Source organism: Oncorhynchus keta, chromosome 7 (genome assembly GCF_023373465.1).
Source record: "Oncorhynchus keta strain PuntledgeMale-10-30-2019 chromosome 7, Oket_V2, whole genome shotgun sequence".
NCBI lineage: Eukaryota > Metazoa > Chordata > Actinopteri > Salmoniformes > Salmonidae > Oncorhynchus > Oncorhynchus keta.
In genome coordinates this window covers 3,530,993-3,974,218 of record NC_068427.1, presented here as the reverse complement: position 1 = coordinate 3,974,218, position 443,226 = coordinate 3,530,993, and the positions used below count along the sequence as shown (strand labels likewise).

Genomic DNA, 443,226 nt, shown 5'->3' with positions numbered 1-443,226 from the left:
GGGGACCATGACACAATGTCCCAATAACCTCCTAAAAGCATCCTTGGGGACGTATCCAGAACCAACCGAGAAGTAGACTAAATCTCTGGCCAACCATGACTCAACCTCCTGGCAACCATTTCGTGACATGCCAGGGATGTCCTAACGACTGTTGTTGTTTGCAGGGATAGCGTTTTAGGTTTAAAATAATATTCCATTCATGCTCATGCAATACACATTTGACCTTCTCTTAAAGGTCCTCAGAACATGCCAAGAACATTTAGAAAATAGATTTAAGTTTTACCTAATATTATTAAAAAATTCTCAGCAAGCCAATTTGTAGCTCCTTAATAAAGCAGATTGGAATACATCCCCATTATGTTTCTCTAGATTTAATGGGAATTTGCTTTTGAGGACCTTATTGTAGGCCCGGTACAAGGTGATATTTGAACAGCATTTAGTCATACAACATTTTTTTACACTTTATATGTTGACAGTCTGCACATGTCAGGTTTGAACCTGCAACAGTTTAGTTCCCAAGCCAAGTCTATAATCCTCTGCCTTCTAGACTAACCCCGGAAAATACTGGTAACTGGCTGATTCACCATCATTTCACCCATCCTCTTTATATGCTGTGTACTGTACTTATTGGCCCATATTAACAAGGTATTGATGCCCATGAGTACAAAGAAAATAAAAGAAGACAGGAGGAAGGGACCATATCAAGTATCGCAAAGAAGGAATTATATATATTTTTAAAGCTGAACAGTACATTTTTCCACAATGTTTTATTTAAAAAATATTACCCCTTTTTCATGATATCCAATTGGTAGTTATAGTCTTGTCCTATCAGTGCAACTACCGTACAGACTCAGGAGAGGCGAAGGTCAAGAGCCATGCATCCTTTCGAAACACGACCCAACCAAGCCGCACTGCTGACACAATTCTTTCTTAACCTAGAAGCACCAATGTGTTGGAGGAAACACTGTACACATTTCTTGGTGGTGCATAGGATAAAGGACCTGGCTTGGGAATCCAAACATTGCAGGTTCCAACCCCACATGTACAGATTGCCAATATCTGAAGTGTAAAAACAGTATGGATGTGTATGTATGATTAAATACTGTTCATATGTCATTAATTTAATTCAAATGTGGTGTGCCTATATCACCTTGTAGTGGGCCTACAATACAGTCCTCAAATGGGAATTTCCATTCAATCTGGAGAGAAACATAATGGGTATGTATTCCAATCTGCCCTAAGGAGCCACATATTTGCATGCTAAGAATGTTGTGTTACTGTTAGGTCAAACTAAAATATTACATTGTCTAAATGTTCTAGGACCTGCAAGACAAGGTAAAATGTATGTATATTGCGTAAACATAAATGTAATATTATGTTAAATCTAAAACAAATATGCAATGAACGTCATAAAAACTGACTTATTTGGAAACTGTTGAACATTGTGCAACATTGTGGGAATGCTCTGTGCATTCACAATAATATTCTTGCAACATCCCAGACAACTCCCATACCTACATTTAATGTTCTGGGAACCTTTAAAGAACTTAGACCAGGTGTTCTGTCAACATTATTACATCAAGGGAATGTCCTGTGCAACCTAACTTAAACACTGTATGAATGTCATCACAACTGAGTGTATTTCGTGTTTTGGGAACATATCTCTTGTAATTTACCCACTATGTTCCCACAACCTATTTAAATGTTCTAGGAACCACCATTAAATAACTCAGAAAGGCTGTTCTGTCAACATCTTTGCAACATCAAAGGAATGTTTTATCAGCACCACTGGACAGTTTTAGTGTTTTGGGAACCCATCTCTTGTCATATTCTCACAATGTTCCCTAAAAAAATGTTTTAGGAACATTTAAAGAACCTAAAAATGTGCTCTGAGAATGTTCTTGTAACATCAGGAAATGTTTTTTGCACCCTAAAAGAAACATTGTATTAATCATCAGCAGAACAGTTTTTGTGTTTTGGCAACATATGTTTTATGATGTCCCCACAATGTTTCCACCAGACTGTTCCCATAACCTCATGAAACATTCTGGCTACCTTTAGGGAACAGACAGTGTGCTTTGGGAATGTTATTGTAACATCAGGTGAAAGTTTTTTGCACCCTAAAATAAACATTGTAGAATCATCCGCACAACTGGACAGTTTTTTGTGTTTTGGGAACATATATTTTGTGATGCATATTGTTCCCACAACCTAATGAAACATTCTGGGAACATTTAAAGAACATATTAAATGTATTCTAGCAACGTTCCTCCAACATCAGATGAATGTTTTATACGAACATTCTATAATCATTAGCACGACTGGACAGTTTTTGTGTTATGAGAACATTTGATGCGAGCAGAAGAATGTTCTGGGATTTTTTTTCTGAACCAATTTCGGTTTGCTAGGGTTCATTGAAGTTGTGTAGCCGATCTTTGTACACTTGGTAGCGATAGTTTAAACCACACTCACTGCACTGCTTGCAGAATGCATAGAACATCTCGTTGGGAATTAGAAGTTTGGGAAATGCATTCTCATGCTCTGACACCAAAGATCCCGCTTCTTCTGGTGATACAGGTACTGTATGCTACCATGCTTTTCAGCATCTCTCCTTTTGGATTGAATGTGTGTCACTGCTATGTCCTGTTAGATCATCATCGCGGTCTGCGACAGACCCCTAATCTATGAAAATATCTGTGGTCTTCCCGGCTTTTGAACATTTCATGGTATTTCTGGAAGAAGTGAAACTTGGCAACATACTGCCATTAAGGAATACACAGGCAATGCCAAGAGTTTGTTTTAGTGTTGCATGTAAACATTATTTAAACATTATTAAGTGATTAGTGTTCCATTATTAAAGTGGTCAATGATTCCAAGTCTATGTATATAGGGCATCAGCGTCTTGGGTGCAGGGTTGCATAACCGGGTGGAAGCCGGCTAGTGATGGCTATTTAACAGTCTGATGGCCTTGAGAGAGAAGATGTTTTTCAGTCTCTCGGTCCCAGCTTTGATGCACCTGTACTGACCTCACCTTCTGGATGATAACGGGTTGAACAGACCGTGGCTCAGGTAGTTGATGCCCTAAATTATATTTTTGGCCTTCTTGTGACACCAGGTGCTGTAGGTGTCTTGGAGGGCAGGTAGTTTGCCCCTGGTGAAGCATTGGGCAAACTGCACCACCCTCTGCGGTTGCGGGCAGTGCAGATGCCGTACCTGGCATTGATACAGCCCGACAGTATGCTCTCAATTGTGCATCTGTAAAAGTTTGTGAGGGTTTTTGGGGCCAAACCAAATTTCTTCAGCCTCCTGAGGTTGAAGAGGCACTGCTGCGCCTTCTTCACCACGCTGGTGGAACATTTCAGATCGTCAGTGATGTGTACGCCGAGGAACTTGAAACTTTCCACCTTCTCCACTGCGGTCCCGTCGATGTGGATAGAAGTGTACTCCCTCTGCTGTTTCCTGAAGTCCACGATCATCTCCTTTGTTTTTTTGACGTGGAGTGAGAGGTTATTTTCCCGGCACCACTCTTCCAGGGCCCTCACCTCCTCCCTGTAGGCTGTCTTATCATTACTACTGTTGTGTTATCTGCAAACTTGATGATTGAGTTGGAGGCCATGCAGTTTTTGGTGAACAGGGAGTACAGAAGGGGCTGAACACACACCCTTGTGGTGTTGATTCCTACCTTCACCACCTGGGGGTGGCCTATCACGAAATCCAGCACCCAGTTGCACAGTGTGGGGTTCAGACCCTGGTCCACGAGCCTAAAGACGAGCTTGTAGGGTTCTATGGTGTTGAATGCTGAGCTATAGTCATTGAAAAGCATTCTTACATAGGTATTCCTCTTGTCCAGATGTGATAGGGCAGTGTGCAGTGTGATGGCGATTGCATTGTCTGTGGGTCTATTTGGGCGGTAAGCGAATTGAAGTGGGTCTAGGGTGTCAGTTAAGGTAGAGGTGATATGACCCTAGCCTCTCAAAGCACTTCATGATGACAGAAGTGAGAGCTAGGGGGCAATAGTAATTTAGTTCATTTACCTTTGCTTTCTTGGTTACAGGAACAAGGGTGGACATCTTGGAGCAAGTGGGGACAGCAGACTGGGATAGAGAGAGATTGAATATGCCTTGAATATGCCTGTAGACACTCCAGCTTGCTGTCCTGCGCATACTCTAAGGAAGCAGCTAGGGATGCCGTCTGGGCCGGCAGCATTGTGAGAGTTAACACGCTGAAATGTCTTACTCAAGTCGGCCACAGAGAAGGAGAGCCAACAGTCCTTGGTAGCGGACCACATCGTTGGCACTGTGTTATCCTCAAAGCGGGCGAAGGTGTTTAGCTTGTCTGGAAGCAAGACGTCGGGATCCACGATGTGGCTGGTTTTCTGTTTGTAGTCCATGATTTTCTATTGACCCTGGCACATATAGTACCAGACAAAACTTTGGAAACACCTACTCATTCCAGGATTTGTATTTATTTTTTACTATTTTCTACATTGTAGAATAATAGTGAAGACATCAAAACTATGAAATAAAACATATGGAATTATGTAGTAACCAAAAAATCTAAACATATTTAATATTTGAGATTCTTCAAAGTAGCCACCCTTTGCCTTGATGACATTTTTGCACACTCTTGGCATTCTCTCAACCAGCTTCATGAGGTTGTCACCTCAACCATATTTCAATTAACAGGTGTGCCGAGTCCATATTTTGGCAAGAACAGCTCAAATAAGCAAAAGGAAACAAATGTCAATCATTACTTTAAGACATGAAGGTCAGTGAATCCGGAAATTGTCAAGAACTTTTAAAGTTTCTTCAAGTGCAATGCTCAAACCATCATGCGCCACATGAAAGGAAGACCCAGAGTTACTTCTGCTGCAGAGGATAAGTTCATTAGAGTTACCAGCCCCAGAAATTGCAGCCCAAATAAATGCTTGACAGAGTTCAAGAAACAGACACATCTCGACGTCAATTGTTCAGAAGAGACTGCATGAATCAGGCCTTCATGGTCGAATTGCTGCAAAGAAACCACTACTAAAGGACACCAATAAGAAGAAGATAATTGCTTGGGCCAAGAAACAAGAGCAATGGAGTGGTGGAAATCTGTCCTTTGGTCTGATGAGTCCCATTTAGACATTTTTGGTTCCAACCGCCGTGTTTTTATGAGACGCAGAGTAGGTGAATAGATGATCTCCACATGTGTGGATCCCACATTGACGCATGGAGGAGGAGGTGTAACGGTGTGGGGGTGCTTTCCAGGTGACACTGTCTGTGATTTATTTTGAATTCAAGGCACACTTAACCAGCATGGCTACCACAGCATTCTGCAGCGATTTGCCATTCTATCTGGTTTGGGCGTAGTGGGACTATAATTTGTTTTTCAACAGGACAATGACCAAACACAACTCCAGGCTGTGTAAGGGCTATTTGAACAAGAAGGAGAGTGATGGAGTGCTGATTCAGATGACCTAGCCTCCACAATCACCCGATCACAACCCAATTGACATGGTTTGGGATGAGTTGGACCACAGAGTGAAGGATAAGCAGCCAACATGTGCTCAGTATATCTGGGAACTCCTCTAAGACTATTGGAAAAGCATTCCAGGTGAAGCTGGTTGAGAGAATGCCAAGAGTGTGCAAAGCTGTCACAAAGGCAAAAAGTGGCTACTTTGAAGAATCTAAAATATAAAATATATTTTGGTTTGTTTAGCACTTTTTTGGTTACTACATGATTCCATATGTGTCATTTCATATTTCACTATTATTCACCAATGTAGAAAATAATAAAAAATAAAGAAAAGCCCTTGAATGAGTAGGTGTGTCCAAACTTTTGACTGGTACTGTATGTCTCGTGTCTAAGCCGTTGAAGGGTGACTCCACTTTGTCTCTACTGACGTTTTGCAATGTTTATTGTGTTACTGAGGGAATTACTACACTATTTGTATTTGGTCATATTCCCAGTCACCTTGTCATGGTGAAATGCAGTGGTTCGCGCTTTCAGTTTTGCACGAATGCTGCCATCTACCCACGGTTTCTGGTTTGGGTAGGTTTAAATAGCTACAGTGGGTACAACATCTCCTATACACTTCCTGTTGAACTCAGTCACCTTATCCATGTATTCGTCGATGTTATTCTCAGATGCTACCCAGAACATATCCCAGTCGGCAAGATCAAACAATCTTGAAGCATGGATTCCAATTGGTCAGACCAGCTTTGAATAGACCTTAGCATGGGTACTTCCTTTTTGAGTTCCGGCCTTTAGGAAGGGGGGAGCAAAATGGAGTCATGATCAGATTTGCCGAAGGGAGAGCGTGGGAAGGCCTTTGTAGGCATTTCGAAAAGTTGAGTAGCAGCGAAGTGTTTCTAGCGTGAGTACTACAGTCCATGTGTTGGTAGAACTTCGATAGTATTTTCCTCAAATTTGCTTTGTTAAAATCCCCAGCAACAATAAATGCTGGTTTCCAGTTTGCATAAAGTCCGGTGTAGTTCTTTGAGCGCGTCGTTGTATCGGCTTGAGGGGGAATATACACGTCTGTGACTATAACCGAAGATAATTATCTTGGGAGGTAATCCTCTCAGCATTTGATGGTGAGGTATTCTAGGTTGGGTGAACAAAGCGACTTGAGTTCTGTATGTTATCACAATTACACCATGAGTAGTTAATCATGAAACATACATTCCGGCCTTTCTTCTTCCCGGACAGTTCTTTATTCCTGTCTGTGCAATGTACTCAGAATCAAATTGGCTGTATTGATGGGGACAGTATATCCCGAGAGAATCATGTTTCCGTGAAACAGAAAATGTTACAATCCCTGATGTCTCTCTAGAAGGAGATTCTCGCTCTGAGCTCGTCAGGGGGTACCGCTACCAAGTCAATGAGCGGGGGTACAGGTTAGTCGAGGTAATTGAGGTAATATGTCCATGAAGGTGGGGGTAAGTGACTATGCTTAAATAATAAACAGTGAGTAGCAGCAGCGTAAAAAAAGGGGAGGGGGGGGACAATGCAAATAGTCCAGGTAGCCATTCGATGAGCTGTGCATCAGTCTTATGGCTTGGGGGTAGAAGTTGTTGAGAAGCCTTTTGGACCTAGACTTGGCGCTCCAATACTGCTTACCTTGCGGAAGCAGAGAGAATAGTCTTTGACTAGGGTGGCTGGAGTTTTTTGGTAATTTTTAGGGCCTTCCTCAGACACTGCCTGGTATAAAGGTCCTGGATGGCAGGAAGTTTGGCCCCAGTGATATACTGTGCTGTATGCACAACCCTCTGTAGCGCCTTGCGGTCGGAGACTGAGCAATTGCCATACCAGGAGGTGATACAAACAGTCAAGATGCTCTCGATGGTGCAGCTGTAGAACTTTTAGAAGATCTGAGAACCGATGCCAAATCTTTTCAGTATCCTGAGGGGGAATAGGTATAGTTGAGCCCTCTTCAGGACTGTCTTGGTGTTTTTGACCATGATAGTTTGTTGGTGATGTGGACACCAAGGAACTTGAAGCTCTCAACCTGCTCCACTACAGCCCTGTCGATGAGAATTGGTGTGTGGTCGGCCCTTCATTTCCTGCAATCCACAATCATCTCCTTTTTCTTGATCATGTTGAGGGAGAGGTTGTTGTCCTGCCACCACACTGCCAGGTCTCTGACCTCCTCCCTATAGGCTGTCTCATCGTCATCTGTGATCAGGCCTACCACCATTGTGTCGTCAGGAAACTTAATGATGGTGTTGGAATCGTGGTGGGCCATGCAGTCATGGGTGAATAGGGAGTACAGGATTTTGACTATGCAGACACCCCTTAGGGGCCCTCGTGTTGAGGATCGGCGTGGCACCTGAGGTGGCCCGTCAGCAAGTGCAGGATCCAGTTGTAGAGGGAGGTGTTTAGTCCCTAGTCCTTAGCTTAGTGATGAGCTTTGAGGGCACTATGGTGTTGAATGCTGAGCTGTAGTCATTGAACAGCATTCCCACATAGGTGTTCCTTTTGTCCAGGGGGGAGAGGGCAGTGTTGAGTTCAAGAGAGAGAGATTGCGTCATCTGTGGATCTATTGAGGCAGTGTGCAAATTGGAGTGGGTCTGTGGTTTCTGGGATGATGGTGTGGATGTGAGCCATGACCAGCCTTTCAAAGCACTTCATGGCTACAGACGTGAGGACTACGGGTCTGTAGTCACTAAAGCAGGTTACCTTGGTGTTCTTGGGTATAGGAACTATGGTGGTCTGCTTGAAACATGCAGGTATTACAGACTCGGCCAAGGACAGGTTGAATATGTCAGTGACGACACTTGCCAGTAGGTCAGAGCATGCTCGGAGTACACATCCTGGTAATCTGTGTGTTCCCTGCAGCCTTGTGAATGTTGTCCTGTTGAACCTTTTCACACAGTGATCCCTGTAGCGTACCATCAAACTGGTGTGATTAGAACGCTTAATTAAAACACTTGTTTAGAATGGCCAGTTTCGAATGAATCAGCATTTGAGCCACACTGTCTTTGTTCAGAAACATTTTACTCGACTCATTTTGTTGTAACATCTTTGGTCCGACAGACGATTACGTGACACCCAGAATGCATTGTATGTCAGCAAACATGGCTCCACACATAGCTGGAATTAGCTTAGCTCATCATAGTCAGTACAACCTTCAAAAAAAGTATTTTACACACGTAATATGTGCCCATTACAATCTATACAATAATCGGAATGCATGATTTGTCAATAGAACTTGAAAATGTGAATAAAACAGTATAAATATATAAATAATTACCACACAAAACATTTTCTGATCGTGATTTATTGATACATGTGGTGCATGCCAGCAGTCAATTACATAACCTCTCACTCCCACTCTGAGCAATTCAGTGTTGTTGTTTATGTATGTAGCTAGTGAGCTAAGCTGTAGCATTAGCAAGGTCTTTCAAAAGGAGACAACTCACAAATGCGGAAATTCTGGAGATTTAAAAACAATGAGTCTGAAAGTCCGGAATCAGATTCTGACAGTGACAGTGAGGAGCTGCCCCCAGCCCGTGGGAACCCTGAATCTGAGGACCCCTTGTCCACTGACAAAGTCCTAGTCCTCTTTGAAGATGCTGGTGGTGATGGAGGCAGACCGACAGTGGATGAAGTACAGGAGTTCTGTGGTAGCTGGAAGGCTGCCAGCCAATTCACCCCTCCTGGGCCCTTGCATTTTCCATCTGAGGCAGAGTCCTTCTAGTTGTTTCTGACAGAGGATCTGGTGGGAGACGTAGTGGAGACCATTCGCTATGCCTTGGAGCTACAGGAGAAGAGAGAGCCAGGAGTGAGGGGTAAACAAGCTAAATGGGGGACAACCACATTTAGTGACATGTTGAGAGCTGTCTTTTGTTGTCTCTGATTGAGAACCATACTTAGGTAGTCTGTTTTCCCACTGTTAGTTGTGGGTGATTATTTTCTGTTTAGTGTTTGTTGCACCTGTCAGAACTGTTTCGGCTATTCTTTTTGTTATTTTGTATTCGGTGTTCGGTCAGAATATATAATATGAACTCGTACCACGCTGCACCTTGGTCTTCACCTTCTTCTAATGAAAGTCATTACACTTACTTTGATAGAAACGCACACATTTCCAAAGTTATTATTGGTAACGAAAACAACAATGACTATGATGCAGGCAACAGACAGAAAATGTGAACACGTGTGCAGATTCTGTTCTGACGGGAGATGCTCAAATGTCTGCAGACTTGAACTGCACAAACAATTGGGAAGTGCTTGGGAATTTTGTCCGGGTCAGAAATGTCTAACAAATGTATTGTCCACAAAAGTAAAAAATAACTACTTTTATGTGATTGAATGAGGAGGCGGAACACACCTCAAGTCCAACTGTTCTTAGAAAATAAAAAAACTTGTTCGAAAATAATTTGAAATTGACAAGTTGAATACAGCCTATAAATAAAAATATGCTGCGTGCCTTGGTTTGAGGGCAGCGCGGATTAAATGTACTGTTGTGTAACAATCACATTCTGGAATGAAGAGAACATTCTAACATCACGTGCGTAAAAAAACTCACGCTGGGGTGACCAATAGAGATATTTGGAACTCAACGCATGAAAAGGTTAAAGGTCTTACTCACATCGGCTACGGCAAGCGTTATCACACAGCTGTCCGGAACAGCTGGTGATCTCATGCATGCTTCAATGTTGCTTGTCTCGAAGCACGTATAGAAGTTGTTTAGCTTGTCTGGTAGGCTTGTGTCACTGGGCACCTCGTGGCTGGGCTTCCCTTTGTAGTCCGTAATGGTTTGCAAGTCCTGCCAAATCCAACGAGTGTTGGAGCTGATGTAGTAGGATTCAATCTTAGTCTTCTATTTAAGCTTTTCCTGCGTAATGGTTTGTCTGAGGGCATAACGAGATTTTTTTATAAGCGTCCAGGTTAGAGTCCCTCTCCTTGAAAACGTCAGCTCTACCCTTTAGCTCATTGTGGATGTTGCCTGTAATCCATGGCTTCTGGTTGGGGTATGTACGTACGGTCACTGTGGGGACAATGTCATCGACGCACTTATTGATGTAGCCGGTGACTGATGTGATATACTCCTCAATACCATCAGATGAGTTCCGGAACATATTCCAGTCTGTGCTAGCAAAACAGTCCTGTAACTTAGCATCTGTGTCATCTGACCACTTCCGTACTGAGCGAGTCACTGGTACTTCCTGCTTTAGTTTTTGCTTTTAAGCAGGAATCAGGAGGATAGAAATGGAGGGCGAGAGATTGCTTTGTACGCATCTCTGTGTGTGGAGTAAAGATAGTCTAGAGTTTTTTTTCCTCTGGTTGCACTTGTAACATGCTGGTAGAAATGAGGTAAAACAGATTTGTTTCCTTACATTAAAGTCCCAGGCCACTAGGAGTGCTGCTTCTGGATGAGCATTTTCTTGTTTGCTTATGGCCGTATACAGCTCGTTGAGTGTGGTCTTAGTGCCATTATCAGTTTGTGGTGGTAAATAGAGGGCTCCGAATATTATAGTTTAAAACTCTGGTAAATAGTGTGGTCTACAGCTTATCATGAGATACTCTACCTCAGGCAAGCAAAACTTTGAGACTTCCTTAGGTATTTGATTTCGCACACCAGCTGTTATTGACAAAGATACAGGCCGCCACCCCTTGTCTTACTGGAGGCAGCTGTTCTGTCTTGAAGATTCATGGGACAAACCAAGCAACTGTATATTATCCATGTTGCCGTTCAGCCACGACTCAGTGAAACATAAGATATATTACAGTTTTTAATGTCACAATGGTAGGATAGTCTTGAATGGAGCTCATCCAGTTTATTCTCCAATGATTGCACATTGGCCAATCGGACAGATGGTAGAGGCGGGTTACCCACAAGGCACCCGGACCTGTATCGGCATCTTCTCTTCATGCGAATGACGGGGATTTGGGCCCGGTCTGGTATCTGGAGTAAATCCTTTGTGTCCGACTCGTTAAAGAAAAAAACTTTGTACAGTTTAAGGTGAGTAATTGCTTTTCTGATATCCAGAAGTTATTTTCGGTCATAAGAGACAGTGGCAGAAACATTACGTACAAAATAAGTTACAAACAACACAAAAAAATACACAAAATAGTTAATGGCAGCTATCCTCCAGCGCCATTATCTGCTCCATTACCTGCTCCAGCAGCTAAGGTAGTGTGTGTGAGCAGCAGCTATGTTAGAAAAACGAATCTGTGCTTAAAAAACACATCCGCAGAATGTTATCCGGATCTTTAGCTTTAAGAACAAGGTTTCTGGAGGGGCGGGCAAGAGCAGGGCCTGGGTGAAAACTCCTTATCTGTAGCCCAGGCCTTATATTTAACTTCTCTGCCAAGGTGAGCATTTAAATGTCAGTTTAGTTTGCTTCTGTAGATGGGCTTAAGATTGTAGAGGTCCATAGTTGGCAGTGATGCAGCTTGCAGCAGTGTGCATTTCTGCACATGGGGTAGCTGCATCCCTTCCCGCACACTAATGTGATTTGACAACAAAAAAAGAGAGTGGTGTAGAGAATATTATTAGTGTTAGCTATAACGACAAAAATTATGAAGCAGTACTTTCTGAGGTCTAAGGATACAATAGTAATAATGGAGTTTGGAATGAAAATAAACTCCATAACTTTCCAAGTGACCTAGTGGTAAATTAGACCTGTTGATGAGTGGGTTGTGTCGCTGGAGCCAGGAGAATCCCAACACACGGGGATCTGGGGGGACTTGATGAGCAGGTAAGGTAAGTTGTATTCGGCGCATGTGACAAATAACATTTTATTTGATTTGACCAATATTCAAATATTAAATGTTGTATATGATGTATTTCCTATTCAACAAAACTGTATGAATATGGCTGGAAATGAATTACAGTGGCTTGCGAAAGTATTCTCATCCCTTGGAATTTTTCCTATTTAGTTGCCTTACAACCTGGAATTACAACAGGTTTTTGGGGGTTTTGTGTCATTGGATTTACACAAAATGCCTACCACTTTGAAGATGCAAAATATGTTTTATTGTGAAACAAATAAGAAATAAGATAGGAATACAGAAAACTTGAGCATGCATAACTATTCACCCCTCAAACTTTTGACTGGTACTCTATGTGATAAGTCAATATAGTTACTGCAAAAAGGGTCAATGTGTCACAGCCGTTAAAAGAAGAGGACCAAGGTACAGCGTTGTCAGCGTACATTGTCCTAAGTGCCCAAAAATCAACTGCCCACAAAGACAGGTGGGAAAAAGGGCTACCTAAGTATGGTTCTCAATCAGAGACAACGATAGACAGCTGCCTCTGATTGAGAACCACACCCGGCCAAACACAAAGAAATAGAAAACATAGAAATAAAGAAACTAGAATGCCCACCCTAGTCACACCCTGGCATAACGAAAATAGAGAATAAAAGCCTATCTATGGCCAGGGCGTGACACAATGCCAATACTCAGGTAGCTATTGGGTATGTAATTAACTATTTAGCTGGCTTATGGTTTGGGGGTAGAAGCTGTTCAGAGTCCTGTTGATTCCAGACTTGGTACATCGGTATCACTTGCCGTGCAGTTTTCTGTCTGTAGCGCCTTGAGGTGGCATACCAAGCAGTTGCCATACCAAGCTGTGATGCAGTCAGCCAAGATTTCTTCAATGGTGCAGCTGTAGAAGTTATTGAGGAACTGAGGGCCCATCAAATCCCGTCAAATCCTTTCAGCCTCCTGAGGTGGAAAAGGCATTCTCGTGCATTTTTCACGACTGTGTTGGTGTGTGTGGACCATGTTAATTCCTTTGTGATGTGGACACCAAGGAACTTGAAGCTCTCGACCCACTCCACTACAGCTATTTGATATGGATGGGCTCTGTTTTCTGTAGTCCATGATCAGCTCCTTTGTCTTGTTAAATTTGAGGGAGAGGTTGTTGTGCTGGCACCACACTGCCAGGTCACTGACCTCCTCTCTATAGGCTGTCTCATCATCGGTGATCAGGCCAACCACTGTTTGCTGTTGTCAGCAAACGTAATGATGGTGTTGGAGTCGTGCGAGGCCACGCAGTCGTGAGTGAACAGGGAGTACAGGAGGGGACTAAGCACTGGAGAGGGGCCCCTGGGTTGACGGCCAATCAGGAAGTCCAGGATCCAGTTGCACAGGATGGTGTTCAGTTCCAGTTCCGGAGCTTAGTGATGAGCCTGGAGGGCACTATGGTGTTGAATGCTGAGCTAGAGTCAATGAACAGCATTCTTACGTAGGTGTTCCTCTTGTCTAGGTGGAAGAGGGAAATGTGGAGTGCAATAGCATTTAACATTTACATTTACATTTAAGTCATTTAGCAGACGCTCTTATCCAGAGCGACTTACAAATTGGTGCATTCACCTTATGACATCCAGTAGAACAGTCACTTTACAATAGTGCATCTAAATCTTAAAGGGGGGGGGGGTGAGAAGGATTACTTATCCTATCCTAGGTATTCCTTAAAGAGGTGGGGTTTCAGGTGTCTCCGGAAGGTGGTGATTGACTCCGCTGTCCTGGCGTCGTGAGGGAGTTTGTTCCACCATTGGGGGGCCAGAGCAGCGAACAGTTTTGACTGGGCTGAGCGGGAACTGTACTTCCTCAGTGGTAGGGAGGCGAGCAGGCCAGAGGTGGATGAACGCAGTGCCCTTGTTTGGGTGTAGGGCCTGATCAGAGCCTGGAGGTACTGAGGTGCCGTTCCCCTCACAGCTCCGTAGGCAAGCACCATGGTCTTGTAGCGGATGCGAGCTTCAACTGGAAGCCAGTGGAGAGAGCGGAGGAGCGGGGTGACGTGAGAGAACTTGGGAAGGTTGAACACCAGACGGGCTGCGGCGTTCTGGATGAGTTGTAGGGGTTTAATGGCACAGGCAGGGAGCCCAGCCAACAGCGAGTTGCAGTAATCCAGACGGGAGATGACAAGTGCCTGGATTAGGACCTGCGCCGCTTCCTGTGTGAGGCAGGGTCGTACTCTGCGGATGTTGTAGAGCATGAACCTACAGGAACGGGCCACCGCCTTGATGTTAGTTGAGAACGACAGGGTGTTGTCCAGGATCACGCCAAGGTTCTTAGCGCTCTGGGAGGAGGACACAATGGAGTTGTCAACCGTGATGGCGAGATCATGGAACGGGCAGTCCTTCCCCGGGAGGAAGAGCAGCTCCGTCTTGCCGAGGTTCAGCTTGAGGTGGTGATCCGTCATCCACACTGATATGTCTGCCAGACATGCAGAGATGCAATTCGCCACCTGGTCATCAGAAGGGGGAAAGGAGAAGATTAATTGTGTGTCGTCTGCATAGCAATGATAGGAGAGACCATGTGAGGTTATGACAGAGCCAAGTGACTTGGTGTATAGCGAGAATAGGAGAGGGCCTAGAACAGAGCCCTGGGGGACACCAGTGGTGAGAGCGCGTGGTGAGGAGACAGATTCTCGCCACGCCGCCTGGTAGGAGCGACCTGTCAGGTAGGACGCAATCCAAGCGTGGGCCACGCCGGAGATGCCCAACTCGGAGAGGGTGGAGAGGAGGATCTGATGGTTCACAGTATCGAAGGCAGCCGATAGGTCGAGAAGGATGAGAGCAGAGGAGAGAGAGTTAGCTTTAGCGGTGCGGAGCGCCTCCGTGATACAGAGAAGAGCAGTCTCAGTTGAATGACTAGTCTTGAAACCTGACTGATTAGGATCAAGAAGGTCATTCAGAGAGAGATAGCGGGAGAGCTGGCCAATGACGGCACGTTCAAGAGTTTTGGAGAGAAAAGAAAGAAGGGATACTGGTCTGTAGTTGTTGACATCGGAGGGATCGAGTGTAGGTTTTTTCAGAAGGGGTGCAACTCTCGCTCTCTTGAAGACGGAAGGGACGTAGCCAGCGGTCAGGGATGAGTTGATGAGCGAGGTGAGGTAAGGGAGAAGGTCTCCGGAAATGGTCTGGAGAAGAGAGGAGGGGATAGGGTCAAGCGGGCAGGTTGTTGGGCGGCCGGCCGTCACAAGATGCAAGATTTCATCTGGAGAGAGAGAGGAGAAAGAGGTCAGAGCACAGGGTAGGGCAGTGTGAGCAGAACCAGCGGTGCCGTTTGACTTAGCAAACGAGGATCGGATGTCGTCGACCTTCTTTTCAAAATGGTTGACGAAGTCATCTGCAGCGAGGGAGGAGGGGGGGGGATTCAGGAGGGAGGAGAAGGTGGCAAAGAGCTTCCTAGGGTTAGAGGCAGATGCTTGGAATTTAGAGTGGTAGAAAATGGCTTTAGCAGCAGAGACAGAGGAGGAAAATGTAGAGAGGAGGGAGTGAAAGGATGCCAGGTCCGCAGGGAGGCGAGTTTTCCTCCATTTCCGCTCGGCTGCCCGGAGCCCTGTTCTGTGAGCTCGCAATGAGTCGTCGAGCCACGGGGCAGGAGGGGAGGACCGAGCCGGCCTGGAGGATAGGGGACATAGGAGAGGAGGGTTGAGGAGGCAGAATCAGGAGATAGGTTGGAGAAGGTTTGAGCAGAGGGAAGAGATGATAGGATAGAAGAGGAGAGAGTAGCGGGGGAGAGAGAGCGAAGGTTGGGACGGCGCGATACCATCCGAGTAGGGGCAGGTGTTAGATGAGAGCGAGAGGGAAAAGGATACAAGGTAGTGGTCGGAGACTTGGAGGGGAGTTGCAATGAGGTTAGTGGAAGAACAGCATCTAGTAAAGATGAGGTCGAGCGTATTGCCTGCCTTGTGAGTAGGGGGGGAAGGTGAGAGGGTGAGGTCAAAAGAGGAGAGGAGTGGAAAGAAGGAGGCAGAGAGGAATGAGTCAAAGGTAGACGTGGGGAGGTTAAAGTCGCCCAGCACTGTGAGAGGTGAGCCGTCCTCAGGAAAGGAGCTTATCAAGGTATCAAGCTCATTGATGAACTCTCCGAGGGAACCTGGAGGGCGATAAATTATAAGGATGTTAAGCTTGAAAGGGCTGGTAACTGTGACAGCATGGAATTCAAAGGAGGCGATAGACAGATGGGTAAGGGGAGAAAGAGAGAATGACCACTTGGGAGAGATGAGGATCCCGGTGCCACCACCCCGCTGACCAGAAGCTCTCGGTGTGTGCGAGAACACGTGGGCGGACGAAGAGAGAGCAGTAGGAGTAGCAGTGTTGTCTGTGGTGATCCATGTTTCCGTCAGTGCCAAGAAGTCGAGGGACTGGAGGGAGGCATAGGCTGAGATGAACTCTGCCTTGTTGGCCGCAGATCGGCAGTTCCAGAGGCTACCAGAGACCTGGAACTCCACGTGGGTCGTGCGCGCTGGGACCACCAGATTAGGGTGGCCGCGGCCACGCGGTGTGGAGCGTTTGTATGGTCTGTGCAGAGAGGAGAGAACAGGGATAGACAGACACATAGTTGACAGGCTACAGAAGAGGCTACGCTAATGCAAAGGAGATTGGAATGACAAGTGGACTACACGTCTCGAATGTTCAGAAAGTTAAGCTTACGTAGCAAGAATCTTATTGACTAAAATGATTAAAATGATACAGTACTGCTGAAGTAGTACTGCATCATTGCATCATCTGTGGATCTGTTGGGGCTGTGCACGAATTGGAGTGGGTCCAGGGTGTCTGGGATGGTGGTGTTGATGTGTGCCATGACCAGCCTTTCAAAGCATTTTATGACTACAGATGTGAGTGCTACGGGGGAATGGCCATTTAGACAGGTTACCTTGACGTTCTTGGGCACAGGGACTATGGTGGTCTGTTTGAAACGTAGGTATGCTCTGAGTACGTGTCCTGTTAACCTGTTTCAAGGTTGGCTTCGGAGAGCACAGTTGGTGTTCTCATGCATTGTTCAGTGTTGCTTGCCAGGAAGCGAGCATAGAATGAATTTAGCTTGTCTGGTAGGCTCGCGTCACTGGACAGCTGGCGTATAGGTTCCCCTTTTTAATCTGTGATAGTTTGTAAGACCTGCCACATCCGACGAACATCAGAGCCTGCATAGTAGGGTTCAATCTTAGTCCTGTATTGACATTTTGACTGTTTGATGGCTCGTCAGAGTTTGTAGCGGGATTTCTTACAAGCGTCCAGATTAGTGTCCCACTCCTTGAAAGTGGCAGATTTAGCCTTAAGCTCAGTGCGGATGTTCCCTGATTTTTGGTTGTGGTATGTACGTCTGGTTGCTGTGGGGATGATGTCCTCAATGCACTTACTAATGAAGCCGGTAACTGATGTGGTAAACTCTTCAATGTTTTCGGATGAATCCCAGAACATATTCCAGTCTGTGCTAGTAAAACAGCCCCATAGCTTCCACTTCATCGTACCACTTCCGTATTGAGCATGTCACTGGTACTTCCTATTTGAGTTGTTGCTTGTAAGCAGCAGTCAGAGGGATAGAGTTATGGTCAGATATGCCAAATGAAGGGCGAGGTAGAGCTTTTGTATGCTTTTCTGTGATTGGAGTAAAAGTGATCTCGAGTTTTTTCCTCTCCAGTTGCACAGGTGACCTGCTGGTCAGTTTCCCTGCATTAAAATCACCAGCCACTAGGTGTGCCGCCTCTGTATATGCATTTTCTTGTTTGCTTATGGCCCTATACAGCTCGTTAAGTGCGGTCTTAGTGCCAGCATCGGTTTGTGGCGCTAAATAGCTACGAAAATATAGATGAAAACTATTTTGAGAAATAGTGTGGTCTGCAGCTTATCATAAAGGTATTCTAACTCAAAACGTTGCCACTTCCTTTAGAAGTGAGATTAGAGATTGTGCACCAGCTGTTGTTAACAAACAGACAGTCCTCCACCCTTAACCTTACCCAAAGCTGCTGTTCGGACTTGACGAGGCATAGAAAAAACAGTTAGTTGTACTATATATTATACATGTCCTTTTTCATCCACGACACTGAGAAACTTTTACTTCAGGTCCTGTTGATAGGAAAGTCTCGAAAAGTGCTTGTCCAGTCTGTCCATCATAAAGCACTGCTCTACCTTCTTAACAACACAAGGCAGGTCCTACGGGCCCTAGTTTTGTCACACCTGGACTACTGTTCAGTCATGGGTTCAGGTTCCATACAAATTGTAATTGGCTCAGAACAGGGCAGCACTGCTGGCCCTTGGATGTACACAGAAAGCTAATATTAATAATATGCATGTCAATCTCTCCTGGCTGAAAGTGGAGAAGAGATGGACTTCATAACTACTTGTATTTGTGAGAGGTATTGACATGTTAAATGCACCAAGGTGTCTGTTTGAACTACTGGCACGCAGCTCGGACAACCATGTATACTCCACAAGGCATGCCACAAGAGGTCTCTTCACAGTCCAGAACATACTATGTGAGGTGCTTAGTACTACATAGAGCCATGACTACATGGAACTCTATTCCACATTAAGTAACTGATGCAAGCAGTAAAATGATATGTAAATAACTGATAAAAATACACCTTATGGAACAGCGGGGACTGTGAAGCAAAACAAACATAGGCACAGACACATGCATACACACACATAATAACATACGCACTATACACACACGTACACATGGATTTTGTACTGTAGATATATTGTAGTGGTGGAATAGGGCCCTGAGGGCACACAGTGTGTCTGAGCAGGAAGAGCTAATGGGGATCCATAATAAGTACAAATAGTACTGGTTGCGTGCTGGGTAAAAAAACAAACAATGAAATGACAAAAGTTATTTAGCCAGAGACTAGTTTTAGCGACCCTGCAGCTCATGCCTCTCATCACATCAGCAGCAGACGGCTGCAGCTGCGGCAGTGTTTGCGCAAATTCATCCCCCCAGCAACAGTAGGTAGGCTACTGGGGCAAGCTGAAACAGGCACTGGCAGACCACAGGCCTCAAATGGAAATCCTAAATAGTGAAAATATACCACCAAAATGAGGATTTTCCTGGCAATAGCATACAGCGTCAGTTGGTTGGCAGTGCCTGCGTGGCTTAAATCAGTGTATATTATTGGTTTAGACAAGTCCATAATCCTTAAAAAACCAACAGTCAGTGCAATCATGACATGGAAATTCAATATATGACAATTATTTAGGTAAATGTATTGCAACGGTAAAAATAAATTGCCCCCACAATTAATGATTGTGGGAATCAGTCATTTGTCAGGTGTCTTCCAATAATCACAAAATAAAAAAATCTAAATAGGCCTATAATTATTAACATTTTTTTACACAATTGAAAAATGCTAATAAAATATTTAAATGTTCAATGAATACTGCTTTGCAAAATGTGTTCATTAGTTTGACCATGGTCAGGTATAGTACCTATTAGGGTACTATTGATTCAAAACTTGTCTTTGATCAAGAAACTCAGGACTCAGGAAAGAAAGAGAAAAAAACAACGATAAATCATATGTATGAAAGACTGTTTCTAATTACATAACTGTGACTGAACTTTTCTTTTCTTTTTTGGCAGGTTCCTCCTCTCCAACTCCTGCCCAGGACTCAGCCTGAGAGAGTCACAACTAATCAAAGGCACTTGTATGGAGAGAGAGAGAGAGCTATTGGCCTCTGAAGGGTTGACCAGTTCTGTCCAACCCATTGCTCTCTCTCCCTCTCTCTCTCCTTCTCTTCCCCACTCCTCCTCTTCCTCGCTCCCTCTAGCTCTCCCTCTGTTTGGGAAAAAAGGGGGTAAATTCTTGTAGGCGACTTCACTCCAGGTTTCTGTGGGATTTAAACATGCGTGCGGAGGCTTTGGTGAACTGTATGTTAGTTCCCTTGCTTCTTATTCTGCTCACGGCTGTCGAGCAAAGTTTGTTACAATCGCTGGGGTGAGTTTTGGAGTTTCACCATGGCTTTCTTTTTCAGTTAGTTTGGGGGTTTCAAAGAGAGAGAGAGAGAGCGAGAGAGAGAGAGAGAGAGAGAGAGAGAGAGAGAGAGAGAGAGAGAGAGAGAGAGAGAGAGAGAGAGAGAGAGAGAGAGAGAGAGAGAGAGAGAGAGAGAGAGAGAGAGAGGGAGAGAGAGAGAGAGAGAGCAGAGAGAGAGAGAGAGCAGAGAGAGCAGAGAGAGGTGAGATCTGCTGACTGGGTGAACCTTTAGAAGTAGAAAAAGGTGCCGTTACAGTAGTGTACGTAAATGTGGTTGGTTAAGTTTGTACTGTCAGATTCTCTGTTATGGAGTACAAGCTTTTTATTTTATTGACACGTAAGAAAGTTGCTACCTCTGCACTGGGTAGGTGTTTTCAAAGGACATTATGTGATACTGAAAAGTTATTGAACAAACGTTACATCAATAGTGGAAAAGAATGTCTATGTCATATGAACAGTATCTGTACAAAGTGTTGATGACAATATTTTTTTTACACATTCAAAGATCAAGCTGCATTTGCAGGATATGAAACCATTCCCTTGAAATGTCATGAGTGCTTCTGTGTTGTGTTGTGTTGTGTTGTGTTGTGTTGTGTTGTGTTGTATCATGCATCTGCATTTCTTTTGATACTACACAAAACTAAACAAAAATAGACAGTGAAATAGTTGTCTGATGTGAATGTGGGAAACCACATCTTCCTTTGCCTTGGCCTTGAAGGGGAGCCTGCAGTAAGTATTGCCACATGACATTGCAGAGCATAGTCTGTAAACTTGACTCAGCTGAGGAGAGAAGGAGGTATTTACTCAAAATAGGTGCACCAGGGGGCTGTGTGTATGTGTGTGTGTGTGTGTGTGTGTGCGCGAGTGCGTGTGAATGTGGCCAATGTTGAGGCTGTGTAGGGTGTTTGTTGTTGTGTTATGTGGTTGGGTGGTAGGCCCCAAAATCCACAGCACACGTTAATTGGGAAATATAGAGGCTTTCTGTACCATTACTGTACATGTGACAGCTACGGTGAAGTCAAGGATTAATAACAGTATGTTGTTGTAGCCCATAGCTCAAATGCAGGGTTGAGTTTTTTCTCCCTGGTTGGTTTGTGTTTGTTAATGTGCCACCATTTCTTTTAGATAAGGTATGCATGCATTATTCCATAAATAAGCTGTTCCTTTATAAAATTGGGAGTGGCAGGAATATTTGATATTTGTGTTTTACTCACCCCTTGGAATATTTCTGCTGTTCCTGAACAGGAAAGGCCTTAGCATGTGAGGCCAGGAATAGAAAAGAATGTCAGAAACCTAGACCAAAAGAGTGAGTGGGACAGCAAAACAAAAGCTTTGAAAGATCGCCCATCTGGAGTTGCAGTCCAAGTGGAATGACTGTACAGCCAGTTTGCTCCAGCAGGAAAATAGTTCTGCAACAAGAGGAAATGTGAATTATTATGTGGATTATAATTAAGGGACATTTTTGTAGGGGGTGATACATTTTTTGTACGGGCAAATCAAGTCTGAAATTTCAAAGTGGAAATGGCTAACTTTGGAATCCTTTGAAAAACTCATATACACTACAAGTCTTGCATTTCCTGCTTTGCTGGAATATTCTCAGCAACAAGAGAGTGATCAAATTGAGATCCTATATCTGTATCTGTACAGTATGTTCTTTTCTTGGTTCTCAATTCTCCATTCCCACCTGGGTTCAATGTGGAAGACACATTTTAGTTGACTGCATTCAGTTGTACAACTGAGTAGGTATCCCCATTTTCCTTTCCCTTTAACCTATTTGAAATGACTCGGGACTCTGTCTCTCTTTCCTGAACATTGAACATTGACATACTTGTGTCTGTAGACTGTAGGTTTCTACCCCAGCTCTAACCTCGGCCATTATCAGTTGAATTACATAACACAGAGAAACATTATAGCTATTGTCAAATGACCATTTTCTTATATTGCACTGGTTAGCTGTTGTCATACAGTAGTAGCTCACCAGCCATAGGAGGTATTGCTGCCTTTAGAGTACACTAGGTATTAGTTAGTTCATAGGTATTGGTTAGTTCACATTATGCTTAAAATAGGACGTGAATAGTAATAGAAATGACATTACAATGAGATAATCCATTCATTTGTGAGATACTCCGACAGCATTTGCAGAGCTGAACGTTCAGGAGCCACAAAAGATTTACAGTCAGAGAGAGAGGGAGAAGGTGGGAGAGAGAGAGGGGGAAAGAGAGGAAAAACAAGAGAGAGGAAGTGGCATGGGGAGAGAGGAGAGGAAGACAGAGAGAGTGAGAGAAACAGTCAGAAAGAAAGGGAAAGTGAGTACGACTACAATTAAAGCTGTAAAACTTCACACAGTCACCTTGCACCTATAGACAAATTACTTTTTCACAGGAAATAAAATGAGGGAAGAAAGTGAGGGAAGAGAGAACAGAGGGATTCTTGACTCGTGAGATGGGGATTGTTACCAGAGACCAGCACTGTTTACAAAAGGAAACGCACATTACTATTCCCCAAAAGAAAATGGAAAAAGTTAAAAGAAGGGATGAGGAAAGGTATAGCATAGATATAGAATGTAGAGTGCGATCAGAAAAAAAAAATCACACCCCTTGACTTTTTACGGATTTTGTTGTGTTACATGCTGAATTTTAAATGGATTAAATTGAGATGTTTTGGCACTGGCCTGCACACAACACCCCATAATGTCACAGTGGAATGTTTTTCTATATTTTGTATTAAAAATGAAAAGCTGAAATGTTTTGAGTCAATAAGTATTGAAACTCTTTGTTATGGAAACGCCTAAATAAGAGCAAGAGTAAAAATGAACTTAACAAGACACAGAATACGTTGCATGGACTCACTCTGTGTGAAATAAGTGTTAAACATCATTTTGTTATGACTACCTCATCTCTGTACCCCACATATACAATTATCTGAAAGGTGGATTTCTGTAAAGTGGATCTGTAATTATCTGTAAAGTGGATTTCAAACACAGATTCAACCATGAAGACCATAGACTTTTTCCAATGCCTCGCAAAGAAGGAAGGGAACCTATTAGTAGATAGGTCTTTTTTTTTTAAAAAGCAGACATATCCCTTTGAGCCTGGTGAAGTTATTAATTGTACTTTCACTGCAAAGATACAGGCATGCTTCCTAACTCAGTTGCCGGAGAGGAAGGAAACCGCTGAGGGATTTCACCATGAGGCCAGTGGTGACTTTAAAACAGTCACAGAATTTAATGGTAGGATGGATCAACAACGCTGATGACACAATACTAACCTAATTGACAGAGTGAAAAGAAGGAAGCCTGTACAGAATACAAATTATTCCCAAACATGCATCCTGTTTGCAATGTTTGGGGCAAGTCTAATACAACACATTACTGAGTACCACTCTCCATATTTTCCAGCATAGTGGTGGCTGCATCAAGTTATGGGTACCTAGCCGTGGGAAGATGCTTTGGAATATGTTAAAACATGCATCCGGTTTTCAACAAGGCACTAAAGTAATACTGCAAAACAATTGGCAAAACAATTAACTTTTTGTCCTGGATACAAAGTTGTATGTTTGGGGCAAATCCAATACAAGTACCAGCCTCCAAATTTTCAAGCAAAGTGGTGGCTGCATCGTGTTATGGGTATGCTTGTAATCGTTAAGGACTGGATAGTTAATAAAAAAATTAACGAAATGGAGCTAAACACAGGCAAAATCCTAGAGGAAAACCTGTTTCAGTCTGCTTTCCACAAGACACTGGGAGATGAATTCACCTTTCAGCAGGACAATAACCTATAACACAAGGCCAAATCTACACTGGAGTTGCTTACCAAGAAGACAGTGAATCTTCCTGAGTGGCCAAGTTACAGTTAAATCTAGTTGAAAATCTAAAGCAAGACCTGAAAATGGTTGTCTAGGAATGATCAGCAGCATATTTAACAGAGCTTGAAGATTTTTTAAAATAATAATGTTGCTCAATCCAGGTGCGGAAAGTTCTTAGAGACTTACCCTGATAGACTCACAGCTGTAATCGCTGCAAAACTTGCTTCTACAATGTATTGACAGAGGGGTGTGAATACTTATGTAAATGAGATCTTTTTGGATTTCATTTTCGATAAATTAGCAACAATGTCTAAAAACATGTTTTTCCGTTGTCATTATGGGGTAGGTATTGTGTGTCGATGTTTGTGAAAAGATCAATCAGGCTGTAACACAACAAAATGTGGAACAAGTCAAGAGGTATGAATACTTTCTGAAGGCACTGTACCTGTAACACATAAGAATAAAGGCCAAGATGAGAAATCTAATTGACATATACACAACAAATGCATTATAGACACACTGTATGCAGAGAGGTCCACCTCTCCTCCTCCCTTATTTTCCATTTGCTGAGTTGTTCCATCCCCAGTACATACAGTGCCTTCGGAAAGTATTCAAACCCCTTGACATTTTGCACATTTTGTAAGGATACAGCCTTATTTCACAGTTGATGAAATCGTTTTTTTCCCTCAACAATCTACACATAATACCCCATAATGACAAAGCAAAAAATGTTTTTTAGAAATGTTTGCAAATGTAATAGAAATTTAAAAAAGAAACATCTCATTTACATAAGTATTCAAACCCTTTACTCAGTACTTTGTTGAAGAAAGTTTGGCAGCCTCGAGTCTCCTTGGGCATAACACTACTAGCATGGCACACCTGTATTTGTGGAGTTTTTTCCATTCTTCTCTGCAGATCCTCTCAAGCTCTGTCAGGTTGGATGGAGAGCGTTGCTGCACAGCTATTTTCAGGTCTCTCCAGAGATGATCGATCGGGTTCAAGTCCGTCTCTGGCTGGGCCACTCAAGGACATTCAGAGACTTGTCCCAATGCCACTCCTGTATTCTCTTGGCTGTGTGCTTAGGGTTGTTGTCCTGTTGGAAAGTGAACCTTTGTCCCACTCTGAGGTCTTAAGCACTCTGGTGCAGGTTTTCATCAAGGATCCCTCTGTACTTCACTCTGCTCATCTTTCCCTCGATCCTGACTAGTCTCCCAGTCCCTGTCGCAGAAAAACATTCCCAGAGCATAATGCTGCTTCCACCACCATGCTTCACCTTAGGGATGGTACTGGGTTTCCTCCAGACGCTTGGCATTCAGGCCAAATAGTTCAATCTTCTTTTCATCAGAACAGAGAATCTTGTTTCTCATCATTAGTCATTTGGGTGCCTTTTGGCAAACCCCAAGAGGGCCGTCATGTTCCTTTTACTGAGGAGTTGCTTCCGTCTGGCCACTCTGCCATAAAGGCCTGATCGGTGGAGTGCTGCAGCGATCGTTGTCCTTCTGGAAGTTTGTCCCATCAATAGCTCAGCATATGTGGGAACTCCTTTAAGACTTTTGGAAAAGCATTCCAGGTGAAGCTGGTTGGGAGAATGCAAAGAGTGTTCAAAGCTGTCATCAAAGCAAAGGGTGGCTAAAAAAAATATCAAATATAAAATATACAACATTTTTGATTGCTACATGATTCCATATGTGTTATTTCATAGTATTGATGTCTTCAATATTATTCTATAATATAGAAAATAGTAAAAGTAAAGACAAAACCCCTGAATGTGTAGGTGTGTCCAAACCTTTGACTGGTACTGTATGTATATATAACATAGGGAAATCAAGTTTTTGACTGCACTGGGCCTTTAAGCCTTTTTTGGCATTCAGAAGATTCAAGCCAAGAAGTATAGGCTATGACTTTTAAAAGTCAAAGAAGTACACTATATGCCATGATGTTTTGTAGATTTAATGTTTGTAAAATAGTTGTACAGCCTGGGGACATTTAGTAAGATGGCATTCATGGCACTCGGACCAAATATGTGGTGGCTCTATATCTAAAAATGTTAGGGTACCTACATCTACCTCTAAATCTACCTCTGTGCCAAATGTGGTGATTGTCTCAAAATAGGCCTTGTGAAATGTAAAATTGCATTACCATCTATGGCCATTTTTTAAGATGACTACCAAGGTCTCCAGTGGCCAAATCTGTGGTGGCTCCATATCTAAATCTATTCAGGGTAAATGAATCTACCTCAAAGCAAATTTGGTGCGTTTGTCTTGAAAAAGTCCAGATAACTAGTGCTAACGACAGCAGCCATTTTGTAAGATGGTCGCCACGGACGCCAGGGGTCAAATTTGGGGTGGCTTCAATCTAAATATTTTCAGGGTACATGAATCTACATCTTTTCCAAATTTGGTGCTTTTATCAAAGAAGTGAACGATTTATCTGCTTAACTGCCCCACTATAGGACATTGGGGATTAAGAATGGTCTCCCAGGTTCAATCCCAGTTGTAGGCAATAATTTTGTACTTTTATTTTTTCTGTTTCTAACCCTATCCCAAACCTAAACCCTAACCTTAATGTCAACACATTCCACAATCAATGGACGGCTCCACAGACTGCCCCATACGCCATAATTAAAAGGGCCAGCCATGCCATCTCTCTGTTGCTGCAGTTATGGCCAGTTATGGAGATTGTGTTGATAATAATATACTTAATACATACATCAAATATGTGATCTATAGGCTATAGCGATATAAAAAGCTAATCCTCTTGTTTTCCCAGGCAGGTATGTACGCTGTCTGCTGAGTCGTCCCAACGGCGGTGCAAGACCCCTGAAGGCCTTATCTGCAGTGGTAGGGGAGAGTGTGACTGTGGGGCTTGCATATGCCAGGTCGCAGAGCCAGGGTACTACTATGGACCACGCTGTGAATGCCATGACTGGGTCTGTGCTACATATGACGGGAAGACTTGTGGAGGTAAGGGATAGAGCGATACAGAAACACTCACTAAGTTAGCAGTAGGGTTCCTCTCGAGGGTTCTCTCCTCTGCACTTTGTCTTGTGACTGTTGCTCCCTCTTTTGCTTGATTGATTGAATTGTAAAGCATTTTATGTCATTAAAAAAATACTGTAGGTAACCATAGTACAAGGAAGGACATGTAGTCTCACGGTTTGAAAAAGTGCAGCAGACCAGGAACGGTTTTAACATGTCAGTGGGTGTATGGTGCAACACGTTTTGACCCAGCTCGGTCTTCCAAAGATAAGTTATAAAGCAGACATCTTCTCTCTCAGATTGCAAACGTTCTGGAAAGCTCTTTGGTTTGACTCAACCAGACTGAAGTCACCCCCGGGTTAGTGTGTGAGAAGAACAGCTCGGCCTCATCCTGGAGTCACACTAAAAATCCTCCTCCAGGTTTTATTAGGGCCTTTGATGTTCCCACAGTCTTTCATTGTAGGGGAGATTTTGGACATTTTTTGCATTCAGCATCACTCTGTCAAGGGAGTTATTTCAGGATGTTGAGAATCCCAGGGAATAATCAGAATTAATACATCTCATTCCATTCAGCCACAAGAGCATTAGTGAGGTGATACTGATATTGGGCGATTAGGCCTGGCTCGCAGTCGGCGTTCCAATTCATCCCAAAGGTGTTCAATGGGGTTGAGGTCAGGGCTCTGTGCAGGCCAGTCAAGTTCTTCTACACCTATCTCGGCAAACCATTTCTGTACGGACCTCGCTTTGTGCACAGGGGCATTGTCATACTGAAACAGGAAAGGGCCTTCCCCAAACTGTTGCCACAAAGTTGGAAGCACAGAATCGTCTAGAATCTCATTGTATGCCTTAGCATTAGGATTTCCATTCACTGGAACTAAGGGGCCTTGCCCAAACAATGAAAAACAGCCCAGACCATTATTCCTCCTCCACCAAACTTTACAGTTGGCACTATGCATTGGGGCAGGTAGTATTATTCTGGCATCCGCCAAACCCAGATTCGGCCAGATGGTGAAGCGTGATTCATCACTCCAGAGAACGCGTTTCCAGGCCTACCACTGTTGTCTTCTGCAAACTTAATGATGGTGTTAGAGTCATGCCTGGCCATGCAGTCGTGGGTGAACAGGGAGTGCAGGAGGGGACTGAGCACTCCTGGGGAGCTCCAGTGTTGAGGATCAGCGTGGCAGATGTGTTGCTCCCTACCCTCACCACCTGGGGGCAGCCCGTCAGGAAGTCCAGGATCCAGTTGCAGAGGGAGGTGTTTAGTCCCAGGATCCTTAGCTTAGTGATGAGCTTTGAAGGTACTATGGTGTTGAACGCTGAGCTGTAGTCAATGAATAGCATTCTCACATAGGTGTTCCTTTTGTCCAAGTGGGAAAGGGCAGTGTGGAGTGCAATAGAGATTGCATCATCTGTGGATCTGTTTGGGCGGTATGCAAATTGGAGTGGGTCTAGGGTTTCTGGGATAATGGTGTTGATGTGAGCCATTACCAACCTTTCAAAGCACTTCATGCGGTATTTGGACCAAATTATACATTTTGTGTATGGTTTCTTAGAAACAAGGGTAGCTCATACTACCCATTTGGCTCAACTTACCCCACTCTCCCCTTTCATCAGCATCTGGAAGGTCATTTAAATTTGACAGCCATTCATGTTAATAGAGATCGAAAAGTACATTTTGAAAGTGTAGTCAGTTGGTCTGACCGGTCGCTGCTTTATAGGTACAGAATAAGAATGCTCTGGCTTTATTAGTTCTAGAACACACATCAGAGAAATCATACATTTTGGAATAGACAGCTTGCCATCCACATACGCCATGGTGTCATTAGCTTCTGTTAGATAGCCAGTCTATTTTTTAAGTTGGGCGGCCGTTCAGTTGACATTTCGGTAATTGTTCTCAGTAAGGAGATGTGCGTCCACACAAATCCATGTAGCTGGTTTGAGCTTGAGTGCACACCTCTCGAGCATCAAATATGTCCACTCTTTCCCTCATCCTCTTCAGTCTCTTGTGGTTATTGGCATTGTTCCTTGAAATACTAAAGAGTGCTGACATCCAGTCAGGGACTACAGGGATTATGGCTCTGGGTGTAATGAAATAAATGGATTTGGAAAAATAAAACATCTCAAGTTCGAGATTCTGTCTTGTACATTTAAAAAAAAAAAATAGTTTTGTCTTTTCAAGGGGAATTGATGTTAAGCTACTGTCAATCAAATGTGATTTTTTTTAGCTGTATTGGGGTTCATATTTATTCCTGTTTCTTCTTATTAAGTGGAAGGGAAGCACTTTATGCATTGTTTATTAACATTTCTACAGGCACTACAAGCACCTGAACATTTAACTGCAGTGCAGTTGCCAAACATTCCATATCCTGAACACCTGATACAAATGATCCTGAAACATGCTGCAGTCTTTCTTCTTTGAAACCAGTGGAACTAAAGCAAAGCATTCACACTGATGAATACCATCGTAACAGCTACTTTACTATCCAATTTCATGAACTTGAAAGTAATAAATATTTTTTTTTTGGTGAAGATCTACGATCTTGAACAGGCCTAAAGGCATGTGTGTGTGTGTGTGTGTGTGCATACATGTGGGTGTGCAATTGAGCTCCTTCAGGAGAGTGTGTGTTAGTATGTGTGTACGTGTGCACCAATGGAGGCTCCTCAGAGGAGGAAGGGGAGGACCATCCTCTTCAGTGAATTAAAAACAAATCGAAATAGTAAACCTTCAAAAAAGTATGCTCTTTAAATAAAACTATACTAAATATATTCACCAGTGGAGGCTGCCGAGGGGAGGACGGCTCATAGTAATGGCTGGAACCGAGCTAATGGAATGGCATCAAACACGTTTGATGTATTTGATACCATTCCACTTATACCACTCCAGCCATTACCACGAGCCCGTCCTTCCCAATCAAGGTGTCACCAACCTCCTGTGAACTTCACGTCACCAAATAATTGATTCAAACACACTGCTTTGCAATTAAGGTCTACAGTAGCCTCAACAACACTTTCTTGGGTAATGCTATGGTGTAGCCAGAGGACAGCTATGGGTACATTGATTTCAATACGAAACCTAGAATGCTCATGGTTCTCACCCTCTTCCATAGACTTACACAGTAATTATGACATCTTCCGGAGGACATCCTCCAACCTATCTAAGCTCTTGCAGCATGAACTGACATGTTGTCCAGCCAATCAAAGGATCAGAGAATTAATCTTATATTAATCTTATATAGCTAGCACTGCAGTGCATGACATGTGGTGAGTAGCTGACTTAAAGAGAGGAAAAGACAATTGTTTAACAGTTTTGAACACATACATTGAATCAAAAATGAGAGTGAGAGAGTATTTTTTTCACTTTCACTTACTTAGCTAGCGGATGCAGCTAGCTAGTTTAGCCTACTCAAACACCCAGCTTAAACAGAGAGGGATTCTATGCTAGCTAGCTGGGTAAGGCTATCCAACACTGGAACTCATGGTAAACTTTTATTGTAACTGATAAACCGCTTGCTGTACACTGTACTGCATGATTGTTGTGGGTTTACTAACTCTTTAGTTCTAGTAGATATGTAGACTAAGATGTTAGCTAATATGGTGACAATGATGTAGGTTGTGTGTATCATTTAGCGGTTTTGTTGTGTTGTGTTGTGCAATGAAGTCCACAAGTGAAGGGAAAATGTGAGAGGAGGAGGGTGTGTAGATGTGAGAAGGAATTATACAACGAGCAAAGTGATCAGGCTGTTTGTATGTGGCTGCTATGAAAGTGAACTGTGTGCAGGTGATCAGGGGTTTATTCATTCTGCTGATTCTGTTGAAAAACATTTCTTAAATGGAAGCAAACAAAACTAATTGGGAAAATAAAAATAAGGTCATGCTCCTAAAAACAAAAACGTGTCCTCCCTAATCTTAAATGGCACCGACCGCCACTGCTGTGCACCTGCATGCTTGCCTGTGTGTGAGGGAGAGAGTGATTTATTTGGGCAGACAGGTTGGGAGCTGGTAAGGAGCTCATTATGGTTCACGGGTCCGGAGAGTGAAGGTTCTGCCTCAGCCTGTTAATGGGGTTTCACTCACCCATACACACTGCAAAATGGGCCAATGTCTGCAGTTAGACTTTCACACACACACACACACACACACAAACACACGTACTTGCATATTCATCTACGTGTGTGTAACTGCCGATAACCACACTCCTCACATGTCAATGTTATTCAAAACAGTAAGAAGACGACCAAATGGAGCATTTCTCTCTCTCACTGCATTTGCCAAGTTCTCTCTCCGCTGTACTGTGCCCAGCATCCATGTTCTTCCTGTGACTCACTTATCTCTGCCTCTCCCAATGGCCCCCAGATAGGATTCTATGGGTTTTCCTCCTGAGGGCTAAACTATGGGTTTTCCTCCTTAGGGCTAAACTATGGGTTTTCCTCCTGAGGGCTAAACTATGGGTTTTCCTCCTTAGGGCTAAACTATGGGTTTTCCTCCTTAGGGCTAAACTATGGGTTTTCCTCCTTAGGGCTAAACTATGGGTTTTCCTCCTTAGGGCTAAACTATGGGTTTTCCTCCTTAGGGCTAAACTATGGGTTTTCCTCCTTAGGGCTAAACTATGGGTTTTCCTCCTTAGGGCTAAACTATGGGTTTTCCTCCTTAGGGCTAAACTATGGGTTTTCCTCCTTAGGGCTAAACTATGGGTTTTCCTCCTTAGGGCTAAACTATGGGTTTTCCTCCTTAGGGCTAAACTATGGGTTTTCCTCCTTAGGGCTAAACTATGGGTTTTCCTCCTTAGGGCTAAACTATGGGTTTTCCTCCTTAGGGCTAAACTATGGGTTTTCCTCCTGAGGGCTAAACTATGGGTTTTCCTCCTTAGGGCTAAACTATGGGTTTTCCTACTTAGGGCTAAACTATGGGTTTTCCTCCTTAGGGCTAAACTATGGGTTTTCCTCCTTAGGGCTAAACTATGGGTTTTCCTCCTTAGGGATAAACTATGGGTTTTCCTCCTTAGGGCTAAACTATGGGTTTTCCTCCTTAGGGCTAAACTATGGGTTTTCCTCCTTAGGGCTAAACTATGGGTTTTCCTCCTTAGGGCTAAACTATGGGTTTTCCTCCTCCAAACACATTAGCTGGGCTGACATTGAACTCGAGCTTTTCCTTTGGATGCTATTCATCAGTGACACATGGCCTAGATGTACCGCTAGCCGAAGCAACAGGTAGCGACTGTAGCGACTCGCTGTTGAAGTGACCTGAGAATGAACTGGCATTAAATCTGCAAGAGATGTTCAGCAGCAAGATACATGTATGTTTTGCATGTTGAATGAGCTGTTTGTCACTGCAAAATGTCTGATCATGTGACATTTCTTAAAAGTTTGAGAGACAATATACTATTGTATCCGGTTTGCGATCTCAATCCGCCTGGAGGTTTGATTCGCATGAAGTCCTTGTTCCTTCTGTCCATCTGCTGTGCAGTTAGAAAACACAATGTGCATAGTTTTTGTTGATAACAGTAAGGCATGGCATGCTTTTGAATAGTATGACGGTAGTCTAATTTGATATCAACATAACAAAGAGGTAACAGAGTTCACTCAGAGGTTGCAGATTCCTAATTTTCCCTGAAAACCCCCGGCGACATAATTCTGTATGCAAAAAGGGGCACTCTGCCGAGCGCTCCCAGGATCATGTGAGTCCTAAACATACCCTTTAAATGTCCATTACTGGGGGGGAAATATGCTACTTGCAATCCTGTGCAGGACTTACCTGTTATGTGTTTGGTTTTTGTCTTGGTTTGTCCCTGATCAACCTTGGATATTTCTGTCTATTGGCTTAATATAATCAGGAAAGAAAAACAACAGTAAAATAGGAGAGGATCCCAGGAATAAAGTCATATTTAGTGATGTATTGTATGTAAACAGCCACAACTTGGTTGAACTTTCCCCATTGTTGGTGTAGTAACCTTTAATTGGTGCACAATTAAAACATTTTATTCCTTTGGTATAATGTGTTTTTGTTCTGAACGTGGTCCTCTCAGACTCATGGCGACTCGACGTGGCAATGTTTTCATCCCTTTCACCGTGTTTCATTTTTTCTTTTATAGGTTTATTCTGTTTTTTTTATGAGCCATGTGAAAACTCTCTCTCTCTCTCTCTCTCTCTAATTCTCTCTCTCTCTCTCTCTCTCTCTCTCTCTCTCTCTCTCATCTCTCCTCTCTCTCTCTAAATCTCCTCTCTCTCTCTCCTCTCTCTCTGTTATCTGTTTGGTTTTGTCTCTTTGTCCCTGATCAACCTTGGATATTTCTCTCTCTCTAATATAATCAGGAAAAAAACTCTAAAATCTCTCAGGAATCTCTCTTTAGTGATGTCTCTCTGTAAACTCACAACTTCTGAACTTTCCCCATTGTTGGTCTCTCTCTCTCTCTCAATTGATTGATTCTTTTCTCTAATGTGTTTTGGTCCTCTCTCTCTCTCTCTGGCTCTCTCATCTCTCTCTCTCTCTCTCTCTCTGTAAGTAAGTAAGACCTGGGGCACAACAGGTTACCAGCAGCCTGTTCAAGGTGATCCGAATGGGAATTATGTGCAAAGCTCATTCTTGAAGTAATCATCAGATGAGGCTACCGAGTGAATGTTGTTTAAAGATGTTAAAAACGTTGCAAATTGTTCTAGGTAGGTCAACCTTCCATCCAGATCAAGGTGTTCTGCAATACTGCATAAACGGATGCAGTGAGTGAACTCCATGTCTTCCGTACTGAAGAAAAGTATTCACCTTTGCAGATGATAATGATAATGCAAAATGGGTTATAATGACACTTTTATTTGCTTTATTCATTGAGGATGAATTAAAGGCCCAGTGCAGTCAAAAATGTGATTGCTTGTGTTGTATATACATTTCCACACTGTGAGGTTGGAATAATACTGTGAAATGTAAAAACATTTGGAAAATTGACTTTTAGTGTAAGAGCTGTTTGAAAAGACCGCCTGAAATTTCAGCCTGTTTTGCTGGAATGGAGTTTTGGCCTGCCTGGTCAATTAGTTTATACACCAATAAGAGAGTTCCAAACCTCTGCCTATAACAGCTAGTTTTCCCCTCCCCACTCCTAATAAAATTATTGCTTGAGAAATTGCTCTTGCAAAGAAGCAATTTTTTGTTATTTTTGACTGTTTTAAATGAAACAAATCCCAGTAAGGTAATTAGCCAGTCATTTTTACCCAGAAATGATATGATATTGAGATAAAAACGTCTTCATTGGGCCTTTGAGCAACTCATTTTGCATGGGTCAGATGCTCTCAACCCTTTTGGTACGCCAACTCTCCTTCTCTTCCCCCAGAGGACTTCCAGCAAAAAGCTAAATGTCTCTCCAATCTGAAAGAATCTGTAACTTTATGATTTGTGTGGATTTGATCATCTCTCTGTGTCCTCCTCTCTCCTCTATCTGTGAGGGGCGGTTGGTTGAAAGGGGATAGTGAGAAAATGGGCAAGAGAAAATCCCTTTTCTGCTGATTGACTGCCCTAGCTGTGCTCTGTCAGAAAGGTCTTTAGATGTGTGTTCAGTTCTCTCTCCCTCCCTCCCTCCCCTCCCTCCCTCCCTCCCTCCCTCCCTCCCTCCCTACTGAAGGCTTTGGGGTTTCAGAGTCTCCTTCACTGTTCTGTTCCAGTCAGCCCTGCCACGGCACAAGGCGATCCCACCCCAGGGGAGTTTACGTAATTCTGGGCTTGGCTTAATCTGAAATCCACCCTGCCTGCCTCTGAGTAGTTCCGACTTCTTTGGACACAACAGTTGTGGGTGTCTGGCAGATGCATCATCTTCGTCAAGTTGAGCACACGTCAGTGTGCTGTAAGAAAAAGGTTTCCCTACATTCCCCGAATGCAGGAAAGAGAGAGTTTCCATGGCACACTTGAGCATGAATCTTATATCCTCCAAACTTCAGGCAAGCTATTGTAGAAGATATTTTGGCATTATGATCCACAACCCAGACGTCACAGGAAAGACGTAATATTCTGGTTGTTGTCTGGTTAGAATACAACCACATAAAGACTTCTCTTATTTGTTGCGGGAAAAAAAAAACATTTTTTCAGCCAGTATACAACCTGACCGAGATAAGATTGCCATTGCAACCAGTTTTCCCCCTGGGAAAGCTCTCCTCTGACATTTGACGTCCTCATTGCAATTGTTGAAGTTATTGAAAATGTCCAGCCTCCAATAGAACAACACCCTTTGTCAACTACGGATTTACTGGTCTCTGAATTTTCATCAAGGATTCTACAGTACTCTGCTGTACTTGTTATTATACCTCATTTACCCTGTCCCTCATTCTCCATTTCTTTCCTTCATGGCGTATGTTTTGATGTGCTCTAATACAGATGTGATGCACTGTGTGCTTGTATGATGACTCACCTAATGGGTCCAGTGCGGCTATGAAGGAGGGGTTGAGAGCTGCTCTCTGATGTGTGTTCAGGTTCCTCAGGGAGTTACATTAGGCCGCTTCATGCTTGGAACACTGGAGCCAGGTGCCAGCACAATGATCATGAATAATACTGTGGTGCTGTGGTGGTGGACACTATTTTTGGGGGATCCTTTTAGCTTTTTAGCACTACTGCCAGAATTACTGGCTGAATATATATATATATATTTTTACTCTTCATAATCTCTTTAACTGTACCTGGCTGTTATCCTTCCATGATATACTTTCCAGCAGTTTAGAGTTCTGGACAATCAGTGGACAGTTATTGCCCATCGCTTCTATGAAGAAGAAACAAACATCACAATGCGTTTTGGACGTATAGAATGAAAATGACTGATTTACTGTTACTTATCACTCTATTTCGTGGTCTATCTATGACTCTGGTCTCTTTCTCAGTCTTCTGCGGCTCTATGAGGATAAATAATTACTTGAAACAGGTGACTCCTTCCTCTCTCGCTTAAGACGTGACCTGACGTCTAGCCATTTCACGCTCCACATCACAGAAGAAAAGAGAGCAAGGATGGAATAATTACTTACCAAAATGTTTCTTTGTTTAATAGAGACAGTGGATGAAAAAAATGCCATCAGACTATAAAACCCGGGAACCAAGCAGTAAATGAACACGGAAGACAATCAAACATTTTTCCTAATTTGCTCATTACAGAACCAGGTTTTCAACTTGGGGTCCTCATCGTTTTTGTATAATAGTCTTGAATTAAATCCAATTGTATTTGCCACATGCTTCGTAAACAACAGGTGTAGACGAACAGTGAAAAGCCGACTTGTGGAGGTTGTATTAACTTAACTAGTTAACTAGTTTGAGATTCTTAATGACAGTCCTGTTCTCCCTTTTCAGCTAATTTCACGAGTACTTTAAATGTTACATATCCCTGTGTTTATATATTGTTGAAATCCACTCCACTCACTCTGGATGTGTCATGGTAAAGTCTAATGAGTAGCTCATAACAAGAATGACACATCACCATCTTTGTCCATTTTTAGCTGAACAGCCAGGGTAGGTTATATCACTCAAGATTGCTTCATTATTATCTTAAACTGTGTTTCAAACAAGCCCACTTTGTTGTTCACCTCTATCTAAATGATATATCCCCCATTTATCAGCGGACAGGAAAGACGTGACTGGAATAAAAACACTCAAATTAGCCTCCTGAATGAGTCATTGCTTCTCTCCCCATCAACAGTTTATCTGACGGTGACGGTGCATCACCTATCTTTAACTCGCACAGCTGCTGGGCTTGATAAAGTCTTTCCCAAGGCCTTATTGGCTGAATCTGTCTGTCTGCCTCATTATCATTGGCTGGGTCTATCTGTCAGAGCGTGTCATTGGCTAAATATGTCTGTCAATCAGTAAAGAAGGATCTGGGCACCCTATGGTTGAGGGAGTTTGCTACCAAGGAGACAGGTCTTAAACTGAGGAGGGACAGCAAAGCCCTGCTATCTCCTAGGCACGTGCCACACAGAGACTGATGAAATGCACAAAGACCTCACCCTGCATCTGTTTCGAGTTTTGACACTTCAAGTTTCCTCTGTCCTCCATCAACATATGGGCCTCGCGGAGTTGGCAAGAGCACAAAAAGATGTGGGAGCGGGCGAATAGTCATTAAGTTGTTCAAACACTTCAATATACTATAGTAACATGTACAGCTGTGATGGAGGAACCCTCAGCCTGCCTGGGCTTGGCTATGTGTCTTTCAGTTGAAGGTTATTCAGATGGACGCCATATTCTGGGGTTGGGTTTGGTCTGTGATGTGCTGACAGCTTTGATGATAGCTTTAACACTCGGAGAAGCTAGTGTTGTTGAGAATACAGCTGCTCGGAAGCTACCCACAGGACACATTCTGTCCACAGCTAGCCCCCATTGTTGTACTTCATAGTAATGCTAATAATATAGATCTATTTTACATCTAGATGACAAACATTTCTCCATACTTTTGGGTTGTTTTTGATTGCTACATTGGCAAAATACGTAGCGTGAAAGATTAATCCTGCATTTTTTCCCCCCTTTCTTCTAAGAAGGATATAATAAAATACATGAGCATCAAATCAGTAAATACTTGAGATTGAAACCTTCACTTGAGTTATGTACTTAAACAACAGCAACAAGGGGATAGAATGGAGACATTTGATTGTGGACAGTTCCACGTTCTGCATGGCATTTTTAAGATAAGTGTTTTGGATAGAACAAAACCACATGATATGAAATAACCTGGGCATAAATACTCCTCTGCAGTCTGGTGGGAAAGATCAGTAATGAGAGGAGCGTGATTGAGGACAAGGCCTATTTGTAATGGCCTGATGTATAGCCCTTGAAGAGGACATCATATTTCCATGATGGACGAGGCAGACCAATGATGGAGTATGACATGCAAGGCCCCAGCAAAACGCGACAAGAGCAACATTTATAATAACTTGTCAACAGACCTCATTTTCATTGTATGAATTCCCCTGTGTTCAACATTGCACACTTCAGCTATTAGAATTGTGAGTAATGGTACACAGACAAAGCAGTTTCACAAACCCTCCCGAATACCTAAACGTGTTTTTGGCCCTCAATTTCATAGACGGAAAACAGATATACTTGATTACAGTAAACAACCGCTAATCTTCACCACTGAAATGTTTATATACAGAAGATTAAAGTGATTCGAACAAATATGGCTGTGAAACCACGCAACAAATATGGTTTCTTACACATTTATTGGAAAATGTGTTTTAACATAATGTACCCAGCTAGCACATTTAGCTCCTTGGAAGTTATGGAAACATATTTTTTGGGTTTCCCATTGGTTCTGGGAATGAAGCTGACCGGTAAAACCGAGTGTTTTTTTTTTAAAGTTCTGAGAACTGAAGTGGAGATTTTGCCTGTTTTGGGAATGTATATTTTCAGGGTAAAGGGAGGTTCTGAGACCTTTTTACTATGGTTCCCTGGAGGTTTTATTCATGTTCTGAGAACGGAAATTAGAGGTTATTTGAAGGTATTTAAATTACTTTCCGAGAACATGTTGCAATAAGACTTTTAAGGCTAACATACCATTTTTTTTTACTCATACAAAGCTGTTTGTTTTAGTCTATTCAAATAGACCCCGTTTCAAAGGAAACAAGCACTCGTTAAAATCAGGTGTGGCCAATACACCTGACACACTTAATTAACAAAATAGAGCAGGGATCTCCAACTCTGTTGCTGGAGACCTACCGTCCTATAGGTTTTCACTCCAACCCTAATTTAGACCACCTGGTTTTAACTATTAGCTGGTTGATAAGCAGAATCAGGTTAGTTACACCTGGGGTTGGAGCGAAAACTTACAAGAGGGTAGCTCTCCAAGAACAGGGTTGGAGAGCCCTGAGATAGAGGAAATAGAGAGTTTGCTTGATGCTGAGAACGGAATGTATATGTTTATAAATAACATTCCTACAATGTTCTCTGAATGTTACTCAAGTTTTTACGGAAAGCTTTCTTAACGTTCTCTGAAAACAATTAGAGAAAATGACTTTAAATAGAACCACAAGAAAACCTGTAGGAAACCTTATGCTGAAGTACTGAAATTCCCACAGAAGAATGTTGTTTCTTAACGTTCTCTGAACTATTTCAGAACATTCCCAAAGTCAAACCAGTTGGAGAATGTTGCTACTACAACACCACCAAAATTGACATTAAATGTAATTATGTTTGAACTTTTGGAAAACATTCTGTTAACTTCAAGTAATGAAATACCAAGAAAATAAAACATTTGGTCAAGTTCCTTAAATGTGCATAGAATGTTCCAAAGTCAACTATCCTGCACCATTCCCAGAAAGTTGTGCCAAGGTTGTATACAAAATACACCAAGCTCGCCAAACTCTTAGTTTTCAGAACGTTAGGTGCTACCTGGGTATTTTCTTCCATTTTCAAAGTCGTCATGTTTCATCCACTGAAACAGGGAGAGAGAGAGAGAGGATGGGGAAAAGAGAGGGAAAGAGTGTGAGAGAGAAACGCAATGAGAGAGAGAGAGAGAGAGAGAGAGAGAGAGAGAGAGAGAGAGAGAGAGAGAGAGGAGAGAGAGAGAGAGAGAGAGATTGAAACTCAAAGACAAGTGTACATTGTGGTAGGTGCAACAGAGATCAATGAGAGGGAGAAATTATGTGAGAGAGAGACGACCTTTAAGGCAGCAGAACCCTTTTTGATTAGGAAGAATTAAAATCCTTATTTTTGTCTATCAATCATGTCTGTAATGGTGTCAGAAGCAGTTAAGCCTATTATCCTGCTGGCCTTATTACAACAGTTACGCAATCTAATGTAGGTCTGCCTTTAGAGCAAGACGGCGTAGACCCTTTTCTATTCTACCTAAACCCTCTTCTCTCTCAACACTTTGTTTTAAGATGTGATATTTGAATAATATTACAACAGGAATAAATACTCTATAGTATAAATCCTAATCATCATGGCTTACCTGGGTAATGTAAGGGGTGACAGGTAGCCTAGTGGTTAGGGCCAGTAACCGAAAGGTTGCTCAATCGAATCCCCGAGCTGGGGGTTTTTGCAAGGTAAAGATCTGTCGTTCTGCCCCTGAACAAGGCAGTTTACTCACTGTTCCTTGGCCGTCATTGTAAATAAGAATTTGTCCTTAACTGACATCCCTAGTTAAATAAAGATGTAGGGGTTAGATTGGAGGACTATTGCATCATCTGGTTAGACTGAAGAGCTTTAGCGTCTCAGCAGAACTGAGGGGATGCCAAGTGTCTCCCTTTCAGTTAACTGGCTAATGCAAGGCTGTGTGTGTGCAGGTGAGTGCCTGTGTATTAGCAATACATTGTGTGTCTGCATGTGAGAACTTCAACGTGTACACTATGTACTGTGCCTTCAACATCAGCTGATCAAAATACTCCATTGTCTCTAAATGCTATAACTTAGGTCTACACCTCTCACAACGTGACTCTGCCATCTCCCTTCCCCTGTAGGCCACGGTGTGTGTCACTGTGGGAAGTGTGAGTGTGATGAGGACTGGTTCGGGGAGGCCTGCCAGTACCAGGAAGACTGTAACCTGACCAACAAGAAGAGCAAGGAGCTGTGCAGAAACCCACAGGGAGTAGTGTGCTCCAACGCAGGTATACCGTACAATGCCGTCGCTCCTCAACCTCTTTCATGTTGACACAGGTATCTCACCTCACTCTTTCTTGCTAACAAAGTTATGACACATGCTTGATTATCCTTGTGTTGTCTCTATTATTCTCTCTCTCTCTCTCTTATGTGAGCACAGGTACACAACTAAAATTACACAGACACAGGAAAAGTAGCTGTGGCTTCGTCCCTAATTGCACCCTATTCGCTATATAGTGCACTACTTTTGAGCAGAGCCCTATGGGCGTGCTTGCGCATCTGAAGGCACAAGCTTATTACTTCAGACTCACCATACCCACCTGTGGATAACCCTAACGATCTTGCCTCTGACCGTGTGTGTGTGTGTCTGTGTGTCTGTGTTTTTGTGAGTACGTGTGTGGCCTGATTGCAAGACCAATCAGCATGTGTGAATGCAAATCCATTCACAGCATGCTGTCACCCTGCCTTACGGACCTAAAGCAGATGCACACTCAAACACTGCACAGGCTTCACAGCCTGAGCCCCAACACACACGTGGAGACACACAACCCCTCGCAAAGCACATCTGCAAACCAGCTGTGTCCTCACCCCTTAATGTGCATCACATCAAGACAGACAGACAGATGAGACACACACACACACACTCACACCACAGACATACACACAGACGTTTGTGTCTCTGACAGGCTCCTGTCACTGCGGCAGCTGCATGTGTCACAACCCCGATGGCAAGAGTCTGGTAACAGGACGTTTCTGTGAGTGTGACGACAGCGAATGTCTGGACGAGGACAACGGAGAGGTGTGTGGAGGTACGCCCCTGAGCCTGTGTGTGGTGTGTGTGGAGGTAGCCACTAGAATATGTCCTCCACATCAAACAGACCATTGTTTCCACTGAGACAGACTGTGTTATCATCAAATTGTTTTCTCTGACCTCATGTTGAATATCATTTAAACAAATAGCTGTACTGTTATAGATGCAGGATTTGATGGAAACTGTCTCCAATATTGGCAGTGGTATGCTCTCTTACTCCCACCCTGGTCGTGTTACTCTAGCTGGGATTCAGTAAACTGCAGCTAGTGAACATTGCATGTTCAGAAGAAGCAGCATCTCCCCTATATAGAGGGAGTTGACACTAGATTAAGGAACTGGCAGTCCTGTGGCATCAACCGTTTAGTTCTGACAGCAAACCTGGCTGAAATGTAATCCAATGTACGCAACCAGTAGCAAGTGTCAAACTCCCTCTATCTGGGACATGCTGTGCCTGAGCAAATCAAACGCACTTCTTTTTTCCAAAGATAGGGGAATGCCATATTCCTTTCAGACAGGTTAGAAATAGAGTGGGAGACACGGGGATGGACACGGGGATAGAGATGGGGATAGACACGGGGATTGACACGGGGATAGACACAAGTATAGACATGGGGATTGACACGGGGATTGAAAAGGGGATAGACACGGGGATAGACACGGGGATTGACACAGGGATTGACACAGGGATTGACAAGGGGATTGAGACGGGGATAGACACGGGGATAGACACGGGGATAGACACGGGGATAGACACGGGGATTGAGACAGAGATAGACACGGGGATTGAAACGGGGATTGAGGCAGGGATAGACATGGGGATAGAGACGGGGATAGACACGGGGATTGACACGGGGATAGACACAGGGATTGAGACGGGGATAGACACGGGGATTGAAACGGGGAATGAGGCGGGATAGACACGGGGATTGACACGGGGATAGACACGGGGATAGACACAGGGATAGACACAGGGATAGACACGGGGATTGACACGGGGATTGAAACGGGGATTGAAATGGGGATAGACACAGGGATTGAAACGGGGATAGAGATGGGGATAGACACGGGGATAGACTCGGGGATAGACACGGGGATAGACACGGGGATAGACACGGGGATAGACACGGGGATAGACACGGGGATTGACACAGGGATTGAAAAGGGGATTGACACGGGGATTGAAAAGGGGATAGACACGGGGATAGACACGGGGATAGACACAGGGATGGACATGGGGATAGACATGGGGATAGACACAGGGATAGACACAGGGATAGACACAGGGATAGACACAGGGATAGACACAGGGATAGACACGGGGATAGACACGGGGATAGACACGGGGATAGACACGGGGATTGACACAGGGATTGAAAAGGGGATTGACACGGGGATTGAAAAGGGGATAGACACGGGGATAGACACGGGGATAGACACAGGGATGGACATGGGGATAGACATGGGGATAGACACAGGGATAGACACAGGGATAGACACAGGGATTGAAACAGGGATAGAAATGGGGATAGACACGGGGATAGTCACGGGGATTGACACGGGGATTATAACGGGTATAGACACGGGATTGAAACGGGTTTAGACACGGGGATTGAAACGGGTTTAGACACTGGGATAGACACGGGGATAGACACGGGGATTGAACAACAGTGGGGCGGCATACGTACAGTATGTTCAAGCAGCCGGGTAACTTACCACAAGACCACAGGCTTTGCACAATCAAATGCACTTCTGACAGTGCAATCTGTAAAGCTTCTGTGAATAGGAAAAACATTCCACAGTTTAATTTGAGAAAAGGTTAATAGGAAGTTAATTAAAGATTGACCTAATGTTTTGTGAATCACTTAGTGGTGTTATTATACTTATCCATAGGTTCCTGAAGGTTTGGGATCCCCTGGTTGTGAACTTTAATTAACCATTCGCTAATTTAATTTGAAATACAACACATTATGTTCTCTCCATTGTGAGAGAAAGGCACAACATTTTTTCCAGGAGATTCAAAGCACAGAGATTGACAGTGCCTGCGTCCCAAACGGCACCCTATTCATTATTTATTTATGTATGTATAGGTGATATGGTGCCATTTGGGACACAGTCGGTGTCTGTAATAACTGTAATTAAAGGTGAACCTAATTACCAGGATATACAGTGCCTTCAGAAAGTACTTGACTTTTTTTTGAACATTTTGTTGTTTTAGTCTGAATTTAAAATGGATTCAATTGACATTTTTGTTACTGGCCTACACACAATACCCCATAATGTCAAAACGGAATTCAGTTTCTCAAAAATGTTCAAAAGTTAATTAAAAATGAAAAGCTGAAATGTCTTGAGTCAATTAGTATTCAACCTCTTTCTTATGGCAAGCCTAAATAAGTTCAGGAGTAAACATGTGCGTAACAAGTCACATAGTAAGTTGCATGGACTCACTGTGTGCAATAATAGTGATTTTTGAATGACTACGTCATCTCGTTACCCCACACATACAATTATCTCTAAGGTCTCTCAGTCAAGCAGTGAATTTAAATCACACATTCAACCACAAAGACCAGGGAGGTTTTCCAATTGCCTCGCAAAGAAGATCACCTATTGGTAGATGGGTAAAAAAAAAAGAAGACACTGAATATCCCTTTGATCATGGTGAAGTTATTCATTACACTTTGGATGGTGTATCAATGCACCCATTCATTTGATAATGGTAAACAAAGATACAGGCGTCCTTCCTAACTCAGCTGCCGGAGAGGAAGGAAACCTCTCAGGAATTTCACCACGAGGCCAGTGGTGACTTTAAAACAGTTACAGAGTTTAATGGCAGTGATAGGAGAAAACTGAGGCTGGATCAACAACACTGTAGTTACTCCACAATACTAACCTAATTGACAGAGTGAAAAGACACATCCTGTTTGCAATGTTAGGGTCAAATGACTGAGTACCACTCTCCATATTTTCAAGAATAGTGGTGGCTGCATCATGTTATGGGTACATAGCCGTGGGAAGATGTTTGGGGGCGGGGTGCTGAGAATGTTTTTTTTTGCCTGCACTAAAGAGGGCTATATCGGTCCGCTAATACCGGGACTGTTAAAAGCCCAGTGCGCTGACAGAGCGTTAAGCATTTTGAAAACAATAACAGGCAAATGTTGCACAATCTAGGTGTGGAAATCTCTTAGAGTTACCCAGAAAGACTCACAGCTGTAATCACTGCCAAAGGTGCTTTTAAAAAGTGGACACAGGGGTGGGAATACTTATGTAAGTGGGATAGAATATATCTGTATTTCATTTTCAATACATTAGCAAACATATCAAAACACGTTTTCGCTTTGTGTAGATGGGTGAGGAAAAACATGTATTTAATCCATTTTGAATTTATGAATGCTTTCTTAAGGCACTGTAAAAGGGGACTACTTTCCTTAATTTATGTGGCTATAAAAGTACCTTGGGTAATTATCCTCTGGGATAAACCTACATTGACAGAAATATTCCAAAAGGCAGAAAATGTTTACCCAAAGTGACACCCAACGATTCAACAATGATAACAGATTTCTTGTTGTATGCTATGTAAAGATGAAGGCGTTTGTTCGTCTCCGTGTGACTGTTGCATTCTGTTCTGCTTCCAGGCCACGGTCAGTGTTACTGTGGCAACTGTTACTGCGCGGCCGGTTGGCATGGAGACAAATGTGAATTACAGTGTGACATCAGCCCGTGGGAGAGCAAGCGGAGATGTACGTCTCCGGATGGCAAGATCTGCAGCAACAGAGGTCTGTCCCACTGAGTCTCTGAGTGAGTGAGTGAGTGAGTGAGTGAGTGAGTGAGTGAGGTAGAAAAGGAGAGAGAGAGAGAGAGAGAGAGAGAGAGAGAGAGAGAGAGAGAGAGAGAGAGAGAGAGAGAGAGAGAGAGAGAGAGAGAGAGAGAGAGAGAGAGAGAGAGAGGTAGAGGTAGAAAAGGAGAGAGAGAGAGAGAGAGAGAGAGGTAGAGGTAGAGGTAGAAAAGGAGAGAGAGAGAGAGAGAGAGAGAGAGAGAGGTAGAGGTAGAGGTAGAAAAGGAGAGAGAGAGAGAGAGAGAGAGGGGAGAGAGAGAGAGAGAGAGAGAGAGAGAGAGGTATAAAAGGAGAGAGGTAGAGAGGTATAAAAGGAGAGAGGTAGAGAGGTATAACAGGAGAGAGGTAGAGAGGTATAAAATGAGAGAGGTAGAGAGGTAGAAAAGGAGAGAGGTAGAAAAGGAGAGAGGTAGAAAAGGAGAGAGGTAGAAAAGGAGAGAGGTAGAAAAGGAGAGAGGTAGAAAAGGAGAGAGAGAGAAGTAGAAAATGAGAGAGAGGGAGAGTGAGAGGTAGAAAAGGAGAGAGAGAGAGAGAGGTAGAAAAGGAGAGAGAGAGGTAGAAAAGGAGAGAGGTAGAAAATGAGAGAGGTAGAAAAGGAGAGATGTAGAGAGGTAGAGAGGTAGAGAGGTAGAGAGGTAGAGAGGTAGAGAGGTAGAAAATGAGAGAGGTAGAGAGGTAGAAAATGAGAGAGGTAGAAAAGTAGAAAAGGAGAGAGGTAGAAAAGGAGAGAGGTGGAGAAGGAGAGGTAGAAAAAGAGAGAGAGGTAGAAAAGGAGAGAGAGGTAGAAAAGGAGAGAGAGGGAGAGAGAGAGGTAGAAAAGGAGAGAGGTAGAAAGGAGAGAGAGAGAGAGAGAGAGAGAGAGAGAGAGAGAGAGAGAGAGAGAGAGAGGGGTAGAAAAGGAGAGAGAGAGAGGTAGAAAATGAGAGGTAGAAAAGGAGAGAGAGAGAGGTAGAAACGGAGAGAGGTAGAAAAGGAGAGGTAGAAATGATAGGTAGAAACTGAGAGAGAGGTAGAAAAGGATAGAGAGAGAGAGAGGTAGAAAAGGAGAGAGAGAGCGGTAGAAAAGGAGAGAGAGAAAGATTTTTTAAAAATCCTTCATTTTGTATATTCCACTAAAATTCTCATCTGAGCTTGGACAGGCATGAGAAAAAGTCCACTGCAGAAATTGTCCCCGTGAACTTTTCAGCAAAAAAATTAAGTGTAAGTGGTACATGGACTGAACTCGACCACAGAGCTGAATTTCTCAATTGTGGTCAAGTGGACTTCTGACACGGAGTGAATACAACCTTTACCATTCTACTTACATATCCTGCAGAATGAGGAGAGAGAGAGAGAGAGAGAGAGAGATTGAAACTCAAAGAGAAGTGTACATTGTGGTAGGTGCAACCAATAGAGCAATGCAGAGATAAAACCTACAGTTGGGTTACCCTACTAGAAACCTACAGTTGGGTTACCCTACTAGAAACCTACAGTTGGGTTACCCTACTAGAAACCTACAGTTGGGTTACCCTACTAGAAACCTACAGTTGGGTTACCCTACTAGAAACCTACAGTTGGGTTACCCTACTAGAAACCTACAGTTGGGTTACCCTACTAGAAACCTACAGTTGGGTTACCCTACTAGAAACCTACAGTTGGGTTACCCTACTAGAAACCCACAGTTGGGTTACCCTACTAGAAACCTACAGTTGGGTTACCCTACTAGAAACCTACAGTTCTGTTAACCTACTAGAAACCTACAGTTGCGTTACCCTACTAGAAAGCTACAGTTGGGTTACCCTACTAGAAACCTACAGTTGGGTTACCCTACTAGAAACCTACAGTTGGGTTACCCTACTAGAAACTTACAGTTGGGTTACCCTACTAGAAACCTACAGTTGGGTTACCCTACTAGAAACCTACAGTTGGGTTACCCTACTAGAAACCTACAGTTGGGTTACCCTACTAGAAACCTACAGTTGGGTTACCCTACTAGAAACCTACCGTTGGGTTACCCTACTAGAAACTTACAGTTGGGTTACGCTACTAGAAACCTACAGTTGGGTTACCCTACTAGAAACCTACAGTTGGGTTACCCTACTAGAAACCTACAGTTGGGTTACCCTACTAGAAACCTACAGTTGGGTTACCCTACTAGAAACCTACAGTTGGGTTACCCTACTAGAAACCTACAGTTGGGTTACCCTACTAGAAACCTACAGTTGGGTTACCCTACCAGAAACCTACAGTTGGGTTACCCTACTAGAAACCTACAGTTTCCCTCAGTCCAAAATCAGGCGTTGTGTTTGGTTCACACAGTTCCTGTGGTGCCTGACTAATCAGTGAGATTGTGTTCAACTGGAGGAAGAAGAGCTGCAGGTGTCCCAGACTGCAGTAGTCACTCTGTGAAAGGAAATAGACACACCCAGTGTGTGTGTGTGTGTGTGTGTGAGACTCTCCACGTACCATTTAATTTACTTCAGCATAAAACTTCATTCTAAACTGACATAGAAACAAGCCATTAGTAATAGGAATTGATTTTGAACATTCTTTGGATACAATGTAAAAAAAGGCAAACACTTCAAATCTTTGCTGGAGAACTATGTACTGTATAAGCCTATAATAATAATATATATATATATATATATATATATTATTATTTTTTTTTTTTTATGAACTTCCTCAATTCTTCTGGGTATGGACTACAAGGTGTCGAAAGCGTTCCACGGGGATGCTGGCCCATGTTGACTCCAATGCTTTTCAGAGTTGTGTAAAGTTGGCTGGATGTCTTTAGTGTGGTGGACTATTCTTGATACACACAGGAAACTGTTGAGTGTAATAAAAAAAAACAGCAGCATTGTAGTTCTTGACACACTCAACCGGTGCGCCTGGTACCTACTACCATACCACGTTAAAAGGCCCTTTTTGTCTTGCCCATTCACCCTCTGAATGGGACACATATACAACCCATGTCTCGATTGTCTCAAGGCTTAACAATCCTTCTTTAACCTGTCTCCTACCATTCATCTACACTGATTTAAGTGGATTCAACAAGTGACATCAATAAGGGATCATAGCTTTCACCTGGATTCACCTGGTCAGTCTATGTCATGGAAAGAGCAGGTGTTCTTAATTTTTGGTAGACTCGGTGTCTATCTCAGAGATACAGTATACAGGTTCAGGTGTAAAAGTCAGGACTCGTGGGTTTGTATTCATGTTTTTAGGACAGTGATATTGTTAGTGGCATGAAACTGCATGGCTCTATAGCCAGGGATGCCTGAGCTCCAGGGTTCCCAGTAGGGGTAGGAGATCCAGGGCCAGAGGCCAAGTCTGCCATGTGTCTGCCCTAGTCAAGAGGCCTGCCAACTGACCTGGCTCCCCCAGGGCTCCCCTGTCCTGCCCTGTCCTGTTGCACCTGATAAGAGAAAATGGGATTTCCACTGGCAACTGCTCAACCGGCACCCTGGCTTAGACTCATCAGAGGGAAAAGAATGAGAGAGAGAGTTGGAGGTACGTGAGCTAGGAAATTAGAGGAGAGTGGGAAGGAGGATAGAGAAAGGGCATGGGAGCCACGGTTGTTCCACTATCACAGATTACCTCCAGACCTGACCGTGCTTGACGATGCATCTGCCTATACTATACTTAATCTTATTCTCCTCCCCCTGCCTGAAATCCTGCTTTCTGACTTTCTGCTCATTGTCGTGCCCCTACCTTGGCTCCTGCCTTTGCTTCTGCCATTGCCCAGTGCCCCACCCCTAGGCTCCTGCCATTGCCCAGTGCCCCACCCCTAGGCTCCTGCCATTGGCTTTTGCTATGCCCACTAAGGCTACTGCCATACTCCCGCCCAAACCCAGTCCCTCCAATCTTACAGCAGTGGTCTTTTCTTGTCAACAGTCTGCACTCTGGGGTCACTACCAAGGATTTGAGACTCAGGGGGAATCAGTCTGCCTTCCCTCTCAGCCAGACCTTGATTGTGTTACTGTCACTAACTGAAAATGTCTCAGCAAACCTCCTAATCCTTAAACTCAAGAGGCAATAGGCAGGAAGGCTCTTGTGTGTTCAATAAGGTTCCCTTGCCTAAAATATTCCATACAACAGAATAATGTTTGTAACCTCTCTGACTTTCTTTGAGTTCCCATAGGTCCTCTGTCGTTTGATCTCTATGGTGCATAAACATTCACTTAGTTAGAAAAGGATTAGACTGGATTTTCTTTGGGAATGTGTTGAAAGCAGAATCAACTCCAAATTGGGAAAATATTGTTTGCATGTTTGTGTATGTGTGCATTCTTTTCTGTGTGCATAGGTACCTGCATATGTGGGGAGTGTACATGCTATGATGTGGATCCATCAGGGGACTGGGGTGACATTCACGGGGACACCTGCGAGTGTGATGAGAGGAGCTGTCACGCAACCTACGACAGATACTCTGACGACTTCTGTTCAGGTGAGACAGGATGGCAACCGGCTGCGTTCGCTTCGGTCTGAAACACTCAAATGTAATGCATTCTATATGTCACTTTAATACAATGTTAATGCAATGTTAACATGTACTGACATAGGACAACTGTAAGGGCAAGCTAATCTCGGTTACCTATCTTGTGAAAGTTTTACATTTTCTGTTTTACTTCTGTGGGGAATGCCTAAGACACCTAGTCTTTTATACAGGTAACATGTTCAAACAGGTGGAATTAATACAGGTAATGAGTGGAGAACAGGAGGGCTTCTTAAAGAAAAACTAACAGGTCTGTGAGAGCCGGAATTCTTACTGGTTAGTAGGTGATCAAATACTTATGTCATGCAATAAAATGCAAATGAATTACTTAAAAATCATACCATGTGATTTTCTGGATTTTTGTTTTAGATTCCGTCTCTCACAGTTGAAGTGTACCTATGATAAAAATTACAGACCTCTACATGCTTTGTAAGTGGGGAAATACTGCCAAATCGGCAGTGTGTCAAATACTTGTTCTCCCCACTGTATATATCACAGAAGAGTGTAATTGTTTTTAGGCCAGCTGTTTTTAGTCAAGACGTTTGTGTTTTTAATGTACAATGTTTTTGTTGTACTGCATGTGTGTTTATAGTTTTGTTTAATGTTGTGTAAATTGTTTTTTGTCTGAAACGTTGTTCCCCCTGCTGCTATTGGACCAGGTCTCTCTTGGAAAAGAGGTTATCTCAATGAGAAAAACCTGTATAAATAAAGATCAAATCAAATAAAAATCACTGGGGCTAAGCTGCCTGCCATCCAGGACCTCTATACCAGGCGGTGTGTCAGAGGAAGGCCCTAAAAATAGTCAACAACTCCAGCCACCCTCGTCTTAGACTGTTCTCTCTGCTACCGGAGCACCAAGTCTAGGTCCAAGAGGCTTTTAAACAGCATCTACCCCCAAGCCATAAGAATCCTGAACATTTAATCAAGTGGCCACCCAAACTATTTGCACCCCCCTACTACGCTGCTGCTACTCTCTGTTATTATCTATGCATAGTCACTTTAATAACTCCACCTACACGTACATGAAACCTCAATTTCTTCGACACCGGTGCCCTGCACATTGACTCTGTACCGGTACCCCCTGTATATAGCCTCCACATTGACTCTGTACCGGTACCCCCTGTATATAGCCTCCACATTGACTCTGTACCGGTACCCCCTGTATATAGCATCCACATTGACTCTGTACCGGTACCCCCTGTATATAGCCTCCACATTGACTCTGTACCGGTACCCCCTGTATATAGCCTCCACATTGACTCTGTACCGGTACCCCCTGTATATAGCCTCCACATTGACTCTGTACCGGTACCCCCTGTATATAGCCTCCACATTGACTCTGTACCGGTACCCCCTGTATATAGCCTCCACATTGACTACGTACCGGTACCCCCTGTATATAGCCTCCACATTGACTACGTACCGGTACCCCCTGTATATAGCCTCCACATTGACTCTGTACCGGTACCCCCTGTATATAGCCCCGCTATTGTTATTTACTAAGGCTCATTAATTATTTGTTATTCTTATCTCTTACTTTTTTAAGGTATTTTCTTAAAACTGCACTGTTGGTTAAGAGCTTGTTACTAAGCGTTTCACTGTAAGGTGAAATTTGATTTGATTGAATTTGAAAAAACAAGGGAGAAGAGAATTGCAAACAATAGAATCATAGCAATGTTTAGAATGTAATGTTATTGAAAGGTGATTATGAACAAAATGTAACATCAACTAACAACATGGACACAAACCAGACCATTATATCACACAGTCTTTGTCCAAGTAACCCAGAGATCTTTGTGAGGGTTACATGAACTTCACAAAGCGGATACATTCTGTTCTTGATTAAAGTCCAGCTGATTCAGCAATAGAATTTGGGCGTTGGGTGGAATAATACAGTTTGAGAAAAAAACAACAGTCCACCCACTTCTATTTTTCAGGATTACCCTGAGATCACAGACACAGGGCCAACACCAAAAACACTCTTCCATCTGGTTCTAATACAACAGTAAAACTTTATAGCCATACAATGTTGTGCTGTTTCATATGTAACTTTCCAACTATATTTTTGGTAAGGAGGTTTTAGTAACTTATTGGGCAAATGTAATGGATGCTCTCACTGTGCCTTCTATTGGTGATGATAAAGTATATTCCTTTGATTTGTTTCAAAAACATATATTTGCATTGGAACAGCTTTCTATGTTCACGGTGTTTTGTTTGTCAAAACACAGTAAACTTTTCCCTAAATTCTACTACAATAAAATGAGGGAGAATTCTACTGAATTCTCCCTCATCCTTTCCAGTCCCTTTTCCTCCATCCCTGTCCCACTCGCTCCCCTCTTTCTCTTCCCCCAACCCCAAATCACCCCATCTACTCACACTTTCTTCTACCTCATCTTTACAATATTTTCCCTTTCTCCTCCCCAACCCCTTCATCTTTACACTCTCCCTCCTCGTCCCCAGGACATGGCCAGTGTAACTGTGGAAGGTGTGACTGTAAGGAAGGCTGGATGGGGAAGAAATGTGAGCACCCACTGTCCTGCTCCTTGTCTCTGGAGAGCAGCCTGAAGAAGTGCAAGGGAACGTCTAACATGCCCTGCTTCGGACGAGGTACAGAAAACGACATTACAGCACAGTACAGTATACTTCCAATCATTTCTCGTCACCACGGTTTCAATGGGTTTTTTAAGAAATTGTGTTTGTAGTTTCAAATGTTGGTGCACAATACTCAAACTAACTGACCAAACCAGTCCAACTATACACCGGTCCGAATGGGATCCCTTTGCGCCTAGTGTTGGGATCTTAGCAGAACTGAGGGGATGCCAAGTGTCTCCCTTTCAGTTTACTGACTAATGCAAGGCTGTGTGTGTGTGTGTGTGTGTGTGTGTGTGTGTGTGTGTGTGTGTGTGTGTGTGTGTGTGTGTGTGTGTGTGTGTGTGTGTGTGTGTGTGTGTGTGTGTGTGTGTGTGTGTGTGTGTGTGTGTGTGTGTTTGTCAGTGGAGGCACCTCACACTAAATATATTCACGTCACCAAATAATTTATTAAAACAAACTGTTTTACAATGAAGGTCTATCGTAGCCTCAGCAGCACACTGTAGGGCAGCACCATGGTGTAGCAGGAGGACAGCTAGCTTCTCTCCTCCTCTGGGTACATTGACTTCAATACGAAACCTAGAATGCTCATGTTTCTCACCCCCTTCCATAGGCTTACACAGTACTTATGACAGCTTCCAGAGGACATCCTCCAACCTATGAGAGCTCTTGCGGCATGAACTGAAATGTTGTCCACCCAATCAAAGGATCTGAGAATGAATCGAGTACTGAAAGCATAAGCTACAGCTAACTAGCACTGCAGTGGATAAAATGTGATGAGTAGTTGACTCAAAGAGAAAGGCAATAGTTGAACCGTTTTGTACAACTTAACTTCTTCCAAAATTAAGGAGAAGGAAGAAAGCGAGAAAGCGAGAGCTAGCTATATTTGGTTGTATTTTTTTTTTTAACTTTAATTTTCACTTAGATAGCGAAAGAAGATAGCTCGTGCAATGCAGTATTGAATGTGTCCGTCACCTTGATTACTCAAAATTCTCTCGACCTGTACACCTACTTTGTAAACTTTCATTCATAGGCTAGGATATAGCAACCTCATGATGGATACAAGGACCATTTGAGTATCATGTAGCAGCCTAAACCGACCAATGTTACATTGAGCTGGGTGGGTGGTTGGAATGTGAATGACAGTCATCCAATATAATGTAATAGAAATAATGCCATGCTCATAAAAAAATATTTAATTCTCCCTCATCTTAAACAGCACCCACTGCCCTTGGTGTGTGTGTGTGCGCGTTTGTGCGTGTGTGTCTAATGAGCATGGCTGGCCAGCTACATTGTGAGTCAGGGTAGGGGCTGCTCTCAACAGCAAGGGCCTGGGTCGATGTGTCTAGATTTATTACATTATACGCCTCATTAACTGTCCCTTTGGACTGAGGAAGCATGTTTTCCTGGGACCTCCTCATCCTCTGTGTGATTCTTATACCTGACTCTCACTGAAATAGTAAAGGAAACCAATGTCCAATATTGCTGATAGCAGTGGGTTTTAAAGGGACTAATACGATGCGCTTCGATACCAAACAGATCTAATGAGATCCAAACATTGGTGGGGATGTTGTATTTGAATCGCGGTTGATTGTTTGTGTGTTGCAAGTGCCTTGTACAGTAGCCTACACTGTAATGGAAAACTGTCAGTTATTGTGGTCATTTTTTGTATTATCAACGGTAAAATGCTCTGAAACATTTTACTGCAGCATACTGTAAATCATGATGCATTATGGGAAGTAATTAGGGAAATAATTGCTGTATTTCGAATGGTACTGTAATTCCACCCTGTATAATACAGTACCGTATCTTTGGTGCGCCAAATACCTTTTGACCACTAGTAGGTGCATGGTATTGTTGTTTCTGGCTAATTAACAGATGAACATATTTTGTGGTGTGACGCTATATTTCTTGCGCCCATTATTGAGAATGCTGTAGCAATTGAACTCCTATATGGTTATAGTGCCCCATCAATTTAAAATGTATAGGGGACGGATTAGAGTGGCAGGAAGTATTAAACCTTAATGCACCTGATGCACGTGCACCCAGTTACATATTTGTAGAATATTCCAACTCCGCAAAGGGTATGTGTTAACATGCTGACATATCTAAGCCTTTCTTTACACTTAGGCATATTTTCAGAAATGTTTCATATCTTTAATCGTTAACTGACCATTTATGTATCTGTATTTTTTTTTTATAATCGTAATTTCACTAGATAGCGTTACATATGTAGTATTCATCCTCCTATATCTGATCGAAAATGTGCTAAATCGGACTCATGAAATGTCTCGCTCCAAAATGATCTTATGTGTTCAGGTGCTGAAAATCATACTGTTTCTTCACAAGGTGACATACAATATCTGAGCATACATTTGCACCATATTCAGTAGTAGGTTATAAAAGGGACGGAAAGGCAAACATTATCATATTTAATCCAAGTTTCCAAAAAATGCAGCAAAGCAAATCCAACCCTCCAATCACAACACATTTTCTGTGAAGATTCAAAGGTAGGCCAATCGTTGCTAAATATATATTCAGTTGATGTCGAAAGTTTACATACACCTTAGCCAAATACATTTAAACTCTGTTTTTCACAATTCACCCAACTTATCGTGGGGAGCTTGTGGAGGGCTACCTGAAATGTTTGACCCAAGTTAAACAATTTCAAGGCAATGCTGCCAAATACTAATTGATTGTATGTAAACTTCTGACTAACTGGGAATGTGATGAAAGAAATAAAAGCTGAAATAAATCATTCTCTACATTCTAACATTTCACATTCTTAAAATTAAGTGGTGATCCTAACTGACCTAAACAGGGAATTTTTACTTGGATTAAATGTCAGGAATTGTGAAAAACAGAGTTTAAATGTATTTGGCTAAGGCGTATGTAAACTTCTGACTTCAACTGTAGAGAGTAATCCCAATATGGATTCAGAATTTGTCAGGATATAGTGCATATCCACAAAACTCAAAATACGCATTGGAAATGGTCTGTATTCTGTAGAATCTCTTTTCGGACAGTGTTTGTTAAGGCCTCTGGAAGTACAAATGGTATAAAACACCAAATATTGATTAATATGCTGTAATGTTTGTAAACACTTTCCCTATCAGCCAACCTGCTTGCACCAATCCCTTGTAATTATAGTAAAATATTATGAAATACAAACCCCTCTGTCAACTAATTTAATTTGTTCATCCAGTCATTCATTCCGATTTACAGTAGCATTTACTTTTAACAGCGTAATACAGTCAGTGTTACAGTATTGTACTGTGTGTCATTACACAGTACTTCCTTTGATGCCGTATTCATATTACAGTAGGCTACTGTCAAATTCACGGTAACGCCATGACATTGTATGTGATTTGTATGGGCGTGCGTTGTGGTGGTGTTGTATGTACAGTGCGTTGTATTGTGTTGTATGGGCGTCTGATGCATGTAATGTACTGTATGTTACAGGAAACATGCATTTCGCTGACACTGGCATTTCCAGTAGATCTTTCTGGGACACTGTGGTCTGTGATGTTCAAGCAGACGTTAATTTAACTGGCCGTGTTAAATTCCCCCACCTGGTCCATCCGGGTGGTCAGTCAGGGTGATCCAACTGCATTGTAAAAAGACAACCCATTTGATACACTGTATTTTGTCATTGCTCTATTCACATGAACCCACCTGTCCATCTTGATCAAAGACCATGATCAAAGACCGTAGTCATGATCAAAGACCGTAGCGAGAGAGCGAGAGAGAACGTTTGAGTAACATCTTATAGAAGGGGTTGGCCAGGTTCACCACAAAGGAAGTAGATTCAGGTTGAGCTCTTTATGTAACACAGTAGATCCCCATCCCTGTCCCTCAATGGAATCAAATATAATCACATATTATTTTTCACCTGCGCCGAATACAATGTCTTTAAGTAAGCATTTCACGGTCGGTTTACACCTGTTGTGTTCGGTGAATGTGACAAATAACATTTGATTTGAACACTTCACACACATGAAGCGGCATTTTGTCGCTCCTCAAAAGCCATGAAGTCTCAAAGGGAAGGATGTCACTTGGTCACAACCAGTGACTTGGTTGCAACCAACGCACTAACTAGCTAGTAATTCCAGATCGGTTACACTTACCCCATTTGGCGTCCTCCCCTTCTCTGCAGCAACCCCCAGCAACTTGGAACAGGGTCACGTAGTGACACTGTAACATGTTAGGTCATGTCCTTGTCTCTCACTCACCTTTCCCTCACAGGGGACCTTCTACACAACAACACTTTGCACTTTATTAGCAGCATTATCTGTTGCTCCACAAAAGCCATGGGCCTTGAAAGAGCACTTGCACAATATACACTAACTAGAGCTAGAACTACATAAAACTGCTGCACACATAAACTTACATTCATAGCAATTGGCCAACATTTGGGAACAATGCTGCCTGTCAGATTTTGGCCTCCGTTCATAGAGGCAGTTCCCGATGCCGAATTGTAGTTCATTTCTTTAGGATAGCACTTATTATCCGGAGTCTTGTCAATTGTGCATGCTTTACAAACGTACAGTACGATTACTCATCGTTTATAATTGATCTTTTCATGTGATCACGCTCTCCGTAGCCGACGTGAGTAAGATCTTTAAACAGGTCAACATACACACGGCTGCGGGGCCAGACGGATTACCAGGATGTGTGCTGGCAGGTGTCTTCACTAACCTTTTCAACATGTCCCTGATTGAGTCTGTAATAGCACGACTGCATGGCCAGGCACGACTTCAACACCATCATTAAGTTTTCAGACGACACAAGAGGCCAGATCACCAACAACGGCGAGCCTATAGGGAGGAGATCAGAGACCTTGCCACGTGGTGCCAGAATAACAACCTAACCCTCAACGCAACCTCAACTAAGGAGATTATTGTGGACTACAGGAAAAGGAGGACCGAGCACGCCCCCATTCTCATCGACGGGGCTGTAGTAGAGCATGTTGAGAGCTTCAAGTTCCTTGGTGTCCACATCACCAACAAACTAGAATGGTCCAAACACACAAAGACAGTCGTGAAGAGGGCCCGACAACGCCTATTCCCCCTCAGGAAACTAAAAGGTTTTCTACAGCTGCAACATCGAGAGCATGCCGTATTGGTCACATCACTGCCTGGTATGGCAATTGCTCGGCCTCTGACCGCAAGGCACTACAGAGGGTAGTGTGTACGGCCCAGTACATCACTGGGGCTAAGCCGCCTGCCATCCAAGACCTCTACACCAGGCGGTGTCAGAGGAAGGCCCTAATAATTGTCAAATACCCCAGCCACCCTAGTCATATACTGTTCTCTCTACAACCACACGGCAAGTGGTACCAGAGTGCCAAGTCTAGGACATAAAGGCTTCTCAACAGTTTTTCCCCCAAGCCATAAGACTCTTGAACAAGTAATCAAATGGCTACCCAGACTATTTGCATTGTGTGCCACCCCCAAACCCTATTTTTACACTGCTGCTACACTCTGTTTATCATGTATATGCATAGTCACTTTAACTATACATTCATGTACATACTAGCTCAATTGGGCCGAGCAACCAGTGCTCCCGCACATTGGCTTACTGGGCTATCTGCATTGTGTCCAACCCACCGCCCGCCAATCCCTCTTTTTACGCTAATGCTACTCTCTGTTCATCATATATGCATAGCCACTTTAACCATATTTAATGTACAGTGGGGCAAAAAAAGTATTTAGTCAGCCACCAATTGTGCAAGTTCTCCCACTTAAAAAGATGAGGCCTGTAATTTTCATCATAGGTACACTTCAACTATGACAGACAAAATGAGAAAAAAAATCCAGAAAATCACATTGTAGGATTTTTAATGAATTTTATTTGCAAATTATGGTGCAAAATAAGTATTTGCTCAATAACAAAAGTTGATCTCAATACTTTGTTATATACCCTTTGTTGGCAATGACAGAGGTCATATGTTTTCTGAAAGTCTTCACAAGGTTTTCACACACTGTTGCTGGTATTTTGGCCCATTCCTCCATGCAGATCTCCTCTAGAGCAGTGATGTTTTGGAGCTGTTGCTAGGCAACACAGACTTTCAACTCCCTCCATTTTTTATGGGTTGAGATCTGGAAACTGGCTAGGCCACTCCAGGACCTTGAAATGCTTCTTACGAAACCACTCCTTCATTGCCCAGGCGGTGTGTTTGGGATCATTGTCATGATGAAAGACCCAGCCACATTTCATCTTCAATGCCCTTGCTGATGGAAGGAGGTTTTCACTCAAAATCTCACGATACATGGCCCCATTCATTCTTTCCTTTACACGGATCAGTCGTCCTGGTCCCTTTGCAGAAAAACAGCCCCAAAGCATGATGTTTCCACCCCCATGCTTCACCGTAGGTATGGTGTTCTTTGGATGCAACTCAGCATTCTTTGTCCTCCAAACACGACGAGTTGAGTTTTTACCAAAAAGTTATATTTTGGTTTCATCTGACCATATGACATTCTCCTTCTGGATCATCCAAATGCTCTCCAGCAAACTTCAGACGGGCCTGGAAATGTACTGGCTTAAGCAGGGGGACACGTCTGGCACTGCAGGATTTGAGTCCCTGGCGGCGTAGTGTGTTACTTTGTTACTTTGGTCCCAGCTCTCTGCAGGTCATTCACTAGGTCCTCCCGTGTGGTTTTGGGATTTTTGCTCACCTTTCTTGTGATCATTTTGACCCCACGGGGTGAGATCTTGCATGGAGCTCCAGATCGAGGGAGATTATCAGTGGTCTTGTATGTCTTTCATTTCCTAATAATTGCTCCCACAGTTGATTTCTTCAAACCAAGCTGCTTACCTATTGCAGATTCAGTCTTCCCAGCCTGGTGCAGGGCTACAATGTAGGTTCTGGTGTCCTTTGACAGCTCTTTCGTCTTGGCCATAGTGGAGTTTGGAGTATGACTGTGAGGTTGTGGACAGGTTTCTTTTATACTGATAACAAGTTCAAACAGGTGCCATTAATACAGGTAACGAGGGGAGGACAGAGGAGCCTCTTAAAGAAGAAGTTACAGGTCTGTGAGAGCCAGAAATCTTGCTTGTTTGTAGGTGACTAAATACTTATTTTCCACCATAATTTGCAAATAAATTAATAAAAAATCCTACAATGTGATTTTTCTGGATTCTTTTCTCTCATTTTGTCTGTCATAGTTGAAGTGTACCTATGATGAAAATTACAGGCCTCTCATCTTTTTAAGTGGGAGAACTTGCACAATTTGTGGCTGACTAAATACTTTTTTTGCCCCACTGTACATACTATCTCAATCAGCCTGAATAACCGGTGTCTGTATGTAGCCTCGCTACTTTTATAGCATCCCTACTGTATATAGCCTATATTTTTACTGTTGTTTTATTTCTTTATTTACCTATTGTTCAACTAATACCTCTTTTTGCACCATTGGTTAGAGCCTGTAAGTAAACATTTTGTATGTTGTATTCGGTGCACGTGACAGGTAAACTTTGATTTAATGTGTAGGGCCTTTTTCAATGTATCCTGCCATATTGCATTGTTCTTCCTTTTGTCGTTACCTTGTCTTTAAAACCCTGAAGGATACTGACACCTAGGCAATGACCGGTGTCAGAAAAACAACTAACATAGCACTTGGCACTATAACATGAACGTAATTCAGGTTGACCTTATAGAATTTAACTGTTAAACGGTGGAGAGTTTCCTGATTATGTCGCTGCCGGATGTCTTCATTAAGAGGAACATAACCCTGCATGGTCTCAAAGCTCCCTATTATTTAACGTGGGTTAATGTAGCCATTGATTTTGTGTTACTCAAAGAGGAGATGACGTCTGTGGGGGATTGCTTGGCTTGGTCACTGCTGCCAGGTCCCAAATAAACAAACTGAACAGACTGGTGTTTGTGGGTGTTGCAGGGCTGGTCCGGGTTGGGTCTCTAAGGCCCCATGGTTGGCCCTGCCTCTGCTGTATAACCCAGCACCTGAAATGACACTACAGGGTCCAGTCAGCTGATTAAGCATTTTGTTCAGGATTTTGATAGTTTGACCAGAACGTCACATTTTCCTACAATGATGCACACCATTCTACAACAGTCTTCAAGGTATGTTTGCTCCTGTTTGGTGAGTGTGGCAGCTAATTCTAGACAGCTATTTCTAGACAGCTAATTCTGACCCACACTTTAACCCTATTTGCTGAGAAGAGATTGACCATACCAACATTTTTTTTTTTAGATTAGATGTTGAATAGTGAAAGTAAATTTCAGGGCACAGTGAAAATCTTAAACTCTAAGCATGCAGGTACATTTGAGTAATTTAGCAGATCCAGAGCGACTTACAGTAGTGTACATGTGTATACTTTTTTCCAGACTGGTCCTCCATGGGATACAAACCCACAATCCTGGCATTGCAAGTGCCATGCTCTACCAACTGAGCCACACGGGGCTAAAGTGAACTAAAGATCAAAGTGAAATAAAAACACATTTAATAATAAGAACTATAAAACAAATATGTATTTAAATGAATATACATAAATACTGTATATTAACACTATATTAACAATGGTAAATCTCCTTTGGTGTGGGGTCAGGGTAAGGGGCAGGAAGGGAACAGGGGAGCAGTGATCTTTGTGGTGAGCTTAGAGGTCACTATGGTATCGATGCCAAGCTGTAGTCGATGAACAGCAACCTCACATGTGCACTCTTTTTTTGTCCAGATGGGTGAGGGCAGTGTGCAATTCAATGACGATTGCAGCGTCAGTGGATCTGTCAGGGCGGTAGGAGAATTGGAGAGGGTCGAGTGTGTCAGGGAGGGAGGAGGTGATGTGGTCTTTGACTAGCATCTCGAAAAACTACACGGTGACAGAGGTGAGTGCTATGGGTCAGTAATCATTCAGATCCGTTACTTTCCCTTTCTTGGGCACTGGGATGATTGTGGATTTCTTGAAGCAGGTGGAGATAGTGGTCTAAGCTAAAGAGAGATTAAAGATATCAGAAAACACAACTGCAAGCTGGTCTGCACATGCTCTGAGGGCACGGCTAGGGATGCTGTTTGTGAGGGTTAACACATTTGACTGACATATACTGTACATCCTTTGTGGAGACCGTAAGTACATAGCCCTTATTGTCCTCAGGATCTTTTTTTTTATTAAAAAAAAATATATATTATTTTTTTTTCTCCCCGTGGTATCCATTTGTTTAGTAGCTACTATCTTGTCTCATCGCTACAACTCCCGTACGGGCTCGGGAGAGACGAAGGTTGAAAGTCATGCGTCCTCCGATACACAACCCAATCAAGCCGCACTGCTTGTTAACACAGCGCGCATCCAACCCGGAAGCCAGCCGCACCAATGTGTCGGAGGAAACACCGTGCAACTGGCAACCTTGGTTAGTGCGCACTGCGCGCGATGAGACAAGGATATCCCTCCCGGCCAACCCTTCCCTAACTCGGGCGTCGCTAGGCGAATTGTGCGTCACCCCACGGACCTCCCGGTCGCGGCCGGTTACAACAGAGCCTGGGCGCGAACCCAGGGTCTCTCATCTGCAGCTCAGAGTCGTTCGAGCACAACGACGACTCGGCAGCTCAGAGTCGTCGTTGTGCTCGAAGCGTGAGAGAAAGGTGTTTAGCTCTTCCGGTAGGGCGGTGTTGGTGTCTGCAAAGTGACTGGCTTTCGGTGATCATTAGGAGCCCCTGCCACATATGCCTTGTGTCCGACCAGCTAAATTGTTCCTCCACTTTGTTCCTATACCTGTGTTTTGCCATCTTGAATGATCTGAGTAGGTCGTATTTGTGCTGTTTCAATCAAATTGATTTATAAAGCCCTTTTTACAAAGTGCTATACAGAAACCCAGCCTAAAACCTCAAACAGCAAGCAAAGCAGATGCAGAAGCATGGTGGCTAGGAAAAATTCCCTAGAAATCAGGAACTTAGGAAGTAACCTAGAGAGGAACCAGGCTCTGAGGGATGGCCAGTCCTTTTCTGGCTGTGATGGGTGGAGATTATAAGAGTAAATGGTAATTTAAGGCCAGATTGTTCTTCAAGATGTTCATAGATGACCAGCAGGGTCAAATAATAATAATAGTGGTTGTAGCGGGTGCAACAGGTCAGTACCTCAGAAGTAAATGTCAGCTGGCTTTTCATAGCCGAGCATTCAGAGGTTGAGACAGCAGATGCGGTAAAGAGAGAGAGAGAGAGAGAGATGAAAACAGTAGGTCCGGGTAGGTCCGGGACAAGGTAGCACGTCCAGTGAACAGGTCAGGGTTCCCTAGACGCAGGCAGAACAGTTGAAACTGGAGCAGCAGCACAACCAGTTGGACTGGGGATAGCCAGGAGTCATCAGGCCAGGTAATCCCGAGGCATGGCCCTAGAGCTCATGTCCTCCGGGAGTGCAGGGAGAGAATTAGAGGGAGCATACTTAAATTCCCTTAAATTTCCACAGGACCCCAGATAAGGCAGGAGAATTACACCAGATATAAGAGATTGACCCTATAACAGGCTGGCCATATATAACAGACTTACCTATACTATTGTCCCTGGTCACCTTGTATCACATCATCTATTCATTTTTTGATGATTCCGGTAGCTGAGTCAGTAAATTCATTGATGTAAACCCCTAGAGGCAACCCGGAACATATTCCAGTCCAAGTGATCAAAACAGTCTTGGTGTCACGAATCTCGCCGAAGATGGTGCCTCTTCCTGTTCGGCCTATTAGCTGCCATCGATTCCCTTTCCGTTTGTTTCTGTTTATTTGGTAATTGGGTACACCTGTTTTGAGTTAGTGTTTGTTTGTAGGCTATTTAAGGGCACTAGGCCCGCTGGGTATTTGTGCGGGCTTGTTTTCTGTTATCTGGTGTATGAGTGTAATCAGTATTTTTTCCGGACAGTTTAGTCCGTTGTATTTTGGGACGGGTTTCATGCGCCCTGGTGTTTTGCATGTCGTGGCTCCACAGTCTATGGAATAAAATATCCACGAACTGAATTACCTGCTCTCTGCGCTTGACTCCTCCACTCACCATTGTTAGAAGTTGTAACACTTGGAGCGTGAATTCCCTCTTGAGACTTTGTTTTTAGGTCGGGAGAAGCAAAATGGAGTTGTGGTCAGTTTTGCTGAAAGGAGGGCGGGAGAGGGCCTTATACAGTACCTGTGTTGAAAAGGCATGTAGACTACGGGTTGCAACTGCACATGGGGACAAAGATCATACTTTTTGGAGAAATGTCCTCTGGTCTGATGAAACAAAAATAGAACTGTTTGGCCATAATGACCATCGTTATGTTTGTAGGAAAAAGTGGATGGCTTGCAAGCCGAAGAACATCATCCCAACTGTGAAGCAGGGGGTGGCTGTATCATGTTGTGGGGGTGCTTTGCTGCAGGAGGGACTGGTGCACTTCACAAAATAGATGGCAACATGAGGTAGGGAAATTATTTGTATATATTGAAGCAATATCTCAAGACATCAGTCAAGAAGTTAAAGTTTGGTGCAAATGGGTCTTCCAAATGAACAATGACCCCAAGCATACTTCCAAAGTTGTGGAAAATGGCTTAAGGACAACAAAATCAAGGTATTGGAGTGGCCATCACAAAGCCCTGACCTCAATCCTATAGAAAAAGCATGTGCGAGCAAGGAGGCCTACAAACCTGTCTCAGTTACACCAGCTCTGTCAGGGGGAATGGGCCAAAATTCACCCAACTTATTGTGGGAAGCTTGTGGAGGCTACCGAAAACGTTTGACCCAAATGAAACAATTTAAAAGCAATGCTACCAAATACTAATTGAGTGTCAGAAAACTTCTGACCCACTGGGAATGTGATGAAAGAAATAAAAGCTGAAAGAAATCATTCTCTCTACTATTATTCTGACATTTCAGATTCTTAAAATAAAGTGATGATCCTAACTGACCTAAAACAGGGATTTTCTACTAGGATTAAATGTCAGGAATTGTGAAAAACTGAGTTTAAATGTAGTTGGCGAAGGCTTATGTAAACTTCCGACTTCAACTGTACATGTTAGAAAGGTGCAAGTATTTCTGAGATTGTCAATTTGCATAATTCCTTTTAATAATTAAGTTTGATGCTGAAAGCTATCCTTTTCCATATTTTCCAGGAATTGAAATCTCCCCCCACCGTAGTCAGCACGGAGGGAGGGGAGGCCACAGTCGCATCCAGGAAGTGGTATGATAATCATCTCCTCATCCAAGGTGCAGCTGTGGGCTCCTCTCCCTCCCAGAAGGGTCCAGATGTGAAGTGCCAGGGAGGCACACCTTATCGACCATTTTAAACCATCTACTAAACATAACTGACCATCAATAATGATAATTTATTAAATTTCTGTAGTGCTTTACATAACGATCTCAAAGCGCATTAAAAGCAAAAAAACAAACAAGCAATACAACATAATGAGTAGCCTAGCTATAGTTGGCCAGGTCAACCAATAAAGACCAAGTCTTTGCATCCTCCAAAGATGGAGAGGAACAGTTCATGGCTTGATCAGAGGAAGGTGGTCAGGAAGATGATTGATGAAGATGGGAGTCTGGTGACGATTTCCACCTTCACAATGTTTGGCACCCACTTGGGTGGTGCCTCTGCAGCTCTGGGCGCCAGAAAGCTCACCACACATAGTTCAGAGTAGTAACCAGTCATCCTCATTACGAGTCGTCTGCCTCAGCACTGCATTTCTTTAATGCATCTCCCATTCCTTTCCAGCTTCAGGAGACTCTTTAATTGATACATGCATATTTCTATGGGAACTCAAGTTTACTCCAAATACGTCATTCCAAATACTAGCTACTTAACTGACGTTAACCCAAAACAACAACACTCTAGTAGTGAAAGGTCACTGGATGGGGCTACAGACGATCCTTTGCGGTTCATATGTGAAGCCGTAACTGATGGTGCGTTCAACACAACAGGGAACGTGCTCCGACTGGAAATAATCATTTTGAACGGTCGTCCAACTCGGAATTACGTCAGGAACTCGGGCATCATCCTCGAGCTCCAACTTCTCTGACCTTAAGATCACCGACGTCACGATTTCTCCTTTTTGTCTGAGCTGTTATCTTGAAAGCACCAAAAGTAATGTGTTTAGACCGTGTGCATACTTTTTACTAAACAGCACGTGCTAAATAGTACATCGTACGATTAGTACACAGTATGAACTTTAAATAAGTAATAGGAAGGTTAGCCAGGTTTTGGACACAGCCAGTAGCTCAGATAGTAGGCTCAATTACATAACTTCCCTATATATTGCTCAGTATTTCACTCCTTCAATTGGCAATGTATGTATGTATGTATGTATGTATGTATGTATGTATGTATGTATGTATGTATGTATGTGTGTATGTGTGTGTGTGTGTGTGTGTGTGTGTGTGTGTGTATACATTTGCAGGCATATGCATGTGTACTTTTTCATCTGGTAAAAAGGATAGATGCTGCGCACAACCCATTCCTGTCTTAGTCCTGTGGTTGGGAGAAGCGGATTGGTTATACTGTATAACAAATGATTGTAGACCAGTGTGTGAAGGCCTGGAGAACAAGAGAAAGAGAATAATGGGAACAAAAGGGAGGTATGGAGACGTGATCAATAAAATGGGAGACGGAATGGTTGGAATAGAGAAACAGAGAGAAACAGAAGGAGAGAAAGAGAAAGAAAGGCTCAGGGAGACACGTATGAGTCCAGCTGGAACAATCCAGGACTTGAGTGGAAACAGCAGCGTCTGAGTTTCTTCCTGAATGGCAGAAGTCAAATGCTTGCAGATATTACATTATTTCTACTGTGGTATTTCCTCAAGGAAACACCTGCTTCGATCATTTTTCTGCCGATTCCTTTATGCGCCCTCTGAAGTATGTAGTAGATGAACTGTAGCCATATCCTCTCTCAAATATTGAAACTGAACACCTTCAAACAAACGTTCATGTTTCATACTTTGAAAGAAAACCTAGTACAGCTTTGCAGATGTGATTGGCAGACATATGCTACATTTGAGTCTGCAGTCATTTCAAATGTCGCATGACATTAAAGATGAGATGCTGGGCTGTTTAGGTGTCTCACGAGGACATGTTTGGCCTTGTATTCTGAAAAGGTCTGTGAGAACAATACTGTGCTAAGGAAAACAGCTACATGTATGAACTGAGAATGGAATGAATCATCTCTAAAAAGCATTAGAGGGAAGTGTCTACATGTGGGTCTATGCTGCCTGATTAGTCCACTGATGCTTTCTAATTCCATATGTTTCCTGTTAGGCGGCAAGTCATGAATGCATCCTGATTAATAGTTTGCTGTAGTAAATCACAGAGGGGGATGGATCCACCCACCAGCCTGGTGTGATGAAAGGAAAGTGGGAAACCTAGTCAGCTGTACAACTCAATGCATTGATCAGTCATTTATGAACAAGTCATATGCATTACAATGGTAGCAAATTTGCAATCATTTGTACAATGTTCCAGAACACGGCACTGAGAACGCTCTAGAATCTCCTCTCCGTGTTCTGGATTATTTTCTCGAATAATATCTCTTGACAGTCTCACCTTCCTTTCAATGTTCTAGAATGACATCTTTCTCTCATTGTTCTAGAGCGGGGGTTATTCAAATCTTAGCCTATCAGGTCCGGAGTACTGCTGGTTTTCTGTTCTAGCTGATAATTCATTGCACACTCCTGGTGTTCCAGGTCTAAATCAGTCCCTGCACTATTAAAATTAAGTGCTTTGTAACAATAAAACTAGCGGTAACTGAGCCGCCATCACATTAATGGAGCCGAAACGTATCTTTTCTGGAGTATTTAAACACAGTGTTGTAAGGGTTTTGGGACAGATTTGTCTAAGGGTCCCGGGATGGGTTTATACTAAGCTAACCTATGGAATTGTTTTAAGATGGTCATACCAAGGATCATTTAGCTATTTTATTTTGAATTTTAGGACATGTAAGTATGAAAAAAAATACTAATATTTGATGAAACACTGAATTTGGCCTTACTGCTATTAGCAGCCAGGTCACCCTTGATACAAGTCAGTATAGGGGCAACAGTAGCCGCTCTTACCTTCAAGAAGGTTTCGGTTTGCTAGGGCATTGTGGATGGAAATGGGGGATGGGTGTAAGCATCTGCATTTGGTGACAAAGCTTGGAGGTTCAAATCTAGCAATGGAAAGTTGTTTTTGTTTTAAGCCTATCCCAAACCTTAACCCTACCCTTAAACATTCGGAGTTCAAGCCTAACCTTAAAAATATGGAGTTAATGCCTAAACTTAAACTCTTCGAAATTTGACGTTTGGAAGAACTTCAAAATTTGGATGAACGTCTAATTCTGATGTGAGCCTATGAGAGCTAGTTGGCTATTAGCCCGTAGAAACCCATTAAATTACACGTGGCAAAACAGATAGTCAAAAAATACATCAAATGGAAGTATGTTTTGAAGTGTTGGTTCTATATCTAAGAGATATAAGAAAGTTCAGGAAAGTACTTGTATTTATTTTTACCCTACAAGGTGTTGAAAGCGTTCCACAGGGATGTTGGCCCATGTTGACTCCAATGCTTCCTACAGTTGCGTCAAGTTGGCTTTGAGTGATGGACCATTTGTGATACACACAGGAAACTGTTGAGTGTTAAAAATCTAGCAGTTTTGCAGTTCTCGACACACTCAAACCAGTGCGCCTGGCACCTACTACCATACCCCATTCAAAGACACATAGATATCATTCAACCTCTGAATGGCACAGACACACAATCCATGTCTCAATTGTCACCAAGGATGAACTATCCTTCTTTAACCTGTCTCCTCCCCTTCATCTACAATGATTGAAGTGGATTTAACAATTGATACCAATAATGGATCATAGATTTCCCCTGGATTCACCTGGTCAGTCTATGTCATGCAAATAGGTGTTCCTGATGTTTTGCACACTCGGTGTACACTTTTATCAGATCAAATATTTTTCATCACAGGCTTTGTAAACAACAGGTGTGGACTAACAGTGAAATGCTTACTACGGGCCCTTCCCAACAATGCAGATAGAAAGAAAATAAATAATAAAAACATGTCATAATTTTTTTAAATAATAGATACACAATGAGTAACAACTTGGCTATATACAAGGGGTACCAGTACCGAGTCGAAGTGCAGGGTTACGAGGAAATTGAGGTAGATATGTACATATCGCTAGGAATAAAGTGACAGATATTAAACACGAGCAGCAGCGTATGTGATGAGTCAAAAGAAAGTTAGTGCAAAAAGGGTCAGTGCAGATAGTTAAATAGTTAAATAGCTAAATGTGGAGTGCAATAGAGATGGTTTCATCTGTGGATCTGTTGGGGCAGTATGCAAATTGGAGTGGGTCCAGCGTGTCTGAAATGATGGTGATGATGTGAGCCTTTCAAAGCATTTCATGGCTACAGATGTGAGTGCTACGGGGCAATAGCCATTCAGACAGGTTACGTTGGCGCTCTTGAGAACAGGGACGATAGTGGTCTGCTTAAAGCTTTTAGGTGTTACAAACTAGGTATTACAAACTGGACCAGAGAGAGGTTGAAAATGCCAGTGAAGACACTAGCCAGCTGGTCAGCACATGCTCTGAGTACGCTTCCTGGTAATTCATCTGGCCCTGCAGCCTTGTGAATGTTAACCTGTTTAACCTGTTGCGACGAGCCATCCCGGATCCGGGATCGTGAATACAGCCTCAAGCTCATTACCATAACGCAACGTTAACTATTCATGAAAATCGCAAATGAAATGAAATCAATATGCTAGCTCTCAAGCTTATATTTTTGTTAACTACACTGTCATCTCAGATTTTCAAAATATGCTTCTCAACCATTGCAAAACAAGCATTTGTGTAACACTATTGATAGCTAGCGTAGCATTTAGCATTAGCATTCAGCAGGCAACATTTTCACAAAAACCAGAAAAACATTCAAATAAAATCATTTACCTTTGAAGAACAGATGTTTTCAATGAGGAGACTCTCAGATAGCAAATGTTCAGTTTTTACAAAAATATTATTTGTTTAGGACAAATCGCTCCGTTTTCTGCGTCACGTTTAGCTACGAAAGAAACCTGTATCCAGGATTGTGTAAATCTATCCGCAAGCTCATTAGCATAACGCAACGTTAACTATTCATGAAAATCGCAAATGAAATTAAATAAATCTATTTGCTCTCAAGCTTAGCCTTTTGTTAACACTGTCATCTCAGATTTTCAAAAATATGCTTCTCACACCATTGCAAAACAAGCATTTGTGTAACACTATTGATAGCCTAGCATAGTATTATGCCTGACATTCAGCAAGCAACATTTTCACAAAAACCAGAAAAACATTCAAATAAAATAATTTACCTTTGAAGAACTTCAGATGTTTTCAATGAGGAGACTCTCAGTTAGATAGCAAATGTTCAGTTTTACAAAAATATTATTTGTGTTGACAAATCGCTCTGTTTTCTTCATCACGTTTGGGTAACAACAAAAAAAATATATATATATATAAGTCATTAAAATGCAAACTTTTTTCCAAATTAACTCCATAATATCGACAGAAACATGGCAAACTACGTTTAGAATAAATCCTCAAGGTGTTTTTCACATATCTATCGATGATAAATCCTTCGTGGCAGGTGACTTTCTCTTCTGAAGAAATGGAACGCACATGGACCTAGGGATTACGCAATAATTTCGACACAGGACACCGGGCGAACACCTGGCAAATGTAGTCTCTTATGGCCAATCTTCCAATGATATGCCTACAAATACGTCACAATGCTGCAGACATCTTGGACGAACGGCAGAGAGCATAAGCTCGTTCACGGCACATTCACAGCCATATAAGGAGACGATAGTAAAACAGAGCTTCAAAAATTCAGCTCATTTCCTGTTTGAGGTTTCATCTTGGTTTCGCCTGAAGCATCAGTTCTGGGGCACTCACAGATAATATATTTGCAGTTTTGAAAACGTCAGAGTGTTTTCTTTCCAAAGCTGCCAATTATATGCAAAGTCGAGCATCTTTTCGTGACAAAATATTGCGCTTAAAACGGGCATGTTTTTTTATCCAACAATGACATTAGCGCCCCCATAGGTTGAAGAGGTTAAAGGTCTTACTCACATTGGCCATGGAGAGCTGGATCACAGTCGTCCGGAACAGCTGGTGCTCTCATGCATGATTCAGTGTTACTTGCCTCGAAGTGAGCATGTCTGGTAGGCTCGCGTCACTGGGCAGCTTGCGGGTGGGTTTCCCTTTGTATGCGATAGTTTGCAAGCCCTGCCACATCCGACGAGCGTCAGAGCTGGTGTAGTAGGATTTGTTCTTAGTCCTGTATTGGTACTTTGCCTGTTTGATGGTTCGTCGGAGGGCGTAGCGGGATTCTTATAAGCGTCCGGGTTTAATGTCCATCTCCTTGAAAGTGGCAGCTCTAGCTCAGTGTGAATGTTACCTGCAAGCCATGGCTTCTGGTTGGGATAGGCACGTCCGGTCACTTTGGGGATGATGTTGTCGATGCACTTATTAATGAAGCTGGTGAGAGTCACATCTTTCTATAGAGGGGTCATAGTCTGTAGCCCAAACCGTTGGGATGCTACAGACGGTATCATGAGAAGACATGGGGCGCAGATATCAACTCTACTGAAACATTTATCCTAAGGTATTTTAAAACATAACATGGTGTGTTATAACACCACATAAGAGTTGTGCAACACATTGCCTGACTGAGAGCACTAACTATTATGGTGTTTCGAGTCCTGTGTAAATGCAGAATTAGACCCCTTCTCTTTTGGACAATATAATGTAAATAGGGTCCTTCCTCTTATTGTATATTCCATGCTCTTCAATGTTGTGTTAATAAAATCCTCATTGGTAATTCAAAATGGTTAAATATACAGTATTATGCTCAAACAAAGGACACAAGAAAATATAGTTTTGTAAAAACTATTAATTATAATAATAATTACTTTTTCTATGACGTAATTTTGTAACGGCGGGTGGGGTGTCAGATGCAGAGAGCGAAATGAACGGGTCCAAAACATTGGTGAATTCCCAAAACACTGGCGCTAAAACCAACCCAAAACCTAGACACACACTGGACAGCGAAAAACCCAAAACCAAAACACGATACATCACCAAACGTAACAACCAACAAGCCTGCCCAAACACCAGCGGGCAAAACAAACTTACATAACACCCATCCCAAAACCACAACAAGAAACAGGTGAAAACAATTAGACAAAAACAAACGAAAAGGAAAAAGGGATCGGTGGCAGCTAATAGACTGGCGACGACGACCGCCGAGCGCCACCCGAACAGGAAGGGGAGCCAGCCACCTTCGGTGGTATTCGTGACAGATTTTAAAGCTTCTGATGCTTTAGCTTGTCTTTGCAAATTTTCAAATGACAAAATATTAACAGGTCTTTCACATTTGTATATTGATAAAGTAAGACAGTTCAAAGATCTGCACTGTCAAAATGATAATAAGAAAAATAATTGTTGTTTCAACTACTATAAATATGGATAACCCCCTTTTTTAAAATTTTCGCCCCAAAATTACATGCCAAATCTAACTGCCTGGAGCTCAGGCCCTGAAGCAAGGATATGCATGTTCTTGGTACCATTTGAAAGAAAACGCTCTGAAGTTTGTGGAAATGTTAATTGCATGTAGGAGAATATAACACAAAAGATCTGGTAGAAGAAAATACAAAGAAAAGAACAAAAAAATTTTTTCTACCACTGTCTTTGAAATGCAAGAGAAAGGTCCCAGTTCATTCCATCACTCTGGTTTGTAATCCTGATGGTGTCCACAAGATGGCAGCAATGTATGTGTAAGGTTTCAGACGGATAACTTGAAGTTTGAGCGAACTACACGACATTTAGTGTGAAGTCACCCAGGTACATTTGGGCAAATCATGAAGGAGACATTTGCATTCATATGACATTTATCTGCAAGAATATCATCAGATCTGTATACTTGGACTTTGATTTAGCTTTTCCAGTATTAGTAGACATATTAGAAGTTCAACATATGTAAAACAATCAGTTCTTAACTTCAGTAACTTCATAAATAAAAATTGTCAAAAAAGAAAGGTCCTGCTGTCACACAAGGTTAGTAGCTCCATTTTACGACAGATACAGAGTTTCCTTTGTTCCCGTAAAGCCCAGCTCATTGGCTATCTAGCTATTCTTTGTTTGACCCCGATTGGTGCTTATTTGACAAAGTTAGAGTCGTTCAAGTAAAGACTGCCTGCGTCATAGGAGTGCCATGAAGGCGTCGCTCTCTGGCCAAACATGTTGTCCTATAGGATATACTACACCCCTAATGATATAGTGAAGTCTAGTTACGTTCTAAGATCTTTGAGGAATACATACGAATGTGATTTTCACAGATTCCTTTCTTTGCAAATTGAACGAGTGGAAATACAAAATCGATCTTGCATGCTTTATGGACCTTTTTAGGATATCTAACAAAACGACACTTCATGTCATCTCTGGGACCCTTTGGATGATAAACCAGAGCAAGATTTCAGAATGTAAGTACACATTTCACCTTCAGAGGGGAATTTATCAAACCTATCACGGTGAAAAAAGTGTTTTGTTGTTAGCAGCTCTCCTCAAACAAAAGCATGACATTTCTTCTCAGCAATAGCTCCTGTTAATTGGACAGTGCAGTTATATTAACAAGAATTTAAGCTTTCAGCCGATATAAGACACTTATATGTACCGACATTTGTTGTTTCTCTAAAATCTGCGATTGTGACACAAGGTACTACATGATTTACATGTCCCGTTGATGGGACGCCGATCCCAAAGAAGTAACTGGTTCCACAGCCTTTTTTTTGATCCAAGTGTTACCATAACTAAAAGGAATTAGTTGGTCCAAACGTACCTCCTACTTGAGGAAACTTTGGCAAAAATGTAAGTAATATGTTCATTCAACTATGAATTATTATTTGAGATTAAAAAGGATGTGCAACTGGTTACACAAACACACACTCACAGTGCTTTCAACATACAATGTTTTCAACTTACATATTTGACACAGGTTAACTCCTTGACTTTTTCCCCATTTTGTTACGTTACAGCCTTGGATTAAATGAAATGTTTTCCTCATAAATCTACACACAATAACCTATAATGACGATGTGAAAACATATTTTTCAGTGGCAGGGACTGGGAGACTAGTCAGGATCAAGGGAAATCAAAGTACAGAGAGATCCTTGATGAAAACCTGCTCCAGAGCACTCAGGACCTCCGACTAGGACGAAGGTTCACCTTCCAACAGGACAACAACCCTAAGCACACAGCCAAGAGAACGAAGGAGTGGCTTCGGGAAAAGTCTCCGAATGTCCTTGAGTGGCCCAGGCAGAGCCCGGATTTGAACATCTCTGGAGAGACCTGAAAATAGCTGTTCAGCGACGCTCCCCATCCAACCGGACAGAGCTTGAGAGGGTCTTCACAGAAGAATGGGAGAAACTCCCCAAATACAGGTGTGGCAAGCTTGTAGCGTCATACCCAAGAAGACTCGAGGCTATAATTGTAAAGTACAGAGTCAAGGGTCTGATTACTCATGTAAACGTGATATTTCTGTTTCTTTAAAAATATATACACTGCTCAAAAAAATAAAGGGAACACTAAAATAACACATCCTAGATCTGAATGAATGAAATTTTCTGATTAAATACTTTTTCTTTACATAGTTGAATGTGCTGACAACCAAATCACACAAAAATGATCAATGGAAATCAAATCGATCAACCCATGGAGTTCTGGATTTGGAGTCACACTCAAAATGAAAGTGGAAAACCACACTACAGGCTGATCCAACTTTGATGTAATGTCCTTAAAACAAGTCAAAATGAGGCTCAGTAGTGTGTGTGGCCTCCACGTGCCTGTATGACCTCTCTACAACGCATGGGCATGCTCCTGATGAGGTGGCGGATGGTCTCCTGAGGGATCTCCTCCCAGACCTGGACTAAAGCATCCGCCCACTCCTGGACAGTCTGTGGTGCAACGTCGCATTGGTGGATGGAGCGAGACATGATGTCCCAGATGTGCTCAATTGGATTCAGGTCTGGGGAACGGGCGGGCCAGTCCATAGCATCAATGCCTTCCTCTTGCAGGAACTGCTGACACACTCCAGCCACATGAGGTCTAGCATTGTCTTGCATTAGGAGGAACCCAGGGCCAACCGCACCAGCATATGGTCTCACAAGGGGTGTGAGGATCTCATCTCGGTACCTAATTGGCAGTCAGGCTACCTCTGGCGAGCACATGGAGGGCTGTGCGGCCCCCCAAAGAAATGCCACCCCACACCATGACTGACCCACTGCCAAACCGGTCATGCTGGAACATGTTGCAGGAAGCAGAACATTCTCCACGGCGTCTCCAGACTCTGTCACGTCTGTCACGTGCTCAGTGTGAACCTGCTTTCATCTGTGAAGAGCACAGTGCGCCTGTGGCGAATTTGCCAATCTTGGTGTTCTCTGGCAAATGCCTAACGTCCTGCACGGTGTTGGGCTGTAAGCACAACCCGCACCTGTGGACGTCGGGCCCTCATACCACCCTCATGGAGTCTGTTTCTGACCGTTTCAGCAGACACATGCACATTTGTAGCCTACTGGAGGTCATTTTGGCCCAAACAACTACCTCTTTCCTAACTGTATTTAATTAATTTATTTTGCTCCTTTGCACCCCATTATTTTTATTTCTACTTTGCACATTCTTCCATTGCAAAACTACCATTCCAGTGTTTTACTTGCTATATTGTATTTACTTTGCCACCATGGCCTTTTTTGCCTTTACCTCCCTTCTCACCTCATTTGCTCACATTGTATATAGACTTGTTTATACTGTATTATTGACTGGATGTTTGTTTTACTCCATGTGTAACTCTTTGTCTTGGCCAGGTCGCAATTGTAAATGAGAACTTGTTCTCAACTTGCCTACCTGGTTTATAAAGGTAAAATAAATAAATAAATAAAAATGTTGCAGAGCTCTGGCAGTGCTCCTCCTGCTCCTCCTTGCACAAAGGCGGAGGTAGCGGTCCTGCTGCTGGGTTGTTGCCCTCCTACGGCCTCCTCCACGTCTCCTGATGTACTGGCCTGTCTCCTGGTAGCGCCTCCATGTTCTGGACACTACGCTGACAGACACAGCAAACCTTCTTGCCACAGCTCGCATTGATGTGCCATCCTGGATGAGCTGCACTACCTGAGCCACTTGTGTGGGTTGTAGACTCCGTCTCATGCTACTACTCGAGTGAAAGCACCGCCAGCATTCAATAGTGACTAAAACATCAGTCAGGAAGCATAGGAACTGAGAAGTGGTCTGTGGTCACCACCTGCAGAACCACTCCTTTATTGGGGGTGTCTTGCTAATTGTCTATAATTTCCACCTGTTGTCTATTCCATTTGCACAACAGCATGTGGAATTTATTGTCAATCAGTGTTGCTTCCTAAGTGGGCAGTTTGATTTCACAGAAGTGTGATTGACTTGGAGTTACATTGTGTTGTTTAAGTGTTCCCTTTATTTGTTTGAGCAGTGTATTTTTTACTTTGTCAATATGAGGTATTGTGTGTAGATTCATGAGGGGGGAAAATGATTTAAGACATTTTAGAATAAGTCTGTAATGTAACAAAATGTGGAAAAAGTCATGGGATCTGAATACTTTAGAAATGGACTGTACATGTTTACATTGTGCATATTTGTTAATACAGTAACTATTATTCAAACATGTCCTCACTTGGGATTTGAACTCACAACCTCTTGGTTTATGGCACGCCGACCTTCAATCTATGCCACCATGTCTGTGTCACTGATCAGTTAATCATACTGTTATTTCATCATTGATTTGATTTAGATATATAAGTAATTTTTTGTCTAATGTTGTTGGGGCTGTTTTAATGTCACCCCTTAATCACTATAGTTTTTCTTGAGTGTATTGTTTACAGAGCTGAGATGTGAAGTGAGTGTATTGTTAACAGAGCTGAGATGTGAAGTGAGTGTATTGTTAACAGAGCTGAGATGTGAAGTGAGTGTATTGTTAACAGAGCTGAGATGTGAAGTGAGTGTATTGTTAACAGAGCTGAGATGTGAAGTGAGTGTATTGTTAACAGAGCTGAGATGTGAAGTGAGTGTATTGTTAACAGAGCTGAGATGTGAAGTGAGTGTATTGTTAACAGAGCTGAGATGTGAAGTGAGTGTATTGTTAACAGAGCTGAGATGTGAAGTGAGTGTATTGTTAACAGAGCTGAGATGTGAAGTGAGTGTATTGTTAACAGAGCTGAGATGTGAAGTGAGTGTATTGTTAACAGAGCTGAGATGTGAAGTGAGTGTATTGTTAACAGAGCTGAGATGTGAAGTAAGTGCATTGTTAACAGAGCTGAGATGTGAAGTGAGTGTATTGTTAACAGAGCTGAGATGTGAAGTGAGTGTATTGTTAACAGAGCTGAGATGTGAAGTGAGTGCATTGTTAACAGAGCTGAGATGTGAAGTGAGTGTATTGTTAACAGAGCTGAGATGTGAAGTGAGTGTATTGTTAACAGAGCTGAGATGTGAAGTGAGTGTATTGTTAACAGAGCTGAGATGTGAAGTGAGTGTATTGTTAACAGAGCTGAGATGTGAAGTGAGTGTATTGTTTACAGAGCTGAGATGTGAAGTGAGTGTATTGTTAACAGAGCTGAGATGTGAAGTGAGTGTATTGTTAACAGAGCTGAGATGTGAAGTGAGTGTATTGTTAACAGAGCTGAGATGTGAAGTGAGTGCATTGTTTACAGAGCTGAGATGTGAAGTGAGTGTATTGTTAACAGAGCTGAGATGTAAAGTGAGTGTATTGTTAACAGAGCTGAGATGTGAAGTGAGTGCATTGTTAACAGAGCTGAGATGTGAAGTGAGTGTATTGTTAACAGAGCTGAGATGTGAAGTAAGTGCATTGTTAACAGAGCTGAGATGTGAAGTGAGTGTATTGTTAACAGAGCTGAGATGTAAAGTGAGTGTATTGTTAACAGAGCTGAGATGTGAAGTGAGTGCATTGTTAACAGAGCTGAGATGTGAAGTGAGTGTATTGTTAACAGAGCTGAGATGTGAAGTGAGTGTATTGTTAACAGAGCTGAGATGTGAAGTGAGTGTATTGTTAACAGAGCTGAGATGTAAAGTGAGTGTATTGTTAACAGAGCTGAGATGTGAAGTGCAGAGTGTAGCAATACATGGACATTAGTTATTGGTACAGACAGCAGGAAGATTGGAATGTCATGAACCAAGAGGTTGTGAGTTCAAATCCTGAGTGATATATTGAAAAATATACGAATAATATACATATTGAATAATAATGACTGTGTGAATGAACATGTACATGTGTAAGAAAAAAACATAGTTTGTTAGAAGTGCTGTTTGTAGGTAATCATTTCTAGTTGAATGAACATATGATACAATTTGAGCAAACACATTTTAAGTTGACTGAATTTTTGCCTATTTTTTCCAATGTTGGAGTTCAGTTTGGACTGACAAAAAATGTTAGGTTCAGGCAACACTTTGACCAAAAGTTGAGCAAACAAAATCAATGGAAATATGGAACTATATTTGACATTTATGGAAAAGAAATAGAGGCAGTAGCTATGTTTCCGCAAACTTGTTTAGTGATATTTTTTGTTGACGTTTAGAACGTTCGCATAGAAAATAGATTCTACAATTGTGCGCTTCCATTGAGTGGCCCAGCCAGAGCCCGGACTGTCTTGTGTCGATAAAAACATCTGGAGGAAATGATGTCACACCAAAAAAACAAAAAAAACAAACATAGAATACACCTAATGTCGAAGTGGTTGAAGTGTCTCCATTATCCATTTAGGCAAATTGGTGAATAAATCAGTGACGTTTTGTATGCCCAAACTATCTGTTTCATGTCTCAGGTAGCCCGCAAAAGCCTGAAAATAAAAGAGAGCCGCACACTCTAGGAGCTCAGATGCAAAAATGTAATACCAACGTTTCGACAGCCAAGCTGTCTTCATCAGGGTATGATCACAAACACTGCGGGATGACTCGTTTATATAGTGTCAAAAGACACAGGTGTCTGTAATCATGGCCAAGAGTGGCCTAATATCATTGGTTAATAATCAAATATTAAAATGTCATACAAAGAACAGCATACAAACAAATGGATAGCATACGATCATAGATTAATTTGACTACACAAGTTTACAAACAATTACAATGGCAAAGTCACAATAATCACAAGAATGGCTTCAGATCAAAGTCTACGTTGAGACCGAAGGGCGCACGGGTCTTTAAATTAAAGATCCAGGCAGCCTCTCGTTTTAACAATAAATTATCAAGGTCACCCCCTCTCCTAGGGAGGGTGACATGTTCGATGCCAAGATAACGCAGAGACTAAATCCATGCCCGCAAAAGCCAGCATGGATAGAATGCAAGAATGGACTCATATTTGCCATTTCTAATAATTATCATGTGCCAACGTATTGCCACATACCGTTCCATGGTGAAACTTGCAATCCTGTAGTTCTGAAATTATTGGGATGGTGAAATTTGCAACTATAAAAGATAAGTGAAGCAATTTAGGCATTCTTGAAAGTCAAGACAATCCTTGTCCTGCAAAGATACATTATTTTCATAGTTAAATGTGGGGTGGACTTTTACAGTTTCGTTATGACATCACGTGCCCTGCATACATTCAAAAGTATTCAGCAATTATCATTTACTTGAAAAAATATCAGAATTCCATCCTAATTTGTTGCAATAAAGAAAGTTAGACAAAATTAAAATCCACCCCTGTTGAACGGTTAAAATGTAGATTCTTAGAACATTTGTCCTATAGCTGCCGTTTCTATTACACGTTGCAATGGTTTTTTTTTTGGGACATCGCTTTTGTCGAATAAACCTGAGTCAATGGAAACCTGTCTAATAACTGCCAATGTTAGCAGTAGCAGTTATACAAAACTTGATCGCAGTAGCACTTATTCAAACTTTTAGTCCAGGGCTCAATACAATCTACCAGTCATCCCCATTATGCTAATGACAGGATGCAATAACATAGGATAGGATGCAATAACATAGGATAGGATGCAATAACATAGGATAGGATGCAATAACATAGGATAGGATGCAATAACATAGGATAACGATGCAATAGCATAGGATAGGATGCAATAACATAGGATAGGATGCAATAACATAGGATAGGATGCAATAACATAGGATAGGATGCAATAACATAGGATAGGATGCAATAACATAGGATAGGATGCAATAACATAGGATGCAATAGCATAGGATAGGATGCAATAACATAAGATAGGATGCAATAACATAGGATAGGATGCAATAACATAGGATAGGATGCAATAACATAGGATAACGATGCAATAGCATAGGATAGGATGCAATAACATAGGATAGGATGCAATAACATAGGATAGGATGCAATAACATAGGATAGGATGCAATAACATAGGATAGGATGCAATAACATAGGATAGGATGCAATAACATAGGATAGGATGCAATAACATAGGATAACGATGCAATAGCATAGGATAGGATGCAATAACATAGGTTAACGATGCAATAGCATAGGATAGGATGCAATAACATAGGATAGGATGCAATAACATAGGATAGGATGCAATAACATAGGATAGGATGCAATAACATAGGATAGGATGCAATAACATAGGATAGGATGCAATAACATAGGATAGGATGCAATAACATAGGATAACGATGCAATAGCATAGGATAGGATGCAATAACATAGGATAACGATGCAATAACATAGGATAGGAAGCGAATAACATAGGATAGGATGCAATAACATAGGATAGGATGCAATAACATAGGATAACGATGCAATAGCATAGGATAGGATGCAATAACATAGGATAGGATGCAATAACATAGGATAGGATGCAATAACATAGGATAGGATGCAATAACATAGGATAGGATGCAATAACATAGGATAGGATGCAATAACATAGGATAGGATGCAATAACATAGGATAGGATGCAATAACATAGGATAGGATGCAATAACATAGGATAACGATGCAATAACATAGGATAGGATGCAATAACATAGGATAGGATGCAATAACATAGGATAGGATGCAATAACATAGGATAGGATGCAATAACATAGGATAGGATGCAATAACATAGGATAACGATGCAATAACATAGGATAGGATGCAATAGCATAGGATAGGATGCAATAACATAGGATAGGAAGCGAATAACATAGGATAGGATGCAATAGCATAGGATAGGATGCAATAACATAGGATAGGATGCAATAACATAGGATAGGAAGCGAATAACATAGGATAGGATGCAATAACATAGGATAGGATGCAATAATGTGGTTAAATGGGCAGTGGCCATTGAATGTAGTATATCACATGTGGGTCATACATGACACAATAGAAGAAGCTCATAAAGCTAGTAGTCAAACAAGTCAGCAGTTGTTAACTAAAAAGCAGGCCTTAAATTTGCACAACTGTACGAAAGGTGCAAACAATAACATGTGCCAATAAACAACTACATGTAGCATCAAGAAAACTGATCAATGAATCAAAATGGCTGTTTGACTCAGACTATTAGCATTGGTGGCTGAAATGTTACACGAAACAAGTGTTCTTATTGAGTGAATTCCATTTATGTTTCCTTCAATGTGATAAAATGTTTTACTCATTGACACATACCTTCTTAGATTGTTTTGGAGCATTTCATATGTGCGTTTGGTGTGCTCTTACCTGTCTGAGTTTGCGAAGGACCCGAATAGAGGGGAGGCGCCCGCATGTTTTTATGCTTGACCATTGAGCTTCCTAGAGGGCACACCTGCCACGTATGCCCTCCCTCCACCTCCATGCCTCAGATTGGGTGAATTCTGAACAGTGCACCAGTACAATGTTTGGAGTTCACCTTTTGCCTATGATATTGGGGCCAAAGCTCCTCACACAGTATGTGGCTTTGTGGTTGAGGCGGTAAAATTCCAATCTTACTGCTCCAGCAGTCTGCGGTTAATTTCCCATTTCCGCCTGTCCAATTTGGACTTTTTCCTCTGTCTCTCTGTTTCTAATCTGTTTAAACAAAGCACAAACAATAAAAATGTGGCATTTCACATTTCTCTATAGCAGGACTAGCAGGAGACCCAGGTCCACATTCACTTTCTCACATGAATACCAGTTATGAAAGCCCATTTTACACATGTGACGTCATGTTACCTCTGCTATACAGTCCTAAACATTTTGATTATAATCTCACAATGGTCCTGGCTATTGTAAGTGCCAAAGTCTACCCTAGGAAAAGTATTGATTTCCCAGTGTCTTTTAAAATGTCCATCTAAAATATAGACAAAAAAAATCATCAAACAATATTTGTGCAAAAAAAAATAATTTGAAATGCAAAACCATTTGATTGAATGAGAGACATAGTCTGCCAAAACATTCTGTTTCCATTCTGATGCCTTTACATGCACTGAAACACCCAAACAAATTTCACAGCGCGCTCTAAAATAACACAATTATTCAGATTGAAGAAACACTTTGGGTGTTTCAGGGCGCTTCCATTCTGTTTTTGAAATGATTTCAGTGTATCATAACACTTACATTGGGTTTACATTCAAACACCCTCCAAACACCAGATCTCATCTTAGTTGCACCAGTTCGTGGTTTGTGGTTTTATCACACAATTATGGTGCTTTGAGTCTTTCTGTTTTAAGGGTGTGATTAAAAGGGAAAAATTCATTTTAAAAAAGCAGTAGAACTGGCCTTGAGTTCCTGATTTGAATGTGAGGGTTCTAGAGTATTGTTTTCTCACAATGCTCTACAATCTCATGTCCTGTCAATGCTCTATAATCTTTTTTTTTTTTTTTCAGGATTCGTTCCTAAATTCCCTCTGGCTATCTACTCCGATTTAAGAGCACGCTTGTCTGAGTGTAACAGAGCGTAGAATAAGGGATGAATTTACAAACGCTCAACACCCGTTCAATATGGTCGGTGTCAGTAAAAGTGGAATTAAATTGTTAAAAGGTGACTGCCAGCAGCAACGCAGCAACGCTCCAACGCTCACCAACGCACTGGATAACACGAAAACAGCCTAATCAGCTCTGCTATGGTGAGAACAATGGTCAGAGTGAGGTACAGTTGAAGTCGGAAGTTTACATACACTTAGGTTGGAGTCATTAAAAGTATTTTTTTAACCACTCCACACATTTCTTGTTAACAAACTATAGTTTTGGCAAGTCTGTTAGGACATCTAGTTTGTGCATTCCGACTTCAACTGTATTTCCTCATTTAGAGTTGAAGTCAGAAGTTTACATGCACCTTAGCCAAGTACATTTAAACTCAGTTTTACACAATTCCTGACATTTAATCCTAGTAAAAATAGGTCAGTTAGGATCACCACTTTATTTTAAGAATGTGAAATGTCAGAATAATATTGGAGAGAATTATTTATTTCAGGTTTTATTTCTTTCATCACATTCCAAGTGGGTCAGAAGTTTACATACACTCAATTAGCATTTGGTAGCATTGCCTTTCAATTGTTTAACATCTCGGGTAGCCTTCCACAAGGTTCCCACAATAAGTTCGGTGAATTATGGCCCATTCCTCCTGACAGAGCTGGTGTAACGGAGTCAGGTTTGTAGGCCTCCTGGCTCACACACACTTTTTCAGTTCTGCCCACAAATTTTCTAGGTCAGGGCTTTGTCGTCCTTAATTTGCCACAACTTTAGAAGTATGCTTGGGGTCATTTGGAAGACCCATTTGCGAACAAGCTTTAACTTCCTGACTGATGTCTTGAGATGTTGCTTCAAAATATCCACATAAGTTTCCTACCTGATGTTGCCATCTATTTTGTGAAGTGCACCAGTCTCTCCTACAGCAAATCACCCCCACAACATGATGCTACCACCCCCATGCTTCACGGTTGTGATTGTGTTCTTGCAAGCCTCCCCCTTTTTCCTCCAAACATAAATATGGTCATTATGGCCAAACAGTTCTATTTTTGTTTCATTAGATTGGAGGACATTTCTCCAAAAAGTATGATCTTTGTCCCCATGCGCAGTTGCAAACCGTAGTCTTTTTTTATGGCGGTTTTGGAGCAGTGGCTTCTTCCTTGCTGAGCGGCCTTTCAGGTTATGTTGATATAGCCAGCTAGCAAACGTCCACCGTCTACCGAATAGCAGCACTGTAGAAACTATTACACTCAACTGAACGACTTGATTAGTGTAGTGTTAGCTAGCTACATAGTTGTCTTTGCTGTCTTCGTATCCAAGATAATTGTGTAGTTTAGAGCGTGTAGTCTTAGAGTGATTATCTTAATTTACCGAGGTTAGCTAGCCAGCTATTTGTCATCCTTAACGTAGGAGACACTGCTAGCTAGCCAACAGCTAGCCAACGTCTACTGAATAGAACTTCCGCACTCAACAACCCGGTCGCATTCCGCTTCGCTCCTCAGGTAGTATCACATTTTCATTTCATTTCATTACAGCACAACGGTTTGATTTGTTTGATTGTAGCTAGCTACATAGCTAGCTACATAGCCGTCTGTGTATCAAAGATAATTGTGTAGTCTAGAGCGATTTTCTAGGTTAGCTAGCCAGCTATTGTCGTTATTTTAACGCAACGTAACGTAATCAATACTGCTAGCTAGCCAGCTAGCCCCCGAATAGCAGCACTGTAGAAACTATTACACTAAACGGAATGACTTGATTAGTGTAGTGTCAACAACGCAGCCACTGCCAGCTAGCCTACAAAGTCAACAACGCAGCCACTGCCAGCTAGCCTACTTCAGCAGTACTGTATCATTTTAATCATTTTAGTCAATAAGATTCTTGCTACGTAAGTTTTTTAACTTTCTGAACATTCGAGACGTGTAGTCCACTTGTCATTCCAATCTCCTTGCATTAGCGTAGCCTCTTCTGTAGCCTGTCAACTATGTGTCTGTCTATCCCTGTTATCTCCTCTCTGCACAGACCATACAAACGCTCCACACCGCGTGGCCGCGGCCACCTAATCTGGTGGTCCCAGCGCGCACGACCCACGTGGAGTTCCAGGTCTCCGGTAGCCTCTGGAACTGCCGATCTGCGGCCAACAAGGCAGAGTTCATCTCAGCCTATGCCTCCCTCCAGTCCCTCGACTTCTTGGCACTGACGGAAACATGGATCACCACAGATAACACTGCTACTCCTACTGCTCTCTCTTCGTCCGCCCACGTGTTCTCGCACACCCGAGAGCTTCTGGTCAGCGGGGTGGTGGCACCGGGATCCTCATCTCTCCCAAGTGGTCATTCTCTCTTTCTCCCCTTACCCATCTGTCTATCGCCTCCTTTGAATTTCATGCTGTCACAGTTACCAGCCCTTTCAAGCTTAACATCCTTATCATTTATCGCCCTCCAGGTCCCCTCGGAGAGTTCATCAATGAGCTTGATGTCTTGATAAGCTCCTTTCCTGAGGACGGCTCACCTCTCACAGTTCTGGGCGACTTTAACCTCCCCACGTCTACCTTTGACTCATTCCTCTCTGCCTCCTTCTTTCCACTCCTTTCCTCTTTTGACCTCACCCTCTCACCATCCCCCTACTCACAAGGCAGGCAATACGCTCGACCTCATCTTTACTAGATGCTGTTCTTCCACTAACCTCATTGCAACTCCCCTCCAAGTCTCCGACCACTACCTTGTATCCTTTTCCCTCTCGCTCTCATCCAACACTTCCCACACTGCCCCTACTCGGATGGTATCGCGCCGTCCCAACCTTCGCTCTCTCTCCCCGCTACTCTCTCCTCTTCCATCCTATCATCTCTTCCCTCTGCTCAAACCTTCTCCAACCTATCTCCTGATTCTGCCTCCTCAACCCTCCTCTCCTCCCTTTCTGCATCCTTTGACTCTCTATGTCCCCTATCTTCCAGGCCGGCTCGGTCCTCCCCTCCCGCTCCGTGGCTCGACGACTCATTGCGAGCTCACAGAACAGGGCTCCGGGCAGCCGAGTGGAAATGGAGGAAAACTCGCCTCCCTGCGGACCTGGCATCCTTTCGCTCCCTCCTCTCTACATTTTCCTCTTCTGTCTCTGCTGCTAAAGCCACTTTCTACCACTCTAAATTCCAAGCATCTGCCTCTAACCCTAGGAAGCTCTTTGCCACCTTCTCCTCCCTCCTGAATCCCCCCCCCCTCCCTCTCTGCAGATGACCTCGTCAACCATTTTGAAAAGAAGGTCGACGACATCCGATCCTCGTTTGCTAAGTCAAACGACACCGCTGGTTCTGCTCACACTGCCCTACCCTGTGCTCTGACCTCTTTCTCCCCTCTCTCTCCAGATGAAATCTCGCGTCTTGTGACGGCCGGCCGCCCAACAACCTGCCCGCTCGACCCTATCCCCTCCTCTCTTCTCCAGACCATTTCCGGAGACCTTCTCCCTTACCTCACCTCGCTCATCAACTCATCCCTGACCGCTGGCTACGTCCCTTCCGTCTTCAAGAGAGCGAGAGTTGCACCCCTTCTGAAAAAACCTACACTCGATCCCTCCGATGTCAACAACTACAGACCAGTATCCCTTCTTTCTTTTCTCTCCAAAACTCTTGAACGTGCCGTCCTTGGCCAGCTCTCCCGCTATCTCTCAGAATGACCTTCTTGATCCAAATCAGTCAGGTTTCAAGACTAGTCATTCAACTGAGACTGCTCTTCTCTGTATCACGGAGGCGCTCCGCACTGCTAAAGCTAACTCTCTCTCCTCTGCTCTCATCCTTCTAGACCTATCGGCTGCCTTCGATACTGTGAACCATCAGATCCTCCTCTCCACCCTCTCCGAGTTGGGCATCTCTCGGCGCGGCCCACGCTTGATTGCGTCCTACCTGACAGGTCGCTCCTACCAGGTGGCGTGGCGAGAATCTGTCTCCTCACCACGCGCTCTCACCACTGGTGTCCCCAGGGCTCTGTTCTAGGCCCTCTCCTATTCTCGCTATACACCAAGTCACTTGGCTCTGTCATAACCTCACATGGTCTCTCCTATCATTGCTATGCAGACGACACACAATTAATCTTCTCCTTTCCCCCTTCTGATGACCAGGTGGCGAATCGCATCTCTGCATGTCTGGCAGACATATCAGTGTGGATGACGGATCACCACCTCAAGCTGAACCTCGGCAAGACGGAGCTGCTCTTCCTCCCGGGAAGGATTGCCCGTTCCATGATCTCGCCATCACGGTTGACAACTCCATTGTGTCCTCCTCCCAGAGCGCTAAGAACCTTGGCGTGATCCTGGACAACACCCTGTCGTTCTCAACTAACATCAAGGCGGTGGCCCGTTCCTGTAGGTTCATGCTCTACAACATCCGCAGAGTACGACCCTGCCTCACACAGGAAGCGGCGCAGGTCCTAATCCAGGCATTTGTCATCTCCCGTCTGGATTACTGCAACTCGCTGTTGGCTGGGCTCCCTGCCTGTGCCATTAAACCCCTACAACTTATCCAGAACGCCGCAGCCCGTCTGGTGTTCAACCTTCCCAAGTTCTCTCACGTCACCCCGCTCCTCCGCTCTCTCCACTGGCTTCCAGTTGAAGCTCGCATCCGCTACAAGACCATGGTGCTTGCCTACGGAGCTGTGAGGGGAACGGCACCTCAGTACCTCCAGGCTCTGATCAGGCCCTACACCCAAACAAGGGCGCTGCGTTCATCCACCTCTGGCTTGCTCGCCTCCCTACCACTGAGGAAGTACAGTTCCCGCTCAGCCCAGTCAAAACTGTTCGCTGCTCTGGCTTCCCAATGGTGGAACACACTCCCTCACGACGCCAGGACAGCGGAGTCAATCACCACCTTCCGGAGACACCTGAAACCCCACCTCTTTAAGGAATACCTAGGATAGGATAAAGTAATCCTTCTCACCCCCCCCCCCCCTTAAAAGATTTAGATGCACTATTGTAAAGTGGCTGTTCCACTGGATGTCATAAGGTGAATGCACCAATTTGTAAGTCGCTCTGGATAAGAGCGTCTGCTAAATGACTTAAATGTAAATGTAAATATAGGACTCGTTTTACTGTGGATATAGATACTTTTGTACCTGTTTCCTCCAGCATCTTCACAAGGTCCTTTGCTGTTCTTCTGGGATTGATTTGCACTTTTCGCACCAAAGTACGTTCATCTCCAGGAGACAGAACGCGTCTCCTTCCTGAGCGGTATGACGGCTGCATGGTCCCATGGTGTTTATACTTGCATACTATTGTTTGTACAGATGAACGTGGTACCTTCAGGCATTTGGAAATTGCTCCCAAGGATGAACCAGACTTGTGGAGGTCTACAATTTTTTTCTTGAAGTCTTGGCTGATTTCTATTGATTATCCCATGATGTCAAGCAAAGAAGCGCTGAGTTTGAAGGTAAGCCTTGAAATACATCCACAGGTACACTTCCAATTGACTTAGGCTAATTGACATAATTTATCAGACTTTTCTAAAGCCATGACATAATTTTCTGGACTTTTCCAAGCTGTTTAATGGCACAGTCAACTTAGTGTATGTAAACTTCTGACCCACTGAAATTGTGATACAGTGAAATAATCTGTCTGTAAACAATTGTTGGAAAAATTACTTGTGTCATGCACAAAGTAGATGTCCTAACCGACTTTCCAAAACTATAGTTTGTAAACAAGAAATTTGTGGAGTGGTTGAAAAAAATTAGTTTTAATGACTCCAACCTACGTGTATGTAAACTTCCGACTTCAACTGTATGTCTGGAAATAGCTAGCAAGTTAGCTAACTTTAGCCAGTTAGCTTAGGGCTTGACTGCTGTTGTGAGGTCAGAACGCTCGGATCAACTCTACTTCTCGGCCAGAGCGTCCAGTGTGCGCTCTGAACCCTCAGAGAGCGGAATGCTCTCAAAAGGACAATCTGAGAATGCTCTGAATTTACTCACACCCAGAGCACCCTCTGATCGCTCTCTGGCACCCCAGAGGTAATTTACGAATGTTGAGTTCTAGAATCTCATCTCAGTGTTCTAAAATCTCATCTCCTCTCTGTGTTCTGGAAGCTACACAGCTTTTCTGTGTTTTAGAATGGTGTCTTTCTCTCAGTGTTCTGGAAGCTTTCTGACTGACAGTCTCTTTCAACCCCGATACCGTACCATACTTTTCCAGGTCTCCAATATCTACTAATATCTATCTTTTCCTGCACCAAAATATTCAGAATATTTATACAGACAACAATTGCTTTATGTACAGTACCAGTCAAAAGTTTGGACAAACCTACTCATTCAAGGGTTTTCTTTATTTTTTATACTATTTTCTACTTTCTAGAATAATAGTGAAGCCACACACGTGGAAATAACACATATGGAATCATGTAGTAACCAAAAAAGTGTTAAATCAAAATATATTTTATACTTGAGATTATGAAAAATAGCCACCCTTTGCCTTGACAGCTTTTCACACTCTTGGCATTCTCTCAATAAACTTCATGAGGTAATCACCTGGAATGCATTTCAATTAACAGGTGTGCCTTGCAGAATTTCAACAATTTCAACTTATTTGAGACAATCAGTTGTGTTGTGACAAGGTAGGCGTGATGTATATTATGGCAAGTATAGCTCAAATAAGCAAATACAAATGACAGTCCATCCTTACATTAAGACATGAAGGTAAGTCAATCCCGAAAATGTCAAGAACTTTGAAGGTTTCTTCAAGTGCAGTTCCAAAAAACATCACACGCTATGATTAAACTGTCTCTCAAGAGAACCGCCACAGGAAAGGAAGACCCAGAGTTACCTTTGCTGCAGAGGAAAGGGTTCATTAGAGTTACCAGCCTCAAAAATTGCAGCTCAAAGAAATGCTTCATGGAGTTTAAGTAAGAGACACATCTCAACATAAACTGTTCAGAGGAGACTGCGTGAATCAGGCCTTCGTGGTTGAATTTCTGCAATGAAACCACTACTAAAGGACACCAATTAGAAGAAGAGACTTGCTTGGGCCAAGAAACACAAGCAATGGACATTAGACCAGTGGAAATCTGTCCCTTGGTCTAATGAGCCCAAATGTTATGTTTTGGTTTCTACCACTGTTTCTTTGTGAGATGCAGAGTAGGTGAACGGAGGATCTCCACATGTCTGATTCCCATTGTGAAGCATGGTGGAGGAGGTGTGATGGTGTGGGGGTGCTTTGCTGGTGACACTGTCTGGGATTTATTGAGAATTCAAGGCACACTTAACCAGCATGGCTACCACAGTATTCTGCAGCAACATGCCATCCCATCTGGTTTGTGCTTGGTGGGACTATCATTTGTTTTTCAACAGGACAATGACCCAACACACCTCCAGGCTGTGTAAGGGCTATTTCACCAAGAATGACTGTCATGGAGTGCTGCATCACATGACCTGACCTCAACAATCATTCCACCTCAACCCAATTGAAATAATTTGAGATGAGCTGGACCGCTGAGTGAAGGAAAAGCAGCCAACAAGTGCTCAGCACATGTGGGAACTCCTTCAAGACTGTTGGAAAAGCATTCCAGGTGAAGCTGGTTGAGAAAATGCCAATAGTTGTCAAAGCTGTCATCACGACAAAAGGTGGCTACTAAAATCTAAAATACATTTGGATTTGTTTAACACTTTTTGGGTTACCACATGATTCCATATGTGTTATTTCATAGTGTTGATGTCTTCTCTATTATTCTACAAAGTAGAAAATAATTTTAAAAAATAAAGAAAAACCCTTGAATGAGTAGGTGTGTCCAAACTTTTGACTGGTAATGTATCTGTAAATCAGCTTCCTGTATGCATAATTCAATTTTATACACTGTAGAATTAATCATAATAACGTTCAGTTGCTTTCAAAAAACATAATTTTTCACACATCTGCTGTTGTTTAATACATAGTAATGATTGCTTAATTATGTGTGGGATTGTGTCGAGCTGGGTTGATTGATAGAAAGAAGAAAGTCAATTGTTTAAAAAAATGTGCATTTATCAAACATCTTAGTTTTTACCAACAGCTTAGTTTTTACCACGTTCAACTTTTTTCATTCATCTTTTTCACTCCGGACGCTTTATCTGGACATGGTTATACAGGACCTCCACCAGCCGGAAAAGCTAAGTAGTAACATTAACATTATGCCATCTAATTGCAGTCGCTGTACTAATAATATACAGGAGAACTATCACCTTATGGTCACCTTATAGTGAGGACAGCCGTGTTGCAAGCCAAGCTTCAGATGCAATCGTTAGGGAAGGTCAAAGGATGAAACAGTGTCTGTGCCACCAGTAAGTACAAATAGTAGTATACATCTCCCTGCACAGGCCCCACAGCCAGACAATTTTCTCAAGGCAGAAATACCTTCGGCATGCTCAACCGGTGTCGTTCATTCAGCCAACAAAATACAGTTCTCCCCATTAAGCAACGAGTGGAGTCAGAGGCCAATCCTTCTCAGATCGCTCCTCCATCCATTACGGGATCTGACTCGCCGAAGCCTCCCACCGTTAGCTCTGACAAATTGAAAACCCATTGGTGACTCCATTACCCGCAATATTAGACTTAAAAAGAATCATCCAGCGATCATACACTGTTTACCAGGGGGCAGGGCTACCGACATAAAGGCTTATCTGAAGAGGGTGCTGGCTAAGGATAAAACTGGTGAGCATAAAGAGTATAGGGATATTGTTATCCACGTCGGCACCAACGATGTTTAGATGAAACAGTCAGAGGTCACCAAGCGCAACATAGCTTCAGCATGTAATATTGGCTAGACAGATGTGTCAGCATCGGGTAATCGTCTCTGGCCCCCTTCCAGTTAAGGGGAGTGATGAGCTCTATAGCAGAGTCTCACAACTCAGTCGCTGGTTGAAAACTTTTTGAAAACTCTCAATATGAAACTTGTAGATAATTGGCCCTCTTTCTGGGACTCACCCACAAACAGTACCAAGCCTGGCCTGCTGAGTAAATGACTAGCTGGAGGGGTGCTCTCATCTTATCTATCAACATAGACAAGGCTCTAACTCCTCTCCGCAATGAGATAGGGTGCAGGCCAGGCAGCAGGCTGTTAGCCAGCCTGCCAGCTTAGTGGTGACTGCAACTAACACTGTCAGTGTAGTCAGCTCAGCTATCCCCATTGAGACAGTGTCTGTGCCTCGATCGAGGTTGGGCAGAACTAAACATGGTGGTGTTCTCCTTAGAAATCTCACTGGAATAAAGACCTCCTCCATTCCTGTCAATATTAAAAGAGATTATGATATCTCACATCTCAAAATAGGGCTACTTAATGTTAGATCCCTCACTTCCAAGGAAGTCAATGAACTATTCACTGATCATAATCTTGATCTGGTTGGCCTGACTGAAATTTGGCTCAAGCCTGATGAATTGACAATGTTAAATGAGGCCTCTCCTCCTGGTTACACTATTGACCATATCTTCCGTGTATCCTGCAAACGTGGAGGTGTTGCTGACATTTACAACAGCAAATTTAAATGTTCCTCCCAATTTTCCTTCCTCATTGTTTGAGCTTCTAGCCATGAATTCTATGCAGCCTACTCAATCACTTTTCATAGCTACTGTTTACAGGCCTCCTAGGCCTTATACAGCATTCCTCACGGAGTTTCCTGAATTCCTATCGGACCTTGTAGAAATATTCACATTTTTAGTGACTTCAATATACTCATGGAAGTCCACAGACCCACTCCAAAAGGGGGTGTTGTCCAATATGTCTCCGGACCTACTCATTGCCACAGTCATACCCTGGATATAGTTTTGTCCTGTGGAATAAACATTGTGGATCTAAATGTTTTTCCTCATAATCCTAGACTACGATTTATTATGTTTGCAATCACAACAAATCATCTGCTCAGACCCCAACCAAGGATCATTGAAAGCTGTGCTATAAAATCTTGGATTCCTAGATGCTCTTTCACGCTCCCTCCACCTGCCCAAGGACATACAAAAACCGGTTAATCACCTAACTGAGGATCTCAATGTAACCTTGCGTAATACTCTAGATGCAGTCGCACCCCTTAAACAAAACAAAACAAAAAAAAGACAGTCTGTCACTCACCTGGCCTTTCCAAGCCTAGCATGGACAGAGAGGGAGGAGCCAGTGTGTGTGCGTGTGTGTGTGCGTGCAAACATGTATGCCTATATGTATGTGTATGGAGTTTGTGTTTCATTGGCAATTTGGGTATAGCATTAGAAGTTGCATGTGTGTGTTTGTCTTGAATGGCTGAGTGATTAACCAAAAATGTCTCTCTCTCTCCTCACTGACCTTTTCCCTCCTCTGTGTTGATTGAAGGGTTGTGAGTGATCGGCGTGGAAATGCCAGGTGAGAGACAGACCGTCTGTGTGTTTAACGCCACCAGCTTCCCTACTAGGGAAGAGCGGAGGGGGGGCACTGATTGTGTGAATTTAAAGTTGAGGAGAAGAGGATGCCATGTAAAAGTGTCAGGATTGGGGTAAATGTATAGTGAAAAAAAATACAAACGCAATTTCAACAGTTAATTTCAGGAAATTAGTCCATTTAAATAAATAAATTAGGCCCTAATCCATGGATTTCACATCACTGGGCAGTGGTGCAGCCATGGGTCATAGGAGTGCATAGGCCCACCCACTGGGGAGCCAAGCCCGGCCAATCAGAATTAGTTTTTGACCTCCTGAAAGGCCATTAAAGGGTGTGTGGCTGAAAATCAAGTTAAGGGCGAACTACAGTATGTTATGATGTACTTATACAGAAAATAGAGCAGGTTCTGTATGGCTTTTAGCAGTGCATAAATACAATAGCAGGTCCTCACATCATAGGTCTACGGATTTGGCGTCTGGCAAATGGCAGATGGGCTGCATCATTGTTTTTGTTGGGTGAGCTGGTCAAAATTAACGCACACATCACAATAAAACAATGAAAAAGGTGACATAGGCCTTTGGCTGATCAGTGTGCAGCGGCCGTTTGAGCTGAGCAGAGGACACGCAAACTCACATTCAAAGTCAAACATCGGTAAAGATACCTGCTCCGACTCTCAGTTAGTCAGCCAAGATCATGGATGGTAAAAAATAAAAAGGGTTTATACATTAGCTTGGAGCGGCAGGGTAGCCTAGTGGTTAGAGTGTAGAGGCAGCAGGGTAGCCTTGTGGTTAGAGCATTAGACTAGTAACTGAAAGGTTGCAAGTTCAAATCCCTGAGCTGACAAGGTACAAATCTGTCGTTCTGCCCCTGAACAGGCAGTTAACTCACTGTTCCTAGGCCGTCATTGAAAATAAGAATTTGTTCTTAACTGACTTGCCTAGTAAAATAAAAAACTGATAATGGCTTAACACTAGAACCGCCTGGTCTTTCAGCATATAAGAACCCTCTAAAGAACGTGGCCCGGGCGTCTCCTTTAGCATCTGCATCAGATGCATATCAACCTGCAAGGTGCACAAACATGCTTGATAAATAAAATGCTTGATAGTGCATGAACTATTATTGTAAAGGATTAATCGCATGAAGAAATATTCATGGGAATATATCAATTTAAATAAATAACAACAATAGTTATTTGTTTAGATAGAGTCAAGGATATGTTTTGAATCATATATTTTTGTTGCCCTTTTACAATAAAAACATTACAGTGTAATCCATTTTATCAACTTTTATTTCTAGATTTGATTAGTAATAGAGTTATAGTAATTTATTTTGACAAAGTAGACAAAAAAGATGAGAATAATAATAATAATAATAATAATATAACCAGCCAGGTGCGTAGTTTAAATTATTTGAAGTATTCCTAAACAAAAGCACCAGTGCTTGAACAATTGTAAAGTAATAATTGCATAAAGAAATATTTGTGGACATTTATTCAAGATATAAAAACAGTCATTTGTTGATTGAATCAGACACTGTATTGTGCCCTTTATACCCGTGCCTTTACTCATGAGTCAATTGTGTCTTCTCTTTATGCTTAGGGTCCACAATCAGCAGATAGCTTCTGGGCTTTGTGTGAGCATCCCCACAAACAAATCGGTTGCAATGCACTTAGTTGTCATGGATCTTGTTTCGTGTGCACCTGCCAAATTGACATTGTGTCTTATTTTTCCCGAGTGGGAGCTGTGGTGCTTGGGGAATACGGAGAGCAGGACCTGTTGCCTTGGCAGCCTGCTTGGCGGCTGTAGCTTCTTTCTTGGCGTTCATGTGGTCCTCACGAAACTCAGATCCAGTGGGATGCATGGTGCTGAGGATGCAAACACTCTTGTTTTGAATTTCTCCACTGGTACAGTATGTTGTTTAGCGCAGAGGGCAGCAGTTGTTTGTTCACTGTTCCGAGCAGGCTAGTCTTCTTCACAATCAACTTGTCTGGCAGGGAAATTGATGTGAAAAAGTTGTCCATGGTCACATTTCTGCATTTGTATTTGCCCATGTAAGGCTCCACAAGTCTCAAAACCACAGCCTCAGAAAGTCTCTCACCTGCTGGCCTGGTTTCATCTTTACCCCGGATGCGGAAAGCCACTGAGCAAGTACTTGGTTTTGACATTGGTGGCTAACCAAAACTTAACTGAAGTCACATGCACTATTATCAGTTTCTATCTATTGCCCATTTATCCTTTGAACGACAGAATAGCATATTTTCATTTTAAGTTTATTATGTTACTAGTTTTTGCTTAGTAGCCAGAGGAATGCTGCAGCATGAGTGGTCATGTGCTGAATGCAAGGACAGCACAGATAATTTGGAGAAAAAAATGACATTTGGAAAAAGAGCTACACTTCTTGAATTTTGAGCGTTATTTGACAAAGTTAAGTGTCATCGAAACTGCAGAATATGCTCTTTCAGATACTACATAGAAATCACAGAGCCTCCCGAGTGGTACAGTGGTCTAAGGCACTCCATCACGGTGCTAGCTGTGCCACTAGAGATCCTGGTTTGAGTCCATGCTCTGTCGCAGCTGGCCGGGGCAGCACACCATTGGCCCAGCGTCATCTGGATTAGGGGAGGGTTTGGCTGGCAGGAATGTCCTTGTCCCATCGTGCTCTAGCAACTCCTGTGGCGGGCCAGGCACCTACACGGTCGCCAGGTGTAAAGTGTTTCTTCTGACACAAAGGTATGGCTGGCTTCTGGGTTAAGCAGGCATTGTGTCAAGAAGCAATGTGGCTCGGTTGGGTTGTGTTTTGGCGGACCTTCGCCTCTCCCGAGTCCAGTTGCAGCGATGACACAAGATTGTAACTACCAATTGGATACCACGGAATTGGCTCTGAATGAGGATGCGCCCACCTCTTCATGTACAATTTGAGAACTGATAGGCCTAAGATTGTCACACATTTCATTATTGTCAATTTAATCTTGTTTATATTATGTGTGAAATTAGTTTTGTTATAGTTTAGGTGTAAGTTTGATGGGCCGGCTGTGCAGGCTGACTGGCATCCTTTGTTTCCTGCTCATCATCTTTGATAGAGTCAAGGATATATTTAGCATTATTTTAAAGGCCCACTGCAACACGTAGCATGTTTGCCTTTCCTTTACAATACGTTTGATTAGTAATGGAGTTACAGTAAATAAAACAGTCCTGTAACAGCTTCTTTTTACAAAGTAACACAAACTCATCATTACACTATTGTTGTTCTAAATTAAATCAACCTCTTCATCATTCAGTTAGGACTAATTTAAATTGTATTTTGAAGTAATTTACACAATTATTGCCCATCCATTTGTCATTCATTCAGTGGGCTGGTATCATTTGCTATGCTGGATAGAATCAAGGATATTGTCCTGACGTGACTTGCATTAATGTGATCACTGTTATTTATCTTATCAACTAACTATGTTTAATTGTTACTCCATTAAATGAATCATGTAACAATTAACTCATTAGGAATTTGGGGCACCACGGGAAAAGTTGTTTAACGAATTACTATCTCCTGAATTAAACTCCAAAGATATATAGATATTTCTTATTTCAATAACAGTCACTTATTAATTATTACCTCATATCAGTCTCATTCTGAACTTCGTAGAACTCTTGAAACCTAAACAACCCCAGCTTTTCAGATTATTTGGTTTTTCACAAATTGATTTAATTATTTAGTTACTAACATACACACTTACATGAGATAAAAGTCCCTAGTGGACTGACAAGATATGACCGCTTGTTACACACATGGAGAATGAGGGGTAGGTAAAGAGAGGGAGAGACAAAGAGAGACAACACTTGGATACATTTGGAAGGTACCTTCAAAATAATAATAATACTTTGCTCAAGAACCACCTCTCATTTTGGTAATAAATGCAATGTATTTACATGTAGATGTCTTTGTCCGTCGTCCCTCTGAAACCAATCGATCCTGCTATGAGGAAGGGGCTGGATGGGTGTAAGGCTCTGGTTGTCCACCAGAGGTCACAATGTTCTTCTTCTTTGTAGAGCTTCTCTGGTAGTGAAGTGTTTGTCAGAACAGATACTTCAGATGCACCAATGGTTGTCTGAGAAGGGATTCCACCTAATGTCTTTAGTCAAAGTTCAAGACTACTTTACATGCCAGCTGCAGACTGGTAATGCTAAGGTCGAATGAGTTTATCTTCTCGTGTAGAGATTGAGAGTTTCAGAGTTTCAACCATTTGTAACGTTCAGCTCGCACTTCACATCAGCTGGTTTGGTAGTTTCAACCATTTCAACGCGTGAACCACGGTCTCACGTCTTTTGGTCTCAATGGTTGATTATTCAGGGTTCAGCTCCCGAGCACTTTACACGCCAGTAGTAACCCGGCAATGTACTGTTCTCACCATTTTCAGCCGTGTAGCCACCACTCCAAGCTATTTGCTGCTGATAAGTAGGCATAACATAAACGTATCACTACGCTATTGTCGTTCTATATTAAATCAACATCTCCACCATCCTTATAATTCAGTTAGGCCTAACAAGAAGAAGCACAGAGTGACATCAGAGAATATGCTGAGACAGGTAGACAGCACAACTGCGAGGCACACAAAAAAGTGAGTTGGCGATGAGCGCAGTGATATGGTTTGGTGTGGATAAAATGCCAGGACCTAACTCTTGTCTGCAGTATTTATTCTGTTTTTGACTCAGATCTTGACAAACAAGGAGTTTCTCTTCAGGGTCCCTGGGATCCCATTGTTAACATCTGGACTCATTCTCTATTTTTTATGTATTTTTTATTGTTGTGTTTTTCATAGTGGCTTTATGCTTCACCACACACACCAGGGGTAAAAAAAAAAAGATCCGGCTCACACAAACACACACAGCGAGAGAGCGGGCCTCTGTTTCTGCTTGGCGAGCAGAGAGAGCGAGAGATGCCCCCCCCACCCCTCCTCCCGCCAAGTAGGCCTATTTACAAGTCAGATTTCCCTAGCATTGCAAAGTTCGGGAAGACAGGAGAGTGAGAAAAGTTTTCAAGCTGTCTGAAGAAAGCTTGAAGTTTGAGGCTTGATGTGAGGAAGGTCCTACGTGGCAGATAGGAGGTTGGGGGCGTTAATGGAATACTTTAGCCCGACTTGTTTCCCATTCGCACCACAGGACCACTGTGATGTGGCACCGAGGACGATTTCACAGGATTTGTCATGTTTTGTGTGAAGTCGGCTATAGGCCTGTCACAATACGGCATGAAAGAAAGATTTAAGAGAATTTTTAAATCGTTGGAGATTTGGAGGCAGCTAACCTGGCTTTAACCTATTTCAGCTCTGAAGTCGGAAGATAGTTGATGCTGTGACTGTGACAAGATAATGAGCCTCTCAGTAGGTGAAACTGGCTGCTGTCATTACGACATCATCATAACATCATTAGAATGTCATTGAAACCAGGAATGGGTTGATATGACGTTATTACAACTGGTTTTGCCAGCTGGGTATTTCTATTGTTGTTGTTTGTTATTTGTGGTTATTTTGAATAGTTTTCTGTGTTTAAGTCCACTGACAAACCATGGAGCTGGTTTGCACTTGGGTCCACTCTGGCTCCTTAGTGTCACAGTTGATATCTGTGTTGTGTGATGTAGAGTGCCTGTGGGCGATTGACTATGTTTAGGCCTCACTGGTCTGTCCACTGCATCTTCAAACAGGGACAAACCGAGTTCGACTGCCCCCCATTCACTTGTTGCTGTAGTGAAGGTGTTATGTACACACACACACATAAACACACACAAACTCAGGAAGACAACAAACACTTGGAAAGTTGGTTAGTGTAGAGGGTAAACAATTGACACACACAAACCAGACACACCCCTCTCAGGCGCAGGTAACCATGACGACCACAGACATAATTGATAAGACAGGGGTGTATGAGGCCAGTGAGGATGACTGGGGAGGTTGTCAGAGCCACTGCCTGCAGGTTACTCTGTCTAATTACAGAGTGGTGTGTGTGTGTGCCAAATGACACCTGTTGGTCATTTCAAGACAGGACTGATTCTATGTCAAATAATACAGTACATATTAAACTGCCAATTCAAAGCAAGTTCATTGACTATTTTCAAACCTATTCACACTTCACCTACCAATTTCTAACGGTATTTGTTACGATAGTTGCTTTAAAGGAGAAACATGTAGCATTTCATCCATACATGTGATTTTTTTTCATGGTTTTTTGAAGGACACTGCTTAGAATTGGCTAAAATGGCTTTCTCCTGCTTCTTACCTTATTTAGAATCCAAAAAACAGTTGCAACGACGTGAAGAAGTTTTGTATTGCTAATATGTTTGTTATTGTTGTCAACTTTGCAAAAGAGAACCAATCATAATTCAGGAAGTTGTCCACACAACAACAGCCGGATAGGCTGGTAAAAATGCTAATTGGCAGTGAAAATATGTCACGCTTTGTTCATAAATGTAATTTTTACTCTCGTGGATTTTAATTTTTTTTTGCTACTGTGATAACATGCGTCTTGGTGAGAGGTGTAGGAGTCAGGCGCAGGAGAGCAGGGATGTCTGAGAAGCGTGTTTAATAATATAGTCCACCAATACGAAACGGCACAGACAAAAATCCCAAAATTACGCTCTCGAATACTCAGAAACTCGTGCAAACACACGGAGGAACAAACACAGTTCCGACACTTTACATACACGTGCGTAATAGCGAAAAAACAACAAACATCAAACACAATCGAGCGCAATACACACAAGTCTAATCCTGCACGAATTACAGCAGGTAACAGGTGCCCAATATACCCACAGAAATCAAAGCAATTGAAAACCAGGTGTGAAAAGGAACACAGACTGTTCGAGCGCCGAGCGCCGCCCGAACAGGGAGAGTTCGAGTTACCTTCGGTAGAAGTCGTGACAGCTACAGATCTTAATTTGATCACCCTGACGCAGAAAAACTTTCCTGCAAAGCAGAAAACGACAAAACTTAAGTGTATTTAAGGTTTAAAAAGGCTTGTAAATGTTTGTAATTTCCACGTTGAAAATGTAGACTTGATTTTCGTAAAATGTAAAAAAAACAAAAAAAATAACTTAAAAAAAAACTATAATCCACATTTCCTGTTGCTGCAGGATTCTTTTTCATGTGGTAGGAAACTCAGGAAACTGGCTCAAATTACGATTCTACAGTACTACTGGTATGTAATTGACATTTGGCACTAGCTGGAAGTGGAATTGTCACTTCTAGCTTCTCTTTACCTGCAAGTAAGCCTTGCCCATGCACCTAACAGCATGTCTATTTTGAAGAATGGAACTTGGATGCATACACATGCCTCTCCTGCATACACTATTCATTTTATTGGTAACAGAGAGATGGACACATCCCAAACTCTAGTGGAACACATTTTGGTCATTTAGCAGATGCTCTTATACAGGTTAAGTGCCTTGCACAATGGCACATCAACATATTTTTCACCTTTGGGATTAAGACCTACAACCTTTCTGCTTCTGGTCCAATGCTCTTAACAGCTAGGCTACCTGTCACCCTTAACCACTAGGCTAACCGAACACACATAGTCATTTAGCAGAAAATCTTATCCAGAGAAGATTTTCAGGAGCAATTAGTGTTACGTGCCTTGTTTTATATAGACTTTATCAGTTTATTAGGTCCACAATTCTAGGAGCAGGTCGAGGCCACCTTTACCTCTAGAACAGCCTGAATTCTTCAGGCCTGGTTACAAGGTGTCAGAAACGTTCCACAGGGATGTTGGTCCATGCTGATGCAATGGCATCAAGCAGTAGCTGCAGATTGGACTGCGACACATTAATGCTGCAAACAGCCGGTTCCATCTCATCCAAAAGAGGCTCTATTGGGTCGAGGTCTGGGGACTGCACATTCCACTCAAATATACTGAACTCGCTGTCATGTTCCAGGCAATGTTTTTCCACTTCACAATTGTCCAGTGCTGGTGATCGGGTGCCCACTGGAGCCGATTCTTCGTCTTTTTAGCTAATAGGAGTGGAAACCGGTTTAGTCGTCTGCTGCAATAGTCCATCCGTGACAAGGATCAACGAGTTGTGAGTTCCGAGATGCCCGTTACTTGTCTGTTTGCCTTCCGCCTGTTAGCTTGCACAATTCTTGCCATTCTCCCTTGACCTCTCCCCTCAACGAGCTGTTTTCGCCCACAAGACAGCCACTGGATCCAACGCACCTGGCACCGAAGATCATACCAAGCTCTAAGTCGCTTGTTTGGCCCATTCTAATTTTAAATCGAACAGTAACTGAATGCCACGATGCCTGTCTGCCTGCTTTATATAGGGCCACTTGACTCACTGTCTGTAGGAACAATCCATTTTCGTGAACGGGGTGGTGTACCTAATTTCACAACATGTGGCTGGAACAATACTGTGAAATTGTACAAATTATGATAATGCCCTTTTAGTGTAATAAGAGCTATTTGAAAAGATCGCCTGAAATTTCAGCCTGTTTTGTTGGGATAGAATTTTGGCCTGCCTGGTGCCATCAAATTAAATTAAATTAAATTAAACTTCTCAAGACTACGGTGGGCACTGTATTAACTGGTAATTACTTATTTTAGGTGTGTAGGTCACAGTCTTTCTCGTGTATCTATGGAAGTTATACATTTTGAACCGCCTGCTCAATAGGAATCCAATAGCAGTAGCGAGTCGACTAGACAAGCAGCTTGCTAAGGACCACACTTTGACATGACGTGGCAAAGAGGAGACAAAATGGATTGTAATGACGCAGCTGACCACTCGATTGAGCCAGAGACACGTTTATTCGACAGATAAGCCTGAGTGTCCTAGGAATATCTAGTCTTTTGTGTTCTGACCAATAAAACAGTGGGACATAAACATATTATCAGTAAAGAACTCATTTTGTGTGGAAGTCCCCCCCAAAAAATGTTCTTCGGAGACAGACATTAAAAGCACAGTGAAATCAATCGCATCTCCCCTTGTTCTATACACTGAGTATACCAAGCATTAGGAACACCTTCCTAATATTGAGACACAGTCCATCATTAATTTAAGACATGAAGGTCAGTCATTACGTAACATTTCAAGAACTTTTCAAGTTTATTCAAGTGCAGTCGCAAAAACCGTCAAGTGCTATGATGAAACTGGCTCTCATGAGGACAGCCACAGGAAAGGAAGACCCAAAGAGATACCTCTGCTGCAGAGGAAAAGTTCATTAGAGTTACCAGCCTCAGAAATTGCAGCCCAAAGAAATGCTTCACTTCTCAACTTTAACTGTTCAGAGGACACTGCCTAAATCTGGCCATCATGGTCGAAATGCTGCAAAGAAACCACTACTAAAGGACACCAATAAGAATATAAAGACTTGCTTGGGCCAAAAAACACAAGCAATGAACATTACACTCATGGAAATCTGTCCTTTGGTGAGATGAGTCTAAATTCGAGATATTTGTTTCCAACCACCGTGTCTTTGTGAGACTCAGATTAGGTGAATGGATGATCTCTGCCCGTGAAGCATGGAGAAGGAGGTGTGATGGTGTGGGGGTGCTTTGCTGGTGACACTGCCAGTGATTTATTTAGAATTCAAGGCACACTTAACCAGCATGGCTACCACAGCATTCGGAAGCAATACGCCACACCATACCATCTGGTTTGCACTTAGTTCCACTATCATTTGTTTTTCATCAGGACAATGACCCAACACATCTCCAGGCTGTGTAAGGGCTATTTGACCATGAAGGAGAGTGATGGAGTGCTGTGTCAGATGAGCCTCCACAATCACCTGACCTCAACCCAATTGAGATGGTTTGGGATGAGTTTTACTGCAGAAAAAGCTGTAACAACATTTATTTTGGTGGATGGGCCAATAAATATACATATATATTATTAAAAATATTGCTTTCTTGCTGGATTGATGAATATAGCCATAGCAAACCAGTGCAAAACTGCTGTCAACTCTATATTAATAGACCAATAAGAAAGAGATTTTTCAACTCTGCCAATAACAGCGAGTTTTTAGTTACCCCCTGCCCACTCAGACCAGCAAAACAATCACAGTAAGGTACTCAGTTGTTACCCAGATATTATTTGACATCGAGATAAAAACGGCTGCATTGGCCCTTCAAGCGCTAATGCTTACATTTTTAGCAAAATCTACGAATGAATGTCTAAATTTAACCGTTGAGGATAGTTTTGGTTTCACTTTTGCGCAGTTTGACTGACAGCTGGCGGATGGCGACACACTCCGTAATTAAAAGGGCAATGCACTCCGCAATCTCTGAAACCTGCAGTTATGACAACTCTCCGTTTGCTTTGGCAGTTGCTTTGGTTAGACAGCACTTTGTACTGGGATTGTCTCTGTTGCCGTTTTCACTCTCCTCCTTTTAAACACCTCGTGTGTGTATTTATTAATGCACATGATAGTATACCGAAGTCAAATGTTTTGAAAAGGAAAACGTTGTGCCACGAAAATGATCGTTTCCTATTGTGCAAGTAGTCCCTCCCCGTTTCGTTATGTGATAGAAACTGTAAAACAGATTATTTCCATTTACCCTCAAAATGTTGTCATATTATGTTTCAGTGTAAAATGTAATTGTTGTTACGTGAATGATTCAATGGTCATTAAAAAGGCAATTGAAAGCAGACTAGAATTCAAATCTCCTAAAACTGACCAATTTACAACCTAATTTGGAAGAATATATTGCTCCCTTAGGTACAGTATGCACATACTTTAAGAACCAATATTAGGTGCATTTGGCTGCCGAAACCTGAAGATTCCCTTCTGTCAGCAGGATCTCACCCTTCTGTATTTGAGGATGTCACTTCACTGAATCTACCTTTAACAATACAACATGCGGTGGCAAATAAACATTTTCTGATAATTGTTGTTGAAAAACTGTATTTTACAAGTCATAATGTTGTTACATGAGAATAACACTGCCACCTTTACACCTGCATTCTTACCTGTGTGCACCTGTGTACTACCTGTGTTCCAGGTCTGTGTCAATGTGGCCAGTGTACCTGCCATCCCCCAGGGGACACTCGTGTGCATGGGAGGAACTGTGAGTGTGATGACCGCCAGTGTGAGGACATCAGCGGGGAGATATGTGGAGGTGAGGGTACACACACACACACACACACACACACACACACACACACACACACACACACACACACACACACACACACACACACACACACACACACACACACACACACACACACACACACACACCCTCCCAGGCGCAGGCAGCCATGACAACCACAGAGATTATCTCGATAAGGCAGGGGTGTTATACACGTACTGTATGTGTAATTGTGTATGGTCCATTGTACTTAGTCGTGGAAGTTGCATGTGTGTGCCTCTTGAATGGCTGAGTGATTAGCTGATACTTCCTGATACCACATGCAAACCTCTCTCTCTTTCTCTCAATGAGAAATGTCAACCGCCAATGAAACATTAGAACAGGACCTTTGAGCCAGTCATATCTGCTAAAGCTACCATGAGGAGTGTTTAACTAAGGTGGTCTATGCGCTCGCAGGAGGAGGGAGCGAGGCGATCGATTCAACATGGCATTAGCCTGATGTCAACAACGTCGCTAAGCGGATGCAATCATGCTGTCCTTCTTAACATTAGAAAAGCCATTCTAACAGTCAAATAAATATGTTTTATATATGTTATCGGAAAGATAATAATTTGTTTGTGTTTATGAAGGTAACATTATAATATAAACATATACAGTGGCAAGAAAAAGTATGTGAACCCTTTGGAATGACCTGGATTTCAGCATAAATTGGTCATCAAATTTGTTCTGATCTTCGTCTAAGTCACAGCAATAGACAAACATAGTGTGCTTAAACTAAAAACGCACACATTATTGTATTTTTCTTGTCTACATTCACAGTGTAGGTTGGAAAATGCATGTGAACCCCTAGGCTAATGACTTCTCCAAAAGCTAATTGGAGTCAGGAGTCAGCTAACCTGGAGTCCAATCAATGAGATGAGATTGGAGATGTTGGTTAGAGCTGCCTTGCCCTATTAAAAACACTCAGAAAATCAGTTTGCTTTTCACAAGAATCATTGGCTAATGTGAACCATGCCTCGAACAAAAAAGATCTCAGAAGACCAAAGATTAAGAATTGTTTACTTGCATAAAGCTGAAAGGGGTTACAAAAGTATCTCTAAAAGCCTTGATGTTCATCAGTCCATGGTAAGACAAATTGTCTATATATGTATAAATTTCAGCACTGTTGCTACTCTCCCTTGGAGTAGCCTTCCTGCAAAGATGACTGCAAGAGCACAGCACAGAATGCTCAATGAGGTTGAGAAGAATCCTAGCGTCAGCTAAAGGCTTACAGAAATCTCTGGAACGTGCTAACATCTCTGACTAGTCTACGATACGTAAAACACTAATCAAGAATGGTGTTCATGGTAGCACACCATGGAAGAAGCCACTGCTGTGCAAAAAAAACATGGCTACACGTCAGAAGTTTGCATAAGTGCACTTGGATGTTCCACAGCCTACTGGTAAAATATTCTGTGGACAAATGAAACTACAGTTCGGTTTTTTCAAAAGAACACACAACACTTAGTGTGGAGAAAAAGAGGCACAGCACACCAACATCAAAACCTCATCCCAACTGTATAGTATGGTGGAGGGAGCATCATGGTTTGGGTCTGCTTTGCTGCCTCGGGGCCTGGACAGCTTACTATCATCGACAGAAAAATGAATTCCCAAGTTCATCAAGACATTTTGCAGGAGAATGTTAGGCTATCTGTCCGCCAATTGAAGCATAACAGAAGTTGGGTGATGCAACAGGACAATGACCAAAAACACAGAAGTAAACCAACAACAGAATGACTTCAACAGAAGAAAATACGCCTTCTGGAGTGGCCCAGTCAGAATCCTGACCTCAACCCCATTGAGATGCTGTGTCATGACCTCAAGAGAGCAGTTGACACCAGACATCCCAAGAATATTGCTGAACTGAAACAGTTTTGCAAAGAGGAATGGTCCAAAATTCATCCCGACTGTTGTGCAGGTCTGATCCGCAACTCCAGAAAATGTTTGGTTGAGGTTATTGCTGCTGAAGGAGGGTCAACTTGTTATTAAATCCAATGCTTACACGGTGTGTTCAATAACGACATGAAAACGTATCATTGTCTGTGTGTTATTAGTTTAAGCAGACTGTGTTTTGTCTATTGTTGTGAGCTAGACAAAGATCAGATCCAATTTTATGACCAATTTATGCAAAAAATCCAAGTAATTCCAAAGGGTTCACATACTTTTTCTTGCCACTGTATATTTTTGAAAGAACATAACATTTTTATTAGTTCATGATATGTAAAGACGAATAACCACTAAAAACCACAGAATTTGAAGTGTAAAATCTATTTCATTGGTGGAGTGCCTTTGTTACGACTATGACACAAAAAACATGTGCCTTGGAACACTGGAACACGACAAAACAAGTAAAAATACCCACCAAGATACATGGTCAGTAAGATGCGGTAAAATGTAGAAGATATCAGTTGCCTAAACATCAGTATCAGCACCAAGTGTACTTGTGAATAGTGAAAATCAGCCAGCCCAAAAGCAATAATCGCATTATAATGAATGTATCGATATGACTGCAGTAAAAAAGTAGTCCACCGTTGTCAGTTATTGGACACTTTATTTGTGGCCTCGCTCTTGCTTACAGTAAATCAAATCAAATCAAATTTTATTTGTCACATACACATGGTTAGCAGATGTTAATGCGAGTGTAGCGAAATGCTTGTGCTTCTAGTTCCGACAATGCAGTGATAACCAACAAGTAATCTAACTAACAATTCCAAAACTACTGTCTTATACACAGTGTAAGGGGATAAGGAATATGTACATAAGGATATATGAATGAGTGATGGTAAAGAGCAGCATACAGTAGATGGTATCGAGTACAGTATATACATATGAGATGAGTGTGTAGACAAAGTAAACAAAGTGGCATAGTTAAAGTGGCTAGTGATACATGTATTACATAAGGATGCAGTCGATGATGTAGAGTACAGTATATACATATGCATATGAGATGAATAATGTAGGGTAAGTAACATTATATAAGGTAGCATTGTTTAAAGTGGCTAGTGATATATTTACATCATTTCCCATTATTAAAATGGCTGGAGTTGGGTCAGTGTCAATGACAGTGTGTTGGCAGCAGCCGCTCAATGTTAGTGGTGGCTGTTTAACAGTCTGATGGCCTTGAGATAGAAGCTGTTTTTCAGTCTCTCGGTCCCAGCTTTGATGCACCTGTACTGTACTGACCTCGCCTTCTGGATGATAGCGGGGTGAACAGGCAGTGGTTCGGGTGGTTGATGTCCTTGATGATCTTTATGGCCTTCCTGTAACAACGGGTGGTGTAGGTGTCCTGGAGGGCAGGTAGTTTGCCCCCGGTGATGCGTTGTGCAGTCCTCACTACCCTCTGGAGAGCCTTACGGTTGAGGGCGGAGCAGTTGCCGTACCAGGCGGTGATACAGCCCGCCAGAATGCTCTCGATTGTGCATCTGTAGAAGTTTGTGAGTGCTTATGGTGACAAGCCGAATTTCTTCAGCCTCCTGAGGTTGAATAGGCGCTGCTGCGCCTTCTTCACGACGCTGTCAGTGTGAGTGGACCAATTCAGTTTGTCTGTGATGTGTATGCCGAGGAACTTAAAACTAGCTACCCGCTCCACTACTGTTCCATCGATGTGGATAGGGGGTGTTCCCTCTGCTGTTTCCTGAAGTCCACAATCATCTCCTTAGTTTTGTTGACGTTGAGTGTGAGGTTATTTTCCTGACACCACACTCCGAGGGCCCTCACCTCCTCCCTGTAGGCCGTCTCGTCGTTGTTGGTAATCAAGCCTACCACTGTTGTGTCGTCCGCAAACTTGATGATTGAGTTGGAGGCGTGCGTGGCCACGCAGTCGTGGGTGAACAGGGAGTACAGGAGAGGGCTCAGAACGCACCCTTGTGGGGCCCCGTGTTGAGGATCAGCGGGGAGGAGATGTTGTTGCCTACCCTCACCACCTGGGGGCGGCCCGTCAGGAAGTCCAGTACCCAGTTGCACAGGGCGGGGTCGAGACCCAGGGTCTCGAGCTTGATGACGAGCTTGGAGGGTACTATGGTGTTGAATGCCGAGCTGTAGTCGATGAACAGCATTCTCACATAGGTATTCCTCTTGTCCAGGTGGGTTAGGGCAGTGTGCAGTGTGGTTGAGATTGCATCGTCTGTGGACCTATTTGGGCGGTAAGCAAATTGGAGTGGGTCTAGGGTGTCAGGTAGGGTGGAGGTGATATGGTCCTTGACTAGTCTCTCAAAGCACTTCATGATGACGGAAGTGAGTGCTACGGGGCGGTAGTCGTTTAGCTCAGTTACCTTAGCTTTCTTGGGAACAGGAACAATGGTGGCCCTCTTGAAGCATGTGGGAACAGCAGACTGGTATAGGGATTGATTGAATATGTCCGTAAACACACCGGCCAGCTGGTCTGCGCATGCTCTGAGGGCGCGGCTGGGGATGCCGTCTGGGCCTGCAGCCTTGCGAGGGTTAACACGTTTAAATGTCTTACTCACCTCGGCTGCAGTGAAGGAGAGACCGCATGTTTTCATTGTAGGCCGTGTCAGTGGCACTGTATTGTCCTCAAAGCGGGCAAAAAAGTTATTTAGTCTGCCTGGGAGCAAGACATCCTGGTCCGTGACTGGGCTGGGTTTCTTCTTGTAGTCCGTGATTGACTGTAGACCCTGCCACATGCCTCTTGTGTCTGAGCCATTGAATTGAGATTCCACTTTGTCTCTGTACTGACGCTTAGCTTGTTTAATAGCCTTGCGGAGGGAATAGCTGCATTGTTTATATTCGGACATGTTACCAGACACCTTGCCCTGATTAAAAGCAGTGGTTCGCGCTTTCAGTTTCACGTGAATGCTGCCATCAATCCACGGTTTCTGGTTTGGGAATGTTTTTATCGTTGCTATGGGAACGACATCTTCGACGCACGTTCTAATGAACTCGCACACCGAATCAGCGTATTCGTCAATATTTCCATCTGACGCAATACGAAACATGTCCCAGTCCACGTGATGGAAGCAGTCTTGGAGTGTAGAGTCAGCTTGGTCTGACCAGCATTGGACAGACCTCAGCGTGGGAGCCTCTTGTTTTAATTTCTGCCTGTAGGCAGGGATCAGCAAAATGGAGTCGTGGTCAGCTTTCCCGAAAGGGGGCGGGGCGGGGCAGGGCCTTATATGCGTCGCGGAAGTTAGAGTAACAATGATCCAAGGTTTTACCACCCCTGGTTGCGCAATCGATATGCTGATAAAATTTAGGGAGTCTTGTTTTCAGATTAGCTTTGTTAAAATCCCCAGCTACAATGAATGCAGCCTCCGGATAAATGGTTTCCAGTTTGCAAAGAGTTAAATAAAGTTTGTTCAGAGCCATCGATGTGTCTGCTTGGGGGATATATACGGCTGTGATTATAATCGAAGAGAATTCTCTTGGAAGATAATGCGGTCTACATTTGATTGTGAGGAATTCTAAATCAGGTGAACAGAAGGATTTGAGTTCCTGTATGTTTCCTTCATCACACCATGTCCCGTTAGTCATGAGGCATACGCCCCCGCCACTCTTCTTACCAGAGAGATGTATGTTTCTGTCGGCGCGATGCGTGGAGAAACCCGTTGGCTGCACCGCCCTGGATAGCGTCTTCCCAGTAAGCCATGTTTCCGTGAAGCAGAGAACGTTGCAGTCTCTGATGTCCCTCTGGAATGCCACCCTTGCTCGGATTTCATCAACCTTGTTGTCGAGAGACTGGACATTGGCAAGAAGAATTCTGGGAAGTGGTGCGCGATGTGCCCTTTTTCGGAGTCTGACCAGAACACCGCCGCGTTTCCCTCTTTTTCGGAGTCATTTCCTTGGGCCGCTGCATGCGATCCATTCCGTTGTCCTGAAAACATATTCTTGGTCGTACTGATGGTGAGTTGACGCTGATCTTATATTCAGTAGTTCTTCTCGACTGTATGTAATGACACCTAAGATGACCTGGGGTACTAATGTAAGAAATAACACGTAAAAAAACAAAAAACTGCATAGTTTCCTAGGAACGCGAAGCGAGGCGGCCATCTCAGTCGGCGCCGGAAGTCAGTATGGTGTGCATCTTCACGCAATGGCATCAGTTGGATCCCATTTAGCTGTTATCCCTTGTCCTAACAGTCAACAAAAATCTTTGTCACTTGCAATTGCTTGCAACGCTTCCCACAAACAAGTTGTTTTGCAGCTGAAGCAGGTGTTGTAGGTTTTGTTGTGAGTTCATCTGCCCGCCTGGCAGTTTCTCCTCGCTGGGAGCTGTGCACAATTTTGCTCGAGCAATGGCTGGTGTGGAATCTTTGATGCTGCCTTGGCCCTCATATGTCTCTCAGGTAGCCCGTGTGCCAGACTCATGATGAAGTGTCTTCGGGCTAATGGTGTTGTCCATGCACGGCTTGAACAACAAGTGTCCATTGATAGCAGCCAAGTCAGGCATGTTGTAGAACACAGCGATAGGCCAGCGGCCACCTGATCCAAAAACATCCACACTGACCTATGGAATAGAAGAAAGTAGAAAATGTTAGGATTCTTTTCCCATTCAGAAGAGCATAATGCATTGCATAAGTTTATATATGGTAATACATATATGGCAATACATATTATGTAATGTTGACATACCTTGTTCAGTTGTAGTAAGTAATAGTCTCTGGTTTTCTCTTTGTTGTGTTCCTGTAAACGTCAACTGTCGGATGCATGATGCACATGACGCAAACCTTTGCCTCGCATTGGTAAAGTGCAGTACTGGGGAAGCTACAGTACTCTGAACGAATAGTTGACCAAGCTACTACCAATTACTTCACAATGGAAGAAGTTAAGCTACGCTAAAGCTAACCTTCAGAAAAATACAGTTTATTAACAATAGTTACTTTGAAAAAGTAGTTCACTACATCCAAACTACTTTTGTGAAATATTGTCAACTGAAATGTCACAGACTACAAATTGAAATAACAAATCACTTTGGGGTCATATGTTAACAGAATGAGTTATTTAGCCTATTAAACACAAAAATAATGTTTCAAGTTCAGAATTAGGCAGGTCTGATTATTGCCCATATATTATTTTATTTAAAAAAAAAGTAGTGTGTAGTTCCAGTAGTTAACATGACAGAAAAATAATGAACTACTGAAAACACTACATAGATCTGAATGTCGTTCAACTACCACCAAACTAGTGCAAAATGTAGTTAAATGAATAGTTCCCAACACTGGTATCATGTGAGTGTTGTCTTGTCATTCTTCAGCACGTTATGGAGTACAGCTGCTGTGCAGTTGCCTTCTTTTGCGCAGATGGATGGAGCTCCCGTCTTGCTCTGTTCATTGTGCCGACCAGGCTTGTTTAATATGCATCGTCTGCTTTCCCTTGTTCATCAACTCACCCATTCTCCTTTTCTCCGCTACCATATTTTACTCCATTTATTTAATCTGTTGTTATATGTGTGATATATCAGTATGGTTTTTACGTTCGGTTTCGAGGTAATTATCAGGGTGATTATCAACTGGGCACGAGAAGGAGGGGCAATCGGGGAAAACCATTCAAAAAAGAACATCTTTAAACAGGTTATAACGCTAGTTCTGTTTTATGATATTAAGTGTTTTATACAGACTTATGCATAAAAAGAAAGGCGCTCGCGGACTGATTGCAGACTGATCATAGCCACTCACGATCACAAACACAAACACATGCATGCACCCATAGGGCTGTGGCGGTCATGAAATGTTGTCAGCTGGTGATTGTCAAGCAAATAACTGCCAGTCTCACGGTGATTCACCGTTGATTAACATAAACATGTTTAGCATTTGCTGCAATGGGGGCGAGTGAAAAAGTTTGGTTAAGCCCTGCTCGAGTGCACTACAATTCCCATTGTGTTTAATCCCGACACTCTGTCTAAACTGTCTTACACTGGTTTAGACACACAGCCTACGAGCAACTGATGCAGGCCTTTGGAACGTGTACATTTAAAAAAAAGTCTAATTAATCCATTCAATATAGCCTACACCATTATTTATTTTAGACAGGTATAAAGCAACATGATGTGAATAAAATGTAGTCTATTTAAGATGAACAGAATTGTTGTCCTTATGTTAGGCCCTGACATGGCTATGTTATATGGCTGTGGAGTACACTAATTCCTTTCGACAAGATTTGCTTAGAATTCCGTGGCATTATTTTAAATGATTTTATAGTATGAGGAATACAATTGAACATAGCTGAATAAAATAGAAAGGATACTTTCTCCAAACAATTTCCAATGATTTGCGCACATGCGGCTATTCTGTGTTGAGGGATTAACAAAGAAACATGTCTTGCCACATGCTTAATTTAGAGTTTTTTATGCCACTTTAGTTGTGAGCCAAAGTTAGATGATATGTTTAGATTTTTAATATATTCTAAGGCTGCATGATGAAACTCCAACGATGATTTGAAAAAAGTTGCATGAAAGGCATGAGCTCTGATTTGTTTCTTGTGCAAGCTCCACACACTTCATCAGTCTCTCATTCACAATTTGACAAGCACTTGATAATATTCTCATCAGGCTTCAACTAAAAAGTCCATGCCTTTTGAAGCTAAAGTAGCCAATGTGCCCTTGGGAGGAAATATAATAATAATTCCCTTCTCCCGGCTGCCGTACTCCGAAGCACCTCTCACTCCCATGGCTCTCACAGATATCTACATTCTTATTAGCCAATGCCGTCACATGATCCGGTCCTTCTCACAGTCATTTCAGCTAACAAGTAGGCTATAAGTGAAGACCGACTCATTGGGGACACAACTGTGCGCGTCCCTTTTATTGAATTCCGAGACGCACATTCATCAGCCAACAAGATGAGTAGGCCTAACGAACAGCAAAAGCTGTTACAGTTCGTATGAGGAAATCAATTGAAATAAATTCATTAGGCCCTAATCTATGGATTTCATATGACTGGGAATACAGAAATGCATGTTAGTCAGAGATACCTTAAAAGAAATGGGCCTCACAATGGGCCTCAGGCTTTCACCACTGTATTTCTGTGCATTCAAATTGCCATGGATAAAATGTAATTGTGTTTATTGTCCGTAGCTTAAACCTGCCCATACCATAACCCAAACGCAACCATGGGGCACTCTGGTCACAACGTTGACATCAGCAAACCGTTCACTCACATGACGCCATACATGACGCCATGGTCTGCGGTTGTGGGACCGGTTGAACGTACTGCCACATACTCTAAAACAACGTCGGAGGTGACTTATAGTAGAGAAATTAACATTCAATTATCTGGCAACAGCTCTGGTGGACATTCCTCCAGCCAGCATGCTAATTGCACACTTCCTCAAAATGTTAGACATCTGTGGCATTGTGTTGTGTGACAAAACTGCACATTTTAGCGTGTCCTTTAATGATCCCCAGCAAAAGGTTCTGATATGCCACAACTGTCAGGTGGATGGATTACCTTGGCAAAGGAGAAACGCTCACTAGCAGGGATGTAAACAAATTTGTTCCCAACATTTGAGAAATAAACTGTTGGAACAATATCTGGGATCTTTTATTTCAGCTCATGAAACATGGGACCAACACTTTACGTGTTGCGTTCATATTTGTGTTCAGTGTACTATCCCCCATAGTGCAAAAGTTGACCTATTTTATAGGTGCAAGAAATACATGTTCCAAACATACTCGGGGACAGTTGTGGGATGTGATAGATCCCTAATTAATACAACCACTCGCATCAAAATAACGTTTAAAAGCAATGAGGCTGATGCAACAGATCGGGAACATTTAGCTTAAAATGTTAATAAATGCAGCAATGACCATACCAAAATGTCATCAATTAGTGGGAACACACTGTTCTCAATAGTGACTGGGAATGTGATTATGCATGTAATGCTTTATTACAAAGGTGCATTTTTATGGTGAATATTACCTTCCCCAAACTTGAAACTCACACGCCTCCTATGTATGCCAATTAGACTCTACACCGGTTGTAAAGCGGATTCATGTGCTTAATTTTAAGAAGTTATTTGGACACTTTACTTGTGATACAAACCTTATTAAAACATATAGGACTATGGGCTAGACTACATGAGGTGTGATACTAACCTTATTAAAACATATAGGACTATGGGCAAGGATACATGAGGTGTGATACTACCCTAATAGGACTATGGGCTAGACTACATGAGGTGTGATACTAACCTTATTAAAACATATAGGACTATGGACTAGACTACATGAGGTGTGATACTAACCTTATTAAAACATATAGGACTATGGACTAGACTACATGAGGTGTGATACTAACCTTATTAAAACATATAGGACTATGGACTAGACTACATGAAGTGTGATACTAACCTTATTAAAACATATAGGACTATGGACTAGACTACATGAGGTGTGATACTAACCTTATTAAAACATATAGGACTATGGACTAGACTACATGAAGTGTGATACTAACCTTATTAAAACATATAGGACTATGGACTAGACTACATGAGGTGTGATACTAACCTTATAGGACTATGGGCTAGACTGCATGATGTGTGATATTAACCTTATTAAAACATATAGGCCTATGGGCTAGACTACATGAGGTGTGATACTAACCATATTGGACTATGGACTAGGCTACATGAGGTGTGATACTAACCATATAGGACTATGGGCTAGGCTACATGAGGTGTGATACTAACCTTATTAAAACATATAGGACTATGGGCTAGGCTACATGAGGTGTTATACTAACCTTATTAAAACATATAGGACTATGGACTAGGATACATGAGGTGTGATACTAACCATATTGGACTATGGGCTAGGCTACATGAGGTGTGATACTAACCTTATTAAAACATATAGGACTATGGGCTAGGCTACATGAGGTGTGATACTAACCTTATTAAAACATATAGGACTATGGGCTAGGCTACATGAGGTGTGCGATTCTGATTTTAAAAAGTCCTCCTTTGTTTCTTGCATTACTGCAGACAAGCCGGGCATCATTCAGAAGTGATAATACATCATTCACAAGTGATAGGCTAATATTGTCACCAATTTGACTATTCTTAATTGAATGTTAACTTTACATATACTAAATAATATTTGTGTGAAATAAGTTTTGATTTAGAATGGACTGCCTGGGGAAAAAATACATGTCATCTGAGCACTTAAATAGTAAATGGAGGACACTTTTCTCGTGGTTCATTTTCTTGCCAGCCAGGTAGGCTATACAGTCCTGTTTAATGTTGTAAAGAGATGCAATGTGCTTAATATTAGGAAAGTTGATAAATAAATGTAGTAGGCCTAGACTATAAAAAGCTGATGGACATCCTCTTTTTATTAGAGGCCATCAAAACTCTGTTTTCTCATGCAATTGCATAGGCAACAGTAATGTTGTGCAACATGAGCTAATGGGCTCTCATGAAGTGTTTGCTTTGATTTTTAATGTTTTTTTTTATATTTATGTCAGAGTGATTAGAGGGACAAGAGAGTGCTGAGTGCCAGGCAGTTAGCATGTTTGGTAGGCTACTAATGACCATCAGCAGCATTAGAGCTTGGAGAAGTGGAATTTGACTGCGGTCATGAATCGTGACCGCTGGTGGGGGGGTAATACAAATCAAATCAAATGTTATTGGTCACATACACAGGGTTAGCAGATGTTAATGCAAGTGTAGCGAAAATACAAAAATTCTAAGGACCTGAAGCGAGGTGACCATCTCTGTCGGCTCCATATTGTCTACGGTTACCATAACAACCTTATGCACACACACACACACACACACATGCATGCTTACACACACACACATACCTACAGGCATACACACTCACACATAAACAAACAGTGTCATATACACACATTTGCACGCACACACGCAAGCATGCACACACACTCACACAGACTAAATAAACAGCCAGGTCAAGAGGACTGATTATAAAGCAATGCAATTTTATCATTCCTATCTCCTTTGATTTCCCAGAAAAAAAACACTCTGAATATCTGAATTGTTCTGGAAGCCTTTGAAGTTTCTACATTCTACTCTTGGGAAGTTTTTGCTCATAATTTGTGCGTTTAGACACGCCACCGTAAATGGCAGTGTGATGCTTAACTGGAGTCTTCTCGGAATTAGAAGCTGGATTGGAATTGACATTTCCTGTTGCTGCTGCCATGGAACAGAGGTAGGGGGAGAGATAATGGGATAGAGAGGATGGGGAAGAGAAAGAGGGAGGGAGATGGAGAAGGAAAGGGAAAGAGTGAGGGAGAAAGAGCGGGTGAGAGGGAAGGACAGAGGGATGGGGGGGTGAGGTCTGAGTAGCGGTATATTACTGGTAACTTTGGACGAAAAAAAGAATGACAAAGCTGTGAAACATCATCTTAAATATAAACCATCAACTTAGTGAGAACCAGTGGTGTTAAATATAAGGGTTTCAGCATGAAATATCCTTTATATTTTTTTTACACACTTTTATTTATTTTACAATGTCAATAAGTATTTGTTGTTAAGTTTCTATCACCAAACTGGTGGCAGTTGTGAAAATAATGACATTTTTGGTTAGATGCTTTTTTATAAGGATATTTTCTGTTGAAACATATTGTCTATCCACTAGAAACTCATGGACAATATGGACACAGATAAATAAAACAAATGGTTACTTTATATGAATGCTTTAAAAAAAATAGTTATTTAAGTATAAATTACCAAGTGTGACAATATAATGCCATACTGTAGATTACATGTTAATTACAAAAATTACTGAATATTCTGGTAACTTACCGGTAGCTTTGCATCCCTAGGTTTGTGTCAGGAATTGTGTGTGCAGCTTAGGCTAGTGGAATTTTTGAGTGCTTTGGTAAAATGGTTGGAAGCAGAAGAATTAACATAGAATGTGCCTCTGTAATTGTGACATTTTCCAGAGGTGGGCAATCTTGCCCTGCGAGTGCTATTGTGGATGCAGGGTTTCGCTCAAGCCAAACCCTACCAGACCTGATTTGAATTACCAACTAATCATAGCTTTCAGTCAAGGTTTGAACAGTAGACTGAAGTGTGTATGGAAAAACATGCTTAAAGGTAACAGCGCTCAATGTTGTTTCGAGAGGCCGATTGCATATAGTCATATCGTCCTATGGGCTAGGCTACATGAGGTGTGATACTAACCTTATTAAAACATATAGGACTATGGGCTAGGATACATGAGGTGTGATACTACCCTTATAGGACTATGGGCTAGGCTACATGAGGTGTGATACTAACCTTATTAAAACATATAGGACTATGGGCTAGGCTACATGAGGTGTGATACTAACCATATTAAAACATATAGGACTATGGGCTAGGATACATGAGGTGTGATACTACCCTTATAGGACTATGGGCTAGGCTACATGAGGTGTGATACTAACCTTATAGGACTATGGGCTAGGCTACATGAGGTGTGATACTACCCTTATAGGACTATGGGCTAGGCTACATGAGGTGTGATACTAACCATATTAAAACATATAGGACTATGGGCTAGGATACATGAGGTGTGATACTACCCTTATAGGACTATGGGCTAGGCTACATGAGGTGTGATACTAACCATATTAAAACATATAGGACTATTGGCTAGGCTACATGAGGTGTGATACTACCCTTATAGGACTATGGGCTAGGCTACATGAGGTGTGATACTACCCTTATAGGACTATGGGCTAGGCTACATGAGGTGTGATACTACCCTTATAGGACTATGGGCTAGGCTACATGAGGTGTGATACTAACCTTATAGGACTATGGGCTAGGCTACATGATTTGTGATACTACCCTTATAGGACTATGGGCTAGGCTACATGAGGTGTGATACTAACCATATTAAAACATATAGGACTATGGGCTAGGATACATGAGGTGTGATACTACCCTTATAGGACTATGGGCTAGGCTACATGAGGTGTGATACTAACCATATTAAAACATATAGGACTATTGGCTAGGCTACATGAGGTGTGATACTACCCTTATAGGACTATGGGCTAGGCTACATGAGGTGTGATACTAACCTTATAGGACTATGGGCTAGGCTCCATGAGGTGTGATACTAACCTTATAGGAGGACTATGGGATAGGCAACATGAGGTGTGTGACTAAACTTATTAAAACATATAGGACTATGGGCTAGGCTACATGAGGTGTGATACTAACCGTATTAAAACATATAGGACTGTGGGCTAGGCTACATGAGGTGTGATACTAACCTTATAGGACTATGGGCTAGACTACATGAGGTGTGATACTAACCTCATTAAAATATATAGGACTATGGGCTAGGCTACATGAGGTGTGCGATTCTGATTTTAAAAAGTCCTCCTTTGTTTCTTGCATTACTGCAGACAAGCCGGGCATCATTCAGAAGTGATAATACATCATTCACAAGTGATAGGCTAATATTGTCACCAATTTGACTATTCTTAATTGAATGTTAACTTTACATATACTAAATAATATTTGTGTGAAATAAGTTTTGATTTAGAATGGACTGCCTGGGGAAAAAATACATGTCATCTGAGCACTTAAATAGTAAATGGAGGACACTTTTCTCGTGGTTCATTTTCTTGCCAGCCAGGTAGGCTATACAGTCCTGTTTAATGTTGTAAAGAGATGCAATGTGCTTAATATTAGGAAAGTTGATAAATAAATGTAGTAGGCCTAGAATATAAAAAGCTGATGGACCTCCTCTTTCTATTAGAGGCCATCAAAACTCTGTTTTCTCATGCAATTGCATAGGCAACAGTAATGTTGTGCAACATGAGCTAATGGGCTCTCATGAAGTGTTTGCTTTGATTTTTAATGTTTTTTTTATTTATGTCAGAGTGATTAGAGGGACAAGAGAGTGCTGAGTGCCAGGCAGTTAGCATGTTTGGTAGGCTACTAATGACCATCAGCAGCATTAGAGCTTGGAGAAGTGGAATTTGACTGCGGTCATGAATCGTGACCGCTGGTGGGGGGGTAATACAAATCAAATCAAATGTTATTGGTCACATACACAGGGTTAGCAGATGTTAATGCAAGTGTAGCGAAAATAAAAAAATTCTAAGGACCTGAAGCGAGGTGACCATCTCTGTCGGCTCCATATTGTCTACGGTTACCATAACAACCTTATGCACACACACACACACACACACATGCATGCTTACACACACACACATACCTACAGGCATACACACTCACACATAAACAGACAGTGTCATATACACACATTTGCACGCACACACGCAAGCATGCACACACACTCACACAGACTAAATAAACAGCCAGGTCAAGAGGACTGATTATAAAGCAATGCAATTTTATCATTCCTATCTCCTTTGATTTCCCAGAAAAAAACACTCTGAATATCTGAATTGTTCTGGAAGCCTTTGAAGTTTCTACATTCTACTCTTGGGAAGTTTTTGCTCATAATTTGTGCGTTTAGACACGCCACCGTAAATGGCAGTGTGATGCTTAACTGGAGTCGTCTCGGAATTAGAAGCTGGATTGGAATTGACATTTCCTGTTGCTGCTGCCATGGAACAGAGGTAGGGGGAGAGATAATGGGATAGAGAGGATGGGGAAGAGAAAGAGGGAGGGAGATGGAGAAGGAAAGGGAAAGAGTGAGGGAGAAAGAGCGGGTGAGAGGGAAGGACAGAGGGATGGGGGGGTGAGGTCTGAGTAGCGGTATATTACTGGTAACTTTGGACGAAAAAAAGAATGACAAAGCTGTGAAACATCATCTTAAATATAAACCATCAACTTAGTGAGAACCAGTGGTGTTAAATATAAGGGTTTCAGCATGAAATATCCTTGATATTTTTTTTACACACTTATTTATTTTACAATGTCAATAAGTATTTGTTGTTAAGTTTCTATCACCAAACTGGTGGCAGTTGTGAAAATAATGACATTTTTGGTTAGAAGCTTTTTTTATAAGGCTATTTTCTGTTGAAACATATTGTCTATCCACTAGAAACTCATGGACAATATGGACACAGATATATAAAAACAAATGAATACTTTATATGAATACATTTTTTTGAAGTTATTCAAGTATAAATGACCAGTGTGACAATATATTGCCATAGTGTAGATTACATGTTTTGCTCAAGCCAAACCCTACCAGACCTGATTTGAATTAGCAACTAATCATAGCCTTCAGTCAAGGCTTTGAAGAGTAGACTCAAGTGTATAAGTGAAAACCTGCTTAAAGGCGACAGCGCTCACTGTTGCTTCGAGAGGCCGGTTTCCATGTCATCTCCTGATGTTCTAAGATATGTATGGACGTCAAATACTGACTTGTATCACGTGTGACCTGGCTGGCCATGTCAACATACACCTTAAAGTACATGGATATAGAATAACTAAGATTTAAACTTATGCACGTATATTCCCATCCCAACTTTTTACTTTTTGATGTCAACACAGACATAAGTGTAGTTTAGATTTTTTTTTAAATTCTCCCCAATTTAATTTATCCAATTGGTAGTTAGAGTCTTGTCTCATCGCAGCAACTCCGGTAGGGACTCGGGAGAGGTGAAGGTTGTGAACCGTGCATCCTCTGAAACACAACCCAACCAAGCCGCAATGCTTCTTGACACAATGTCCACTTAACCCAGAAGCACTAATGTGTCAGAGGAAACACCATACATCTGGCGACCATGTCAGTGTGCCCTGCACCACAGGAGTCACTAGTGCACAATGGGTCAAGGACATCCCTGCCAGCCAAACCCTCCCCTAACCCGGACGACACTGGGCCAATTGTGCACCACCCCATGGGTCTCCCGGTCGCAGCCAGCAGCGACAGAGCCTGGACTCTAACCTACAATCTCTAGTGGTCGCAGCCAGCAGCGACAGAGCCTGGACTCTAACCTACAATCTCTAGTGGTCGCAGCCAGCAGCGACAGAGCCTGGACTCTAACCTACAATCTCTAGTGGTCGCAGCCAGCTGCGACAGAGCCTGGACTCTAACCTACAATCTCTAGTGGTCGCAGCCAGCTGCGACAGAGCCTGGACTCTAACCTACAATCTCTAGTGGTCGCAGCCAGCTGCGACAGAGCCTGGACTCTAACCTACAATCTCTAGTGGTCGCAGCCAGCAGCGACAGAGCCTGGACTCTAACCTACAATCTCTAGTGGTCGCAGCCAGCTGCGACAGAGCCTGGACTCTAACCTACAATCTCTAGTGGTTGCAGCCAGCTGCGACAGAGCCTGGACTCTAACCTACAATCTCTAGTGGTCGCAGCCAGCTGCGACAGAGCCTGGACTCTAACCTACAATCTCTAGTGGTCGCAGCCAGCTGCGACAGAGCCTGGACTCTAACCTACAATCTCTAGTGGTCGCAGCCAGCAGCGACAGAGCCTGGACTCTAACCTACAATCTCTAGTGGTCGCAGCCAGCAGCGACAGAGCCTGGACTCTAACCTACAATCTCTAGTGGTCGCAGCCAGCTGCGACAGAGCCTGGACTCTAACCTACAATCTCTAGTGGTCGCAGCCAGCTGCGACAGAGCCTGGACTGAAACCCAGAATCTCTAGTGGCACAGATAGCACTGCGATGCAGTGCCTTGGATCACTGCGCCACTCGGTCGGCCTAGAGTAGCATTTCCAAGGTGTCTCTGTCCCCAACTGGCAGTCCACAGATTTTATTTGCTTAGCAGTTAATTTAGAGTGTTGGGCCAGTAGCCGAAAGGTCACTGGTTCGAATCCTCGAACCGGCAAGCTGCAAAAATCAGCCGTTCTGCCCTTGAGCAAGGCAACAACTGCTCCCCAGGCGCCGTGGGCGTCGATTAAGGCAGCCCCCCACACCTCTCTGATTCAGTGGGGTTGGGTTAAATGAGGAAGATACATTTAGGCCAAATGCATTTAGTTGTGCAACTGACTTGGTCTTCCCTTCCCCAAGTTTTCTGAGGAAATAAAAATAAATTAGCGTGTTTTTAATTTTTTATGTTTATGGTTGGACATAAAAAGTCTGTAAAAACACCAGCAAATCAGCTCTGAGTGATTAAAATGTAGGAAATATGTTCCAAAGTATTCACACACATAATAGAGAGATTTACTGTATTTGAATGTATTCAAATGCAAGCAGGTTTTGAAATTATGATATTTTTGTCAAATATTACATCTGTTTGGCCTTCTTCTGGTAAATTTGCAGCCTACAAATGATTTGCAATGATGTTCCTGCCCCCTGACCATCCGCTCCAGAAAAAATGTCCTGCGGCTGTATCTAGTTGATGATCCCTGCTGTAGAAGACAATGAAACATACATAATAGTGACACACACAGACGGTCGCTCATACACAGACACAGACACACACACACACACACACACACACACACACACACACACACACACACACACACACACACACACACACACACACACACACACACACACACACACACACACACACACACACACACACACAGACGGTCGCTCATACACACACACACACACACACACACACACACACACACACACACACACACACACACACACACACACACACACACACACACACACACACACACACACACACACACACACACACACACACACACACACACACACAGACGGTCGCTCATACACAGACACACACACACACACAGACGGTCGCTCATACACAGACACACACACACACAGACGGTCGCTCATACACAGACACACACACACACACAGAAGCATGCACCCACATCAAATCAAATGAAATTGTATTTGCCACATGTGCCAAATACAACAGTGAAATGCTTACTTACAAGCCCCCAACAATGCAGTTTTAAGAAAAATAAGTGTTAAGTAAAACTTTGAAATAACAAATAACAAATAATTAAAGAGCAGCAGTAAAATATACAGGGGGTTCAGGATCCAGTTGCAGAGGGAGGTGTTTAGTCCCAGGATCCTTAGCTTAGTGATGAGCTTTGAGGGTACTATGGTGTTGAACTCTGAGCTGTAGTCAATGAACAGCATTCTCACATAGGTGTTTATTTTGTCCAGGTGGGAAAGGGCAGTGTGGAGTGCAATAGAGATTGCATCATCTGTGAATCTGTTGTGGCAGTATGCAAATTGGAGTGGGTCTAGGGTTTCTGGGATAATGGTGTTGATGTGAGCCATGACCAGCCTTTCAAAGCACTTTATGGCTACAGACGTGAGTGCTACGGGTCAGTAGTCATTTAGGCAGGCTACCTTAGTGTTCCCACACACACACACAGACAAAGAGTAAATTCTCCAGAGCACAATAACATCAGCCAACACAGAGAGCAGAAGTGACACTCTCCCTCTTGGTCTTATTAATGATGGAAGTGGATTGTTCACATCACTTGAACTCTTCTGAGTACTGTCTCTATTATCCACTCTGAAACCGTACCCAGACAGACAGACAGACAGACAGACAGACAGACAGACAGACAGACAGACAGACAGACAGACAGACAGACAGACAGACAGACACACACAAACACACACACTACCGCACTCAAACACACACACACACACATAAACACACATCTGAAAGATATGTTTTGGTGAGCTGTGCCTCCCTTCCAAACAGTGGTGCATTGCAGCATCTGAGGGCAACTCTCTCTTTTAGGGAGAATGCAAAAGGAATGCCAGTGCATTACTGGGGCTCATTGTGCTGCCTTGCAAAGTGACAATGCCATAGAGGTTTTTTTAGGACACTCAGGGCTCTAGGAAGAATAGTGGAGGCCATCACGTACACACACACGCATGCACACACACACACACACACACGGAAACACACACACACACACACACACACGGACACACACACACACGGGCGGACGGACGGACGGACACACGGACGGACGGACACACGGACGGACGGACCCACACACACAGATGGATGGACACACAAATGCACACACACATGCTTTCCATCTTCACAGGACTGCTGTCAGCGTAACACCGTTTACATTGTTAACTTTGGAGCCTGAGAAAATCTGTGTGTGTGTTTGTCAAGTGCTGAGTCAGGCAGCCCACTCCTTTCCCACTATTATTTCACTCTCTCTCCCTTCTTCCCTCCTGTCTACCCCTCCCTCTCTTTTCACCCCGCCTTAATCTCAGATTTATCTCTGAACTTCATTCTGATTCACACAGTGGTGGAGCCAGGTACCACAGCCAGGTACCACAGCCAGGTACCACAGCCAGGTACCACAGCCAGGTACCACAGCCAGGTACCACAGCCAGGTACCACAGCCAGGTACCACAGCCAGGTACCACAGCCAGGTACCACAGCCAGGTACCACAGCCAGGTACCACAGCCAGGTACCACAGCCAGGTACCACAGCCAGGTACCACACAGTAAAACATCCATTGTTGCCACATATGTTCCTATCAGTTACCAGGTAAACGCCCGTGGAAATAGTACCAGAACATAGAATGCTACCTGAGAAGGTATTAGGGTTTAGGATGCACGGTTGAGGCTGGACCAGTTACCGTGGAAAAGAGTTAGTATTGATATAGCCAAGCGTCTGCGTTACCCACAGCCACACAATTTCGAGAAGAGATTCTAACTCAGTCTCACGAATAGAAATGATTAGGAGATAGTAGAATAGCTTTTTGTAAGGCCCTGGAGAATAAAAATGTAATATTTGTTTGCAAACCAAGTCGACAAACGCAATGGGTCTTGATAGGTGGAAAATATTAATCTTACAACTGCCTCGTGATAAATAAATAAAAAACATCCATCCCTCCCTCCTGATTCACACACACACACACACACACGCACACGCACACGCACACGCACACGCACACGCACACGCACACGCACACGCACACGCACACGCACACACACACACACACACACACACACACACACACACACACACACACACACACACACACACCTTACTTATAAATCTCCAGTACCAGTCTAATTGTAAGGACTGGGAGACTGCTGCTCCCTCCAAAGCAATTAACCCCTCTCCCAGGCCGGTTGATTGGAGCATTGAGTTGACTCGCTCCCAACCGATTGTGCCAAACTCTTCCCCATCCACTGTTTAATCCACAGGCCCCCTCCCTCCTTACAAGACCACAGTAACTGATGTGTCAATTTCCATATGATAAAAAGCACAACAGATACGGAGGGAAGGCGGGAGAGAGGGACCTTTCAACTAATTCCCTGGTTTTCCAAAAATCCTGGCTGAAGAATCTGGATTTACTGCTAGGAATCTTCCAATTAGAATATCAGGAAAACCAGGGAATTTAGTGAAAGTTCACGGAATTTTCCAACCCTAGTCACCATTCCTTTGATGGAGTCAAGTAACTAACTTCTTGAAAGTCAGAGGATATAACTGATGTTACGCTTGCTTCGACATGATGTGCCACATGAGGTGTGATTCAAACAGAGACAGAGCTAGAAGGAGAGAGAGAGAGAGAGAGAGGGAGAGAGAGAGAGAGAGAGTGTGTGTGCATGTGCATGTGCGTGTGCGTAAGTATGTGTGGATGGGCTCAGAGGAAGGGGTTGCCAGAGAATGGCATTTCATTGTTGGAAGGTTTTCTCTTCCACTGGGCTTTGGCAGGCGTGATAAAAGCCATGATTGTGTTTGTGTGTCTACATGCGTATGTGTGTATGTGTGTGCAAAGTTTGCGTAAGTGTATGTGTAAGTGTGTGAAGGTGCGCGTGTCACACCAGACCTGGGTTAAAATATTATTTAGGGTATTTCAAATAATGTATTTAGAAATGTTTTTTAAAATAGTTGAAATCACTTCAAATTAAGGTAGCAGTTTTGGCCACATTATTTGAAAATACTCAGATACACAGAACCAATATACAGTGCCTTGCGAAAGTATTCGGCCCCCTTGAACTTTGCGACCTTTTGCCACATTTCAGGCTTCTTATCGCAAGAAAATTCTCTGCGATAAGAAAGAAAGTGAAGAGAAAGTGATCAAATTAATATTGTACATCTGTGAGGGGTTCCTGAGTCGCGCAGCAGTCTAAGGCACAGCATCTCAGTGCTAGAGGCGTCACTACAGGCCCTGGTTCAATTCCAGGCTGTATCACAACCGGCTGTGATTGGGAGTCCCATAGGGCGGCATACAACTGGCCCAGCATGATTAGGGTTTGGTCAGGGTAGGCCGTAATTGTAAATAAGAATTTGTTCTGAACTGACTTGCCTAGTTAAATAAAAGAAAAACGTAACCCAGGTTTGTAGCCTCGTAGTGTACCACACTCTTATTACCATGGCTCACAATTTTATATTACGTTGAGAAAATGATTGATTGAATATACAAAAAACAAACTGTGTAAATCATGAAACATTGATCTGACAAAGGAGTACATCTCTGAAACTCATCAGAAAACCAATCTATATTTTTCTATGGTATAGGACAAGCCAGTTGCATCAAATGAATGTACTGTGTCTGGTCACACACAGTTGCGTATATACACTGAACAAAACTATAAACTCAACATAAACTTTTGGCTCCATGTTTAATAAGCTAAAATAAAAGATCCCCAAAATATTCCATACACACAAAAAACTGATTTCTCCCTGTTTGTGAGCATTTCACCTTTTCCAAGATAATCCATCCACCTGACAGGTGTGGCATATTAAGAAGCTGATTAACCAGCATGACCATTACACAGGTGCACCTTGTGCAGGGGACAATAAAAGGCCACTCTCAAATGTGCAGTTCTGTCACACAACACAATGCCACAGATGTATCAAGTTTTGATGGAGCATGCTGACTGCAGGAATGTCCACCAGAGCTTTTGGCAGAGAATTGAATGTTAATTTTTCTACCATAAGCCGCCTCCAACGTTGTTTTATAGAATTTGTCAGTATGTTTAATCTGCCTCACAACTGCAACACAACACAACCATGTGTATGGCGTCATGTGGGCGAGCGGTTTGCCGATGTCAACGTTGTGAACAGAGTGCCACATGGTGGCGGTGGGGTTATGGTATGGGCAGGTATAAGCTACAGACAATGAACACAATTCCATTTTATCGATGGCAATTTGAATTCACTGAGATACCGTCATGAGATCCTGAGGCCCATTGTTGTGCCATTCATCCACCGCTATCGCCTCATGTTTAAGCATGATAATGCACCTATGCCCCATGCTGCAAGGATCTGTACACAATTCCCGGAAGCTGACCTGCATACAAACCAGACATGTCACCCATTGAGCATGTTTGGGATGCTCTGAATTGACATGTACAACAGTGTGTTCCAGTTCCAGCCAATATCCAACTACTTCGCACAGACATTGAAGAGGATTGGGACAACATTCCACAGGCCACAATCAACAGCCTCAACAACTCTAAGGGAAGAAGCTGTGTAGTGATGAGGCAAATGGTGGTCACACCAGATACTGACTGTTTTTTTTTATCCACTTCCTTACTTTTTTTAAAGGTATCTGTGACCAACAGATGCATATCTGTATTCCCAGTTGTGTTAAATCACTAGATTAGGTCCAAATTCATTTTTTAAATTGATGGATTTCCTTATATGAACTGTAACTCAGTAAAATCTTTGCAATTGTTGCATGTTGCATTTATATTTTTGTTCAGTTTTTTGTTCATGTACACTACATGAACAAAAGTATGTAGACACCTGCTCATCGAATATTTCATTCAGAAATCATGGGCATTAAAATGGAGTTTGCTGCTATAACAGCCTCCACTCCTCTGGGAAGGCTTTGCACTAGATGTTGGATAATTACTGCGGGGACTTGCTTCCGTTCAGCCACGAGCATTAGTGAGGTCGGGCACTGATGTTGGGCGATTAGGCCTGGCTCGCAGTCAGCGTTCCAATTCATCCCAAAGGTGTTCGATGCGGTTGAGGTCAGGGCTCTGTGCAGGCCAGTCAAGTCCTTCCACACCGATCTTGACAAACCATTTCTGTATGTACTTTGCTTTGTGCGTTTCCACTGCTCCAGAGTCCAATGGTGGAGAGAATTACACCACTACGCTTGGCATTGCGCGTGGTAATCTTACACTTGTGTGTGTGCTTGCTCGGCCATGGAATCTCATTTCATGAATCTGCCGACAAACAGTTGTGGTGCTGACATTGCTTCCAAGGGCAGTTTGGAACTTGGTAGTGAGTGTTGCAACCGAGGACAGAAGATTTTTTACGCTCTACGGGCTTCAGCACTCAGCGGTCCCATTTTGTGAGGTTATGTGGCCTACCACTTCGCGGCTGAGCCGTTGTTGCTCCTACACATTTCTACTTCACAATAATAGCACTTACAGTTGACCAGGGCAGCTCTAACAGGGCATAAATTTGACAAACTGACTAGTTGGGAAAGTGGCATCCTATGACGGTTCCACATTGAAAGTCACTGAGCTCTTCAGGAAGGCCATTCTACTGCCAATGTTGGACTATGGAGATTGCATGGCGGTGTGCTCAATTGTATACACCACTCAGCAAGGGTGTGGCTGAAATAGCCAGATCCACTAATTTGAAAGGTTGTCCACGTAGTTTTGTATATACTGTATAGTGCATGTACATTTTAAAAAAACATTTAAAGATTTGAAACAATATTAGGTCAGGGCTCGATTCAATCCGTATCGCAGAAGTACAGTGTTATAGCGCAATTGAAATTTAAAGGTAATTCCCGATTGAGCCGACATACTCTGTATGCCGCATTTACCATGAATGCAGTCTCCACTAACATGGGACATTGCCTTTAAATTTATATTGCGGTGTAATGCAGATCTTCAGCGCTTACGGATGGATTTGAGCCCTTCGTGTGTGAATCAGATGCATTTTTATTGAGCTACATTTTCAAATCCAATCGCAATCAATTATAATCAAGGACACTGAGCCACAATGACAATTTAGATTGCAGGTGTACTACATTTTATTAAGTGAATATGATGATAATAGACCAAAAAATGTAATGGTAACACATTTGGTCAATACAATCACATGCAATGAAACGGTACTCGCCCACCATGACTACCTGAAAAGTTCAGGGAGATTGGTTGATGTCAGTTGAGTTGAGTCCCTATCCTCATTAGACCATCTGTCTCTTCCGATTGGTTTCCTCAGACTCAGGGCAAGGAGCTGATTCCCATGTCCTCTTTCGGGCAAACCTTTTTCACACTGTCCTCATCTGACCTGACAATAATACAAATAACAATACATGTACTTTTAAAGTCACCCAAGGCCCCTGTAACCTACAAAAAGGAAACAACTAAAAGCAGAAAACCAACGTGGAAATGCATTATTAAAAACAGAGCCAAAGATAGAATAACTCCACAGTTTCATCCAAGATGTGCAACTCGAAGGGTCACTCTCCCTCATCCTCTTACAGGGGACCCATGGTAAACATAGGGACAAGGAAACTGTCCTCTGATTCTGTCTTCATCTTGGAGGACAGGCCTTCTGTCTGAAAGCCTCCTGGGAAACCAGAAGTGGATGATTATGTGTCTCTCTTTCGGGAGACCCTTGGCATCATAGAGGTGTCCTCCTCTGATCTCCCTCTCCTGGAGGATGAGTTCTCTGGCTGGGTGCTGTCTGCTTGACTCCCTGCTGTGGCTGAACCCATGCTCCTGAACCAGGTGACCCATGCTGGCACCACAACGGGGGCAAGGACACTGTCAGACCCTCTGGTGCCCTCAAGGCTGGAGATCTGGGGCTCTTCATGGTGCTCGCGCATCCTGGCCTCCATGATCTTGGCCTCCACTGACCAACCAGATCTTTCGAGATTGATGTCGATATTGGAATATCCATGTCCTGAGGACGTCATGAAGTGCCTTCAAAACAGGCCAGTAGGGGCAACAGTGAGTGCTACTACCATCAAGTAGGCTTGGATTTTGCTCAGGCATTGTGGATGTGGGTGGTGGATATCCTGTGACTCTGAATCAGAAGGTTATGTGTTTGATCCCAGTCGTGGACACTGGATTTACATTTTTATTTTAGTCCCATCCAAAATCTTAACCCTTACCGTAACCATTTGAATGAGTGCCTAAACTTAACCCTTCTCAATTTTACATTTAGAGAAATGGAACGATACACAGTATCAGGAATCTTCTGATCCCATGACTCTGGATCAGAAGATTGTGTGTTTGATCCCATTCGTGGACAGTTTTTTTTTCTTTTAACCACTTTTTATTTATTTACCTTTATTTTAACAAGGAAGTCATTTGGAGACTATTGTCTCTTTTACAAATGAGCCCTGCACAATACAAAAATAAGCACATACAACAGGCAAGTATATAGACACACATAAAGATAGACAATATACACATTAAATACACATTAAAATACAAAACACAGTCAATTAAAACAAACACATTCTTCAACGCATCCAATCGAAACATCTTTAATATTGTTATTCCAAACATAGTGTGGAAGGAAATTAAAGGCTGATTTACTTAAATCTTTAGACACCAAAGAAGTCTCCAAAGTTAACCAACCCTCGAAACGGGTTTGATAACCTGTCATTTTAAAGCTTAACAGGGATGTCGGGTAAATCGGAAGCTTATGGAGCAGAGCTTTGTAAACAAAAAGAGAGTAAAGATGTGATCTATGTGACTTTAAAGAAGTTCAGCCAGCCTTGTTACAGCCAGGTCAGCAGTAGGCGCAATTGCGTACATAATAGTATCATCCGCATATGGATGAAATGTAAACACTTTTTTTTACAGATTGACCAATAACATTTATATAAAAAGTGAACGGGTCCTAGTATCGACCCCTGCAGAACACCCTTTATGTACTCTATCTCAAGAAATTCAAACCCATCAATCATGATGGCCTGAGATCTGTCACTAAGATAACCATGAAACCATCAACAGACGTTAGATCATAGTCAAGGACAACTTGTTCAATACATAGCATGATCAACAGCTTTTGACAGGTCCACAATCAAGGCAGCACAATTCATTTTAGCATCTAAAGAATTGACAATATCATTAACAACTAATGTGGTGCTGTGATAGTGCTGTGCCCTGGCCTAAACCATGTTGTGAAAGTTGTGAATCTTAGCTAGACATGGAAACCTGCAGTTGGTACAACAATTATCTAGATCACTACTCTTCCCGCCCTTATGGAGTGGTAGCACATGAGCTGTGTTCCATACTTTAGGGATATATCCTGATAATAATGTTAGATTTAAGATATAAGATATGGGTTACAATGAGGTGGGAAGCACACTTGAGCACACTTGAGCATTCCCAGCTGAAGTTGATCAGCCTCTGTGGATTTCTTGGTATCTAAAGCAAGTAAGTAATCAAGGATTTATTTTCTGTGAATTGCCAAAATGCAAAAACTTGACTTCTGTTTTCCAAATAAATCTGTAAAAGTTCCAAATCAGTATTTAGCCCACTCTTAAAGGCACTGCATTGTCAATCCGATGTTGGCATTGGCAGTGCAGTATTTACGGTGCTACGGCCTCTGCAGAAGTCAGAGCATTCATACTTCTTCCGCGTCGCAGAGCAGCCCAGAGCTGCTGTGAAGGAAGTTGTCAAGAAAGTGAGTTTGTGTTTTTCATGACCTCCCGCCCTTACCTACTGTCAACCAATCATGTCAATGTGGAGCCCTCCAATCATGTCAGTACGGAGCCCTCTGAATTGTTTGAAAATTTGAGAGATACGAATCCTCTGACCACATTTCGGATCAAGCATAAATTGGCTTTTAGATATTGTAGGGCTAGACGTTTAAAAAAATAATAGCTTGCTGAAATAAAATGACGATTAAATGCATAAATTATGACATTTTTGTCTAATATAATAATAATAATATATGCCATTTAGCAGACGCTTTTATCCAAAGCGACTTACAGTCATGTGTGCATACATTCTACGTATGGGTGGTCCCGGGGATCGAACCCACTACCCTGGCATTACAAGCGCCATGCTCTACCAACTGAGCTACAGAAGGACCTTGTCTGTAATGGGGGAAGTCCAAATGAATTTGTGGGGGCAGTTCTCCATTTTTCCATATTTCTCTTACTATCAGAATGAGTGGTTACATAATAATCAAATCTAGCCTTTATACTTAGTCTCAGACATTGATTCCTTAGTTGCCTTGAGGTTTGCCAATCCGGGTCTAAGCCTATGTTTCTGGACTTGACCCAGGCTACATTTATCTTACAAATGACTTCAGATAATTCAGAACTGAATCAGGCATTCCATCTACCTTTAACTCTCAGAGTTTTAAAGAGAGCATGATTATCTACAATAGTGTCGAAGACATTTACAAAAAAAGCTTGAAGCTAAATCAGGTTCAGAAATAGCTGAGATACAACCAAGGTCACTAAAATAAACATAATGTCAAAAAGTGTGTTCAAGTTCCTCTTAGTGACGACAGGAGGCTTAGATTTATGCATTCTCACATCTCTGACACAGACAACTGGGCAATGGTCACTAAAATCCAGTGAGAAAACTCCATTAGCGGCATATTTATCTGGAGTATTAGTCAAAATAAGATCAATCAAGGTAGATTTCGATGGATCTTTAGGATTCGGCTGTGTAGGCTCAGTTATCAGCTGAGAGGTTTAGCTCAGAGCAAATATCCTTCAGCATATCTGACTCGGGCTGTTATAGTGACTAGTTGGGGGGACCATATTACTGCCACACTAGCAGTCATGAGTCATGACCGCAGTAAACTTCCATGTGACTGTTGAATCTCCTCTTATGCACTCTGGACATGGTTTGGTAGTACCTAACTCACTAACAACCAGCAGGTTGCTAATGTCCTGGTAAACAGGGCTCCATTGTCCCTCTAACCACTCTGACATCAATGCAAATGCAATCTAAAAATCACATCCAACACGTCATCAAAACGGCAGGCGTATCGTACTTTTAAAACTCACCTCACTGTGATGATCAATTTGAAGAAAGAAGTTCAACGGCAGGTTGAAACTGTTTAAAGCGTGGTGTTTGTGGATGTTGTTTCAAGTCCTAACACAACGAAACGGACAGCGCTTTCTAAAGTGATGATTCATTCAAAACACCCATACACATTTTAGAGCTTATGCATGGCAACCCAAGCCAGAAAAAAAACAGAATAAAAATGATTACACACATTACATAGCCTACCGCATATTACACATTGCAGAATTACATAAAACAAAACTGATTTAAGATGTCTTTGGTACATAATTGGTCTAGCCTATACTCCAAAATTAAACACATTTGAGTAATTGCTTTTTGAGTGTGGACTTTATGTATTATTATGCCCAAGGCAATGCTGTTGGTTCATTGATTTACAGGCCAGTTGACAGCCAGCCTAAATTAGTGAATTTGTATTTGATTTTTCATATTTTTTTTTTATAATGAATTGGGCGACACGCTAACTTTAGCCATGCGTTTTATCTCCTCTTCTCTCCTTGATTATTTTTCTTGAGCACACAGCACAACGGTTTAGTGAAATATGTTTTGTTTGTGAAAACATGTCACTATCGATGTTCCAGAACCGATTTCACTTGTTTCCCCCCCAAATGAAGCACGTAGTATCTGCAGGAACAAGGTTGGAGAGGTGGAATTTGGTAGAGTTTGGGCGGAATATGTTGAACCTGTTGAGCAGCGAGAACCTTCTCCTCACACAGTGGTGGATGTGTGGAGTGAAAATAGTGTTCTTCTATTTATTTCTCAGCTGCTCATATTAAGCACATACTCTGCTTTATAACCGAATAAGCCGACAAAACCGACCAGAGAGGAAGGGCACGGCTACAATTCACTATCAATTCTTTATTCGAGTGCCCCTGTTCCCGCCCATTTCATAATAGGCCATTCTAAATTGAAATGTAATTGTACATATTAGTAAAGACAAGATTAAATTGAGAATAATCTGATGGGTGAAAATATGATCTCTTGATTTTTCAAATCCTCAATAGCCTGTCCTCGCACCATGCAGACCATGTATGTTGATTTCGAAGAAAGTCTCATGTTTTGTGTCATTCACAACTAATGTTACCCAATAACTCTGTCAGTCGAACAGGACCTGTTTCAAATGATCACTTGTACGCTCAACATATCCGCTTCATGCGCGCACTCACTCTGTAATTGGAAAAATAACCTTTTTGATTGTAATTCTGCTATAAAATCATGTAAAATAAAACAATGGCACGGGACTTATAAGCATATCTTGTCAGCTAAATGAACAAGCCTACAGCCTATGGCATGGAGCATAGACAGATAACATAGGCCTACACAAGGCCAACTCATATTCTTTCACCTGAAATACATTTTCATATATAGTGTTTGTTATTATTCTTTTTATACTTTTTGAAATGTATCAGTGGCTTGTATGGGTGGAGGCCTGGAGAGGCTAAACGTGGTTGTGTTAATTAACAGTAAATTACCGTGAGACCGGCAGTCTTTTGCATGACAATAACCGGCTGACAAAATGTCATGATCGCCACTTCCCTATTTTAATATTCATCTGACACTGGTGTCCTCCAATCAATATTAAAATCACTCGTTATTAATAGTTCAGATTTACCATACTGACTGTAGATAGTAATTCAGATAAACTGTTAAGAGCACATGAAGGAGCCGAGGGAGGGCAATACACTCTTACTAGCGTCAGCTGGTTATTAGCCCACCTCAAGAACAGACAATACGTTAACCATTTGGAATGAGAGCCTAAACGGAATGTTTTAACCCTATCCCAAACCTTAACACATACCGTAACCATTCAGAATGAGTGGCTAAACTTAACCCTTAACTTCTACATTTGACATTTGGAGAAGTTGAACGACACAGGAGCAGGAGTAACGAAAACACTTCAAAATTTGATGTTTGGAACAACTTTGAAATTTGATGTTTGGAAACGTGGATGAAGTCTAATTCTGCAATGAGATTGTGAGAGCTGGTTGCACTGACACTGCCTGTTCCACCTCAGCCTCATTCAGGGCATCATTCCTAGTCACTGCACACTACTGGCATTAGCCAGCGGGACCGGCACACACGAAAAAAGGTGTTACCTCCAACCTAAAAGGGTTCTTTGGCTGTTCCACTAGGATAACCCTTTTTTTTTTGTTCAAGGTAGAACCCTTTTGGTTCCAGGTAGAACCCTTTTCGGTTCTATGTAGAACCTGCTCTACACCTCGTTTTAAATGGATTCCAAAAGGGTTCTACCTGGAACCAAAAAAGGTTCTACCTGGAACCAAAAAGGGTTCTCCTATGGGGACAGCTGAAGAACCCTTTTTTGAAAAATACAATTCTAAGAGTGCAGAGGATGACTGGGAGGGTGTGGGCTCTATGAAGAGGTAGAGACCCAGCTCTCTGGACTCTTCAGACTCAGAGTCACAGCCAGACACATAGGCTCCTCCTTATCAGATTGAGAGTCGGGGTCAGACTTGTAGCCAAAGTCATAGTGACATTTAAAAGATTCAAAGTTCGACGTGTCTTCTCAGAAGGTTTGGTTGTTGATGAGGAGAGTTTTGAATTTGTCTCTAGAATGTTGTGAATGTAGAATGTTATTGATGGTTTCCATGGCAAACCAAGCTTATTTTTTTGTGATGCACTAGGTCCATTCAAGTGATGTCATAAAGGTGGTAACGTGGCCAGAGAGGAGTGGAGATTCAAAACCAAACAACTTCAAATTTAAGTTCCAATTTTTTCCTGTCAGGGGTATTGTGTGCAGTGGTTCAAACAACCACTGCACACAACTGTATGTCTACCCTGTCCCCCACCAGGTCATGGTTTCTACTGGTTTCTATTGTATAACATACTGTATGTCTACCCTGTCCCCCACCAGGTCATGGTTTCTACTGGTTTCTATTGTATAACATACTGTATGTCTACCCTGTCCCCCACCAGGTCATGGTTTCTACTGGTTTCTATTGTATAACATACTGTATGTCTACCCTGTCCCCCACCAGGTCATGGTTTCTACTGGTTTCTATTGTATAACATACTGTATGTCTACTCTGTCCCCCACCAGGTCATGGTTTCTGTTCATGCGGCCGGTGTATCTGTGGTGACGGCTGGTTTGGGAAGTTGTGCTCGTTCCCTCGGACATGCAAAATGACTGACGCTCAGAGCAAAGAGCTGTGTGAGACCGCCGATGGAGTCATGTGCAATGGAAAAGGTTCCTTTGTTTTTTACTGTGTTATTCTATTACATTTATTTCATTTCTATCTCCATCTATTGGCTTCTTTTGTGTCTATTCTCTGCACTATTTCATTCCATTCCATTCAATTATTTTCTACTCCACTGATTTGTGTAGACCACTTGAGTAGAGCTTTCCATGAGATCTGATCACACAGATTAGGGTAGTAGCAGGCATAAGGAAACAGCACCCTCATACCTGCAGTCTTCTGGCTTCAGGTATAAGAGACATAAGTGGTTTCTTAGGGCCCGGCTGCTTGGCAGGGCCAGCGCCAGAACAAATCTGTTGGATGGGAATTTGATTTCCATAGGGGGGGTTCTTTTTTTCCATGGGACCTCCTATGTCTGCATGCGCTGCACATTATTGTTATTTTTACTAGAGACGTTGGGCCTGGAGGGATCCCCCTTCAAGCTAATGTGCAGTCATTCTTACAGTGTAATTAATAGATTGTATGGATGTGCAAAAATGATCATTTGGTTGTGTTTGTGAAGGTCTTAACTAACTTTGGAATACAAAGAAAGCTTTTTCTTTAGTTTATGTTAATGTAAGATATATGTAAAAAAATTAATAATAATAATAATAATAAAATAAGGTCAAGCATTCTATCAATGAAACAGGAACTATATGTGTTGGCACGTGGTAACAACTTTTTGTTCTTGATAAATAGTGAAAATCAGCACAAAACCAAAAATGGTATTATAATGAAGTGTCAATATGAGAGCAGTCAAAAATAGTCAATTAACGTCCACTCGCGCTTACATTATGTGCGTCTTCACGCAACGGCATCAGTTGGAGCATGTCCATGTCACATAAACAAGGAAAGTTAGTGAGTGTGATGCGGATCTTGTTTTTTGCTTGAGATGTAGGATGTACTCTCTCAGTGGCTCCGGACACATGATCAGTGCGCACCGTTCTGTCTTTTTTTGCGCTTAGGCCTCGGAGTTGTTGGCTCAGGCTTAGGCTCAGAATCAGAAGAATTATCATCAGAGATGTCATGATTCTTATCTTCCCTGCCATCTGAGTCGTTTTCATTTCGATTTTGTAGCAGCGCGAATGCAGCATGTGCATCCATTCCTCTTGGTCTTCTTGCCATTGTAGATTACGCACGCTCTCACTGTGTAGCCTACTCCCAAGTATGCCAGAGTAGACTGATAAGAGTGCTTGGATTCGATGGACTGATATAGGGTATATAATTAGACACAATAGGATGGCCCTCCCTGTTCTTCATTCACAATTGGTGATTACATAATTATGCATTGTCTGCCTTCTCTCACTCATCAACTTACCCATTCTCTCCCATTCTCCCCCATTATACTTAACTTCATTTATTTAACCTTTTATTATATGTGAGATTTGTTTCAATATAGTTTAGGTGCAGTTTTGAGGCAATTATCGGGATGATTATCAACTGGGCAAGACAGCTTCAATGATCGGGAGAAGGAGAGGATCAGGCTCTACTGTTGGGAGAAGAAACTACTATCTCACCAGAGAAAGCATGCAATCGAGCAAAACAGCACCCCTCTGTCTCAGTATATGTAGCCCATGTATCTGATGCTGTCTGGACAAAAAAGTATGACATGTCATACTCTTTTTGTCCAGACAGCATCAGATACATGGGCTACATATACTGAGACAGAGGGGCGCTGTTTTGCCCGCTAAAATGATTTATCTGAGATTGATGTGTCTTTCTGTCGGCACACGTCTCAGTCTAATAATTTATCAATATTTAAATATTTTATTTGGACAGGAAAGGAGGTCCTGCTGCCTAAGGGGGCCGATCCCGCTTAGGGCCCTGAAAAGGCTCGAGCCGGTCCTGAGTGTACCCAATATCCAGGGTATATCGACAGTGCCTTCGCAAAGTATTCAGACCCCGTTACTTTTTTCACATTTTGTTACGTTACAGCTTTATTATAATATGGATTAAACTTTTTTTTTTAAATCCTCAAAAATCTACACACAATATCCCATAATAACAAAGCAAAAATAGGTTGGTAGACATTTTTGCAAATTGATAAAAAATTTAAAACGGAAATACCATATTTACATAAGTATTCTGACTGTTTGCTATGAGACTCGGAGTTCAGGTGCATCCTGTTTCCATTGATCATCCTTGAGATGTTTCTACAACTTGATTGGAGTCCACCTGTGGTAATTTCAATTGATTGAACATGATTTGGAAAGGCACACAGCTGTCTTTATATGGTCCCACTGTCGACAGTGCATGTCAGAGCAGAAAAAAAGCCATGGGGTTGAATAAATTGTCCATAGAGCTCACAGAGCTTCAGTAAAAGGCACATGACAGCCCACTTGGAGTTTGCCAAAAGGCACCTGAAGACTCTCAGACCATGAGAAACAAGATTTTCTGGTCTGATGAAACCAAGACTGAACTTCTTAGCCTGAACGCCAAGTGTCACGTCTGAAGGAAACCTGGCACCATATCATAGCCCGGACCCAAACCCGATCGAACATCTCTGTAGAGACCTGAAAATAGCTGTGCAGCGGTGCTCTCCATTCAACCTGACAGAGCTTGAGAGGATCTGCAGAAAATAATGGAAGAATCTCCCCAAATTCAGGTGTGCCAAGCTTGTAGCCAAGAAGAATCAAGGCTGTAATCGCTGCCAAAAGTGCTTCAACAAAGTACTGAGTAAAGGGTCTGAATACTTGTGTAAATGTCATATTTCAGTTTTTCAGTTTTTATAAATTAACAAACATTTCTAAAAACCTGTTTATGCTTTGTCATTATGGGGTATTGTGTGTAGATTGATGAGGGGGGAAAAAAACAATCAATTTTAGAATAAGGCTGGAAAAAGTCAAGGGGTCTGAATACTTTCCGGAGGCACTGTGCATCATCATGTGTTGGAGGCCGTATACTCTATTCAGCTATGTAACCAAAGAACAACTTGCATGTCACACTGACATTTCAGCCAAATGTCAGGTGCATGGAGATTACTGGAGTATGGAGTACTGTCATTGATCTACTAAACCAAAGGTGTGTTGTCCATCTTAGGACATCTTCACCCTCTGGTCTCACACCATCTTAGGCTGCACAATGGAGATGGGCATGTTTCAACATGCTCCTCTGCACTCAGACACAATCATAAGACTATCCTCTCCCCTTCAGTTGGGGTAAAGGTTAGAGTTAGGTTTCAGATTTGATGACTTTGTGGCTGTGCCAGCTGGTGACCACTCTGCCTCCAGAACAAGATTCATGACAACAAGCGGTAACCTATGAGTCAAGTGGAGTCAACCCTTCAACTCTCACACTGCAATCCTTCAGGCACACACTAACCACTGGGCAAAAACCGGTTGAATCAATGTTGTTTCAACGTCATTTCAACCAAAAACATCTATGTGATGATGTTGAATAAACACGGAAAACTAATATGATTTGCAGAAAGTCATCAACGTAAGGGTATTTCGTCTTTTTTTCACCCAACTTCGAACTTAAATCCAATGATATGGTGAAATGCTTTGTTGATTTCACATTGAATTCATGTTAGTTGACAACTCAACCAAATGCAAAACCAAACTAGACGTTGAACTGACGTCTGTGCCCAGTGGGTAGTCTATGGGGATAAATAGTGGAGACTGAAAAGACTTCTCCCGGGTTACAGCCATGAGAGATTCGTTCCCCTCTCATCCGTCTGCCTGCTTGCGTGCCTTGTCCAAGCATTTAACCCCTTACTATCCAGCCCGTCGCTCACTGCCCTCGATGTGCACTGGAGCACACAGTAGAAATATCTGATGGGGGAAATGCAAGGACAGTGCTTTTGTTGTTCAGGAGAGGAAGTACTGGGGGAGCCAAAGGAGGACAGACTTTTACAGTGAAGGCTTGCTGGGGGCGATTCCAGGGTAAAAGTATAGCTGATGTGATATACTAAAGGGGTGGACATGCATGGGAAAACTATGTCCCACTGGTTGGAACCAGCAGGCCTTATATTTTAATCCAGTCACAATTTAAAAAGGGTCAGGACGACAATACACTATGATTGTGAGCACGTTACCTTGTCCTCACAAATCTATCCTTATATTTTTACAACTGTGACTATTTTGTTGATTGCTTGAACGTCCGTTGTTGTTGTGTGTGTGTGTGTGTGTGTTCTGGCAGGGTCGTGTCACTGTGGCCGGTGTATCTGTTCTGGATCTCCTCAGGATTGGTGGGTCTCTGGGGAGTATTGTGAGTGTGACGATAGAGAGTGTGATAAACACGACGGACTCATCTGCACAGGTACAGTATAGACCACACACACACACACACACACACACACACACACACACACACACACACACACACACACACACACACACACACACACACACACACACACACACACACACACACACACACACACACACACACACACACACACACTCTGTCCAAGGCCCAATTCTACCGCCGATAATGGCCTTGGCTCGGTGTCAACGAGCAGGAGAGAAAGACAGAGACAAAGAAAAGAGAGGGAGAATGAGTGAGCGGAAAGACAGAAGAGAGAGCAGAAAGAGACTTTCCTCTTAACAGCCCAGATCTCATCCAGAAGTGCTATCTTCTCTCCACTGATGCTGAAAACCACAATAAGTTTAGTTTATGGGCACACTTTAAATTACATTTAGCTTCTAAAGGTTTCATAAGCACTTCATAAGTGTGTTGCAAATATTCTATAACCATATGTCATGCTTTATAAAAGGTTCATAAATGTAGCATAACTATGTGACATAATTACCAGCGTCAAATGTGATATGATATAAACTTTTGCTTTGTGAAGGGTGACAGTGTGCTGAAAGATGTCATACGCTCTAAAGTGATGTCATGTTAGTCACATTACACCTAATCTCGTTCCCAGACACATCCACCCAAATGTGCGGAAGTTCTGGTGGACCAACGCATCAAACATGGCCTTCATTAGTTGGGTTTAGGTTTATCATAACATTTTAGGAAGATAAATTGTGGAAATGGGTAGGGCTTAGCCATAATTATTACTTTTTGACTGTGTTAACTAGTGACGATGAGCTATACAAATAGAGTCGCACACCCAACTAGTGACAATGAAAAACACTTGACTCAGGTCAATCCTATAGTGTTCTATGGTCACTCCCACTATAAGGCCAACTTTGAATGGTTGGTATCCCAGGCTTATAGACTACAAGACCAAAAGTATGTGGACACCTGATTGTCAAACATCTCCTTCCAAAATCATGCGCATAACTATGGAGTTGCTCCACCCTTTGCTGCTATAACAGCTTCCACTCTTCTGGGAAGGCTTTCCACTAGATGTTGGAACCTTACTGCAGGGACTTGCTTCCATTCAGCCATGAGCATTAGTGAGGTTGGGCACTCATGTTGGCGATTAGGCCTGGCTCGCAATCGCTGTTCCAATTCATCGCAAAGGCGTTTGATGCGGTTGAGGTCAGGGCTCTGTGCAGGCCAGTCAAGTTCTTCCACACCAATCTTGACAAACCATTTCTGTATGGACCTTCCTTTGTGCACAAGGGCATTGTCATGCTGAAACAGAAACAGTTCTTCCCCAAACTGTTGCCTCATAGATGGAAGCACAGAATCATCTAGAATGTCATTGTATGCTGTAGCGTTAAGATTTCCCTTCACTGGAACCATAAAAAACAGCCCCAGACCATTATTCCTCCTCCACCAAACCTTACAGTAGGCACTATGCATTGGCATTGCACATGGTGATCTTAGGCTTGTGTGCGGCTGCTCTGCTATGGAGACCCCATTTCATGAAGCTCCTGATGAACAGTTATTGTGCTGACATTGATTCCAGAGGCAGTTTGTCACTCGGTAGTGAGTGTTACAACCGAGGACGGACGATTTTTACGCGCTACGCACTTCAACACTCGGCTGTCTCATTCTGTGAGCTTGTGTGGCCTACCACTTCGCAGCTGAGCTGTTGTTGGTGAACTTCACAATAACAGCACTTATAGTTGACAGGAGCAGCTCTAGCAGGGCAGAAATTTGTCAAACTGACTTTTGGGAAAGGTGGCATCCTATGACTGCACCACGTTGAAAGTCTCAGAGTTCTTCAGTAAGGCCATTCTACTGCCAATGTTTGTGTATGGAGATTGCATGGCTGTGTGCTCAATTTTATACACCTGCCAGCAACGGTTGTGGATGAAATAGCCAAATCCACTAATTTGAGGGAGTGTCCACATACATATCCTTCTGTAGCTCAGTCGGTAGAGCATGGCGCTTGTAACGCCAGGGTAGTGGGTTTGATTCCCGGGACCACCCATACGTAGAATGTATGCACACATGACTGTAAGTCGCTTTGGATAAAAGCGTCTGCTAAATGGCATATATTATTATACAGTATAGTGTATGTGCTGTGTGGGCAATAGCCTGGGGACGATGTTACACCAAGAAACGCCTACCTTGATGAAAGCAGCACCAGTGGCGATTTGAGCATGTACATCTTGTTGGGGCAAAAAAATAATAATGTGGGATGCATGCCAGCAAAGCCACTAAACAATACATTACTTGCACTGTAAAGGTGACTAACAGTGCACACAAACTGTTAGGGCCTACATAAACTGTCCCAACAGCAGAATCTCAACAGCCGGTCCCAATACCTTAACACTGCTACACCTGGCTATCAGTAGAGCCTTGTCTGGCAGCGAAACAGTTCATTCAGCCTCATTTGCTGCCTTTTAAAAAACATGGCTTATATGTCTGACTTGACCACAAATGTGGTTTCTACTGACAATTGAGATGTACAAGCTATGGCATAAGGGGACGATGAGCGGATAAGAGACTATCCGTAATTACAGAGGTAGTCAATATAGCTATTTGTTCAGCACTTTTTAAATGTACAGCCACAAAATTCAGAACATGGGCCGTTCTTACAGTGTCCTCCCTGTACACCAAATCAGAACGGTAGGATAAATAAAGGGGGCATATAAGCACACAATGAAAGCTCTTACAATATTCAATGATTACATTTCTCAAAAACAGTTTATAGTCTACACGTGCACCACAAAGTCAGAATAGTAGGCGGAATTAAGAGGTTAAAATATACAAAATTATTAGGGTGAGGCACATGGGCTACTAACAGCTTACTACACTTAGTATTACTTTCTTAGCTACAGTATACATCTCTCCCTGGCATCTAAACATAATTTATGCAGCAGCCTACAAGACATTTTTGGACTCAACTTGTTGTGCTGTGTTCACTTGGTCCTTCGTGGTCAAATTGTGTCATTAAACTTTGTCTTCAAAGTCTGACATTCTCTGGATTTATGGTGCTTTCAAGACAACTTGGAACACACCAAAAAGTTGAAATCATCATGGCATCAGTGATCTCCCGAGTTGGATGAAAGTTCAAAAATTATTTTCCCAGTTGTAGCTCGTTTTTCCAGAATTCCCAGTTGTCTTGAACTGACGAAAGTCAGATTTTGCAGTTCTGAGTTAACAGTTGTTTTCAGCACGGCACAAATCATGCTTCATTGACAACAATGATGAATGCTTATAATTTTAAACTTGGAAAAAAGACCCTTAATCTTAGACTTGGGACTAACACAGCCACTCCACTGAATAGCAGGCTTTGCAACACTTGCAGTTATCACTGATTCCTTCCAAACCAGTCATTGTTGAATTTGCCATTTCCAACTTGTTGTGTAATGTTTATATCCAATGGCTGATGAGCACCAATAGGTTTTATTTATACTTTCTCTTCATTATTTCTCTTCATATGACAAGGATTAAAGAGGATTTGCCAGTAGATTGTCGACTTTATTCATGATGATGACTGCTAGCTAAGATTTTGAAAGTATGATGTTGACGTGTCCAATCAAAACTACTATAGATATGTGATTTGACGTAATTTTATCTGTGTCCAATGGCCTTGAGTCTTCTTGGCTGGGCACTTCTATCAAATCAAATCAAATCACATTTTATTGTCACATACACATGGTTAGCAGATGTTAATCCGAGTGTAGCGAAATGCTTGTGCTTCTAGTTCCGACAATGCAGTAATAACCAACGAGTAATCTAATCTAACAATTCCACAACTACTACCTTATACACACAAGTGCAAAGGGATAAAGAATATGTATATAAAGATATATGAATGAGTAATGGTACAGAACGGCATAGGCAAGATGCAGTAGATGGTATAGAGTACAGTATATAAACATAAAGTGGCATAGTTTAAAGTGGCTAGTGATACCTGTATTACATAAGGATGGCAAGATGCAGTAGATGATTGTAATGGTTTTCGTCCTCCTCTTCTGAGGAGGAGTAGAGAGAAGGATCGGAGGACCAATTTGCAGCGTGGTAAGTGTCCATAATGTTTATTTTAATACATAAACTGAACACTACGTAATACAAAACAAAAACCTGAAATGAACGAAACAGTCCCGTGTGGTACGAACATTAACACGGAAGACAAACACCCACAACTCAACAGTGAAACCCAGGCTACCTAAGTATGAATCTCAATCAGGGACAACGATTGACAGCTGCCTCTGATTTAGAACCATACTAGGCCGAACACAGAAATCCCAAATTATAGAAAAACTAACATAGACAACCCACCCAACTCACGCCCTGACCATACTAAAACAAAGATATAATAACAGAACTAAGGTCAGAACGTGACAATGATATAGAGTACAGTATATACATATACATATGAGATGAGTAATGTGGGGTATGTAAACATTATATTAAGTGGCATTGTTTAAAGTGGCTAGTGATACATTTTTTACATCAATTTCCATTATTAAATTGGCTGGAGTTGACTCAGTATGTTGGCAGCAGCCACTCAATGGTAGTGGTGGCTGTTTAACAGTCTGATGGCCTTGAGATAGAAGCTGTTTTTCAGTCTCTCGGTCCCAGCTTTGATGCACCTGTACTGACCTCGCCATCTGGATGATAGCGGGGTGAACAGGCAGTGGCTCGGGTGGTTGTTGACCTTGATGATCTTTATGGCCTTCCTGTGACATTGGGTGGTGTAGGTGTCCTGGAGGGCAGGTAGTTTGTCCCCGGTGATGCATTGTGCAGACCTCACTACCCTCTGGAGAGCCTTACGGTTGTGGGCGGAGCAGTTGCCGTACCAGGCGGTGATACAGCACGACAGGATGCTCTCGATTGTGCATCTGTAGAAGTTTGTGAGTGCTTTTGGTGACAAGCCAAATTTCTTCAGCTGCGCCTTCTTCACAACGCTGTCTGTGTGGGTGGACCAATTCAGTTTGTCCGTGATGTGTACGCCGAGGAACTTAAAACTTACTTCCCTCTCCACTACTGTCCCATCGATGTGGATAGGGGTGCTCTGCAATCTCAACCACACTGCACACTGCCCTAACACACCTGGACAAGAGGAATACCTATGTGAGAATGCTGTTCATCGACTACAGCTCGGCATTCAACACCATAGTACCCTCCAAGCTCGTCATCAAGCTCGAGACCCTGGGTCTCGACCCCGCCCTGTGCAACTGGGTACTGGACTTCCTGACGGGCCGCCCCCAGGTGGTGAGGGTAGGCAACAACATCTCCTCCCCGCTGATCCTCAACACGGGGGCCCCACAAGGGTGCGTTCTGAGTCCTCTCCTGTACTCCCTGTTCACCCACGACTGCGTGGCCACGCACGCCTCCAACTCAATCATCAAGTTTGCGGACGACACAACAGTGGTAGGCTTGATTACCAACAACGACGAGACGGCCTACAGGGAGGAGGTGAGGGCCCTCGGAGTGTGGTGTCAGGAAAATAACCTCAAACTCAACGTCAACAAAACTAAGGAGATGATTGTGGACTTCAGGAAACAGCAGAGGGAACACCCCCTATCCACATCGATGGAACAGTAGTGGAGAGGGTAGCAAGTTTTAAGTTCCTTGGCATACACATCACAGACAAACTGAATTGGTCCACTCACACTGACAGCGTCGTGAAGAAGGCGCAGGAGGCTGAAGAAATTCGGCTTGTCACCAAAAGCACTCACAAACTTCTACAGATGCACAATCGAGAGCATCCTGGCGGGCTGTATCACCGCTTGGTACGGCAACTGCTCCGCCCTCAACCGTAAGGCTCTCCAGAGGGTAGTGAGGTCTGCACAACGCATCACCGGGGGCAAACTACCTGCCCTCCAGGCTGCTGCCAACACACTGACATTGACACTGACCCAACTCCAGCAACTTTAATAAATGGAATTGATGGGAAATTATGTAAATATATCACTAGCCACTTTAAACAATGTTACCTTATATAATGTTACTTACCCTACATTATTCATCTCATATGCATACGTATATACTGTACTCTATATCATCGACTGCATCCTTATGTAATATATGTATCACTAGCCACTTTAACTATGCCACTTTGTTTACTTTGTCTACATACTCATCTCATATGTATATACTGTACTCGATACCATCTACTGTATGCTGCCCTGTACCATCACTCATTCATATATCCGTATGTACATATTCTTTATCCCCTTACACTGTGTATAAGACAGTAGTTTTGGAATTGTTAGTTAGATTACTTGTTGGTTATCACTGCATTGTCGGAACTAGAAGCACAATCATTTCGCTACACTCGCATTAACATCTGCTAACCATGTGTATGTGACAAATAAAATTTGATTTGATTTGATGATGACGGAAGTGAGTGCTACGGGCGGTAGTCATTCAGCTCAGTTACCTTAGCTTTCTTGGGAACAGGAACAATGGTGGCCCTCTTGAAGCATGTGGGAACAGCAGACTGGGATAAGGATTGATTGAATATGTCCGTAAACACACCAGCCAGCTGGTCTGCGCATGCTCTGAGGACGCGGCTTGAGATGCCGTCTGGGCCTGCAGCCTTGCGAGGGTTAACACTTTTAAATGTTTTACTCACGTCGGGTGGAGTGAAGGAGAGCCCACAGGTTTTGGTAGTGGGCCGTGTCAGTGGCACTGTGTTGTCCTCAAAGCGAGCAAAAAGTTATTTGGTCTGTCTGGGAGCAAGACATCCTGGTCCGCTACGGGGCTGGTTTTCTTTTTGTAATCCGTGATTGACTGTAGACCCTGCCACATGCCTCTTGTGTCTGAGCCATTGAATTGAGATTCCACTTTGTCTCTGTACTGTATTCGGTTTCAGTTTCGAGCGAATGCTGCCATCAATCCGCGGTTTCTGGTTTGGGAATGTTTTAATCGTTGTTGTGGGTATAACATCGCCGATGCACTTCCTAAGGAACTCGCTCACCGAATCAGCGTATTCGTCAATGTTGTTGTTAGACGCAATGCGGAACATATCCTAATCCACGTGATCGAAGCAGTCTTGAAGTGTGGAATCAGATTGGTCAGACCAGCGTTGAACAGACCTGAGCGCAGGAGCTTCTTGTTTTAGTTTCTGTCTGAAGGCTGGAAGCAACAAAATGGAGTCGTGGTCAGCTTTTCCGAAAGGAGGGCAGGGGAGGGCCTTATATGCGTTGCGGAAGTTAGAATAACAACGATCCAGGGTTTTACCAGCCCTGGTAGCACAATCGATATGCTGATAGAATTTAGGGAGTCTTATTTTCAGACTAGCCTTGTTAAAATCCCCAGCTACAATGAATGCAGCCACAGGATATGTGGTTTCCAGTTTACATAGAGTCAAATAAAGTTCATTCAAGGCCATAGATGTGTCTGCTTGGAGTGGAATATATATACGGCTGTGATTATAATCGAAGATAATTCCCTTGGTAGATAATGCAATCGACATTTGATTGTGAGGAATTCTAAATCAGGTGAACAGAAGGACTTGAGTTCCTGTATGTTGTTATGACCACACCACGTCTCGTTAATCATAAGGCATACCCCCCCGCTCCTCTTTTTACCAGAAAGATGCTTGTTTCTGTTGGCGTTAAGAAAACAGCTGGCTGCACCGACTCCGTTAGCGTCTCTCGGGTGAGCCATGTTTCTGTGAAGCAAAGAACGTTACAGTCTCTGATGTCTCTCTGGAATGCTACCCTTGCTCGGATTTCATCAACCTTGTTGTCAAGAGACTGGACATTGGTGAGAAGTATGCTAGGGAGTGATGCGCGATGTGCCCGTCTCCGGAGCCTGACCAGAAGACCGCTTCGTTTGCCCCTTTTACGGCGTTGTTGTTTTGGGTCGCCGGCTGGGATCCGATCCATTGACTTGGGTGGAAGGCAAAACACAGGATCCGCTTCGGGAGAGTTATATTCCTGGTCGTAATGATGGTGAGTTGACGTTGCTCTTATATTCAGTAGTTCCTCCCGACTGTATGTAATGAAACCTAAGATTACCTGGGGTACCAATGTAAGAAATAACATGTAAAAAAACAAAATTATTCATAGTTTCCTAGGAACGCGAAGCGAGGCGGCCATCTCTGTCGGCGCCGGAAGGACAGATTGGCAACACCCATGGACTTAAATTTTCTAGCTCTACCCTTAGGTGACGTAGTGTCCCCATGAGTGACAGAGCACTGAGCCAATCACGGCGCAACGCTTCATATATTCTGCTGGCTTGCCCCATCACCACAGAAAGCACTGAGCTAGGCTGAAACACCTTTTGGAGCTGCCTTACTTTTGCATTGTTTGCAAACTGATACGTGACACGTATTAATGCCAAAATAACATGAAAAACAGGAAACGCCTGCCCTGAACGACGAGTCGCCACTGATTAGCACTAAGGGAATTATCACGAACAGCTAAAACAACTAAACATTAAAGACATGTTGAAACCATACATTTCCTTTTATTTGTACATTTTTCAAACGATACAAATACATGAAGTTTCAAAAAAGTCCAGCAATGCAATTACGTTGAACATTACACATGGTTGTGAATAGTGTAGCTTGACCCTGCACTGGCGGGCAGAATGCCTCTTGCCTCTCTGCCTGCTGGAGGTACTGCATGATGGTTCCATCTGGATAAGGCATTTCTGTGCTGCGCCAGAAACTCTAAACGGGGAGGTGGTAAACTCCATTTGATTCGTATTATTATATTCCTCTTTCATTTACAAATCTCATGACATGAGTATGAGATGTGACTGTATCTAGGGGGATTTTTAGGGACAGATCGAATTTACTACAGGGGAGGAGATGGTCCAATTCAAGGTATCATAAGAAAATGCAAAAGCGTTTCTAAACTTTATTAGGGTAATATCAACATCAATAGACAAGCCAATGTTTATAGGGAAAACACGAGCAGAAGAGCAAATGTAAACCAGGAAAAAACGCACCACTCTCCCCTGTGCCCAATAAAACCCTCCCCAAATCAAAACAAAGTTTGACAACCACTATTTTGTACCATCCCTCCCCCAATGGTGGTCAAAGGTGTTTGCCACAGCTGCCAAACGTTGCTTCTTGTTGAACGTGGAACGAGGAAGAGCTCGGTTTTATTTGTTTGAAAAGTCTGTTGTTTGAAAATATATTGGAAAGTTCTTGGTAGCTAGCTTCTTAGTTTTGATCCCACAACGCAGTTGGCATCAGTTGCTGGGACTGCTTATCTCTTTCCCGTGATCCTGCCGACCAAGAATGGGTCTGAGGAGCTATTTGGTGTCGCAGCTAGCCTAGCTGCTAACTAGCTGCATATCAAGCTAGCAAGGTTTTCTTGAACACAGCCCGCGACACGGTTAGCCATTGTTGCTGGGACCGCCGATTGTCCCGGGTTTGTAGCTGTCTAGATCCCTGCTGATTGTTGTTTTCAATCTTCCCTGTGAACTGCTCTGTCTGGAACTGTGAGGAGTAACAGATCACCTACGTTGATAGCTGCCATGACAAAGACCAAAGCCGGCGGGAGTACCGTTGAGGACAGTGGTGTCTCTCTATCACACGTGAAGGATCTTTTAACCTCTCTAGGGCAGTGAATCACTGCATATGTAATACATAATCATCATTAGCTAACCAAACAACATTGCAGGAAATGCTGACTGAATTAAAGGTCAACTACACTCCAAAATGTAAATTTCTAAGATTTTTCCAAGACTGCAAAAGTCATCCCCTCATGTGGATTAAGCATTGTTGTAAACACAGAAAATCTTTTTTTTTTTTCGTTTTTAAATTAAAAAGTGTGAAGAAAATGGTAAAACCAGAAAAAATTGGGAAATAAGAAACCTGAAAAAACTCAAATGAGAGAACGGAATTTGGGAAAGAAACAGAAGTAGGCAAAAATAAAAATGGATTTTAAAAGGCCTTATCAAAGTTTTGAGGAAGGTTGAGGTCAGGTCCAATATTGACTATGGGGCGTCAGCGTAGCCTAGTGGTTAGAGCGTTGGACTAGTAACCGGAAGGTTGCGAGTTCAAACCCCCGAGCTGACAAGGTACAAAAATGTCGTTCTGCCCCTGAACAGGCAGTTAACCCACTGTTCCCAGGCCGTCATTGAAAATAAGAATGTGTTTTTAACTGACTTGCCTGGTTAAATGAAGGTAAAATAAAAAATGATCCCAAGAGGGAAAGAGGTTGGGCCATCCTATACTTTTTTTGAGTAATATAATATATACAATTTAGCAGATAGTTTTATGCAAAGCGACTTACAGTCATGCGTGAATACATTTTTACATATGGGTGATCCCAGGAATCAAACCCACTATCCTGGCATTGCAATGCATGACATGGTTATAAATGCTTTGTTAAGCCTCAATTTAATGTTATTTCTAAGGTCTTTATTAAGAGGTGCTTATGCCACCTATATTTGTCTTAGTGGGATATGTCACATTTGACATTGGTGGTTATGTCACATTTGACATTGGTGGTTATGTCACAGTTCTGAACCCTTTACAGAGCATGACTTACGTTTAAAGATGACTTGTAACACATTTATGTAGTGTTTTATGAAGGCTTTATGAATCCTTTATAAGCTGCACTTCATTTAAAGTTGGTCTCCCATTAATATTTCCTCAGGGCAGCAGGCAATTGGACAGCTGTTTAGAAGTACTTCTCTTATTGGACGCATGACTCCTGTGTCAGTCATAGTGTCACTCGAAGCAATGCTTTAACCACAGAATTCACGCAAACATTCATTAACAATGAGTGAGAAAAATTTGAGTGGACAAAGGGAATTCATAAATATGTTGGTTAAATGTCGCTGTTTAGCATATTAATGATTAGGGCATATGTCACAATTACCATATACATGAGGATGATTGAAACAGTGTTTTTTTTTTCATGTTTCACTGGGAAAAGTGACTTCTCAAAAAGGGGGGAAGGGGGGTTATGCAAATCAAAACAAACACTAGTAATTATTTGATTACTCCCCCCCTTCCCAAGGTGGCAGTACAGTGCACTCAATATTTTAGCATTAGAACCACGCAAACATCTGTCTGCTAATGTGGATGAGTTATTCCACATGTGGGAATTGTATGGATTGCTCAAAGCAGGAGATTCTCATTATGCATACAATTCATGAGCGATGTGGAGCATTCAATGTATTAGGAATGCCTGCTGGTTCATTTCATGCACCAAGGATGATAGTGCTGGCACCCTTTGAGCCTAGAGAGAAACGAGGGTGCAAACCTGTGACACAAATTAGAACCTTCAGTCATCATTAGAAACATCTAATTGTCTTTGAAAATAACTTCAATGTTTGGTTGTGTTTTGGAATATTCATTCCAGTGAATCACTTTAAGGGAATACAGCACAATACAGTGGACACAGTTTACATTGCTTACACCTCTTGGTGGTTCAGGGGTGGGACTGACAGTTGCAGGGACTTGGGCTCTGACATGGGTTCGAGTCTTGGCCGGGGCTATCCCCCAGACCTGTCACTAGACAGAACATCCAGAACCACGTGTACCTGTGGTTTTAAGATGTGGGAATTCCCAATGTGTGAATGGTTTTTTAATGATACAATGTAAAATACAGCACAACACAAATATGTTGGTTTCTCCATTCAGTATAACACCATCCCCATCTATCCCTGCTTTAATGCCCAACTCGGAGGCATGACACACAACACTACTCCACTTCTGAGAGTCTAGATGAGGGGATTTCTCCTGCCCTGATCTGCCCTGCCCATAGCCCAGTGAAATCGCTCACTGCATGACCAGACTTGCTCAAAAGAACACTCATTTCCCCTGTGTTCTCTTGTCGACACAGCAAAACTCCCTCAGCTATAGGCCTCAATATTAAGGCCAGAAATATAATGATTTCCTATGACCATTTCACAGTGTTGATCTGTCAGGCCGGCTCAGTATTTTACACCATACACACACACATTGTCTTTTTACTTCAGTACTTTTGTCTTTGACTTAGATTGAGCCTTATGTAATGGCATCATATAATACATTCACACCAAGAATGTAATCCCACTCTAGAGCATAACCCATAGCAACCTAAGAGAGCTCAGCCGAGCTCGAGCCCCCATCGTGGAACTCTGTCAGGGGGTTCAGGAACCTAGTTAAGAAAGCTAAGGCAGGCATGATTGGTCAGGTGGCTCTGTCACGTTACAGTTTCTCCTCTTACCTCTTATTGCAGGGAATGGGATGTGCAACTGCGGCAACTGTGACTGCTGGGATGGCTGGACGGGGAACGCCTGTGAGATCTGGGTGGGAACTGAATACTAACACCACAGAACATTTCAGTAGCTACACAAAGAGACTGCGCTGTCAGAGAAGGTGTGAAACACCAAAGGAAGGGGAGGAATGGAGAGCGCGATGGAGAGGAGGATAAAAAAAAAAGAAGTCAACCAAACTGGGATGTTATTCTTCATTCAGATTTCTGCATATCACTTGTATAACATTATTCATTGTACTGGTTACAAATCATCTTTATTTTTAACGATGTTCTTTTTTTTTTGTATGCAAGAAAAAAACTTTTGTAGCAAAAATATGTTTTTTTTTTCTCTTTAGAAGACCTTACCATGTAACCCTTTATATGCTTCCAATATAACTATATGTATGGCAAATGCTTCTGTAAGAATCATTACATATTCCAGAACGCTACACATAATAGGATGCAGGTACATGAACAGAATCCAAACATTGAAAACAAAAGGATAAATGTTTAACACATTGTGTGTGTGTGTGTGTGTGTGTGTGTGTGTGTGTGTGTGTGTGTGTGTGTGTGTGTGTGTGTGTGTGTGTGTGTGTGTGTGTGTGTGTGTGTGTGTGTGTGTGTGTGATTCTCACCAGTGGTGTGTTTTTTTGGGGGGGGTTAAAAGTGCTTGCTGACAAATTGGTCTCAAAGAACACCCTGCACTCAAGTCAAGAGTATCGTTTGAGCGTTTTATTTATTTTGTAATAATGAAACATTGAATGTGCCGCGTGACACAACATTTCTGCATGGAAAACAATGAAAATACCATAATCATACGTGGGTATAAATCTGTATTAACATGACATACATTTCTCCAAGTGGCACACTTGCAATTGTATATGTTTAAATATAAATGGTTTTAACAGTGCCTATTATCGCTGAAAACTATCACAACCATCATAATCTTCTACAACCGGTCAATCAATGCATGGCAATTCCCCCTTACTCGTGAACACCATGTCATGAACATGTTCAAGTGTGGTGGCTGAGAAAAGAACAGAAAACACACATAGCTCTATAGTGCCATGCTAGGTATTCATGTAACTTCAGAAGGTGGTTTCAGGGGATGTGAGTTTCTTTGACTCGAGAGCCCAACCTCTACCTGAAAACATGATTGATAGGATGTAGTAAAGAAAAACTGTAATGTAAATAATTCTACTTTGGCCTTTTCATGCTTTTTAGTACTAGCCAACCTTTCGTTTGATTTATCCCATCAAAATGACAGGTGCAATAATATACTGCACACTATATTGCATTAATGTTACTGACATTACAGTCACACCTTTATATAAATATTTGATTCAATATGTTGTATATAGGTATACAACAAACAAACTGTACAGTGCAGACAAACTTGTAGCATATATGTATGTAAAATTAGAAGTACATACCAACAGTTCTTGATACACATAGCCTACTACATGCAGCCCATCAATGCCATCCTCTCCCCATGCAAAAGATGAGAAAAAGGACAAAATCAAAAACTAAAACCTCTCCAACTACTTTTTGACAAATTAGTTGACAGAGGGAGAAAACTGAAAATAAACTGTTCGGGAATGATCAGGAAAACAACATCACGCACGACCCATATACAGTAGGAACAAAACAAAACAAACAAACAAACAAGATGGCGGCTAGAGAGATAAACAGACGCACATTTACACAGTCATTTACAAAAATAAAGTTCAGCTTTCGAAGAACCAGTCAACTGGTCTGCAGGGGCTTGGGTAGCCCAGCATGTAGAGTTCATTATGATGAAGGGAAATTACTGGACATGCATCCCAAATTGCACCATATTCCCTATTTAGTGCACTTCTTTTGACCAGGACCCATAGTGCAGTATGTAAGGAATAGGGTGCCATTTGGGATGCATCCTGGGTGTAATGTGGAGGGGACACCCGCCCTAAAGAAAAAAAGTATTATTTCAGCTCCATTGTGTATATTACGGCATTGTTATAATAGCATCCATGTAGCTTTGTACAGACAAGTGTTTTTAAGTCTAACTAGTAAATGTGCTTCAACATCCTCTAGAAAATAGGGGCTTAAAATCCCAATAAACTGGAAAATTATATCAGCAAATAAATCTCTTAATATATTTCCAATTTTAGCAGCATACAGTAGCTTCAGTCTACTTATCAACATTCTAAATCTTAGCTATCAATAGAATCCAGTAAATCAAGTTCAGAATTAAATCAGCAGATAGATTCAGATAATGGTTGATACATTGCTAACAGTCGTGATCAGATCAGGACTCCGAACAGAAAGTGCGGTGAAGTAGCTCCAGTGGAAGTAGGAGTGTGCCTAACAACATGCTAATTCGAGTCCCAAACAATTTCCAAACAACTCCTCACTAGCATTGGTCTGAACAGTACCTTTCCCTTATCCCATTGTCCAGGGATCATCAACTGGATTCAGCCGCGGGGCCGGAACTTAATGACAAATCATTTGTCAATTCCAAATAGACTGCAAGAAGCCCAAACAGATAACATTTAAACCTTGCTTACATGTGTATGCGATCACGTGTCTATCTTTTATGCGGGTGAATACTTAATAACAGATTTCCCAAATTAAAATCACTGATTTCCTGGTGTTTTTACAGTCTTTTATGTCCAACAACAACAATGACATTTTTTTTTGCTCAGTAAACTCGGGGGCCAAATAAAACCACAATTTGGCCCGCGGGCCGCCAGTTGGGGAACTCTGCCATAGTCCTATGTGGAAAAACATGCATGTAAATGTTTCTAGGTATCCCAAAACCTTGATTCATATGAACGCAAGATCCAAAATGACATCAATCAAGACCTTTCAAAGCTTCAGCAAGAAGGCCAGCAGAGAATCGATTCGTCAAATGGGATTATTTTTGTGAAAATGAACCATATGGTAAATCACAGTGGGAAAAAAGCAAAACCGGAGAAAGGAAAATCGAATCAGAATGCAGTCGGCTGCTGTTGCCATTGTACCACACAGCAACAACTGTGGTATCGTTCTGGCTTCTTGGATACTTTGGTCATTTTATGAATCAGTCTCTGTCATCTGTAAAGGTTGTTGAGAGAATATTCTGCTAGGTCTTTATTGGATGTGTTTGGTGGGTGAGACACCTTAGGCCCAGTTGTGACTGGATATATGTACTGGCATGCTGGGGATCAAGGTCTAAACAGGCACGTAATAGGCCAAGATGAGCGATACTGGACTCTTCATGCTGAGCTAGGAGAAAATCTTCTCGTAACATCTCAGAATATGTAGTATAATCTTTTGTTTTTTACAGTGAAAATGTTATAATATAAGCCATCTCTTGCATTGATTCTGCAAGAAAAATAGAACACAATACTAACCTTGCCCATGCTTTAGTTTCCTGAACAAAATGGGGATGCAGCCAAACCTTGAGTAAATGTGAATGTAAAATGGCTGCTGCCGTTGGGCTTGAACCATTTAGTCTAAGCCACTAGCCTAGACCGTTATTCAGAGAAGTCAGCGAGTGAGGGACTGTGGCCTACAAGGCCTATAGATATTCCTAGAGCCCTTGCTCAGAAATAAGAATTTAAGAAAAATAGATTTCAGGTTCCTATTTCCCGACCGGATGAGGCAGAGCTCACCGCTGGTAGGATCAGATTGTGATATGTTTACACCTATACACCACTTGTTAAAGCATTCTCCAACACACACGCACATCTGGGTCTGTATGTGTGTGTGGGCTCCTCGCATTGATTGCAGTGGGGGTAATTAGCACTTCATCAGCTATGATTGTGTGAGCTGTCCTCCAGTCTTTCTTTATTGAGCTCTAAAAAAGCAACACGCAGCCTGAGACTCTGACTCTCCCCTCGACGTAGATGCTGTGTGTGTGTGTGTGTGTGTGTGTGTGTGTGTGTGTGTGTGTGTGTGTGTGTGTGTGTGTGTGTGTGTGTGTGTGTGTGTGTGTGTGTGTGTGTGTGTGCGTGCGTGCGTGCGTGCATGCGTGCGTATCTGTAGTGCTTCCCTAACACCAGACTTCCTAAATGAGTCCCTGGAACCACGCCACCGGTGGCATCTTATTTATTGTGTGTGTATTTCAGTGTCAATGTGTCTGTGTGTGTTGAGTATACATCGGCATGAATGCGTGTATTACAAAACCACACACTGCCCCTGCAAAATGTACTTTTTTTCTAAGTTACTCAACAAAGAGAAAAATGTGAGAATAGAAAGAGAAAGAGACGGGAATATACTTGTAAAAAGTAGAAGATAGCAGTCCATTTTCTTTTTTACTATGTGTGTAAAGCATCTACCCCAGAACATAGCTGGTGCACTGTGGTATAGAAAATAGATCTTAATCACACACACTGTTGCAACAGGGCATATATGTAGAGGGGGTGGTCTTGGGTTGCCGTCAGCAAGCAAGGTATCACATGTGGCCGTGAAACACACATCATTTTTACGGATTCCATTGTCAGAGTCACTCTTCCTTCTGTTTTGGGGGGTGGGGGCGGAGGCGACCACCCTTCTGCATCGATCCCCCATTGATGAGTTAAAGAGAAAGAAAGAAAGAGAGAGAGGAGAAGAAAGGAAGGAAGGAAGGACCGAGAGATTGCCTGGAACTAATCCACAGAAGAAAGAGGGTGCAGGTTTGGAGTCTGGTAGGGAAAATCCCTGACTCCATCATGTACGTCCCTCCCTCCCTCCCTCCCTCCCTCCAGCCACACACACACACACACACACACACACACACACACACACACACACACACACACACACACACACACACACACACACACACACACACACACACACACACACACACACACACACACACACACACACACACACACACACACACACACACACACGGTGACTTGTGGCTATGTGGGGGGCTTAGCAGCAGTAGCAGTAGTAGTAGTAGTAGTAGGCTTGCTGACTGGTTTGCCTCCATTCATCACTGGGGGGTCGGTTGTGCTTTTACTGGGAGGGACGGCTGTTTTGGGCGCTTTGGTCTCTCCTACATCATGCAACGATGGCTCTCTGTACATAGCAACTGTGAGGGAGAGAGATAATAAAGAGAAGGGAGGAGATAAGGAGGCAAGGAAGGGTGAGAGGGAAAAAGAGGAAGCGGGTAGAGAGAGAGATAGAGAGGGTAAGAAAATAGAGAGAAAAGAAGAAAGGGAGAGAATGGAGGAGAGGGGGAAGATTTAGTCAAATCCAGAGCAAAATAAGTCTTATTTCTCCTCTTTTCAGTCCAATACCTTGTAAAACTAACCACGTGGCTCCTTTTTCACCAATGACTGCTAGCATGAATGATATAATCAGTTTTAAGTTTTGTTGATGCAGAGGCTTCTATTTGTTTTTGGAAATCATTCCAGACCACACCAAAAGGGGCAAAAAGGGGGCGAAAAAAAAGACCAAAAAAGTGTCTAACACATTATTTAACCTGTGACTGCTGCCGTAGTTAAGTAAAGGTTCAATTTTAAAAAATGTATATATCTTCCTCTCCTTTCTACAGACCCCAGTCTGAATGTGGCCAAAAAGCCTTTATGCAAAATGAGCAGTGGGAACCTCCCAAATTATCCTGCACTTTACGCTCCCTGCACTGCAGCTGTGTCACTGTCACGACAGTGCAGCACAGGTTCCTGGAGGCTTCCATGTTTAAATAATGGACACAAATCTGCCAGGGAGGGGAGGAGAGTGTAGACGCACCATAAAGCATCAACATTTCATGGCCGCAAAGACAGGGCTTGTCCCTTCCCCTCTGTGCTGTATGCCAACCTGTGAATTATGGATGGGAATGACAAATATAAATGATACGTCAAGGGGAAGATAACCATCCTTCAGTGTAGCCGTGGGCGGTTACTCGATAGACTTGTTCCCTCGAAAGACACTACCGTGACAGGGTCTAGGTGTGGGATGGTCATTCCGAGGGGTGTGGAGGATGCAATTGTGCTATTGTGAACCTGCAGGCATGTGATGGCTTTACATGTGAATGTCTTGTGTAAGATTCTGGTGATATATACATCAACCCTGCCTCATCGGTAGCCCATACATTTAATACGTTTGACACCTCTGACATGAGGCATAAACTTGGTACCAACAATAAGTAGTAGGGTAGCAAAGGGAGGGTATATTACTGGAAACTTTTGAAGTTTACCAGCAAACTACCAGAATGTTTGTAACTTTCGCCTTTTGGGGTACTTCGGATTATCACAGGTGTCTGTAATTATCTCTGGTCCTCTGTGTGACCTCATCACGTGTAAAATACACTGAGTGTGCGAAGCATTATGGACATGACATGCCATATAGGCATAGACTGACCAGGTAAATCCAGGTGAAAGCTATGATCCCTCTTATTTGATGTCACTTGTTAAATCCATTTCAATCAGTGTAGATGAAGTTGAGGAGGTTAAAGACGTTCTTTGTTGTTTTTTTGAGACAATTGAGACACGGATTGTGTATGTGTGCCATTTAGAGTGTGAATGGGCAAAACAAAAGATGGAAGTGCCTTTGAACGGGCCTGGCGCACCGGTTTGTGTCAAGAACTGCAACGCTGCTGGGTTTTTCACGCTCGTCAGTTTCCAGCGTATATCAAGAACGGTCCTCCACTAAAAGGATATCTAGCCAACCTGACACAACATAACAGTTTATATAAGAAAAATCGAATAAGATGATTTTAAAATAAGAAATAGAATGACAAAGCTATAAAACGTTATCCTAAATAAAAATCCATTAACTTAGTGAATATCATTGTTGTTTAATATGAGGGTTTCAGCATGAAATACTATTTATATGTAATAATTCTATATATGAATGCATTTTTTGAAAATTCAAATATAAATGACCAAAGTTACCATAGATTGCCATAGATTACCTGTTAGTTACCAACATTACAGAAGTTAAACTTTGGTAAATTACTAGCTTTCAGCCAGGAGAAAAGGTTCATATACAGTAGAAGGTACAAACATGTTTTGCAAAGGTTATCCTTGAAAGAAGTCTAGCAGATATAAATGCCCTACTTTTAAGTTCAATATATTGCCACTCATCACAAAACAACAAAAAATATATTTGCTGCTCTCTTGCTTATACTGCTCCAACGCCCCTGAAACAGTTATTTTCTAACGAAAAGAAAAAATCAAACTCAGAATGTGGTGTTGGCATACCTTCTAATGGCTTGGGCAGGAAGTGAGCAGCTGGTTTTGTTTTCTTCACTCGATTCCCCTTCATGGCTTGGCCCTCTTTGTTGAGCCCCAGGAACCAAGCTCTCCCTGACTCCTGTTGCCTGTACAGCATCGACGAGTAGATCACATAATAGTTCTCAAACACAGACTCTTTGAACTTGCATTCCGCCGTAAAGAGTTCCTGCAAAGACAGAAGACAGGTTAAGTATCATGTCTACGTGGCAGAGCCATGGCTAAGTGGTAATGGTCCCCGCTCTCAATACATGTATAACTCCCCATCGGTGACCCGGTTCAATCCCATAGTTTACCCAGTAAACCAAAATGGGTTCTGTGAAAGTTGCCAGAACATTCGTTACATTGTTCTCATAACGCAAAAACTGTCCAGTTGTGTTTATCATTACACAAAGTTTGTCTTGCAAGAACATTCCCAGAACACATGTAGTCTGTTCCTTACCTGGAAACCTCATGAGAATGTTTGGGGAATGTTCTGCGGTGGTTGTTACAGCTGTGCACAACATTTTAGTGAATGTTTGGAGAACATTCCAAGGATATTTAATTTAAAACATTTTCCGAAAAGAAAAACATTTTCATCAAAAACATTATTTGAATGCTTTTGGGATGTTGTCCTAATGTTCGATAAAACAGTAACTAGAACTTAATGGGAATCTTAGCAAATTTGATGGGATTTTCCCCAGTTTGCTGGGTACCCTTCCAACGCTCTCTCCTCTCCACACCTGTATCCCCAATTGTAATTTATAATTTGTACAATAAATCTTTAAAAAGTCAAGTTCTTAAAAACATGACGTATCTTGTTCTTATAAGAAATATAATTTATGTTCCATTTGGGTCTTGAAGCATACTACTTCACTACTATGTGGTTCACTATCACATATGGCTCTGGCAAGAGAAGTGTACTATATATTAAGATGTCATTTGAAACACAAAGCCTTTGTCCAAAAAACAATGAACATAATTCATGTTTGAACATCTAGCCATATCCAGAGGTCACAAAGACTAATTTTATGCAGCTCCACTACACAATACGTAAAAAAAAAAAGAAGCCACGTTCGGCAGGATTACCAACACAGACTGACGAGCTGAAATACTCAGACGCCCTGAATGTGGCAGACCAATCCGAACTCCTCTTTCGGCATGTCCAGCCCTCTCATTATCTCAGCCAATCATGGCTAGTGGGAAGGTTGCCACTTTTTCTGTGGTTTAACCAACAAGGCTAGTAATTGAACAATTTGATTCGTATTTACAGATGGCATACAAGTTTGTTATTAAGGCACATGAAAGTTCACATGTTCCAGAAGGCATTTCTGCCAAAAACGCATTTTGTTTAAATTTTTTTTTTTTTACATTCAAACGGCTCTCCTATGAAGTCGTGACTTTCGACATACGACTAGTTTCCTGAATTGTGTAACAATTGTTTAGGAGCCCGTAAAACGGCAGCCATCTCCTCCGGTGCCATTCTACATTATATGCCTAGATGCCTCAATTTGTTACACTAGCTGGATTATATCTGTGTGTATGCTGTGCTAGCAAACACCCAAGAAAGTGTCATGAAAATACACTCGTTACATCTGTAACACTTTGTGCAAACAACCTTGTAGCTAGTCCAAAGACCTCATCATCTTTCACACACCCCTTTTTGTCAATGACAAATGAACACCACATCTCCCTCCGCTTTACCCCCATTCATCTCATTAAACTGAAGAGAACATGAGGGTAATGAAGAGCTTTCCACATTATCTGCCCCACATCAGGGTTTTCATTTGGGGTGTATTAATAAACGCCTGGTAATGCTTCAAGGAGTTCTGGTTGGAGAAGTTAACTTTAAAGCCTATTCAGCACACCCCCACAAATGCCCTGTTTGAATAATTACAAAATGTACCCTCCCTCCCTCCCTCCCTCCCTCCCTCCCTCCATTCCTTAGAGTTTATTTATCGCTGACATGATTGGTCAATGTGAGAGACCCCACTACTAGCTTACACCTATCCAGCCAGAGCAGCAAATTATTTGAACGGGTCTGAGCCACAAAAAGAGACGCTCAAATCCCAATTTCTTTCCGACGTTTAATCTTCTTCCATGCTGTTTCCCCTTGCTAGGCATTTATGAGTGGGACTTGATGTAGTTAATAAATATTAGGTGGTCTTTCCACCGTTTAGGTGTTTGCTCATAACTCTCACAGCTTCACCCTGGGGATTATTTATGGGGTGAGTGTGTAGTTCCGACGACGCATCCCATCACCGAGTAATAGCAGGTTATTAGCACTGTGTTAAATTGCTCTTGTCAGGGCTTAACAACCAGTCGGGGCCGATGACGACGACTAAGTGACACTTTGGGGGACTTATTAATGACTGGCTCAATCAGAGGAAATTGCATTAGGTAAGGCAGGCACAGGCTGGTAGCTGTATTCGGAGAGCTTCCAGTCTCCTTAATTGCTCCTTAACTCCTTAACACTCAGAGGGATTCCATTGACTGCATACAGACCCGAGGAACTTAACCGGCTCAGTTGGTCAGCGAGAGCTGCTAGTACCGCTAATGCTGTATATCCCTTGTGTCATGATTGTAACACTGAGGAATGGACAAAAGACTCATAGGCTGTGTTTACACTTCCATCCGACACTGTAAAAACCTATTTAGTTGTTTCAGCTAATTTTCCAAAGTCAATTCAACTGAAAAATAGTCGTTTCAACTCAAAATGTTGACATAACATGATTTAGTCAACTAAGTCAGAAAATGTTGAGAAGTTGACTCAATGAGTCATGTTGACCAGTGAATTATACAATACACGTTGACTTAAACTATAATGAAATCTCTGAATGTCTCACGAGTGAATGCTAGAAACTACCAGTATGTGGGCTTCAGTTTTGAAACAAACATCTTAGTTTCTCGAGTTCTCTGTGGTTCGATTCGGCGTTCATCTAAGCATTAATGTCAGCATCGGTATTGGAAACAGTTCGAATCAATATATGATTTTAATAGCCCTAGCTATCTAGCTAACTGTGTATTTTGAATTGCTAAGGCCGGCCAACTACCTAATGAACACAAACTGCTTTTGTAATACAGTAAATAGCCTAAAGTTAAGGCTATGTTACAAACTAATGTAACATTCAACCGTAAAATTAGTAACACATTTCGGGGTAACTGTAACCATAAATGTCTTCTTATGTGATCATATATACAAGATAACATGCAAAGGTCGTCACACCTATGCTGTAATAATCTGTTAAGATTCTCGAACGGCATTGAAAACTTAACGAACTTAACGAACGAAGATAGTTAAAACATGGGTCGGGACCGAACAATGTTCGCAGCCAGTAGCTTTTGAATGGATTTTGGCGTTTGATTTGGCATTGAAAGTTTGTGCTGCCGCACTGAATTCAGCACAGCATTGTGTGCCACACAAGAGTTTCTGCAGCCCAAACTATCTTGCCAATCATATTGACACAAATGGAATCACACAGTGGGTGCAATAACAGAGAGTGAAGTGCTTTTTCTCTGGATGGGCTTTCCACTGGTACTTATGTTCGTTAGACAACCTGAAAACGCATAGCCCAAGCAAGAGACTTCAGCTCCATCTTAACTCCTCCTCCACATTCACTGGATTGGTGGTTGAAAAGTGAAAAAGAGAACCTCCCCCAACAGTTTTTTTCCTTCTCGTCGCTCATTTCCTGTCACTTTTCCTTTACATTTTTGGGTGGTTATTGTGGCAATGGCAGGTCATGTGAAAAAAAATACACTTTATGATGCCTGACAAATGCTAATATCAGTACTATGACTTGAATGGGATTCGTGCCACAAATGCTAAAACAGTATTTGGAAACAGTGCAAAGAAAATAAACCCAAATCATGGATTGCTTTCATACCTTGTCCATAGACTGCTGACCAATGTGTCATGTTGTAATTTGGGTGAACTATCCCTCCAAGAGATTATGATCTAAGCAATCGGGGCTCGGAGGCATGTTTAATATGAAATAAATACTCTCTGAATTACACGAGGCAAAATTCCATCCTCATTTGGCGACGTGCGTCCTCAGATTCATGGCGTGTCAGCAGTCTCCTTCCAAAAGGACCGCTTATCACGTGCAAGATGTCAGAGAGGCAGTTACCTGCATCTTCCCGTTTCCAGGGGTATCAGGGGGAAAGCACAGTCTTTAACATGCTGTACTGTACTGACAGGGCAGATCAGCTACACAGCTTTTCAAAAATATAATGGATTGAGGTAGAAGTTAATTGGAGTGAGTATTGATTTAGGCCTAGATTCATTCCATATCTCTGAAGATCAGCACTATTTAGCACGATTTACATTTAAAGGCAATGTGGCCCCATTTGTGGAGACTGCATTTATGGTAGACGCTGCATTTGTTTGCTCAATCTGTAATTAGCTTTGAATTTCAATCACGCAATAGGGCTTATCTTCCGCAATACGGATTGAATCAGCCCTTCATTTTGTTTAGTCAGGTAAATTGTTGAGAATGAACAGTCTTTTACAATACTGACCACTTTGCAATAAGTGTGAGTAAAAGCTCCATGGCTTCATCCTATGCAGCCAAAGGATGAATCCACAGTGTCAAATAATATTTATCCTATAAGAGGTGGGATACCAATCGGAAGGAGCATAACAGTATGTATCTATATTAGTACGACAATATGAGAGTACCGTACCACACAACAAAACAACAGATCTGAATGCAAAGAGGAAGCAGTGACTTTTGACTGTGCCATTCAACCAATAAGCACATTTGCAACAGGTGTTTCACATGCTCAACTGGCTCCAAGTGTCTCTTTTTTTGGACCAGATCCCATACACTCCTCAAAACATGTCTTTTAAAAAACGGTGTTGACGCGTTGCTTACAGAACCAAACTAATGTCTCGGAGCCGATTACAAAGCCAAATCGTTTTTTACCTTCACGGTTCCCAGAGTCACTTCAATTAGGTTATTAATTACACATCTTCCTCGTCAGGTAAGGCTCGTTGTTGGTTGACTGGTCACTGTAATCAACGAGATCGCTTGTGAGGCCATGTTGAGCCGAGCGCTGATGACTTACACCGTACGATTCTTCAACCACCCGAGAGCGGCTGAACAAAGTCAGTGAGAAGGTTTCTTGGATGCAAATACTTTCATATAACTTGGTTCCCAGATTTTCGAGTGACTTGGGAAGAGTGGGGGGAAAGAAGTTGTCTTGGGTACAAACACTGTCAGTCACCGATAATCATAGTGGTTTGAAGATGACTCCGAGGCAGTCAAACGACTCCTCTTCGGGGCGCTGATTGCATCTCAATCTCCAGCTTCAATAGAGCTTTTTAATGCTTCTCTGTTGTCTTCCGTTCATCACAGTCAGTTTTCTTTCAGATGATTGTATTGGGAAAGTGAACAAAGCCAAACAGACATACGTCCTCTTTTCTGTTTTTAAAACATGTTCATTAAATTCACGAGGGGATGCTTAAAAATCACAGTCTGAAACTAAGCCATCGTCACTCTCCTCATTTCTGATGCCTTCTTTGAATCTTGGATAGAAAATATTGATGCCCACTTCAGCTGGCCATAATAACATTGTGTTCATAAATATGAAACGTCGGTGCCAAATTGCTTCGGAGAAGACCGACAAATTCACAAATTAAGTTGAGGATAGAGACATAGAAATACAGCAATATATCATTTCATTGTTGTGGTATTTAATACACCCGTCAAGGTGTTGGCATGCACATCCATCTTGTTTTTCAGGTGAAGAGGTGTAAAACGGCACGCCCTCCCAGTTTATTGCTTGCAGTGTGTGTGGTTGTGTCTGGTGAGTTGGGTCGATATCTGAGGGTGTAATAGAAAGCTCTACTAAATGTCACCTACGCTAACCTGTAAATGAGCCATGAGGTGATGAGTCTGTGTCAGGGGCTGTCTTGACTTTAAGCTGCAGCGTACAAACTTTATTAAGGAGAGACAACCTCTGGTCCACACTGTCAGCTACTGGCTCCGTGCTTTCCTTGACAGGCCCTTCTCCTCTTCTCTCTTTTTTTCTTCTGTTTTCTATTTTTTTTTTGTGGTGGGGGGCAGAACATGGCACATACCTTTGCACTCTGTTGCTATGGCAACAGAGAAGGGGTTTCTCCAGAATAGTGATATGCTCTTAAAGAAAAGGACCGGTGGTGGTCATTCCCTATAACAACATAAATAGGAACATGATGGACCCACACTGGAGGCAAGTGAAACAGATTCGTTTTTTGGGGGTAAATGCATTAAATGTCTCCTGTGATCAACATATGACATATTCCCTTTCAAAACGTTAAAGATACAGATTATGGTTTGATACATTTAAAAATGTATTTCAAGGCAGGTGGGCTGTGGCAGTTGTTTTTTAGGGGCAGCCAATGATGGCACAGATGAAACATTTGCTATTAATTATCTAAGGCCAATTAACAGCTCAAATACTGTTTGGCTAGTATTCTACAACTTCAGCAGGGAAAATATATGTACTCGATGGGGTACTCTGTATGATGTTAGCTGAGATCCACCTGAAATTGAGATCATGTTTAGAAAGAGAAGGGTGACATTGGCAGAGAGTTATGAGGTCGGGGCACACCCATCTATACCCGCGGCAAATCGAATCATTTCAGAGGCACACAACAGTTGATTTTTCTCCCCTCTCAATCCTCCTGCCTGCCTCTCCACATCAGTGACTCCCCGGCACCCTGATTCGCAGCGCTCTAAATGGGCAGCCATAATTGACCTTGGCCACAGACAGAGGGCCAGCACCGCTCAGACCAACATAATCACTCCACTCACCACAGAATGAATGAGAGAGAGAGAGAGAGAGGGGGGAGTCATATATATAGAGAGAGAGAGTGAGAGAGAAAAATAGAGAGTTGGGAGAAAGAGTGAAAGAGAAAATGGGGAGATATAGGGAGGGAAAGAGAGAAACAGAAAGATAAATAAGCACGAAGAAAAAGGCTGTCCCCATACAGTTGGAGAACCAAATCAAATTGCATTTGTCACATCCTTCGTATGCAACTGGTGCAGACTAACAGTCAAATGCTAATTTACGGTTCCTTCCCAACAATGCAGAGAGAAAAATAGAAAGGTAATACAAAAAATAATAACTCAAGGAATAAATACACAATGAGTAACGATAACTTAGCTACAGTGACTTCAGAAAGTATTCACACCCCCCCTCCTACATTTTGGTATGTTACAAAGTGGGATTAAAATGGATTTGATTATTATTTTTTCTACACAAAATACTTTGTCATGTCAAAGTGTGAGAAACATTTGAACAGTTTTATAATATATATATATATATATACAGTATATAAAACGAAGGATGTTGGCAGAAAAAAATCTTTGACACTTCTCAGTTTTCTTAATGACATTCAAATCAGCATTGAAAACAAGGAGCAAGTTTACATATAGTTGAAGTCGGAAGTTTACATACACCTGAGCCAAATACACTCAGTTTTTCATAATTTATGACATTTAATCCTAGTAAAAATTCCCTGTCTTAGGTCAGTTAGGATCACCACTTTATTTTAAGAATGTGAAATGTCAGAATAATAGTAGAGAGAATGATTTATTTCAGCTTTTATTTCTTTCATCACATTCCCAGTGGGTCAGAAGTTTACATACACTCAATTAGTATTTGGTAGCATTGGTTTTAAATTGGCCTTGAAATACATCCACAGGTACACCTCCAATTGACTTGAATATTGTCAATTAGCCTATCAAAAGCTTCTACAGTCGTGGCATCATTTTCTGGAATTTTTTAACTTCTGACCCATTGGATTTGTGATAAAGTGAATTATAAGTGAAATAATCTGTGTGTAAACAATTGTTGGAAAATGTACTTGTGTCATGCACAAAGTAGAAGTCCTAACCGACTTGCCAAAACTGTAGTTTGTTAACAACAAATATTATGGCTGAACTCAAATGTGCTGGTTGATAAAATACCTGTATTTATGGGAAATATGTTTTAAAGGTATTTTGTTCTTAAATTATATTGTAAATTGGAATGGTAGAGCTATGTCCTTCATGGAGTTATCAGAATTGTACGGAAAGGTCTGCTCAATCCAGGAGTTCAACCAGTTGATTACAGCATTACCCCAAAAAATGGAGGAGGCAGGTGGCAGCGGGAGGAGGTAGGGAACTGGTCTGTCTGCCCAATATTAAAGATCAAAACTGGCAGAGGAATAAAAATAGCATAAATAAGACCGTATACAAGTTTCATTTGAGGACCAGGATGTTGACAACTGTGCCATACAGATTGTGAAATAGTTGGGAATAGATTTTTAATGTACCGATTCCATGGTACATGGTGTATGAGTTGATATATTAAACAACGCAAGATTCAAGACTTCGTGCTTTTCAGCTAAAATTATTATATAGAATTCTTGCCACCAACAAAATGGTGAATATTTGGGACATAAAATCATCAAAGCTTTGCATATTTTGTTGTGAAGATACAGAATCAATAGAGCATTTATTTTGGTATTGTCTTCAGGTAGCCTGTTTCTGGTCTCAGGTTCTGGAATGGCTGAAAATGCATAGCATTGATCGAAAATTGACCCTAGAAATAGTACTGTTAGGAATTCTGGAGAGAACGGGTCAGTCAATAACTAATATAATAATACTCTTAGTAAAATGATTTATCTTCAACTCACAATCTGTGGATTTGTACACATGCATACACACACACTCATTCAAATAAACGCATACAAGAACACACAGATACATGTAATAGTGCCAGACATGCACACAAATATATACAGTTGGCATTGCTGTTGTGATTTTAGTTGTCCTTGATGTCCTTTGTTTAATTTAATGTATTTTTTTGTTGCATTGTTTGCTGTTTTCTCCTGTCTTTTTCCTTTTTTCTCTTTAGTTCTTTTTTCTTGGTTGTTGGTGCATTGGGGGGATTCTTGGGGTGGGGAATGGAATGAATTGTATTTTTTTATTTTAAAAATTATTCTTGGGGAGGGGGGGTTGTGGAAGGGGTCTCAAATGGTTGAGGGACAACTATTGGGGAACTGTGGGGCGATCTTGGAGGGTTCGGGTTCACGTTTTTTGGCCTGGTGGTAGATCTGTCAACGTGCCCTTGAGCAGGGCATTGACCCTGGATGCTCTGAATGGGAGTCTGTTGGATGACTGGTATGATGTAGTTGTTGAGCGGCTTCACTGCAAGTATGTTGTACGTTTCGGATATTAAAGAAATAAAGGGTTGAATACTTATTGGCTCAAGACAATTTCATTTGTAAAAAAAATTCTAAGAACATAATTCCACTTTGACATTATGGAGTATTGTGTGTAAGCCGGTGACACAAAATCTAATTTTGAATAATCAATTTTAAATTCTGGTTATAAACACAACAAAATGTGGAAAAAGTCAAGGGGTGTGAATACTTTCTGAAGGCACTGTATATACATAGAGTACCAGTACTGAGTTGATGGGCAGGGGTACAAGGTAATTGTGGTAGATACTGTATGTACATGTAGGTAGGGGTAAAGTGACTAGGCAAAAGGATAGATAACAAACAGTAGCAGCAGCTATGTAAGTCAAAAAAGTTTGTGCAAAAAGGGTCAAATCAAAGATGTGCTGAATACAACAGGTGTAGGCCTTACAGTGAAATGCTTACTTACAGGTTCCAACCAATAGTGCAAAAAAGGTATTAGGTGAACAATAGGTAGGAAAAGAAATAAAACAACAGTAAAAAGACAGGCTATATACAGTAGCTAGCCTATAAAAGCGCCGGTTAGTCAGGCTGATTGAGGTAGTATGTACATGTAGATATGGTTAAAGCGAAGCTCTTTTTTTGCCGTAAGATACGGTTGCAGAAACATTATGTACAAATTAAGTTAAAAATAACGCAAAAAAAACCCACATAATAGCACAAAACTGCTGCCATTTCTTCCGGGGCCATTTTAGAAAACTATGCAGATAGTCCATGCAGCTACTTGGTTAACTCTTTAGCTGCCTTATGGCTTGGGGGTAGAAGATGTTCAGGGTCTTTTTGGTTCCAGACTTGGTGCATTGGTACCACTTGCCAAGCGGTAGCAGAGAGAACAGTCCATGACTGTTTTGGTTCCTGGTAAAAACCCTTTATAGGTTCCATGTAGAACCCTCTGTAGAAAGGGTTCTACATAGAAACCAAAAGGGTTCTACCAGGAACCAAAAAGGGTTCTCTTATGGGGACAGCTGGTGTAGAGTAAGTGTAGGGGAGAGGGGACCGGTAGAAGGAATGGACCAGCATTAATATGCAGAGCGTTCGCTCACTACCACAGAGAGAGAGGAAACGAAGAAATGGTTTATTAATGCTGCCAGCATAAAGCCTATTAATCCATGGAAAAAGGTCATCTTCCAAAACGCCGGGCTGCATTTGCAACGCCAACCTGTTCTCATACGTTTAAAAGTCGTGTCAATGGTGGGTGCAGATAAAGGGGCTTCACTGAACCTGACTGATTACCGAGGAGAGGAGAGGAGACGGGGCATAAACGTAAAGAGACACCAGAGAATGAGTTGAAATGAGGGCAAGGAAATGTGAAGACTGCATGAAAATGGTATGTATTAATGAAATGTATACTGTATGTATAGTGAGAGTGTGTGTGTGTGTGTGTGTGCGTGCGTGCGTGCGTGTGTGTGTGTGTGCGTGCGTATATGATTGTGTGTGCTAGTTCCAGAGCATGTGAGCTGAGTTGAGCTCTTGGAACAGTGTACAAGCTCCGGTGCTCCATGTCCTTTCCAACTGCTCCGCTAAAACCCCACTGCACTCACAGGAAAAATAAACTTCAAATTAGCTCCACATCTTAACCAACACCCATCTATTGTTGTGAATACCTGGACCTCCCATTTGGTTTTGAAGTATTGAAACCAAACCATATGGATTTTAACACCATTTCAAATAGGCTACATGTCATATTAAACAGAATTTAACACTCTATTTTTTTTCACCTTTATTTAACCAGGTAGGCTAGTTGAGAACAAGTTCTCATTTGCAACTGCGACCTGGCCAAGATAAAGCATAGCAGTGTGAGAACAGACAACACAGAGTTACACATGGAGTAAACAATTAACAAGTCAATAACACAGTAGGAAAAAAAAGGGGAGTCTATATACATTGTGTGCAAAAGGCATGAGGAGGTAGGCGAATAATTACACTTTTGCAGATTAACACTGGAGTGATAAATGATCAGATGGTCATGTACAGGTAGAGATATTGGTGTGCAAATGAGCGGAAAAGTAAATAAATAAAAACAGTATGGGGATGAGGTAGGTAAAAATGGGTGGGCTATTTACCGATAGACTATGTACAGCTGCAGCGATCGGTTAGCTGTTCAGATAGCAGATGTTTGAAGTTGGTGAGGGAGATAAAAGTCTCCAACTTCAGCAATTTTTGCAATTCGTTCCAGTCACAGGCAGCAGAGAACTGGAACGAAAGGCGGCCAAATGAGGTGTTGGCTTTAGGGATGATCAGTGAGATACACCTGCTGGAGTGCGTTCTACGGATGCGTGTTGCCATCGTGACCAGTGAACTGAGATAAGGCGGAGCTTTACCTAGCATGGACTTGTAGATGACCTGGAGCCAGTGGGTCTGGCGACGAATATGTAGCGAGGGCCAGCCGACTAGAGCATACAAGTCGCAGTGGTGGGTGGTATAAGGTGCTTTAGTGACAAAACGGATGGCACTGTGATAAACTGCATCCAGTTTGCTGAGTAGAGTGTTGGAAGCAATTTTGTAGATGACATCGCCGAAGTCAAGGATCGGTAGGATAGTCAGTTTTACTAGGGTAAGTTTGGCGGTGTGAGTGAAGGATGCTTTGTTGCGGAATAGAAAGCCGACTCTTGATTTGATTTTCGATTGGAGATGTTTGATATGAGTCTGGAAGGAGAGTTTACAGTCTAGCCAGACACCTAGGTACTTATAGATGTCCACATATTCAAGGTCGGAACCATCCAGGGTGGTGATGCTGGTCAGGCGTGCGGGTGCAGGCAGCGAACGGTTGAAAAGCATGCATTTGGTTTTACTAGCGTTTAAGAGCAGTTGGACGCCACGGAAGGAGTGTTGTATGGCATTGAAGCTCGTTTGGAGGTTAGATAGCACAGTGTCCAAGGACGGGTCGGAAGTATATAGAATGGTGTCGTCTGCGTAGAGGTGGATCAGGGAATCGCCCGCAGCAAGAGCAACATCATTGATATATACAGAGAAAAGAGTCGGCCCGAGGATTGAACCCTGTTGCACCCCCATAGAGACTGCCAGAGGACCGGACAGCATGCCCTCCGATTTGACACACTGAACTCTGTCTGCAAAGTAATTGGTGAACCAGGCAAGGCAGTCATCCGAAAAACCGAGGCTACTGAGTCTGCCGATAAGAATATGGTGATTGACAGAGTCGAAAGCCTTGGCAAGGTCGATGAAGACGGCTGCACAGTACTGTCTTTTATCGATGGCGGTTATGATATCGTTTAGTACCTTGAGCGTGGCTGAGGTGCACCCGTGACCGGCTCGGAAACCAGATTGCACAGTGGAGAAGGTACGGTGGGATTCGAGATGGTCAGTGACCTGTTTGTTGACTTGGCTTTTGAAGACCTTAGATAGGCAGGGCAGGATGGATATAGGTCTGTAACAGTTTGGGTCCAGGGTGTCTCCCCCTTTGAAGAGGGGGATGACTGCGGCAGCTTTCCAATCCTTGGGGATCTCAGACGATATGAAAGAGGTTGAACAGGCTGGTAATAGGGGTTGCGACAATGGCGGCGGATAGTTTCAGAAATAGAGGGTCCAGATTGTCAAGCCCAGCTGATTTGTACGGGTCCAGGTTTTTTTTGCAGCTCTAAATAGGTCAGGAGCCAGACAGGGAGCCTAAGAAGGAACGAATATGAATGATTTAGGCTGTATTAATTATGTTACTTCAAGGCTATAGCCAACAAATCAATACATTGTGAAGCATTTCGGAGTGCGACACAATAAGCAGGTAGGGATAGAATGCGCATAGCATTTAAACAACATTGTTTCAATAATTATAGCCTTTAAATTGCACATATAGGCTGTGACTTACTTAGAATTAAATACAAATTAAATTAAATGAAAATGTCTTATTAGTGACTGAATTTTTAGAATTCATTTTTAGAAATCCGAGTTTGGCCAGTCTGCGGCTTCATGGTGCCTGCAGAGCAGGTCAGCAGCAGAGAACATCCTCTCCACACTTGCAGAGCCACTGTGGATGACACTAAACACCCTTGTGGATGACGATAAACACCCTTGTGGATGACGCTAAACACCCTTGTGGCTGATGCTAAACACCCTTGTGGATGACACTAAACACCCTTGTGGATGACACTAAACACCCTTGTGGATGACGCTAAACACCCTTGTGGATGACACTAAACACCCTTGTGGCTGACGTTAAACACCCTTGTAGATGACACTAAACACCCTTGTGGCTGACGCTAATCACCATTGTGGATGACGCTAAACACCCTTGTGGCTGACGCTAAACACCCTTGTGGTGGCTGATGCTAAACACCCTTGTGGATGACGCTAAACACGCTTGTGGATGACGCTAAACACCCTTGTGGATGACGCTAAAAACCCTTGTGGATGACGCTAAACACCCTTGTGGATGACGCTAAACACCCTTGTGGCTGACGCTAAACACCCTTGTGGTGGCTGATGCTAAACACCCTTGTGGATGACGCTAAACACGCTTGTGGATGATGCTCAAACACCCGTGTGGATGACGCTAAACACCCTTGTGGATGACGCTAAACCCCCTTGTGGTGGATGATGCTAAACACCCTTGTGGATGATGCTAAACACGCTTGTGGATGATGCTAAACACCCTTGTGGATGATGCTAAACACCCTTGTGGATGATGCTAAACACCCTTGTGGATGATGCTAAACACCCTTGTGGATGATGCTAAACACCCTTGTGGATGATGCTAAACACCCTTGTGGATGATGCTAAACACCCTTGTGGATGATGCTAAACACCCTTGTGGATGATGCTAAACACCCTTGTGGATGATGCTAAACACGCTTGTGGATGACGCTAAACACCCTTGTGGATGATGCTAAACACCCTTGTGGATGACGCTAAACACCCTTGTGGATGATGCTAAACACCCTTGTGGCTACTCTTGCTAATCTGGACAGAGGTGCAAAGTTGTTTTTAAATGTTTCTTTTGTTGGCCTAAAGGAATTGAGGTAAAATAATGTGGGAATATGACAGGCCTAATTTGTAGTTTATAAATACTTTGCTACTGTAAAAGTTTTGCTTTCGTCCGTCTCCTCGCCCCGACCCAGGGACCCTCTGCACACATCAACAACAGCCACCCTCGAAGCATCGTCACCCATCGCGCCACAAAAGCCGCGGCCCTTGCAGAGCAAGGGGAACAACTACTTCAAGGTCTCAGAGGGAGTGATGTCACCCGATTGAAACGCTATTAGCGCGCACCACCGCTAACTAACCGAGCCGTTTCACTTCGGTTACACTGCAATGACACACTTAGCTATCTACCCACCTCATTCCTCTCTGTTAGCATGTGCAGGTAGTAAGTACAACATCATGCATTCAGGATAGGTGTCTTTTCAGATTCCACAATGATTCTTCAGTTGTGGAAACAACATCAACATCAACTTCAACCTCCTTCGATGTTCTGTCCCCTACATGTTGTACCCTACAGCGGCCTCAGCAACCGCTCAAGAATGAAGTGTCTAGATAGTTATTATTCAATTTATTATTATTGAAGAGAATGATATAGCTTGTATAATGCTGTTAGGTAGCTAACTAGCTAGCTACTAGCTTTGACAGCAACTAGGATAACTAGCTACCGACTTGACGTTTACATTTCCATAGTAGCTACCTGTACATAATAAAGTAAATGTCCAAATTTGACATTTTAGTCATTTAGCAGACTTAATGAACCATTTCTGTTCTGCGCCCCCATGGGAATCAAACCCAAAACCCCGAGTGTTGCGAGCACTGTGCTCTACCAACTGGACCAGTCTTAAAGGGAAACCACACTTTGTCTCCTGTGACAATGTTCCAGCATACACTTTTCCCCTACCTCTGGGATTCAGCTAGCTGGTAGGTAGCTACCTAGGGAAATAGTGTATGCTCGCCGCGTTTCCCAAACTAGGGGTCGCATGTGGGGTCGCCTGATTTGAAAATGGGGGGTTGCGACAGAATCTCGGGAATAAAATACAAAATGTATTGCTTAGTTCATAGAACGACTGTTACAGCGAGGAACCTCCGATCGGTTTTTCTCCTGCAAATGTCGCTCTAAACCTTTGAACAGTCGGAGCTATGAGCTATCATGACACTATTCCTGAAAGCTAAGATTCTCAGGAAAACAAATGTGTTTGGTCACTTTCAAAGTACTGTCAGACTGATTTGTAATAGACTGGCATAGCTCCAAATAAAAAGTAAACATTAGCTTTTGATTAGGTTACCAACAACATTTGTTAGGGCACCTTCCCTGTCAGGGGATGAAATTATAGTTGAGTAGCTGTGTATAGCAATGTCAGTACTCGTGAGAATTGGTGATTACAGTGTAGATAAAACCACAACTTTTATTATAACCTTGTTTGGTTATTATTGATATTTGTATTATGTTATGTAAATAACGGCGGCCAAGGTCATTTATAAAGAATGACAACAACCTTGCATTGCAGCATTGTTTATGTACTTTCAACAACAGACACCGTTCCAAAATGTACTTCAAGAGTGTTTAGTCAAAAACATTTGCTGAAGATTATACCGTGGGCCTCTGCGTCTCAGAGGCCTAACACAGTAAGTAATACTGACTGTGTCAGGTCTCTGAGACGCAGAGGCCTGTAGTCTGCCCTGTAGTTAATCATGCCGTTCTGCTATGAATAGATGTCGAGGCAGATGGGACATAGTCCAGGATGGTCTTCCATGCTGTTCTGGGACCTGTCTGCATCTTCTGGTGACCTACCTCTAATTTTTAATTTGTAATTTATTTTTAAAGAGGCACGTGGTATTCAACCTGTCAGTTGGAGCTGGAATGGAACCCTGAAAGTGAGGAAACTTACACAGGTGTGTAGGCTACTATGTTTTGTCATCAAAAATACTTAATTTGCTATATCATCATTAATAATATCAAATAATAATTTTATCCCCTGACAGGGAAGGTGGACATTCACGTTACAACAATGATATATCGAATAAGGGGATGGGCTCTAGACCATCCGATCAGCTAATCAGGGCTGGGTATGTAAATATCTTCACATTTGTATCCTAATGGCCACACGATCAGACTGAGCATTTCAATGGCCAAAGGAGGCTCAGGGAAATATAAATATATGTTGGGAGTTATTTTCCTAAATAAACACACACAGTGATTTATTAGACATACGGTGATTTAAAATGAAAAAGACTGCATGGGGGTTTAAAGCATTTTGCAGTCAGATGAACGGACGAAGCAAATGGTTTCAAAGGTAAACTGCAGTCCCAGTCTAGTCCAGTGTGTGTATTTAAGTGTGTGTGTGTGCATGCTTTCATGCGTGCGTGTATGTGTGTGATATTCGGTCCATCCCCTGGCCACTCTCCAGTCCTATCAAGCCCACAGGTGGCTGACCCAATCACAGAGTGATTATCAAGTAATACATTTCTTGACTTGGCAAAAGCTGTTATTTTTGACAGCCAATATCCACTAATCCTTGGATCTGGAGCCAGCTGGAGAACACTGGATGATTCCAAGCACATTCCAAGTCCCGTTCCAAACCCGTTCTAACGCCATTCTAGCTAGACCATAACTTATCAAATCCTCCTATGGTAACACTATTTGAGTCGGAGTGCTCATGAACAGTTTTTAAACCATTATCAAATAGCCTTAATTACCTGACTTGATTGTAAAATCACAAAAGATATTGCATCCGTTTATTTATTTTCCAGAACACTTGTATATATAAACTGTAATCATATTAATCATGAAGAACTAGTTTAATTTGATAAGTAGTTTCTAAGTGTCACTGGACCGAGACGAGGCAGACCACAACTATTGATCAGGACATCAGCATGGTATTACCCTTGATGAAGAATCCCCAGTACAATTCTTACGTGAAAAGTTTCACTCTTCTCTATTTGAAGTGCTAACATGGCAGCCTTCAGAAACAAACATGTTTCTAACAAGGCTATAATGATGTCTGTAACATCGTTCTGTCTAGAAACCTTGAGAAGTTCTTTGAAGTTGAAGCTGGGGAAATTGTCTGAATATTACAGCAGAATATGTTTACATCTCCAATATAACTGAAGCATAAATTGCACTGGATACCAAACTGATTTCAGTTCCTTTGCCACATGTCACATTCAGACAAATGTGACAATTTGAGGGGAGAGGGAATTATTTTGGATATAAAAAAAAAACCCTCGTCATCTTTTATCTGAATAAGATAATGAGTGAGAAAGACGAATAGCACTGCAGCAAAGGGAGACATCAGCTTCACTTCCTTGAGAGTAGTCAAAATGACAGTAAAACTAGACACTACTGAAAACTAGTGTTCTAAGAGTATTGTGGATGATAAAGCAGTGTCCTGATTATCAATGGCTGAAAGTGCAAAAGGGTCACATACACTGAGTGTACGTGCTCTTTCCATGACAGGTGAATCCAGGTGACTCGAGCTGAAAGCTATGATCTCTTATTGATGTCACCTGTTAAATCCACTTCAATCAGTGTAGATGAAGGGGAGGAAACAGGTTAAAGAAGGATTTTTTAAAACTTTGGGACAATTGAGACATGGATTGTGTATGTGTGCTACGTATGTGTGCCATCAGAGGGTGAATGGGCAGACAAAAGATTTACAGTAAGTGCGTTTGAACGAGGTATGGTAGTAGGTGCCAGGTGCCACGGTGTGAGTGTGTCAAGAACTGCAACACTGCTGGGTTTTTCACGCTCAACAGTTACCCAGGTGTATCAAGAATCGTCCACCACCGAAAGGACATCCAGACAACTTGACATAACTGTTGGAAGAATTGGAGTCAACATGGGCCAGCATCCCTTTGGAATGCTTTTGACACCTTGTAAAGTTCATGTACCGACGAATTGAGGCTGTTCTGAAGACAAAAGGGTATGCAATGCAATATTAGTATATTCATGTTTTGTACACTCAGTGTACAGTATATTTGTTTCTACTAACACTCACCCATTTTTATCTGTCTGCTCTCTCTCTCGCTCTCTCTTGCTCTCTCTCCCTCGCTCTCTCCCCCTCTCTCTCTCTCTCTCTCCCGCTCCCTATCTCTCTGTCTCTCTCTCTCCCTCTCTCTCTCTCTCCCGCTCCCTATCTCTCTGTCTCTCTCTCTCCCTCTCTCTCTCTCTCCCACTCCCTATTTCTCTGTCTCTGTCTCTCTCTCTATGCCGCTCTCTCTCTCTCTCTCTCTCTCTCTCTCTCTCTCTCTCTCTCTCTCTCTCTCTCTCTCTCTCTCTTTCTCTTACTGTAATTGTTAGGGTCAAATTTGTCTCTGTTCTTCAAGATTCGGGTTATGAGACCTTGATTCCAGATGTCAGGGAAATAACCTACACTCAGGATCAAATTAAACTATTTTAATATAGCCAATTGAAATTTTGCACTAGTGAGTTTGAGCATCTCATTTAGGATGCCTTCAGGTCCGACATGCCTTTTTAAATTTGAGAGCCTGAAGTTTCTTATAGAGCTCCTGGCCAGTAATTGGGGAGTCCAGTGGATTTTGATTGTCCTTTATAGATTTTCTATGTTCTGCGTTTGTGTCAGTTTGAACAGTGTTGTAGAGTGTTTTAAAATGGGTTGTCCATATGTCACCATTTTGTATTTTCCAATTTTGCCAGAAGTTGTGTGTGTTTATGGACTCCTCAATTACTGTCAGCTGCTTGCTGTTGTACTGTGCTTTTTTGGTTCTGAGTGCACGTTTATAGAGTTTTAAAGTCTCACAGTAATGAAGGCGTAATTCACCATTATTTGGGTCTCTGTGCTTTTGGTTGGATAGTGTTCTAAGTTTATTCCTTATAATTTTACAATCTGCATCAAAACAGTTGTCATCTGTGGTCTTTTTTTATTTGTTTTTTATCAATTTCAAATGTGCTTCTTTTGCCGTTTGCCTGAATATATAGTTGATGTTTTGTACTGCCAGATTCTTTACTGTGAGTGGATGTCTCTCTCTCTCTCTCTCTCTCTCTATCTCTCTCGTCCATCATGGAGGATATCTATTTTTGAGAGTGGATGAAAAAAGTACTGGTCCTTTTAAAGTGCTTGGCGATCTGAAGCACTTAAGCTTTCAATATAGCATCCCGAGGGCACTGACCTTTGAAATGTTTCGATTTTTAACACCATCCTCAAACTACATGCGCACACACACACACACACACACACACACACACACACACACACACACACACACACACACACATACACACACATACACATGCTCAGTCTCAAGTATTTCCCCTCTCAACCAAATACAGACTGAGTTTAGATTTCAATTGATGTACTATGATACCATTCTAATTATGTAGCTCTCCCCCCTAACATTCTCTTGATTTTGTATTATACCCTCAATGCTGTGCACCACATTCAGTTGCTCTCTCATTCTACCTCCTTAACTTCCCACCTCACTGCACTTCCACTCACACAAACAGACACTTCACTGCAGCTCCAGAGCAACCAGAGAGAAAAAACAGTAGAGTCTCCCGAGCAAAAGACATGGCAATCTCAATGGGACGAACCAGGCCGGATACACGTTGAAAAAACCATACAAATACGCAGTCGAAGGTACAATTTCATCAAGAGAATTTTACAGTCCCAATTCAATTCATGGAAATTCATTTCAATTGTTTCTGATAACTGCATGCTCTAGTTTAGTGCATGATCTCTTTACTAGAACTTGATCAGTCAAAACCAAATGGAGAAAAGGCGAACCAAGTCAATTATGAATTTGATTGTGCAGCATCTGTACATTACAACGGATTCCACATATTTCTTCCCTTGTCTAATTTCCTTTCTTTCATTTGAATTGTATTTTCTTTTCTTATTCCAGTGTCTAGTTGTGGATGACACTGCTAATTAATGATTCAGCAGAGAGGAACAGAGACACCTCTCAGTCATTTAGCAGACACTCTTAACCAGAGTGACTTTCAGGAGAAACTAGGGTTAAGTGCCTTGCTCAAGGGCACATCAACAGCTTGTTCACTTAGTTAGCTTGGGGATTCAAACCAGCAACCTTTCGGTTACTGGCACAACACCCTTAACCACTACCCTCTCCACCAGGTTTACATTTCAAAGGTCAAAGGTCAATTGAAGTCGCCACACAGCTGGACAACAACACTGAGGGATGGGGAAACCATAACTGATTTAGGGTTCTCAAAGAAAATAGTCCTGCACTGGGATTCTGATGTATTCACACTAGCTTTGCCTCAATTGGCTTGCTAGTATTGTTTTTGAAAGCAAACTCTACAAGTGACGCATATTGTCACTAGACAGCACTCGGATGGCCACAGAAAATGTGACATACAGAAATCTAGGTCTAATGGTTAATTTTTCTAGTCGGTTTGTCGAAAGTAGACTGAACGTGCTCATTAGGCACTCTGTTTCTTTTCATGTTCACAATGACCCTCATTATATGAAAACATACTGGATCCTTAATGGTCTGCACACTGTTATTCTAGCCACACACACTGTTTTGTATTGCTATCCTTGTGGGGACCAAATAAAATGATTCCCATACAAAATCCAATTGTCCCCAACCCTAAATCCGAACCCTAAAATTAACCTAACCGTAACTCCTAACCCTAATTAACCCTAATCCTAACCCCTAAGACGAAAATAGCATTTTTCCTTTGGGACTGGAAAAAGTTCCCCAGTTAACCGAATGTTCATTGTTTAATTATCCTTGTGAGGACTTCTGACACACACACACACACACACACACACACACACACACACACACACACACACACACACACACACACACACACACACACACACACACACACACACACACACACACACACACACACACACACACACACACACACACACAAAGCCTAGACCTGGATCAATGGCTTTCAAACAGCCTTGCTTCCTAAGTTCAAAGCCTGTGTGTATTTATCCAACCAGCCACTTCCCAGTGCTGTGGTGTTGATCTGTAAATTGGGGTCATATTGCTGTCAAGAGACTGAGATCCCAGTTCGATTGGCCAGTCATCTCTAGTCAGGGGAAAGCCGTCTGCTACCTCTAACAAGCTGACAAAGTCCTCTCAAATGGGTTTCAAAGACACAAAGGAAAGGAAAAAAGCTGCAGCACACGCTGGCACACAAACACACACACATATCGCTGGCACGCAAACACACGCACACCTACACCCACGGACACACCCACACACAAAGACACAGGGGCTGTCAACATTCGTCTCCAACCCAGAGAAGCATGAGTTGGACTCAGAATCCAATTCTCCAAAGATGAAAGCTGGGATATGACAGATGCGTACTGTATAAACAGGCTATTGACTGATTTGCCTGACAGTACAGTAACAGTTGATTAGAAATGAGATTAATCTGATATACATGCCTCACTTTTGATTAAATACTAGGTTGACTCTGGCAGAAATTGGTAGACAACAGCTTTTCCTAAAGACGGTTAGCTTTATCACACATTATTACAGAATGTTAATAATGTGTTTTGAGCGGCTTTGGAGGCATTATGGTATGATATGTCATTAATGCATTTTAATGATGACACTATATCATAGCGAGAGAAAGGGAAAGCGAGGGTGAGAGAACCAGGGTTCTGAGTTTCCTGTGTAGTGACGGGCCACGCACACACACACACACACACACACACACACACACACACACACACACACACACACACACACACACACACACACACACACACACACACACACACACACACACACACACACACACACACACACACACATTCATGGAGACCGTGTCCCAGTTTCTGTTTCAGAGAGGAAGTGATCGACCACGCCCTCATTCTTCTGGTCTCTCTCTCTTCTCTCCATCTTTCTGTCTCTCTGTTCCTCTCTAACACTCACCCCCTTCACCCTCAGCTGCCCGAATCTAGCACTGCCCTGAATTTACAGAATGATTCAAACTGAACAAGTCTAGCTGACATTATAACATATATTTCTGAATTACAGTCTGAGTGACAGTTTACCACTGATCATGACATTTCAGCTTTCATTTCTTAACTGCAGTTAATTAACTTCCAATGCAGGTAAATGCACTGAAATTGACACTGCTGCACGCTTGAATCACCAGCTGAAAACAAAAACATTTAGGACTGTTCACACTACAGAGCCGAACCAAGCTGAGCCATACCAAGTACTACTGAGCTAACTTGGTTGTATCTGAACCAGTGCAGTTTGGTTCAGGTCGGCACAATATTGGAAAGCAGAGTCGAACAAAACGGATTCAAGAACCAATTCTCAGGTGTACTACTTGCCTTATCTTCACGTAGTGTGGAATTTTTTAAAAACTTCCCAGTTGTGGTAACTTCCAACAAGGCAAATGCAGTAAAACTGACACACTGATACAGTGTATCTTTAGGACTCTAAATTAATACAGAATAGTATTCAATCGACCGTGTTTTTCTGCCCTTATCTTATACCTGGATTTTCATAGACGGCATTGTCATCTCCCAGTGCACTGCTGTTGTTGCTTTGTGAGTGGAATTACTCTAAAGGAAGGGAATTTAGGCCCATTTCGGTTTGGTGGCCAGCCTTGAAGGCCGATGGGCACCACCATTCTTATTCAGTCGAGTGTGAACGTCGCTGACAAACAATGTTACTGCAAGAGCACGGCCAAATTAAAAATAATTGTGCATTGTGAATAAATAAGTATAGAAAAAAAGTATATACGCACATCTTTGATCTGACTGAGCAGATATTTGCCACATCTGAAAGAGCTGAAAAGAGAGGAAGTGATACTGTAGGATAGAAAAGTCTGTGTGTCTTACTGAGTCTGAAAGAGCTGGGAAGAGATGATCAGATAGGTTAGACAATAGGGACAAAAACACACATATGATGTAACCAGAGAAGTCAGTTTGGACACAAGGTGAAACATTTACCTGGATATTCCAAGATAACACCACAGATTCAGAGCCATTTTTCATAGCTGTCTTAAACAGTCGTATTTGGTTCTCTTCAAGATTCCCAATGTACTACCCACAGACAGAATTGAAACCAGAGGCTTATTAGGGTGAGTTGAACTTTGCCGATTGAGAAGATTTACAGAACTGGCTAGATGTTCTTGCAATGTGGAACAACTGAGTACCTGTCACGTTCTGACCTTTATTTCCTTTGTTTTGTATTTATTTAGTATGGTCAGGGCGTGAGTTGGGTGGGCAGTCTATGTTTGTTTTTCTATGTTTTGGGGTATTTCTATGTTTCGGCCTAGTATGGTTCTCAATCAGAGGCAGGTAGCTTGGGTTTCACTGTGTGTTTGTGGGTGATTGTTCCTGTCTCTGTGTTTGCACCAGATAGGGCTGTTTTTGGTTTTCCACGTTTATTGTTTTGTAGTGTTCATGTTTATCTGTTTTTATTAAACATGAATCAATATAAACACGCTGCGTTTTGGTCCTCCTCTACTTCACCACAGGAAAACCCTTACAGTACCATGTCCATTTATATGGGTACAAGAAAACTACTGTACATAAACATCTGTCAACTGCTAACACATCTATGTTACTTCATCCCTTTATAAGCAATGCAATATCTATCTAGAAGTGTACCCTGGTATTGGAAACGTACATATTTCATCAATAGCATAACATCTCTGTGCCTCCTTTTAAACTCTCTCCCTCTCCCACCTATCTCTCTCTCTGTCTCTCGTTCTCCCTCCCCCTCTCATTCCTCTGAGCAATTAAAGTCTCAATTTGTCTGACATCCCTGCATCCCTCACACTCACTTCAAATGTACATTTTCTGCAAAGCCGCAGTGTACCACTGACAGGACTTAACCTTTTTACTGCAGTGGGCTAAATCAGGGTCACACCGAGTGTTTCTTGGTAGTCTTAAACACAGCTCTACTTTGAAACAAAAGTATACACATCACACACAATTTTGAGTGTGTATACCAATATTACACTTTATATACAATACCAGTCAAAAGTGTGGACAGACCTACTCATTCAAGGGTTGTTCTTTATTTTTACTATTTTCTACACTGTAGAATAATAGTGAAGACATCAAAACCTTGAAATAACACATATAGAATCATGTAGATACCAAAAAAACGTGTTAATAAAATCAAAATATATTTTAGATTCTCCAAAGTAGCCACCCTTTGCCTTGATGACAGCTTTGCACACTCTTGGCATTCTCTCAATCAGCTTCACCTGGAATGCTTTTCCAACAGTCTTGAAGGAGTTCCCACATATGTTGAGCACTTGTTGGCTGCTTTTCCTTCACCAGATGGGATGGTGTATCGCTGCAGAATGCTGTGGTAGCCATGCTGGTTAAGTGTGCCTTGAATTCTAAATAAATCACTGACAGTGAAAGCACCCCCACAACATCACACCTCTTCCTCCATGCCTCACGGTGGGAACCACACAAGCAGAGATCCTCCGTTCACCTACTCTGCGTCTCACAAAGATAGCGGCTGGAACCAAAAATCTCAAATTTGGACTCATCAGACCAAAGGACAGATTTCCACTGGTCTAATGTCCATTGCTCGTGTTTCTTGGCCCAAGCAAGTCTCTTCATCTCAGTGGTGTCCTTTAGTAGTGGTTTCTTTGCAGCAATTCGACCATGAAGGCCTGATTAACACAATCTTCTCTGAACAGTTGATGTTGAGATGTGTCTGCTACTTGAACTCCCTGATGTTAAAATGTACTTTACGAGAGTGTATGATGCAGGACAATTCATTGGGGGTGGGGGTCAGAACATTGCATTGCCTTGTACAGTTAAAGCAAAGTTAAGATACGTTACTTTATTGTCCTCACAGATAACTTTTAGGCTTAACAAACAAGTATCCACTACATTTATTTTATGGACTGCTTAGTATTTACTGTAAATGGCAGTATTCACTTCAAAATGAACTGATAAGTACCTAGGTAATTACCTAGGAATAAGTACTTTAGATGTTTGAGATCCATTAGATTAGAACAACCACTAAACTTTTCCATTTCATATCAGGTAGCTAGTGTTAGTTCTAAATAATACCAGAACATATCCACTAATTAATTTTATGAAATGTAAGATAAAAATAAAACATTTCCTATATATCTTGACAAATTAAACCTACTTACCTTAAAACATTATTTTAAAAACATTAACCTTGAACCTTATAAGGCATCAGTTGTACATGGGCATTAGCGTCATGTTATCCAGGGGATAATGCCATCTGGTTGTACGTCTGGGACACTAAGCCATGTCAACAGGGTCACCATGTAATAACATAGTGATGCAAAAGAGGTATTAGTCAGACATAGTGCCTATCTGGTGGAGGTCAGAGGTCAGGAGAGAAGCTAGAGTTTATATATTGAACCACATGACTATTAGAACTATTATTATTCAGTATTGCGCAATAAGCACTGCCGTTATGTCATACTGGTACAGTATTAAGTCATTTCCACGGAAACACATTGTAACTGGATGGAAACATCTGGATGGGGCAGGGTTCACATACAAACAATATGGATAGAACTACCATAGCTCATCATTTATCACCTCTGATAATCCGTGAAGGAAGGTATCGAATAGGGACTCTGGATTCCAGGCACTCTCGGCGGCCAACGTGCAAAAGTCTACAGCATAGACTACGGGTTTCTAAACGTAATTTAAGGAAACAGGGAAAACCAAAATAAATACCCAGGCCCAGGCCCTTGTCAACGATGTGCTCCGGGACATGTTGAATCATTTTGTTTCTGTCTACCTCGACGACATCCTGGTTTTCTCTTGTTCTGCCCAGGAACACATTCTCCGTATTCGACAGGTCCTTCAGCGTCTTCTGGAAAATCAGTTGTTTGTAAATACTGAGAAGTGCAAGTTCCACCACTCCACTATCTCCTTTCTGGGATACATCATCGCTGAAGAGAATGTTCAGATGGATCCGGAAAAGGTGAGAGCGGTCGTGGATTGGCCCCAGTCCACGTCCAGGATGTAGCTACAAGGGTTTCTGGGGTTTGCTAATAACTACCGCTGTTTCATTTGGGGCTACAGCAACTTGGCAGCCCCCCTCTCTGTACTCACCTCTCCCAAGGCACCGTTCACATGGTCTCCAGCAGCGGACAGGGATTTTGGGGATCTAAAGCAGCGATTCACTACTGCCCCCATCCTCATCCATCTGGACCCGACTCGTCAGGTTTGTGGTTGAGGTTTAGGTTGACGCTTCGGACGTGGGAGTAGGGGCGTCCTTTCCAAGCGATCCGTTCCAGGACCAAAAGCTTCATCCCTGTGGCTTCATGTCCCATCGTCTCAACCCTGCAGAGAGGTACTATGACGTTGGGAACCGGGAACTCCTGGTGGTTAAGATGGCTCTGGTGAAGTGGAGACACTGGCTGGAATGGGCGGAAGATCCATTTTTGGTCTGGACGTACCATAATAATTTAGAATACCAAGCGTCTCAACCCAAGGCAAGCTCGTTGGACCTTGTTATTTAGCAGGTTCAATTTCACCATCTCCTACCTCCCAGGGTAACAAATGTGAAGCCCGACGCTCTCTCCCATCTGTACAGTTCCACTGCCACTCCCTCTGAATCTGAGACCATCCTCGCTGCCTCATGTTTGGCGGCTTCAGCATAATGCCAGTTTGTTCCTTATATACATACTATAAATGCTACTGATTTAAAGGACTGTGGCATGTCTATATACAGTGAGCTACAAAAGTATTAGGACAGTGACACATTTTTTTGTGGTTTTGGCTCTGTACTCCAGCACTTTGGATTTGAAATGCTACCATGATTACGGATAGTCCTGAATGAATCGTGAATAATGATGAGTAAGAAAGTTACAGACGCCCCGAAAATTTCGAACCTCCCCTGTTATTCTAATGGTGCTTCTGAAACTTTCTCACTCATTATTATTCACGATTCATTTAGGACTATCAGTAATCGTGGTCGCATCCACATTAATGTGGAAGTGTCTAGAAACATATTCTATTCTCGTTTACAATAAAAGTGACTCCAAAATGACAAAATACATTATCATTCATTTCTTTTGGCCACAAAATAATCTGAAACAGAACCAAAACAAACAGCAAACGCTTCCAACAAGATTGTAGAGTCATAAAGTTGATGTAATCATTGCGTGCTATGAATATGGAACCAAATACTGAACCTTTGACTACTTTAATACACGTATAAGTGAATTTGTCCCAATACGTCTGGTCCCTTAGAATGGGGGGATTATGTACAAAAAGTGACATAATTTCTAAACGGTTCACCCGATATGGATGAATAGCCGATTAAAGCTGACAGTCTGCACTTCAACCTCATAGTCACATTATTATTTCAAATCCAAAGTGATGGAGCACAGAGCAAAAACAACAAAACATTTGTCACTGTCTTTTGTAGCTCACTTTATGCCCAGAATGTGGTTTCAGTGGATTTATGCAGTAGGAAAATCACCAAGGAGACATTATATTGGTTCCTTATGCATGAAGAATTCCAGACTTTCTAAAACTTTCCCGTCCTTGCCAACTGGAGATAAAAGATGGCATGCATACAGGCAAGCCAGTCAGTCAAATATGCAGCAAGCAAACCAGTCCTTCAGATAGCCAGCAAACCAGTCAGTTAGCCAACCAGCCAGGCAGAAAGCCAACCAGCCAGTCAGATAGCCAGCAAAGCAAGAGACCAGCCCGTTAGCCAACAAAAAGCCAGTGTGTTGATCAGCTGAGGGCTCAAGCGATACCATCTGCAGCGGCGAGATACAGAGATACTCTGACAGACAGTACGTGGCAGCATACGCACGCACTCACTCACTCACTCACTCACTCACACACACACACACACACACACACACACACACACACACACACACACACACACACACACACACACACACACACACACACACACACACACACACGTGTTGTGATCATCTACAGAACAGAGATAGAGGCTATCATCTATTTGATCAGGAGACGGGATGAGGAACTGTCACAGTGCCGCATGCTGAAGTCAGACGCTGTACGTGTAGTCACTGTGTTCTTTTAGTACTCTGTGTTGTCAACAAGACCAGAGTTATACGCCATCTTACACAGCAAATTGGCCAGTGTTGCCTAGTGCTGATTTTTTATTTATAGTGTTGATTCAGGTGTTTTCTTTCATACACAAATCATTTTGGGATTCCCTCCAGATATCATACATGATATTGACACATTAGATATCCTGATAGGCCTATGTGGACATCTTATTTTCTCTGTATGATGACAAATATTGAAAGTAGGGTAAAATAGGTTATTTTCTCAGCACATGCAATGCATTTTGCTCTTGACTGAGGTCCATATCAGGATATTGATATGCTTTTTGATATGCTAAATAAGAACCATTTCTGATGCTTATTTGAGTTTTGAGGACAGGCTCAATAATTTAACAAATATTAAATCCATCTTGCAGACACTAGCTATAATGTCTGTATTCCCTCTACATAAAGAAGGTGCAAGCTAAAAGCTCTGTAACTAGTAGCCTAGCAACAAGAATCACATATTTTCTGCTGTGGACTTCAAACTGTCATTTGTAAATTTGGGTGCCTTAAATGAGTGTGTAAACATTGTCGAACTGACAACTAGAGAAACATAGAAGTGAGAAGCTGTTTAGAAAAGACCTCAAAGAAGTTAACACTAAAACGAGTAGCTCATATGAGGTGTTTTATTTAACTAGAATCAAGAAAGTTAGCTAATTCGGCAAGCAGCCAATAGGGCTAGCTAGCTAGCTAGGCTTGACAGGGGGGTAAAAGGTCATTGGTAGCCTAGCTAGATAACAAATGACGTCATTGTTTTTTTTATACCTCCTATCAATACTCATGGTGACAGCTAACGTTTTAAAACATTTAGTCGTATTTTGTATTACTGGTTAACAAACTAGCTAGCTAAATAATTTATCTAGCTAGCTAACTAGCAACTTGGCTAGCTAGCTAACGTAAATTCACCCCATTCCATACAAATGTGAGCAACCGCAACATTCAAACGAGGCTGCAAAGAAAACTAATGGGACTGTGTTGACTTCAAAATCTGGAGTGTGAACTAGGTTTCTATTCAAGCGTTGATCGACATGGTAATGGCTCTATAGTCTATAGAAAAGTTTAAAAAACGGACCCTTCGTTACATCATGACGTGTCATGCCGTAACGTACAGTACACATTAAGCTACTATTTCTGTCTTACAATCTCTCTCCACCAGGTGTAGCACTTCTCTCATCCTTTAAAAACAAGAAATGGACAGTGATGGGGGTAAGGGGGGATACCTAGTCATATTTTGCATCGTCACTGCAAGCGATCACGACGCTAAAATAAAATGTTTACTTCTGAAGATCAGTTTAGCACCGTCCTAAAAACCTGATTCAAATTCGACACAAACCTTCAAATAGGTATGTAATCACATTATATAAACTCTTTATAGTGTTTTATTTACATTTTAGAGGTGATAAGGTGATAAGTTGGACAGATCGAGTGAAAAAAAGCAATTTTCCCACACAACATCTCGCCTTCTCACTATCATTCATTAGTTTCGCTTCCCCACCCGCCATTTTTAATAAGAACCGACGGGGCTCATTTCCTTCTTGAATCATGCAGAAACGGGCAGTGTTTAGGTCATGTAATTGATTCTGTTGGAAAGGGGAGAAAGTGTGCTTTACAATGGTATTGACATTACAGTTGATCTGGAAGTATTGCGTTTTTGGGGCCCTAAAATATGGTAAATTGTACGGTCCAAGGTCATGTACAAAAGTGAGTGAGTTTAGGTTAACTTAACTTACTGGAACAAGCTTTCTCGTCATGTATGAAGCAGGTAGAGTAGCTACCTTGTGCTATGGTTATGTGAAATTATAATATTTTCTTCCAATATCAACATAATTTTGATGAATGATTTATGCATTGACAGTTTGGAGTGGATCACAGACTAACACTATTACCGTGTAGGGGCTGGACTGAGAGGGACTGCCGCCTGTGACCCAATCTGCACCCATTGCATCCATTATCCATAACAAACAGGGCAGGCAGGGGTATTGAGGGTGTGCAACTTTTATTTTCTGTTAAATAAATACAATTTGGGATCTCTCCGAATCGCAGCTGCTAGCTGTGCCACTAGAGATCCTGTTTCGAGTCCATGCTCTGTCACAGCCGGCTGCGACCGGAAAACCAATGGGTCGGCGCACAATTGGCCCAGCGTTGTCCGGGTTAGGGGAGGGTTTGGTCTGCAGGGATGTCCATGTCCCATCGAGCTCTAGTGACTCCTGTGGCAGGCCGGGCGCATGTGTACAGTGTTTCCACCGACACATTGGTGTGGCTGGCTTCCGGGTTAAGCGGGCATTGTGTCAAGAAGCAGTGCGGCTTGGTTTGGTTGTGTTTCGGAGGACCCACGGTTCTCGTCCTTCGCCTCTCCTGGGCCCGTACGGGAGTTGCAGCGATGAGACAAGACTGTAATTAGCAATTGGATAACCGAAATTGGGGAGAAAAAGGGGTAAAAAATAATACTAATACATTTTTAACAAAGATTGGCCAAGTTTGTATCTTTACAGAAAACCGGTTGTGATTGGAGGTCTGGATTTGCTATGTTGCATTTTTAAAAAACAGAAATAGCAAAAATGTGCTTTGGAAATAGCAACTTGGATTAAATATGATGATGTTTGCCTTCCCGTGCTTTGTAGCCTACTACTGAATATGTTGCAAATGTATGCTCAGATATTTCACCTTCGGGTAAAGAAGCACGATAACTTTCAGCACCTGAACAGGTCAAATTATTTGGGTCGCTGGCCATTGATCACGAGTCGGATTTAGTCCATTTTCAATTATGAGACATACAAGGATGAATATTACCTACAGTATCATGTAAGGATAACTACTGAAATGATGCATTGTTTTAGAAATACAGATACAGAAATGACCAGGTAGTGACTACAGATATGATACATTTTTGAAAATATGCCCTTACAACAGCCTCAATTCGTCAGGGGCATGGACTCTACATGGTGTTGAAAGCATTCCACAGGGATGCTGGCCCATGTTGACTCCAATGCTTTTCACAGTTGTATCAAGTTGGCTGAATGTCCTTTGGGTGGTGGACCATTCTTGATACGCACAGGAAACTGTTGGGTGTGGCAAACCCAGTAGCGTTGCAGTTCTAGACACAAACCAGTGCGACTGGCACCTACTACCAAACCCGTTTAAAGGCACTTAAATATTTTGTCTTGCCCATTCATCCTCTGAACGGCACACACACAATCCATGTCTCAATTGTCTCAAGGCTTAAAATTCCTTCTTTAACCTGTCTCCTCCCCTTCATCTACACCGATTGAAGTGGATTTAACAGGTGACATCAATAAGGGACCATAGTGTTCACCTGGATTCACCTGGTCAGTCTCTGTCATGGAGAGAGCAGGTGTTCTGAATGTTTTGTACACATAGTGTATATCTAAACCGTATGTTCTGTGGAGAGGTTTGACAGTGATACAAATCAAATGACTATTTCAACACTCGTGTCCTGATGACTACTTGTGGCTGCTCAAACCCTGCTCCTTTGCACATTACATTGCACTTGAAGCAACAAGCACAAGTACACCATTTGTATTTGCATGGTACTTGACATTTAAACGCTGGAAAAGTAATTAGGTCTGCATTAGGGTCATTAATACAGATTGCTGGCCGGGTGCATACGCTCAGATAGCTACTGCAGTGTGTATTCAAGTAGAAATGATGGCATAGGCACGACAAGTGCATACCCCGGCAAGTGCATACACGTGCACAAATACACACAATGATAAGGGCATGGGCACATGCAAGCCGCACAGACACAGATGCATGCATATGCACACATGCATGCACAAGTGACAATAGAGGAGCAGAGAGAGATCTCTTGTCCGGTTCATGTCTAGAGTCACATGTCTAGACAGAGTTCCGTGGTATAGAGTCCCGCCATGCCCAAATAAATCCATGTTAAAGCCATCGTCTTTTTCAGTTGAATTGTGGACAGGATAAACAAGAAGGTCTAATCCATATACCAATGATTTATTACAATATGCCTAGAAATGTCAAAACATACTTTTACTTAGGAGACAGGAGGAAATTGTATGACCATACACAGCCATAGCTGGTTCTCTCCAATCTCCTTGGATGAGAATCACCTCTGCCTTGCTGTCCAATCAGAGCATGCCAAGGTAGTTGAGGTAAGCAGTGAGAGCTGAACTGTTCAGTAAATGCCAAATCCTGGCCTCCCTATATGCTTCCCCTCTGGAAGAAATGTACCAAATAGAAGGCATTTTGAATTCCGACCTCAAAAGTGGTCTATAGTCAAGCTGATGAGATGTTAAGGGGTCACCTGACTTGGGTGTAAATGATGGCTACAATCCCATTTCCATACCAGCATATGACTAAGAAAGAAGCAATGTATGGAACATGCATTCTAAGTAGTATGCTAGTGTGGAAATTGGAGTGGAGTCGATGTGTGCATGACTCCTGTCCGTTTGGTCTTTACAGCCTCTATGGCAACCTACAGGTGCTAGCTTCTTTACGTACCACTAAGTGCCCCATGGGCTATAACTCACCAGGTAGTGATCCCGACTGGTGTGAATGGATTAGGGGCTCCCATATGGAAATGATCCTCTCTAAAGATTGTCCTGTAAAGGTTATCACAGTGAGGCTGAGTGGATCGATAATCAATCCACTGCTGAGGTGGCGTGCCTCTCTAAAGGGGGGTTCATCAGACATGCTAGAGGATGAATTAGCCTATCAGGGGCGAACACACAAGATCAGTCGTGTGTGACGAACGGGATAGCTAATCGCTTCTTGGCAAAATGGAAGCATTTCGGGAAGAGAAGCTGCCCTGTACACACAATACATCACGTTGGGATGGTTTATGCTTTCACAAGACGGCATTATGCTGAAACGTGTGCAATACATTCGTAATACATGTTCCTGTGATGAATTGTAATCCAATTGCTATCGGTTTGAATCTAATCAAATACATTTTTACTTGTCACATGTGCCGAATACAACTGGTGTAGACTTACGAGCCAACGACGGAGAGTTTGAAAAATACAATAATATAGTAACACGAGGAATAAAATATAACACACAAGAATGGAGCTATATACAGGCAGTACTAGCACTAGATCAATCTGCAGAGGTACGAGGTACTTGAGGTAGATATGTACATGAAGGCAGGGTAAAGTCACTAGGCATAAAAACAGATAATAATAAAAGTAAAATAATGAATAGAGTAGCAGCAGCGAATTATGAGTGTAAAAGTGTGTGTGTGTGTGTGTGTGTGTGTGAGTGAGTGTGAGTGAGCATGTGTGTGTAATGTGTATGTATGTGTGTTTGTGTTGTGCCGGTATGTCTGTGTGTATTATGTGTGCGTGTGTGCGTATGTATTGTATGTAAATGTACGTGGGTTTTGTGTGGGAGTGTCAATGTAGTGTGTGTGAGTGGGTGTGTATATGGTGTGTATATATAGTCTAGAGAGTGTACGTAGGGTCAGTGCAAGATTAAGTCAGGGCAGATAGTTTGTGTACCATTAATTTACTATTTAGCGGTCTGGCTATTTAGGAGTCTTATGACGTGGGTAAAAGCTGCCTCGGAGCCTGTTGGTCGATGTGGATGGGGATGTGCTCTCCCTTCTTTCTCCTATGGTCCACGATCAGCTCCTTGGTCTTACTGATATTGAGGGAGAAGTTGTTGTCCTGGCACCACACTGCTAAGTCTCTGACCCCCTCCTTGTAGGCTGTCAGTGATCAGGCCTACCACTGTCGTGTCTTAAGCAAAATTGATGGTGTTGATGTCGTGAGTGGCCAAGCATGCGTGGGTGAACAGGGTACTAAGAACACAACCATGATGGGCCCCCGTGTTGAGGATCAGCATTGCGGAGGTGTTGTTGCCTACACTCACCACCTGGGTCCGGCCCATCCCAAAGTCCAGGATCCGGTTGCAGAGGGAGGATTTCAGTACCAGGGACCCGAGCTTGATGATGTAGTCTAAGAACAGCATTCTCACACAGTTATTTCATTTCTTGTCCAGGTGGGAGAGGGCAGTGTGAAGTGCAATTGAGATTGAATCATCTGTGAATGTGTTGGGACGGTATGCGAATTGGAGTGGGTTTAGGGTGTTTGGGATGATAGTCTTTCAAGGCACTTCATAATTACAGATGTGAGAGCTACAGGGCGAAGGTCATTTAGGTAGGTTACCTTGGAGCTCTTGGGAACAGGGACTATGGTGGTCAGTTTGATACACGTTGGAATTTCAGACTGGGACAAGGAAAGATTGAAAATGTTAGTGAAGACACCTGCCAGCTGGTGTCCGCATGCTTTGAGATCGCGCCCTGGTATTCCGTCTGAAAGTTAACCTGTTGCTCACATCGGCCACGGAGGACTATAGGGAATAACAGGGGCTTTCACACAAGGCACAGTGTTATATTCATCAAAGCGAGCATAAAAGGCATTGAGCTTGTTTGTGAGTTCTGCATCGCTCTTTTGGTAATTCTGCATCACTGGGCAACTCACGGCTGGGTTTCCCTTTGTAATCCATTATTGTCTGCAAACCTTGCCACATACGACGAGCATTGGAGCCAGTGTAATAGGATTCCACCTTCCTCCGATATTGGCCTTCTGCATGTCTGAAGTCTCGTCAGAGGTCGTCCATGTCCGGGTCCAGTTCCTTGTAAGCAGTAGCTCTAGCCTTTAGCCCAGTGAGGATATTGCCCGTAATCCATGGTTTTTGGTTTTGATACATTCTTATATTCACTGTGGGGACGATGTTGTCAATGCACTTATTGATGAAGCCTCTGACTGTTGTGTTAAACTCCTCAGTGCTACAGATGAATCCTGGAACATATCCCAGTCTGTACTAGCCCAAAAAAATTGTGACCTGCATCTGCTTCATCTGACCACTTCCGTATTGAATGCATCACTAGAACTTCCTGTTTGAGCTTTTGTTTGTAAACAGGAAGCAGGAGAATGATGTCATGGTCAAATTTGCAGAAGGGAGGACTTAGGGAGGGCCTTGTATGAGTTTCTTCTGGTAGAATAAAAATGGTCAAAAAATATATAATAATAATAATACTTTTAGCGCCCCTAGTGGTGCAGGAGACGTGTTGGTAGAAGTAAGGTAGGGCAGTTTTTAGTCTCCCAGCGTTAAAGTCTCTGCTCACCCAGACCAGAAATGCTGCCTCTGGGCGAGTAGTTTCTTGTTTGTTTATGGCCCCATACAGTTCGTTGAGTGCCAGAGTGGCTTATGGAGGGATGTAGACAGCTGTGATAATTACGGATAAGAACTCTCTTGGTAGATTAAAGGGTCTGCAGTTTACAATGACGGTTATATTGGCATTAGTGTGAATCTCCCCTGATAGACTTACCTCTTCTCTCTCAATAATTCTCCTTCTCCCACTGTCAATATGCTGCTCTTTCCAGTCTCCTGCTTTCCCATTATCTGTCACACCCATATCATTTATCGGGCAGAACAATCACGAGTGATTTGGAAATGGGACGCGTGACTTGGAAATGGGTCCTAAGGACGTGGGGAAATGCCTCCAAAACTGGCAACAGTGAGAACTATTATGATAGGCTTGGGATTTTCTAGGGCGTTGTGAAAGAAAATGGAAGATGAGCATAATCCCATGACACTTGATTAAAAGGTTTCGTATTTCATCCCAGTGCCGGTGTCACGTTCTGACCTTAATTCTGTTATTATATCTTTGTTTCAGTATGGTCAAGGCATGAGTTGGGTGTGCAGTCTATGTTGGTTTTTGAGTTCGGCCTAGTATGGTTCTAAATCAGAGGCACCTGTCAATTATTGTCTCTGATTGAGAATCATACTTAGGCAGCCTGTTTGCCCACTATGGGTTGTGGGTAGTTATTTTCTGTTCTGTGTTTTATTGCACCGTTCAGGACTGTTCGTTTGTCGTGTATTGTTTTTGTTTAAGTATTCTTTCTTTATTAAATTACAATGAATACTTACCACGCTGTACCTTGGTCCTCTCTTTCTCCCGACGACAGCCGTTACAGCCGGACACATAAAAAAGAAGAATAATTATGACCTTGGTTCAGAAAGTTGCATGTTTGATCCCAGTGGTTGACACTCGTTTTTTTTTTTTTCCATGACTCTGGACCAGAAGATTGCATGTTCAATCCCTTATCTTAACCCCGGGGTGTCAAACTCATTCCATGGAGGGCCTAGTGTCTGCAGGTTTTTGTTTTTTCCTTTGAATTAAGCCTGAGACAACCATGCATGGGGAGTTCTTTGCTAATTAGTGACCTTATTTCATCAATCAATGACAAGGGAGGAGTGAAAATCCACAGACACTCAGCCCTCTGTGCAATGAGTTTGACACCTGTTCCTTAACCATTTGGAATGAGTGCCTCAACTTAATGTTTTAAACCAAATCCAAAACTTTTAAATTTTACGTTTGGAGAAACGAAGCGATACGGAGTTGAGTCAACACAGGGTGTCAAAATCACTTTGAAATTTGACGCCTGGAACGACTTTGAAATTTGACATTTGGATAAACGTGAATAAATGTCTAATTCTGCAAGTGAGAGGCTGTTGTAGTCCCAAATGCCTCAATAGGGTTTATGCTAACCACAATGTCTGAGCCCTGGTTGACAGATCAATGGAGGGATGGCCTCCATCATTGCTGAGTTGTCCACAGGGGGCAGAGAAGGATTGGGGAGCAATAGCGCCAAGGAAACCCTTCAGGAGGTACCAAGCCACGAGACCCTACGGACATTATGGTGAAAAGACATTTCAACAATCTCAAAATGTCAAGAGAATAATTGGTGTTTTGTAAATTAAGTGAATTTAAATGTGTAGTTTGGGGTTTAAATAATATAAACCCAAATCTTGGTCATATTTATGATCATATGTTTGTCCCTTCTAGATCCAGCATAAGACACAGACTGTTTCAGTGTTCACACAGCATTGACTTGTAAACGGCAGATTTCCTCCTCCTCGTCTGAAGAGGAGTAAGGATCGGACCAAGGTGAGGCGTGGTAAGTGTTCATGACGATTTGAATAAGAAAAGCACTGAACACTATGAAATACAAAAAAACTATAAACAAATACGTGAAATAACCAAACCGAACCAGTACTGTGTGGCGACAAACACTCACACGGAAACAAACACCCACAAACCAACAGTGAAACCCAGGCTACCTAAATATGGTTCTCAATCAGGGACAACGATAAACAGCTGCCTCTGATTGAGAACCATATCAGGCCAAACACAGAAATAGAAAAAACATAGAAACACAAACATAGACTGCCCACCCCAACTCACACCCTGACCATACTAAATAAAGACAAAACAAAGGAAATAAAGGTCCGAACGTGACATGACTACCAAGGCCCACGACAAAAGGCTCTGAGAGAAGGGAATTTGGAAAATCTACTTTTGTAAAGGATAATATCCTCTTTGTCCGCCATTTTATCTGTTGATCTGAGTGTGCTATGGGATTGTGCAATATCCCTCTCCTCTCTCCACTATCCATCACACATCCTTACTATTCCTCCTCGCACATGCAGTGGCTGAATTCTAAATGGCACCATATTCCCTAGTGTACTACCTTTGGCCAGGGCCCATAGTGTTTTGGTCGAAAGTAGTGCACCATATCGGGAATAGGCCGCCGTTTGGGACACACTCACAGTCTAACAGCTCTGCTTTACTGTACGTCATAAATAAGTGTCTTGTAAACCAGTGACTCAGAAAACAGCTTCACACGGGTAATTATCTAGAATAAACAGAGGAATAAAGGAACGAGAGAGGAATGGAGGAGGAGACATGAAATGAATAGACCACAATAACTTCATTAAACCCTGTTTTAATCACAATGAAATCTTGTCTAAAGGCATGCTAACCATACAACTCCACTAAGTTTGAGTTCTCAGTCTGCCCTTACAGATTGGTGCATTACTAATAATAACACAGGTTGGCCCATTGTTAATAATAACAGTGCAATAATGTGGCTGAAAACCAAAGTATATTCTCAGCCCTGTCTTGCCCCATGTTAGCGGTGTGCCAGGCCAGCTCTGATGGTCTCCTCTGACCTTGTTGTTCATTACTTCTACTGCACACATTTTGTCTTGTCATACAAAAAAAAAGATTCCATCCTATTTCTTGGGACAATTTAGGCTTTCTGATAATGTATAAATCATTTTTACCCCATACAACCAGAAGAAATGTTGTTGTCTCAGGGCAGCGCTGTGCAATAAGGGTAGAAACACTTATCTTCCTCTATCGTTTTTACTACAAAACCGAACCGCGCCATTTTCACATCTGTTGATGTTGGGGTGGTGCCGGAGATAATGAATATGAAGTTGAAAATTAATACAATTTCCCTTTAAGTGAAATATAGTAGAAACAAGCACTCTTTACATAAGAACATACAAGCTGTCCATAAACTAGTATTTCATTGCCTCTAAAACCTGATTCTGGGGTTCATTCTTCCTTGTTGTCACTGTCCTCAGGGCTCCCGAGTGGCACAGCGGTCTAAGGCACTGCATCTCAGTACAAAATGCATCACTACAGTCCCTGGTTCAAATCCAGGCTGTATCACATTTAGTTGTAATTTGGAGTCCCATAAGGTGGTCCTGAAAGAAGGTCCCTCCCCCAATTGATTCATCATAACAACTTCTGCACCTCATTCGATTGTTTACAGACATGCCATCACATATTGTCATGTGTAGGGGGAAAATGTATTACATGTGGGGGGGTCTGTTACTTGAGGGCAACAATGTGCATCTACTAGAGGGTTATTGCACGAAGCTGGTCACCCACTAGCCCTTGTGGACGCCGACCTGCCTGACACTGACACTACATTAGAGATAGGAGAGAGCTGACTGTCTGACTGTCCACTGTGGCAGAAATTAGTTATGTAATTAAGCACCTGCAGAAGTCTGGGAACACGGTCCTATAATGACCTGCACCTATATTTCCTCTTCACCTCTGGGTGACGTGCAGGTATGTGAAGTCAGGGGGCGCGAAATGGAACCTGTTATCTGAGTACAGCATTTGTGTCCCCAGTTGCTCAAAATTTTTTTGGTTTACTATTCTTGTGGACACACACACACACACACACACACACACACACACACACACACACACACACACACACACACACACACACACACACACACACACACACACACACACACACACACACACACACACAGTGTCTTCCTAGGCTGTAAAAGGCTAGTGCTACAAGTGCAGACTACAAAATAGTACCACAACTCTTCTATTCAATGGTATCTATTTAGTTAGAGTTTCTTTTTCACTACAATTCTTGTGTTCAAACTTATGTACTGGCCACTGCTTGCTGTCATGTTAGAATTGTAGGGAATCGTGCCTTGACTTCTGACAAATGTTTCTGGCTAGTGTAGGCCATTCCTTTTTTTGTGTTATGTGTCTGTGTACTGTGTCAGATTGTGGTCCTATTTAGTTTGACAGGATATTTCTGGTCACTGTATCAGATTGTGGTCCTATTCAGTTTGACTGGATATTTCTGGTCACTGTGTCAGATTGTTGTCCTATTCAGTTTGACTGGATATTTCTGGCCACTGTGTCAGATTGTGGTCCTATTCAGTTTGACTGGATATTTCTGGCCACTGTGTCAGATTGTTGTCCTATTCAGTTTGACTGGATATTTCTGGCCACTGTGTCAGATTGTGGTCCCATTCAGTTTGACTGGATATTTCTGGCCACTGTGTCAGATTGTGGTCCCATTCAGTTTGACTGGATATTTCTGGCCACTGTGTCAGATTGTGGTCCCATTCAGTTTGACTTGATATTTCTGGCCACTGTGTCAGATTGTGGTCCTATTCAGTTTGACTGGATATTTCTGGCTCCTGTGGCAGATTGTGGTCCTATTCAGTTTGACTGGATATTTCTGGCTCCTGTGTCAGATTGTGGTCCCATTCAGTTTGACTTGATATTTCTGGCCACTGTGTCAGATTGTGGTCCTATTCAGTTTGACTGGATATTTCTGGCCACTGTGTCAGATTGTGGTCCTATTCAGTTTGACTGGATATTTCTGGCTCCTGTGTCAGATTGTGGTCCCATTCAGTTTGACTTGATATTTCTGGCCACTGTGTCAGATTGTGGTCCTATTCAGTTTGACTGGATATTTCTGGCTACTGTGTCAGATTGTGGTCCCATTCAGTTTGACTGGATATTTCTGGCCACTGTGTCAGATTGTGGTCCCATTCAGTTTGACTGGATATTTCTGGCCACTGTGTCAGATTGTGGTCCTATTCAGTTTGACTGGATATTTCTGGCCACTGTGTCAGATTGTGGTCCCATTCAGTTTGACTGGATATTTCTGGCCACTGTGTCAGATTGTGGTCCTATTCAGTTTGACTGGATATTTCTGGTCACTGTGTCAGATTGTTGTCCCATTTAGTTTGACTGGATATTTCTGGCCACTGTGTCAGATTGTGGTCCTATTCAGTTTGACTGGATATTTCTGGTCACTGTGTCAGATTGTGGTCCCATTCAGTTTGACTGGATATTTCTGGCCACTGTGTCAGATTGTGGTCCCATTCAGTTTGACTGGATATTTCTGGCCACTGTGTCAGATTGTGGTCCTATTCAGTTTGACTGGATATTTCTGGCCACTGTGTCAGATTGTGGTCCCATTCAGTTTGACTGGATATTTCTGGCCACTGTGTCAGATTGTGGTCCTATTCAGTTTGACTGGATATTTCTGGTCACTGTGTCAGATTGTGGTCCTATTCAGTTTGACTGGATATTTCTGGTCACTGTGTCAGATTGTGGTCCCATTCAGTTTGACTGGATATTTCTGGCCACTGTGTCAGATTCAGCTGACCACTTCTAAGGGTGGACAAGGACGTATTGTCCATGGTGAGTCTGTGGATTCTAAAATCAAAGGGAAATCAGATCATAACTTGGATGCATTTGAGTCATTCTAGTGAGAAAACAGAAGGGACATATTTCAATACCATTATCTTTTATGAGGGGATTTGAAAAGTTATTTTATATGATATCTTCTGAAGATAGGTAAAGAAAATGACCTACAGTACAACCTTCTAGGTGAATGTCATGTCCATGATATGATCTGATTTGACATCTTTTAGATATTACAATGCATTCAGAAAGTATTCAGACCACTTGATTTTTCCACATTTTGTTACGTTACATACTTATTCTAAAATGGATTCAATACATTTTTTACCACATCAATCTACATACAATAACCAATAAGTGTTCAGGTCCTTTGCTACAAGACTCAAAATTCAGCTCAGGTGCATCCTGACCCCTGACAACTACAAATACCTAGACAACGACAACTACAAATACCTAGTTGTCTGGTTAGACTGTAAACTCTCCTTCCAGACTCACATTAAGCATCTCCAATCCAAAATGAAATCTAGAATCAGCTTACTATTTCGCAACAAAGCGTCCTTCACTCATGCTGCCAAACATACCCTCGTATAACTGACTATCCTACCGATCTTTGACTTCGGCGATGTCCTTTACAAAATAGCCCCCAACACTCTAACAAACTGGATACAGTCTATCACAGTGCCATCCGTTTTATCACCAAAGCCCCATATACTACCCACCACTACAGGTGTATGCTCTCGTTGGCTGGCCCTCACTACATATCGGTTGCCAAATCCACTGGCTCCAGGTCATCTATAAGTCTTTGCTAGGTAAAGCCCCGCCTTATCTCAGCTCACTGGTCACCATAGCAACACCCACTCGTAGCACGCGCTTCAGCAGGTATATTGCACTGGTCATCTCAAAGTCAACACTTAGTTTGGCCGCCTTTCCTTCCAGTTCTCTGCTGCCAGTGACTGGAACGAATTGCAAAAATCTCTGAAGCTGGAGTCTTATATCTCCCTCTCTAGCTTTAAGCATTAGCTATCAGAGCAGCTTACCGGTCACTGTACCTGTACACAGCCAATCTGTAAATAGCACACCCAACTACCTCATCCCCATATTATTACTTACCTTCTTTCTCTTTTGCACCCCAGTATCTCTACTTGAACATCATCATCTACACATCTATCACTCCAGTACTAATCCTAAATTGTAATTAGTTTCGCCTCTAGGGCCTATTTATTGCCTACCTCCCTACTCTTCTACATTTGCACACACTGTAAATAGATCTTTCTATTTTTATTTTATTTTGTGTTATTGACTGTATGTTTGTTTCTGTGTAACTATGTGTTGTTTTTGTCGCACTGCTTTGCTTAATCTTGGCCAGGTCGCAGTTGTAAATGAGAACATGTTCTCAACTGGCCTACCTGGTTAAATAAAGGTGAATTAAAAAAAAATCCTGTTTCTACAACTTAATTGGAGTCCACCTGTGGTAAATTCAATTGATTGGACATGATTTGGAAAGGCACAGACATGTCTATATAAGGTCAGTTTATCAGAGCAAAAACCAAGTCATGAGGTCGAAGTAATTGTCCGTAGAGCTCCGAGACAGGACTGTGTCGAGGCACAGATCTGGGGAAGCAATGAAGGTCTCCATGAAAACAGTGGCCCCCATCATTCTTAAATGGAAGAAGTTTGGAAGCACCAAGACTCTTTCTTAGAGCTGGCCCACTGGCTAAACTGAGCAATTGGGGGAGAAGGGCTTTGGTCAGTGAGGTGACCAAGAACCCGATGGTCAATCTGACAGAGCTCCAGAGTTCCTCTGTGGAGATGGGAAAACCTTCCAGAAGGACAAAGATCTCTGCAGCACTCCACCAATCAGACCTTTATGGTAGAGTGGCCAGACAGAAAAAACTCCTCAGTAAAAGACACATAACAGCCCCCTTGGAGTTAGCCAAAAGGCACCTAAAGACTATCATACCATGCCAAGCATCACGTCTGGAAGAAACCTGGCACCATACCTATGGTGAAGCATAGTGGTTGCAAGATCATGCTTCGGGGATGTTTTTCAGCGGCAAGGACTGGGAGACTAGTCAGGATCAAGGGAAAGATAAGCTGAGAAAAGTACAGAGAGATCCTTGATGAAAATATGCTCCAGACCGCTCAGGACCTCATACTGGGGCGAAGGTTCCCCTTCCAACAGAACAACAATTGTAAGCACACAGCCAAGACAATGTCCTTGAGTGGCCCAGGCAGAGCCTGGACTTGAACCTGATCGAACTTCTCTGGAGAGACCTGAAAATAGCTGTGCAGAGAAGCCTGGCAGAGGTTGAGAGGATCTGCAGAGAAGAATGGGAGAAACTTTGAGAGCAGCATGGACCAGATAGAACAAGACAGAAATGATAAATAGGAAAGTTTGAGCCAAAATAAAAAACACCCAAAGCACTAGGGACTCGTCTCCAGCATCCTCGCAAAAAACACTCTGTTTCACGCTACCGACTCTTGTATAAGATGCTGCTCTCTATTCCTCCCCAAACACTCCCTGTCCTAAGTTACCCACAGTTTTTTTCTTTATTTTTTAAATTCATATTGATGCAATCTAAGTTTGTCCATGCATCACCTCCAACCTTTCATGTTTGGCCTAAATCGAGCACTGAAACGAAACAGGTGCCTTCCGCGGTCTCCGTTTTTTAAGCTTTACGATACCAAAAAAAAGCCACTCTGCACTAAGCTCCACCACAATACTGCGTGAGATTGGTCTTCTGAAGGATCTCATTTCGACAGGGTCACTTCCTTGATGTGGCAAGTACATTTGAGAATTGTAAAAAGGTGCCACAAACAAACAAGTCCAGGCATCAGATGAAGACCACGCCCACAGTCTGACTGAACAGTGAATTGAAGGAGAGAGGACATTCTCTAAAGAAAACCAACAGGCTGTGAAAATAACGTTTACACAGGAAAGTACGAGACGTATGAGCAAACTCAACACCAGCCACTTAGGTTTGCTAACGCAAACATTTCACAACGACCAATAGAAGTAAAACAATGTAACACTGCCCCAGGCTTGTCAGGGGTTGTAAATAGTCTTTTGGGAGTAATAACATGTACATGTTTAAAATGTGTCTGGTTCGCCGTTTGCATAAACAGTTCCATTACAGTTATCTGGAGAATACAATAAATCCTATTTCTACATGTCCCCGTTTTGTGAGCCATGACAGAGAAACAGAAATCCCCCCTCGTCTTCTCATTATTCTGGAGAACTCTCTCATCCCTCTCCCAACAGAAGAGAAGAAATTAGACGGAGTTTATTGCCCTAGATACAAAGGTACTAGATTGAAAAGGGAAGAGATGATTGAACTTCCTTTTATTTTCTGGTGAGTCCTTTGTGCCAGGCAGCTCAGTCACTCTGATGCTATCGGTACTCTCTCATACTTTGTTCGCCGAATATTTCTCACACAAAATAAAATGATTCAAAACCAGGGATGCTCAAAAGGCCTTCCGGCTCCTCTATCTGAAAGCCTACCAGACTCACTCTCTCATTCCTCTTATTTGTCAAAAAATAGAATTCTGCTTAGCATCAAATTGCGTAATCTCTGTCGTTGTGTTGATAATTGATTCATTATGGTGAAAGGGGAGGAAGAATGAATCATTACTCGGATTTCATGAACCTGAAGTCGTGCTAAAACGAGAGGAGAAAAGAGCTTCGCTAGAGGTTGAAAGGACACTTAAAAAAAAGACAGGTTTCACAGAATTTCCCATTACATTTTAAAATCTTACTCGCTAAAAGTACACTCTCCCATTGCTTGAATACAATCTCCAAGGCATTGGCTGGGTTTGTAGGTGCACTATCATCGAATACACCTGATGGAGGGAAAAGGTGGGTCATGAGCTCCCATACTCAGAACGAGAGAGAGTGTGCAGTAAGTGGCAGGAATAGATGCACAGTTGAAATCGGAAGTTTACAAACACATAGGTTTGAGTCATTAAAACTCATTATTCAACCACTTCACAAATTTCTTGTGAACAAACTATAGTTTTGGAAAGTCGGTTAGAACATCTACTTGGTGCATCACACAAGTAATTTTTCCAACAATTGTTTACAGACAGATTATTTCACTTATAATTCACTGTATCACAATTCCAGTGGGTCAGAAGGTTAAATATACTAAGTTGAATGTGCCTTTAAACAGCTTGGAAAATTCCAGAAAATGATGTCATGGCTTTAGAAGCCTCTGATAGGCTAATTGACATCATTTGAGTCAATTGGAGGTGTACCTGTGGATGTATTTCAAGGCCTACCTTTAAACTCACTGCCTCTTTGCTTGACATCATAGGAAAATCAAAAGAAATCAACCAAGAAACAAAAAAACAAAATTGTAGACCTAAACTAAGTCTGGTTCATCCTTGGGAGCAATTTCCAAATGCCTGAAGGTACCACGTTCATCTGTACAAACAATAGTATGCAAGTATAAACACCATGGGACCACGCAGCCGCCATACCGCTCAGGAAGGAGACGTGTTCTGTCTCCCAAAGATGAATGTCCTTTGGTGCGAAAAGTGCAAATCAATCCCAGAACAGCAGCAAAGGACCTTGTGATGATTGCTGGAGGAAACAGATACAAAAGTATCTACAGTGGGGCAAAAAAGTATTTAGTCAGCCACCAATTGTGCAAGTTCTCCCACTTAAAAAGATGAGAGAGGCCTGTAATTTTCATCATAGGTACACTTCAACTATTTTTTTTATTTTTTTTATTTTACCTTTATTTTACTAGGCAAGTCAGTTAAGAACAAATTATTTTTTTCAATTACGGCCTAGGAACAGTGGGTTAACTGCCTGTTCAGGGGCAGAACGACAGATTTTGTACCTTGTCAGCTCGGGGAATTGAACTTGCAACCTTTTGGTTACTAGTCCAATGCTCTAACCACTAGGCTACCCTGCCACCCCCCTATGACAGACAAAATGAGAAAAAAAATCCAGAAAATCACATTGTAGGATTTTTTAATGAATTTATTTGCAAATTATGGTGGAAAACAAGTATTTGGTCACCAACAAACAAGCAAGATATCTGGCTCTCACAGACCTGTAACTTATTCTTTAAGAGGCTCCTCTGTCCTCCACTCGATACCTTTATTAATGGCACCTGCTTGAACTTGTTATCAGTATAAAAGACACCTGTCCACAACCTCAAACAGTCACACTCCAAACTCCACTATGGCCAAGACCAAAGAGCTGTCAAAGGACACCAAAAACAAAATTGTAGACCTGCACCAGGCTGGGAAGACTGACTTTGCAAAAGGTAAGCAGCTTGGTTTGAAGAAATCAACTGTGGGAGCAATTATTAGGAAATGGAAAACATACAAGACCACTGATAATCTCCCTCGATCTGGGGCTCCACGCAAAATCTCACCCCGTGGGGTCAAAATGATCACAAGAACGGTGAGCAAAAATCCCAAAACCACACGGGGGGACCTAGTGAATGACCTGCAGAGAGCTGGGACCAAAGTAACAAACACCTACCATCAGTAACACACTACGCCGCCAGGGACTCAAATCCTGCAGTGCCAGACGTGTCCCCTTGCTCAAGCCAGTACATGTCCAGGCCCGTCTGAAGTTTGCTAGAGAGCATTTGGATGATCCAGAAGAAGATTGGGAGAATGTCATATGGTCAGATGAAACCTAAATAGAACTTTTTGGTAAAAACTCAACTCGTTGTGTTTGGAGGTTAAAGAATGCTGAGTTGCATCCAAAGAACACCATACCTACTGTGAAGCATGGGGGTGGAAACATTATGCTTTGGGGCTGTTTTTCTGCAAAGGGACCAGGATGACTGATCCGTGTAAAGGAAAGAATGAATGGGGCCATGTATCGTGAGATTTTGAGTGAAAACCTCCTTCCATCAGCAAGGGCATTGAAGATGAAACGTGGCTGGGTCCTTCAGCATGAAAATGATCCCAAACACACCGCCCGGGCATGAAGGAGTGGCTTAGTAAGAAGCATTTCAAGGTCCTGGAGTGGCCTAGCCAGTCTCCAGATCTCAACCCCATAGAAAATCTTTGGAGGGAGTTGAAAGTCCGTGTTGCCCAGCAACAGCCCCAAAACATCACTGCTCTAGAGGAGATTTGCATGGAGGAATGGGCCAAAATACCAGCAACGTTTGACCTCTGTCATTGCCAACAAAGGGTATATAACAAAGTTTTGAGATAAACTTTTGTTATTGACCAAATACTTATTTTCCACCATAATTTGCAAATAAATTCATAAAAAAATCATTTTCCCCCACTGTATATCCAGAGTGAAATGAGTCCTATATCGACATAACCCGAAAGGCCGCTCAGCAAGGAAGAAGCCACTGCTCCAAAACCGCCATAAGAAAGCCAGACAATGGTTTGCAACTGCACATGGGGAAAAATATCGTACTTCTTGTAGAAATGTCCTCTGGTCTGATGAAACAAAAATAGAACTGTTTGGCCATAACGACCATCGTTATGTTTGGAGGGAAAAGGGGGAGATTTGCAGGCCGAAGAACACCATCCCAACCGTGAAGCATGGGGGTGGCAGCATCATGTTGTGGGGGTGATTTGTTGCAGGAGGGACTTGTGCGCTTCACAAAATAGATGGCATCATGAGGTAGGAAAATAATGTGGATATATTGAAGCAACATCTCAAGACATCAGTCAGGAAGTTAAAGCTTGGTCACAAATGGGTCTTCCAAATGGACAATGACCCCAAGCATACTTCCAAAGTTGTGACAAAAGTTGTGGCCATCACAAAGCCCTGACCTCAATCCTATAGAAAATGAGTGTGCAGAACTGAAAAGGCGTGTGCGAGCAAGGAGGCCTACAAACCTGACTCAGTTACACCATCTCTGTCAGGACGAATGGGCCAAAATTCACCCAACTTTTTGTGGGAAGCTTGTGGAAGGCTTCTGGAAAAGTTTGACCCAAGTTAAACAATTTAAAGGAAATGCTAACAAATACTAATTGTGTGTATGTAAACTTCTGACCCACTGGGAATGTGATGAAATAAATAAAAGCTGAAATAAATAATTCTCTCTACCATTATTCGGACATTTCACATTCTTAAAATGAAGTGGCGATCCTCACTGACCTAAGACAGGGGATTTTTACTCTGATAAAATGTCAGGAATTGTGAAAAACTGAGTTTAAATGTATTTGGCTAAGGTCTAAGTAAACGTCCAATTTCAACTGTAACTTGCTTTCAGGAGAGGATGAAAAAGAGATAAAATAGGAGGAGGAAGTGGGGGGGTGTGTTTTCGCTAGCTGTGATTATACGAGTAATTCACACATCAGAGAACAGCAAGAGAATAGCAAGAGAACTGAGTGTGAGTGAGTGTGTGGCTGGTTGGATGGCAAGGGCCTGATCACAAAGCCCATTAGCACAGCAACGAGCTGCAAATTGAGCAGAAGAGCATTCTGAATGCTGGAGCGAATCTAGCAGTGTTAAACTGTTCCATGTGGATGGGAACACTATTTTCCCATTTGACATATTTATTTTGCACACCAATATATACACTGCGTACACAAAATATTAAGAACACCTGCTCTGTTTGTGACATCCACTTCAATCAGTTTAGATGAAGGGGAGGTGACAGGTAAAATAAGGATTTTTAAGCATTGAGACAATTGAGACATGGATTGTGTATGTTTGACATTCAGAGGGTGAATGGGCAAGACAAAATATTTAAATGCCTTTGAACAGGGTTTGGTAGTAGGTGCCAGGTGCACTGTTTTTTCGTCAAGAACTGCAACGTTGGTGGGTTTTTCACACGCAACAGTTTCCCGTGTGTATCAAGAATGGTCCACCACCCACAGGACATCCAGCCAACTTGGGAGTCCCTGTGGAACGCTTTTGACACCTTGCAGAGTCCACGCCCCGACAAATTGAGGCTGTTCTGAGGGCAAAAAAGGGCTGCAACTGAATATTAGGAAAGTGCTCCTAATGTTTGGCACAGTCAGTGTACAAGGTTTAACGTATTTGTAGGTATTGAAGGTTTTTGTCGAAGGAGCTCGTAAGAAGATTCCCACTCAACGTATTTAAGCATTTCACTTCACATTCTGTGTTGCTTTTTTAAGACTAAAGCGTTATCAAAAATATATATGTTGATAAACGGTCGGCGGGAGAATCAGATATAAGGAAAGATGGATTGAGAGAGCAAAGACAGAGGGGGGGAGAGAGAGAGAGCAAGTGAAAGCAAACGAAGAGAGCAGAGATCAAGTCCACATACTTGCCACCCCACTGCCTCACCATCATTTGACATCAATCAACATCAATTCATCCAGTGGGTTGCCAGAAGCACCAGTCTCCACCATGAGTGTAGGCCTCCACTGCAATCCAACTTTAAGCTGTGAATGTGTAGCCTACAAGATGAAATGAACCAATGAAAAAATAAACCTCTATATATTTACAGGTACCTGCCAAAATAAAGGAAACAGCACACACGGGTGTGATTCCTGAGTTAATTAGGCAAGCATGCGTAGGGTCCTTATTTTGTCTACCATGGCTGAAGAAGAAGAAGAGATCTCAGTGACTTTGAAAGAGGGTTTAAAGGGTGTGTGTGTCTGTGTGTGTGTGTGTGTCAGTTACCAGATCTCAACCCAACTGAACACTTATGGGAGATTCTGGAGTGGCGGCGCCTGAGACAGTGTTTTCCACCACCATCAACAAAACACCAAATGGAATTTCGTTGAAGAATTATGTGGCGCACCCCTCTTTCAGAGTCCCAGACACTTGCAGAATCTATACCAAGGCACATTGAAGCTGTTCTGGCGGCTCTTGGTGGCCTAGGAAGCCTGGAAAAGTTCATGGCAAGAAAATAGCTGGTGGCAACCAGGTGTAAATCTGTGATTCCTTGCAACACATCAAACCAATCAAATGCCTTGCTTGAGCGTAGCTCCAATGGTGGTCACTGGATTTGTGTCGTAGGTGCAAGTGTGTGAGAATGGCCGGGAAATCGCACATTAAAACCCCATCAAAATATCTTGATCTATGTCAATTGTGTGTACAGAGCACACTTCTGCAAAACAGAATTCGTTTTCTTCCTCCATGTTCTCTTCCATTTTTTTCTGCAAAGTTGCAAACTAGCATACAAAACAACTGCAAGATGTGTCCTTCTCAGTCTGAAAACAGTGACGAACAAACACATAGCACCAACGGGCATGTTGGGGAGGGTTCCTGAAATGTAGCGCCCAATCAAAACGTTACAGCTTGGAGCCAGCGGATCAATAAACTGTTATTGCAATACAGAATTACCTCCAAGGGTGGCGTGACAACAATTTGATTTTGTAGGTATGGCAACGTGAGACTAGTGGTGGCCCAATGCCCTATTAAGACACGTTATGTTATGTGTTGTGTAGCATCCATAACGTAGATTCATTCCCAATCCCTACCGTAAATTCCCTAAACACAATCCATAGACTCCAGGTCAATCCTCTCCACTGTAATTCCCTTCATGGCTTTAGCCAAGCAGTGATAATAAAGTCACGGAATTCCATCGGAATACCTGCCTGCCTGTCGCTGGAAAACCGTGCCTCTTATCCTCTGCACTTAATGAATGAGGACAGCAAGGGGAATGAGATTTCAGTGTCCCTGATGCTCTATGCGGGATGGGAAGACGTGAGAGGGATTTTAGGGCACTGATCCTGATGGATCTCCCTTATCTGGGAGACGAGGTTAGGATGTTCTTCATCCTGATTAATATAGCTAATTAGGATTGGAAATGAAAGGAAATGAAAAGAGAGAGGAGATAAGGGGGAACTGAGAGGAGAGGAGAAGAGAGAGAAATACAGGTAGTCGAAGATGGAGAAGGGAAGAGAAGAGAAATGTGGAGATGGGAGAGGAAAAAGAGGGTTGTGGGTGGAATGGTGGAGTGTTATCATCTTAATTCAATTTGACTATAATTGTTTCTCATAATTTCTAGTCGAACAACTGTATTTTCTGCTTGTGTGGCATTTAGGACATAAAAGCATGACACACACAGGTCAAGCAAATAATAAATGAAGAAACAGTCAATACACATTACATGCAAAATTGGTCCAGCTAGGACATGCAACCATCTTTGTTATCACATGATGCATTTTAGAGACAAGAGAGAAGAGGGCGGTGATTGGTGGTGGGGGTTTATCGTCTTCAAGGCTGCCTGCCATGAGGATGGTGTATTTTACAGAGGAAAAGTCAATACCGCAGTCAGGCCACTGACACTGCAGTCTGTTACCACTGGCCATGAGTAAGAGAAAGTAGTTCATGACTACACAAACTAGTTACCTTGAGAACACACAGTTCAAAATGGGACCTGTGGTTATAGAGCATCTACGCTAAGTAGATATTGAGTGTACAACACATTGAGATGCACTTTCCATGACAGACTGACCAGGTGAATCCAGGTGAAAGCTACGATCCTTTGTTGATGTCACTTGATAAATACACTTCAATCAGTGTAGATGAAGGGGAGGAAACAGGTTAATGAAGGTTTTTTAACCATTGAGACAATTGAGACATGCCATTCAGAGGGTGTATGTGTGCCATTCAGAGGGTGTATGTGTGCCATTCAGAGGGTGTATGTGTGCCATTCAGAGGGTGTATGTGTGCCATTCAGAGGGTGTATGTGTGCCATTCAGAGGGTGTATGTGTGCCATTCAGAGGATGTATGTGTGCCATTCAGAGGGTGTATGTGTGCCATTCAGAGGATGTATGTGTGCCATTCAGAGGGTGTATGTGTGCCATTCAGAGGGTGATTGGGCAAGACAAAAGAGGTACAGAGTATGGTAGTAGGTGCCAGAGGCACCGGTTTGCGTCAAGAACTGCAACTCTGCTGTATTCCTTCTCATAACCTTTATTTTACTTTATTTTGTTCGGTCCTCAATTCTTAATTCCAATTTAGAAAAAAATCATGCTTACATTTTGCATCTAAAATAAAATATATACAATAAAACATAAATATGTTATTCTACACAGCATGACAAACTGTCTCTCCATTTCCATTTTGCACCATTTGTTGTTTTTCTTGATGCATGGACCGGAAATATCTAGTTGATGTGATTATAGAGGTACTTGATGTGATTAATATAAATCTATATGCATGAAACCGCGTGCAATGGGATTTCTCATCTTCTCTGCAGAGCAATTAGCCTTGAAATACTGCAGTAAATATTCTCAACACCAACATTGCTCTGCTGCAAAAAGTTTTAACTCTGATGCCGGAAACGAAGAGAAGGTCGACATCTTCCCTTTAGAATAAACAGTGGGATTTGATTATGTGTTTTTGTGTGTGTGTGTGTGTGTGTGTGTGTGTGTGTGGGTCTCTAAAATTAACAATGTGATATGATAACAAAGGTGTCTGAGCTGGACGTACAGTGCCTTCGGAAAGTATTCAGACCCCTTGACTTTTTCCACATTTTGTTGCATATTCTAAAATGGATTTAAAAAATAACAAATCTCAGCAAGTTTTTCAAAATTGTTGCAAGTTTATTCCAAATAAAAAACAGTAATACCTTATTTACATAAGTATTCAGATCCTTTACTATGAGACTCAAAATTGAGCTCAGGTGCATCCTGTTTCCATTAATCATCCTTGAGATGTTTCTACAATTTGATTGGAGTCCAACTGTGTTAAATTCAGTTGAATGGACATGATTTGGAAAGGCACACACATGTCTTTATAAGGTCTCACAGTTAACAGTGCATGTTAGAGCAAACACCAAGCCATTAGGTCAAAGGAACTATTCATAGAGCCAAGGCAGGATTGTATCGAGGCACAGACCTGGGGAGGGGCACCAAAACATTTCTGCAACATTGAAGGTCCCCAAGAACACAGTGGCCCCAAAAATTCTTAAATGGAAGAAGTTTGGAACCACCAAGACACTTCCGAGAGCTGGCCGCCCGGCGGAATTGAGCGATCGGGGGAGAAGGGCCTTGGTCAGGGAGGTGACCAAGAACCCGATGGTCAATCTAAAAGAGCTCTAGAGTTCCTCTGTGGAGATGGGAGAACCTTCCAGAAGGACAACTATCTTGGCAGTACTCCACCAATCAGGCCTTTATGGTAGAGTGGGCAAACGGAAGAAACTCCTCTGCAAAAGGAACATGACAGGCCGCTTGCCGTTTCCCAAAAGGCACCGTAAGACTGTCAGACCATGAGAAACAAGATTCTCTGGTCTGATGAAACCAAGATTGAACTTTTTGGCCTGAATGCCAAGCATCAAGTCTGGAGGAAACCTGGCATCATCCCTACAGAGAAGCATGGTGGCGGCAGTATCATGCTGTGGAAATGTTTTTCAACAGCAGGGACTGGAAGAGTAGTCAGGACGATGAACGGAGCAAAGTACAGAAAGATCCTTGATGAAAATCTGCTCCAGATCGCTCAGGACCTCAGACTGGGACGACGGTTCACCTTCCAACAGGACAATGACCCTAATCACACAACCAAGACAATTCAGGAATGGCTTTGGGACAAGTCTCAGAATGTCCTTGACTGGCAGAGTCCGGACTTGAACCCGATCAAACATCTCCGGAGAGACCTGAAAATTGCTGTGCTGCAAGGCTCCCTATCCAACCTGACAGAGCTTGAGAGGATTTGTAGAGCAGAATGCAAGAAACTCCCCAAATGCAGGTGCCAGGCATGTCATATCTAAGAAGACTGAAGGCTGTAATCGCTGCCAAAGTTGCTTCAACAAAGTACTGAGTACTTTTTATACATTCGAAAAAAAAATCTGTTTTTGCTTTGTCATTATAGGGTATTGTGAGTAGATTGATAAGGTAAAAACAAAACAATTTAATACATTTTAGAATAAGGCTGTAACATAACAAAAAAGTGGAAAAAGTCAAGGGATCTGGAAACATTCCGAATGCTCTCAATACCCACTTGCATGTCATGTATATTGACTGTTTCTTGAATTATTATTTGCATGACCTGTGTGTGTCATTACTTCATGCCTTAAATATTACAGAAGCTGAAAATACAGTTGAATGTAACAGAATAAAATGGAATAGAATAGACTGTTACTCACTGATGTGTACAGATGGCCCTCCCCGTTCATGGAGATGTATAACCCTGTCTTCACAGACTGAATCGCAACAACTCGGAGACCCACAGGAATCAAGTTGAACAAAGCTGGAAGACAGAAAGAGCGGCAGAGGGGGACAAAGTCAGAGTCAGAGTCAGAGTCAGAGTCAGTCAGAGTCAGACAGACAGACAGACAGACAGACAGACAGACAGACAGACAGACAGACAGACAGACAGAGAAAACCCTTCACAACATTTTCGGACAAGATAGAACTGCCGAAGGGGGCGGTGTTGCAATCTACTGCAGAGATAGCCTGCAGAATTCTGTCATACTATCCAGATCTGTGGCCGACATCTTCCCTTTAGAATAAACAGAAAATCCACCTTTCCAGAAACAAGTCTCTCACCGTTGCTGCTTGCTATAGGTCGAGCTGTGCCCTGGACACCATATGTGACTTGATTGCCCCCCATCTATCGTCAGAGCTCATGCTGTTAGGGGACCTAAACTGGGACATGCTTAACACCCCGGCCATCCCACAATCTAAGATTGATGCCCTCAATCTCACACAAATTATCAACGAACCTACCAGGTACAACCCCAAATCCGTAAACAAGGGCAACCTCATACATATCATCCTAACCAACTCGCCCTCCAAATACACCTCTGCTGTGTTCAACCAAGATCTCAGCGATCACTGCCTCATTGCCTACATCTGTAATGGGTTTGCGGTCAAACGACCACCCCTCATCTCTGTCAAACGCTCCCTAAAATACTTCAGCGAGCAGGCCTTTCTAATAAACCTGGCCGGGGTATCCTGGAATGACATTGACCTCATCCCGTCAGCAGAGGATGCCTGGATATTCTTTAAAAGTGCCTTCCTCACTATCTTAAATAAGCATGCTCCATTCAAAAAAAATTAGAACCAGGCACAGATATAGCCCTTGGTTCACTCCAGACCTGACTGTCCTTGACCAGCACAAAAATATCCTGTGGCGTACTGCATCAGCATTGAATAGCCCCCGTGATATGCAACTTTTCAGGGAAGTTAGGAACCAATATACACAGGCAGGTAGGAAAGCTAAGGCTAGCTTTTCAAACAGAAATTTGCATCCTGAAGCACAAATTCAAAAAGGTTCTGGGACACTGTAAAGTCCATGGAGAAGAAAAGCACCTCCTCCCAACTGCCCACTGCACTGAGGCTTGGAAACACTGACACCACCGATAAATCCACTATAATTGAGCATTTGAAAAGCATTTCTCTACGGCTGGCCATGCTTTCCACCTGGCTACCCCTGCCCCGGTCAACTGCCCGGTACCCCCCACAGCAACTCACCCAAGCCTCCACCATTTATCTTTCACCCAAATCCAGATAGCTGATGTTCTGAAAGAGCTGCAAAATCTTGACCCCTACAAATCAGCCGGGCGAGACAATCTGGACCCTCTCTTTCTAAAATTATCTGCAGAAATTGTTGCAACCACTATTACTAGCCTGATCATCCTCTCGTTCGTACCGTCTGAGATTCCCAAAGATTGGAAAGCTGCCGCGATCATCCCCCTCTTCAAGGGGAGACACTCTAGACCCAAATTGCTACAGCCCTATATCAATCCTACCCTGCCTTTCTAAGGTCTTAGAAAGCCAAATTAACAAACAGATCACCGACCATTTGGAATCCCACCGTACCTTCTCCGCTATAAAATCTGGTTTCAGAGCTGGTCAGGTGTGCACCTCAGCCACGCTCAAGGTCCTAAACGATATCATAGCTGCCATCTATAAGAGACATTACTGTTCAGCCGTATTCATCGACCTAGCCAAGGCCAGGATTCTCAAATGCCTTGGTTTCTCAAATGACTGCTCGCCTGGTTCACCAACTACTTCTCTGATAGAGTTCAATGTGTCAAATCGGAGGGCCTGTTGTCCGGACCTCTGGCAGTCTCTATGGGGGTGCCACAGGGGTCAAATCTCGGGCTAACTCTCTTCTCTGTATACATCAATGATGTCGCTCTTGCTGCTGGTGATTCTCTGATCCACCTCAACACAGACACCATTCTGTATACTTCTGGCCCTTCTTTGGACACTGTGTTAACTAACCTCCAGACGAGGCTCAATGCCATTACAACTCTCCTTCCGTGGCCTCCAACTGCTCTTAAATGCAAGTAAAACTAAATGCATGCTCTTCAACCGGTCGCTGTTCGCACCTGCCCCCCTGTCCAGGATCACTACTCTGGACGGTTCTGACTTAGAATACGTGGACAACTACAAATACCTAGGTGTCTGGTTTGACTGTAAACTCTCCTTCCAGACTCACATAAAGCATCTCCAATCCAAAATGAAATCAAGAATCGGCTTCCTATTTTGCAACAAAGCATCCTTCACTCATGCTGCCAAACATACCCTCGTAAAACTGACTATCCAACAGATCCTCGACGATGTCATTTACTGTCATGACTTCCACCGAAGTCGGTTCCTCTCCTTGTTCGGGCGGCGTTCGGCGGTCGGTGTCACCGGTCTTCTAGCCATAGTCGATCCACTATTCCATTTGTTTTGTCTTGTTTTCCTACACACCTGGTTTTCATTTCCCTCATTAATTGTTGTGTATTTAACCCTCTGTTCCCCCCATGTCTTTGTGTGGAATTGTTTGTGGAAGTGCTTGTGCATATGTTTACTGGTGCGCATCGGGTATGTACCCATGTTGGTTATTTCTTTATACCGTTGGTTTTGCAATTAAACTGCTCTGGATATTATCTAGTTCTGCTCTCCTGCGTCTGACTTCCCTGCCACCAGTTACGCACCCCTTACAGAATTCCACACCACCATTTGGAGTCAGCAGGAGCAGGTGTCCCTGGTATAGGGGTCGAGGAGCGCGTCCAAGAGCAAGCGCCGATGATCCACTATCTCGGCCGCGCCATGGACCGCGTCATCCAAGCCATGGGCGGGTGGGAGAGACAGGGAGTTCCCCCAGCGCCTCCACCAGCACAAGCAGGGCCTCCACTACTCGCCTCCCATTCACCCGGTCCCAGTGGGATTCGTCTCGCCCTTCCCCGGGAGTATGACGGGACGGTTGCACGCGGCCAGGGTTTCCTATTGCAGCTAGATCTCTACCTGGCAACCGTCCACCCGGCTCCTTCGCGCCGTGAGAGGATGTCCACCCTCGTCTTGTGCCTCTCAGGGAAAGCCCTGGAGTGGGCCAACGCCATGTGGGGAGAAGGAGACCATGCTGGACCATTTCGAGGATTTCACCCGCCGTCCGAGGGTAGAGCCGGCAGTGAACGTCTCTACCATCTGAGGCAGGGGAAGAGGAGCGTCCAGGAGTTCGCCATGGACCTTCGAACCCTGGCTGCTGGCGCGGGATGGAGCGACAGGGCCCTGATCGACCACTATCGCTGCACTATAGTGGCCTGCAGACCACTATCGCTGGCCTGCAGGGACACCACCCTCACCTGTCCAGAGCGGGGTCTGTCAGTTCCATCCCCCAGCACCACCGCTCCGATGCCCATGGAGCTGGGAGGTGCTGTGTGGAGGGAGACCGGAGGAGGTTCCGTCTCGTGCACCATCTGTGGCCGCAGAGGTCACACTGCCGGTGCCGCGTTGGTTCCTCTGGGGATTGAGGCAGCAGGCAGGGCACTCTGTGTCACCGCAGGTGAGTCTGCACCAATCTCACCCAGAGCCCTCTGTTGTACACATGTTTTTGTATGTCAATTTTCCTGAATTTTGCCCGCATTCCCAGCATAAGACGTTCGTCGATTCAGGCGCGGCTGGGAATTTTATAGACAGATCGTTCGACCATAGTTTAGGGTTCCCCATTGTTCCCGTGGCTGTGCCCTTCCCGATCATTAGGTTCAGGGTTGATTAGGGAGGCCACCGCTCCCCTGGGCATGGTGACGCAGGGGGATCACAAGGAGAGAATCAGTATCTTTCTTATTGATCCTCCTTTGTTTCCCGTGGTGCTAGGCCTAAGCTGGTTAGCCAGTCATGACCCCACTGTTTCGTGGCAATAGAGGGCTCTCACAGGGTCGTCGCGAGAGTGCTCAAGTAGGTGTTTAGGGGTTTCCGTTGGTGCTACTATGGTGGAAAGTCCAGACCAGGTTTCCACCGTGCTCATCCCCCCTAAATATGCCGATGTGGCTTTTCGCCTTCTCCAAAAAGAAGGCGACTCAATTACCACCCCATCGACAGGGGGATTGTGCGATAAATCTCCTGGTAGCAGCCACACTTCCCAGGAGTTACATGTATCCCCTGTCACAGGCGGAGACGGCGGCTATGGAAACATACGTCTCCAAATCCCTGCGTCAGGGGTACATTCGGTCCTTCACTTCACCCGCCTCCTCGAGTTTCTTTTTTGTGAAGAAGAAGGAAGGAGGTCTGCGCCCGTGTATTGACTATCGAGGTCTAAACCAGATCACTGTGAGGTACAGTTACCTGCTACCTGCTACTTATAGCCACAGCGATTGAGACAATGCACGGGGAGCGCATCTTCACCAAACTAGATCTCAGGAGCGCTTACAACCTGGTGCGTATCCGGGAGGGAGACGAGTGGAAGACGGATTTTAGTACTACCTCAGGGCATTATGAGTACCTCGTCATGCCGTACGGGTTGATGAATGCTCCATCAGTCTTCCAAGCCTTTGTAGATGAGATTTTCAGGGACCTGCACGGGCAGGGTGTAGTGGTGTATATTAATGACATTCTGATATACTCCGCTACACGCGCCGAGCATGTGTCCCTGGTGCGCAGGTTGTTTGCTCGTCTGTTGGAGCATAACCTGTACGTCAAGGCTGGGAAATGCCTATTCTTCCAACAGTCCATCTCCTTCCTAGGGTACCGCATTTCCACCTCAGGGGTGGAGATGGAGAGTGACCGCATTTCAGCCGTGCGTAATTGGCCGACTCCCACCACGGTAAAGGAGGTGCAGCGGTTTCTAGGGTTTGCCAATTACTACCGGAGGTTTATCCGGGGTTTTGGTCAGGTAGCGGCTCCCATTACCTCACTGCTGAAGGGGGGACCGGTACGTTTGCAGTGGTCGGCTGAGGTGGACAGGGCTTTTGGTCACCTGAGGGCTCTGTTTACCTCGCTCCTGTGCTGGCCCATCCGGATCCCTCTTTGGCGTTCATAGTGGACGTGGATGCGGCCGAGGCTGGGATAGGAGCCGTGCTCTCTCAGTGCTCAGGTACGCCACCAAAGCTACGCCCCTGTGCCTTCTTCTCGCGGAAGCTCAGCCCGGTGGAGCAAAACTATGAGGTGGGGGACCGGGAGCTATTGGCGGTCGTCAAGGCTTTGAAGGCATGGAGACATTGGATCGAGGGGGCTAAACACCCGTTTCTCATCTGGACTGACCACCACAATCTGGAGTACATCCGGGCGGCGAGGAGACTGAACTCTCGCCAGGCAAGGTGGGCCATGTTTTTCAAACGTTTTGTTTTCACCCTTTCATACAGACTAGGTTCTCAGAACGCTAAGGCAGATGCACTGTCCCGGCTGTATGACACAGAGGAGCGGCCTATGGATCCCACCCCCATACTTCCGGCCTCCTGCCTGATGGCGCAGGTAGCGTGGAAGCTGGACGTGGACATTGATCAGGCGCTATGTGCAGAGCCCACTCCCCTCCAGTGTCCCGCTGGGCATCTGTATGTTCCGTCTGCTGTCCGTGACCGGCTGATCTATTGGGCCCACACGTCACCCTCCTCTGGTCATTCAGGCATCGGTCGGAAGGTGCGCTGTCTGAGTGGGAAGCACTGGTGGCCCACTTTGGCTAAGGACGTGAGGGTTTATGTTTCGTCCTGCTCGGTGTGTGCCCAGTGTAAAGCTGCTAGGCACCTGCCCAGAGGTAAGATACACCCCTTACCCGTTCCACAACGGCCGTGGTCGTACCTATCGGTGGATTTCCTTACTGATCTCCCTCCCTCACAGAGTAACACCACGATCCTGGTCGTTGTGGACCATTTCTATAAGTCCTGCCGTCTCCTCCCTCTGCCCGGTCTCCCTACGGCCTTACAGACTGTGGAGGCCTAGTTTACACACGTCTTCCTCTACTACGGGGTGCCTGAGGACATAGTGTCTGATCGGGGTCCCCAGTTCACTTCGAGGGTCTGGAGGGTTTTCACCCCGAGAGTAATTGGCAGGTGGAGAGAGTTAACCAGGATGTGGGTAGGTTTCTGAGGTCTTATCGCCAGGACCGGCCAGGGGAGTGGGCGGCATTCGTGCCCTGGGCAGGGATGGCCCAGAACTCGCTCCCCCACTACTCTACTAACCTCTCCCCCGTCCAGTGCGTACTGGGGTATCAGCCGGTTCTGACTCCTTAGCATCAGAGTCAGACCGAGGCTCCTGCGGTGGACGACTGGTTCCGGCGAGCGGATGAGACATGGGGCGCTGCTCATGTTCACCTTCAGCACACCGTGCTGCGCCAGAAAGCAGGCGCAGACCGTCACCCCGCAGTGAGGCCCCGGTGTTTGCACCGGGGGACTGGGTCTGGCTTTTGACCTGAAACCTGCCCCTCCGCCTGCCCTGCCTGGAAGCTGGGTCCGCGGTTTGTGGGGCCATTTAAAGTCCTGAGGAGACTGAACGAGGTGAGTTACGGGTTACAGCTTCCGGTGGTGGCTGATCCACTCCAGGAGTCTGAGGTGCGGGAGGTTCCTCCTCTTTTCATTTTCCATTTGTTTTGTCTTGTTTTCCTACACACCTGGTTTTCATTTCCCTCATTAATTGTTGTGTATTTAACCCTCTGTTCCCCCCATGTCTTTGTGTGGAATTGTTTGTTGTAAGTGCTTGTGCAAATGTTGACTGGTGCGCGTCGGGTTTTGTACCCATGTTGATATTTTCTTGATGCCGTTGGTTTTGCAATTAAACTGCTCCGGCTATTACCTAGTTCGGCTCTCCTGCGTCTGACTTCCCTGCCACCAGTTACGCACCCCTTACATTTACTTACATTCAAAAAAATAGCCTCCAACACTCTACCCAACTAATTGGATGCAGTCTATCACAGTGCCATCCGTTTTGTCACCATAGCCCCATATACTACCCACCACTGCGACCTGTAAGCTCTCGTTGGCTGGCCCTCGCTTCATACTCGTCGCCAAACCCACTGGCTCCAGGTCATCTACAAGTCTCTGCTAAGTAAAGTCCCGCCTTATCTAAGCTCACTGGTCACCATAGCAGCACCAACCCATAGCACGCGCTCCAGCAGGTATATCTCACTAGTCACCCACAAAGCCAATTCTTCCCTTGGCAGCCTTTTCCTTCCAGTTCTCTGCTGCCAATGACTGGAACGGACTGCAAGAATCACTGAAGCTGGAGACTCATATCTCCCTCACTAGCTTTAAGCACCAACTGTCAGAGCAGCTCACAGATCACTGCACCTGTACATAGCCCATCTGCAAATAGCCCATCCAACTACCCCATCCCCATACTGTATTTATTTATTTATCTTGCTCCTTTGCACCCCAGTATCTCTACTTGTACATTCATCTTCTGCACATCAATCACTCCAGTGTCTAATTGGCATATTGTAATTACTTCGCCACCACGGCCTATTTATTGCCTTACTTCCCTTATCTTACCTCATTTGCACACACTATTTTCTATTGTGTTATTGACTGTATGTTTGTTTATCCCATGTGTAACTCTGTGTTGTTGTTTGTGTCGCACTACTTTGCTTTATCTTGGCCAGGTCGCAGTTGTAAACTTGTTCTCAACTAGCCTAGCTGGTTAAATAAAGGTGAAATATATATATTTTTAAATTAAAAATAGATAAACAATGATTTCAAATAGTATTTTCAATACAGAATTAAATGACACACAGGCTACCCCTTGCTGATCAGGAAACTCCTGGATATGTTGTGGTGGACTGTCATTAGAATTGCTTTACAGAAACCTGGTTAAAATTAAGTTTGTAGTGTGGCCAGCCACTGGATGGCTCTGGATGCACTGTCAGCATGCAGTCAATGCTATTAACTACTTTTGGAGCTAACTAGTGGTCTCAAATCCTATCCTGATGTCGACAGCAGATGAACGTTACATTCATGATTTAGCTAACTTAGCTAATTAACACGCATTTAGCTAATTAACATAACTTTCCTCAGCCATCACCTGCCTTTTTCCCTGACACTGACATTTACAGTGGGTTGAATGCTGTAACAACACAGACTAAAACAATTCCCAAGAGCACCATGATGGTGGTGAATTCCCATTACTGCTTATCATGTATTAACCATCATTTAAGCACATTAATTACTTTACTTTAATAATATATTTCAGCTGTGTATAACTTATATTTTTTATGACTTCATTATTTTTATTCCCTAAGTCATCATCTCATCTCTGCTCAGGTAGTAGCAACCAGCCACCCAGACAACCATCTCACTTTATCGCTGTGCTCCCCATTGAATGAGTCATCCTAATTAACTAGGCTAGTAGTAGCTAGCTGGCTGCCAAAGTCATTTTACTAGTTCTTCAAAGTAGACTGCTTATTACCAACTACTTCAACCATCAATCAGGTAGAGCTACCTCACTGCCTCTTTCCCTTACGTTGTTGTCTCATGTGGTCTCATATGGTCTGTGTGTGTATCCGCATCTCTCCATGGCCAGAAAGAACAGGCGCAATGAATTCTATCTAGAGAAAAGAAGTAATTGAGCTCACAAAAAAATAAATACATGGAATTCAAGTAACTGAACCCCCCCCAAAATAAATACTTTTTGCTTCATCGCTCAGCACTAAGAGCTAGATAACCAGCTAGCAAACAATGAAACTAAAGTATAATTTTGCAACATTGATAGACCTGGGAAGTAGCACTGGAAAAACTGGAGCCACCATAGGAGCATGGCTGATTTAATAGGTCCTTTTTGGCCGTAGAACACACTTTGGCCTTGTTAGGTAATGGCCATTTTGTTTGTACTGATTGAGAAATAACAGGGCTAGTCTTGGCGGCGACACTAAGCAGTCGCATCCCAAATGGCACCCTATTCCCAACATAGTACACTAGTTTTGTTTAGAGCCCTATAGGTTGTACCAATGTATAGGGAATAGGGTGCCATTTGGGATACAGACAGCGTGTGTATGGCTGATTTAGATGCACAGTAATAAGCTCTCCTGACCATTTGAGGTAATTGGTATTGGTGTGGATGTACAGTAGGTAGAGCAGAGTGAGGGATGTGAGACGTACAGTGCCTTCTGAAATTATTCAGACCCCTAGACTTTTTCCACATTTTGTTATGTTACAGGCTAATTCTGAAAAATATTCAATTGTTTTATTCCCCTCATCAATCTACACACAAACTGAAATATCACATTTACTTAAGTATTCAGACCCTTTACTCAGTACTATGAAGAGTATTGGCGGTTCCAAACTTATTACATTAAAGAATGATGGAGGCCACTGTGTTCTTGGGGACCTTCAATGCTGCAGAAATGTTTTGGTAACCTTCCTCAGATCTGTGCCTCGACACAATCCTGTCTCTGAGCTCTAATGACTATTCCTTCGACGTAATGGTTTGGTTTTTGCTCTGACATGCACTGTCAACTGTGGGACCAGGTGTGTGCGTTTCCAAATCATGTCCAATCAATTGAATTTACCACAGGTAGACTCCAATAAAATTGTTAAAACATCTTAAGGATGATCAATGGAAATAGGGTCCCCCTGAACTCAATTTTGAGTCTCATAGCAAAGGGTCTGAATGCGTAAGTAAGTAAGGTATTTCTGTTGTTTTTTATACATTTGCAAACACTTCTAAAAACCTGTTTTCACTTTGTCATTATGGGGTATTGTGTGTAGATTGCTGAGGATTTAAAAAAATATATAATCGATTTAGAGTAAAGCTGTAACGTAACAAAATGTAAAAAAAGTCAAGGTGTCTGAATACTTTCCGAAGGCACTGTATGTATGGACACTGGGTTTTTAGAGGCATTGAGCAAATATGGAATAGGGATTTTGGCTGATACTGTGTTGTGCAAATGTTGTTACTGTGTTAACAACATGTCACTACATTGCTGAAAGTTGAAAGAGGTCAAACTGAACGTTCTACTAACTTTGCTAGTCAATGACAACATTGCCATCTATCTAAAGTAAATCCGATGACATGTTCATGATGCCAAAGTCGTTTCTCCACAAATGATTTGCCTATTTTAGCAATGTCATCGTATTTCTAAGACAATGTAGTGTAATTTAGACAACATCGTCATTAACACCTGTTTAGAAAAGTTGGTCCTCAGTCCTCAGTGAATGTTCATAACAATGGCATGACTGTGAAACCCATGAATAGTTTATATCGTTTCTTAAATTAATGACATAAAATATGGATGGATTCTTTGGTCCAACTGACTATTGATCTTCCAATCAATGCTTTAGTAACATAACATATTCACGTTTTTAATTATATTTCATACCATATTATTTATGAACTCTATCATGTGTGCATGTGTGTATGTGTAGGTGCCCCTTGTATATCCATAAACAAGGTTCTGTAGGTCTATGGAAGCGACACGTGTCATCTCTGCTCCTAGTGACAGACACAGAGACAAAGCAGTGTCAAGCTAGAGTTAGCGCCACATACTGAAATCAAATTAACCAGCTAGCCTGGAGCACTAAGGAAGCTGTGCCAGCGAAGAGCTAAGAATACTCTCTCTTCTCTCGAGCTAGCCCACTGTTTCTTGGACCACTTTCCATCTCAGAGAGAAGAACCCATCTGCTTTCTATATAATACAGGTGAGGTTGGGAGACTAAATCAATGTGTTGACAAGCTCAGCATTTTGATTTTATAGATTGTCATCATGGACAGATAAAATGATAGATCTATCAACCTCAACCACGTGTAAACAATTGACCATTATTTATCTCAAATCATACATCATATATATAAAAAAAGATCTTCATTTGCCGATTATGAGACACCACAGTAGCTGTGGTATCTAGACTTGCATAATATCTAGACTTGCATACAACTTAGAATGGGAGTATTGGCCATGCATACTAAACAGTTTCACACAAATGAATGCAATTTGACAACTTGTTGACCCTGTAGCAGTGGTTCCCAACCTTTTTTCGGTTGCTGTACCACCAACTGATTTTTGCTCCGCCCGGAGTACCCCTGGTTGGGATCCACTGCTGTAGCAGGATAGATAAAGAGACTGTATACTCACAGGAGTTACTGCTGTCATCCTTGGTCCCATCGAGAGAACCATCTGGGTTCATTTGCAAGTAGTATCCCTGCCTGCAATATAACCTGGTCACTATACCCTTGAGCTGGGGATCTGAAACACAGAGAGAGAGAGAGGGAAGCAGGGAGAAAAAGAGAGAGAGAGGTTAGCAACAGTATACAAGTAGTTAGACCAGCACAAGATAATTTATACTTTCAACCGAATGAGAGAGAAGAGGACTCTACCACACAAATGCTGCACCAAAGAAACACTTCATATATACATAGACATAGAGCAAATATTCAAATCTCTATATGAACTGTCATATAATGTAAATGTAGAGAAGAGAGGTAAAGGATCACAGAGTAAAGAGCAACCAAACCATTCCTATGTGGAAATGTGGAAACTGTTTGTGTCTGGTTTGAAAACCATTCCATAAAACAAAGTACCTAACTCTTTATGATCGTTTAATGACCATTGTGAATTTTCAGAGGCAAATTATGTAGCTAAAATGTACTGCATATAAGCCATGCCTTACGCAGAAATCGGCCCAATCAAATGTGATTAAATGAATATGATAGCAAACTCAACAGCACCCTCTTCAGTTATCTTCTCTGTGAGGGGAAATCATGGCTCATGTTGCACTGTAAATTCCTCAAAGGGTTGTCATGTGAATTGGGGGATAATATGGCCTATACTGTCTTAATAGAGCAGGGGGAGTACTCTGGTTTCAAGTCTATTTTATCATTCATAATTACAGATAAGAGTTCAAGCGGATGTTCAAGTCATTTTCAAATCAGAATAATTTAACTGAAACAATTGTCTTAGCTCCTGTAGTTAAACGTGGATGTTTGAGTGAGATGTTGGTATTGGAACAGGTGGCACGCTTTTAAGAGCTGCTTTCACCCACCACATTGGGAGGTCTTGCCGTGAACTCTTTATACATGCACATTTTCCACAGAAATTAACATAATGCACTCATCTATGTACAACACCTTAGCATGTGTGTGTGTGTGTGTGTGTGCTGCCTGTATGTGTGTTTCACCTGTATGTGTGGATGTGTGCCTCCTGTGTGTGTGGGTGTGTGTGTGTGGTCTACCCAAGGGCCTAATGCCTTCCACATTAGCCTTATTGTAGAGACAGCTATCAGGCCAGATTTGATTCTCACTAAGCCCTGAGGAGATGAATAATCACATGAGCCCTGTGTGTGTGTGTGTGTGTGTGTGTGTGTGTGTGTGTGTGTGTGTGTGTGTGTGTGTGTGTGTGTGTGTGTGTGTGTGTGTGTGTGTGTGTGTGTGTGTGTGTGTGTGTGTGTGTGTGTGTGTGTGTGTGTGTGTGTGTGTGTGTGTGTAAAATAGGTAGAATCGCCAATGCATATTAGGTGCTTTTATCCAAAGTGACAACTTCGAGTCCACACATTTTTGTATGTGACCCCAGTGGGAATCGAACCCACAACTCTGGTATTGCTAGTGCCACACACAACCACTACAATAGTGTAAAATACAATACATGATTACAATACAGGTGGAAGGTGTATGATTACCATCCCAATGAGAGTACCATGACATAAATTCAGACCTATGTCAGGCTTTGATTCTCCATGCCAAAAGTTTTTTACCCCAGGTGCATGAACAATGAGGACATTTACTGCAAGGTCGATGAGAATCTATGCTCAAGACATGCTTGATGCAAACTAGTGCCTACTAAACATTTGTTTAATTTGATTACAGTTCACCTATGTTGTAATTATATCTGAAAAATACATTTATTTTTTGCTGTTTTTGACTCTCTCTCTCTCTCTCTCTCTCTCTCTCTCTCTTTCTCTTTCTCTTTCTCTACCGCACCTGCTGTCCCAACCTCTGAATGCTCGGCAATGAAAAGCCAACTGACATTTACTCCTTCGGTGCTGAGCTGTTGCACCCTCTACAACCACTGTGATTATTATCTGACCCTGCTGGTCATCCTGCAGGATGGCATAGCAGTTAAACGTGTGTTTGTCTGGTCCCATGTAAATAGTCGGTTTCATCAGTTTTTTTCATGTATATTTTAATCTCACTTTCCACCTACGATCTAAATATACTTTAGTGCAACCCACCACACCCAATGTGGTACGGATCTGCTATTTTTATACATTATAACAGGAACCTCCATCAGAGGCTAACCAGCTAACTTGATAGTAGTCACTGTTAGCCACGGCTAGCGGTCTTCACCTTTAGCTTGGACACCAGCCGGCTTCAGCTCGGTCAATACCTGCCAGTCTGCACAGCGCGATATCAACCCAGAGCATGTCGGACTGCTTTTCTCCACCACATCACCGGATTCCTGCCACTCTGTGCCATTACACCGGATCATCTCAGCTAGCTAGCTGAAACCGAGTGGATACCGCTGGCTAATTGCCTCTGTCCCAAAGCAAGCACCAGTTAGCATTGAGCTATCCTCGAGCTAGGCCCATCTCCCGGCTAGCCGAAGAGGTATACACACTAACCGTGGAATACAATATCTCTTTTGCCAATTGGCCTGGACCCTTTATTGCCGACACGGAGCCCAGCTGATCCATCACAATTGGTCTGCCGACGTAATGGTCCGATATGGTTTGATTCTCTGTTCCCAACGCACTACACAACCAGTTCTTTTAGCCTTTAGCCGTACCTTTATCCTACTCCTCCTCTGTTCCTCTGGTGATGTAGAGGTTAACCCAGGCCCTGTAGCCCCCAGTACAACACCCATTCCCCAGGCACTATCATTTGACTTCTGACTTCTGTAACCGTAAAAGCCTTGGTTTCATCCATGTTAACATCAGAAGCCTCATTCCTAAATGTGTTTTATTCACTGCTTTAGCACACTCCACCAGCCTTTACGTCCTCTTGTCTGAATCCTGGCTTAGGAAGGCCACCAAAAATGAAGAAATTTCCATCCCCAACTACAATATTTTCCATCAAGATAGAACTGCCAAAGGGGGCGTGTTTTAATCTACTGCAGAGATAGCCTGCAGAGTTCTGTCATACTATCCAGGTCTGTGCCCAAACAGTTCGAGCTTCAACTTCTAAAAATCCACCTTTCCAGAAACAAGTCTCTCATTGTTGCCACATGTTATAGACCCCCCTCAGCCCCCAGCTGTGCCCTGGACACCATATGTGAAGTGATTGCCCCCCATCCATATTCAGAGTTCATACTGTTCGGTGACCTAAATTGGGACAGACTTAACACCACGACCGTCCTAAAATCTAAGCTAGATGCCCTCAATCTCACACAAATTATCACCTCTGCTGTCTTCAACCAGGATCTCAGCGATCACTGCTACATTGCCTGCGTCCGTAATGGGACCGCAGTCATGCGACCACCCCTCATTACTGTCAAACGCTCCCAAAAACACTTCAGCGAGCAGGCCTTTCTAATCGACCTGGCCCGGGTCTCCTGGAAGGATATTGACCTCATCCTGTCAGCAGAGGATGCCTGGTTGTTCTTTAAAAGTGCCTTCCTCACCATCTTCAATAAGCATGTCCCATTCAAAAAATGTGGAACTAAGAACAGATATAGCCCTTGGTTCAATCCAGACTTGATTTCCCTTGACCATCACAAAACATTCTATAGCATTGAATAGCCCCCGCGATATGCAACTTTTCAGGGAAGTCAGGAACCAATATACGCAGCACGCGCTCCAGCAGGTATATTTCACTGGTCATCCCCAAAGCCAACACCTCATTTGGCCTCCTTTCCTTCCAGTTCTTTGCTGTCAATGACTGGAACGAATTGCAAAAATCACTGAAGTTGGAGACATATCTCCCTCACTAACTTTAAGCATCAGCATTCAGAGCAGCTTACTGATCACTGTACCTGTACACAGTCCATCTGTAAATAGCCCCCCCAACTACCTCATCCCCATATTGTTATTTTTGCTCATTTGCACCCCAGTAACCCATGACTTGCACATCATCATCTGCACATCTATCACTCCAGTGTTAATGCTAGATTGTAATTATTTCACCCACTATGGCCTATTTATTGCCTTACCTCCCGAGCCTTACAACATCTGCACACACTGTACATAGATTTTTCTATTGTGTTATTGACTCTACGTTTGTTTATCCCATGTGTAACTCTGTGTTGTTGTTTTTGTCGCACTGCTTTGCTTTATCTTGGCCAGGTCAGTTTTTCTTAACTGGCCTACCTGGTTAAATAAAGTTGAAGAAAAAACAACATGTAATCCATGAATGTTTCGAACATCTTGATAAACTATCTGGCCTTAATGGCCGTGTTCTCTTAACCTCTCTACCCAGTACAGTCAGTACTGTACTGTTCCTCCTGGTTCTTCTGGTTTACCCAGTACAGCCAGTAGAGGACTGGACACCCCTCAGAGCATGGTTCCTCTCTACCCAGTACAGCCAGTAGAGGACTGGACACCCCTCAGAGCCTGGTTCCTCTCTACCCAGTACAGCCAGTAGAGGACTGGACACCCCTCAGAGCATGGTTCCTCTCTACCCAGTACAGCCAGTAGAGGACTGGACACCCCTCAGAGCCTGGTTCCTCTCTACCCAGTACAGCCAGTAGAGGACTGGTCATCCCTCAGAGCCTGTACTGTAGCATGTTACATTCAAAGGGCAATGCTATTGGATTAACTGGTTGTAAAAACAGATATCATGTTGTGGCTTGGTGATTCAAATAATGTTCTCAAGATATTTCACCGTTTTTGGATCAATGGTTGTGTGGTGAAAAATGTCTCCAAACAAAATGAATGCACAATAAAAGGTTTTGACTATAATACTTGGGCGTTACAAGTTTTACCAGTTTGGAGTTTTGAAAATTCACCACTTACTTGTGAAAATAGCACCAAAGCAATTGACAAAAACTCCTGACATCGCCCTCTCTCTCTGACTGAAGAGTATGGGACACTAACGCTGAGGCAGCATAGAGACCACAGGATTGTCAGATGTCATGAATTGATATCTACATTTATGAAGACTTCATAGGCCAGCACAAGTAAAGGACATAGTGATGCTTGCTTAGTTAGTACCACTTCCTCCCAATTTGGCCCATACCTGGCGTGGACTTTGGACCTCTGCTTTGCTAGCACACGTGACCTCATGAAGTGTCTTAACAGTCAGCGCCGCCACGCAAAAAGGTAGCTATTTGCTGGGGACACTTCAGGCTGATGTGGGGACACTTCAGGCTGACGAGTAAGTTTCACACATCCCCATGGGCCACACACACACACACACACACACACACACACACACACACACACACACACACACTTTCACATGGATTTTTAATGAGAGCACAATCCCCTTGAGTGAGAACAAGCAGGCAGACACATTAAGATGGCCTCCTCCAATCAATTAAAGACTTTGATCAGCAGCGTTTAAAACAATCTCAGAGAGTGAGATTGATTCCTCAGACAGTTCAGCAGAGGCCGATTTGTAATAATTAAAATGGAGACAGAGCTGAGAGCTCGCACACAGTGTGCAGAGGCGTGTGCGTGTGTGTGTGTGTGTGTGTGTGTGTGTGTGTGTGTGTGTGTGTGTGTGTGTGTGTGTGTGTGTGTGTGTGTGTGTGTGTGTGTGCACAACTGTGTGAGCATGTGTGTGTCTGTGCGTCCTGGGGCAGCAGGTAGACTAGTGGTTAAGAGCATTGGGCCAGAACCCAAATGGTCGCCTTGAGGAAGGCACTTAACTGTAAGTCACTCTGGATAAGAGTGTCTGCTAAATGTGACCCGTTTCAGGAAACTAGGCGTATGTCGCGGGTCACCTCTTCACAGGAGAACCCTTTGAACGTAATCTTTTTTTGCCAGAAATGCCTTCTGAAATATGTGAACTTTCCTGTGCCTTAATATCAAACTTGAATGCCATCTGTAAATATGAATACAATTGTTAAATTACGAGCCTAGTTGGTTTAACCTTCCCACTAGCCATGATTGGCTGAGATAATGAGTGGGCTGGACATGCAGAGAGATGAGTTCAGATTGGTCTGCCATATAGCACGCTTCTGTCTATTTGTGCTGGTTAATATGTGTAGGTAATCCTGTCTAACGTGGCTTTTGAAAAAATATATTGCTTAGTAGAACTGCTCTTCACTTTCTGGGGGACCGAGTTTTGAAATCAGTGGAATCAGAGTATGATAGATAAGGAGATGGAGAAAACACCTGTCTCCGGATTACATCCTCAAACTAAGGGCAACCATGGCACCAATGACACGGAGAAGCGTCCAACAATGATGTATAAGATATAAGATAGTCTAGCTAGGTGTATTTTCATATATTACACATTTCTAATTCATTTTCAATTCAAGCAAAAGTGCACTGTTAGCTAGCTAGCTAACATTAGCTGTCTGGCTTGCTAGCTAACGTTACGCGTATGATCGTATTATTCGTATCTCAGAGCCATTTGTTTAGCTAGTTATAGCATAATGTTAGCTAGCTAACATTGAACCTGGTTGGTTAGCTACCTGCAGATTCATGCAGGGTAGTAATGTCATGAGTTGGGATTATGGTCCATTGTTTAGCTAGCTAGCTAGCTACTGAACATGTCTTAACAAAAGACTCCACTATGCAACTAACCATTTTGGGTGAGTTCCTAAATTTAGTCTGGCAATCTACTCCCATTTTAGTGCACACTCACCTGAGTGTGCCAGAGCACAGAATAACTGATGAATTTATGAACACTCAACCCCACTGAATAAGGCCGGTGTCAGTAAACGTCGGCAAAAAAGCGTAATTAAATTGTAGCCAACAGCACAGTTACAGTCACCAACTCTCTGGTTAACATGAAAACTGCCTAACCAGCTCTGCGAGGGCGAGTAAACTGGTCAGAGTGGGGTGTTCTCTCATTTGTGTCTGGAAATAGCTAGCAAGCTAGCCAATGTTAGCCAGTTAGCTTGGGTGCTTGACTGCCGTTGTGAGGTCAGAATGCTCAGATCAACCCTTCTCATTGGCCAGAGCGTTTAATATGCACTGAATTGACGAAAGGACAATCTGACAGCACAGTTGCAGTCATCAATGCTGAGGATAACATAAAAACAGCCTAACCAGCTATGCTAGGGCGAGTAATGTTCAGTGAGCTGTTCTCTCATTTGTGTCTGGAAGTAGCTGGCAAGTTAGCCAGTTTGCTTGGGTGCTTGACTGCTGTTTCTAGTACAGAACGCGTAGATCAACCCTTAAAGAGATGGGTGGGGCTAAAGCTTAAGAGGATGTGAACAATGCTGAATGGGTGTAAACAAAACATTCAAAGGCAATTTTCTCAAAAGGTTTACAAGTTGATCAACTTTCAAAGCAGAATTATGCAAATGCAGTGTATGATATACCATGTTGTAGCTCTGTGTCTCTGCATTTATCCAATCCAATGTAAAAACACAATTTCTAATTTTGCTACATAAGACTGAATCAAGGTGATCGGTCACAAATGACTAAAATGTTACAGTTCTACATTTAAAGTCCTTGATTTTGTCTGCGTTTGCGTTTATGTGTAAGGAGCAAGGATATACAGTGCCTTCAGAAAGTACTAAGACCCCTTGACTTTTTCCACATTTTGCTACTTTACAGCCTCATTCTTCAAATTGATTAAATATATGTTTTCCACACAATACCCCACAATGATAAAGTGAAAACTGTTTTTTAGAAATATTTGCAAATGTATAAAATGTATAAAAGACAACAGAAATACCTTTTTTACTAATTTACTATTAACTATTATTATTATTATTATTTATTATATTATTATTATTATTATATTATTATTTTATATTATTATTTATTAAAAATAAAAACCTGTAATACCTTATTTACACAACTATTCAGATCCTTTACTATGACACTCAAAATTGAGCTCAGGTGCATCCTGTTTCCATTAATCATCCTTGAGATGTTTCTACAATTTGATTGGAGTCCATCTGTTGATTGGACATGATTTGGAAAGGCACACACCTGTCTTCATAAGGTCCCACAGTTAACCATATCAGATAGTGTTCTGATTATTTTCTCTTTTTCTTGTGCTGTCTATTAATGGGATACTGTTTGAAAGTAGTGATTTAAAAGAGAAAATAAGACATACACTTGGCACAATGCAAAGTTGCACGTCAGAACAAAAACCAAGCCAAGACTCGTTGGCCACTCAGTTAAACTGAGCAATCGGGGGCGAAGGGCCTTGGTCAGGGAGGTGAGCTCCAGAATTTCCCTGTGGAGGTGGGAGAACCTTCCAGAAGGACAACCATCTCTGCAGCACTCCACCAATCAGGCCTTTATGGTACAATTGCCAGACGGAAACCACTCCTCAGTAAAAAGCACATGACAGCACACTTGGAGTTTGCCAAAAGACACTAAATGACTCTCAGACCATGAGAAACAAGATTATCTGGTCTGATGAAACCAAGATTGAACTCTTTGGCCTGACAACCAAGCGCCACGTCTGGAGGAAACCTGGCACCATCCCTACGGTGAAGCATGGTGGTGGCAGCATCATGCTGTGGTGATGTTTTTCAGCGGCAGGTACTGGGAGATTAGTCAGGATCAAGGGAAAGATGAATGGAGCAAAGTACAGAGAGATCCTTGATGAAAGCCTGTTCCAGAGTACTCAGGAACTCAGACTAGGGCAAAGGTTCACCTTCCAACAGGACAACAACCCTAAGCACACAGCCAAGACAACACAGGAGTTTGGGACAAGTCTCTGAATGTCCTTGAGTGAACCAGACCGAGTCCGGACTTGAACCCGAATGACCATCTCTGGAGAGACCTGAAAATAGCTGTGCAACAATGCTCCCCATCCAACCTGAAAGAGCTTGAGAGGATCTGCAGAGAATAATGGAAGAAACTCCCCAAATACAGGAGCCAAGCTTGTAGCGTCATACCCAAGAAGACTCGAGGCTGTAATTGCTGCCAAAGGTGCTTTAATAAAGTACTGAGTAAAGGGTCTGAATAGTTATGTAAATGTGATATTCCAGTTTTATAGTTTTAATACATTTGAAAACATTTCTAAAAACCTGTGTTTGCTTTGTCATTATGGGGTATTGTGTGTAGATTGATGAGGGGAATTTTTGTTATTAATCAATTTTAGAATAAGGCTGTAACGTAACAAAATGTAGAGAAAGACAACTGGTCTGAATACTTTCCAAAGGCACTATATCCTGTAGCCCGGGGACTAATTTCCCCACTATTTCCAAAGTGACACCAGTTTGATAAAAAAAACCCAGAGAAAACCAGCAAAACCATAGCTGAAATGCAAATCCAGCAGCTAACCAATGACATATTGGTTCCCTTACCCTGTCAGGAGTCTATGAACAAGGTAAGACAGCAATCCAGGCTTTGTTTTTGGTTACCTGGCCACTTATATTTCTGTAATTTGTGATCCCTTTAAATGCCTTACTAAATATGGCAGAATTGGAGCACTTCAGTCCTTCTGTATGAGTGGAGCTGAAGAAATCTACTCCTATCTATTATGCAAGCCTTCGTAGGTCCTCAGACTGAATATTCAATACATTATTCACGATTGCCAATTGATGGCAGACATTCGCATACGCCGCTACATGTGTGGCCGTGAAATGTTAAGTTAACCCTTTATACTTCTGGGAATTGGCCTGTATGGATAGGACTGCATTGAAATGTTTCTTACAGAAGAAATATGAAAAGCACAGACATAAGCATGGTAGCAATTGAAAGGGAACTGTTCAGAAATGATGGGGAAATGATTCAACCAAAGTTGAGGACACAACAGTCCAGCTGAGACAAAACTGAATCCAAACACTACACTGTTGATTTTATGTGCATTTTACATTTACTGTACTTTTTGCTGCATTTGTTGATAACGAAATCTGAAAATACTCTGGATACATTCAGCAAAATGATAATATTCCTGGAAAGGGTGGGGTGGGTGCTACAGGGTTTGAGTGAGAGGACTAATTTGTGTCTCCAGGTGGCTACCCACCTCTCCAAAGTGACTCAAAGAAGAGTTTTCAACTATAAGGTGCTTGTTTTGAGCTCCCCTAGCTGTGCTGTAGAGGAACTAGAACACTTGTAGTTGACACTTGTAGTTGTTTGTTTGGAACACAACCCAGCATCCCCGTCATCACAACACTATTGTTTTTGTTTACGCAATTCAAAACCGGTCCATTATAAATCGTAATCTGGGTCAGATGGGCATCATTTGAAAGCTTGTTCTATTTCCAACATGACTAGCTAAGTTATAAATTACGATCTTACAGTTCTGGGCTTTTCACAGAGCAACAGACTGTAATTTTGGTGTGCATAGAAAGGAGTTAAGCATGCACTCAGGTGCGCGTTTCACAGTGAATTTAATTCACAATAACTGTACCGCAACCAGGCTCATTCTGTTCAGAACAACCCAGGGTATGACAACATGTAATCTGGTAACTGTACAACAACCAGACTCATTCTGTTCAGAACAACCCAGGGTATGACACCATGTCATCTGGTAACTGTACATCAACCATAGGCTTCATGAACGTTGACACTGTATATTACATGAGTTTTATGATTTGGAAATGTGAAGTGCACATTTATGACATCGAAGCGGTATTTATTATACTCCTCAACATCTCATCTTTCAAAATACATTGAGTCCTCTTAATTTACAGCATTTCCCTCGCTCAGACAATCAATATTTTGATAAAGTTGCTCAATTAGCATGAGGGATGGGGGCAACTTCTTGTTGCGTGTGGTGCTCAAATTCAGAACGGCTGTCAGTCAAAACCCATACAGTGCTGTGAAACACAGGGCCTGCCATTTTATACATGTTATGGTACTGAATTCCAATTTAGACACTTAACAGTGCCCAGATGTGTCATTTTCAACCCATATATAAGGCTACCAGGTAAGTTGACTGAGAACACATTCTCACTTACAGCAACAACCCAAGGAATAGTTACAGCAGAGAGGAATGAGCCAATTGGAAGCTGGGGACGATGGGATTTAGCCAAGACACAAGGGTTAACACCCCTACTCTTACAATAAGTGCCATGGGATTTTTGGTGACCACAGCAAGTAAGGACACCTGTTTAATGTCCCATCTGAAAGACAGCAATGGGATCTTTTTTTTTAGATTAGAGGAAAGAGTGCCTCCTACTGGCCATCCAACACCACTTCTGGCAGCATCTGGTCTCCCATCCAGGAACAACCCTACTTCGCTTCAGTGGCAAGCCAACAGTGGGATGCAAGATGGTATGCTACATGTACAGAACAAGCCAAGCTGTGGGTGTTACTAGGGCACCACTATTGAGAATAAGGCGTATTCTCAGACATAAGATACGTAAAGGCTTTCAGTTGCTGAATAGAGAGGGGGTTGGATATACTGTACTGAGAAAATCACTGGGTGCTTTTTCAAAACAGCATCCTGTGCAGTTTTACGGTGTATTCCTCTTTCTCACTGCAAATGAAGAGCCAGGCAGGATACCCTTCACACCTAACAGTTGATATAGCTGCAGTGGTTTTGCAGCTGTAGGGGCATCCCTCTTTCTGCATACACAACAATCACACATCAAATCATCCCTTTTGCTGAGTAGAAATGTTGGTTTATGCAATAGGGGTGTCCCTCCCTTGCCAGCTCTTTCAAAACCTTCACACACATCTAAAAGATTTACCCTTTTTCTCTTCAGCTGATATTGCGTTTTTTTTTTTTATTATTATTTTTTTTTACAATGGGGTTACTCCTGGGATAAATGGAACAATCACTGTGTACTTACATTTACATTACACTTAAGTCATTTAGCAGACGCTCTTATCCAGAGCGACTTACAAATTGGTGCATTCACCTTATGACATCCAGTGGAACAGCCACTTTACAATAGTGCATCTAAATCTTTTAAGGGGGGTGAGAAGGATTACTTTATCCTATCCTAGGTATTCCTTAAAGAGGTGGGGTTTCAGGTGTCTCCGGAAGGTGGTGATTGACTCCGCTACTTGATGTTAGGGTATTTTCTTTCTCTCCTTTCTCTTCTTCTATTCTCTCACTCTCTCTGTCAGGAAAGGTAACTGTCAAGACAGTGGAGACACATGCTTAGCTGCATGCACGCACACACACACAGCAGTTGCACACCTCACAGCCAGCCCAACCCTGATAGACACACTTTGGATGTTTCTGGAATATTTTAGGGGCTTTTCCTGCCCGCATCGGAGAAAGCCCTCTTCGCCTCTTTCTCCTCCATGTGGTCATGGAAGATAGCAGGAAGCGAATGAAAAGCTGGTCACATATCGGTTTGTGTTATCATGTTTAGCATGACAAAGAGTTGAGATGATATCAACAGATCTGGGACCTGCAGGCCAATAAAAAAGCTGCTTACAGTTTGACTGTTTATCTGAGGGCTTATGTCGACATTCATATTCTGATACGGACATTACTTAACACTATGGAACGATCTCAATTCCGCCTGAATGTCTTTTTAAAATCCATCATCAATTCAAGTGACATAAACGGTAGACTGTTTGTCATTCATCAAGGGAAAGAGCATGTATCCGTTGTTTCAATACAAAGATGAGTGCGCAGCCCTGTAGGGGCTTTACATTACAGTACAGGGTGTTCTGTAACTGTTTTGCATTCAGACATTTCCCATAAAATCAAAATAACTAGTGCCTCCACTGTGGTTGTTTATGACATTTGTGTGTGAAACCCTTCAGGAATAAATATGTTCCATTGGAAAAGGTAATCATGTTGATGACGAATATTCCCGGGGAAAAAAACCTGCCAAAAATACAATGATAGCTGGCATAGAGAGCGAATGTCAACCCGGTGGTCCTCTTTTGTTTTGCCTATTCACCCTCTGAATGGCACACATACACAATCCATGTCTCAATTCTCTCAAGACTTTGGATTTAACAACTGACTTCAATAAGGGGTCATAGCTTTCACCTGGATTCACCTGATCAGTCTATGCCATGGAAAGAGCAGGGTTCCTTAATGTTTTGTCTACTATTTTGTAGAAAATGGGTTTGGATGCAATCTATGAAAACCCTTTGAACCATAGAACTAATCCAATCATCTACGGCGGCAGGTGGCATAGCAATTAAGGGCGTGGGGCCAGTAACTGAAAGGTTGCTGGTTTGAATCCTGAGCTGACTAGGTGAAGAATATGTTGATGTGCCCTTAAGCAAGGCACTTAACCCTTCTAAGTCACTCTTGATATGATGGAAATATAATGTATCATTCAGGAATCACTGGCATGGCATTGAAATAGGTCGGCAATAAACAACCGATGTATTTGTACATTTGGCGACAACACAGACACAAATCATTTGAGTCCACCTCTAAGGGAACTCAGCCAGATCACAAAGAATTGCCATTTGAACATCTACACCTGGTCAAAGACCTTCAATCTCATTCATTTAGGGCGAAACTCTCTCACAGGACACATTCCAATAGTAGACTGTGGATGGAGTCCAATGTTTAATGGAATTGTAATCAGATACTATTTGAAATCACATCATTAGCTAGATCCAATCATGATTGAATCCCATAGAAGTGTCTTTTGAATGTCGATTAGTTAGAGCCAATTTCATGTTTTCATTACAATCGGTAATCGGCATTTTTGGACACCGATTATGGCCGATTACATTGCACGAGTCTCCATGAAGAGACTGCGTGGCAGGCTGACCACCTGTTACGTGAGTGCAGCAAGGAGCCAAGGTAAGTTGCTAGCTAGCATTAAACTTATCTCATAAAAAAACAATCAAATCTTAACATAATCACTAGTTAACTACACACGGTTGATGATATTACTAGTTCAACTAGCTTGTCCTGCATTGCAAATAATCAATGCGGTGCCTGTTAATTTATCATTGAATCACAGCCTACTTCGCCAAAGGGGTGATGATTTAACAAGCGCATTCGTGAAAAAAATCACTGGCGGTGCACCAATGTACCTAACCATCAAAATCAATGCCTTTCTTAAAATCAATACACAAGTATATATTTTTAAACCCACATATTTAATTAAAATAAATTCATGTTAGCAAGCAATATTAACTAGGGAAATTGTGTCACTTCTCTTGCGTTCTTTGCAAGCAGAGTCAGGGTATACGCAACAGTTTGGGCCACCTGGCTCATTGCGAACTGTGTGAAGACCATTTCTTCCTAACAAAGACCGTAATTAATTTGCCAGAATTTTACGTAATTATGACATAACATTGAAGGTTGTACAATGTAACAGCAATATTTAGACTTATGGATGCCACCCGTTCGATAAAATACGGAACGGTTCCGTATTTCACTGAAAGAATAAACGTTTTGTTTTTGAAATGATACTTTCCGGATTTGACCATATGAATGACCTAAGGCTCGTATTTATGTGTGTTTATTATATTATAATTAAGTCTATGATTTGATATTTGATAGAGCAGTCTGACTGAGCGGTGGTAGGCAGCAGCAGGCTCGTAAGCATTCATTCAAACAGCAGCTCTTAGCAATGCTAGGATGCACAGCACTGTTTACGACTTCAAGCCTATCAACTCCCGAGATTAGGCTGGCAATACTAAAGTGCCTATAAGAACATCCAATAGTCAAAGGTATATGAAATACAAATGGAATAGAGAGAAATAGTCCTATAATTCCTATAATAACTACAACCTAAAACTTCTTAGCTGGGAATATTGAAGACTCATGTTAAAAGGAACCACCAGCTTTCATATGTTCTCATGTTCTGAGCAAGGAACTTAAATCTTACTTTTTTACATGACACATATTGCACTTTTACTTTCTTCTCCAACAATGTATTTTTGCATAATGTAAACAAAATTGAACATGTTTCATTATTTATTTGAGACTAAATAGATTTGAATGTATGTATTGTATTAAGTTAATAATCAAAGTGTTCATTCAGTATTGTTGTAAGTGTCATTATTACAAATATATATATATATAGAGTATATAGAGTATCAAAAGTGCAAACCCTGCCCACCTGGCACTCCAGGCAGGCTAAAGAGAAAGCTAAAAGTATTATTTTGAATTATTTTTAATAGTATTTCAACCGAGATCTGCATGTTACAGATTCCCACAGGTATCGTCAATGCGACATGCATTCTATAATATATTATCAATCCATCTTAATGTTGTGAGAAGAAACATTTAAACGAGGCTACATATATCCCATTTTGTCTGGATTCTGAAGTTATTATCCAATGCAACAAATACATGTGTTAGCATGTGTGTGCTGTCCAATACTGCTCTGAATATGTATGGGGCACATTCAGCAGGTTCAAAAGAAAACAAGCTAAGTATTTCCATAGACTAAAAATAATGAATTTTCCCCTGAAAAACTCACAATCAGCAGTTAGTTGACATGCTCATACTGATCCTGTTGTCATGGCTTTGAATGATAGGCGAGTAGATGTATACATTGCATAACAAGTAGCAGTGGAAGACTGAAAGACCAGCATTTTATTTAAAAAAAAAAATCATTTTAAGATTGAAGTATTTGAACTGTTTGTAACCTTTTCACACGTGAGTTCCATATATCTCACGTTGATAGTTTTATGTCAGAATACACTCACTGTTCCAAAATGTGACCCGGTTCAGGAAACTAGGTGTATGTCGCAAGTCACAACTTCACAGGAGAGCTGTTTGAACGTAAACCATTTTTTTATCAACTTGCGTTTTTTGGCAGAAATGCCTTCTCGAACATGTGAACTTTCATGTGCCCGTATGCCATCTGTAAATACGAATACAATTGTTAAATTACGAGCCTAGTTGGGTTAGCCACAGAAAAAGAGAGCAACCTTCCCGCCTGCCATGATAGGCTGAGAGTGAGTGGGCTGGACATGCCCGAGAGATGAATTTGGATTGGTCTACCATATAGCATGAGTCTGTCTTTTGGAGCTGGTCAGTATGTATAGATAATTGTGTAGAACGCAGCTTTTATTTATTTTTTATCATATAGTAAAACTGCATAAACCTAATGTCAAGTTAAAGTGTACTGTTAGCTAGCTAACATTAGCTGGCTGGCTCGCTAGCTAACGTTTTGTGTATGCTCTCCACTTTCTAGAGGACCGAGTTTTGAAATCAGTGAAATTCGGGTATGATAGCTAAGGAGATGGAAAACACACCAGTCTGGATTACATCATCAAAATAAGGCAACCATGTATGGCATCAGACAGGAGACGCATCCAACCGTGATGTATACTGGTAAAATGTTTAGATATGACACGTTTCTAATTTTGACAGAAAGTGGTTTAATTTCAAGTGTACTGTTAGCTAGCAACGTTAGCTGGCTGGGTTGCTAGCTAATGTTATGTGTATGATCTTATTCTTCGTATTCTTCAAATGTATCTCAGACACATTTGCTTGACTAGTTATAGCCATAGAACCTGGTTGTGGGCAGAGCAGTTGCCGTACCAAGCGGTGATACAGCCTGACAGGATGCTCCCGATTGTGCATCTGTAAAAGTTTGTGAGTGTTTTTGGTGACAAGCCAAATTTCTTCAGCCTCCTGAGGTTAAAGAGGCACTTCTGCGCCTTCTTCACCACGCTGTCTGTGTGGGTGGACCAATTCAGTTTGTCATTGATGTGTACGCCGAGGAACTTAAAACTACTACCCTCTCCACTACCGTCCTGTCAATATGGACAGGGGTGTGTTCCCTCTGCTGTTTCCTGAAGTCCACGATCATCTCCTTTGTTTTGTGATGTTGAGTGTGAGGTTATTTTCCTGTCTTGTCATTATTGGTAATCAAGCCTACCACTGTAGTGTCGTCTGAAAACTTGATGATTGAGTTGGAGTCGTGCATGGCCATGCAGTCGTGGGTGAACAGGCAGTACAGGAGAGGGCTCAGAACGCACCCTTGTGGGGCCCCAGTGTTGAGGATCAGGGGGGTGAAGATGTTGTTACATACCCTCACCACCTGGGGGCGGGTCTCGAGCTTGATAACGGAAGTGAGTGCTACGGGGCGGTAGTTGTTTAGCTCAGTTACCTTAGCTTTCTTGGGAACAGCAACAATGGTGGCCCTCTTGAAGCATGTGGGGACAGCAGACTGGGATAACGATTGATTGCTGGTCTGCGCATGCTCTGAGGACGCGGCTTGGGATGCCATCTGGGCCTGCAGCCTTGCGAGGGTTAACACGTTTAAATGTTTTACTCACGTCGGCTGCAGTGAAAGAGAGTCCGCAGGTTTCGGTAGCGGGCCGTGTCAGTGGCACTGTATTGTCCTCAAAGCGAGTTTAGTCTGTCTGGGAGCAAGACATCCTGGTCCGCGACGGGGCTGGTTTTTCTATTTGTAATCCATGATTAACTGTAGACCCTGCCACATACCTCTTGTGTCTGAGCCGTTGAATTGTGACTGTACTTTGTCTCTATACTGACGCTTAGCTTGTTTGATTGCCTTGCGGAGGGAATAGCTGCACTGTTTGTATTCGGTCATGGTTCCGGTCACCTTGCCCTGATTAATAGCAGTGGTTCGCGCTTTCAATTTCACGCGAATGCTGCCATTAATCCACGGTTTGTGCCATTAATCCACGATGCACTTGCTAATAAACTCGCTCACCGAATCAGCATATTCGTCAATGTTGTTGTTTGACGCAATGCGGAACATATCCCAGTCCACGTGATCGAAGCAATCTTGAAGCGTGGAATCAGATTGGTCGGACCAGCGTTGAACAGACCTGAGCGTGGGAGATTCCTGTTTTAGTCTCTGTCTATAGGCTGGAAACAACTAAATGGAGTCGTGGTCAGCTTTTCCGAAAGGAGGGCGGGGGAGGGGCCTTATATGCGTCGCAGAAGTTAGAATAACAATGATCCAGGGTTTTACCAGCCCTGGTAGCACAATCGATATGCTGATAGAATTTAGGGGGCCTTGTTTTCAAATTAGCCTTGTTAAAATCACCAGCTACAATGAATGCAGCCTCAGGATATGTTATTTCCAGTTTACATAGAGTCAAATAAAGTTTGTTCAGGGCCATCAATGTGTCTGCTTGGGGGGGAATATATGCGGCTGTGATTATAATTGAAGAGAATTCTCTTGGTAGATAATGCGCTCAACATTTGATTGTGAGGAATTCTAAATCAGGTGAACAGAAGGACTTGAGTTCCTGTATGTTGTTATGATCACACCACATCTCGTTAATCATAAGGCATACCACCCCGCCCCTCTTCTTACCAGAAAGATGTTTGTTTCTGTCGGTGCGATGCGTGGAGAAACCAGCTGGCTGCACCGATTCCAATTGCGTGTCTCGAGTGAGCCATGTTTCCGTGAAGCAAAGAACGTTACAGTCTCTGATGTCTCTCTGGCATACAACCCTTGCTCGGATTTCATCAACTTGTTGTCAAGAAACTGGACATTGGCGAGTAGTATGCTCGGGAGCGGTGGGCGATGTGCCCGTCTCCGGAGCCTGACCAGAAGACCACTTTGTTGTTTTGGTTCACCGGCTGGGATTCGATCCATTGTCCTGGGTGGTGGGCAAAACAGAGGATCCGCTGTATTTCGATCAATGTTGAGCTCACCCGTGATGTGATGAATTATAAATAGTAATTGCTATTGGCTAATTCATATTATGGTTTCTGTCAGCCGAGAGTTCTCTAAATATGACCGCTTGTGTTACTTCAATCTTTCCTCAGTTAGTGCTAGGACTAACGTAGCCTACATTTCACGGTTTTGACGATTGTGTTATGCTGTCGCTACGTCTGTGCATGTCTGAATATTGCATCCCAAAATAAACTGGTCACATACAGGACGTAACGTTGTAAGGACTGTGTTTATGCGTTATAATGACACCGGTTTTAGTGTACGCTAAAGGGACCACTGTCACACCTGTTTGTTGTTACGTGTGAAAAGGTTACGTTTTTAAACTGTTTTAGGTGGCCTAAGTTGATGGAGATCCACCAGGTAAGTTGATGGGAGACTTGTTGGAGATAGAAGTGAACTATATGCAATGCTCTGCCCATTTCACCTCACTGATAGTGTATACACCCATGTTGCCCACATCTGGTCCAGGGGGAACCATGACATTCAGTATGTACATGTGGAAGAGGGACTTACTACTCCTAAGATACTGAGAAATGCATTAAGAGGACATAAATCCATTGTCTTTCAGATATGCAGACATGGAAGCTGTTATTCAGTTTTTTTTTTTGCCAAACAAAATTCAGTAGAATCCTAAGAATCATCAGAAATTCAGATTAAGGACAGTGTTTGTGAAAACATTGCCATAAAAAATATTATAAAAGGGTGAATATTCAAACGCTTTTACAAAAAAGGATTACAGCTATACAATCAGTATGTGTGTTGTGGCCAATGCATGAATCCAGGACACATCCGTGTTCACTAGAGCTTGCAACGAAACGTCCAGACAATCCCTCTCTGTTTTAGTCCAATTTCTTCCATTTGGTGCCTAATGAACACCACCCAGAACTATGCTCCATCCAACAGTGTCAACTGCGCCACAGTAAAGAAAAACCTGGTCTCCTCAATGGAAAACCCACACAGTCTCAGAAAAACGAATCATCTAGGAAAAAGCTCTCCCCTGGAAGCCCTATTTCCAGTGTATCCTCAGCTGTGGAAGCCCTGAAAAAAAGACAACTGCATTGTCTGCTCGCGTTATAGTGCCGCGTATGATTGGTGGAGCATTCAGCTTTATTTTGCTAGAAATGTCCTTCCAGAGAGGCCGGTAATTGAATTAAGCACACCAAACAAGTCATTACTCTTCATTTAGTCTGTGTGTGTGTTTGTTTCTGTACATGTATGCGTGCCTGCGTCTGTGTGCATGTGTGTGCATGCATGTGTGTGTGAGAGAGAGAGCACTAGAGTGGGCAGCATTTCCTAGCAGCCCCCTGTGAGCTCTGAAAGCTGTGGTGGTGGTTGAAATCACTCGCTAAAAATTGTCCCCAACAACTCTCATGCGAGTGGGAAATTAATGAGATATCTTCCCACTGGGCCAGTAATCACAAATAACGGCTATGATGAAGATGAGTGACAACCAAGGTAGCATCCCAAATACCACCCTAATTCCCTTTCTAGTGCAAAAAAATTGACAGGGCCCATAAGTAGTGCACAACATAGGGAACAGGGTGCCATTTGGGACGTGGCCCAAGTGTTTTCCATGTGGTCTGACTACAACTCTTATCACTCAGCAACTCGAACAAATCATACATTTCTGAGTAGCTTTCTCCACCACTACATTCAATTCTTATAATGCATCGTCTAACGGCAGAGGACCTGTTTTAGAAAGGCCAAATGCAATGCATCACTTGCCAATACTTATCAGGGCAATGCCACTGTCACACGTGCACACATGAACACACACCCACACAAGCAAATACATACACACACATGCACACACACAAACAGACAGAGGGGCCCTGACTTGGCAGGTGTGTTGTTGTCAAGGCGTTATAGGAGTAATTTGTCACGCCGGATAAGCCTGGCATCAGTGTCTTTGACTCTGGAATTTATTAGCGACAGATTGCCCCCGTAGACACCAGTGGCAGGTACCAAGATACACAGCTACGCCACATACCCAAGCCCACAGCGCCTATTATGGTTTTATTAGGCCTCGGCTTCTCTGTTGGCATGATCTAGCATCACGTCCTGCAACTGCTGGGATCTCTGTCCACAAGCCAGAAGAACTGGGTTATTGGACAGTGCAGGGGGCATCCAGACAGACAGGGACTAGGAATGGAAATGTGCTGTCTAAGCTGGCTTAACACAGCACTGTTTTTGTATGAGTTTTTGATTTTTGGATGGGAGGATATAAATGAAAGGCAGTGGCCCACAGGTTCAATACAGTTATGTGGGGAAAGATTAGGTTTGAAAGGCGTAGCCTCTTATCGGGGGAACTATTAACCTTTTAGGTCTCCCAGCAATGAATTGTGTTTGTTGTTCATTCTGGGGATGTGTAAGGCTTTGTTATATGCACAATGCAGTTCATCAGTTCAGCAGTGTGCATGTAGGAGCTTCAAAGCGGACACGTCAATTCAAGCCAGACTTGGTTATAGCTCCGTTTTAAAGCGGGGACCATCAACTAGATTCAGCCACAGGATGATTTTTTTTCTTGAGCGGATGGTATGAGGGGGGCGGAACACACTGACAAATAATTTGTAAATTGCAAATTGACCACAAGAAGCCCAAAGAGATGTAATATTTCAAACGTTGCTTACATTTGTATACGATCACGTCTCTCTATTAGGCTTGGGAACACTTCGGAACAGATTTTCAAAGTAAAAATGTCCTGGTGTTTTTACAGACTTTTATGTCTAACAATGTTTTAGTTTTGTTCAGCTTAGAAATTAGGCCCGCGGGCCACAAGTTGGGGAACCCTGTTCTAAAGCATCACGCACAGCTCGTCTGTTGCCTGTCATCTACCTGAGATTGCATGTAGGCTAAATCAGGGGTAGATTTCTTTTTTTCTCCCCTTCTCTCCTTCCGGCCTGTGAGGGACCAACAAACAGACCGCTATAGTCAACCATAAGAACCATGAGATTGGCCGCCACAAGCTACAGCAGGGATCATCAACTTCAGCCGCAGGACGGGGCTGGAACATAATTACAAATCAGTTGTAGACTGCAAATTGACCGCAAGAAGCCTAAACAGATATAATATTTGACTAAAACTTAATCATTTCAAACCTAGCTTACATTTGTATACAATCACATATATCTATATTATGCTTGGGAACACTTGGGAAAGATTTAAAATCACTTATGGTGGATTTCCTGGTGTTTTTCCAGTCTTTTATGCCCAACAATTAAGAAATGACATCACCTGCAGGGCAAGTCCCACACAGGAAGCCAGTTGGGGAACCCTGGGCTATAGCCTACCACGTGTGTTTTCTCCCTTCATTCAACATTTACAGATGATGGGATAGTCAGTGCAAATATGATACTGCAATGGTTTATCTCTGAGTTTAGTGAATTATATATTAAATTAATGTTCATGCACACATTGGTTTGAGGGGTTACCCAAATGAATGATGTGTATAAAAAGGTTGACGTTACAGCACAATGCGTTACCCACATAGGTCACAAAACACACCTCACAAACACGGGGACACACAACTTCTCACACCTTGTCTCCGTAGTCTCCTCTTCTTCAGGCCGAAGATACGCACTTTGGAGAAGATGTCGACCAGGTTGCCATTGCAGAGCCCCTTGTTCTTACTGGGGCTCTTCCTCCGCCTGTTTGGGGGTGGTCGGTCTACATGCTGCTCCCGTGCCTCCCTCTTCTTCCGGATCAGACCGCTGGCAATAGCGGCTGCCATGGCTCAATGTCTCACTGCTGCTCAGGTCCGGTCCGCACTCCGTCCGCACACGGAGCACAGACCACATAAACAACCGCCTCTAGTCGCTCGCAGCACGGTCACAGTCCCATATTGGCGGCTCGACGGTCCGTGGTGTAGAATCAGGTATATTTAAATAGTAGTCTACTTTTTGATAACTGCCTTTAGTGTACAGACACTACATTTTAGTGCTTATGAAACATTGCGTTATCATTAATTGTACGGTTCGTGAGAATCATGAAACTGTTGTCATAAAATTATTTCATTCCATATTTTCATCAGGAGTCTGGTGAAATTGCTTGGCAAAAACTCACCCCAAACGAGATTGCTCAACAGTCATATCTGCGTATTAATTTTCGATTTATTGGGTGACATTTTCACTTCCATCCCCTGCTAAATGTCCAGTGTGTGTTGTAGCCTCCCCTTCCCACACTCCTGTCTCTTCTTCTCCTTTTGTCTTCCTTCCCTCCTCTCGTCCTGGAGACCGGTGCAGGATTCAGAACTCAGCACGCTGGACAGCGGTGGCCACGCTGTGTTGAGTGTGTGTGCGCGCGTGTGTTCCGCCAGCCGTCCAAACAAACAAACAAACGCGCTTTTCTGGGTGATATTCACCGTCGGACGATAGGCACTCACTCGCCAGGGTACAGCTTAATATAACACGACGTTTACGCAGAAATATTAGCCAAGCTGACCATTCAATACGCAACACTGCTCCTGAAATGGCCATTCATCTTGGAGAGTCAAATATTAACCAATACATGTCAGTACGATAAATACGACATCAAAGTAATACGTAAATATCAAACGTGGCTATATCTAGGCCTATTGAATAGCAATATAGGCTATACCTATCCGAGCGCATGGCTGCATGATGCGTGTTCACGTCTTCTCTTTGTATAGTCCACTTCTCTTCACATCTGAGCTGTCATTGTAGATTGGTATTGTGGTCCAAGAGAAACACACACACAACATGGGCGATTGTACACCGATTGGAGAGAGAAGAAAATGTAGGCTAACCTAAGCTTAACCGGGTCCTGTGCGGATGACGTCTGGGCGGTGTGACAACTGCATACAAATAGATAAACTTACGCTGCCGGATGCGGAGGAGACAATACGGCTGTGGGGGATTTCATATTAAACCCACCGTTCGTTGGAGAGACAGCAATCAGGTGCGTAATCGAAAAGACAGGATAGGAGACCCCGCATGGAAACACATAGGCTATCTATAGGCACCATTGCACACGCACACCTCTCCCGCGCAAAAGCGCATTTGGCATCAATCCCGCGCTTTAAGAAAAACGATGAAGGGTGACTCTTGTTTCCGTCTATAGATCAACCCATCTTCCACATCAACAAGTCTTAGCCACTCACCCTCTCCTTTGCACTCGCCTCGGAGAGGAAAGAGGAGAATACCCTCCCTCCCTCTCGTTCGACCTCAAGTCCCTCACTCCAGGCGTTGCTATGAGCCGGTAGTGAGATTTGACACATAAAGGCGGCTTCAGCTGTGCAATAACTGACGCCCGGCTCCGAACAGGTTCGCAACTAACTTGCAATGGGCATTGAAAAGGCTCGTTACAAATATGGCTGAAAACACATGTATTTGTATATGTTTTAATGTGTATGGGACCGTCCACAATTGCATGTATTGCCCGGTAGTCTACGTATGACCCTGGTCGGGTAGCCTATTGGAAAAGAGTAAACCGTGCATCAAAATGTAGGCTTTTGAACTCCTCGCTAATCAAATGAAATAAAAGTGTGTGCTTCAAGTGCTTAAGCAGAAGGAATAGTGTAACTGCAAAAACATAGGGCGGCAGGTAGCCTAGCGGTTAAGTGCGTTGGGCCATTAACCGAAAGGTTCAAATCCCCGAGCTGACTCGTTGAAAAATATTCGAAGTGTCCTTGAGCATGGCACTTAACCCTACAAATCGGTCATGTAAATCGCTCTGGTTAAGAGCATCCGCTAAATGACTAAAATGTCAATAAAACCTGCAACTCGAGCGGGCTAACATGCATGACTATCGCCATTTAATCTCACAATAATATCACTCTCTCTCAATCACTTTCGGGCTCATTCATTTCAGCGCCTCGTTCCTTTGCCACACACACACACACACACACACACACACACACACACACACACACACACACACACACACACACACACACACACACACACACACACACACACACACACACACACACTGGTTGAATCAACGTTGTTTCCACGTCATGTCAATGAAATTACGTTGAACCAACGTGGAATAGACTTCTATGCCCAGTTTGAGGGCGCACAGTGCTAATTCCTGGATAAATCGTAGAGCAAACCATAGGCTACACAAAAAACATTGACATATTCAGCAGAGACACTTCAGGAACTTCAACATATGCTGGATTGGTGGTTCCAATACTACAAAACAACACCATAAACCATTAGATATTTCTCTGTTAGATGGATATCATTTCCAGAGACAACATTCACAGATATAAATTAAAAAGCAAGAGAGCCATCTGCCGTTTGTCGCCGCAATTAATTAAACAAGTGGGAACATTTGGGGACAGTGGTATCACCGGGCTCTAGGCTACACTCTCTTTCCCCACACAATGGAGCATCCACTTGTTGATGTCAAGGCATACTGGGCTGAGATGCATTGCCAAATGGCCGGGCCAGGGCTGGATTCGCAAGCATTCCCTTTTTCACGTTGCACCTGAAAACTAGGGAGCCGGTCAGAGAAATTAATCAGCGATATTAATGTTTTTTTGTTTTATCACTGCGTCATTTTAGGGCCTACTAATGAATGTTTTAGCCAGCGGTAGATATTCTGGATGATTAAAGAGGGAGGGGGCATGCCGCATGCAATCTCTATTTATATTCAGAGGGAAAACCATCTAACCTATTAAATCAAATGTACAGCGGGGTTCGAAATTACTGACACCCATGATAAAGATCCACAATAATGAGTGCATAAAATACATAATTCAAATACTGGCCTATGTTGTATTTGGTCCCATATTCCTTGCACGCAATGACGTATTCCACATTTTGTTGCAGTACAGCCTGAATTCAAAATGGATTAAATCTATTTTTTTTTGTCTCTCACCCATCTACACACAATACCCCAAATTGATTGAAAATTAAATACAGAAATATCTCATTTACATAGGTATTCACACCCACATAGCCGCTGGATGTAGGGATGCTTAGGGTGCTGCAACACCCCCTGAAAAATCAGAATAAAAAAAAACAATGTTAACATATACAACAACAAAAAAACAAGTGAAAAAAAAGTAGTGCACTGGGCAATTACTAGTCCTTTATTGGTGGACCGACATAACCCCATGTTGCGTGGCCATGTTTTTATGTTTTCATTCATTTCATTCAAAACTGTAACTAAGGCCACTCAGGAACATTCAAATGTCATCTTTGTAAGCAAACTCCGGTGTATATTTGGCCATGTGTCTCGGTTATTTTCCTGCTGAAACGTTCATTCATTTCCAAGTGTCTGGTGGAAAGTAGACTTACGCAGGTTTTCCTCGAGGATTTTGCCTGGGCTTAGCTCCATACCGTTTCTTTTCATCAAATTACAAACATACCCATAACATGATGCAGCCACCACTATGCTTGAAAATATGGAGTGGTACTCTGTAATGTGTTGTTTTGGATTTGCCCCAAACATGGCACTTTGTATTCAGGACAATATTTAATTGCTTTGCCACATTTTGTGCAGAATTACTTTGTTGCAAACAAGATGCATGCTTTGGATTATTTTTTTCTTCTAAAACATGCATCCTTATTCTGCTCAGGCTTCCTTCTTTTCACTCTGTCAATTAGGTTAGTATTGTGGCGTAACTACAATGTTGGTGATTCACCCTCAGATTTCTTCTATCACAGCCATTAAACTCTGTAACTGTTTTAAAGTCACCGTTGGCCTCATGGTAAAATCCCTGAGCATTTTCCTTCCTCTCCGGCAACTGAGTTAGGAAGGACACCTGTATCGTTGTAGTGACTAGGCGTATTGATACACCATCCATAGTGTAATTAATAACTTCACCATGCTCAAATGGATATGCAATGTCTGCTTTTTTAATTTTGACCCATCTACCAATACGCGCCCTTCTTTGCGAGGCATTCGAAAACTCTCTGGTCTTTGTGGTTGAATCTGTGTTTGAAATTCACTGCTTGACTGAGGGACCTTACAGATCATTTTATGAATGAGGTACAGAGATGAGGTAGTCATTCGAAAAAGTCCATTCAACTTATTATTTGATTTGTTAAGCACATTTTTACTCTTGAACTTATTTATGCTTTAATTCATTTATAAACATTTCTAAAAACACAATTCCACTTTCACATTATGGGGTATTGTGTGTAGGCCAGTGACATGAAGTCTCAATTGAATCTATTTTCAATTCAAGCTCTAACACACAACCAAACAAGTCAAGGGGTGAACATACTTTCTGAAGGCACTGTACATCAGGCTTATGACTCTACAAACTTGTTTGATGCATTTGCATTTTGTTTCGGTTGTGTTTCAGATTATTTTGTGCCCAATAGAAATGAAATGGTATATTATGTATGAATGGGAAACATATTGTTTGCGACTCCAAAGTGATTCCAAAATGAAACAATATATTATTTACCATTCATTTCTATTGGGCACAATAGTATCTGAAACACAACCGAAACGAACAGCAAATGCATCCGACCAGTTTGTAGAGTCACAAGCTTGATGTAGTCATTGCGTGCTAGGAATATGGGACTAAATGTGTCTTCGCACACGTAAATGCTCCTCGGATAGATTGCGCTCAGATGCCGCAGCAGAGACATGCACAGTTGGAGACAATGCAGTTTATGTTGCAGCCAGCAGCGGACACTGTCAGCCCAACAATGACTCTACACGTAGGTACAGACACAGTACACCACCGGCACGGGTGCAGTAGCAGTGAGATATGGACAGAGACTGTATGACATGATAGTCTGGCTATAATGTATTACCTGCACTGTAAATCAATGCAATTTGATCAAATGTTTACTAGAACATGACAGGACTATGTTTGCCTTATGTGGAGACAGTCTTTCAAAAATGTTCTTGCGCAACGAATGAATTGCTATTTCTGTACGAGGCTGCATTCTTGTCTTTACCCAATGCCATCATTACATGGCAACATGAACAGATAAATGATCCAATTGCAAATCATATTTGCTGCACTGTTATTTCCCACAGTCAATACATGGAAATAATATCAAATCAGCCTCATCCCCGAAGCGAGGAGAATTACATGACAACACAATATGTATCCAGCTGCTTGCTGAGAGGAACACATTACATATGAGAGATTACAGTAGCATGTTCAATGAGCTACAAAACATACCCATACAAACTATTGCTACAGCAATAGAAATATTACAATGAGCATGATGCTGCAGTATGTTGTGTCCTCATCTGCAACCTGTACAGCATGCAGCCAATGCTTTACTGCTCAGTCTCTAGCAGGGCTGAAGCATATAGGGAGTATATGGGGGACTCAGACTGGATTAGACTACTGATTTACCAGAAATATGCCACTGGGGGAGTAATGCTGAGAGATCAGTGCTTTTTGAGGTTGATTTGATGGTAAAAAAAAATATTCATGGCTTTTGATGTCGGTTTCTATTCTTTGGGTTGACTGTTGTATCAGAATAAAACAATTTTAAAAAGTCCCATGATGGTAGCGTCTGCCCATTTATGCTTATCACTTATTAACAATCATTTATTCACATTATTTTAACTGAAATATTTCAGTTGTTGTGTATGTCACTTTAGTTTTATTTGATGACTACTATTTCATTCCAAGTCATCATCTCATCTCTATAGAGCTGCTACATATGCTGTCTGACAAAATCACTAGTTTGTAGTTCTTCAAAATGAATAAGGCGTACTTCGATGACTGCTGAATACCAACTATCAATCACTTCGAACATGTATTTTCAGGTAGAGAGACCTCGCCAAGCAACAGCTGCGCTCTATACTGAGCATACAAAACATTAGGAACACCTGCTCTTTCCATTACATACATTGACCAGGTGAATCCAGATCCCTTATTGATGTCACTTGTTAAATCCACTTCAATCAGTGCAGATGAAGGCGAGGAGACAGGTCAAAGAAGGAATTTTAAGCCTTGAGACAATTTAGACAAGGATTGTGTATGTGTGCCAGTCAGAGGGTGAATGGGCAAGACAAACGTTTTAAGTGCCTTTGAACGAGGTATGATAGTAGGTGCCGGTTTGCTTCCAGAACTGCAACGCTGCTGTGTTTTTCACGCTCAACAGTTTCCCGTGTGTATCAAGAATGGTTCACCAGCCAAAGGACATCCAGCCAACATGGCACAACTGTGAGAAGTATTTAGAGTCAACATGGGCCAGCATCCCTGTGGAATGCTTTCGATACCTTATAGAGTCCATGCCCTGATGAATTGAGTCTACTCAGTGTATATCCCCTCACGAGCACACATTCTTCTGACTCTTCCATAGCAGGCATAAAATAAACAGAGACCAGACAAGTAGCTGCGCAATGGATTATGGTCATTGTAGTTAGTTACCACATTTTATGCTCTAAACTATGTAGAACATTGGCCTGTTGAAAACTGCAACTCTCTACTACATCACACAGTTCAGGCTGGATCTGATTTATCTCTAGAGAAACTACAACTCCCTACTACATCACACAGTTCAGTCTCAGTCTGATTTATCTCTAGAGAAACTACAACTCTCTACTACATCACACAGTTCAGTCTGGGTCTGATTTATCTCTAGAGAAACTACAACTCTCTACTACATCACACAGTTCAGTCTGGGTCTGATTTATCTCTAGAGAAACTACAACTCTCTACTACATCACACAGTTCAGGCTGGATCTGATTTATCTCTAGAGAAACTACAACTCCCTACTACATCACACAGTTCAGTCTCAGTCTGATTTATCTCTAGAGAAACTACAACTCTCTACTACATCACACAGTTCAGTCTGGGTCTGATTTATCTCTAGAGAAACTACAACTCTCTACTACATCACACAGTTCAGTCTGGGTCTGATTTATCTCTAGAGAAACTACAACATCACACAGTTCAGGCTGGATCTGATTTAGAGAAACTCTGCAGTGTGTGCATTAAGCTCTCAGAAAAACCCGAAACAACCAACGTAAGTCAATAAGTTGTTTAAAAAACAGAAAATAACCAATATTTTAGTTATTCATTCAGCACTACTCAGGAGTCGACGCAACATGTGGGGATAGATAAGCCTTTCCTTCACCGAGTGGAGACATAAACGTATCTAAAACATACATTTAGAGAGTCTCCACAGCAGTCTGAATCCATACAATATCTATGTTGAATATGTCTATGCCATGGTGAAAGATAAGCTTGGGTAGGATTCTGAACAGGAAATTCAAAATGATATTAAGCTGCATAGCATGTGAGCTACCTTCAGCTAGTGCTTGCCAATAAAAAAAATTGAGCATACCTGCATGTCTAAACCAGATTAGCATAGTACATTCAGATACTGATGAGGATTCTGCTGCAAAACCAACCCTCCACTCCCATTGAGGTAAGAAAGTACCAGTAAATTTGACATTTTGATATTAGACACAGAAACCTTGTTATAAGACATTATAAAAGCTCATACATGCTCACAACAAGTCATAAAGCATTATACCTGAATGCTTTAAGTCAATATTTACCAAGCGTTTTCTACTCCTTCTGCTGTTCTATTCGTTACTGTCCTGTAGATAGAAAGTTGAGCACATACCTACATGTCTTTTCCTTCGGAAAGTGTGGGACTCCATGGCCAACCCATTCCAAACCCCTAGCAGGCTAAGAGCCCTTCTTTACTGCATGGGATCTGACCTGGAATGATTTCTGCCCCATTTATACAGCTTATACTAGGAGATAACGTTGTTAGTGTGAACTGACAGTCCGCCCCAAACTGTTCAAATTAATTTGTCACTTATGCGCTCTTTAAGGTGGGGAAATAAGGAAGGAGGGTAAAGTTTGTTTTCTGTTTAAAACTGATGTATTGCAACAATACCGACTGAAACTACAGTGGGACTGTCATACTCAACCACAGTGTATGGCTGAAGTTTCAAAATCCAATCAAAATGACATCAGACACTACTAGGGTACCCAAATCAACTGTGACAACACATAATTGCGAAATCGACAGACTTTCTAAACGTGATGAGAATTGCCCAAAAAAGAAACACCAGAAATAGCAGAGTTGGTGTTGTTAGTATACTAAAAACCTGAGTATCAACCCCCCCTCCTCCACCTCCCCACGGGAAGAACAATGCACACATTGGGATCTAAGATGCAGGGACGAAAACAAAGAGCCAGACAAGAGGAAGACTATAAAGCTAACTGATCCATTAGGGCTGGTTTCACTTATCAAATCTCCTTCCTCGGAATTACGTTAGTGCTTACGACATGTCCTGCGGCAGAGGAACAGAAAATGTCAGCGGATGAAACTTCAATAAACAAGTCTGTAGATTATTCCTATTCATTTGAGTCGCTCCGGGGGCCTCTCTTCGAGTCCCCTCCCTGATGGGGTAAATTGTAAACTGGGAGTCAGAACATTTTCAGGGTCGAGACTGAGATGAGAAAAATGGGAAATGATTTTGCTGAGCAGAGAACTAAGTCATTTCGTTCCCTTCTTTCTATCGCTCTTTGCTAAACTGTAGAGTTTCATCTGAGTCTTGAGTCCATCCAGTGAGGCAATCAGATGCAGGGCCTTTAAAAATAACTGGCTTAGCCAGCAAAACATGGCTGTTTGTGTGTTTGTGTCCACTTGTGCCCCCGCGTGTGTGTGTGGATGTGTACCTCCTTGTGTGCCCGCATCTGTGTGTGGATGTGTACCTCCTTGCGTGCCCGCATCTGTGTGTGGATGTGTACCTCCTTGCATGCCCGCATCTGTGTGTGGATGTGTACCTCCTTGCGTGCCCGCATCTGTGTGTGGATGTGTACCTCCTTGCGTGCCCGCATCTGTGTGTGGATGTGTACCTCCTTGCGTGCCCGCATCTGTGTGTGGATGTGTACCTCCTTGCGTGCCCGCATCTGTGTGTGGATGTGTACCTCCTTGCGTGCCCACATCTGTGTGTGGATGTGTACCTCCTTGCGTGCGGGCATGTGTGTGTGTTTCGTTTGAGAAGTCTAATGCTCTAAGCTAATCAGGCATTCTAGATGTGGGGGGTTGTACACAGGCAACTTATGAAGAAAATGAAAATGGAGCAAGCTCCTTAAGTGGTGCTTAAATTGAGTAAATGAGTGTATGTGAATGAGGTACTAGGAGGTAGTCCTTAGATTAACTGCATTTTTTCCGTGAGTCCATATTAGTGTTTCATATTGCTGTGTGCAAAATGACATAGAGACTACTTCACCTTCAAAACACAATCTAATCGATATAATGGAATGGACTAATTATACAGCAATAATAGAAAATGAGATTGTGGGTGAAAAGTTCTGCGACAATTGATTGCGTTGAAAAAGGAGACCCATGTATTGGCCCTAAACATCAGTTCAGAGCCCAATCAAATCACCATCAATTATACAAGAATGCATTTTTGTTGTTGTTTTACAATTGAAAAGATTATAACACCTATTTCATTTCCATGGAAATGGGCATTAAAATGATCAAAGTGTATCGTACATAATAGCAAGCTCTACAATGTGTTGCAAAACATTGGGAACGTGAAGAAATGATCTTTTATTGGGCAACATATTGTAACGGTTTTCTTCTGGTGAAGTAGAGGCGGACCAAAATGCAGCATGCTTTCTTTGATTCATGTTTAATAACAAAAAGATAAACACGAACACTACAAAAACAATAAACGTGGAAAACCAAAAACAGCCCTATCTGGTGCAAAACACAGAGACAGGAACAATCACCCACAAAACCCAACACAAAACAGGCTACCTAAATATGATTCTCAATCAGAGACAACTAATGACACCTGCCTCTGATTGAGAACCATACTAGGCCGAAACATAGAAATACCCAAAACCTAGAAAAACAAACATAGACTGCCCACCCAACTCACGCCCTGACCATACTAAATAAATACAAAACAAAGGAAATAAAGGTCAGAACGTGACACTTCACCATTGTCTTAGTCCGCCTCATTGTCCGCCTCCGTGGCTCTCTAACCATGGCAACCCCTCTCAATGACCCCACTGGACAGAGGGGCAGCTCGGGACAGAGGGGCAGCTCGGGACAGAGGGGCAGCTCGGGACAGAGGGGCTGCTCGGGACAGAGGGGCGGCAGCTCAGGACTGAGGGGCAGCAGCTCGGGACTGAGGGTCTCTGGCGCCTCTGGGCTGAGGGGCACTGGCGCCTCTGGGCTGAGGAGCACTGGCGCCTCTGGGCTGAGGGGCTCTGGCGCCTCTGGGCTGACTGGCGGCACTGGCGACCCCTGGCTGACTGGCGGCCCCTGGCTGACTGGCGGCACTGGCGGCCCCTGGCAGACTGGCGGCACTGGCGGCTCCTGGCTGACTGGCGGCACTGGTGGCCCCTGGCTGACTGATGGCACTGGCGGCCCCTGGCTGACTGGTGGCCCCTGGCAGACTGGCGGCACTGGTGGCCCCTGGCTGCACTGGCGGCCCCTGGCAGACTGGCAGCACTGGCGGCTCCTGGCAGACTGGCGGCACTGGCGGCCCCTGGCAGACTGGCGGCACTGGCGGCTCCTGGCAGACTGGTGGCTCAGGCGGCGCTGGGCAGACGGGTGGCTCAGGCGGCGCTGGGCAGACGGGTGGCTCCGGCAACGCTGGACTAAGGAGCTCTGGCGCCTCTGGAATGAGGGGCACTTGCGCCCTCTGGAATGAGGGGCGGGAGCTCTGGTAGCGCTGAACAGGCGGGAGACTCCGGCTGCGCTGGAGAGGAGGAAGGCTCCGGCAGTATTGAACAGGCAGGAGACTCTGACAGCACTGGAGAGGAGGAAGGCTCTGACAGCGCTGAACAGGCGAGGCGCACTGTAGGCCTGATGCATGGTGCTGGCATTGGTGGTACTGGGCCGAGGACACGCACAGGAAGCCTGGTGCGGGGAGCTGCCACCGGAGGACTGGTGTGTGGAGGTGGCACAGGATGGACCGGACCGTGAAGGCGTACTGGAGATCTTGAGAGCAGGGCTGGCACAGGACGTGCAAGGCTAGGGAGGTGCACAGGAGGCCTGGTGCGTGAGGCTGGCACCATCTTCACCAGCCGACTAGCACGCACCTCAGGACGAGTATGGAGAGCTGACCCAGGTGTCATCAAATCCCCGACACGCTCCGTCGGGTGAATTCCGTGTCTCATGCACCAACACAGCAACTCCCTCATATCTCTCTCCTCCAATTTCCCCATTAACTCATTCACAGTCTCTGCTTCGCTCACCTCCAACACCAGCTCTGGTTCTGAGCTCCTCCTTGGCTCCTCACGATAAACGGGGGGAGTTGGCTCAGGTCTGACTCCTGACTCTGCCACACTCCCCCTGTGCCCCCCCCCCAATAAATGTTTGGGGCTGACTCTCGGGCTTCCGTCCGCGCCGCCGTGCTTGCTTCGCCAACCTCATTCCACTGTAACCTTCCACGCACTGCTCCATCGAATCCCAGGCGGGCTCCGGCACTCTCCCTGGGTCGACAGCCCACCTGTCTATTTCCTCCCAAGTAGTATAGTCCATATTCTTGCCGTCCAAACCGTCCTCCCATGTCCATTCCTCTTTTCGCTGCTGTTGCCCGTTACCACGCCGCTTGGTCCTGTTGTGGTGGGTGATTCTGTAACGGTTTTCTTCTGGTGAAGTAGAGGCGGACCAAAATGCAGCGTGGTTTCTTTGATTCATGTTTAATAACAAAAAGATAAACACTAAAAAAAACAATAAACGTGGAAAACCAAAAACAGCCCTATCTGGTGCAAAACACAGAGACAGGAACAATCACCCACAAAACCCAACATAAAACAGGCTACCTAAATATGATTCTCAATCAGAGACAACTAATGACACCTGCCTCTGATTGAGAACCATACTAGGCCGAAACATAGAAATACCCAAAACCTAGAAAAACAAACATAGACTGCCCACCCAACTCACGCCCTGACCATACTAAATAAATACAAAACAAAGGAAATAAAGGTCAGAACGTGACACATATTACTGTTACTATGCATCCCATCTGGACAAACAGGTACAAATGAACAAGGTGATGGCATCTCCCAAAAAGACTGCAACAACAAGAATTCTTTCAAGGCACAAATGCTCTTATTTATTACAAAGCTGACGTTTTTCGACCTCAATCGGTCTTTATCAAAGCTAGCCTACAAATATCATTCTAATCATCCGCCATACAGCACATCTGAGTTCACACTGCCCGGTTCATTTAAAGTTGATTACAGATATTACACCTCGAAGGGCAAGTCAAGCTAAGAACCCTCAAATACTGACACAAACACTGATTACTCAAAAGCTATTCTTCTCATAACTACTTAGAATTCAATGGGTCGCCAAACGGTTGGCTTTCCTATCGGGCGGTAGCCATAAAAGCATTTAAATGCTCATCATGCATTGGCCTTAGGTCATAATAAATATGTCATTGGAGCATATTTGTAGCCACAGAACAATAAGGCTCTCTGTTGTGAGTGTGATGGAGCAACGCCCTTCTGACTGTGATAGGATTAGGGCTGCATCCCAAATGGCAACCTATTTTCTATATAGTGCACTACTTTTGACCAGAGCCCCATGGGCCCACTTCATTGGGAATAGAGTGCCATTTCAGACGCAGCCTAGGACGAACCGGAGGTGTCAACAGCCTCCAACCGAGACACTAATGAAACACAATAACCAACGGTGGCCCAGAGGGGCCAACCTATAGGCCACAGAACCATTAAATCCTCATTTGCAATCCTCCATTAACGATCAAACCACTGCAAAACTTCTCTTCACATAAAGATGATAGCTGGGGACATGTTTTTATACTGTTACCTGTCCAGCGACTCTGAGAGAGGGGAGAGAGATGGGGGGGTGGTAAGATAGGAGAAAGAAAGAGATATAGGTGGAAGAGAGAAAGGCAAGAGATAGAGGGTGACAGAGAGAAAGAGGGTGGAGGTTGAGAGAAAGTTGAAAATGGTGGGGGAAAGAGAGGTGGGCGGTAAGAAAGAGAGAGACCACACAGAGTTTGACATTCAGTTAAATTGAGAGCAAATCATAAAAACACGACAAGTGCCTATAACCAAAACAGATTACCATGGAGATAACGTTCACAGAGGACCCTGCCTTTGACCAGTGCTCATAGTAGGCTGTGACAGTTCTCTCCCTGTAAGTGAAAGGCCAAGTGGATCGATGCATAATCTGTCAATTGTGGCTGTGGGGTTTTGCCATTTAATTAGACTTTTACACGTTCACAGGGAACCTGATTATAACGGAAGGAAAGAGCACAGCTGTGTAATAATGCCAACATATTAGTTGGAGGCCTGCAGCAGTGCAGCCTTTACACTTAGTGATTAGTTAAGGGTCATACCTAGAGACTCTTCCCAATCCAACCAATCACATGTCAAGACTCAGACAGAATGTTTGTATCCATATGCGCGTACAGCGAGAAACTCCACTAACATTTTGATGTTATTCTTCCTCCTTGAATGGAAATAACAGAGACAGAGGGAGAGAAATACAAATGAGAGAGAGCAAGAGAGGCAGAATGATGACTGCAGACAGCTTGCATGCTGGTAACACACATCTTTTGCTCTCTCTTTGACACACACACGCACGCATGCACACACGCTTCCATCCTTTGATGCTATTTGAAGTCTGTAGCAGTGTAGGAACATGCCCTGTCAGCAACACTGCAGAGAGAAGTTCCTAGGAGAAGCCCAGGGCAGCGGGCGAGAATATCAATTAGCCCATACACTACAACCCTCTGGCAGACCTGAACCTGGGGGCGTGTGTGTGCGCAAATCCCAGGGTGGCCAAGAGAATCCCAGGCTCACGAAATGCGCTTGTGTTTCTTAAGCCATAAAAGGTCTCATCGAATAGTAATTGAGTTGAAATAAGGTCAGCCTTCGTTTGAGAGAGGTCCATTACCATGCAGAATTATAAGGAGAATTCCAACATTGGAACAAAAGGATATGATCTTAGTCTGTGCTCTGTAATACAATAGACACACTGATGCGCGTTAATGCTGAAACATACATCTTGAATAATAAAGAAACAACCTATATTGAGCAAACATTTTGCTCCAAGGGTGGTTGAATAGCTTTAAGGTGAGCATAGCCTACACAGGCTTTGTATGCCTCCCCATATTTTATAGTAGAGCAGCAGACATCACAACCTCCTCTGATAACTACCCTTGTGTGTTGATTTCTCCCACACGCTTCACATACATGCCTGACACACACACACACACACACACACACACACACACACACACACACACACATACGTACACACACACACACATACGTACGCACACACTCACTCACACACGCACAGACGTCTCACACATAGGCCTCTCCTGAACAAGCCCAACGCTATCAAATAGCATCAAACGAACACAGAGCCCGGGAAAGACCTCTAGAGACGGTTACCACTGAGCCTTCAGGAATTCCACCCACCCACACACACAAACACACACACACTGAAGATGCAAACACACACAGACATACTCAGCACGCATACACACTCAGCATTTAGGTATTCAGCATGCTTACACACAAATACATACTAAATAACACACTAAGATGTTGTGGAAAATTGCAAGAGTATTGCAAGAGTATGTTATAATGCTTGTATTGCATTATAATGGTTGTTTTATTCGACAGAATAGAGTATTCTGTTAACTATTGAGTGTGTGTTCCACTGAGGGTGGGCCTCTATGAGATAGCACTGACAGAGGAGATTTCCGATGTCTTTGGGTGATACAACCTAAAGAGCATTCCAGATTACATGAGGTAATGTTTTTGTGCTATGAAGTACCAGGAACGAGATTAGAACCTTGTTTTAGGGACCAAACTGAACGATAATTTATAGCGAATGTAATCTGGCTAAGGGATACTCCTTTCTCAAGAAAAAGTATTGCCTTGTGAACAGTTCCTAAGATCTTGGCTATAAAAGATCTTTGTACTTTTCTGTTGTGACTTTCAATTGTTCATTAGAGATAGCGCATCTTTGAAAGTCAAAGGCTATTGCAAAGCTCTTATTATTATTAAAGATATATTTTAAGTATAACTCTGACTGGTGTGTGAAGTTTGTTTCTCCTCATTTGGTAAATACAGAAATAAGCCACCACAAAGCACACTAAGCACTAAGAAATTCAGCTTACATGCACCCATACACTGAAGGACACTGCACAGAAACACGTTACCACAGTATCAGAAGATACAGAGATATTTCCATTAGGATCAGTGTAATATAATGTTACAGTAATAGCCATCCAAATGCCGCTTAGTGCACCACTGTGGATAATCCTCCTGCAGAACTATGTTCAACGACACAGGGCTTAGGTATTGTAAAGGCAGATATATTGTATTAAAACATATTACTAATAGTTCTGTGGCGGTCATGAAAGGTCATGCAAAGGTTAATTAAGATAACTGTTTTTAGCATCTCCGGGCCTCCATGCATACAAGCTGGTGATGCGTGCCTTTGGAACATTTACATGTACAACAAGACCAATAAATGAATAATTAATATACACTATCACAATACATTCATTGTTTATTATAGGCAGGTCTAAAGAAACATTATGATATGAAGAAAATGTATTTCAGAAGAACAGAATATGAGTTGATCCAATCTATGTTATCTGGTTATGCTCCATGCCATAGGCTGAAGGCTTGTTGATTTAGCTGACAAGATAGTCCTGTGCCATTATTTTATATTGTATGATTTTATAGTAAGAAGAATATAATTGAGCAGAATAAGATGGAAATAATATTTTTCCATTCCAGAGCATGAAGTACCTACAGTAAGTTGAGCATAAAAGTGATAATTTTAAACAGGTACTACAACTTCAGTTGTGAATGATACAAACCATAGAATGTGTGCAATCACTGGAAAATAATTAAATAATTTGGATGATCTCCGATTAAGAATATCCTACCAACGGGACATTAAAAACTGTAATATCTTATGTTTCACCGAGTCGCGGCTGAACGACGACATGGATACTATAGAGCTGGCTGGGTATTCCATACATCAGAAGGACAGAGAAGCTACGTCTGGTGTCTATTTGTAAATAACAATTGGTGAGCGATTTCTAATATTAAAGAAGTCTTGTCTGAGGTAGAGTACCTCATGATAAGCTATAGACCACAATATCACAGAGATCTCATCTATATTATTTCTAGCAGTCTATTTACCACCACAAACCAATAACGGCACTATGACCATAATCAACGAGCTATATAAGGCCATAAGCAAACAAGAAAATGCTCATCCAGGTGCGGTGCTCCTAGTGGCCAGGGACTTTAATGCAGGCAAACTTAAATCTGTTTTACCAAATTTCTACCAGCATGCCACATGTGCAACCACAGGGAAAAAACTCTAGACCACATTTACTCCACACACAGACGTGCATACAAAGCTCTCCCTCGACCTCCATTTGGCAAATCTGACCATAATTCTATCCTTCTGATTCCTGCTTACAAGCAAAAACTAAAGCAGGAAATACCAGTGACTCGCTCAATATGGAATTGGTCGGATGACAAGGATGCTACGCAACAGGACTGTTTTGCCCAGCACAGACTGTAATATGTTCCGGGATTCATCCAATGGCATTGAGGAGTATACCACCTCAGTCACCGGCTTCATCAATAAGTGCATTGACGATGTCGTCCCCACAGTGACAATACGTACATATCCCAACCAGAAGCCATCCGCACCGAGCTAAAAGCTAGATCTGCCGCGGGATACCAATCCGGACGCTTATAAGATATCTCTCTATTCCCTCAAACGAACCATCAAACAGGCAAATCGTCAATACAGGTCTAAGATTGTATCCTACTACACCGGCTCTGACGATCGTCGGATGTGGCAGGGCTTGAAAACTATTACAGACTACAAAGGGAAACCCAGCCAAGAGCTGCCCAGTGACACAAGCCTACAAGACGAGCTAAATGCCTTTTATGCTCGCTTCGAGGCAAGCAACACGGAAGCATGCATGAGAGCACCAGCTGTTTCTGATGACTGTGTGATCACGCTATCAGTAGCCGATGTGAGCAAGACCTTTAAACAGGTCAACATTCACAAAGCCGCAGGGCCAGACGGATTACCAGGACGTGTACTCAAAGCATGAGAGGACCAACTGGCAAATGTCTTCACTGACATTTTCAACCTCTCCCTGACCGAGTCTGTAATACCTACATTTTTCAAGCAGACCATAATAGTTCCTGTGCCCAAGGAAGCGAAGGTAACCTGCTTAAATGCCCGTAGCACTCACGTCAGTAGCCATAAAGTGCTTTGAAAGGCTGGTCATGGCTTACATCAACACCATCATCTCTGAAACCCATGACCAACTCCAATTCACATACCACCCTAACAGATCCAGAAATGACAAAATCTCAATCACACTCCACACTGCCCTTTCCCACCTGGACAAAAGGAACACCTACAGTGCCTTGCGAAAGTATTCGGCCCCCTTGAACTTTGCGACCTTTTGCCACATTTCAGGCTTCAAAAGACCTGAGACTGGGACGGAGATTTGTCTTCCAACAAGACAATGATCCAAAACATAAAGCAAAATCTACAATGGAATGGTTCAAAAATAAACATATCCAGGTGTTAGAATGGCCAAGTCAAAGTCCAGACCTGAATCCAATCGAGAATCTGTGGAAAGTACTGAAAACTGCTGTTCACAAATGCTCTCCATCCAACCTCACTGAGCTCGAGCTGTTTTGCAAGGAAGAATGGGAAAACATTTCAGTCTCTCGATGTGCAAAACTGATAGAGACAGACCCCAAGCGACTTACAGCTGTAATCGCAGCAAAAGGTGGCGCTACAAAGTATTAACTTAAGGGGGCTGAATAATTTTGCACGGCCAATTTTTCAGTTTTTGATTTATTAAAAAAGTTTGAAATATCCAATAAATGTCGTTCCACTTCATGATTGTGTCCCACTTGTTGTTGATTCTTCACAAAAAAATACAGTTTTATATCTTTATGTTTGAAGCCTGAAATGTGGCAAAACGTCGCAAAGTTCAAGGGGGCCGAATACTTTTGCAAGGCACTGTATGTGAGAATGCTGTTCATTGACTACAGCTCAGCGTTCAACACCATAGTGCCCACAAAGCTCAACACTAAGCTAAGGAACATGGGACTAAACACCTCCCTAAGCACTTGGATGCTTGACTTCCGGACAGGCCGCCCCCCAGGTGGTGAGGGTAGGCAACAACACAGCTGCCACGCTGATCCTCAAAAATGGGGTGCATGCTTAGTCTCCTCCTGTGCTCCCTGTTCACCCACGATTGCATGGCCAAACACGTCTCCAACTCCGTCATTAAGTTAGCTGACGACACAACAGTTGTGGGCCTGATCACCAGCAACGATGAGACAGCCTATAGGGAGGAGGTGCCAGGACAACAACCTCTCCCTCAATGTGAGCAAGACAAATGAGCAGATCGTGAACTACAGGAAAAGGTGGACCGAACAGGCCTCCATTAACATCGATGAGTGGAGCGGGTTTAGAGTTTCAAGCTCCTTGGTGTCCGCATCACCAACTAAATATCCTGTTCCAAACACACCAAGACAGTTGTGAAGAGGGCACAACAAAACATTTTCTCCCTTAGGAGAATGAAAATATTTGTCATGGGTCTCCAGATCCTGAAAAAGTTTTACAGCGGCTCCATTTAGAGCATCCTGACCAGTTGCATCACCACCTGGTATGGCAACTGCTCGGCATCTGACCGTAAGGCACTACAGAGGGTAGTGAGTACAACCCAGTACATCACTGGGGACAAGCTTCCTACCATCCAGGACCTATATACTAGGCAGTGCCAAAAAAGACTCTAGGCACCCAAGTCATAGACTGTTCTCTCCGCTACTGCACGGCAAGCGGTTCCGGAGCGCCAAGTCTAGGACCAAAAGGCTCCTTAACAGCTTCTACCCCAAAGCCATAAGACTGCTGAAGAATTAATCAAATGGCCACCGGACAGTTTACATTGACCCCCCCCCCCCTTTGAACACTGCTGCTGCTCGCTGTTTATCATCTATGCATAGTCATTTCACCCCTACCTACATGTACAAAATAACTAGATTAACCTGTACCCTGCACATTGACTCGGTACTGGTACCCCCTGTATATAGCCTCGTTATTGTTATTTTTATTGTGTTACTTTTTATTTATTTTTTACTATTTTCACTTTAGTTTATTAAGTAAATATTTTCTTAACTCTATTTCTTGAACTGCATTGTTGGTTAAGGGCTTGTAAGTAAGCATTTCACTGTAAGGTTGTATTTCACCTGTTGTATTCGGAGCATGTGACAAATAACATTTGATTTTATTTGATGATTTGAGAAAGTTGCGAAAGAAGCTGGCGCTCTGCCTCAGGCTGCACACACAGTTCTATCATCAAGTGAACATGCTTTCACCCATCAGACTATTCTCAATTTAAGCCAGTCTTTACTAATATGTCAAATTAGTTTCAAATTAGAATGGCCCATTATCAAATGGGAAGGAACAGGGGCAGGGGAAAGAGACATGTCATCCAACAGCGAATGGAGGCCACATTCCAGGTGGTTAGATTTTCAATCATGCTGGGCTATTCCGGTTATTTCACTCCTTGCATCAACCACTGTTTAGGAGCATGCAACCATTCCCTGCATGAAGGGTGATATTTCACTGAAACGCGGTATGCCATGGGCTCTCCAACCCAGTTTCTGCAGCCACCAAGTACTTAATTTGGGAAACAAAGTGAAATCGATAGTAACACGTTTTCACAATGAAACATATTTCATTAAAATGTCAGCCCCTATTTCTGCATGCTCGAGAAAGGAAGGAGAGAAAGGAGGAGATGGAAAAGCAAGGTGGTGAGATATTCTGTAGCTAAACGTAATGTGTCAGCCTATTCATTATAAAAAATATAAAAAATGCCCTTTTACGAGGCTATTCAAAATCAAATACAAATTCACTCTATTTGTAGGCCAACTCTGGAAGCTGCCCTGCACAATCAATGAACCAATCGCCTAGGCCTATATGTTCTCCTCCAGGCTCATGGATAAAAGGTTTGGAGCTTAGCATAAGGTAACCAGTCTGTCACGTTCTGACCATAGTTCTTTTGTGATTTCCTTGTTTTAGTGTTGGTCAAGACGTGAGCTGGGTGGGCATTCTATGTTGTGTGTCTGGTTTGTCTATTTCTATGTTTGGCCTGATATGGTTCTCAATCAGAGGCAGGTGTTAGTCATTGTCTCTGATTGGGAACCATATTTAGGTAGCCTGTTTTGTGTTAGGTTTTGTGGGTGATTGTTTCTTGTCTTTGTGTCTATGCACCAGATAAGACTGTGTTCGGTTTTCACATTTATTGTTTTGCATTCTGTTCATGTTGAGTTACCTTATTAAAATAACATGAACTCTAACCACGCTGCGTTTTGGTCCGCCTCTCCTTCCCAAGAAGAAAGCCGTAACACAGTCCATCCATTATGCATAAAAATCTAGTCGACACAGGTGATTACAATAATTAGTTTCATTTTGGAGTAGGCCAATAGGCTAGAACAATTATTCACCAAAGTCTTAAATCATCTTAAATAATTTTTAAAATGTTTTTCTGCTGTGCATAATATGCGGTGGTTTGTATAATGGCACAATCATTATTTTGATTCAATTTTTCTTCAGGCTTGGGCTCATATCCACTACATGACCAAAGGTACAGTTGAAGTTGGATGTTTACATACACTTAGGTTGGAGTCATTAAAACTCGTTTTCAAATGTCTTGTTAACAAACTATAGTTTTGGCAAGTCAGTTAGGACATCTACTTTGTGCATGACACAAGTATTTTTCCAACAATTGTTTATTTCACTTATCATTGTATCACATTTCCAGTGGGTCTGAAGTTTACATACACTAAGTTGAATGTGCCTTTAAAAAGCTTGAAAAATTCCAGAAAATGATGTCATGACTTTAGAAGCTTCTAATTTGAGTCAATTGGAGGTGTACCTGTGGATGTATTTCAAGGCCTACCTTCAAACTCAGTGCCTCTTTGCTTGACATCATAGGAAAATCAAAAGAAATCAGCCAAGACCTCAGAAAAAGAATTGTAGACCTCCACAAGTCTGGTTCATCCTTGGGAGCAATTTCCAAACGCCTGAAGGTACCACGTTCATCTGTACAAACAATAGAACGCAAGTATAAACAAAATGGGACTATGCAGCCATCATACCGCTCAGTAAGGAGATGTGTTCTGTCTCCTAGAGATGAACGTACTTTGGTGCGAAAAGTCAATCCAAGAACAACAGCAAAGGACCTGGTGAAGATGCTGGAGGAAACCGTTACAAAAGTATCTATATCCACAGTAAAATGGGTCGTATATCGACATAACCTGAAAGGCCACTCAGCAAGGAAGAAGCCACTGCTCCAAAACAGCCATAAAAAGCCAGACAACGGTTCCGAACTGTACATGGGGACAAAGATCATACTTTTTGGAGAAATTGTCCTCTGGTCTGATGACACAAAAATAGAACTGTTTGGCCATAAGGACCATCGTTATGCTTGGAGGAAAAAGCGGGATGCTTGCAAGCCGAAGAACACCATACCAACCGTGAAACACTGGGGTGGTAGCATCATGTTGTGGAGGTGCTTTGCTGGAACAAAATGAACATTTGCTGCCTAACTAATATCCAAATACCTCCGTTAGTTTGGTGCGTTATGCTCAGGAATCCACCGGAAATAGCAGTCACGACAACGCAGACAAAAATTCCAAATTATATCCGTAATGTTGACAGAAACATGGCAAACGTTTTTTATAATCAATCCTCAAGGTGTTTTTCAAATATCTATTCGATAATATATCAACCGGGACAGTTGGCTTTTTACTAGGACCGGGAGGAACAATGCCAGTGTTTGGAGGATATATTAGCGTGGATGTTGTTAGGCCCGAAAGGAAGTGCCAATATATCCTCCAAACACCGGCTTCGCGGGCATTATCACTTTTATACAATACGTTACCAACACATTCAAATAATGAATGACAAATAATGAATGAAATTAAAAATGTTATTTTGAAGAATTTATTCATACTATTTAATCATTCCACAAGATATAGTTCCGACACAAATCTAGGGGTTTTACCCAAGCCAGCTGGTCATTGATTCTATCGGTTCGGTTGCCAGGGACGCGACGCAGTCGATCAGTATTTTTGTTTTGTATTTATGGACGCGACCCAGTCGTTTGTTCTAAATGCTCCTTTGCCATACTGGCTGGCAACGTTCTTATCGATTGTTTGCTAGCTAGCCAACTATGGCTAACTTACTTACGGTCACATCAAACAGGCTGAGAAACGCAGCCTGCCTGTCTGTCTTGTCCCGACTCCTGACACATTCATTACTATGGGACAGCTGGAGATAAGAATTTGAATATTGAAACAATGATGCAAATGTCGGAGAGACAGAAGTCAAAGTTTATAAATGTTAGTCTAAAAGACATGTGAGATAATGTCTAAATGTTTTTTTATAGTGGAGACCAAGGTTATTAATTGGCTTGCTGGGCTGATGAAACAGTGGATTGCGCAGTCAGATCGAACAGAGTAAATAGGCATTTTAACCTCATAGACGCTGGTAACTTGTGGAATAGACATCAGCTGGAATGCGGTTTTAATCAATCAGCATTAGACCCATCCATTGTATAATATGGAGTTGGAACACCCTTTACTGCTATAATAGTCTCCACTCTTATGGGATGGCTTTCCACTAGATGTTGGAACAGTGTTGCAGGGACTTGCTGTAACGATGTGCGCTAAGAGTTGGGAAACAAATTCAGGGAGTGAGTGCCAGTCAAGCTCTTTCACACCGATCTCGACAAACCATTTCTGTATGGACCTCGCTTTGTGCATGGGGGCATTGTCATGCTGAAACAGGACAGGGCTTTTCCCAAACTGTTGCCACAAAGTTGGAAGCACAGAATAATTTAGAATGTCATTGTATGCTGTAGCGTTAAGATTTTCCTTCATTGGAACTAATGGGCATTGCCCAAACCGTGAACAATATCCCCAGAACATTATTCCTCCTCCACCAAACTTTACAGGTGTCACTATGCATTGGGGCAAACAGCATTCTCCTGGCATCAGCCATATCCAGATTCCTTTGTCGGACTGCCAGATGGTAAAGTGTGATTCATCATCCCAGAGAACACATTTCCAATGCTCCAGAGTCCAATGGTGACGAGCTTTACACCACTCCAGCCGACACTTGGCATTGCACATGGTGATCTTAGCCTTGTGTGTGGCTGCTGGGCCATGGAAACCCATTTCATGAAGCTTCCGACAAACAGTTGTTGTGCTGATGTTGCTTCCAGAAGCAGTTTTGAAATCCTTAGTGAATGTTGCAATTGAGGACAGGCAATTTTTACACACTACGCGCTTCAGCACGTGGCGGTCCCGGTCTGTGAGCTTGTATGGCCTACCCCTTCGTGGCTGAGCCGTTGCTCCTAGATGTTTCCACTTCAAACTAACAGCACTTACAGTTGACTGGCGCAGCTCTAGCAGGGCAGAAATTGGAAGAACTGACTTAGGTATCATCCTATGACGGTGCCACATTGAAAGTCAGCTCTTCAGTAAGGCCATTCTACAGCCAGTGTTTGTCTATGGGGATTGCCTGGCTGTGTGCTCGATTTTAAGCACCTGTCAGCAATGAGTGTGGTTAAAAATAGCAGAATCCACAAATTTGACGGGGTGTTGTCGTGGAAATTTCCTCTATTTACCAAATCATGGGAGCAAACCACACACACAAGTCAGAGTTAGTTATCAAAGTCCATCTTTAATTATATGAGCTCTATCACAATCCTGTGACTCTCAGGTAATTCAGTGTCTCTCAGTGAATTCTCTGAGAGCCCCCTTACAATGCAACTCAGATCCTTTAATAGCAAAGAACACACATAGTCAGACAGCATAGACATAATAAATCGTTCAGCTTTGTCTCCTTACTCAAAACCCAGAACCATAAACCAATCCTCCATATCAACAGGCATATATCAAATTGTCATTTACATACAACCAATTCTAAATACAACCAATCCTGGACAAGCTCACGGAGACACACTGAACTGGCACACAGACATTGTGGAGTCAAGAGATGTGTTTACACATGATGATACTTTGACCTCTCCCCTCTCTGCGGCCCCTGCAACTTAGTCTTGACACAGAACAGATAACTGCCACCTCGCCACAGTATTATACAAAAATACCATTCTGATGAGAAGTAACTTACACACATTTGATGAATATAAAACATCTTACATATGTTACCAAAAAATTCTGAATCTTCCACGACAGTGTCCACTTACTTTTTTATATATAGTGTATATAAAGGTAATTTGAACCATCAAGGTATCCTCACCTAAGAAAACGCAGTCCATTTCATTGTGTTAGGCTTTGAAACAACATCCACTACAACCATGTTTTCCACTCAGTGTCAACCTGTTGTTGAACTTCTTTCTTCAAATGTATCAATCAACGATGAGGGGAGTTTTAAAAGCACCATACTGTGTTGATGTGTTTGATGTGATTTTCGATTGCTTTTGCATTGATGTCAGAGTGGTTAGAGGGACAATAGAGCCCTGTTTACCAGGACATTAGAAACTTGATGGTTGTTAGTGAGTTGGGTACTACCAAACCATGTCCAGAATGCTTAACATGAGATTACCATGATTTAGCAGTCACGTGGAATTCTACTGTGGTCATGACTTATGACTGCCAGTGTTGCGGTATTATGATCAGCCCTAATTACTAATGCCTTGTCTGGACTGCTTGTTTCTTTCTATGCAGACAGAACTAGTGTAATACAGTGGTTCGGGACTGGGTCATGTTCATTAGGCACCAAATGGAAGAAAATGGCCTGAAACAGAGAGGAACTACCTGTACTTGCTCAACGAGAAATGCTCATGTTCGTTTTCTGTAGCATGCTATAATGAACACTACCATGTCAAGGTGGAAACAGTCATACAATAGTATTATCAATATGACTTCTCTATTCAGGTGTGAAAATAAAAGACTGAATCGTAACCTTAGGGACATACATTTTATCCAGAATTTGGTGTCAATTATGCATGCACGGATCTCAATGGACGATTGTGTGTTACACATGCAGATCTTGGGGTGCTAGCATTCAATACCCTAGCTGACCATATATACTGTATATACTTTTTTGCTAAAAGTACAAATTAAATATGTCATTATGTGACACACTTAGACTTGTTAGTTAATTAGCATGTTTGATGTTTATGATATATACTCAATACTTCCTATTATGGCAAACATCATGAACATTCATTTCCTCTGACATATCTCGATTGAGATTTTTAGCCCGAGCTAATTCAGGACAGCTTTATGGTTATTGCTCTGAGACTATGGAATGCTAATTAGTCAGTAATGACCACAGTTATGGCCCTGACGGTCATTAATTGTGACCACACTCAACCTTTTGTTCTGATGAGTTTCAGCATGCCTAGATGTAGACAATGTACGAATGCAAACACTGTGTGTGTGTGTGTGTGTGTGTGTGTGTGTGTGTGTGTGTGTGTGTGTGAGATATCTCAGGTCCCCATTATATGAGCAGAGACAGGTAATGGGGGTGAAAGGGGACAGAGAGAGTGTGGTGATTAGGCAGAAGAGAGGATGTTAATACTCTCCAGTCTGATAACAGTCTTTAGCACGCACGCACGCACGCACGCACACACACACACACACACACGCACACACACACACACACACACACACACACACACACACTGTGGTGGCATTTTTCTGCTTTACCAAATGAGGAGAGTTACAAACTACACACCAGTCAGAGTTACACTTAAACTAGATTTTTATTTATAAGAGCTTTGCAATAGCCCTTTTTGACTTTAAATGATGCGCTATCTCTAATGAACCATTGAAAAAGTCCCAAAAGAAAATTACAAAAATATTTTATAGCCAACATACACCCCTCTCAACTCACAGATCTTAGGAACAGTTCACAAAGGTTAAGATTTGTATGAAAGATATCTAGAAAACATAGCAGACAGTTGTGTCAACTGCTGTGTCAACAGTTCTCATTGTAAAGACCAGTGTCTGGCCCCCTCCTACTCCAAACTGGAACCCGTCTCACCCTGGTACGGTATAGCGCAGAACCATTACCTCATGTTCTCTGGAATGCTCTTTAGGCATTATTACCCAAAGACATTGTAAATCTCCTGTCAGTGCTATCTCATATCTCATCCTTAGTGGAACACACACACAATACTCTATTCTGTCGAATCTAACAACTATTACAATGTAATACAAAGAATATAATATAATCTTACAAGCATTGTTACATAATCTTGCCCTCTAGCCAATATCTGCATTTCAAATGTTACAAAGGTTTTTAATTAAAGATTTTATTTCCAAAATGCTCTATCCACCAATTTTTCACATTTGTGTTTTTTTCATCAGAAATGATTGCTTATGGGCAGCTTCATGTGTGTGTAAGTTATTAATGTTTTCAGATGTTTTTAATCATACCTTTTAGATGTGTATGCAAAATGCTATGTATCCTTTGTTTAGCTGGAATGGAATCAGTGTTTCCCTATGTTCATCGTGGCCGCCACTACCAAAAATATTATGTAAAAAGTATACTGTATATACTTTTATACCAAACATTATACCAAACATTGGGAACACCTTCCTAATTTTGAGATGTGGTCACATGAATGAAGCAAACATTACTGATGAATTAATTATGAATGATGAATAAGCTAAATCATGCAAATGACTTGTCTGTTTATAAGAGAACGAACGGGATTGCCCCGGTGGAGCTCCTGATCGACATGTTTACTTGGTGCATTGAGTTGGTTGGAACCTCTCAAGCGCACTGATAATAAAGGATGATTAATTTAATATTGACTTTGAACGTCCCTGTGTTGAATTTCCATGACAATTTGGCATTATTGATTCTGCCTGCGGAGCTTTCCAGTGGGGGTCTGTGAAGAAAAACGTTGGCGCATTTGATGAAATGTGAGGGAAATTCCCGTCTGACCAAAAGAGTACGAGACCCGCCCAGACCAGACCCCTACTGTGAGCAGTCAAGGAGGAGACACATCATCCACAAACAATTGAGCCAATTAAGTCAATTTAAATGAATTTGTAAAATAAATATTTAAAAGAAAATATAAAACCAATATAATTAAGGTGAGTAGCATATATAAAGTTACCCATAGTCTTATAGAGAAAAGGCTATTCACTAGTCTTATGGTCTAAAGACTAGAGCGAGGGCGAGTAATGGTAAAATGGAAATCCCCACTGACAGCTGCATGTAGACATTTATTGAAGAAGTGTCTACATGGTCTGCAGCCACTACAAATAACAAGAGGTGTTTTCAGGACAGCGGAGTCAATCACCACCTTCCGGAGACACCTGAAACCCCACCTCTTTAAGGAATACCTAGGATAGGATAAAGTAATCCTTCTCACCCCCCCCCCCCTTAAAAGATTTAGATGCACTATTGTAAAGTGGCTGTTCCACTGGATGTCATAAGGTGAATGCACCAATTTGTAAGTCGCTCTGGATAAGAGCGTCTGCTAAATGACTTAAATGTAAATGTAAATGTTTTAGAAAACGGGGAGTTATTTATATGTATAGGAAGAAGAGGCAAAAGAACCGTTGAAGATACATATGGCGCATAGCAAGTAGCGACAGGAGAATCGTTGGAGATGCACATGGAGTAATAACCTGTTAGAACTCTAGGGGCAGTATTTCATTTTTGGATAAAAAGACGTGCCCGTTTTTAGCGCGATATTTTGTCACGAAAAGATGCTCGACTATGCTTGGAATTGATAGTTTTGGAAAGAAGACACTCTGACGTTTCCAGAACTGCAAAGATTTTCACTGTGAGTGCCATAGAACAATATCTACAGGCAAAACCAAGATGTTTGAGTGACCAGGAAATCAACAGGATTTCTGAAGGCACGTTTTCCATGATCTCCTTATATGGCTGTGAATGGCACAGGAATCAACGGACACTTCCTATCGTTTCCCCAGGTGTCTGCAGCATTGTGACGTATTTGTAGGCATATCATTGGAAGATTGGCCATAAGAGCCTACAATTACCAAGTGTCCCGCATGGTGTCTGCGTGGAAATGGTGCGCAAAAGTCAGGTCCCAGTATTTTTCCATCCGAATCAGAGAAGAATGCACGCGTCTAGGACTGGCATTTCAATGAAGAGATATATGACCAAACACCTTGAGGATTGATTCAAACAACGTTTTCCATGTTTCAGTCGATATTATGGAGTTAATTCGGAAAAAAGTTCGACGTTTAGGTGACTGAATTTTCGGTTAGTTTCGGTAGCCAAATGCATAGTAACAAAACGGAACGTTGTGTCCTACACAAGCATCTTTCAGGAAAAACTGGACATCTGCTATGTAACTGAGAGTCTCCTCATTGAAACATCTGAAGTTCTTCAAAGGTAAATTATTTTATTTGATCCCTTTGCTGGTTTTTGTGAATGTTGCGTGCTAAATGCTAACGCTAAATGCTACGCTAGCTATCACCACTCTTACACAAATTATTGATTTTCTCTGGTTCTAAAGCATATTTTGAAAATCTGAGACGACAGGATTGTTAAGAAAAGGATAAGCTTGAGGACAGGCACATTTATTTTGCAATTTTCAGAAATCGCTAATGTTGCGTTATGGTAATGAGCTTGAGGCTGTAGTCACAATCCCGGATCCGGGATGGGGCGGCCTAACAGGATAATGGAGGTTACTGAGTGAGTTTGGGAATAGTACTAAGTGATTGTGGATGTGAGAGTTGTGTGATTGTGGAAAGGACATGTTAACTTCTTTCGCCTCATTGGCTCATTTCGACTCACCTGCACTACCAGCATTACGATGAGGAATGCGACTTTCCCGAAGCGGATCCTTTGTTTGCACCCAACAGGGCAATTGAACTGATTCCAGAGGCCGACCCAAACAACGCCGGCGAAGGAGGGTTACTTGGAGTGGTCTTCTATACCGCTTCCGAGTATATTACTCGCTAATGTTCAGTCTCTGGATAATAATTGAATTTGTTTTTATAGGGTTTATTTTGTAACATACTGTTTCACGGAAACATGGCTCTCTCGGGTTATACTGTCTGAGTCAGTCCTGCCAGCTTGGGTCTCAGTTCATCGCGCAGACAGGAACAAATATCTCTCTGGAAGGAAGTAGGGAAAACATACACCCCCATGTTTTTCATGATTAACCTCTCTGTCGCAGGTGTGCCACTAGCGACCCACCTCGACAACATGAAATTACAGAGTGCCAAATTCATATTACAGAAATAGTAATAATAAACATTCATGAAAATACAATGGTTAAAAGATTAACTTCTTGTTTATCCAGCCGCTTTGTCAGATTTCAAAAAGGCTTTACGGCGAAAGCATACCATGCGATTATCTGAGGACAGCGCCCCGCTTACAAAAGCATACAAACATTTTCCAACCAAGCAGAGGCGTCAAGAAAGTCAGAAATAGCAATACAATTAAGCACTTATCTTTGAAGATCTCCCTCTGTTGGCGGCAATCCAAAGGGTCCCAGCTACACAATAAATGGTTGTTTTGTTCGATAAAGTCCTTCTTTATGTCCCAAAAACTCAGTTTTGTTGGTGCGTTCTGTTCAGTAATCCACCAGTTCAAAGGCGGTCAAAACATGCAGACAAATACATCCTAATAGTACCGGTAAAGTTTGTCGAAACAAGTCAAACGTTGTTTATAATTAATCCTCAGGTTGTCAATTATCTAAATAATCAATAATATTTCAACCGGACAATAGCGTATTCAATAAAAAGGAAAGATAATGAAGAGCGCACACACAGTCACGCGTGCAAACCAGTACTGCATGATTCCATAGACCAAAAGGTCTTATTCTTCGTCGCTTTTCAAATAACAAGCCTGAAACCATGTCTAAAGACATCTATTGGAAGCCATAGGAACTGCAATCTGGGCACTAAAGTCAATAGGCTTTCAATGGAAAACCAATCACATAAAAAAAAATCCCATTTCCTGGATGGGATTGTCCTCAGGTTTTCGCCTGCCATATCAGTTCTGTTATACTCACATACATTATTTTATCAGTTTAAGAATGTTTTCTATCCAATGCTGCCAATTATATGCATATCCTAGCTTCTGGGCCTGAGTAACAGGCAGTTTTGTAACGCCCTGGTCTTAATATTTTGTGTTTTCTTTATTATTTTGGTCAGGCCAGGGTGTGACATGGGTTTATTTATGTGGTGTGTTTTGTCTTGGGTTTTTTGTAGGTATTGGGATTGTGAATTAGTAGGGTTATCTAGAAAAGTCTATGGTTGCCTGAAGTGGTTCTCAATCAGAGGCAGGTGTTTATCGTTGTCTCTGATTGGGAGCCATATTTAGGCAGCGAAATTCTTTGAGTGTTTCGTGGGTGATTGTTCCTGTCTCTGTGTTACTGTGTTAGTTTGCACCAGTATAGGCTGTTTCGGTTTTCGTGTTACGTTTCTTGTTTTTGTATTGTTCGTGTTTATTCGTTATTACACATACCTTGCTACATCTCTTCGTCAGAGGAGGAGATAGAAGAAAACCGTGACAAGTTTACTTTGGGCACGTCAGTCATCCGAAATTCCGAATACTGCCCTCTAGCCCAAAAACGTTAACTTCTTCGATATAGGGGGCGCTCTTTTAATTTTTGGATAAAAAAACGTTCCCGTTTTAAACAAGATATTTTGTCACTAAAAGATGCTCGACTATGCATATAATTGACAGCTTTGGAAAGAAAACACTCTGACGTTTCCAAAACTGCAAAGATAGTATCTGTGAGTGCCACAGAACTGATGCTACAGGCGAAACCAAGATGAAATTTCAAACAGGAAATGCCCCAGATTTTGAAGGCGCTGTGTTCCAATGTCTCCTTATATGGCTGTGAATGCGCCAGGAATGAGCCTACACTTTCTGTCGTTTCCCCAAGGTGTCTGCAGCATTGTGACGTATTTGTAGGCATATCATTGGAAGATTGACCATTTTACACTACATCTACCAGGTGCTCGCTTGGTGTCCTCCGTCGCAATTATTGCGTAATCAACAGCTGCGTGTATTTTTCCACTTGCTTCCGAGGAGAAACCCAACTGCCACGAATGCTTTATCATCTAATAGATATGTGAAAAACACCTTGAGGATTGATTCTAAACAACGTTTGCCATGTTTCTGTCGATATTATGGAGTTAATTTGGAAAAAAGTTTGGCGTTGTAATGACTGAATTTTCAGGGTTTTTTCTTAGCCAAACGTGATGAACAAAACGGAGCGATTTCTCCTACACAAATAATCTTTTTGGAAAAACTGAACATTAGCTATCTAACTGAGAGTCTCCTCATTGAAAACATCCAAAGTTCTACAAAGGTAAATTATTTTATTTGAATTATTTTCTTGTTTTTGTGAAAATGTTGCCTGCTGAATGCTAGGCTTAATGCTATGCTAGCTATCAATACTCTTACACAAATGCTTGTATAGCTATGGTTGAAAAGCATATTTTGAAAATCTGAGATGACAGTGTTGTTAACAAAAGGCTAAGCTTGTGAGTGAATATATTTCTTTCATTTCATTTGCGATTTTCATGAATAGTTAACGTTGCGTTATGGTAATGAGCTTAAGGCTATGATTACGCTCCCGGATACGGGATTGCTCGACGCAAGAAGTTAAGCTGATTGAAATTTGGATAATAAAAGGACTGCAATTTGGATATTAAACTGATTGAAATTAAGATAATAAGATATTGACATTTAGAATAATAATATTATTACTATTAAGTACTGAGTGGATGAGAGCTGTCAGGGGACTGGCTCCGGTGTGAAGAGGTAATATGGGAGATTACTGAGTGTGTGTCTGAATGTATACCCCAACCAGTTCTGTGAGCTGAGTTTTTTTTATCTATAAGGTTATCTACGTTTATTATACACTACCGGTCAAATGTTTTAGAACACCTGCTCATTTGAGGGTTTGTCTTTATTTTTACTATTTTCTACATTGTAGAATAATAGTGAAGACATCAACACCAAGAAATAGCACATATCGAATCATGTAGTAACCAAAAAAGTGTTAAACAAATCTAAATATAATTTATATTTGAGATCCTTCAAATAGCCACCCTTTGCTTTGATGACAGATTTGCACACTCTTGGCATTCTCTCAACCAGCTTCACCTGGAATGCTTTTCAAACAGTCTTGAACAAGGTCCCACATATGCTGAGCACTTGTCAGCTGCTTTTTCTTCACTCTGCACTCCACTTTTAAACCTGCATATTTAGTTTATAAGTAAGAAGTCCGGCTCTCACAGCCTGTTAGTTTTTCTTTAAAAAGCCCTCCTGTTCTCCACTCATTACCTGTGTTAACTGCACCTGTTTGAACTCATTACCTGTATAAAAGACACCTGTCCACACACTCAATCAAACAGACTCTAATCTCTCCACAATGGCCAAGACCAGAGAGCTGTGTAAGGACATCAGGGGTGAAATTGTAGAGCTGCACAAGGCTGGGATGGGCTACAGGACAATAGGCAAGCAGCTTGGTTAGAAGGCAACAACTATTGGCACAATTATTAGAAAATGGAAGAAGTTCAAGATGGCGGTCAATCACCCTCGGTCTGGGGCTCCATGCAAGATCTCACCTCGTGGGGCATCAATGATCATGAGGAAGGTGAGGGATCAGCCCAGAACTACACAGCAGGACCTGGTCAATGACCTGAAGAGAGCTGGGACCACAGTCTCAAAGAAAACCATTAGTAACACACTACGCCGTCATGGATTAAAATCCTGCAGCGCACGCAAGGTCCCCCTGCTCAAGCCAGTGCATGTCCAGGCCCGTCTGAAGTTTGCCAATGACCATCTGGATGATCCAGAGGAGGAGTGGGAGAAGGTCATGTGGTCTGATGAGACAATAATAGAGCTTTTTGGTCTAAACTCCACTCGCCGTGTTTGGAGGAAGAAGAAGGATGAGTACAACCCCAAGAACACCATCCCAACTGTGAAGGATGGAGGTGGAAACATCATTCTTTGGGCATGCTTTTCTGCAAAAGGGACAGGACGACTGCACTGTATTGAGGGGAGGATGGATAGGGCCATGTATCGCGAGATCTTGGCCAACAACCTCCTTCCGTCAGTAAGAAGATGGGTCATGGCTGGGTCTTCCAGCATGACAATGACCCGAAACACACAACCAGGGCAACTAAGGAGTGGCTCCATAAGAAGCATCTCAAGGTCCTGGAGTGGCCTGAACCCAATAGAAAATATTTGGAAGGAGCTGAAAGTCCATATTGCCCAGGGACAGCCACGAAACCTGAAGGATCTGGAGAAGGTCTGTATGGAGGAATGGGCCAAAATCCCTGCTGCAGTGTGTGCAAACCTGGTCAAGAACTACAGGAAACGTATAATCTCTGTAATTGCAATCAAAGGTTTCTGTACCAAATATTAAGTTCTGCTTTTCTGATGTATCAAATACTTATGTCATGCAATATAATGCAAATTAATTACTTAAAAATCATACAATGTGATTTTCTGGATTTTTGTTTTAGATTCTGTCTCTCACAGTTGAAGTGTACCTATGATAAAAAATTACAGACCTCTACATGCTTTGTAAGTAGGCAAACCTGCAAAATCGGCAGTGTACCAAATACTTGTTCTCCCTACTGTAAGTAGATCAAAGTAAATGTATTTAGTGCCGATTATTGAGCTGAATAGCCAGCACCAAAAGGTCCTAGCAGATTTTTTAAACAACAGGTTTTATATTTTGAATAGTTTATGTCCCAGGGAGAGTTTGTACAGAACTGTTTGTCAATGCAACGGGTCAAAATGACAATGATTACAAGAGAGGGGCTCTGGGATTGTTTACTTTAGAATGTGCCTATTCAGCTTGACGGGACATGGTATCATCTGATGTGTATGAAGTATATTTATGCATACGCATGGGTTTATCAAGATTTCCTGCCCAAGATGTAGTAAACTCGAATTAAGATGAAGATTTTTTTAGGACTGATTAAGATGTTTTTTTTCTTTCTTCCGGGACTTATGGAATGTCTGCTACCAATTTTTTTTATGATTGCCAATGGTTCTGTGTATCTCCCTTTGAGGGGCTTCCTGAGGCAGGTGCCTTACATGCTGACCACTCCACTCACATCAAGTGTGCGAGCCTAGCAAAATAAATGTACACATACATGTTATTCAATCATTGCACCCACACTGCTAGCGAGCGTCTGCGTAGCCAGGTGCGAAAATAGAACATGGTTCTATGTGTGATGCTCAACGAGCTGCAAGTCCTGCCTCTCAAATCTCCATTGGTTTTTAGGAGCATATACCCACGTGGGTGATTGAAAGATGTACTGAGCTCCACACTCCAGTTGGTTGTGGTAATGCACCGTAAAGTTGGTTGCCAACCACCACATGAAGAAAAAGAAACCTAAAGGAAGGAGGATAGATGATGAGAAATGAATTCGGCTTCACATTTTATCTGTGGATGAATTGTCTGAGTAGAGGACCTTGTGCATTTCAGGTAAAATAAAACCCAATGTTTATATCCCAGGACAAATTAGCTAGTAACAGCAAGCAAGCTAGCTAAATTGCCTTCAAAATGTCATGTTTTTCATCCCTTCGTCAAATTAATGTTTTGTTATTTCAACCTGCATGTCCCGATCGCGTCTGGTGTGGGGGACAAAATCAACATGCACGCGATGGCTCACGGGGGGTTGCACGCACGCAAGCGTGTTATTGAGACTGTGTCTTGTGCAGTGTAAAGGTGCCGGGATCCAGATGTTGAGAGAGCTCCCATATTAAGTAAGGTATGGCCATTTTGTTAGGTTTTACCCTGCGATTTTTTACCACACACATGCCAGCACCCACACACAATGCACCTTTATAAGAAATGTAGTGAAAAACTCAATGTAAACCTGATACATAAAATGTTTGAAATGTTTGAAATATCTTTAAATAATGTCTGAGATACAGGGAAACAAACACACTCACTTAACCTCTTTCAGCTAAGGGGCACCATTTTTATGTTTGGAAAAATAACGTTCCCAAAGTGAACGGCCTATTTCTCAGGACCAGATGCTAGAATATGCATATAATTGACAGATAAGGATAGAAAACACTCTAAAGTTTCCAAAACTGTCAAAATATTGTATAACAGAACTGATATTGCAGGCGAAAACCTGAGGAAAATCAAACCAGGAAGTGGCTTCTATTTTGAAAGCTTGAAAGCATGTTCCATAGCCTGCCTTCGCTCCATTTAAAGGGATATCAACCAGATGCCTTTTCCTATTGCTTCCTCAAGGTGTCAACAGTCTTTAGACATAGTTTCAGGCTTTTATTTTGAAAAATTAGCGAGAAAGATAACATAGTGTCAGGTGTTCGCATGAGTTTTGCTTGCGCAACAGATCTTGGGCAGCCATTGTCTCTCCCTCTCCTGCTGAAAAAGACAGTCGCGGTAGATATATTATTGATTATATATTTTTAATACAACCTGAGGGTTGATTATAAAAAACGTTTGACATTTGTCGGTGGACATTACGGATACTATTTGGAATTTTCGTCTGCGTTGTTGTAACGATCGTCGTTGGAATGAGGTGAGGACCAAAGCGCAGTGTGGTAAGTGTTCATCTTATTTCATGAAAAAACTGAACACTGAATAACAAACAACAAAGTAACAACCGAAACAGTTCTGTCTGGTGTAGACACACAAAGACTGAAAATAACCACCCACAAAACACAATCGAAAACAGGCTACCTAAATATGGTTCTCAATCAGGGACAACGATTGACAGCTGCCTCTGATTATTATTATTATTAACATTATTATATATATTTTTTTACCTTTATTTAACTAGGCAAGTCAGTTAAGAACAAATTCTTATTTTCAATGACGGCCTAGGAACAGTGGGTTAACTGCCTGTTCAGGTGCAGAATGACAGATTTGTACCTTGTCAGCTCGGGGGTTTGAACCTGATGATTGAGAACCATACTAGGCCAAACACAGAAATAGAAAATCATAGAAAATCTAACATAGACAACCCACCCAACTCACAGCCTGACCATACTAAAACAAAAGACAAAACATAGGAACTAAGGTCAGAACGTGACAGTTGTCGTGACTGCTCGAGCCTGTGGATTTCTGAACATAACACGCCAAACAAATGGAGGTATTTTGGATATAAAAATAATCTTTATGGAACAAAAGGAACATTTATTGTGTAACTGGGAGTCTCGTGAGTGAAAGCATCCGAAGATCATCAAAGGTTAGCGATTCATTTTATTGCTTTTCTGATTTTCGTGACCAAGGGACTTTGATGCTAGGTGTTCATAATGTTTTGTCTAGTGATCGATAAACTTACACAAACGCTTAGATTGCTTTCGCTGTAAAGCATATTTTCAAAATCTGACACGACAGGTGGATTAACAAAAAGCTAAGCTGTGTTTTGCTATATTGCACTTGTGATTTCATGAATATAAATATTTTTAGTAATATTATTTGAATGTGGCGCTCTGCAATTCAGCGGTTGTTGATGAAAATGATCCCGCTAACGGGATAGGTAGCGTCAAGAAGTTAAATGGGGTTGAATGATCTCTGACCTCTGTTCTGACTTCCTGGTGAGGCCTAATCAGCCTCACTAGAAAGACTAGAGACATTGGGTGAGATTTAATTGGGCTAATTAAACACCAATCATTTGGAAGAAGTTTCTAATTTATCAACAGTCCTATGTGTGATTCTGAACACGAGAAGGAGAGAGAGCAATGCCCCTGAATGAGGTACACCTGTCTCCAGTCTATTTTACCTTATGGGATACAATTAAATTAAGATGTAGTGATCAAGGGTTGTAATTCTAATTGTATTTGTTATTTTGATTTTAACAGGCAGTGTTGTTTTTTTGGACACATGGACACATGGTCAATCCAAATGGATTGACGTTTTCCCCACCTCTAGTTTTATATGAAGAAGTGAATTGCTGTTTGTCTTAGAAATTTGTATGAAGAATATTGATAGTTGTAATAATTTGTCATGCAAGCCATGGCAAAATGTGTAGAATTGCAGGAAATTAGCCTTATAACGGACATTTACCTCTCAGCCACATTACAAAATGTGCATGCCAATTGTAGGAAATTAGCTTCAAACCTGCATTATTTTTTCTTTCGGCCTCATGACAAAATGTCTAGAATTTTTCTTTTATTTATTTATTTAACCTTTATTTAACTAAGCAAGTCAGTTAAGAACAAATTCTTATTTACAATGACTGCCTATCCTGGCCAAACCCGGATGATGCTGGGCCAATTGTGAGCCTCCCAATCACGGACGGATGTGATGCAGCCCGGATTGCAGGAAACTAGCATTAAAACAGCAACATTGGCCACGCCCACTACCACGCCCAGACTAGACAACATATCACACATAACAACATTAGCCAGGGAAACACAGGTGTGACCAAAGACAGAGCAGAGAACAGAGGGGAGAGTAGATCAAACAGGCATACTGTAGGCTGATAGCAGGGGTGTCGAACTCAATTCCATTTCCAACCCACTCACTCAACCCTACCACAGAAGCTCCTCGCAATGGTAAAAAGACACTTAGGCTGACACCAGAATTGGAATCAATATTGAATATATATTGCATAATCTAATGTGATATGTGGACATGTTTAGACCTGTCCTGTGATCTCTCGCTCTCCTAAAGAGAACCTAACTCCTGATGCTCATTCAATCCAACACAGACTCCACTCATCACTTGGTCTGGCAGAGTGGAGTGTTCATAACATCTAAAAGAGGAACCAGAGTTAGACCCCGGGAGAATAGAACCACATTATTCTCTCCCAACAACCAAAAGTATTTAGATAGAATAAATCAATTTAACAAACTTAACTTAGTCTCCCCTCTGCTTTGGCAGGTCTGTTGAGCATTCAGAATCTATTTATCGATGGTCTATTCATTTTTATAAACCAGGTAGTTTGGTTACTGATTGGCTAAAACAGCATTTAGGCGTGTGTATGTGAGACCGGAATACTATGGCTATGACGTTTAGCCTTTTCACCTTTAAATCGTTGCACCTTTTCACCTCGATAAAATGGCTACATCAACAACAGTTTGACATGCCGATGTACAAAATAAACCTTCAGATTAACCTGAGAGAAACCGAAATGAAAAGAGAATCGTGAAACATACAAATTGGGCACTTACAGTTGAAGTCGGAAGTTTACATACACCTTAGCCAAATACATTTAAACTTTTAACTTTTAAACATGTAATGTTTTTCACAATTCCTGACGTTTAATCTTAGTCAAATGTATAGTCTTAAATCAGTTAGGATCACCACTATATTTTAAGAATGTGAGATGTCAGAATAATAGAAGAGAGAATGACTTATTTCAGATTTGATTTATTTCATCAATTTCCCAGTGGGCCAGAAGTTGACACTCACTTAGTATTTGGTAGAATTGACTTGAAATTAGTTAACTTGGGTCAAACGTTTCAGGTAGCCTTCCACAACCTTCCCACAATAAGTCGGGTGAATTTTGGCCCATTCCACCTGACAGAGCTGGTGTAACAGAGTCAGGTTTGTAGGCCTCCTTGCTCGCATACGCTTTTTCAGTTCTGCCAACAAATGTTCTATGGGATTGAGGTCAGGGCCTTGTGATGGCCACTCCAATACCTTGACATTGTTGTCCTTAAGCCATTTGCCACAACTTAGGAAGTCTGCTTGGGGTCATTGTCCATTTGGAAGACCCATTTGCGACCAAGCTTTAACTTACGGACTGAGGCCTTGAGACGTTTCTTCAATATATCCACATAATTTTTCTGCCTCATGATGCCATCTATTTTGTGAAGTGCACCAGTCCCTCCTGCAGCAAAGCACCCCCACAATATGATGCTGCCATCCCCGTGCTTCACGGTTGGGATGATGTTCTTTGGCTTGCAAGCCTCCCCCTTTTTCCTCCAAACACAACAAAGGTCATTATGGCCAAACAGTTCTATTTTTGTTTCATCAGACCAGAGGACATTTCTCCCAAAAAAATATGATCTTTGTCCCCATGTGCAGTTGCAAACCATAGTATGGCTTTTTTATGGCGGTCTTTAAGGTTATGTCGATATAGGGCTTGTTTTTACTGTGGATATAGATACTTTTGTACCTGTTTCCTCCAGCATCTTCACAAGGCCCTTTGCTGTTATTCTGGGATTGATTTGCACTTTTCGCACCAAAGTATGTTCATCTCTAGGAAACAGAATGTGTCTCCTTCCTGAGAGGTATGATGTCTGCGCGGTCCCATGGTGTCTATACTTGCATACTATTGTTTGTATAGATTAATGTGGTACATTCAGGCATTTGGAAATTTCTCCCAAGGATGAACCAGACTTGTGGAGGTCTACAATATTTTTTCTGAGGTCTTGGATGATTTATTTTGATTTTCCCATGATGTCGAGAAAAAGGGGCACTGAGTTTGAAGGTAGGCCTTGAAATACATCCACCGGTATACCTCCAATAGACTCAAAATATGTCAATTAGCCTATCATAAGCTTCTAAAGCCATGGCATCATTTTCTGGAATTTTCCAAGCTGTTTAAAGGCACAGTCAACTTAGTGTATGTAAACTTCTGACCCACTGGAATTGTGAGTTAAAAGTGAAATAATCTGTCTGTAAACAATTGTTGGAAAAATCACTTGTGTCATGCACAAAGAAGATGTCCTAACTGACTTGCCAAAACTATAGTTTGTTAACAAGAAATTTGTGGAGTGGTTGAAAAATGAGTTTTAATGACTCCAACCTAAGTGTATGTAAACTTCCGACTTCAACTGTACCTGTTTTACGAACTGGTGGGCAGAAAAGGGATACATTGTGAGTTTGGGAATACAACCAAAACGGAGCTGAACATCATTCTACGGGACCTGTATGGTTCAGTGAGAAACATAGCAGCTACGCTGGCTTCAGGGCGGGTTTGAACAGACATATCAATGACCCCCCCCCCCTCTCAGTTTGGCATGGAGTATACAGAAGGACACCGAATTCACAAAGAGCAAAAATGTGTCTGTTGGCGTAATTAAAAAGTTGAGGGAAGAGGGGCAAGATGAAGCTGCCCACCAGTGAATGGCTACATGGTATCTAACTGTTAGCTAGCTAAATCATTCTAATATACACTGACAATATAACCGGTGACACTATAACTGGTAGCTATGTCGGCCTAACTATTAGCTAACGTTATTGTCTTAAGTTTCACGGACACAAAAGTGCTGCCAAAGATCTGCAAAATAGCTGGCCCGTCGCAGATTTACACAAACCACTGCCTTCGAACCACCATGATCCAGAAACTGTCGGATGACAGAAGCACGAGAAATATAGGTACGAGAAATACTGTCTGTCAGAGGACACAGATTCGAAACCTTTCTTCAAAGTTACTGGAGGGCAAATCTGGAAGCGGTGGAGCACTATTCTCTCTGACAGAACAGCAGCAGCTCCCCCTGTTTCCAGCAGTGTGGAATCAGCAAACAACAGCATGGGCAAACCAACAAGAAATTATTACATGGGACAATTTTTTCACTTGTGCACAAAAAAATGGCAACATTCAGATCAACATGAATGAATAATTGCCATGTGTTAGTCACTCTAGAAGGGGCGCTAATGCTCGGTTTTTGGATACATTTAATGTAAGCTTGCTAGCTAGCTAGCCTGTGGTTGTTGCATAGCAACCAGTCGAGCAACAAGACTTTTGTCCGGACTACTTTTTCTGGCGCAATGTATTTATTATTTATGTATTTATTAAAGCAACAATTTACATTTGTGTAGTTCCTTGCCTGACTGTGTTGGCAACCGGTTTACAAAAGCAATAAGGCACCTCGGGGGTTAGTGGAATATTTCCAAAATACCACGGATAAGCGTTGCGTTTTTGGAGGTATGCCGTCAACAATGCTTGACTCAGGGAGGAGGACGCCCCTGCCATGCATAGTCCCATCGGATGTTGGCTATCAACAACAAGGCAACTCCTATGACTAATTGGGAATGGGACGGAAGAGTAGGATTGATCACCCTGTCGCTGGCCGCCTTTGGGGAGGGTGTATAGTGTGAAAGGCCGAAACACCCTAGGAACCAAAGGTACACTACTGACGATGCGCTCCCCAAATTTCACCAGGCTCACTGTTCATGAACTCTTGGAAGTGCTTGCACAAAGGATAGTAACATTTCATCCTGTGTTCTTGGAATCTTTGTGCATAAGAACAACCCTTAGCTGTGGTATATTGGGCATATACCACACCCCCTCGAGCCTTATTGCTTCATTAACACAGGGGAGGGCAGATAACAAGCAGCACAGGTGGACTTCTCTCCACACCCCAGACGTTTAATTACACAAACAACTTCAACTCAATCGGACATACTGTGAGTTGTTGTATCTCTCCAGCTGCACAGTAGGGCTACCCACGGCATGAGGCCAAATCCACTGTCCTCAAACTGAACGGGACAAGTTCAGTCCCTGACACAGAGGAACACATCACAATGCCATTCTCCCCAGCCCACAGGCTTATCTCGGAAAGCCAATACAACATCTGCAAACAGAGCATTAGTCAGATTAAACCATTGCGGAGGGGCTCACTCTCATTTGAGAGAAAGAGAGAGAGAAAGAGCGAGAGAGACAAAAAGTGTGTGTGTGTGTGTGTGTGTGTGTGTGTGTGTGTGTGTGTGTGTGTGTGTGTGTGTGTGTGTGTGTGTGTGTGTGTGTGTGTGTGTGTGTGTGTGTGTGTGTGTGTGTGTGTGTGTGTGTGAATACAACATTCCAAACTGCTGTGATAATCAGAGTTGGCCAGAGTTTCAGAAACATCAGGAATTGGGGAGAATACAAAGGGGGTGTTCTGGATTTAATTCCTGATTGAATTGAGGAAGATTCCTGTTCGTAGGCTTTTTAATGTTTTTGAAAAGGGACCCAAATTCCATAAAGGGTTTATATAAAGAGGGTGACTGCCATGACATATGAATTTATCTAAGAACCAAAAGAGCTGGTTAATGCAGGTTATTCTCCCATCTGATTTAAACCATTCACTTTTCTCTGCATTGAGGAGCCATCTCCTTTCGACTCCCAAATTCCATTGAACTTTCTAGATTCTCTTCAGCGGACAGAGACAGCAAAGAACGCCTTAAATTATTGTGAAGATAACTTTTTTCATGATCTGTGGACCTTGCGTAATTGATCAACGCAATGTTTGAGTGTTTTGGTGCTTTCAAGACAACTAGGCCAAATCATGAGGTCAGTGATGTTCAGATCGGAAAGTCGAAGCTATAAAAGATGCTTGAGTTTCTGAATTTGAATTCTGAGTTGGAACACAGTTCAAAACAATCTTTTTTTTTTCAGATTTTCCAGTTGTCTTGAACTCACTGAAGTCAGAAGAATTCTTTTGAAAGCAGCATTTCTACCACTGTTCTTGTTGTGCGCTAGCTCCCCATGTCATCACTAGAAGTGCTATCTGTTTCGCCAGATACTCTACATGCCTACGTTCTGGATATGCCAAGAAAAGAGGGATCGATTGAAGAGCCAGGTAAGGCTCAGCGAGGAGAATGAGAAAGGGAGAGCAGGGTTGTACACCAAAGTTACACATAGTAGAATTGAATAAGTACATTCCAAAATGCTGTTGAACACCAGTGGTGGAAAAAGTACCCAATTGTCACACTTGATTAAAAATAAAGATACCTTAACAGAAAGTGACTCAAGTAAAAGTCACCAAGTAAAAGTCTAAAAATATTTAATATTTAAATATACTTGAGTATCAAAAGTAAAAGTATAAATAATTTCAAAATCATTATATTAAGCATATTAGACGGCACCATTTTATTGTTTTTTAAATGTACGGATAGCAAGGGGCACAACCCAACAGACATCATTTACAAACGAAGCATGTGTTTTAGTGAGTCAGGCAGTAGGGATGACCAGGGAGGTTATCTTGATAAGAGTGTGAATTAGACAACTTTCCTGTCCTGCTAAGAATTCAACATGTAACGAGTACTTTGGGTGGCAGGGAAAATGTATGGAGTAAAAAGTTCATACTTTTCTTGAGGAATGTAGTGAAGTAAAAGTAAAAGTTGTCAAAATTATAAATAGTAATGTAAAGATCAGATACCACAAAAAAAAACGACTTAAGTAGCACTTCCAAGTATTTTTATTTAAATACTTTACACCACCGACAATCGCTGACATTTAATTGATTATAAATTACATGACCCTCCCCTGGATTCAAAAAATAAAAAGAATACTAAACTGAAATTGAAAAAGCATGACCCTCGCCCATTTTCCTCAGGATAACAATTGGGTACATTTCTACCTGTCCCTAAATCTAAATGGCGATGCTGTAAGTTTTTGAGTAGTCCATGGTTCACAATGAAATCCTTGAGTGGCATTCAACCAGCCCATGTCCTATTGAGCCACTTTCACTGCGTCAGGTGGTTGACACTGGCCACTGACACAAATGTTTTCTGATTTGGCAAAAGTTTATTTCAGTGCAGTAGGCATCCTTCATTACTTTGTTCTAATCACTGATCAGACATATCAGGAAAGGTGAACACCATGGGATGGAACCCCTGCCGACCCCTATCTTGTCTTTATAGATCAGTGATTACTTCAAGGATGGGAGGAAGAAAGGATACAAATGAGTGCTTTGTTTGAATACTGTAGAAAATACATCCTTTCCAAAAGGTATTCAAACAGGATCCTGGCCCTGTTTGAACACTTCAGAAATGCATCCTCCCTTCCTAATTTTACTTTTTTGTTAACCTTTATTTTACTCGGCAAGTCAGTTAAGAACAAATTCTTATTTACAATGACGGCCTACCCCAGCCAAAGGAAGACAACGCTGGGGCAATTATGCACCACCCTATGGGACTCCCAATCACAGCTGGATGTGATACAGCCTGGATTTGAACCATGGACTGTAGTGACACCGCTTGCACTGAGATGCAGTGCCTTAGACCACTGTGCCACTAGGAAGCCTTGAAGTAATCACAGATGTGAATTGGTTAGATTGGTGAACTTTGCACCTATCCACATACCTCCAGGAAACAAGGAGGGAAGCATGCATTTTCTAAAACACATGTCAAACTCATTCCAGAGGGCCATGTGTCTGTGGGTTTTCCCTCTACCTTGTAGTTGATGGATGAATTAAAGTCACTAATTAGTAAGGAACTCCCCTCACCTGGTCGTCTAGGTCTTGATTGAAAGGAAAAACCCCAAACCCACAGACAATCGGCCCTCCATGGAATGAGTTGGACACCCCTGTTCTAAAGTACTCAAAGGAGGCCCTGTGCTTTTAGAGCCAGGCTCAGATTGTTCTACCATTGTTGAGCCAGCAGAGGGCTGCCTGGAGCTCAATTAATGCAGGTTCTCAACAGTTCAATGTGTGTGCTACAGCAGGAGTGAATGCCACTGTGCAGGATTGTGGCTTATATAATGGTAGCAGTATGTTGAGTTGATGATAATGTGCCATGTTGTATACAGTGAATGTATTAGCTATGATATAGCTAACAACAACTCACTTTAAAATAGAACCAGCAAACCAGTCCGATAGGAAAAACAACATCATCTCATTGAAGGGTTAAGGAGAAGCTTCTCTCAGAGGTTAATAACAACATTAGCATCATTCAATCTGTATTCTCCCCCATAGCTTGACTTGATCTATGAATTGACCACAAACTGTGTGCTGTGTGTGTTGCCTAATGTAGAGTCAGTGACTGTGTGTTTGAGGTATAGACATAGCATCAGGTCCTGCGAGGCCTTGAAGAAATGCAACACTATTTGCCTAAAACAACAAAGATGCCCTCAAGTGGCCACAGCTAGCTATTTCACACACCCGGTGGTTGAAGACTTTTTCTAACAATCAACCCACCTGTTAGTGTTCACGTTTCAAGGGGCTGATGGATCGAATTTCGACAGTCTAATAATACACATACAGCTGCAGGTTATATATTTTCCGTGTTACGTCTGTGTCCTTTTGTGCCTCTCACATATAATAACACACAATACATTCAATCCATGTAGTGAATTCATCAATACAAACGCGTCATCCATATGATACCTACTGCATCGGAGGTAGCGGATTTGAGAACAGTAACTAGGGATGAGTGCTGATGTGATCTAGGTTTCTGGGAGGTCTAAAACATACATTGATCCACTGTCCCTCTATTAGCTAGTGTGTGTGTGTGTGTGTGTGTGTGTGTGTGTGTGTGTGTGTGTGTGTGTGTGTGTGTGTGTGTGTTGTGTGTGTGTGTGTGTGTGTGTGTGTGTGTGTGTGTGTGTGTGTGTGTGTGTGTGTGTGTGTGTGTGTGTGTGTGTGTGTGTGTGCGTGCGTGTGTGTGCCTGCACATGAGGATATGTGTGTATGTGTGTGTGTGTCATAGAATTCAAATTCTATGACCTGACCCGCCCTTACTGTCATTACAGTTCGTCCAAGCAGAGTTGTGACTGTGCTGCAGTGTGTACATTACCTCTGTAGCTCAAGACTTTCCACTGATACTGACTGAAATGTTGACAAAATCACAGTCAGAAATCCTGCTCCTGTTTATTTAACCGCAACAGATTGGCCTTTTAAGAGCTACAGTACTACAAAATGTATGGGGTATACTGCATAATATAATGTCATTTGTTATAAGCATATATCAAATCAAATCAACACGTGTTTTAAACACATACACATGTTTAGCAGGTGTTATTGCGGGAGTAGTGAAATGCTTGTGTTTCTAGCTCTGACAGTGCAGTAATATCTAACACGTAATATCTAACAACAGTTTCACAACATATACCCATTACACACAAATCTAAGTAAAGGAATGTAATTAAGAATATATAAAGATGAGCAATGTCAGAGTGGCAAAGACTACCATATAGTAGAATAGAATAGAATACAGTATATGCAAATGAGATGTGTAATGGAAAATATGTCAACATTATTAAAGTGACTAGTGTTCCATTTATTACTGTGGCCAGTGATTTCAAGTCTATGTACTGTATATAGTACAGCAGCCTCGAATGTGCTAGTGATGGCTGCGGTGTCACGTCCTGACCTTAGAGAACCATTTTATTTCTCTATTTGGTTAGGTCAGGGTGTGATGTGGAGTGGGCATTCTATGTTTCTTTATTTCTATGTTTTGGCCGGGTATGGTTCTCAATCAGGGACAGCTGTCTATCGTTGTCTCTGATTGGGAATCATACTTAGGTAGCTCTTTTTCTCTGCCTTCAGTGTGGGTAGTTAACTTTGTTAGTGGCACTTAGCCATGTAAGCGTCATGGTTGTTCAGTTTGTATCTTGTTTTGCTGGCATCATTCCAAAAAAAAGAGGAAAATGTACGCTCACCACGCTGCACTTTGGTCCACTTATTCCTTCCAGGAAAATGGCCGTGACATGTGGATCCTTATAATGTTTTTGTTCGTATAATGCTTGAGCTGATGTCAGTTTGTTCCACATTACAATATACAAATGATACGACTTATGATGCTCAAAACAAGCATTGTAAAAAGCAGTATCATGTAAACACAGTCATCTCCCTCCAACTTAACTTCTCAGCTGTTTATTTGATATTTTTGACCTATTGTTTAGACTATGGTAAGAGTCGAGAAAGCCTGTTCTAGATATGTAAAAAAACAAAGTTTGAATTCCATAGGGGGAGGAAAAAAGTAGGGTACGGCCCAAATGAAACTCTATTCCCTATGCAGTACACTACCTTTGACCAGTGCCCATATATAGGGAATAATGTGCCATTTGGGACACATCCATACAAAGCCCAACTAAGCCTATAGTGGATGTGAATATAAACCAGTTGAGGACAATACAGGAATCAAAACCTGAACACCATCCTCCCGCTTAACGTCCAGCAGGCCTAATTAACATATATGCATATCAGACCACTGTGACTAAATCATTATGTGGAGGTTCTCTTAATTAAAAGGGAACAATACCATATCTTAACGAAGCTCTTACTCAAAATGAACTTTGAGAGATAAAAAAAAAAAAAAAAATATGCCAAGTAGAATGTTTCAGTTGCCTGTCAACTGGTGATCGCTAATGAGAAATGACACATTAGTAATTACTTGTGACTATAATTAGCTGGTGTGTAAGTGAGACGGCAGAGTACAGGTCTTGCTGATCCACTGGGTCAGGATGTGTTAAAGGCAAACTGGGATATTTCTTGCTCGTAAATGGTCATTTCAATTAATGACATATGCAAATTGATTATTGAAGACAATAACGACCTTAGTACAACAGTCTTGTCCTATAGTAACGCGTAACATTAGGTTGTATTACTCTATTATAGTAATTTGAGTCAATTTGTCTAGCTTCAAATTTGTTGAACCTTTTCACATGTGAGCTCCAAATACAGTATCTCTAATGGTCTCTAATGGCGTTTTCTTTTGCGTGTGATGTCAGAATTCGCTCAGCAGCTAGGTTTCCATCCAATTGTCGACAGATTTACATGCGAGTATGTCACAAAAACTGTGAAAAGGCAAATGTGCCTCCTCTGGTCTTGGCACGTGCGCTCCAGCCAACAGCTAGCAGATACAGTGCGGGTAGGCTAGTATACATGATGAGATTGTTATGGATCCTTTTTTGATGGATATTTTTCTTTGTCAAATGGCAGTCGAGCATCAATCATCAAGTAACAAGAATCATACCCTGGATATTTATTGTAAAGGAGCATCAATATCACCGTGCACTTTCACCACCCTGTGAAGTTCATCATCAGATATTTCAACAATAGCCTAATAATCTGCATGGTTTCCCGAGTTGATGTGGGAGGACCACACACGATATCATCAGGTGACTCCAAGTTGACTTCCATATGGTTATTATATCAATATTTGCGCATAAAGGCACTTTCACTGCCAATTCCCGCGTAATACATTTTACAGACACAAAAAGATCCCACCAAGTCGAATGTACAAATGATCTGTCGTCATTTTAAAATTGTACCAAAACGTCCTCTTTCCACCGCAGCTGTTGTGATATTTATTTTTTATACGGTATGAGTTTGCTTGAAATAAAATCTGTTGTTTGTTGTTGTTACGCGGCAGGACAGTTAACCCATGCTTGCCCTCAAACCAAGGCACGCTGCCTGCTAATTATCTATCGGCTATGTTTTAACTTGTCAGTGTTACATGATTTTCTAACAAGCAGTTTGAAATGAGGTGCATTCCGCCTCCTCGTTAATTCAAATAGAAGTAGCCCATTTTACTGTGGTGGACAATTTACGTTTGAGGCACGCTATGCTAATTAATGTAAGGCGAGCATTAGCTCAATGAGCTGGACAAACTTCTCTCTTTGATGAGAGCCCAAGCACTCCCCCAGTGTTTCCTCAGGTCAAGTATGCAGACATCTCCACACAGAACAGAACCTGCCCAGCCTTTATATCCCCCTGGCTCAGTTTCCGGGTGGCACACACAATGCCTAGATTGTTGTTTTCCTTACTAATAATTACTGTGTGTGTTCCTATCAACGTTGGTGCCCTTACTGCCTTATCATAAAACATAATATAATAATATAATAATACAGTGTTACATAATTTCTACTATATCCGTATGTATGTATGTATGGAGCATAATATATTCTGTGTGTCCGCGGACACCTGAGGTAGCAATTTCTTAACCTTTATGGTGTCATATTCAATTGTGCTTATGTAGTTACATTTTCTAATAGCTTTGTAAAAACAATGATAATGGCGTCAAATAAGTTTTAGCTTGTGTTGTATCCTTTGAACCTGCCCTGGCCTTATCATGGCCATTGCATTGGCCTGTGTTTTCATTTGGCCTGCCTAGCATAGCTCTGCCCTGCCCCGCCCCCTTGTGGACCTCTTATGTTGCGTCATTGTAATATTGTTTTATTGCTATATCCTAATATTTGATTGTAATTACTAATAACTCCTCTTCATTGTGTATTTTCAGAAACCAAACAGACACAGTATTGAACATAACTGGCCAACATCCTAACTGGAACTTAAAATGTTTCTTGCCGAAGATTGAGGACAGCATTTGTATGCTTGCAACAAACTGTTTGCAACAAACTGCCCCCCCATTTTGCAACAATAGTCAAGCACACAGTCTGGTTTGATCTTTCTCTCTCCCGTCAGGTGGTCCACCTTCCCTGTGGCTCTCTCTTCGATTGGTCTCCTCCACTATGTCTCACACCAGCTCCTCTGTCAGAAACAACTTGAAGCACTCTGTCTCAGAGGGAGATGGCAAGGGGCTTTGCATACCACACTGGGACTCGTCAAAGCCAAAAGCCTGGGCCTGGAGGGGTGAAAGGGCTGGCCGTCTTCCAGCTACCGCAGACCTGCCGTACTTCACCCACTGTTGGTCTGCCTCCATCACCACCAGCATCTTCAGAAGGACCTGGGACTTCATTGATGTGCAAGCAGGACTCGAATTGAGGTTAAGGTTAAGAAAAGGGTTAGGCTTAGCTACAATGCTACAGTTGTCACCAACTGCTGATCCCGACACAACCACTAGATAGAGCTGTTGTAGGCCGAGCTGCTCCATCTTGCCACAATGGTAGAAATGTAAACAAACCATCTGGTGACAAATCATCAGTATTATCACACCGGCACGGGTCACTTGTATCAATACATTAAACATGACGGCATGCACAAACTCTCCACCGTCGGATTCCTTTTAACTTTTAGAAAGTGTTTTACTAAATTATTTTGATCATTGGTAAGCTCACTTGTGCTGTGATGAATTGTAAATAGTAGCTGCTCAGTCTTTACTCAGTTAGCACTAGGACAAATAAGTAGCCTACATTTTCCGATTTGGATGAGAATTGTGTTATGCTGTTGTTACTTCTGTGAATGGCTGAACATTGCATACAGAAAATAAACAGACACACACACACACACACAATTACCTCTGACAGCAGATGAATGAGACTTAAAAACTCCAAGTGTGAACCACTAATCTAAACTATTGCATAAACCTGTCTACACACACACACACCACTAATATAAACCATCACATAAAAATGGCTCCAGCTGACATAAAGGATGACATAAAACAAGCTAACAGACAGATTGGTTCGCATCACACACAGCCAGTACATCAAAACAACCTTTAGTGCGATATAAGTGAGAAGTAATCACCCTTGATACGGGTAGCATCTATTTCCCGATGGGATGCACATTTCACCAGTTATAGAGTGGTTTTCCAACTAACACAGGAACAGATCTTTCAACATGCAGTGTTAAAAATAGTAAGGCACAGAAATAAAGGGGAGCTCCTCAGACATGAGCAGTGCACACTTAAACACACACAGTCACACTCTCAAATACACACTATCCCCCACCCCTCACACACACGCAGACACAAACCTACACACACACACACACACACACACACACACACACACACACACACACACACACACACACACACACACACACACACACACACACACACACACACACACACACACACACACACACACACACACACACACACACACACACACACACACACACACACACACACTTTCCCTCTCTCCGTCTGCCTTCTGACACCTGGGTCAATGTCTGCTCAGGAAAATGCTCTGCTCTGCTATCGACAGGCAGCTGGAATTAGATTTGTTACAGCCGTTCATCTATCTCGTACGAAGATCACACTAGCTCTCCAGTATCTAACTGAAGACAGGCTGTTGTCTGTAAATGAAGTGACAACGTAGCATGGATAGCTGCATCTGCTTCATGAAATGAATGTCACAGGAATCTGCCAAATCAAATCAAATGTATTTGTGACATGCGCCGAATACAACTGGTGTAGACTTTACGTGAAATGGTAATAAAATAAAATACACAAGAATGGAGCTATGTACAGTGGTTGTCCCTTTAAAATTTTAGAGCTTATGCCGTGACCTTTGGTGGTAGATGGTGGCATTCTGTCATTGCACCACACGATCACAAGGGGGAGTTAGAGCGCTGATCTATCGGTAGTCTAAACTATGGCACAAATTGACTATATTTTTGTAAATGAATGGAGGTGTCTCTCTTCTCTGTCACTAGAGTCCTGCATCAGGCAACAACAACAACGAATAGTCGGTGGTCTGACGATTTTCGAAAAATAGGCACTGCGGGCTCTCTCCCTCTAAAAACAGAAATCAATTATTTTGAATAACAAACTGGCTTTATTTACCACAGTGTGAAAGAGTGATAGCCCCTTTTTATAAAGTGAGTTTCTGAAACATGGAGTCCTTCTTTGCTGATGTGAAGAAGAAACGGAATGAAATAGTCCAGCGAGGATTTGTCAGCATAAAGCTGAGTGACCCACTCATTCATGGCTTTCGATCAAAATAAATAAGTGCAACAAACTTCTTCTTTGTCTGATGAGGAGTAGGAAGGATGCAGCGTTGTAAGTGTCCATGATAATATTTATTAGACCAGAAACACTAAACAAAATAACAAAGACAGGAAAACTAAACAGTCCTGTAAAGTGCAGTAACACAAAACAGAAAACAACTACCCACAAATCATAGTGGGAAAATAGGCTGCCTAAGTATGGTTCTCAATCAGAGACAACAATAAACAGCTGCCTCTGATTGGGAACCATACCAGGCCAAACACAGAAATACAAAAACATAGAACAACACATAGAATGCCCACCCCAATTCACGCCCTGACCAAACTAAAATAAAGACATAAAAAAGGAACTAAGTTCAGGACGTGACAATAAGCACCAACATTCTTCTGATAGTCTTTAATAAAGAAATGTTTTGACCATTGTTCTGCTCATGTTGTGTGTGTTCAATTATTTGTGACATTGTGGTTACAATGAAGAATGTAAACAAAATAAATCAATTAAATCCAATTCATAATGATTAATCAGATGTGTGTTGCAAGCTTGATTTTTTTACTTACTATATTTACGTATTGGATCACAAAAAAATATAACTTTTATATTACCGTGTAGTTTAGCAGTAAAATGGACTGACGGGGATGTGGACATACTCGATATACATATCCTGAAAGAAAGAAATGATCTCACTCCAATACATTTTAATTGAAAGTTAGCAAAAATGTTTAAGATCTTGCAACCATGGAAAGGAAAATACCTGTCTATTTGTGGGAAAATCACCTTTAGTAATATCACAATTGACCTATTTGCTTATGGTTTTGCCTACACCTAGCGACCTGTTCAAAAAATATTGCATTTCATTTGGAATGGCAAGCCAGACAACATTAAAAGGGACTATTTATATAATGAATATGAATTTGGAGGGCAGAAATTAGAAATGAGGAATTACTTTATCAATTGGAACATTTATCAAGTGGAAGGGGGAAAAAGTAAGGAACTTGTCTGTCGGCCCTGTATTAAAGACCAAAATTGGTTAAATAAAATTGTGATCTTTTTTTTTATACCAGTTTCATTTAATTAAAATTTCTTCAGGCTAGGGTCCTTTTTTCTCAATTTCCGCCGGACTGATGTGCCAAAAGTAACCTGCCTGTTTCTCAAGCCCTGAAGCCAGGATATGCATATATTTGGTACCATTGGAAAAGAAAACACTCTGAAGTTTGTAGAAATATTAAAATAATGTAGGAGATTATAACACAATAGATATGGTAGGAGAAAATCCAAAGAAAAACCAACCATATTTATTTTTATTTTTTTAGAGCCCGTGCTCTTTCAATGGAAAGTATAGGGAAATAATTCAATCTAGCTACCTGTATGCAGTTCCTATGGCTTCCACTGGGTGTCAGTAGTCTTTGTTCAAGGTTTCAGGCTTGTTTTTTCCAAAACGAGTAAGAATAATGAGTTTATGAAAAGGACATCTGCTTGGAAATGTGTGTGTGCGCGATTGAATAGAAAAGTATTTTGACTTGTTGAAAGAAAGTTTAGGGGTAGATTTTTGGATTCCTATCTTGGCATATCGACCGAGTGAATTACTCAAATCGATGGCACCAACTAAATTGACTTTTTGGGATGTAAAGGATTTTATCTAACAATACAACACTTCATGTTATAGTTGGGACCCTTTGGATAACAAATCAGTGGAAGATTTTCAAAAAGTAAGTGAATATTTAATTGCATATTTAGTGAATTTATGAAACCTGTGTGGATGGAAACTGGAAAATGTTGATGTGTGGTGCCATCCTCAAAGAATCGCAATGCTTTCACTGTAAAGCCTACTGTAAATTCAACAGTGCAGTTAGATAATGCATTGCAGTCGGCCCTGCATTAAAGACCAAAATTGGTTAAAGAAAACCGTGATAAATAAAAATATATACCAGTTTCGTTTATGGACAAAAAAATTGACAGCGGTGCTGTATAGATTGCAAAAGAGTTGGGAAGAGATTTTCGATGTACCATGGCACATGGTTTATGAATTGACACGCAAAATGACGCCGGATTCAAAACTCCAATTTTTTTTATTTAAATGATTATACAAAATTATTGCAGCCAATAGAATGTTGTATCTATGGGGGATACACAATTATTATTATAATTATTAAACCTGCATTATAATTGTAAAAAAAAAGCCTTAGATATTCATTTAGAATCCTCCAATCCTCTAAATTTAATTCGTATTTTCATTTAGAAGCCGCCTCTAAAAATGAGTACCGAAAGCTGTGTCATACCAATTATTATTGGATTATTCACCATGACAACCACTTGCTAGTATAAGATAGAAAATTATGTGCGTTTCAATTTTTTTTATTGAATTCAATAATATATTTGTACCACTGTAGATGCTGTGTTTTTATTTACAGTAGTTATAGACAGCTGGAGGCATCTTGAAAACATCTTCTCAAACACTGGTTTTTCACAAGGGCTATTAGCAGAACAATAGACATGATGTTGTCCCAAAAACACCTCTCTGGCATAGGGTCCAGCACATCTCTTGATGATGTCATTGAATGTCTCGCCAGCTTTGATCCATGCCTGGGCCTGCAGCACGCAAAGTTCTTTGTTTGTCAGATGAATCATTTGGTCGAAAGTACAAAACAGTACAAAACAAGAGAACACACATGGTTAATGTTCTGAAAAGAATATATAGACATTTATATAAAATGTCTTACAGAGCCTTTCTGTAAGTCCACTCATCAACTGTCTTCTGAATGTGATTAGAGCGATGTTGATGTCCGTTTGGGTATTGGGTTAGCCTACAATTAGGGTGTGGAAAACCTGTGAGTCTTTGTGGGTAATTACTCTTTTCGAAAGTATTCAAGCTCTGTAAAATTGGTTGTTGATCATTGATAGACGACCATTTACAGGTCTTGCAAGTCAAAATTGTAACTCGTCCACTCAGGAACATTCACTGTCTTCTTGGTAAACAACTCCAGTGTAGATTTGGCCTTGTGTTTTAGGTTATTGTCCTGTTGAAAAGTGAATTAATCTCCCAGTGTCTGATGGAAAGCATTTTTGCCTGTCCTAGGCTCCATTCCGTTTCTTTTTTTATCCTGAAAATGTCCTCAGTCCTTAACGATTATAAGAATACCCATAACATGATGCAGCCACCACTATGTTGGAACATATGGATAGTGGTACTCAGTAATGTGTTGTATTGGATTAGCCCCATACAAAACATTTTGTAAATAGGACAAAAATTGAAATGCTTTGACAATTTTTTTGTAGTATTATTTAACTTCTTGCGTCGAGCCATCCCGGATCCGGGATCGTGAATACAGCCTCAAGCTCATTACCATAACGCAACGTTAACTATTCATGAAAATCGCAAATGAAATTAAATTAATCTATTTGCTCTCAAGCTTAGCCTTTTGTTAACAACACTGTCATCTCAGATTTTCAAAATATGCTTTTGAACCATAGCTAAACAAGCATTTGTGTAAAAGTATTGAGAGCCTAGCATAGGATTATGCCTCTCTTTCACCATGCAACATTTTCCACAAAAAAACAGAAAAGAATTCAAATAAAATCATTTACCCTTGAAGAACTTCAGATGTTTTCAATGTTATTTGTGTCGACTAATCGCTCCATTTTGTTCATCACGTTTGGGTAAGGAAAAAATAAAAAATTAAATATTAAGTCATTAAAACGCAAACTTTTTCCCAAATTAACTCCATAATATCGACAGAAACATGGCAAACCGATGTTTAGAATCAATCCTCAAGGTGTTTTTCACATATCTATCGACGATAAAATCCAACGTGGCAGTTGACTTTCACTTCTGAAGAAATGGAACGCGCATGGACCTACATATTACGCAATAATTTCGACACAGGACACCGGGCGGGACACCAGGTAAATGTAGTCTCTTATGGTCAATCTTCCAATGATATGCCTACAAACACGTCACAATGCTGCAGACACCTCGGGGAAACGACAGAAAGCGCAGGCTCATTCCTGGCGCATTCACGGCCATATAAGGAGACATTGGAACACAGCGCCTTCAGAATCTGGAGCATTTCCTGTAATGAAACTTCATCTTGGTTTCGCCTGTAGCATTAGTTCTGGGGCACTCACAGATAATATTTTTGCAGTTTTGGAAACGTCAGAGTTTTGTCTTTCCAAGGCTGTCAATTCCATGCATAGTCGAGCATCTTTTCGTGAGAAAATATTGCGCTTAAAACGGGCTCGTCTTTTTATCCAATAATGACATAGCGCCCCCATAGGTTGAAGAGGTTAATGCCTTGTTGCAAACAGGATGCATGTTTTGGAATATTTTGTATTCTGTACAGGCTTGTATTCTGTACAGGCTTTTCACTCTGTCAAATAGGTTACTATTGTAGAGAAACTACAATGTTGTTGATCCATCCTCAGTTTTCTCCTATCAAAGCCATTAAACTATCCAACTGTTTTAAAGTCACCATTACATTTATACCAATAGTTGCCCGTCCCTGGTCTTTGTGGTTGAATCTGTTTTTGAAATTCACTGCTCAACCGAGGGACCTTACAGATAATTGTATGTGTGGGGTACAGAGATGAGGTAGTCATTAAAAAATCATGGTAAACACTATTAAAGCACACAGAGTGCAACTTATTATACTGACTTGTTAAGCACATTTTTACTCCTGAACTTATTTAGGCTTGTCATAAAAAAGGGATTGAATACGTATTGACTTATTTCAGCTTTTCATTTTTTATTAATTAGTAAAAATGTCTAAAAACATCATTCAACTTGGATATTATCTGGTATTGTGTAATGGCCAGCGACGTGACAAAAAAATATACATTTAATTAATCAATTTTAAATGCATACTGTAATACAACAAAATGAGGAAAAAGTCAAGGGGTGTGACTACCTTTTGAGTTTGCGTAGGGACAGTGCAAGATAGTCAGTGCAGATAGTTTGGGTACCCTTAATTGACTATTTAGAAGTCTGGCTATTTAGTGGTCTTATGGCTTGGGGGTAGAAGCTGTCCCAGAGCTGATTCTCTGGTACTGTTTGCCGGACGGTAGCAGAGAGAAGTCTAAGGATTGGGTGACTGGAGACTTTGGCAATTTATTGGGCCTTCCTCTGACACTGCTTAATAGAGAGGTCCTAGATGGCAGGGAGCTCGGCCCCAGTGATGTACTGGGCTGTCCTCACCACACTCTATAGCGCTTTTACATTTTTGTATTTATTTTATTTCACCTTTATTTAACCAGGTAGGCAAGTTGAGAACAAGTTCTCATTTTCAATTGCGACCTGGCCAAGATAAAGCAAAGCAGTTCGACACATACAACAACACAGAGTTACACATGGAGTAAAACAAACAAACAGTCAATAATGCAGTAGAAAAATAAGTCTATGTACAATGTGAGCATGTGAGGTGAGATAAGGGAGGTAAAGGCAAAAAAGGCTGTGGTAGCGAAGTAAATACAATATAGCAAGTAAAACACTGGAATGGTTGATTTGCAGTGGAAAAATGTGCAAAGTAGAGATAAAAATAATGGGGTGCAAAGGAACAAAAAAAATAATAATAAATACAGTAGGGAGAGAGGTAGTTGTTTTGGCTAAATTATAGATGGGCTATGTATAAGTGCAGTAATCTGTGAGCTGCTCTGAAAGCTGGTGCTTAAAGCTAGGCAGAGAGATAAGTGTTTCCAGTTTCATAGATTTTTGTAGTTCGTTCCAGTCATTGGCAGCAGAGAACTGGAAGAAGAGGCGGCCAAAGGAGGAATTGGTTTTGGGGGTGACCAGAGAGATATACCTGCTGGAGCGTGTGCTACGGGTGGGTGCTGCTATGGTGACCAGCGAGCTGAGATAAGGGGGGACTTTACCTAGCAGCGTCTTGTAGATGACCTGGAGCCAGTGGGTTTGGCGACGAGTATGAAGCGAGGGCCAGCCAACGAGAGCGTACAGTGGTGGGTAGTATATGGTGCTTTGGTGACAAAACGGATGGCACTGTGATAGACTGCATACAATTTATTGAGTAGGGTATTGGAGGCTATTTTGTAAATGACATCGCCTAAGTCGAGGATTGGTAGGATGGTCAGTCTTACAAGGGTATGTTTGTCAGGATGAGTGAAGGATGCTTTGTTGCGAAACAGGAAGCCAATTCTAGATTTAATTTTGTATTGAAGATGTTTGATGTGAGTCTGGAAGGAGAGTTTACAGTCAAACCAGACACCTAGGTATTTGTAGTTGTCCACATATTGTCCACAAGTCAGAACCGTCCAGAGTAGTGATGTTGGACAGGTGGGCAGGTGCAGGCAGCGATCGGTTGAAGAGCATGCATTTAGTTTTACTTGTATTTAAGAGTAATTGGATGCCACGGAAAGAGAGTTGTATGGCATTGAAGCTCGCCTGGAGGGTTGTTAACACAGTGTCCAAAGAAGGGCCAGAAGTAAATAGAATGGTGTCGTCTGCGTAGAGCTGGATCAGAGACTCACCAGCAGCAAGAGCGACATCATTAATGTATACAGAGAAAGTAACGAGAGTCGGTCCAAGAATTGAACCCTGTGGCACCCCCATAGAGACTGCCAGAGGCCCAGACAACCGACCCTCCGATTTGACACACTGAACTCTATCAGAGAAGTAGTTGGTGGACCAGGCGAGGCAATCATTTGAGAAACCAAGGCCGTCGAGTCTGCCTATGAGGATGATTGACAGAGTCGAAAGCCTTGGCCAGGTCAATGAATATGGCTGCACAGTATTGTTTCTTATCGATGGAGGTTAAGATATTGTTTAGGAGTCAAGGGCGGTGCATTTGCCATACCAAGCGGTGATGCTGCCAGTCAACATGCTCTCGATGGTGCAGTTGCATAACTTTTTGAGGATCCATGCCAAATCTTTTCAGCCTCCTGAGGGGGAAGAGGCGATATCATTCCTTCTTCACGACTGTACGGGTGTCTGTAAACCATGTTTAGTCCTTAGTGATGTGGATGCCAAGGAACTTGAAGCTCACAACCCACTCCACAACAGCCTTGTCAATGTGGATGGGGGCGTGCTCTCCCCTATTTTTCCTATAGTCATGATCAGCTCCTTGGTCTTAGTGACATTGAGAGAGAGGTTGTTGTCCTGGAACCACACTGCTATGTCTCTCACCTCCTTCCTGTAGGATGACTCATCGCTGTCTGTGAACATGCCTACCACCATTGTGTCGTCAGCAAACTTGATGATGGTGTTGGAATCTTGCGTTAGCTAGCGTTAGCTGGCTGGCTCCCTTGATAACATTAGGTGGCTGGCTTGTTAGCTAACGTTGTGACATCTTGCATGTTGTTTACCTAACTAGGTTCATTGTTTACCTAGCTAGTTAGCTACATGTATTAAGTTATTGTGTGTATTGTTAGCTAGCTAACGTTAGCTGGCTGGCTCCCTAGCTAATGTTGCATGTATGGCATTATTATTTATATCCTAGATCTGTTAGCTTTGCTAGTTAGTGCCTAATGTTAGCTAGCTAACATTGAACCTGGTTGGTTAGCTCCCAGCAGATTCATACAGGGTAGTATTGACATGATTTTTCACTGTTCATTGTTGTTTAACTAGATAACATTAAGTGGCTGGCTTGTTAGCTAAAGCTGTGACGTGTGTGATCTTACATGTTGTTTGCCGAGCTAGGTTCATTGTTTAGCCAGGTAGCTAGCTACATGTCTTAAGCCAAAGTGTACAACACCCGTTGAATATGGCCGGTGTCAGTAAAGATTGGCAAAAAAGCATAATGAAATTGTTGCCAGCAGAGCTGCGTTAAGTGTACGTGTTAAGTGTGCGCTCTGTAAGCTCGGAAAACGAAACTAGATGGGTGGGGCTAAAGCTTAAGAGGATGTGAACGATGCCATATGGGTGTAGACAAAGAAGAGCTCTCTCACCAAAACACCAAAAATGCCATTTTCTCAAAAGTGAGTTTACAAGTTTATCAACTTTCAAATAATAATTACTTTCCTATTGTCCCTCAACTGTATTGTGTGATATACCATTTTCTAGCTCTGACTCTCTACTTCTATCTAATGTAAAAAAAAATACAATTTCAAATTTTGCTACATAAGACCGAATCGTGCGGGTCGGTCACATATATGACATTACTCCGAATATAGCTATGTAGCTAACCAACCAGGTTCTATGGCTATAACTAGTCAAGCAAATGTATCTGCAATACGAAGAATAAGATCATACACATAACGTTAGCAAGCAATCCAGCCAGCTAACGTTAGCTAGCTGACAGTACACATGTAATGAAATCACTTTCATTAAAAATGAGAAATGTGTAATATCTGAAAATGTAGCTAGCTGGACTGTCTCACCAGTATACATAATGATCGGATGTGTCTTCTGATGTAATCCAGACTGGTGTTTTCTCCATCTCCTTAGCTATCAAATTTCACTGATTTCAAAACTCGGTCCTCCAGAAAGTGGAGAGCACACTATAAAAAAAATGTACAGCCGCGTTTGACACTATTACCTAGACATACTGACCAGCTCTAATAGAAAGACGTGTGCTATATGTCATACCAATCCAAACTCATCTCTCGGCATGTCCAGCCTACTCATTATCTCAGCCAATCAACTATACATCACATATCTGTTTTTTCTCAACACATTCAAGATATTAACACTTTTTTGGTTACTACATGATTCCATATGTGTTATTTCATAGTTTTTACATCTTCATGATTATTCCACAATGCAATTTTTTTTGTTAAAATAAAGAAAAACCCTTGAATGAGTAGGTGTGTCCAAACTCTTGACTGGTACAGTAAATATACAGTGCGTTCGGAAATTATTCAGACCCCTACCTTCCTTCCAATTTTTTTTAATGTTACCTCCGTATTCTAAAATTGATTAAATATTTGTTTCCCTCATCAATAACCCATAATGACAAAGCGAAAACCTGTTTTTTAGAACTGTTTGCTGTTTTTTTAAATAATGTATTTACATAAGTATTCAGACCCTTTGCTTTGAGACACGGAATTGATCTTTGGTGCATTCTGTTTCCATTGCTCATCCTTGAGATGTTTCTACAACTTAATTGAAGTCCGCCTGTGGTAAATTCAAATGATTGGACATGATTTGGAAAGGCACACACCTATATGGCCTCAGAGCAAAAACTAAGCCATGAGGTCAAAGGAATTGTCCGTAGAGCTCCGTGACAGGATAGGGTCAAGGCACAGATCTGGGGAAGGGTAACGAAACATTTATGCAGCCTTGATGGTCCCCTACAACAGTGGCATCCATCATTCTTAAATGGAAGAACCACCAAGAATCTTCTTAGTTTGGAACCACCAAGAATCTTCTTAAAGCTGGCCGCCCGGCCAAACTGAGCAATCGGGGGAGAAGGGCCTTGGTCAGGGAGGTGACCAAGAACCCGATGGTCACTCTGACAGAGCTCCAGAGTTCCTATGTGGGGATGGGAGAACCTTCCAGAAGGACAACCATCTCTGCAGCACTCTACCAATCATGCCTTTATGGTAGAGTGGCCAGACGGAAGCCACTCCTCAGTAAAATGGACATGAAAGCCCTCTTGGAGTTTGCCAAAAGGCACCTAAAGGACTCTCAGACCATGAGAAACAAGACTCTCTGGTCTGATGAAACCAAGATTGAACTATTTGGCCTGAATGCCAAGCGTCACATCTGGAGGAAGCCTGGCACCATCCCTATGGTGAAGCATGGTGGTGGCAGCATCATGCTGTGGGGATGTTTTTCAGCGGCAGGGACTGGGAGACTAGTCAGGATTGAGCGAAAGATTAACGGAGCAAAGTACAAAGAGATTCTTGATGAAAACCTGCTCCAGAGTGCTCAGGACCTCAGGCTGGGACGAAGGTTCACCTTCCAACAGGACAATGACCCTAAGAACACAGCTAAGACAACACAGGAGTGGATTTGGGAAAAGTCTCTGAATGAGTGGCTCAGCCAGAGCCCAGACTTGAACCAGATCGAACATCTCTGGAGAGACCTAAACCATTGCTCTGCAGCGACCCTCCCTATCCAACCTGACAGAGTTTGAGGTGATCTGCAGAGAAAAATGGGAGAAACTCCCCAAATATAGGTGTGCCAAGCTTGTAGCATCATACCCAAAACAACTTGAAGCTGCAATCGCTCCAGAAGGTGCTTCACCAAAGTACTGAGTAAAGGGTCTGAAAACGTATGTAATTTGTAAAAATGTCCAAACATTTCTAAAAAACAGTTTTTGCTTTGTCATTATGGCGTATTGTGTGTAGATTGATAAGGGATAAAAACAATTTAATCAATTTTAGAATAAGGCTGTAACGTAACAACATTTTCAAAAGTCAAGGGGTCTGATTACTTTCCAAATGCATTGTATACATTTGTTTTTTTACCGACAAATATAATCAATCAATCAATCAATCAATTCCAACTGTGGAGCAGCCCTTTGATGAATGGAAAAAGACATCTGTTACAAAACATTCAAAAGTTTAATGAATTAATGAATGAATTACATTTATTTTCATGTCAAAAATGCCTGTTGGCAAACCATCCCTTAAAACTTCTTATGACTGCAGGGGCAGTATTGAGTAGCTTGGATGAAAGGTGACCAGAGGTGTCCAGAGTAAACGGCCTGCTCCTCAGTCCCAGTTCTAATATATGCATATTATTATTACTATTGGATAGAAAACACTCTGAAGTTTCTAAAACTGTTTGAATGATGTCTGTGAGTATAACAGAACTCATATGGCAGGCGAAAACCTGAGAAGAAATCCAAACAGGAAGTGGGAAATCTGAGGTTGGTCGATTTTCAACCCAGCCCCTATTGAATACACAGTGGGATATTGGTTATGTTGCACCTCCTAAGACTTCCACTAGATGTTAACCGTCTTTTCAAACTTGAATGAGGCTTCTACTGTGATGTGGGGCCGGATGAGAGCGCTTTGAGTCAGTGGTTGGGAAGAGAGCCAGGTCATGGTCATGCGCATTTCACATGATAGCGACCTGCGTTCCATGGCTTTCTACAGACAATGGAGTTTTCCTGTTGGAATATTATTGAAGATTTATCATAAAAACATCCTAAAGATTGATCCTATACTTAGTTTGAAATGTTTCTACTACCTGTAATATATATTTTTTAAGTTTGCATCCGACGTTCGGCTGGACCTGCACGAGCATTTGGATTTGTGTACTAAACGCCCTAACAAAAGCAGCTACTTGGACATAAATAATGGACATTATCGAACAAATCAAATATTTACTGTGGTACTAGGATTCCTGGGAGTGCATTCTGATGAAGGTCATCAAAGGTAAGGAAATATTTATAATGTTATTTTTGATTTCTGTTGACTCCAACATGGCAGATAATTTTCCTAGCGCCGTTCTCAGATTATTGCGTGGTTTGCTTATTCCGTAAAGTTTTTGGGAAATCTGACACAGCGGTTGCATTAAGGAGAGGTATATCTATATTTCCATGTCTAAGAATTGTATTTTCATCGACATTTATAAAGAGTATTTCTGCAAAATGATGTGGTTTTCTGCAATATCACCCGGATGTTTTTGGAACTAGTGAGATTTTACTGGGATTTTTTAAAATATAAATATGAACTTTATCAAACAAAACATACATGTATTGTGTAACATTAAGTCCTATGAGTGTCATCTGATGAAGATCATCAAAGGTTAGTGATTCATTTTATCTCCATTTGTGCTTTTTGTGACTCCTCTCTTTGGCTGGAAAAATGGCTGTTTTTCTGTGAGTTGGTGGTGACCTAACATAATCGTTTGTGGTGCTTTTGCTGTAAAGCCTATTTGAAATCGGACACGGTGGTGGGATTAACAACAAGATTACCTTTAAAACGATATAAGATACATGTTTGAGGAATTTCAATTATGAGATTTCTGTTGTTTTGAATTTGGCGCCCTGCACTTTCACTGGCTGTTGTCATATCGATCCCTTCAACGGGATTGAAGCCCTAAGAAGTTCTTAAGGAAATAATTTACACATAATCAAATTTAACAAGAATCACTGTGATAATTCAGTGCTAATTATCCTGGTGTTATGTGCAGGGCACACCAGATAAACAATGAAAAATAAATCCAAGCAATAATTATAACCCAATAAATTCAGATAAATTCAGACAGAAAAATGAATGAAAGGTGTTTGAACCCAGTCTGGCACAAGGAGAAGATTCAAGTGTGAGACAAGCCTACACACAATATATGTACATATGAGCCATTTGCTATATAGGAGCTAAATATTTGTATAATTAAATTATAGGTCACCCTATTTCTTATATTCCAGGCTTTATAAAAAAAATTCCACAACATAATTTATTTTTCTTCTGTTTCTCCTCATCGCTCAGCCACATAATGCCAGAGTATATATGGTGGGTTTTCTGGAATAAGGACAAGCTTATACATTGGTAGAAAGGGCAGTAGAGCAAACATTAATTTAATTCTGTATACCTTCGAGGTCACAATAGTTTCAGAGTCTTTCCTCTTCCAGTTCAACATTATACAGGTTAGATGAAATAATTAATGTAATACGCACATGTAGCTTAGGGTAAAGTGACTATGCATAGATAATAAACAACGAGTAGCAGCAGCGTAAAAAAAAGGGGAGTGGGTCACTGCATATAGTCCAGGTAGCCATTTGATTAACTGTTCAGCAGTCTTATGTCTTGGGGTAGAAGCTGTTAAGGAGTCTTTTGGACCTAGACTTGCTGCTCCACTACTGCTTGCCATGCAGTTGCTGAGAGAACAGTTTATGACTAGTTGCCTGGAGTCTTTGACAATTTTTAGGGCCTTTCTCTAACACCGCCTGGTACAGAGGTTCTGGATTGCAGGAAGCTTGGCCCCAGTGATGTACTTGGCCGTACGCACTACCCTCTGTAGCACCTTGCGGTTGGATGCAGAGCAGTTGCCATACCAGGGAGTGATGCAATCAGTCAGGATGCTCTCGATGGTGCAGCTGTATAACTATTTTCTAGATCTGAGGACCCATACCCAATCTTTTCAGTCTCAGGGGGAATAGGAGTAGTCGTGCCCTCTTCACGACTGTCTTGGTGTGTTTGGACCATGATAGTTTGTTGGTGATGTGGACACCAAGGAACTTGAAGCTCTCAACCTGCTCCACTACAACCCCATCGATGTGAATGGGAGCGTGATCAGCCCTCCTTTTCTTGTAGTCCATGATCATCTCCTTTGTCTTGATCACATTGAGGGAGAGGTTGTTGTCCAGACATCACACTGCCAGGTCTCTGACCTCCTCCCTATAGACTGTCTCATCGTTGTCGGTGATCAGGCCTACCATTGTTGTGTTGTCGGCAGACAACAAGTGTAAACAGATCTGGATGGTCAGAGCGCGACGTATGTTTGTTGTTATGAACGCTGTCGAATGCCGAAACCTGAACTAAAGACATTGGTTTAAAAGCTGACAAGTGTTTTTATATACTTTTATTTTATTTTGAATCCTTGCGGCTCTATTGGGCTAAATTGCCATGCGCGCTACTATCTTTCCCGGGATTCTGCCAGATTCCGTAAAAGGGGAGAGACGCGAAAGCCCAGCTAACCTAGCTGGCTTGGCAGTCTCAATTGGAGGCCGCTATTGAATATTTCCAGTGCTGCAGGAGCTGTGTTTACTTTGCTTTGATCTGGAACAATGTGGACCGCGCTGACTTTCAATGTAGCAACAGCAAACCCACATAAGCTACTGGCGAACCCATGCCCACCTACTTTTTCAGATCCTCGGTGCTCCCAGTCTCACCAGACCGTGAGGCTGCCTGAATGACCGGCCCATTCAACATCACCAGCAGTCGTCATAGGCAGCTCTATGGTGAGAAACATCTCAGTCCCCAAGGCAAAAACCCTGTGCTAGCACGAGTACAGGACATAACAAGGCTGCTTCCGACTGTTCTACCACAGATGCCAGGAGCTGACACTGTCGTAGTCCATGTGGGGTCAAACGACATCAGGAGGGCTAGCTCGGAACATTTGAAAATGTATTTTAAAGAACTTATTTTAGCATTAAAAGACAATGCTGGCATTACACATCTGGCTAAAAGACTACTGTAGCTCTGCTGGAGTCACTTTTATTGATAACTTTGACACCTTCTGGAAACAGAAGATACTCTATAGGAATTGACGGAGTCCATTAAAATCATCTTGGCTCCTAGACTCTGTCCACACATTTCAAGGCTGCGTTGAAACAATGACTGGTAAATGATCTGAGACCAGCTCAATTAATCCCTACCATTGTGACAAAGACAACTTGCCTAATTATATACAGGTTAAATAAAAATGTTTAAATACAAATACGGATGTGAGTGCTACAGGTTACTTTGGTGTTCTTGGGCATAGGGACTATGGTGGTCTGCTTCAAACATGTAGGTATTACAGAATTGGTCAGGGACAGGCTGAAAATGTCAGTGAAGACACTTGCCAGTTGGTCAGCGCATGCTCTGAGTACACGTCCTGGTAATCCGTCTGGCCCTGCGACCTTGTGAATGTTGACCTGTTTAAAGGTCTACTCACCTCGGCTACGGAGAGCGTGATTACACAGTTGTGTGGAACAGCTGGTGCTCCCATGCATGCTTCAGTGTTGCTTGCCTCGAAACACGCATAGAAGTAATTTAGCTTGTCTGGTAGGCTCATGTCACTGGGCAGCTCGCGGCTGGGCTTCCATTTGTAGTCCGTAATAGTTTGTAAGCCGTCCCACATCTGACATCAGATTGTTGTTTTTAGCTGTACAGATTATGTATTTTGGATGTTTTCAGTGTATTTTTAAATGTTTTCAGACAATGCGTTAAAAAAAGTGCAATACAAAAAGTTTACTTCAGTTAACTGATTAACTCAAAGAATGCACATTTTCACACGTTAAACAGGATAAATATGGAGACTCTGAGTGCTAGCTTATGTTCTTTTCATTGGGCTTCTTCCAACGGTCACTGACCAACATATGAAGAAAGAATATTTTATTATACTCTGGTGGGTTAGCCACTCCTATCTGTCATATCTTTAATCTGAGCCAAGAGGAAAGTTTTTGTCCTCATGCCTGGAGGGAAGCCAAAGTAATTCCGCTACCCAAGAGTGGTAAAGTGCCCTTCACTGGTTCTAACAGCAGACCTATCAGCTTGCTGCCAGCTCTTAGCAAACTGTTGGAAATAATTGTGTTTGACCAAATACAATGCATACTTTCAGCATGCTTATAAAGGGCACTCAACATGTACTGACACAAATGACTGATGACTGGTTGAAAGAAATTGATAAGAAGATTGTGGGAGCTGTACCGTTAGATTTCATTGCAGCCTGTGATATTATTGACCATAACCTGTTGTTGAAAAAACTTGTGTGTTATGGCTTTTCAACCTCTACCATATTGTGGATTCAGAGCTCTCTGTCATGCTGGTATAAAGGATTTAGAGACAGGCACAGGAATACACAATATGGGTTTTTGATACACCCAAAACAAACACGTATATAAAAACACTGGGCTGTACCCAAACAAAAGAGTGAGGGTAAACCTTGTTGAACGACACAAGACGGCACCCGTAATACACAATATATATGGCACACAGAAAAACAGCTGCACCAATGCATAGGTACTCACACCACCAACGGACATGGGAACAATAACCGACAAATACAGAGGGAACATATACAACATACTAATCAGGGAAAATGGGAACCAGGTGTGTGTAATCAGACAAGACAGTCTGGGGTTGATGATAATGAATCCCGTTCAGTGAAGCCTAGAAAGCCGGTGACGTAGATCTCCGGAACTGGTGAACAGAATGAGCAGCAGTACCGGGAGGGATCCGTGACACTATCCATCTAATAGAACTCAAAGGGTTTTCTTTAATGGAAGCTTCTCTAATGTCAAACATGTAAAGTGTGATGTACCGCAGGGCAGCTCTCTAGGCCTTCTACTCATTTCTATTTTTACCAATGACCTGCCACTGGCATTAAACAAAGCATGTGTGTCCATGTATGCTGATGATTCAACCACATACGCATCAGCAACCACAGCTAATGAAGTCACTAAAACCCTTAACAAAGAGTTGCAGTCTGGTTTGGAATTGGTGGACATTAATAAACTGGTCCTGAACATCTCTTAAACTAAGAGCATTGTATTTGGTACAAATCATTCCTTAAATTCTAGACCTCAGCTTAATCTGGTAATAAATGGTGTGGCTGTTGAACAAGTTGAGGAGACTAAATTACTTGGCGTTACCTTAGATTATAAACTGTCATGGTCAAAACATATAGATTCAATGGTTCTAAAGATGGGGAGAGGTATGTCCGTAATATAGAGATGCTCTGCTTTTTTGACACCACACTCCAAAAAGCAAGTCCTGCAGGCTCTAGTTTAGTCTTATCTGGATTATTTTCCGGTCATGTGGTTGAGTTCTGCAAGGACAGACATAGTTAAGCTGCAGCTGGCCCAGAACAGAGCTGCACGTCTTTCTCTTCATTGTAATCAGAGGGCTGATATCAATACTATGCATGCCAGTCTCTCTTGGCTAAGAGTTGAGGAGAGACTGACTGCATCACTTCTTCTTTTTATAAGGAACATTAATGTGTTGAAAACCCCAAATTGTTCGCCTAGTCAACTTACACACAGCTCTGACTCACGCAGTTACCCAAAGACCAAGGGTCTTTCACAGTCCCCAAATCCAGAACAAATTCAAGAAAGCGTACAGTATTATATAGAGTCGTTCGATCTCATAATGCTCAAATGAACAGCAAACCTGGTTTCAAAAAACAGATTCTGCAACACCTCACAGCACAATGCCTCTCCCCTATTTGACCTAGATAGTTGGGTATTGGTATTGATATGTAGGCTTTTAGTGCCTTTTTAAAAAATGTATTTGTTAATGTATGTAGTTCTGTCCTTGAGCTGTTCGTGTCTATTAATGTTCTGTATTATGTCATGTTTTGTGTGGACCCCAGGAAGAGTATCTGCTGCTCTTGCAGCATCTAATGGGGATCCTAATAAAATACCAAAAGTGACCTTTTACCAAATTACATTACAGAATTTGCAATTCCATATGTGGAAACAGTGCTAATACAACATGTTAACAACACCTTTTCACATGTGAAGATAAGAACACTATTTCACCACCACAACTTGCAATTCCAGTTTTCTTACATGTGAAACTGCAATTTAGATTTTCACATATGCTCGTTTTTCAGATGGGAACTTGCAATAATTACACATGAGAAAGTGATATTTTCACATATGGAGTTTTCTTACATTTGAAACTGCAAATGTGATTTTTACATGTTTGTTGTATTTACATTGGAAAATGAAATTCTACCTGTGAACGTGATATTTTCACGTGAGAAAATGTTTAACAATGTGAAACAGCATATCTGATTTTCACATGTGACGTGAGGTGAAACATGTTTTTCTTCTCACGTGAAAAGTTTCCCCCTCTCTCTCTTTCTCTCTCTCTCCACGCACTCTTCTCTCTCTCTCTCTGACTCTCATCCACCTCTCTTTCTCACTTACTCTTCCCCCCTTCCCTTCTCTCGCTCACTCACTCTTCCCCTTTTCCATTCTCTCTCTCTCTCCCCCTCCTCTCTTTCTCTCTCTCTCTTACTCTCTCTCTCTCTCTCTCTCCAGCCCTCCCCCCCTCCCTCCCAGAGCTTGGCTGGGCTGTACCCGTCCACTCTACACACTACTGTAAGTGAGATCAGATGAGGTCCAGGGCCAAAGGGCAACAACATCTATCCTCTCCACGGTTCTAAACAACCACTGCATATTCAAAACTCACAATGAAGCCATGCAGACAGCTGAACCCAGGTCTGGTCTGAGTAAAAACCTGTTCCGGGCCACTACACACGGAACACGGACTCATCAGAGTAATCATAAGTGAGTTGGGTTGGTAAGGAGGAGGCAGAAGAATGGAGAGCAGTCCACTTTCTGGTCTTGTCCAAACCACTTCTGTGATCTATCTACCTTTCTTGGCTTTTCTCTCTTACCTTAAAAGAAGGAGATAATGTATAATACTAATATGATGAAGGAGAGAGCACGTTATGTTACCCTAATAGAAAGCCCTCTCACCTTGTCGCGTACTGTATTTATACTGAACAAAAATATAAATGCAACATGCAAACACTTTAACAATTTTATTGGGTTACAAATCATATAAGGAAATCAGTAAATTGAAATAAAATAATTTGGCCCTAATCTATGGATTTTACATGACTGGCCAGGGGCGCAGCAACGGGTGGACCTGAGAGGGCATAGGCCCACCCAATGCAGCGTAGCCTAGTGGTTAGAGCATTGGACTAGTAACCGGAAGGTTGCAAGTTCAAACCCCCGAGCTGACAAGGTACAAATCTGTCGTTCTGCCCCTGAACAGGCAGTTAACCCACTGTTCCTAGGCCGTCATTGAAAATAAGAAGTTGTTCTTAACTGACTTGCCTAGTAAAATAAAGGTAAAAAAAAAAAATGGGGGAGCCTAGGCACAGCAATCAGAATCAATTTCTCCCCACAAAAGGGCTTTATTACAGACCGAAATACTCCTTAGTTTCATCAGCCGTCCGGGTGGCTGGTCTCAGTTGTGAGGCCGGATGGATGTACTGCTAAATTCTCTAAAATGACATTGGAGGCGGTTTATGGTAGAGAAATGAACATTAAATAATCTGGCAACCGCTCTCGCGGACATTCCTGCAGTTAGCATGCCAATTGCACATTCCCTCAAAACTTGAAACATCTGTGGCATTGTGCTGTGTGACAAAACTACACATTTTATAGTGGTCTTTTATTGTCCCCAGCATAAGGTGCACCTGATCATGCTGTTCTTGATATGCCACACCTGTCAGATGGATGGATTATCTTGGCAAAGGAGAAATGCTCACTAACAGGGGTGTAAACAAATTTGTGCACATGGAAAACTTCTGGGATCTTTCATTTCAGCTCATAAAACATTAGACCAACACTTTACATGTTGCGTTTTTATTTTTGTTCAGTATACATTGAAAAGAGCAGGACACATTCTATTCTCCGTACACTCCCTCTAGGCATTGTGTGAGAGTTTAAGTAACAGAGTTTGATGCATGCGTGCATCCTCACCACTGCAAGGTAATTTATCATTTATACACCCCAAATACAAGCCAGCCTGTATGTCAGGAGGAGATAAAAGCGGCAGTGAAGTCCATACAACGATGTAAATCACACAGACAGAATCAGGTTTTTTACAGAAAAGGTTGCTGCTTCAGAACACTCTTACCTGCTCTAGAATATCAAGCAGGTCTGCTCATTTAGAACACCAATATTACACACATAACCTACTTTGGGAGGCACACATGTACTGCATCAAGCGGACAGTAATAAGTGGCAATAGCTAGGGGGAAAGTTTGAGAACTATTTCCACCCACAGTTGCTCTGATTGGCTACTGCAAGTGTGGGGATGGGAGGATTGGTGAAAAACATGGAAAACATTATTCTCACTGAAAAGCAAACTCCCAAATAAGTTTATATGCATGCATACATGAGTGACAGTGCTTCAACAGCTCTATTTCTCACAAATGATGTAATCGGAGAGAGATCAGAGGTCCCGTTCACCCTGACTACCAATCAATACTCCCCACACAGCACTTCCACCCCCGGGATACACCATGACATCATATAATCTCTGCCGTAAAGAGACCCTGACCAATAAGACAATGCTCACTGGCAGCCTGTGACATCCTTATAACCAATCAACACAACATCATAACATTTCCCATAGTAAGTGGAAGCACAGTTATCTTGTGTAGTACCACGAAAAATGTATTTAACACTACGAAATGGAACTCGGGTGAAATGCTGTGTGTCGGGCTGAAATGTCTCGGTTTTACATATCGCAAGTGGGTTAGGTAAAATTGTGTGTTGGTTAGGTTAAATGCGAGAAGGTAAGATTAAATGAGATTGGTTAGTTAAAGCGGAAACAAAACTTAACTCGCCTCAAGGAGGACGCAAAACGGGGCAGCTTTGGAGACCGGTGGTTCACGCCCACCACCTAACCTACAAACCTGCTCACAAATGTTTCGTTATCGACATACCAAACATTATATTTCACACTTAATTACCCTACAACAAAATTGTATTGATCTACACAATCTCCCCAAGTGACTGCCTGGGCGGAAACAACGAACAATCAGACAGAGAGCTCGGAATAACAACACACACACACATGCACATATTGACCATGCATCCTGGAGGAGATAACTCTTCAATTATTATTTCTTCACGAGAAGAGAAATACTCAACAGACAGGAATCAATGCTTTCCCTCATAACGGATGTAGATGACTAAAACTCAATGTGGTTCGAATTGCTGTAAGGTGAAATTGAATATGTTGTTTGTAAAAGACATGGTGAAAGACATTGATTCCTCCTGTCCACTTCTCTCCTTTTACCCTCCTCTCACTTCTCTCTCTTCCTCTCCTCTCCTCTTCCCTTCTCTCCTCTCCTTTTACCCTCCTCTCACTTCTCTCTCTTCCTCTCCTCTTCCCTTCTCTCCTCTCCTTTTACCCTCCTCTCACTTCTCTCTCTTCCTCTCCTCTCCTCTTCCCTTCTCTCCTCTCCTTTTACCCTCCTCTCACTTCTCTCTCTTCCTCTCCTCTCCTCTTCCCTTCTCTCCTCTCCTTTTACCCTCCTCTCACTTCTCTCTCTTCCTCTCCTCTCCTCTTCCCTTCTCTCCTCTCCTTTTACCCTCCTCTCACTTCTCTCTCTTCCTCTCCTCTCCTCTTCCCTTCTCCCCTCTCCTTTTACCCCTTCTTCTCTCCTGTTGTACAGTATGAGCATCCTATACAAGGCCATACAGGTAACTGCCAAAATAAAGGAAGCACCAACCTAATGGATCTTAATAGAGCATTAGGCCACCACGAGCCCCCAGAAAAGTTCCAATGCGCCTTAGTATAGATTCTACAAAAGTCTGCAACTCTATTGGAGGGGATGCCACACTATTATTCCATGAGAAATGCCACAATTTTGTGTTTTGTTGATGGTGCTGGAAAATTCGGTCTCAAGCGCAGCTCCAGAATCACCCACAATGTTCAATGGGGTTAACACCTGGTGACTAAGACAACACTCTTTAAACCCCCTGTGCTACTTTGAGTGCCCTCGTTCAAAGTCACTGAGATCTCTTCTTCTAGCCATGGTAGCTAAAGTAATTGGCAACTGGGCATTTTCATACATGACCCTAAGTTTGATTGCTTAATTAACTCAGGAACCTCACCTGTGTGGAAGCACCTGCATTCATTATACTTTTTATCCCTCATTTATTCAAGTGTTTCCTTTATATTCACAGTTACCTGCATGTTCTCCACATGAACACAAATAGATGCACATTTTTCCAACACATCACCCCATCAGTACCTGGAGTGAAAATTCCCTAAAACATTCCATCCCTATTCCCTAAATATATGAATGCATATAAATTGTGTGTTGACTCTTTGTAAACACTTTTTATATTGCAGGATACAATCGATTAAAAAGTACTTCATTTTGTGTATGTTTTACTTTGTGTTCAGCGGGTTTTGTAGATTGGTATGTACGTTGCCAGGAAATGCCCAGTGCTTTGCTGTGATGTCCGTTGTGCTAGATGTATTTGCTGATTTAGCAGGATGTACTGCTGTATGGTGCTCCAGCTCCAGGAGTATAAAAGCAAACTTGATGACCATCTTTAATCAAAGTCCTTGTGATAACTTGTAACTAAAGGAAAAAAGAGCCTGCCTTTCTTCTCAAATCACCTAACTTAACCCCAAGGCAAGCTCCCATGGAGCTGCTGTATCTGTCTGTCTCTTTTATGCTCTCTCTTTTATGCTCTCTCTTTTATGCTCTCTCTTTTATGCTCTCTCTTTCATGCTCTCTCTTTCATGCTCTCTCTTTCATGCTCTCTCTTTCATGCAGTCTCTTTCTTTCACACATGCACAGACAGACAGACAGACAGACAGACAGACAGACAGACAGACAGACAGACAGACAGACAGACAGACAGACAGACAGACAGACAGACAGACAGACAGACAGACAGACAGACAGACAGACAGACAGACAGACAGACAGACAGACAGACAGACAGACAGACAGACAGACAGACAGACAGACAGACAGACAGACAGACAGACAGACAGACAGACAGACAGACACAAACACACACAAATTCTGTCTCTGTCTATCTCTCTCTCTTTTATTGAAATCCCTCCATCACTCCCTCCTCCTTTCCAATTGTGATAGATGTAGGCATCTCGGACCAGTGCCCACGGTGGGTAGAGTAGTGACCTGGCACAACCCACACAGCTCAGAGCAGGCACACGGCACGACTGCATGGGTATGGAGAGAGAGAGGAAGAAGTTGAACCAATCTCATTTCACAACAAACTGGTGCTCTGTAATTATCGGTGAAGTGGATTTAACTGTATGAATGAATGGGCTGCTCATTCTCCCAGTGGCTCTGACAGTATAGAGAACACTTCAAATCTCGTGAATGAATTGTAATGTGTACTCCTAACTACTCCACACTGCACTCCAGAGTGCTGGCTAGGTGGTCTGGCTGTTGCATCAAATAATAAATCATATTGCAATTATAACACTATTCACATTCCCGTACATACCAACACTTACACACTTGCACACATTGCCACCCACACCCATCCACGAAGTAACATAAGCCTCCACTGACACACACACTCACAAACAAACATGAAAACCTTTCACCGCAGAGGGGCAAAAGAAAGACGTGATTTTTATGAACAGCCATCGTGATTCCATCTAACGACCAAATTCTGAAAAATAAATGATTGTAGCATCTCAGGAAAGTCTACTTGAGTTTTTGCACGCTGTGTTTAAGATGCAGAAGCAGGATGTTTGGGAGAGGTTTGCAACTGCATCACGCATGTTTCCCAGCCGACCTCCTACGAGGGATGCATCTGCCTATCTTCTCCAGTGACTGACTCACACTCAAGGGAACCCGAGCATTTCTCAACTGCTTTACCATGTCTACCAGTGATTCATGGGTAACAGGCCTTTTTACACGGCTAATCAGTTTCTACTGTGACCATCACTCAGCAAGCCCCAGAGCACATTCTGGATACTGTAAGAGCAGACGGTTATTGATAGTGTTGAGACGTGGGCCACACACACTGTATACACACACACACACACACACACACACACACACACACACACACACACACACACACACACACACACACACACACACACACACACACACACACACACACTGAAAGCATGGCGATATGAGAGGGTTACTATTGACAGCAGGATGGAGAACGTTGATGTAACTGTGTTTGAGTCAGCAAACCAACTCACTCTGCCACTCTGATAGACTTTACCGATCTGAGTTCCCATGTACAAGAAGTATACTGTTTCCCCTTATCCTTGATTAGCAGAATAGGAGACAAAGAGAGGCAGCCGCTTTAGGCAATTGAGATGTACCTCAGACAGATTACAGGCTCCGATTGGCCACACTGACAGGTGACAACTAACAATGACAGGACCAATCAGGAGCTGAAGATACAACATAAAAAATAGGCAAGATACACTACTACCCCATTTTTGTAATTGCAGTGATAGGACACAAGTGGGATATTTCAGCATGCAGTGCCTGAAGAAGTGTGTGTGCGAGTCTCTCTTTTTTTTCAAGTGACAGGAGCTAGCACCAAGCATCACAGTCTGTTCCTCAGATAGGCAGAGAGCAGAGCAATGAGGTGTGGAGATGTGAATTCCTCACGGTAATCAAGAAAGGTCTGCTAAATGACAGCAAAATAATCTGCATATTTCAGTCCCCTGTTTAGCACTAGTTTATATCAGGACAGAAACAATGAGATCTCTTTGAAAAAATGTCTGCGCTCTGGCCGATCACTCAGCGTGACAGCCGGGGTTGCAAAATTCCTATAACTTTCCCAAAATTACCAGGTTCTCCAGGAATCCAGGTTGGAGGATTTCCGGATTTTGGGAAAGTTATAGGAATTTTGCAACCCTAGTGACAATAGCTTCATTGACAAATGGGACCGTGAAGTATATTTTCAGGCCATTTTATGAAGGTTCATGGTTTCCCCACTTACCTGCAAAAGGTGTTCACAACAGTGAGGAGAAAATGGTTTGAAACAGAGGGGTAGTACCTGAATTTAAAGGGATACTGCGTGCAGTAATTAAGCTGTTGTTCTACTTACGCAGAGACAGATACCATGTGTATGTCTCTGCATGCAGTATGAAGGAAGTGAGAGGTAGTTTCGCGAGTCAATGCTAACAAGCATTAGCGCGATGACTGGAAGTCTACAGGTATGGTGGGATATTCTCGCAGCAATAGTAACTGCCAGAATCTCGCAGTATCCCTTTAATCCAATAAGAACACGGATTTTCGGTTTTTGTTGCAACACGTTTTGCTAGTATGAACACGACCAGGGACACACAATCCTACAAATCGAACAGGAAGAGGTGTTTGTGTGTCTTACACACATCTCAAATCAATTTCCAGCTGTTAGGACAGTCACGTTACAGCATGCAGCAAAGACAACTACAACTCTGGTTGAGTTGTTAACATATGTAAATCCTATCTGTCATGTTCACTGTCTTCAAACTCCCTGTCACCAATGAGAAAAGGAAAAACGGATGGCTAAGTATGATTCCCAATCAGAGACAACGATAGACAGGAACCACACTTGGCCAAAAACAAAGAAATAGAAATCATAGAACGCCCACCCAAATCACACCCTGACCTAACCAAACAGAGAAATAAAACAGCTCTCTAAGGTCAGGGTGTGACAGCACCAAAGATGCGGACTCTGGCTGAAAAACCTGACTCTATAGGGGAGGGTCCGGGTGGGCATCTGTCCTCGGTGGCGACTCTGATTCGTGACGTAGCCCTCTCTCCGCACGCTGGTCCCTTCGCTTCCGTGGAACCGGACCGTGGATCATCGCCGGAGGCTCTGGATTGGGAACCCCTGCTGGAGGCTTCGGACTGGGGACCGTCGCTGGAGACTCCGTGCCCTGGATTTTCACTGCAGACTCCGTGCCATGGATTATCACTGGAAGCTTTGTGCCATGGATCATCATTGGAGGCTTCGTACCATGGATTATCACTGGAGGCTTCGTGCCATGGATTATCACTGGAGGCTTCGTACCATGGATTATCACTGGAGGCTTCGTGCCGTGGATCATCACTGGAGGCGTCGGGCCATGGATCATCACTAGAGGCTTCATACGTGGAGACGGAACAGGTCTCACCGGACTGAGGAGATGTACTGGAAGCCTGGTGCGTGGAGCAGGAACCGGATACACTGGGCCGTGGAGGCGCACTGGAGGTCTAGTGCGTAGAGCTGGCACAACCCGTCCTGGCTGGACGCCCACTTCCACCCGGCAAATGCGGGGCGCTGGCACAGAGCGCACCGGCCTGTGAATGCTCACTGGAGACACAGTGCGCATCACCGCATAACACGGTGCCTGCCCGGTCACATGCTCCCCACGGTAAGCACAGGGAATTGGCTCAGGTCTAAACCCTGGCTCCGTTAGATTTAAACGTTTACATGCTTTGCAAAAATAAAGACTTTCCAAATAGTCTTGTTTTAACTACAGTACGTGACACATCTGAAATCAGGCTACCTGATGGGATTTTGATTAATAGCCCCAAAAATGTCATCTAAATAAACGTTTTTAAAAGAGCGACCATGTTGTGTTTGGGAAGTCTATTTGATTCTGAATTCGAACATATGAAGTTTGGTATTTGAAAACTATTGCTAAACGCATTCTTTCAGTGTTTTCCGAACTCACTTCACTCACACATAAGCCTAGAGGGATGCTTGCGTTGCTGGTGCTGGAACATGTGCAGATCAAATGTAGATTATGTCTGCTGACGTATCCTCTCAAGCCAATCGCAGAACGCGATGACAAAACTGAAGCAAACCATACAATCTGGCCAGGTTGATATCAAGATTTACATTTGGTAACATTGCACAGTGTGACATGGAATAACTGTAGAAGACTGAATCCGGGAAGGCCTTTAGGGAAGTAAAGAAAAAAAAAACGCTAATACATTAGATTCACACTATGGGGAAAAAATGTGTCAACAGCCATTTCAATTAACTATTTATGGAAAAAGCTGACATTACTAGATACCTGTACACTATATGACATCCACTTTAAATATCTTACATTGTGATGGCCTCTAAGAGTGAGATTTACACAGTGTATTATTCAGGAGCCCTTTAATATAGCTGTCGAGCTTCAGTGTCCAACAAACGCTGAGTGACTTAGCTGCATTACATCATGAGGAAGTGGTGACCAAGATGAATAGCTTTCATTACATTTAGTCGGGCTCTTAACGGACCACGGACGACCATGTGAAAACCCTGCCCTTTCAGACTTCAGACAGAAAACAACAGACATGTAAGTGTACCGGAGACAGTCACTTATTCATTTGAGACATGTTTGTGGATGCTTTTGAAACTCTTTTGCGTATCCCGTTCATTACCTACAAATGTATTGAGCACTTGGGTAGGCAGTGTTTCAACAGTGATTCTTTCACATTGTTGTCATTGTGTGTGGATTCAGTTGTTTTACTGTACATGTTTAGGAGCATCATTGGCATTTTATATCAATAATGAATTGATTCAAATGGCACTTGTTCAAAATAGCATTCAGCAGTGGAGCTACGGGGTGTGATATTGGAAAGCGTGATGTCTGCGAGACTCAACTTTGGCTGGCTGCATGGTGACCCAGTCTGGGGGCTAATCCTGCCCGCTGTGGTGTAGGTAAAGGGAGCAGTGGGCTTGTCTTCCCTCCTCCCTCTCTCAGCCTGGATCTGTGGTTCTATCTCTCTCTCTCTCTCTCTCTCTCACACTCTCTCACACACACACACACACACACACACACACACACACACACACACACACACACACACACACACACACACACACACACACACACACACACACACACACTCTCACACACACACACACACACACACACTCTCTCTCTCTCTCACAAACACTGAACAAAAATATAACGTAACATGTAAAGTGTTGGTCCCATATTTTTATGTATTTTATCTAAAATGTTGTACACACATTTGTTTACATCCTGTCAGTGCGCATTTCTCCTTTACCAAGATAATCCATCCACCTGACAGGTGTAGCATATCAAGAAGCTGATAAAAAGGTATGATCATTACACACATGCACCTGGGGACAATAAAAGGCCACTCTAAAATGTCTCAAGTTTTGGAGGAGCGTGCAATAGGCATAAGGACTGCAGGAATGTCCACGAGAGCTGTTGCCAGAGAATTGAAGCCAACTCCAACGTCGCTATAGAGAATTTGGCAGTACATCCAACCTGCCTCACAACCGCAGACCACGTGTAAACCACGCCAGCCCAGAATCTCCACATCCGGCTTCTTCACCTGCGGGATCGTCTGAGACCAGCCATCCAGACAGCTGATGGAACTGTGGGTTTGCACAACCGAAGATGTTCTGCACAAATGGTCAGAAACCGTCTCAGGGAAGTTCATCAGCGTGTTTGTCGTCCTCACCAGGGTCTTGACCTGACTGCAATTCGACGTTATAACCAACTTCAGCAAGCAAATGCTCACCTTCCATGGCCACTTGCATGCTGATGAATCACGGTTTCAACTGTTCCGTGCAGATGGCAGACAGCGTGTATGGTGTCGTGTGGGCGAGCGGTTTGCTTATGTCAACGTTGAGAACAGAGTGCCTGCCCCATGTTGGCGGTGAGGTTACGGTATGGGCAGGCAGAAGCTACGGACAACAAATACAATTGCATTTTATTGATGGCAATTTGAATGCACAGAGATACCTTCACGAGATCTTGAGGCCTATTGTCATGCCATTCATCCATCACCTCATGTTTCAGCATTATAATGCACAGCCCCACGTTGCAAGGATCTGTACACAATTCCTGGAAGCAGAAAATGTCCCAGTTCTTCAGTGGCCTGCATACTCACCAAAACCTGATCAACTCTATGAGAAGTAGATGTGTCACGATGCATGAGGCAAATGGTGGTCACACCAGATACTGACTTAAGGCCTAATTAATTCATTTCAGTTGACTGATATTTATGAACTGTAACTCAGTAAAATCTTTGAAATTGTTGCAAGTTGCATTTATATTTTTGTTCACTGTTAACGCACACATGCACATAAACACACACTAGCCTGGATCCAGTGGTCTGATTGGGCAGACTGACTGCAGTGCTGATCGATGGGGTCAGGAGATCAGTCAGTCACAGCACCAGCCCCTCATCAATCACACAGTACCTGTGGGCCGGGGGGCTGACTAAGCTGTGACACACAGGGCACTTAGGACTCACAAGAGAGGGGGGAGACAAATAAAGCTGTGACAACCGGGATACAGAGGTGGTAGAGATGAAGCCGTGACATAGTGGCGTCAGAGGATTCACAAGGTGGCGGATTCACAGGAAATGGCGCCGGAGGAGATGGCCAGCGTTTTACGGTCTCCTAACCTACACCGGTTCCGATGCTCGTCGGATGTGGCAGGGCTTGCAAACTATTACAGACTACAAAGGGAAGCACAGCCGCGAGCTGCCCAGTGACACAAGCCTACCAGACGAGCTAAATCACTACTATGCTCGTTTCGAGGAAAGCAACACTGAGGCATGCATGAGAGCGTCAGCTGTTCCGGACGACTGTGTGATCACGTTCTCCGTAGCCGACGTGGGTAAGAACTTTAAACAGGTCAACATACACGAGGCTGCGGGGCCAGACGGATTACCAGGACGTGTGCTCCGGGCATGTGCTGACCAACTGGCAGGTGTCTTCACTGACATTTTCAACATGTCCCTGATTGATTCTGTAATACCAACATGCTTCAAGCAGACCACCATAGTCCCTGTGCCCAAGAACACAAAGGCAACCTGCCTAAATGACTACAGACCCGTAGCACTCACGTCCGTAGCCATGAAGTGCTTTGAAAGGCTGGTCATGGCTCACATCAACACCATTATCCCAGAAACTCTACACCCACTCCAATTTGCATACAGCGCAAACAGATCCACAGATGATGCAATCTCTATTGCACTCCACACTGCCATTGACTACAGCTCAGTGTTCAACACCATTGTACCCTCAATGCTCATCACCAAGCTAAGGAACCTGGGACTAAACACCTCCCTCTGCAACTGGATCCTGAACTTCCTGACAGGCTGCCCCCAGGTGGTGAGGGTAGGTAGCAACACATCTGCCACGCTGATCCTCAACACTGGAGCTCCCCAGGGGTGTGTGCACAGTCCCCTCGTGTACTCCCTGTTCACCCACGACTGCATGGCCAGGCACGACTCCAACACCATCATTATGTTTGCTGACGACACAACAGTGGTATGCCTGATCACCGACAACGATGAGACAGCCTATAGGGAGGAGGTCAGAGACCTGGCCGTGTGGTGCCAGAATAACAACCTATCCCTCAACGTAACCAAGACTAAGAAGATGATTGTGGACTACAGGAAAAGGAGCACCGAGCACGTCCCCATTCTCATCGACGGGGCTGTAGTGGAGCAGGTTGAGAGCTTGAAATTCCTTGGTGTCCACATCAACAACAAACTAGAATGGTCCAAACACACCAAGACAGTCCTGAAGAGGGCACGACAAAGCCTATTCCCCCTCAGGAAAATAAAAAGATTTAGCATGGGTCCTGAGATCCTCAAAAAGTTCTACAGCTGCAACATCGAGTGCATCCTGACCGGTTGCATCACTGCCTGGTACGGCAATTACTCGGCCTCTGACCACAAGGAACTTCAGAAGGTAGTGCGTACGGCCCAGTACGTCACTGGGGCAAAGCTGCCTGCCATCCAGGACCTCTACACCAGGCAATGTCAGAGGGAGGTCCTAAAAATGGTCAAAGACCCCAGCCACCCCAGTCATAGACTGTTCTCTCTACTACTGCATGGCAAGCGGTAAGTAAGTGCCAAGTCAAGGACAAAAAGGCTTCTCAACCCCCAAGCCATAAGACTCCTGAACAGGTAACCAAATGGTTACCCGGACTATTTGCATTGTGTGCCTCCCTCTAATCCCTCTTTTACACTGCTGCTACTCTCTGTTTATCATATATATGCATAGTCACTTTAACTATATATTCATGTACATACTACCTAAATTGGCCCGACCAACCAGTGCTCCCACACATTGGCTAACCGGGCTATCTGCATTGTGTCCAACCCACCGCCCGCCAACCCCTCTTTTTATGCTTCTGCTCCTCTCTGTTCATCACTTTAACAATACCTACATGTACATACTACCTCAATAAGCCTGATTAACAGGTGTCTGTATATATCCTTGCTACTCTTTTTTCAAATGTCTTTTTACTGTTGTTTTATTTCTTTACTTACCCCACCCCTCCCCCCCCACACACACACACACACACACACACACACACACACACACACACACACACACACCTTTTTTTCCGTACCATTGGTTAGAGCCTGTAAGTAAGCATTTCACTGTGAGGTCTACACCTGTTGTATTCGGCGCACGTGACAAATAAACGTTGATTTCATTTGATTTTGATTTGACACCCAGCCTCAGGGGACTTAACAGGGGACTAATAAAGCAATGACACCCAAGGGAAACAATAAAGTTGCGAAACCCACCGAAGGGGAAGATAGATCTGTGGCAGCACATACTACGGGGACCAATAAAGTTGTAACACCACAGGACAAATAAAGTTGGGGGGAAATAAAAAAATAAGTTGAGACAACCAGAAGGGGCCATAAAAATACTGGTCTGAGAATACAGTGGGTAGGTCACAAAATGTCCAAAACAAAACCGACATAAAAAATGTTGGAAATGTAAGATAAATATCTAACCTCTAGCCACCTCACTCAATAAGCATTTCTTAAAGGATACTTGCTCTTTCCATACTGTGACATAAAACAGAATATGTCATTCACTCTTTACTTAGATAAGCACTCACAGAAACGCTCTCAATAAGAAAACCCCATTCACTGCATTACCTCCCTCACAATCAAAGTGGAAAGAATCATTAGTAAGATCAAGATTACCACAGCAGCATTACTCACATGATGTGGCCTGATCAGGAAAATAACTGTAACTTCACTAAAAAAGTATATTTATACATGTAATAGTGTGTATAGGTATGCTCTCCTCTCTCCAACACATACCACTACGGTACCAACAGAGTGAAAGTAGACCTGAGTAGGTCAAGAGAGAAAGTCAAGCAGGAAGTTGTACAGTGTCTGGATCCAGTCTTGACCCATATTCTGACCAGGCTATCCAGGACAACCAACTGTTCTGCTTCTGTACAGTAAATGGGTCTTCCTCTGATAGCACACACACACACACACACACACACACACACACACACACACACACACACACACACACACACACACACACACACACACACACACACACACACACACACACACACACACAGCTAACCTTGTGCGGACATACAATTCAGTCCCTATTTTCCCTAACCCCTAATCCTAACCTGTACCCTAATCCTAACCTTATCCCAAAAACCTAACCTTAACCCTAACCCGAGCTCCTAACCCTATTTCCTAACCATAACCCTAAACCTAATTCTAACCCTAACACTAATCCTAAGCTTAACCCTAAACCCCCTAGAAATAGCATTTGACTTTATGGGAACCAGCAAAATGTCCCCAGTTGGTCAAATGTTTGTTTCTTTACTATTCTTGTGGGGACTTCTGGTATAGTTAAACACACAACACACACACACACACACACACACACACACACACACACACACACACACACACACACACACACACACACACACACACACACACACACACACATCAGTGTGTGCATCAGTGGCTAACCTGTAAAAGTTAACATATCACAACAACAAGGAAGTGTGAAGAGAACACGTCATAAATAGCAGTAAAAAAAGTATCATCTGTTTGACTTTGTAAAGCCTTTCACAGCCTTCTGAACATGTTGGCTTCTGACACCTCTTCCAATCTCCCAGGAGGACAGCCTCGCGCTGGCGTTAAACAACAGATGGACATGAATATGTCAAGCGTTTCCTAAATGGTCAACAACGTACCACTGTTGCCTGAGCAAGTGTTCTGTCACCAGTGTTGGGAATCACATTACTCGTTATACACTACATCACCAAAAGTATGTGGACACCTGCTCATTGAATATCTCATTCCAAAATCATGGGCATTAATATGAAGTTGGTCCCCCCCCCCTTTTGCTGCAATAACAGCCTGAATAATAAATCATGAATGTATTTAAGTGTGAATGCCTTTGTTCACTGTTTATCTCTGTCGGAACCAGCCCTTCTTAGGAAGGTTGTTGGCCTTTCAGCGGTAAGCTTGTATGGCTCTGATTGGCTGTAAGATGTCTTCCATTTCCCGTCCTTCTACTGTTGCTCACTGGAAGATAGCTATCCAGCCGTGTCGACGGTTCCCATTGGTGATGAGCGTAGTAGGATAGTCTCACTTAGATTTGCTTTTCTAGATATTTGACCCAAGACAGCTGTACCAGTGATTGTCCTAGATGGGTGTTTGCTTTCCCCCTCGTGTCGCTATTCAGGATTCGGACCACTTTGGACATGAGCTCACCATCTTTCTGGTCTAAAGGAAGGTGAATTTATTTCTTCACCTCATGTTGAGGTTCAAAGTTCCAACCATTTCAAACGTGTAGCTCCCAACTCATATTTCCTTGTCTTATGTTAATTTGTGTTACCAATCCTTTTATGCACTCTGGCCAAAGGGGACGGTTCCGTCAGCATGACACGATCTTTGACCTCACTCGGGGCATGACTACTTACTTATACAAAGTTATGTAAAACTATAACCTAAAACTATAATTCACATTCCTATCTTAGCAAAATACTATTTGTTAATCAACTTGTCTATAATTTGATAAATGTCGCTTATCTTCTGTTATTATACTGTATGTTTCCCTAGAAGACTAAATAAACCTTTGCTCATCAGAGTAATATCTAAATGATAGAAGGAATGCTTCAATCTAGTTGACATCGGTAACATTTTCTCTGTCATCTCTACTTCTTTCGCAGAAGGGAACGATTTTTTTGTGCAAAAGGTCCAAATGATATCAGTTGGAACCATTGTAAGGAAATAGTGAAAATGACCTAACATGTTTCTGATAATATTTTAGTTTGGTTTGGATGTTTGTTTTATGTGGTTAAAATACTATCAGCTTTTATGATGCTGATAAAGTTAACACCTTTACAGACTAACTGTGCATTCACATTCTTTCAAGATGCTGAATGAAATTAATCATATTTCTCCACTCCTGTTTCAAGGTCAAAATGTACATTTGGTGTATCATTTTACTGAGTAAATATTACGACGATATAGATTTCAGGTTCCATTTAAAGTTGCAATATGTGACTTTTTGGGAGATCTGAACAAAGTAACATAGAAATGTGTGTTTATAGATCTGTCATTCCCATTGAAAGCAAGTCTAAGAATCTGTGTATCTTTTACCTTCGGTTTTGTACATCAGCTTCAAAAAGCTGAAAATACTATATTTTGGAATATGGAAAATATATTTCACAGCGGTTTAAATTAGGCAAACTATTTGAATTTTAGCAACCAGGAAATGGGGGAGCTATTTCTGAACAGTTGGCTGCAGTTCCCTTGATGTGCCATAGGCCAATTTGAAGTCGCCATCTTGTAACTGTCGAATTTGTAAAGCACTTCACAATCATCACACACAACATAGACACGGCTATTAACCTCTTTTAGCACTTCAAAACCTTCTCAGACATAACTTCTCTGGTCCGCCCTTCTCTTTATTTTCAACTCTACATTTCACTGCTTTTATTGAATTAAACTCTGACATTGTCCTTTTTGCCTCAATGGATCGACATTCACCGTTTCTGCCCGTTCCCAAAAGTGATAGGTGTGTAGGCTATTTGGCGCGTGTACATTTAGGCCCTAAAGCTTTGGCTTATGCACCAATATCAAATAATGAAAAAAAGAATGAAAGAAAAACCTCAATGTAGCTTATAGGCCTAGATATAATTTGCACAAGAATGATACATTTTCAGTACATTAGGAAAGCATTTAGACCACTTCCCTTTTTCAACATTTTGTTACGTTACAGCTTTACTCAAAAATGGATTAAATAAAAGAAAATGTCCTCATCAGTCTACACACACTACCTCATAATAATGAAGTGAAAACAGGTTTTTAGACATTTTTACAAATGTATTACAAATTTAAAAAATACCTTATTTACGTAGATATTCAGACCCTTTGCTGTGACACTCAAAATTGAGCTCTGACTGTGAAGTGCTATACATCCTGTTTCCATTGAACACTTTGGCCTGAATGCCAAGCATCACACGTGTGACAAATACAACAAGTGTAGACCTTACAAGAAATGCTTACTTACAGGCCCTAACCACCAGTGCAATTTGTAAGTAAAAATAGGTATGAGGTGAACATAGAGAAAAAAGGAAAACAAACTACAGTAAAAAGACAGTGAAAAATAACAGTAGAGCCTATATACAGTAGAGAGATTATGTACAGTAGAGAGGTTATATACAGTAGAGAGGTTATATACAGTAGAGAGGTTATATACAGTAGAGAGGCTACATACAGTAGAGAGGCTACATACAGTAGAGAGGCTATAAACAGTAGAGAGGCTATATACAGTAGAGAGGCTATATACAGTAGAGAGACAATGCAAATAGTCTGGGTATTCAGTTCAGGAGTCTTATGACTTGGGTGGTAAAAGCTGTTGAGAAGCCTTTTGGTCCGTTTGCCATGCAGTAGTAGAGAGAACAGTCTATGACTGGGGTGGCTGGGGTCTTTGACAATTTGTATGGCCTTCCTCTGACACAGCCTGGTGTAGAGGTCCTGGATGGCAGGCAGGTTAGCCCCAGTGATGTACTGGGCCATACGCACTACCCTCTGTAGTGCCTTGCGGTCGGAGGCTGAGCAGTTGCCGTCCCAGGTAGTGATGCAACCAGTCAGGATGCTCTCGATGTTGCAGCTGTAGAAACTTTTGAGGATCTGACAACCCATGCCAAATCTTTTTAGTTTCCTGGGGTGTAATAGGCTTTGTCGTGACCTCTTCACGACTGTAGTGGTGTGTTTGGACCATTCTAGTTTGTTGGTGATGTCGACCCCAAGGAACTTGAAGCTTTCAACATGCTCCAATACAGCCCTGTTGATGAGATAGGGGGCATGCTCGGTCCTCCTTATTCTGTAGTCCACAATAATCTCCTTAGTCTTGGTTACGTTGAGGGATAGGTTGTTATTCCGCCACCACACGGCCAGGTCTCTGACTTCCTCCCTGTAGGCTGTCTCGTCATTGTCGGTGATCAGGCTTACCACTGTTGTGTCGTCTGCAAACTTAATGATGGTTTTGGAGTCGTGCCTTGCCACACAGTCGTGGGTGAACAGGGAGTACAGGAGGGGACTGAGCACGCACCCCTGAGGGGCTCCAGTGTTGAGGATCAGCATGGCAGATGTGTTGTTTCATACCCTTACCACCTGGGGGCGGCCTGTCAGGAAGTCCAGGATCCAGGTGCAGAGGGAGGGAGGTGTTTCGTCCCAGGATCATTAACTTGGTGATGAGCTTTGAGGGTACAATGGTGTTGAACGCTGAGCTGTAGTTAATGAATAGCATTCCAACATAGGTGTTCCTTTTGTCCAGATGGGAAATGGCAGTGTGGAGTGCAACAAAGATTTCATCATCTGTGGATCTGTTTGGGTGGCATGCAAATTGGAGTGGGTCTAGTGTTGCTGGGATAATGGTGTTGATGTGAGCCATTACCAGCCTTTCAAGGCACTTCATGGCTACGGACATGAGTGCTACGGGTCTGCAGTCATTTAGGCAGGCTGCCTTAGTATTCTTGGGTACAGGGACTTTGATGGTCTGCTTGAAACATGTTGCTATTACAGACTCCATCAGGGACATGTTGGAAATGTCAGTCAAGACACCTGCCAGTTGGTCAGCACATGCCCGGAGCACACATCCTGGTAATCCGTCTGGATTAGGGATAGAGTCTAGTTTCCTGAATTTCCACCTGACTGACGTGCCCAAAGTAAACTGACTGTTACTCAGGCCCAGAAGCAAGGATATGCATATAATTGGTAGCATTGGATAGAAAACACTTTGACTGTTACAATAATGTCTGAGACTATAACAGAATTGATATGGCAGGCGAATTTTTGTTGTTGTTGTTGGTGTCCCATAATGGAAACCTATTGTTTTTATGTAATTCCATCTCCCAGATTGCAATTCCTATGGTTTACACTAGATTTCAACAGTCTTTATTCAAGGTTTCAGGCTTGTTTTTTTTAAAACAAGCAAGAATCTGGAGTTTTGGTTAGGAGAGCACCGGAACAATATCAGCTTGCGAGGGAGAGGGCGCGCACTTACTAATTTTGCTTTCCTTTTCAACATACTACTTTCCATATGAAATATTATAGTTTATTTACATTTTAGAGTAACTGACGATTAAATAGAAATGTCGTTTGACTTGTTTGGACGAAGTTTAGCGGTAGTTTTTTGGACTCCTTTGTCTGCATGTTGAACGAGTGGATTACTGAAATCGATGGCTCCAACTAAACTGACTTTTTGGGATATAAAGAAGGATCTTATCTAACAAAACAACCATTCATGTTGTTGCTGGGACCATTGTGATTGCAAACAGAGGAAGATCTTCAAAAAGTAAGTGATTTATTTAATTGCTATTTGTGATTATATGAAGCCTGTGCTGGTTGAAAAATATGTTTATGTGGGGCCTGTCCTCAGACAATCTCATGGTCTGCGTTCGCCGTAAAGCCTATTGTAAATTGGACAACGCAGTTAGATTAACATGTATTTAAGCTTTTAAATGATACAAGATACTTGTTAGTTCATGAAAGTTTAATATTCAGATTATTTATTTGAATTGAGCGCCCTCCAAATTCACCGGATGTTGTCGGCTGGTGTCCCGCTAGTGAGATCACACAGTCTTCTGGAACAGCTGATGCTCTCATGCATTCCTCAGTCTTGCAAGCATTGACTTGATTTAGCTTGTCTGGTAGGCTCGTGTCACTGGGAAGCTCGTGGCTGTGCTTCCCTTTGTAGTCTGTAATAGTTTGCAAGCCCTGCCACATAAGACGAGCGTCCGTGCCGGTGTAGTACAATTCAATCTTAGCCCTGTATTAGCGATTTGCCTGTTTGATGGTTCGTCGGAGGGCACAGCAGGATTTCTTATAAGCATCCGGGTTAGAATCCCGCACCTTGAAAGCGGCAGCTCTACCTTTTAGATTACTGTGAATGTTGCCTGTAATCCATGGCTTCTGGTTGGGGTATGTATGTACAGTCACTGTGGGGACAATGTCCTCGATGCACTTATTGATTAAGCCAGTCACTGATGTGGTGTACCCCTCAATGCAATCGGAAGAATCCAGGAGCATGTTCCAGTCTGTGATAGCAAAACAGTCCTGTAGTTTAGCATCTGCTTCATCTGACCACTTTTTGATAGACCGAGTCACTGGTGCTTCCTGCTTTAATTTTTGCTTGTAAGCAGGAATCAGGAGGTAAGAATTGTGGTCAGATTTACCAAATGGAGGGCGAGGGAGAGCTTTGTACGAATCTCTGTGTGTGGAGTACAGGTGATCTATAATTTTTTTCCCTCTGGTTGCGCATTTATCATGTTGATAGAAATTAGGTTAAACTGATTTAAGTTTCCCTGCATAAAGTCGCTGGCCACTAGGAGCGCCGCCTCTGGGTGAGCGGTTTCCTGTTTGCTTATTTCCTTATACAGCTGACTGAGTGCGGTCTTACTGCCAGCATCCGTCTGTGGTGGTAAATAAATAGCCACGAAAAGTATAGATGAAAACTCTCTTGGCAAATAGTGTGGTCTACAGTTTGTCATAAGATACTCTACTTCAGGCGAGCAAAATCTAGATACTTGAAAATAGCTGTGCAGTGACACTCCCCATCCAACCTAACAGATATTGAATGGATCTGCAGAGAAGAATGGGAGAAACTCCCCAATTACAGCTGTGCCAAGCTTGTAGTGTCATACCCAAAAATTGTCGAGGCTGTAATAGCTGCCAAAGGTGCTTTAACAAAGTACTGAGTAAAGGATCTGAATACTTGTATAAATGTGATATTTCAGTTTTGCAAAAATGTATTTACAAAACATTTTTGCTTTGTCATTATGGGGTGTTGTGTGTAGATTGTTGATGAGTTATTTTTGTTAATCCATTTTAGAATAAGGCTGTAACATAACAAAATGTGGAAAAACTCAAAGGGTCTAATACTTTTATGGATACATTTATGGATTTTTGTTATGCAGAGTTTCCGAAACCCAGACCTGGGTGCACATTTTGGTTTTTGCCCTTGCACTATACAGCTGATTCAAATAACCAACTCATCATCAATGATTTGAATCAGCTGTGTAGTGCTAACGCAAAAACAAAAAAAACTTGCACCCAGGACTGAGTTTTGGAAATCCTGTTTTAATGTATTGCTTTCTCTTTATTCATTAAACCTACATGCCACTCGGATATAACAGCTGGGACTGTGGTTTATGAGTCAACCCACGCATCACTAATGTGCGCAATGATGTGCGATTCAGTGCATTTTTATCAGCATAACAGCCTATTTGCAGCCATAGGTGGTAATATCTCTCTAGGAGCTGATCCGTCGTCAGTATTGTGGTATAATTATAATGTTAAGGTAGGATTAGAGATATGGGATGTATAGCGGCCATTTTACGGGCTCCTGACCAATTAAGATACTTTTTTGAGCTGCTCTTAACTTGTTTTGTACATAATTTATATCAGAGCAGCGATCACTAACCTCGATTTGGATTAAGAATTCTATCTCAATGACTCAGCTGCGCAGGACATACTGTTCAACCAGGACCAGGCCCTGATCCCGGCTACTCAGAAGATGAAAAGACAATGATATAGAGGCCGACTTTGGGGAACCCTGATTAAACTACGGCAGTGAATAAATAAACTGCCTCTACCCTCTGTTCTATTGGCGAATTGACAAACACTGGAGAACAAACTAGGCTAGCTCTGTTCGAAGACTATCCTATCAACGGGACCTGAAGAACTGTAATGTCCTATATGCTCTACGGAGTCGTGGCTGAATGAGGACTTAATATAAGTCTGTTTTTTTCTATGCATCGGCAGGACAGAACGGCAGCGTTTCGCATCCTCAAGGGTGGGTGTGTCTGTCTGTCTGTTAACAACAGCTGGTGCGCAAACTCTAATATTAAGGACGTCTTGAGATTCTGCTCACCTGAGTTAGAATACCTCAGGATAAGATGTAGAACATACTATTTAACAAGAGCTTTTCATAGCTGTCTATTTACCACCACAAACTGATGCTGACACTAAGACCACACTCAGCGAGCTATATAGTGCCATTAGCCAGCAAAAAAATGCTCATGCAGCGCCCCTAATGGCAGGAAAACGGGAATATGAATCTTATCTAATTTCTACTAGCATGTCACCTGTGCAACTAGAGGGGAAAGAACTCTAGCTCACCTTTACTCCACACACAGAGACACATACAACACTCTCTGTAGCTACCTCTAGATGGCAAAACTGACCATAATTCTGTCCTCCAGATTCCTGCTTACAAGCAAAAACTCAAACAGGAAGTACCAGTGACACGCTCAATTCGGAAGTGGTCTGATGAAGCGGATGCTGAGCTAAAGGACTGGTTGCTAGTACAGATTGGAATGTGTTTCGGGATTCATCTGATGGCATTGAGGAGTTTACCACATAAGTCACCGGCTTCATTAATCACAACGTCGTCTCCACAGTGACCGTACGTACATATCCCAACCAGAAGCTATGGATTACAGGCAACATTCGCACCGAGCTAAAGGGTAGAGCTGCCACTTTCAAAGAGCCGGACAATGACCAGGAAGCTTATAGGAAATACAGCTACGCCCTCTGATGAACCATAAAGCACTCAAAGTGTCAATACAGGACTAAGTTCAAATCCTACTGCAAGCTTGTCGGATGTGGCAGGGCTTACAAACTATCATAGATTACAAAGGAAACCCAGCCACAAGCTGCCCGGTGACACAAGCCTACCAGATGCGCCAAATGCCTTCTATGAACGCTTTGAGGCAAGCAACACCGAACCATGCATGAGAGCACCAGCTGTTCCGGACGACTGTGTGATCATGCTCTCCGTGGCCGATGTGAGTAAGAACTTGAGTAACAGATTAACAAGTGAGTAACAGGTTAACATTCACAAGGTCACAGACGGATTACCAGGATGCATACTCAGAGCATGCGCTGACCAGCTGGCAAGTATCTTTATGGATATTTTTAAGCAGACCACCATAGTCCCTGTGCCCAAGAACGCCAAGGTAACCTGTCTAAATGGCTATGGCCCCATAGCACTCACATATGTAGCCATGAAATGCTTTAAAAGGCTGGTCAACGCTCACATTAACACCATCATCCCAGACATACTGGACCCAATCCAATTTGCATACTGCTCCATCAGATCCACAGATGACGCAATCTTTATTGCACTCCACACTGCCCTTTCCTACTTGGACAAAAGGAACACCTACGTGAGAATGCTGTTCATTGACTACAGCTTAGATTCCACATCGGTGCGTGCTTAGTCCCCTCCTCATGGGTGCGTGCTTAGTCCCCTCCAGATCCTACATCTGTATGTGTGCCATTCAAAGGGTGAATGTGCAAGACAAAATATTTAAGATTCCTTTAAATGGAGTATGGTAGTAGGTGCCAGGTGCAACGGTTTGAGTGTGTCAAGAACTACAACGCTGCCGGGTTTTTCACACTCAACATTTTACTGAGTGTACCAAGAATAGTCCACCACCCAAAGGACATCCAGCTAACTTGACACAATTAAGGGAAGCATTGGAGTCAACATGGGCCAGCAACCCTGTGTAATGTTTTTGACACTTTGTAGGGTCCATGCCTTCATGAATTGAGGCTGTTCTGAGGGAAAAAGTGGCTGTTCCTAATGTTTTGTACACTCAGTGTAGAGCCATGTAATTTTTACTCGTTCTTTTTATTCACTATTCACTGTGTACTTATTCCTCGTTTCACTTTATTTTGTTTTAAAATTTTGTTTTTAAATGTTTTATTTGATCTTTTATTTGAACTTTAAATCTGCATTGTTGGAAAAGGACCTGCAAGTAAGCATTTCACTCTTCGTCTACACCGGTTGTCTATGACGCATGTGACAAATACAATTGTATTTTATTTGAATGGAGAAAGCTGATCTGAGAGCAGCGCTGCTTTTCTTTAATGACGCACTTAGCGAATGTTCTCTCTTATGTGCTTGTTCGGGAAACACTTAAAAAGTTGGCTCGCAAATAATGATGCATCTGTTACGATCATCGTAATGCTTAAATTAAATTGCAACTGGGAAACAAGGCCCAGCTCCATTAACATTATAATTATTCCACAATAATGACAAGGTAAGATTTGAATGGAAAAAGCTGATCCGAGAGCAGCGCTACTTTTCTTTCGATCTTATCAGTATTGACACATGGTCTGACAACACTCATCGTAAAGCATAAGTTACAACTGAGAAACGAGGCCCTGATTGTTAGCTAGCTAGTTAGCTAATGAACAAGGTGCAAACAAATGCCTACGAGTGGTTTTGGGACAGCTCGCATAATGATAGAGCCAATTCACAATCTGAAGAAAAAACATTGCAGATGTTAGGGCTTGTATGTCTAGGGTATCTGAAAACAACAGTACATCGATGCCTAATCATTACAACAATTATCTGGATGATCATTTTTCTAGGTGCACGGTGCTACCAAAATAAAAAGTCACACAGCAAAATATTTTGCAGCATATGTGACCAAAATGGTTGCACTTTAGAGCCCTGGCCACAACAGAAAGGAGTGGCATGCCACGTTAACACCAGCCCCTTGTCATCAATCCCCTTACTAACCAAACTCTTGTTCCACTCACATTACCCCCCCCCCAACATACCTTCTGTCTTTTAAACACAGCCACGACAAACCATTAGCCTTGTATAAAACCACCCAGGCAACCAGTAACAGTTTGTTTCAACGTCTCAGCACTAAAAGGAAGTTAAAAATAAACCACTAGCGCAACGCTTTCTCTCACAACACCATCTGTTGAACTTTGTCCAGTCGGCCTGTGAAAACGGGTTAATGGGTCATTCTAAGTATCTTCCATGAGAAGATGCAGCTTCCTGGATACTTAAAGCAGCTTGGAGCTGAGCCGCTCGTGATGCAGCGGCAGTCAATCACCCCCGGTGGAGTCTGTGTCTGCGGGAGATATTTAGGGGTGCGGGTTTCTGCCTGCGAATGGAGCATTTAGTGGAGGTGATTGAGACTGCTGTGCATCTGCACCCCCGGGATAGGTTCTCACCTTCAGGAACATGACGAGTGCTGAGTCACAGGAGTGGGAAAATAGCACCTGAATTATTAACTGCAAATTAGTCACCCAGACAGATGATTATTGATGATGTAAACTAGAGAAACAACCAACTGGTTTAAAGGCTTTTTGTTTCATAGGGATGGATTGAAACAAGCAATAGACTGACAAGTTGCTACCTCTGGAAAGGCAACACAGAAAATGTGAATGAGGGACTGATTTGCAACTGATTTCCAACTGATTACATAAAAGCACAATAAATGCACACTGTCCAGAACACTTTCGCATTCTCCCTGTGTTGTGTGTGCGCGTGTGTGAGCGCATGTGTAATGACTCACTCAGTCATTAAGACTACGAGTCAACTTCAATAGTCTGAGAGGGTCTGCAGGTCACAGAAGTGAATGGGTTAATACTGTGGGGATGAGTCCACTCTACTGAACACAACATTGACAGGGGTCAACTCTCTGAAACAGACAGAATCAGAGGGTGGAACGCATCACACTGTAACACCATGCAGGGTAAATACAGCACTTGAGGTTTGTCTTGACAAGATCTTTTCTATGAATGTTTTGTGAACCATTATGCAGTGCCCCTTATGAAGACTTCATGAATGTTGTACGAAGCCTTTATAAGTTGTCGTTTGTTTAAAGTGGCCCCGAAAGCAAGACCAGAATTATAAAATTAAAATAGTATAAAATCAACCTATTAAAAAAAATACATGACATTTTCTAAAATAGCCTTGGTATTGTTTTTATGACTTGTATGTGTATAGGAGCCAGCAGGAGACAGAGTAAAGAGAGAGAAAAGTGAGAGAGGAGAGAAAAGGAGAGAGGACAAAGAGAGAGAACAATAATGAAAGAGACAAAGTGTCAAAGGGAGAGAAAAGTGAGAGGTAGAGAGCGAGAGGTAGAGAAAGAGGGTCAGTGGGAAGGCAGTAGTCTATGGGGAAACTGTACTTTACAGTACATTACAGTAGCTGGCCCCGTTTACCAGTGACAATGAGGCCTGCTTTGGTGCTGCTATGAGCCTGCATCTACAAACACTGTGCAGCAACAATGCTCCTTTACTCCTCTCCCTCCTACTGCCCTTTCTCTTCTTTCCTTCCTTTCTTTACATTTACATTTACATTTAAGTCATTTAGCAGACGCTCTTATCCAGAGCGACTTACAAATTGGTGCATTCACCTATGACATCCAGTGGAACAGCCACTTTACAATAGTGCATCTAAATCTATCATTCCATCTCTACATCTCTCTGCTTAACATTGCCTACCTCAAATGCCTGAACAGACTTATTTTGAAATATGAGGTTTACAACTAACTAATATAGTTCCACTGTAAATATGAGTATTAAAGAACTTGAAAATAAGATGCAAAAAGTTTTTGTTTAATATGAAAAAATACTACAAAATTAATGTGTGAAATGCGCACGCCTCCAATTCCCAAATAATGTCTTGCTTTCCCCTGTTCATTGCTGAATCAAGCTTGTCTCACCTCAATGGAGTTCCATTGTACAACAGCTATGAATAAGTCAATGTGTACGTATGACAAGGGCAGCTTTCCCTGTCCAGTCACTTCTTGCTAGGAAGATAGAGCAACACACACCACTTGTGACATAATTAAGACAGATACTTCAATATGAATTTGGGGGAAATAAATGTAGGATAAGTTTCATTGGGAAAAAGCTAGGTAAGAAAGAAAAAAGATGAAAAAAATAAAGCCCATGTCTATGCTCGCTCTCAGCTCCAGAGAACGAGAACGAGTACAGGCCACAAGTGTCTGCCTTACAGCCCCTAAACGCTTACCTAAGATCAGTTTTGCATGCCTCATACTCAGCCCTAATAATTACAATGTAGGTTGGGTTTACTTATCCTAGATCTACATTGGAGGCGCCTTCAAATAACACAAGTTTCATCTGCCATCTTGACTCAAGGCCGGGCGGGTCAGACTACGAGTTCCTGAAATCCGCAGCTGTGGGAGAAGGGGATCCTTGTCACCGCCTGGGAAGAGGTAGCTGGCTGAGGAGCAAAGGAACAACAATCCACATTCGAGCAGAAAGATTGTCCAACTGCAAATAGGTGGTCGGACTTAGCTTAGAAGTGACTACGCTTATGACGAAGTAGTGTGATAATACAATGACTATAGCTGTGTTGGAATACTAATACTAAATGTACTATTTGTGACTTAAATTGAGTATGTAGTATGCTTATTGGTCATATTGTAATGAAACAGCAGGGAGCAGGTCTCGAACCCTCGACCTTCGAGCCCGAGGTCCGGCGCACTATCGACTGTGCCGTAAAAGCATGCTCGAGCGGCAGAGTCGATTTCCACGCTTATAAACCCAGGGCCGTTACAATATTATAGATATAGTAAGTATGACAAAGTGCCCGGATGTCGTACTACATTCGCCACAATACGAAGTATACAAGCAGTGGACACTATTTCCGTGCTTTTGGGGCCCATAATGCAATTCTTCAGAAAATTGGCGTGGCTTCAAAACATTTTCAGAATTTAAGAAAATGGTGGAAATTATGCAGCCGAAGTCCGACGAGAGCTGATACATTAATTTAACTAATAAAGACAAAATGTTAAGAAAATCTTGAGCAATGTTATAAAGTAATTACTTTTCAAATAAATTACATACCACATTATGTTGGATGACAATTTGTTATCTACGCTGTCCTTACGAACCGCATAGCATACAGCAATATGTACCGGTATGTTAACTAGCTACCTAAGGTTAGTTGGCTACTAATACATTGAACTTACCAGTATACTAACTATATGCTATATAACTAACTAACTACCCAACATTTATTGACTTGATTATTTACGTCAATCTTACCTTAGCTAAGTGGTTTAGTTTTGTGCATTCTCAATGGACATTCGGGTGCATTCGTAAATTCTCTCTGGCTATCTACTCCGATTTCAGAGCACTCTCATCTGAGTTTGCCAGAGCGCAGAATAACTGAGGAATTTACTAACGCTCAACACCAGTTAAATAAGGCCAGTGTCAGTAAACATCGGCAAAAAAACGTAATTAAATTGATATCAGCAGCACAGTTGCAGCCACCAACACTCTGGATAACAAAAACAACCTAACCAGCTCTGCTAGGGGGAGTAAAATGGTCAGAACGAGGTGTTGGGTGTCAGTTAGCTTGGGTGCTAGTTAGCTTGGGTGCCAGTTAGCTTGGGTGCTAGTTAGCTTGGGTGCCGGTTAGCTTGGGTGCCAGTTAGCTTGGGTGTCAGTTAGCTTGGGTGCTAGTTAGCTTGGGTGCTAGTTAGCTTGGGTGCTAGTTAGCTTGGGTGCTTTTCTTTCTTTACCTTATCTTTCAGAGATGGCATTGTACTTGTATGGGCATGTACATTTGGCCTATAGGTCTGGTTTCTTAGACACAGATTAAGCATAGTCCTGGACAAATAAATGTTCTCAATGGATATTCTCAATAGAAAGTGTATTTTAGTCCAGAACTAGAATATCTTTGTCTGGGAAACCGGCCCTACAGAGTTTCTATGCTGAGGTGCTGTAAGGTGAGTGATAAGTGAGGATGAGTGACAGAGATTAAAGGAGTTCGGATCAAATGGCTCTCTCCCTGGCCCAAAAAGCTCTGGATTAACTATGACACAAATGCTGCTCAGAGACATTTCAGGTCAGATTAACAATAATACATATATGACCCATCTCTCTCCTTCTCTCTTTCTCTGGTACAGAAATGGACAGCATGGAACAGTGTTTCGTTGTACACTGGATGGGTCTGTGTCATAAAAAACAGGGAGTGGAAACGTACTGAGGTGTTCCACATAGGTGAAGCATTATGAGATGAGAGAGAGAGGTATGGAATATAGCCACATAATCAGGCGCCCTTTGTCTCCCCTGTCCTTTGTCTCACCTCGCCTGTCTATGTAGCTAAACCATACACCCTGCCCCTTGTCCCTCTAGCCGGAATCAGTAGCTAACCCATGTCCCCAGTCTTTCTACTTTAACCTAAGAAGCTAAACCCTGTCCCCTGTCTCTCTAACTGGACTCAGTACCTAAACCCTGTCCCCTGTCCCTCTAGCCAGACTTAGTAGCTAACCCATGTCCCCAGTCTCTCTAATTTAACCTAAGAAGCTAAACCCTGTCCCCTGTCCCTCTAGCCGGACTCAGTAGCTAACCCATGTCCCCAGTCTCTCTCATTTAACCTAAGAAGCTAAACCCTGACCCCTGACACCTGTACTGGACTCAGTACCTACACCTTGTCCCCTGTCCTTCTCACTGGTCACAGTAATTAAACCCTTTCCCCTGTCCCTGGAACCCTGTCCCATTTGTGGCTATCATTTTTGTGGAACAGGATTCTGGGTGTCAACAGCACACTCATTATCTGTTTCCCACCACACCGAAAATAAACACACACACACACACTAGTTCAGCAGCACACAGTGCAACACAGGGCAGCATAGGGCATGCATCAATAGAGCATGATCAACCCATCAGGTGACACTGCTATTCTTAGACTTTCCATATGGAGAGGAGAGGGAGAGAGCAGTGTGTGTGATATTTGTCTTTATTTATTATTATTATTATTTTCTATTCTTATTATTTGTTATTGTGTTGCATAGCCGAGAGGGAATCTCCACGGAAGCATTTCGTTGGACTGTGTATACCATGTATATCCTGTACATATGACAAATAACACTTGAGAGTGAGAGGGAGAGTATGTGTGTGAGTACAGTACCAGTAAAAAGTTTGGACACACTTACTCATTCCAGTGGTTTTTCTTTATTTTTACTGTTTTCTACATTGAAGAAAATTAGTGAAGACATCAAAACTATGAAATAACACACATGGAATCATTGTAGTAACCAAAAAGTGTTATACAAATAAAAATATATTTTATATTTGAGATTCTTCAAAGTAGCCACCCTTTGCCTTGATGACAGCTTTGCATTTCAATTAACAGGTGTGCCTTGTTAAAAGTTCACTTGTGGAATTTTTTTGAGTCAATCATTTGTGTTGTGACAAGGTAGGGGTGGTATACAGAGAAGGCCTATTTGGTAAAGGACCAAGTCTATATTACGGCAAGAACAGCTCAAATAAGCAAAGAGAAAAGAGTCAATCATTACTTTAAGACATGAAGGTCAGTCAATGTGGAAAATGTCAAGAACTTTGAAAGTTTCTTCAAGTGCAGAAGCAAAAACCAGATGAAACTGGCTCTCATGAGGACCGCCACTGGAAAGGAAGACCTAGAGTTGCCCCTGCTGCAGAGGATAAGTTCATTGGAGTTACCAGCCTCAAATTGCAGCCCAAAGTAACAGACACAACTCAACAACAACTGTTCAGAGGAGACTGGGTGAATCAGGCCTTCATGGTTGAATTGCTGCAAAGAAACCGCTACTAAAGGACACCAATAAGAAGAAGAGGCTTGCTTGGACCAAGAAACATGAACAATGGACATTAGACATGTGCAAATCTGTCCTTTGGTCTGATGAGTCCAAATTTGAGATTGTTGGTTCTGTGTGAGACGCAGAGTAGATGAACGGATGATCTCTGCATGTGTGGTTCCACCGTGAAGCATGGATGTGATGGTGTGGGGGTACTTTGCTGGTGACACTGTCAGTGATTTATTTAGAATTCAAGGTACACTTAACCACCATGGCCACCACTGCATTTTGCAGCGATATGCCATCCCATCTGGTTTGCGCCTAGTGGGACTATCATTTGTTTTTCAACAGGAAAATGATCCCAAACACACCTCCAGACTGTGTAAGGGCTATTTGACCAAGGAGGAGAGTGATGGTGCTGCATCAGATGACCTGGCAAGGCCCCTGGGCCCGATGGATATGTCATAGAATTCTATAAGAAGTACTGCGCCAGTCTAGCTTCACTTAAGTTGCGAATGTTTAAACAATTCGAAGAAAATGCCAAACTCCCGCAAACACTATATGAGGCTACAATAGCACTGATCTTGAAAAAAGATAGAGATTCCTTGGAGATGTCGTCTTATCGCCCAGTGTCGTTATTCCCCATACAAAATAAGGTGTTGACAAAGATATGTTTCTGACACCATACACACTGACCAGACAGGTTTTATCCCAGGCCGACCTATATACTACAATTTGAGACACCTTTTCAACGTAATGTATCATGATCATAAAGTTGAGGCAGTGGTAATAGCTCGACGCAGAAAAGGCGTTTGATCAGATTGAGTGGAAGTATATGATGTCGGTTCTGGAGCAATGTATTCATTGGATAAGAATTATTTATGCACACCCAATGGCGTCCGTGGTAACCAATCAGGAAATGTCACAGTCATTCCGCCTGTTCAAGGGTTGCCGACAGGGGTACCCTATTGCGCCTGCTCTCTTCACTATGGCCATGTAACGAACCCCTTGCTACTCTCATTCGTGCATGTGCCGATATAGCTCTGGTTAAAATAAAATAAACACAGCACAAAATGTCCCTACATGCAGACGATGTTCTTTTGTTATTATCCAAGCCTAAAACTTATATTCCCCCCTTACCTTCTTGGTGACAGGGGGCAGTATTTTCACATCCAGATGAAATGCATGCCCACATTCAACTGCCTGCTACTCAACCTCAGAAGATAAGATATGCATATTATAGATTATAGATTTGGATAGAAAACACTCTGAAGTTTCGAAAACTGGTTGAATCATGTCTGTGAGTATAACAGAACTTATTTAGCAGGCGAAACCCCAAGGACAAACCATTCAGATTTTGTTTTTTGAGGTCACTCCCTTTCCAATGAGTTTTCATTGGGAATCCAGATTTGTAAGGGACCTTCTTGCAGTTCCTATTGCTTCCACCGGATGTCAACAGTCTTTAGAAATTGGTTGAGGTTTTTCCTTTGTGTAATGAAGAAGTACGGCCATCTTGAACGAGGGTCACTTGAAGTATACTGTTAGATAGAGGCGCATGACCAGAAAGCTAGCTACAGTTTGTTTTCCTTTTGTATTGAACACAAATCATCCCGTCTTCAATTTTATCGATTATTTACATTAAAGAATACCTAAAGTTGTGTTACAAAAGTAGTTTAAAATGTTTTGGCAAAGTTTACAGGTAACATGTGAGATAATTTGTAGTCACGCTGTGCAAGTTAGAACCGGTGATTTTCTGGATCAAACGCGCCAATGGACATTTTGGATATATATCGACGGAATTAATCGAACAAAAGGACCATTTGTGATGTTTATGCCAACAAAAGAAGCTTGTCAAAGGTAAGGCAGAATTATATTTTTATTTCTGTGTTTTGTGTCGCGCCTGCTGGGTTGAAATATGCTTTTCTCTCTTTGTTTACGGAGGTGCTATCCTCAGATAATAGCATAGTTTGCTTTTGCCGAAAAGCCTTTTCGAAATCTGACATGTTGGCTGGATTCACAACAAGTGCAGCTTTCTTTTGCTATCTTGCATGTGTGATTTCATGCAAGTTTGATTTTCATCGTCATTTATTTGAATTTGGCGCTCTGCAATTTCCCTAGGCTTTTGGCCAGGTGGGACGCTAGCGTCCCACATATCCCAGAGAGGTTAATTAACTTGATAAATACATTCGGCTCCTTCTCTGGCTACAAGATAAACTGGCAAAAAAAGCGAATTGATGCCAATATCACGGCCTGTGGATATGCAATTTCTGCAATCAACAGTGATGGACAAGTTCACAAGCCTTGGCATTGTAGTGACAAGAACTTGATCAGCTCTTGAAAACGAATTGGGACATGAACATGTATTAGTTTAACAAAATATAGTTCATAGTTTTGATGTCTTCACTATTATTCTACAATGTAGAAAAGAGTAAAAATAAAGAAAGACCCTGAGTAGGTGTGTCCAAACATTTGACCTGTACTGTGCGTGTGTGTGTAGCAGCTGGCTGTGTCTCAGTAGCACTGACTTCAATTGCTTAACTTTGACTTTCTGTTGTCCCCCTTATTCCCTCTGTCTCTCTCTCTCACTCTCTTCCATTTTCTCTCTTTCTCTATCTTAATCTTGATTTATGCAGAATTTATGGTATTTACTTGACACAACGGAACTAATGTACAAACACACACACACAGTTCACCTAACAGTGGAGAGAGAAAATGCAGTAACCTGAAATCTTAAAACCTTTTACTGCAGTGGGCTCAATCAGGGTCACACGCAGCGTTTCTTGGTAGTCTGAAACAAGTCTACTTTGAAACAAACGTATACACCTCACACACATGGTTATGGGCTTAAAAACAAGAAGGCCATGTCTGTACCATGTCAGAGTTTAAATGTATTCAGTTTTGAATTTGCATCTCAATATTACACTTTATATACTGTACATCACGGAAGACTGAAATATAACAAAACCATCACGACATAGAAACCGCAGATTTTCGGCGGCTTTAAAAAACATATGTTTATTAATCATGAAATTATTTTTAAAAATATGAATAACCTTCCACCCATGAGCCCACTAGGTCAGTTGACTGCAGGAAAGGGCTATATACCGGGCATCTAACTACTATTACAGCTTAGCCTCCATACTGTACACCAGGGATCATTAGATCAAAAATAAGGAGCTGATTCTAGTCGCTTTTGATTGCACCTATCACTCCCGTTGAGTTTTAGCTAGAGGTGACCAAAGTTAACTGAAATTGGTAGTGGTTGTTTAAAGAAAACCAAACCATGGATTACAGTTTCTCCTGGCCCATAGACTACTTTTAGGGTGAGGAACCATCTTACATGAAGTTGTAAAATCTTGATATTCCTTTTCCTTAAAGGCCTGTTAAGCATAGGTGTCCGCTAGAAACAATTGAAGAGTTTTATTCCAAAACATTTTTCATTTTTTCATCTAATATGAAAGCTCATGGGTCATTTTCTATGTGTATGAATTACGGTTGTTCTCATACTTTTGAAAACATTTACTTTAGATGGCGCAGTGGTTAAGGGCGCTGCAGCGCCAGCTGTGCCATCAGAGACTCTGGGTTCGCGCCCAGGGTCTGTCGTAACCGGCCGCGACCGGGAGGTCCGTGGGGCGAAGCACAATTGGCCTAGCGTCGACCGGGTTAGGGAGGGGTTGGCCGGTAGGGATGTCCTGGTCTCATCGCGCACCAGCGACTCCTGTGGCGGGCCGATTGCCAGGTGCACAGTGTTTCCTCCGACACATTGGTGCGGATGGCTCCGGGTTGGTTGCGCGCTGTGTTAAGAAGCAGTGCGGCTTGGTTGGGTTGTGTATCGGGGGACGCATGACTTTCAACCTTCGTCTCCCCCGAGCCCGTACGGGAGTTGTAGCGATGAAACAAGATAGTAGCTACTAAAAAACAATTGGACACCAGGAAATTGGGGAGAAAACAGGGTAAAAAATGTAAAAAATCTATATATATATTTTTGCACACTTATTTCATACCAAAAAACGCTATAGTGGTATGGTAAAAGCGCTGATTACAGAAATTGTTCCAGTTAATATGCAGCCATTGTCAATGGCCTACTTGAGTTGCGAGGTAATTTACTAAATGAAGGACTGCCAACGCCACTTGAGCCGCGACTTGCGCTACTGAAACAAGTGAGCTTTCTCATCAATATCAAACAAGCCCTCAAAGTCTCACTGCAGAAATAGACGTTTTTGCACTTTTTGCTAAATGTCAAATATCGAAGTTGCTCCAAACATCACATTTCGAGGTTAAGGGTTTGGATAAAGGTTTAAAACATTAAGTTTAGGCATTAATTATGAATGGTTAAGTTAAGCATTAGGGTTTGAGATAGGGTAACACGCAACCTTCTGATCCGGAGTCATGGGGGATTACGTTTATCCACCACCCCCATCCACAACACCCTAGCAAAACCCAAACTTACTTGATGGTAACAGTGCTCACAGTTGCACCTAGCGGCTGGTTTTGAAAACATTTCTCAACGTCCTCAGTACATGGACGAATGTCCAATTTCGAAGTCAATCTTGAGCAATCTGTCTGCGATGTCACTGTTCACCGTTTCCTCCCGTTTCATAAGGGTGTTATTTCCTTTGTAATGGGAATTACAGTTAACAGCATTGGAAAGCTAAAATTAGTCCCTTTTTAACAAGTGGATACCCACATTTGGCATGTTTTTTTCTTTTGCCCTGTGTTTGATTTGAGAGCTTAAACTTGTCCAACATGTCTCGGGACCTACTCACTGCCACAGTCGTACTCTGGACCTAGTTTTGTCCCGTGGAATAAATGTTGCGGATCTTAATGTTTTTTTCGCATAACTATCGGACCGACTTTTTTTGCATTGAGATTTTCCAGGCTCATACCTCTATCAGAGACTGACAATTGTGTGGCCAATAAAACACCCGCCTGTCTGAGACAGACAGCTCTGTTAGCAAATAAATAGTCAGCATTCTAAAGCCACTGCATCAGATTCCTAGGTTTGTCATCCACTGAGAATGTAGCGTTATTGAGGTGATTTACACAGACACACACGCAAATCCATGCATTCATAAACAAAACATACACTCACACAAACTAATAGACTAGGCCACCCCTTTACACACACACACACACACACACACACACACACACACACACACACACACACACACACACACACACACACACACACACACACACACACACACACACACACACACACACACACACACACACACACACACACAGCCTTTCCCACTGTGAGCTGAAGTCATCAGACTGCAGGCCAGGTTCAGGTGGGTGGGAGCACGGTGCAACACAACCTTGCCATCACTTCCTGTTTAATAACGGTCATGTCACTTCTTGTCACCCCCCCAGTGTTATATAACAAACACAACCCCAGGGTAGCGTCCCAAATGGCATCCAATTCCTTACTACCTTTGGGCCTGGTCAAAAGTAGTGTACTAAATCGAGAATATGGTTCCATTTGGGACAAGTCTCATCCTGTTCCCTCCACATAGCCTACCCAAGGCAGGGAAGGGAAAGTGCTTCTAGGCTGCTCCATGATCCGAAGAGGGGTTTAAAACCATTATAAATTTAACAGAGACGGAGAGTGCATACATGCAACAACTACTGTACTGTATCGCACTGTAAGAGCCCAGACACCCCGGCCCCTACCTTCCCCCCGTTCCCCTCCCCTCCGGCAAATAAAAAAAAGTTTGTTGGGAGGATAGGGGAAGCTATCCTCCCAACAAACTTTTTGTATTTGCCGTGAGTGCTGTATTCTAATAATTACATCAACATCAATGCCTGCTCTTGAGGAGGTTAGAGTTGATGCTACTATAGCATCAGTTATGGCAGAACTGGAGGGCATTACTACATTGAAAGAACAGCTATTAACCGCATTGAAGGCTTTTCTATGGGAACAATGTTCGCTCTTCTCCCGACCAGGTTTAGCAAGAGCTTGATTTACCAGCTGGCTCCGCTGGTAGTCAAGAGAATGTGACGGATCGACAAACCCATTACTGATAGTCATGTCGCCATTAGTTGCCCTCATGGAGGACCAAATCAGAGGGGCTGCGAAACACTGCTATACAGCTTGGTGTAAATAATTACACAGACATAATCCATGGACGTTGCCAGATTGTTTTCGGTGACCCAGAAAGTATTAGTCGCTACATTTTAAAGTTAGCAAGTAATAGACAGGTGATTTACTGTGTTTGCAAGTAGTGGGGCAGCTAGCAGAAAATACAGAGCGTAGGGGTTGGCAATGTTCTCTAGTTGCGCCGTGATTGGCTCAGTGTTCCGTCACTCATGGGGACAGTACGTCACCGCAAAATCTACAGCGAGAGCTCGAAAATTCAAGCCCCTTGAGTGCTGCCATAGATTAACATTAGAAGTGCTCAGCTGGATTGTGTTTCGGAGGACGCATGGCTCTCGACCTTTGCCTCTCCCGAGTCCATATGAGAGTTGCAGCGCTGGGACAAGACTAACTACCAATTGGATACCACAAAAAATGGGTAGAACATTATTACAAATAAAAGGTAGTTAGCCATAGATAAAATTGTCAAATCACGTTATATCTACCGTAGCTTTGATTGGACTGATCATGTCAACATCATACTTTCTTAGCTAGCAAGCTAGAGAAGCAGTCATCATCATGAATCAAGCCGACAATCTACTGGCAAATCCTTTCCAATTATTGTCATATGTAGAGAAATTATAGATAAAATGTATAGGTGCTCATTGGCCATTGGACATAAACATTAAACCACAAGTAAGAAATCGCAAAATCAACAATGAGTGGTTTGGAAGGAATCAGTGGCTAACTGCAAGCATGGCAAAGCAATCACTAGCCTGCTATTCAGTGGAGAGGGTGTGTGGTCCAATTCTGGGATTAAGGGTGTCTTTATCAAGTTTAAAGGCATAAATATTCACATGCAACACCATGGGCCAGAAAATGTAGAATATATTGGCCATGCTGTCAATCTAGCATGACTTCTGCAGCGTTCAAAACAACTGGAAACTCAGAACTGGGAAATCTGAAAAACTTCAGTGAGTTCAAACAACTGGGAACGAGCTCCGTCTGGAAAATCACATTTTGAGCGGTCATCCAACTCAGAATTCCACGCCGGGAACTCGGGCCTTTTTCTAGAGCTCCGACTTGAAGATCACTGACATCATGATTCAACATAGTTTTTTTCAGAGTTCCCAGTTGTCTTGAAAGCATCATAAATCCAGAGAATTGCCAGACTGATGAAAAAAATGGATGGCAAAATTTGCCCACAAGAAGGACCGCCATGCCACCTTCCTTATCAAGTGAGCACACAACAACAAGGTGAGTCTAACAATGTCTTGTTTGCTGCTGCATAAATGATGTAATATGCAAGGGAGATATGTATACTCTAGCTAAGAAAGTAATACTAAGTGTAGATCGTGTAGTAAGCTTTAAGTAGCCCATGTCCCTCACGCTAATAATTTGGTCGCATTCCCCTTCATAACTTAGCCTACTGTTCTGACTTGGTGGTGCACATGTAGCCTATAGCTTGTCTTAGAGAAATGTCAACATTGAATATTGTAAGAGCTTTCATTGTCTGCTTATATGCCTCCATTATTTATCCTACGGTTCTGACTTGGTGTACAGGGAGAATACTGTAAGAATGGCCCATGTTCTGAATTCTGTTACTGTATATTTCAAAAGTGTTGAACAAATAGTTATTTTGACTACGTCCGTCTTAGATCACTCATTAATGTCTTAATCAAAATTATGGATTGCCTCTAATCTGCTCATCGTCCCCTTATGCCATAGTTCAAGTATTCCCAAACTGGGGTACGCCAGATAAAAACGTGATTCACATTAAAAAACTAACTTTATAGTGTTCAGCGAAATAACAACACAATGTCAAATACAGGTAGCCAAGTCAAATAATTAACATCCAATCACATTAACCGTTACTCACTCGCGGGAATTCCACAAATGGTCTGTATGTAGCCAAACTTAGCTGCTGCTCATGTTGGTATTTGTACTGATGGCGCAAATAGCCATGACAGGGAGACATAGTGGAGTGCAAGCAGTTGCTCCCGACACCACTTGGGTACACTGCAGCATCCACCAAGAGGCTCTTGCTGCCAAGTGAATGCCTGACAGCTTGAACAATGTTTTGGACACTACAGTAAAAATGGTTAACTTTGTTAAAGCAATGCCCATGAACTCTCAAGTATTTTCTGCACTATGCAACGATATGGGCAGCGACCGTGTAACGCTTTTACAAGGGGCAAAGTATTGACACCTTTTTTTAAAATTGAGAGACAAGCTTAAAGTTTTCTTTACTGACCATAATTTTCACTTGTCTGACCGCTTGCATGATGACGAGTTTCTGGGTGATGTTTTTTTTTCACCTGAATGATCTGAATATAGGATTACAGGGACTCTCCGCAACTATATTCAATGTGCGGGACAAAATTGAGGCTATGGTTAAGAAGTTGGAGCTCTTCTCTGTCTGCATTAACAAGGACAACAAACAGGTCTTTCCATCATTGTAAGATCTTTTTGTGTGCAAAATAACTCCAGTTTACGGACAATGTCAAATTTGATATTGCGAAGAAACTGAGTGACTTGGATGCGTAATTATGTAGGTACTTTCCCGAAACGGATGACACAAACAACTGGATTCGTTATCCCTTTCATGCCCTGCCTCCAGTCCACTTATCAATATCTGAACATCAAAGCCTGATCGAAATTGCAACAAGCGCTTCTGTGAAAATTTCATTTAATCAGAAGCTACTGCCAGATTTCTAGATTGGGCTGCGCTCAGATTATCCTGCCTTGGCAAATGTTGCTGTTAAGACACTGATGCCCTTTGCAACCAACCACGTACCTATGTGAGAGTGGATTCTCGGCCCTCACTAGCATGACAAACGAAATACAGGCACAGACTGTGTGTGGAAAATGATTTAAGACTGAGACTCTCTCCAATACAACCCCACGTTGCAGAGTTATGTGCATCCTTTCAAGCACACCCTTCTCATTAACCTGTGGTTAAATAAAAGGTTAAACAAATAATAATAAGTTTTTTAAATAATCACATGGCCATATTAATACGTATGTTACGTTCTTACAGCTTCTATCCCTGTATTTAGGATTCATTGTAGTTACCTTTCAATGCTGGCTTGAGTAGTGACGAGCCACCCCCTCTCGTCCCTTGCTTCCCAAAGCTCCACTAATCATACATTTAAACCAATCTGATTGACACCTGCACATGTTCCTGAAAGTTTAAGGTCATGTCGGATTTGTTGAACTGTAACACGTTTGGGAACCACTGCCATAGTTTGTACATCTCAATTGCCAGTAGAAACCACATTTGTTTAAGCAAGTCAGCCATATCAGCTATGTTTTTTTTTTAAAGGCAGTAAATGAGGCTGAATTAACTGTTTCGCTGCCAGACAAGGCTCCTCTGATAGCCAGGTGTAGCAGTGGTAAGGATTCACTCCATGGTGCTGAAAAGAAAGTTCTGCTGTTGGGACAGCTTTATGTAGGCCCTGACAGTTTGTGGGCACCATTTGTCACCGTTATAGTGCAATTCATTTATTGTTTAATGTTGTGTTGTGCAGTGGCTTTGCTGGCATGAAGCTAAAACATTTTTTTTTGCGCCACTTAGATTTACATGCCAAATTCGCCGCTGCTTGTGTCCAAATGCAACAGAATTCATCTTTCATAACTTTAGGTCTAATCTTTCTCAATCTATGATTCATATTACATATTACAATAGATTTGTACTTTATTGCAGTAGACAACAAGAAAACGACGTATGTAAAGTCACACGAGGTATGGCTAAATAAAAAGATTGACATGACAGTTCGAAACCTTCTGCAAAATACATTTTCAGCTGCATTTTACATCAAAAGTGTGTTCTCCTTAACTCCCTGCTCCCAACAAGGTGAACATAGCATAGAAATGAAGAGAAGGTTCAATAGTGTTGGACAAGTAACACACTCTGGCTGCACTGAATCCAATGCAGTAGCCTAATCGCTATAGCGCTACGCTTAGCGAAGCACATACAGTATTGTTTATTTTTTTCAAATGATTTTGATGGCTTTATTTCTATTAGGCTCAAATTGACATTTGTATATGTAGCTGCCTTTGTTGGTTCAAATCTTGTCCTGGTGTTCAATATGCTGCAGAGTCTACGATGTTAATCATAAAACTATTTTAAAAAATCAGAAGATATGCTACAAATCACAACAGCTGATCAAGTCTATGCGAGATCTGAATACATCATATGTTGAAAGTTGAAAGTGATCCAATCGCTTTCGAATTAGTTGTGTTCAATGCCCCTCGGGCGGGAACTACTTCAATGGAAGCCCTTCCAGACTGATAGCGCAGCGTGAATCAGTCTGCTATTTACGAGGCTAGTATTCTAAAGCCTGCTTACTATTTTATTTCTGTGTTGAATGCTGTGAAAGGGGTTATTTTTAATCGCTTGCTGTTGATATGACTTCCTTCTGGAATACGATGTGGTACGTGGTGGAGGACTGAAGACTACAGTAACACTACAATTACAGGCAGGAAAACAACAACAGCAACACCGCAATCACATTCACAGGCAATAATTAGAGAAATGGGAAGGTTGGTTAGATGGAGAAGGGGGTCAAAGGAAATGAGCAGACACACAGAGAGGAAAAGAGAGAGACAGGACAGAGCGAGGGAAACAGAAAGAAGAACAGAGATCAGAAAGATAAAGATAGCCAGAGCTAGATAAACAGAGAGTGAGTGAGTGAGTGAGTGAGTGAGTGAGTGAGTGAGTGAGTGAGTGAGTGAGTGAGTGAGTGAGTGAGTGAGTGAGAGAAAGAAGAGAGCGAGATGAGAGAGAGAATAGTAGGAGGCAGGACCCAGGCTTACTGACGCCAGCCCTGTGCTGTCAGACCTGATACAACGTGCACAGAGTGAAATACTTATCATAATGACAATCAGAGCACTGTATGGCCCTGACTATTCTCCTGTGTGTGTGTGTGTGTGTGTGTGTGTGTGTGTGTGTGTGTGTGTGTGTGTGTGTGTGTGTGTGTGTGTGTGTGTGTGTGTGTGTGTAGTATACACATGAGTCTATATATAATGCAATCAACAACCAGATTCAATATGTGTAGCAGAGTGAGTTCGTAACCATCTTCCTGGCATGGAAGGTGAACCCGGCATCCTCTGCACAGTAGCACATCGTCACTCAGTCAACTGTGCTAACTAATGTACCAATCGGATTGCCAGTCACTCAAAGTCAACTGTGCTAACTAATGTACCAAATCGGATAGACAGTCACTCAAAGTCAACTGTGCTAACTAATGTACCAATCGGATAGACAGTCACTCAAAGTCAACTGTGCTAACTAATGTACCAAATCGATAGCCAGTCACTCAAAGTCAACTGTGCTAACTAATGTACCAATCGGATAGACAGTCACTCAAAGTCAACTGTGCTAACTAATGTACCAATCGGATAGACAGTCACTCAAAGTCAACTGTGCTAACTAATGTACCAATCGGATAGACAGTCACTCAAAGTCAACTGTGCTAACTAATGTACCAATTGGATAGCCAGTCACTCAAAGTCAACTGTGCTAACTAATGTACCAATCGGATAGACAGTCACTCAAAGTCAACTGTGCTAACTAATGTACCAAATCGATAGCCAGTCACTCAAAGTCAACTGTGCTAACTAATGTACCAATCGGATAGACAGTCACTCAAAGTCAACTGTGCTAACTAATGTACCAATCGGATAGACAGTCACTCAAAGTCAACTGTGCTAACTAATGTACCAATCGGATAGACAGTCACTCAAAGTCAACTGTGCTAACTAATGTACCAATCGGATAGACAGTCACTCAAAGTCAACTGTGCTAACTAATGTACCAATCGGATAGACAGTCACTCAAAGTCAACTGTGCTAGCTAATGTACCAATCGGAGAGCCAGTCACTCCAGGAGTGGCAATTGACTTCAAATATCAAGGAGGTTGACATCACCTCATTGCACGATGGCTGCTACTAGTGCACAACTAACTAAGTAGCGATTTCCCATTGCTACACATGCACACAAGTTAAGTACTTCTGCACTGTGATCATGGTGCCACACAACACAACATTAATAATATTTTAATGTATTATTTCCTTCGCTAAACATCAGATTTTTTCAGAAGACTGCTGAGGACCAGCTCCAAAATAATGTCCTGATCACCAGGTACTGAATGTCCAGTGAAATGGAAAAAGAGATGATTCAAGCAGCTACAAAACCTGAGTGGTATCCAACCAAGTAAGCAATATCTACTCAGGGTTTTCTAAAGCTAAACAGCTTCAGATAATTTCACATTCCAGCTCAGGCTTAATCCACACTACAACGGTGGATATTGCTTGTCCGTCTGCCACTAACTCTAGCATGTTTGTAACTGCGCTTACATGTTTCACATGGCTAGTAGAACGCAGAACTCGTCACTGAGACCATGCTGAATAATCTATCCATGGGCTTGTCATTAATTCTGACTTTGCTGTGCTTATCAATGCGCAAACACAAGCACCTTTTTTCCCACTCCTATCGATACAATCATTTTATTACTTTAAAAAAAGTGTTAATGTGCGTTAAGTTTAAAATGCATTCTGTCATTACTAAATGTGACTCGTTTCAGGAAACTAGGTGTATGTCGCAGGTCACTACTTTACAGGAGAGCTGTTTGAACAGAAACTTTTTTGGGGGGGCAGAAATGCCTTCTGGAACATGTGAACTTTCATTTCCCTTAATAACAAATGTGTATGTCATCTGTAAATTCAAATAAAATTGTTCAATTACAAGCCTAGTTGGTTTAGCCACAAAAAAAGTTAGCAACCTTCCCGCTAGCCATGATTGGCTGAGATAACGAGTGGGCTGGACATGGCGAGAGAGGAGTTGGGATTGGTCTGCCATGTAGCTTGCTTCTGTCTATAACATGAGCTGCTCAGTATGTGTAGGTGATCCTTTCTAACGTGGCTTTTTTAAGATATCATGAAGAACTGCAAATGTGTTGCTCTCCACTTTCTGGAGGACCGAGTTTGGAAATCAGTCGAATTAGAGTTCGATAGCTAAGGAGATGGAGAACATTTGAAAAGGGAACACACAGAAGGTTGTTGTATAAAACACCTGTCTCCGGATTACGTCTTCAAACTAAGGGCAACCATGGTATCCGTGACAGTGAGGGAGAAGTGTCCATCCCATGTATATGGGTAAAATAGTCTAGCTAGCTACATTTTCAGATATTACACGTTAATAATTTTGTCAGAAAGTCGATTTCATTTCAAGTTAAAGTGTACTGTTAGCTAGCTAGCTAGCTAGCGTTACATGTATGATCTGTGTAGTAATATTATTCGTATCTCAGAGCCATTTATAGCCTAATGTTAGCTAGCTAACATTGAAGCTGGTTGGCTAGCTACCTGCAGATTCATGCAAGGTAGTAATGTTATGAGTTGGGATTATGGTTCATTGTTTAGTTAGCCAGCTACATGTCTTAACAAAAGACTCCACTATGCAAGTAACTATTTCAATAGAATGTTCATGACGTCTCTGCAACAACTGTCGATAGACATAGCAGGTAAATTCTCTCTGGCTATCTACTCCGATTCCTGAGCACTCACGTCTGAGTGTGCCAGAGCGCAGAATAACTGACGAATTTACAAATACTCAACACCCGTTGAATATGGCCAGTGTTAGTAAACGTTGGCAAAAAAAGCGTAATTAAATTGTTGCCAGCAGCACAGTTACAGTCACCAACAATCAGGATAACATAAAATCAGCCCACCAGCTCTGCTTGGGTGAGTAAAATGGTCAGAGTGAGCAGTTCTCTCATTTGTGTCTGGAAGTAGCAAACAAGCTTGGGTTAGGTCACAATGCTCGGATCAACGCTACTCCTCGACCAGAGCATCCAATGTGCGCTCTGAACGCTATCAATTTAGAAGAGCTCTCCAGTAGGTGTACCAAAATATTCAAGGACCATTTTCTCAAACGTGTGGTTACAAGTTGATGAACTTTCAAAGCAGAATTACTTTTCCATTGTTCCTCAACTGTAGTGTATGATATACCATATTCAAGCTCTGATTCTCTACATTTATCCAATGTAAAAAACACCATTTCAAATGTTGCTACATAAGACCAAATCGAGAACAAATTTGAACATTACAATTTTTGAATACAAAAACATTTAATTAATAAAATATTTAATCAGTCATCTTCAAATGAAGGGGACGATGACGCAATCTTTGCAAGAGTCTGCTTTCATTGGCCCTCAACTCATGGCTCTGTCATTTCATTCAGGGTAAGTGGAGTTAGCATTGAGTTAGCATGCCCTGGTACAGGTTAGTTCTGAGGGATTCGTTGCCATATAAATGTACCTGGCTAAAAGGTGAGCCACTCATATGACAGGTTATCCCGAGTTTAACTCAGAGTTGACCAAAGTTACCTCGCTAACTCCTCCAACCTACTTCGTAGGATGTCCCACTGGTATTTGTGAATACCAGAGGGTATACCAGAGGGTATTTGTGATTCTGTGTTGGATACAGGGAGGCAAGATACGACAGGACAGGATCATTTAATCTCAATAATCCCCTCTTCTTCGCCACTGATCTGACTGACACCTGTCCCCTTCTTTCCGATCACAGTTGTGGAAGGATGGAGTGGAGGAGAAGAGAGGAGGCCACCACTTCAGACTATAGAGCCCATGGCTTAGGTGTGCCCTAGCTCAGGAGGCAGCTGAGTGCTCGCAGTGCTTTGTCTGTGATATCAACTCAGCAATCTCATCATTTCCAGTCAATAGCCCTCTACCTGGCCCGCCGACAAAACTGATGTGATAATGCCCAGAAACTGGTTGAAGAACCCATGTTCTGTTCCTGACTCAATAACGGATGACAGCTGGGAAAAGATTACTCATTAAATTAGAGGTGTGTGTGTGTGTGTGTGTGTGTGTGTGTGTGTGTGTGTGTGTGTGTGTGTGTGTGTGTTTGTGGAGGGCCATCCCTAGGCATAAGGGACATAAGCAACCGCTAAGGGCCCTAGTGGCTGCTAGGGGGCCACTGACCCCAAAAAATGATATATAGGCCTATACATACCTGGGGTGTACAAAACATTAAGAACACCTGCCCTTTCCATGACATAGACTGACCAGGTGAATCCAGGTGAAAGCTATGATCCTTTATTAATGTGACTTGTTAAATACACTTAAATCAGTGTAGATGAAGGGAAGGAGACAGGTTAAAGAAGGATTTGTAAGCCTTGAGATAATTGAGACATTCTGTAAAATGTGTCATTCAGAGGATGAATGGGCAAGACAAAAGATGTAAGTGCCTTTGAACAGGGTATGGTAGTGGGTTCCAGGCGCACTGGTTTGGGTCAAGAACTGCAGCGCTGCTGGGGTTTTCATGCTCAACAGTTTCCCATGTGTATCAAGAATGGTCCACCACCCACAGGACATCCAACCAACTTGAAACAACGGTGGGAAGCATTGAAGTCAACATAGTCCAGCATCGATGTGGAACGCTTTTGACACCTTGTAGAGTCCATGCCACTACGAATTGAGGTTGTTCTAAGGGGGGGTTTGTGACCACAAATAACAATAACTGTGTTTATAAACGTAGTTATCGACTTCAGTAGGCTTTTGTGGCAAAGTCGATGCCATGCAGCGCTACGGGCCAGAAGGTTGAGGGTTCGTCAATCAGCTCACTCATCTCTGCCTGTTTCATTACACTAAAATCAGAGCCGGCTGCAGACAATGATCAGCTAGGGGGGGATCATGTGTTCAACATTTTGATGCCATTTATAATTATATAAAATACATGCAAAACATTTTCCACCAACAGTTTTCTGTGGCAATGCACCACACAACCAATAAACAAAGCATACTGACTTTGGGCACTTCAAAATCATGGTTTACGTTTTCAGCACCACAATAAATAGAGAAATAAAGAGAAAATACAGTGGGGCAAAAAAGTATTTAGTCAGCCACCAATTGTGCAAGTTCTCCCACTTAAAAAGATGAGAGAGGCCTGTAATTTTCATCATAGGTACACTTCAACTATGACAGACAAAATGAGAGAAAAAAATCCAGAAAATCATTGTCATGCTGAAAGACCCAGCCACGTTTCATCTTCAATGCCCTTGCTGATGGAAGGAGGTTTACACTCAAAATCTCACGATACACGGCCCCATTCATTCTTTCCTTTACACAGATCAGTCCTCCTGGTCCCTTTGCAGAAAAACAGCCCCACTGATTATCAGTGGTCTTGTATGTCTTCCATTTCCTAATAATTGCTCCCACAGTTGATTTCTTCAAACCAAGCTGCTTACCTATTGCAGATTCAGTCTTCCCAGCCTGGTGCAGGTCTACAATTTTGTTTCTGGTGTCCTTTGACAGATATTTGGTCTTGGCCATAGTGGAGTTTGGAGTGTGACTGTTTGAAGTTGTGGACAAGTGTCTTTTATACTGATAACAAGTTCAAACAGGTGCCATTAATACAGGTAACGAGTGGAGGACAGAGGAGCCTCTTAAAGAAGAAGTTACAGGTCTGTGAGAGACAGAAATCTTGCTTGTTTGTAGGTGACCAAATACTTATTTTCCACCATAATTTGCAAATAAATTCATTAAAAACCCTACAATGTGATTAGAATTGCAAGAAAACACCTGCAAGAAAAACAATTGTTAAGAGGAGGACACTCATATTTTGACCGTGTGTGTGTGTGAGTGTGTGTGTGTGTGTGTGTGACAGAAAGACAGAGAGACAGAGCGAGATAATATAATTGTGTTAGGTCACACAGGGTAATGTTGTACACTCAACACCGGGAAAAAAAGGTGATGAATGAGACCCAGATGAACACAAACCATACAGTTGGAAAACACAAACATAACACACTCCAAAAGGCTGGGCCACGCACACTCACAGCAGGGTGAACAGGTTTCAGAAAAACACAAGTCACAGTCGGAAACATCCTAATAGTCAGCATTTCTGCACCGAACACACTCACACACACGTGCGAGCACACACATACACACACACACAATAGACCTGTAGCTAGTCTGCTTACAGCAGCAGTAGTGAATTCATAGAGATGTCTGCAAGTGGGAGAGCGAGCGGGATGGGAAGAAGATGGGGGGGAGTGAAAGAGTAAGTGGGAGGGAAGGAAGGGAGAAACATTTAAGAGAGAATTGAAGGGTGAATAACTCATGTCTGTGTGTGTGTGTGTATGTCAGAGAGAGAGAGAGAAACGTATTCAAGGTGTGCAATGAGTGAACGAGTGCTGTACTGGTGTGTGTGTTAATGTGTCCTCGGAGTTAATGTAAGTATCCATGATAACAACAGTGACCAGTGTCACACACGCAGAGAAAGAGGATATGAGATTGCTAGTGTGTGAAGCAGTGGCCGGCCTGTGTGTTAAATAGCTGTTATTTCTTGACCAAAACCAACACCCGAAAAACAAAGAAATGGGATGAGTCTGGTAGTGCTCGAGTCTGTTCTAGTGGTAGTGCTGCCAACACCTGACCCCCCAGGAGGTTCGAGCCCTGTCTCAGTCACCCTCCTGTATTTGCCCTGACTCGCCCCTTATGTCTCCCTCTCTACTTTCCCGCCATCCTTTCAATAAACAAATTAAAAATATGACGGGTGATCAGAATTCTTCATTTTATTTAAAGAACAAAATATACCGAGAAAAGTTTCACTGGGCACAACTAGTTGAATCAACTGTTGCAATGCAATGTGTCAACGTATTGTGATGTGGAATCTATGCGAAAAATACATTCGATTTGAAAAAAAGTCATCAATTGTTGTTTTGAAGGTGTTATTTCAACCACAGAATCATGTAATCATTATAACCCATTTTCAACATAGACAGACTATGTATGAAATATGTTGAATTATGTACCTTTGAAACAACGTCAGATCTTCAACGTTATATCTACTATCGGAAAAAAACTATAGGCTGGGAAGCACCTCCTACTGGTGAGTTGATCCACCTGTAGCTAATCATTTGGTCTCTCATACAGGGTTTTAACCAAGTCTTGCCCTGCTTCACTCACTACAACCAATGTGCTACCATGATAATGTTCATTGAAAGATCTCTTAATAACCAAACATATTCACTTTTGCTATTGAAGTCATTCCAAAGGGTAGGTTTAACAGAGAAAATTAATTATAGCCATACTTTATAAGTCACATTTCATCAATTATACTATTTAGGTATACAGTGCCTTCAGAAAGTATTCACACCCCTTGACTTTTTCCACATTTTGTTGTTTTACAGCCTGAATTTAAAATTGATTAAGCACATAACTACAACGTAATTACAAATGTTTTTTATTTTATTTTATTTTTTACAAATTAATCCAATTCAAAGCTGAAATGTCTTCAGTCAATAAGTGTAAAGGTCCTGTGTGTAGCTGGTGTAGAGAGTCAGGCGCAGGACGGCAGATATGAGTAATCGACATATTTTACTCAAGAATACACAAAATACAAAGCAATGAACAATGAACAAGTAATTGGGAAATTTAAACCAGGTGTGTAAGACAAAGACAAAACAAATGGAAAATGAAAAGTGGGTCGGCGATGGCTTGAAGGCCGGTGACGTCGACCGCCGAACGCCGCCCGAACAAGGAGAGGGACCGACTTCGGCGGAAGTCGTGACAATAAGTATTCAACCCCTTTGTTATGGCAAGCCTAAATAAGTTCAGGAGTAAACATTTGCTTAAAAAGTGACATACGTCGCATGAATTCACTCTGTGTGCATTAATAGTGTTTAACTTTATTTTTGAATTACTACCTCATCTCTGAACCCCACACATGAAATTATCCGTAAGGCCCCTCAGTTGAGCAATGAATTTCAAACACAGATTCAACCACAAAGACAAGGTAGCTTTTCCAGTGCCTCGCAAAGCAGGGCACTTATTACTAAATGGGAGGGGAAAAAAGAAGACATTAAATATCCCTTTGAGCATGGTGAAGTTATTCATTCTACTTTGGGTTTGTGTTTTTCATTACAGATGACTGTCCAAGAGAATCCAAATAGGTCACTTTCTCAACTTCTAACACGAGTGGGACTGGTGTGGCTTCGTGACAATGACCACAAGAGTAGCCACTCTGATTTGACAGCTGTTACATGATCAACAACCAATTTTACAGAGCTTGTTGAATTTTTTAAAGAATAAGGGGCAAATGTTGCACAATCCAGGTGTGGAAAGCTCTTACAGACTTATCCAGGAAGACTCACAGCTGTAATCACTGCCAAAGATGCTTCAACAAAATATTGACTCAGGGGTGTGAATACTTATGTAAATGAGATATTTCTATATTTAATTTTCAATAAATACATTTCAACAAACTTTTCTACAAATATGATTTTACTTTGTAATTGTGGTGTAATGGAGTAAGTCAATGGGTATGAATACTTTCTGAAGGCACTGTATATAGCATTTGCAAAGTCCAACACCGCCAAAGCACCAGCTACTGTATGTGGGTGTCCGCTTACACCGATTAATGCTTGATCTGATCTAGGCCTCTGTTGTGCTTTTAAAAGGTTGAAAGCACAGTGATAACACATGTTGTGATAACAGTGAAAACACAACTTAACCAAACATGCAGCATTGTTATTGCATTGGAATTTGGTTGTGCTTTTAGATGGTTGGCTTGCTGTCTTTTTGAGTGAGCGAATAATGGTTGAAATCTCATTGATCGATGTTCCAACCAAATATTACCCATATTTACACAATAAAATGACATGGTGTGCCAATGGGGTGCTAGTGTCTCGAACGTGACCAAAGCATGTGAGTGAATGTGGGGCAGGAGGGAGAAGAATGACAAAGCAAGGCCAAGAGATGCTTAAAAGCTCCTGAAGCCAGAGGAGACAGACACACATGGCTGTTTCATAACGCAATGTCAAGCCACATAGAAATAAGTAACCACTCCCCAATTTCCATAACATGCATTGCATCAATAAGTAACACCATCCCCAGCTAAGACAATTCCATGATTAATATTTTACTGTATTATTTTTTTAACATTTACAAACTGCTGCATATTTGATGCAGCTCTAACTCCAAACGTGTGTGTGTGTCTGTGTGTGTGTGTGTGGGGGGGTGTGTGTTCCACTCATATGCAGGGGCCATTTAACTTTTTATATGTTATTATAATTATTTTATAAACTTTGGTGGCTCATAAAGAGTAAGAAAAATACACAAATATATCATTCAAGAAAACAAGGCTAAAAACAATAGTCACGGGGGAATACAGAGCATAACTTACCGACTCAAACATATACTAATGGTTGTATAAAGACGTCAAACGAACAGACAGTAAAAGACAACACTAAAAAAGTATAATAGTATAAAGATCATGGCCATTTCACTTGAACTTCTGTGGCACTGTAGCGAAAAGTGGAGAAGTGGCGAGTCTTTATTTGCACGTTGACATGGTTTTAAATGGAGCAAATACTGTGTGGTGCAGCGGTAGTGAGATCATCTTTATGGAAGCGTGCGGGGAGTCTTGTTTGCTCCAGGGACTCCTGGCCTTGTTTCGCAAGAGAAGAGAACAACAGAGAAGTTTAAAAAAAAACTTCTTACAGTAACAACCATTGGGAACATATTACTGCCCTCCCTGTCAACCCAGTTTTAGGGTATCATCAGTTGAAGTCTGGTGGAAAGATCATTCTGACTGCAGTAAAATAGTGTACTGAAAAAATATATAAACGCGACACTTAAAAGTGGTGGTCCCATGTTTCACGAGCTGAAATAAAAGATAAAAGCTGCTGAAACTGTCTCAGTGAAGCTCATTCTGAATGCTCGTTTTCCTCATCGGGGTCTGGACCCTGATTGCAGTTTGGTGTCGTAAACAACTACAGTGGGTAAATGCTCACTTTTGATGGCCATTGGCACGCTGAAGAAGTGTGCGCTTCACGGATGAATCTCAGGTTACAACTGTACCGGGGCAGATGGCAGACAATGTGTATGGCATCATGTGGGCGAGCAGTATGCTGATGTCAACGTTGTGAACAGAGTTTCCCTTTGTGGGGTTACGGTATGGGCAGGAATAAGCGACGGACAATGAACACAATTGCATTTTATCGATAGCAAATTTGAATGCACAGAGATACCGTGACGAGATCTTGAGGCCCATTGTCGTGCCATTCATCCACCGCCTCATGTTTCAGAGTGACAATACACAGCCCCAATACGTCGCAAGGATCTGTACACAACTCCTGGGAAGATGAAAATGTCCCAGTTCTTCCATGGATTGCATACTCACCAGAACGTCACCCATTGAGCACGTTTGGGATGCTCTGGATCGACATTTATGACATTGTGTTCCAGTTCCCGCGAATATCCAAACTTTGCACTCTATGCGAAGGAGATGTGTCACGCTGCATGAGGCAAATGGTGGTCACACCTTTTCTTTTCTTTAAAAGGTATCTGTGACCAACAAATGCATATCTGTATTCCCAGTCGTGTGAAATCCATGGATTTGGGCCGAAATCATTTATGTCAATTGAATAATTTCCTATGAACTGTAATTCAATAAAATCGTTGAAATTGTTGTACGTTGCATTTATATTTTTGTTCAGTGTAGTTGTCGTGTGTGTGTGCATGCGTGCGTGCCTGTGTGTGCGTATCTTCTTATCAGATGCAACATCACATAACATGGAATACACAATAATCTGTGTTTTACCAATGACATTAACCGCGACTCCAACCATCGTCAAATCAATAAATCTGCACTCCCTAGGGTGTGGAAGCTTTCGTTTCGTCACGTCATCACAATAGCTCTGCCACTGTCTGATGTGTTGTATAAAGCTCTAAGGCCTCTTGTTCAGACACTCTCAGTACTGTGACTCTGATTGCTCAAAAGACCAATTAGTGAAAAAGAAATCTCAGAATTGGGCTGCCATGGAGACACACGTGGATGCTCTTTCATTTATTCATTTTGATATCTCACATGTGGGGGTTTCCTAAAGATTGTCTACTCTCGGAAGTGCCAATCAAAAACGTATGTTAGAGACAAACGGGTAAAATGGCAAATGAAATAAAAGAAGCCACTCTCCCACTCTCTGGATATTCTCGCTTCTTCTTGTAAAGTACTGTTGCTCTCCTCAACAGATGTGGAACTACAGGTTCAAAAGTGGTCATGTGAATTGAAAACACTGCTGGCCTAAAGTGGATCAAACCCTTTCAAACTACCTCAAATCTTGTTACTATTCATTCTGAATCTGATATCAAAAGAGCCAACAACTTTAATGGACTACATACTCTGTAGTTTAGTGAACCACTATAGCAGGGCTGAGCGTTATGCAAATATAATTTGTATTTAACTAGGCAAGTCAGTTAAGAACAAACTATTATTTTCAATGACGGCCTAGGAACAGTGGGTTAATTGCCTTGTTCAGGGGCAGAACAACAGATTTGTATCTTGTCAGCTCAGGGTATTGAACTTGCAACCTTTCAGTTACTAGTCCAACACTCTAACCACTAGGCTACCCTGCCACCCCAATAATTGTTACAATGTCTGTAAAAATGTACTTCACTCTACACACACACACAATGTTAAGCAGTGGACTACTAAAAAAGACAGACTGGTTCCATTGTAGAAAAGTATTTACATATTTTGTAAAAAAAAAAAACTATTACAGTGCTCTTCTGCAATTATTCATTCTGTAATCTTTATGTAAGGCAGGGAAACACTTAACAGAGTAGACTTTGTAAAAAGTCAGGGTTATATTTAAACCTATACACAGTAGACTTTGTAAAAAGGCAGGGTTATATTTAAACCAGTAGACTGTGTAACAACATGTTTTATGTGTAAGTCATAAAACCACTAACCTTGTGTTGTTGTCCTGGTTTCCATTTTTATTATTTTCTTTTATTTTTTATCTTTATTTAACCAGGCAAGTCAGTTAAGAACACATTCTTATTTTCAATGACGGCCTGGGAACAGTGGGTTAACTGCCTGTTCAGGGGCAGAACGACAGATGTGTACCTTGTCAGCTCGGGGGTTTTAACTCGCAACCTTCTAAACACTAGGCTACCCTGCCACCCCATTGGCCCACCAGGGATTGGTTCCCTGGTGCTCACTGTAGCAACTGATTGCATGTTAAATCCATATGTTCAATCATTAAGTCAACTACTTTCAAAATGTTAATTGAAAATAATATCCCCCTTTTCATGAAGTTGATTTGATTGAATATCATTCATTCACTTACTCTATTCAAACCAAACCTGCATTACCTGTTCACATCAGTAGGTGTCACTATGCACTAGCTAGTCAAAAAAGACTGACACCTGGATGGCTCCCTGTCTCTCTATTTGTGAAAGTTAAGTTGGTGCCTGAATCCATCAATTATCTCTGTCTGTTCATAATGTCTATGTAGACTGCTCTGAGGCGTCAAATTTGCGCCACAAGCATTTGTGAAAAATAAGCCATGGGTGGAAATAAAATAATATGTATATATCTAGCTAGCTAGCTAGCTAGCTAGCCTACTCTACTCTGGTCTACTCTAAAGCTAATGTTAGCTAGCTATAGATTGGATAATTCTAAATAGTTTTAGAGGATGACTAAACTGCTTTAATTAACTGCTTTTATTAACACATACCTTGTTTTCCATTCAAATGTGTGTTCACTCTCTCATGAGGCAGGCAGGCAGGCAGGAGAGGAGGGTTTTCACTAGATAACACAGCCACGGAGAGTAGCGTGAGCGAAGAAAGATACCAAGTGCAGAGTTCAAAATCAAACAATGAGCGCTGGTGCAACCAAACAAAGTTGTTGAGAGGCGTGGTTGATGAGGCTCTGTAGGAGACCACTTGCTGCTTTGAATGTGGTGTGGTGGGGCCATAATATATTGAAAAGTACTTGGCCAAATGCTCGCCACACATTTACCAGCGGCTCTGCTCCTTATATCAACTGGATACCCGTTGCCTGCTTACCTACTCACAAGCGAACCATGAAGGATATCGCTGCCGAGTGTATGTCTTCAGACCTCTGTTGAGAGGTTGAGTACTAACTGGAAGGTTTTTGTATTCGTGTAGTAATTCCTAATTGACTTCTTAGTCTCTGTTGGTAGCTAGCGTCACTGCTAGCTATTGAGACTCAGTTAGCTCATGCTGCAAGGCTAACTTGGCTAGATTGCTGAGAAGCAAGCTAACCTCACTAGCATACCCTACCTGCAACATGGCACCTTTGCTAGTTCCCTTCTCTAGTTAACCTGCATTCACCCGTTGTGTTCGCTAGACCAGGTCTGAAGAGGAGGCTGAAACAACGACAGCTGAGGCTCAGCTCCCCACAACCGAGCCCAGTTGGGGTGAGCCTCGTCTCCCTTCCCTCACTGTACAAGAGTTGGGGGCAAACAACCGCGTTCTCCCAACCTCTCAGGCCCGCAGACCCGACGGTCCCGAGAACTGTGGAGCTGCCCTTCCTCCAGTGGAGTTTGGGCTCCTTCATGTCTGCAAATGGGTCTCGGCATCGAGTGGCCGTCTTCTCTAAAGGCTATGGCCCGTCAATGGACCAGCACGACAGGAATAGACTATAGTCCCACAAAGGAACTGTTCAACATGACCTCTTTATTGTGTATCAGGCTGAATTACTGGAGGAGATGGGGAAGCAACTGGACATGGAGTCCCCTGGATTCAGATGCTTAGGAGGAGATATCTATGATTACAGACCTGAGCCTCGGTTCCTCCCAGAGTGATATCCAAGGCAGTGGACGTATCATGAGCCTCGCGGTGGTGGGAGAAAGCACACTTTGGCTGAGCTTATCCAGCTTAACAGACAAAGACAGAGTGGACCTCCTGGATGCCAGAAAGAGACAGGCCTGCGTCTCTTGGAAAAGAGTGCCAGCCCTTTCTGCACTCTGTTTTTACAGTTGATGCATTTGTTTTCATGGAGAATTGGTATGACTGTACAGATTAGCTTCTCCTTTCAGTACATTCTGTTTTCCACGGTCCTGTGCCCTTGAAGGACTTTTGAGCCGAGAAAAGGTTAATCTTGTCAGGGTCCTTCTTCCACTTGCTCGGCCTGCCAAGGCCCCCGACAGTGATGCAGTTTAACTATAACTGAGCACAGTCTCTAAGCTTTTAGCTCGTCCGGGGACAGGACTATTGTGCTTCAAATCCTTTCACAGCAGCTCTTGGTCGATGAAAAGACTGGAGATGTCATATTCCTCATTTCACTTTACTACTGCCCTTTTCCATCCCTAGCGTATGGGTGGACTGTGCTCTACCAGCCACTGTTTCTGCCAACAGTCTGCCCATGTGTTTTTTTCAGGTTATTATGCCTAACCCCATCTTTGGCCTGGGTCTATTTCTTCTCATTGTCGCAACTTGGACCTTGGACCTTGCCTGTCACTTTCCCTACACAGGCGTCGTTGTCCAGTGTGTGAGGTTCACATTCACTTGGATTGTGAGAGAGCTCGGGCAAAAGGGTGTCATGCCATTTGCTATTTTTCACTGTATCCTGCTGGTTCATGGCGACCATTATATTGATTTATACTGAACAAAAATGTAAACGCAACATGCAATTTCTAAGATTTTCCTGAGTTACAGTTCATATAAGGAAATCAGTCAATTGAAATACATTAATTAGGCGTTAATCTATGGATTTCATATGACTGGGAATATATATATATATATGCATCTGTTCATCACAGAAAACAAGTCAGTATCTGGTGTGACCACCATTTGCCTCATGCACCACGACAGATCTCCTTCGCATAGAGTTGATGAGGCTGCCTGTGGAATGTTGTCCCACTCCTTTTCAATGGCTGAGTGAAGTTGCTGGAGATTGGTGAAAACTGGAACACGCTGCCGCACATGTCGATCCAGAGCATCCCACACATGCTGAGTGGGTGACATGTCTGGTGAGTATGCAGGCCATGGAAGAACTGACATTTCCAGCTGCCAGGAATTGTGTACAGATCCTTGCGACATGGATTGCATTATCATGCTGAAACATGAAGTGATGGCAGTGGATGAATGGCACGACAATGGGGCCTCAGGATCTTGTCACGGTATCGCTGTGCATTCAAATTGCCATTGATAAAATGCAATTGTGTCCACTGTCCGTAGTTAATGCCTGCCCATATCTTAACCATATCTTAATATATATATATACAGATACACACACATGGCAATGAACACATATACTGTAGAGTACACCAAAAAAACATAAAACATAACAGACACCCACTCCCATGGGTATTTTTAATCTAATTAAACAAAGAGATTCTGTTTTCTGTTGGTCAATACGAGTCAACCAAAAGTGCTTGTGTCATATCTATGAGGGAAACATGAATTATCAAATCTTTCTGAAATTCACATTTAAAGGGATAAGTTATAAATTCACCAGGTTATCCATTTGTATGGATCCCATGTCATACCACACGCAACTTTTATAGACGAGCAGTCAATTTAATGATGTTAGTATGGATTCAGATGGATCCAGCCATGTATAGGAAGAGGGCCCACTATGACCAAGATATTTTCTCCAGTTGTCTCACACCTATACGGATATATTATATGGTTACTTTTGATTCTCAATGCTTCCGTGGTTCATATCATATCACCAACAGCTAAAGCCAATGAAGCAGTTTTTATTACGCCAACTTGCTGGTGAGTCATAACACATTACAAAACCTTCTATTCTATAGGGTCGTGTTCTTACATATACATATTTCCTATATTTACATGTGTATTATATTTAAATATGTCAAACGATTCAAACACCGAATCAAGTTAATCGCAATTAATGGCAAATTCTGAATTTGCTGAAATTGCGCTGTAATTTAAGATTTTTTTTTTATACAAAAAGCATTACAAGTATATTGAAGTCTCGATTTGGTCCGATGTTATGAAGGATATTTTTCTGAGGAGCTCAGCAGTGAAACCCGGGGCGTTGCAGTGGAAGACTTTGCCAGAGTCCCGTGTCCTTGTCAGTTACTCTTACCTTTTACCACCATCAACTCCACTGCGAACTCTCACATCAATGGTGTAATCAAATAAGGCCCGGCGTGAATCAGTAAAGCTGGATTCAGACTGGGTTCACCCGTGTGGGTCTGGCATATCTAAACTAATCATTTAATCAATCAAATGGATTTTATAAAGCCATTTTTATATCATAAACCATCAACTCCGTGCAGAAAGAAAACATGATGCATTCCGTCTTGGTACCCCAAAAACAGAGTAATATCTTATCGCATCTGCCCAGAAACTCTCGAATGGGGGCATAATAGATGCAGAACTGCTATCATTATGAAAAACGCCTAATCGAGGTCTCTTCCAAATACTAAGACATATTCAGTCGCATTTGCACTTGTTTCCATGAAACAGGAATAGATCGTACAGTCTGCTGCATCTTCCTCATTCATTCTTCATTCATTCCTTCCTCATCCTCATTATACACATCTCCAGTGGTCAACCAAGTTTAATCTGTGAAATTAGTGTGAAAACAATTAATCCCCAGTTCCAGGGGAATCAGGAAAAACAAAGCAACGCAGGAATATTTGTCTTGTCTACATCTCTCTCCCCCTCTCATCAATGTGGCGCCTGTCCCGGTTGTAAAGTGCTGATTTTCCATTTTTCCATGATCCGGCAGAGTTTCATCAGTAGACTATGCCAACCAGAGAGAGGCCCTCCCACCCTGTCGATGCTTGTTCAATTAGAACGCCTCAGATCAGAAAATATTCCGGTCTGAGATGACATTTATTCACGCAACGCATACCGCTGCCTTGAACAAAGACACGACTCTGTGTCAGTCTATCACGTACTCACATTCCAACTCCATTCACACCGCTCCAGAAAAAGAGAGCTGATTTGGTTAGCTGGAAAATTCATGAACCTTCACCACCCCCCCAACTCTCTCTCTCGCGCTCTTTTCCTCACTGTCATCAGAATATAGAGTTGCTGTTGAACAGAGTTTTTCCTGCTATTGCGGTGAGGTTAGGGGGCACAGAGAGGTTGCTTGGACCCGAGCAACAGGGCTTTGGCACAGAAAAGGTCCATCCTGTCAGTCGAACAGATCAGGTTCTACTGACAGCCTTGTTTTAGGCAGATTTGAGTGTGTGAATGTTGCATTGGCTGTGAAAGGTGATACACCAGAGGGGGATGAGAAGGAAGTGATGTACAGATAAGGGGAGATGGTGCCACCGTACCCTGGGGCTTGGAGGTTGTGGCTTGTTGGCAAATTGGGAAGTTGACAGTGACTGCCACTTAGGACAGCACAGCAGGATCTCACAATCCTAATTTGAATCTGTGATAGAAATATATTGAAATTAGAGTTATTTCCTGATGTATCAGTGACAGGTAGACAGACAGGTAGACCGACGGGTAGAGTTGAGTGATAAGGAGTACAGTGACAGGTAGACCGGCAGGTAGAGTAGAGTGACAAGGAGTACAGTGACAGGTAGACCGACAGGTAGAGTAGAGTGACAAGGAGTACAGTGACAGGTAGACCGACAGGTAGAGTAGAGTGACAAGGAGTACAGTGACAGGTAGACAGACAGAGTAGAGTGACAATGAGTATAGTGACAGGTAGATTAGAGTGAAAAGGAGTATAGTGACAAGTAGACAGACAGGTAGAGTATAGTGACAAGTAGTACAGTGACAGGTAGACAGACAGGTAGAGTAGAGTGGCAAGGAGTATAGTGACAGGTAGACCGACAGGTAGAGTAGAGTGACAAGGAGTACAGTGACAGGTAGACAGACAGTTAGATTAGAGTGACAAGGAGTATATTGACAGGTAGAGTAGAGTGAAAAGGAGTATAGTGACAAGTAGACAGACAGGTAGAGTTGAGTGACAAGGAGTAGAGTGACAGGTACAGTGACAGTGACAGGTAGACAGACGACAGGTAGAGTGTAGAGTGACAAGGAGTACAGTGACAGGTAGACAGACAGGTAGTACAGTGACAATGAGTATAGTGACAGGTAGACCGACAGGTAGAGTAGAGTGACAAGGTACAGTGACAGGTGACAGACAGTAGACAGACAGGTAGAGTAGAGTAGAGTGACAAGGAGTACAGTGACAGGTAGACAGACAGGTTAAAGTAGAGTGACAAGGAGTGACATTGACAGGTAGAGACAGGTAGAGTTGAGTGAAAAGGAGTATAGTGACAAGTAGACAGACAGGTAGAGTACAGTGACATGGAGTATAGTGACAGGTAGACAGACAGGTAGAGTGACAAGGAGTACAGTACAGGTACAGGTAGTGTAGAGTGACAAGGAGTACAGTGACAGGTAGACAGACAGAGTAGAGTGACAAGGTAGTGACAGGTAGTATTGACAAGGAGAAAAGTGACAGGTAGTGTAGAGTGACAAGGAGTACAGTGACAGGTAGACAGACAGGTAGAGTAGAGTGACAAGGAGTACAGTGACAGGTAGACAGACAGGTAGAGTAGAGTGACAAGGAGTACAGTGACAGGTAGACAGACAGGTAGAGTAGAGTGACAAGGAGTACAGTGACAGGTAGACAGACAGGTAGACCGACAGGTAGAGTTGAGTGACAAGGAGTACAGTGACAGGTACACCGACAGGTAGAGTACAGTGAGAAGGAGTATAGTGACAGGTAGACAGACAGGTAGAGTAGAGTGACAAGGAGTACAGTGACAGGTAGACAGACAGGTAGAGTAGAGTGACAAGGAGAAGAGTGACAGGTAGTGTAGAGTGACAAGGAGTACAGTGACAGGTAGACAGACAGTTAGATTAGAGTGACAAGGAGTATATTGACAGGTAGACAGACAGGTAGAGTAGAGTGACAAGAAGTAGAGTGACAGGTAGAGTAGAGTGACAAGGAGTACACTGACAGGTACACCGACAGGTAGAGTACAGTGACAAGGAGTATAGTGACAGGTAGACAGACAGGTAGAGTGACAAGGAGTACAGTGACAGGTAGTGTAGAGTGACAAGGAGTATAGTGACAAATAGACAGACAGGTAGAGTAGATTGACAAGGAGAAAAGTGACAGGTAGTGTAGAGTGACAAGGAGTACAGTGACAGGTACACCGACAGGTAGAGTACAGTGACAAGGAGTATAGTGACAGGTAGACAGACAGGTAGAGTAGAGTGACAAGGAGTACGGTGACAGGTAGACAGACAGGTAGAGTAGAGTGACAAGGAGTACAGTGACAGGTTACAGGTACAGTGACAAGTATAGTGATAAGGTAGACAGACAGGTAGAGTAGTACAATGACAAGGAGTACAGTGACAGGTAGTGTAGAGTGACAAGGAGTATAGTGACAAGAAGACAGACAGGTAGAGTAGATTGACAAGGAGAAAAGTGACAGGTAGTGTAGAGTGACAAGGAGTACAGTGACAGGTACACCGACAGGTAGAGTACAGTGACAAGGAGTATAGTGACAGGTAGACAGACAGGTAGAGTAGAGTGACAAGGAGTACAGTGACAGGTAGACAGACAGGTAGAGTAGAGTGACAAGGAGTACAGTTACAGGTAGACCGACAGGTAGAGTAGAGTAGAGTGACAGGGAGTACAGTGACAGGAGTACAGACAGGTAGACAGACAGGTAGAGTAGAGTGACAAGGAGTACAGTGACAGGTAGACAGACAGGTAGAGTAGAGTGGCAAGGAGTATAGTGACAGGTAGACCGACAGGTAGAGTAGAGTGACAAGGAGTACAGTGACAGGTAGACAGACAGTTAGATTAGAGTGACAAGGAGTATATTGACAGGTAGAGTAGAGTGACAAGTAGACAGACAGGTAGAGTAGAGTGACAAGGAGTACACTGACAGGTACACCGACAGGTAGAGTACAGTGACAAGGAGTATAGTGACAGGTAGACAGACAGGTAGAGTGACAAGGAGTATAGTGACAGGTATAGTGTCAGAGTTGACAAGGATTGTATAGTGACAGACAGACAGGTAGAGTAGATTGACAAGGAGAAACTAGTGACAGGTAGTAGAGTGACAGGAGTAGTGAGAGGTACAGATAGGTAGTAGAGACATAGTAGTGACAGACAGGTAGAGTAGAGTGACAAGGAGTAGTGACAGGTAGACAGTGACAGGATAGTAGAGTGACAGGAGTACAGTGACAGGTTGACAGGTAGAGACAGGTAGAGTTGATATAAGGAGTACAGTGACAGGTAGACAGACAGGCAGTAGAGTGACAAGGATACAGTGACAGGTACACCGACAGGTAGTAGTGATGGATATGGTAGTGTCAGGGTAGAGTGATGGATGACAAGGAGTAGTGTCAGACAGGTAGAGTGATGTGATATAGTGACAGGTAGACAGACAGGTTGCAGAGTGATGGTAATGACAGTAGACAATGAGTGTCAGGTGACAGAGTGATTGATACAGTGACAGTGTCAGACAGACAGGTAATGACAGGTAGACTGTAGTGACAAGGAGTACAGTGACAGGTTTGACCGACAGATTAGAGTAGTGACCAGGTAGACAGACAGATAACGCAGCTAGACTGACAAGGAGTACAGTGACAGGTAGACAGACTGTGACAATGAGTTTAGTGACAGGTAGTCAATAAAATTCTAGTGACAAGTAGACAGACAGGTTTAGTGACATTAGTAGAGTGACAGGTAGACTTGTCATTCCAATTTCCTTGCATTAGCGTAGCCTTTTCTGTAGCCTGTCAAGGAGTACAGTGACAGGTAGACAGACAGTTCTCTCCTCTCTGCAAGACCATACAGTACGCTCCACACCGCGTGACAGACACCTAATCTGGTGGTCCCAGAAGTAGAGTGACAGGTAGGTAGAGTGACAAGGAGTACACTGACAGGTACACCGACAGGTAGAGTACAGTGACAAGGAGTATAGTGAGCCTAGACAGACAGGTAGAGTGACAAGGAGTATAGTGACAGGTAGTGTAGAACAAGGCAGTATAGTCAAATAGACAGACAGGTAGAGTGATTGACTCCAGTCCCTTGACAGGTAGTGTAGACTGACAAGGAGTACAGTGACAGGTCACCACAGGAGAGTACACTGACAAGGGTATCCTGACAGGTAGACAGACAGGTAGAGTCCGTGACAAGGCCCACGGTGACAGGTAGCAGACAGGTAGAGTAGCTTCTGGTCAGTGACGGGGTTGACACAGGTAGACCGACAGGTCCCAGAGTTGGTCTTTCTCTCTTTCCCTTACCAATCTGTCTAGTGACCTCAGACTAGAGAATTCCATGCTGTCACAGGTAGACAGACAGGTTTCAAGGAGTACAGTGACATCCTTATCATTTATCGACAAGGAGTACAGTTACAGGTAGGCCCGACAGGTAGAGTAGAGTGACAAGGAGTACAGTGACAGGTAGACAGACAGGTAGATAAGTGACTCCTGACCTAGACAGACAGGTAGACCGACTCACAGTTCTGACAAGGACTTGACAGGTACACTCCAGGTAGAGTACAGTGAGAACCTTTGACAGGTAGACATTCCTCTCTGCCTCCTGACAGGTAGACCAGGTAGAGTCTCCTGACAAGTTACAGTGACCTCACCCTCAAGGACCTAGTCCCCCCCTAGACTCACAAGGTAGAGTGACAAGGAGTACAGCTTGACCTCATCTTTATTAGATGACTGTATATTGACACCTCATTGACAACTAGACAGACAGGTAGAGTAGAGTGACCACTACACTGACAGGTACTCCTCTCACCAGAGTACAGTGACAAGGAGTATAGTCAGGTAGACAGACAGGTAGAGTGACCCCTCCTACAGTGACCTCTTGTAGAGTGACCATATAGTGACAAATAGACTCTAGAGCTCATTGACAAGGAGAAAAGTGACAGGTAGTGTTCTCCCAAGGAGTACCTGACAGGTACCCCCGACAGGTCCCTCCTCTAGTGACCTAGACAGACAGGTCCCCTTCCTGACAAGGAGGTCGGTGACCTAGACAGACTCCTAGATTGACAAGGACTCAGTGACAGGTTGACAGACAGGTAGACCTCCCTAGAGTTGAGTGATCCTTTGACAGTGACAGGTAGACAGACAGGACCGGCAGGTAGAGTTGACTACAGTGACAGGTACACCGACAGGTCTACAGTGAGAATTCCTCCTCAGGTAGACAGACAGCCACTGACAAGGAGTACATGACCTAGACAGACAGGTAGAGTAGAGCCTGACAAGGAGTACAGTGACAGGTTGACAGACAGGTAGAGTAGAGCGACAAGGAGTACAGTTCTTCTTAGGCCCGACCTTCTCCTGACCTACAGTGACTCTGACAGACAGGTAGAGTCTGACAAGGAGTACAGTCTAGACAGACAGGTAGACCGACAGGTAGAGTTGAGTGATAAGGAGTACAGTGACAGGTAGACAGACAGGTAGACCGGCAGGTAGAGAGAGTGACAAGGAGTACAGTGACAGGTTCCCTCCAAATAGAGTGACCCCTAAAGTGACAGGTAGACAGACAGATAGACCGACAGGTAGAGTATAGTGACAAGTAGTAAAGTGACAGGTAGACAGACAGGTAGAGTAGAGTGGCAAGGAGTATAGTGACATGTAGACCGACAGGTAGAGTATAGTGACAAGGAGTACACTGACAGGTAGACAGAGAGATAGACCGACAGGTAGAGTAGAGTGACAAGGAGTACAGTGACAGGTAGACAGACAGAGTAGAGTGACAAGGAGTACAGTGACAGGTAGACAGACAGAGTAGATGACAAGTAGTAAAGTGACAGGTAGACAGACAGAGTAGAGTGGCAAGACCTGACATCCCTTACCTCACCTCGCTCATCAGTGACAAGGAGTATCAGGTAGAGTAGCTGACAAGGAGTATAGTGACAAGTAGACAGACAGGTAGTCTTCAAGTAGTAAAGTGACAGGTAGACAGACAGGTAGACCTCACTGGCAAGGATATAGTGACATGTCCAGGTAGAGTAGAGTGACAGAAGGAGTACACTTCTCCTTTTCTCTCCAAGTAGAGTGACAAGGAGTACAGTGACAGGTAGACAGACAGATCCGGCAGGTAGAGTAGAATGACCAAGGAGTACAGTGACAGGTAGACAGAGACTAGAGTGACAATGAGTATAGTGACAGGTAGATTAGAGTGAAAAGGAGAATAGTGACAAGCAGACAGACAGGTAGAGTTTCTGACAAGTAGCTCTCTACAGTGACAGGTAGACCTAGATGGAGTGGCAAGGACTATAGTGACAGGTAGACCGACCATAGAGTTCAAGGAGTACTGACTAGACAGACAGATAGAGTAGAGTTGGGCATATTGACAGGAAGAGTAGAGTGAAAAGGAGTATAGTGACAAGTAGACAGACAGGTAGAGTTGAGTGACAAGGAGTAGAGTGACAGATAGAGTAGAGTGACAAGGAGTACAGTGACCGGTAGACAGTCAGATAGAACGACAGGTAGAGTAGAGTGACAAGGAGTACAGTGACAGGTAGACAGACAGATAGAGTAGAGTGACAAGGAGTATATTGACAGGAAGAGTAGAGTGAAAAGGAGTATAGTGACAAGTAGACAGACAGGTAGAGTTGAGTGACAAGGAGTAGAGTGACAGGTAGAGTAGAGTGACAAGGAGTACACTGACAGGTACACCGACAGGTAGAGTACAGTGACAAGGAGTATAGTGACAAGAAGACAGACAGGTAGAGTAGTTTGACAAGGAGTAGAGTGACAGGTAGAGTAGAGTGACAGGGAGTACAGTGACAGGTACACCGACAGGTAGAGTTCAGTGACAAGGAGTATAGTGACAGGTAGACAGACAGGTAGAGTAGAGTGACAAGGAGTACAGTGACAGGTAGACAGACAGGTAGAGTAGAGTGACAAGGTGTACAGTTACAGGTAGGCCCGACAGGTAGAGTAGAGTGACAAGGAGTACAGTGACAGTGTGACAGACAGGTAGAGTAGAGTGACAAGGAGTACAGTGACAGGTAGACAGACAGGTAGACTGACAGGTAGAGTTGAGTGATAAGGAGTACAGTGACAGGTAGACAGACAGGTAGACCGGCAGGTAGAGTAGAGTGACAAGGAGTACAGTGACAGGTAGACCGACAGGTAGAGTAGAGTGACAAGGAGTACAGTGACAGGTAGACCGACAGGTAGAGTAGAGTGACAAGGAGTACAGTGACAGGTAGACAGACAGAGTAGAGTGACAAGGAGTATATTGACAGGTAGAGTAGAGTGAAAAGGAGTATAATGAGTATAATGTCAGGTTGCAGAGTGATGGAAATAGTAGAGTGTCAGGTGGCAGAGTGATTGATATAGTAGAGGGTCAGGTAGTAGAGTTACAGATATAGTAGAGTGTCAGATAATAGAGTGATGGATATAGTAGAGTGTCAGGTAGGAGAGTTACAGATATAGTACATTGTAAGGTAGCAGAGTGACAGATATAGTAGAGTGTCAGAGAGTAGAGTGATGGATGTCAGTAGAGTGTCAGGTAGGAGAGTGATGGGTATAGTCGAGTGTCAGAGAGTAGAGTGATGGATATAGTAGAGTGTCAGATAATAGAGTAATGGATATAGCAGAGTATCAGGGAGGAGAGTTACAGATATAGTACAGTGTAAGGTAGCAGAGTGATGGATATAGTAGACTGTCAGAGAGTAGAGTGATGGATATAGTAGAGTGTCAGATAATAGAGTAATGGATATAGCAGAGTATCAGGGAGGAGAGTTACAGATATAGTACAGTGTAAGGTAGCAGAGTGATGGATATAGTAGACTGTCAGAGAGTAGAGTGATGGATATAGTAGAGTGTCAGATAATAGAGTAATGGATATAGCACCTCTTCAGGGAGGAGATACAGATATAGTACAGTGTAAGGTAGCAGAGTGATGGATATAGTAGACTGTCAGAGAGTAGAGTGATGGATATAGTAGAGTGTCAGATAATAGAGTAATGGATATAGCAGAGTATCAGGGAGGAGAGTTACAGATATAGTACAGTGTAAGGTAGCAGAGTGATGGATATAGTAGAGCGTCAGAGAGTAGAGTGATGGATATAGTAGAGTGTCAGATAGTAGAGTGATGGATATAGTAGACTGTCCAGATAGTAGAGTGATGGATGTAGTCGAGTGTCAGGTAGTAGAGTGATGGATATAGTAGACTGTCAGAGAGTAGAGTGATGGATATAGTAGAGTGTCAGGTATTAGAGTGATGGATATAGTAGTGTCAGGTAGCAGAGTGATGGAAATAGTAGAGTGTGGATATGGTAGTGTCAGGTTGCAGCGTGACAGATATAGTAGAGTGGTCCTTCTGTGGCTCAGTTGGTAGAGCATGGCGATACGCCAGGGTATGGACCAGTAGAAGTGCACACATGCCTGTAAGGTAGATAAAGAGTGATGGATATATTTTATAGTGTCATTTAGTAGAGTGATTGATATAGTAGAGTGTCAGGTAGAATGATGGATATAGTAGAGTGTCAGAGAATAGAGTGATGGATATAGTAGAGTGTCAGGCAATAGAGTGATGGATATAGTAGACTGTCAGAGAGTAGAGTGATGGATGTGGTAGAGTGTCAGGTAGCAGAGTAGACTGTCAGGTAGTAGAGTGATTGATATAGTACAGTTTCAGGAGGCAGAGTGATGGATATAGTAGTGTCAGGTCGTAGAGTGATGGATATAGTAGACTGTCCAGAGAGTAGAGTGATGGATGTAGTCGAGTGTCAGGTAGTAGAGTGATGGATATAGTAGACTGTCAGAGAGTAGAGTGATGGATGTAGTAGAGTGTCAGATAATAGAGTGATGGATATAGTAGAGTGTCAGGTAGCAGAGTGATGGAAATAGTATATGGATATGGTAGTGTCAGGTGCAGCGTGACAGATATAGTAGAGTGATGGCTAGTTGGTAGAGCATGGCGTGTCAGGGTAGTGGGTTGATCCTGGACCACCCATACGTAGAATGTATAGAGTGTCAGGTAAAAGCAGTTAAATGGCATATATTTTATATTATATATTTAGAGTGATTGATATAGTAGAGTGTAAGGTAGAAGAGTGATGGATAGAGTAGAGTGTCAGAGAATAGAGTGATGGATATAGTAGAGTGTCAGTTAGCAGAGTGACAGATATAGTACAGTGTCAGTTGGCAGAGTGATGGATATAGTAGACTGTCAGAGAGTAGAGTGATGGATATAGTAGAGTGTCAGGTAGCAGAGTGACAGATATAGTACAGTGTCAGTTGGCAGAGTGATGGATATAGTAGACTGTCAGAGAGTAGAGTGATGGATATAGTAGAGTGTCAGATAATAGAGTAATGGATATAGCAGAGTATCAGGGAGTAGAGTGATTGATATAGTACAGTTTCAGGAGGCAGAGTGATGGATATAGTAGACTGTCAGAGAGTAGAGTGATGGATATAGTAGACTGTCCAGAGTAATGGACTGATGGGGAGTAGTTACAGAGTGTCAGGTAGTAGAGTGATGGATATAGTAGACTGTCAGAGAGTAGAGTGATGGATATAGTAGAGTGTCAGATAATAGAGTAATGGATATAGCAGAGTGTATCAGGGAGCAGAGTGACAGATATAGTACAGTGTCAGGTAGAAGAGTGATGGATATAGTAGAGTGTCAGATAGTAGAGTGATGGATATAGTAGAGTGTCAGATAGTAGAGTGATGGATATAGTAGAGTGTCAGGTAGTAGAGTGATGGATATAGTAGTGTCAGGTAGCAGAGAGATGGATCTAGTACATTGTCATGTATTAGAGTGATGGATATAGTAGTGTCAGGTAGCAGAGTGTCAGGTAGCAGAGTGATGCATATAGTAGATTGTCAGGTATTAGAGTGATGGATATAGTAGAGTGTCAGGTAGTTGAGGGTCAGGTAGCAGAGTGACAGATATAGTAGCATGTCAGGGGAAGTTGCAAATAGTAGTAACAGGGGTACAGTTAATAGAGTATAAGGTAGAGTAGAGTTACAGGTAGAGAAAAGTTACAGGTCATCACTGATTTGGTAAAAGGTTAGTAGATGTTCAAATTGGAAGACCATCACCTGAGTGGACAGGTGATATTACCTGTCCGTTGGTTTCACCAATCACAGGAGCCAAGAAGTTACATTTCAGACGAAAGCAACTCACTTTGAAATAAAATAAACGATTCCACTTTAAATAAAGCCAACCTTATACAATGCTTTCTTTCTTCTTATAAGCATAGAGGAGCCCATATAATGTCATATTATGAGGCTTATGATTATGTTTGGTAGGGATGCATTGCAGCAGTACTTATTTTTAGGGCATTTGGTCTCGTCTCCACTGCAAATCTCCCCCAGGTCGTTGTTATAAAGGCCCACATGTTATACTCAGTTTCATATTGCTTTAAGTTCGATGGAAAGATGCGTAAACAGTCAAGCTTGCCCGAAACATAGCAACAGTGATATAAAGTATTCTCTTATCAAATTTACCTGTACTAGTCATTCATATACTCTTCTGATTTCACATTCCTCATAGCGGAAATGTATCCGTGTTCTGAGTCTATGGAATACCAGAGGCCTCTTCACTTTATTATGAAGGGGATACTAACAGCAGGTGATTGAGCTCTCGCTGCTGCCCCCACTACAGTGCCTTCAGAAAGTATTCATACCCCTTGACTTATTACACATTTTGTTGTGTTACAGCCTGAATTCCAAACGGATGAAATACATTTGTTTTCTCACCCATCTACACACAATGCACCATTATGACAAAAGTAGAAACATGTATTTTGCAAGTTTTGCCAATTGATTGAAAATTAAATATAGAAATATCTCATTTACCTAAATAAATACAAATTGCTGCCAGCCAATTGTCTGCAAGAAGAAAAATATCCCATTTCGAAATAATGTTTTTAGCCTATTCATTGATGGATATAACAGTTAATCGAAATACATTTGACTGGTCATGCTTATCGCTCTACTGGTTAATTTGCATAATTCCGTGGAATTAAATTGCCACATGTGTACAGTATATTCGATGTGTATCTTATTTATCACATGCGTACAGCATACAGCCATTGAGCGACCAATCATCAGAGAGCCCAAGAGCTGCAGCTACAGCATCTCAAACAGCAAATGCATAGGCAGGGTTCATCAGCGCATCACACACCACTTTGCAATGAGCTGGAGGCAGTACGCATTTTGAAAACAAATACTTAATTTTTGAAACCTGAACGTTTTACTACATGTCTTACCTTGCTTCAAAGTAGCCTATCCAAAAAATACCATATCACCGGAGGCAATTGTTTTATATCAACTTTCTTTCATTCTCCAGGAGCCAAAGGCACAATCCTAATCATATTAGCAACCCATGCTAGTGGTTGCATATTGGATCTCCCTGCTTTCTAAATTTCTCTCTCTGTCACATGAAACCGCTTGCATGTGCAGTGCACATTTTGCTAATTATATTATGGAACAAACATTTGCGCATAGCTTTCTGCCTTGTGCGCATTGCTACGCTCATAATGTGAAGAAATAATACTTTTTTACATTTTAAGCTAAACTATCAGATCTGTTGCATCAGACTGCTTTATCATTTTTCTTACGGAGCCTAGGCCGACTGGTAGTTTGGATTTGGGATTCATCGTACCACAACTGTCGCAGAATCTGTTTGGAATAGGCTATATCTTTCTTGATAAGCTGATCAATAGAATAGGTCAACGTTTCTACCATGGGTGACTGATGATGTTAATGTGACTGTCCACATTTACTTTTCCTCAGCCAACAAGACAAGTAACGAACAGCAAAATCACGAGCCTATGTCAATCTTCTAAGGGCACGACAGAATTCGGTAAGAATGACCACACATTGTTGCATCCTCAACTTGCATGTTCTGTCAATATGAATTACCATAATCTAAATGTGATTTCTGTCTTTCCGAGCACTCTAGGTGGACGACCTAATCAGGTTACGCACCGCCTCTCAGGCATTCGACGTCCGCCGGTTTAATAAATCACTGGTTCTGTCTAACATCATTACGCACACCTGGCTCCATCGTTATGCACCTCACTCGCTTCTCGACGCCCAGCGTCTCCGTTACAACTCTCAATTGAATCTATTTTAAATTCAGACTGCAACAACAAAATGTGGAAAGATCAAGGGGTGGAAATACTTTGATGGCACTGGAAAGGGCTTAAACACATCTCACTCTTTTGTAGAGGTCGACCGACTAATCGGAATGGCTGATTAATTAGGGCCGATTTCAAGTTTTCATAACAATCAGAAATCGGAATATTTGGACACCGATTTGGCCAATTTAAAAAATATTGTTTTACACCTTTATTTAATCTTTATTTAACTAGGCAAGTCAGTTAAGAACACATTCTTATTTTCAATGACGGCCTAGGAACGGTGGGTTAACTGCCTCATTCAGGGGCAGAACAACAGATTTTCACCTTGTCAGCTCGGGGGTTTCAATCTTGCAACCTTACAGTTAACTAGTCCAACGCTATAACCACCTGCCTCTCGTTGCACTCCACGAGGAGACTGCCTGTTACCCGAATGCAGTAAGCCTAGGTAAGTTGCTAGCTAGCATTAAACTTATCTTATAAAAAACAATCAATCAATCAATCAATCATACTCACTACTACACGGTTGATGTTATTACTAGTTTATATAGCGTGTCCTGCGTTGCATATAATCTGACTGAGCATACAAGCACACAAGCATCTGACTGAGCGGTGGTAGGCAGCAGCAGGCTCGTAAGCATTCATTCAAACAGCAGTTTTGTGCGTTTTGCCAGTAGCTCTTCGTTGTGCGTCAAGCATTGAGCTGTTTGTGACTTCAAGCCTATCAACTCGCGAGATGAGGCTGGTGTAACCGATGTGAAATGGCTAGCTAGTTAGCGGGGTGCGCGCTAATAGCGTTTCAAAAGTCACTCGCTCTGAGACTTGGAGTGGTTGTTCCCCTTGCTCTGCATGGGTAACGCTGCTTTGAGTGTGGCTGTTGTCGTTGTGTTCCTGGTTCGAGCCCAGGGAGGAGCGAGGAGAGGGACAAAAGCTATACTGTTACACTGACAATACTAAAGTGACTATAAGAACATCCAATAGTCAAAGGTATATGAAATACAAATGGTATAGAGGGAAATAGTCCTATACAGTAATTCCTATAATACCTACAACCTAAAACTTCTTACCTGGGAATATTGAAGAGTCATTAAAAGGAACCACCAGCTTTCATATGTTCTGAGCAAGGAACATAAACGTTAGCTTTCTTACATGGCACATATTGCACTTTTACTTTCTTTCTTCTCTAACACTTTGTTTGCATTATTTAAACCATATTGAACATGTTTCATTATTTACTTGAGGCTAAATTGATTTTATTGATGTATTATATTAAGTTAAAATAAGTGTTCATTCAGTATTGTTGTAATTGTCATTATTACAAATAAAATAAATCAACAGGGTAGCCTAGTGGTTAGAGTGGTGGACTTGTAACCGGAAGGTTGCAAGTTCAAACCCCTGAGCTGACAAGGTACTAATCTGTTGTTCTGCCCCTGATCAGGCAGTTAGCCTAGGAACAGTGGGTTGTCATTGAAAATAAGAATATGTTCTTAACTGATTTGCCTATTTAAAGAAAGGTAAAATAAATCATCGTTATTGGCTTTTTTGTCCTCCAATAATTGTTAGCGGCGTTGAAAAATCATAATCGGTCGACCTCTACTCTTTTCCATAAAAGGCTATGAGCCTTATGAGCTGTGAAGATAGTCGGTCTAAAATATGTCTCTTTGCTTAATTGATCTGCTGCCTTTAACAAAGACTCCACTCTGTGTCAGTGCATCATGTAACTCCCAGCAGCAGCAGCAGATATTAACCTTCCCTCTCAGAGCACACTGCTCCCCTCTCTTTTAAACGGCAGTCTCTCAGGTCTCTACTGACAAAGCTAAATGGGTGCCTTACTCTCTCCCCTCATCCTGGCCCTAAATTTAGCTTAAGATATAGAGTGAAGACCATATTCACGGTTATGTCCTTCTTTAAGCAATAGTTCACCCACATTACATTTGCCTACGGGCCAGCAGGGACTGTATCCTCTTTCGGATGATGCTTGCTAGGAACATAGTAGCATGACATGCAAGCCATGTAAATATAGTTCCCACAATCTCAGAAGTTTGTCCATTCATAACAACCAACATAATTGACACGATCCAGCGTTTCACACCGAACTAGAAGTAAAGCCACTAATAGCTAATCAAGAGTTGTTTATTCTTCCAAGCCTCAATGTGGCTGAATGGAACTGCTAGCTAGCTAGCTGCAGTTGAGGGAAAACAGCCTAGTCCATTTATCAGGTTGAGCTTATCAGGTTCAACTTTTAAGGACACCCGAATGGTGAATGACTCCCGTGCCTATTGATCGCACTACACATGGCGGGTGGTATATGACAGACTAATAGCAGGGGAGGTCAGACAAATAGGACAACACTGTAATGGTATCTGTTAGTATCTGTACACAGCGAGTGGCTTATAGAGTCGATGTTTGTACCAGACCACTAAGTTCTCATCAATTACAGCACTAAGATAAATACATATCTTCATTTTCTGTTTTTCCATAAACATCATGGTACAAGTTACACCCGTTCAAGAGTCTCAGGGTGATGGACCACAAATGTGGTTGAATATTGTGAACCTTTATTCAGAAGAATCAGAAGAATCAGTGGTGGCCGGTCTCCTTCTCTGGAGTCTGTTTCCTTTCAAGGTTACTTTCTATGTCATTTCTTCTTGTCATTGTCAACTTTGCTTCCTCTTTGCGGGGTCTGACCACAGCTTACTGTTGAGTATACTTTTTTGAAAAGCTGTACATTGAAATGCTACAACAATAACATATTAGAACGCTGTGGGTTAACACCTTGAAACTTATCCACTGTTTTCAAAGGCCAGAAGATGTTTCTACAGAAATATTTGCCTTCATTTTTCCTGTTCCCACTCGTTCCCCGAGCTCCTTTATATTTCAGCCATTAATAAAACTGATCGGTCAGCAAACTGGTTATGAATCATGTAAAAGAAACTCCATCAATTAGTCATGAAACGCATCAAAGGAATCCTGCTCTTGCCAGTCCCCCTCTGGGATAGAAGAAAGGAGGGTATGGTAAAGAAACATGTTAAAAACAGGTCTGAAAGGTTGTCAGAGGCCAGTTACTCAGCAGGAAAGGGATTTAACTTTGGCACAACTAAAGTCCTGGACCTTGGTTGGGTCTTGCTTGCTAAAACTCCTCAGACCATTTTTTTCCCTTCTCTCCATCTCATAAATGTTTATATTTTTCTTACCTGTAGTATCTATCCACAGATCTACATCCAGCAAAACATAGAACTGAACGTAGACCATCTTCTATAGGGAACTTCATGCTACACTTTCTCTCTCTGTTTCATACACAGACTCTCTGCTATTTTCACATTTAAGGCTTAGGCCTAACTTTCATCTTAACTGTCATGTTTTGCGTTGTCTACAGTGCTGGCGGGATACTGTATTTTACTATATACACCGGTATTGATGCACGGACCAGTTTGGGTTTTTACTTTACCTTCTATAACGACACAGTGGGGGGAACAAGTATTTGATACACTGCTGATTTTGCAGGTTTTCCTACTGACAAAGCATGTAGAGGTCTGTAATTTTTATCATAGTTACACATCAACTGTGAGTGACGGAATCTAAAACAAAAATCCAGAAAATCACATTGTATGATTTTTAAGTAAATATTTTGCTTTTTTTAAATTTTTTTAAACCCTTTTTAAAAATGTAAAATATATTTCACAGTGATTTAGATGGTACAATGATTCCCTACACTATTAAGTGCTTGTTTTCTTACATAAACTGAAACTGAACGAACCGTGTAGAATTTCAGCAACCAGGAAAGGACAGACCGATTTGTACATTGGCCACTTGACTCGATTTCAATTAGATAACACAGCCACAAAGTTTCTCATTTTGACACGCTTTCTCATTTTGACACCAGATGCCGCTCCGGTGGGATAAATAAAGAGGTGAACCTCACGAACAAATCATAACACTGGCGGGTAAGTAATACTGTGAAACACTACCACTCCACTATTACTGCAAATATTTTATGGATATATTCTGAAATTACAATGCAAAAATAAAAAAGAATCCTATGTGTAGCACCTATAAGCATCTATATAAAAAGCTTGTGTTTGAATAATGGCATAGAAGAGGAGCTGCAGCCATTTCGCTGTGGAGTTTCACACAAAGCATTGTGTTTATCCCTATAGTACTGCCACAGTGGCCAAGTCTCCACCAGCTTAGCCATTTTACCCCATCTGCCCCACTTTCAAAAACACTCTTCTATTCTCTCAGCTAGCTAGCTCGCTAGCAACATCATGACTGTAGGCCGGATATACAGTGTGTGGGTGTGAGTTGAGATGAATCCAGCATCTGCTAATATGTTTTTGTGGATGGTCATTTCTAAGTTGAGTTATTGCATCCACAGAGAGAGAAATACAGTGAGCAGGTGACACATTCAAATCCTCTGGGGCTTATTTTGTTGTGAACTGAAGCTGCTTTTGTGTATCTGCTTTCAAAAGACTCCTACTCTCGTTGGTGTGCACATTTTAAAGCGTGTTCTAGCATTGGTCCTGATCTTTTATAGACCTTTGAAAATAAATATTTGAAATAAACAAGACAAAGTTGGTGTGAGTCAAGATGGAAAGGTTTTCAAAAGCCAGTCGTGAGGATCAGCCTTGATATTCGCTGTGCATGTCTCTGTTGTTATGCGGAGAGGTGAATATATTTAGTGGTCCCATTATTGGAAAACCTTTCTCTCATCACAACAAAGATTAGTTAAGGAGGGGTAGGGGAGGACTACCTCCTGTCAGAGGTGTGTGTGTGTGTGTGTGCATGTGTGTTTGTCTGCTTGGGCGAGGCATTACACTCTAGGTTTGCAGAATGTGCAGTCGCCTGAAACAAAATAAAGACCAAGTGTCTCAAGACTTTAATTAAAGCTTCAGCCTTTCTCTTTGTCTCTCTAGCTATTTGCCTTCACTCTCTAAGAAATGCACAAACTCTCATACTGTAATAGAAATATTTCTCTCACACACACACACGCGCGCATGCAAACACAAACCTACAGTTCGGAAAGTATACAGACCCCTTGACGTCTTCCACATTTTGTTTCATCACGGCCTTATTGTTTTTTTCCCTCATCAATCTACACACAATGCCACCAAGTGACGAATCAAAACAGGCTTTTATACATTTGATGCCCCTGAACTCAATTTCGAGGCTCATAGCAAAGGGTCTGAATACTTATGTAAATAAGGTACATTTGCAAACATTTCTAAAAACATGTTTTCATTTTGACATTATGGGGTATTGTGTGTAGATTGATGAGGAAATGCATATATTTTCAATTTTAGAATAAAGCTGTAACACAACGAAATGTGGAAAAAGTCAAGGGGTGTGAACACTTTCCTAATGCACTTTATATTAGGGCTTAGGTGTTGCCTGTACTGTGCAGAGGTTTTAGGTTGTTCTCTAACCAGAACCAGTCTCCAGAGTGACATGCAGGCTCTGGGTGTATCACAGACTAGTGAGACGGTACACTGCATCTAGAGAATGTGCTGATCTGTGCACTCCGGCACCAGTCAGTGGTGTGTGTGTGTGTGTGTGAGTGTGTGTGTGTGTGTGAGAGAGAGTGCCAAACAAACAGTCTGTCTGTGTGACCTATGTCTTATCGATGGCCTGTGTATCCCTCTGACAGCAGAGGGGCATCTGGAATCACGAACAACTTCCGTGGGCCTGGGATATAATGTACTAATGTATGCCCTGATTCAGCAGTGTGTGTGTGTGTGTGTGTGTGTGTGTGTGTGTGTGTGTTACTGTTGGAGCAATAAACATAAGCATTTCACAGCACCTGCAATAACATCTGCAAAACGTGTACACAACCAATAACATTTGATTAGAATTTGTGTGTGTATGCATGTGTGTGTGTGTGTGTGTGTGCATGCTTGCATGTGTGTGACTCAATCAGTGGACCAATACTGTAGATCACCCACCTTGTCTTACCGCATCTGCTTCCATCCACCATCAACAGAAAGTACTAGCAAAGGAGCCTTTTTCAATACTTTTTGGACGCATGCTCTTACTAGACGCAGTTAGGATCTATGTAGCTTCAGGTAGAAGTTTTGCAAAATGAACTACTTCAATGTCCTTAACGAGGACATTAAAAGCCTAAACTGACTTTCGATCTGTCTCTATAGACAACTTAAATCTCCATCGAGCTACAACCACAGAGGATGGGACCTATGAAGGCCCGCAGCACCTTTACTAGACCCCATCCACCACTACGCTTCATTATAACCCTGCCACAGGTTTATATTTTATGCAGGACATATAATAAAAACTCTGGAAGCCCGGCATCCATAATGAAATCCTTCCCCGCCCCCATCCCCCTGTCTATGGACAGGACAGAGTGCAATATATACCTCGGGTTGGTTAACATGGCTAGGGACCACTGCCAATCTGCTAACTTCGGCAGTTTGAAGCCGAAAACCTATGTACCAGATATTAGCATGTTTTCAATTGAATTCCCAAATAACGTCAGAATAACTTCAAACCAAGCAATTGAGCTACACAAAATCTTTGGGATAATTTGGACATGAAATGCTAAAGTAATCACATAGCGGCAGTGGCTACGTAAACAAATACAACGTGTGGATGGTGCAAACTATGCTTTTAATCTAATGCGGGGATGGGCAACAGCAGTCCTCGGGGCCCTGATTGGTGACACTCTTTTGCCCCAGCTCCTGCTAACACACCTGACTCCAATTGACAACTAATCAAAGTCTTCAGTTTAATCAGGTGTGTTAGCTATAGGGCTGGGGGAAAATCAGGCCCCCGAGGACTGGAGTTGCCCATCTCTGATCTAATGGATCCAATTTTTTTATGTATGTACCATCTCATGTCACTGCTCCAAACTATGCTCCATGATCTTAGCAAATGACTCTGTTTCCATAGTCCACCAAGTTGAAGTGAATCTGTCTCACTTTGTGTATATAGTCTGAGATGCTCTCTGCTTTGAAAAAGTGCCTGGGAAATGAAGTATATTATTGTAAGTGTTCACTGGCCTGATCTGTGGCCTTTGACACCCCGATGTGCCCTTTTAACCTCTCCTCTTGCCCTCATATACCACACCTCTATCACTACATACTATGCACTGCTCTCAAACACACAGATGGCACATACTAACACCACCTCCAGTCCCTCATAGTGATAACCTACAAGAAATGTCAAGTACAGTTATGTGCTATGTCATGGCTTACTACTACTGGCAAATAGGCTTGATCAAGTTCATGGTTTTGGACTAAAAAATAAACAGTTTTATTGTTTTTAGTCTTGAAATGTACTGTAAGACTGCATTTAGTATATAGTTTGGTCTAACATGACATTGTTTGCTGCAAGAAGGGGTTTTGATAAAATATGCTAAAGCACTGCATGTCAGTGCTCGAGGCGTCACTACAGACCCTGGTTCGATTCCAGGCTGTATCACAACTGGCCGTGATTGGGAGTCCCATAGGGCGAACACATTTGGCCCAGCGTTGTTAGGGTTCGGCCAGGGTAAGCCATCGTTGTAAATATGAATTTGTTCTTAACTGCCACGATTTCTGCCGAAGTCGAAGCCTCTCCTTGTTCAGGCGGTGGCCGACGTCACCGGTCAGCTAGCCATCATTGATCCATTTTTCATTTTCCATTGGTTTTGTCTTGTCTTCCTACACATCTGGTTTCAATCCCATTCATTCATTACCTGTTGTGTATTTAACCCTCTGTTTCCCCTCATGTCTTCGTCAGAGATTGTTTGTGGGTTGGTGTTTGTATTGGTGCGCGACGGGTCCTCGTACCCACTTTGTTTATTTTTACATTTAGTGTCTGGAGTATGTTTAGTTTATCGTTATTAAATAACTCCATTACACTCAGTTTGATTCTGCTGTGCCTGACTTTCCTGCCACCTATACACACGACTCTGACATTAACTGAGTTGCCTAGTTAAATAAAGGTTAAATTAAAAAATGTGAAAAGAGCTGCCACCAGCTTTGCTTAAGAGGCCTCAGCTGAAACATTAGCTTTGCGAGTTACTCCATATCTCATTCTATGCATTGTTGAATCACAAAAACATTTTTGAATGTTTACTGTACTACTTCAGAGGTTTTAAGAAGCATGCTGTGACTTAGACTAACACAATGACAGTGGAGCTGAGCTGAATCTGCTGTTGTCTTCAGCAACAGGCTCTCCTACAAGACAACTGGTGAAACCGACAGTAATGTAGCTTTAATCAGTAACACTTGAGCATCCATCAAAAGGACTATAACACTGATGATAATAAAGACATTACAGATATCATAAACAGTTTTACAACCAGTGCTTGACTTCAGCAGGATCTCACCGAAGTGGAGTACTGGCACCGAAAATGTTGTACTGTTTGAGCTCCTGCACCTCATAGAATATTAGCTCAAGTGTATTGTGGAGTTCCTGCACCTCATAGAATATTAGCTCAAGTGTATTGTGGAGTTCCTGCACCTCATAGAATATTAGCTCAAGTGTATTGTGGAGTTCCTGCACCTCATAGAATATTAGCTCAAGTGTATTGTGGAGTTCCTGCACCTCATAGAATATTAGCTCAAGTGTATTGTGGAGCTCCTACACCTCATAGAATATTAGCTCAAGTGTATTGTGGAGCTCCTACACCTCATAGAATATTAGCTCAAGTGTATTGTGGAGCTCCTACACCTCATAGAATATTAGCTCAAGTGTATTGTGGAGCTCCTACACCTCATAGAATATTAGCTCAAGTGTATTGTGGAGCTCCTACACCTCATAGAATATTAGCTCAAGTGTATTGTGGAGCTCCTGCACCTCATAGAATATTAGCTCAAGTGTATTGTGGAGCTCCTACACCTCATAGAATATTAGCTCAAGTGTATTGTGGAGCTCCTACACCTCATAGAATATTAGCTCAAGTGTATTGTGGAGCTCCTACACCTCAATACACCGGACAGAAATATGAACACAACATGTCATATGTTTGTCTCACGTTTCATGAGCTGAAATAAAAGATCCCAAAATGTTTTCATAGACATAAAAACATTGTTTCTCGACATTTTTTTATGCCCAGAACTTAAACTTGAATGCACAGAAATGCCATGACGAAATCCTCAGGCCCATTATGGGGCCCATTTCTTAAGGTATCTGTGACTAACAGATGCATATCTGTATTCCCAGTCATGTGAAATCCATAGATTATGGCCTAATGAATGCATTTCAATTGATTGATTTCCTCATATGAACTGTAACTCTGTAAAATCTTTTAAATTTTTGCATGTTCCGTTTCTATTTTTGTTCAGTAAATAAACAGTACCGGCACCCAAAATGAGCAACTATTTCAGTCCAAGTCAAGCACATCACCTTATTACAACTGACCTTACATCGTCATGACCACAAAGCATCACCCAATTGGCTAGACTGCTTGCTTAGCTAAATAGTGTTCTATGTCATCATGACAGTGTAAAGTCTATTAAAGTAAATTTAAAGTCAATTTCAAGTAAAGTATATCCCTGATCCAAAGGAGAAAGAGGTGAAGGTAACTATTGTAGATACAACTAGCCGTTCCGGCTCTTGTTGTTCGTGCACAACTTCCTAATTTACCATTTGTTTTCCCTCGTTCGGTTGTCATAAATAGCAAGAACATTAGCAATATAAAAAGTCTTATAATATGATCTTGTTGCCATCTAATGCATATTCAAATGTCATAAATCAACACTGCATAGATCTCCCTGTCCTCTACCGTGCCATGATTGTATTACTGTTGATGATATCTGGAAATGTGCATGTACACACCCTGGCCCATCGACTGTTGCTAGCCCCAATTCTGACTTGTGCACTGATATCTGTAAAAAGAATGCCCCTCTCCCCACAGGTGTAATTACTACCTCTGAGGGTTTAGAGCTTGAGGTAGTCTCCACATACAAGTACTTGGGAGTATGGCTAAATGATACACTGTCCTTCTCTCAGCACATATCAAAGCTGCAGGCTAAAGTTAAATATATACTTGGTTTCCTCTATCGTAATCACTCCTTTCACCCCAGCTGCCAAACTAACCCTGATTCAGATGACCATCCTACCCATGCTAGATTACAGAGATGTAATTTATAGATCGGCAGGTAAGGGTGCTCTCGAGCGGCTAGATGTTCTTTACCATTCGGCCATCAGATTTGCCACCAATGCTCCTTATAGGACACATCACTGCACTCTATACTCTTCTGTAAACTGGTCATCTCTGATACCCGTCGCAAGACCCACTGGTTGATGCTTATTTATAAAACCCTCTTAGACCTATCTGAGATATCTACTGCATCCCTCATCCTCCACATACAACACCTGTTCTTCCAGTCACATTCTGTTAAAGGTCCCAGAAGCACACACATCCCTGGGTCTCCTCTTTTCAGTTCGCTGCAGCTAGCGACTGGAACGGCCTGCAACAAACACTCAAACTGGACAGTTTTATCTCAATCTCTTTATTCAAAGACTGACAGTTGTGGCTGCTTTGCGTGATGTATTGTTGTCTCTACCTATCTTGCCCTTTGTGCTGTTGTCTGTGTCCAATATTGTTTGCACCCTGTTTCGTTGTGCTACCATGCTGTGTTGTCATGTGTTGCTGCCTTGCTATGTTGTCTTATGTTTCTCTTTATGTCGTGTTGTCCTATATTTTCATTTAATTAATTTATATTTTTAATCCCAGCCCACGTCCCTGCAGGAGGCCTTTTGGTAGGCCGTCATTGTACATAACAATTTGTTCTTAACTGACTTGCCTAGTTAAATAAAATAAATTATTCTCGTCCCTGTAACTAATCTTTTTGGTATCATGATGAAGAAAAAATATCACCAAGAACTCAAATGTATGGCTAAAATATTACATGTAGTTCCTTTTAATAACCTGACTGGGTTTCTCCTCCCAGAGTATCACCTGGTCCTAACATGCTGTAGCTATGCAGTACCCCTCATTGTCTATGTACTGTTCTACTGAAACTACAGGGCCTCTAAGTCCAGCACGCAATAGTTTTTATATTTTATTTTACCAGTTAAGTTGACTGAGAACAAATTCTCATTTACAGCAACAACCTGGGGAATAGTTTAAGCCAGTGAGAGGAGGGTGGGTGAATGAGCCAATTGGAAGCTGGGAATGATTAGGTGGCCATGATGGTATGAGGGCCAGATTGGAAATTAAGCCAGGCCACTGGGGTTAACACCCCTACGCTAAATGGCATGGGATCTTTAGTGACCTTAGAGTCAGGACACCCATTTAACATCCTATCTGAAAGACAGCACCCTAGACAAAGCAATGTTCCCCAAGCACTGCCCTGGGGCATTGAGATGTTTTTTTATTTAGGCCAGAGGAAAGAGTGCCTCCTACTGGCCCTCCAACACTCCTTCCAGCAGTATCTGGTCTCCCATCCAGGACCAACCCTGCTTAGCTTCAGAGGTAAGCCATTGGGATGCAGGTTGGTATGCTGCTGTGTCTAGCTAATGGACTCTTAAGTCTCTCCCACTCCCTCTCACACACATTACCTTCATTATATCCTTCACTTGCTCCACTCCACGTCTCATACTCATAGACACATACCCGTGTTATGAACGACTACATACACTGCAATCTCCCAAATCAGTGAATAATGGAACAAAGACACAATTCAGAGCAGTTCCAAAAGATACAAGCAACACCCGATGTCACATATAAACCTACAGCCAGGTGGAACTGATTTTGTTTGAAGAACAGGCAGGGAAGAAAAGAGGGGTTCACAAAATAATAAGAACTTCCAAAAAGGTCATCATACATTCTTTTGACAAAGCTATGGAAGTGATCAGGCCAGGAATGGAAGGCTACAAAGCGCCAGGGCTTGCCAAGGTTGATGGATGGGACGGAAGCACTGGGGCTAATGCCCTTTTTAAACAAAAATGTCTGGAATTGTTCCACGGCTCCCAAACAGAGGCCACAAAAAAAGCAAACATACAGAGAGAGCGAAAGAGAGAGAGAGAGGCGACGTTACAATACTGCCTGCTGCACTGCACCAAAAATCTACACAGCATACCACCTTCGCTACCGCACAACCTCACAGCACTGCACAGCACAGACCCTCAAACAGACTGGGGGGAGAGAGAGAGATGGAGAGGAAGCCAGAGGAGGACAGAGAGCCAGCAGAACAGGAAGGAATGTGAAAGAGAGAGGAAGTCAGAGCAAGTCACTGCTTTTGAGACAAGAATCCAACGTTCACGTTACTCACATCGTAGACACTAGCCTCAACTATTTCCACGGATCACAGGTTGGGAGCTATATAATGACACAGCTAAGTAAAAAAAAAAATACCTAGTGTGTTTACACTGGTTAAGGCTGGGCGGTATACTGTCTTTTACTATATACCGGTATAGATGCACTTTACCTTGCATTCTACAATGGCATTTCAATGTTTGGTTTGTTGAATGTGATATTCCACTCCGCCGAGTGTAATGTCTGTTTTTATTGTTTACGCCATTGCTTTTTTGAGTTGTATTTCTCCTTTCACCTGCATGCCGCTTCCCACACCAAGCCCTACCCCCCTGTCATTCCAGGCAAGCATGTTGCTAAACCATGGAGTCACAAGCAACAAAATGTTGGTGACAACGATTGTGCTTTCCACTCTTATTCCTAATAACATAAATCCACAAGTGTTCTATTACACTATTAGTTTGTGTATCTTATTGTCTTCAAACAGTTTGTCTAGTTTGTCTTTTGTTAGCAAGTTGTGGCTGAAATAAACAATTTTAGCCGCTAATGCTAATCGCTAGTTAGTTGGATAGCTAGCTAGCTAAATGTACTCCGAGTCAGAGCAAATGTAGCTAGCTAATACAGCCTTATACCAGTGCTGGAGTAGGCCTAGATCAGCATGTTGTTTGTGCAATGCTATCTTATAAATCAGAGAGGAATAGGCAAAGCATGAATATGTTAGCTAGCTACATGAAGTAAGAGAACTCTCTGGCGAAAACAACTTGTTTTGTAACATCTAGGGTCCACTGGAAAACACTAACTCCCAATAACTCCTCCCTGGCTTTTTCATAGTTGTCACGTCAAACAACAACATATTGAACGAGCTGCACACTATATTCCAACTATAGAATTTGAATAATCATTCTATTTCCATGATTCCAACAGTTCACCCAAGTGTTTTGTCTAAATCGCAATTCAAATCGCAATATTTGGTCAATAAATCTCAATCGGCATAGCTAGGTGTTTTGACTGTTTCATGCAGCCCTATGTGGCACAGTGTGAAAATGATAACAAATGAGTGCAGGAAATGCTTTTTTTTAAAGCTAATTTATTTATTTTTGTTATCAGAATGGAGAAAGACCCATTAAATTAACTTAGAATGTTAGCTCCAGATTGTACAACAGATAATGTGATATAAGCTAACATTTTTGTTGTCTATTACTGGATGTTACAGGAAAGCCCCATAGAAACTGCCACCATAGATTTTTCAACTAACCTGTATTTGGCGACACTTTGTTCTTAATTCTTATAGATGTCTGTGTCCAGTTGCAGGTAGTTATACTGAACAAAAATAAAAATGCAACATGTAAATTGTTGGTCCCATGTTTCATGAGCTGAAATAAAAAGATCCTTGAAATGTTTCATATGCACAAAAAAACATTTCTCAAATGTTGTGCACAAATTTGTTTACAGCCTTGTTGGTAGGCATTTCTCCTTTGCCAAGATAATCCATCCACCACATGTGTGGCATATCAAGAAGCTGATAAATTATGATCATTAGACATTGTGCTGGGGACAAAAAAAGGCCACTCTAAAATGTGCAGCTTTGTCACACAACAGATATCTCAAATGTTGAGGGAGTGTGCAATTGGCATGCTGAGTGTTGGAATGTCCACCAGAGCTGTTGCCAGAGAATTGAATGTTAATTTCTATACCATATAACCCACTACTCTGGATCGACGTCTACGACAGCGTGTTCCAGTTCCCGCCAATATCCAGCAACTTCACACAGCCATTGAAGAGGAGTGGAACAACATTCCACAGACCACAATCAATATCCGGATCAACTCTATGAGAGCGAGATGTGTCGTGCTGCATGAAAATTATGGTCACACCAGATACTGACTGGTTTTCTGATCCACGTCCCTACCTTTTTTTAAGGTATATGTGACCAACAGATGCATATCTGTATTCCCAGTCATATGAAATCCATAGATTAGAGCCTAATGTATTTATTTAAATTGACAAATTTTCTTAAATGAACTGTAACTCAGTTAAATCTTACTTGTTTCTCTTGAAATTGCTCTGATATTTAAAAAAAAAAATGTTTTTTACTACATGAAGCTATCAACAAATGTTTAAAATCTTCTCTCATTGAGCAAGATAGGTGGGTGTCCACCCCAAAGTGCCGCATGTCATGATGACACTCACCTGTCTGGATCAATGAGAGAAGATTTGAAATAGACAAGATGGCAAATGAAGTACCGCCAGATATGTTAGTTGAAACATTTATTGCGTCGGTTTGTAATGGGCATTTCCTGTAACGTCCAGTGAACGTTTTTTATTTTTTACATCACATTATCTGGTGTACAATCTGTAGCTATTAGAATGTGTTGCCACCTTAGGGTCAAGCATAAAGCATATTTCGAAATTGTATTATTCAAAAACATTACCGTGAAATACCATCATACTGTCAAAAAATGGCAAAAATATTGTGATATATTTTGGCCATATTGCCCTGCCCTAGCACTGATGCAAAGCTCCTGTAACATGTATCGCAAAATAAAACATTGAAGGTAATGAATGGTATAAATATACAGTGCCTTTGGAAAGTATTCAGACCCCTTGACTTTTTCCACATGGGGTATTGTGTATAAAAATATATATATAAATGTTTGCCTATTTATTTATTTATTTTTTTAAATAAAAAATAAAAAACTGAAATATCACATTTACATAGGTATTCAGTCTCTTTACTCAGTACTTTTATGGTATAGGGGACGCTTGCGTCCCACTTGGCCAAAAGCCAGGTAAAATGCAGCGTGAAAAATTTGAATAAAATGATAAAAATCAAACTTTCATTAAATCACACATGAAAGATACTAAATTAAAGCTACACTCGTTATGAATCCAGCCAACATGTCAGATTTTTAAAAGGCTTTTCAGCTAAAGCATAAGAAGCTATAATCTGATGATAGCACAACAGTAAACAAAGAGGGTAGCATATTTCAACCCTGCAGGCGCTACACAACGCAGAAATAAAATATAAAACATGCCTTACCTTTGACGAGCTTCTTTTGTTGGCAATCCAATATGTCCCATAAACATCACAATTGGTCCTTTATATATCCATATATATCCAAAATGTCAATTTGTTATTTATTTTTATTTATTTATTTGGCGCGTTTGATCCAGAAAAAAAACAGCTTCCAAATTGCGCAACGTCACTACAAAATATTTCAAAAGTTGCCTGTAATCTTTGCCAAAACATTTCAAACTACTTTTGTAATACAACTTTAGGTATTTTTCAACGTTAATAATCGATCAAAATCGATCGATCAAAATGAAGACGGGTCTGTGTTCAATACAGGAAGACAACAAACCAAGCTACTTTTCAAGTCTTGCGCAACTCTCAACAGTGTTACGCAGTTCCTAGATGACCGCACTTCTTCATTACACAATTGAATAACCTCAACCAAATTCCAAAGACTGGTGACATCCAGTGGAAGCGGTAGGAACTGAAAACAATTTCCTAAGAAATATCGTTTTCCAATGAGAACTCACTTAACAGACAGAAACCAAAACAAATAAAAATTCAGTTAGTCCTCTGGGTTTTGCCTGCTACATAAGTTATGTTATACTCAGGCATGATTCAAAGAGTTTTAGAAACTTCAGAGTGTTTTCTATCCAAATCTACTAATAATATGCATATCTTATATTCTTGGCATGGGTAGCAGGAATTTGAAATTGGGCATGCTATTTATCCAAAAGTGAAAATGCTGCCCCCTATACCTTAAGATGTTAAAGCACCTTTGGCAGTGATTACAGCCTCGAGTCTTCTTGGGTGTGACGCTACAAGCTTGGCACACCTGTATTTGGGGAATGTTTCTCCCATTCTTCTCTGCTGATCCTCTCAAGCTCTGTCAGGTTTGATGGGGACCGTCGCTGCACTGCTATTTTTAGGTCACAGCTATTTTCAAGATATTCGATCGGGTTCAAGTCCGGGCTCTGGCTGGGCCACTCAAGGACATTCAGAGACTTGTCCCAAAGTCACTCCTGCGTTGTCTTGGCTGTGTGCTAAGGGTCATTGTCCTGTTGGAAGGTGAACCTTCGCCCCAGTCTGAAATCCTGAGCGCTCTGGAGTAGGTTTTCATCAGTGATCTCTCTGTACTTTGCTCTGTTCATCTTTGCCTCAATCCTGACTTGTCTCCCAGTCCCTGCCCCTGAAAAACATGCCCCTGAAAAAAAACATGTTTCTCATGGTCGGAGAGTCTTTAGATGCCTTTTGGCAAACTCTAAGCAGGCTTTAACTGAGGAGTGGTTTCCGTCTGTTCACTCTACCATCAAGGCCTGATTTGGTGGAGTGCTGCAGAGATGGTGGTCCTTCTGGAAGGTTCTCAAATCCCCACAGAGGAACTCTAGAGGTCTGTCAGAGTGACCATCGGTTTCTTGCTCACCTCCCTGACCAAGGTCCTTCTCCCCCGATTGCCCAGTTTGGCCAGGCAGCCAGCTCTAGGAAGAGTCTTGATGGTTCCAAACTTATTCCATTTCAGAATAATGGAGGCCACTTTGTTCTTGTAGACCTTCAATGCTGCAGACATTTGTTGTACACTTCCCCAGATCTTTTCCTCGACACAATCCTGTCTCGGAGCTCTACGGATAATTGCTTTGACCTCGTGGCTTGGTTTTTGCTCTGACATGCACTGTCAACTGCGGGACCTTATATAGACAGCTGTGTGCCTTTCCAAATCATGTCCAATCAATTGAATTTACCACTTGTGGAGTCCAATCACGTTGTAGAAACATCTCAACGATGATCAATGGAAACCGGATGCACCTGAGCTCCATTTCGAGTCTCCTAGGAAACGGTCTGAATACTTATGTAAATAAGCTATGTTGGTTTATTTTTTTAAATACATTTGCAAACATTTCTAAAAACCTGTTTTCGTTTTGTCTATGGATTTGTAATTAAAAAAAAAAAATTAGAATAAGGCTGTAACGTAGCAAAATGTGGAAAAAAATCGAGGGGTCTGAATACTTTCCGCAGGCACCGTATGTATAAAGACAGACACTTTCCTGATTTAGCTTCAGCTTATGATTTTAAAATCAACCTGATCCTGTATGAAAGAATGCTTTATGAACATGGCAGATGCAAATGTTGCACTAGCGCAAACACTAAGTGAGTAAATATTATCATGCCAAAGACCATATCATACTACAATTATACCATTTAGCAGAAGCTTTTATCCAAAGCGACTTACAGTAGTGCGAGGATACATTTTCATATTGGTGGCCCGAGCAGAAATCAAACCCACAATCCTGATGTTGGACAACTATCAAACAGCTAGGCTTCATAAGAAAGAAACGGGTATATACACATTGCCCATGTAATGTATTTGAACCCTTGTAGTGAGAGGAACACAATCCAAGCCTGCCCTGCACTCGGCACTGGGGTCGACATGACTTGAATGAAATTGCATCACTTCCCGCTCCTGGTTGGCTGGGAAGTGGTCACAACACGTGGACTCTCACGGCAGATTGTGAAACAACACTGCAACACACAGATATGTCATGAAAGACCAACGGCATGGGCCACTTAAAAAGAACGAGAGCAACATTTCCAAGTAGTCTTATGGCTAGTTTCCCAGACCAAGATGAAGTCTATTATTGGACAACAAAAGCTCCATGGGTCACTTTTTCTTCGTTTCATCTGTGTCTGGGAAACTGACCCTTAATGTTTAGTGAGGTAATGTATAGGAAATGTAAGGTTTAGGGTTACATTAAATGCAACCTTTGTATGTGGTGATGGCAATGTCTGTGTTAATGTATGTGTTAATGTATGTGTTAATGTCTGTGTTTGTTGACTGATCCCTGAAGGTACCTTAATTCCTACCATCATACAAATAGGTGTAGCCTATGCTTTGAATGCGGGAGAGGAGCATACAGTCGAGACGGAGAGATATGTCAACGTGAAAGTGTTAGAGAGAGTGAGAGAAAGAGAGGTGTGTGGCTCAGCAGCACCAGTGCCTTGGGGGCATGTGCGGAGAACAGAGTTGAGGCAAGAGAACCCAGGAGGTCGAGAGAGAGAAAAGGAGAGGATACGTGGTAAATGGTTTTGGCAGATGAAAGGAGGAGACTTCAGCAGCTTTTTGATGCTAACAGGGGCGAGGCTAGTGCTACAGTGAGATCCACAAAGGTCAAACACAAACCTGTGACCCCAGGACGCACCAGCAGAGACACTACATGATTTTCGCCTCTTTTCAACGTGTTTCGACATACTTATATTTTGGGAGTGGGACGGGAGGATTGGTGAGGGACTCAATTGAAAACAAGCAGCTGCAAAGTGTCTCTGTACTGTAACGTTAAAGTGGTTGACAGTGAGATTAACATTTTAAGACGTTTCCGCTTAGTTTACTTTTGGGCCGATGGTATAAAAGATGAAGTGCTACTTTGGTAAAGACTGAGGTGAATTGTTTGTATTTTTTAAAGTAATATTACAATCATTTGTGAGAAATTAAATGAGGTGAAAGTGACATCAAAAGCTCTATCACAATGCCTCTTCACTGTACGGCAAAGGGGGCTTTACTTGTCGAGGGCCCATCCCCGGCAATCAGCCAAAGTGCCAATTCACAACAATGGATGTAAACCCCAGTTGCCTTAACAAACCCTGACCAAGCCAGAGCCTCCTAAAGTCCTGTAGACACAATTAAACCTTGAAAGCATTCAGGGGCTTTCAAGAGTGGTGCACTATATAGGGAAAGAATGCCTTTTGGGACGCATTCAGGGTCCTTCCACAGACACTCTGGACTGCACTGAGGAAGTACAGTTCCCGCTCAGCCCAGTCAAAACTGTTCGCTGCTCTGGCCCCCCAATGGTGGAACAAACTCCCTCACGACGCCAGGACAGCGGAGTCAATCACCACCTTCCGGAGACACCTGAAACCCCACCTCTTTAAGGAATACCTAGGATAGGATAAAGTAATCCTTCTCACCCCCCCCCCTTAAAAGATTTAGATGCACTATTGTAAAGTGGCTGTTCCACTGGATGTCATAAGGTGAATGCACCAATTTGTAAGTCGCTCTGGATAAGAGCGTCTGCTAAATGACTTAAATGTAAATGTAAATGTAATAAAGCTGTCAGGATTATATTGATGAAAAAAACATTAGGGATTTTCCAATCAGTGCAAAGTGTGAATGTGGTAGTGATACTAAAGGGCACTGGTGAAGTGGGTTCGGATCCCAAGTCAGACACAGTGAAGGCTCCTCGGAGGAGGAAGGGAAGGACCGTCCTACTCGGTGAATATTATGAAAATAGTTCAACATTAAAAAAAGTTATCCTTTTTAGATAAAACTATACGAAATATATTCACATAGCCTCAACAGCACTCTGTAGGGTAGCACCATAGTGTAGCCGGAGGACAGATATTTTCCGTCTTCCTCTGGGTACACTGACTTTAATACAAAACCTAAGAGGCTCATGGTTCTCACCCCCTTCCGGAGGATGTCCTCCAACCTATCAGAGGTCTTGCAGCATGAACTGACATGTTGTCCATCCAATCAAAGGATCAGAGAATGAATCTAATACTGAAAGCATAACATGTGGTGAGTAGTTGACTCAAAGAGAAAGACAATAGTTGAACAGTTTTGAACAATATATTTTCTAAAGAAATTAAGGAGAAGCAGCAGAGAGAAAAAGAGATTTGTTTTATTATTTTATTTTTCTTACGCTAGCTAATGCATCTAACTTAACATTAATTATATTTATGTTAGCTAGCTGGCTAAGGTTATCCAACACTTCCAATTCAAGGTAAGCTTTCCGTTTTATAAATGTATTGGCACCGGGGATCGCCGGTGCAACTGCTAAACTTCTTGCTGTACACTACTGCATGATTGCACACATGAATTGGATTGTGGTTTACTAACGTGTTAGTTCTAGTAGCTATGTTGATTTAAGATGTTAGTTAATATGGTGACAACCATGTAGGCTGTGTGTAAAGGTTATGGTATGAAGGTTTGGCTTGGAGAGTTTTCTTCGCAGACAGTGTTGTGCACAGAAGTCCACAAGCAAAGCGAAAATGTGAGAGGAGCGTAGATGTGAAGAGTCCATAGGCTCATAAAAAAAGTCCTCCCTAATCATAAACGGCACTGGTACCACCACTGGGCAGATGATACCGTGGCAGAGAGATGTGTGACAAATTAACATGTTCACTGAGAAGATAATATATCAATGCATTTGGGTTTTTGACCACTAAGTTGACCATTAACCATTTACATGACAGTTTTACTTAATTCAAACAGTTACTGGCCAAAAACCAAGGACAAATTGTAGAGGACAGTTTCTCAACTTTATTTGGGAGTGCACTGATGCTTGCAGGAAGCTATTTTCGGCCGTCCACAACCTAGCTATACTTCTATAGCAGAGTTCGTTCCGTCCGTGTCTTCCCAGCCTAGGACGCAAACCTGTGACCCTCTGCACAGTGCCAGAGTGAACTCTAGAAGCATCAGTGATACCACTGACCCTGAAAATCCAAGGCATCTCTGGGTCCAGGCAACAGCGGTCCAGGTCTCAGGAAGGTGTAGTGATGTTAACTTAACCATACACTACACTTACATACTAAAGCCACAAAAGATGTGTGATTTTACTAAAAGTTCCATTATATTATACAAACCAACACATCATTAATCAACATATCAGGACTATCAGCAGACATGGTGACGTAAAGTCCCTGTGACATTATCATATTGGATGAACAACTGTGTCAAAATGTGAACACCTTGCGATCCTCCTTCCATAAAACTCAACTGCTGTGTCCCAAACAAGCAGGTAGTCTACTACATGAATTCCCACTAGACCATGTGGCTTGTCATGAACTTTACCATCAGGGTTGCATTATGAATTAAGATCAACCAGAATCAGGTTACAGAACACTAATCTCCCTTACTGTCATTTCACCTGTGCTCACTTCCTGGAAAAAGATACTTGGCACGTAACCAAAATGACCATAACACAAATCAGAAAAATGACGACACCAACGGTCATAGGAGGGATCCATATATGGACATGTGCCTATCATAGAGGTCCGCAACACAGCACAAACTCGATGCTTATACAGGTGATAATACAAGTCGCTTAAATATCCTAATTGGCTGGATGTAAATTGGGAAATTGTTGAGCAGAATACTCAATTTACCCAGTGATTTCTGTTCAATGTGAGTTGAATTTGAAAAACAAATGTATGAACTTAAATATTGATGTTTGCACTTGCAACACAAAGAGCTGAGTTGATCACACAAGAGTTTAGTTTTCTGAGACCCGCAACTTAAAATACTGTGTTGGCTTAATACGTGTGTGTATCGTAAACATATTTCCCAGTGTGCTTTTCGGCAAATTTTATTTTACTTAGTTATTTTACTTGACAGGGAACAGTTTAAAATTAATACATACATACCAGTCAAACGTTTGGACACACCTACTCATTACTATTTTTTACATTGTTGAATAATAGTGAAGACATGTAGTAACCAAAAGTGTTAAAACAAATCAACATATATTTTAGACTATTCAAAGTTGCTACCCTTTGCCTTGATGACAGCTTTGCACACTCTTTGGCATTCTCTCAACCAGCTTTATGAAGAATGCTTTTCCACATATGCTGAGCACTTGTTGGCTGCTTTTCCTTCACCTGCAGTCCAACTCATCCAAAACCCTCTCAATTGGGTTGAGGTCGGTTGATTGTGGAAGCCAGGTCATCTGATGCAGCACTCCATCACTCTCCTTCTTGGTCAAATAGCCCTTACACAACCTTGAGGTGTACTTTGGGTCATTGTCCTGTTTAAAAAGAAATGATAGTCCCTAGAGTTGCACATTTTAGGGAATATTCAGATGTGGAAACGTTCTGTGGGAATTAACAGGAATATATGTGAATTAATTGGAATTAACATAAATTAATACCATTTAAATTGCTAATTAATATTAATACCATTTAAATGTAGATGTTTTTGCATTGGATATATTTACCATATGATATGGAGACAAACAATCTTTTTATCATAAGTAGACAATGGCAAATGATTAAATCCTTCCAATAGACATAAAAAAAACAAGTCACAAATTGAACGTTAATTAAATGAGTTGACTCTTCACATGGGATGATTTCACTGAACTACAAAAGAAAGGGAATATTGAATGATCCCCAATGATCCGTCACATCTCTCCAAAAAAATGTTTTCAACATACATCTTTGTAAAATGATAGTCTACAAACTAAAGCTTTGGTTGTCTTCCTCTCAGGCTTCCATATCTTCTTCCTGGACCTCAATAATGTCCACCTCTTGAACATCGAACTCTGAGGCCTCATCTTCACTGTCGCTTTCCAACCTTGTTGAGGGTGACTAGGGATCAGGCTCAAAAGGCCACAAATTTGCCCAGATGGCCACCAATTCTTTGGTGTGTGTTCCCAAACAAGGACTAGTTGTGCTCTCAAGCGGCTGATGTTGGTGGGATTTGGAGGATGTTTGGAGGCAACAGGGGAAAGAGCCTCAGATCCACAAAGTCCCTGTTGGCACGACTGCCATAATCCATCTCCATCCCAAAGCCCTTGCTTGGAAGTGTACTTCGCCAGACTGCCAAGAACCTTGCCGTCATCTAGGCTAAGGTGGCGAGACACGGTAGTGATGACACCACAGGCCTTGTTGATCTCTACACCAGACAGGATGCTCTTGCCAGCATACTTGGGGTCCAACATATATATGCTGCGGCGTGTATGGGCTTCAGGCAGAAGTCTTCACACTTTTTGATGTATTTCGGAACTGATGTTTCCTCTGCTTGGAGCAATAGTGAAGTGGGCAGGGCAGTACGGATTTCTTCTCTTACATCTGCAAACAGTCTGAACATCAGACAGGATGCCATTGACTCCCTCAATCTGTGCAATGGCTACTGCTGTAGGTTTCAGGAGTTTCAGAATGCTTATCACTCTCTCCCAAAATACATCATCCAGGAGGATCCACTTGATGGGGCTGTCCATATCGGCAGACTGTGATATGGCCATTTCTTGAAGAGACTCCTTCTCCTCCAGGAGACTGTCAAACATGATAACAACACCACCCCAACTGGTGTTGCTGGGCATTTTCAATGCTGTGCTCTTATTCTTCTCACTTTGCTTGGTGAGGTAGATTTCTGAAATAACTTGATGACCCTTCACATAACTAACCATTTCATTGGCTCTCCTGTAGAGTTTATCCATTGTTTTCAATGCCATGATGTCCTTGAGGAGTAGATTCAATGCATGAGCAGCACAGCCAATGGGTGTGATGTGAGGGTAGGACTCCTCACTTTAGACCAAGCAGCCTTCATGTTCACAGCATTGTTTGTCACCAGTGCAAATACTTTCTGTGGTCCAAGGTCATTAATGACTGCCTTCAGCTCATCTGCAATGTAGAGACTGGTGTGTCTGTTGTCCTTTGTGTCTGTGCTCTTTTAGAATACTGGTTGAGTGGTGGATATGATGTAGTTAATTATTCCTTGCCCACAAACATTCGACCACCAATCAGAGATGATTGCAAATACAGTCTGCTTTCTCTGATTTTCTTGACCTTCACTTGAACTCTGTTGAACTCTGCATCCAGCAATGAGTAGATAAAGCATGTCTGGTGGAGGGGTGTATGCTGGGCAAAGAACATTCAGAAATCTCTTCCAATACACATTGCCTGTGAGCATCAGAGATGAACCAGCATACACAACTTGAGCCAGACATTCATCAGCATTGAGTCAAAAGAAACTTCTAATTCCAGGAGGACCATGAGCTGTTGCTATCGTTAAGGTGTCTGATTCATCATTTTCACCTCAAATAGAAGTAGAGGGACTTTTGTCAGAGGTTGCTTGTTGTGAGCGCTGAGGGAAGTTTATGCACTTGGCCAGATGATTCTGAATCTTTGTTGTATTCTTCACATATGATTTGGCACAGTATTTGCAAATGTATACAGCTTTTCCTTCTATATTAGCTGCAGTAAAATGTCTCCACACATCAGATAGTGCCAGTTGCATTTTCCTGTAAAGATTATTTAAAAAAATGAGAAAATAAAGTATACAATTCCATGTATAGATAAATAGTTATGCAGTTAGATTAAACAACTCCTTTGTAAGATGAATGTTTTAAAATGAAACATGTATGGAAACAGGTGAATTAACACTACTCAGTTAGCAGACTCAAGCAAGCTAGAACCCACATGGTAGCAAAAAACAACTAGCAGAAATTGTTAACGATTTAAACACACTTTTCTGTAGGATACTATTTATTTACTAGTTAACAAAAAAATATTGTATGTCATATGAAATATATTCACTCCACCAAGTTATGTAATCATAACTTACCAGAAAGCATGCAGTCCTTGGCTCAGACAGTGTAGTAGTGTGGGCTCAATAGCATATCATTAGTGTGCAAGATCTTGAGTCAGCTGTACATGTGATGGAAGAATGCACTGTGCATGCAGAGGGTTGCAATTCCATTCAATTGGAGATAGTTTAACCAAATTATGCCACAAGACCAAGAAATGCCTTGTGTGTATTCCACAAAAAAAGGTTCACTGTTATAAGCTAACTTTTTTGATAAATTTAAGCAAAATCCCAGAAATTTACCAGAAAATTTCAGACTATTGGAACCCTAATAGTTACACTAAGCGCAAACCAGATGGGATGGCGTATTGCTGCAGAATGCTGTGGTGGCCATGTTTGTGTGACTTAAATTCTAAATAAATCACAGACAGTGTCACCAGCAAAACACCCCCACACCATCACACTACCTCCGGCATGCTTCACGGTGGGAACCACACTTGCAGAGATCATCCGTTCACCTACGTCACACAAAGACACGGCGGTTGGAACCAAAAATCTCATTTGGACTCATCAGACCAAAGGACAGATTTTTAACTGGTCTATTGCTTCTTTTTCTTGGCCCAAGCAAGTCTCTTCTTATTATTGGTGTCCTTTGGTTTCTTTGCATCAATTCGGCCATGAAGGCCCGATTCACGCCGTCTCCTCTGAACAGTTGATGTTGAGATGTGTCTGTTACTTGAACTCTGTGAAGCATTTATTTGGGCTGCAATCTGAGGTGCAGTTTCCCCTAATGAGCGTATCCTCTGCAGCAGAGGTAACTCTGGGTCTTCCTTTCCTGTGGTGGTCCTCATGAGAACCAGTTTCATCATAGCGCTTGATGCACTTGAAGAAACTTTCAAAGGTCTTGAAATGTTCCGTATTGACTGACCTTCATGTCTTAAAGTAATGATGGACTGTCGTTTCTCTTGTCACAACACAACTGATTGGCTCAAACGCATTAAGGAAAGAAATGCCATATGTTAAAAGTTAATAAGGCACACCTGTCAATTGAAATGCATTCCAGGTGACTACCTCATGAAGCTGGTTGAGAGAATGCTGAGAGAGTGCAAAGCTGTCATTCAAGGAAAAGGGTGGCTACTTTGAAGAATCTCAAATAAACTTTATTTAGATTTGTTTAACTTTGTTTTTGGTTAGTACACAATTCCATATCTGTTATTTCATAGTTCTGATGTCTTCACTATTATTATACAATGTTGAAAATAGTAATACAAAATAAAAATAAAATCATTTTCAAAGGCTGGAATATGATGCACTAAACCCGATTTAGCAAAAAAAGTGGATTTGTTTTAACCATTAGCGAGATTGTTGTACCTCTGGTCTGTGGTAACTCAGGGCAGATTTGTTAGAACCCAGTATCTGGTCCATTAATTGGAGTTCAATGTTCACATTGAGCGAAATAAATCTATATATAGTTCATCCAACTTAAAATGTATGTCCTTACATCTTTAAGCTGAGAGGACTTGAAGTCAAGGAGGGGACTCAACTTTGGCAAATGTGGGACTAAACTTTGACAAATGTGTTAAGACAACTCAGGAATGTATGTTAGCAGAACTGTCCTGCTCCAAAGTGGAGAAATCATATTGCAGCTGGTTACCTTGATTTTTTAAAAGTTGACTCAACTTCAAAAATGTTACACTGCAGTTCTATTCCATTTAGGTCAATTATATTTAATTGTATACAAGTGCAAGCAGTATCACAGTTTTACAAAGCAAAGCATGCCATTAATGACTACAACAACATCTTTCCTCAACAGTGCTGATCACTCAGTCGACTTTGGTAATTAAAATGTTTAATCTCAGTGTGGACTTTGGTGATTAACAATTAATGTAGGAATGCATTTTGTAAATTCACAATCGTCTAATTGTGATACAGAGAAAGACTGCATTAGGCTGACAAGCCATGAAGACATTCTGCCTCTCCAGTCAACTACACACAACCTTTTACAGACCTAATCAGCCCAGAGAATTTCATCACAAGAAAAATAGATTTGCTGAAGTAAGCATGTTATGGTGGTTGGAGATATCCCTCTAGTGGTGTGGAGGCTGTGCTTTGGCAAAGTGGGTGGGGTTATATCCTGCCTGTTTGGCCCTGTCTGGGGGGTATCATCGGATGGGGCCACAGTGTCCCCTCCTGTCTCAACCTCCAGTATTTATGCTGCAAAAGTTTGTGTCAGGAGGCAAGGGTGTCCTGTGTGAATTTAAGTATGAGAATTGGAGCTCTCTCGCTCTCTCAGCCCTAGGACCATGCCTCAGGACTACCTGGCCTGATGACTCCTTGCTGTCCCTAGTCCACCTGGTCTTGCTGCTGCTCCAGTTTCAACTGTTCTGCCTTTGGCTATGGAACCCAGACCTGTTCACCTGTCCCAGACCTGCTGTTTTCAACTCTCTAGAGACAGCAGGAACGTTAAAGATACTCAATGATCGGCTATGAAAAGCCAACTGACATTTACTCCTGAGGTGCTGAGCTGTTGCACCCTCTACAACCACTGTGATTGTTATTATTCGACCCTGCTGGTCATCTATGAACATCTTGGCCGTGTTCTGTTATAATCTCCACCCGGCACAGACAGGAGTGCACTGGCCACCCCTCATAGCCTGGTTCCTCTCTAGGTTTCTTCCGAGGTTCTGGCCTTTCTAGGGAGTTTTTCCTAGCCACCGTGCTTCTACACCTGCATTGCTTGCTGTTTGGGGTTTTAGGCTGTTTCTCTGTACAGCACTTTGTGACATCAGCTGATGTACATGCTCAAGTGTATGCTGACATTACCGAGTAAGAGTGGCCATCACTGAATTAATGGGAGTTGTAAAGAATGTCAACTTAACAGTCTTAATAACTACCATTTAATGCAGTGATGGCTTCTTCTACTCTGTAATTTCAACATAAAAGTAGTGTACATTGAAAATGTCACCAATTTCAATACAGGATTATTAATCATATTAAAAGTTTGGAATGACTGCTTTAATAAAATATAAAAAGCCGCATATCAGTTGTTTCTTTTTAGAAATTAGCACACGCCCCAGATCACAAATGTGGAAGCAGGTGTTTTTGATACATACAAAGCACAGCTAACTTATAAATAGCACAGCAGGCAGAAGGTAACTTTGGACTGTCAGAAATAAAAGTTGTTTTCACATCTGTCTGCTACTTCCCAAAATCTGACAAGCAATGAATGCCTTTGCTAAAACTGTATGCGCCAATACATGTACATCACAGGAGGTTGGTGGCACCTTACTTAGGGAGGACTGGCTCGTGGTAATGGCTGGAGCTGAATGGTGGAATAGTATCAAATAAATCAAATCATGGTTTCCATGTGTTTGATGCCATTCCATTTATTCCATTCCAGCCATTTATGAGCCGCCCTCCCCTCAGCAGGGCTCCCGAGTGGCGCAGCGGTCTAAGGCACTGGAGGCATCACTACAGACCCTTGTTTGATTCTAGGCTGTATCACAACCGGACGTGATTGGGAGTCCCATAGGGCGGCGCACAATTGGCCTAGCGTCGTCCGAGTTAGGGTTTGGCAGTCATTGTAAATAAGAACTTGTTCTTAACTGACTTCCATAGCTAAATAAATACAATAAAAAGCAGCCACCTATGATGTACATTCAAATCTAACACAGGTAATATTGGTCATTTTTCATGTAAAACGACTCATGAGCACCAACATGTGAAGTTCATAGGAGCATGTCAAATTGGGTGTAAAATGAAAGCTAAGATTCTTGTGAAAAATTAAGGCATATACATTCTTCAACCATTTTCCATCCCAAAAATGTGGAATATCCAAAGGATTTGATTTCTAGTCAAATAGTTGGAAAGGGGGTCTTAGAAAACATCTACCGGAAAAAAAGGTTTTAGAAATATTAGAAATACATTAAAACACAACAATGTTGAAGTAAAGATCCCTGCCAACCATTAGCAACACATATTTAGTTTAGGAACAAAAATCTGCCTTGTTTAAGAAACATTGCCTTGTGCCTTAGCATTACATTACCAAAAATCCATGTTCTAATTTCTCTCCCTCATCAAAGTAGACCTAGCAATTGTTTTTACTGATATCAATTTTGTTTATGAATTATTAAGTGATTAAAACTTTAAATTCTGTCACCAAATCAGTATTTCTGCAATTGTATTGGCTACAATGGGAAATCATAGTTGTCACAAACCACGGTTGGGTCACCTGCTACTGTCCTCCCTTCCACTGGCATACTGTTATGTTCAGATCATAACAGTTGTCTTTCTGTCATCTGGTGGTCAAAGAAATTGTGTCTGAAAAAGTTGCTCTCTCACTCTCTGTCATTAATGTCACCTCTCCCAGCTCTTACTGTCACCTACCCATGAGCCCCCTCTCTCTCCCTCTCCCAGCTCTTACTGACACCTACCCATGAGCCCCCTCTCTATCCCTCTCCCAGCTCTTACTGACACCTACCCATGAGCCCACTCGCTCTCCCTCTCCCAGCTCTTACTGACACCTACCCATGAGCCCACTCGCTCTCCCTCTCCCAGCTCTTACTGACACCTACCCATGAGCCCCCTCTCTCTCCCTCTCCCAGCTCTTACTGACACCTACCCATGAGCCCACTCTCTCTCCCTCCCTCTCCCAGCTCTTACTGACAACTACCCATGACTCCCCACTCTCTCTCCCTCTCCCAGCTCTTACTGACACCTACCCATGAGCCCCCTCTCTCTCCCTCTCCCAGCTCTTACTGACACCTACCCATGAGCCCACTCGCTCTCCCTCTCCCAGCTCTTACTGACACCTACCCATGAGCCCACTCGCTCTCCCTCTCCCAGCTCTTACTGACACCTACCCATGAGCCCCCTCTCCCTCCCTCTCCCAGCTCTTACTGACAACTACCCATGACTCCCCACTCTCTCTCCCTCTCCCAGCTCTTACTGACACCTACCCATGAGCCCCCTCTCTCTCCCTCTCCCAGCTCTTACTGACACCTACCCATGAGCCCACTCGCTCTCCCTCTCCCAGCTCTTACTGACACCTACCCATGAGCCCACTCGCTCTCCCTCTCCCAGCTCTTACTGACACCTACCCATGAGCCCACTCGCTCTCCCTCTCCCAGCTCTTACTGACACCTACCCATGAGCCCACTCGCTCTCCCTCTCCCAGCTCTTACTGACACCTACCCATGAGCCCACTCTCTCTCCCTCCCTCTCCCAGCTCTTACTGACAACTACCCATGACTCCCACTCTCTCTCCCTCTCCCAGCTCTTACTGACACCTACCCATGAGCCCCCTCTCTCTCCCTCTCCCAGCTCTTACTGACACCTACCCATGAGCCCACTCGCTCTCCCTCTCCCAGCTCTTACTGACACCTACCCATGAGCCCACTCGCTCTCCCTCTCCCAGCTCTTACTGACACCTACCCATGAGCCCACTCGCTCTCCCTCTCCCAGCTCTTACTGACACCTACCCATGAGCCCCCTCTCTCTCCCTCTCTCAGCTCTTACTGACACCTACCCATGAGCCCACTCTCTCTCCCTCTCCCAGCTCTTACTGACACCTACCCATGAGCCCACTCGCTCTCCCTCCCTCTCCCAGCTCTTACTGACACCTACCCATGAGCCCACTCTCTCTCCCTCCCTCTCCCAGCTTTTACTGACACCACCCATGAGCCCACTCTCTCTCCCTCCCTCTCCCAGCTCTTACTGACAACTACCCATGACTCCCCACTCTCTCCCTCTCCCAGCTCTTACTGACACCTACCCATGAGCCCCCCTCTCTCTCCCTCTCCCAGCTCTTACTGACACCTACCCATGAGCCCACTCGCTCTCCCTCTCCCAGCTCTTACTGACACCTACCCATGAGCCCACTCGCTCTCCCTCTCCCAGCTCTTACTGACACCTACCCATGAGCCCACTCGCTCTCCCTCTCCCAGCTCTTACTGACACCTACCCATGAGCCCCCTCTCTCTCCCTCTCTCAGCTCTTACTGACACCTACCCATGAGCCCACTCTCTCTCCCTCCCTCCCTCTCCCAGCTCTTACTGACAACTACCCATGACTCCCCACTCTTTCCATTTACTGTAACCAACATCCTCACTCACTGAGCCCTAATCGACATCGGACATCCATGGACGTTGAAAAGTAGTTGAAATTTGGTCAGTCCACCCTGGCCTTGATTTCAACGTCCACAGACGTCTGGACCGACCTTCATTTGGGCCCAAATATAGACGTCCATGACTGATTCAGATTTGTTCCGAACCGGACCAAATCTGAACCAATCATAAACGTCTATGTTTCACCAGTTTGGACAGCACAGTAGAGAAAAGTAAAGTACAGTTTGGTACATATACTGTACTATAGAGTGGAGTCGAGTTCAGTACAGTACACTTTAAAGTAATATACTGTTAAGTCAAAGTTTCTTTGGAATTTAAGGTAACATACTGTACTTTATTTACAATAACTTACCAGTAACTGGCTGCCAGTAATGTACCGTAAAATCAACAGGATTTTGTTGTTGTTGTGTACTACTTCATTTGACTCTCTTCCCATCTTCCTCCTCTCCCCTCTCTGTACTGATTTGTATGTTAACTTGATTGCCTTTCCAAGGGAGGTGGAATAGGAACCAGTTCTCAAGAGCAAGAGAGAGGGAACCCAAATTCATTCATAGAGGAAAGTGATAATGCCGCGGCTACAACGTTGGCTACAACGTGATGATTAATATTAAAGAGACTTAGAGAGCCTCTCAAGTATGTGTACCTTGTTGCATCAACCATCTGTTACAAGGCCTACTTAAATGGGATCATAATCATTATATAAAGAGATGTCCTAAAATGGTCACGTCAGGTTATAATAACTGACTTGTGGAGAGTCTATGCGACCATAAAAGAATGTCTCTACCCTTAAACCTAGACTTTGAAATGCTGATTCAATAATAAATCAAATAGGAACACATGCCACAGTGGTTGGAGTCTTCTACTTTTATTCTTGGACTCTTCACTTCTTTAAAAGGATGTTTGTGTTTCTTTTAATTCTGGCAATAATATCCATACTAATTCATATAGACTTACGTACCCTTGGTTCATATACACTTTGTCTTTATTTCTGAAGTGAGAAACTGTACTAACAAAGGTGCAGTGTGTCTACAACACTTTTTTTTCCATTGTGGGCGAAGAAAGTACTGCAGATCTACCAATTATAAACTCGCAGTAATTGCTTGTTTGTGAAACCATAGCAACAAGCCATTGGTGTGTGTGCTTAGGTTATTTTTGGACAACCCTGTTGTTAGTCTAATTGTTGGAGTTCTTGTTTAAAATCTCTTCCAACCCCTTTAATTATAGACTTGTGGTCTAATGCCTGGCTTTTCTCTCCTTTGGCACAAATTACGAGTCGAGCATGAATTAACTGCCTTATAACAAGCTAGAAATGGCTCCTTTTTCTGATACAGTATTAAACCCTGATCTGCAAAGTCAAGGATTTTGGATATATGACTTTGGCTGTTGCACTGACACTTGCTCTGAGGTGAGAATTGCATAGAAAAGTCTTCCATCAGCAGAATCTAGGTTATTAAAATGCACATGTAATTTCACATTACACTGTGGAGTGGAAAGAATGTGCACGCGTGTCTATCTGCCTGTGTGTGCGCGTGTGTAAATGTACAGGGAGGCTGGCCTCCCGAGTGGCGCAGCGGTCGTGGTTCTCAACCTCTGCCTCTCGGGAGTCCGTACGGTAGTTGCAGCGATGGGACAGGACTGGAACTACTAATTGGAGAAGAAAAAAGGGGTAAATAAAATAAAAAGTACAAGGAGGAAGATAATATTTTACTACTCACAGGTTTATGAACCTGAGTTTGACAGTGAGGCACATCTCAACATACAACAGAGCTTATAAAATGTAATTCAGTACACCACTGCTATTCCTAAAGGCTGTTCGATATATGCTATCATCTAAAGTTAGTAATAATGGTCGAATTACCGGCCGGGGGGCCCCCATTGATTTTGTTAGTCTATCTCAATCAGAAACAGCACATTATCCTCTCCGCCCCAGGGCAAAATGAGTAGAATTACAGGAAATTTGCTATAAAACAGCAAATTTGTCTCTCCGCCCCAAGGCAAAATGAGTAGAGTTACAGGAAATTTGCTATAAAACAACATATTTTCCTCTCTGCCCCAGGGCAAAATTAGTAGAATTACATGAAATTTGCTCTAAAACAGCACATTATCCTCTCCGCCCCAGGGCAAAATGAGTAGAGTTACATGGAATTTGCTATAAAACAGCACATTTCTCTCCGCCCCAGGGCAAAATGAGTAGAAATACAGGAAATTTGATATAAAACAGCACATTTTCCTCTCCGCCCCAGGGCAAAATGAGTAGATTTGCAGCAAACGTCCTTTAAAACTGCAACATTTTCTCTACGCCCCATGGCAAAACGTGCAGAATAGCACAAAATTAACTCAAACTATTTGTGGCCCCCACCCCCATGAAAGTTGACCATCCCTGGTCTCTACCAACTAGAGAACCACCTTGACCTTCTCTGATTGAAGTCCAATAACAGTACAGTTCATCTAGTTAATACTATTTATCATTATTTGAATTTGTTCGTTTAGTTTTGTTGCTCGCCGAGATTGTATGGTTAGGTATATGAAATAAAGATCTTTATTTTGGACCAACGACTCTACTCCTGAGTCTCTCCTAGCTCTGGTCCAGGCACATCTCAACCTACAGCAGAACCTATTAAAATATCATTCAGTACACCGACACAAAACCCCTGCTATTTCTAAAGGATGTTCAAGGTCCTATCATTTCAGACATCTTCACGCTCTACTTTCTGGCATGTATAACTGAATCCAGGTTCTCTCTCTATACATAAAAACAATGCATTTACACAACAGTCAATGAACCCAAGCAATTCTAGTAAGCAAGTGATTGCCTACATTCAATACAAAACCTAGCTGTCAGTCGATTGATACTGAATACTCATTGTCCATATAATATTACTAAGTATGATAGCTCTGCGCATGTGGGTGTGTGCGCGTGTGCCTGCGTGTGTGCATGTGAGTACAGAAAATGCAGAATGGATTATACAAGTCACCTCTTGGACTTGGCAATATGTGTTTTCTAAATACCACCATGAAGTTAAAGTAAGGGGTTTCTAAAAGGTAGATTGCCAGCTGCCTGTAGCTCGCGGACTGTCAATGAGTAGATTTTACATAACAAGGGAACTCAGTAGGGGTCTCAACTTACTGTTACAAGTTAGAATAGTACATTACACAAGGTTTAATTTAAAAAATCTGTACTCTTGTACAGTCAGTCACTGATAGTCACTTAGTCACTAGCGGCCAGCTATCTAAGGTTCGTAGTCAAGGTCGAGTTACCGGCCCGGGGGCCCCCATTGATTTTGTTCGTATGTCTCACTAAGATATCATATTAAACTGGAAACAGTTCTGTCTAGCCCAGGGCAAAATGTGTAGAATTACAGGAAAGTTGCTGAAAAACAGCACATTTTCCTCCTCTCCGCCCCAGGGCAAAATGAGTAGAATTGCAGCAAGGTTGCTTTAAAACTGCAACATTTTCTCTATGCTCCATGGCAAAACGTGTAGAATAGCACGAAATTAACTCTAAAATGTTTCTCCCTACTGTCAAGGGGGAGGCTGCTAAAATGTTTTGCTCGCAATGTGGTGTAGGGAGTAATTCCAATTTTGTTTTGTGGCTCCCACCCCCATCAAAGTTGCCTATCCCTGGTCTCTACCAACTACAGAACCATTTTCCTCATACCTTATTGACTATCTCCGATTGAAAAACTTTTGTTGCTCGCTGAGATTGTATGATTAGGTATGAAATAAAGCTCTTTATTTTTGGCCAGATGGGGACAACCATGATCCCCCCAAGCCTCTAACATACCATAGAGCTGAGCATTACCTCACAATGCACCACAAACAGTAGCCTACAGGTACACTCTAGCCTATGCACCATGTGGGGAATTTGAGTAAGCAGCCGAGCGATGGTAGCTGTACGGACAGCAGGAGGAGTGAGTGAGTGAGTGAGTGAGTGAGTGAGTGAGTGAGTGAGTGAGTGAGTGAGTGAGTGAGTGAGTGAGTGAGTGAGTGAGTGAGTGAGTGAGTGAGAAGCGAGATGGTTCCATCTACACTGTAAAACAGATGTTTCTAACTGTGCTGACAAATGTTGTTGGAAATCTCATTGATACTACAGGGTCCGCTGTGCGTCTTGCTGCCTTTTTAAGTCTTGCACTATGTAGGCTTGGGAATAGGTTGCCATTTGGGACGGAGAGGGTCTCTCAGTCTTCACTGCTGTTTTTGGGGCCGTAATTACTTTGGGAAACTTATCCCAAACCTCATGATTTGCTACCTCTAACTGTGAGATGATGGGTGCATTCAACGTATCCTGTTCCCCTGTATGGATCTTATAGCGGCGTATATGTCTGGGACACACACACACACACACACACACACACACACACACACACACACACACACACAGAGAGAAAGAGCTTTGAGTCACTGACACTAATTACAATGGCAAAAAAGTATTAAGGCAAAATCTTGACTATTCCCAAGTGTCCTCAAAGTTTCACTGTGACATGACGTAAAAGTTGTGGTCAGTAATTCAATCTTAACTGGTAGAACAGCTGCAGGGGGAGTCCAATGTTCACGGATTACACCACACTACTTCATTACTTGATTGAATTAAAGAATCATGATGTGCCCACCAAGAGTGACTTAACCCCCCTCTCTATGACATCAGACTGAGCATGTGTATCAGAGAGCAGCAATGCCCGTTCTACCAGACCACTAATCTGAAGGGCTAACTACAGGGGTCATCATAGTCACTGAAGTGTGACAACGGATGTGACAAAATCATTCCGTCAATACCATCACGCCTTCAGTGATATCCACGAGTACATCTGGAATCGGTCTGTGTGGAGTTGGAGTTTACGTCTTTGAATTTACAAACTTAATTTGCATCATTCTTGTCTTCTACGAGAATTCTGCGCTTTAATTGCCTGTAACTCTAAGACAAACCGGCACTCCTGGAATAGCTTTACACACATCCCTCTCTTCTGTATACATCTAAACACCGGTCTTTACTGAGCTTTCCATGTACCCGAAGCCAGGAAGTGTTTTGTGTTGTTTGTTTCGCTTGGAGAGAAAGTCATGACTACCGGTAATTCATCAGTCTGTGGTACCTTCTGTTTTGAATGTAGTCAATATACAAAAGGTTGGCCATTTCGATGCAAAGGTTGGTCAACATACACAGATTGGCTCTGAATATTTATTTACGGCTTCATTGGAAGCAGCTGCAGGTAAGAAGATAATGTGTTACCCTGTGGTAACCTCAAGTGTGTTGTTATAGCAACACTCACAACCATTCAGCACCACGGACAGTGCCATCATTAACAAGCGACGGTGGATGCTGATTCAGAACCATGGACTGCACTGCGGTCAGCACTAACTAGCAACGGTTGGGTGTAGATTCGGCACCATGAACAGCACCGCGACCAGCACTAACTAGTAGCAGTTTGACGCATATTCAACACCACAGTTGTGGATAGTGCCACAAACCACTTGAAGATTGCTCACACCTGTGTTGTATCTATGGTGGAAGGCCCTAATTTAGTGACTTTGCCAAACTCCCTATTACTCCCATACCCTTATCCCGTAAACCTCATGTGAAGTTAAGTTTATTGAAAAAAAATACTGTTTGACTTTGGTATCAAAGAGTTAGCCTGGGGTATGGGCTAATGAACTATGGGTTGTGTACTGGGCCCTACTTTGGTCTTCTCTCTGGTTAAGTTCAGGATTTGAGGACATTAAGCTGATCTTAGATCTGTGTGGCCTGGGGTATGGGTTGAACAGACAGAAGGCAGGCAGCACTGTCACAGCTCATCACTTTTACAGTGGGTAGGGTTGCTAAAATAACAATGGAGGGCAACTGTTTATGCTGCCTTGAGGGAAATGCAATATGTTTGCGTTTCTTTAAATTCATGTCAATCATATGTGAGAAGTGAGACGAGCCAGTGATACTGTTGATGTGATGCCGACAGTTGCAGTTTCACTGCTCCCAACATCTCAGATATGGAAAGGAAACTCTTTCTACTGTTTATCAATGTCAAATTGTTTATTTTGATTGATAAGTTAGAGTACTCTGTAAAGTTACTGTGTTTGTATATTGAATCTGGCATGCATGAACTTCACAGAATACGAATAAGGTGCACCAACTAAGTAATTCAAATACCCACGTTATATTCTACAGTCATGCCACAGGACAGAAGGCTTGTGTCCCTCAGAGAAACTGTACAGAGTCATTTTCGTTCCCCGGCAAAGTGGGTTTGCTCTCACAAAACCAATCAGCTTTCCTTCATCCCCAGCTAAAAACAAAATCTGTGTTAACCTCACACCTACAGTACAGCATACGCAAACATACATCAATGCCAACAGAGCAATTTTGCCCCTGGCAGGCAAATATTAGGCAACACAAGGCTATCTGCAAGTGCCATCTGCTGGAGTTGAAGGCTCCTTTAGAAACTTCACTTTAAACATCTAGTCCATATAATGCATAGTGTGTGTGTGTGTGTGTGTGAAAGAGAAAGAGAAAATAGATGGATCCATCTGCTATGCTGACAAATGCTGGAAATCTCATCGTGTGTCTTACTGCCCCCTGAGATATGTCATGTAAAAAATAAAAGTAGCTAGACTAGGGAATTGGGTGCCATTTTGGACGGAGGGGGTCTCTCTGTCTTCACTACTGCTTCTGGGGCCGTAATTACTTTGGCAAACTTATCCAAAACCTCATGATTTGCCTGTATGGATCTTATAGCAGCTGATGTGAGCCCCTCTCATCCCAGTCTGCATCCTCAATTTAGTCTGACTGTGAGACAAAAGGACTGATGCTTCAATGTTTACGTTTCAGATAGTTTCCATGGATATGTTTTGGGGGTCAACACAGGTCTATAGCCTAGTCTTGCTTTGCTCTTTTTACTCTGGGGTCCAAAACATCAGTGTCTTTCAATTATCTAAAAAGACATTCACAGACCCAAACAGCTGTCTTTAAACAGGATTAAAATAGCTTACAGATGACCTGCTCCATATTTCAGTCCTCTGGATATAGAATAGGCTCCTGCTATTTACACAGCGACACCAGTAGCCCATACTGTACGCACCTCATCCACAGTGTACGGGTAATGCCATAAATACACAAGATAAATGTACAGTACCAGTCAAGTTTAGACACACCTACTCATTCAATGTTTTTTTTTTGTTTTTTTACTATTTTCTACATTGTAAAATAACAGTTAAGACATCAAAAAAGTGTTTTAAAAAATCTAAATATTTTATATTTGAGATTCTTCAAAGTAGCCACCCTTTGCCTTGACAGCTTTGCACACTCTTGGCATTCTCTCAACCAGCTTCACCTGGAATGCTTTACCAACAGTCTTGAAGGAGTTCCCACATATGCTGAGCACTTGCTAGCTGCTTTACCTTCCCTCTGCGGTCTAATTCATCCCAAACCATCTCAATTGGGTTGAGGCCGGGTGATTGTGGAGGCCAGGTCATCTGATGCAGCACTCCATCACTCTCCTTCTTGGTCAAATAGCCCTTACACTGACTGGAAGTGTGTTGTGGGCCATTGTCTTGTTGAAAAACAAGTGATAGTCCCACTAAGCGCAAACCAGATGGGATGGCGTTTCACTGCAGAATGCTGTAGTAGCCATGCTGGTTAAGTGTGCCTTATCAGACAGTGTCACCAGCAAAGCACCCCCACTCCATCACGCCTCCTCCTTCATGCTTCACGGAAGAAACCACACATGTGTAGATCATCTGTTTTACCTACGCTGTCTCACAAAAACAAAAATCTCAAATTTGGACTCATCAGACCAAAGGACAGATTTCCACCGGTCTAATGTCCATTGCTCATGTTTCTTGGCCCAAGCAAGTCTCTTCTTATTATTGGTGTCCTTTAGTAGTGTTTTCTTTGCAGCAATTTACGGCAGAGGTAACTCTGGGTCTTTCTTTCCTGTGGCGGTCCACATGAGAGCCTGTTTCATCGTAGCGATTGATGTTTTTTGCGACTGCACTTGAAGAAGCATTCCAGTTGACTACCTCTTGAAGCTAGTTGAGAGAATGCCAAGAGTGTGCAAAGCTGTCAAGGCAAAGGGGTGGCTACTTTGAAGAATCTGTAACACTTTTTTGGTTACTACATGATTCCACATGTGCTATTTCATCACTATTATTCTACAATGTAGAAAATAGTACAAATAAAGAAAAACCCTTGAATGAGTAGGGGTGTCCAAACTTTTGACTGGTACTGTATATCCGTTTTAATGAGAGCCACATGACAGGACAATGGCTAAACTGCAGACGACGTGTAGCTGTGATTGATCGGCTGTATGTGCCGATTTGGTTATCCTCCCCAGAGTGGCATTTCTTAAAGTTTGTGTTTTTTTTCTGCAGCTCGTTCAATAGCCTACATTTAAAATATTCTAGCTATTCTTTTCATCTACAAAAAGTGATAGTTGTCTTTATTGACTTCATTATCGGCCATGATGTGAATTTGACTAATAAGTGGTACTATATAATGTTTATTTCGTCGTTATTGTTGCAGTGTCGTCAGCAAGGCAAAATAGCTTCATTATGATGATCGACTATGCTGCAGTAGCCTACCAATGTCGAGGAAAGAAAGAAAAAAACAGTGCTGTCACGTCAACTTAAGACACAAGGTTAAACCTACAGTGTAGGCTGTCTGTACAATAGTCTTTCCTTGGTAGCAGCCTGTTGAAAAAAAACAGTTGCCCAGTGGCAAAAAAATCGCAGGTGCATTGAGAAATATCGCACTGGGAACAGACGTAAGTTCAATGTGTTTTTATTTCATTTATTTTTTTACATTTGGTTGTGTTGTCAACTCACCTGAATTCATGGTGAAACCATCAAAGCAAAATCACCATGACATTGGATTTAGGTTCAAAGTAAAAAATAAAAAGTTCCTTTCACACGTGACTTTTTACTAATCCAATCAGTTTACGTTGATTCAACGTCATCACATTGAATTTTGTGGTTGAAATTAACTGGAAACTACATTGATTCAATCAGTTTTTGCCTAGTGGGATCACTTTTATGCACTGCCGTCAATAGCCACGCAGTGGTGTATTGGGGGTATAAGTATCACTATTATGATGGGATACTTTACACCAATGTGATGAGAACTGAAATCAAATGGAGAATGCTGTGAAGTGGGTCTTTTTGCATTGAGAAAATATCGCATTAGCCCATGCACGCACCGCTGTTCGTCTTTTATCCAACAATGCATTCCATTCGACCAAAGAAGGCATGTGATAATGCATCGCTAATAAATATTGCAACATGTATCGTTATGTATGTGTGGATACTGAGACAAACATAGGCTGTCTGGCTCATCCATCAAGCTCGCTGAAACATAGCGAATAGCCTATTAAATCGAGAAGCAAGTGTTGCGGTGGAAATGCTGCTGCAGCAACCCGACAAAAATAAAACCTGGTTAAAAGAGAGACCGGTAGACAGACGGCTCAGTGAGCAACCTTATTAGTATGTGATCCCAATGTCCATCCAAGGTGCTAAAATATAATGTGTCTGGGCGCTATTTAAAAAGTTAGGAGATCATGCTTCTGGGTTGCTGGGGGCTTTTGTCCTGTGTGTGCGGGTCTGTGCACTACGCGTCCCCATGCCAGGGCTCGCCGACAGGCTACAGCGGCTCTACAGGATAAGTTATCCCCCTCCCCTCTCCACTGCATCCACTCGCTGCACAAATAATCATTGCAGATCTATCACCCCTTAGAACCAACAAACGTGGGCTATAACACACACACAGTGCAGTTCACCACCGGGGAAAAAAAGCAATGAACATCCAATGGCAAAGTGCTTACCTTCTGGGTTCTTGTTTTTCTTAAGACTCTTGCCACAAAGACACTGCAGCATATGCGTTCCTTTGCTGAAAATGTTCCAAAGAAACCACATTGATTTGGGCGAAGAGCAATCCAGTGGCTTAAACACCCAGATATAGATGAGATCCTTGCGGTTGCATAATAACACAATTGTTTCAGTTCTCCGGGACAGGGCTACCAATTGTATCATAGAAAAATAGTAAATATCCAGGTCGCATAAATGCGTTTTCATTCACCTGATGAAAATATTTCTCTGTCAGACTTCGCAATAAAGGTGTTTTTTTTCTTCTTCTGGCGAATAAAGGATGCCACCTCGGAGAGTCGGTAATAGAAAATATACTCTATAAATTGCATGTGTCGCACCGGGAGGAGACGTACTGCCCTTAAACAAACAGAACTAACGTGAAAACAGTGAAACACGGCAGCTTTCCGAGGAGAAAACCATGCCTATTAGTTAATCACTCTGATGAGAGGAAGAAGGATCTGTACAGCATCAAAAGCCAGGGAAGGATGCATCCTATGCACACGCACAGACAGCAACGATAGCCCCAATAAAACAAGACATTGCCAAATCAAGCCACTTCACTTGGTGGTGTTTCTTCTTCAAAAACCAACTGTTTGCCGAAGTCAAATTCCCACAACCCCAGTTTTCATATCTTTTGTTTTGCTCTCACTGCAACGGTTAAAGCCAGGTTTGTTTCCTTTTGAAGGCTCTGGTCTGTCCTGCTTTTGGGTGGTTTGTGTTTCTTATCTGAAGGGTGGTTCTCTCGGTTGTTTCACAAATGCACCACTGACATCTACTCCAAAAGTACGGTGCGCCTGGGGAAATATTAGCATGTATTTCGCTTCGCCTTGGATCTCTGGTTGGAAATAAACAGGGAGGAGGGGTTGCAATTGAAACATTGGCTTTCCATTACGTAGACACGTGGTTTCGGCGCCGTGATATCACGGGCGCTTTCAGGAATTATGCGAGGAGACAGAATTGTCTCTATGATTGATGGTATGTCAGTGACTTTTCAGGAGTTTATTGTTATATTAAACTGATTTTCTGCATTGAGTTTGGACTAATTTATCGGGTAATGGCTGCATCGCAACAGTGCTACTAGACTATAGCTACTCATAGCATATCAAATATATAATATCATGCCTAATTCATATTCTACTCCGAAGCGTCGGGTTTATTAAACGGTCCCGGATTGTAGCCTGTGTGACAGGTGTTCCGGGAAGAAGTCACAGGTGCTGGTAGTGGTACTCACCCGTGATAGGCTGTCGGGGATGCTTGCGTGTTGCGCGGTGACAGGTAGTGTTCTAAGCAGAAGTGAACGACAGTATCAGCTATAACAGCTGATGTCAACATAACGACAGGTGACATGCAAAACAATGGACTCAGTGTAATAGCTTGGTTGAGGTGAGTTGCCCCCTTAATGTAAAGTGTCTGGAAAACTGCTATGAATAGGCTAAACAACAAAAGGATACTATCATTGTCTTTTAATGAAAAAAAGCAGAGGTGTGTTGCAGATCAGGCTATGCCAGTAAATAGATGACAAGATATTGCCAGTAGTTTGCTGTCAAATGAGAGTGCCTGATAATATTGTGTGAAAATAATATGGGTGTTGATAACGTTGTGATAACTATGAATAAACTAAGAGATACAAATGCCATAATAAAAATAAATCTATGACCATTTAACGTAAACTTGCCCCATTCCGTACAAATGTGTGCAACCGCAACATTCAAACGAGGCTACAAAGAACTAATGGGACTGTAGTGACTGTGTTGACTTCAAAATCGGGGGTGTGAACTAGGTTTCTATTCAAGCGTTGATCGACATGGTAATGGCTCTATCGTATTGGAGAAAAATGGGGAAAAACGGACCCTCCGTTACATCTTGATGTGTCATGTCGTAACGTACAGCACGCATAAAGCAACTATTTCTGTCTTACAATCTCTCTCCACCAGGTATAGCACTTCTCTCATCATTTAAAAACAAGAAATGGACAGTGATGGGGGTAAGGGGGGGGATACCTAGTCATTTTTTGCGTCGTCACTGCAAACGATCACGACGCTAAAATAAAACTGTTTTACTTCTGAAGATCAGTTTAGCACCGCCCTAAAAACCCAATTCAAATTCGACACAAACCTTCAAATAGGTGTGTAATGACACATTATATAAACTCTTTATAGTGTTTTATTTACATTTTACAGGCGATAAGGTGATAAGTTGGACAGATTGAGTGAAAAAAAGCAATTTTCCCACACAACATTTCTCCTTCTCACTATCACACATTAGTTTCGCTTCGACACCCGCCACTTCCTTCTTGAATTATGCCGAAACGGGCAGCGTTTAGGTCATGTAATTGATTCTGTTGGAAAGGGGAGAAATTGTGCTTTACAATGGCATTGACATTAAAGTTGATCTGGAAGTATTAGGTTTTTGGGGCGCTAAAATAAGGGAAATTGTACGGACCAAGGCGATGTACAAAAGTGAGTGAGTTTACGTTGGACTTTAGCCTATACTCTACATAAAGTTATGATATTATTCAACAACAGAGGGTTTCTAGTAATCTCTCCTCCTTCAGGCTTCTTCTTCTTTGGACTTTATATGGTGGGTGGCAACCAACTTTAAGGTGCTTTACCACCACCAACTGGACTGGAGTGTGGACCTCGGTTCATCCTTCAATCACCCACGTTGGTATATTCTCCTAAAAAACAATGAGGAGATGGGAGTAGTTCTATTTTAGGACCTGGCTACGCAGCCACTCGTTGAAGCGCGCGAGCAGTGTGGATGCAATGAAAACATGTATGTGGTCAGCATGTTAGCTCAGGAAAGTCGGACGCTTCTGTGTTTGGCTGTTGTGGCCTGCTGATAGACTCTCCCTGCCATGTTTGCTATTGTCCCCATTTCCCTTTCCAATTCACTTTAGGAACTAAACTGACAATCTTTGGAAATACTGCTCTGATGTCTCTTTCGTAGGCTATCATGTTACATAGACCCACACAATAGGCTATATTAATTTGCAGTTAAGTTATTTATAACTCTTTTGGTACCCAGACTGAATGCACCGTAACCACAGATCACGTTCATAAGACAATGATTGAATTGTCCCACCTGTTATTCACAGACGTAAAATAAATCTGTAAATCACAGCAATAATAGTCTTTTAAACAACGACAGAGGGCATCTCGCAAGGTGTGCACAGTGATAGCTCCCCTGTTATTTTCATTTCAGTCTCAGAAACTGTTTGTCAGGTCAGCCTCTGGGGATACTGGGCCTGTTGGTGTTGCCTAGGACGACTGTTTCTGGCAGACCGATATTTGTCTCTGAGGGTTAGATGGTTTTCCATCACAGTCTAAATTGGAAAGGAAAACAACTCCTTGATTACAGCTTCAGGGTGAAGTTTCCCTGAGGTATAGATCTAAGATCAGCTTCCTCACCCCCAAAATGCAAAACTGACCCAAGATCAGCGTCTAGGGGCAACTTCATCCTACTCCACTCCATTCATCTCTAGGGAGAATGGAAGGAAATTGTCAAACAGAATAACATCCTTAAACTTGTTATGGCTGCAATCCCCCTATCGGGATAGGTGTCATCAACAACCGCTGAATAGCACAGAGCTACATCGAATAAATATTACTACAAATATTTATATTCATAAAATCACAAGTGCAATATAGGAAAACACAGCCTAGCCTTTTGTTCATCCACCTGTCGTGTCAGATTTTGAAATAATGCTTTACGGTGAAAGCAATCCAAGCGTTTGTGTAAGTTTATCGATCGCACAACAAAAGTACCCTTAGCATCAGGAAGCTTGGTGACGAAAAGCAATCAAATTAATCATTTAACTTTGATGATCTTCGGATGTTTTCATTCACTCCCAGTTACACCAGTTAGACTCTCAGTTACACAACAAATGTTCCTTTTGTTCCATAAAGATGATTTTTATATCCAAAATACCTCAGTTTGTTTGTCGCCTTTATGTTCAGAAAACCACAGGAAAGAGTGGTCACGACAATGCAGACGAAAACTCCAAATAGTTTCCACAATGTCCACAGAAACATGTCAAACATTTTTTATAATCAATCCTCAGGTTGTTTTTAAAATATATAATCGATAATATATCAGCAAATGTCTTTTACAGTAGGAGAGGGAAAAGCAATACCTATCCAAACTCTGTTGCGCGAGCAAAACTCATGTGAACACTTGACGCGATGTTATCGTTTTGGCAAATTTTTCAAAATAAAAGCCTGAAACTATGTCTGAAGACCGTTGACACCTTGAGGAAGCGATAGGAAAAGGAATCTGGTTCATATCCCTTTAATCCAGCAAAGGGAGGCTATGGAACATGGAGTTTTAAAAATTGAAGCCACTTACTGTTTTGATTTTCCTCAGGGTTTCGCCTGCAATATCAGTTCTGTTATACTCACAGACAATATTTTGACAGTTTTGGAAAATGTAGAGTGTTTTCTATCCAATACTACTAATAATAGGCATATATTAGCAACTGAGACTGAGGAGCTGGCTGTTTACAATGGGCACCTTTTCATCCAAGCTACTCAATACTGCCCCTGCAGCCATAAAAAGTTAACCAGTTTAGCTCCTTTTTCCACAAACAACCATACTGACCAGGAAGTTTAAAAACCTTTATTTAACTAGGCAAGTCAGTTAAAAGAACAAATTCTTATTTTCAATGACGGCCAAGGAACAGTGGGTTAACTGCCTGTTCAGGGGCAGAATGACAGATTTGTACCTTGTCAGCTCGGGGGTTTGAACTTGCAACCTTCCGGTTACTAGTCCAACACTAGGCTACCCTGCTGCCCCAAATGCTGTACAGCTGTCTCCCATAAAGGTTTGACTCTGATTCTACTGGGAAATGTGGTTTTCCTTCGTGAAATGTGAGTGTGAGTGGTGTGCGGACTGTGCTCTCGCAGTAGGACATAGTAGTGTAACAGATACAGTTGTTCACTGACTGTTATATTCATCTTAATTTTTACTAGGTTATTGATTACTGTAGATAGTCCATTATCTTTGACGCATTCTATTGCAAATGTAAACATCTTAGGCTACTCTCATATCCATCATCTAGGATTGTCATAGAGGGTCCGTTGTCCTTACTAGACTACTCCATCTTCTGTTTTTCCCTCTAGACGGTAGTGCGTTGTCTTAGGGTGTGTGTCTGTGTTGAAGAAATAACATCCGTCAGAACTTCAGTGGAACGGAACCTTTTCATAGCTATTAAGTAAATCAGGTCAAGTCCCAAATGGCACCCTATCCCTTACAGTATGTACACTCTTAGTTCTTTGGCTGTCTCCATAGGAGAACCCTTTTTGGATCCAGGGAGAACCCTTTTTGGTTGCATGTTGAACCCTCTGTGCAAAGGATCCTACATGAAACCCAAAATAAAAACCCAAATAAGATGTTTTTCTTCTATAAGGGTAGTGCACTAAGTAGGGACTTACGGTGCCATTTGGGACACAGATCCAGTCACCTTGAACAGGCTCCAGAGGAAGATGTATATTCATTGATGTGGCCCCAGTGAAGAACTGGGGTCCCATTATCTTTTTGTACATTTTCTATAACTCTGGAAGAGCATTATTTCATTATGAGTTAGGCTGGTCAATTTGTAATCATAAATTATAATAGGCAGACTGACATGCATACACATAATATGTAAACAGAGTATTGTGCCATGCCCGACACTTACTAAAATAACATTTTATTGGTGCATACTAGTTTTGACCAGATAAATATCAAAACAAGTTTGACCTCTGCCTTAGTCAGAACATAAAACAGAGACAGAGGCTGTGCACGAAATCTGTCTTGCCGACTACTTCCTTGTACTAATCGTATTGCATACTATTTTAGAAGGTACCGTTTAGTAAAAAGATATCCAGTACGCAACAAATATCAACATACTACTCAGCCATACTGAGAAGGTGTAATTTAATGTCCAATCACGCTTGTTCCCCACCATTCATACATAACTTTTTTTTATTTTAAATTTGACCTCCTTTTTCGTGGTATCCAATTGTTAGTAATTACTATCTTGTCCGTACGGGCCCGGAAGCCAGCCGCACCAATGTGTCGGAGGAAACACCGTGCACCTGGCTACCTTGCGTGCACTGCGCCCGGCCCGCCACAGGAATCACTGGTGCACGATGAGGCAAGGATATCCCAAAACGGGATATCCTTAGAATACGTGGACAACTACAAATACCTGGGTGTCTGGTTAGACTGTAAACTCTCATTCCAGACTCACATTAAGCATCTCCAATCCAAAATTAAATCTAGAATCAGATTCCTATATCGCAACAAAGCATCCTTCACTCATGCTGCCAAACATACCCTCGTAAAACTGACCATCCTACCGACCCTCGACTTCGGTGATGTCATCTATAAAATAGCCTCCAACACTCTACTCAACAAATTGAATGCAGTCTATCACAGTGCCATCCATTTTGTCACCAAAGCCCCATACACTACCCACCATTGCGACCTGTACGCTCTCGTTGGTTGGCCCTCGCTTCATACTCGTCTCCAAACCCATTGGCTACAGGTTATCTACAAGTCTCTGCTAGGTAAATCCCTGCCTTATCTCAGCTCACTGGTCACCATAGCAGCACCCACTCGTAGCAAGCGCTCCAGCAGATATATCTCACTGGTCACCCCCAAAGCCAATTCCTCCTTTGGTTGTCTTTCCTTCCAGTTCTCTGCTGCCCATGACTGGAACGAATTGCAAAACTCTCTGAAGCTGGAGACTCACATCTCCCTCACTAACTTTAAGCACCAGCTGTCAGAGCATTTTACAGATCACTGCACCTGTACTTAGCCTATCTGTAAACATCCCATCTACCTACCTCATCCCCATACTGGTATTTATTTATTTATTTTGCACCCCAGTATCTCTACCTGCACATTCATCTTCTGCCGATCTAATTTTAATTGCTATATTGTAATTACTTCGCCACCATGGCCTATTTATTTCCTTAACTTACCTCATTTGCACTCACTATATATAGACTTTTTGTTTTCTTTTGTTCTACTGTATTATTGACTGTATGTTTTGTTTATTCCACGTGTTGTTGTATGTGTCTAATTGCTACGCTTTATCTTGGCCAGGTCGCAGTTGCAAATGAGAACTTGTTCTCAACTTGCCTACCTGGTTAAATAAAGGTGAAATAAAATAAAATTAAAATAAATAGCTTCTGCACTGTAAACTATGGGACCTTAGACAGGTGAGATTATTTCTAAATCATGTCAATTTGCAGTGTCATAGCAAAGGGGTCTGAATATCTACAGTAACAGTAAAAAGTTTGGACTCACCTAATCGTTCCAGGGTTTTTCTAAATGTTTACTATATTCTATATTGTAGAATAATAAGCAAAGACATAAAAACTATGAAATAACATATATGGAATCATGTAGTAACTAAAAGAGTGTTAAACAAATCTAAATTTGAGAGTCTTTAAAGTAGCCACCCTTTGCCTTGATGATTGATGGCTTTGCACACTCTTGACATTCTCGCAACCAGCTTCATCTGGAATGATTTTCCAACCGTCTTGAAGGAGTACCCAAATATGCTGAGCACTTGTTGGCTGCTTTTCTTCCCTCTGTGGTCCAACTCATCCCAAACCCTCTCAATTGGGTTGTCAGGTGATTGTGGAGGCCAGGTCATCTGATGCAGCACGCCATCACTCTCCTTGATCAAATAGCCCTCACACAGCCAGGAGTTGTGTTGTGGATCACTGTCCTGTTGAAAAACAAATAGCAGTCCCACTAAGCACAAACCAGATGGGATGGCGTATTGCTGCAGAATGCTGTGGTAGCCATGCTGGTTAAGTGTGCCTTGAATTATAGATAAATCACAGACAGGGTCACCAGCAAAGCACCATCACACCTCCTCCTCTGTGCTTCACATGGGAATCACACATGCTGAGTTCATCCGTTCTCACAAAGACATGGCGGTTGGAAACAAACATTTAAAATTTGGACTCATCAGACCAAAGGACAGATTTACTCCGTTCCAATGTCCATTGCTTGTGTTTCTTGGCCCAAGCAAGGCTCCTCTTATTATTGGTGTCCTTTAGTAGTGGTTTCTTTGCAGCAATTCGGCCATGAAGGCCTAAACAGTTGATGTTGAGATGTGTCTGTTACTTTATCTCTGTGAAGCATTTATTTGAGCTGAAATTTCTGAGGCTGGTAACTCCGTAGCAGAGGTAACTCTGGGTCTTCCTTTCCTGTGGCGGTCCTCATGACAGCCAGTTTCATCATAGCGCTTGATGGTTTTTGTGACTGAACTTGAACTCAATGTTCTTGAAATGTTCCACATTGACTGACCTTCATGTCTTAAAGTAATAATGGACTGTCAACACTTTTTTGGTTACTAAATGATTCCATATGTGTTATTTCTACAATGTAGAAAATAATAAAAAAAATAATGAAATACCCTGGTATGAGTAGGTGTGTCCACATTTTTGGTTGGTACTGATATTTCTGTATTTCATTCTCAATAGATTTGCAAAAACTTCTGATAACACGTTTTCACTTTTTAATTATGAGGTATTGTGTGTAGTTGGATGAGTAAAACATGTATTTAATCAATTTTGGATTCAGGCTATAATGCAACAAAATATGAAATAAGGGAAAGGGTATGAATACTTTCTGAAGGCACTGTATACAGTACACTCAATGGCGATTTCACATGTAGATCTTGGTGAGGCAACAAAGAAAAAAGTGGGAAGCATGCCAGAAAAGCAACTACACAACGCAACACTAAACAATACATCAATTCCACTATAACGGTGACAAACTGTGCCCACAAACTGTTAGGGCCTACATAAAGCTGTCCCAACATTTTACCGCTGCTACACATGGCTATCAGTGGAGTGGGCAATTCTTGCAGTGTTCTCCCTGTACACCATGTCAGAGCTGTAGGATAACTAAGATTGGCATATAAGCAGACAATGAAAGCTCTTAGAGAAATGTAAAAATGTAAACAATATTCTAAAACAGGTTATCTGACTTGGTGCACCACCAACTCAGAACAGAAGGCGAAATTAAGAGAGGTAAATAGACCAAATTATTAGGGTGAGGCACATGGGCTACTAAGGCAGGATTTACAATTCCGAGTTTGATGGATGACCATTCAAAACTTATTTTCCCAGTCGGAGCTAATTTATTCCTGACTTCCCAGTTGTCTTGAACTCACTGAAGTCAAGTTTTCACAGCTCTGATTTAACAGTTGTTTTGAGCACGCCACAAATCATGCTTCATTGACAGCATGGCCATTGTTGAATGTTTATCATTTTAAATTTGTAAAAGAGCCCCTTAATCCCAGATTTGGGACCACACAGCCACTCCACTGAATAACAGGCTAGTGATTGCTTTGCAATGCTTGCAGTTAGCCACTGTCACTGGTTATTTCCAAACCACTCATTGTTGAATTAGCGATTTCCAACTTGTATTTATTTTTGTAAAAAAAAAAATGTTTTACCCCTTTTTCTCCCCAATTTCGTGATATCCAATTGGTAGTTAGTCTTGTCTCATCGCTGGAACTCCTGTATGAACTCGGGAGAGGCGAAAGGCGAGAGCCGCGCATCCTACGAAACACAACCCAACCAAGCCGCACTGCTTCTTGACACAATGCCCACATAACCCGGAAGCCAGCCGCACCAATGTGTTGGAGGAAACACCGTACACCTGGCGACCGTGTCAGCGTGCCCTGCGCCCGGCCCGCCACAGGAGTCGCTAGTGCGTGATGGGACAAGGACATTCCTGCTGGCCAAACCCTCCCCTAACCCGGATGACACTGGGCCAATTGTGCGCCGCCCCATGGGTCTCCCGGTCGCGGCCAGCTGCGAGCCTGGACTCGAATCCATAATCTCTAGTGGCACAGCTAGCACTGCGATGCAGTGCCTTAGACCACTGCCCCACTCGGGAGGCGCGATTTTCAACTTGTTGTTGTGTTTATGTCCAGTGGCCGATGAGCACCGATACGTTTTATCTATAATTTCTCTTCATTATTTATCTTCATATAACAAAGATTAAAAAGGATTTTCCAGTAGATTGTCGACATGATTCATGATGATGATTTCTAGCTAAGATTTTTAAAGGATGATGTTGACATGCTCAGTCCAATCAAAGCTACTGTACATATAACACGATTTGATGTCATTTTATCTGTGGCCAATGACCTTGAGCCTTCCTGGATGGGCACTTCTAATGTAACTCTATAACTGCACCCAAATGTTTAGAATTTTCTAGCTCTACCCTTAGACTTGGCGGTGACATAGTGTCCCCACGAGTGACAGAACACTGAGCCAATCACAGTGCAACACTCCATATTTTCTGCTGGCTTGCCCCACCACCACAGAAAGCACTGAGCTAGGCTGAAACACCTGCATGTTGGAGCTGCCTTACTCAAGACAAACAAAAAGAGACCATTTTTGTATGCGGCCTTATTAACTCAATGATATATACTATGTTTTACATTGTTTGCAAACTGATATGTGACACGTATTAATGCCAAAATAACATGCAAAACATGTGGGGCTCAAAACAGGTGGGGCTCTTGTTGCAATGACATCTGGTTGTTTTTATACATTTTCTGGTTTGATTAAAGAGTTAACCAAAGTATGATGTCTTCCCCTCGTGTCTTGATCTCATGAAAAATACATTTTCACCTGTAATCTGGTCATTTGATTTCACTTCAACCACAAAACTAGATTTCAACCAGGAAAAAAGTGTGTGCATGTGTCTGTTAGTGGTTTTCTCTCAGAATTACAGAATGAATCCACTTTAATGACCTAGTTTCTGGGGCACCCAGGCCTCTCATATGTGATGACTGGGCCTGCGGGCAGGTAGTTATTAACAACAATATTTTACCTTATTGAATTTCCTTACAGGAAAGCCCAGTGACACAGTGACACAGCATATCACTAGGAGGCGTTACACACTCTACACACAAACCTGGACCCCTGATGGGTGTGTGTGTATTATTATTTTTTGTCTCTGTGTGTGTGTGTACATATTTTGTAAGGGTGTGGTGAGTGTACGTGCATATGTGCATACACGCTTGTGTGTGCATACATGCATGGGAGAGAGGTCATGCTTTAAATACCAGTGATATAAACACAACCCCTGGAGCTATTCACTACAGGCTCCACAGAGCACTACCCTGTCCATAGAGGCCACTCATGTCAACCCCCCTATCGATCCGTCTACTATAATATAAAGTATCTTCGCACCCTGGAGGATATCCCCTGACTATATTGTCAGCCATCATTAGATTACCATTTTTTGATTACCCAGGCTGGAGCTGAGAAGCAGGAGGTCCATGGTAGGATTTGACTGTCACAGCCTATTTCTCCCTGATGGTGAGAGAGAGCAAGAGAGAGAGAGAGAAAGAAAGAGAGCTTTCCAGAACTGGAGAGAGAGAGAGAGAGAGAGAGAGAGAGAGAGAGAGAGAGAGAGAGACGTAACCGGGCTTAAAAGCCCAGTGCAGTCAAAAAACTAGATTTCCTGTGTTTTATATATATTTCCACACCAAGAGGTTGGAATAATACTTTGAAGTTATTTTTTTTTTGTAATGCACTTTTAGTGTAGGAGCTGTTGGAAAACACTACCTGAAATGTCAGCCTGTTTTGTTGGGATGGAGATTCGACTTGCCTGGTGACATCACTAGGCGGTAAATTTGTTATTTGTCTAATAGACCGATAAGGAGATAAGATATACTTTATTAGTCCACATGAGATTGAAATTGGTCTTTGGCTATTATCGAACCCACCTGATATACATACACACATTTACATTACATTTACATTTAAGTCATTTAGCAGACGCTCTTATCCAGAGCGACTTACAAATTGGTGCATTCACCTTATGACATCCAGTGGAACAGCCACTTCACAATAGTGCATCTAAACCTTTCCAAATCATGTCCAATCAATTTTAATTTTTCACAGGTGGACTCCAATCAAGTTGTAGAAACATCTCAAGGGTGATAATTGGAAACGGGATGCACCTGAGCTCAATTTCGAGTCTCAAAGCAAAGGGTCTGAATACTTATGTAAATAAGGTATTTCTGTTTTTATTTGTAATACTTTTGCAAAAATGTCTAAACCTGTTTTTGCTTTGTCATTATAGTGTATTGTGTGTAGATTCATGAGGGAAAATAATATCAATTTTAGAATAAGGCTGTACCATAACAAAATGTGAAAAAAGTGAAGGCGTCTGAATACTTCCGAATGCTCTGTATGGGGTAGTTTGGGCTGTTTACAGAGGTCCACTCTGGACATTATTTATGATGTTTTTTCTCCCTTAGATAAACTAAATGAGCAACATTATGGGGACAGCTGCTCGTCGAACATCTCATTCCAAAATTATGAGCATTAATATGGAGTTGGTCTCCACTTTGGTGCTATAACAGTCTCCTCTCTTCTGGGGAGACTTTTGCTGCTGGGACTTGCTTCCATTCAGCCTCAAAAGCATTAGTGAGGTCGGGAACTGATGTTGAGCGATTATGCCTGGCTCACAGTCGGAGTTCCAATTCATCCCAAAAGTGTTCGATGAGATTGAGGTCAGAGCTCTGTGCTGCAGTGGAGGCTGCTGAGGGGAGGATGGCTTGAATGGAGTCAATGGAATGGTATCAACCACATGTTTTATACCATTCCATTGACTCCATTCCAGCCATTACTATGAAACATCCTCCACCTCAGCAGCCTCCGCTGCTGTGCAGGCCAGTCAAATTCTTCCACACCAAACTCGACAAACCATTTCTGTATGGACCTCGCTTTGTGAACGGGGGCATTGTCATGCTGAAACAGGAAAGGACCTTCCCCAAACTGTTGTCACAAAGATGGAAGCACAGAATCATCTAGAATGTAATTGTATGCACGAATAGCTTTAAGATTTCCCTTCACTGAAACTAAGGGGCCTAGTTTTGGCATTCGCCAATCCCAGATTCGTGAAGCGTGATTCATCACTCCAGAGAACGTGTTTCCACTGCACCAGAGACCATTGGCGGCCAGCTTTACACCCCACTAGCCGATGCTTGGCATTGAGGATGGAGATCTTAGGCTTGTGTGCAGCTGCTCGGCCATGGAAACCCATTTCACGAAGCTCCTGATGAACAGTTATTGTCCTGACGTTTCTTCCAGAGGCATTTTGGAACTCCTAGTGAGTGTTGCAACCAAGGACAGATTATTCTTACACCATATGAGCTTCAGCATGTGGAGGTCCTGTTCTGTGAGCTTGTGTGGCTCACAGAAAAATATTCTTTCAACATACTGACGCTGAATGTCAATGGATTGTTTGGTTGAATTTGCAAAAAGGGTTCAACGTACACTCATTCGAACACGATTGTAACATTACACAAAAGGATTTCAAGGGTTAGTTTAGTTGAATTTTAATTCAAGTTTGTTGACAACTCAATTAAATAGCCACCAAAATGAGAAGAAGATTGTCAGATAATTTTTCTGTTTGATAAAAAGACATTAACAAAACATCCTTATAGAACGGTATACAACCGTACCATTCCATCGTTAATTATGTCATAAGGACATCATTGCAATATTTATTTCCCGCTGGGTAATGACTATCATCAGTCTCTACTTCTCTCTTTTAGTCTGATTCGACCTTTAGAGTGAGTAAACCCTATATCTCCCTATGCTGCTGATGATGAGGAAGTGCAGACCAGGCCTACAGTACACCCCCGAGGAAGAGGACAAACACTGTTAAAACCATCCACTCCTCTTCACCCTATAATTCACCCAGAATGCCCATAGCCCAGTTCTCCACCAATAGGAGAGGGCCAAGTAACTAGAACCGCTTGGAGTGAGGAGCAGCTAGCAGATGAAATGCTGATACTTGCCCACATACACACAAATAGGCAAACACACACATATGGCCAACATCCATCCACCCACCCTGTTCCGGAGGGTTCTCTGCCAGCCTCACCCTCCAGGTTGTCCACAGCCCAGCTGCTAATGTCCAGGGACTAAGCTACAGGTCGGACTAACAGTCTGTGCCATCGCCATGGGCCAAAACTGCAAGGCTAGCATACCAGTTCCAGAGATGTTTGACTGGAGCAAAACCAATAGAGTAGTTCCTTTACTTTAATGGTTACAAATCCATTTTTCATCATAACATGAGGAAAACGTGTCAATAAAACATTTGAGTAAATCATATATTAAAATCAATGGCACACATTGAGTAATACATGTTTTAAGTTGTAATTCTGCCCCAAGCACTTCTGTTATTGATGTTTTAACTTTACCTTAAAAGGGATATCGATTCCGATATGACTTCCATGGTTAAATGAACAAAATACATTGAAAATATATTACATTGAAGTTGGACAGCTGTGTACAAAAATACTACATTTTTACATTCATGTAGTTGTTGCTTTACTGATAATTTTAGACAAACTACTTTCTCTTACATGTTAGACAACATACTTTCATGTTTAGTGAAAAGCACAAAAGCCTCTCGAGAGCACTCACATTATGAGTAATAGGACAAGAGACCAATAGAACAAATTGACAGATCCCACACGCATAATAACCACCTCTTTAAAATCCTCACTAATTATTAATATTCATTATTCAAAATATATAGGGCAGCGACACTGGCACACGGATGAGTTAGGAACCACTCTCCAGTCTCCACACAACAGATATATCTGCCCACGTGCAATGTGTATAGAGCAGGCATGATAAGGGACAAAGCAGTGTACTTAATATCACCCATCTGTCCATTTGGACCAAAACTGGTCCCATTTGTCCATGATATCAACTGTGTAACAGGGCTATTTTGTGTTGATAGTTTGATTACGATTAAAACTTTATTTCTGACTGTATAGTAATAACTGTGATTTGAATGTGTGCATGGATGTTTATCAGTGCTTGCTTTCAGATCACAATCACACACAAAAGTTGGTAATGGAAGTCATCGAATTCTTCCATTGCTTTCACTGGACATATAGTTAGTCCTCTCTCCTCACCAAACCATCTTTGCTCCTTCCAATTTAAACTAATCATACTCTCAATAGGAGTGATGGTCCACGTCCCAGGCCATCTGTTGAGTACATGCAGCTATAATGTCTTAATCCAAAATTAATGGAACAGATAAGAACCATACCATTTCGTATTGATTTTTTTATGTACTTGTTTTGCATTCTTTTGGGGTTGAGGATCTTTGAAGATAGCTGGATCTACCCACTGATGGTGTGGAATTAATTTAGACATTAGACTACTTTTGTGGTCTGAAAACATCTGACGAAATGTTATTTTGGAGAGATCTGTTCCTTTAATTGGGGATAGGGGGCAGCATTTTTTCACTTTTGGATAAATAGCGTGCCCAATTTCAACTTCCTGCCACTCATGCCAAGAATATAAGATATGCATATTATTAGTGGATTTAGATAGAAAACACTCTGAAGTTTCTAAACCTGTTTGAATCATGTCTGTGAGTATAACAGAACTTATGTAGCAGGCAAAACCCCGAGGACTAACCGTTCAGAAATTATTTTTTTTCGGTCTCTGTCTGTTTAGTAAAGTTCTCGTTGGCAAACAGTATTTCTTTGGAACTGGTATTCAGTTCCTACCGCTTCCACTGGATGTCACCAGCCTTTGGAATTTGGTTGAGATTATTCATTTGTGCAATGAAGAAGTAGGCCATCTAGGAACTGGGTAACACTGTTGAGAGTCTCCCTGTATTGAACAAAGATTGACCCGTCTACAATTTGACCGATTATTAACGTTTAAAAATACCTAAAGTTGTATTACAAAAGTAGTTTGAAATATTTTGGCAAAGTTTATAGGCAAAATTTTGAAATATTTTATAGTGACGTTGCGTTTTTTTGGAAGCTTTTTTTTTCTTGATCAAACACACTTTATAAATTGACATTTGGATATTTTATTTCTTACTTTATTTTTATTTAACTAGGCAAGTCAGTTAAGAACCAATTCTTATTTTCAATGGCGGCCTAGGAACAGTGGCAGAACGACAGATTTGTATATCTTGTCAGCTCGGGGGTTTGAACTTGCAACGTTCCGGTTACTAGTCCAACACTCTAACCACTAGGCTACCCTGCCGCCCCATATATATGGATGGAATTAATCGAACAAAGGACCAAGTGTGATGTTTATGGGACATATTGGAGTGCCAACAACATAAACTTGTCAAAGGTAATGCATGTTTTATATTTTATTTCTGCGTTTTGTGTAGCGCCCGCAGAGTTGAAATATGCTACCCTCTTTGTTTACTATTGTGCTATCATCAGATAATAGCTTCTTATGCTTTCGCCGAAAGGCCTTTTAAAAATCTGACATGTTGGCTGGATTCACAACGAGTGTAGCTTTAATTGAGTATCTTACCTGTGATTTAATAAAAGTTTGATTTTTATTTTTGGAATTTGCCGCGCTGCATATTCCCTGTTTTTTGCCCAAGTGGGACGCAAGCGTCCCCTAAACCAAGTTAATGAATTTGTGGTAGAAAAGTTGGTGGGAAGGGGAGATGGTCCATGCATCCATGAAGGCCTTTATTCACATGATATTGTTGATACCTTTTTAATTATGTTCTAAGCTTTGCTTTGGGCAAGGTATAGAAAACATACACTGTACAGGCCCCATACCAACCCCTCAGAGCAGTCAATGTAGAGAAGGCCTTATTGCGCAACAGTGTTATAATGCAACAGTGGTCACAGCCATGCCAAGCATGTCCTATACCTCATCAGAGACACGGGCAGTGCCCTCCTTTCTCTGGCCTTCTCTCACCCCTCCTTAGACACCGCTGTGTGCCAGCACACACACAAGCATGCATACTTATTCACACACACACATAATGATGCGCAGGACCTTAAAATACAGCCAGCTCTGATCATGGACTTTCCTGTCCAATGGGAGTCTATAGGATCAAACTTGTTCATTACCTCAAGGTGAAAACATATTCTATTTTTGGGCTTTATCAAAAATGGCATCCTTCACAATACAGTCATCCACAAAACATATTGAATCCCCCTTAAAGATACACTATGGAAGTTTAGTTGCTAATTAGGTCGCAAAATTTGATGTTATGTCAGGTTTTTGGCTGGTGGGAGGACTGAAAAACTGTAGGAATATTGCCCTTACTGTAAATGGAGTTTGCATTTATGCAATATACACT

The 443,226-nt window shown here is 42.4% G+C and overlaps 2 protein-coding genes and 3 long non-coding RNA genes across 14 annotated transcripts; 3 read left to right on the top strand and 2 right to left on the bottom strand.

The window, feature by feature from the left end:
- The first annotated feature begins 19,951 nt into the window (after positions 1-19,951).
- On the top strand, positions 19,952-152,395 carry itgbl1 (integrin, beta-like 1). The gene is made up of 11 exons (XM_035773088.2): positions 19,952-20,164; positions 26,774-26,967; positions 40,389-40,535; positions 41,214-41,336; positions 44,968-45,108; positions 49,450-49,590; positions 52,099-52,245; positions 103,444-103,560; positions 135,391-135,537; positions 139,667-139,786; positions 151,966-152,395. Exons 1-11 carry the CDS (start codon positions 20,073-20,075, stop codon positions 152,052-152,054), a joined length of 1,458 nt encoding a protein of 485 aa, XP_035628981.1. The 5' UTR covers positions 19,952-20,072; the 3' UTR covers positions 152,055-152,395.
- On the top strand, positions 45,443-46,605 carry LOC127931048 (uncharacterized). Of its 2 annotated transcripts, none has more exons than XR_008139659.1 (3): positions 45,443-45,496; positions 45,545-45,722; positions 46,199-46,605. It is a non-coding gene; the product is annotated as an uncharacterized LOC127931048 (long non-coding RNA). The 2 variants fall into 2 exon arrangements; XR_008139660.1 differs by having other exon boundaries at positions 45,444-45,496; positions 45,561-45,722.
- Positions 46,613-47,789, bottom strand: LOC127931047 (uncharacterized). 7 transcript variants are annotated; one of them, XR_008139655.1, is made up of 5 exons: positions 47,417-47,789; positions 47,201-47,362; positions 47,039-47,146; positions 46,850-46,903; positions 46,613-46,795 (listed from the first exon to the last, which is right to left on the bottom strand). It is a non-coding gene; the product is annotated as an uncharacterized LOC127931047 (long non-coding RNA). The 7 variants fall into 7 exon arrangements; XR_008139652.1 differs by having other exon boundaries at positions 46,613-46,903; XR_008139653.1 differs by lacking the exon at positions 46,850-46,903.
- Positions 152,396-154,464: 2,069 nt separating the features above from the next.
- fgf14 (fibroblast growth factor 14) lies at positions 154,465-426,921 on the bottom strand. 3 transcript variants are annotated; one of them, XM_035773087.2, is made up of 6 exons: positions 426,302-426,921; positions 426,048-426,112; positions 224,291-224,401; positions 213,168-213,271; positions 159,141-159,339; positions 154,465-157,027 (listed from the first exon to the last, which is right to left on the bottom strand). In XM_035773087.2, the coding sequence occupies exons 2-6, from the start codon at positions 426,097-426,099 to the stop codon at positions 156,855-156,857; spliced, it is 639 nt and encodes a 212-aa protein (XP_035628980.1). In that variant the 5' UTR covers positions 426,100-426,112; positions 426,302-426,921; the 3' UTR covers positions 154,465-156,854. The 3 variants fall into 3 exon arrangements, with proteins under 3 accessions (XP_035628980.1, XP_035628978.1, XP_035628979.1); XM_035773085.2 differs by having other exon boundaries at positions 426,048-426,921; XM_035773086.2 differs by lacking the exons at positions 426,048-426,112; positions 426,302-426,921 and adding an exon at positions 246,266-247,895.
- Positions 375,159-378,827, top strand: LOC127931049 (uncharacterized). The gene is made up of 3 exons (XR_008139661.1): positions 375,159-375,311; positions 375,787-375,818; positions 378,788-378,827. It is a non-coding gene; the product is annotated as an uncharacterized LOC127931049 (long non-coding RNA).
- Positions 426,922-443,226: the final 16,305 nt, after the last annotated feature.

Coding starts and splice junctions, on each gene's coding strand:
- itgbl1 (XM_035773088.2), top strand. CDS start 20,073: ATGCGTGCGGAGGCTTTGGTGAACTGTATGTTAGTTCCCTTGCTTCTT. Junction 40,536..41,213: donor AGTAGTGTGCTCCAACGCAG/GTATACCGTACA, acceptor TGTCTCTGACAG/GCTCCTGTCACTGCGGCAGC. Junction 135,538..139,666: donor AGTCATGTGCAATGGAAAAG/GTTCCTTTGTTT, acceptor GTGTTCTGGCAG/GGTCGTGTCACTGTGGCCGG.
- fgf14 (XM_035773085.2), bottom strand. CDS start 426,297: ATGAAAACGCATTTATGCGACCTGGATATTTACTATTTTTCTATGATA. Junction 213,272..224,290: donor GGATGACAGCAGTAACTCCT/GTGAGTATACAG, acceptor TCTGTCTTCCAG/CTTTGTTCAACTTGATTCCT. Junction 159,340..213,167: donor AGGGCCATCTGTACACATCA/GTGAGTAACAGT, acceptor CTGTCTTTGCAG/GAACTCTTTACGGCGGAATG.